The sequence below is a fragment of the Lethenteron reissneri genome, chromosome 11 (assembly GCF_015708825.2).
Source record: "Lethenteron reissneri isolate LAM-NWPU_2019-01 chromosome 11, ASM1570882v1, whole genome shotgun sequence".
Lineage (NCBI taxonomy): Eukaryota > Metazoa > Chordata > Hyperoartia > Petromyzontiformes > Petromyzontidae > Lethenteron > Lethenteron reissneri.
Window position 1 is genome coordinate 2,069,687 of NC_083789.1, and position 498,265 is coordinate 2,567,951.

The window sequence follows — 498,265 nt, forward strand, 5'->3', positions numbered from 1 at the left end:
CGGTCCCCCGTCCTCCTCGCGAAAAAATCCTCTTGCCTTTTGGAATTTTGCAATCCCTAAGTCTATTCCCAGAACTGCAGGCATTGCCTTGAAATATAGCTTGCATGTGTGCCCGGATGCCAGGAGGTTCATGGGATGGGCTGAATGAGGGTGGTGGGGTGGGGGGGGGAATTTGCATTCGGAAGAGGGAATGTGTGGCAGCTAGATTTCGAGAGGGGCGGCGGGTGGAGGCTCAAACTTGGTAGATATTTTTTTTAATGCAGAGGTGGGGTGGTGAGTTTGGACGCAAGTCTCCCATCTGACCTTCACTCTTTTTGGCACGGGTTTTGATGACTTGACTGTGTGCCAGCTGTTTTTCTGCGGCCCTTGCATTCTGGAATTCTCGGGGCCTCATCGTGGGGGGACGCACTTGTTGAGTTGAAGGGATTGGATTTCTCTCGGATCCAATGCATTGATTTCTTTGCGAACCCAGAGTGGATTTTGTACAATGGTGGTTTTTTGATGGGTGAATAGTTTTAACTGCTTTGGTACTCTAAAATGAGTATTTCGATAAGCTCACTCTGTTGGCTAACTTTGTTACCTTGTGTGTGTTTTTTTTTTACAATGGCATCACGATATTACCTTTTAAGATGTAGCAATTTTTCTGATTAAAAATGTCCAGAAAGTTTGTATTTGTTTTTGTAATGAAAAACACTAATGGCAAGGTATCGTATATCAGTGATGTATGCGGTTGTGCTATGTACGTCTGAACATTTTCTGAATTTTAGTCGATATAATTAAGACGAGCATACAAAACGGCCCACAGTTATTTTAGACATTTTAAAGGTAGTTAAGTCATAATAAATAGCTTTTGGTATATATCACACTTCTATTTGATTTAGCATGTTTATTGTAACGTTATATGTTTTTACTGTGACACTGCCATGGGCATGCTTTTTGACTCGTGTTTCATGTTGGGGGGGGAGGGGGAGAATGGGGAGTGGCATTCCGGCCAAAATATGGACAAGTGAGTGGAGAGGGCCCTGGACAATTCTCAACCCACTCTTGCCAAACTCGTGCAGTATTTTGCAAACAGCGATTGCTGCTATGAAAAACCACTAGGCAGGCGGCACCTTTTAGGAAAATAACATGACAGGTTTCGCTCACTGTTTTGTTTGTGCCCATTTCACATGTATGTGGCTAACCTTAACCTATTTCATTTACACAATTTGCTGTATGCGGTCAGACGTGTGGGACAACATTGTGTGTGCTGTACGCGCTGCTCGGTAGGCAGCCGTCTCCTTTGTTGAGCCCTCTTTTTATGGAACGCATCTTCTACTACTTCTACCGCATAGAGCGAGGGGAACTTGTACTATGAAAAATGTTGCGTACACTTAAAACTAAACCATCCACCTGTCTTACATTGACACATATGCCTTAATTATGAGGATATAATTAGAAACAAATCGACATGAGATGTTTATATTGGCTTGATTTTTTATTCAATATTTCGTGCAAAATAAAATTGTGCCACGTTAACAAAGTGAGAAAATCGAACGCTTGTGTCGTGTTAATACTTGCACGATCCGGGGGTAGAAATACCAAAGGGGGATCCCAGGTTACTGTTAGAGAAGTCCGGGTGAGAGAGGGGAATGCCCAGGATGGGGGGGGGGGTGACGTCACCATCACCTGCTTCCTGGTGGGATGTGGCGTGGTCACAAGCAGCGTGAACTCGTGTGGAGAATAAAGAAGTGTCATCTCAATCTTCGTCTGGTGAACTTGCATTGTTTACGATGCCCGGAACGTTAACGGAGGTATTTTGTACTTGTTGTATTGTGCGCATGCAGTACGTTTGTTTTGGACGAGTTCAAGCGGAAGTACTCTAACGAGGACACGCTTACGGTGGCAATCCCGCACTTCTGGCAACACTTCGATAAGGAGGGCTGGTCCATCTGGTACGGCGAGTACAAGTACCCGGACGAGCTCACTCAAATCTTCATGAGCTGCAATCTCATCACAGGTCAGTGTGCGGTCGGGGGGGGCCCTTGATGTGTTCCACAAAAATTAAAGCAATTGAGTCGACATCATAGAATTTCATTAAGGTGGTGCCATGTCGAATCTTTTATGAAGTTAGTAGATCTGATATTTTCCACTCCTGCCAGACTTGGCTGGTTTTAAAATCAATGAGTGGCATAATGTCACTTTGCAACAGAATGGCCAAATCAATGTGACATTTAAGGCATGCCTTTCCATGAGCCAGAATAAATTATGCATCTCAGCTTTCTACTGTGGAACGCACCTCGTGATGAGGGATGTGGGTGGGCATGGAGAGTTTCTCCTTCAAGGTATTGAAGTCTTGTGTTCTCTTTGCAAAGTAACAATTCATTTTTGTCGATCCTTTCTTTTTAAGATGTTATTTCATGTTTATGAATAAATCAAATCAAGATATACAGTCATTAAACGAGGTTTTTTAAGACTTTATTTCGTGCGGTTTATTAGCATATCAAAATGTAACAGTTTAAAAAGCAAATTGTACAATGTACAGCAAGGTTTGTGTGTGGCTCCAAGAATGACGATATTTAACACTTTTGTAAGTCCTTTGCTGTTAACTTTCTTAACACTTTTTCTCGGTTTGTAATGCCTTGATGGTTAAGAATCCTCGACACGGTGGTATTTATGTACTTGAAATATCACATCCTTGTTCAGCACACCTGGGTGAATCCCCTATATTTGCAACTGCCATATCTACTAAGTGTGTGTACGTTTTGCAAAGTGAGTGAATGATATTCATAAAAGTTGCTAAATGTTTTGGAAAAATCTTTGACAGGGCATCAGTGTTGTGTATGCAGCCATTACTTAATCGGGCTACTCTTATGCGTCATCTAGCATTTCCAATGAGAGTATTTGACATAAGTGAATGTCTGAAATGTCTATGCTGTAGCAGTGGCCTGTGAGTGCAGCTCCAATGTGAGATGAAGGTTTTATAGATGCCTGGCATTTGGCCATAATTTGAAGAGGTATTTTTCATTCAAGGATGGTCTCTTGTCTGTTGAAGGGCACAAAGTTTTAACGTTCAATTTCATTACCTTGAACGTGCGCTCGTATATACAAAGATAAATATGTAACCATCTACACCCTCTTCATAGCAAGAGAGATCTTTGGGAAAATTGAATGGCAACGGCAGAAAAAAAAGTCAATATTAAGTTCTGATAATCAAAAAACATGATAATTTACAACTCCAATTTAATATTCAAAGGTTGATATGTTTTTACATCGTAAGCCCATGAACGATCATGCTAATGAATCCATAATAGAGGTTTTGGGTTAGATCGCGTAAATATATAAATGTGTCGTTAAAACCCGACACAGCCAACTAGTAACGGTTGTCACGTTCACAGAACGTGCCAATTCGTCACTAGTACAGCACACTGGTGTGTTGGAGAGCCAAGCCACAACATTTACAATCTGATTACGACGTTTCGCCAGTAATTACAACTAGCTTCATCAGACGACAGCCAGATTTGTCCAATGCTAATGAATGATGTTAGAATTAGTTATTTCAAATGGAATGATTTTAAACGTTTGTGCAAAGGTGACTTATTTATTGTTTCATGTTACAATTTACTTCGAGGCTATGTTGCATGTATTTACTTTTGAGTTCCGTATGCATGTATATATTTTTTAAATGCATACAGTGTGCATGCGTGTGTATAGTATTGTCCTCATTCCCGATGTGTATCTAGATGTTCTCCTTTTAAGTAATGTGTGCATTTTGTGTGTGTGTATAATATTGTTAATTTGGTGGTGTACTTTATAGAAAAATCTCAAACTAAGTGCCCCACATTATCCATTCTATGCAACACTGCCTCGCCCTGGCTCGTTTCCACTAGTGGTGTCTGCCTTCCTGGTCCTGTTTCTCTCCATGTTCTTTGTTCTGGGCCATCTCTGCATATCTACTCGGCATCCTGCCTGTAGGTCTCGATCTGTGTTACAGCATGTGTTTGTGTGTGTGTAATTGTGTAACTGTTTTGTGTGTGTTGTGTTAATGTGCTATGTGTTTTACAAAGTGGGAGAAGCGGTGGTGTAGAGTTTAGCGCGCTACGAATCTGGCGACCCAGGTTCGATTATCTGAACCGGTCCTGGGCCTCCCCTAGGTCGACTCGGCCTCAAATGAGTACCTAGTGCAGTGTGTAAACATCTCCACTCGGGAGATGAAGACTGTCACCCTCCCACCCCCTTGCGTACCGTTCCCGCCTTCATAGGTGCTTGCTATAACCGCACTTGCCCCAACAGTCTGTTAAGACTATACAGGGGATCTTTGTTTTTTGTTTCACATTACATATTTGTAGATTGTTTCCAAGATAATCAAAAGTATAATGATCAGCAGTTATGATTAACATGCTTTGAACAGTTTACGACTTAATTTTCCAAGTCGTTTAGATTTGGGTTCTGATCCAGTGAACTAAGTAACCACCCATCCCCATCACTATTGCTTTCCATTTTTTTATAATTATCTGAAATTATATTTTCTTGTTTAATGTGGACTATAACACTATAATCACCCACTTTACATGTTAAACGACAATCGTTTTACTCTATATACTAAAAGGTACCGATAATCAATGTTCTGCAGTGATAACATTATTGAGTGTTTGTACATTCTGTGAGAAAATGTAAATGTCTCCTTGTTGAGTTTCACAGTTTTGACCAATTGCACCCAATCATGTTGGAGCCAACCATCACCAATTCGGAGCTTTTAATTCTATGTTGCTGTAGATTTGTATCCAATTAACTAGGAGCAGAAGCTAATCCTGATTGCATAATAACCTATTAATGAGACACAGCTAATTTGTTTGTTCATGCACTTCAGCAATATAGTGGAGCTTGGCCCAGTGTGTAATGAATTGAGACGTCTACAGCTATACATGCCGCAGGTTTGCATCGGATTGGGATTCATTTTGAAATCTATATTACATGAGTTTTGTTGTAAAAATATGACATTATTTAATATGAATGCAAAAATAATACCATTTTGAATGTATCTCCAGTGTAGTGAATTAAACCTGCGGTATTATAACTCAACTAGCTTTTTTCCCCGTCCAAGGACGGGTGTTTAATTGCAGTAAATCTGAAATATTCAATAGAAACATTGTTCAGCCCATGATTTTTAATTAAGGGGGTGGGGGGTTGCCCCATGTGGAGTGACGTCACCCGTTAATGGTTATTGGGGAGGGGTGCGGCATGTGGAGTGCACGTCCGTCTTGTTCCTTAGTATAAATTTCCACGCGGGCATGAATATTAATGAGGGGGGGGGCTCTTTTGCAGTGACGTCACGTACGGATGTAGCACTGTGCTGCGTATATTTTTCACCGTCACTTTCTGTAAAGAAACGTCATATTTAAAGCGACTTTGCGTAATAAATTATTTAATTCAGTTCGACCTGCGTTAGTGTAAAAATCCACCCACTCATGAATATTAATGAGGGGGGTGGGCCTCATGTGGAGTGACGTCACACGGGGGACACACACATTCTTGGCTCATATTAGTAAATAGGGTATGTAACTTATTACGCGATGGCGCCAACCATTGACTGCTGTGTTTTGATAGAGCATTTGGATCAACGGATGAAATGTGCCTTACTAATTTCAATTGATAATGTTTTAGGCATTTCTCTTTTGCAAACGTTTAATTTATTTACCGATTATAAATGATCACGGTGTTGTCTGATATTCCATTCCAACGTCTGAACAGGTTACATTCTGACCTTACCCCAGCCCCAGTAATTTAATCGTATTCAATTTGCCGATGGAAAAAATTACATCGGATCTGGTTATAAATCAAAGTGCATCTTTGGCAATAATGATTAACCATTGTGTTAAACCACACGTGTGTGAATGTAGGAATGTTCCAGCGCCTGGATAAGCTGCGTAAGAACGCCTTCGCCAGTGCGATTCTCTTTGGAGAGAACAACAAGAGCTCCATCTCCGGAATCTGGGTCTTCCGTGGCCAGGAACTTGCCTTCGAGGTACTACTGCCGACTGCCGTGTGACCTGGTGCAAAGCCGTGTGTGTGGTAGCCAAGGGACAAGAATCATTGACCTGCATGATTTTCTTAAGATATTGCATCTGAATGGGGTGCAGTCTGTATTGATAAGGTTATTATTCTAGAATTTTTATGCAATTTAAACATGTAATGGAAAACCATGGACATAATGTTCAAAGTGAAAACAATGTATAAAGAGCATGAATCCTCAAACTGTATGTTTTGTTCACTTAAGGTGAATATTTTGGTGTCTTTCGTAATTAAATACAAATGTTGCGTGAGTAGACATCTACAGATGCATAGTTTTTGGTAGTGGCTATTCAACATGTACAATGTTCAGGTAGTAGGGTTGGTAAATACCACTTAACATTTTGCGATTACCTTACGTTTACTGTGCTTAAATTATAGCATGATAGATTGTATGTCTGATCTGTAATATCAGATATGCCACAATATTTATAACTTAAATTGCTTTAGCAAAACATTAACTCATTATTCATTACTTTATTGGAAGCACTGGGCTCACTTTTGCAGTAGCTTGGCAATGTTCTACATTGTCCTCTAATTTAGTTAAATATCGCTTAGCTAAATGTGTTCAGTGTGTGTGTATATACTCGCACGACTGTGGCCATTTTTCAATTCTGTGGCAATGGCATTCCATGTCTCTGTCTGCCATATCTCATGCAGGCCCTCTGGCATTTATCATCCATATATTTTTTTTAATTCGGAGTATACTTGCTGCTTTGGAAGTTAGCTATTCTTTTAACTATCATTTCAGCCCCCTTCTAGGGTTACTTTCCTTATTCTAATTCTCCACCTCTTGAAAAGTACTTTTCCAGCACTGCCTGATTTTTCTGCAGAGTATTGTAATTTTTAAAAAGCACTAGAAAATAAGTGATTGGCCTTTCAGTATAGACGCTGACTTCTTATGGCGAAAGAGAGAGCATAATTGCCTGTTGGCGTTCGTAATAATAGAGCCGGGCAAAGAGTGAATGTAGATTTAATCAGGGGGGGGGGGGGGGGGAATTTGTGGGCACTACAGAGATTGGGGGTGGGCCCAAGGTAACACAAAGGTACAGGATCACGTTACAGTCGTATGGGAATGATGAGAACAGTAGTGCTGTGCATTTATTGATGTTGGTTCTTGAACAGACTAAAGTTACAATAGTATAGAGAAAAAAAAATGTTGGCCGTTCTTGTTTTATGAAACTATTTGTCTGTTTAAACTAATTTGTGATATAAATTAATTGGCTTGGTTATTGTTGATTCACAGCCACTCATTGCCTGTAAAATGAAGGCACCCTTAGATGTTTCTCAAAAATATTTATGCAATTGCATATAGCTGATGCAGGCAAATACCACTTTTGTCATCGTGTATGTACGTATGTTGAACTTATTTCGCACACCGTACGTAGCCAACCGCGCTAATGGTTCGAGTCTTGTTTGCATTGCAGCTGTCCAGCGACTGGAAGGTCGACTTTGAGTCGTATGCCTGGCGCAAGCTGGACCCCGACAGCGAGGAGTGCAAGACCATGGTGAAGGAGTACTTCTCTTGGGAGGGTGCATTCAGTCACGTGGGCAAAGCCTTCAACCAGGGAAAGATCTTCAAGTGAAAACCACAAACTTGTCCTCCGCATTGCACATCACCATCTCTTGTTCGCCATGATTACGTGTAATCTCAAGGTCCCTGTCGGCAAGAGATGGTCGTGAAGTTGCAAAAAATAATTTAGCAGCAGTTTCTCAAGCCCTTGACGTTTCTTTTGAGTGTCACATGAGGTGTTAAGTGAACTTGTTGTGCTGTCTTGCTTAAAAACAAGGTAGTTAATAGGGGCACTCGAGTGAGTATGTTCTCAGTGTATCTGCATACCATCCTGATCGCGTTTACAAAGCAGTATTGTGAGCTGTTTGACTGCTGTTAAAAAAATAAATGAACCTCGGCTGAAATGTCGTTTGTGTTGTGTTTTTTAAGTCTCGTTTCGAAATGTTGCGCGAATAGAGATGTGGCACGGTCGTTGGTGTAAAACTTGCCTGGAATACACATTTGCATGTTCGAGATTAGAAGTTTTCGTGGCTGCAAGGATCCATACTCTTTGGTTCTTTCTGTAAAGTCACGTAGATGAAAACAAAAATGAAATAACTAAATTAAATCACATTTAATTTAGGTTTTTCTTAATGAAAATAACTAAATTAAATCACATTTAATTTAGTTATTTTCATTTTTTTATTTACGTGACTTTACCGAAAGAACCTTTTCATGTCTTTGCCATTTTGTGACTTCTGCACAAATTGCACCAAGTTGCACAATAAACACTGCATTTAATGGCACGCATTGTCAAGTCAAATATCGGGGATGCCTGTATGCCGATTTAAATTGAGCTGACTAATGTTGGAGTGGGTAATGCATTCATGTGCGTATCTGGCACCCGTCGTAATTGAAAGCGAACCCAGAAATTGCTGCTTGTTCGCTGCATATTGCAAGGTCTTTTTTTTTACCCACGATCGGTGTTCGGCAGATTTAGCAGTGACCTCTCCTTTCCACATACCAGTTAGATGGGAGGCTTTTGTCACATGTTTATATCCCGTCACTTTCATTATTCACCGACCATATATTCTTAGTGGGATAGATCGCATATAGTTTATATAAATGGTTCCATTAAAACATTAAAGAGGCAAACGTTAAATAATTGGCCATGGAAGCTCATGTCTGTGTTTTATGTCGCTAGTCCTCTTGAACTGGTTGAGTCATCGGCGTTCCACCCTTCATATTGGTGAGTGTGCACTCATTGTCTTGCCATCTCATACAACTTGCAGCTCACTTTACAAGCGCCGAGCTCTTGTGTGAAATCATTACACGTAACATTCGTGTGGAAATGAACGTGCATCCTGATAATGGGAACAGACTTGCGTTGAATTTCGATTTAAAGCAGCCGTCCTCCGGTGAAGAATAGGGCTGTCAGAAAGACGTGTCCGAAACGTCGTGAGAATTGTATTTTATTATGTTTTAATTTTTATTATTGTATTATTTCCCTTCTACGTGGCTTTACCGAAAGAACCAAGAAGATGAAGACTTGCGTTGCATGCGGAAGTCTGGTTAATGTATTTAATGCGGTATTCGCGTCGCTCACATTAACATCGTTATTGAATTTGATTCTATTTTGGCCCGTAAGCGATTTCTATAACACGAGTACCTGACCGCACATTCGAGTGCTCTCCTAAAATATCGAGGTCATCTCAAGCAAATCAAAGTGAATGAGCTCACTCCACTCTGCACATTATTTTTCTCAGCTCGTGTTTCTAGCCACTCGTCACATCCGTGGGTCGTTGCTTTATTTTAGTATGCAAATTGTCACGTTGCTATATGTGGTAAGACCTCATTAGAAGGTTATTCCGCAAGTCCTGATTAGCACGTTTGGCTATATATGGTGCGAAAGAAGTTCAACATACGTACATTTCATGTATTATCAGTGACGATCAAATCCACGGCAGATTGAAGGCCTCAAGCTGTCTCAGTCCTGTGATTCAACTTCATCTAGCAACGGCACGAGCTGATTGTATCGCTCCATCGCAATGGGCATCTGCTCAGATACTCCACTGTTACATTGGGCACAGAAAGGATCTGGACAAGATGTTGAACGTTGTTTTGTTCAGAACAAGTGCTGAAGTGTTACGAGAGACGGTGATATTCAAGACACGTCCAGCGGAGTGAGGGTGACACGACGGCGATGACGATGATACTGGTAGGAACCCACTGGTTCCACCAGCCCACAGGGGATTATTGTGTACGTCCGTCGTACAGGGAGGGGCTGGGTGGGGAGGGAGGGGCTGGGTGGGGAGGGAGGGGAGGGTGGGGAGGGGCTGGGTGGGGAGGGTGGGGGGTGGGAGGGGTGGAGCTGGGTGGGGAGGGGCTGGTTACCCCGTGGTGCCCTTATAAAACTCAACGTTTAACCTACTCACGCCGGCTTGTGCCCACCCTCACAGTCGGGCATATTTGCGGAATACACCACGCCGCCGTTGACCGAGCAACCCAACGTTCCTACCAGCTCCCTCCGCAGGAATGTATCACTGATGTTTGCCTGGTTGGCGAGCACGTGCATGGTGACGTAATATAAAGAGGAGCGACGTCACCGCACCTGGACTTCGTTACACCTCGCGAGAGCAACGTGTTGGACAGTGTTGGCACCTGCTCGGGTGTCGATATTCCATTCAATGTTTGGCTGTTGGTGCTTGGATTTAGTCAACTAAAAACTGAAATGTTATTTGACCAGGTAAGGCTCACTGAGCTATAAAGCTCTCTTTTTCAGAAGCGACCTGGCCACAAATGGTTAGCTCAGCGAAGTGGCTTATCATGTGGAAATTTATAGCAGCCAAATACTCTAAACTCGTGTTTCTAAACTCTTGTTTCTAAACTCGTGTTTCTAAGCTCGTGTTTCTAAACTCGTGTTTCTAAGCTCTTGTTTCTAAACTCGTGTTTCTAAGCTCGTGTTTCTAAACTCGTGTTTCTAAACTCGTGTTTCTAAACTCATTTCTAAATTCATGTTTCTAAGCTCGTGTTTCTAAACTCAGGTTTCTAAACTCGTGTTTCTAAACTCATGTTTCTAAACTCGTGTTTTTAAACTCATGTTTCTAAACTTGGAGGAAATACCGGAAGACAGATTTTAAAAAATCCAGTGGTCACATCTCGGCACGGCGGCGAGTTCTTACCGCTGACGCCAAGAGTACTGCTTTGGCAATCAATAGTACAGTATGTCCCATTAATATACAATTGGGAAATTGTGCTCCGTACATATGTATCAGTGTCACGAGGAGACTTCGCAGTGTGCCAAGTACGCTATATACATTACCTGTCAATAAATGAGACGAGTGCATGCTTATACATTATTAAATCGTCTCATCCCGAGTGCAATGTTTTGCATGCAATGATTTACCCAACCGTCCACCACTGATCAATGAAGGCCTAATAACCAGTGACTATTTGCAAGGTCAGACCACATCATAGCTTTATTGTTAAGAGGTTCCCGTGTGGAATTCCAAGAGTTGGCGAGCATTCGGAAGATTGTGAGCTCGAATCCAGGTCGGGTGGGTCTATCGTCCTTAAGCAGTCGATTATGTAAGTATTGTGTGGGAGTATTAGATAGATCCACGTCCTCGCCATCGAAATGTGGAATTTCGACTCTTGGCAAAACCCCACTGCTCGATTGACTGGGCTCTAGCTGCGTACATGACTGGAATAGAGAGTGCAAGTGGCAGGCAAAACAAGGTTTGCTAACACAAGATGTTGCCTAAAACTGTGCAAGTCTTTGAAACGTGTTCAAATAATTACTGCACAAATTCCTTACATCACCCCGGAAACCCGAATGGTGACAATCGGGAGTATAATTGATGGCACCAATTATCTGAACACATTTCGATTTAAAGCTTTCGTGACTGCAGGGATTCATCTTCTTGTTTCTTTCGGTAAAGTCACGTAGAAGGGAAGTAATAAAATAATAAAATAATAAAAATAAAACACAATAAAACAATTCTCACGACGTTTCGGCTACAACGCAAGCAGCCGTCTTCAGACGGCTGCTTGCGTTGTAGCCGAAACGTCGTGAGAATTGTTTTATTGTGTTTTATTTTTATTATTTTATTACTTCCCTTCTACGTGACTTTACCGAAAGAAACAAGAAGATGTATCTGAACACAATTACTTTGCTCCAAATGCCATTTTTGGACAATGTGGCTTATAATGGCGCTTGAACGTACTTAATTATGTTTGTGTAGGAGAACACAAATCAGGTCATCGGCAATCATACTACTCTTGCGCTGTATGTTACGAGATAAACTTGACCGACAACGCAGCAACGGCGTCTCGCGTCAGCCAGCCCTGCCGGTCTGGATGCTGCTGTTCAATGCCATCAGGCTGATTGCGCGTCGTGTACACACGGCATGAGCAGCGTGCACGTGTGCTCGGGACGGGCAAGAGCGCCCAATAACAGATCAGGGGGGAGAGAGAGAGAGAGAGGGGAGGAGGAGGAATAGCGGAGAGGAGGGATGGTGGGCTTGATGGTGCAGGGTGAGAGAATTGATCTGAAGGGGTGTGGCACTCGATATAATCAAGGTGCCGTACCGCAGTGGCTGCTTCTGCGGCAACCGGTGGCACTCTCTGAGCCCGCTGGCCACCACGCACACGCTGCGTGTTCAGCACTCCGTAGACATCCACCATCCTTAGCACGAGAGAGAGAGAGAACCCACGGTGTGAACCCGTAGCGAATGGTTTAAAGAGTTGTTCACGGGGATAGGAGCAGGAGAGGAGACTGCCAGCATCCTTCACCATGTGCGACTGTTTTCACATGGTGATTCCGCCTTGGAAGGCTGCTCTGCCCGAAGGTGGGTTGCTTGGGTCGGGTGGGTCGGGTGGGTTGGCTCGAGGGACGGATGCTCGGTGGAGTTGTCGTGCTTTACAATGGAGAGCCACTGTGGGGAGAGCATCAGCTGATGCCTCTGCCGCAAAGGGTGTGGCCCCGGTGCGCCCGAGATCGCCTCGAACGCGTCTTTTTTTAAAAACGATGGTCACGTTATTTTGTTTTACGTTTTTTTCACGGCATGGAATCTTTTTGTGCATTTACACCACCCGCGCGCTGTGTTGACCCGTGCAAATATGTATCCCGCGGATATGCAAACACGCTAAGTGTGCTTGTGTGTGTGTGTGTTTGTTTACTTTAGCTACTAACTTTGCGATATCGTCTCTATTTTTCACATCTTATAATTCCATGCGTTTTGATAACAGCGGAATATTTTGGTTGTTGTGTGCACGCGTCTAAACTTATCAAGCTGTGTTTACTCATTAAATATACATGCTGGGGGTTGACACCGGCTAAGTGTGTTTATTTTTACCCGTGTAATTTTACAATGCTGGTTTTCCACATTACGGTTTCTGCTTGTACTTGCAGTTCTGATGTTAAATTTACGTGAAAGAGCTTTAACTCAATCTTGATTTGATTCATCCAGTATAGATGCATACTCTTATTCTGTTTTATTAATTTTGCAAAGGAAGTAATTGCAGGTATGTAAAAGTCGTGGTTTAAAATTGTAGTCGCCCCGATGACTTGTGCGTGGATAAAATGTATTAAATTAGTTCAGTCGTGTTTTCTGAGTAACTTGAGAGTTTTTAGTTGTATTGTTAATTTATAAATTTTAAATCGAAATGCAGCTGGGCTTAATTTATACATCAGTCGTTAAAAAATATAGAGAGGAAATTGAATGAATGTTGGTTCAAATACGGTGGTGTCGATGGATGCTTTCACACGCGTGTAAATTAGCCAAGGTATGAATAATGTAAGGTGATTATGAATTTTTTTCAGTATACACATACAATGATACATACAATAGCGTGTAACGTCGGTTAAATAGGTGTAGCGAATGTTAAGCCGCGCAATGCGTTTCACTTGAAACAAGAGAAGCGGGTTACGGAGTTCCTGGAATGTAAACACGACGAGCGTTTGGTTATTTGTGCCAAAAAGGAAACCATAATCACAACAGAGGACACGTCACAATCTCTGCACCAAGTGAGCTCACAACATGTGATTGTTGAAGAGCAGTAGGGTGCAGGAGAACGGGTTTTTTTGAGGATGCAAGCAATATTGGTTAAAATCGTCGTTTACGCGTTCCGAAAATTTTAAGAGCGAAAGCACGTGTCGGAGTGGGTAGAACAATCGTGGATAGGTACCGGGAGAGCTCGCGGCTCTTGTGAAAGAAACAGACACACGACTCTCCATATTGCACTTTGTATTTGGTCTGCAATCACTTCTACACCGAGCGAGTATTTTTTTATTGTCGTCGTTATCATCATCATCTCGAATACCACTCTGGTCTGGCGCCGTGAGATGTACTACATGGGAGGCGCGGTTGTAAATAATAAATGACGATGACGCTCTACATCAATATTAAAATGGTAAAAATGTGGCCGAGTGTCCAGATGGGGAGAAACTTCAACTTCGGAAGCGTGGACAAAAACACTGCGTGAGTAGACGATTTAAGGAGGAGCAGAAAGAGGATATCGACTCTGCTGCAAGAGCAGAGTCTGTATGATATGTTAGAGTGAAACACGTGGGATAGAAGGTATCATTGCCAGAAGCAACCAAAGGACATACAGTATTATGTTGGACTTCTTTTGCGCCGTACGTAGCCAACCGTGCTAAATGGAAGTGCGGGATCTCGAGGGCACTAACGGGATGAACAGTGAGACATTATTTACTACTGCTGAGCCAAGCATGTCTGTCCCGCGCGTGACGTCACTCCGTCGGCCAGTCCCCCTCGTTAATAATCATGAACAGGTGACGTCCTCCACATGGACCACCCTCCATTCATAATAATTAGCGGGTGACGTCACTCGTCATGGGGGGGGGGGCGAGGCGCCTCCTCCCCCCTCCCAGCGTTAACTTACAACTCTCACGACAAAGGCAGAAAACCCTCACGTCACGTGATCTCCGTAACGCTGTTGAGACATAGAAGTAAAAAGGACGAGGGATTATAACCTTAAAATGAAATAGGTCTGTGTCACCGCGACCTTACAAATTGCAAACGCATTAATGCAATGAATATATCACGTCGCGGTCTGCTTGTCGCTTGCAAGTTTAAGATGTACTGCAATGCACCCGTCCTTGGACGGGCAAAAGGCGAGTTCTCAATAGTCGCCAGAGGGCTGAAAGGAGTTCCGTTAATTTCGAGTTGGAATTAGTTACGGGCAGCAGCAACAACACCACAAAGTTCAGAATAAGAAAGCCCCGCAGACGTGCGAAATGGCAGAACTGGTTTGGCGAGTTTCACCGAGGAGCTGAAGGGTCGCACGCATCGTGCCCAACTGTTGAGAATCGTCAGGAAGCAGAGGGTAGAAACCATCGTGCAAAAAATTAACCCGTAAGACCAAAGTTTTTCACTCTAAATCATTTATATGCGTGGCGGCTAGAGTCCTCTCGTCCTCTGGCTTGAGATGGCTGCCACCTATGGGTCAGATGATTGTCTGCCAGCATTAAGCACTTGGTAATTAAATATAATTTATTTTTTCCTTAAAAGTGTAAAATTTTGGAAAAAAATTTTCACGAAAATAAATTGTCACGCACAACGAGTCTGTGTGCAAAATGCCAGCTCGATTGGATGACCGGAAGTGGGTTAAAAAACGACCGAAAGATTTGCACGGTCGTAAGCGCGCAAGCAAGCAAGTGAACTTAATATAAAGGATTTAAAAATACGAAAATTTGAGACGAGCTGGAGGAAGAGCCCTGCTAGAGGCCGATAACCAATTTGGAGGATGTTGACAAGGGCCGACTCTAATGTTACCACCCCAATGAGCACACTCAGTGTGGAGGGGGTGGAGCCCCTCGCAATTGGAGACGTACATCAAAGATTCCTCCTCTGTCGTGTTCCGATGGTAAATTTTCCAAATGTGGGCAGGGATATTTACAAAGAAATTCCTCGTGCGTACCGAATGTTATTGCGTCTGTGGTAGTCGCCGTCTCGAGCATCTTTGTCGAGTTTTTTTACACGCTTTTAATTAACTCACTCTGTTGTTGTATCCTCAAATCTTCCAACTAAATTTTTACCAACTTCCCAATGTGGTATCGACTGCAAACTTGGTATACTTATGTCATACTGATGACAATACTATATTCTATCATAAAAATTTAAAAACATATATTTTAAAACATTCTTTTTTAAATGTTATGTTTCGGCTTGCTTTAATTGGCCACGGACCTTTACGTTATGGCAAGCTTCGAGGCCACTTTCTGGAGTCGTGGAGTTCTTCCATTGCTAGTACGGTACATTTCATTCAAGCGTGTTTTTAAATCTTACTTTTTATTGCACGGGTTTAGTCGCTGATTACCAAAGGTAAACGCGGATATCGTGCATTCATAAAACATGGAAGCATCGCCACTTTAATTGTAATAATTCGGTGTGGCCTTCTGGATCGGTGTTCTGGTTTGTCTAAGCACTGGACCTTGGCCGTGTATTGGTGTGCAATGTATGACTTCCCATTTAAAAAATTATCGTAGTTACAGACATGTCTTATTGATCAACTTTATTTTTCAGTCACACCTTGATTTGTGTTATCCTGTCCTCCCCATGCTTCTTTAATTCCGCAATCGTCGCATTTCTCTCAGTCACCATTCGACTCTCTCGAATCCGATCTACGCCCCTCCTCTGTTCAGGAACTGCGTTTGCTCAACCTCCTCGCGAGCTCCACCTCGCCACAGCACGTGACACCTCGACTCTCTTCTCCTCCACCCGGTTCACTCGTGGCATCAAATCTCCTCCAACTTCACTCTCTCGGCTTCCCCAGCAGTCGATCGTTTTTCTCCCATCGCTCTGCTTTAGTGTGTTCCATCTCTCTCGATGTTGCTCTCCCCTCCCCCGTACCTCCATTTGTCTGTTGGCACCCCCATGGGCTCTGTCGTTTTTCACTTCCGTTCCTCCTCTCGGTGCCCTAATCTGGACTCGTGCGAGGCTTCGCCTGTCACCCGTACGATGATGACACTCACCTTTACTGCAGTGCCTCTGACAACGCCCAGGAGACTCGTGACAGCATCTCACCAACTTGCTGCCAGTGCCACATGGGTGACTGCCAACCAACTGCAACTCAACGACTATGAACCCGACGGGATCGTCTTTTCCTCCCTTGCCCTGCACACTCAACGCCTTTATTTTTCTCTTTCAATCTTCAACGGCAACATTTCCCACTCTCTCCCAGGCCTGTAATCCCAGCATAATCCTCGTGACTCCTTTGCTGCTCGCACTCCACCGCCAAAGCACGTGCGGCCTCTTATTGGTTCTTTCGGTAAAGTCGCGTAGAAGGGAAATAATAAAATGAATAAAGATAAAACATAATAAAATAATTCTCACAACGTTTCGGCCACAACGCAAGCAGCCGTCCTCAGGTGAAGACCAGGTCTGTCGGGGAGACAGCGTCTTCACATGAGGACGGCTGCTTGCGTTGTGGCCGAAACGTCGTGAGACTTATTTTATTATGTTTCATTTGTATTATTTTATTATTTCCCTTCTACGTGACTTTACCGAAAGAACCAAGAAGATGAATCCCTGCAGTCACGAAAGCTTTAAATCGAAATTTCACCTGTGCGTCTCTTCATCGGCAACATTGACGGAAATGTCACCCTTGCCTTACAACCTCCACTCGTGCCGCGATCATCGATGGCATTGTCGCCTCGTGCCTCCCAATGATTCCAACCCCCCTCTGTCTGGTCTCGCACCCTCCCCACCTCGTGCCACTTCAATCCACCAGCACTCGGCAGGCTAGGAGTCCTCCGCAGTGGAATCGCCTCTTGCGTTCTCCGTTTGTGTTTTATTATTTTTGACGGATTTTTGTTTGACTTGTGAAGGGCATTGCCTTAAATGTGCTGTATAAATAAATAAATAAAAGTGTGATACGTAAACTATTATGCTTTTCTCTTTTTTTTTACACGGATATTTTGTTTGGTAGTGAACTATGGAAGAAAAAAAAACAGGAATTGATTGAAGAACTTGACAAAGAAGGCTGTTGGATTAGATATACGCAAAGTAAAAGTTGTATTACAACAGGTTCTGGAGAGACACAACTGGAAAACACAGCAGAGTATATACATTCGTAAGGCAATTATTTAAGGTGGACTGGTATCCAAATGGTGAAACGGGTGAGAGAACAGCAAGATCGTGCTTTTCAAAAAAAATTTTTTTATTAAAATTCAAAGAAATGTTTTCGATCGGTGGATATTACCCGTTGATCATGTATGCGACGCTTGCAAGAGCGTGGGACAGTCGACCATGAACATTTTCCCTCTAATGGGGCCCTTCCACCAGCAGTAGAGCGAGCTAGCTATGGTTCAGAAGTTCCACTGCTGGATTATATCTTTTCCGCCTGAGGACGACCGCTGGTGTTGCGATCGAAACGTCGTGATTGATTAAATTTTATACCTACGTGACTTTACCGAAAGAACCAAAAAGTATGGATTCCTGCAGTCACGAAAGCTTCAAATCAAGATTTGACGGATAAGAACCCAAACAAAATTGTGATACAGCTGTCATGCCTAGCAAGCCAGATTAATTTTATTTACTCACTTTAGTTATTATCCAGGAAGCCACGTGGAGTCAAAGGGAGTCTTTTTTTTATTTCTCAGGAGGGTCCTGCCGCTACATTTTTTTCTTATCGTGAGATGTTTTCGGTAACTTAATGATGACTTGTTTTATTTTACACGTGGGGAGGGAACTGGAGCACCCGGAGAAACCCTCGCACGTGAGGGGGCAACGCTCTATCCCCCCTCACCCGTACAGATGGAAACGGATGGCGATGTGTCCACACTCCTGTGCCGCCTTGTCTTGGCGGTACAGCAAAGGTTTACACCATCTGTGCGGTGAATCACCAACCCTCGCAGCTGCATGCCACGGTGCTGGATTCCCGGCAGCCACGTGACTAGTCGCCACCGACCCACCCACAGAGGCCTGTCTGCGATGCTATCTCGTCTTCCCCCTCGTGTCTCAACGATAGGCAGGGGTAAGGGCCTCTCTGCCTAAGTGCACGTTAGCATGGGCCATAAATACGCAGTGATATCCACATAAAAAACATCCACATAGAAAATCGATTTAAAAAAATATACAGATCCATTAGCCTACTCCTATTATCACGCGCATTTACATTGTTAAGGGGCCGTCCATAAATGACGTCACGCACCTAGAGGGGGGGGGGGGGTCAGACATTTGTGACGATGTGTGACGAGGGGGAGGGTGTTTGAGAAATGTGACCACATCAAAATGCGCAACTTTAAATAAATATAAACAACACGTTCTACTTAATTAAATAGACGTTTTTTATATAAATGTTTTCTTCTACAACATCAGAATGCAGCGCCACATTAAATACGCACATAAATGACAATAGTTTGAAGTGATTTGCAACATGTTTTATTTGGGGGGGGGCAGATCTTTGTGACGTCATATTTGAGGGGGGGGGTCTGACTTTTTGTGACGCCGTGTGACGAAGGGGGGGGGTCAAAAATCGTCCAAAATCATGTGACGTCATTTATGGACGGCCCCTAACGAAACCAATCGAGACCCAAACGGAGGCCAATTTAGAAACCAAACCAAACATGAGTGACATGTTTTTTTGTGTTCTACATAACCTGTTACTTAATGTGAAAGTTGCCTGGAGCATCAGCGTGTTTATAAACACATTCCTGCGGAGGGAGCTGGTAGGAACGTTGGGTTGCTCGGTCAATGGCCAGGGTCAACGGCGGCGTGGTGTATTCCGCAAATATGCCCGACTGTGAGGGCGGGCACAAGCCGACGTAAGTAGGTTAAACGTTGAGTTTTATAAGGGCACCACGGGGTGACCAGCCCCTCCCCACCCTCCCCACCCAGCCCCTCCCTACCCAACCCCACCCAGCCACGCCCCTCCCCTCCCCACCCAGCCCATCCCTGCACGACGGACGGACACAATAATCCCCTGTGGGCTGGTGTAATCAGGAGGTTCCTTCCACTATAAGATGTGTACCGCAGTAAGATACCGGACAGCAGCTACATCCCAGTGCTGATTCAAATCTGGGCCTTGTGATCCAACAGGGGGCGTGGAACCCCCGATCGTGCGGTCATAGGACCGGTCGGAGAGCCGCGCGATCTGAACGCCGAGGAGTGCGCGCTGCCTTGGCAGCATCGGAGCGGAGGAAATCCGATTAGCTCTAAAGCTCTTTTCTTTGACAGGGTATGCCTTCGTGGTCGTATTGTACAGCTCCTCTCGCCGTGTGTTCGGATTGTACAGCCTTGTTGCTGCTGTGGTTGTCGTTCTTCTTGAACAATAATGAACATCGAAAGACTCGGACGTGGGAAAATCGTGGGTTGAATCCGATCGATTTGGATTCGTGATGAGGACCGCGACCCGACTTGACCTGTGCAGTGAGATACGGATCGTGCAACCCTCATCGTGAAAGCGACTTCGTGTGACGAGTTGCTCGCCTCAAGCACTTATCCCATCAGTCGGCTACACAGAGAGGGGGGGCTAGCTTTCGTGAGTGGGGGTCTTTCTTTTTTTTTAAAGGCAGCCAGTCTGTTAAATCTCTTTTTTTCGTGGACCACGTCAGTTAGAATTAGAACAGTGCCGTGCTAACCCGACTCCCTGCGTAATTGCGGATATAATGCGTAGTTTAGAATTTCTCCAAGGGAAACGTAAATGTGCTTCTTGTTAATGTGTGTGCAGTCGAAGCTTCAAATTACGTCAAGTGTAGCGATCATTATATACTTGTATCGGTCCGTGAAGGAGATTAGGGTGACTCTTGTCTAAAAACAGCCACGATGTCTCATCTGCATTCCGACTTCGTAGTCACGAGTTTGGGAGTGGACCACTGTTGTTGCCGAGTTTGTGTTCCTCGCCGGTCACTCTCTCTCTCTCATCCTTGCCACCATCACCAGCGTCCGGACAGCCGCAGCTCTCGTCTAGTTTGTATTGCTCGAGAGGGGGCGGGCAACAGCAGCAGCAGCAGCGACAACAACGACGACGACAACGTTCCGAGGCAGGGACAGCACATGACGTTACACGAGCTCGCAGCCACTCCCGATCACGCGTCTATTTGCAGCAGTTCTGGTGGTGCTTTTCCCCGCGTCCAAAGTTCTCGAACGACGCCGCTGCGGGGAAAACGGCGCAGATTGTGCGGCTGGAAACTGGAAACGGCTTTTCATTCGGTTATGGGAAATAATATCCTGCAATGATGTGCGGTCGTGTCGGTTCGATCCCTACCACCAGCCCTCCTCGCCTCTGTGTCCGCAGCAGTATAATTGGGTACACCATGGTCGTCGATCGCAGGTCGTATATGGTGGGGTAACGCGTGGCTCCGGCCATCTATTTTCAACACGTGAGCGAGTTGGGCCACATTTGCCGGAAGAGTTCGCGCTCAGTGAAAGCCCCTTCCGCGCGCGGTGGCTTTGGGCGAGGAATTTCAGCTTTCGCCTTTTTTTACTCTCATCATCATCATTAAAATAATAAACATTCAAAGGCCGCAGGCAAAATATATTTCATCGGTCCCCCCCCCCCCCCCCCCGACTAAATAAAAAAGTAACACAATCCAACGAGAGGTACGTTTGTGTTGCGGTGTGCGCGATGGCGATTCTAATCCATCTCCAGCTCCTCCCTCCCAGCACGTGGCGCACGCAGCACGGACACTCCACCCGCAGCACGAACACTCAACCCGCAGCACGAACACTCAACCCGCAGCACGGACACTCCACCCGCAGCACGAACACTCGACCCGCAGCACGGACACTCAGCACGAACACTCAACCCGCAGCACGGACACTCCACCCGCAGCACGAACACTCGACCCGCAGCACGAACACTCAACCCGCAGAGCTGCCACGGCCCAACCGCGAAAGCCCCACGCGGTCGTAGAACGGCTCCTGGCTTAGAAGCACACCGACTCTATACCCCCCGCCCCCCCACGCACATGCCGAACTCTTTAAAGGAAATGCTGTGGTGCAAAGCTCTGGGAGAGCCAACGCAATAATCATTTGTGTCGATCTCTCTTAGACGCACTTGGAACTGCTTTTCACGGTATATGTTCAACGTTGTGAGTACGAAGGGGGTGAGGGGGGGTGAGAGGGGGGGGTGAGTCGATTGGTTTCGGTTCAACGCAGTGCTGGGACCGGTGGGAAAATCTTTATTTTGGCACCGTGGCAATCCTGGGGGGAAAATCGGCACACACAGCGCAGTGGTCCTACAGCCGCGCGCGCCAGACTCTGGGAAAGGAATGCACTGAACGTGGGTAAACAGTACAGAGCGAGTAAATGCTCGTTCATTCTTAATTTACGTATGTGCAAAGGGTCATGCGTGGAAGAGAAGATGGCGATTCTGACCCTGAAGTGCAATTAAGTGAAGATCCGATACATAAGTGTTTGTTGTTGGGTTAGATCGCATAAATGTATAAATGTGTCGGTAAACCCGCCACCACCCGACACAGCCAACTAGTAAGGGTTGTCACGTAAACAGAATGTGGCCAATTCGTCACTAGTACACACAGCGGTGTGTTGGAGAGCCAAGCCACAACATTTTTTATTTTATTTATTATTTTATCTTTATACGTGACTTTACCGAAAGAACCAAAGAGTAATCCCTGCAGTCACGAAAGCTCCAAATTAACATTTACAATCTGAGTACGACGTCTCGCCAGTTATTACATCTAGCTTCATCAGGCGACAGCCAGATTTGCCTGCATGTCAGACTGAGATCCGATACGTTTCCAACAACAGGGACACGCGGACAAAAAGCGCCAGGCCTGATTCTGTTGACGCTGATGGCTTTGTGGCCTGCACCATGATTCCTGGTGTGATGGGGTTTTTTTCATAATTTATCAATGTGATTATTGTTGCATTAGCCGAGGTGAATGCGTACATGCTTCTGTGTGTTGTATACAAATTCTGCTTTTCAGGCCTGCACTGATATTGGTGACCTGACCAGTAATGCAGTCGTTTGTATTGCCTCTATTGTAGTCGCTGTAGCTATGTAACAAAATGAATATCCCTTTAAGTAATTGCAGTTTGGGACAAACCTGTATTAGCATCTGCCTTTAATAATGCAAACGCAGAGCCAAACATGCGAATCTGGTGTGCCATTGACCCCTGCCAGGATCCTTGGTTTTCAAGAGTTATAGAACACGTGGGGTACCACCATTGCATGTGTGTATGTTGAACTTCTTTCGCACCGTACGTAGCCAACCGTGCTAATCGGAGGTGTGGGGGAAGGACAACAAACTAAACACAAAAAAGCAGTTCTTAAGAAATGAGTTTAAATCTAGATTTTAAAAAAAATCAAGTTATAGAACACGTGGGGTACCACAGCCCTAAAGCAGTCTTTTTGTTTTGCTGCACCCAACTTCATAGGAATGATCTTCGTCTGTAGCCCACAATGTGGGCGGACGGGATGCGAGAAGCTGTTCAGCAAAAGGGAACTTCTAAATTTCAAACGAGTCGCAAACTTTTGCAGAAAGATATTGAACGCTTTAGAGAAGCCAATCACAGTTATCTAGAAACTGTTATTAAATTAATAGCATCGCGTTTATAAACGGTAAATAAAAAGGACCAATTGCTTGCTCACACCACGGGTCGTGGAAAGGCCTCCACCAGGGCTTCGGAGAGCCCCTCTGGACAGCTCTTCTCCGCTGGCCGGAGCTCTTGAGAGGGGCTGCGAATTCACACATTTGACCGCACCACACGCGACTCGCCGCTCGACTAACCGTGGTTGTACACAATGCATATTGCGTTCGTCGTATACCAGCCCTTGGAGCTACATCACGCAGGTGCCCATCGCAGGGAATTAAGAGTTTCAGTCGCTCTGGAAGCAAGAGCTGGCATCAGGCCCAGCAGCTGTCCCACAAATTCAGTTCGTAAAACACCACGCGTGGGTCACATTCCACGTGGGCTCGATTCGCGTCTCAAAGCGTCCCAACATTTTCACCGCCATCTGGAAATAACAGCCGCGCTGCGAATGCAATGCTATATCTTTACATTAATTGGCCCGAGGGAGCTATTGGGTTTCATGGAAAAAATGATGTCAGGGTTCACTGTGTACAATGCCTGTTTTAATTTAAGTTACTGTATATAACACGCCGAACGTGGCTGCATGGTTAGCGATCTTAGTGTGTTTTTTTTAGTGCAATTTGGCTGTTCAAGTGCGTCTCTCCGTGACTCTCATTGTCTTTGTCCGTGTGTCTGTGTCTTGCTGTTACCTGTGTGTCTCCATCTCGCTTACCCACGACTGTCTCTCCATATCTCGCTGTGTTCGTCTCCTTCCTTCTCTCCATGGCTCCGTCTTCGTCGCTCCACTTGTGGCTGTGTTTGTCTGAAAACAGTGGCCAGATGTTAACTACCTCGCCTGGTATACAGGAGGTAGTGGGTTCGATCCTCTGACGCCTGTTGTATATTTGGAGTTTGCGTGTCCATTCTCTTGCCCTGGTCGCGTGGATTTTTATCCGGGTCCTCCGGTTATCCACTCTACATTTAGAATCAACATCACGCTTTTAGAGAATTTGGCTGGAATACATTTCCCCATAAGCCACTATGTTGAGCTTTCATTTGTGTTTGCCAGGTCGCTTCTGAAAAAGATCTACATAGCTCAGTGGGCCTTACCTGGTAAAATAAAAAAAACTAGTTTAGTTGCGTCGTATCTCTGTCTGTCTTTTTGTGTGTGCATTCACGTTTTTCTCTGCGTGCCTGTGCCTCGTTCTTCCTCCACGTGTCTCTGTGTCCCTGCGTCTGTCAATATTGGTATGGCCCTCTGTGTCTGTGTCGTGTAACTGCTGTGCCAGTCACCCCATTTCATCCCCCGGCACTCCACCCCAAACTCCGCGCCTGGCTCCCTTAAAATGATGTCGTTCCGCTGCCAAAGTTGTGGAGGTTCGAATCTGTGATTTTGATTCGCACTCCACCTCGGATGCGAGTAAAGTCACTCGTGCCCTTACGACAATGCAAAATGAAAGTAGCCAATGTCACCCACTTTGACTTTAATAATTTGTGAGACGTGGGTTTTGCAGCACGCCCTCCCCATGCTTTACAAATGGACATCAGGATTTGTGCTGTTGCCGTTCGCTGCAGACCCGAAAACTCCTTGTCCCATAGGTCGCTGGACAAGAGTTAACAAAACTCACTCGTGGCCATGCTGTTGCAGCCACAAACAACTTCTTATCCATTTCACAGTTTCTCTAGCAAAACATATCACGAGATCCACCGATGGCGCAAAAGATGCACTTTTCCTTGTTGATCTCGTCAAAGAGCATCAACCATCACCACGCGAACTCTCCCGGTCATCATCCTCGCAGCAACGGCTTTGGGGAAACCGTGGCACAAAGGCGGTGCCCATATCGCGCAATTTCAGATGCCCTTCTGCGGCCGTCTGGAACGCTCTTCCTGTCGATATTAGGAAGCCACTGGAGCTATGCACTTTTAATTCATCTAAATTGAAAAATATTTTTAGAACTGCTTTCTGTGTTTAGTTTATTGTCCTTCCACCGCACCTCCGATCAGCACGGTTGGCTACGTACAGTGTGAAAGAAGTTCTACATACAGACAAAGATGTGTGGATCACTTGCGCCCACAAAGAATGGGAGTTGGAGTTAATTGAATAAGAGATTAAATGTTTTTCAAATTGCAAATTCAGTTGTAAGCCATTGCTGCAACAGATGTGGTGCTTTTTAGTTGCTTCAAGTGTGCGTATATCACGGAATACAATTTACTGGATTTATACATGGTAAACCCATTAGCTGTGAATCCCGCTTGGGATGTAATAAATAATCCTCCTCGTAATTCAATGAAATTGTCACAACAGGATACCGATTTTAATGACGAATAATTTACCATTTTTAAAGATAGATTTCGCAGCCTCGATTTACAGAAATCGATCCTATGGCACAGAATATGTACTGTATAGGGAAAACACCGATTCTAACGCATGCCATTCTGTGCATGCATTGTGAGCTCGGTAAGTTTCAAGCTTAAAATTATTTTTTATTTTTAGCCAGGTGAAAACTCAAGAGACAAGTCTCATTTGCAATCGTGACCTGGGGCATTAGTAATCCTACCAGGACTGACGACTCCTGATGGTGATTTGCCGCTGTGCGTGTGTATGTACGTATGGCGAACTTCCACTGGGCGTGCTGTTCACTTGACTATCTCCTGGTCAAGTGAACCCCACACCCCGTGGAACATCACGTGAATGGGATCGCGACTTGCGCGAGGTGTCTGCCGCAGGAGCATTGTAAAGGCACGGATCGTGAATTGCACCCACACGCGCAGCCACCTTCCCTGCGCTGGCCATCACACACCACGAAACTATTACAGACGCACAATACTGGGCAGAAGGATCGCACTTAAAAAAATAACCCGTAAAAACAAAGTTTTTCACTATAAATCCTTTATATGCGTGGCGGCTCGAGTCCTCTCGTCCTCTGGCTTGAGATGGCCGCCACCTATGGGTCAGATGATTCCATTGCACCATTAAGCAATTGGTAATTAAATATATTTTTGTCCTAAAAAGTGTAAAATTTTGGAAAAACAATTTCACGAACATTAATTGTCATGCACAACGAGTCTGTGTGGAAAATGTCAGCTCGATTGGATCACGGGAAGTGGGTTAAAAAACGACCGAAAGATTTGCACGGTCCTAAGCAAGCAAGTGAACTTAATATAAAGGATTTTAAAATGGGGAATGTTGTGTATATATGTACGTATGTTGACCTTCTTTCGCGCCATACGTAGCCAAAAATGTGCTAATCGGTCAATCGCAGTACAAATTTTTTTATGTGTAGAATGTGACCCTGACGCCAGCCGACACAATGGGCTGCTCCTTGCGGGATGACGTGGGGAGGGGGGGAGGGGTATTGAACGTGCTCCGTGGAGTCCACCTTGGTCGATCGCAAGCGGACGAATATCAGACACACATACACTGCTGCTGCTGTAGCGTCACCAGGATTCAGCTGCTGCTGTTGTAGCGTCACCAGGATTCAGCTGCTGCTGCTGCAGTGTTGTTTTCGTGTTACTGCCAAGACGTTGAGAGAAGGGGGCGAACAGATGTTGGTCGGAGGGGACTGCGTCGGGTAAATCTGCACGGAATGGGGAACCGTTGCCATGACACGGGGGGCGGGAGAGAGAAACTTCTCCCATACTTCATCAATTCGTGGCACGAGAAGGGGAATGGGCAACAGAGCGGTGGGACGGTGGCGGTGCCCGGTTCGGGTTGAGCCGCGCGTTGTTGTGTGCGCCGTGTCCGACGTTTCGCGCCGCATGACGGGGAGCTTCTTCGGCAGCGACAGCGTGCCGAGCGACGCGCAGGCACGGCCCGAAAGCAGAGTCGGGAGAATCGTTGTTATGCGGTGCACATCTAATACTGTGGCTGCAGCCTGGTTTAGCCGTAACTGTAAAATAATACTTTAGTTTGTTATTGCCGCATGAACAAACTCGTTAAACTGAGCGGGCCGTTTCACCCTAGGATCCCCGTTTATGCAATCTGGCGATCTGAGCAGCGGTGCAGGGTGGAGTCGTGTTTATTGCTGGAGACCGCAGGGTAGCTATGAGAAATACTGGACATTTGTGGGAGGGGGGGGGGGGGAAGAGCTTCATAGCTCATCGGATTTCTCCAGTGTAAAGACATTCTGATTCTGGTTGCCGCAATGCGACGGGGGAGGTCTGAGCATGCATGGATTGTGATGGAATTGTTTTTTAGAGACGTCCACAGGTTCATTCCTCCTTGGGAACTTCTGATTAGATTTCGGAACATCATCCCATCACCGCTGGGATTTTACCAGTATCCAACATCTTGAACCGACACACAATTACATCAAAGGTGAAACACAAATGGACAATCTCGCACGCGCACTTACAGGTGGAGCGATGAAATCAGCTCGTGTGCCGGTGCTCTGCGAGTCGTTCAATCACAGGATGAAGGCGATAGCTTGAGCGGAGGCCTTCATTCGGGCATGGATTTTATCACAACTGATGACACGTGAAACCTACGTATGCTGAACTTCTTTCGCACCGTACGTAGCCAACCGTGTTCATCGGAGGTGCGGGGGAAGGACAACAAACTAAACACAAAAGCAGTTATTACGAAATTAGTTTAAATCTATCCCCAACTCCTGCTCCTCCCGTACCCGCGAGGCTTCACGCGTCCCAGCCGTGCTGCTGCCCCTCTGCGCTGCTGCCCTTCCCTCTCTCGTTCCCTCTCTCTCTGCATTCGTATCCATCGCAAAGCGCCGGTGTGGGGGTCGGCCATCGTCTCCTCTTTATCCGACGGGTAAAGCAAGAATCCGATTTGCCCTAATTGGACACGAATCGACCGGTTGCGGCATTCTGCGCTCATCCCTATTCATGACTCGTAATTTTTGTTTACGATATAACACAACCACCTCCCCTTTCAATTTAGGCGGGTCTTGCAATAATAATCGTAATGCACGTGGAACGGCATCGCTTAGCTCTGCTTTCAATTTACCCGAGTGCCGTACGGGAGCGGTCGTCAATTATCCGTTATCAAGTAAATGTGCACTGTCCGGTGATATAACTTGGTAGCAGCCACTCTCTTTAATGCATCTATTAGTGAGCCCTCTGTTGGGAAATAACACAATAGAGTTACTGTCTTGTGTGCGATCGCAGAAAGCTTTTAAGTTGGACTTTCTACAAAGAAGGATGAGAGGAAGGCAAGTGAACCAACGTGGGGTGAATCTGAGAGTGGGGTGATGTGATCTCGTTTATGGGCGAAGGTAAGATGCGTCACGTGTCCTGCCACCAGTCATATATTTTGTTCAGTATGGGACACGTGATGATGATGACGATGTGGCCAGCAGTGGAAAGACCATGGCTTATGATAGTTGATGTGGCCCCTGCCTACAGCCCGGGCGAGTTCCTCCTCCACGACTCACGGCTGCTCCACGAGCCGACGGATCCAGCAGACGTCCCGTCGGCTCGTTTGTCTGCGTCGTGAAGAGGGAGCATCCACTCCCCCGTGTTGACCCTTGACCTGCCCCCCCCCCACCCCTGTCTGAAGGCGATGTAAACTCATCACCGATTGAAGCATTCGGCAACGTCGGCGTCTCGCAAGTCGAGCCGTGCGCCACGCTATTTCCTAGTCACGCAAACATCGATCGTTTTTGTTTTAAAGTGGTTGCGCTGCAGCTCGGAATTATGGGTGACGCTTGCATCTCCTTCTCGAGGAATTTCTTGTGCCGCTACAAATGTTATGGCGCACGATTTATAATAAGAGCTGGTTCCGTAACATGCCCTAAACGTACTACGTGGAAACGCAACGTTTTATTAACTCTGTTTTGCCGGCTCTGTCACCTGCCAAGGATGTGACTGCTGGCAATAGCGGCACGAGAAGCCGGTCGATAAAATCCCAGAGGGGCATCCAGGGTGGAGGCGGCGGCGGCGGCTGCAGTCGTGATGTGCGTGCTCAGCGGTGGGACTTGTTGTTTCGAGCCGTGGTGGGTGGCATGCAGCTGCCTGGGCAGCCGGGCCCAATGCACCAGACACAACTGCAGGGTCTGGACCCAACTCCCCCCCTCGATATAAATCTGCACACTGCGTGGTGTTTTTTTTGTGTCTAAATCACAAAAGGGGTTTTATTGCATTCTGCTGGAAAAACAATTCCACTTGTTTTTTTTGACCCTCTCAGTCCCCACGTGAACAATCTATCCCGAAATATTTCAACAACCAAAAATAAATGTGGTAAAAGTCGTAAGGTAAATGTATTGCACTACTTTCATTAAAACAACTTGATTTTTTACGTCAAGAAAATATACAGGAATTCCACAATTTAAACTCTTAAATTTTTTTTTAACATTTTGATGACTTTATAGGAATGTAAATGTCTCCCAACTTCATTTAGCAATAGCACCATACATCTCAAACGGTAAACATTAAGTGTTTTGGGATTGGCACAGTATATGGTGATTTACAAAGACGTAAATTATGCTTATCCTAATGACACTGAAGCAACAAAAGATGACCAATGTCACGTGGGCATTTTTCATCATTTTATTACTGGGACATTTTTTCAACTTGCGATTTACAGCTGAAACGAGTGGCACGTAACGTTGCATCTTTTGTACATTCGTAGAGATGTACTTGTTCTCGATAATTGTTCGACCTAATTGGGTAATGATGGGGCCAGGGGCAGCGTTGTTCATTGCAAGGCCCGCGAGCCACTGCGGCCCCTGGTGGCCTTTAGAGCGGCCCCTGACGTGCTGCTCCCGACAGTACGTGGAGTGAAAACACCAACACCCCATCGTCGTCGTCATCGTGCTGTCACAAACCCAACATTGGTTTCAAATGTCTGGCGACCCCTCACACTGATGGTATATTATCTTATTTATATAGCGCATTTATCCAAGGCGCTTTACAAGGGTTATGAGTGGTACAATCAGGGTAGATACACGTGATTTTGGTGGATGGGGTATGGGGAGGGAGGAAATTATGGGGGTACCTATGGATGGAGGGAAGGATGGATCGGGGAGAAGATGTGGGTCTTGATGGAGGAGCGGTAACTAGACGGGAACAATGCCGGATTTAGCTAAGGTGGGGCCTGTAGTATATGTTATAAAGGGGCCCTAAATATAAAAAAACTAATTATTTTTTTTTTACTTGCATAGTAAAGTAATTGTATTTTTTCATTTGCTACACAGCCAGATAATACGACAAATCTCTAACCTTAAAGACCCAGTAGTTTATGAAAGTTGAAGGCAGTATAGTACTATAGTAATAGAGCAAGTGCAGAATCACTGAACCGGAATTGTTATCTTGAAAGCATTTCGCGCGGGGCCCTTGAAAGTGCGGGGCCAGTAGCTACTACATATGTAGCTACTACTACTACATATGTAGCTACTTTTGCTCCTGAGATAATAAGGCACTGGACAAGGAGGGGGTTGCCTCTCTTGCTTCACGTGGAGGTGAAGTTTGTGCCGGTGTAAGGGGGCGAGTAGAGAATAGGAGCGAGAACGGATTTGTGCACAAGGAGGGGGACGGTGAGGAGGTGGGAGAGATTGAGAGTGGAGCGGGCGGGTGATGTCTTAGATTTGAAGTTTTCGTGACTGCAAAGATCCATGCTCTTTGTTTTTTTTTTCGGTAAAGTCACGTAGGTGAAAATAAAATAAAAATGAAAACAACTAAATTTAATCACGACGTTTCGGAGGCAACACAAGCTTCCGTCTTCAGGTGGAAACTGCTACAGCAAAATTACTGTAGTCAGTGAAGAGAGCTATTACCATTATATAATCGCGTGTCTCTAATAGCTCTCTTCACTTACTACAGTAATTTTGCTGCAGCAGTTCCACCTGAAGACGGAAGCTTGTGTTGCCTCCGAAACGTCATGATTAAATTTAGTTGTTTTCATTTATTTTATTTTCACCTACGTGACTTTACCGAAAAAACCAAAGAGTATGGGTGAAATCTTATCGGCAAAAGTCCCCACCCCCACCTCTCAAAGTTAGTGACGAGCACTGCGCTCGGGGGTTGTCTGCGCCCCGCACACGCAGTCGTGGTGATGATGATGCTGCTGCTGATTGTCGCACAGAGAGAGGGGGGGGGGGGGTAGTGCCTCGAGAGAATAACAGCTGATGGTGCACGGTTCGCCTCCCTGCGGAGTGAGGCGGTTTGTGAATGGGCAACAGGTGTGGGGGTGGGTGGTTTGTGGGTGATTGTGAGATTAACGGAGGGTGGCGGAACAGATTATGGACATGCAAGCGCGCGGGAAATTAGTTTTGTGTGTTGTGTTGTGGCAGGAGCTGCTGTGGTTGCTGTGGTTGATGTGTCTTCTTGGTTATTTCGGTAAAGTCACGTAAAAGGGAAGTAATAAAATAATAAAAAATAAAACATGATAAAATAATAGTGATAATTATTTTATTATGTTTTATTTTTATTATTTTATTACTTCCCTTCTACGTGACTTTACCGAAAGAACCAAGAACATGAATCCCTGCAGTCACGAAAGCTTTAAATCGAAATTTAGTGGTTGATGTGGCTGCGATCTTGCATTTGTTGATGTCTTATTACATTTGTAATTCATCTTACAGCACGCTTCATGCTTTCAGAATGTGTGCAACGCACGTACAATGTGTAAGTTGCTCGAGGCTGAAAACTCATCATCATCCTCATCTTTAATCATCGCGCCGTACATCAATTAACTATCATTTGATATCGCAACTCGCACACGTATACAATACGTATCGATGCGTTGCGGTGCTGTCTTTAATTACCACACACACACACGTGTCGTGAAATCAATCCTCTCTTTTCTATGAAACATCCATGGCACAAACCTTACTTCATTTGGCAACACTGTAGTGAATGAATGAATGCTGTACCAGGCACAGCTGCCTTCGAAGATTTAAGCAAAGACCATGAACCAAGTTTGAAATGGTCGTGAACGCAGCGCTCGTGCCAAGCCACGGGCGGGAGACTTAAGCAGAAAATATTTGTGGGTTGGTGGGGGGCTGGAGGAGGCTGCCCCTTGCAAGTTACGACATCGTATCCTGATCGGAGAGTACACGGATACAGACGTAGTGCGATAATAGACGCGTGGACATGGTTAATAGGCGTTAATTAGCTTGTTAATATTCATCAGGGGCCGTCCATAAATTACGTCACGCGATTTTGGACAATTTTGACCCCCCCCCCCCTCGTCACACGGCGTTACAACAAGTCAGACCCCCCCCCTCAAATATGACGTCACAAAGCTCTGCCCCCCCCCCTCCAAAAAACATGCTTCAAATCGCTTTAAACTATTGTCATTGTAGTGCGTATTTAATGTGGCGCTGCACTCTGATGTTGTAGGAGAAAACATTTATTAAAAAGTCTATTTAATTAAGTAGAACGTGTTGTCTATATTTTTTTAAGTTGCGCATTTTGATGTGACGTCACATTTCTCAAACCCACCCCCCCTCGTCATACAGTCACAATTGTCTGAGCCCCCCACTAGGTGCGTGACGTCATTTATGGACGGCCCCTTAGGATTTAATTTTGAGCTGATATTTGTAATGCACCCCCTTCCTTTTTCAGGACTCTGTAGCCCCCGCCGTTTTTTTGTTTTATTTCATTTGGCTTGTACCCCGAAGCGCCGCCTCTGCGTGAACAATGACGAGGACGCTGCGCGTGCTCGTGTGCGCGTGCCCCTGTGCGCGCGTGCTCGTGTGCGCGTGCTCGCGTGCTCGTGTGGACACGCGCGCGCGTCATGGCGTCAATCACAACGTGATCGCGCTATCGCTCCCGTATGGAAATTTCGCATTCCCGTTCATTGAATGTTGCACTCTCTCCAGACGGAGAAGTTTGGTATTTTAGTTGAAAAATAAAAACCAAATAACTGCCCCCCCCCCATTCTCCAAATATTAAGTGCTAGAAATGCGGGGACGTACCCTGCGGCCCAGCTTCGAGATATTACTGAGTGTAATGTTCTCTCCGACGACCTCGACATGCGCAATCTAGTTTGGCTCGGGTCTAATTTAGTATACAAACACCAATGGCCCAAATAACTCGATGTAACAATTCAACGCGGCTGCATAGCCGTGTGCCGTTGCGCTCTGTCGTGTGTGTTCAGATGGTACCGTGTGCTGTTCAGCACGACGTTTCGCTCCATGCACTGGCAGCTTCTCCCATCTGCTGTGAGCGAAACGTCGGACGTCATGTCGAACGACACGCGAAAAGAACACTGAAAAACACAGCAAACCTGGGCAGATGTTCTGGTTCGGTGCATTGCTTCGGTTTACTTGAAACTCCACCACTCTGGGTGCTAACAAGACTTTGCCGTGTCGTGGTTTCGGTCTACTGCTCGACGTCCCATTTTGCACAAACTCCGCATTGTTCAGTTCCGTGCCCCTCCGCGGGCAATGCACTGAGAGCTGAAGCCCGTCGCACTGACCGCTCTGCCAAGATCGAACATTCACATTGAGACCATTTGCCTAAAACCACCACCAGTACTCGGCGCAGGTTGAGAACCAGGGCTCTTGTCTCTATCAAAACAGATTTGTCGTGTTGGCGTCTGCGTGTATTTAGAAGTGATGTGCTGCATTAAGTGTCCGGGATTTGTCGACGGAGCTGGTGGTGGCTGTAGCTTTTAGGCTCCTTTACTGAACAAGCACTGGGCATGACTTGAAAACAGCAGCAGCATCATCACCGTTACATCCTGATGGGTAATGAGCCACAGCCTGCGTCTCACATTTTAGCCTTGGGGGCAGAGCGAACATAAAGCTGTATGTATGCTGCGTTAATGAACCGTAAAGTCATAAAAACCATTTTGCCTGTAAATTGTTTAATGTGCGGTCTTTTCTCTCTCGCTTGGTGCCAACTGGACAAACTTTTCTCGTTTTGAGTGCAAACACTTTACGGATAGTGTTTTTTTGTGGCGTTAAAAACATTTCGCCTAAATGTACACCCATATTGTCACGTGCACATTAATGAATCAGACTAAAACCTGCTATCGTAGTGTTTACTTTCATGCATTGCTTATATTGCTTATATTGCTGTGAAATAAGCCAAATATTGGCAGAGCATTTTTGAAATATTCTTGCCAATCAGATTACCAATCTACTGTGACCATCTCAACAAACAGACAAATGTCTCCATTGCTGAACCCACTTCGACAGCAGGGACCACGTGCCTTTATTTAAATTTTTAAAAAAGGCACATGCCTCTTCGTCCTAACAGGTTTAAAATACAGTCATCTATTCTCCATCCAAGAAATCGCATTTCTTAAAGATCGGCAGATTAAAATATCCATTTTGTATCAAAAAGCTGTCTCATCATATTCTGCTGTGGCACTTTGTGGGTAACAAAGCAGACAAACAACAGACGTCGAGATAAGATAAAAGCATTGAAGCCGTCACATGCCTGGGGGCGCCCTACGCATCGGTGTTCTTCAGCCGCTAACCAGGTCCCGCAAAATTTGTAGATGCGGATGACCTTGCCCTGGACAACGCAAGCAGCCACTTTCAACGACATCGAATCCACTCTGAACCGAAACCTAAACACCATGGGGGGTGGGGGGGGGGGATATTTCTGGAAATGGAGGCTCAAGTCAAATCCCCACAAAACAACGGTCACTGCGTTTCATCTCGATGATAGGAGCGCCCAGCACACTCTGAAAGTGACTTTCTGTGGCGACACTGTGTGTGACACGACCCCACTCCAACTTCTCTCGGAATGAAGCTGGACTGTACACTAACCAGAAACAAGGATCAACTTGGTCCAGAAACTGGCAAGCGCAAACTGGGGAGCATCTGCAGCAGTGCTCCGGACATCAACGAGATGGCCCTTCGTGTACTCTGTAGTCGAGAACCGTGCACCAGCATGGACCACACGTAGTCACCACTCGACTTGTTGATGCCCCACTGAACACCGCAGTGCGGTGGTATCACTGGCACCCTCAAGTCGACCCCAACACCCTGGCTGCCCGTGCTGTCACCGACGTCTCTCCTCGGCTGGAGTGGCGAACGCTCGACTTGAAGGTCTCCACGAGATTCCTCTCGCACGCCGAGGCACACGCGCCATGTCGCTGCCGTAGCTCCCCAGGACGAAGCGACGTTGCCTCGACACCAATTCGCCGCCAAGCCGCATGGTGAACGAGACGTTGGACAAAGTGTACCGCGGCACCAGACTTGGCCGATTCCCTTCTGACCGACATCTTCAAGCCACCTCGCCCAAATGCCCAACGTGGGTGCCACCATCGATGTCCGGTTGTCGGCAGCTATGTGGGGGACATCCACACCGGGGTGGAGGCACGTAGGGCGAGCCACCTTCTCGACATCTGGGGACAATCCTCGTCGCTTCGACCGGCTCTGCGGTGTCTCCTGTGGGCTCGAGCGAACCGCCGCTCGTGCCGTGGCTGTTGGCTTCTGCCGCAGGAGGTGGTGGGCACCGCTTGGGCCTGCGCAGAATTCTGTCGCGCAGCTGTTTGTGGAGGAATCGAGGCGAACGCAGCACGACTGGCACGTCACCCCCACCTTGACGATGACTAACGATGAATCGGGTTTATTGTAAACACGTGGTGGCGTCTCCATCTGCCGCTTCTGCGAACCGTGGAGATGCCAGAGATGCCCAGCTGCCGTGTTCTTTAATAATCTGGCGAGATGAGTGAGACCCACCCACTGGGTCTGGTTCCACAGTGGAACTGGGCATGCCGAGGGCACGTGAAGCACTGCATGTACTGGATACTGCTGCCACCATATGTATGAGCTAGTTTGATATCTCTGATTGACTTTTAAACCACCATTGGAACCTCATTTGCCAGTAAAAATATGATAATTGTTTTTTTACCCTTCTATCTGGCAACAAAACTGACACATTTTAAATCGTTCATCTTTACGTTATGTCTCAACAGTATTTTCAATTGGCGAAATAATTGACAACGAAAGTCATCCTTTCCACCACGTGTCGAATACATTTCCCCATGCGGGAAGGCTACGCAGGAGAACGATCAAACCCTAGTGGACGACAGCGCCCGGGTGGGACTGGGTTAGGGCCTCGCAGGCGAGGAGTTCCCCCCCCCCCCCCACATCCCACGGGCTTCTTGTATGCCCCTTTGGTGCAGGACATCCAGAGGTGAGTGGGTGGGTAGGGTGAGTGAGTGGCTATGTAGGACTCGTGGTGAGGATTCCGTGATATTCCTTGCGCGATGCAAGGACTTAAACTCCACTCCGGAGTGGCAGAATTCACGGAGAATATCCACCTGTCCACAGGCTTTCTTGAGTTATCGTCTTGTTGTGTCAGTGGCTCTAGAATTCACAGTGCCTTGTCGCCAGTGCTTAACCTCGGATGGAATAGTTCAGAACGCTTTTAGTTGCATTGTGTTGACACCCAGCCCTTATCCATCTATTTAAAAGGAAAAACTGTTGGTGGGGGTGGCTTCTAAATGAAAGTTGTGACCAGATTTGTAGATACTTTTTTTTGTTGACATTGGGCACAACTTTTGGATGCATCCCTTTCTGGAGTGTGTTTGTCCAGTGAAGCCATGTTGGAGTACTTTTTGTAAGATTACCGAGTATTGTGCAGCAAGTATTACTTGCGGACATTTGATTTGTAAGTCAAATTGAATAGCGAACTAAAGCAAGGTAATTCGTGTTCTCGTCATGGCAAAATAATTTCTTTTGAATGCTCTAATAGAGCATGTTTTGGTACAGAAATAAGTTGGGTCGACTTACTTTAATAAGAACATCATTTATTACACTATTCGATACGTTTATTGTGAGCCTGAGAATTTATATAAATAGATGAACCTTTTGCAATGTTTCGCGTCAAGTCCGTAATGTGTATACGCGCACATTAACACCGTACGTGAACGTGATATACACACATACATGTACAACGCAGCGTATACAGCGTGCCAAGTGAGCTTGGAGCGCTGTAATTTTTTCCACATGCCTTAGTCATTTCCTTTCCATCGCATTGGAGAGAGAAAAAAAAACATGGTCTCTTGAACATTAGGTAAGACTTGTACAGCTGGTTCCCATGGCTTCCAAAAGTCACGGGGAACACACGAGGGTGCTCCAGATACGCCGGGAATTTCCGTGTGTGAGAGAGAATGTTTATGTTTTGTGAAGCACATGTCAAGTAAGGCGCAATTGCCTTTCTATTCTCAACAATTTGAGGTTATCCAAAAATGAAGGACTTGTAACAACCATCGAGCTGTGCTTTTCTTTCATTGCTAAAGTGTTTTACTGCGAAAAAATATATAATCTCATTCAAAAATATTCTTGTACTCGAGTTAAAATGTTTGGTCTGTGGGCAATCCATAGTTTTCTGGCCTGGTCACATCATTGAATTCAATACTTAAGTTGAATACTCCCAGTGTAAATCCTGACAAACTCTGCATATAACATTAAATGATATGGATGTAACGATGCAACGATAACATACATTTCTCCATCCACAAGATATGTAATGAATACGTACATAAGAAACGATTTCTGCACTCCTAAGATTATATTAATACACTTTTGCACATGTTGCATTTTGTCAGATCTTGAAAGTAAAAAAAACATCGTCGAGATAAGAGTATTTGATTATAAATCACGGTACGCTTTCTAACTTTTGGACGAGTTTGCTATTCCCTACAGATTTTATCAGCTCCAGAGATAAACTACGCCACGAGTTCGTGGCTGTACATCGCAACCATTCGCGGTGTTGCTTCCATGCCTCGCCATCGCCTCCCTATGCCATAATTCAGCAGCTGTTGCACAGTTGAAGCTCAAATCTACAAAGTCTTCTCATCCGAAATCCTTTCTCCCCTCGGTTACTGACCTGTTTTTGTGGCTACTCCATTGTTGTTCTTGGTCACCAGTCCTCCTCCATCCTGCTGCACGCGTTGTGCCCCAACCATTGGAACCTCCTCCACGATTACATCTTCATTTGCTTTCTCGCCACGCTCTCTTCACGCTTCCGAGTTGACTTCCCTGCTCCGACGATGAGATTCGTAGCACCCTCTGCATTGTGGGCGTTTGTGTCGATGCACACTCACAGAGCAATTCCATCCGCGATTTGGAACCCGGGGACGCAATGCAATTTTATGGAGTCGGTTTGTCTCATGTTGAAGCCTCTTTTGCATTGTCAAATTTGTTCCTTATCACTTGTGGAGTTTTTATTTTAAGCCGTCGGCTTAAACAGGACATCATATTATTTGAGTATAATTTGGATACATTGTAAACAACCGAATCTCTCTCAAACGACTGAATGCGTGGTTCGTGATCGTGGGATGTATTTTAATCGATTGATCGTAACATCGTCACGTGCCTACTTCACAGACATGTTCAGAAGCCAGCCTCTTCGTGTCTGCTTGCTCCTATCAAAGTTAGCCTTGTGGAAGTGATGGCATTATTCATAATCCCATCATAAACTTGCCCTTTGTCAAATCGACGACCTCCTGGATTACAAATCCAGTGTGCTAACGCGTGTGCCGCACCACGGGCACGCCGCTCACATTCCGCATGGAATCTTCAGCAGAAAAGTGCGCCTGTGTGTGCCGCGTGTTCGTTCATATTGTGTAGCGGTTCGCGGTTCGCTGCGCTACGAACCCGGCGACCCGAGTTCGATTCCCGCTCACGGCCAACACCGGTGACGATTATCTGAACCGGTCCTTGGCCTCCCCGAGGTCGACTCGGCCTCAAATGAGTACCCGGTGCGATGTGTGAACATCGCCACTGGGGAGACAAAGGCGGCCGGACGTGGTGTTGGCCACCCACCCTCTCGTGTTGCGTTGCCGGCCTTCATAGGTGCTCGCTAACAGCACTTGCCCCAGCAGTCTGTTAAGGCTACACGGGGGATCTTTGTCTTTGTTGCAGAGCTCTATCCACCCACTCTCGCGGCGCAGGTCTATGCGTGACATCGGAACAACAATAACGAAAGCGAAGTCAAATAGAGCGGCTGCTTTCTACAAAGGCCGGATATATTTTGGTCGTTCGCTGGCTTTTCCTGACTGAGTACCGCGCCCCCTCAAACACAAACCCCATCCACTCGCTCGCTCGCTCTCGCCTCCGTCTCTCGCTCTCTCTCTCTCACTCGCCCGCGTTTGTTTGCATTTGTCCGTGCTCGCGAATGGATCGCGCTTTTCGTTGAGCAAGATGTTCTCAATGAAATAGACTGCACTTTGCCAGCCAAAGAAGCTTGACCTCGTTTGCAGTGAACAGGATGTAAAATGTAATAATTTAAACTAGAATTGGTTCGGCACTGGTGTTGGTTACTTAAAGCTGACATTCGACAACAATATTATCGCATTAAACTTCGCTCTGATGAACGTTAGTAAGAAGATAACACGAAGTATTCCGATTGATAATCTTACAGAATTACAATGTATTAGTTTTAACATTATCGTTGTTATAATAAAAGTTAACCTAGACATGTTTTTTTATTATTATTAAACTTTTACGGATGGATGCTATTAACTTTGGCCCATCTGGCATTAAGCAATATTCGTAAAATCATATCAGCAATGGAATCGACGCCACCTCCAGCGTGTGACTACACGTTGCACGTAGATTATTGTCAATCCTCGCGTGTGAAATGGCAAACTGTGGCTGGTTTTGGTGGAGAAATGTCGGCAAACGCTGGAACACGGCAGTGGAGAATGTCCCCGCGATGGGGCCAGAATGTACAAGGCAGAGAGTGAGTCCACTGCCCCCCCCCCTCGCTCGCTCTCTCTGCAGGGCAGAACAATCTCGAGTGGGCAGGGTCAGGGAGGCGAGCGAGCAGGGCTAAGATGGGGAACACGGCCTTGGAAATTGCAGCATTGCGGTTATTTGGGCGGCGATTCAACGCCATGGACTGACAGAAAGATCTGTAGGGTGTACACTTGATAAAGTAATGTTTTCAATGGCAAAAAAATAACAAATCGGCGCTTCTTTAAAAGAGAGAAGGCCTCCCTCTGTTTCCAGGAATTTTTTGGTGGCCTCTTTCGCCTTTTAGCAGCTGGTGCGGTCTTTTCTATCTTCATGCTGCACATTCCGACCGTCCCTCCGCGTTCTCCTCCACATGCCAAGGCTGCCCCGTGTCTGATGCGCCCCCCACTACACCTCCTCCCACTCCACCCCATGTGGCAGCTCCCTTGCGTCACTTTGAGCAGATGAAGGTTGTCCTTGAATAGGGCTCTTACACGGCACACGAGGATTCCGCGGAGGCTTCGGTTGGAGTGGGAGTCTCGGTGTCTCGAGTCAATATTGCCGTCTGTATTTTTAACGAGTGTGTTTTGTTGTGGCGGATGTTGAAAGATTTGGTAATGGGCCAAACGATCTTAAGTCTATGAATTACATTTTAGCCTGCAATACATGTATGTATAGAAACACGTTTGTTGAACACGTAAATAAAATAAATCGGCCTTGTGAGCATCGGAGGTATGCACATTATCTCCATTGTGAACGTTGAGGCTTATGGACAAAACATCACAGACAATACGAAAGTGATGGACTGTAGAACGAATGATGTTGTTGATGATGATGTTGCCGCTGATGCTCCTGCTGATGATGATATTGATACAGAAGGGGCAGCGTTACTGGGACAGCTTCGTGAGTCTTGAGACCCCCTCCTATAGGAGATTGTTACATGTGGACTACAATTGGATTACCTTTTTAGAAATGCGTGCTGGCAGAGCATTACACTCAAAACGCACGCAAATAGATTCAATAATTCTCTTCCCGTCTCTTCCTCTCCATCATTCAGCCCTCGGTTAGTTCCGGAGTTTCTGAAATATTTAGCCCATCCACCAGCCCTTGCCTACAAAATTGCAAGCATAATGCGCGCACCTCACCGGGCACCCGTGAAAAGTGTGAGTTTGCCTCGTAGAGAAAGACTCGGCAGGTGAAATGAACACTTGCCACGGATGGTAGCCCAGGCCAGGAATTAAACGCAAGGCGTCGGTTGCACAGCACGGCTTGCAAACCGCTGTGCACCCCCACAGTACACACTCGCACACCTACGCCAACACACACAACATACATCTATAAATACACGAAAACAAAGATCCCCCGTATAGCCTAAACGGACTGTTGCTGCAAGTGCAAGTTCCTAATGAGGGCCGGCACGACGCACGAGCCGTTGGGTGGCCAACACCACGGCCGGCCGCCTTTGTCTCCCTAGTCGCGATGTGTGTTTTACACACCGCACCAGGTACAATTTGAGTCCGAATCGACAAGAATACAGAGACGCGTGGCTCCCGGGTAGTCAAGCGCGTATTTGTAGCCTACCCTCTACGTTCGCATGCCCCATCGATTACAAATAAAAAAAACTCCTCTACCTCATTCTAACGTCATTATGCATTGGTGTGCATCATAATGAGTAACACAGTAAATACACAAGTGGGCCTCTGTTCATCTCAACATGAATATATACGTTTTAGTTATCAGCCCGTGGGCTCTCTACACTAATAGTAGCCCAGCAGAGTTTTGTTTTTAAACCAAGCAAAGCCGCGGCAGCGCCAGTCTTGTTAAACAACTGCTGTAGGGTGACCAGATGTGTTTGGCAAGAGCACTCAATCTTCTTTTCTGAATGTTTTTTTTTGTATAAAACACTGAATGTGATAGGAGACGAGAATGGTGAGTGAGGCCTCCGCCAAACGGATAGGGGAAAATGTCCTAGTTTGAGAGCTTTAAACGGCATCCTGAAATGTTTCCCAAAGGAGATTGTTTCCCCTGCTTGTATTCGTTTCCTCTGCTTGTATTCGTTTCCTGGAATTCATATACCTGAGGATGATTTGTAGAAATAGTGCGGCGCTGTCTTTATTTCCAATTCTCACTGGAAACACATTCCTGCGGAGGGAGCTGGTAGGAACGTTGGGTTGTTCGGTCAATGGCCAGGGTCAACGGCGGCGTGGTGTATTCCGCAAATATGCCCGACTGTGAGGGCGGGCACAAGCCGGCGTGAGTAGGTTAAACGTTGAGTTTTATAAGGGCACCACGGGGTGACCAGTCCCTCCCCACCCCACCCTCCCCACCCAGCCCCACCCTCCCCACCCAGCCCCACCCTCCCCACCCAGCCCCTCCCCATCCAGCCCCTCCCCACCCAACCCCTCCCTGCACGACGGACACAATAATCCCCTGTGGGCTGGTGTAACCAGGAGGTTCCTACCAGTAAAATGTTCCGCGTGGCAGAGCGATGTGCCGAGACTGTTTCGGCGCATACTGTGGATGCATTTGTTCATTCGGCAAGTCGCATGCGGCGAGGCGAAGTGTGGGTACTCTGACCACTTACCTGCGGTAGAAATCGGACAAAATAACTTCGAGTAACTGTGGAGCTAAATAAAATGTTCTTAGTCAGGTGCTGGTATGTGATATTGCATATAAAGTATTAAATCTACATGTCAAGAATTTAAAAAAAGGCACTCATTCACAAAGCATCCCATCTGTAGTTGTAAAATACTGGGGGAAGTGTGTCTTATAATCCAGAGAATACAATAGATGTGAGTCACTGTCCATTAGCATTGGTGAGAAAGATAAAAGCATTGGTTGCTGGAGGACGCAATTACAATCATCTGTTTATATTGTTGATTTAGTTTTTTACTCTCGTCACATAATCAATTAAAAAGAAAATTACAATAAATTAAGAACTGCTTATTTAAATATGTGTCTCCATTGGAGGTATGCCAGCATACATTCAGCTCTTTAATTACGTTTACAAGTTGATTAAATATTAAAAAATGTATACCAGACTTTTCTCTTTATCCTTTATTATTTGTGGCTGTGTGTTATTGTGTGTTTTGTAAATGGCTTGGCTATGGTCAGATGAACATACTCGTGATTGCCAGACTTTGAGGTGATGATACAATGTTACCTCATTTGTAACTAATCTAGGAGCGTGCGTGCTCACTCGCAGCACGTGTCCCTCCAGTGTGCGAGACTAACGGGATGATCCTTGTTGTCCGTCTGTGTGTGTGCAACTCAAGAAGAGAGAGATCATTATGGGCTGGATGGAGCAGGAAACAACGAAGGAAACTCGCCTTCTCCCATTAAAGATTCACGTAAGTAACATCCATCCCCTGTCTAAATTCACAAGAAGGTTGGTCAGGCTGCTTCTAAATCTTCCGTCTTTCTTGTTTTGCAAAATACAACCATTTGATTTCTACTATCACGTGGCAATTTCTGCACGAGGATACATATTCAAGACCGTATGATTTTATAAACTACTTTATGACGAATAGAGGTTGCCCTGAAACGAGTGTATAATGTGCCAAACATAAATACACAAAGGCAATTGGTTAAAATAATTGTATATATTCTCTTAATTCCATAAATGGCTATGTGGGGTTCCTTTTTAATATGATGCTGAAGCCCAGAAGCTGTATTTCATTGCAGCCAATCCACCGGCTGTGTAGGCTTGATATTGTTAATCCCACTGAAATATTTCAGAAACCGCGCGTAGGTCATTCTGCAAACGTCGCCAGACGTTCACGAGTGTTCGACGCAGCCCTGCAGCGTCTTGCTCGCCTCACTGATGGCAGGAAAGCCTCCACTCGACGGAGCTCCAGAGAGAGAGGGTATTTTGGCCTACTCTTCCACGCCGGCCAGACCTCGTGGTAGTTGTAAGAGAACCCACGCTTTACCCCACCACACACGTGACCAACCGTGACGCACAAATTTACCGTACGCTGCTGGGAAGACAGAGAGGTTAGGGGATTCAAGAAACCTGCGCCGTTGCCTCAACCGCCGCGCCGTTTGAACCGCGACCTCTGGATTGCAGATGAGCCGTGCGCTGCGCTGCGCATCATCGGCCGTTGCACCAAGGTGGCGTCCCTCGATGCTCGGGCACGAGATTAAAACGAGTCGATGTACCCAGGGCTCGGGTGACTGTTGTTGTGGCCACTCCGTCGCCCATGGCAGCTCGGATACAGAGCCGGCAAACATAACTTTGAGCGAAAGGCGAGAGGGGGGCCCGAAACCTGCCCGTGCCAACGCGCTCCTGGCGGCAGCTGGAGGGGGCGGGGGGGGACGACGCGCAAACAAAAGCGACCGCGGCGACGTTGGGCGGCGAGAAACGCAACACGGCGTCGAAGAGGTCACGCCGACGGATCGTTGTAACTCGACGCGGCCCCCCCGGCTTTGTGTGTGCCGCCTCTGTCCGGGGCGAGGGGGAGGACACGGTCGCAAACGATACGTGAAATGCTGCCAGGCTCGCAAACGATCGGGCGTGCGGTGTGCCAGGCTCGACTGAAAATTATAACGAATATCAATTATGCATGGCGAGGGTTGCGGTGTTGTAGAATTAAACCCAGAGTCGAGGGCGTAGAAATACAACGGTGAGTCTCGAAAGGTGAAGGTGCAGCGCTGCAACTGCTCGCTCGTGCCACTCATTGGGCATTGAGCGAGAGTCGAACTCGTGTGGCGCTGGCTTCGTAGTGCAGTGCGCTAACCACCACACTACCGCTCTCCACACACGCACGCACATCTGAAACGCAAGTTGCATGTAGCCAGATGTAGTGCGCAGTGGTTATGTTTTGTACAAACAAAACAATGCCAATTAATGTATACGAATACAACGCGTAAGATATTTTCACCGAGGCTTTTGACTTGACTGGCATTTTTGCTGGGGAATTAACACGTGTCTTTTTATATCATGGGAAAATTACACTGGTCTTGCCTTTTCACAGGAATTGTGAACATTTGCACGTGTTTAAATGACACTCAATGTCATCTTTCAAAATGGTACTTATATTTGCGTTGACTTTTCACATGTAAATACCTATTGCCAAATGCTGTATTAGTGGATATTGTAAAACAAGACAGAAATGCACGCGGGTGACATTAAACACATCCTCTGTTTACGCTACCGAGGCAGATGCCCCATGATTGAAGACTGACCACCGCTACTGCTCTTCAGAATAATGGTACACGTGACAAATGGCCTTGATAGGAATGTGACGGCCTGTTTCACAACACTAGAAACTTGTTGCTAACCGTTCTTGCAGTCGTGTAAACAAAGCCACCGTGCACGGCATAAAACCACATCGGCAGGATTACACATTTGCTGAAGCCCATGTATGATTGTGTTTATAGGCTTCAGTACTGCTTCAAAACGTGCACTCATGCTTCAATCTAAATTGCCTCGGACGGCTGAAATTCAACAGTTTTTAGGAGTTTCTTGGCCCAAGAAAAGCCGCCGTGAAATTTGACCCAGTTGAATTCATGTAATTGTTTTGGCGTTGGCATGGGTTTTTTTGTTCGCAGGTTTCCACGATCGTTAGAAACTGGTCTGGGCCGCGAAGGGTCCAATTCCCATCGCAGTTCTCCCGAGATGAAGCGAACCCATTTGGACTGACCCCCCCCCCCCCCCCGCGGGTTCGGTTGGCAAACTCTGCCACACGCCTCTACACCAGAATATGGGGGGGGCAATGCCGACCTTGGGCATCTATCATCTGACACAATCAACTTATTCTAAGATGAACGTGTTTTTATATATGATCGTTTCCTGGTCCACATGCCCTTTGTTCGGTTGAGTGAAGGGCCAGAGTTGATAGGAGGGGGGGGTGTTGGGAAATGGACCAAGGCCGCATTGTCTCGCGGCTAATGGATCATGGCCCATATGGACTTCACAGCCTAAACATCTACCGATACCATATGATGACAACACAACAAGTTAAGTTTGCCCAATGCCTGAAGCAATATCTATCCACACCATACCTACAAATTTAATGTTTTTAACTATTTTCCAGCCAGGAGTCCACGTGTCAGGCAAGCTGTAGACCTGGCTGAAGTAACCCTACTTTCACATCTGTGAAAAAGAGCTTAATAGCTCATCGGATTCCTCCAGTATAAATATTAATAATATATAAATATTCGGCATCGGCTGGATGAAGGCATCACAAGACGTTGCCTTTTTCACGGTCCCACGATTTGGCTCCCCCCAAAGGAGCGAGTCGTGGGGGCTTAGCTGAGCAAACTTCACCATGCTGGTCGATGCAAGGGCTGGTGAAGACCGCAACAATATGAAGTTGTTGTTTATTAAAATAGTATCCATCACGACGTTTTTTTTAACATGAAGCGTTCGCGACTTATTATTTTATTTCTATTATTACTTTTATTAATTTTTATTTTATTTTTGACCTACGTGACTTTACCTAAAAAACCTAAGAGTATGAAGCGTTTTCTGTAATATGATGTAAAATAAAAGCACGTTCACACAGATGTATCTTGTGTAGGTGTGTTGTGTTGATGTATCATTAACTGAATAAATGACCATTAAGATGCGAACCTCTTAGTCAAGGGATACTTGCGAATAATTAAGAACGCAAAGAGGATGGCAAAACGTAGACTTAAGCGTCGACACACGAATCGTGCATCATCAGTTTTAATTATAACACGTGATCTTCGGAATAAACTCGGCCGTAATTAAGCGGATTGTCGAGCACACGGCTGGTAAGTAACAAACAAAAAATTAACCCGTAAAAACAAAGTTTTTCACTATAAATCCTTTATATGCGTGGCATCGGTTTTATTTTATTATTCATTTCTGTTTTTCTTTAGTAAGAGTTTCATTTTTATCACATTGGTATTTTAAATTAAATATGAAAAAAAAAATCCTAAAAAGTGTAACATTTTGGCAAATTTTTTTTCACGAAAATAAATTGTCACGCACAACGAGTCTGTGTGCAAAATGTCAGCTCGATTGGATCACGGGAAGTGGGTTAAAAAACGGCCGAAAGATTTGCACGGTCGTAAGCGCGCAAGCATGCAAGTGAACTTAATATAAAGGATTTTAAAAAGTGCGCGTAGCTTTCGCCTACTCATCTCCCCCCCCCCTCCACTGTAGATACCTTGCGTGCTGTGCTGTGGTGCTGTGCACACTAAACGATGTTATTAATACGCAGAGGCACGTGGCTTGCTAAGAGGGGGGGGGGGGGTGTCTTCGCAACAGTGGGGGGCTCGGCTCGGGGAGCATCGTTCGGATTCCCGCGTGCGCCTGAGATGTGCGCCGCTCTCGAAATGCCTCGCGTTGCTAAAAGTTATCTCAACTCCCAAATCCGGCGGCCGTGAGTTTAAAATTAAACCATTTTTAAAACGCGGGTTTGCTCTTCTTACTCTCGATCTAAATCACGCAAGTGAATAGCGTAGGAATTCGTTTTCGCCTATTTTTTGTGCATATTTGCCTTAAGACACCTCTAACTGGCGTGTTTCTAATGATTCGTCAGTCGACGCGGCGTTGACTTGCAGGGGCGGAGTGCTTGGTTGGTGGACGCGAGTCGGGCTTGTGTGCTCTAAAGGCTTCGGGGTCTTGCGTCTATTGTAAGAAACGCTTTGGCTCGACAAATATGTGTGCGTCACCGATTTCGTCGTTAGCGAGATGGATAACACCGGGCAGGAGGAGGCCCCTCGGCTACGTGGAGGATTGAGTAGCAGTCTCTCTTGCAAATGTATGATTCACGATCGCTGTTGGAGGAATATCACGTCTTTACTCAGGATCTTAATATGTAATCGTTAATAGATCTTAATATACTTACACGCTCGTGGTACGTACATCGCATTGTGCATGTAAGAGTCAATCGTACCAAAATAAATCGTGGACAGTGTTTATATTTCCATACCGCAATGGTATGTTACTTTTCATTCACAACAACTTTGAAGCTTGCATTTGAAGCTAAACTTTAGCATTCAAATTATATATTTTTAGCTAGTGCTCCCAATTTAAATGGCATATCCACTAATATCTTAGGTTCTTGGATTATATCACATTGAGAAGAGGTTGTCCAGAAACCATGCATGGCACGTGCTTTGGAGCAATGCGTTTATAAAATGCTATTTCAATATGCCACCATTTCAGATTTCGCTTAATCTAAGTTTCAGTTTCAGTTTTCAGTTTCCATTTTCCTTTCAGGCTTTTTGATGCGTTGCAGACTCGGTTGAAGTTAATGTAACGCCGTGTCGTCGAGATCTTCAGTTGAGTTAAAATGCTTCTCTCTTTCGGGTTGTGGCCGCAGTGTCGCGGTTACCACGTGTCGCCAGTTCGATCGCCCAGGGGCGCAGTTGAATCAACGATGCAAGTTTCCCAAGTACACCTGCATCTCCGCAACGCAGTATATATATAAATGGTTACGCCACAGTTTAATCGATTGCCAGGTCATTTGTGGTGGGGAGAAGTTTCCAATACTTCTGGCTAGTGTGGAAGAGTAGGCCAAATACCCTACTGCAAGGTACACTGCACCTTTGCCTTTTCCTTCTTCCTCTAGTGGAGATTTAGGCACGAACTGTTGAGTTTGGATGAAATGTCTGATATTGCCATGGCAGTGCATAGTTCAGTGTGGTGGTAGTAAATTTGTAAGTGTAAAAAGGGCTTGAAAAATGTTGTATTAATGAAAAGTAACTTTGCAAATAACTGCTTGCAGGTGGTGGCAAACCATATATTAGAAAGGCTTTAAAGAGGTCTATGCAGCCAGAGTTCTGTGATTTTAACTTATTTAAAATTTGCGGAAAAATGTAAATGTAATGCTGATGAAAATTTTACAAACGACAAACCTGTCTTATTACCAAATGAGCAAAAGCAATGCTTTGAGAACCTTTATATAAATAGGGCCCTGTAACAACTGAACTTGGATTGCAGCTTTCCTCCTGCCAGATAAAATAATGCGCAATGTATTCATTACGTTTTATTTATATTTTACAGCCGTAGAATTCTGACAATCAGAAAACTATTATGTATGAGGGCACGTCAAAATATTTAGAGAACGAGACATTAATCCAAGGTTGGGTTTCATGGACCCGTCGTCTTTCTGTAATAAATATAGAATATACATTTTTTTTATGATGACTATATTTAAAATATATTTAAGTATGAGTGTTCATTTGTGTAAAAATCGCAAGCAAAACAACTTTCTGAATACACGCTCACATAATCGTACACACACAGCCGACGTGGAGCGGTTGGTTCGTGCGTTCTCTAAATCCCGGCGACCCAGGTTTAAGTTGCGTTGATTTTTGTTTAACCAGGTGTAAGAACTCAAGAAACCAGGTGTGAGAACTCAAGAGACCAGGATAGGTCTCATTTGCAAGAGTGACCTGTGGGATCAGTCTACCAGTAGTGGTTAATGATTGGTATGTATAATACCAATTGAGGAATTTTCTAATTCGTCAAATCCCACACACGACCGCCTACTCTTGCGAATGGCATCAGGGGGGATCTTTAACGTCCACTGTGAAGAAAAGGGCGCACGTGTTTAAGGTTGACACACCACCGCAGTATTGACCAGGGCGGCCACTGGATTCGAACCGTTAACTTCTGTAGCAAGCGGCGCGTGTGATAACGATTTGGATCACCACCAGGCAGTCGGAATCTGGTCTGGGTCTCTCTTCTCCACGGTTTGCTTGCATTGAACCAATGCTGCTGAAAGTGAGCACTCCCAGAAGGACTTCCAGTTGATATGAAGTGCGAAACTTTTATTTTGTGTGCGGAGTGACAGGCGTGTGAAGGAGATCGAGTGTCTACGTCGTCATTTTGGGTTTCCCTGAGGTCAACTCAGCCTAGTTTTGGTCTGTCAACATCCGCAATGAGGAGATGTAATTGCATTTACAAATTTGTGCCGGTCCTATTAGGTCATTCTTCAGCATTCCGGCCTTAATATGCGCTCATTAACATAATTTACTCCTATTCAGGCCACACGGGGGATCTGTATCTGTGTGTGTGTGTGAAGGATTGTATACTGACCAGAGAAACGAGATGCTTAAATTGGATTATACATTTCTCTTTCTCTCCGAGCTTTAGCTGATAGAAAATCCCACCCCTCCCCCATACACAAAAAAGCAACTCGAGAAGCTTCAAGTTACAACTCAATTGGCTTCTTTGTGCCTTCTGCATGTATTTGCAAAGAGCCGAAAATGGTTTGGGGCCCTCCAAAATATCCACCGACCCCTCTCCAGCGGCTCCCCCCCCCCCCCCCCCCCGTGCCGGGCCCGCTCTGTAATCTCACCCCACACAATGAACCTCATTGTTGCAGCCGGTAAAATTGTAGAAATGCCGATCGCAGGAAAACGTCGAAAAGACTGCGAATGAGAACCGACTGCTGGAGATGCGGAGCGGCACCCAGCGGTTTGTTGGCTGCGTTCGATGCCAAGAAGTCACCGAGCGCGCGGTGAATTTGATACGCAGAGTTTCTTCATCCTGCACTGTGTGTGTGTGTGTGTGTTTAAACGTGTGTCAAAATATTGGAAGCTTATGATCATAATACATATATCCATGCAAACACGCACGCTGTGAATGCTGTGATGATGCACATTCGGATGTGCGGTAGCATTTCATCGCGTTTCTTTTCATTACTCATCCTGATCATTGAGTGCGAGTTTTGTTTTAACCTGAACTCGTTTCTCTCTCCCCACATCAGTTGAACGCTTTTTTTATGAACGCTAAATGCCTATCTCGTACTATTTCACAGCCCTCGTGTAAATAGAACATCGTCACAAAAGTAAACCCAAACAAACAAACACAACAACAAATCCGTATTGCTTCCACAAACGTCCACGCAGGAACTTTTTCAAAACTCATCTCAAAGTTTCACGAACGAACTGGGGGGGGGGGGGGGGGGGGGAGGCGTTCCGCTTTCTCTCCGCAGCAGCCTCGGCCAAATGGCCGCTCGGCGAGCCGGACAGGCGCCGAGTTGGGTTCCATGGCGCTCTCCTACCCCCCCTCCCCATCTGCTATCCTCATGCACCCCCCCCCCACCACCCTCTCTTACCCAGCCACTCCATCTCCCTCCAACTCCCCAACACTGTGTAACCCCCCCCCTTTTTTTGACAGCAGTCCAAACGCGAGTCTCACTCTGCCATGCCCCCCCCCCTCTCCAACCCCCCCCCCTCTCCACCCCCCCTCTCCAACTGCCCCCCCTCTCCAAACCCCCCCCCTCTCCAACCCCCCCCCCTCTCCAACTGCCCCCCCTCTCCAAACCCCCCCTCTCCACCCCCCCTTCTCCAACTCCCCCCCCTCTCCAACTCCCCCCCCCCTCTCCAACCCCCCCCCCCTCTCCAAAACCTCCTCGTACTCCCCAACGAGCGGTCCCGACCCTTCCAATGTCCCCGACTCCCTCCCTGTCCCCCCCACCCCACCCACCCACCCACCCCCGCTCTGACTAACATCCTCTCCATGCACACATCCACACAAACACCCCCCACCCCCTCACCCACCCACCCTGCCCGTGCTGTTCCTGGGCGGGGTCGCTCCTTGTGCTGCTGCTGCTGCGCGTATCTCGGAGCGAGCTGGTAACGGGGGTTTAGTCGGCAGCCCCTCTCACTGCACGGGGCAGAGCGGGCGTGAGTTGAGCAAAGGAGGCGGCAGAGACACAGACGGAGGAGGAGGAGGTGGTGCGGAGAGTACAAGAGAGGTTATTGTTGTTGTTATTCTTTTTAATCCATCGCGCATACTCGTATCGCGTATTCCAGCTGAGAATTCTGGCGCATTTAACAGTTTAACACGTAAAAACAGTGAATACTACTAAACTCAAAAAAAATTCGTAAAGTATATAACAAACAAATAAAATCAAACGCTGAAACATTAAAAGTAAAAATAAATATCAAGAGAAGAAGACGCCGTGCCAAGTCCTGGGAAGGAACGAGAAGACGTGTGTTGCGTGGCTTGCGGTAAGTACAAAAAAAAGTTACACAAACATTGTAAAGTAGGTACAATAATAAGGGTTATCATCTGGTATACGTTTAAGAGAATCCAGATGCATTATAAACAAACGCGCTGGATTTCGCGAGCTTCGCGTCTGCGGTCGTAAAGGTTTTCGTTGTCTCTGAATTAGTGAAAATTGGCTTTATAGTAAGAAAGTTTCACGTTTGTGTGGTGGTGGTGGAGGTGGTGGTGTTGTTGCTTTGTGAACTTATGTCCGTGCTACTTTAAAGTTGTTTTAAGAACGGATGGCAGCGGACCGTTGCTGCCATCTCTGCGAGTTTGTGTTTGAAATGTTTACAGCCGCTCTTCATAACGTGACGATCGCTGCGTTTCTTTCACGTTTACGCGCGTTTTGAACTTAATTGCAGAATTTCAGCTGCGTGGAGCTATAAAATGTAACTTTTTTTCTGTTAAACTTACTTTTGTAACTGTTGTACATGTTCTGTTGTTGCTTATTTTCAGAGGGCGCAAATTGCCATTTACGATGCACTTTACATAAACATTTTATCGAAATATAGTTGTCAAAAAATGTTCGTCATTGATCATTCTCAACAATTGGGGCAAAACGATTTCGCCACGAGAAACGAATTATTCTCCACGCTTGCTCCACACGTTTTGTCGGAAAGGCATAAAAGTCCGTGGCTCTTATGACGATTTAATCTTCTGTAATTGTAACACGACAATCGCGGTGTTACCGTTGACCGAGTGAAAGCAATTCCTGGGAAATATATTGTAGATGCCTGCTTTTGTTTGTCCCTTGGTATACTTGGCAATTACAAGACTTATTTGTGCGTGGTCTCAACGAGGCTCTCTTCGACACACTGACACACGTGTATTCGCTGCAGCAGGAAAGTAGTGCCTTCATTGACAGTTTTTGGCGCCGTAATCATTGCTACGTGACCAGTCGGTGGGGTGACAACACCCTTGCTTATGCAATTCCCTTCTCCCCTCGCCTCGTGTCAATCGCCCCCTTGCTTTTCTTGCACCACAACTCGGCCGGACGCCCAAGGTCTGACCGTATCCGTGGAGTAGGACTTGGAACGGGTGGGCAACACGGCTGATGTTACGCTTGGGTAGAGCCCCTTTTTTAGTCAGTGCCTCTCTCTCTCTCTCCACAGCCACCACAGCCCCCCACGACCGCCAGTGCCCTTGCCTCCACGCTTGTGCCCCCCCACCCACACACGGCCACTCCCAAACGGAGCCCGAATAACTTGGTCCTGACAAACTCGGACAAGTTGCGAGAGACACGGATGCCATTTTCGGGATGAGCTTGTTGCCTGATGGGGCTCGCAGCTGCCGTGAATACTCCGCGGGGCTGTTGCATTTTCTCTCCGTGAGACCGTGGCCAGGGCGTGACGGGGTGTGTGGGTGGGTTGAGCAATGATGTCGTCTTATCACCAACTAACCAAAACTTGTATTTTATTCTGTTGTTCAACGCAGCAAGTTCGTAAAGTCACGAACACGAGGGATGCACAATGTCTGAAGGACCGCCATACACGTGTTTGTCATTAGGCGCCCCAAATCATGGTTTAGGAAACGGAAGAGGAAAGAACTTAGGAGACTTTTAGTGGAAAGTTTGTCAATGCATCTTTGACCCATTTTAATATAACGAAAATCATGATTTTTACATTCCGTGTACGGTTTTTGTTTATCATGCTGCTCTTGCTGTTGAAATTTGCTTTGGGAAAATGTATTCAGCCCAAAGCGGTGCTGGGGCTATGGTCTGCAACTCAAATCTGGACGCTTGTGAGTTTAAATTCTTGGTCGGGTGGGTGGGTGGGGGAGTTAGATTGAACCATCATCCCTCGAGTGGCCGTAAAATGAATACCGCTCGTTTCTAGATGGAAAACTCATTTCGATAGAACTGCTTTTTGTGTTGAGTTTGTCGTCCTTCACGCGCACCTCCGATTACCGCGGTCGGCTACGTACGGTGCGACAGAAGTTCAACGTACATACGTGCATCCTGTGGAGATACTGGCTCCTGCCATAGGAATGGGGAATTCTCACCGCTGGCTCGGGGTCGCCACGTGGTTGAGCAGAGAAGCCCTTTAGTTCATTGACGCGTGTTTATGTTGAGTTAAAAAGAACTCCCAAACAAACACCAACCTTGTTGTGAAAGACCCAACGCAAAAGATCCCTCGGTTTAATCTTCGGCGAAGCTCATGGTCCACCTTAAACCGCATCCACTGCACAAACTATGCCAGCAGATGCAGGATACCCTGATGATGCACAGATGGAAAATTAAAAACTCTCCAGTAGTCGTGTGCGACTGTGGTTATCCAGAACGGAGACCGTAACAACGTGTAACGACACAACGCCCCGATCCACAAATAGGCAGGAGAATATCACAGCGATGATACACTCCGCTGCTCCAGACGCAGTTATTTGGCTTGACCGCCTGAATGTGATATTGTAGTTGCTGCTTTGCATCCACATCAGCCGTATGGAAAAAGAAAAAGGAGGTTGTGCCGAGTGTTGATCAGCGCGAATCCCAGACGTTTCACTTAATTACTTTTCTTGAGAGTTAGAATTTCGTCTTGAACCAGCATATATTCTCTAATCCTCTGCGTGCTCCTAGTTATGTCTCTGCATCGATCACTCGACCAAAGGGCATATATTACAAACATCTAAACCACCACCAGAGAGCCCATTTTACTAAAACTTTGCCGACTTAAAAAGAGTGGGGCCCTCCAAAAGAGAGAGAGAGAGAGGGACGAGGCAGTCGTAACGGATAGCTTGCCGCTGACCGGCATGCGGACCCTGCTCATTTTAACTCGCACCAGGCTCGGGAGAAACACGTGCACGTTGCTGGCACGGTCTGGGCCACTCGCTCCATTTATCTGCCAGCTTCCTCCATACATCTGCATTCCTGCCATTCCTGATTCCTGTCCCTAATTAGCTACAGTCAGGCGAGAGCTTCATGCAAGCCAGATCGCATTGTTCGGTGCCTCTGTGGCATTGCAGTATTTATCCGAGGGCCTTAAGTAAATCTTTGTTTTCGTCTTTGGAAAACATGTAAAATGAAATAAAACACTTTGGGAATGGGATATTTGAGACTCACACTGACTCTATTTAAAAATGTTGTAAACTTTAAATAGGTGGAACTTTTGATTGGTTTTCTTGAATTACGGCTAAAGATTGTGGCTGGCCTTTGTAACACTTCCACAACCTTGAGATGCAATTTGTATTCTTAGTAAACTGTTTAATTTTGGTATCCTCATCAGTAAGGGCAATTTACTGCTATGTGGAGGGTTCCCCAAGGCCCCCACCATCAAAGTCCACGACTTAATTGCACTTACAAATATCTTCTTATTATCGAAATATTATTTAGTATTACAATACATTTAACACAAATGCTTAATGATAACCTCAAACATCATATTGATTGGCTTTGTAGGCAATAAAATAGTTTAACAATTTTTTGCAAGCATGTTGTTAAATTTCATAAACAACTTTGTCTGTGGCCTGTAAATGTTGTGGGTTTACTCTCCAACACACCGGTCTGCTGAAGTAGTAACGATTTGGCACGTTTAGTTTACGTGACAAGCATTACTAATTGGCTGTCGGGTGGCGGCGGGTGTAACGGCACATTTATATTCACGTGATCTCACCTAAAAAAAACTCTGGATTTAATAAATCTTTAGTTTTGAGTCTGAAACAATTCTGTCTAGTCACGAAAGTGTGGTGGTTTTTAGTATTATAATATCTTTCACTGAAATTGCCGATGCATCTTTTTACTTATTTTTACTCATTACAAAAAAGCTTCATAGTTTTTGGAAACAAATACATATGACACGTACACAAAATCATTAAACAAATAGGATGCTAGGAAATTGGACAAAAAAATAATTGGGATGTTGTGGCACCGTTATTTCCATGGTATCTTCACTTTGCCACTCCTGAGAACGACAAGGGATAGTTGCTCCGTGTAAAGAAACGAGTCGCAGGGTCGGACAGCTGGAAGGAGTGTGAGGGTGGCTCCTGAGAGAGAGTGGGAAGAAGATGCAGGATGAGTTGTAGTGATGGAGTTTTACCGTCGGGCAGTTTGTCGAGAAGAGCTGAGGTTATGGGAAGAAGGCACGTGGTATCAATGCTGAAGCCTTTAAACAAGTGTGTGATTCTGGTTGGGAAACTTACAGAAAGGATGTCGGCTATTGAACGATCTTGACGTAACTTATATTGGTGTTTGCTTTCCTAAACATTAAACGCTTAAGCAATCGCTCAGTATTCTTGGTTCTTTTTTTGTGGATTTCACACCTGGTGATGATTGCTTGTGTTGCAGTCGAAACGTCGTGAGAATCTTTATTGTTTTATATTAATAATATTTAATTATTTCCCTTCTACGTGACTTTACCGAAAATACCAAGAATATGAATCCCTGCAGTCACGAAAGCTTTAAATCAAAATTCAGTCGCTCAGTGTTTGTGATCGGGTGATTAGTTAAGATTTACACGTATGGTGATAGGTTGAATAAGCTAATTATTACAGCTTGATGAAAGTTGGGCTGAAAGTTTGGCCTCGAGAATTGTGGCCATGGGCAGTTGTAGCTCCTGAGGTTGGACACTTGTGCGCTGAAGGGGAACTTTGCCAGGCTGACTTGTGTAGCGAGCACGAGCCAGGATAGCGCTCGTGCATGCTTGGGTGTCAGCAGGAAGTGAGAATGTTGAGATAGGAAAGGACTTTGTGCACTTAGATAGGAATGTGCATAAAGCCATTGGCTTGCGTGCAGGAGTATTAAAGAGCTGTATTTCACGGCAGAGCATATTTTTTTTATGGCCCCTATAAACCACTTTGGAATTGTAGATAAGTCAACGCTATTGCCAAGACGGATAGATCTTTTCCGCTGGAATTGAACAAATCAACGAGAGGGTTGGAGCCTCAGGTATTTCATTGCAAAGCTTACAGAGCATGCAAGGAATGCTATGGCAGAAGAGGGTAAACCAACTTGGAAGTTCGGAGCAGAATACTACACACGGGCTTTTGTTATACGCTCATGCTCGGTAAGACGAGGCGGTGACGGGTGGGGCACGTGTGGCAGGATCGAGAAGGGGGCAGGCTCCTGTCACGGGCATTAGCGTGGCACCCAGTGGTCATCAGTGACCCGTGAGGGGAAGGCCTGAAGCCAGATGGCCGATTGCTGGAGGAACAGACATTGGCGGAGGGGTCTCTCCAGTGATCCAACGGAGTAGAGGAAGTGACCGCGAGGAACGGGGGCGCATCAACGGTACCGGTCGTGATGACCTCTTGAGCTCGCGTGAGCGTCGCACGAGGCTTGAGAACAATGGCTTGAGCTCCCTCGGTGGTGCGGCCGGAGGTGGCCTCGGCATCACTCGGGGAAAATCTGATGTCACTACATATGTACCAATTCTGCGGCGCAGCGGCTCTGTGATACCGTCGGCTTGTATGTGCGCGTGTGTGTGTGTGTTGAACTTCTTTCGCAGCGTACTTATCCAACCGTGCTCATCGGAGATGCGGGGCGAGGGGTGGGGAAGGACAACAAACTAACAAACTAAACACAGAAATTCTAGATTTGAAGCTTTCGTGACTGCAAGGATTCATATTCTTAGGTTTTTTTTCGGTAAAGTCACGTAGGTAAAAAAAATTAATTTCTAAAAGTAAAATAATAAAAATCACGACATTTCGGAGGCAACACAAGCTTCCGTCTTCAAGTTACTTGATACAGCAATCGTGCTGTGACGGTTCCACCTGAAGACGGAAGCTTGTGTTGCCTCCGAAACGTCGTGATTTTTATTTTACTTTATTAATTTTAATTTTTTACCTACGTGACTTTACCGAAAAAAACCTAATAATATAAACACACAAAAGCAGTTGTGAAGAAGGGGCCCACTTGCTGGGTCGTCCTCCTGCGGCGAAGCGCACAGCCATGCGGTTCGTGAGAGCCGCTTCCCGGCGTGTGCATGTGTGTGTGTCGGAGTCGGCAGGCACCCCATCGCCCTCTTATCTGTGAGCCAGAGATGAAAAATTGGAGCGTGGATTTTGTGATTCGATAGTGGTAAAACAATAATGTTGCTTAGCCCCCCACTCCCCCATCGAGTAGAGACACCACGTGGAGCATGAACTGAACCTTTTTTGTTAATTAAAACCACGGCTCGGTAAACGAACACTCTGCAGACATTGAAGGTGAATGTAGCTTTTGCTGCAATCATAATATTTGACTTGGAAGTATGGTTCTCTGTTGAGTGGTCTCTGGAGAGAACCTGCTTTGAATTGTACAAAAGTGAAAAATGTTCAGTCGCAATTTCTTTTACAATAATAATAATAAGTGAATAACGTAAATCCACTGCCAGATGAAGCCCCCTCCCCTCCCCCGCACCGTTATGATTGCAGAGGTTGCTTAACCATACTTCACCATTTCGATTTAAAGCTTTCGTGACTGCAGGGATTCATCTTCTTGGTTCTTTCGGTTCTTCACCTGAGGACGGCTGCTTGCGTTGTGGCCGAAACGTCGTGAGAATTATTTTATTGTTTTATTTTTATTATTTTATTATTTCCATTCTACGTGACTTTACCGAAAGAACCAAGAACATACTTCACCACGTTGGTCAGTGCGTGGCCGGCGACGTGAGTCGCTGTGTTCATGGCGCTCCGCGACAACCCACGCTCCTGGCAAAGTCTATCGCAACGTATAATAATCACATGTACATCTTACAATTTTATTATTTTAACAATTACTCCTGCAGTTTCATCCCTACTTTGGTCCTGTTTATCTCTGCTTATTATTCAATGAGATGTGTTAACCCGTTGCGTATCGGTACGAGCCAAGCGTATTTTCATCCAAGGCTCAAAGGGGTGGACAGGGGTGGTTGACTCTTACTGGGAAAAGGGGCATGTTTAATAACACTTACCCTTCTTATTTGTATTCTCCTCCCCATGTGTATCTTCCCATATTTTTCATAGCCATGGCAATACGCTGACATTTCCCAATGTTTTGCAGCAGTATACTGCCAGAAATACAACACTCCGAGTATCAAATATTTATAACCCTGAGGTCCGATGCTGGCAGAAGTCTACCCAAGGTCATGTGTTCGTACTGTACGCGCTGTGTGGGGCCATCACTGGATGTGACTTTCGAGGTCGCACCAAAAACCCGATGAAGAGTAACTCCGCCGCGTTTAGTTATGTCCACGCTGGGCATGTGCTCCCCGACTTCAGCACTCGACAGGGGCTAGCATGGCGACGTTTGGTCAAACAGCCACCACGACCCGCAGAGTGGGTGGGGGGGAGGCTGTCATCCAGCAGTAGAGATTGACGAATTAAAGGGCTGTTGCAGTGACACACACTCTGCTTGTGTGCGCCGTAGATGTGCTGGTAAAGTCTGCGTTTCGTGCTTGTTAGCGCGGCGTTGCATACGCATTGCTGTAATTAAATCTGTTTACGTTATGGGACTGCTAAAAAAAAATTGTGTCGACTTGTTTATGAACGAGTTATTTTCGGTGCAAAGCGGGATTTTTTTTGTGTGTGTAAATTGTGACAGGTTCATACTGTACACAGGAATCGGTCGGTGGCGCCTGGGTTTGAGTGCGTGACTCGCTCACTTTGACTCCTCATCCCTCCCTGGCCCCGTCAGAATCACGGATGCCCCTTTTGTGAGAGAAGCCGGCGGTCGTGTTTTTGTTGTTCGCATCCTCCCCGAACGGCGGGGGCCGTGGCCCCTTGCGGCCGAGATGGGAACCGCAGCTCGGCGCTGCCCCACAAACGAGAATATTCTCGAAAATCTCCCAAGCGGGAAAACAACTTGGCGCCCCCCCCCACTCTCCCCTTTGTTCTTGTTGTTGTTGCTGTTAACGGCGACCAAAGATGCAATGCAACGGCACGGAATCGGCGTTTGGATACTGATTTGATGGGGGTCTGTGTGGGTTGGTGAGGGTGGTTTGTGGGGGGTGGGGGCATCTCCCACATCGAGTGTCGGTGAAGGGGGTCTCCGCTTATGCCACGATTATCGCTCCTGAGATTTCCACGTTTATCGCTCCGCAGGCTGCCACGACGATTGTGGTTGTAGGCGGCCACGTGTTTGCTGGCTTTAGTAGGCTGAGGGTGTGCCCTTTGCCCTCGCTTGCACGCACACCGCAGTCCCAGCAGCAGCTGCAGGTGGAACCAATTGAGATCTTGTAAGAGGGCACTGCAGAGTAAATGGAGCAGTCCGCGCATTCGCATAACCTGAGAGCGACTGTTAACAGTTTCACAATAGGTTCTGTAAACGCCGGGGCCTGTTCAGGTTCAGGTGGCGTCTTGACATTCAAGCCGAGATGTCTATTGTGTCCACTGCATCACCATGATGAAGCAAACTTGAGCCTCGAGCCTTCAAGGCAGCCCTACGTTTGCATTACCACTGGCTAGTCTAAAACAGCAAAAGCTGTGCAACCTTAGGCTAGAAAGCAGGGCGTATTGTGCACTTTTCAATGTTTTTGGTTCTTTTACCGTTTGAAAAAAATATTCCTGAAATACAGGAATGGTAAATGTGGGTGGTCCTGTGATTCTAGGTTTTAATTCACAATTATTAAGTAAAACCAGACAGGTTTTTTTTTCCTTTTGAATTTCCCGTTCCACTTGTGTTTTTTTTTTAAATATCAAGCTTGTTCAGCCAAACATTTCAGTATCAACATTAAAAAAACACGGAGTGTGCCAAGACTGGCTTACACAGAGCGCACTCTACTCACAACCGAACATTTTTAGTCGAGATTGAAAGCTAATTTCTTTAGAACTGCTTTTTGTGTTTAGTTTGTCCTTCCCCTCTCTCCTGCACCTCCGATTTAGCGCGGTTTGGCTACGTACGGTGAGAAAACAATTCAACGTACTTGTATACACAGCATTTCCCATTTTGAAGTGGGATCCTTCTGCCCAGTATTGTGCGTCTGGAATAGTTTTGTGGTGTGTGATGGCCAGCGCAGGGAAGGTGGTTGCGCGCGTGGGTGCAATTCACGATCCGTGCCTTTACAACGCTCCTGCGGCAGACATCTCGCGCAAGTCGCGATCCCATTCACGCGCTGTTCCACGGGGTGTGGGGTTCACTTGACCAGGAGATGGTCACCAGGAACTAGTCAATTGAACACCACGCCCAGCAGTTCGACATAGAAGCATACACACGCACAGCGCCATCAGCTGACCTTAAGTCCTGGGAGACTAATGCTCCAGGTCACGATTGTTCACTTGACCAGGAGGTGGCTTCTGGGTCGCAACGCTCCCAACAGAAATCCCGGTGACTCACGGTGACTGAGATCTCATTGCTGCGGTTGAAACATCTCAACTAAACCTGGTGTCTTCCCACCTGATGATGATTGCTTGTGTTGCAATCAAAACGTCGTGATTTAATTGATTTTATTCTATACCCACGTGACTTTACCGAAAGAACCAAAGAATATGGAATCCTGGTGTCGTGCCATAACAAATGTATTATTGACGGGCCACTTGGCAATCACTTTGACTTGAGACTTTTCGTTGCAGATGCAGCGTTTACAGCCTCGGAAAGTATGCACGTTGAGTGACTAAAAATGTATTTCTGCCACCACCGAAGGGTATGCGAGCACTCGACATGTTCATCAAGGCGGCGCCACGCACACGTGGCATTTGCAGCAGGGGGCCGACCGTTCCGATCGCGACACGAAAATGAGAGGAGAAAATAAGGGGCGCCGCCATGTGACCCCCAGTCAAGTGGGATGGGGCATCGCGTTGGAGGCACAGCGCTAGGAGCATGCAGCGTTAATTTAGCAGCCGCTGTGGTATGGCTCGTGCGTAAAGCCGCTGTGTCCGTCTCCACACTCCAGAGATTCGTTTCTGGAATGCTCGGCATTTCGTGGTGCAATATAACCTCTGTGTGCCCAGCGCGAGACATTTGAGCCATTAGCCACCCTCGCTTTGCTCCGTGCTGCACACACAGTGTAGGCATTAATTGGCATATTTCAACATCGATTCTCAGGTTGTGGACTGTACTTAAAAAATAGTAACAACAAAAAATGGATGATCTTTCAATGGCGGTGAACAAAATAGCCATAACCAAGGATGATGAGTATCATTTTAAATGCTAAACCACTGCCATTTCCTGGCAATCTCGCAGTTCCACACCTGCAACACCGGACGATCCTCGTGGTCGCCCATTAAAGTTCTAACCAGGCTCATCCTTGATGACTTTGTGAGATCCGATTGAGATTGGGCACATTTAGTCCGGCGGGGCTGCAGGCAGGTGAGTGTTAGGTGCAATCTTAGGCGTGAATATTCCTGTTGCATGGATTCATGAATAGGCGATCGCTCTCTGGCTACGTCAAACGGTCATTTGCCAATGTGCATTGGTGCTGGTCGGTCCATGTTGGTGAAAGAGTACGGGAGTACACAACTGGAAGGTATGGAATGAATGGACAGGCCAGACAGAAGAAGTGTTTGAGTAGGTCAGACATTGGATCGGGTCAACAGGTTATCATGGACTAATGAGGTTGTAGATATCTTATATGGCCAAGTTGAGTGGAAGTGCAGTGGTTTTCGCATTGTGCTATGGACCTGATGACCTGAGTTTGGGTCCTGGCCACGGCTAACATCAGTGGTGAGCAGTGGGAAGGCAGTGCATTGAGAGAGCAGAATGCATATTCAGAATCAGACCAAAGATTTAGAAAAACTTCAGTGGAATAGATTTTATTATTTGGCCAAGAAAAGTAAAGTAGGTTGTAACTGACGCATGTCAAAAACTTTTTGCATCATTCACTTTTATTATGTATAATGAACTTATTTTACACCATACACAGCCAACCTTGCTAATAGGTGTGGGGGAAGGAAAAAAAATAAACACAAAGCAGTTCTATCGAAATGAGCATTTTATCTAGAAACGTATTAGGCGCCTTACCTGGTACTGACAAGTGAAATACTGTTGCTATTCTGGGTCTATTGCCTGTACAGTTTTAGTAAATAATGAAACTAAACAAATTATTTTTTATTTTACCAGGTGAGACCTAATGAACTATATCGCTCTTTTTCAGAAGCAACCTGGCCGTAAAATGCCAGCTCAACGATTTGGCTTATCGCGTGTACTTTAAAGCAGCCAAACACTCGAAATAATAGAAATGGAGGTGGCAACACGAGACAGTCGGGTAATGAAAGGTCTGTCATGTGTCGTGATGGATGTAATCCAACGTTGGGCCTAAGGGATCACGTTTGAGAAAAGCCAATTGCCCAAGTGGTATCAGAAAACCCCAGTGCAAATCTCAAATCGGCCGTAGTTTACATTTCTGACTTTTGGATACACTGTGGAGGGAGACGATCGTACTTGGGTCAAGATGAATTGACGCGGACTTGACTCAGATTTCTGGTGTCCGCATCCGGGAAGAGGAACACGTGACTTGATCTCAAATTTTGGTCCAGCGACTGACGAAAATGCCCGCATGGGCCGTGCTAACTCGCAGCAGCTCCGAAGCCGTGGCCTTGAAACGTTGCGCGGGGCACGTAAGTGATAGCGCGGCCGCAGACATTGGACTGCTGCTGCTGGCACGGAACGCGCGTGCGCCAAATTAGACCGCTGCTCGCTAACTGCCAGGGAATGAGACGTGCCCACATTCTGATATGGTCGACATAATCACGAACACCCACGCGCATAGACATCGACAAAGGGGCATTGTAATATGGTAGATGCGCATGGCTTCGTGGCATCCACGATGAGATGAGGTCGCATTCAATATTGTAAACAAAAAACAATGGAGCTCTGGATGTGCGTTCGTTGTTTGTGCAATTTGAAGAACAAATGAGCTAAAGTGATTAAGCACGCAGATATTAAGTGAGTTGTTTTTGATAGTTTGATAATATATTTAGAACTGGAGTATTTAGCAATACAGCTTTCTTTATCTTTACGAGAATTAGTGTGCCATTATTTTTGTACAAAATCGCATTATCCTGCATACTCCAATAATTAGGCCCACCGTTAACCATAAAAATTGTGGTATAGATTCCAAAGAACATATATACACAAATATATTGTGGATATTTTAAGGAAAATACTTTTAAAGACATTAATCGGTCATGAATATCACATTTCCTTACCATTTAATAAAGTTTCCGAACATAAATCTCGCACTCTTCATTGGACAATTTCTACACTTATTTATTCCATTGCTTGCAGAAGCATCTTGCAACTGCATACGTTGTGCTGGCACAAAAGTAAATGTTTTTAGCATACTGTTCTTGCGTACGGCAACAGGTTTATCAGCTAAGTGCCAATGTCGAGGTCTGCTAGCCACGACGAGAGAGCTTCAGGAGAGAGAGTTCGTGTCGTTTTGACATCCCATCGCAGATGACGGTGCTTTCCTGTGTGGCCCATTAGTCGTTGTGGCATTAAAATGTAGATTACAGGTCATGAATTGCCAATGGAAAGGTAAGTACCAAACTGATATCCCAGCGAGATGTTTTTTTATTTTTTGTACCAATGTTTCCTAAATTTTTTGTGAGTGTTGGAGTCCCGATTTAAAGCTTTCGTGACTGCAGGGATTCATCTTCTTGATTATTTTCTACGTGACTTTACCGAAAGAACCAAGAAGATGTTGGAGTCCCCTCTGACAAGCTTGGCTGTCCGGTGTTCCTCTTCGGGAAGGCGACGACAAACACAGGCACGGGCGCTGCACCGTCGATGTGTTTACACCGGTTGGAAAGGGGAATGAGCGCGTGTGGAATTATAAACAAATATTTGTGGCAGCTGTTACGCCGTTTTAGTTTGTTGTCCTTCCCCCCCCCCCGTACCTCCGATTTTTATAGCACGGTTGTCTACGTACGGTGCGAAAGGAGTTCTACGCACGTACACACGATGACGAGTGGCACGCTGCTGCCTCTGTAAGTTGTACTCGGTAGTCTAGTAACGACATCATCATTAGTGTAGTGACTACATCAGTGGCGCAGTGACTACTTTATCAGTGGTGCAGTGACTACATTATCAGTGGTGTAGTGACTACATTATCAGTGGCGTAGTGACTACATTATCAGTGGCGTAGTAACTACATTATCAGTGACGTAGTAACTACATTATCAGTGGCGTAGTGACTACATTATCATTGGCGTAGTAACTACATTATCAGTGGCGTAGTGACTACATTATCAGTGGCGTAGTGACTACATTATCAGTGGCGTCGTAACTACATTATCAGTGGCGTAGTGACTACATTATCAGTGGTGTAGTAACTACATTATCAGTGACGTAGTAACTACATTATCAGTGGTGTAGTAACTACATTATCAGTGGCGTAGTAACTACATTATCAGTGGTGTAGTGACTACATTATCAGTGGTGTAGTAACTACATTATCAGTGGCGTAGTAACTACATTATCAGTGTGTAGTGACTACATTATCAGTGGTGTAGTGACTATATTATCAGTGGTGTAGTGACTACATTATCAGTGGCGTAGTAACTACATTATCATAATAAAGAAGAAATATTGCACATTTGCATATAACACGTTTTAAGTAAATTTTTGTTATATTTTATGGAAGCTGGTTCGTAAGTACGGGGTGTTCGTAAGTACGGGGTGTTTGTAATCGAGGACTGGCTGTAATGGTAACCGCCTCCTCCTCCGTTGGGGCTCTAAGACGGCGGTTCACCACGAGCGTTCTTTAAACCGCAGCAGGGGGGAGCCTTCAAAGGGAGTTGTGGGTGACCGACATGCCAGCAGACGGTCCTGTTCTCTTCCTCGCAAGCACATTCACGAATGCAGTAAGAAAATAACGAGCGATAGGCTATCAGAATATTTGTGAACTCTAAATGATAATTACGACTCTGTGCATGTTTTTCCACGTTATTTCAGCATGCATTTGTGCATACGTAACGCATCCATGCCTGCTGGAGCATGTGCTGCAAAGACAAAGATCCCCCGTGTGTGTAGCCTTAACGGACTGTTGGGGCAAGTGCTGTTAGCGAGCACCTATTAAAGCCGGCACGGCATACGAGAGGGGGTGGGGTGGCCAGCCCCACGACCGGCCGCCTTTGTCTCATCAGTGCCGATGTTTTAACACACCATACCAGCTACTCATTTGAGGCTGAGTAGACTTAGGAGAGGCCACGCACACACACACACGTAAACACGCAGACGTACTTGCAGACAAACAAATGTGGGTATATGCTTGTACAGTTTTTTTGCAAGGATTCACCCTTCATCCACACGCATGCACACGTTACGTTCATGCACACACACACACGGAACATTTTCCACACACACGCCCATCTCCTTGGGAGTATAGGTTACTCCTCGTTTCTGACTTGGCCTTCTTCCTCTGCTCAACCACTTGAACCACTCCCCTTGGAACAAAGCTCCCAACCCCCCCCCCCCACCGGACCCCCTTCTATCCCCCCCCCCCTCTTCACTCCACTGCTTCCCTTTCAACCCACGGATACCCATCCCCCATCCACCACGTACACTTTTCCTGCGTTTCAATGGACGGCGTTTTAACTTTAGAGGGGGGTGCTTGGTGGCTGTGCCTTTAAACAACTGTTAGCCCCTTCTTCTAGCTAACAACGCCGTCGAAGGCGAAGGGGGGGGGGGGTACTCCCTCTCTGCTTGTAAACAAAGTTGGTCATTATGCTCGGCATGTTTTTATTTATTTAAAGAGTTCCGTGGTTACAAAGGATGCAACACTTAAAAATGCAATGGGGGTTGTTTTTTTGGTGCCTCTGTATTTTTTCTGGGAGTTATTCTGCTCTCTGTATCAACGTTTTGTTTTCAACTGTGAAGTTAGTCGGTAGGTCGGTGGGATGCGTGTGGTGGGGCAAAGTGTGGGTACTCTCACTTATTCGTGGAAGAGTAGGCCAAATAACCCTGCAGAGGGCCTCTCTAGAGCAGTGGCGTCACCAAACAATTGCGTGGATGCGTTGTCCTTTAGCCGTGTATTGAATGACTTCCCTTTTAAAAAACATAGTTACATCGGCCTAATAGGCTTACTGGTAAGCAAGGACTTAGGGGACGGTTTTATTATTTGATATTAAGTCCCTAGACAAATGTAATCCCTTTTATTTAAGAGCTGTAATTCTGTAAACACATTACTACCGTTGCTCCCGTAATTTTGCCGAAACACATCTGAAGCAAAATTGTTGGCTTACGTTACGTTCCAGCTGAATACAAAGCAGCCTGGAATCCCAATTAAGGGCGATGCAAAAAAATCATGCCCATTGACAACGTCCTCTGTGGCAACGCAACACGGAAAATATGAATTGTGAAGTGGCTGCATGAGATGCGCTCTCATGTGTGCGTGTGCGCGCACGCGTTTTGGCCACGACGCTGCATGTCGTAGGCGACTTGAGCTCGCGTACTGGTGTGGTTGGTTGTGCCGCGTCTTGCTGAGCAGTGGCAGCTTTCTTAGTTTACTCTGCGATCCGTCTCTTCTCGACTTATCCACGGCCCAAATGCGTTCGTTGGAGAACTCTGGGAGGTAAAAAAATGAACAAAAATCTGTTTTGTAGCTGCCCCATCCCTGCCCTGCAATTATGGCAGCGCCAGGCAATGAAGGTGATATTTGTTCGTGTATATGTATGCAGTGTGTTTGTGTGACTACGTGTGCCTGTTGACCATTGCAAAGTGTTGTAAATCTGTGAAAGCACCCCAGTTTAAAATAAAAAATACCACCGTGCCTTAATCGTTATGGGCCTTGAATTCCCTTCTAATTGATAGGGTTCACCGAGTGTTGAATGAGATCGTGATATGGGTCAATGCAGCACACACCAGCGTTACCGGTTGGGAATGTGACGTGGAGATTTGAGCATTGCTGCTGCATCGTGTCACTTCACGTAGCAGATGTCCACCGACATCTCAGAGACCATGAATTCAAACAAAACGTGTGAGATTGAACAAGGCAGAAATATTAGTTTTTGTTTAATTAAAGGTGTAATGGGAACGTGTCTAAGCTATACGTTAATTTTATCATTATAGAGAGTCGGTTGTCTAAAGTATGAACATTAAATTAGTTTTTTTTCAAATAAATGTTCATATCAATTTATATGTGGGGGTTTGACATTGTGTCCTTAATGAGCACTCAAATAAGCGCAGCCTTGGCAAAGTGTGGGTAACATCCACTTCATGAGTGGATTTGTTTAATCTGCTGAATCACGGAAAGTTTCATCCTTTGACCAATGATCATTCCAGATGAATGGATCATCCCAGATGCCTCTGTTTGGGCACGGCTAATACTCAACTGGTTTGGCCAGAATCTCACCATCAGGGTGTTAATGGCCCTAAAAGTTTACTAGTTTACTATGTTTGTGTTCTCATTCATTTGTACCTGATGATGGTTGCTTGTGTTGCAATCGAAACGTCGTATTCTATTATTATTTAATTTAATTTCTCTCTACTTGACTTTATCGAAAGAACCAAGACTGTAATGGCCCTGTTTAACAAACAAAACGACTCGATAATTACCTCTTGTGTCACTTTATTTAACCAGGTGCGAATTTCAAGAGATTAGGATGGTCTCATTTGCCAGTGAGTCGCGTCTTATGGTCAAGAGCAGTGAACCTTAATCCTTGGGGCTGCGAGATACCCTTTTTGGGGGTGCGAGACATGGGCAGTTTTTAAATCCTTTATATTAAGTTCACTTGCTTGCTTGCGCGCTTACGACCGTGCAAATCTTTCGGTCGTTTTTTTACCCACTTCAATCGAGCTGACATTTTGCACCAAGACTCGTTGTGCGTGACAATTAATTTTCGTGAAATTTTTTCCCCAAAATTTTACACTTTTTAGGGAATTTTTTTTATATGTAATTACCAATTGCTTAATGGTGGCAATCAATCATCTGACCCATAGGTGGCAGCCATCTCAAGCCAGAGGACGAGAGGACTCTAGCCGCCACGCATATAAAGGATTTATAGTGAAAAACTTTGTTTTTACGGGTTAATTTTTTTTAAGGTAAATAATCGAAAGCACAAATTGACCACGGGTCACGTCGTGAGAATTGTATTTTATTATGTTTATTTTTATTCTTTTATTATTTCCCTTCTACGTGACTTTACCGAAAAAAACAAGTAGATTACTTTTGTTTCACCAAACCGATGTATTTATCAACATTCTAAACACATTATACGATTGAGAACCAAAGGGGTGGTGGGGGGGGTTGCAAGGCTGCAGTAAAGGTTAAGCACCACTGGTCAAGAGGCATCCGCACAGGCCGACGGGGGTACAAATATTCAGTTGCAGAAGAGCGGAGTGAAACACTCCCGCGAGATGCACGGGCGAAGTGAAACACTCCCGCGAGATGCACGGGCGGAGTGAAACACTCCCGCGAGATGCACGGGCGGAGTGAAACACTCCAGCGAGATGCACGAGCGGAGTGAAACACTCCCGCGAGATGCACGGGCGAAGTGAAACACTCCCGCGAGACGCACGGGCGGAGTGAAACACTCCCGCGAGATGCACGAGCGGAGTGAAACACTCCCGCGAGATGCACGGGCGGAGTGAAACACTCCCGCGAGATGCACGGGCGGAGTGAAACACTCCCGCGAGATGCACGGGCGGAGTGAAACACTCCCGCGAGATGCACGGGCGGAGTGAAACACTCCCGCGAGATGCACGGGCGGAGTGAAACACTCCCGCGAGACGCACGGGCGGAGTGAAACACTCCCGCGAGATGCACGCGAGCTCGGAGACCCCTGCCACTACGCGAACGATACCGGGGGGGGAGGTGCTTTTGTGTACTCGTACTTGACGTGGCGTGCTTTTTTTTGTTTGCTCCAGTTGATTGTGTTTAGTTGGCCTCGGTTTGTGCCCTATTTACCAAATAGGAGCGTGTGCTACTTTAATGATAGTTTAACATTTTGGCATGCAAGGGTTATCCAAGCTGTGGTGTGTTTTTTTAAAATAAGTGAATGAGACACAACTGCCGAGATGAGCACGTGACTGCGTGCACACGTGCGTCACAGAGTACGTCACGGACTCGTTTGTCTTTTGCAACAGGACGCTCATGAAGGCACGCGGGCGGCTCTCTTACCATGGGCGATTAGCACGGCTGGCTATGTACGGTGCGAAAGAACCTCGCACTCCTATCGTGTCTTTGTAGCGTTCGGTGTTGTGACGTTCTGACCCGCCCCTGCTGGACATCTTGTCAAAAAAGAGCTTTATACCTCATCGGATTTCTCCAGTGTAAATACATATTCTGATTCCGAAGTGCAACATTGCATGCATACATAGCGGTGGCATCACCACGGCGCTGGTAAAGACGTGTTCCCCTCTCCGTCTTTGTTGTTGTCATGTGGAGATGAGTGACCGACCATGATGTAATGATGCAAAAGTACCCCCTGTGGAGCAGCATCGCAGCAAGTGCTTTTATACGCGCAGCAGAAGAGAAAAACAACACATCCATGGATTACGAACACAGTGCCCGATTATTTGTTCCGCCCTTTTGTGCCTCTTTAACAAATCCCCTACCACCACCACCAACCACTCTGTTTTGTTGGACATCAGCCAGAGCTGTAAATGTCTCCCCCCACCTCCTCCTCCCAACCCTGCGCCACCTCCCCTCCCATCACTCAGTAGTGGAGTCACCCATGGAATCATCTGCCTGATGTATTTATAGTGTCGGAATGCCAGGCAACCCAGTGGAATGCTCTGCCTGTGAACAGTGGCGCACTGAGGCCGGGGAAAACATTGGCCCTGCATCTCGAGGGGCTTTATGGTGGCGGCCGACGAATATAAATGCAAACGAGCTCTGAAAATAAAGAACTAAGCAAGACACCAAAATAAGGCTTTCAATTATTGCGTTTCATAGTAACTATAGTAAGCAGGTCTCATGACTTGTTTGTACCTTTCTACCAAGAGAATCGTTCTCCCTCTAGACGTAATGTCTGGGCAACGGTGCGTGGACAATGGAGATAGGAATGCGAGGTTTTATTTAGGTTTTCTTCATTAACTGCAATTTTCGTTTTTTTCCTCCCAAAAAAGACTTCGCCCGTAGTTGATTACGTGGCAACGGAATTTTCGCACAGGGCAGCAGAACCCAGCAATCGTGACCTTTCAATGTAAACTTAATTTAGCCATTTACAGCGTCTAAATGTTCTTACACAGCAGGTTTGGTGCGATGCTTAGTGAGCCCCCTTTGCACTGAAGCGTCCTAATATTCCTGCATTGTTCTTCTAAGTCGGTCACCATGGAATCTCCAAAGTGCTTCAAAACAAAACGGCGTGCTGGTTACAATGGGGAATAAAGTGTAGCAACAACATTTCTCGTATCCACAGCTCTCTCTCTCTCTCATTTGCAACTCCTCTCAATCTGCACTTTCCTCCACGCACCCGCTGGACGATGAGACTCGGGAGAGTTGAACCTGGTCCAGAGTTTGTCTCTTAAAACAAACGCTGATGGCGGTTTTAGTCCAGAAATCCCATAAGCTGATGAACCAAATTCACTTTCACCCTTACATAACGAGCAGGGAATTTAAATGTCTAACCCAGCTGCCATTTTTACTCTTGTTAAGAGTTTATGTAAAAAAAAAGTCACGCATTTCTCAATAAACATTACTTTCCTTTCCTTCAGCATCGACATAAAAGTAATACGATATACGTTTCTGATATTATTTCATAGGGATGGATTAATCGATTCACATTGATCATTACGCTCACGATGCGTGCAGAAAAGAGCGAGTGTAAGTATCGCGATGTTTGTCGATTTGTCTGTTGGCCCCCCCCCCCGCCCCCAGCAGTGTCAACAATGAAATCTTGAATCAAATTGCAGGCCGACTCATGACAATGCATCATCACATTGGGAGAGGTTTAAATCTTTCCGTCCATATTATTTAAGCAAATATATTACACTGCGTTGTGATACACGAGTGCATAATGGTTTGAAACTGTAAGAGGGGTTGGCAGTCGTTTGACGTCTTGTGTTTTGTGGATCCAATCGTGTGGTTGGCAGGCGGTAGGGAGGTGGCAGTGCTGCGTGGTGCAAGATGTTAACGACCTCGCCTGGTATACAGGTCGTGGGTTCAATCCCAACACTGACGCCTGCTGCTGTATATTTGGAGTTTGCGTGTGTCTCTTATCATCACGGTGGCTAGGAGATGTTAACTATCTCACCTGGTATACAGAAGGTCGTGAGTTGAATCCCAACTCTGACGCCCTGCTGTATATTTGGAGTTTGCATGTTTTTTCTCTCTCTCTCTCCCCCCATGGTAATGTGGATTTTCTCCGGGCCCTCTGGTTTTTCCTTCCACATTTAGAACCCAAATGCGTTTAGAGTATCTTGCTGATATAAATGTTCACATAAGCCACTTCATTGAGCTATCATTCGTGAAAGCCAGGTCGCTTCTGAGAAAGTTTCTCACACATGCTAAACTAAAACCTATTTTTATTTAACGAGGCAAGGCCCACTGAGCAATATGTGCACTGTATTTCAAAAGTTAGAAAAGGCCATAGCAGCTGTAACTTTATTCAATTTCAGGAACTGACTGTCATAAGTGATAAAGTGATACTGCGAAATTTTACAGGACTATATCAGGTTTCTTCTCTACTCATATTTAGCCCGGCCGCTCCTAGATTTATGGGCACGCTTCCTGCATGACCATGACGCTGATCAGCTTTTAGCTAACTTCGTGTTGCTTATCCAATGTTTATCACGTGATAAGCATCTTTTAAACCAATTATGTTGCAGTAGTTATTGTGGTTATTGTACAGTCATTCTAATCCAGTCGGCTGAGCTGGATTGCGTTCTAGCCACCGACTGATCTTTAAATAATGTGTATTGTATCAGCTGTGAATGGCAATCACGCATGGGATTGCATCTGAGAGGTGACCAGGGTCTGATCAGACCAGAACTGTTTTTTTAGACAGAACCTCCATCATGCTGTATTATTTCTATCTCAGGTTGCGTCCGTTGCTCAACGTCAATGCCTTGCCGTTGAAGATTGCTGCTGACAGTTACCCTCAAATTGCTCAAATATATCATGGCCTTTAATGGTCACTGACATGACTTATCGGCTATATTTCATATAATGCTCGTGCAGCGGCCTTGAATGTTTGGGCAGTTGAAACATTTGCCAAGATTTCATCATGCAGTCGCCCCTTTGGTCACCCTTTAAGTTCTAGATTTGAAGCTTTCGTGACTGCAAGGATTCATGTTCTTAGGTTTTTTCGGTAAAGTCACGTAGGTAAAACATTTAAATTAATAAAAGTAAAATAAAAATAAATAAAAATCACGACGTTTCGGAGGCAACACAAGCTTCCGTCTTCTTTAGTGAGTGCGATCGCGGTTGGGCTCCAGCCGCTGGTAGTCGAGGTCGATCCGTGTTGTGCTGCTCTTGTGCTGCGTGTATCGCTGCGATGCTCACCAAGTATCGTGGCCGCCACGGCCTCGCCACGCCGGGAGAGTTCCACAAGGAGATGAAGCACGGGGAGTCGACGGCCCGTGCTAAGACTTGTGACATCGTGACTCGCAGAGATTTCCCACTTTTATTTTGATGTCGATGTTTTCATTTAGGCTTTTTAGGAGTCGGAGGGGGGGGAGGTCCCAACTATTTAAAAATGTGTCAAAAGTGATTCGTTGATGTTTTGTGCTGTATTTGAAAAGGTCAATAAGGACATCGTTCCTGCAGCTATAAAAAAAAAAACATTTCAGAACTTGACTGCCACGAGTGATAAAGTGATCCTGTCACATTTTACAACGGTTACAGATGTGTACATGTTGCCTGCTGTAATCATATCTCGCGGAGCTGCTCCTTGATTTAGAGGCATGTTTACTGCGATACTCCGATGATCAGCTTTGGGAAATCTTTTAGCTCACATCTGATAAAGGCCTCTGAAGTTTAAATTACATTTGTTTTCTGGTGCAAATTTCACTATATCATCTTGCGCGTCTGTGTTTGCAGCGTGTGCATGTCCAGCCAAAGTAATTGTGTCCTTCCTGCTCGCCAAAACTTTTTGCATTGCTCATTCTTTGGTTCGCATGAGCCAGTGGAAAACATTCCACATTCGCATGATGGGGGCCAGTCCGTTAATCCATAGCACCACAACTATTGACTTCCCTCGAATGTGGTGGTGCTCATGGTATTGATTTAAAAGGGCTGAATGTGCACACCTGCAAATACATAGCATATAAGCATGGAAAGATACACATACATGCATATGTTCAACTTCTTTCGGCACCGTACGTAGCCAATGTGCCCTTTGATAAAATGTTTTGGCATAATTGCAAATCAACTGGCCTCAAATGCCATGAGAAGCAAACACGAGAGTAAGGTTTCTAAAAAAATAAAAAGCACATGGAGATATTATGAAAAAAAATAAGGATGAATTAATTGGACAACAAACAGGTTCCCAAGGGATCACAATCACCAATCAGAAGAGCAAGGGCATTCGGGGACGCGTAACCCGCAAAGCACAGCCGGCAAAAACCTTCATGTGCCGCCATGCAGCGTAGGAACATTCGGTTTTATTGGGGACATTGAAGAGATGTTGCCCTACCAGCCTTTAAGATCCGTACAAATCTATTTAAATCATCATCGTCTGCCATTGTCTATCCACTTCTGGATGAAGGCCTTCCCGGTGCCTGTCCACCGTTCATTCTGCGTTAGTGCTGCTGATGGTGGATGGTGGCAGCACCAGCAGCAGCAGCACCACTAGCACCTTGAATGTGTCGCAGGCCTCGTCCGTTTGCCGTCATCCCACAGTGCGAATTGCTCTCCCCAAGCCCCGTTCACTCATCGTCATTGTCCATACGCTGCTTGATCGGTGTTGGTTCGCTGATCTACGTGTTCTTTCTCAGTCTAATTCCAAGCACTCGCCTCTCCATGCTTACCTGCGCACTTTTCAGTTGTTACCGATTAGCACGGTTGGGTACGTACGGTGCGAGAGAAGTTCAACATAAGTACAAACATTGTCGGTGTGTTATTTGTCAGCGTCAAATATTAGCAGTTGAAAATGTGTAAATCTTGCTTTTCGCCTGACCAGCATTTGTTAGTGGTTGTTTGGGTTTGAGGGTGGGATGTGGGACGATTTAAAACTGCAGAACAGTTTTGTAAAATGTAAAACCTAAATCACTTCAGCACATGGCGAATCTACTCCTGAGGGAAGGGCCTGCCCATGGCCATGTCAGTCGGAGTTGTTTGATGGTACTTGGCCACCCTGGTCAGTGCAGGTGAGTTGAGAACCACTGATGTAGACTGAACATATTTAGGTAGAACAAGAATGTTATAAAGGGGTGGCATTTTCTGCTTGGGTCATGCACATCTGCAATAATTGTGCATCGTAGGCTGCAAATTCACTGTTAAGCGAATACGTATTTTCAAGTAAGTACTGAATATAATGCATGTGCATTGGTCAATGTGTCTTTCAATGATCCACTTGTGTGGTAAGTATAATTTGTTATTTTTGGTTAAAAGTTGAGGGTTAAACAAAAAACGCGGTCAAAGAGGGTGGACGTGGCCTGGCCGAGACCCAGGCTCTCTCAGGTTTAATGTGCTGAGAAATTTCCAGACTCCAAAGGACGCACAACAAATCAAACACTCTCCAAGGCAACTCTTGGCCAGCGGTGATGGTTCTTTTCCCAGGCTTCCCCTCAAAACTTTCACTCGAGCACAATGTGTCTCTTTCGTCTCAAGCCTTTGATTTAAGAGTCTAACGCACAATCAAACGATTTCATGTCCCGGGCACCGCTGTTTAATTGAGCAACGGTCAATTTGGTAGGGCTGTCATCATATGAAGCCATCAAAGGGAGTTCCTCAGTTCCCTGGGTGGTGCGCACACCCCTGCAATTTTTTACACGTAATAAGAGACTCTGTATTCGTCTACTTCAACAGTTCGCAATGTGTGGTGGCGGCAATTGCTTGCTCAACCCAGTGCTGGTGGAAAGGCATCCACGAGATGGGGGGAGACCCTTAACTTTATCCCACCACACGCAACCTGGAGATGAACTTTTTGCGGTGTACACCCCAATAATACTGGTTGGTGGAGAGGCGGTGGGGTATAATAAACCAGCCCCTTGGTTTTAATTGCCGTGCCGGGAGATAGCCTTGGCGATCTCGAGATTGTAGGTCCAGTGAGCTACCAATTACACCACGGCAGCCACACTGTCATGTGGACGAAGCTGACAATGCTGGAGCAATGCATGCCGTATTACACTGTGCCACAGAAAAATCATGACTGGGATGTGGCCTTGACTGACTTCCTGTTCTTCGAGTGTTTTTTTTTTTAATCTGAAATTTATGTCCATACTGTAGCACATTGACAATGTTCAGATCTATGTACTTACAGCAGGACTCCAATAATCCGCGGTGATGTGGGGATACCGTATCATAGATCCTGTAAAACGTCGCAGACTCGTATGTGTGTAAGTATGCCGAACTTCTTTCGCACCACACGTAGCCAAATGTGCGAATTGGAGGTGCGGGAGAAGGACAAGAGGAAAGAGCCGCACGATGCCATTAATCCGCAAAAATGGTGCGGATTACTTGGGAGAAGCGTGGCACTTGACCAGCCGCTAAATTGATCCATGATAAATTCACGGATTATTACATTGAGTTTTTCTAAGACCCACATGTTACCAATATGTCGATTGGCCTATGTAAATGTATTTTTGGCATTTTTGAGAGCTAATGACATTTGTAAATTACATTCTACCACTGTACACATTAACGTCAGCACAGCAAGTCTGTGCTGATGCAAAACAAATATCGGATAAACGGTCCACGGACAATGGGAGGAGTCACGAACAGCCAATACCCCTCGAATGGCAGGAATTTACGGATGATTGAAGCACGGATAATTATTTGAGTCATCTTGGTGTATATTTTTTCTATCATTACTCTTAAAATCATGCATTTGGGGCTTTTCCCTCGGTCACACACTAACACAGGCAACGTTTGTAAGTGACCAGGACAGGTACAGTTCTGTATAGGGCTCCCTCCAACGTAGGGAATGTTCCCACACTATTTCCGCTCCCTATGGTTGTGAAATGCCAACGTTCAGTTCATTTCAGTTCAGTTCATTTATTTGGTATAGCCCATCCCGGTGACGTTCAAGGCAGGCCACGTCTCCTTCCGCTCGCTGGCAAGGAGCCGATCGGATTCATGAGACCCCCAACAGCATCCCCTACCACTGCTGTCACCTACTGGCAGAGAATGACACTTACTGACATCATTTCAGTCGCCTCGTACAGAGATCAGTCATCCTCTTGAACTCTCACAACTGGTAATGTGTGAATGACCACCCTTTACTGCAGTATTGTTTTGAGTGGGCCATCAAGTGTTACTTATTTCAGCCAACCATATTGCATGGGTTTTAGATTGCAATGTCCCGGTATTGACGACGTTCTCCAGGGGTGCAAGGAAGCATTCATTTACCTCTATTATTAAGCTTGCAATCCGTGCATCGAATCGTGCGTGAGAATGAATGTGAGTTTTTGTAGATGTTGTACGTAATCGATTCTTATGACCCCCCAGTAGCGAGTGGCCGCATTCGCCCCAATGTTAAAAACAAGAATCAAACCTTGCATCTAACCAGGGGCGGTTTCTTCATTAGGACGATTGGGCGACGCACCACCAATGTCATTCAACCACAGAGTCACGCTAGCCGTCACTGTCAGCCTCTGGATATAGTCCAATCAGCGTCATGTCACGTTCTGTGGAGTAGCCGCCTCTTTTGGGGCGATTTCACTCCGGCTGAGAATCGCCCCGAGTGGTCCCATAGACTTACATTGAAAGATGTTTTTTTTCGAACGGGGGCGCTCCAATGCATTTTCTATGGCTTCCGGGAGGGCGAGCCCTAACGTGCTTACGTCATCATACGTGCTAACGTCATCATACGTAAGCACGTTTCATCCAACAATATAACTTATCGCCACCTAGTGGAATCTTCTTCTTGGTTCTTTCGGTAAAGTCACGTAGAAGGGAAGTAATAAAATAATACAAATAAAACAATAAAATTATTCTCACGACGTTTCGGCCACAACGCAAGCAGCCGTCCTCAGGTGAAAACCAGGTCCGTCGAGGCGACAGAGTCTGAATGAAACAGCACACGAGCTTGGAGCATATATATAAGCTGGGCGCCTTGACAAAGGAATTTGCATATCAAGAGGAATTTAGCATATTTATGGGAAATGCAGGAATGTGATTAGTACTGCATATGCATGTGAATTATGCAGGATTAACAGCATCAAAGGGAGCTACAGTTGCTGCTGCAGTTGCTGCTGCTGCTGCAGTTGCTGCTGCTGCTGCAGTTGCTGCCTTATCCATTTTAATATAACACTATGTATTATTTTACCCACCCTAATGTGTATCACACTGCTATCTATTTACTATACAATTACGACACCATACATTACTCTGCACACTGCACCATGCCAGTGAGTGGAACGTTGTGGCCGAAACGTCGTGAGAATAACTTGCGTTGTGGCCGAAACGTCGTGAGAATAATTTTATTATGTTTTATTTTTATTATTTTATTACTTCCCTTCTACGTGACTTTACCGAAAGAACCAAGAAGATGAATCCCTGCAGTCACGAAAGTTTTAAATCAAAATCTAGTGGAATCTTTAATAAAATAAACTTGAGTGGTTTGTTTTAATAGTGAGTATAGAAACAAACAAGATGTATTGTAAGAGTCACTTTATTTTTCATTAATATTAAAGAAGTGAAGTTGCCTTTACATTCTTAAGCTGTTAATTTATCCATTGCATGGGTGGACCTTATCCTTATCAATCATCCAGACATTTGCCCCCCCTGAGAGATTTTGCAGGAGCCGCCACTGCATCTAACCACAACCCATAATCGCGGTAATCCAATCGGCAGTGGGCCAATCAGAAAAAAACCCGATTGTTTACAATCATGCGGCAAGACCGTCACTGCGGCATAATAGTTGTACGCTGTGGACACGCGCAGGTCGTTAAAGTGGAACAGCACTGTCTTGGCGGAGGGAATGGAAACAGACGGAGAGCTTTGCCAGGCATCGACTGCCTTCCACCAACGTGAAATGAGCCCAAAAGAGTCGATCTCTTCCTGCTGTGACGCGCGAGGGGGGCGTTTTTGGGCGTGAGCCGCTCGTGGAAATTTCACATTGTTACGGCGGAAAACAAAGTTCACCCCAGAGGAGAGCCACCGCTGTTTGACTTTCCACAGATTGGTACTCGTCCATCCCTAGAGGGATGACGACGGTGGGGGTTGAGCGAACCCCTCGGCGGTGACTTGAACTCGCAACCTCCGTGATTGTGAGGCTGAGCGTTGTAACGCCGGAGAGAAGAGCGCTTTGACACGGCCCCGGTGGCGGCGGCTCCATCCTCTGCTCGTTGCAGGGCCTCGCGGTTCGAATTCCATCGGCCGCCCTGGTTATTACTGCACTGGGTTAAAAAAAAAGATGAGCCGTCTGATTGTCTGTGGACGATAGAGGTCCTGCAACATCACTTGCTCGAGTGGGACATTGTGTGCGAGACATTGTTGCAAATTGGGAAGACTCACGATGAGTGAGCTGTCCAGCTCTGCGTTATTTAAATGTGAAGCTGAAACTGTAATAATTGTTTTTATATATATACAAGATCAACTCAATTTCTTCTCGTAGATTAATGTGTGCATTAACAAGTTGTGGTTTTAATAATGTGGTTTCTTCTGGAGGCTTAGGGAAAGGAGGAAAGCCAAATAACTGTAGGGTGATCTCAATGCCAACACGTATCGTGTTACATACTGCAGAGAAAAGTAAAACTGCTGGGAGCTGCCGGAGCCCACTGGTTTAATAAACACCACCCTGAGACATTCACCAACGTGTCTCAAGACAAAAGTATGCGCCAAGGCGCATGAAGCCAATCGTAGACTATTACACAAATTAGTGTGTTCATGCAGGCGCACTCGCACACGCATGTGTACGCATCAGCTCACGCCCCATCGTCCTATGGATGTGTACAAAGACAAAGATCCCCCGTATAGGCTTAACAGACTGTTGGGGCAAGTGCGTTTAGCGAGCACCTATGAAGACTGGCAAGGCACACGAGGGGATGGGTGGCCAACACCACGCCCGGCCGCCTTTGTCTCCCTAGTGACGATGGTTACACACCGCACCAGGTACCAATTTGAGGCTGAGTCGACCGAGGGGAGGCCCAGAACCGGTTCAGATAATCGTCACCGGTGTTGGCCGTGAGCGGGAATAGAACCCGGGTCGCCAGGTTCGCAGCGCACTAACCGCTGCACTACCACTCCCCACATGACGCACACACACAGAAAAGCACACGACCGTACGACAACACGTGCAGGCACGCACACACGCGTGTGAATACTGGCACGCACGTTTCCAGGGACACACACAAACATGCACACACATTCCCGTTCAAGAATCCACCACACACACTTCAGTGCCATCTGGCTCCTGCCACTCAGCAATTCTTAACAAAACAACGTGCAGCGTGCCCACCCCATCTATCTATTTGGCCTCGCAGAATGTGAGCATCTACTGTCAGACATTCGAACCCCGTGACCTATTCGAGCATGGGGGTTGTTGTGCTCACTTTCATTATAGCGAGGGTGATGAAATGAAACAAACTCTATCCCAACCCAGTTGTGTTTCTGTAGGCGGTTAAATTACAGCCAGTCCAGCATAACTTACAAAGAACGCTTGATATTTTATTTTTAATCCTATTTTTATGCAGAGCAAGAATGATGTTTGTATGTTGAACTTCTTTCGCACCGTACGTAGCCAACCGTGCTAATCGTAAGGTAATAATACTATACATGTACAACGATGTAATTTTGTATCATGGGCAATCCAATACAATATTGCATTGTGCGTAATACAGTTGAATATGTCATTGTACGTAAAACAATGTGATACTGTGCATAATACAATGCTGTAATATTGCATGTGCAATTGTAGTTACTGCAATGTACATAATGCAATTTTACAGCATTAATTTACAAACCAAATATATTGTAAAACATGTTTTGTAATTTTGTAATTTTATTATTGTAACAAGCCTGAAATGTATCTCGAACTTATTTAGCCAAAAATGCTAATCGGAGGTGCAAATAACAAACAAAAGCCACGCGTTTTTGTAACGTCTTAAAAACACGCCAACGCGCGCTACTTTACATGATCGTCTCGATGCAATATTGCGGGAGATTTTCACTCTTTTTTTTTATATGACTGCCACACCTTTGCGGCAAGCTCAGATTTCATGTTGCGGAGGAACTGCGCCACCAACCAGCAGCAAGGGGTGGCGGGGGCTTGGGAACCGCAGGGACGGCCGCCACGGAAGCGCGTGGTGATGCACAGCCCTGTCGCGGGGATGGAGTTCACCTTGAATATGCGACCCGTGGTGATTTTAGACCCCGAGCAGCGAGCACGTGATCATGCTCCCAGGGCGAGCCGTGTCCGACCCAGGGATACACTCAGCCCCGAATCAATTCTATAACCTTGTCCGGCTTCGTCGTCGTCGTCTTTGGTGCGGCAGTTGTAGACGCAGGGCAACTACAATGTCACCATTCAGGTGGTCAGGCCGGATAACCGCGTCGTGAGCGGTAGCGGAGTGTATCGCCGTGATGTCTCCTTTGTATTTGTGGATCGGGCATTGCGTCGTTGTACGTTGTACGGTCTGTTCTGGATGACCACAGTCATGGCACACGACTGGAGACTTTTTAATTTTCCATCCGTGCATCAGGTATCCGCGTCCGCCCCGACCTTGTCCGTGTAACCAGACGAATGCCTTCCTAGAGAGCGGGCTTGCCAGAAGCTCATCAGGGCCGACCGTTAACCTTCATCAGTGCCTGTGATTTTTAACAAAGTTGTTAAACCTATCTCGGGTAACTTAAGCCTTGTTGAACTCTACAGTAACCTACATGCATGCAGCTAATAGCAAAATTATACACACAGTTCTTTTTAACAGTATTCAATACAGTATATATATATATAAACACAAAGTGTTGTCACGTGTGTAATTAGGAATGTGTGTAAAATTGGTGCAAAAAGTGGTCATATGGTGGTTAGTGTACCACGCGAACACTTCCAGCAACCCAAGATTTATTCCTAACGATGCACACATCATCGGTGGCAAGTGAACATGTTCTGGGCCTCCTTTAGGTCAACTCAGCCTTAAATGAACAATTGATGCAATGGGGGTAAACATCAGATTTAGATGGGCAATGGCCGCAATTTGTTTCTTAATGATCACATCAGGGTATCATAGAAATGTGCTAAGAATATGCAGGCAATGTGGCTTGTACCAGCATGCAACATTCAACATGCTTTATTTATGAAACGGAGTTAATTGCGCGATTGTTTATGGGATGCTGCCGTGGTGTAATGGTTAGCAGCACACTGGACTCTCACTCTGGAGTGTGCGGGTTCGACTCTATCTCCCAGCACCGCAGTTGACACAATGGAACCAGTTTCTGACATCCTCCTGCCTCCGTCCACCCAGCAGTCTGGAGGTGTTCACCACGGTCGATCGTCAGGTCAAGTGTGGTGGCGTAAAGTGTGGGCACTCCCACCTCTTGCAAGACGTCTGACCAGCGTGGAAGAGTAGGCCAAATACCATCTCTAGGAGTCATGTTGAGCTGTCTCATCAATAATGGTGTGAGCAAAGAATATCAGCGCTGCGCCTTCATCTTGTACATAGCTCTGCATTCTAGGTGTCCCAGTGCTGCTGAAGAAATGTTAAAAATCCAATAAATACTGCGGTGGAAAAATCCATATCTATGTTTTATATAGCACCTACTTGGTGTTTATAAGGACATATATAGTGCCTTTGCCTTGTCAGCATTTCCTCATCCCGTGCGTATTAGTTACGGGCGTGCGAAGCACCCAAAGTAGCATCGGCTGCCAAGGCTTTGGAAAGCGAGTACTGCGAAAATTTACAGAAATTCGATCATTGGAATCGTTCGATAATTGGAATCATTTGCACTGGCAGAGTCGTGCTTACGGACTGCCAAGCGCTTCGTCTTGCGTCTTCCCCTGCAGTCAGCAGTCTGCCACATGAACGCGCCCCACCCATTGGAGCCGCCTGCTCCGCCACCGATGCGGTTCTAAGCGTCTCGTTAATAATTCAACCGTAAAGCCCAGCGTCTTGATATTTGCGAATGCGCATTTTGTCCATTCGCATCTCATCGTAACGCTTCAACATCTACTTGTGTTACCGTTGTTTGCCATAGATGTACACGCTATGTGTTACAGAGTGTGTGTGTGTGTCACACAGTCTGTTTGCTCAGCAAATTCATGTTGTACTCTCATTGCCTCTGACGGTCCCTTGTCAGAATTTTAACCTTGATATTTTTAAAGAATCTGAGTGTTCGGTCTCACGGTCGCAACATTTCAAGTTTGACTGGAAGTGTTTTTTTGGTGATTACATTTTTATTGCAGAGTGAATTATTGCATCCAAATGTAACAGATTGATTTACTTTACATTATCATTTTCTATCCATGCTTTACGAAACATACAAAGTATTCGCTTGCTCTACAGTGGTCTTATATATAATGGAATATATTTAAGCTAAACAATTAAAAATCTGGGTGGGGCAGTGCCACAGAAGCTAGCAGCATTGTACAATCATCCCTGTGGACCGAGTTAAATTCCCAGCAATGACCAACATGAGTGGCCGAGTTTTATCTGAACCGGTTCTACCCCCTCCCACCATTCACAAGCTGTCCTGACCAGCGTTGATTCATTTTATGGTCAAAACAACCCCGATAATTGAATGGTGTAGGGGAAGGCCTTCAACCAGCAGTGGCTGGATGATGCAGCACAGTGTTCTTCACGAATTTGCAGAGGGGTGGGGAGCCACTTGAGCCAATAAGACATCATCAGTGTGTGAGTGCTGCCACACATTTGAAACCATTGATGAGGATTGGGGGGTGTTTTTACATGTTGTGTATTGTCAGGGGGGGGGGGGGTAGGGGGCACGTCAGGGGCCGCGCTGAAGGCCACCAGGGGCTGTTAGTGGCCCGCGAGCCTTGAAATTAAGAATGCTGCCGTAGAGTATCTGGCCACGTGGAGATGTATGCGGAGCTCTCGTGTCACGGTCGGGCGGTTGCAAGTTCACGTCAAAGTCAGCGGCTGACTCAGATCAGTCTCCCCTTTTGTCATAGACAAATCAACATTTTTAATTCAAGCATAGGATCAATGTATCTTGAGGCCCTATATCGGCACAGCTTCCCATTGTTAATGTTGATGATGACCCTCCGGTTTGACTGCCAGCAGCCGCAGCTAACCAATTTCTTATATGCCTACAATTGTGTAAAAAAAATGGACAGGTGACAAAAGGGAGACCACGTGTACGTGATCTTAAAGAGTGACCTTATTCCTTCACCCCCCCCCCCCCTTCTTCAATGGTTCCGTTGCGTTGATACATTTTTCGCGAACCGCATCGCCTGGTTGAGCGAGAGCTCTTGCGACGCGCTGTAACGAGCTCGCGTGTCGTTACAATAAAAGGAAAAGAGCGACCTCAGAAGTCGCCACTCCTGACAGGGTTCACTCAAGACTTGGAGTGCAGCTTGACAAAAATTAACTCATCTGTGTGTCATTGTTTGAGAGCGGAAGGGACTAACGATTTACGATTTTGCATTTGCAGGCTCGCTGAAGACCCACCCAAGCCATGACCTGCTTCTAGAAAATGATTTCTCGGTAAGCAGCTGAACAGTCCGGCGTTGTCGAGCGAAAACGGCAAGTGGCCAGAGCAGCCTCCAAAGAGTCACTAGATAGACCTTCTAAAGCCAGCAAAATGTCACGAGACAAATTAAGCAAACATTACACACAGGGCACTGATACAGGGTCCTTACAACAGACCTGGAATCGTTCCTCAATTTGCACAATGTCCTCGTCCCAGGGAGCCGCTAGATATGTCGCTCTTCCTTTTGACAAATGTAGTCACTGGGGAAACCCAAAAGGTCCACTACGTCTAGCGACAAAACTCGCTCGGCTGTCGACACTGGAGAGGAAGCGCTGGGCATGCACAGGCAGCACAGCAGCATAGCACGACCCCTAGCGATGACATCCTCCGTCTACTTTAGGGCACTGAAGTTTTACTGCTGCTGAGGGCGCTCTCGCACTACTTACTGCTGAACAGTTCTGTTCTCAAGCACTGCGGTGAAACGTGGAGGAATAGCGCGCTGTAGAGATATACGTTCCCATTAAAAAAAATACTCGAGTAGCTTCTTTGGGCCTAGATATTCTTTGGGTCTTTCGGTAAAGCCACGTAGATAAAAGAAAAATATCACGAAAAACATCGCGACGTTTCAATTGCAACACAAGCAATCGTCATCACGTGATATTATTATTATTATTTTTTATCTACGTGGCTTTACCGAAAGACCCAAATAATATGAATTCCTGCAGTCACGAAAGCTTTATGTCAAGGCCTAGATATTGTTTCACAGATGGGTGGTGGATCGTGCAGAAATGAACGTAGCTTTGTAATACAAATACTTTCGCTGTAGTTAAAAGGTGTTCTCAATGAATAAGGTCATCAGCAAAGGTAGCCCGGTGGCTTTATAGCTTGCACAGAATTAAAGAGTCTTGTGACGCGGGTGTAACCGATAGTTATTTTATAACCCAGTCAATGTCCATTACTTACCAAAGTGAATTCATATTGAAATGCAATTCCTCTATTGTACAGAAAGCCTGGGTACTATGCCATTGGGACAGAAAGAGAAGTAAATAACAGGTAGTCCTCTACTTACGATGGAGATGCGTTACGACGACCCCATCGTAAGATCGAAATATCGTAAGTCGAAGATGGCCTAGCCTACCCAGGAGTCTTAAAGAATGGTGATAATTTAGCAAAACAGAGCAATTTATAGTAGCGTATTGTCTAAACTCTGCAAAAAAGAGCTACATCGCTCAAGTGGGCCTTACCTGGGGTAAAATGACGGCAATAAAATAGATTCCCACTCGGAATCACGGCCACGCGCAGGGAGCGCGCGCGCGCGTTGTTAGCTTTCTGATGTTGATAATTGGTATTTTACCCTTCTATCTGGCAACAAAACTGCCACCTTTTTTACAAGGAGTCATGTTTGCATAGACCACAATACCTGCAGTCATAATGCAAACAAAAAACATAACTCTGATAATGTGCACAGGACAGTGCACATTATCAGAGTTATGTTCTTGTAAAAAAAGGTGTCCGTTTTGTTGCCAGATAGAAGGGTAAAATACCAATTATCATATTTTTTACTGGCAAATGAGGTTCCAACGGTGTATCTTGCTGATGTTGTCATCTCCGTCCTCTGTGCAGCTTCGCGAGGTTCCTGCGGACGTACCAGACAATTACCGACCGCCGCCTCAAGGCTCCTCCCCCGTGTACGACCCCCCGCTCGAGTATATAGACGCGGTACGTTCTTCCCCCCTCTGAAGCCGTTCTACTTTGGGGTTTTTTTTTGCTTTGTTTTGTGGTGCTTTTCAAAATAGTTTCCTGTTTATTTGTAAATCAACGTGGACAACCGGGGGCAGATCGTCGTTTGCCCCTGGAGGCAACCAAAAGCACTGCTGAAATAAATACATTCACATTGTGGTCATCGTTGAGCACGGTGATAGAGAAACTCATCGATATTAAATTGAATTTCATTTGGCTTTACCATTTCCGGTCAATAATAGATTAGGTGATAAGATGCTCAAACACCAAATCGACACACACCTATTGCAAGGCATCATCAAGTCTTCATTTACCACACACATGCTTGTGGTAAAACATGCAAACAAATGTGCGTTGATAATGTGTTTGTCTTCGAAAAACGGCTTATCCTCCACTAGAGACGCCTGCTCTGTGGCCTTGTCTGACCACCAGTGTTGGAGCAGAGAACGACAAAAGGCGAACAACACAGAAGCATTTATACCTCGGGGTTGAGCACTTATATCTTAACACCTCCTGTGTTATTGCGGGAAAGGATAAAGCCTATTTTTTGCTTGGCATATTGGCATAAAAGGTCCCGTAGATGTCAACGTTATTCATTCGTATTTTTTTTTGTCACGCAAAGATGCGAGCTGTAAGCGTGCATTCCATAAAATATTTTTTTGGGTTAAATCATGTAAATATCGTAAATATGGGTTCTCCAACACACCGGTTAGTGCTGTACTAGTGATGAACTGGCATGTTCTGTTTACGTGACAACCCTTACTAGTTGGCTGTGTCGGGTGGTGACAGGTTTTAACGACACATTCATATATTTACGCGATCTAACGCAAAAAAACCTCTGTGTATTTGCCGCGAAAGTCTACGTGTGAAGCGTGCATTCCGATCGCACGTAAAACGCTTTGCCATTCAAACACCTAATGTGCAATTGAAAACCCGCCGTAATCTATTCCCTTCTTTTTCGACTTCCCTGCAGTCAAGTAAGGAGCAGCTGTCAGAAGATTTTGTCAGGAGTTGGAGGTGCGCCTGCGCGGCCAAGGAGGCCATGGCTACCTCTGACGTTTCGGTGACTTCTGGCAGCGTTGAGGTGACGTTGGCGCGTGCCCTCACTTGCACCTCACTCTGCAGCCGGGGGGAGAAGAGCGTTTGTTGGATCGTAATGACACGATACCTTTTTAACGGCAGCAGGCACTTTGTCAGGGGTTTCGTTCGACTGATATTCACATCGATGCGAGGTGCCTTCATTGGCATGACAAGAGCAATCCAGTATTGCCAATACACCGAAGCAGAAACAGTCAAATATTGACGCATGGTATATTGATCAGTACGAAATTGATCACATTAACAGATAACTCCCCCTTCCCAATATTAACATCTGAAGCTCTTTCTAGAACTAATATAAGCAATATAACCCCGACCCCCACGCCTTCATCTCTACAAAGCAAAAGAGGGATTGCCACCGGTTCCTAGGTGTTTGCTCTCGTTCAATTTTTTAAGTGGCCGCTGTTCTGGGAGATCTGTAAGTGCTCCAATGATGTCCAAAAGTCCCAGTTTTTATCAGTTGCGAATTAATAATCATGACGATGATGATACACCACTCAAGATGATGCATTTACCTTTCGTTCTCCATAATCTGGTTACAGGGACGTTCATGTCAATATCGATTTGAAGCCCATGGTGACAGGTTTAACTTCTTTTGCACCGTAGGTAGCCAGCCGTGCTAATCGGAGGTGCATTTCATACCCGTGTTGCGTGTGTCTGTTCAGGAGTTTGATGCGGACGAAGTTGTGGAGGTCCTTCTAGATAAGGAATCCAGCAAGGCAGCTGCTGCTGGAGCGACTGGCCTAGAAATCAGTGGTGGAAAAGCTGATGGCATCTACATAAAAAAAATCAAGAAGAACACATCGGCCGCCAAGAGCCATAAGATTCACGAAGGTGAGAGCAAACTTCCATTTTGTGTCTGAACTCGTTCGAGGCCATAAGAGGCCCTCTTTAGAGGCCCTTTTTTTCAACTTCTATTGAGTCATGTACGGAGAAGGCGCGTGCATCTGCCGCGTGTTTTGCAGACGCGGGTTCAGTCGACCGTATTTTACGTTCGATTAAAAAGCCACGAGTATCTTAGGTGAGATCACCAATGAGGTCCTTGTTCATTATGTTGATGTTGTTACAACTCTTTCTGACGTTGGGTCACCGAGGGGGTGGGAAGAACCCTGAATCTTGGAGCTCTTGCACTGAAAGCCACAAGTGTTTCCTGAACGTGGGTCTCAGTAAGTTACTTCTATATTCGTGCATTGGAAGGTCCTTGTTTCCTCTGGCTAAATGGGTCTCCCCGAAGTTTTACCATGGTGCGATGAATTTGAGATGGGCAAACGGTCGCCACACTGGGAATCCCATGGATGTGTAGTTGATGTTACGATGGTTGTAATGATCTCCATGGCAGATAAGTGGACAGTCGATTAACGGTGTGTGGGAGCTATGTCTAAACGTATGAGAAATATTTTGCTGCAACATTTTTGACGTTGCCTGGACTTACTTTTATTCAGCTGAATGCCGTACAACTCGGCACCTCCGATTAGCACGGTTGGCTACATACAGTGCGAAAGAAGATCAACGTATGTATAAACGTACATACAACTCGGTTGTAAATCAAAGTATGTTTTCCTCCATAGTATGAGGATATTGGAGCGTAAATAAGAGCGTAATACTCGCAATATTATTTACTGAGCTGATTTACTTGCTTTGTTACTTGATTGTTCTGGCTGTACAAATATTGTTCTGGCTCTGGCAACCGAGGTAAAGACCTAGGACCAAGGTGGTGGGGTTTACTGTTAGGGCAGATCCAGGAAGTTGAGTGTTGACGATGCAGCAAAGTCTGGTGGCACCATGATGACATCATCTTATTTTGTGCACAACCGTAACCTCCGCTCCAAAAATGTAATGTGCACGTCTTTCTCTACAAATTAATGCACTTAAAACTCTTTTCATACTCTTTGGTTTTTTCGGTGAAGTCACGTAGGTGAAAGGTAAGATAGCCGCCCTCACCCTAGGTAAGAAGTATGGATCCTTGCAGTCACGAAAACTTCTAATCTAGAATTGAAACTCTTTTGTTGACAATGTGATGAAGTGGTGATTTTCTCACCTCTAGGTGACCAGATTCTAAGTGCCACTGTGTACTTCGATAATATGAAGTATGAAGATGCCCTCAAGATTCTACAATACTCGGAGCCTTACCAGGTTGGATTCCGTCTCAAGAGGAAACATGGAACCGCAGCCTCCGATTTGGAAGCTTCAAGCTCTTTTGGATCAGCTGATGTGGATGTAAAGGGCTTGAGAGGGGTAAGTGCCTTAATTGTTTGTGATGAAAACAACTTTGAAACAATATGCACAGTGTAATAAGTGATACCTATATTATTTTATTGAACAAGAGTCCATTACAAAGCACGAGCGATAGGGGAAAGGGGTACACAAATATGATGTAAATATGACACCTTGCACAATGAAATGTCGATGGGAAGGGATGATTTAGAAACAAAATTGGTAATATCTTTGTGCAAAGAAAAACCAAATGCACATCCGCAAATGGCATCGGTGGAATAATGCCTTCACTCGGTAGTAGATTGATGTTGAGGATTTTATTTTTTTACGAATGCATTTCACTGCAGTGAAATACCATATTGTTAAATATCTTTATTTAACATTTTAGTTGTGGCTGATGTGTTATTTTAGTAATTTTAATAACCTTAATGATCTACAGTCAGATTCCATACACTGTGACATTACCTTCATAACATAAAATGCAATTTTATCAAAAATAAAAAAAATAGTAGCGCTAAAATCTCATGTTTTTCAGTGAAAGTAGATTGCATCACCCATAAGAGGTCAACTAGTAAGGGTTGTCACAAACAGAACATGCCAATTCGCCACTAGTACAGCACACCGGTGTGTTGGAGAGCGACAGACAGATTTCAAATCTAGCTGTGGCCTGATGAAGCTAGTTGTAATTACTGGCGAAACATCATACTCAAGATTGTAAATGTTGTGGCTTGGCTCTCCAACACACTGATGTGCTGTACTAGTGACAAATTGGCATGTTCTGTTTACGTGACAACCCTTACTATTCTTGGGTCTTTCGGTAAAGTCACGTAGATAGGTTCAAAGAAAATAACAAAAAAAACTACGACGTCTCAATTGCAACACAAGCAATCGTCATCCAGAGAAAAAAGAGCAGGAAAGCTGCTGAGACAGGCTGTTTTAAAGGTTTGAAATGGGTGTAGCCCAAGGGTCATGTATATAAACACAGACACAATTTCAACCGAGAAAATGGGTACAAACTGAGCAATCATTGGAAGGACGTTATCAACCAGTTTAAGTCATAACTGGCTGTGATGTTTCCATCCTACCTTCCGATGTTAGTAGTTATTTTCGACTCTGGTTTTACATTAACAGGTTAAATGTCTCACTAACACAGCCACCGTTGCTCGTGTCCTCGATGTGGCAGTGGCTCTGCGATCTTACATTGACATGCTAATCTCTCACAGTACAATGGCCACCTCCGCGCCTTCATCATCGTGGAGGAAGCTCTCCGACCTTACATTCACATGCAAATTTCCCACTTAACATCACTACCCCCGCCCACTTCGTTTATGACCCTTGGGCTACACCAGGGGTCGGCAACCAAAATAACAAGAAGAGCCATTTCTTTCCAATTCGGTACAAAATTCAGTATTTCAAGAGCCGCAATGCATCTGAGTACATACTGTACATACGTACATATCGTCAAGAAGCAGCCCGTAAAGAGCCGCATGCGGCTCCGGAGCCGTAGGTTGCCGACCCCTGGGCTACACCCATTTCAAACCTTGAAAACAGCCTGCCTCAGCAGCTTTCACGCTCTTTTTTCTCCTGATGACGATTGCTTGTGTTGCAATCGAAACGTCGTAGTTTTTTTGTTATTTTCTTTGAACCTAACTATGTGACTTTACCGAAGACCCAAAAATATGAATTCCTGCAGTCACGAAAGCTTTAAGTCAAGATTTTGCCCTTACTAGTTGACTGTGTCGGGTGGTGGCGGGTTTTAACAAAACATTTATATATTTACGCGATCTAACCCAAAAAAAACCTTATGGATGATATTGGTCGCGAAAGCCTACATGTTAAACAGATTGCATCATAATTACATGTGTTAAGTGATTGAATGACATGACAGATGTGCAGTGGTTGTTTTTTTCCTTTAGGTACAACTGTACGCTGTTTTGTGTTTTTTTAACAGACTGGTCAAGGAGACATACATTCAAAGAAACACAAAAAGAGGGCGAAGGCAAACGAAAATGTGTCGGGAGAAGACTCCGAGATGAAGTCACCCGAAATTCCGGACGTGGAGCTGTCGATGCTGAAACTTCCGAAAATGAAAAAGCCACAAAAGTCGAGCAGCCTCAGATTCTCGAAGAGCAGCTCCGAATACGACGAGGAACTTCAACCCCAAAATGAGGCCGGAGGTGAGGCCCATTTTGTTGAAGGTGACTCTCCGAGGGGAAAAGGGAGAAAAATAAAGTTAAAAATGCCACGGATACATTTTGGGGCATCAAAAACTAAAACTCACAAAGCCAGTTACGACGTAACATCACCAAAGCATGCAGGAGCAGACCCCTCTAGGGGAGAATTGCAGGGAGAATTTAAACAAATTTCTGATGTCCCTGGTTTGATGATAAAGGGAGCAGATGCCAAAGTAGAAATGCCTTCTGTGCACGTACCTTACACTGAAATTGATCTTGATACTACTCTTCCAAAAAAGGACACTGGGATAGAATTCCCAGGTGGAAAAGCAAAAGGCTTTCAATTAAAAATGCCAAAATATCAAATCACTATGCCTAATGTTTCTGGGACAGATATTGGTGTGAAAGATATGAAAGATCCGACATTCCAAGGTGATGTAAATGTTGGTATTGCCACTGATAAATCTGATGTGGGATTTGAAGATCAAGGAGGCAAACCTGTAATGCCAGTCATAAAATTCCCAAAATTCAGCATCCAAACAACTGATCCAAATATTGATGACAGCACATCAAAAACTGAGATTTGTGCACCTAAACTAGACATTTCTCCAAATGTTGATGTTAATATTAAAGATGGATTTGGAACACATTTCAACATGCCAGAAGTTAGCACTTCCAAAGTAAATGTAGTTGGGCCTTCAATCACAACTATAGAAGGGGGTGTATCACTACCAAAACCAATTGAAGATTGGGAATATTCAATAACTTCAGGTGCTGCAATAAAAATGACAGATGTTGACACTTTAGGACCTGAGTTCAAAGACACAGGTATGGTTTCACCAACATACACTGTTGAAAAATCCACTTCTAAACTTAGAACAGAAACAAAGTATGTTGAAGAAGTAGACATCAAAGGATTTAAAATACATGGTAGAGAAACTAAACTAAAAATGCCACATTTCCATATATCTGGGCCTAAGATTGATGCACCAGATACCAATATTGATCTTAACGCACCAGAGTACAAAGCGGATGACATTTCTCTGCAGAGTGGCATAACGGGCCCAAGAGTTGAATTTGGTGCAGATACCTCGGGCATCGATATTAAAGGTCCAGATGGAAAGTTTAAAATACCTAAATTTGGAATTAGTGGTCCATGCCTAAAAGATTCTGAAATAAATGTAGACTCGAGTTTTCAAACTGCTAAAGTTAACATAAAAGAAAAATTCCCCCAAACAGATGTGGACATGACTGTACCAGAAGTACCAATAGAAATAGGGAGTGACATTAAAAGCCCAAAAGTTGGAATCGATGCTGCAGGTCCAGACGTAAATATAGAAGGTCCAGAAGGAAGGTTTAAAATGCCACAATTCAAAATGCCAAAGATCGGTATTTCAGGTCCTGGTATTAAAGGTTCTGACATTGATGTTGATGTTAACCTGCCAAACATTAATCTTCCCAAGGCAAATGTTAATATTTCCCCACCTGATGTTGAACTTGACATAAATGCACCGAAAGGGAACATTGATGTTCACAATCCATACATGAACTTAGAAGATTCAGAAACAGATGGGAGAGGAAGTAAATTTAAAATGCCCAAATTTAATGTTTCAGCTCCAAAGATGAATGCACCAGATGTCAGCTTTGATTTTAAAGCGCCACATTTTAAAGCTAAAACAGATGCCTCGACACCAAAACTTGAAGCCGATTATAAAAACCCGCATGTGGACTTCAGAACATCAAAAGGATCAGATGCAAATATTGAAGCTCCCGAAGGCAAGTTTCATATGCCAAATATAAAAATGCCCAAAATAGATATATCTGCACCTAAATTTAAAAGTACCGACCAAAATATTGATGTAAAAGTACCACTGACTGATGTTGACATTTCTCCAATTCCTCATCTTAAAGAAAAAGTGCCCAAAGCTGACATGAATGTGGAATCACCTCATGTTTCTCAAAAAGGGTCTGAAATTGATGGCAAAGGGTTCAAATTGAAAATGCCAGATGTTCACTTATCTGGGCCCAAGATACAAGCACCTTATGTTAGCCTTGACTTTAAAGAACCTGAAACTGATATTTCTGTTCCTACTCTGGAAGGGGACAAGAAAGGACCTTATGTGGAATTCGGTACTGACATACCCAATGTTGACATAGAAGGGCCTGAAGGGAAGTTCAAAATGCCGAAATTTAAAATGCCAAAATTTGGCATGTCTGGTCAGAAGTTCAAAGGTAGTGATATAGATGAAGATGCAATGTTATCAAAGCCTGAAATTGAAATAAATGAACCTGATCTTGAGATTTCTGCGAATCATCATGATGTGGATGTAGGTGGTTTGGATATTGAGCTTGATAGAGAACATAAGGGTTTAAAATTTAAAAAGCCCAAGTTTAATATTTCAGCACCAAAGATAAATACACCACATGTAGGAATAGATTTCAAGCCTCCACATTTTAAAACCAAAGATGATTTTTCACCTAATGTAGAGGGTAACATGAAAGACCCTAATGTAGAAATAAATGCTCAAACCCCAATTAGAGATATAGAAGGGGGAGACAAGAAATTTAAAATGCCAAATTTTAAAATGCCTAAAGTTGGTATATCGGGTCCAAATATAAAAGATTCTGAAATGGATTTGGACAGTATGCTTCCAAATGTTGATGCTGATAGGTCAGTACCTGAAATAGAATTGGATGAAAATGCGCAAAAAATTAAATTGATATTGCTGATCCAAACATAGAAAGAGAAGGAAAGAAATTCAAAATAGGTATGCCAGATTTGCACTTCTCTGGGCCTAAGTTACATAAACCAGACATAACACTCGACATAAAGGCTCCAAAACTTAAAACCAGAGATAGCTATCTAACTAAACCTGAGGGTGACATCAAAGGTCCAAATGCTGCTGTAGAGATTGGAGTACCCACTTCTGAATTTGATGCCAAGGTTAAGGTTCCAGAAGTAGATTTGAATCTGACAGGGACCGATGTAGATCTGGAAGGGCCTGATATCAAAGGCAAAAAGTTCAAATTCGGAATGCCAGATGTGCACTTCTCAGGACCCAAGATACACAAACCAGACATTAACTTTGACATAAAAGCTCCAAAACTGAAAGGAAAAGGTGACTCCCTACCTAAACTTGAAGGTGAATTTAAAGGGCCAGATGTGGATGTAAGTGTTGAAGGTCCAGATGTGGAAAGTCCCGATGGAAAGTTGAAAATGCCTAAATTCAAAATGCCCAAGTTTGGAATCTCCGGCCCAAAACTAACCGGTTCCGACATAGACTTGAATGCCACTGTGCCGAAGGCAGATATTGATGTTTCTCTACCTGATGCCCAGTTAGATGTCAGTGCTCCTGAAGTGAAAGTCGATCTTGATGCACCCGATCTTAATCTTTCTGGTCCTGATGCACATGGGAAAGGATTCAAACTAAAAATGCCAGATTTTCATATCTCTGGACCCAAAATGCATGCACCCGATGTCAGCCTTGACTTCAAAGCTCCCCACTTCAAAACTAAAGGAGGCATTTCAACGCCCAAACTAGAAGGTGACATTCAAGGTCCGGACCTTGATTTGGATGTTTCTTTGCCAAAAGGAGACATTGGAGTACCCACTTCTGAATTTGATGCCAAGGTTAAGGTTCCAGAAGTAGACTTGAATCTGACAGGGCCCGATGTAGATCTGGAAGGGCCTGATATCAAAGGCAAAAAGTTCAAATTCGGAATGCCAGATGTGCACTTCTCAGGACCCAAGATACACAAACCAGACATTAACTTTGACATAAAAGCTCCAAAACTGAAAGGAAAAGGTGACTCCCTACCTAAACTTGAAGGTGAATTTAAAGGGCCAGATGTGGATGTAAGTGTTGAAGGTCCAGATGTAGAAGGTCCCGATGGAAAGTTGAAAATGCCTAAATTCAAAATGCCCAAGTTTGGAATCTCCGGCCCAAAACTAACTGGTTCCGACATAGACTTGAATGCCACTGTGCCGAAGGCAGATATTGATGTTTCTCTACCTGATGCCCAGTTAGATGTCGGTGCTCCTGAAGTGAAAGTCGATCTTGATGCACCCGATCTTAATCTTTCTGGCCCTGATGCACATGGGAAAGGATTCAAACTAAAAATGCCAGATTTTCATATCTCTGGACCCAAAATGCATGCACCCGATGTCAGCCTTGACTTCAAAGCTCCCCACTTTAAAACTAAAGGAGGCATTTCAACGCCCAAACTAGAAGGTGACATTCAAGGTCCGGACCTTGATTTGGATGTTTCTTTGCCAAAAGGAGACATTGGAGTACCCACTTCTGAATTTGATGCCAAGGTTAAGGTTCCAGAAGTAGACTTGAATCTGACAGGGCCCGATGTAGATCTGGAAGGGCCTGATATCAAAGGCAAAAAGTTCAAATTCGGAATGCCAGATGTGCACTTCTCAGGACCCAAGATACACAAACCAGACATTAACTTTGACATAAAAGCTCCAAAACTGAAAGGAAAAGGTGACTCCCTACCTAAACTTGAAGGTGAATTTAAAGGGCCAGATGTGGATGTAAGTGTTGAAGGTCCAGATGTAGAAGGTCCCGATGGAAAGTTGAAAATGCCTAAATTCAAAATGCCCAAGTTTGGAATCTCCGGCCCAAAACTAACCGGTTCCGACATAGACTTGAATGCCACTGTGCCGAAGGCAGATATTGATGTTTCTCTACCTGATGCCCAGTTAGATGTCAGTGCTCCTGAAGTGAAAGTCGATCTTGATGCACCCGATCTTAATCTTTCTGGTCCTGATGCACATGGGAAAGGATTCAAACTAAAAATGCCAGATTTTCATATCTCTGGACCCAAAATGCATGCACCCGATGTCAGCCTTGACTTCAAAGCTCCCCACTTCAAAACTAAAGGAGGCATTTCAACGCCCAAACTAGAAGGTGACATTCAAGGTCCGGACCTTGATTTGGATGTTTCTTTGCCAAAAGGAGACATTGGAGTACCCACTTCTGAATTTGATGCCAAGGTTAAGGTTCCAGAAGTAGACTTGAATCTGACAGGGCCCGATGTAGATCTGGAAGGGCCTGATATCAAAGGCAAAAAGTTCAAATTCGGAATGCCAGATGTGCACTTCTCAGGACCCAAGATACACAAACCAGACATTAACTTTGACATAAAAGCTCCAAAACTGAAAGGAAAAGGTGACTCCCTACCTAAACTTGAAGGTGAATTTAAAGGGCCAGATGTGGATGTAAGTGTTGAAGGTCCAGATGTGGAAGGTCCCGATGGAAAGTTGAAAATGCCTAAATTCAAAATGCCCAAGTTTGGAATCTCCGGCCCAAAACTAACCGGTTCCGACATAGACTTGAATGCCACTGTGCCGAAGGCAGATATTGATGTTTCTCTACCTGATGCCCAGTTAGATGTCAGTGCTCCTGAAGTGAAAGTCGATCTTGATGCACCCGATCTTAATCTTTCTGGTCCTGATGCACATGGGAAAGGATTCAAACTAAAAATGCCAGATTTTCATATCTCTGGACCCAAAATGCATGCACCCGATGTCAGCCTTGACTTCAAAGCTCCCCACTTCAAAACTAAAGGAGGCATTTCAACGCCCAAACTAGAAGGTGACATTCAAGGTCCGGACCTTGATTTGGATGTTTCTTTGCCAAAAGGAGACATTGGAGTACCCACTTCTGAATTTGATGCCAAGGTTAAGGTTCCAGAAGTAGACTTGAATCTGACAGGGCCCGATGTAGATCTGGAAGGGCCTGATATCAAAGGCAAAAAGTTCAAATTCGGAATGCCAGATGTGCACTTCTCAGGACCCAAGATACACAAACCAGACATTAACTTTGACATAAAAGCTCCAAAACTGAAAGGAAAAGGTGACTCCCTACCTAAACTTGAAGGTGAATTTAAAGGGCCAGATGTGGATGTAAGTGTTGAAGGTCCAGATGTGGAAGGTCCCGATGGAAAGTTGAAAATGCCTAAATTCAAAATGCCCAAGTTTGGAATCTCCGGCCCAAAACTAACCGGTTCCGACATAGACTTGAATGCCACTGTGCCGAAGGCAGATATTGATGTTTCTCTACCTGATGCCCAGTTAGATGTCAGTGCTCCTGAAGTGAAAGTCGATCTTGATGCACCCGATCTTAATCTTTCTGGTCCTGATGCACATGGGAAAGGATTCAAACTAAAAATGCCAGATTTTCATATCTCTGGACCCAAAATGCATGCACCCGATGTCAGCCTTGACTTCAAAGCTCCCCACTTCAAAACTAAAGGAGGCATTTCAACGCCCAAACTAGAAGGTGACATTCAAGGTCCGGACCTTGATTTGGATGTTTCTTTGCCAAAAGGAGACATTGGAGTACCCACTTCTGAATTTGATGCCAAGGTTAAGGTTCCAGAAGTAGACTTGAATCTGACAGGGCCCGATGTAGATCTGGAAGGGCCTGATATCAAAGGCAAAAAGTTCAAATTCGGAATGCCAGATGTGCACTTCTCAGGACCCAAGATACACAAACCAGACATTAACTTTGACATAAAAGCTCCAAAACTGAAAGGAAAAGGTGACTCCCTACCTAAACTTGAAGGTGAATTTAAAGGGCCAGATGTGGATGTAAGTGTTGAAGGTCCAGATGTGGAAGGTCCCGATGGAAAGTTGAAAATGCCTAAATTCAAAATGCCCAAGTTTGGAATCTCCGGCCCAAAACTAACCGGTTCCGACATAGACTTGAATGCCACTGTGCCGAAGGCAGATATTGATGTTTCTCTACCTGATGCCCAGTTAGATGTCAGTGCTCCTGAAGTGAAAGTCGATCTTGATGCACCCGATCTTAATCTTTCTGGTCCTGATGCACATGGGAAAGGATTCAAACTAAAAATGCCAGATTTTCATATCTCTGGACCCAAAATGCATGCACCCGATGTCAGCCTTGACTTCAAAGCTCCCCACTTCAAAACTAAAGGAGGCATTTCAACGCCCAAACTAGAAGGTGACATTCAAGGTCCGGACCTTGATTTGGATGTTTCTTTGCCAAAAGGAGACATTGGAGTACCCACTTCTGAATTTGATGCCAAGGTTAAGGTTCCAGAAGTAGACTTGAATCTGACAGGGCCCGATGTAGATCTGGAAGGGCCTGATATCAAAGGCAAAAAGTTCAAATTCGGAATGCCAGATGTGCACTTCTCAGGACCCAAGATACACAAACCAGACATTAACTTTGACATAAAAGCTCCAAAACTGAAAGGAAAAGGTGACTCCCTACCTAAACTTGAAGGTGAATTTAAAGGGCCAGATGTGGATGTAAGTGTTGAAGGTCCAGATGTGGAAGGTCCCGATGGAAAGTTGAAAATGCCTAAATTCAAAATGCCCAAGTTTGGAATCTCCGGCCCAAAACTAACCGGTTCCGACATAGACTTGAATGCCACTGTGCCGAAGGCAGATATTGATGTTTCTCTACCTGATGCCCAGTTAGATGTCAGTGCTCCTGAAGTGAAAGTCGATCTTGATGCACCCGATCTTAATCTTTCTGGTCCTGATGCACATGGGAAAGGATTCAAACTAAAAATGCCAGATTTTCATATCTCTGGACCCAAAATGCATGCACCCGATGTCAGCCTTGACTTCAAAGCTCCCCACTTCAAAACTAAAGGAGGCATTTCAACGCCCAAACTAGAAGGTGACATTCAAGGTCCGGACCTTGATTTGGATGTTTCTTTGCCAAAAGGAGACATTGGAGTACCCACTTCTGAATTTGATGCCAAGGTTAAGGTTCCAGAAGTAGACTTGAATCTGACAGGGCCCGATGTAGATCTGGAAGGGCCTGATATCAAAGGCAAAAAGTTCAAATTCGGAATGCCAGATGTGCACTTCTCAGGACCCAAGATACACAAACCAGACATTAACTTTGACATAAAAGCTCCAAAACTGAAAGGAAAAGGTGACTCCCTACCTAAACTTGAAGGTGAATTTAAAGGGCCAGATGTGGATGTAAGTGTTGAAGGTCCAGATGTAGAAGGTCCCGATGGAAAGTTGAAAATGCCTAAATTCAAAATGCCCAAGTTTGGAATCTCCGGCCCAAAACTAACCGGTTCCGACATAGACTTGAATGCCACTGTGCCGAAGGCAGATATTGATGTTTCTCTACCTGATGCCCAGTTAGATGTCAGTGCTCCTGAAGTGAAAGTCGATCTTGATGCACCCGATCTTAATCTTTCTGGCCCTGATGCACATGGGAAAGGATTCAAACTAAAAATGCCAGATTTTCATATCTCTGGACCCAAAATGCATGCACCCGATGTCAGCCTTGACTTCAAAGCTCCCCACTTCAAAACTAAAGGAGGCATTTCAACGCCCAAACTAGAAGGTGACATTCAAGGTCCGGACCTTGATTTGGATGTTTCTTTGCCAAAAGGAGACATTGGAGTACCCACTTCTGAATTTGATGCCAAGGTTAAGGTTCCAGAAGTAGACTTGAATCTGACAGGGCCCGATGTAGATCTGGAAGGGCCTGATATCAAAGGCAAAAAGTTCAAATTCGGAATGCCAGATGTGCACTTCTCAGGACCCAAGATACACAAACCAGACATTAACTTTGACATAAAAGCTCCAAAACTGAAAGGAAAAGGTGACTCCCTACCTAAACTTGAAGGTGAATTTAAAGGGCCAGATGTGGATGTAAGTGTTGAAGGTCCAGATGTAGAAGGTCCCGATGGAAAGTTGAAAATGCCTAAATTCAAAATGCCCAAGTTTGGAATCTCCGGCCCAAAACTAACCGGTTCCGACATAGACTTGAATGCCACTGTGCCGAAGGCAGATATTGATGTTTCTCTACCTGATGCCCAGTTAGATGTCAGTGCTCCTGAAGTGAAAGTCGATCTTGATGCACCCGATCTTAATCTTTCTGGCCCTGATGCACATGGGAAAGGATTCAAACTAAAAATGCCAGATTTTCATATCTCTGGACCCAAAATGCATGCACCCGATGTCAGCCTTGACTTCAAAGCTCCCCACTTCAAAACTAAAGGAGGCATTTCAACGCCCAAACTAGAAGGTGACATTCAAGGTCCGGACCTTGATTTGGATGTTTCTTTGCCAAAAGGAGACATTGGAGTACCCACTTCTGAATTTGATGCCAAGGTTAAGGTTCCAGAAGTAGACTTGAATCTGACAGGGCCCGATGTAGATCTGGAAGGGCCTGATATCAAAGGCAAAAAGTTCAAATTCGGAATGCCAGATGTGCACTTCTCAGGACCCAAGATACACAAACCAGACATTAACTTTGACATAAAAGCTCCAAAACTGAAAGGAAAAGGTGACTCCCTACCTAAACTTGAAGGTGAATTTAAAGGGCCAGATGTGGATGTAAGTGTTGAAGGTCCAGATGTGGAAGGTCCCGATGGAAAGTTGAAAATGCCTAAATTCAAAATGCCCAAGTTTGGAATCTCCGGCCCAAAACTAACCGGTTCCGACATAGACTTGAATGCCACTGTGCCGAAGGCAGATATTGATGTTTCTCTACCTGATGCCCAGTTAGATGTCAGTGCTCCTGAAGTGAAAGTCGATCTTGATGCACCCGATCTTAATCTTTCTGGTCCTGATGCACATGGGAAAGGATTCAAACTAAAAATGCCAGATTTTCATATCTCTGGACCCAAAATGCATGCACCCGATGTCAGCCTTGACTTCAAAGCTCCCCACTTCAAAACTAAAGGAGGCATTTCAACGCCCAAACTAGAAGGTGACATTCAAGGTCCGGACCTTGATTTGGATGTTTCTTTGCCAAAAGGAGACATTGGAGTACCCACTTCTGAATTTGATGCCAAGGTTAAGGTTCCAGAAGTAGACTTGAATCTGACAGGGCCCGATGTAGATCTGGAAGGGCCTGATATCAAAGGCAAAAAGTTCAAATTCGGAATGCCAGATGTGCACTTCTCAGGACCCAAGATACACAAACCAGACATTAACTTTGACATAAAAGCTCCAAAACTGAAAGGAAAAGGTGACTCCCTACCTAAACTTGAAGGTGAATTTAAAGGGCCAGATGTGGATGTAAGTGTTGAAGGTCCAGATGTAGAAGGTCCCGATGGAAAGTTGAAAATGCCTAAATTCAAAATGCCCAAGTTTGGAATCTCCGGCCCAAAACTAACCGGTTCCGACATAGACTTGAATGCCACTGTGCCGAAGGCAGATATTGATGTTTCTCTACCTGATGCCCAGTTAGATGTCAGTGCTCCTGAAGTGAAAGTCGATCTTGATGCACCCGATCTTAATCTTTCTGGCCCTGATGCACATGGGAAAGGATTCAAACTAAAAATGCCAGATTTTCATATCTCTGGACCCAAAATGCATGCACCCGATGTCAGCCTTGACTTCAAAGCTCCCCACTTCAAAACTAAAGGAGGCATTTCAACGCCCAAACTAGAAGGTGACATTCAAGGTCCGGACCTTGATTTGGATGTTTCTTTGCCAAAAGGAGACATTGGAGTACCCACTTCTGAATTTGATGCCAAGGTTAAGGTTCCAGAAGTAGACTTGAATCTGACAGGGCCCGATGTAGATCTGGAAGGGCCTGATATCAAAGGCAAAAAGTTCAAATTCGGAATGCCAGATGTGCACTTCTCAGGACCCAAGATACACAAACCAGACATTAACTTTGACATAAAAGCTCCAAAACTGAAAGGAAAAGGTGACTCCCTACCTAAACTTGAAGGTGAATTTAAAGGGCCAGATGTGGATGTAAGTGTTGAAGGTCCAGATGTGGAAGGTCCCGATGGAAAGTTGAAAATGCCTAAATTCAAAATGCCCAAGTTTGGAATCTCCGGCCCAAAACTAACCGGTTCCGACATAGACTTGAATGCCACTGTGCCGAAGGCAGATATTGATGTTTCTCTACCTGATGCCCAGTTAGATGTCAGTGCTCCTGAAGTGAAAGTCGATCTTGATGCACCCGATCTTAATCTTTCTGGCCCTGATGCACATGGGAAAGGATTCAAACTAAAAATGCCAGATTTTCATATCTCTGGACCCAAAATGCATGCACCCGATGTCAGCCTTGACTTCAAAGCTCCCCACTTCAAAACTAAAGGAGGCATTTCAACGCCCAAACTAGAAGGTGACATTCAAGGTCCGGACCTTGATTTGGATGTTTCTTTGCCAAAAGGAGACATTGGAGTACCCTACTTCTGAATTTGATGCCAAGGTTAAGGTTCCAGAAGTAGACTTGAATCTGACAGGGCCCGATGTAGATCTGGAAGGGCCTGATATCAAAGGCAAAAAGTTCAAATTCGGAATGCCAGATGTGCACTTCTCAGGACCCAAGATACACAAACCAGACATTAACTTTGACATAAAAGCTCCAAAACTGAAAGGAAAAGGTGACTCCCTACCTAAACTTGAAGGTGAATTTAAAGGGCCAGATGTGGATGTAAGTGTTGAAGGTCCAGATGTGGAAGGTCCCGATGGAAAGTTGAAAATGCCTAAATTCAAAATGCCCAAGTTTGGAATCTCCGGCCCAAAACTAACCGGTTCCGACATAGACTTGAATGCCACTGTGCCGAAGGCAGATATTGATGTTTCTCTACCTGATGCCCAGTTAGATGTCAGTGCTCCTGAAGTGAAAGTCGATCTTGATGCACCCGATCTTAATCTTTCTGGTCCTGATGCACATGGGAAAGGATTCAAACTAAAAATGCCAGATTTTCATATCTCTGGACCCAAAATGCATGCACCCGATGTCAGCCTTGACTTCAAAGCTCCCCACTTCAAAACTAAAGGAGGCATTTCAACGCCCAAACTAGAAGGTGACATTCAAGGTCCGGACCTTGATTTGGATGTTTCTTTGCCAAAAGGAGACATTGGAGTACCCACTTCTGAATTTGATGCCAAGGTTAAGGTTCCAGAAGTAGATTTGAATCTGACAGGGCCCGATGTAGATCTGGAAGGGCCTGATATCAAAGGCAAAAAGTTCAAATTCGGAATGCCAGATGTGCACTTCTCAGGACCCAAGATACACAAACCAGACATTAACTTTGACATAAAAGCTCCAAAACTGAAAGGAAAAGGTGACTCCCTACCTAAGCTTGAAGGTGAATTTAAAGGGCCAGATGTGGATGTAAGTGTTGAAGGTCCAGATGTGGAAGGTCCCGATGGAAAGTTGAAAATGCCTAAATTCAAAATGCCCAAGTTTGGAATCTCCGGCCCAAAACTAACCGGTTCCGACATAGACTTGAATGCCACTGTGCCGAAGGCAGATATTGATGTTTCTCTACCTGATGCCCAGTTAGATGTCAGTGCTCCTGAAGTGAAAGTCGATCTTGATGCACCCGATCTTAATCTTTCTGGTCCTGATGCACATGGGAAAGGATTCAAACTAAAAATGCCAGATTTTCATATCTCTGGACCCAAAATGCATGCACCCGATGTCAGCCTTGACTTCAAAGCTCCCCACTTCAAAACTAAAGGAGGCATTTCAACGCCCAAACTAGAAGGTGACATTCAAGGTCCGGACCTTGATTTGGATGTTTCTTTGCCAAAAGGAGACATTGGAGTACCCACTTCTGAATTTGATGCCAAGGTTAAGGTTCCAGAAGTAGACTTGAATCTGACAGGGCCCGATGTAGATCTGGAAGGGCCTGATATCAAAGGCAAAAAGTTCAAATTCGGAATGCCAGATGTGCACTTCTCAGGACCCAAGATACACAAACCAGACATTAACTTTGACATAAAAGCTCCAAAACTGAAAGGAAAAGGTGACTCCCTACCTAAACTTGAAGGTGAATTTAAAGGGCCAGATGTGGATGTAAGTGTTGAAGGTCCAGATGTGGAAGGTCCCGATGGAAAGTTGAAAATGCCTAAATTCAAAATGCCCAAGTTTGGAATCTCCGGCCCAAAACTAACCGGTTCCGACATAGACTTGAATGCCACTGTGCCGAAGGCAGATATTGATGTTTCTCTACCTGATGCCCAGTTAGATGTCAGTGCTCCTGAAGTGAAAGTCGATCTTGATGCACCCGATCTTAATCTTTCTGGTCCTGATGCACATGGGAAAGGATTCAAACTAAAAATGCCAGATTTTCATATCTCTGGACCCAAAATGCATGCACCCGATGTCAGCCTTGACTTCAAAGCTCCCCACTTCAAAACTAAAGGAGGCATTTCAACGCCCAAACTAGAAGGTGACATTCAAGGTCCGGACCTTGATTTGGATGTTTCTTTGCCAAAAGGAGACATTGGAGTACCCACTTCTGAATTTGATGCCAAGGTTAAGGTTCCAGAAGTAGATTTGAATCTGACAGGGCCCGATGTAGATCTGGAAGGGCCTGATATCAAAGGCAAGAAGTTCAAATTCGGAATGCCAGATGTGCACTTCTCAGGACCCAAGATACACAAACCAGACATTAACTTTGACATAAAAGCTCCAAAACTGAAAGGAAAAGGTGACTCCCTACCTAAGCTTGAAGGTGAATTTAAAGGGCCAGATGTGGATGTAAGTGTTGAAGGTCCAGATGTGGAAGGTCCCGATGGAAAGTTGAAAATGCCTAAATTCAAAATGCCCAAGTTTGGAATCTCCGGCCCAAAACTAACCGGTTCCGACATAGACTTGAATGCCACTGTGCCGAAGGCAGATATTGATGTTTCTCTACCTGATGCCCAGTTAGATGTCAGTGCTCCTGAAGTGAAAGTCGATCTTGATGCACCCGATCTTAATCTTTCTGGTCCTGATGCACATGGGAAAGGATTCAAACTAAAATGCCAGATTTTCATATCTCTGGACCCAAAATGCATGCACCCGATGTCAGCCTTGACTTCAAAGCTCCCCACTTCAAAACTAAAGGAGGCATTTCAACGCCCAAACTAGAAGGTGACATTCAAGGTCCGGACCTTGATTTGGATGTTTCTTTGCCAAAAGGAGACATTGGAGTACCCACTTCTGAATTTGATGCCAAGGTTAAGGTTCCAGAAGTAGATTTGAATCTGACAGGGCCCGATGTAGATCTGGAAGGGCCTGATATCAAAGGCAAAAGTTCAAATTCGGAATGCCAGATGTGCACTTCTCAGGACCCAAGATACACAAACCAGACATTAACTTTGACATAAAAGCTCCAAAACTGAAAGGAAAAGGTGACTCCCTACCTAAACTTGAAGGTGAATTTAAAGGGCCAGATGTGGATGTAAGTGTTGAAGGTCCAGATGTGGAAGGTCCCGATGGAAAGTTGAAAATGCCTAAATTCAAAATGCCCAAGTTTGGAATCTCCGGCCCAAAACTAACCGGTTCCGACATAGACTTGAATGCCACTGTGCCGAAGGCAGATATTGATGTTTCTCTACCTGATGCCCAGTTAGATGTCAGTGCTCCTGAAGTGAAAGTCGATCTTGATGCACCCGATCTTAATCTTTCTGGCCCTGATGCACATGGGAAAGGATTCAAACTAAAAATGCCAGATTTTCATATCTCTGGACCCAAAATGCATGCACCCGATGTCAGCCTTGACTTCAAAGCTCCCCACTTCAAAACTAAAGGAGGCATTTCAACGCCCAAACTAGAAGGTGACATTCAAGGTCCGGACCTTGATTTGGATGTTTCTTTGCCAAAAGGAGACATTGGAGTACCCACTTCTGAATTTGATGCCAAGGTTAAGGTTCCAGAAGTAGACTTGAATCTGACAGGGCCCGATGTAGATCTGGAAGGGCCTGATATCAAAGGCAAAAAGTTCAAATTCGGAATGCCAGATGTGCACTTCTCAGGACCCAAGATACACAAACCAGACATTAACTTTGACATAAAAGCTCCAAAACTGAAAGGAAAAGGTGACTCCCTACCTAAGCTTGAAGGTGAATTTAAAGGGCCAGATGTGGATGTAAGTGTTGAAGGTCCAGATGTGGAAGGTCCCGATGGAAAGTTGAAAATGCCTAAATTCAAAATGCCCAAGTTTGGAATCTCCGGCCCAAAACTAACCGGTTCCGACATAGACTTGAATGCCACTGTGCCGAAGGCAGATATTGATGTTTCTCTACCTGATGCCCAGTTAGATGTCAGTGCTCCTGAAGTGAAAGTCGATCTTGATGCACCCGATCTTAATCTTTCTGGTCCTGATGCACATGGGAAAGGATTCAAACTAAAAATGCCAGATTTTCATATCTCTGGACCCAAAATGCATGCACCCGATGTCAGCCTTGACTTCAAAGCTCCCCACTTCAAAACTAAAGGAGGCATTTCAACGCCCAAACTAGAAGGTGACATTCAAGGTCCGGACCTTGATTTGGATGTTTCTTTGCCAAAAGGAGACATTGGAGTACCCACTACTGAATTTGATGCCAAGGTTAAGGTTCCCGAAGTAGATTTGAATCTGACAGGGCCCAATGTAGATCTGGAAGGGCCTGATATCAAAGGTAAGAAGTTCAAATTCGGAATGCCAGATGTGCACTTCTCAGGTCCCAAGATACACAAACCAGACATTAACTTCGACATAAAAGCTCCAAAACTGAAAGGAAAAGGTGACTCCCTACCTAAGCTTGAAGGTGAATTTAAAGGGCCAGATGTGGATGTAAGTGTTGAAGGTCCAGGTGTGGAAGGTCCTGATGGAAAGTTGAAAATGCCTAAATTCAAAATGCCCAAGTTTGGAATCTCCGGCCCAAAACTAACCGGTTCCGACATAGACTTGAATGCCACTGTGCCGAAGGCAGATATTGATGTTTCTCTACCTGATGCCCAGTTAGATGTCAGTGCTCCTGAAGTAAAAGTCGATCTTGATGCACCCGATCTAAATGTTTCTGGTTCTGATGCACATGGGAAAGGCTTCAAACTGAAAATGCCAGAATTCCATATCTCTGGACCCAAAATGCATGGACCCGATGTCAGCCTTGACTTCAAAGCTCCCCACTTCAAAACTAAAGGAGCCATTTCAACGCCCAAACTAGAAGGTGACATTCAAGGTCCGGACCTTGATTTGGATGTTTCTTTGCCAAAAGGAGACATTGGAGTACCCACTACTGAATTTGATGCCAAGGTTAAGGTTCCTGAAGTAGATTTGAATCTGACAGGGCCCAATGTAGATCTTGAAGGGCCTGATATCAAAGGTAAGAAGTTCAAATTCGGAATGCCAGATGTGCACTTCTCAGGTCCCAAGATACACAAACCAGACATTAACTTTGACATAAAAGGTCCAAAACTTAAAGGAAAAGGTGACTCCCTACCTAAACTTGAAGGTGAATTTAAAGGGCCAGATGTGGATGTAAGTGTTGAAGGTCCAGATGTGGAAGGTCCCGATGGAAAGTTGAAAATGCCTAAATTCAAAATGCCCAAGTTTGGAATCTCCGGCCCAAAACTAACCGGTTCCGACATAGACTTGAATGCCACTGTGCCGAAGGCAGATATTGATGTTTCTCTACCTGATGCCCAGTTAGATGTCAGTGCTCCTGAAGTAAAAGTTGATCTTGATGCACCCGATCTAAACGTTTCTGGTCCTGATGCACATGGGAAAGGATTCAAACTAAAAATGCCAGATTTTCATATCTCTGGACCCAAAATGCATGGACCCGATGTCAGCCTTGACTTCAAAGCTCCCCACTTCAAAACTAAAGGAGGCATTTCAACGCCCAAACTAGAAGGTGACATTCAAGGTCCGGACCTTGATTTGGATGTTTCTTTGCCAAAAGGAGACATTGGAGTACCCACTTCTGAATTTGATGCCAAGGTTAAGGTTCCAGAAGTAGACTTGAATCTGACAGGGCCCGATGTAGATCTGGAAGGGCCTTATATCAAAGGCAAAAAGTTCAAATTCGGAATGCCAGATGTGCACTTCTCAGGACCCAAGATACACAAACCAGACATTAACTTTGACATAAAAGCTCCAAAACTGAAAGGAAAAGGTGACTCCCTACCTAAACTTGAAGGTGAATTTAAAGGGCCAGATGTGGATGTAAGTGTTGAAGGTCCAGATGTAGAAGGTCCCGATGGAAAGTTGAAAATGCCTAAATTCAAAATGCCCAAGTTTGGAATCTCCGGCCCAAAACTAACCGGTTCTGACATAGACTTGAATGCCACTGTGCCAAAGGATGATATTGATGTTTCTCTACCTGATGCCCAGTTAGATGTCAGTGCTCCTGAAGTAAAAGTTGATCTTGATGCACCCGATCTAAACGTTTCTGGTCCTGATGCACATGGGAAAGGCTTCAAACTGAAAATGCCAGAATTCCATATCTCTGGACCCAAAATGCATGGACCCGATGTCAGCCTTGACTTCAAAGCTCCCCACTTCAAAACTAAAGGAGCCATTTCAACACCCAAACTAGAAGGTGACATTCAAGGTCCGGACCTTGATTTGGATGTTTCTTTGCCAAAAGGAGACATTGGAGTACCCACTACTGAATTTGATGCCAAGGTTAAGGTTCCTGAAGTAGATTTGAATCTGACAGGGCCCAATGTAGATCTTGAAGGGCCTGATATCAAAGGTAAGAAGTTCAAATTCGGAATGCCAGATGTGCACTTTTCAGGGCCGAAACTACATAAGTTCGATACCAAAGGACCAAAACTTAAATCTAAGGGAGGTTCTTTACCCACTTCCCAGGGAGATATGAAAGAGCTACACCTTGACTTTGGTGCTGAAGGGTCAGATATTCATACTGAAAGTCCAGATGGAAAGTTTAAAATGCACAAATTGAAAAAACCCCACTTCAGAATTACTGGCCCAAAACTAAAAGGTTCTAATGTAGATGTTACTTTACCCAGGACAGACCTTAGTGTGCTTACACATGACATCACACTTAATAGCGGTGCCACCGATGTTAATCTAACAGATACTAGCCCAGAAGGACCAGGCGTTAAAACTAAAGGATTAAACATTAAAATGCCAGACTTACACCTATCTGGACCAAAGATTCATGCCCCTGATATTAATTTTGATCTGAAAGATCCTCATTTTAACTCTAAAGGTAGTGTTTCAACACCAAATTTAGAAGGTAACATTCAAGCGCCTACCACTGAAATTCCTAAAATAGGTTCAGATGTGGAAGCGCAAGGAATCAAAGAGAAGCATAAAATGCCGAGAATAAAGCTTCCTAAATTTAGTATTTCATCTCCCACTGTGAAATCACCAGATGTGGAATTGCAAAAGGGTGATATTGACATACTTCCTGAACATGAAGCTCATTCAAATCTACCTGCTAGAGATGTGAATGTATCTGGTCCAGATGAAGAATTGCAACATTCTGCTATGAAAGGAAAGAAATTTAAACTAAGTATGCCAGATGTAAAATTTTCAGGGCCCAAAATACATAAACCAGACACTAAAGTAAAAAGCAGTTCCCTTCCTGCAAGAGAGAGTGACAGAGGTAAAAATCTAGATTTCAGTGCTGAAGAACCAGCTTTTGATATTGAAATCTCTGGAGAAAAAATTAAAATTCCAAAAGTAAACGTGCCATCGTTTGACATTTCTGGTCCAAAAATTCACGCCCCAGATGTAGATATTTCCCTACCAAAATCAAAAATTGACACAGCGCTTCCTAACTTGGATGTGAATCTTAAATCTTCTCAAGGAGATATTAAGGTAGCTGGCCCAGTTGTGGATTATGAAAGGCAGGATATTGAGGGAAAGGGACAGAAATTTAAATTGCCAACACTTAATATTTCAGGACCTAAAATCTATGCTCCAGATATAAGCATTGATCTTAAATCTCCAAAAGGAAAAGGTGAAGCAGATACTTACATGCGAAAACCAGAAGAAAATATAACACTCCCTCATTCTGAGTTAAGCTTTAAAGGCTTAGGTCTTGACACCATAATTACAGATGATACGTATAATATTCACAAAGTAACATCTAGATTTGGTGTCACAGGACCAAAAATACATGGACCTGATATAGATATTACATTGCCAAAATCTGACATTGACATTGCAGCACCTGATGGAGACATGAGCTTCAAGGCGTTTAAAGGGGGTAGCAAAATAACAGGGCCTTATGTAGAACACATTTCTGATGAAAAAGGCATAAACAAAATACAAGTTGGAAAACCAAAAAGTCATACACCAGATATTGACATTTCTCTGAAAGGTACAAAACTCACAGATGTCGGGAATATTTTAAAACCTATAATAGGTGATATTAAAGTTAAAGAGACACAATATACCATCGATGAACAATATATGAAAATTGGGAGTTCTGAAGAGATTAAAAAACCTAGAATTAAAATGCCTGCAATTGGAATTTCTGGCCAAAAAATGCACACCTCTGCCCTGAAAATGTCATCCCATGAATTCGAGCATGTGATAAAAGACCCAAATTTTAAAAGTGATGTGAATGTCCATGGACAAAAAGAATATATAACTGTTGAAGGACACAACGTTAAATTTGACTCTGCAGGTGTTGATGGTAAAGGTGATGAAAGCAAACCGAAGATGCCAAAAATTAAATTCCCAAAGACTGGTGGAAAAGCAGTCGAAATAGGAATGCCAGAAGTCAGTGATGCATCATTGGAGAATTTTTGTGTGGATAAAATTGTACTTGATTCACCATTGAGCTCTGCAGATTTATCTGACATTGGCTCAGAAGATGTGTCTGTAACTTTAGATGGTAGAAATGTGAAAGTGAAAGATGGAAAAATAAGTTTTCCAAAGTTGGGAAAGTTAAGTGGTAAGATACAAGATGATGATGAACCAACAATTAAAGATCAGTCGAAACAAGATATTGCAACTGATGAAGAAAGCGCCTCTGTACAATCTGTTGAAGATTGTAGGTCAAATGCAGACAGTAAGGGGAAGAAATCAAAATTTAAACTCCCAAAACTTGGCTTTACAACAAGTGCTCCTACTCCAAATGTCTTTCACAAAATATCTACAGGGGAAATATTCCAAGGTTCAATAGACATGAAATCAGATGACATGACCGTAGACCCATCAGCTGCTCATACAAAAATAGATATTCAAGAAAAAACTGTACACATTAAAGGTCCCGATGCTAATACATCCGACTGTGTTGTGATCTCCAAGGCGAGAACTGAATTAGTGTCAGATGTTGGTGAATTTGAATCCGTATTAGTCGAAAAAACAGAAACAGATGTATCTGTCCCAAGTGCTCTGGCTGTAAAAGAAAAAGTTTCCAGTACTGTGAGAGAATCATCAGCTTCATCTACAGAGCACTTTCAATTCTTAAGGCAGGCAGTATCTGTTACTGAGCAAACAAGCAAAGGCACCTTTAATGTTTCTGAAATGGGGGCTCCGTCAAGGCAATGGGACATAGATATACCTGCTGAGAGCAGGACACTCGTTGGTCACGATGAGGCGAGTATGAATCTTGAGTCGAGGCATTACACTATGCAAATGCCTGGCTCCATAGCATTTTCTACAATGAGATCAGAACAAACAAAGAAGGAGGCCCACACATTTTCACAAAGCAGTGGGTCCACGACAACGACTCACGGGGGTTCAAAGTTAACAACAGTCGAACAACGGACTCAGTATTCCTCCTCTGTCAAAACAGAAAGCAGGGTACAGAGAGTAACAGAAGCGGTCATCCGAGAGGGAATGGTCGAATTCTCATCTCCATCGGTACCGATCGAATTCTCATCTTCATCGGTACCAATCGAATTCATGATTAAAAGGGATGATACATCTTCAGAGTCCAGGGAAGAGAAATCATGAATTGTGATAAAAAAAAGAACACGTATGCTTTGAAATACTGTAAGATTAAAGCAATGCTGGAATTATTTTTAAGTAATCTGCTAGATAAAGAAATGCTATATGTACACTAAATAACTTTGCATTTAGGCACAATGTATGGAGAAAATCTGTTATTCACTGTAATAATTTCACTGTTAATGAATGTTAAATCAATTGTTTTTTTATGTTTTTCATAGTTTTAGCCTTTTACATTATCACTTTGCAGTCATGCAAGATTGTTGGTATGTTGTCATTTTATCTTTGGTATGTTATTGGTATTTTATTTTTGTATATTTTTTTTCTGTTTGTCATGTGTAAGAGATTTACAACTTTGTGTATTCAAATGGCAAAGAGCTTTTTGCACTGAATAAAATATCACACTTGCTTATGCAAATTGGCTCAAAAGCAGAACTAGCATGGAAATTGTATATAGGTCTCATTGGATCCTGAATTAAAGTATGTAACTGCAAAGAATATTAACAGTACACTGCCAATATCCATCCTATATATTGCTAATTACATATTAAACAATTTGCGCAAAACACGTTTAAATATTTGTATTTTTGTTGACTGGGATGTGTTCCCCATATCTTTGTTAGATTCCTTAAAACGTAGCATATCGGAGGAATAACAATTAAATGATGTCATTTGATGATGGCGGATAGGGAGACAAAGGCCACCTTTGATAGAAAGCTGTATCGCAAAAGTGGTTGCCTTTTTTGAAAGAAGAAATGCCAGGCTAGTTACTTAGCTGCAATAAGGAAGACAATCAGTGTATATATTTCTGTTTTAACTCATTTACATTTGAAGTATACAGTACGTTGACATGCTTTCATCTTTGTTTTACATGTTAAAGACACGTGTCATTGAAATGTTTTACTTCTGTTAAGGTACATAGATTGCTTCAGTTTTATTATGCCTAACAATAAAATGTTGCTTGTAACACAACATAATTTGTCAATATTTTTTTTTCCTATTGCACTCTGAAGCATATTAACATTTGTGCGGTTTTTTTTTATGTCTGCCATGTTGTAATAATGCAACGTCAAGCCTCCCATTGGAGCATAGGTAATAAGGAAGACAATAAAATGGTACGCGTAAAACAAAAGTGAGTGACCGATTTGGTTAACATTAATACAGGTTGTAACTGACAGGCATGCGTGTTATACGCGTTGCAGTGTATAGTAGAACCCCTCTTAACGACTACCCCTCTTAACGACTAATCGCTTAATGATGTGCCTCCGTAGAGCCCAATGTGTTCGCTTACCGACCATTCCCCTTTTAACGACGGGCTGTTATATGTACCGTAAATATTAATTAGTGCATTGATTAACCATGTTTATTTTCATATTGTGGTTATAAAGTTGTTAGTATCTGAATGTATTAATATCCATTGTTTAAATATTATAAGGTACTTTTTTGGGTGAAAAAGGGTAACTTTAGATGCTATTGGAACAAATTAAGCCTTTAAAGTGTATTTCCTATACTCAACGACCAAACCACTTAACGATCAATTTCATGGAACCAATTACCGTCGTTAAGAGGGGTTATACTATATATTGTAAAGTTGCAATGAGTAGAAGGCTCATGGCAGGACTGTGTTGAGTGACCCGCAGTTTAAGAATATCGTTATTCTTAATTGGAAATACAGCAAAACACAAAACCAATACAACAAACACATTAGCAAAGTTGAAGGAAAAACTGATATTGCGATAACATTGATATCTTGGGACCACTGTTTGAGTCCCAGCCTAGGATCTTGCGTCTATCACATCCCCTTTTCTGAACTGTGTGAGCTAAATGACAACAGTCCTCTGGTTTCTGAGTAATTACAAACTAATGTGAGCCTTGCTACTAATCTCAGTTCTCAATTTCATTTATTAGGTATAGCCCTGTGAGTCATGAGGCTCTTGACTCGGGATGCAACCGCAACAAACAAAAACATGAGATCTGATGCATAAGCCATCGATCATTAAGAGATGTTAAGTTTTACCCAATGTAGAGATCACAGTGGTGGGTCCTATATGGGCAGTTCAATTCAAATCTTAAGGCCGAGTGATAAATTGGGTCAAGTTTCTTCAGTACAGTACTGAGGACTGATTTATATACGATGTCACAGTAATCAAGTAGAGGCAGTATGGTAAATAAATATTTGTATATATATATCATTTTTATTATGTTTTATTTGTATTATTTCCCTTCTACGTGACTTTACCGAAAGAATCAAGAATATTCAGGATTAGTTTAAGAGCAACTAGCTGATGTTGTAGTTTGTTGAAATCACCCTGGAGCTTAGCAATCATGTCATCCGGAGAGCGGCCAGCAGTAATCAGTATAGTGTCATCTGCAAACAGATTTACCTTGGAATGATCCAGGTCAGTGCCCAAGTCATTGACATAAAGAGAGAACAAGAGGGGGCCGAGGATGGAACCCTGTGGAACCCCCTTTTGTTATCTTAACACTGTTTGACCTCCAACCATCTATGAATACAGTTTGGGTGCGAGAAAAGAAGTAATTTGTTAACCATTCCACTGCATGTTTGGATAAACGGAGGCAACTTAGTTTACCAAGCAGGGTGTTGTGGTCGACTATATCGAAGGCTTTGGCGCAGTACTGCTGATCATCAATGCTACTGTAAATGTGATAAAGAGAGTCTAATGCAGCAGATGTGGTGCTGTATTTTTTTCGTAACCCAGATTGGTTTCGATGTAAGAGATTGTTTTCGGATAGGAAACTGCTAATTTGGTAGTTCAGTTATTTTCCTAAAATATTCATCAACGGGGACAAAATTGAGAAAGGTCGGTAGTTATTTGGATCATCTTTAGGGCCCCCTTTTAATGGACTTAATCAGGCCCTGTATTATTCATCATCAGCAGCATATTCATTGTTTGTTGTTGTATGTAGTGTATAATGTACTGGATATAATATTTTATAACACTGGGAGCAAGCATAGCAACTTTTTTATCATACACGTGGTTGCAGCGTTTGCAGCGGGTTTTTGCCAGTTTCGCCGCATCAGCCCGGGACTGCCGGATAATGTTGGAAGCCGTCAAATAATCGATGATGATGATCTACTGTACATCCTCTCCGCTGTATAACCGAGGCATGGTAACACGTGCCTCCAAAGACTTTGGGGCGTGCAGTCCTCTCTACGGGACGTGATCGACTCGATGAGCCCAGGCAGTTGTTGGGACATCCGAGTCTAGCACAGCAGACACATGGAATCGAATTCTTAGGTGTTTTCGGTAAAGTCACGTAGGTAAAACATCAAAATTAATTAAAATAATAAAATAAAATAAAGATCACGACGTTTCGGAGGCAACACAAGTCTCCGTCATCCGGTGGGACAGTCACAGCCAGATCAGCTGCATCAAGTGAGGCAATGATTCAAGATGTAATCCCTTAAAAGCGAGTTGAGGGGGGAGGAGAGGGGGGGGGCTCATCAGAATGTGGTAGCCAATGAATGGAAAGTATCGGGAGAGAGGGGCCTTTTTTTATTAATTTTGATGTTTTACCTACGTGACTTTACCGAAAACACCTAAGAATATGATTCCTTGCAGTCACGAAAGCTTCAAGTCTAGAACATGGAATCGAGCACAGCTTGTCATCCCGCACAATGGTGGTGGTGGCGGCTGGTTGGTTGGTTGGAACCTCCCGTGCCCACAGGGGTTGTGATTATACTGCACATGATATATGAAGGTTTACAAGGGAAAACATGACCTGAGCGATTCAAGAGAAACGAAAGGGTGAAGTGTAAGTTTAAACAAACAAATTGGTAAAAAAACTAGTTTTTAATACACACACTTTCATTTGCACTCAAAAGTAGAAAATACATTATTTTGACGCCAGAAATAATCAAATTTGATATGCTGAATAAAAGTGGGTGGCTTACATTAAATGTTTTTAAATACATCGAAAGGAAGCCACCCACTTTTATTCAGCACATCAAATTTGATTAATTCTGAGGTCAAAAGAATTATTTTCTACTTTTAAGTGCAAATAAAAGTGTGTTCATTGAAAACATTTTTTTACCTAATTTTGTTTTACCATGAAAACTATTTTAACTATTTAACTGCTTATTGTAGTTGAGCAGGTAAGGCCCACTAGAGCTATATATCTCTTTTTCAGAAGTGACCTGGTCACAAATAATAGCCCAATGAAGTGGCTTATCACGTGGGAATTTATAGCAACGAAATACTCGAAGCACGTGTTTCTAAATGTGGAGGGGAAAACCGAAGGACACGGAGAAAAATCCACGCAACTACGGGGAGAACAGTGCAAACTCCAAATATACAGGCGTGAGGGTCAGCATCGATCCCACGACTTCCTGTATACCAGGTGAGGTAGTTGACATCTCGCCACTGCGAGATGTTAACTGCTAAGAACAACATCACTATGAACAAATCATCCGGACTTGGAATGCACTGGTCAGACCTCGAAAGCCAAGCAGCTCTGAGCCTGGACAGTGCCTGGATGGGTGCCCGCCATTGTCATAAGGCTGCGGGGCCACGTTTTGTTTATATCCAGTTGTACTGTACGTCTATGCTGCCCGCCTTTACCAATCCGCACTGACCAGCCGGGGTGAAGTATGGTCAAAGGCCTCCACAAACAGCACGGCGTGGGCAAGCCCTCATCCAGCAGTGGATTGACAAAAGATATCTATGCCTCCTATGAGCAGTGTACAGCACTAGTTTCCACCAGTGGAAATTCCACATTCACACGGCAGGGCCCATATTTAACCACCACTCACGACTTTGCACAAAGTGGTACCTATTTTAAGACCCTACGAGAGATGACAATGATGGCTTGCCTATGTCAACCCTTGACCCTACAATAAATGAAAGCATGCGCATTGCTATACAACGGTCTTAGCACGCGGCAAGTTCTAATACAATTAGAATAACGATCACCCCGATTACAAAGTAGTGAAATGACATTTAAAACAATCTTCGTATTTGCGATCATTAAGTACTCTACTGTATGAAAGTAGGTAAGACACATTGATTGCAATGCTATAACAATGCACGAATATGCACATATTTTGCCCTTTAACTTAAGGCATTTATATCAACAATCAACAATCATAATTAGAACATTTTGCCGATCAAAATAGGGATGGAATTCGCGCACTTAATTGTAAATCACGACCACGGTTCATCAACTGCTCGCTCACCTTCAGAATAACCACGTCGCCCTCAGCGCTTCGGATGTGGCGTGACAAAGCAAGTGATAATGCTATGTATTACGATTATAACTATGTCATTATTTTAACAATAGTCGTCGTTATAATTGTTATAATTGTCCTAATTGTTGGTCTCGCGCTAAGGCAGAACGAGGGCGCAGCGGCCGCTCCGGCGCCATGACGAGCGGCGTTGTAAGCGCGCCTCTGATTGGTCAGAGGGTCCACCAGCAACAGCAGCCGCTCTGATTGGACGAGACGTTTGCCCTCGAAGCTGGGCGTGACCATTCGAGATTCGAAATCGGAATGTGTGAGTATTCATTATTGAAATTAAGCTTTTACTGGTAGGAACCACCTGGTTCCACCAGCCCACAGGGGATTATTGTGTCCGTCCGTCCGTCGTGGAACCAAAAATGGGAGGGTGGGGAGGGGCTGGGTGGGGATGGTGGGGAGGACCTGGGTGGGGAGGGGAGGGTGGAGAGGGGCTGGGTGGGGAGGGTGGGGCTGGGTGGGGAGGGTGGGGAAGGGCTGGGTGGGGAGGGGAGGGTGGGGAGGGGCTGGGTGGGGAGGGTGGGGAAGGGGCTGGGTGGGAGGGTGGGGAGGGGCTGGGTGGGGAGGGTGGGGCTGGGTGGGGGGTGGCAGGGGTGGGGCTGGGTGGGGAGGGGCTGGTCACCCCGTGGTGCCCTTATAAAACTCAACGTTTAACCTACTCACGCCGGCTTGTGGCCACCCTCACAGTCGGCCATATTTGCGGAATACACCACGCCCCCGTTGACCCTGGCCATTGACCGAGCAACCCAATGTTCCTACCAGCTCCCTTCGCAGGAATGTGTTTAAAAAGCACACGAATAAATCCAGGATCGGCGGGACCTGGACCTGTTTTTTTTTACGAAATCTTGAATTGTCACGCGAGACGAGTCTGTGCAAAAATGTCAGCTCGTTAGGCTTCGTAGATCCGAAGATATTAAATTGTCAAAGATTTGAAAGAATATAAACAAACATGGCAATTTAAATAAAAGTGTGTAATAATAATTATAATTAAACCCTTGCACGAAATACCATCTGATAACTGATCGGTTATGCTTTCTCGATCTGAATGTCTATTTAAAAAGAAGACACACACAGCCAGGAGTAGTACCCATAACACAGTACAACACTATTTCGAGTCATGTCCAACATTTGCCACAGGAAATTTATTTATTTTAAATAGCAACCCGCACTGGCTTTCGGATGTGACCGTCCGTCTAACAGCCAGCCAGCCAGCAAAACGTTTAATCTTATATAGAGAAGCCTTGTCTCTCTCCATCTTCCTCTTGCATTCTCTGTACTGTGTACATCCCAGCTATCTCGACCTCTCTCTGTCTCTCTCATACCTGTCAACCCATCCGGATTACTCCGTAATCTTGAACAGGGAAATTGAGTTTTCAGCTCTATACGGCGTACAGCCGTTTCAATACGGGCAATATTTTTTGGTCGATTTTTTGTGTTTCTCCCTTGTGATGGGACTTTGTAGGATGAACGTTGAGATTTATACGGACACGGGGTAACCAATAAGGTTGGAATTGGTCTGTAATAAGGTAGGGCACTGGTCAGGGGTTGAGAGGTATGTGTACATCAGGGACGTGCGGTCAGGGGAGGCAGGGGAGGCAGAGCCTCACCTGTCAAACTCCAATGAAAATAGCTGTTACGAAAAGTAAAAAAAAAGAATAATCAAATCAAATAAATATTACGATGTTTCCACTGATCTGTGTTATAAATGTCATTTCTGTACGATTCCAATCATTTTTATAGTCAAAATCGCCAAATTTGCGGAGCTCCGCTGCAAATATATGAAGAGATGAGAGGTGAGGCAGCGACGAGCTCAGCCTCCCCTCTGATTGTGCAACCCCTCAGTAACTGGATGGAGCGCGGGCAATAAGCGCGTGCCTGTTACTATCTCAGTATGTCACCAATGTAATGTTTGTAGACCCCTTCATTTCATGTCCTCGCCTTCCATACTCCAGGTAACTTATTTCACGTATGTGTATAAATATATTTAGGCTCGCTGGTCTCGTCATGAAACTGCAATGAAAAAGCACCAGGGGAGGCAGCTATCACATCTGCCTCACTGAGGGGGACGTGTCTGACACGCCCCCCACAGTGAAGACACGCCCCCCTCCGTGAGGCCACGCCCCCCTTAGTGTGTGAATCTGGCTCTGATACTAGCCAGTGCCTCCCCAGCCATTGACCTCACCGCGCGTCACTGGTTTACATCCCAGTTATCTCGATGTCTGTCTCTATTCCTGTCCCTTCTCCTCCCTCGTGTGTCTCACCCACTCCCCTTATCTCTCTCCCTGGTTCGCCCACCCTCGCTCTCCTTACCCCCCCCCCTCCTCTCCCTTTCCATCTCTCTTGCCTCTCCCTCTGCACTGCTTGCCGCTATCACTCGCTCTCCTCTTTCCGTTTTGCTCTCTTCCCATTTGATGCCCCCTGGCGTTATCTCCCCACCCCTCTCTTCTCCATATTTTCTTCCTCTATCTCAGTGGTTCTTAACCGTTCACTGCAGCCTGCACTCCTTTGGGTTGCAATCGTTAAAAATGTAGAATGTTAATAAATACATAGGTTTAATGAAACAAAGTAGTTGTACCTATACTCTTAGGTTTTTTCGGTAAAGTCACGTAGGTAAAAATAAATAAGAAATAATAAACATAAATAATACAATAATAGAAATGATAATAGAATTTTTGATAAATAATTATTTTATTTCTATTATTTATATACTTATAATTAATTATTTTATTAATATGATTAATATTATTTAATTTATCTTTTTTTATTAATTCTTTTTACCAACGTGACTTTACCGAAAAAACATAAGAGTATGAATCCTTGCAGTCACGAAAGCTTCAAATCTAGAATTAGTTGTACCTACGTGTGTCTTCGATGCATTCCCTTCTAATCAAATCTGTCTCGCATCCCCAGGGGGTGCGTGCACACCACGTTAAGAACCACTGCTCTCATCATGGGACCACAAGCATTGTGGTTAATGCAGACATGATTCCTTGTAAAAAGTTTCAGTTTGCTGTTTTAACATCTTAACACCTGTTTTGTTGCCAGAAAAAAGTGGAAAACCTATTCTCACCACTGCTCTATCGACCTCATCTATCTCCCTGCCTCCTCTGTCTCCCTCCTCCACATCGCTCTCCTGCTGCATTTGCGCGGGGCACATGGCCGGGCGGAGTGTGGCGAGATGCGGGTGACGCCACCACCACCACGGCACTTGGCCGCGCGCCAACCAAGCCGACAGGAATCCAGGCAGGAAACGTTTTTCTCATACAGTAAAGTATAGCTTGACATTGATTTACAATTTGTCTCGCTCCCACCTCCCCCCCCCCCCCCCCCCCCCCCACATCTTTACGTTCTGTCCTGAGTTATATCATTCCTTAACCTAGCGTTTCCAATTGTCATCCTCTTCAATTGTGTATTCATGATTTAAGTTTATAAAACTAATACAAAGATTCCTACTCATCACCAATTATTATCTACGTGCTGACTATGCTGTAATAGTAAACCTCTGACCATAATAACCACCTTCCTCAACTCCACAGTGGGTTTCACACGCGTGCACTTCCACCAACGTATTTATTCCAAAGCGCAAAACTTGACCTGGAATGTGTGGAAACCCCTGGAATGTCTAACAAAACGTTGTTTTTTTGAGCTTCTGAATTTTCAATTACTTTCTCAGGCACTGCGATATATATATGCAATGGTCTGTTTCAGGCGCTGGAGCAAAAGTTCCGTGCTCAACGCAGCTCTGCTTCTCCTATCCGATCCTCCTGGCACCAGTCGGGGCCCCATTGCAACAAACGCGATCTCCTGTCGGGCCGTGACACGACTCCCAGGGGTCGGCAGACCGGGTGGGCAGACCGGCTGGGCAGACCGGGTGGGCAGACTTGGTGGGCAGACTGGGTGGGCAGACCGGGTGGGTTTCCGGAGCCACATGCGGTGGCTCGTTGGATTCCCCATTGCGGGCAGCCGTTTAAAAAAAAACGAAACCTTAAATCTTAATACGTAATTTAAGGTAAAGATAATTGATCAAATATGGCAGGGAATGTGCAGTGTCGGATTCTCCGAGTAGCAAAAGTAGCTGCATATGCTACGGGCCCCGCACTTTCAAGGGCCCCGCGCGAAACGCTTTCAAGCTATCAATTCCGGTTCAGTGATTCTGCACTTGCTCTATTACTATAGTACTATATTGCCTTCAACTTTTATGAATGACTGGGTGTTTAAGGTTAGCGATTTGTCGTATTTTCTGGCTGTATAGCAAGAAACAAATACAATTAATTTACTATATAATTAAAAAATGTGTGTTTTATATTTTTTTTTATTTAGGACCCCTTTATAACACATGCTACAGGCCTCGCACTAGCTTCATCTGGCACTGGGAATGGGTCACTGTTGAATGTCTCGGTGACAACATTTACAACAGTTTAAACTGCATTGTTAAAGAATAGCTAAAGGGAGGGGGAAAAACTGAGGAGACAAAGTTTATTCCGTCACTTACTTTGTTTATTTAAGTCAGAATGTGTTTGTCGTCTACTGTATACAGGAAGCTGTGCGTGTGATGCGGCTCTCGAACTATTTTGGTCAAAGACAAAAACAAAAACAAGTTTTCTTCTTCTCTGAAAGTTTGCCGAACCAGGACTAAGTGGAATACTCCAGAGAGGATCCTGTACACTCTCGTTCAAAGTACATTTGTGCATCTCAATTTCTGTCTCAGAAAAGTCCTCTCTCCTGAACCAGCAGAACGCCTACAAGGCAAACGCATACTGATGAACAAATACACTGTCCCCTCGTGGGGACTGTTACCCTGCATTAACCAAGATCATCTTTTGCATCGACATTTATATTTTATAATAGCAGGAAAAAAATGCAACCCCTCACATATGCAGCTCGCCGTGTTTAAATTGGCTCACCCAGTGAACTTGTGATGGTGTACTCATGGGATACGATTTTGTACCAAATTCAGCAGCTGATTAACCTTACAGCGGTCTAATGTGTTTTTTTTACAATTTTGCAGATAAGTATTTGGCCAGATTATAGTTGTGTCCCATGCAGCTGTACCATGTTATCATTTGAGGTTAAATCCACATGTCATATTGTGAGGCTCTTGAATGCAGAGAGATAATCGAACGATTTAGCAAATTGGTCTTTGTAATGAATGTTTTAAATGCGTCATTGCATTCGTAATTAACATAAAATATAGTGGACACGATAACAACCAGTCTGCTTCATTTACAGTGATTGCTTTTCCACATTCAGTGACAACAAAAAATATTTTTGAATTCAAGTTTAATTAGATCACCGCTTTAAGAATCAGCCCCTTTACCAGTGAGCTGTTTTGTCCATTCTTAAAGCATCACACGGTTGTCATTCTGAATATTTGTGCGCGATTTACAAAAAACACTGCAGAGTAGATACTCTTTCACCACATTTTACCAATGCGCGACGCTATGTACCATATGCAAGTAGCAGGCATGCTCTTAAGTCAAATTACTTACTCTTAGTTCTTTCGGTAAAGTCACGTAGGTGACTTTACCGAATCCTTGCAGTCACGAAAGCTTAAAATCTAGAGTCAAATTACTTGTTTAATTTTAAAGGTCTTGATAAAGAGAATTACGTGTTGTTCTTTCGATAGATTTTTTAAAAACAAAGAATTCTTCCAAATTGATTTCAATTCCACGCATTAAATCTTCATTGTCAAACACGGTGAGACTGCAGACAATGAGCGTGGCCAAACCAAATTTAAGTGGCAAAATGGAATCAAACGCAAGATATGCCATGAGTTAACAAAACAAAATTTCAACCACACATTCCATTGGTCCATTCACGTGTTGATTTTTCGGCAAGAAATCCCCTCGCCCTGGAGGGCCGGTTCCTCGCGTTCAACGCTCAGCGACATATGTTCTGCATGGCCCAGCGAGAGGTCAGTTTGTGGGCGTACTCAGAGTCCCAGTCCCGGGAGAACACAGCCTCCAGCTGGTCCCGAACTGTCCCCGAGGTACCCTGGTCGGGTCCCTGAGTTGCGCCGAGCTTGGCTTTGGTCTCGTTCATCACCAAACCGACCCCGGCCGTGTCAATGAAGTAGTCCTCCGCCCAGTTGGATGTTCCTAGGTGGGAATGTGAAAGAAGGCGATTGGAAGGTTGGCTGTTGACACTGGAGTAGACTACGAGGCTAGAGAATGCATGAATGTCAGCAGGTAGATGTTCGCCGCTGTGCTGTGTAGCTCGTGTTGCTTGACGTGATGTCCAACGTTTCGTTCCACGCGCTCGGAGAATTGTCAATATTTACACTGCAGTTTATTCGAGGTGATTAAGTTTAAGGTACACACTGTAGGTCTCATCATCTCACTTAGGCCAAACCTCAGCTGGATGACTGAACTCACAACTTTCCAATCAAACCATAGATTAAGGCTATTAGAAATGTAAAATGTGGCTTATGTGATGCTCATTGCCAGTGGTGAGTGTGTGGATTATATAAGAAGTTGAGACAGAACATTAACTCTCAACACCTGGGTGTGCACCGTCCCACCGACTTTAAGCCGAAACTATAACGTGGCACAGATATGCACGGTGCTGGGCGACACTGATATTTAACATTTCAAACTATTATAATTCGAAGTGGAAATCTGCGTATTGTGAATATCCATGCGTATTCAACGATTATAAAACATGAACTTTGTTTTTAGTTTATTCATCGTGTTGTGCTGTGTGAAAACCTTTAAGAAAAATCACGAACCAATGTGGTAGAATGATTGTAGCTGAGTCAAAAAATGTTTCGCTTAATGACCATCATGCTACTGCTTTTATTAGAGCTGGTGATTATGTATGTGTGTTGAACTTCGTTCGCACCGTACGTAGCCCATTATGCTAATCGGAGGTGCGGGGGTAAGGACAACAAAACTAAACACAAAAGGCGGTTCTCAAGAAATTAGTTTTCAATCTGAATTTAAAAGTGTATAGCTCCAGTGGCTTCCTAATATCGGAAGAAAGAGCTTTCCAGACGGCCGCAGAAGCGCATCTAAAAGCGCGCGATGTGGTAACCGTCTTTGTTCGATGGTTAGCCAAGTCACCTCTGCTGCGAGGATGACCGGAGTTTGCGTGGTGATGGTTTATGCTCCTTCATGGGAGTAATAGGTGTATGGTTGCAGTCGTGTTTGCCCGTAAAGGTGTCCTTTACCTATGTAAGCCGTGTTTTCAGTCACCATGAACTTGTGGTGGTAAATACGAGTGGCAGGAATCGACTTCTGGTGCTCGTCGACTGGGATCTTGAAGACTTTCTGTTGAGCGGCAAACAAGAGATGCGCTCGCGTCAGCCTCATCGTTAGATCACACGCACACGGGTCCTTGAGCTCTCTGCAAGCCACAGGAGACAGCCACTGTGTTGGTACACCCACGGTAACACTTTACACTGGAAGTGAAAGGCTGCGATGTGGTGGCAGAAGAAATGGTGGCGTTGAATTAACTCTCGTAAAAACGAAGGTTGAAGGTTTAAAAGCAAACGTGGTAGATTGCCTTAACAATAACATTGTCTGCAAATGTTCATCAATGCCCCATCACACGATTGCATTTATTATGGGAAATGAACCATCAACTCTGCATTCCCAGCAATAATGTTTACCCACTCGGATATCCACATGGCTGTCAAGGTCCCCGTGATGCAATGGTCAAGTCTCCTAAATCCCTCCCCAGCAGTATAAATGGGTGTACGACAGTAAGTCGACCGGCAGCTCATTCGTGGCGGAGTAAAGCGTGGGTACTCCCCACCATATCCAAGCTTTCTGATCAGCGTGAAAAAAGAATCCAAAGACCCTCGTCTCGAGGCACTATCTCGAGGCACTATCTCGAGGCACTATCTCGAGGCACTATCTCGAGGCACTATCTCGAGGCACTATCTCGAGGCACTATCTCGAGGCACTATCTCGAGGCACTATCTCGAGGCACTATCTCGAGGCACTATCTCGAGGCTCTCTCCACTGGGAGGCTCTTTGGCCAGCGGTGGCATGAGCAAGTGATTGCTGGCGGGCAGTGGGGGGGGGGGGGCACCCCTGGCTAACAAACTGCTGGACGATGGTCTAGGACAGGCATGTCCAAAGTCCGGCCCGTGGGCCAATCACGGCCCGCGGTCAGATTTAATACGGCCCACAGCTTCGGTCTTATAATGTGTTATTTATGGCTCGCCAGCTCTGTAAGAATAAATACATCATAAAACTCATGGAAATTTCTATACAATTTGTTCAATGTTATCTGACTGAATGAAAGGCAGAATAGCGTTTTTAGAGTTGTTCACGTCTGCCTGAGTGGCTTATATTTGGTTACATTGTCATTTGAAAAATAAAGGTAATTGTGACAATGATTTTTTTTTATAACAGTGTGTATTTTCATGTAACTTGTGTGGTTAAAAAAATGTCAGAAGGAACTATTGGCCCCCGGGCATCTTCACTTTATCAAATGTGGCCCTCTTTGCAAAAAGTTTGGACACCCCTGGTCTAGGACGTCGCCACCGTCGTCGTCGCCGCCACTACCCACCACTTCGACGTCGCAGCCCGTGGAATTGTCGGAGAGCGCCTGCAGCGAGCGCAGGAAGATGAACATGGAGGTGCGCGTGTAGTGCCAGCAGCCCACCAGCAGCTTCACGTGGACGCGCCGCTCGTAGGCCGCGCGGCGCAAGCTCTCGTCGATAGCCGGCCAGTACCTGGCGAGTGAGCGGCGTTGCCGGTTAGCGCCTCTGGGTTTTTTAAATCCTTTATATTAAGTTCACATGCTTGCTTGCTTGCTTGCGTGCTTGCTTACGACCGTGCAAATCTTTCGGTCGTTTTTTAACCCACTTCCCGTGATCCAATCGAGCTGACATTTTGCACACAGACTCGTTGTGCGAGACAATTAATGTTCGTGAAAAATTTTTTCCAAAATTTTACACTGTTTAGGGAAAACAAATTAAATATTTAATTACCAATTGCTTAATACTGGCAGACAATCATCTGACCCATAGGTGGCAGCCATCTCAAGCCAGAGGACGAGAAGACTCTAGACGCCACGCATATAAAGGATTTATAATGAAAAACTTTGTTTTTACGGGTTTACTTGTTTTTGTATCCCCCACCAATTTTATCCGGTGAAAAAAATAAGAACAGTGCTTTGGAGTGAATATATAATTGCGTAGCCGGGTTCGCGCGATCGGCGTCACGTCGCGTTACGGATCTCCCGCAGCGCAGCGCGACCCCTTCATGTTAGAAATTGTCCCAAGGAAGCGGATGCCGTAGAGCTGCCTCCGACAATCCTCAGGTGACCTCTGTTTCGCACAGTAGGGGGCAGCACCTGCCCACCCGCTCCGTCACTGAGAGTAGATTTTCTCACGTGACGGTGACGTTAGACTTTAGCTAAATTAAGTGCAGAACTAAATTGAATGTGATGGTGTTTTGTGCGGTCCACTTGTGACCAGGCTGAGACCATCAACTCACGACACTTGGGAACCAAATTTAACAGCAGGCAGCTGCGGTGATTCAAACCCAAGATCTCAGTGGTAGCAGCTCAAAGTTTCCCTACTGCAAGTGTAAGCAGTACAAGTCGATAACTTGTACTATATATCATTCTACACTGGGAAGACGGCAACCTGAGTTGGATTCCTGCCCAGGACTGCTTCAGTGATTTCTGAAGCAGTCCTGGGTCGCCTCTGCACCAACCCACACCGACCGGGGTGGTGAGCCCAAATAAAAGCATCCAATTCGCACTCCAGCCCACATCTTTCCATCAGCATAGTACAAACAACAACTGAATTGCTTGTTTAACACATCCCATCGGCCAAACAGATTGCTGGGAGTGAATTTTGCGTTGTGAAGCCCGGCACAGTTTGGGGAGGCCTACATCCGGCACCACATTGACAAATGGCTGTAATTTTTGTGTTACCACGAGAAACAGGATGTGTCATTCTCAAATGGGCTTCCTGGATTTAAATGCCTCGAACAAGTAAATGTTGTTCTTTTCCCACGGAGATAACGGTCTGCGCACGGACAGGATTTTGTTCAGATGTGTATTGTTTTCAATGAGGGGATGCTTTATTTCACACATTTGTAAACTGTGGTTATTTTAAGCTGAATCCGATTATTGAAAAGAATAGCTGTCTATTTAAAAATATCTTGTTTATATTAATGATGGCAACATATAGCTTTTTATACACACAGGTTGCATTTCATTGCAATTACTCAACGCTAGGATGGCTTCTACAGGTGTTCGTTTATATTCTTTAAAAAAATGCGATTGAAAAATAATTCTCTACCCAACCCTTGAGCTGGGCAGATGCAGATTCTGAAGAGACAACGCCCCCGATTCGGTTTGGCCACAAGGGTTATCCGGCAACAAGGCCGAGCGTGAGCGGATTTGGCGCTAAGCTTGTTTTTAAGAAGCACCTGGGAAGCGTGTGGAACTCCTTGATGGGGAAGTAGTTCATGATGGCGATGTGCACGAACGTCCGGGCCGAGTCGATGACGCTCAAGATGGCATCGAGGTCGGAGGTGCGGCCCGTGGCACACAGGCTCGGCGGAGAACTCTGGGGAAGAGGCGAAAGGGTAAGGGGTCATGTGGGCAAACATTTGTTGCGATGGGAACTCCGTAAATTGCCACCAATAGCAATACCACGCCATTCGCCACTAAGTGACGGCGACGTTATCACGGCGCCTGTGCCGTGGGTTCATGCGTGATCTTACATCATCAGTTTCGTCATTCATTGTCATCCTCTGGTGGATGGAGACCTACCCAAGCAGCCTTCATCGCTCGATTAATTCCATTCCTTGGCTGCCACCCCCATCATTGCTCTTGGTCATCGGCCATCATTTTTGTCATCATCAATCACAATTTATGTAATTTGTGACAAAGTAAATTGTAAATTTGTACGTAATTTTGTTTTATATTGACATACAACCTCATGGAATATTGAGGCTTAGTTTAGTGTTAATGTGGTTTATAAATTAACTCTCAGTACACTTGTTTTAGTTATGATGTTACCCAATCATGGGATGGAGTGATGGTGCAGTGGTTAGTGCACTGCTTCAGGAAGCCTGCTTTTGATTCCGGGCAATCACGAACGTCGGTTGTGAGTGAAATCTAAACAAGTCCTGGGCCTCCTCTCTTCACCAACCCACACTGACCAGCGTGGTGAAGTATGGCCAAACAACCCCCCCCCAACCGACACAACATGGTGAGGCCTTCATTCGACAGTGGTTTGACAAAGGGCTATAAATGACATTACATAATATGATACACGACGGTAATGTGCACTGTGTCATACGCTGGCTGGTAAGCGTGCTGAGACGCGTGCGCGTGACGACGATGACGACGACGATGTTCGCGGTGGTGGTGTTGCTGCACTTACAGAGATGTAGATCTCGGTGGGGGTGCCATTGAGGCGCACTTGCAGGGGCTTCTCCTTGTTGATGCTGGTGCTCAGGTTGGCGGGCCAGTGGGCTGGGATGGTGGCGTTGGGGCGGCCGAGCAACCAATACACCTCAAACACCTTGGCCAGGTCCTCTCCCAGGCAGCTGCAGTTGTAGATGGCAATTCCCAGCTCCTTTACCTAGGCGGGGGGCAGAGTGCCTCTGATTAATGAACAGGCTTCACAGTACTACACGAAATGTATGGCGGTAGTAGCCTGGAATTATGTTCCGTTCAGGAACTCCGGTGAATCCATTCGCTCCGCTGGGTGGACAGAAGCGATGGGCTGGAGGGGGGGGGGGGCTTTTAAGAAACGTGCCCCGTCGTTTGAGCTGCCGCATCGAGAGATTGAAGCGAACTGGCGACCTCTGCATTGCAAATCCAGTTGTGCATCGCTGTCATATCACACTTCTAAATGTAAGAGCCTCAACTCCTTATAACACATTCATACGCTGTATGTATATAAAGAAGAACAATAACTGTACTTGGACGTAACATTATGACTACATAATTAGACGAGGTCAAGAAAGACAACTTGTCTATCCTTTTTTTTCTTCACAATCGTATTTTTCTTTTAAAGTTAAACAGTTTTAGTTGTAAATTGGTGTCATTATCTAATGAACGGGGGGGGGGGGTTGCTTTGGAAAATCCGGCACCTGGGTGATGGCTCTCCAGTCCATGTTTGGGCTCCCAATAAAGATGTGCTTCCTGTCGACCACCCAGATCTTGCTGTGCATGACCCCTCCTGTCAGTCGGTACATGTCCACCACGCGGGTCTGCGCTCCTGCACCACAGACAAGACAAAGACAAAGATCCCCGTGTAGCCTTAACAGACTACTGGGATGAGTGCTGTTAGCCAGCCCCCTATGAAGGATGGTACGGCACACGAGGGGGTGGGTGGCCAACACCACGCCCGGCCGCCTTTGTCACCGCAGCGTTGATGTTGAGCATCTGTTTGCACCAGGTACTCATTTCACACTGAGTCGGCCTAGGGAAGGCCCAGGACCGGATTAGATTATCGTCACCCGTGTTGGTGACGCCAGGTTTGTAGCGCAACGTGCTAACCGCTGCGCCGCCGCTCCCCACAGCACGCGCATGTCGAGCAGCAGCTGTAGCTCGGTGTGTGAGCGCGTCTCTTCACATGTCCACACAGCGTGCTTGGTTTTGTCAACAATTTAAACCTAGAAACCATCCGCATTTGTAATAATATTAAGAAAATTTATATTATTAATTATCCAGAAATACGAGTCCATGACTCGTATTCAGGAGGATCCTGCAAATGCTTTTTTTATGTTTTATGAGTGTGGGAGGAAACCGGAGCACGCGCAGAAAATCCACGCGTGCGAGGGGGCAACGCTCTATCCCCGTACAGATGGAGAAAGTCAACTTGCTGTGCTGCCTAATCCTGGCAAGCCAGGCGATGGCACCTTAAATCACACAGGTAGAGTGTTGCCCAACCTTTGTGTATTCCAACAACCCTCGATGCCTCCACAGTGCTGCGTGTAATCACCAGAAAATAAATACCACGAAAGTATGAATGACCAAATTATAATTGTTCTAAGTTGTATTTTCCTAAGGTACTCTTCCTAAAGTATGCCTCATTTGTGCTCCTGTGATGACAAAAGATGGCAAGAGAGTTTATTTTTTATCATCATCATCATCATGTGAGATAACGAATTGAGAGTTGAGACCATGCGTCATAAAACACAGGGCCTTGCAACCGTCAATTTACAATGCATTTATACTCCGAGTAATTGCATTCGTGTCGTGCAGCCATACATTGCATGTAATCAGTCACGCAATTTTTTGCACGCTGGTAGTTTAATCGTCGAAATGTTTCATTCCAAAATTGGGCTTAGCTTCATTGTCTGCTGGGAGCAATCGTGTCAAAGGCATGTGTGCTCGTACTTGGCAGGAAGTAAGAAATACTGCACTAATTAAACTTTAGTGTTGACCAAATTCCAGCATCACCAACTTACTGAACAGCAATCAATTCAAGGCAGCGCCTTGAATACACATTAGAAATATACTTTATAAATGTAATGTATAATTATTATTATTAGAATCAATTCACCTTCCCCGAAGATGGAACGAATTGCCACGATTTGACGTCATGATTCTAATAAAGGATTCCATATTTTGGCGGATTTTTTGTTTTAACTACGTCTCATTTTGTATTGTCTGTCTCATACGTTCTGTCTCGGCTGGTCTACGCTTTTCATTCCATTAGCCTAAATGTATATTATTGTGTAATGTGCATATCATTTGCATACGCTATAAATACAGTAATACGTTACGTCACCGAATGCGTTCATGCAGGCGTTGTTAACAAAAGAATCAATCGTCGTTTCACGCGTAAAAATCGCTCCTGTTCCTCGGGGACAATATGGTCCGCGTCTTTCACTGGCAGTCAACATTCCGAACTTTGCCGAGCCCTTCTTAAAATGGTCAAATTATGCTTTGGGTCATGCCAGCTCTCCGGCGCGTGCCTGGGTAGTGCCGCGTGTCGTTCTGCACGATGTCCGACGTTTTGTTCCACGTGCCGTCGGCAGCTTGTTTTAGGAAACTGATTTGATTTAAATTCAGTTCTGCCAGCGCATGGAAACGTCGGACACTGTGCCGAACAACACGAAGGCACGTCGCAGAGCCGACAAACACAAAACCACAAATTCCTCTGCAGTGGATTTCGAGGCCACAAGATCTGCCACTGACTCGCATTTATCCACCACTGTGATATGCTACGAAACTAAACATAAAACACCAACAAGGTCGTTTCTTTTAGTGAAAAATGTTGGCCACCTCGAGAATGACTTTCTCTCTGATGGAGACATTTAACAGGTGGGTGTTCGTTAGGTTTTGTGTACCTGCGGCTGTGAGGTTAGCAAAGTCGGTGCTTTCGGACACGATGCTGTTGCTAGACACGGCTGAAACCGCTACACCCTTGGAAGGCAGCGATAGCAGCAGATCCAAGAGGTCTTTTCCCTGCAAGGAAGCAGTGACTTTAAAACAACATCATTGCACCGAGAGAAAGTGTGACTATTGTTGACATTGCGGACGGCGTAGAGGGCATACCACAATGACTTTACACATTGGAAATTCTCTAACTCGTTTGTCTCTCCGTGTAAATGAATAATTTAGAAAAACTGTAAAAAAAAAAGCACACACAGCACTTGTGTGTTTAATAAAGAATATTGTCGCAGACAAACTAAAATAACTACAAGTGTGTGTGTGTGTTTTTACGGTAGATGCTTTGAAAATACTGCACTGCAGAACACTATCAACATTTTTTAAAAGTAATATCATTCTATTTGGTGCACTGCACTTTGCACCTCCGATTAGAACGATTGGCTATGTGCGGTGCGACGGAGGTTCAACATTCAGACATACCGTGAAGCCGCCAATCGGAGTTATATTTCTGGTCATGGCGAATATTAGCGGCTCGTGATATTTGATCTGACCTGGAGCTCCCTTCCGCTGTCACCAACCATCACTGACCAGCGTGAAGAAGTACAGTCGGTCAGACAACCCCCATCCACACACAATCGCTGTCGCCATCGCAGGGTGACGATAGGTTGTGGCGGCTTAGGGGCATCTTCATCTAGCAGTGGATTGACCATGGTAAATGATGATGATGATACCCAACTTAAAGCAGTTTCTTTTGGGAACTGCTCAAAGCATTCATGAAGGAAAAAATTAATTTACTTAGTAGCTATAACTGATTAGCTTGTGAATGTGTACTTTAAATTGTAATGAGATTTCTGTCGACAAGACAAATATGTAAAATAAAAAATAACTGTATGTGCACAATTAACTAATTTTGGTCAGCAAAGAAGTGTGTGATTGTGACCTTGCCACTGAAACATATTAAGTCTGGAGAATATTAATGCTCTGGCGGCAATCGGAATACTGCATTCCCATATCTGCACGGTAATAAGCCACGGGACAGATACTGTGACATGATTTGATAGAGTGGCAAACTGTACTGGCGGTGGGTCACAGCCCCGAATTCTTGGCATTTGCAAAAACGCTTGCCCCTGGCTAAAATTGGACGTGAACCTTTCTCCTGCGAGGGCTGGGTCAACCCCGTAAATAAGGCGTGCGTATCTGAATACATCTCGCCGGTATGTGCGTTTGATATTTAACAAAAGAAAACGACCCCACGCATCAACTGTGAAGCGATTAAAAACAACAGCAGCCACCACATTTCACTCCATTGCAGTGCCTGCTGTGTCAGGGCTGGGTCAGAGGCGGCTCTTGGCTTCGGTTTGAGAAGGGGGCAAATTCCTCTTCGTGTTTTCTAGTTTTAGGTAAATGATCGTTGAATTGCTATGCATACGCATCAGGGTAATGATGCATCAGACCACCAGGGCCAGCCATCCTGGGAAGATGCAAGCCCACTGCTGTGCAAGCCACCTTACAGAGGTGTTCGTCTGGTCAGAGAACGTTTTGATCGCACCAGCCAATGACAAATGGAATTCGAATATAGCGAGCACGCGAGGGTGTGCGTGACTAGCACCACGCCCGGCCGCCTTTGTCTCCCTTGTTGCGATGTTTACACGTCACACCAAGTGCATACTAATTTGAAACTGAGTCGACCTAAGGGATAACCGTCACCGATGTTGGCCGTGAGAGAGAGACTCTAACTCGGGTGGCCGGGTTCGTAGTGCGCAGCGCGTGCCAAGCGCTGCCCCACCGCTCCCCCAATACCCCACACAGCCGCTATTCGCCAACGAGTGACGGCGACGCCACCACGGCGCCTGTGCCAGGCCAGGTGCACTTTGAGAACCACGTGACGGGAGGTCACGGGACAGACCCAGCAGGTGCCCTGGGCTGGCTGACTGAGATGACTGTCAGACGCACTAGCTGTGCTGCAAACGACTCACAAACACGCGCTGCGCCACCATAGGGGCTGCTAAGGTGGGGGGGGGGGGGGGCATGTGGCAGCGTGATGCGACGCACACGGACCTAGTCGGCTACAAGGGGGGCCCTGAATCAACAGATTAACGAGTGATAAAAGATAAGGGAAAAAATATTTTTACAATTAGAACAATAATATATATAAATTTTGATTTAAAGCTTTCGTGACTGCAGGGATTCATATTCTTGATTCTTTCGGTAAAGTCAAGAATAATATATAAAGTTGTAGTTGTAGCCGACATATAATTGTTATGTGGGGTTAAAAACCATCCGCAGCTATTTCAGTAAAAGCGAGTCGGGAGAAAGGAGGGGGGGCACAGTCGGATCTTGCATAGCCCCCCCCCCCACCAGCTGTTAGGTAGCTGCGCCCCTGGGAACCACCACTAATTCTAGATTTGAAGCTTTCGTGACTGCAAGGATTCATACTCTTAGGTTTTTTCGGTAAAGTCACGTAGGTAAAACATTTAATTAAAATTAATAAAATTCAGTGTTATCAATTTTAATTTTATTTTTTACCTACGTGACTTTACCGAAATTACCTAAGAGTATGAACCACCACTAAAGCAAGATTGTAAACGTTGTGGATTTGCTCTCCAACACACCGGTGTGCTGTACAAGTAAAGAATCGGCATGTTCTGTTAACATGACAAACCTTACTAATTGGCTGTGTCGGGTGGTGGAGGGTTTAACGACACATTTATATTTACGCGATCTAACCGCCAAAAAAACTTTATCATGGATGACATTGCTCGCGAAAGCCTCCTCCGTGTCAACCTGACAAAAAGCAAACCAAGAACCCCAGACGAGCGGGACACGAGTTGGCGTGGGGGGGTGGAGGAGGGGGGGGTCACCTCTTGGGCGCTGCTCTCGTTGAGGCCGAGGTCGCTGGCCGTCAGGGTCCAGAAGAAGGAGGCCACCTGCAGCGTGCGCTGGGCCGAGCGAGCGAGCCGCGTCCACCCCGGGTGCAGGGGCTGCAGCATGGACGCGTTGGGGCTGTACGCCATGCCGTCGGGAACGCTCTCCATCAGCGAGGCACTGCCACGCGACAAAGACAAAGATCCCCCCACCCCTGAACAGACCGTCGGGGCAAGTGCTGTTAGCGAGTAGCAGCGCCTATGAAGGCCGGCACGGCCACACCAGGGGGTGTAAGGTGGGCAGCAACCACGCCGGGGCCCGCCTTTGTCTCTTCCGAGTGGCGATGTTGACGCATTCCAAATGCTCACCTTGTTTGAGGCGCCCATCCTTCTCTGTCCCCCTCTCCACCCCTCTCTCCATCCCCCTCTCCACCCCTCCCCAACCCCCTGCCACACGGCAGCCGCTGGCCGTGTAAAAAGTTGGCTTTTTGGCACAGGGCACTAATGCCAATGCAATCTTTGTGCAGCATTAACCATTTCACATTCATGTTATATTAACCCTCATTATTATTATCGTCTGTACCTTGAATTTCACCACCGAGTAGTAATAATGTGTTAGATATGACACCAGCCTGTGCACTGAGAGCTGTGTTGTGAGTTGCGCTTAAATAAAAATCACATCTTCACCATCATCATCAAGTATGTTGAACTTCTTTCGCACCTGTACGTTGCTAACCGTGCTAATCGGTGGTGCGGAGGAAGGACAACGAGATGTAACACCTGGTAGCGCACCCCGCACTCGCGGACCACAAGCCCCGAAGCCGCAAGGGAATTCAGAGACTGGGAGTTGAACTCCAGATGGGAAGCCACCCACACGGACCCAGACAATGGTTGTCGATGATGGCCCCACTCATACTGACACGACGGGGCCCCTCTGCTCGTCTATTGCATTGACAATTAATCCGTGTGTGAGGTGGGAGGGAGAGGCGGCGAGGATTGCGTACAGCCCCGGGCATCGAGCCACCGTTTGGACCCCGACCTCCCCACCCGCGGCAACTCCCACAGTTCTCCTGCGCCAGCTTCCTCACCGCGCCCTGGCCAACTGCCCGCGGACATCCACGGGGGCTAATCAGGGAACAAGAGACCACCACGCGTGGCTGGGAATGGCGCGGTGCGGGTGAAACCCTCGGCGTGCGCCGAACACGATAACAGCGACGACGCCGCCGCTGCTGCTGCCGATGGTGGTGGTGCTGCTATTGCACGCCAAAAAAAGGCGATGTCAAATATATGAGCAAGAAGATATAGTCCCATTGCCACGAATAGATGACACCACCGGCAAGGCGAGATTCGGAACGCGTTTCCGGCACAGCCTCGCACACAGCCAGGCCACCAAAGTTCGCACCCCGTTAGCAGAAGCTGCGTTCGCCCAGAGCACGAACAGCACCTCGCTGACTGGGCAGATGCGAGGCTGCTCGCGATTCTGTTCTACTTGGGCACGATGGCAGAAATCTGCTCAGGAGCTCGATGCTAATGTCTGCTCGCCACGAGGAGAGCGAGACAGAGATGGAGCGGTGGATTTAGGAGAGAGTTCGTGTCGATTTTGCGATTCCTCCGTTGAATGAGCACGGGGGGGGGATTATTTTTGAGAGAAACTCTTGAGGATAGAGATTACACGCACGCGCGCACACATACACAAATGTTCTGCTGAACTCCCGTTTCCACAAACAGAGCCCCCACTAGCTCCGCCTAGTGGGGGCCTTTCCACCATCAGCGGAGTGAGCAGGACATTGCAGGGCTGCACCTTTACCTTGAACACGTGGAGGCTTTCTCGAGCGATATTATCCACGAGGTTTTTTGGGGGGCTTATATCGCATACATATTCATTGTAAATGTTGTGCGTTTACTTTTCAACACACAACCGATGTGCTGGTACTCGTGCAGTGTTGTAAAGGACGGACTTATAAACTTCTTATGGCACACACTGTTAGTTGTCTTATTACACAGTCCTTATCACACAAAGGGGTATATGGTCCCCTCACCCGTTACCCTGAGGAGATACAGCCTCCGGACCTTGTACAGCTCCACACTCACGCTTAGCTCCTATTCTAAGGAGGTACAGCCTCCGGACTTGCTGTCTATCTAATCTCCCCGCTAGCCTAGCGTCCCTCCGGCTGGGACCTAGGGGAGGCACACTGACCCGTCGCTGGCCCGGCGGGTCCCCGACCTCTGGTTGCTCAGGACCTTCGCCCTCACAAGGGCGGGAAGGCTGGGAGCCAGGGCCCTATCCAGGCCCTATCTCCCCTGACCACTGGTTACACTGAGCCTCAGCCCTGACAAGGGCTAGAAGGCTGGCAGGGTCCTCCCTATCCAGGACCTATCTCCCCTGACCACTGGTTACCCTGAGCCCCAACCCTGACAAGGGCTGGAAGGCTTGGTCCAGGGTCCTAGCTGTCTTCGGCCGACTTGGGTCTTCGTGTAGCAGAACTGGCCAAGAGCTCTCAGCGATCTGGCTTTTATACCTGTTCGTGGCCGGGTTGTCCAATCCCCGGCCACCTTGTGGAACCCTCCGATTGGTCCTTCCCAATCTAGCGTTTGGATCCTACCTCACCCCATTTGACCCTGACCGTTTCATTGAGCGGGAAAACCTTGTTTACGATCTGCTCTCTCACAGTTTGCGAACAGCGAGTAGTTCACACCACTACACTCGTAACGAACTGGAATGTGATGTTCGCGTGACAAACCTTGCTGATTGGCTGTGTCGGGTGGTGGCGGGTTTCACAACACGTTTATATTTGCGCGATCTAACCCAACAAAAATAGCTCTATTGTGGGCCTTTATCTTTATATAGTTGTCTGAGTAATGGGTTCATGTGATCACTGCAGCCCCCAAAGAGGCACGACATTCAACACCACAGTGTAAAATGTAATATAATAATCAATTATTGAGTCAAATTGTTGACCCGGCATCATTTATCGAATTATGAGGGTGGTTGGTGGGAGCGAATCGTTGGATACCGGATTGCCGGTGGACACTTGAGGATTAAACAAAAAAACTCAGTGCTTAATTTCATCCAGAACAGTCAGGGGACGCTGTTGCAGGAATGATGTTGCCACATCCATATCGTCTTACTTTGTCCTCACGGCACCGCATCTAACAGTTTAACGCGTAGGCTTCCACGAACAATATTATCCATAATAGAGGTTTTTTTTGGGTTAGATCGCGTAAATATATAAATGTGTCGTTAAACCCGCCACCACCCGACACAGTCAATTAGTAATGTGTGTCCCGTCAACAGAACGTGCCAATTCGTTACTAGTACAGCACGCCGTGTGTTGGACAGTAATTCCACAACATTTACAATTGGAGTACGACGTTTCGCCAGTAATTACAATCAGCATCATCAGGCGACAGCCAGATTAGCATCATCATGTTATCATCATCTGCCTGTCGCCAGATGATGCTCGTTGAAATTACTCACGAAACGTCGTACTCAGATTGTAAATGTTGTGGCTTTGCCCTCCAACACACCGCTGTGCTGTACTAGTAACGAATTGTTCTGTTGACGTGACAAACCTTACTAATTGGCTGTGTCGGGTGGTGGCGGGTTTAACGACACATATTTACGCGATCTAACCCAAACACCTATATTATCGATTTGACAAACCTGTTCATCGGATTATACTTGTGTGCCGTACTCTAAACTCCAGCAGGTAGTAGTTGCCTTACTCTCGATAATCCCTCTAACAAGACTGCAAGCGACGTTTTTTTGTCGTCGTCGTCGCAAAATATCGAATGAGAGGCCCTGACAACAACAACCACCACCAGAAATGACGCGTCACGCACGCCCAGTACCTGCACGAGTCCTCACACACTGCGATGACCTCTTCCGACTCAGACTGGCCCTGGCTTTCCGAATCCCAGAAGAGTGGCAGCAGCAGAAAGGCGCCCACCAGCAAGAGTCCCACCACCAGAAGGAAAGTCATCAGCCATCTCTTCTCTTTTTTCTTCCTCTGCACGATACGAATGGAGGCCGAGGTGGGGGTTAGAATTACACTCACCCAAGGCACCCCCCTCCCTCCCCCACATGTCGATGCATAAAATAAATAAGCAATGTCTCCCCTCCACATATTCGTCTCCCCACAGAGCAAAAATAATTTTTTCTTGCACAAGTCATCAGCCGCATAATCTCCTGGCGTAAGTGAATACGTTCAGCAGCGTGATTTGGTACAGTTTGACCCGGCTACGTGCAGTTTATAAAGAAGTGCAACGTTCATAGAGAAACTGTGAACGGATTTCGACACTCAGTTGCTCATCAGCAGTCACGCTTGCTCGAATCAACGCTGGTGAAACCACCGTATCTTAGCAGCAATGACTCTCTCTTTACGGCACAGGTTCTAGTTTGACACAAAATGACATGCAGTAATACCACACAATTATAATCAGCGTGGTTGACGTACATTTTTCGGACGAGCGCTGTGAGCAATCACCCAGACCGAACCACGAACACGGCACATCGCACTACATGATACATTAACGTCACGTTGTTATTATTAGCCGAACATTAAAAATCACGGAAAGATGTCAAATTTAGGAAGCAGTGTATGCCTGCTATGTTGTTCGAACTACGCAGTGCATTTACGGGGACATCTATAAATACAATTCAGTGTTGCGTGTGAAATTCCGCATTACAGATTAAATAAAACAAGGCATTTTGTATAAAGGGTATAATGCTCTGCAGTACATAAACACACAAACAAGTATTGTTTCAACACTTTGCCACATTTAACAGAGTTAACCCGATTTAGTTTGAGTGGGGGAGAGAGGAAACAGCGCATGGCAATTGTCACAGTAACCATTTACGAAAGATATCGAGTGGATAAAACGTGTAACTCGGAGCAGGTAACGTCAAAGTGACATGTTTGTGAGTAATCCGTTCACAACGAAGCAACGTGAAAGCGAAAAGTGACGTTTGAACGCAATCGACACGTTACCTGTCGTCTCGTGTTGCACGGCACATGCATGTACATCTTGTGGTCACATAGCTCATACATGATATCTTCCTTCATTGGAACTTGCCAAGATGAGTTGAACCAACCCCCGTTAAGAGAGACACTCACGCTCGGTCAACTTGGACATAACGCCTGACACACACACACTATATATGTGTGTGTGTCGGTATAATCACGTCCAACGTCAAAGGCAAATGAATCGTTGTGGCGGCTTGATTGCGAGCGTGCCTTTTTTAAAGGGCGGTGCGGTGGGTGGGGTGTATGGACGTATGCGTTGAAGAGTCTGCCGAAGAATGGTAGTGGTGGTGGGTGGTGGTGGGTGGTGGTGTAGCAAGCACGGGCTGCGTGGGTCAGGGGGAGTGTTGATAGGAGAGTGAAGGGGAGGAGAGGCGGTGGTGGTGGGGTTGGGTCGGGTGGGCCGGTGGGCTGGTGGTGGGTGGTGGTGGGGAGAGGGGGGAAAGCGGCCGGGTGTCGGGCACGGTGCCAGCGCGCTGTGCGCCGCACGCACGGCACCACCCAGCAGCGACTTGCAGAGTTACAACAGACATGGTGGGAGGAACGCAGAAGTATAATCTCGAAACGGCTGATGGTGATGATGATGGTGATGATGGTGTGATTGTTTATATGGGCCGGTCGCATGGCGAAGTAGAAGAAGAAGTAAGTGCTTGACTCGGACCCTCCGCATCCATCAATCGTTTCCTTTACAAGCGAACAAAAAAAAGCGCATGAATGTGTAAGCGTACACGCAAGTCTGCAGTGGAATCGGCACCAAGGCGGTGTGTAGTGAAGCTTGGAGTCACAGACGAGTTCTTCTTCTGTGTTTCACAGTCGGACTCCTGGCCCCAGCCCGCTCTGCCACTGCTCACAGAGCCCTCCCTGGGGTACACGGAGAATCGGCGTGACCGCCCCGGGCCCCGCACTTTGGGGGGGGGGGAGGGTCCAGCGCTTCGACGTCACGGTGTCAGATGTAATACTTCGGGTTTAGTTTGAAGGCGCGGCGGGAGGGGGGGGGGCACGGTGTGGGGTTTGCCCCGGCCCCCCCACCATAAACTTGCTGATGTGCCCATCAACAGCGTATCACGACTCGCAGCCAACAACTTTATTTCGGAGACAATCTGGGATTGTCGTGAACGAAAGTAGCTCGTCAATGATATATATTTTTCCGTGTTTGAGATTCAACCTTTGTTGTTGTTGCAAACTTGAGATTGCTGCTGCGACATGGGGATCCGTACGCACATTCATGGCTCTCCATGTCCACGTCCTCTGCGTCGATGCACACACACAAATAATAATCAGGCTGAACACGTTCGTCAATAACACAGTGGTGGCCTTCAAAGGAAAAGTATATCATCATGGGGGTGCGTTTCGGGCAATGGAGAAGGGCCATCGCCTGAAACGTCGCCCTTTATATACTTTTCCTCTGAAGGCCACAGTGTTATGGACGAATGTTTTGAGTTTGTTATCACGATGCAAATGTGGAATACAACTTATTTTTATCAATGTGTTTGCGTGTTTTCTACGAATGAAATGCAATAAAAAAACACCCAAGACTCGCACACGAGCCAAACCAGTTGTTCCAACATAGCGACAACATCCACTGCTCGATGATGCTTACCTGCGTAAGCAGCGCCTTGTCAGCGGTCCAAAGCACCTTGGCCTCCACAGCCCACACTGCCAAAGACAACGGTGCCTGGATACCTGGTCCAAGAATTTCCCCACCGCGCGCATGATTACGAGCCCATCGCTGTTTAAACTAGAAGAGACATTCTGGGAAACATCCTGAGCACAACATGTACTCACGCGTTCGCGTGATTTTCTCTGAATGTCCTCCCAAAAAATGACAGCCTTGCTACCTACGTGTGAAAATGACTCTGGGCTTTAATATTTAAGGGGCAAGATTGTTTTTTATATTGTTTGTTTCCGTCATGAATAATATGACATGACTGCAACAACAATCCTTAATGGTATACTCTTTTTTACTCGACCTTTTGAAATAGCGGGCCTTAATTAATTAGAGTCAAAACTTTCAACGAATTAAGCATGAACTACACGTAATTATATTCAAAAGTCAAGTGCCTTCCTCATCAAAGGAGTAACGGGGCTGTGTTCCGTAGCTCTGCGACGTGTGTACGTTGAACTTCTTTCGCACCGTACGTAGCCAGCTGTGCTAATCAGAGGTGCGGGGGAAGGAAGGACAAAAAAACTAAACACAAAAAACTGTTCCAAAGAAATTAGTTTTAAATCGAGATTCAAAAGTGCATCGCTCCAATGGCTTCCTAAAACTAGAAGAAAAAGCGTTCCAGACGGCCGCAGAAGCGCATCTGAAAGCGCGCGATGCGGTGACCGTCTTTGTTTGATGGTTATCCAAAAGCCGCCGCCGCTACTGCTGCTGCTGCAAGGATGACCGGAGTTTGCCTGATGATGGTTCACGCTCCTTGACGAGATCGGCGTGGTAGGGCCCGTTGTGTTCTCGGGCTGTTCCCGCGTGCTGGGTGCCACGCTGGCTAGGAGGTGTTAATTACCTCTCCTGGTATACAGGAGGTCGTGGGTTCAATCCCAACCCTGACACCTGCTGTATATTCGGAGTTTGCGTGTCTCTCTCTCTCTCCGTGGTCACGTGGATATTTCTCCGGGTCCTCCAGTTTTTCCCTCCACATTTACAATCAACATATCCACGCGTTTCGAGTATTTGGCTGCTACGAATTTTCCACGAGATAAGCAATCATTAGTGATAGCCAGGTCGCTTCTGTTCGGACACGACTCCCCACGCGCTGGGAAGCATCTGCCAGCCCGCGGTGCGAAACGGACATCCCGGTCGAGCAGAACCGCGTGAGTCCGTGCAGTCCCTGGGTGCTCGTCACCCTCGGCAGGGCCCTTGAGCTATTGGGAGAAATTCCACACGTCCAGTCGAGTGTGAGTGCCTCTGTAAACCTGCCCTCACCGCGCGCACGCCCCACAGACGTCCTAATTCCAATCTCGAGAGCTACCGAGCCTCAGTGTCATCAGCCATGATCTGTCCACTGCTGGCGGCAGGCCTCCCGAAGCTGTCAACATCTGGACTGCCTGTGAGAAACAGCTCTGGGGCTCATCGGATTCCTCCAGTCGAAATACAGATTCAGGTAAGAAATCTGATCTCTCACGCGTCATTTCGCTTAGCACCTGCGCCCCAGCTGATATAATCGCTCCATCTGCACGGTGAGGGAGCTGTCGGGCACCATCTCTTCTTCAGAGAAACTCATCCACTGTTGGCGCGTCCACGCCGCGAGATCTAACTGGTGACCTCTGGACAACGTAGAGAAGCCAGAGAGAGAGTGGATAACGCTTGGAGACTTTACACTTCTATATTTGCGTGCTACGAAGGAGAGCCATTGCCACAGTTATTGTTATTGATGAACGTGTTGAGGTGTTGTTTGTTCTAGATTTGAAGCTTTCGTGACTGCAAGTATTCATACTCTTAGGTTTTTTTGGTAAAGTCACGTAGGTAAAAATAAATAATATATTTTTTAGAAATAAAATAATAAATCACGACGTTTCGGAGGCAACACAAGTCTCCGTCATCAGGTGGGACCGTCACAGCTAGATTTACTGTATCAAGTGAGGCAAAATTACAAATTGTATTTAAGAGCTTGTATCTTGGAATTTGAGTTATTATTTAATTTATATTATTATTTCTATTACTATTATTATTTACTTTTACCTACGTGACTTTACCGAAACAACCTAAGAGTGTGTTGTTTGTTGTTGTTGTTGTTGCTTGTGAACCACTGCCAACGCAGCAGCATCACCAAATAATCTGCATGACAAGTCCAGTGTGATGACGACCCATCGCGTCATGGCAGCCTCCCAAAAGCTGCAAGTACACACACGTGACTCTGAACACTGCAATCCATGCAGAGTGCACTCGAGTCGCCGTTTTCTGCTCTTTGAAGTGTAAAGTCGATGGAATGCAGCAAATACAAATCGTTCTGCAAAGCATGCATCATTTAGTACAAATGTGTTTGTTGGTGAAGCTCCCACTCCAAATTCCGAGGTGCAATCTGAAGACAATCATAGCTGGGATCCTCCTTTGTAGTGCCAATCGTCATTTGAATGGCAATTATATTTTTTGAAAAATTCAGTTTAAATCTTTTCGAGCTAACTTTATTTTTTTATTTCTCAAACAAACTGCACCTCTGTCATCGTCGGTATCAGCCATCCTCGATCCACTGCTGGATGACGGCCTCCCCCAATCTGTCACCCATCTCTCACGATGCTCAGGTCACACAGCCTTATAACATAGCCTGCGAAATTGTTAAGTTTAAAAAGGTGGTTTCGTTTGCCGACTTGCCAAACAATAAGTTACATTTAATGGGACTATAGTACATGAAAGAGAACTGAAAGTTATCGAGGAAAACAAATATATATAAATACGTTATTTTCGGCCTTTCTAAGAATATATAGCACGGGATACTGTCAAGAATATTTTCATAGAGGGGCCCATTGTTTAGAGGAAGTGTCATCACCATTAACATCTGGTTTAACAAGCAGGATTCAGCCAGCCCTGATTCTGCTGATGAGACACAGAAGGGCGAAACTAATCCGGAGTTTATTTGCTTGAGCAAATGCTGCTGATGGGGTGACACAGTGCTCTTCCACGTACATCTGTGTCTGTGGCACGGGTGTTGTTATTTGTGGGGTCAACACAACTAAGCCATGGGGAAAGTGACCGTTTCAGCAGTAGCAGCAGCAGCAGCAGCAACAACAAAAAAAGCCTAATAAAATATGTTGATTCTTCTTCAGCTGGACCGATTAACAATTTATTTTCCACAAAATCGTAGATTTTACTTGTGTATATTAAATTGTGTATACGATTTCGGCCAAAAGCCTTCACGAAAGGCATAACGCAGTTTTCAGCAGGCGGTACCTAGATGCCGACTGCAAAAATGACCCCCTTTCGTGTGCCCAATCTCGTCAGATCTCCAGAAGCTCAGCAGCTTTGAACCTGGTAAGGCATTGGACGGGAAAGCACAGTGACCTCCCAGGAAAATTGGGCTTCGGTAACAGCAAGATGGGCAGGAGATGAAAGTGCTGCGTGTCACCCCTGATAAACGTGGGTTTCCTCCATGTGTTACAGTCTTCTCTCACATGAAGCTCAAATACACGTGAATTAGAATTTTGCCAAACATCCCAATTCAGGAATCCTCTTAACAAAATAGTCTTGAGACTCAACTAATTTTTCGTTATGACCGTTATTGTCACACATAACGGCTCTCCACGGTGATGTAGGGGACAGACATTGCGGATTCTATTATCCATGATGTTATCTGCAAATTTACCCAATCTATTACACTGTGCAACAAAAAAACATTTTTAGGTAGTAAGTGTTATTTCCTAATTGCGTATGCATCAAAAGTACAGAAAATTGCTATTATTCCCCACAAACTTTGCTGTGAATGTCACCGCATGGAGAGTGTTGATGAATATTTAACGCAAAAATAAGGGGAAGTAATTTTTTTGTTCAAGACATTTTTTTAGTAATAAGAAAATATCTTGATTTGAAGCTTTCGTGACTGCAGGAATCCATACTCTTAGGTTCTTTCGGTAAAGTCACGTGGGTAGAAAATAAATAAATAAATTTTACACCTAAGTGACTTTACCCAAAGAACAAAAGAGTATCAAAATAATAAAATAATAAATCATATTTTCTGTTTCAATGCCAATTCTGTATCATCAGGACTCATCGGACTAACACGGTCGGTTACGTTTTATTGTGATTGTCTCTAATGACTGTAATGTAGACAAAAAAAATCTATTTCCTGAGTTTGTGAGAGCCTAAAACGTAGAGATATTCCTTGTTCCGTTCCACTTCTGGGCACATCCCTTATTTTAGAGGCCATGAAATTAGTCTTTTTGGTAGAGCTTCCACATTCATGAGAAGCAGCATGTGATCCAGAAACTGGGCAGCTGAGCTTTTTACGATGTAACACAAAATATGAATGACGTATTCATTATGCATGATATGAATTACATATGACATAAACATTAAATGTGTAATGATACGCATATATGGTTGTTATTTTTTTCTGCACAGCTTGAGTTTGCATTACAGAGAAGAAAACTAAAGCGTCCGTGGCCACGACCCAATATCCTATCTGGAACGCTGCAAGTGGCAATTCTCCAACCAGTCAATCTCACTACAACTACCGCATTTCACAAGTTCAAAGCCAGCTTTCTTTGGACAGTGAATACCAGCCCTAAGTTATTTAATATTCAAGTCATTCGTATACAGTACAATATTCACCATCAGCAGTGTCTTCTCTGCCATCCATCGCCTTCCCAGAGGTTGCCACTGGATCCGTTGAATTTCTGCAGCAGCAGTAGCAGCAGCGTCCTCCACTGTTTGCGATCACCATCATCATCATCATCACAGACCATCTGTGGGCGATGTTTCCATGGCATTCCTCTCCATTCTCGTGCCAAGCATCAGCAGTACCACTGCACATTATACATTCCTGGAAAGCTTCAAATAGGTCAGGAGTCGCCGACAAAAATAAGAAGAAACATTATTTACGAATTCGGTAAAAAAAACGCAATATTTCAAGAGCCACAATGCACTGTGTGGTGAATACGAGACGGTGTGGTCCTTAATACATAACGCCACGAAGCCGCAGTCATTAAAGAGCCACCGCATGGCGCTTCGAAGCCGCAGGTTGCCGATCCCCTGGTATAGGTGAATCAACTGATTGATAAAAAAAGTACTTAGAATAATCATCACCGGATTTTGAATGGGACCTTGGTTTTCCTCCAATGGAAAATAATAAGTTACGACTTTGTCTGCTTACACGGGAAGGGACAGCACGCTTGTCTGACCTTAACGATCCATTGATTGTTGTTTATTTTTACGAGCACATTGCCAAAACGCGGAGGGGATGGAAATGAAGGTAGTTATTGTTGCAGCTGTGCATTCCGATCACTGTCACACTGGCGGCAGTGGCAGAGGAGAGCGGATCGGTGCCCGTGAGAAAAAAACATCAATAGCAGCGGTGTTATTGTTTTATTTGTCGATATTTTTTGTCATCAGCGGTATTACTCATAATAAAGGCTTTTGGGTTAGATCGCGTAAGTATAAATGTGTCGCAACCCTCCATTACCCGACACGGCAAATTAGTAAACAATGTGTCACGTTGACAAAAGGACTTCTTCAGCCCAACCGGCGTGTTTGAAGAGTGAACATTTAGAATTGTGGATTCACTCTTCAAACACACCGGGGGGCTGAAGAAGTTACTACTTGGCGTTTTGTTAACGTGACACATTTTTTTTCACTCATTGGCCGTGTCGGGTGGTGGAGGGTTACGACACATTTATACTTACGCGACCTAACCCGAAAGCCTTTATTATGAATACTACTGGTCGCGAAAGCATGCCACGTGTTAATTTGAGCGGTATTACTGTGAACACACCCGTCGCTACAGGCTTCAAGTACAACAGTGTACTTTGCATACTGCAGAAGGCGCATTCTCACAACAAAGTACATGATGGATGTAGCCACGCAATGATGCAGCCACTGTTTTTTTGCACTCACAACGCACGTGCAACTGGCGAGCGTGTATACAAATCGATTTAGTTGCGCGTCATAGCAATTATATTCTGATTGCTGGAAATGTCAATGGTCTAATCGTGCTGAGTGAACGTGACGGAACTAGCCAGAACGAAAACTAAGAAACGCTAATGAGACGCTAATGAATAATGTTGGCTGCTCGCTATCCTCACACTCAAAGCCTTCTGGCTGACGTGGTAAGTAAACGTCTCCTCCATCTCAACACACATGCATCCATTACACACGATCGTTCAAGAGAAAACGTCAATTTTAGTCATCGCACGTAAGCCTCAAACTTTAACAAATCTAATCAAGTACGTGCTAGGATTCATAATCAACGTTTTGGAGTTTAGATCGCGTTATTTATAAATGTGTCGTAACCCTCCACCACCCGACACGGTCAATCAGTAAAAAAGTGTCACGTTGACAAAAGACAAATAGTTCACTACTTTAGCCCACCGGTGTGTTGAAGCGTGAAACCACAACATTTACAAGTTTTGAGTAGTACGACGTTTCGCTGGTAATTGCATCCAGCATCATCGGGCAATTCGCCAGAATGGTGAGGCTCTGCTGTGTTATTTATCAACGTGACACTTTTTTACTGATTGGCCGTGTCGGGTGGTGGAGGGTTACGACACATTTATAAATAACGCGATCTAAACCCAAAAACGTTGATTATGAATATTGGTCGCGAAAGCCTACGTGTTAAACTGACGTGGTAGGATTCTTCTTTTTACTTTTAAATGAGCTTAGAGCAGGGGCTTGAGTAATGCCTTGTTTGGTTGGTTGGCAGATTCTGTAGATTTCCAAAAGGTGGATGGCCACACTGGGAGAAACAGAGCCGAATTGGCCCTTAAGTCCGTCCCCAAACACCAGCGGAAACTGCCGTACACACCAACCTGGCAATGACTCTAATTTACATCCAGTATTTTTCCCCATGCAAGGAGTATGTATATACGTACGTTGAACTTCTTTCGCACCGTACGTAGCCAATCGTGCTAATTGGAGGTGCGGGGGGAGGGGCAACAAACGAGGCACCAAAAGCAGTTGTAAAGAAATGGGTTTTCAATCTGGATTTAAAAGTGCATAAAACTAAAGCTAATCAATCAAAAGCTCTGGACGGACTGATGGAGGCAGAATGTATGTATGTTGATCGTATTTCCCACCTTACGTAGCCAACCGTGCACGCATCTGCCCACCACGATGACCATGATGGGCAGATGCGCGCCTCCAGACCTTCTAACCATCCACCCCCACACCTCAACCCAATTCTTACATTCCAATGCATTTCATTCCCAGCCACCAGCAAGAGAAACGCCTCAGCAGTCAAGATCTCCTCCACCACTGGTAAGCAAACCCCATTTTAAACATCTTCCTCACCAGCCCTTACTAGCAAGGTGAGGTATGGTCCAATAATTGGAAGACGACGATCTATCAAACACCGGTGCATCGCAGCAAGCACATTGCAATGTTGCGAATGGACTGGAAGACGCCAACAGAGCGCATCCCATGAAACGTTTCAAACATTTGAAGTATACCGCAGAAGATTTTGTTCAGCGTTCTAGAGTCGTGCATTCACGGTGCCGCTGACTGGTACCATGGTGGTTAAGAGAGGTGACTGATACCATGGTGGTTAAGAGAGGTGACTGGTACCATGGTGGTTAAGAGAGGTGACTGATACCATGGTGGTTGAGAGAGCTGACTGGCATCAGTCGTCACTCCGTTGGCACGTACCTCATTCTGGCACAGGGAATGGTACAGGCATAAATAGCAACGTTGACACCTACTGCAAAAACTCGGCAATACCCTCTTTAAAAAGAAGTGCGTGCGACTCAGTGAAGCTTCACTGGGTAAAACGAGTAGAATAAATACATTTCATTCGCCACAACACGCTTGATGAAAGGTAAAATGGACTTAAAATAAGGAACCTGAAATTTCAGTGATATTTCACAAATTGCACTACTTTAGTGAAATTTCAACTTAGAATGTTTGTCGCGTGTCAAAAAGCACCGAATGTTGTGAACGAAGGAGTGAGCTGGAGTGAAGAAGGGGCGAAGCCAAAGCACCGCCTGCGATGATGTACAAACCTCGTGGACCCCGATTACTTGGAGGGACACTATGCACTAGAGTCCTGATCTGGAAGGCGTTTACAGCAAGCTTCCACAATTTTTAAATAACCTTTTCACTCTACACCCAAGCTTCCGCATCGCCGACGAATACTTCCCAATTTTTATCACATTTTTAGAAGCCAGCAACCACGAGCCTGAAACTAACTAAAAACAAGAAGTACCCGACTTCATGAACACATTGAAAGCACAGTAGGGGAAGGATGCTTGTTTCAGAACAGATTGAAAATAAAACAATCTGCACGTAACACCGTCAAGTCAGAGATGCTTAATATTATCTTTTTTTTACATTTCTGCCTTGATTTCTCCAATCCGATTTTCATGAAACACGTTTCAGGCGTGTTTCGTTGCTTGACCGTCCTTCTAACATGCCTTGTGTTGTGGCAGTTGACAGATCGTGGATGATCAAGGGGAATTAAAATTATGAATACCATAAAGTGTCTTCTTCCGTTCCACAATGCAGAATTATAATGTAAAATCGTGTATTTCCAACTAACATATAAAAATCACAAAAAACACCAAGGTGGATCGCAGGTTGGACTAAAAACGTTATGTATCACAAGCACCGCACAGCAATTATTTGGTTGAAACATCTCATTCTAAAAAGAGTTAGTTGATTGCAATCGTAATAACGATAAAAAACACTATTTAACACGATTTTTGTTCCTGGGTAGTGTTATTTTATAATTGATTATGCCTCAAAAGTAGAGAAAATTTATATTAATCCTCACAAACTTTGCTTTTGTGACCAGAACTTTACGTGAAGGAAAGACACAAATGCACACGTTTTCTCATTGAAAATAGGTCAATTTCAAAATATCACTGTCCTGGTCAAAAAAGCAAAGTTTGTGGGGATTAATAGCAATTTTCCATACTTTTGAGACATAAGCAATTGGAAAATAACACTTACTAGCCAGGAACCAAAAAAACATGTTACTATGAAATTTATTCAGATGTGGAGGAGAGTACAGCTGCACAGTTGATAGCACACAGCGCTTTGAACCCCGTGACCTGGCAAAGTTAGTTCCCGATCCGAGAAGAGACATTTCACTTTTTCACTATCAACTCTGGTGGCACACAACTTGGTTAATATCTGTGTGGCCAAGAAAAAGTTAATTACATAACCATTTGAAATGAGTGGATTATCAAATAATTCACTCTTATTCACCATATAATTACGGAAATTGTGCTGCTTTAGATGATACCAATTGCTGCTCTGGCCCATGGACTGGATGGTTAACATCAGCGGCGCGTGATGTGAACCATTCCTAGTGCTGAACCCCACTTGATGCCGAATAAATCACCAGCCCATTGTGCAGTGTTCCAATCAAAACATCTTGCTACGTCTAACATTCATGGCAAATCTTAATTCCCCCATATGCGAAAGCACTATATTAATGTTGACCAGGTACATACTTGTGCCTGCACATATCCGTGTCAGTGTCATTGCGTGCGTTAACATCAGCGGGGTCGGCAATCTGCGGCTCAGCAGCTGCATGCGGCTTTTGGAGGAGCTGCGTCGTGACGTTACTCATTCAGGCTCACCACCGTCTCGTGCTTACGGGGCATTGCGGCTCTTGAAATATTAAAGTTTTTTTTACCAAATTCGAAAAAAAAAATCTTATTATTTTGGTTGCCGATCCTTGGTGTAACACGAAGCACTTTCTAGTACGACGAAGAATAATGAAATATTCAAGATACCAATTTGTTAGTAAACATTTTAACCTTGCCCTGTGTTTTGGCGAAGGTCTTTTACCCAAAACATTTGCTTCTTCGCATTTTTATTATTGCCAAGCTCCCTTTTATTTAGGCACAATACCAGAGGCACATGTTTCACGGGCAAGTTCTGAAGGTTACGCTTTATTAAGATCAGAAAGCACGACAGCACAAGACACAATGCCCTATGCTGTTCAGTACGCAAACGTGGCTCTAACGATTCAAGGACATAAAAATACGGTTATAATAAAATTACGGAAGAAGATCATATATAACTACATCGCAATATGGCATGTTTTCAAATAACTTGTAAAAAAAACGATCAAAAGCCACTGGGGACCTACCCCCGCAGGCGACTTAATAAATACTTGAAGCTTTGCTCTCTAATTACAAAGTATAAAAAAAATAAACAGCACAATCACACACAAACATTGCAAATGTAAAAAAAACCAGACGGTACACAGAATTTAGTAATCGCTTCTTGATAATTATCACGAGACACGGGATGCGTGGATGTCAAAGGGGACCAATCTTGCTGCAGGCCTCGGAAGCTGCAGACACGGAATCGCCGTCTTGTTTTCCTTCTGCGGAAAACGCTTTCCTCATCCTCCCTCTCTCCTCCTCCTCCTCATCTCCTACACAATTAATTTGGCAAACATCCTCAAAGGATCAGTACACATATTACCGACAGCAATGGGGCATTAACTACGCAGACAAGCACGTCACGAAAGGACCCAACGTAATAAACAACGCAAACGTCACTAAACCTCAACTTACTTAAGTACACGTTATTATATAGGAAATACAAGTTTGTTACGTTGTGAGAGTAAAAGGTACGAACTCTCAGAATTACGCCAGAGAATAAGCTGTTAATGGAACCCAGCGAGTTAAAACATGAACCAACTTCTGGCATCTCTCAAATTTAAATTATGAATTATTTCAAATCCCTTCTAGATATTGTTTGCTAAAGTCAGACATGGCATGTACCTATATGCAAAGCGTGGATTATTTGCAATAAGCAATACACACAACATGGAATCATAAGTACCCTGTTGCTTTGCAATATATATAAAAAGACACTGGAATAGGGAACTGATAGGAAGAAATTTGATACAAGTCATATTTAAGAGTACAAATGTCCTGGGGTTTGAGTTCCTGACAAGGAAAATAAATCTAGATATTTCCCACTACTGCTCATTGGTTTTTTTATTTGTCCAGAGGACCCATGTTAAAGAACTGGCCACACACTCAAGAGAGCAAAACGTGTTCTGGCAGAAGCCTCTCATTCTGCTACCTATTTGCAGAAAGAAAAGAAACCATTTACGCCACAAGTGAAACTCATTCTGGCGTAGCTGCATTCTACGCAGCAGAAAGCTCCACAACAGCATCTGCTGCAAGGGACAAAGTGGAGACCAGCAAAGTTCGGCACGAAGAGACAGCCCCCCCCCACCCCCTTCCAATTCAAGTTCCGCTTTTTCACAAAATGTTGTCGCTGCGGAGAGGGTTTTGGGGAATTGCTGAACTATACGCCGCTCTTATTATGGGTAAGCACATACATCCCGCCATTGGCAGAATGGATCTGCAAATGCGTGCACTTTTACACACACATATATATACACATCATATCAGTGTGCGCCTGTAGCCACGTTCCAAACTCTTCCCTATGAAAGTTAAACAGGGGTCCCCCCCCCCCAATTTGCGTAGATCCGTTCGGAACGTAGTGGAACTGTGGCGCTACTTCCAAAACGGCCGCACAAAATTGCGAACTTTTCCACATTATGTAAAAACAGCTTCGCCCGACACACATACGCGCAATAGACGCGTACGACGGATGGAGGTCAGATCGGTCGATGCTGTCTGGGCATGGGACTACAAGCTGGCATGGCGACGCTCCCGTAATTCCTGGCCCTGCCACGGAATTGATTACTGTCCGCGGAATAAATGAACGCGGTTTGTGCAAATTTTGTCCAGCAAAATAGAATAATGCAACAATACAAGTCGCTTCGTGGGAAGTTCGCACCGCAAGATGTTTCCACCGAGGACGACTTTATCATCGAACAAAGTTAATTGGGCCACCTGATGTGTTGTAACGCTGTGAAAAACTAGCGCTGAACACAACTCAGCAGCTTGGGCAGTGCACTTAAGCGTGTTCCTGAGAGACAAATGCAATATCAAGGATAACGGTGGCTTTTTTTGTGTGAATGCAAACATACAAAACGTTTTTAGTGAAAAGAAAAAAAGTAGCGTTTTTAAACTCAAAGCTTTGCACAGACTAAACAGTTTTTTTTTGTTTAAAATTTAATTAGTTTGTCTTCTTTGGGCCTGCTGTGTGTGGCACCATTTGAAGTGTCACGTGCAATGGAAATTCTTGGCAAAAAAGACATCAAGCGTAACCCCACACGCATGGGAGTAGAGGGCTAAAGATAACCTCAATACCTGGAATAGTGACAACTCTCCAAATTAACCGACCACAAGGTAAGATATAAATTAGAATTCGATCGAATACAAACATGTACCCGAGCAGTGAAATTTACAATAAAACATCCCGATACAATTTTTTTTATAGATATAAATGGAATTCACATGTGCAATGGGGCACTCTGTTGGCTGTGTTTTAAAATCATAAACGAGCCACGTTTTCAAACCCATCATCATCCCTTGTCACCATCACCAACGTATAACGGTGATGTATGTACGAGCACGTCTTAATTTATTGTCAGCCCCATAACCGAATGTTCAGAATCACCGTGGAATTCAGTTTTTCAGTGGTAAGCTAGCTTTCGTGCATTTCAATATACACCTTAACATTTTAACAATCGTATTGAATTAGCGTTGTGGGAATGCAGAGATGTCTTATAAAGCACTTATTTACAAAGCGTGGACATTATTTGACATTTCTGTTGCGATTGTCCACGACTCAGAGCCATAATGTAAGGCACCACCAGAGTGTAGTCTAAATCTGGTGGCTATCTGGACAGTCCTTGTCCTCCCCAATGACGCCAAGTTTGGATAGAGGAGTGATTCTTTCAGCTCTGATTTATACATAGTATTATCAGCTGTTTTTAGAATATTTTAAATTGGAGGAATCCGATGAGCTATGAAGCTCTTTTTCTCACATGTCCAGTAGGGGCGGGTCATCAAGTTACACCAACAAATACAAAAAAATGTGATATTCTTTAGCGTGGCAACTTCTCTAAGAGTTTGATGCCGGATCGTTATCTTACCGTTTACCACATTTTCCTCTTTAGGCCAAGCATTTATATTCCGACAACACGTGCTTTGAGGGGTCTCAGCTCTTCCTCTGTTGCACCTTGTCATGTTAGACATCCCCTGCAAGCTGGAGGTTTATTGGTCTGTATCCAATCATCATCGGACCCTAAAATCTGTCTAAAGATTCTGTCGATGTATTCCAAAACTATGGCGATAGAAACACAGTCAACCTCGTGTTCTTATGAACACGAACTGATTTACTCGTCTTTATTTCTTTCATATGGCGTGTGAAAAGCAACTGATAAAACGTAACTTTACGTTGAGTTTGTTCATCTATTCGATGGCATCGGTTCACCCGTGTTACATCAGTAAGCATCAACTAAAAACAACAAAGGGGGTAAAAGCAACATCTGATAAAAGCAGTTTATTATTGGTGACATTACATTAACATGCTGGCTACTTTTGCCTCTTACAATAATGATGTATCTCCTGCTGAAGTGGACATATCACCTGTAGCTTGTCTAACACATAACCGACAAAGATGAGAAGTGTATTTTATTTAGTTTTAAACCTTGGCTCATTAATGTCAAACTAATTTATACACATTAAGGTCTCAACTAACGGAACATTGCAAGTTAAAACGAAGGGATTGTATATGAACCTGGTGATCTAACGTAGATTCCTTCCCATGGTTAATGGACGTGGCAGGCGATATCCAAACCGATTCCTGAATCTCTCCCCCTTCACAAACCCACACTGAATAGCATGGTGACGTATGGTCAAGCAACCCCCCTCCCCCCCATAGTTAACATGGCACGGGAAGACTTTCAACCAGCATTCGATTGGCAAAGGGCTGTAAATAAGAATCGTTATATTACTTAAAAGTGCCAACTTAGTACTTACTTTTAGTCATTTATGGTCTTCACTAGGTCACACACAAACGGTTTTGTTAAAATACACATTCAAAATTGCAAATAAACAATAATCATCGACTTGTGTTGAGTCCTCGAACTAGACAGATTTAAACAAAAAAAACTGCGACATCGTAAATGTTCTCTGAAAGTTTTCCGCCGAGATGGAGAAAATTTATTTTCTAATCTAAATCAGACTTCCCTCTCCGCACCGTCATCTATTTCAAACACGAGACGTAGTCTATCTCCCTTAGCCACTGTGGATGAAATGTATTTTTGTATGTCACCCAGGAGTTCGAATATTACACGCAGGTCCAGCTGTACGCATTATAAAATATAATCCAGTACGTGCGTTACAGGGTATGGCACAAAAAAAAGAAACTAATTCTGCAATAAATCTTGTAACGAATACAGCTTTAAAATAAACACCGTCATTACTGTATTCCAATGTTTTCAATGGAGTAAACAAAAAACATTGCAAATGACACTTAGAGAGTTTGGTTGCAATAACGTAACAAGTTTACGGATAGTAAAAAAAAATATGGCTTACGTCACAACTTTCCAAAAATGTTCTTGTATCTCGTGAAAAAGATATCTTTTAATCTCTTTGAACTATATTGTACGGTATCGTTTTTTTAATTAGGTTACGCTTTTGAAAAAAGAAAAATCTTGAGTTACTAAATTCCATTTTCCCTTTGGAAAAAAAAAACCACATTGAAAATTCCTGGCCAATGTTAAACTCCCCAGATGCCTGTTACTACTCACAGAAGAGGCATTTCATAAACTATAGTTAAAATACTATGAAAGCAGTGCCATTGTCTTGAGTGCAGGCTATAGAATTGGCTCTAGTGTACACTACCAGACGATCGTTAATGACACGATGGATACTCTTGGGATTGGCTGGCAAAAGCAAAATAAAAGTCAGCGCCTCCTTGCTCAAAATGAGCGATGGAGTGGACGCTTATCTCCATCGCTGGTCCTGAGCCAGTGGTGGAAATGTTTACACTCCCATGGCAGACGCCAACAGAGTATCTACGTAGGACCACCACTGTTGATTTCCCACAAAGTGGTACTCATTCTACCGACCCCTGAGTGATCGTGGGTTGAGTTGACTAAAAGTTGAGATGCTAATCCTTCCAATCGTGTGTCAAGCACTATCCCTGCAGTGCCATCCCACCGGTGTGATAACACACGACCATATTCTCGAGATTACAGGGTGACCCAAAAAAAACGGGCCCCGTGCACACGGGGCCTATTAGAGTTGGGGCCCGTTTTTTTTGGGTCACCCTGTACGATGACCCCCCCGCCCACTCCTGCCCCCCGCCCCCCACCCCCCCAGAAATTAAGGCGAAAGATAGGGGTGCGTCTTACATTCCAATTGGTGTGCTTTATGTAGAACGTTATTGATATAGCGAGAACTAGTTTGGGCCACGGCTTACTTTCCCAAGCGGCGTCGCATAATCCAGACAATACGGTAAAGCACAAGCCGGTGTCTGGCGCTACTTGCCTACCATGGTGGCCGGCCCTGAGTCAGCGGTAAATATTCTGCATTCCTTACGAGCGGGCTGTTCTCTCTAAAGTTAAACGCGTGTTAAGTGCAAAAAGAAAACTCAACTTCACTATGGATATACATTGCAACTATTGCCGTGCTATTAATTGGCGAGCTACTTAATAAGATGACAACTCATGGACGAAGTAGGATTGACAGTACTTAGTACGGCTGAGTGCACGTTGTTGTAATTTAATATTTAAAAAATCTAGGAACCATGTAAAAGTAAAAAAAATATATAACACAGAAAATGTAACTTGACAAGACAATGAGGAAATGAAAAAGATACAATACTGAACTTTAAACTCATTAATTTGAATGTTGGTGCTCATAATTAACAAAGAAATATAAATAGGTGGTCATTATTACAGCATTGGAACAAAGATGCAATATATAACCTGAATTGGATGCATGTTTTGACAAATGTGTGGTGGCTAGTGGAAGATAATGCTGCCAGAAAGACGTTCCACTAAAAGTTGATGCACCTCGATGGGTTTTTGCACAAAACGCATGTTTCACCTGGCATCTAACGCAATCGCACAGTGATTACATAAGATATCCGTCCAAGCATGCTCTTAATAAGGCCTGAAAATGTTTCCTCTCTTCATCGGCTATCATTTTTCATTTTGCAACCGCTTAAGCCTGTACACAAGAAACACACACACAGGCCACGTAAACCGCGTCGATTTCCAAAACATTTCTTTCCTTTTAGACAACCTAACCCAGGTTACGAACAAAAAGAACAGAGCCAATTAGAATCCACTCCGTCCACACAGTCGGCTTGGCGAAGGAGAACCGCGAGCGAGCGCAAATTCAGCGGCGACGCACTTCACCCCTGCGAGCCTTGGCCATCTCCCCCCCCGCCGGCGCCGTTTGAGCGAGCGGAGCGCGAGCCGGCGTCCGTCCCCGAACCGTCGAGGCTCTCCGCGTCCACCGAGACGGCGAGCAGGGACAGCCGCGGCGGCGGGGGGGGGCCGCCGTTGTCCCGTCCGACGCCGCGGCCCTGCGACGAGCTCGTCTCCTGGCCGACGCTCGACGGCGGCGCGTACGCCGCGGCGAACGACGGGACGCCGTGGCCCGGGAACGGGGCGGGATGGCCGCTGGACGCCGGCATCGGGGTCAGGGAGCCGGCGGGGGTCGGCTGCCCGCCGGCCGACGTCGCGTGGACGAGCTGCGGGGCCGTCACGCCGGGGGACTGCGTCGTGTAGCCGCACGCGGCCCTGGCCGGGGTGGTGGCGGTCACTGGCGTGTTCAAGGTCCCCGCGGATTCCAACACGCGGTCGGGGTCAATGATGAAGTTGATCACTGCAAGACGGACGTAGCCAAACAAAAAACGACAAATCATGTTTAGGTCAGACTACACTGACCATCAATAAGCCCTCAAAGGGGAGTTTGCGACGTTACCGGCAACGATTGATAATTTTATCAAGAGTTTGTTTAGCAATACACAGTTGATTATTGAAAGGTGTGTCTGTTACTCAATAGCTACTAATAGGTAGCTTTTTATATGCCAATTAAAACACTGTTTCACGAGGATACAATTTTAAATGTAATTTTTATCAGGCCCCATGGTATAAAGTGCAGTCTCCAACTAAAATTTTCCACTCTATATCTCTATTCATGGACTATTAAGGACCATTGCCCGATACATCGACGATATTTTTTCATTCAACGCCTCGGTGTTATTGACCATGTTGATTTTTTTGTTGTTGCAACAATTGGTTTCAATAAATGTTTCACCAATTGGCTTTGCGTCACCGACAGAAATGAGGTCCTGCCTGTTAATCGTTTAAGGCAGTACTTAACCTTATAACCAATAATATTACATGTCTGTAAATCGGAACCACGTCACAATGCATGTCGGCCTTCCTGCACTCCTTCAGTCAGCAGAGCATGACATCACACGAGACAGTAGCAAAACAGAATAGCTTTGTAGTCAAATAAATTGGTCACTCTAATCCAACACTAATTGATGCTCAATTATGTTCTATCAAGAGTGATTTGCTGCATTTTCGTCATCCGATATCGCGTATTTAAACATCTTAAACCTCAAGAGCGGGGCTAGGACAATTGAAGTTACACAATTATAAATGAAGGATTTTTACTTAGTTACTGTTAAAGCTGCTGACATCAACGTTTCTCATTTGAGATGGCTTAAACGCAGATACTGTAGTTGCATATGCTTTCTTTCATTCGCACTGCCTTAAATGAAAGAGCACGTTCGACTCACTATTTTTTTTTTACATATTTGTGCCGAAAAATTGAGCCATGTACCAACTGACACTCAGCCTCCAAAAGTCGGGTGTATAAATAATAATGATGCATCAAAACATGGTGCGTTGAGACCGTTTCTGATTGCTGGGTTAGAACTGCCATCTCTAGAAAGGAGTCGAGCGATAGGGGAAGAGACAAGGAAAACAAGTTTCAATATTCTGCTTTTACCCCCAAACGTATAAACGGAATGTCTGGAAGGGAATCCGCTGGACATTATACAAGAGTAGCACTCCCTTTGGAGTGCACTCGGCTGTACTAAGTATTTGGAAAGAAACTCTTAATCTGGATATGAGCTGTATTAGTGTGTTCCAAATGCACTAACTCAACACTTTTCGACACAACTACATACTTTGTGTCAATGTGGTATAAAGCATTACCCAAAAGCAGCACAATTCACATTAAGTCTTCCAATGTATGCAAATGCATCGATCTTATTCACAGCAGGTCACTAATAAGAGTCGAGACCGAATTAATATATTGTTTTTTGTATCCAAGCTTTTGCCAAAAGCTACACAAAATTATCCCAGCCACTTCGCCAGAAATAATACGAAATATGTAATTCACTGCCGTCTGCGATAGACTGGAAACACTTTTTTGGCCTTGCTTTGACATGAAAGAATGCACGTACAAATGGGTGCATGACGCCAACTGGAACACGCCAATAGGGTCTCTTGCAATTACGCGTTATTCACTTAAGTTATAGAATGGCCTTAAACATGATTCACAGGATGTCCATTCCTCGTTAATTGGCATGTTGCAATAACCTGGGCAGAGACATTCGACCAAACTTCCAGACAGCGATCTCCACACGCACATCCACGCAAGCAGACGAAACTCACCACCCACGTCAGCATGCATGGCTAATTTGGGTGTCACGAGATCTTGAACTATTGCCGCAGCCTTAATTATTATTACTCTAAAGTTTTGAGGATACACAAAGGATGCTACGCTTAATGTTGAACTATTTAATCGCCCCATCCCACACACACACACACACCCTCCCCCTTTCAAACACAGGCACTGACCAGCGCGGTGAAGTATGGTCAAACAGCCCCCGTGACAAATGCAGGAGGAGGTCTTCATTGAGCAGTGGAATTACAAATAGACTGTTTTATTCAGTTACTTACATTAACATAAACCAAACATTCTTTTTTTACTAGGAACGCGTGGAATTAAATATATAATTAGTCTTGCCTTGACTTTGATTGCACAGAACCTTTAATAGTAGGTACCAACATTAAAAGTGTTTACAGAAATATTTTCCCCGACCTTTATTTACTGCAAAATAATGTTTTGGTGTAAATGACACGGATCACAAATATACCATACACACATTTACTATCAAAATGATCAAATCGAATTTTTATTTCAAATTGACGGCTAGAGGATATCCATTGCAATTTTCACTTTTTTTACATCTATAGTATAATGATGTTATTTAAGCCCTGGGCAAAGGAAATAATCATTCCTTAATTGCATCAGTTATGACATTTGATATGTTTTCTACATTTACAGGGAACAATTTACCAGGTAAAATACCCATTAATATATTTGCCTTCCAGCTATCATCAGATTCTAATCACACACTTGGTTCACACAAACTCCAGTGAGTAATCATATTAACCATGCAACTTGCACTCCCCCCCCCCCGAGGTGTATAGGTTTTTTTTCTAATATATTTCCTTACACAGCAGCAACATTTGGTGATACTGTTAATGGTGAAAAACCAATACAAGAGATTCCTTATGAACGAATTAGGATAATTACAATGTCAAATACTATTGTGCAGGAGTCCAGTCTTGGTTTAAACCTTTCATAATTCCAAATTTAAAATAGAACACGACAACTACGTATTTGCCCAGGGAAGCCACACCGAGTCCCAAGGGTTGTTTTCAGGAGGGCTCCGGGATTATTGAATGTGGAAAAGTTGTATGGACTTCTTAATAATTCTGTACTTGTGCGCATGTTGTCTAAGGCTGTTCAATAAGAGAGCATATTGCACCGTTGGACTGCCCGGTCAATTGATGTAATGCTGGTTGTTGCAAGCAAGGGTCGCCGAGCACGACACTGGTGTGCCGAGCGAAGAGCGGATAAGTAAACACCGATGCCGAATTCTGCGTGACGGCGGTGCGATGCCACTGACCCTACGCAAGGACTGACCAATGCTAAAACACGTGATTTAATTAACAATGTCAATGTCGCTTTTGGGTGTTTGCGATACGTTTCCAAACAACTTACCGATTTACGTCTGCCCCCCTTTAACGTTGTCTCGCAAAACAAGTCATCACTTTATTTATCTCGATGTAGCGGAGGGTTTTGCAAACAGCGTGCACGCACGTGTGAGCGGCGGTCAGTGAAGTCTCGTCAGGACAAACAGGCGCATAGAGAGCAATCAGAGGAAGGCGACCAATCAAGAGGCGATCAGGGGAAGCGGACACGTGCGCGAGACGTCGGGAAGACACCGGCTTGACGAGGGCCACCTGAGGGCACTTAATGAGGAGGAGGATAAAAGAGGAACGTGTGAGGCAGAGGTTGGTTGGAGTGAAGACAAGAGGGAATTCAAGAGAAGTCCGGGACCCCCTCTCCACACCTCGTTCTCTCCAGCGGTGATGGCTGATCCCTCGCTGGAGGCACGGGCGAGGATGGAAGAGGATAGGCAGGCTAGCAGTGGAGAAGCTGGCAGAGTGTATAGTGAGAGGCTAGCAGTAGAGAGGCTAGCAGAGTGTATAGTGAGAGGCTAGCAGTGGAGAAGCTGGCAGAGTGTATAGTGAGAGGCTAGCAGTAGAGAGGCTAGCAGAGTGTATAGTGAGAGGCTAGCAGTAGAGAAGCTAGCAGAGTGTATAGTGAGAGGCTAGCAGTGGAGAAGCTAGCAGAGTGTATAGCAGGAGGCTAGCAGTAGAGAAGCGAGCAGAGTGTATAGTAAGAGGCTATCAGTAGAGAAGCTAGCAGAGTGTATAGTGAGAGGCTAGCAGTAGAGAAGCTAGCAGAGTGTATAGTGAGAGGCTAGCAGTAGAGACGCTAGCGGAGAGTATAGTGAGAGGCTAGCAGTAGAGAAGCTAGCAGAGTGTATAGTGAGAGGCTAGCAGTAGAGAAGCTAGCGGAGAGTATAGCAGGAGGCTCGCAGTGGAGAAGCTAGCAGAGTGTATAGTGAGAGGCTAGCAGTAGAGAAGCTAGCAGAGTGTATAGTGAGAGGCTAGCAGTAGAGAAGCTAGCAGAGTGTATAGTGAGAGGCTAGCAGTAGAGAAGCTAGCGGAGAGTATAGCAGGAGGCTAGCAGTAGAGAAGCTAGCAGAGTGTATAGTGAGAGGCTAGCAGTAGAGACGCTAGCGGAGAGTATAGTGAGAGGCTAGCAGTGGAGAAGCTAGCGTAGAGTATAGTGAGAGGCTAGCAGTAGAGAAGCTAGCGGAGAGTATAGTGAGAGGCTAGCAGTAGAGAAGCGAGCAGAGTGTATAGCAGGAGGCTAGCAGTGGAGAAGCTAGCAGAGTGTACGGTGAGAGGCTAGCAGTGGAGAAGCTAGCAGAGTGTATAGCAGGAGGCTAGCAGTAGAGAAGCTAGCAGAGTGTATAGCAGGAGGCTAGCAGTAGAGAAGCTAGCAGAGTGTATAGCAGGAGGCTAGCAGTGGAGAAGCTAGCAGAGTGTACTGTGACAGGCTAGCGGAGCGAGCGAGAGAGCGCGAGCGAGCGGAGCAGACGAGCAGTACAAGCGGAAGGTTTGCACGTGAGATACGTGGCGTTGAAGGCGAGGAGTTCTGTACGAATAAAGTGACACGGGAGGAAAAAAAAGTTGTCCGCGTGAAATAACACCGCTACACCTATACCCGATTTGCGTCGCCTCAACCCCACACTTACTTCGCCGACGGCATCGTCCGTCTTTTCTCGTTACCCGTCGCTTCTCAGCCTTCGCCACCACCACCACCTACTACTACTAGCCTGTACACCGCTTCGATTGACGTCTTTTCGATATTCGTAATTGTCGCACCTTTCAGGAACGCGTCCCCGACGTAAACCGGGATATTGCCGTATATTGTTGTAGTTCTGAACTTTTAAGGATATTCTTAGTTTAACGGTGCTAGTCCAGCTTTCATGCTTCCTGATCAACACACATCTACTGCACATTGTGAATGACATGTAATTGAGGGGAAGAAAAGACTCCTCCATTGTAGTACAACGTCGTATATCTGACTCGCTGGTGTTTACGTGAAAATGCCAGATATGTCTGTATCTATAGAAAAAGGCAGCAACACCATGCAAGAAAAACACACAAACTGCTTTTATTGTCAGAGGCCAACGCGTTCCATAGCCTTGAAGCTGCACCGGCAAAAGCCCAATCACCCCAGAAACGGAGCCTTGACCTCGAAATACTAAAAAGGAGATATCAGAAGTTGTCAAGGACCTCATTGGTGGTGTAAAGAAGTGAATGAGTTCCTGTAAGCATTGTGCGACTAAACCCATTGACAGCCTTGTAGGTCAATAGCAGGGCCTTATAATCAATTCGATATTTGATAGATAGCCAGACGTCTGTCTAGTGGAGTCCCTTTCTGCCAGCAGTGGCGTGAGCGAGCAATTGCAGGACTGTACCTTTATCCTTACTACCCATTTATAATTGAATGAATAGCCACTGTCTGTGACCTTGTCTTGAACAGTAAAGGTGGACTTTCTCCCGATAAGGTAGTAGTAGTCCACAAGAAATACAAACTATCTGGACAGTGGGGGGGGGGGGTGAGGAAACATGGAAAGTTTAATCGGGCCACAATTTCCATCGACCGATGGGGGGCTCTGTGTTTGGTTGGTCCAAGTTGGGTCCAGAGCATGCGAGGTGCTGGCCCATCACCGGCGTTTATATTTCATTACGGAGTAGTATTAGCCCTCTCCAGACCCACACGCTGTATTGTGCCTCCGCATCCCCATGACAACATTTGAAAAATACAAGCAACACACCACGCGCTTGCTTATACGATCGAGAAATTCTATATTTATTAACAAGGTTTCCTATTCTTGGGTTTGGAAAATATGAGGTTACAATTAAATTCTCCAGTAATGCCTTTTTTTTACAAATTCATATTTATTGGGATACAACGGAAAGCCATACTTTAAATACCGCAGTTGGCTTCCCCGCAAGAGAGATATTGGCATTTGAAATGGACACGTTATATCAATATTCCTACGTTATTAAATGACAGTCCAGTTTTACATTCTTTACATTGTACATAATTTTTTACCAACCTTGTTCGGTCCTCTTGTTATGCTGTACTCGTTTATCGCGAACGCCACCATGGTGTAATGGTGAGCACACGTGGCCTGCAATCTCGACGCCGCACGTTTGCTGGCTAGAATTCTCAACGTGGCCGTGAAAACGCTGGTGAAAGTTTCTCAAATCCCCCCCGCCCCCCCACGGCCTCTGTTCGTGCGGCAATATTCATGGGTAGACCACGGTTAGTCTATCAGCAGGTTGCGTGTGGTGGGGCAAAGTGTGGGTACTCCACCTCTTCCAAGGCGTTTGGACAACATGGCACGTAGGCCAAACCACCTTCTAGAGGGGCTCTCTAGAGCTCCCCCCCTCGAGTGGAGGCCCTTCTGCTGATGTATTACAACTGCATCTGTTCACCTGCCTTTCTGTCTCCCTCTACTCTTATTTCATTCCAATATTGTCACATTGCCGACCATGGGATCCTGGTCAGCTTATTCCGTGTCCGAACTGCAGTATTTTCTTCTGTTTTATATCATTACAATTTAATAATATTTATTCAGAGAGACCATGAGATCGGGGCAGCTCTCTGCGCATGAAATACAAGGATGTAAACGTAAGCTCCATACACCTCCTTAACACGGCGTGCACTGCATGCACGCACGGGATGATCAAGATCATTGTGCGTGCACTGTGAAATAGGATTTTGAACTCCGTGTCTGGCTCAGGTTATAGTCATCCTCTGGATCCCTTACAGGAGTTTCGTGGCTCTCACAGTGGAGTCAGCGAGACCACCAGCCACAGTTGACGATGCCCCCCGACATGCCTTCCATGCAGTGTAAGTTACACATTGGCTGGTGAGTGTGCATAACTGTGCTATATAAAGATGCACCCTTCCACAATATCCCCTGGACACATGAGCGACCAAGTGTGAGTGCCTGATGACCCCTGACAAGATATAGTATTTTGTAAAATGGTATACAGGCGAACAATCTAAAGCTTGCTCATTCGTTGAATACTGCATTTGCTAAAAGGTATTTTGGTTCTGTTACACGACAATGGATCTGTCTTGGACCTCATATGATATATCTGTCCGTCATTAATCATGACATTTCAATTAACTCAACATTTTTTTTACTTTCAACGAGCTGAAATATACCATGTTAAAGAGTTACCTTGCGGCAATGTGCACGGTATATAGCGTTTACAGATGACCTACACTGGTCCATACCAACGGTATGTCAAGGCTTGTGCTGTACAGCTCTCTCCGTGTGTTTTCGCGTTGTACCACACGGTGTTTTGGCACGACGTTCGACGTTTCGCTCCATGTGCTGGAAGCCTTCTTCAGCACGTGAATTGGGCGGCTCGTGTTATCCATCGAGCTGCTCAATACTGCTCCTCGAGAGGCTTCCAAGCATGTGGAGTGAAAGGTCGGACATCATGCCGAGCAACGCGATGCGGCCCACAGCGCAGACCACAGACCCTACTTTTTTTTGTGTTTACAGAGACAAAGGTAAAAATCCCCCAATATAGCCTTCAGACTGTTGGGGCTAGTGCTGTTAGCGAACACTGATGAAGGCTACGAACGGCACACAAGGGGGTGGGTGGCCAGCACCGTGCCCAGCCGCCTTTGTCTCCCGACTGGCAATGTATATACACACCGCACCAGGTACTCAAATAAGGCCGAGTCGACCTAGGGAAGGGCCCAGGACCGGTTCAGATAATCGTCACTGGTGTTGGTCGTGAGCGGGAATCAACCACGGGTTGCCGGGTTTGTGGCGCAGCGCGCTAACCGCCACAACACTACCGCTCCCCACAATAAGCCTACAGTTAAGAAATGTAACGATACGCCTTTACTTGGACACGGTGGTTTAGAGCCCCATCACCGTTGGTCTCAAGCCAACATAGCCACTAGGCTTGCAAAAGATTCAAGTCCGTTCCTTCGAGATGCAAAAAAACGCTCATATCTGCAGTCACAATTTAGTTAAAATGCAGCGCGCGATTGTGCGTGTTTGATGCTTCATTGTGCGTGCACGTGGTTATAAATCACACAGGCCATTTTGGTGCTTTACCACGAAACTCAAACGTTACGAAAAAAGCATTGCAAATAAGCGGCCACGTTAACAACTTGCTCCTTCGTGGCGAACGGCGATTTGGTTTTGAACGCCACGTAAGCGCTCCTGCATGATGCAATGAAGTGCGTATAATCACTGCCTGGGCCAAGGGCTCCTCATGCTGGTCACTTGTGGCATTACCAAATATCATTTGAACAAAAATGCACACGCAGATAAGAAAACCCCCTCTAAAAACGTGTCCTCGGGTCATCATCCTCGGGCGTTTATCAATCCGCTGCTGGATAAAGGCCTTCCCATGCAGGCCCCATCCCTCACGGCCCAGTGCCGCTCGCATCCATCGCACTCTCCTGCACTTGAACCGATCTCATGGCTCCATCTTCAAGGCGATTGCCCTCTTGGACGAGTCCTCTCCTTTGGCTGACATTCTGTCACCAGTCTCGTCCATCGCCTGTCTACCGGTGGGTCCTGCCCAAGCCCATTTTCTTCTTAGTTATTAATTGTCAATATGTCGTCTCTGACATGCCGGATATCTCTCGTGTAGTTTCAGTCGCAAGCGTTCCCTTCTCAGTAACCTCTTGTGATGCCACCATGACGAGGCATCGGCTGAGCACAGAGTGGGCACCATTTTCTTACCTTGCAGCTGCTTCTCAACTTTTCTCAGGTCCTGTAGAATGGATGTCAGCTCCTGCAATGCAATCAGAAAGAGAAATGTATTCAAAACGAATGCATTACCATTTATAAGACGGGCATGCAGTATGACGTGCAATGATTAAATGTAGAAAGGCAAAATTATAACGGTATTAATATAGATTACAATAAAAAAAACACTGCTCGGCTTTCCAAAAGCACTCCAACCTACTCTTGGCCACGTCTAGCTCAACACTGACAGATGTTAACAAATATTAACTAAATAAACACGAGTTATGTATATGGTTAGTCGGGCGCGGTGGTGTATGTCTGTAAGTCAGCACTGGAGGCGAGTGTTGGTCAGAGGTCGCAACCGGGTACCCGATACCCGTACCCTACCCGATACCCGGCTACCCGTACCCGGCCGGGTACGGGTACGGGTACCCATTTGCGACCCTGGTGCGGCCGGGTACGGGTACGGGTAAGGAATCAAAACCCGTTTGCGACCTCTGGTGTTGGTGGATCACATAGACTTGAAACTCCCTCCCCGGGGTATCAATGTCGCCATCTCCGGGATTGCAAGGGTATGACATATGACGAAGTGGAATTAATTTCCATCAGGACAGAGATTGGTTGAGTGTTGCCCGACGCACACCAGGTACTCCGGTTTGCTTTAATCATTGTTATTTCATACATATTTTGGCAGGAAATTAAGTAGTTAAGAAAAAAAATCTGAGTAATGATAAATAAAAATTTATATTTTTAAATAGAACAATGCAATTGTCGTGGATCTTACACCCTACGATGTATCGTAGAGCACTGCCATCACGCAGCAACCCCAGTGGCAACCAGCCCCAGTGGGAACCAGCCCCAGTGGGAACCAGCCCCAGTGCTTACCCTGCTGGTGGTCCTTAGGAGGGGCACTTCGCCATCGAAGCTGAGCTTGGACTCGATCGCTTCCCAGGGAAGGTCCTGGTCTTTAAACAGGTAACTGAGAGAGAAACACGATCAACAATTAACAAAGCACGAGTAGGTTTTAGCTGCGACTACATGACCTTCCACCTCAGTATGACCTATGCGCTTCCTATATTACCCGTGTTTACTGATCTATGCGATATAGTTTGATGCATGAGCAGTGGAAAAAATTGAGATCGGAAAAGCCTTGCGGTCATTTTCACCCATTCTTGATTCCAAAAAACTAAACTGTGGCTTTTAAATCTCAAATTCACTCGAACACATCCCTTCATTAGTTTTTAGAAAACATATGAATCAAAAAGCAAAACACCTTCAGATGGTTCGTGTTTATACACATGGTATGCATACGATTTGGCTTGTACTCTCACACAAGTAATTCTACATAGGAGTTAACAATAAAAGTATGATTAAAACATAATCATTGGCTCCTATGCTGCTAAATCTCTGGCAATATAATAGCCCAACGTTGTAATTTCCCACCGGATCTTGGAGGTGGTTTTGTCGGTAGCGGAGCGTATACGCTGAGAGAGCTGGGCGATGGAGGTGAGCATCAGGGTATCAAGCACCACCTGCCATCCCAGACAGCGAGGCCCATCAACACATCGTCGCGTTACTCCATTATCACACGCGTCCGACGCAAATCATACAAGCCACATGCACCATCAGCCAATCGCACGCCACTCTCCAAATCCCACTTCAAATCCTAACCTTGCATTGCATCTTCGCATCGCACTATCGCACGTTCCAATCAACACGATCACTTCCTATCAACGCCGATTGCTCCCGCACACATCCGATTGTCACACTATCACGACTTCGTCCGGGCACTTCCCAATGCAACGATGAAAACATGACGATATATATGATATGATCGCTCCGTGATGAAAATTGTCAATACCAAGCTCTATCATTGACATGCCCTGCCACGAATGCGTCAACATGAATAGGCACATTTACTTCTTTATCCCTTTGCCTCCAGCGTGGATTAATATAAGAGCTGTATATATAAGATACACGACTGATCAAACACCACCACGAACATTGTAAAACAAAGTTCATGGTCTGGCAATTAATAATTAGTTTTACACGAAATTACTACTAATGGATGAAAAATCTTTGATTGAAAAGCAAAACCAATTTAATAAGCATAGTTTAAGCAATTATCTTTCAAAATCCTTGCAGTTCAGCTTTAATACCCATAATGAGCATCTCCATTCATTTATTGCTATTTATTTGTGCATTTTAATATTCCCAATTGTAAAGCACTTCCACGTTATTTTCCCAGGAATAAACAACCTTTACTGATTCACAGGCAGACTACGACAACAGCTGCGACGATGTTGATGGGTCATCTGATTTTGTATCCACACGCCGGTGAAAACGTGCAACGTGGGTAGAAAATTGCAAAATTTTTGCAAAAGCCTCGAGCATCAATGATTTTTTTTAGCAATCTCAATGCGCATTGTGACAAATGACAATTAATGTGCACATACATTACGAATGTTGGTGATACATACAAAGGTATATTCCAGAAGGGTAAAACATTTTGAGAAATGGATATTAAGAGGGCTTAATGACAAACACATCTTTTTAGAATTGTTACCCAAATGTGTTTATTCTATGACACCGAATATGACTGAAAAAATGTAACTTTATCAATTACCAAAGTAGGAATATAATTTAGTAAATAGAATTGCTGAAATACGATAATCACAACATTCTAGTAATTTCCATTCTCAAAATATTTAGACTCCTTTTCAAAAGACATCAGAGCCACAAACACAAAATGTAAACCACCGTGTGTTTGTTTAAATCCATGCCATGCATGCAGTAACATGTTCCATTTGGCTAAAAGCAGACAAGTTGTTACTTAAAACGTAGGAAATAGATTGAAAAAGCCTTAACCCTTTCACATATATCATATTTCACGTAAATTGTAGGAGTATAAGCTGAATTATTGTTTTTATGGAGGGGGGGGTGAACATCGCTGTGCTTGGGCTTGGTAGAGCCGTACTCACGACTGGGGACTCGAACCGCACATGGGTAGAATATTAAAAAGCCGATGCCTTCAAGAGGTAATTTTAAAAAATGCTTCACCTCACAGATATGAGTATCAGCAGACTGTACTCAACGTTATTTGGAAATTCCAAACAATTATCTTATACAATGTCTCACTGTCCATCACACCAAGGATTCCACTCATTAAAATCAAAAAGGAATTTTCCATAATCGAGGTCCATGTAAAATTGTGAGCGACCGGTAACTGAATTTTTTTTTGTAAATGAAAAGAAATTTGGGTTAATAGCGATTGCAAATTTTTGTCGTTCAGTAAAATACAGCTTCAATGCAGGTTCGCGTTTTTTGTCATCTTCATAAAAGTATTTAAAGATTGAAAGTTAAACAGCCAATTTATACAACAGTAGTAGCCGCCAAATGTATTGAATACAGTGCATGTCCTAATCCCTGCGATTGCTATTGCCAGTCATAGCCAGTGGAGCGATACAATGTGTAATGGTGCTGCTCTCAAGCAGTTCTCTTCAGCAGTAAACAATGCACATAAACTGTGACGGAGGATAAGCAGGAGGCCTGAACCTCGTCACCTCACTCTCACAGTCTCCTGTCCTTGGCTTCGAATTATAAAAACAGTTAAATACAATGTAATAAAATGTGTGAATGATGAGAAAACGCCACCATTACATAATTAACAGTGTAACCCGGAAAACCGTAGAATTTCAAGCAACACGAAATTGTGTGTCGAAGACGCAGCCTCTCTGCATATGCCGAAAGCTGTCAGTCGGTCACATTTGCTCATTTATTTTGATGGTGACGTAAGCAAAGAGGACCACAGTGCACTTCTTAAAGGAAACGCTGGATGTTTTTTCTTGTATACGCACAGACGCTGCGTGCTTACACATCTTTGTGCGTTTCGCTTGAAGCAAATACATTGTGTAAAGCCTCACGAGACATCGTCTGCAACGTTAGGTCAAGTCTTGCACTTGTTCAATATCGCACTTGCCAAGTGAAATATTTCACGTGGAAAACTGACGCAATAGGAGCGTAACTTACAGCCTCCCAAAAAACAAATTCTATTTAAGCTAAAATGTGTTTCCATTCGGCACACGTGGAAGCATGGCAATGTGAGCCAACGCAGCGGGGAATCTGGGCGAGCTGGGTTGAGTGCATTGTATTCGGGTTACAATAAAAACTGGATTACCATATTATCAGTCATGCTTGTGAAATAATGAGAAAAGGACATACCTTTAGTCACTTCCAACCCACAACCCCACACTGTATAAGAATATAACATTAGTGGGCACAGGTTCTTTGTGCTCTGCCCCTTTAAATGTGGGTTCCTGGCTTCTCAGCGTCTACCCTGCTTGATTAATGCTACAATAATGTGCTCATGCGATAACCAGGACCCGTCATTCACACGCTGAATAATGTGCCTGCTGCGATACCCATAATTGGAACCGTGCATATCACTTCAGTTGATTAAAGCCTGCAATTGATGAAGAGTATGTATGACGCATTTCAAAAGGATTACTTCTTCAGAGGCCTTTGTAGATGAATACCACTTCTCATCACACTTCCATACCAGTTCGTGTCTGCAGTGAATGCAATTAACAAACACCATTGTTAAATTGGAGAATTAACGGCTTTGAGAGTCAGTGTGGGGTTTCTCACCGTATACTGGTTACAAATTCTGTGTGGGAGATAAGCGTGAGCCGATTTTCCTGTAGCTGACATGAGTATTTAGAAAAAGTGTGCCAATCATATTTAACAATTAAACTTGCATCAATATGCCTAATGATATGTGAGATGTTGAAATGCTATTTCCTTGTATTGTCAGTTATTTTGGTGTCTTATTATCCCACTTTGCCCCTTTGAAGTTGTCGTGTTTTCAAATAATTACGGTGAAATGGCAAAAAGTGCGCTTTCCAAATGCGACCGAACTGCACCTTTACACATTAAATCCTGATACCTTGATTTGTTCTGTAAACAATTGTGGGATATGAATTTAATCGGCCAAACAAAGTACGATTTGCTCAAGCACAGTACTCTTAATGAACATAAATACAAACACCAGGGATTGATTCACTGAATCATTTAGCCACATGGGTTGGTTAAGTTATAGTTAAACATCAAGACACTTAATATTACACTCAAAATGCACGTGCCTCTTATTTTTTTACGGAAAGTAATTTGCTGCCAGCATTTGAATGCCACTCCCATTGACCACCACCAGACATTGAAACCCACATAATTCGGCATGAGCATGTACCCAACTAGGAAACACATCATTCCTAACGACCATCCCTTAATTTAACCACAAAGTGAAAGGGTTAAGACACTCTCAAAATAAAACAATTAAATAAATACACAAATAGATCGACACTCAAAGCTTCTTATCGACCTCATCTCTACTCCAGGTTCTCTTCCTCGTGATGGGAGTAAAGTGATCTTTGACCTCTGATAACTTTTGACCCCCGGTGGCATCATTGCTATCCCCGCAAGGCCTCTCCGGCAGCGGCACTTTCTTAAAGTTCAGGCTCTCATCAAAGATGCGAGGCACAAGCTAGCGGGGAAGAGTGTAGGAGAGGAGGGCACAAGGAGGGGGGAGGGACCGCAGAGAGGAGAGAAGCAGCAAAGGGGGAAAAGTTCAGGGGTGTGTTGTGCTCGACAAATAAAAACAGGCACAGACGGTAAGGAAAGACAGCCAGCAGCCAGTTCTTGCAACGTCAACGAATGAATTACCTTTACTCGGGCATTGTTATATTTTTAGATGTGACTAGTTAATGGCATTCGATGGATTGTTTTCTACATTTAAATGTTGTATATCAATAAGATAAAAAAAAGAGTATTCACGAATCGATCAGCAATGTAATATATACAATTTTGACACTGATTATCATCGTAAAATGTATGGATTTTTTTTGAAGAACTATATTCATACGAATACTCTAGAGATGAACAAGTTATTGACTTTATATTTTTCTACTTGATACTGAGACACGTGATAACGCCGCCACATTTCCCAAAATATGAAATACCACTGGTGCTTTAGGCACGTGCGTTTCTTTATAAATAAAAATAATAACCCGGGCGACTGCCGGGCATGAACAGCGAACTTCTGCAACAAGCGTCAAACGCGCTACTGCTGGGCCACGCCACCACCTGAGGCCCACCAAGAACGGATAAATGAAGGAGTCGGGATGCTTCGCGAGCTGAAGGCCACGTGGAACCGGAACGTAGGGCAAGATGAACATTTGTTTAAATAGCGGCGAAAAATATGGGTGGGGATGATGAGATGGAGGTGAGTGAGATAGACTTGGTGTTGGAGATGACAAGGGTGAGAGTTGTATCCACGGGAGCGTGCGAGGCGTAGGAGAGAATCGGAAGGACGTCAATACAGGTACCCCATTTGCTATCCCCACTAAATCTATCCCCAGCCACCTCCTTTGTACACTACATTGTGTTGTTATGCGTCGACCCCATAATCAGTCAACATTGTGGTTGATTACTGACAAAAACAATTGGTTTCCAATTTACTGGCATCAGAATAGAAACCGCCAAGTCTAACATTCCGTGTTCATCTCTAGTGCATTCGTACATCTAAGTATGTCGGGACACGCCTACAATGTGATGCTCATGCGATATCTTAATGACAGAAAATTTACTAACATGGCCTTCATGCAAATGTGATCTCTGGCAGAGAAGCACTCTGGCAGTCATCTGGCCAGTTAAGTTGCGGTGCATTTACATTTTCTCATAAATGTAACTGCATCATGTGAATATATACTATTTAATAAATACAGATTAGGCAATATTCACCAAGTTCAAATAACCACAACACCAAATGTCATCCTCTAGTAAATAAAAGTACCATGAGATTAACATACCATTGGATCAGTCTAGCTCTGTTCTCAATAATATTTCTGAGAAAACCCGCTATGTCTAAACAATAGCATGTTGCTGGCTTTAAATATGAAGAGATACTTCTGTAAACGAAAAAACCTTTTTTGACAAATGTGCCCTCTGGCACCGTACGACTGTCATTTGTGTACCTCCTCGCGCGCGTCGATCGAAGACCCGGGGGTGGGTGGTCCCGTGCTGCCCGTGGTGCTGGGTGCCGTGCCCGATGAGCTGACTCCGTCCGGGTCTCCCGTCACGCTGTGGATCTCGCGTGCCAGGATGGCCAGGTCTTTGGCGAGGTCTTTGCTGATCCTGCGGCATGCCAGGAGGTCGGCCCCGTCACCGTGTGGCCGTCACAAAACATGCGCGGACGTCGACGACGAGACCAAGGGGTGTCCGTCAAAGTCGATTTGTGGCACGTGCAACATTGGTTGAATGCATTGTTGAATTTCTTACGCGCCGTAACTTAACAACAGAGGATCTGACCAAACGGCCAGAACTGATTTTCCGGCCGGGAGGCAGGTGGCATGAAGAATGAGGAGCCGAGCAGGTAAAGAAAGGTGGTATGTATGCATGTTGAACTTCTTTCGCACCGTAGGTAGCCAACTGTGCTAATTGGAGGTGTTGGGGAAGGACAACAAACTAAACACAAAAGTAGCTAAAAAGAATGAGCTTTCAATTTAGATTAAAAAGAGCAAAGCTCCAGTGGCTTCTTAATATCGGAAGGAAGAGCATTCCAGACGGCCGCAAAAGCGGAGACCATCAACTCGTTACGCTTGAGAATGTGGTTCAATCCAAGATGGCTGCATGAAATCAAACCCAGCTTTTCAATGGCTCGGTGCTTTGACATGGTAATAACAGCCTCAATAATAAAACCTATGCAGCTGCATCATTCGCGGCCGCAGAGATGACACGAACCCATTGTATACAGCATATACAAATCAAAAGCATCGATGCTTGCGTGGATCGATGCATCTATGGTGACCTTCAAAATCTAAATTGGTGAATCGATGTGTCAATCCACCCCGATTGTTTAGTGCGTTTGTATCACGGTGAGAAGCAGAAGATGGCAGAAGACTTGGTGCAATGAAATCAAAGAATTGGGAAGCCACCACCGGGCAAGAACGGCAAATAAAACAAAAGATTGAAAGAAGATGGGGTCAGGTCTTTACCCAGCAGTATGGGACTCGCAGGCTGACAACAAAAACAACAACAACCACATCTTCACGGTGAGACGCAGCCACCGCACCCACCTTGCAATCTCCTCGCTGTGCACCGTCCAGTGCCTCAGGTAATCCTCATCTCCGCCCTTGGCCTGCGGCTTGCCGGCGCCCGTGTGAGCCGCCCCGCCGCCACTCGCGCCGCCGCCCCTCCTGCCGCCCGGCGCCACGGCACCGCCGCCTGTTGCCGCGGACCCCGCGCCGCGGGGCGGCAACGCCGCTCCCACGCCGCCAGAGTGGGGCCGGGAAGACGTCACCGTCGACGTGGAGGACGATGATCCGGACGGTGGCCGGTGATGGTGGTGGTGGTGAGGCGCCGCCAGCGTGGCCGTCGCGGGCCCACCCCGCGTCGCGCCCCCCCTGGTGTCCGCGGGAGCTCCCGGTGCACGCATCCGGATTGAGTAGCGGGGGGCGGCCCCTCCGCCACCACGGCTGGCGCCGAACTCGTCCTCCGAGGTGGAGGTGTAGTCGGTCAAGCGTTGGCGCCAGCGCGTGCCTTGTGTGTTGGGATGCGGCAAGAGCAAAAATCGAAAGCGTGCAACGTTGTTTCAAAACGTCTCGCGGGTCTGTGCGTTAGAGGAAAACGGGCGATAAAACGTTTGACGTGTCACCATCCAAAACGTATCCCTTGTAATACATAGAAATTGGGAAAGTCACAAACAACTTCAATAAAGGGTTGTTTTGGGTTAGATCACATAATATAAATGTGTCATTACACCCACCACCACCCGACACAGCTAATTAGCAAGGTTTGTCACGTAAACCAAACGTTTTAAATTATTTACTACTTCAGCACACCGGTGTGTTGGAGAAAACACCCACGACATTTACAATTAGAGTACAACGTTTCGCTGTTGATTACAACCAGCTTCATCAGGCGATTCGCGAAATTTGTAAGAATCAATCATTTCATCAAGTGATTCTTATGCTTACCATACGTGCAATTATCAAGCAAGATTTGAAAAGCGCACAACTGGACACAATGACAGACATTACTTCATTTCCCAGCACTGCAAACCAAGCAGCAGATATCAAGCTTTCTACCAAAGCAGAACACACTGCAGCCCTTACCACTAGCATTGCGTATGATGGGAGGAAAGCAGATCTCTGAAAAAATATAATTTGCATTACTTCAACAGTAAAAAGAAATCATCATTATCTACATACTCGTTTTTAAGTGTGTCATCATCATTACCACTGCCACCATCACTGCTGTCAACACTTGTCATCACCTTCAGCCTTGTCTACATCAATAATTACAATCGTTTCATCATCATGGTCCTACTATATTTTCATTAAATGATGTATGACAGCGAAGGCAATGTAATTAAATATTTACCGCAATCAAGCCTCATCATGATTGTAACCTTTACTGGCATTCTGCATTCATGATACTCAATTAGAATTCCACCATTCACTCATCCATCTTGTCCAACTCTTAACCGTGTAACTTTTTTGTTGGTCAAAACTTTAATGTCACTTTGCTGATGCCTTCACGTACATTGTCTCTGTCAGAACCATCGCTATCGTCCACCAACGATAAGTCACAGTCAAAGTCATGCCAAATGCATTTGCTTCTTCTAACAATTGTGATATTTTATAGGTTCATTTTAACCTCCTGGTGATTCAAGGATTGATAAGAGGTGGAGATTGCATCCTTGGATCTTGTGGGGTTTTTTCCCATTTGTTAATTATTAGACATTGGATTGTATGTCGTATATTATATCATTAATCATGGTAACAAATAATACAAAACTCAAATGTTAAGATGTATTACAATCACACGAGAGCGTAACATAAGTCATTATTTCAATTAAGGGGACATTTCACTCCCACAATCAATCTTAGACATTCTCTGCAATCAATCAAACAGAATTGTGGCTGAAAATAACCAAAGCAGCAAAGTGCAGGAATGATTAAGCAGCCAATTTGGAATGGGCAGTGCATGGGTGGGATGCCTTGTGAGAAAGCTGTAACATTTGGAGCCCAATTCATGTGGTTGGAAAATGTCAGTTTTAGTAGAAAATGACAAAAATGTGTCAATGGTTCCATTGCCAAACAATAAAGAAAATTTGTTATGTGAAAAATTTTGACCAACTTTTTGGAGAATCTGTTCCTTGATGTTATTTACAAGGTTGAAAATAGTTGTATATTCCAAAATTCATCCACCTAAGGGTCATAAATGTGTATTAGGTTGGTGTACACACTTTGTAAAGACAATAATGACGATGATAATGAAACAACACGGATAATTTATCGCAGGAGAGAGGGAAAAAAAAATCACAATTATTAAGGCAACAAAAACAACTTCAAATGGAGTGGAACTTGCTCGGACTGAAAACATTAATTTCCTTGAGTAAAAATCATCAAGAGCAGCGGGGCCTTCAGTAGAACAATGACACCCCAAACACATGTAGAGGAGGGCGCTGCTGCTTAGGGCTCTACAGAAGCTCGTAGAAGGAAGCAATGGCCATCTCTTAAATCTTGACATAGTAGTCGGAGTGTAAAAACTACACTTCGTCCAGTTTACCCGAGTATGCTCATCACACTCAACCATCATTGTCGCCTATTATTGCATCGTCGGACAGCACGAGGTCGTAGCGGCTTGAGGAGGACTTCATCCAGCAGTGGATTGATCATGGCTGACGATGACGAAACTAAACTATTTAAACCATTTTTTTATTTTAGCAGATAAGGCCCACTGAGCTATGTAGCTCTTTTTCAGAAGCGACCTGGCCACCAATGATAGCTCAACGAAGTGGCTTATCATTTGACTATTTATAGCAGTAAAATAATCCAAATAATCTGAACGCATATTTCTAAATTGTTTCTAAATACTGGAGGACCAGAGAAAAAAATCCACGCGACCACGAGGAGAGAGACACGCAAACTCCAAATATACAGCAGGCGTCAGGGCCGGGATCCACCCACGCCCTCCTGCATACCAGGCGAGGTAGTTAACATCTCCTAGCCACCGTGGCTCCGACGACGGCGACGACGACAAGGACGGTGGCCATACCGGACGGTGAGCTGTGCGTGGAGCTCGAGGAGCGGCTGCGGGGCTCGCGGTCGCGCGACTCGCTGCACGTGCGGCTCCTGGCCATGGAGCCGGGCGTCCCGTGGGCCGCTCCGGAGAGGCGTGCCGCGAGGTTGCCCCTGCCCGCCTCGGCTATGCGGCTTCCTAGGCTCGAGCGGCCCGAAGCCGGAGACATCTACGTGCACAGGCGAGAGAACGAGCAACGGTGAGATCGCGTAACGCATGTGACGCTCGCTTCCGAGAATGAGGAGCAGTCATCAAAAGGATTTAATGTGGAGCTCGCTGAGCAAGTGTGGGAGCTAATGTCTAATAATAATGAAGCCAAGAGATCTCCACACTCAAATAAGCTCAATGATTCCGAAACATGTTGAGCACTCTTGTCTCCCAGACTGTTTCAGTCTCATCTACTACAATGCACGTCAAAACTCTCTTTCCGCTTCTTTCCTAAAACTGTGAAACTTTAGAATTGCCTCCCATGGTCTCTTTTCCCAACTTCGTATTACCTTGCTCAATTAAAAAAAAACACATAATTAAACTCTTATCCATTACACCTTCAACAGTGCTGTTAGTTGTTGGATAACTGCATGGCATTGTTGTCCTTTGGGCCTGCACTCCGCAACCGTGATACAAAGAAAAGGAAGGAAAAGCAATGGGGTGGTGGTGGTGCCTCTCCACACCAGTGGTTCTGAAGCCACTTGCTAGATATCCAACAGGAAGCACGGATAATTGCCACGAGCTCACCACGGTGGCCTCCGTGTCGCTGCGCGAGGATGAGACGCGCGGCCGCCGGGGCTGGGCCAGGAGGTCGATGCGGGACAGGCTCCTGCGAGGCCCCGGCTGGGGCGACGGCCTCGCCCCCGTCGAGCTCGTGGTGGACACGTCCGAGATGACCGAGGCGCGGTCCACGTCGCCCGACTCGTTGTCCGACGCGTCGCCGAGACGGGCGCGCCGCATCAGGGACGTTCGCGTCGGCCTCGGTTTGGAGGATGGCGGCGTTGGCATGAAGCCGCCCCGGGGCGGCACCCCCACGGCGCCGCCGCCCCTGGACATCATCGCCGCCGCGGACGCGCTTCTGCCCTCCAGCTTCGTCCTCATGAGCTCGTCCGTGGAGGTGAGCCCCGGCGGAGGACGCGAGGCGGACGCGCGATCCGAGGACGCGGCGCGCGCCGTGGAGGAAGACGGCCGATCGTCGTCCGTCGTCCAGTCCGCCGAAGGCGGGCGGGCGACCGTTCCGACCCTGTCCACACCGGGCCTGGTGCGACGAGAGCCCAACGCGACGTCCGCCTTCGCTCCGGGATCCACGGAGCGCGCCTTGCGGAGCTCTGACAGTTTCTCGCGGGCGTTGGCAGGAGGCCTTGCGTTGCGTCACAGACTTCCGCTGGCCCTCCCCGTTCACCAGGCTCACGGTACTCGAGGTGTCCACATCGGACTCGGGAGATGGGGAACGGATTGGGCTCCGTAGGCCCTCCCAACCACCCGACACCGACAGCTTGGCCTCCAGCGCTGCCACGGCTGCTTCGGTTTCCTTCAGCAGCAGAGAAGTGTCCGTGCTGGACGCCGTGTTGCCGGAATCGTTTCTCTTCCGTGTCTCACCGCCGTTGCTCCGCTCCCTGTGCCCCGCGCTAAAATCTTTGCCGACAGCAGCACCTCCCTTTGCTTCAGACTCATCCCTCGAGCCGCTCCGTGCCTTTGGTGCCTCCGACGAAGGCGCAGATGACCGTGCCTCGGTACCTTTACACTGGCTCTCGGCAGGCGCGACGGTGCTGATGTGCGGCAGCATCTCGATTGGCACCAACGAGCTTGGCCGCTCCTTCGTGAAGCTGCCCTGGCGTACGAGCGCCTTGCCACCGCCCTTCTTCTGCACGTCGCTCGGCCGGGTGGGGCGGCTCTCCGAGGCACTGCGTGGTCGCCCAAGGACCTCGTCCTGCAAGGATGAATTGAGGAGCCCGATGGCTTTCAAGGGTTTGTCTCCAAAGGGCCTTGTCGACGGGCCGCCTTCGCTTTCTGGCCTCGTGTCCGATTTAGTTGACTGTTGCCTGCTACCCACGCTGTCCCTTTGCTCATCGCTAGCTTTGGCAGGACGACGTTTTTGGCGTACTGAAGCCAGAGTCCGATTGCGACGGCTGCCGAGGGCCTCCTTTAACATCGCCAGCATCGCTTCTTTCCGTCCCCGTTGTCTTCGTGGACAAGGTGCGCAAGGCCCAATGATGCAGGACTCCTTCACGCTCGTGCACGTGACATCAATCTCCCAGATGTTTCCACCACAAGCGGGTCGTTCGGCCACCGTTTGACCGTCCTGGCTCGCCAAACCGTCTGCAGCCACGACTCTGGCCCCGTCCTTTTCCTCGACTGCCCCCGTCCCCGAACTGGGTCTTGCCAGGAATGGCCCCACGGCAGTGGTGGGGATCCCGTCCGAGTGCGTTCTCTCGAGCGGGATTTGCGGCAACGCCCGTCGCCTCCTGTCCGACTGGCTGCTGGTGCCGTCTGAAGCGGAGCTGCGTACCGAGACGCACGATTCACCGCCGTCGGCATCTGCCAAGACAGAAACCCAGAATGGGAATCGATCACAGGCAGACGACACTGCCACCACACTGACCGGTCTCTCTCATGGTGACACACCATCAAACATGATAGCTATGTAGCCTATTCTATTTATAGCCTTCAAATAGACAAATTGAAAATGTGTCAGCAGGAGACCCAAAAACATGTTTTTATCTGTACCTCATCAGTATGGTGTTTTGAGTAGCTGACACGTCCAAATGGCCGTATGCTCCTGACACTCACAACAAGTCAGCTCACTGAGCATGAGGCTGTACTCTCTACTATTGCTGGCTCTGAGCCAATGATGGAAATTGTCATTTTCTATGGCAGTCTATTGATAGGACAACCACTCTTCATTTCCCACAAAGTATTATTAATTTTACGGTATAATGGGCTCAGATGACCCTCGAAATTGATTTGAACTCACAACCTTATGATAGTAGGCTCTCAAGAGCTGAATTTTAATTAGCGTTGCATCTTAATCGTGGTGCACAATATTTGTTAGTCAGCAGTCAGCATACACTCCTGTGAGGGGTTGGGGCACTGGTACAGTAGCAAGCAAATTGTGTTATGAACCCACAAACCCAAATTCGATTTCCGGCCATGGCTAATATCAGTGGCAAGTGATATCAGATTTGGACTTTCCCTCTCCTCACTTGACCAACCCACACTGACCAGGCAGCTAAAGTGTGGAAGAAATTTTTTTTCAAACAAATATGGGGAGAGGAGGCCATCATCCATTGGTAGATTGAGAATGGTTATATTAAATTATTTCATTGTAAACTCCCGCTAAATGATTTTCGTTTTCTTGTTCACAAATAACTTTCATAAGAATATTTTTTTAGCAATGTTAACCTTGATCAATAATGACTCACAATCTACAAATCTAGTAGAGATTACTCTTGGGAAGATCTACCAACTTCAGAACCACATGTTATATTTCGAATTTAAAGTCTATCTTACCACAGACTTTGAACGGTATTCTTAGCTATGCAGAAAAGTACTTGGTTTATACCGTTCCTTACTGGCATATGTTCAACTAAGCATCAAACCAATTTTTTTCCTTCTTTGAGTTATTGGTTTACAGTCTAAGAGAATCACCTTTTCTACATATGAGAGCCAAGCCTGGCTTAGTCATGTGTAGCTGCCCCTAAATTATAGCGAGGCTTTCAATGTTGCTGCTGGCTTACCGCTTGAATTAGGGCATACAATTTCAAAGCCAAAAAGCCACTTCTAGGAAACTGCTTTGTTGTTTGTAATAATTAAGGATGTCAGCAAAAATGTGGGGTGGGGGAAATGATCTTGAAGTTTGTGAGCATGATTTTTACCATGGGAAAACAATTACTATCTCTCTGCAGAGACAGTGATTAGTTCAATTTACATTATGAGGGTATTAAGGTTTTGCCGACCTGGACAGATCACAAAACTGCTCTTAGTTTGCTGCAGTTATAATCCTGGAATGTATTTATCCTCAAAAGCCTGACTGAGAATCAAGACTCGTATTCAAGAGAGTCCTACATGAGGACTTTTGGCAAATTCCACGAAGGATCGTAGTGTGTGGGAAGAAGAGGGTATTTAATCCTAAAGGTTCTGCAGAGATGGGTTAACAACCCATTGACTCCTGGCAAATTCACAGGCCAGAAAAGTTGGAAGTGTATCATCCACCAACCCTTGCCTCCCAAGTGTTGGATTAAGTCATGAGCTCAGATAAACAGACATCAATCTAAAACTCAGAAATGTAACACACAACCTATTGAGGAAGTATAAATTGCAATTGTCTGATGGGATCAGAAAAAATACGAGCTGAATTATACAGCCACCAGAGAGTGCTGCATTGCACATGACAACACCGATACACATATAGCGAGAAGGCAGATCCCAAGTGGCATAGTACAATGCAAAAAAAAAATCACCTGAAGGGATTGTGAAGCCTCACATGAATATAATGCTTCATCGGACTTCCGCCGGCTTCAAGCAGATGTTAACCCATTCCCATTCTGAGACAACTGCAAGTTTGCAGGATGGGTGTCCCGTTCACCGCCGAATCTCAGAACGCGCAAGCGGTTCAGCATTAGTTTTATTTAGGGAAGCGTAGCACCGTTGTTTTTAAAGACATTGTTCTCACCGCAGAGAACCGTAGTGACACGACCGTGCTCTACGATAGCTGGCACCAAACTGTGCCACACGCCCTCCCGCATGGCCTTATTGGGAGCCTCGGTACGATTCACATACGTCATCAGAACGGAATTGGAAGACCAAATGACGATGTACGTGTACGTAATTGGAACGGGAAAAGGTTAATATAATGAAGTCAAGAATGGCTTACCCTTGTCAGGGACTGTGGGCGTTGGCTCGGTAGGCCTGTTGTCCTGGCCTGGAGGGAAGCTGGGCCAGCTCCCATTGGGGGTTGTGGCCAAGCTGGCCCACTGCGAGCGGTACTGGGATGCGCTGGGGGCCACAGGACCGACGGGCCTTGCCTGCTGTGAGCAACGGAGAAGAGAACACACGCGTGAATTGGACAAGGCCGCACGCCGGAGGTTTATCCCACAGCAGACCTTTGAAGCAGACTGTAGGAGGAGATCTAATCTGCAAAAAGGCAATGTACTAATTGGTCATTAAGCAAGCATCTCATAATACACATTAGGCAAAGGTAAAGATATAATTCTGAAATTTGCTGCTCACACCATTGTCGGAGGAAGGGCCCCCATTAGAAAGGGGCTCGAGAAGACCCAGAAAAGAGGGTGTTTTTGCCTTTTCTTCCACACTGGCCAGCCTTCTTAGGAGAGCTGGGAGCAACCACACTCTACTATCCACCACACACACAACCACACTATACTACGCACCACACTATTCTACGCACCACACACACACAACCACACTATTCTACGCACCACACACACAACCACACTATACTACACACCACACACACAACCACACTATACTACCCACCACACACACACAACCACACTATTCTACCCACCACACACACACAACCACACTATTCTACCCACCACACACACACAACCACACTATTCTACGCACCACACTATTCTACGCACCACACACACAACCACGCTATTCTACACACCACACACACAACCACACTATTCTACCCACCACACACACACAACCACAGTATTCTACACACCACACACACACAACCACACTATTCTACGCACCACACTATTCTACGCACCACACACACAACCACGCTATTCTACACACCACACACACAACCACACTATTCTACCCACCACACACACACAACCACACTATTCTACGCACCACACACACAACCACACTATTCTACCCACCACACTACTCTACGCACCACACACACAACCACACTAGTCTACGCACCACACACAACCACACTAGTCTACGCACCACACACACAACCACACTATTCTACCCACCACACTAGTCTACGCACCACACACACAACCGGCTACTCCATTGTGGAGTAAACATTTATACTCCTATAAGTGGAGAGAGGCAGAGGTGGGGATTCTAAGAAACGTGTCCATTGTTTCAACAGCTGCGCCAGGAGATAAAATCATCAACCGCTGCATTGTACGCACATCCGAGACACAATAACGATGCGGGGTAATCACGAGTAGTATAAATGTGAAGTGGCTTTTATAACTCGGACAAAGTTTGTCGAGGACTCTAAATCAGATAGAAATAATGTGTCTCCCCTTTCTTGATTTGGGAGAAATGCTCGTAAGATACCAGTTTCTGGTGCGTGTCGAGCCATTTAATTACTCAATATATTAGCCATATTTGATAAAACTCTGGAAATTACCTTCAAGTTGACACCCCCTGTTACTTATGTTCATTATTTTTGTCACTTTGTTAAATGTTACACGGCACTGTTGAATACGAGAAGGTTCCGTCTCAAGGGATTTTCCAGGTTCAATATTTGAATGACTAAATAACACACGTGGAAGTGCACTTTTAGAAAGACCATAACCAATGTTTCCCCAATCAAGCTACAAGCATGAAAGCACAAAGAGACACTAAAACGTCTCCAGGAACCTGCCGTGTGGGCAATTTAGAAATGAATCAGAAAGGTTCACAGCCGTTTTTGAAATACGGGAAATAAAACGTTAATGGAATCAAGATCAAAGGGTCATCACCGCCAGCGATGTTGATGCCACCACACCTCACCATCAAATCCTTCTGCTGGACCCAGTAGCTGTTTTGCAGAGCCAACATTTGACTCAAAGATGTGCTTTTACAGTATTACTTCGTGTGGTTTTAAGTCTTCTATTTTGTTGCTGACCAACAGATGTCAATCTCGGTACCTGCTCTGGTAACAAGCAGCACGCCTTTGTCCGCCACATGCAAGCAACCCATCGTATTATCTTCTGCAGAAGTACATCTACAATTACATTCCATGTTCTCATGCAAATTTGCTGTGCGCTTAATTCTATTCTGCCAGAAGTTACGAGCTTCCTACAAACGCGTCTGTATCTAAAGGCAACAAAAGCATCGGGTTTTATTTGCTTTGACACATGCACCAAAACAGACAATACGCATGACATTACACGTACTACACTTGTTTTAACACTGAAGTTAACCTCCCTACTCTTCGGAACGAGTTTAACTCACCCATTAAAAACACGCCATACGCACACAACGCACAAGGTAAACGTGTACAAAAGATGTTCAAATAGGCGAGACAAATACCTGCGCTAAAGGATCTGCACCAGTTATTTGTGTTACTGGGTAGACCGCTATGGTTCCACCCAATCCACTCTGCCACTCCAGTTCAGGTTTTCCATCCTTCCATCCCAAAGCAGCCGACGCTGCTGTTACGCCATCTGCCTTTGTTTTCCCATCTTTGTCCGTGTGAGGAAGGGATGAGCTGACGTTGACTGACACTCCATATACCTGCGATATAAAGGTCAAGGTCAAGAGGTTATCAACGACAAAACCATTGAAGCCAAAGCCCCTTCAAATGCCTTTCTTCCTTCTGGTATAGCCTCCAGCCTTTGCACAGCCAACACCAGATTTGGAAGGCCTGGTTGAATTGAAGCCCACCATCTGGCTAAGTACCCACTTCAGTGATAGTTCCTTTGTATATTATTGTTAGTTACTTCAGCCATGATATAACTGAATTGCGCATTAACACAAAATATCGTCAAGCTGTAAGAAATGTACAAAAAAAATGTCCGTTGACCAATTCACTTAACAAAAAGAATATCACTACAGTATAACATAGAGAGTCAATGATCAAATCATGAACTCAAAATCTTCGTAGGCAATCCTGACAAATACAATACTCACTTGGAAGCAGTTAGTACCAAACAACCAGTAGGGAGTGTACATTTTGTTTAGGTATAGACATAACAAGGCAGCCACACAGGGCAGCTTCGGGTAGTTCTGACACTGCTCTCAAAAGTCTCTGTGGTTTCTTGCAACTAAATGTTCACAGAATTATGAATACATTTACCGGTAATTTGTCGTGGCCAACTCATGAGAGCCTTTGGCACAAACAGTCTGGTCAAGAAGGTATAATCTCATTCTTTGAATAAAAAATATGATAAATCCCTATGTATGCACATTGGAGAGTCTTGCTGCATCACTGCAGGGGCAGTGTGAGATCATGTTTACAATTGCTTGCTGGTTTCTCTAGTTGTTGAAAGTACTTGATCTGGAAAAATCTATACAGCTATTAGTTCTGACAAATGTATTTCTAAGCAAGATACAACTAAGCAGCATTAGCTGCCACTTGGCATTGCATTAATATTTAAACAGCTTGTCTATTTCAAGGCATTGGAAGTTAGTTAAGACAAAATGAAATGATGGTATTCAAAAAAATTAATCTAGCACAGCTATGAGGAGTACTGATTAATCAGTAAAAGTATGTGGATAACAAACAAATGTATTTTTTTTCGATTTAAAGCTTTCGTGACTGCAGGGATTCATCTTCTTGGTTCTTTCGGTAAAGTCATGTAGAATTCAGACTCTTTCTCCTCGACAGACCTGTTCTCCACCTGAGGACGGCTACTTGCGTTGTGGCCGAAACGTCGTGAGAATTATTTTATTGTGTTTTATTTTTATTATTTTATTATTTCAATTCTATGTGACTTTACTGAAAGAACCAAGAAAAAAAAAAATGTATTTCATTATCTGCAGCCGAATTAAATGACAAGGAGGCTTTGTGACATTGACTCGGCACGGTGTCCCAAGGTGCAGCTGACGGTGCCGGCCGGCTATCGCGTCCTCGCCGACCTTCGAGGTTTCTCCCATCTCCGCGAGCGAGCCGCGGTGGTCGTCGCCTCGGCTGCCCCCCCCCGAGCCGCTGTCGCCGTTCTTCTGCGCGTCCCCGTCCGGCGACGTGCGTGGCAGCTCGGGCCTGGGCCCCACGGAGACCGACACGAACGTCTTTTCCGAGAGGAGCCTCGTCTCCCCGGTGTGCGGCGAGCCCTCCCGAGAGCGCCTCTCCCCGTTGGACGTCGCCGGCGGCTTCCCGCGCGGCTCCGTCTCCCGCGAGGAGGCGGCGGACCGCTCGGCGCGCCCCACTTTGCCGCGCAGCGCCGTCAGCGGGCCGCCGTCGGCCGCCTCCGGGGCCGAGCCCGGCGAAAACGAGTTGGAGCGCCGCTTGCGCGGGTTCCCATCGTCCTCGTTGAAGAAGAACTCGATGGTGAAGGCGGCGCCATGGCCGGGCACGCCTTGGCGCTGTGCGGGCGGCGTCCCCTGCTGGGCCGGGCTGGGGGAGGAGGCGCCCTCCCCGCCGCCGCAATCGTCGTCGCGCGAGCGGAGACGCGCCTGCTGCTGTTCCAGACGGTGCTTGGCGAGGGCGTCGCGCAAAGAGCCGCCCTTCCCTCCTCCCGAGACGCGGACGCTCTCATCTTCGCGATCGCTCTGCGTGCCGTCCTCGTGTTTGCTCCCTGACGGTGGCACAGGGTTACAATTTGTAAGTTGAAATAATAAATAAAAGTAGATGCGACGTCGATGCAGGCTACCAAGTAAAAGAGATGCAGGTTGGTAAATCAGCTTGTGTGGTCGGCCAATATTCATGAACCAATGAAGTCCAAGCCAGTTGAAATTTTATAAATAAATTCCCAGTGAAACATTTTAATCAAACCTCATTACGTGTTTTTGTCCAGTCCCTAGCCACATTCTAACACTTAAATCTCAATGCTGCTGGCTCGGAGCACAATCCTCGACTCACCCCGTCATCCTCAACCCTTACATGAATCACTTCAAGGAAAAAAGGGGTCATGACCTGCCTTTGAAGGCCTTGCCGTTGGCAGTCGCCTCGCCCTTGGCACTGACGACAGGGTCCCCGGCCTTGCGAGCGGAGCGTCTGGCGCACGCCGCCGGCACGCCGCTCTGCGCCAACCAATCGGCCACCTTGCTGTCGGCGGCAGCGGCCGCCCCCACCACGCCGTCCGCCGCGATCCTCGGCGAGTCCCTGCCGGAGAGGCGCGGTCGACCCCCCGGCTGGCCGGGGCCGGGGCTGCCCGAGCACACGCTGCCCGCGGCGCCGCTGCCGCCACCTCCGCCGCTGCCGGCCGGCGCCACCGGGACGTGGTCTCGTATGGTCACCTTGCCCGGCGAGTTCTCGTCGAACTCGATGGTGAACGAGGCGTGGCCCGGCCCGCTCACGAAGGGGGAGACGTGGTCAGTCTGTGCGGACCGCAGAGACAAAGTCAGTGGGGTAAGCGAGAATTACACGGCGCAGCCGTATGCCAAATTGTATTATTACTACTGTAGAATGACTCCTCTCATCCACGGTGATGTGGACGATTTTTTGCAGATAAGTGGAGTACATTCGTGTTATCCACGAATTTACCACGAATTCACGCCACTTATCTGCAAAAAACGTCCGATAATTGCGGATAATAGAATTCATTTGCCGATTAACTCCCCTAACAGGAATTCTACAATTTAAATGTTTGATGACATCCACAAGTAATATTTCTGTTTATATTAACATGAACACATGCTAAACATTAATTAAGCAAGAAACCACAGGGTACTACTATGCAAGCAGCCTACACCCCTCTGTTTAACGCATTCGTGGTCACCAAATCACCCGGGTGCATGCCGGATGATTTGGCGACAGACGCCCTTGTGCCCGGCGCTCTCTCAACGGGGCCGTACCGCGTTGGCGGCGCAGTCGGTGTCCCTGGTGGGTGGCTCCGAGCCCTCTCTCTGCAGCTCCTTGGTGGGAATTTCAAAGTAGCTGGGCTCCCGGCGCAGCCCAGCAGTAGCCGTTGGCTCCCTCCATGTACAACGAGCCCACGCCGCTCTTCTGTGCCTCCTCTTCACTCGCTCCGTCTGCGACGTTAAATGTTTAATGCCAAATAAACAAGCGCACGGTCAAATCTGCGGCACGCGCATGTGCACGCACGTACCAGCGACATCCAGTGCACTGCGTGCGAGGCGTAACTGTAAATTTCTATCGATGTTGACAAAGTCTGGTATTTTCACACACAACAATGTCTTCTGTAGCTCAAATACCTACTTATGAAGTACATTAAAAGCATAACTGGTTTTTTTTTTGGTAAGGTTTATCACGTAAACAAAACATACCAATTACGCGACCTAACCCAAAAAAACTTCTATAATGGATAATATTGGTCGCGAAAGCCTACGTGTTAAAACGGACTACATTAGAACAGAGCGCGCTTCATTTTATTATTGTTCAATAACCTATTTTTGCACGGTGTAACTGTGCACAAACAGGTCCCCCTTGATGCATTTTAAAACTTTTAGATTGGTCTACTTTACTCAATCAAATAAGGAACATCAGACTATCAAGTGTGCGACTGCGGCTATGAATTCCAGACGATGATCCACGTATCTTTGCGCTGCCCCAGTTATATATTTGAAGGTATTGTACCTGCAATCAACCAATTCTTAAGGAAACTGATTAAATAAATGAAGGTTAAATCACTTACAACTGAATCTGGCTATATGAAGGAAGATGTGTAATTTCCACTCGTATGGGTTTGTTTGATACCCAACGTTGATGAAAGAAAATGGTCAATGTCAACCATTGCCAAATTCCAATTGATTTAAATCCATGTTCCAATTCCTGCACCACAATGTAAATACAATACCCAACTATAAACCAGTCAATATTTCCACGTGTTATTTATCTCTGCTTAGAATAAGGGCAACTGCCTGAGATAAAATATTTCCCGTCACATAGCAGTATTAATGGAAATAGTGGTAAGGTGTTTCCATCTGCACATAAATGCCAACTCAGTCCCCACAACCTTTGTTGTAACGTTGTTCTTTATTTAGTTTTGTCTGAACTAAAATACATTCCTGCAAAAAAACAAGATATTGCTTACGATGTCAAGGTCAGGGCAATCATGGCCAATGCCACTGATATCGCCACACACAGCCATCACTTCCTTCAGCCAGATGGTAGGAAGAGCACGGAATGTGCACATTGACGGATCACATGACTTAAGTGGCCTGTCACACAGGTGGCTATTGAATTTAACATGGAGTGTAAAGAACACTGAAACCTCTAGTTGAACATTAAAAAGAATGCGATTGCAAGGAAGTTGAGAAAAATAACACTGGCGATGTTGCTGTGTGTAATCCCATTTTTATAATTTGCAGGTAATTTGACAGCATTGGGATGTTTGGCATATACCAGTTGCAGTGTATGTTATTTAGTTACGAGAACAAACCGGATGCAACGAAGGAAACCCATGCATGACACAGGGGGAGAGAAAATACAAACTCCACGCAGAAAGGCACCTGAGAAAGTAATAAAACCCAAGACCCTCTCGCTTCGACACACGAGTGTTAACACTGTGCCACCTGCCTCCCGATAAAGAATTAACGCAAAAAAAGCATGACATGTTAACAATGTCAGATTAAAAAACAACGCCCGCCCAAACAAAACAGACAACACAGTGCCTCGATGAGCTTGCACATGCTTAAAACAGCATCAAATAAAACACAAATTATAATAATGATCCTAAAGCTAATCATTACAGTGCTGTTGATCACAGTAATGACGATTAATTAAATAGAGCTGCTATGACAGGTCACAGTGGGGTGGAAACACGAACCCGGAGGAGAGGGGTAGTGTTGCACTGCTGCACCATCGGTCCCGCTCAGCTTGTCTCGATGCAGGGAGGAGTCCGTGGCCCCGAGGCCCTTCCACTCCCCGTCGCTCTCACCCCACCACGACGGCCTCCCGTACAGAGGGGTCCCGCGGGACGCAGGAGCAGGGGCCTCTGGGTAAGTGTTAATTGACAGCGACAGTGCAAATGAGACGTGGGCGGTGGGAGGGGGAGAGGAACAAAGAAAAACACAGATGGGTGTGAAGAGATGGAACAAAATGAAAGGCAATGTCAAGGGACCACGTGGATAAATAGTAATTTAGAGGAAACACAATACAGATGACAGTCATGACAGCAAATACATGTGACAGGAATACAGTAAAAGTAAACAAGAGAATAGCGACAGTTACACAGAAAGGGGCAAAATACCAGAGTGAGGGCAACAAAACCCAGATATTATCAGGTCAATATTCAGCACTCAATGTGTTCAAAGATGTAGATAAGAAGATGTACTTCAAATGCATGCTTTCCGCATTAACTAAGAACTTACAAGATGTATGGCTGAATAAACCGTCATAAAATGGTACTCGTGTACAGCTGTTCATATGGAATTAATCTGAGCATTCCTATTTTAACAAAATGAACCACGTGACAAAGTGGCTGAGTATCTCCAGCAGCACCCTGCTGAGTCTAAAGATGCAGTGCGACCTTTGTGTTAGAAGGACATTACTACCGTGACACAGTAAGCCATTGGAAGTAGCGCATGCTCAAGCAAAACAATACAAAGAAGGGGCATATGCTGTATAATTAATGCGTATTGTCAGGGATACATTAACCATTAGGCAGTAATCATGGAAAATAATTATTTTTCAGAGTCATCATCATCAGCCCGGGTCAATACACTACTGGATGAAAACCTCCCCCAAGGCAATGCCATCTCTCCGGTTCCCGTGATGTAACAAAGGACAAAGATCCCCCATATAGCCTTAACAGACTGCTAGAGGCAAGTGATGTGGTAATAATCTACCCAACACTTGCACGTTCCTTGGCTGCCACTCGGTGATAACTTAAATATCGGCCATCGCACCTTCTAGCGTCGTGTCCTGCACACGCACACTAAGACATTTGAACAATTTGAATTATGTCACTAACCTGCACGTGCTCTATAACCCCCTGTGCTCCTCTGTCTCTCAGTAGAATTCCAAGCACGCATCTCTCCACGCTGCTTTGTGCAATTATACCGTGCAAAAATGTTTACAAATTCGATCACGTTAGTGCTTCTGGGAGACTACAAATCCTATTATCCGTGGATGGAAATAGTCCATGTACGGATCAACTAGCGGTGTGTGCATTAGAGAAGTAGCAGACAGGGATTCGATAAAGAGGAGTTTCACCATCATCCTTTTGTAGTAAAGCAGGGGGCTCATGGTTGAAAAGAGGGCCCGCTATTGGCCGGTCTGCGTAAATGCATGAGCAGACAATGCAGTCACAAAGGGCCCCCCACTCTATATGGTTGCAGTTAGGGAGCCGTGTATCTCCTAGGGCAGGGGTCGGCAACCAAAATAACAAGAAGAGCCATTTCTTTCCAATTCGGTACAAAATTCAGTATTTCAAGAGCCGCAATGCATCTGAGTACATACTGTACATACGTACATATCGTCAAGAAGCAGCCCGTAAAGAGCCGCATGCGGCTCCGGAGCCGTAGGTTGCCGACCCCTGTCCTAGGGTCTCAAAGACGACCAGCAGTAGCCCTCCCCCATACACTGCACAGTCCAAACAAAGATTCTGATCCTACTGCTGTTCAAGACATCTCACCAGGGCCCTAACAGCTTTAATGACACTGGGTAACAGCCTCTAGTGCAGTACAGCAAGTCGTGTAAATGTCAGTAACATATCCAAGTCTTTCATTTAGATTGTTTTATGCACGTATTGCTCCATGTCAAAATTAATAATTTTGTCTACATATAAATGCAATTAATAAATTACAAGTACTTTTTGACAAGTTTTATTCTGCATTCGTGAAGCTCAACCTTTGTTATTTTGAAGAAAAAAATATTATTTTACACTTTGCTTCACTTGAAAAAGTCCCAAAAGAAGATGTAATTGCGTATATTTTTATACACTGTACTCAGGACCCATGTACAATAGCAGATGTTTTTTCCATGTAATAATTATTTTATATAAAGCTTACAACATAACAAGAAACGCACTCGCTGGTAGACACATTTCTGCACAACCAGCCTGCTTTGCACAAGAGGCAGCAGGCGGACAGACGCGCACACACCCACACACAGACACAGAAGAAGTCCTATTAATTGTTCCCGCTCATCTCTGACTAACCATGGGGCAGTCCGTTATAGCTGCTCAGCCCCGTTTCCTGCCCTTCATCCTCCCTGAGGATGTCATTCCTGGCCTGCGGGAAGGCGGGGTGGTAGTGGTGGTGGTGTGTGCCACGTCACCACATTCTCCGTCACAAGCCATCCGTTTTACTCCCCCCCCAGTTTTCCTTCACTCCCTTTGAATCGTACACTGTACAAAGCAGCGTGCCTTCAAGCCAACAAAGCACTTTGTGATCGGTGCCTTCGCCGCTGTGAACCAACACGCACGCAAACACATTAGCGGAATTGGGTTTTTTTTCCTTTTGCCTTTGTTTCTTTTCAATAGCGTATCACCCGGAGAAAGCTATTGGATAGCGGAGCAGTATAATGCAGGTCTAGACCAGTTGGCTTGTTCGCTCATGTCACTGTGGCACCGGTGCGTTGTTTGCAGCCTCGGTCACATAATGGCATAATGGCCACAACATTAGACACACAATAGAGGCAAGGGAACCCCATTCTGGGTGACAATGATGACCTAGTGGATTCCACACCAGTCAACTCTCATCTGGTCACTGCAGTCCGTGCCACCACCTGCACAGGAGGTCCTTGGCCTCACACTCACACAATGGGGGGGCAGCTTTAGCGATGCATTATCAAAACGACGGCCTCAATTGTCAATGAAGCCGTGGCACGTGAGCGAGACTGCAACGGACAATGCAGTGCCCAGCGTTCGAATGTTGTTAAGCCTTGAAGATAACTCGAATCGCAATTGGGCTATGGTAGACACTACGAGAGCCGGGCTACAAGACATGTCACTGAAAGCAAGGGCAGCCGGCCATTCTGTGCAAAATGACAAATTAATATGTAAAAGCAGAGGTTATGGATGACGAAAATAGCGACTCGTATACATTCTGTAACAATGAGTCAAATAACAATGAGTCAAAGAGCACTGACTCAAACCGGTCAGCACAAGGATGCACGATAGATCCACATTCACAAGTCTGCTGCTATGCAGCTACCAGCTAATGCATTGCATCAAATCAAGGATTTTTTTTCTCAATCGCCTGACCAACCAATTTCTCCTTCTTACCGCATCCCCCACACCATCTGTTAACGCAACTTTTAATCGACGATTACAACGCGTGTGGACTTCTGTTTTCGTGACCTCTATTCTGTTATGCTAAAAGAGGCCATAATGCAACCTACGTCTGTTCAGAATCGAGCAGCACTAAAGCAAGCTAAGGATTTGTTAGACGTGACTGAATGACCGAATGAGAATGGTGGCTGTCAACAGAGTGCCACTCACATTTGCCAGATGGCCTCAGTTGAACCTCGTCCAGTTTTAACCCAATTAACGTTGTTAACACGTCTGCCTTAACGTCACGCAAATTGAATGGTTAATGTGATTTGTCATTGTTGTTGACCCCCATCCTGAGCATTAATACAAAAAATAATCCCAGCTTTAGCATCTCAATTGTATTATCTTTAATCCTAATTGATATATGCTCGGGGGTGATATGTGTAGTGCATGCACAAGTACACAAGTCATTATATTTAAAATATAATCAAATATACTGTCACCATTGGTCACTCCTACAAAGCCTGCAAATGGAAACCAGATGCGGAGGTACACTTTGCAGCAGCGACTATACCGAGCTGATGAGTCCTAATTTCACGTATTGTTTGAAACGGATGGCAAAGACTCTATCCTAGGCTACTGGGGTCATTAGCTCGGTGCAATTACAGCTACACCACCACTCCCTATATGCACGCCTACAGCCACGAGTAAAGACACCCCCATTTGCAGAAACATAAATGTACGCTTGCATATATGTGTCCACACTGACAAACACATTAAAGAGAGTGTCTAATTCATCAGTCTTGCTTTGTCCACTCACACCCCCAGCAGCAGATTGCACTGAAATTCAGCCTGCCAACACTAGCACGCACACACACATCACACACAAGCGGGCACGCACACATTTTTCAGGCGACCGTTAACATCTGTTTTGCATCATTCCATTGCGCCGGAATATGCGAGCACGTTAAAGAATGTAACTATTTTCAAATACCCACCACTGTTTCATAAACGAGCATTAGAGCAACGACCATCACCGTCACACCATAATGAACGGCACTGCTCCAACGCTCGATCAATCGCGCACATTTTCCACAATCAATGTAGTAATGTTGCATGATTTTTTTCTGGCACATTTCACCTCATACCTAGTCCTATTACAGCGGGCAGCCAGGTTTGTAACTGGAAAATTTAAGACGATACATTCTAAACACTTGCAAGCGTTTAGCTGAAGAATGTTACGCTTTAAGCAGTGTTGCCGCGCGTTACAGTTTACACAGCAGAACCTTTAAAGGTGAAGGATTAACAGCGAGTAGGTGCTGTGAGTAGGAATGCAACAAATCATGGACTCATCAATTTAACTAGATTCTTATGCTCACGATACGTGCAACAAATTGTGCCAGGGAGAACATATTCCGGTATTAACAATTCGTGCAATTTAGATGAGTGCCTAACATTTCAGACTCACAAAAACTAGAAACAACGCAATGGAGACCATTAAAAAGCTAAAGGTGCAGCCCTGCGTTGGCTGCTTGCATCACTGCTGGCAGAAGGGCCTACCTACTACTCTGGAGGGCCTCCTGTACTGAAGGGCCTACCTACTACTCTGGAGGGCCTCCTGTACTGAAGGGCCTACCTACTACCCTGGAGGGCCTCCTGTACTGAAGGGCCTACCTACTACTACTGGAGGGCCTCCTGTACTGAAGGGCCTACCTACTACTCTGGAGGGCCTCCTGTACTGAAGGGCCTACCTACTACCCTGGAGGGCCTCCTGTACTGAAGGGCCTACCTACTACTACTGGAGGGCCTCCTGTACTGAAGGGCCTACCTACTACCCTGGAGGGCCTCCTGTACTGAAGGGCCTACCTACTACTACTGGAGGGCCTCCTGTACTAAAGGGCCTACCTACTACTCTGGAGGGCCTCCTGTACTGAAGGGCCTACCTACTACCCTGGAGGGCCTCCTGTCCACGGAACACAAGAGCTCAAGAGAGGCCCTCTCGACGTCGTTTGGCCTTCCCTTCCACGTTAACAATGTTTTGCGGCAATTCTTTGTGAATTGTTGCAAGCCAAGCAGTGAGTGGGCATCAGGTGCAGTAGCTGACCTTAAGTCACCACCGGTGGCTTACAACAACGTATCATGCGAAAGAGATCAAACGGGAGGGCGGGGTCAATATAGTGGGGGGGGGGGGGGGAGCAATGCTTTCTCGTGGGGGAGCCGCAACCCCTCCAGCAACCCCCCTCCCTTCGTGACTGCACTCCACTCGCCCCAGCTGTCAGCTTAGTCACCAAGGCGAGCGAATGTCCCTTTAACCTGCAAAAGCCAGAAGCTCGTGTGCTAGGTAGGACATGCTACGTGGGTAGCGACTGCTTTGCTTTCTTTGCAGTATGCAATGCTCCTAAATTCTAGGCGCCTTTACCCTACATTTCGCATGTGCGGCTCGAAGCACATCCTGTATAGACGCACGAGAGTTACACATACCGTGTGTGTGTGTAGACTGCGCACAGACCTCCCCTGACCCACATACACAACCCCACATATTCCACGAGCATTCCGGTGCAGTATGTGCACCATGCATGCTGATACACGTGGGCTTGTACGTACCTTGGTAAATCCACTGCTGGATGAGGGCCCTACCCATGCCGTGCTGGAAACGAGGGTCACTGTATTTGACTCTGCTTCACTACCCAAGTCAGTGGGGGTTTGTGAATACAGGCAGCTAAGATGTGGGAGCATAGAAGTAGAGCAATGACAAGGATTTGTACTTCTACATGGCACACCTTTGCAGCCTGGTTATGCATCGTGTTCACCCAGCCTGCTTAGCTGCCGAGATCTGCAGAGATCGGCGCATTTTGGGTGGTCTGGTCATAGGCTGCTACGCAGATTACTGTGCAATATAAACTCCACAATGGACATTTGCAGTACCACTATCACAACCACAACCACCACGTACCACATTCATGGCACGGTGAACTCAACGATGGAGTAAAATATTGCACTGCACTATCAGTGCAGGAGTATATTCATCAACATGCGATGTGATTGCAAATGAGATGGTGTAAACAAAATGAATAGCAGGAAGCTCTCAGTTATTAGATTTTTTTTTAGCAAGCACTTCCCTAGAGTTTTCATGATACATTGCCCTGCTGTGACCCATTGCACATGACACACACACACGAAGATCATGACCATCCTCTTTAAAATAAATAATGAATAACAGGAGTTTGCAATACATTAATTCTGGTGTCTACAACATTGTGGATAAGATGTGTTTTAATGTGTTGTTTAATTACGCCTATAAGCATAACGTGTTAACTTAATTTGTTTTAAAATTACCCAATTATCTTATGTCAAGGTTTTATACAACTCTACACTGTTGTAAGACCGTATTGTGCTCACACTAAAGCAGACGAAACTTTTTTTTTCAGACAAGATGGATCCATGATTCCATTCTGCAGTGCCGTTGAAAAATGCCTCTTGGGTGGTACTGTATAAGTAAAAAAAATATAACTACAGTAGTCCAATAATAATAATATTCATATACAAATGTGATCTGCAGCCCAGTTTTCGCATCCTCCACAAAAAAAAGGCTTGGGTCACTCATCCTGAAAAACTGGCATCACGTTTTCATAACCAGACATCATCAATGTTATTTCATTCTAGATCTGCATGCACTGCTTGCATAAGCTTGTATTTTTTATTCAGTTTACAGGGGCAGTAAAAAAACTGAAAAAACCCCTATCCCTAGAAGTCTTGCATTCCAATAACGTCTGCTTTCTATACAGGTGTAGACGTAGGCTTTGCATTAATTCACTTTCAGTAAGGAATGTACAGCAACATGTAGAGTTTATATTTGTTTTAATGGTTAGCCCACTGGACTTCAGTTGAGAGGTTACCAGTTTTGTCTGTATGTGGAAGCCAACAACTGGAACCCGTCCAAGAGGACGTCCACTGAGATGTCGCAAGTATGAAGAACTTCTTTCGCACCGTACGTAGCCAGCCAGGCTACTCGGAAGTGCAAGGGAAGGACAAACTCAACATAAAAATCAGTTCCAAAGAAACAAGTTTTCAATCTAGCTGTAAAAGTGCATAGCTTCAGTGGCTTCCGAATATCGCAAGTCTCCTGGCTCAGTAGTTGAAACAACGGCAAAGTCTCAAACGGGTGCATCTCTGCCAGTCGATTGGCAAGTCGCGTGTAATGGGGTACAGTGGGGTTACTCCCACCCCATTCAAGACGTCTGACCAGCGTGGAAGAGTAGGCCAAGATTTACCCTCTAGAGGAGTTCTCTAGAGCTCCCTCTAGTGGAGGCCCTTTCAATAGCCGTGATGTGAGCAAGCAATTACAGGAGAACATCTTGACTTTGAATCTCACTCGATCTCCTGTTACTTATTCTCCTCTGAATGTTCCTCCTTTTCCTCTGTCACTCATTCTCCTCTGCTGCTCCGAAAGTCTGGAACGTACTCCCCCCTGCCATCTGTGCCGCTGACTTCCCTGCTGTTAAAACAAAACTTCCTTTTATATTTCTTCCTACGACTACCGACTGCCTTTTAATACAGTATATAGAAATTAAATATAAAACATCAATGGAATACACATCGCTGGAAGGGATGGTGACTGATGGATAAGAGAGCGTACAAACCACAGTGGAGAAGGAGTAATGAGATCAGCTCAGGTGCAGGAGCGGGCTTGTGATTGTGGCATCGCAGAACCATGAGGGATCGAATCGGCATGGAGAGGCACTCATCCAGCAGTGGATAGAACATGGATGTCCTTCACCCGCACCTCCTATTAGCACGGTGGGTTACGTACGATGCTAAAAAGTTCAACATAAATACGTGGATGGTGATGATGACGGTGATGGTGACTATAGGAAGCTTAGATTGAGGGAAGACTAATTCAAAATGATGTTTATTAATTAATGGGTCTCACTTGGGTCACTCGGGCTATGTTACATTGCCCCACGCATCACTGTAACCGTCACCACAATCACCCATACTGTACATGCACGCTGTACACACTGACCTTGATACACTGGCCTAATATTCACATTCACTCCCACGTACACAGCCGCATGATCAACACACACACATTTGCTCAAAATAAATCAAAATCAGCATAATCCTAATGCCTTTAAAAGTAGCTTAAGGGCTTTAATGTTCTCCATTTCCACTTCCACTTTGTTAGACAATGCCACTGCCATTTGAGAGGAAACTATGTGTCTGTAACGGTTTTGAGTCGGATATTTTTTCAGTACTGTAATACGGAGACATACAGTTGCTGAGTTCAGCCAAAGCTCATTAAGTATTGGTTATATTCATTATCATTAAATTTCTAATATTTTTTTACAAATACAATTTATATCTCATTTGTACCTTAAAAGCGTAAGACACAAAGTGAGGAATTGTCTGGTTTGAACATTCCCAGTGAACAGAGCATCACACCAATGCTGGTGAAATGGGTTCTTACCAGAGGGAGCTCCAGAAAATATATTTTGGCCTGCTCTTCCACACTGGCCACAGATTTTGGAAGATCTTAGAGTACCCAAACTTGACCCCACCACACCTCGCCTGCCGATCGACTAATCGTGGTGTAGCTATTTATGCTGCTGGGTGAACAGAGGCAGGGAGGTTACGAAACTTGCCACATTTGCTACAAATGCTGTGCCAGAGGATCAATTAAGCATCGACCAGATTTGCAAGCCCAATGCGCGCCTTTTTATCCTCGCAGCAGCAGCAGCAGCAAAGGCTTTTGTCTAACGATCGAACGAAGACGGTCACCGCATCGCGCGGCGCATTCAGATGCGCTTCTGCGGGCGTCTGGAACTCTCTTCCTTCCGATATTAGGAAGCGACTGGAGCTGTGCACTTTTGAATAAAAACGAATTTCTTTAGAACTGCTTTTTGTGTTGAGTTTGTTGTCCTTCCCCCGCACCTCCAATTAGCACGGTCGGCTACGTACGGTGCGAAAGAAGTTCAACTTACATACATACAGAGACCCACAGACACCCAGATCCAGAGACCCAAAGAGACCCAGAGATCCACAGACACGCAGAGACCTACAGAGACCCACAGATTAGCATGGTTGCCTATGTACGGTGCGAAAGTTCACCATATATATATACACATATGCCATCGCAGCAATCCCTTGCCAACTGGTGTGCAGTCCCAATGATGAAAAAAAAATATTTTAAACTGAATATAACTGTGGTGTGAAAAAAGGAAATAGGGAAACTGTGAATACATTTCCAAATAAGCATTCAGGCGTGCAGAAACGATTGTGGCATTTTTCCAGGATACCCGGGCTCATTATCACCTTGAAAACGGCCGTTCCCCTTGACCAAATGATTCAGCAGATTAGCATAATCTCCTCCTTTCGCGTGTGCTTAACGCAGGCACAGAGCCCTCGTCCTTCCCTCATTATTACATCCGTCCCAATGAATTGCATTTACAGTCATGTTCCTGGAGTTTATGATTCCCTTACCACTTCATGGGTTCACACGTTTTCACGAAAAGGCACTCTAGGCCAAAGTTTTTGTTGATTTTTTCTATTCCTCCTGGCTTGTAATTGCTCAACATCTTTAATCATTGCCCAGATATCTCAAGCAACACACGTTTGAAAAATGTTTGATAATATGAACATATATTTGTATTAAAAAGCATGTATTGTTATTTATATATTTAGGAGCAGTTAAGTTTGAAACATAATGCTACAGTGGCACCCTCCCTGTAAGAAATGTTTTGTCAATCTTAATGGATTGTGACCAGGCAAACTACAAGTGAGCTATAGTTGCCAGACAACAATTAAAATGGTCAAATTAGTTTAACACGCAGGCTTTCGCGACCAATATTATTCATAATGAACGTTTTTGGGTTAGATCGCGTTATTTATAAATGTGTCGTAACCCTCCACCACCCGACACGGCCAATCAGCAAAAAAGTGTCACGTTGACAAAAGAAAAATAGTTCACTGCTTTAGCCCACCGGTGTGTTGAAGAGTGAAACCACAACATTTACAATTTTTGAGTACGACGTTTCGCTGGTAATTGCATCCAGCACCATCTGGCAATTCGCCAGAATGGTTATTATGAAAATGGTCAAAGTCAGTGCACAGGTTTTGAGTTACAGCCTGGACAAGAGTCTCAAAAAAGGTTAATCTTTATAGTACTTCTGAGAATATACTGCATTCTGGGAATATAGTGCCTTCTGGGAATATAATGCATTCTGGGAATGTCTTTATTACGAGTGTATTGAACACACACACAAGCAGGGCAACAACATAGATGAGGACATCGCCATTACACATCTTAAAAGCCACTAGCACAATTCCAACTCCAGCCATGCTTTAACAAGCAATTACACTCGCTAATGAGCAACTCCTATTGCATCCGTTTTGCTGTGCTTATTTAAACTAAGACGTCCATTGAACAGGAGACGTGATCTCGGACGGCTCTTAGTTGGACATAAAGGTTATCTGTACACAGCATTTACTGTTTAGGAGCTTGAAGCAGAGTTTCAGCTGCACAATCTTAAAAGACACACACTCAATCAGTAGTATTTGTTACACGTACATATGGTAAGCTATGTGATCACATCGTAATTTAATAAAGATCATCTTTCTTGTTCGGCAGTTTATCCATTCGCAGTATAATGACATATGCTATAAAAGAGTTGGCCACCAACCACTGTTATTATCTTGCAATTGCTCTCTGAAACGAGAAATTGCAGCAGCTGTCCGCCATCTGCCCTATCCAGCGACAGTCAACTGCATCGCGCTCTCTCACATCCACTTCTGCGGCCGTCTACAACGCTCATCCTTCCGATATTAGGAAGCCACTGGAGCTATATGCACTTTTAAATCTAGACTTAGAACTGCCGTTTGTGTTTAGTTTATCCTTCCCCCGCACCTCCAATTACCACGGTTGGCAACGTACGGTGCGATAGAAGTTCAACATACATACAGATGAAGTCTCGAAAATACCTTCCACTTAGGTCTCATGGACTGCCTAGGTAAGTGGCGATAGCGGTCAACGCAAGGCAAAGTCCTTGCGCCCACGCGACGACGTCCTCCCACGTGGCTCACCGTGAGTGCCCTTGCTGCTGCTGCTGTCGTCGACAGCCGTCTCGTGATCGGGGGCCTGCGAGGAGCCCGCCGCCGCTTGCCCGTCATCCTGCGCGGCCTGATCCGAGGTGGCCGCTTCCAACGCGGTGGCCCCACGCTCCTCCTGCAGCCTCTGCATCGTGCTGCTGTACCCCTCGTGCTGGTGGTCACACATGCGCGCACACCTGCGTCAGCGACGGTGTTAAACGTATTCCACTTTGCGGTCCTGTGTGTGTGTGCGTGACTGGGTTTAAGTAACTTTATTCACACCGGGCACTTGTTTGGGATGGGTCTAGCTTTCCAAAGTGTGGTGTAATCTGGAGAATACGGTATAAATTATGCTTATGGAAAAGCAGTTAGAAACACAAACATTCCTAAACTTTCAAAACCATAACAACGGGTGGGTCCATGCACATTCCAAAGCCACAGTCTCAGCGAACCCACATATCCCTGCCAAAGGTAGCAAGAGACTCACACAGGTATAAATATCATCTTTACACAGGCCACAGTCAAACGTTACACACTTTTAGTGTTTGTTTAGGAGACCTCGTGAAAACATTTTAACAAATGATGGCGATTACAGTGTTTGTAAATATGCACACCAAATACATTATCCCACCACAGACGTTTTACCTGCGGCAATGATCCAGATATTACCTGAACATTCAGATTCCTTCACTGCCTCCCATTGCTGCCAATATAATTCTACTAAAAGATCAGTCTCACCGTCTTAAACATCGTCTACGGATTTGTCCCCCACCCCATCTTGAGCTCCTCCCCTCTACGTGTTCTCTGTTCGAACAACAAAGGCCTTCTGTCAAAGCCTCTAGTTAATGTCCCAGGTAAACAAGCAGAATAATAAATCCTTTTGCTATCCAATAATGGGAGGTCACTCCTTCTACACATCTTCCCTCATGGGAATGTCTTCCCACTGGCTATCGGCACTCACAACTCCCTCCAAGTCCAGGCTCAAGACCTTCTACCAACCCCTCCTGTCTGTGACTGTCTCCCTCTATGAAGAGTCCTCATTCGCACTTTTACCGCAATGTCATCTCATTCATCTCCTCCTCCCTGTAGTATTCCACCCCTCATGACTTTCTCTCCAAAATTTTTTTTTTCTCTCATTTTGCACACTCCTCCATTCCTACAGCATCTTGAACTGTGGATGCGTTTGGATACTTTATAAATCCAAATTTGTAACTGCACGCAAGTTTGTTATCGCAGCAGCAAAGAGTGTACATGCTACAGCAAATGTTCTCCAAAATGTATAAAACAATGTTACTTTGCACAACCCTTAAACTCAAGTATGTATGCACTGTGAACATTTTTAAAAGCTATCATCCAAAACGTTCTATATCTATGGGACCTTTTGGCCAGTATCGAAATGATGAAAAAAGATACCCTTTTCTGGCAATATAACATGATGCCTTGCAAAAGTTATCGACTTTGTGTTTGAAGATCTTAACACACCTGTTTAATTTCCAAAAAGGGTAAACCCTATTCTTAGATATATATTTTTTTCACCAAACCGTTCTGTTTGAGAAAATAGGACAGTTTTATAGATGACAATCATGGCTGTGTGATATCACTAAACACATCCGGTACTCGGAGAGACTGCCACAGGCCGGCTGGTGTGGCGGCCTTATATGCCTGTGCCCCCACATGTACTCTCGTTGCTTACACAGTGCTTCATTGCATGAACATTGTGAATTACTCACCCTCAAGGCTTCTTCGGGCACCTTGTGCTCCCCTTTCTCCACTGTGTACACATTGGGATGTAATCGACTGTTAAGGAATAAAAGTGAAGCTTCAGCCGATCTCTCTCGGCTGCTGAAACAGAACAGGCGGCACACATACGTCTTGATTGACGGCTTCATTTTATGTGCGTCTTATATTCTGCTTGACAGTATGAAACGTCGTAATATCCTGCTTAAAATTGAGTCGAATCATTACAGATAAGTGGATTCTCATATAAGATATAGACACTGCATGAAGACCTTGCGGTGTTTACAGGACACCGATATGGTTAAGCCAGTGCGAACCAGGTGTGCGTACGCGCGTAAACCACGTGCATTTCGTCACCGCATTAATTCAGCGATGTGAAAAGGCAATGATGCAACCTTGTTTCTAGATCTCAATCCGTAAGAGAGATTGCATTACCTCAATCTATGGGTCTTTCCACTGGCAACTTTGATCACGATTCATTTCAGGTTTCACCTCTGTACTCAGACAGCTACAATATCAACAATAATTATTATTATTTACCCAGGAAGCCATACCGAGTCGGGAGGACTCATTTCCAGCGAGGGCCCTGCATTGTTGTTTACATTTGAAGTTGTGTTCAGCCACTTAAGGACAGTTTATACATGGGAGGAAACCGGAGAACTCAAAGAAAATCTACTCGTGTAAAGGGAGCAGCACTCTCCCATCAAGATGGAACAGATGGAGATGAGTCCACGCTTGCTGTACCACCTCCTCTGGCGAGCCATGGTATGGCACCTCGACGGCAAACACACAGCGTTTCGCACCACGTGTGGTCTGCTAACCCTCTGTATTAGAAGTGCTGGATTACTCTGCAATGAGCCGCCAACATCCAATAAAGCAGCCAATGACAATGGAACAGCAGCACCATGTGCACTGGTTATCCATTAGGTGTTCATCGCAAATGCATGCACATCAGTCAGTGGGCTCTTCCCGATTTTATAAAATTTTCTGAGTTATCTTTTCAAAAAAATAAACAGTAATTAGCATTCAATTGTAATATAATTAACACAAGCTACTCGAAGTGCAAAAGGCATGGCAGGAAAAGCGCACGGCTGTGTGTATTTTATCGCACGTTTTAATGTGATTGCCATAAAAAAACTTAATGGGCTACTATAGCAGGGGCACTCAAGGACAAACACAAAACGCTCGTTCACAACGTTTGATAAAATAAGTAGTCGCCTAATATTTAAGGCAATGACTCTGCAGAAACTGTCATTGCCCGAAACATTAGCGCACCGCTATATACATTATTATTTGTCCGTTATAAAGCAGCGTTCATGGCAAAAAGGGTCGTGGTAAATTATGATTGAGAGCACTTCGAATGAAAATGTGGATGGGATTGGACGTTGTCTCAGTTGAAAGAGACTGCGACAGACAGGCAGATGTGTGAAGAGCACTGCAAGAAGACACCGGTGAAGGAAACGGTGAGGTATGAGCGTGAAGACCCCAGTGGACTTTGCCTGGCAGGATGGGAATGGTTTAGTTGTATCTATATGTTTTTGGGCGATTTCTTTACCATTCTTGTACTCTGCACTACCATCGTGTTAATGAATTGTTTGTTGTTGTAACATTCTTACCCATCCCGACTGGACATCTGTTAACAAAGAGCTCATCGGATTCCTCCAGTAGAACTAAATATTGAATACATATTCAAGGCCTCCAATGGCCCAAAAGACCGAGGTACAAGAATAAAATAAACAAGTGAACTGGAGTCATCTGCAGCTTGTATCTCTTCTTTAAAAAAGGTCCCTTTAAACATTTCCTTCACCGACGCATGCACGTTGAGAATTTCACGTAAACACACACATCCGTGGATTCGGCTGAACTAACGTTAGAATATCCATGGTTTATCCATTAATGCTGGTAACTTAGTGAGATTACTAGGATTATGCAGCAGAATAATGATTAGCTGTAGCAAGACCTTATGTAACAGAATATATTTGGATACAAAATTTTTATATAAACGTGACAATTGCAATCACTCAGACATGTATGCATTTACATCTGAGTACAGCAAGAGAATTAAGAGGCCACACGATAATATTGAGAACAGAATACTGCGTTACTACGGAGTAGGTTTTCACAACTGTGCTGTTTATCTAACCCAAAGTGTTTTTGAAATGTGCCGCGTGTATTGTTCGGCATGATGTTGTTTGCGATGAAATCGGACGTTTCGCTCCGCGTGGTGTCCGCTTCTTCAAGAAGGAAAACATCAGAAATAATAAATAACACGTGGTGCAACCCAAAAACAAGTCGGAGAGATATACAAGTTCAGTACACCATCAGCCCAGAAGGTTCAGTACCATCTTTATGGGACCTCCGGACTGGTTGTCTTATTTACAGACTGGCCCCCACAATAATGTCGATTATCCACAAACGGCTCGGGGCCACGAACAGAGATGAATGCACTGCAGTATTTGTTGAACATGTGGACGCATTGACTTTTGACCAAATTATAAGGCTCTTTAAGGGTCAAAGGCAACAAAAGCTTGTTTCACGACAGCCACCTGTCAACGTACGCTTGCTGTTGTCGACGTTTTAAATGCGCGAGCGTTAACCGACTATCATTTGCCTTAGGGACCCCATCTGCGGGGCATTAAAAAGCAGCGCGAGACGTTTCCTCACCTTGTGGACAACTTGCTGCGTTTTTGTTGTCGTTGTAAAATCAGGCATGTGGAAACAGCTTTGAAAAGAGAAGGGCAAGAAGCAAAGGGGGAAAGCATATGGCTTCCCCACTCTCCCCCCCCCCGCCCCCCATTTCCAAACACTCGGTGGGAATCTAGCCGATCTTTCCCTGGTGTTCCAATGCTCCAAAATCCACGGGTACATTTGTCCTGAGAGATGCCCTGGGAAGGTGGAATTTCCACTGATGAAGTTAGGACCATCAACGGAGATAAGCTCCATATCAATGCTTGTTTGCACTCAAGAGATATTTTGTTTTATCTTTTGTGGATTGGTAGATGTGCAATATGGACAAACTCCAGACGGACAGTAACTGCTATGGTCCAAAAATGACCAAACTTTACGCCTAGAAACGCAGTGTAGTGTTTTCCATTTTTAACAAACATTACTTACGAGGTGTTGATTATACAAACCACATTTTACACGTTGTCAACTGTCATACATATACAGACATGCCAGTGGAGATTGAATTTTGAGCACCACCGCTCCCAAACAACAGAAGCAATATCTCCGTTCATTATGCAAGCAAGCTTCGATAAATGAAAAATACAATGCTTAACAGTGTCTACAATTCACCAATTCAAACTAATCAGAAAACACTGCAAACGGTTGTGTTGTATCCAAGAAATTGAGAAATTTCACGGCAAAGTGGCTTCCAGAATAAATGTGGAGCAGCAGGGCATACGATGAATCAAGCCACTTGTATTTTGCCGACAGAATTGCTTAACCGTACAGCATGACCACATCTGTGGGTAACTCCTCGTAAAATGGGGATACTTTTTTAAATTTTCCTGGATGTACACCTGCAATATCACGTATACACATCTGAAAACTTTACCACTTCATTAATAAAACCAAAGGGTAAAGGTGCAGCCCGGCAATTTCTTACTCATGCAACTGCCGGTGGAAAGGCCTCAACTACAGGCAGCACAAGAGCCCCTCTAGAGGGCATGTTTGGCCTACACGTCCACGTTGGCCAGATGTCTTGGAAGAGGTGGCAGTACCCTACACTTCACCGCACGTGACCTACCGATCGACTGTGGTGAAACCATCTCTTCTGCTCGATGGACAGAGGCAAAGTGCCAGGATCTCGGAACAGTAACCTCTGGATTGCAACTGCAAAAAGCTCACGAGAAAAACAAGTGCAGTATTTTCTTTATATCTCTGGGCGGTGTAGCGTCTGAGTGCTAGCCGAAACTATTTTTTTAATAGCCACAGGAAGGCGGCATACGAGGAAAGGGATTGTTTTCTTTAAAACTGTTTGGTTCTTTATTGAAAAGCTCAAAGTTGAATACCTTTCTTCAAACCATTTTATATCACGCTTTGAAAATTCGATTTTTTTTTATCAAGTCTAAATTAATGTATTATAGTGGTGTGTGATGTGTATTATAACTTCTTTACATCCGACTTATTTTATATGCATCTTAAGTGGAACTGATATGCTGCTATCTTGCCAGTAGCCCCCTTGGAAATAGGATATGAATCTCAAGGGTTTATCCTGGTTAACTAGTGATAAGGTCATTAATAATGCAACCTAGAATCATGAAAAATGTATAGATAACTGCGATAAAATTTCAATAACACTCAATGATATGTTCACGAATATATGCGCCTATTATGTATAATTCTCTTGCAGATAAAGGACCTCTAATTCAAGCCACATAAGAAACAAAGGAAGGCCTAAAAGTGGGCCTCAAAATATCCGACCAAAACGAGTCGTGTAGAACAACCTCGCTAAACAAAATAAAATAATTCACTCGCTGAGCATGAAGCTTAACTAAAGGCTGAATTGGGGCGTGAATACTGAGACTAGTCCACCTCATCGCTCTTGCTTGTGACAGGGAGGCGAGGAGGGTGAGTCGTAAACTTAAATAGAAAAAAAATTTGTTTTTTGTTCTAATACAGAGATTATATACATTGGCTTCTACCGGACGTACACTTTGTCCCGAGTCCTTGCCACCCTCTTCGTAACGAACTTGGAGATGTCAGCAGTGACTGTTGAATCGTAGCCTTGGAAGCAGCTGTAATTTTATAATTACTAATTTATCTGAATATCCTTTGAGGCTTCATGAATAATGGGAAGCTATGTGGCATCATAACGCCACATGTGTGGTATATAGTAAATGACACACAGATGTTTACGCAATCATATTAGTATCCAAACTATCATCGCAATTTATTAAAATATGTGTAAATGTAATGACTTAATTAAATATACCCATGTCAGAATATTATTCTATTGTATTTGTGTTACAATTTTTTTCTAAACACATGGTAGTAAAATGTATGACGAGACTCCCGATTTCAGATGTATTTCATACACACGTATATATATATTTTTAGAAATGTTCAGCAAGTCTTAGAAACGTCACATTTTTGACTGGAATAAACGCCTTTTACCAACGTTGTCATTCCATTGCCACAGAAGCTGTAAAGGATATCATATCCGAAGCGGATAACGTCGCTTTGCTTGAGCGAGACGTACGTTTGATCGGGAACCAGAACTTCGTTAACAAACGTCTGAAAGAACAAACAAAAAAAACAAAGTACGTGAACAAGCGAACAGAAAGCCACCGCGAATTTCCATTGCATTACACTATTGATCAGAAAAGTCGTTTCATCTCTTCCCGTCATAGCAGCTGGAAACCAACGTGATCACCAGGACAACACTGGAAATGAAAAAATACCCCAAGCTGTGCATTTTTGTTAAATTAAATAAAACACATGGCTGTAAGAACATCCAAGGCCAAGTTCTATTATGTTTCAACTTACAGTCTGCTTTCAAATAGATACTTTTTTTCAGTTCAGCTTCTAGTTATTTTTCTTTTGCTTTTAATATATATCAGTTTCATTGAATAATAATAACAATAATAGCTCTTTTATTCAATCCAGAGGGAGATGAAGGCCTCTGCCCTGCCCCCACCACACCGTGTTGGTCACGTGGGGTTCTCGTCTGTGCCGTACATCAACACGAGGAACAGTGGGGGGTTCGTGAAGGGTAGCCCAGGACCGGTTTCGATATATCACTCGCCTACTGATGTCATCCTTGGTCGGGATTCGAACTCAGGTTCATATGAATGTAATGCATTATCCCATTTGTTGGATACACTTTGACTTACGCTGATTTACATAATAGGAGCACAATGGACGAAGATTTGTCTTTTATTCTGAAAACGTCGGCAGGTGCTGGTTTTATTGGTGAACCTGCTGTTACGTTTAGTTTTAGTCAGACAAACAATAAACCGGGTCATCCAAGACTTGATGTTGACCTATCAGACCAGGTGTTGCTTTTATTCAACATAGCTCATGGCTGGTGATGATTACGGAATCAGCTGACCTCATGGAGACCTTGGCCAAAAGTAGAACCCAAGTGGAATAGACCAAAGAAGAGTGCAGTAATCACTTCGCAACCATTTCCTACTTTATGCTGATAAGAAAGTGTGCACACAAGCGTTCGCACAAGCTGAAGACACTCACAAAAATAAAAAGATATCGACAAAAGACCTTGTTGTTCTCGTGGCCGCCGCCTCACGGAACCTATATGACCCGGTTAAAGGGCACCGAGGGATGTGAGGTTACAATGCATTCTCCTAAAACCCGGCGAAATGTATCGCTGTGCCCGCAGCACTCTCGTTTTGAACATCTTGCATTTTTAACACCCAGCTCACCCTTACAGTAGCCTCGCTCATCATGTTGTTTGAAAGGTGACGCAACAAAACAAACAGCTCTTGCCGATACATGCCAAGGCCGCGTATGCTAGATTGTCCAACGCAAGCAAGAAGCTTTATATCTCTCCCATGTGTTTTCGAGTTGTGCCACATTTCGTTCGGCATAATGTCCTACAACGTTTCGCTCCCGTGTTTTGAGAGCATCTTCTCACTCTCTCCCTCAATTATATATAGGGTTGCTTGCTGCTGTTGCGGCCTCTTTTGTGTCAAGAATGCGATATAAAAGATAACGAGCTGCTCAATTCAGTTACCGAAGAAGCTTCCAGCGGGTGGAAGCAAATGTTGAACAACACGTGGTGCGACCCGAAAACACGTGTCAGAAAGCTGTACAACAGCACAGCCGCGAAAACCTGGGCGGCAGCAGCAACGAAGCTTTGTTTTCTCGTGCTCAAGCTTTGGAAAAGCGTTGTAAAATTAATCACGGACAAGCCTAGCGGGGTCTTGCCCCAAGCTGTTCAACTATCCCAACGAACCCACGTGTTAGCTTTAACTATCCAGGTGAACCAACAACGAACTTGCACTTACGCCGTTGAGGCTTCCCAGGTCCTTGAGCACGTGCTGGTCGTGCACCAGATCGTAGTTGATGACAGCGTGCTGTTTGTCCACGCTGCGCGACTGTTCACACACACACACACAAGACGTGCAGAGAGCAACACACGTCAGTTTCCTTTGACGCAGCCTGCAGTGGAAAGTCGTCAAATGCAATTTAAAACGCATGGTTACTCCTGATATTTTAGTTTTTCCCCACTGAAATTGTTTTAACTTTCAAGTAGAGACGAAGAGTGCAATATGGAGCACGCACAGTGATGCTACATATTCCCAATTAGGTCAATGAGCTAACCATTCCAAAGTACAATTAGGCAATCAAAATAAATCAACAATACAATTCTGTAATACATATAGAATTTGCAAATACAATGTTTTCACTTGAAGGCTCCATTTTCTTCATATTGTATATTGTTTAATGTGATAGCACACACAATTACAAATGACTGTTATTACTGCTGGCAGGGGTGCGTCTATTCATATTTTAAAATGAACAGCGGAATTAGAAGGTGCAAGTGCAAGACGGAGAATAAAGTTCCCCATAATTATTGTCCTTGGCGCTGCCATGGACAAGTGGAATTTCCGCCACTGGTCCAGTGCCACCGAGACGAGCTCCTCACCGTTGCTCGCTTGAGCACGGAGACGCTGAGCTTCATGGGCATTCATTTCTGCTGTTAAAGTCTGGCTTTAATTGAAATTATTCGTTGGTTGAATGTGTAATGTAAGTCCCTATGAAATTTGCTGGAGTGTAGCGATCAGAGGCTAGTACCCTGACCGCCTACGTATATCAGGTTTGATTCCAAATTAGGATGGTTATTTTAACAACTCTATTAAAAACTTAAATGAGCTTCTTCATTCCACACAATTGACATGAAAAGTACAGTGTATGGTATATACTTCATGCCAGTCCCTATACATACGGGCATGAGCAATGTATAAATAAGCATTTTTTTCTGTTTACAAAAGCAACTGGTTACATCTATAGACCACGACCACATGGATACACGCGTCACCTGAAAGTCAAGAGATCAAGTTCATTTTCAACACGTGTAGGCATTACGATGGAGCAAACAGAAGGATTTTTTTAGCCACTTTTGTAAACAAAGCGAGCAACCGAGCAACGCAGCAGCTCCGCACAGCCGCAACACGGAAAGGGCGGGAGGCCCGTTCACGACTGGGGCACGGGCAGGTTACGGCATCACCAGAGGCCATTCCCTGGCAACAGCGTCCCTGGAACCCAAAGACTGACAAACACGGCCGCTAACGCAACGATGCTGGGTAACACAACACACCCGAGGAGGAAGCCCACAGAGACACCAGACTACAATATGGGACCTTTCTTGGCAGTACCAAAATATAGCAATAGGTTTTAACCTGTATGGCAATGAAACAGGTGTTAAGATGATAAAACACCAAACAGAATCCCTTTTCAAGGAATCCTGTCTGCATTAACCACACGTACTTGAGGTAAACACGCAAACAAAAAACATCCTATGATAACACCATTGGAACCTCATTTGCCAGTAGCAAAATATGATAATTGGTGTTTTACCATTTTATCTGGCAACAAAACTGACACCTTTTTTACAAGGAATAATGTTTGCTTTGACCACAATACCAGCAGTCGGAATGCAAACAAAAACATAACTCTGATAATGTCTGTACTGTCCTTGAAATTGAAATTTGTTTGCATTTAGACTGCTGGTATTGTGGTCAATGCAAACATGACTCCTTGTAAAAAAGTGTCAGTTTTGTTGCCAGATAAAAGGGTAAAAAACCAATTATCCTCTGATAATATATGCATTGTATTTGAAACTGATTGGTCCACAAAACTGATTGGTCCACAAAGTGTAGTTGGGGGAAAAAAAGAAAAAAATCAAGCGTTTACGATCTGCAGCGTTGGTGTCAATTGGCTATCAAATATCATCGTCAACACAAAACACAGTACTCTAGCACCAAAAGTAATTCAACGAATTCAATACCAGATATTTCCTGAGCGTAGTTTGGCCTATATAGCACTGCAACAGCACTGCAGCAGAGGCACATATTGAACATATGTATGGCAATCAGCCACTTCCTGCTTACATGGCAAATACTTATCCTACAACTGTAATCACTCTCACATTTAGTTTAAGATAGCTCAGACCGAACCAAAAATACCACATTTGAAAATAAACCGCAGGTAAAAAAAAAATAAAAAGGTAAAAAATACTACCAGAATTGTGTGGGCCATAAGGTTTCATAAGCAAATGCCATTACACTACAGAAAACTGGCAAACTACTTTGCAAATCAAAATCAATCCCGAGCTAGCTAGTTTGCAAATTAACAAGTGAAAAGTCTTCCATTAATTAAAATACATGGCCAAAGTTTTGGCTGATGCCGTCACAGCACGAACAGAAAATAACTCGTGGGCGTTACAGCACACTGGACTTGCAATTCGGAGGGCACCGACTTGGTTTGATCTCCTGGCGCAGGAGTTTAAACAAAGGTGCAAGTTTCTTAAATCCCCCAGCTTCTATCCGAGCAGCGATATAAATGAGTGCGCTACAGTTCGTCGACCAGCAGTTCACATGTGGTGGGTTAAAGTATGGATACTTCCACCGCTTCCGAGACATCTGGCCAATGTGTTAGTCGGCTAAAACACTCGCTAGAGAGGCTTTCTAGAGCTCCCTCCAGTGGAGGCCCGTCCACAACCAGTGGTGTGAGCGAATCATTGGAAAGGCTACACCGTAACACCCAATAAGAAGGCACACTCAACGCTTTCCCATTCTGATGACGTATGTGTGCGTGTACGTCATCAGTTTTTCTCCCAATTCGTTCCGACGATGTTTACATACGTAAAAGGCCATGTGGAAGGGTGTGTGGCACAGTTTGGCGCCAGCCATCACGGAGTGCAGTCATGTCACTATAGTTCTCTGCGGGGAGTACATCGTCTTTAAAAACAGCGGTGGTATGCCTCTCTAAATAAAAGTAACACTGAATGGCTTGCACGTTCCAAGATTGAGCGGTGAACGGGACCCCACCCAGCAACTTGTAGACGTCTCGGAATGGGAAAGGGTTAATACTCCTTCAAACGGAGAGCCTTGTGGCGGATCAGTCGACCTGGAGGGCGCTATACACCCCTGCGCTGGCCAAGCTTCTGGGTGAGTGACGGCGCGAAGCACTGCATCTCCATTACAAGACAACGTGCTTAGCTACAGCTGCCTGTAACAAAGCAACTGCCACAGGCAAGACACGTTTACAAATTAGGGCGGGGAAAAACGAAATTCTGATCTTCACGGTTGTTGAATATATGAAGCCTAAATTTATAAACCACACAATGCAAAAACAATGATACAAAAAGTGGCACACTTTGGAAATGAGAACAGTCGGTCACATAAAAACACTTGGGAAAAAAAACTGTGAGAACACCCAATGACTTACGAGGTCCTGCAAAAACTAATTAAATTTCTATGAAAGGTTAATATTCAAGTACACACACACACATCAATTTAACACGTAGGGTTTCGCGACCAATGTCTGACTGGCACATGACAGCACAACTTTAAAAATCCAACAGGGATTTTCGTGTGAAAGCGTTGGGTGTTCTTTTGTGGATTTATTATACCAGACTGGCCAAGAAGGAATGTCATGTCAGCTGACTTGCACAAGGCAGTTTGGGAGGTGACGAGAGAGGGCAGGGAGGAGGCAGTGATAAAGGAAAACGAAATGAAGCTGAGAAGGGTGTGGGGGCTGGGAGGCTTGGTAAGGGGTTCATATTCGAAAGGTCCCACAATAGCTTCTTTCACATTGCCCAGGGTAAAAAGAGAACAACACTAATAGTCACGCATCACCGCCACAGACCCGTCGAGGCGGCAGCTCCGAGTTTAACAACGCATAATCGTCTAAGCAGTCGCAACGAATGGCGAGATTCATGCGTGTAGGGCATACAGATTCGTGTGCGATGATAAAGGTACGTGCAGATAGAGCTGCAGGGTACAATTCCAGGCAATGGCCATGTTTTAAAAGCAGAGAAAAAGGAAGAAAACATTCATTATTTAGTTTTGAATTGTTTCCTCCCATCGTAGCGCAATACTCCCATGCATCTTAATGTATGAAGTTAAAACACCAAACTGAAACGTTTTACAAGGATTCATGTCTGCATTAACCACAATACTTGTGGTCAGAATGCAAACAAAAAACACTGATATGCATTGTTAAATATGAATCCCTGCAGTCACGAAAGCTTTAAATCAAAAATATGCATAGTCTTTGAAACTGATTGGTCCACACCAAAGAAAACTTTCTTTCGAGCCTAGTCTCAAACGGTGTTAGACCAGAGGACGCCAAAAGGCGTACAGCACAAAGACAATGCCACCATCAGAGTAATGAGGGCTCGGGGTGAGCAGCTACATCATGGGACCTCCTTTGCCAGTACCAAAATATGAAAATAGGTTTTCCCCTTTTTTGTTGACAGAAAAAATGGGAAAACCTATTCTCATATTTTGGTACTGGCAAAGAAGGTCCCATGATGTAACTGTACCTACAGTTGAAAATGCACAACTATAAAAATAAACAGACATACAGTACAATATAGTACCGTATGTGCAGAAGTGGTTTCGCGGTTAACACAATGACCTATGAATTCCCAGCCATGAATGAATGTATGTTGAACTCCAATTGCACCGTACGCAGCCAACGGCGCTAATCTAATATCACTGGTGAGCCACATCTTAACCGGTCGTGGCCTCCCCCTTCACCAAGCCACATACGGTGACATAAGGTCATATGAACCATCATGGGTGGCATGGCAATGGCAGCTTTTTATTCGGCTGTGAATTGACAATGGACTTTCAATTAATGTTACCATGCAGCACGTTACATTATTTTACATGGAGCGACTGCCTCGATGTGATGCAACCTAAATTCACAATGTTCCCATGTTCTTGGTTTCTGATCAAAACTGGAATGTCGTCAATAATGAAGCTTCTGTCCATCCAACATTATAATAGGTCATGTCCATATTTACGACCTGTAATAGTCATTTAATCATTCATTAGGGCATTTAGGCACCCCCACCCCTTCCCCCCCACCTCCCTTTTTTTTTCTTCTACGACAGGGTTGTAGAGTTTATTGAAACATACTCTTAGGTTGTTTCGGTAAAGTCACGTAGGTAAACAATAATAGAAGAATAGAAATAAAATCATAAATCACGACGTTTCGGAGGCAACACAAGCTTCCGTCTTCAGGTGAAACAGTCACAGCACGATTGCTGTATCAAGTAAAGAGAAATCCCAAGAGACCCGACCTTGTATATACACTGGTTGAGGGGGGAGGAGCCAGGGTAGGCCCCTGAAAAAACCTAAGAGTATGAATCCTTGCAGTCACGAAAGCTTAAAATCTAGAATTTACTGAAACAGTTTTGAAACACGCGGTTTAGAAATATTTCCATTGCACTGTAAGCCGTAATATGTTTGTACTGGTGCCAACCCCTTTTTCCATACCCTCTTTGTGTACTAGAATTGTTTAGTTCGTAAAATATTTTTGAGAAAAAAGATATATTACCATTCATAAAAATAAACATTAAATTAAGCGCGCAAAGAAGCATGGCGAGTTCCACGCTTAGAATTAAGTCGAAAGGCAGAATGAGGAATACAGGGGTTTGGAAAAGATGCACGCACAGGCTGTGACCATGGCATCGTTAAAAATGTTGCAAAAATAAGTGGGCTTGGGCTGCATTGTTCACTTTTCTGCTCTGAAATACATTTGTACAAGACGAGTTCATTCTTTGTCCTGCACACCGGCTCTCCATTGCAAAAGAGTCTCTCTCGTCTCAATTGGCTCTCACCTGGTGATAAACACGGTGCAAGTGTGCGGGATTAATAGCTCCTCTACCCACAGTGCCGTGGTGAGCCCTACGGCTGGCTTTCACCTTGCACAAGTGCGGCACTTTATATACACACACACACATACACCACGTTTGCGAACGTTTGCCGTCTTTGCTCAGCAAGAATATTTTGTGTAACTTAATAAGGGGCAATACATTCTCCAAATAGTGGCACACACTTTTTTTGCGGACAATGCCAAGGGGATTTATTTGACCTTCAATTAGAAGAGAAAACTGTGTATGTGGTTTCCATTGGAAATTGCCAAGTCAGATATTGGGCTAAGGTGGCTTCAAACTGATGACCACTGAACCCACAGCCAAGCGCATTAATAACTTGTAAATTGTGCCTCTCTGCAGTTTGTAGTCTAGGTTTTTTTTTCTGTATTTCGATGTGTTCAACTTTATCTGCCTCCATTTCTAAATGTTTATACATACCATTGTGTTTAAAATATATATACAGTAAAACCGTGGATTGCGAGCATAATTAGTTCCGGAAACGTGTTTGTAATCCAAAGCACTCGTATATCAGTTGTGATCACGTGACGCTCGGCAGACAAAGCGTATACACGTACTACTCGTATTGCAAGACCTCGCTCGTTTATCAAATTAATATTTAAAAAATTTGCTCGTCTTGCAAAACACTCGCAGACCAAGTTACTCGCAATCCAAGGTTTTACTGTACAGTATTTTAAAACTTTCTTCCTCGTGGTGGGTCTTTCTGTTTGACCCATCATCCTGTGTTCAACGACTACAATTCAGCTGCATGGGGTTTCGCGGTTGTTCTGCGATGTGTACGTGTATGAACTTCGTTCGCTTTGCAGCAGCGGTAACAACCCGAAAACACGTCAGATGTGAATCCAGCAAAGGGATTTGAGGATATGGACCGACTGATCGCACTCCGATTTAGCACGTTTGGCTACATACGGTGTGAAAGAAGTTCAACATATACATGACAACGTGGCAGGTGCTAATTATGTGGCGCGTGCGTGCTTACGTGCAGCACGAGCTCGCAGTCCTCCCGTCCAGCGAAGATGAGCTCACGTGGCAGCCGGTGCCTCGTGCCGCCTGCGCCAACCAGGAACCACCACGTCACGCTCATGGCTCCTCCCGAGTCTCCGTTCCGTCTACACCATCCCTACAGCAATAGCCAGACAACGCCAAGAGAGAAACGTCGGATGAAAATAAGGCGACATGGTTGGTTGTTAAAAGCCGCATAGCTCGGTGGTCTTCCCTGGTTGAATATTGTTGTAGAATTTGTTTTACCCGCTGCCTACGTGCCCGTAGAAAGCCGAAGCTAGTTATGGCAAAAATGTTTAGAAAATTGACGAGTTATGCTGTCACAAAGATAATGCACTGCCCTGAACGTGGGTGTCTCGTACGATTGATGGCCTCATAAACCTGACCTCCAAGTGGCTGAATGACAGCTGCTCACTCAACTGCAACCTACGTATCTCTCGATGTTAATGCATTCAAACATGCTCTTAAATGGTTTTTTTTTGTCATACTAATTGCAGTAAACTGGGTAAAAAAAAGATCTCGTCAGTTTGTATTTTGGCAACAAAAAAAGGATAATTCCCTCGGTTACATTTGGATTAACGGTAACCGCGGCCATCACGAGTGTGAAGGAAGCTTGCGCTGCAGCAGGGGGAGACGGTGATGTGCAAAGGCAATCCATGAAAATGGGATGTGACAAGAGGAGGAGACAAAGCAATTGAACAAAGTGAATGGTTAATTTTTATTATGTTTCTATCTACGTGACTTTACCGAAAAAACCAAAGAGCATGAACAGAGAGCCCTTTTAGAAGCACTGTATGCTGAATCAAGGAGAAACACCGTCTTAGAATATCATCACCGCAATTATTACCATTGTGTATTATTATTACCTTCGACCGTACACATATATATAGCTGCGGCAGATACTGCAGTTAGGCATGCCTGCAATTACAGCAACGATGCATCTAGATAATCTATTTTCAGAGGCCGGGTCCATCAAATCTCAATAACCCTCGACAGAGCAGGCTGCGAAGGACGAAGCAAGCATCTGCATGTGTCGCCCCGCGGGGGTCTGGACTGTGCAGCGTGCGTTTTGGGTGCACGGCGAATTTCTGTTCGTCACCGATCCTAAATGCAAAGCAAGACCCCGAATAATAAAATGGGGTGGGGGGGGGAAGGAATGCCGATACGGTTCCGTAGTTACTTTAACTAACATAAAAACATAAAAAGATTGTTTGGTGATGTTGCTGCGTGTGCGCAGTGGTGCACAAACACAATTGATACATTTAAAAAATCAACACAATTGTCATTAAAATAGAAAGCAATAAGGTGATGTTTTTGGACAATGGTCCTCGTTCATTACATTTGACAAAGGAAGGTTCCTCGACACGCGAGCGAGCGAGCGATCTATGGTGCTGGAAGGACAATGACCGGCAGTAGAGGGGGGGGGGTTAGAGACGTTTGTCCATTGTTACAATTGCCGCGCCAGGAGATCGAATTGAAATGGCGACCTCGGGATCACAAGTCCACTGCGCGAGCTAAACCATCACAACGAGTCCGTAGTTATTTTTGATATCACACTCGAGTGGCTGTGGTAATTTTCTCCATGGATCTCTCCACCTCTAAGGAGGAATAAGAGGGTGGGACATTTCCCCGAAACAATACAAATATAAATAGCGGGTGATGATGTCACCCATTTCAGATTTTTTTTTATGCGGTGTTTTGTCCCGTAGCCAAGTGCACACAGCTCAGGGCACTTGCCTCCGTCTCGCCAAGAATAACTACACGAGAGCTGTAGTGCAGAAGGTTCATCGGCTGCTTCTCACATGGCTGCAATTAAACATATTTCGTATCCTTAATAATCCGCATTACCAGTGAATGCATGGGACCACGCTAAGTAGCATCGGGGATCCCAGAGTTAACAACCTACACAAATGAGTGCGAGTTGGTGGTTATCCACTTGCACCATTGAGCCAGTGGTGAAAATTCGACATTCCTATTGCTGGGACCAGACCTGTCTCTCCATGTTGTCGCTCCCTGTTTTGTCGTCGCCTCTTGTTGCTTCTGTTATTTTTCTCAATGATTTTGGCCGTTTTCTCATCATCTTTCTTTCTCTCCGCTCCATCTGCTGTTGTTTTTCTGTTGTTTTTTTTTGCTCCTTGTTTTCATACTTTCCCTTCCCTTTGTGTGTTCCACTCCCCCACCTGTCCCTTTTCTTTCTCTCTCCATCTCTCATTACTCTCCATAATAGAGGTTTTTGAGTTAGATCGCAAAAGCCTACGTGTTAAACTCTCATTACTCTCTCGTTCTTTGTACCGTAATCCCCTCCATTCGTTTGTCTTGCTTCTCTCTTCTCACCGTGTCTCCGTTTTTAACTCTGGGCCTTTCTTAGTTTTTTTTATTAAAATACAGTTGGCTATGGTTCTGACTCAAGCCAGACACCCAATCAACAATTCAACCGGACAGCAATACGATTGTATTATATTCCACCGACATGCACATTGCACAGTAAGCAATCCCACAAAGCGATGCATCCCGCGACATTGGCGCAGTTCAAGTGCGAAAGTGCAAGAAGAGCTCCCGAGCCTGGCGTGTTTGTCGCAGGTGCGAGTCATTTTTGACGTCGCCTCGCCGCCTCATTACGTAGATGGACGGCGCGGTGCCAGCCAAGGCCGAGTTTGTAAACGTGTCAGAAAAACCACCGTACGATGATTCTCCCACGCACACTCTGTAATAATCGCCACTGACACCACATCAGGGTCAAAGTTGCCCTCCGTCCATCACGCATCGGATGTGAGGGGGCACAGTTCAATTTTCTCAGCAATAATGCCTCAAAAATCCACGTCAGTTGGCCCATTATTACATGACCAGAGTATTCATTTACAACATATCGTGTATTTCTTTTTTTCTTTAAGTTGTCTTTCCAAAAATATAAAAAAAATATCACTGAGGAAGGTAAAGTAGATGCAAAAAAAAGCATTGCACTATTTGAGTTCTCAACTATCTGCATAAGCACTATTCTGCAAAGTAAATGTTACGTACATTAGACAAATGTAAGTGAATGGCTCGACAGAGGGAAATAGAATTTCAGGGAGATGCTTGAGCATGTTTGAGAATGAACCTAATGCAGTAGTAACCATTAGGGATGTAATGATGCATTGATTTGACAATTAATATTGACTTCAAAGAGAAACGTACGTGCAGCAAATCACGTTCAAGAATTAACTTTTTTTATGCCTATACGTTGTGTGTAACAGGTCATGTGACAACTACATTCGCGGAGATGTTTAAAAAATTGTATTGCCAAGTCAAATTGTGACACCGAACCCCAAAAATGTGTCGAAAATCTTGAGAGGGGCTGGGGGAAGGTGGCGGGACTATATTTATTAAACCCCGAGAAGACATGACCTTTTTGAAAAGTTAAAACATTCACGCCACAAAAGTAAAAAAACGGAATTTCCCCAATCATTATGATCACAGATGTCGCTGCTTCTGCCAGAGTGGAAATGCCTTTAGGCTCATGAATCGTTCACGCACTGCCATGCACTTACAGACGTATAAAGGACTCCACTGCTACACAATAACTGCTGAACAAGGAATATTCTGAGCTGTGTATGTAGTTTGGAGTTTCCTCCAAATGCATTTTATGAACTGCACAATTAGGCCTTGCTCTTGACTTGAACCACAGACCCCGAGCTGATAAGCAATAAAACAAGGCGTGGAAGAGCACGCATTATCCGGATTATAAGACAGCTGGAGAGGTTAGACACACCCCAAACTTTTGGGGTCATTTTGAAAAATGAATTTTTTTCCTGAAAAATACGACATCCAAAAAAACTGGGCAACAAAGGTGTAAAATATTAAGTTATAAAATATAACAGTGACATGTCAGAGAAAAGTGTTTTAAAATTCAAAATATACGGTTATCTAGGGCACGATCTTCCAGAAGGTGGTTATGAACAACGATTTTAGAATAGTTTCCCATAAAATAATGTAGTCTTACCAGAATTAGAAATAGTTTTGTTGCAACCAGTTCAAAGTTTCAGCCCACGCATTAAATTATAAGATACACCCTACTTTACATGGCCCCTTAGATTTCAATAAAGTGTTATTTTAAAACAACAACGCACAAGAAGCACAAATATTCCATAGTGACAAACACAACCATATGCAAGTTGGTTCGGAATCAATAGAGATGAAATCCGGTTCAGAAATGCTTACAATTTACAGAGGTATGTGCCCTCGAATTCCCAATGCTGCAAAATAATTTCCTTCGGATTGTTCATTGTATAAACTGAACACACTGTATAATTATATATCTGGGTCAATTTATTCTAACCACATTCATTACCCTCCAACGTTCATGCAATGATCAGCCAACAATACCATCACACAAAGAGTTTAGTATGTGGCCATTTTATTGGTTCAATTTATTGTAGATTAAAAGTACTTCCTGTAGTTGAAATGAAAAGCAGAGACACGTGGGTGGCAGATCGGCTATGTGCAGTGTGCTATGGCTAGTTTTTTTTTATGACAGACTTCTCCATTATTGGTAAATGAAATAGTGTAGCTTGGGATGCTCTAGTCCAATCATGGTTAACACGCTGGGCGAAACCCAGAATAAATAAATCCGGACATTGCTGATTCAATCTCCCCACACAGCAGTTAGCAAAGCGGGCACATTTCTAAAATCCCCCACATCTGTCCACCCCGCAGACCAAGTATGGAGGGGTAAAGTGTGGGTACTCTGAACTCTTCCAAGACGTTTTGTCAGTGTGGAAGACTAGGCCAAAATACCCTCTCGACAGGGCCTTATGTGCTCCCCCAACAAATGTATTGTTTGACCAGGTGATAACTCAAGTGCTTAACCCGATTATATCAACACATCCCCATAATTATCACCATTAAATCTCCTTTAAATTTTCCCATTCGTATTTACGCAAAGTTCATGTTACACTGCACTACACTTTGCATTGATGTTTCCAAGGTGGAATCAGAGATGTTCTGGTTCGGCACTTCTTATGGCCAAAAGGGTCACTCCTTCTCAACCCAACGTTCCTACCAGCTCCCTCCGCAGGAATGTGTTATCTACTGTGCTCGTCTTAAAAAGAAACCACAAAAAACTCGTGGCTTTTCCTATGGACAAGTGGCACAGAATCACAAATGACCCCATGAATAATAGGATTCACATCACGATGGAGAATAGTTATCCTGCATGTAAGGTGGCTTGAGGTATACGAAACACAGAATAAGGAATTAGATGCTGCGCTCACGTATTACTGATGCATATGCCCATAAATTATGGATAAACCAATAACAATACATATGCATGCACACATACAGTAGTGCTGTATGTCGACTGTCAAGTGAACCATGTTCGACCCTAATGTGATCACCTTTATTATGGGAGAAACCTGAATACACCAATTGTGTTTTCACACTGGCAGTTCTTGTATTAATGTCTCAGCCAAAGCATTCGTGCAAATTTTTCAAATAAGGAATTTTGGCAAAGTCACAAACCCGCGATGGACCAGTGTACATCTAAACACAGCGCCGTACTGTATATAAATCCTGCTCGTGAGAAGCCAAATCGTTGCCATAAGTCTCTATTCTCATGCTTGTACAAACGTCTGAAACACAAATACTGTATAAGCTTTAATCTAAACATTTTTCCATATGCAAATTGGTTTAGATTTTCACAACCAGATGAAAAAAAATCCTCTAAGCCATCACGCCACAATAGCACTCTCATTAAACATCACTTCATTAGAAATGCTATGAATTCAGATAGATTCCAAGACTGGCATATGGGACCCCAGACAGAATTACAACATGTAATACCAGTTTCAGAGTGATATGCATGTGTTGATTGATGTTAATTATGCGAAGCACATTGGGCAGAGGGCCTGAGCGTATTAAAGCGGTATGAGAAGGCAATGAGATAAGATTGAAGCAAAATTTTACTGTGTCACTCCACCACTCGGATCCAAGCCAAAAAAATAATCGCATAATGAAACGCTAGTGACAATTTTTTATTTATACTGGTAGGAACCTCCTGGTTACACCAGCCCACAGGGGATTATTGTGGCCGTCCGTCCGTCGTGCATCCAAAAATGGGAGGGGTGGGGCTGGGTGGAGAGGGGAGGGTGGGGAGGGGCTGGGTGGGGAGGGGCTGGGTGGGGAGGGTGGGGCTGGGTGGGGGGTGGGAGGAATGGGGCTGGGTGCGGAAAGGCTGGTCACACCGTGGTGCCCTTATAAAACTCAACGTTTAACCTACTCACACCGGCTTGTGCCCGCCTTCACAGTCGGCCATATTTGCGGAATACACCACGCCGCCGTTGACCCTGGCCATTGACCGAGCAACCCAGCGTTTCTACCAGCTCCCTCCACAGGAATGTGTTTCTTCATATACATTTACCAGATACCACTCTTAGAATGAGGCGAATGCAAACCAAAGTGACTATCCTCTTCTCTGTCCTATTAACCAACACTGTCCAGTATTCATGTTTTCCCATCCATTCAAATTGATCTGCGGAAAAACATTTAATCTCATTATCAATTCTTACTGTTATTGAGAATTATCTGTGGATAAGGGCAGTCGCCAGGAAGTGGCATAACCAAAATTCAATTAATTGTCGCTATATTGGGTCACGATTCGATCCCGTTAATTTTTCAACGCTGCAGTTAACGAAACGGCCTCTTGTGACTGAAGGGGGTCACATTAAACCATTACATACTACATACACAAATTGAAGAACGTTGGTATTTGCACGTGCCATTCGATACATGTATCATGCACTTAAGAAATTATATTAATAGAAGAATCAACGCATCTTTACAACCCCGAGTATAGAGCACCGTGCTGGACTCAAGGGTAACATTTCACAATCGGGCTTCTCAACCCCTCCCAGACATCCCCTCTTTCAGTGAACAACAAGCCTGGGCTGTTTCATGTATGTACGCTGAACTTCTTTTGCACCGTACATATCAAACCGTGCTACAAGAAACTGAACACAAAAAGCAGTTCTAAAGATTTTAGTTTTCAATCTAGATTTCAAAGTGTATAAGCTCCAGTGGCTTCCTAATATCGGAAGGAAGAGCGTTCCAGACAGCCACAGAAGCGCATCTGAAAGTGCGTGACACAGACTGCCATATGTGCATCATCAAAGAACTGCTTATGTGATGTAAAAACACATTTTTCTCAACGGAAACACACATTGTTTCTATAATCTGTTGCATGAAGGCCAGTCACATAGCCATACGCGTGCAGCACCACTGCGCATTATAAATGTTTCTCACAGGCTTTGTGTTTAGTTTGTTGTCCTTCCCCTGCACCTCCGATTAGCACGGTTGGCTACGTATTGTGGAAAAGTTGAACATACATGCAAGTGCCCAGCAGCGCTGAAAGGATTAAAATTACAATTTAACATTGAAAGAAACTGCACCGCACCCAGATTGCATGAAATATCACCACGCAAGGTTCGTGTCACGTGAAGTAACGTGTCAAGGACGTTGTCGGAAAGTGTTCACGTAGTAAGATGACAACTCACATCTGCTCGTAAAAACACTCGTATCACCGGGGTTATCCTCTCGCACAACACATGTAAATGTAGGTACAATGCGCTGCATAGAGAATGGTAACTGGATAGCTTGGTTATTAACTTGCGAGACCCCTATTCAGCTTGTAACTGTGCTCAGAGCTTCATCCCACATCCTCCCAATAACTTTTGAAACTCACCAGTTTTGACCGAAAATGAAACTAGACTGATTAATTCCTTTCTTAGTTCATGGTAACAAACTGTACAGTGCATGTATTGTTATTCCCTGTATCACTGTAACATTACCTTTGTGTCTGTAATAAAGGGACGTGATTGAGGAGAGGAAATAAAAAACAGAACATTTTCGGTGCCATGGTAAAAGAACAGCCCTTGACTCAGAATGAAAATGTATGTATCTTGAACTTCTTTCACACTGTACGTAGCCAATTATGCTAATCGGAGGTGCGTGGTAAGGACAACAAACTAAGCACAAAAAAATTATGTATTAATCCTTGAGAAATCCGATGAGCTATGAAGCATTTTTTTCACAGATGTCCATAAAGACCACCAGAGCAGCACTTGAATAAATACTTCGAGAAACTGAGTGAATTAATGAAAGCATGTACAGTACTAACATCGTCCCCAATTCCATGAAGCGATTTGCAATCGTGATTACTTCAAAACTCCTCCTATATGACTTATCTTTGCCGCTCACCCTGTTGTTGCTTTACACCCAATCTAAATTGACCATAAGTATTCTCCCGGAAGTACAGTACATCATGAAGCCTGTTATCCATGCCGAGCACGGATAAGAGTAACCCGGACGTGACAGAAAATATATGCCATCATTAATCATGTTGTACATTTCTTTACGCAGATAAGAATAAAACGCGAGGACAAACGTAGTTAACGCAGATCTGCCCACAGTGGCCTCCCATACCAGCGTTGGATAAGAGGCGTTTCACTCGTACAGGAAGATGTGTAAATGCAAAGCCGGGAAAATTAAGTTGACATGTACTTCAGTAGGGTTGGGGAACCTACATTCTGTGGGCCGGGATACATCCTGCGACTTCGTCTCACGCGGCTCCACAGCCGTACGAGGGCTACCACTTCTCACCTTCTCACAACTTATTTATCCGTCATTGCAAGCACCCGAGCCGCACGTTTGCTTCCGACCTGCGACTCGGCATCAACGTGTTGGGGAGAGAAAAGCAGGCACAGGCGTCTCACTAGTACAATAAAGGTAGGCGCGTGTTACTTTTTGCGTGACAGCACTACTGGACAACGGTAAGGTGCGTATTATTGTGGCCCGCCAAAAACTATTTCAAAATCCTATTCCACCATCGGCACAAAAAAAGTTCCCCAACCCCGGAGTGACACCGTTCCAACTCGGCGCATCGCGAAATCCCACCGGCCAACCGAGAAGGTACATCAAGTTCAAGTTCATGTATTAGGTATAGCCCTGTGAGCCATTCGGCTCTTGAATCGGGTGCAACCGCAACAAACAAAAAAACAAAAACATGAACAAGAAAACATCTTAAAGTGAATATGTGACTAAGTGCAAACAGAAAATCCAAGAAAAGACAGCAAAATATTGCAGAAAAAACACCGTACACATACCGGGTAGAAGCAAGCCGTGCACCACCACAGGATTCAGCGCTCAAGTTTCCAGAGGAAGGGAGGAATGTGATGTAGTCTCCGAGTGAAGGGAACAACCCTGCACTGTCCAAGCTGCTGCTGCTGTAACGGCTGGGATCGCAGCCAAATCCTGAGTGAGAGGAAGCAGGGGCAGTAAATTGTACCCGACACCGCCTCATTAGGAACCTCCAGAGTAATACAGTGAAAAAAAGTACAGCTTGACATCAAAACAAAACGGTCACATTCACAGCAATGTAATGATCATACAACACCGTAGATACTGTATTGTATAAAAGTCGCTCAGAATTTAATCAAACGCACAAGCCTCATCTGGTAGAACTCCACTGCGACCCTATTACCCGTGACGCCCATCAGCGGGAGTTGTAGGGTCCGCGAAAATACCCAGGTTAACCTCACCCCAATTCTTAATTACGGTATATTGCCCATGACTATCCGTATTTTTTCGTGCGTAAGTGGAGTCAAAATCATGGACAACATCGTGGATAACAGGATCCACAATTTTTGTCACAGATAATTTCACATCGCTGTACCATTCACTGCCAAGCTCCCCGGTGACTGTCGCTCCACTGGAAGCTGCATGAGGCTCCCTGCACCATCCCCTCCTAAACGTCGCGAGCGAGGAGAGGTTAAAGGGCAAGGGGTGCGATGGATCGGTGAGACAATGAGGGTGATGGACAACAAGTATTCTCGCCTTGGACTGCATGAGGGATGCGTGCATGTGTTCATGTATCTGAGGAGCGGTGGTGTAGCGGTTAGCGCGCTACGAACCCGGCGACCCGAGTTCAATTCCCGCTCACGTCCAATCAACACTGGTGACGATTATCTGAACCGGTTTGGGCCCTCCCCTAGGTCGACTCAGCCTAAAATGAGTACCTGGTGCAATGTGTAAAAATATTGCCACTGGAGAAACAAAGGCGGGCGGGCGTGGTGTCGGCCACCACCCACCCCCTCGTGTGCCGTGTCAGCCTTCATAGGTGCTTGCTAACAGCACTTTCCCCAAAAGTCTGTTAAAGCTATACTGGGGTGTTTGTCTTTGTTCATGTATGTGAACAATGTTATCGTTGAAATAAAATACGAACAACCAAACATTTTGCAAAAGTGGTGTAAACGCAGCTCGTGTGAAGGTGCTAAGCGGATTGTTATACGTATTGCAGGACCGTGAGACCGGCGACAGTTTTGGGAAACATTCGCCCAGAAATTGATTACGGCTGATGATCATGATGATGATGATGCAGCATTCGCTTTAGCATATGTCTGCAACCTGACTCAAACATAATGGCCATGCATTGATTAATTCATTAAATATGTATACCCTATGTGTTCAAGTAGATCATCTACACCTTTCAAAGTGTTAGTGCATACATGTGCGTACAGAATTATGTACGACTCATGTATAGAGAAGGCTTTGTCTGCTATGGACATCATATATGACGTATAGTATTTCACACGACACTTTAAGAAACGTATAACTTTAGGCAGACTCTACCATACGAGTAAAAACAATCAACCTCCTGGCAATATATCGATAGGGGTGCACATTTGAAAAGTTTGATTTTCAAAACTAGTTTTCAGCTTAGACATTATTTGTATCGAATTTCAAACGTAAAGGCCTTCCCGAAACATGGTTAGAATTCAGATGTCAGTCAATCAAAATAGTTTTGAAGTGCATATCATCAACATTAGCCACGATGCACCCGCTGCCAGCTGACGGCTTCCCCGCGTCAACGCCATTCCTCGTGGTCCTGCGATGCCAAAATCCACCTCGTTCCTGTGCATGAGCTGATATCAATCGTGCCATCTTCACAGCGGGCATCCTCTTGGGAATCTTTCTCTATTTTGGCTGCCATTCCGTCACCATCAGCCACCACCCCTGCTGGTGATATTTCCTGTCTAAGCCCACTCACTAACTTTTAAGAGGAAGGGCTGTGGGACATACAAGGGAGCCAAGATGCACCAAACTTTAATTTCCCTTGCAGACATACTTGACCTATATTCTTGGTTCTTTCGGTAAAGTCACGTAGAAGAGAAATAATAAAAATAAAACATAATTAAATAAAATTTTCACGACGTTTCAGCCACAACACAAGCAAGGACGCTGTCTTTCTGACAGCTCTGTTCTTCACCTGAGGACGGCTGCATGCGTTGTGGCCGAAACGTCGTGAGAATTGTATTTTGTTTTATTTTTTTTATTTTATTATTTCCCTTCTACGTGACTTTACCGAAAGAACCAAGAATACGAATCCCTGCAGTCACGAAAGCTTTAAATCGAAAAATACTTGACCTACATATATCTCTTCTTGGTTCTTTCGGTAAAGTCACGTAGAAGGGAAGTAATAAAATACAAATAAAACATAATAAAATAATTCTCACGACGTTTCGGCCACAACGCAAGCAGCCGTCCTCAGGTGAAGAAACAGGTCTGTTGAGGACGGCTGCTTGCGTTGTGGCCGAAACGTCGTGAGAATTATTTTATTATGTTTTATTTGTATTATTTTATTACTTCCCTTCTACGTGACTTTACCGAAAGAACCAAGAAGATGAATCCCTGCAGTCACGAAAGCTTTAAATCTACATATATCTGTTAATCACTGGATTTAAATAGTTACCCAGGGCAGACTGTGTGCATACATTATCCCCACAATAGTATGGCTGATGCAACAACGGACCACAAGTGAAGTCTCTGTGGACACAAAACAGAGGATACATTCACACAGCCAATCTTTGCTGCAGATAGGAATTTGGTGAGCTTATCGTAGTGACGCCATGGCTCAAGGGCAGAATTTCACCAGACTTAACGGGTTCACCTTACTGGTGTGCTTGTTTCGGAGCTGAGTTGTCACGTAAAACTAATTGGTATCTCCTTTCCCAGTATGACACAAAAGGGCTGAGAAAATGTCTATGCAACACCATCTTGTCAGCCATGCTTTCAAAGAAATATTGTAGACTTGGAAATACACTATATTGTCTGCTTCAGAAACACCTCTATCACGAATTAATTGACCTGATCCAAGATTTATGACACCATCAAGATACCCTGGGCTTTTGAGTTGTTGATCCACTGTCTACCACCATTAAGGCCCTTCCTGATGGCAGGCCCAGACACAACTCTCTGGCTAGGTGTCACGGCATTCCCTGTGCACCTCGGGGTGTCTGGAATGTTCTCTGGCTCCTACAATATTGTTTTTACTGCACCGCATAATTCAAAATCCTTTTACAGCCACTTCGTACAGATACAATGGAAATGTGACATTTCCACCACCGGCTTTCGGTGGTGGTGCAAGTTTGTGACGTGAAAATATTCATCACCATTCACGTTTACAGCCGGGTAGTTCAACTCATTTAGTTTTTTTATTGTTTCCTCCCATCGTAGCGCAATATTCCCATGCATCTTATTGTATGACGTTAAAACACCAAAATGAAACGTTTTACAAGGAATCATGTCTGCATTAACCACAATACTTGTGGTCAGAATGCAAACAAAAATCATACTCTGATAATATATGCATTGTCAAGCACTATTAGAGTAAACCTATTCTCATATTTTGGTACTGGCAAAGGAGGTCCCATGATGTATCTGCTTAACCCGAGCTCTCATTACTCTGATAGTGACATTGTCTTTGTGCTGTACACCTTTTGGCGTCCTGTGGTCTAACACCGTTAGAGACGAGGCTCGAAAGAAATCTGTCTTTAGTGTGGACCAATTAAATAAAAATGCAGTTCCATTCTCTGCTTGTGTATGGCAGCAATGTATTCGGATGCTAAATGCATGTGACGCTGAGGCCTTGCTAGCCAGAAGAGGGCTTCAATAATACCGTAGGACTCTACCGTCAAAACACAGGTACAGCCTATCATATTATGTCGAAAGAAATAACTGATGGTTAAAATAAATTTATCACGCTAACAGAGAGCGCATTGACCGTGGTGTATATAAGACAACATTGCCACGTGCATTGCGTTACATTGAGCACCCACCCCACCACCACGTTGTGTCGTGGGTTGTGTCCACCGTGCAAGCCACACGGCACGTCTACAAGCACAGGCAGAGAAACAAACATGCACAGGGCAATGCCGGGCGGGGTGGACATGGCCACTCCGGTAAACGGATCTTATATTTAATTGGTGTCGTATTTCTTCACGAATAAATATTCATTTAAATAAATATGTAGACTGTATATATCCTGTCCCTTGCGTGCCGCAGCCATCCAGCCAACATTGTGCCCGTGAACACGACGTTCACAAAGCCTCTACAGCACCGCACTGTACGTAGACACCGGTCATCGGTAAAGAACAGTCTACGTGGTGCATTCATATTTGTGAAGATAAAATGTTCACCGTATTATCGGCGTATGATGATGATGATGATGCACACGAAGCACTGCGTTCTACACCGTGCCGGGCAAATATCACCGTAGCGTCGTGGGGTGTTTACTGTGTGCAGCAACATCCAAACAAGAGCACAGTGGTGGTGGTGGATAACAACAACAACCAGTGGTGGTGGAGGAGGATAACAACAACAACAAGCAGCAGCAGCAGCAAGCACGTAACCACATGGCCGTGCACGAGTGAATTCGCAGGGCGCGTGGCTTGATCAGAGTGAAGGGCTTCTCCCCGCACGGAGGCGTTATTTGGTCATACTTCACCACGCCGGTCAGGGGGGGGGGGTGCTGAATGGACTGGATGTTAAACAAGGTGATGGTGGTGATGGTGGTGGTGATGCATGGTGATGATGTTGATGCATGGTGGTGATGGTGGTGATGGTGGTGATGGTGATGTTGATGCACGGCGGTGATGGTGGTGGTGATGGTGATGATGGTGGTGATGGTGATGCGTGGTGGTGATGGTGATGATGGTGAAACATGGTTGGTAATGGTGAGACACGGTGGTGATGATGGTGGTGATGGTAATGCACGGTGGTGATGGTGGTGATGGTGATGCATGGTGGTGATGGTGAGACACGGTGGTGATGATGGTGGTGATGATGGTGGTGATGGTGAGACACGGTGGTGATGATGGTGGTGATGATGGTGGTGATGGTGAGACACGGTGGTGATGATGGTGGTGATGGTAATGCACGGTGGTGATGGTGGTGATGGTGAGACACGGTGGTGATGATGGTGGTGATGGTAATACACGGTGGTGATGGTGAGACATGGTGATGATGGTGATGTTGATGCATGGTGGTGATGGTGGTGATGGTGAGACACGGTGGTGATGGTGATGATGGTGGTGATGGTGATGCATGGTGGTGGTGATCACAATGCTGCTGCTGCTGCTCTCCAACACGACGTGTTTACTGACAACCTGACTCGGATAAGCGAACACGAGACAATAGAGGACGAACCACAGACCCCCCCACAACACACAGCAAGTGCCTGTGAGCGAGCCGCCTTTGTCTCCCCAGTGCGGATGGCTACACACCGCACAGGCGACTTACTTGCGGCTGAGCCGACCTAAAAGGAGGTTCAGGACCGGTTCGAATAATCGCGCGCGCCCAGTGATGTTGGACCGGGAATCCAACTCAGGTGGCCGCAGGGTATGTAACGTAAATGACGCTAACCACAGCGCCACCGCTCCACCATTAAAACAAAGATCCCCCGGGTAGCCTGCGACAGACTGTAGGGGCAAGTGCTGTGAAGGCCGGCGCTGTGGCACACGAGGGGTGGGTGGTCAGCACCACGCCCGGCCGCCTTTGTCTCCCCAGGGGCGGTGTTTTAACACACCGTACCAGGTAAACTCGTTTGAGGCTGAGTCGACCTAGGGGAGGCCCCGGACCGGTTCAGATAATAGTCACCCGGTGTTGAATGGACGTGAGCGGGAATCGAATTCGGGTCACCGGTACACTACCCTTAAACACACACACATAGACTACACACAACACACACTACACACACACAGACTACACACACTACACACACACAGACTACACACACTACACACAGACTACACACAACACACAGACTACACACACACACACAGACTACACACACACACAGACTACACACACAGAGAGACTACACACAACACACACACAGACTACACACACACACACAGACTACACACACACAGACTACACACACTACACACTACACTACACACAGACTACACACTACACACACACAGACTACACACTACACACATACTACACACTACACACACAGAGACTACACACACACAGAGACTACACACAACACACACACATACTACACACAACAAACACAGACTACACACACAGACTACACACTACACACACAAACTACACACACACAGACTACACACTACACACACTACACACACACTACACACACACAGACTACACACAACAAACACACACACTACACACATACTACACACACACAGACTACACACAACAAACACACACACTACACACATACTACACACACACAGACTACACACAACAAACACACACACTACACACATACTACACACACACAGACTACACACAACAAACACACACACTACACACATACTACACATAACACACACAAACTACACACAACACACACAATACACACACAGACTACACGCAACACACACAGACTACACACAACACACACACACAGACTACACACTACACACACACAGACTACACACACAGACTACACACAACACACACACAACACACACGGACTACACCATTCAAGCCTGGCAACAAAGGGGCAACTCACCTCAATGCCACGACCAGCGCGGGGCTCTCTGGTCGAAGCGCGCAGCAATGCGGGAGAGAGCCGCAACAATCGTCCCCGACCTTAGCGAGGGAGGGATGGAGCGTCTCTCTCTCCTCCTCCCTCTCTCTTGCACGAGGAGCAGCGGCCGCCTGTAGCACCACCACCAGCACCACCACCAGCACCACCACCACCAACACCACCACCACCAACACCACCACCACCAACACCAGCACCACCAACACCACCACCACCAACACCACCACCACCACCAACACCACCACCACCAACACCACCACCACCAACACCACCACCACCACCAACACCAGCACCACCACCAGCACCACCACCACTAGCACCACCACCACCAGCACCACCACCAGCACTCGCTCACTGACTCACTGACTCGCTCACTGGCCCGCCCTCTGTAGGCGCCACGCGGAGCGCCACCCCCGCCCAGCGCCGCTTCCACCAATGCGCGCCTCGTAACGGGACGCGCGCGGCCAATTGTGGAGCCGCGCGTTCACTCAGCCCCTGCTCCAGCCTGCTCCAGGATGCTCCAGCCCGCTCCACGCTGATCCAGCCCGCTCCAGGCTGCTCCAGCCTGCTCCAGGCTGGATCAGCCTGCTCCAGGCTGGAGCAGCCCGCTCCAGCCTGCCCCAGGCTGCTCCAGCCTGCTCCAGGCTGATCCAGCCTGCTCCAGGCTGGATCAGCCCGCTCCAGCCTGCTCCAGGATGCTCCAGCCTGCTGCAGGCTGCTCCAGGCTGATCCAGCCTGCCCCAGGCTGGATCAGCCTGCTCCAGCCTGTTCCAGGATGATCCAGCCCGCTCCAGGCTGCTCCAGGATGCTCCAACCTGCTCCAGGCTGCTCCAACCTGCTCCAGGATAGAGCAGCCTGCCAACACAGTGCCACCAAATAATGATTCAAATTTAGAAGTCTAAGCAATTGTGTTTGAAATGCTATAGCGTCTTACTGATTGTGGTATTAGTGGCATGTAAAGATATCTATCCCGGTCTCTAGCAGAGCAGTACGACCCACTGTTTGGTGTTCATTTGGTGGAGATTTTTAAATTCATCATTATGGTCGGTTTTCCACTGTTATGTGACATTAGGGGCCGTCCATAAATGACGTCATGCACCTAAGGGGGCAGACATTTGTGACGATGTGTGACGAGGGGGTGGGGGGGTGTTTGAGAAATGTGACGTCACATCAAAATGCGCAACTTTAAATAAATATAGACAACACGTTCTACCTAATTAAATAGACTTTTAAAATATGTTTTACTCCTACAACATCAGTGTGCAGCACCACATTAAATACGCACTACAATGACAATAGTTTAAAGCGATTTGAAGCATGTTTTATTTTGGGGGGGGCGGGCAGAGCATTGTGACGTCATATTTGAGGGGGGGTCTGACTTTTTGTGACGCCGTGTGACGAAGGGGGGGGGGGGGTAAAAAATCCTCCAAAATCGCGTGACGTCATTTATGGACGGCCCCTAAGACATCAGATCAGTGTGAGAGCCGCCACACATTTGAAACTGTTGGGGGGTTGACAGCAGCGGGCCTTGCAATGAAAAACAATGATCTAGATCCATCCAGATATCTCTATCAATAGCGCTTGTCGGCAACAGTAAACAGGGCAATGAAGGTGGCCACGACCTAATACGAGGGGGGGGGGGGGGGGCTTATCTATGGATAATATCAGCCGGGTCTGTCGTGTTTGGCGATCTGTAAAATATGTCCACGCCAAGGCACACCGCATCTTGTATCGCTCGCTGTGGCTACCATACATCCACCTCCCAGTCCACTCACAATTCGTAAATATTCAGTGAGAAGTGAAGCCCATGGCCACATCCACACTTTCAATGTGAAAGCAGCCCTTGGAGGTCAGGTGTAGACTGCAACTGCGGTGGGATCTGGCAGTAGGAAGGAAGGGATGACACGGTGTGGTGGTATAAGCGGCATTGGATGTGATGACCTCTTTATCTTCAACTTCAGTGGCTCCCAAAACACCCTCAAGCGCTGCCTATGTTTCTTTTTTTGCTCTCTTTTCTTGGATTTTCTGTTTGCACATAGTCACTTTAAGATGTTTTCTTGTTCATGTTTTTGTTTTTTGTTTGTTGCGGTTGCACCCGATTCAAGAGCCGAATGGCTCACAGGGCTATACCAAATAAATGAAACAGAAAAACAAAAAAACTGAATGAATGATCAACACAGAGGAGCTACTGACCGCTGTTTATTAGGAGGGTATCTGCCTCCCCAGGCACCCCCATAAAATCATCACTTGTCTACTCGAATCGTGTTAATCTATTTGTCACAAATACATTTTTCTTGCCAATCGCCATTTACATTTCTATCACTCTCCTGCGCCCCCTCCCGACAGCCACGACCACCATCTCTTCAACCGTTACCCTGAAGTATGAAATATGTACTGCTGTTCAAAAAACACAGCCAATCAATAGTCCCAATCCTATCCATAAATCACCCCAACACTATGCATCCCCCTATCACTTATTTAGTGATGGCAGACCTATTAATGCGCCAAATGTACCGTTTTCCTTGAGCCACAAAAGACTAATTTTGATTAATAATATGTCGCAAATCCGACCATCACATATCCGTCCTGACCAAATAACTGTCCATATCCAATGCAGTGTTTGTGTATGGTATAACTGTCAATATCTATGAATGGTCGTTAATCCAACCTATTTACATGTAGAAATGTATCCTTAATCTGAGATGAAGTTACTTCCAATGTACTGTATTGAAGACATTCCCGTATATAAATGGCATATTGTCCAGTAAATTATGTTTGCAAGGTAAATTATGTTTGCAAACTGTCATTTTCTATAGATATTTTCCAGAAGTTCTGACCTTATCTGACCTTTTCACCTATCTGCATACACCTCACTCCCCAGTGAGTCGGAAATGCAACATATTACTGAATCTGTATTTTTCAGAGCATAACTACGGCCACAACAACACTTACACCAATACAAATAACAAAGACAACCGCCACTCACCACGGTGGTGGTGGAATTACCACGACGCTTGTACCAGGCGAGGTGCACTTCGAAGCCAGATGATTTGTCTAAATTGTCCACTGTGCGAACCCGCTGTGTTGTGTCTGCCTAACACTCAGCTGGTTGTTCTAAGCATCTCTGGTCTTGTTCCCGTATTGGCTGCTAACAGTTGCTCATTCTAAAATCCCCTGTGCTATTTACTGCACAATGTATTGACACCAATCACCACGCATATATTTTCCATCCCATCTGTACTTACGTGAACCCTGGAATGTATTAGTGGCTATCAATCAGGGCTGGATAAAGTTTGTGGCATGAGCAGGATACATATTTATGAGATTGATTAATTTTTTAAAAGTGCAAAGTGTTAATTTTTAAGAACTCTAAGCAACAGCATAACCTTAGAGGTCATGAAACAGACAGCGTGTGTGTCTATAACAGATAAATTCCCACAGTTGCCTAATATTTCAGCACAAAATTACCAAAAGCCACTTTGTGATGTAAAAGCAATATTCTAGATCCGATGGCAGCATTTAGATCTTGAACAAATTGCTGTATGCAAGAATCAAAGAATAGAATCATACATTTTAATACAGTGTAGTTCAATATACTCCAAGTATATCATTAAAATTTGCTCAACTTGAATATCACCTAGAAATATGTGTATAGATATTACGAGGTCAGGCACAGTGTGGGTGTTTTGGTCAAAGGTGTTAAATGTAATTGTCTAAGATGGAAAAATACTACGCAGTATGTTTGCCTTAAATAAAATTACAAATATATATCTCAGGTTTTTATGAAACTTACCAATACATTACTATATAACCTACTGCTTTGTATTTTAATGTTTCTTCAAATTTCTTGCCACAGGCGCTGTTAAAAGCTCGTTTCACAAAATGAACGTTGGAATGTCGTTATTTTTTTAAAAGGTAGCCCTAAGTTGGTAGTGGAAATTCCACATTCTGATGCTATCCACCAGTCTCTGTAACTTCTTACAAAATGGTACGTATTGTATCAACCCTGGAAGGGATGACGGTAGATTAATGGTTTAATACATTGCATGGAAAAAGCAACACTTTAATATGGAACATCATATATTTGCAACATGTATTATTCAGTGACGATCTATATTCACTGTAGTCTGTTGAGCTGAGTTCAGCAGCTCAAAATGTTCCACATTACAGAGAGCCAAGGCAGCAAGGTTAAGAGCATTAACAGGGCTTTGAAGCTCCTAACCATACGTATTGAACACTTACGCTCAAACGCTGTACACAGGAAATCATAGTGTAGGTTTACACAGCTTCTATTTCACATGCACACATATACTACACCAGGGCCTAATTTTTTTATGGAATATTTTCTGTTGTTTGGGAGGTGGGGGGGGGGGGGGGGCTGGAGGGGAGGGGGGGGGGGGACAGGGGAATATTTTCTGGAACTCAGCCCCAGGTATCTCTGGCTGAAATAAACCCCTGCAATTAACAGTCGTAATCTTGTTGGTCATTCTCTATCCACTGGAAATTGTTGTGAGGATTACTTTTTAAAAGTGTAAGAGTCTAATCACTGATTCCTCAGTGTTTAAGTGGTGATGGAATGTAATACTGTACATGCATATTAAATGCAGCATAATCTGACGATTAATGTAATAATGTTCTTCAAATTAATGTAACGTAGAGTGTTGATTTTCGTTGGGGATACCTGCAGAAAACCCACACCTATGAGTGGATACCATTTGTGGATGCCAACAAGTAGATATTGTTGGCATCCTGCATTGGCGGTGGTGCACAAGCACAAATCACAAGTGTACTGTGCAGCAGAGATGAGGTGACGTTTCGGGCAATGCCCCTTCTTCATGATCTCTGCCATGAAGGATGGCTATTTGCCAAAACGTCTCCAGCTATATATATTTATTTTCATTCCAGGGCAGCGTTCTTGACGAATGCGTTGAGGTTTTGTGCTCCTATATTTCTTATTAAGGGGCCGTCCATAAATGACGTCACGCGATTTTGGACGATTTTTGACCCCCCCCCCCGCTCGTCACACGGCGTCACAAAAAGTCAGACCCCCACCCTCAAATATGACGTCACAAAGCTCTGCCCCCCCCCCCCAAAAAACCATATTTCCATTTTGAAAATAAAACATGCTTCAAATAGCTTTAAACTATTGTCATTGTAGTGCGTATTAAATGTGGCGCTGCACTCTGATGTTGTAGGAGTGTTGATAGAACAATTAGTGCTGTTATAACAATTAGTGTTGTTATAACAATTCTATATTATTTAAAGTTGCACATTTTGATGTGACGTCACATTTCTCACCACCCCCCCCCTCGTCACACATCGTCACAAATGTCTGACCCCCCCCCACCCCCTAGGTGCGTGACGTCATTTATGGACGCCCCTAAATCAGCTGTGCAGCGAACTCTGCTCTTTCCCGAACGAATTTGAATCCTGTTTAGATTCCATTCAGCGAATCGGGGAACTCGATTCCACACGGTAACGATTCTTCAAGGAATCGATTCACGAATTTTGGCGGGAAGCGGCAATGGCGGCCCCCATGGAGGAGGAGGGCAGCGAAGCGTGGGAGCCCAGTGATCTCCTCCCCGCGTCCTCCTCGCTCTCCCAGTCCCTGGAGAAGCTCACGGTCGTGACGAGAGCCATCACCAGGAACGTGTCCATCGTCAACGACGCCCTGGAGAAGTGAGGTTTGAACAGATGTCACCTCAAGAGATGTGTGTTTACATTTGTTACAGCACTGTCCCGTCAATCCACTGTTTGGATGAGGCTCTTCTCACACCAAGCTGGTGTCGAGGGGGTATATTTGACCTCACGCTGGCCAGTGAGGGTTGGTGGAGGCTATAGACGAGAGCGTACAGCTATGGAGTGTGCTGCACTGGCCTCTGCCAGTGAACCTCGCAGCCTATAACACCTGTTATGCATGCATGGTCGCCGATCCCAGGCATCGTCGAGGCCCTGCTTATCTGTCGAGGTCGGGACGAATTCCAAGTGATTTGTTTATACGGCCCATCGACCTTATTTGCAAGTGGATGGATAAGACATGCGATGGAAACAATGAAAACGGACCATGTTAAAGTAATCGATGTTAAGACGGAGTAAGGGGTCGTGCTAGAAGCTGATTGCCTCGGAGGGATTGTCATTAACCCAAAACACCTCTTATGGATTGTCATGTATGTTGCCACTTGCTGTTGTAAATTGCATGGCTGTTGTAACTTGTTTACCCTGCCCATACTGGACACTGAAAAAGAGCTTTATAGCTAATCGGATTCCTCCTGTAGTCTAAACACATTCTGGTTTTGAATGTAAACTTTCCACACTAGGATATTTTCATTACACAAGTAGGTCCATGTTTATCACGCTGACTTGACAAAGTATGCTGTATACCATGAGATATGGATACAGTACTGGATACGTATAAATGTACGGTACTATATTTTGGCATGACATAAGTTAGTACATCCGTCCGAGTCATTCTTACTTGCTTTCATGTTGGGAAGCTAATGTAGCAATAACACGATTGCCTTGTCGAATTTTTATTTTACAATCAGCAGATTTTGAGTACTGTATTGTTTGATCTTTTCGTTTTTTCTCGGCACTGCAGTTTCCACGAATTTTGTTAAATGTTCAAGAAACTCTCTTCAATGTAGTAAGACACATTTTAGGTTTTCTTGAATAAAGGATTATCCAAACATACCTTTACAAAATCACTGCCAACTTATATTTGGGGAACACAGAAAAGAGTTGAAGAAAATTTCATTGATTTTATTTGGATTCTATTTAATGTATTTCTTAAAAATGTTAATCTCGTGTATTCTTTCAGAATTCTGATGGACAAACCATTGGCTGACGAGCTAAAGAAGTACTTGGTGGGTTATTTAAATATACATTTTTAAACATGTACATATTTTGTGCTTTTGAAATCATATGCTGTATGTCTGCAACCATGCTTGTTTTGTTTGTGGAACAGACAGACTTTTCTGCTGAATAATTCTACATGGAGAAGACTCAACTCTCAATCGTTGCCAGTCTGCCAAATTACTGGTCATAATTACTTTACAGTTACGAGCCGCAAATAAAAATTGCATTTCGTGCCAACGTATACAGAAGATAGTAACTTTCATTTCTATTTATTTAGAGATGTATAAAAGGTTGCATACCATCCCCACCGAATTCCCAACCCACTCAAGATTGTCCCAGTGTTTTTTTTCCAGCAATCCGTCACCAGCACAACCATGTTAATTTGGTTTTTAGAACAGCCTTATTAGCCTTGTCATAGCTGTTATAACATTGTGTTTGACCGATATTTTACAATTAACTGTAGATTCTGAAAGTGTAATGCCTTCTATTAAGTACATGTTAAACATTGTAACAATTGTTCCTGCAAAAAAATAGAATGCATATTTCTAAGATGTTTAATAATGCAATTTATAACGTGCACAATATTTCATGTACATAAATCATATGGGCACTTTTTGATGAGTGTACTGCTTAGTCTATTGATGATTAATACGCTCATTGAATTGGACATTAGATTTTCTCAAGTGTGTGTGTATATATAGTTTCAATATTAATGACCGAATCTTATATCCTCCATATGTAATAAAACACGACAAAAGTGAAGACATTTATTTTTATTTACAACTGCAACACTTTCAACACTCATGTAAAGAAAACAAACCTGAGCACAGAAATATTTATAAGGTGCACTGTACAAATTATAAACTTCAGCCTGCATTATTTATCTAGCCTGAAGTAAAATGTTAGCCCTTAATTTGGCTCAAGCTCATTCATATGCCGACACTTTATGTAAATAAAGGCTTTGCATCAAATAATTTTAAGTGTTATTATGTTTTGACTTTCTTATATTTTTATAAAGCATCTGTAATAGCCAAATATAAGTTACAACATATTAGCAGCACAAAACATTGTGTTTTTGCCAATGCACAATGTGTCAATATTTATATAGGTGGTTAAACCAGTGGTGGAAAATCCACATTCCCATGATGGTCTATTCTCTTCATGGGGTAATCGCTTGCATTTCCACAACGGTGTTCATTGTATCAAACCTGGAAGGATAATGGGGTGAGAGAGTTAACCCCAAATTTGGATTTAAATTCCAAGCTTTCAACTTAAGGAATGAACACTTAACCACAGTGCCACTTGCTGTTTACATACATCAGAGGCAACACAACATGTAACATCGAGGTTGAAGGAAGATGCAGAAGGAGTTTTGATGTGACCAGTGCAATTTGTGGTCAACCTATATTTATGCAGAGATTCAATGCCATTTGTCCTCTGCCTTTCAATCATTTGCATTCTTGAACTGCTTGCACGATGGCTGGCAAAAGAGAATCCCTGTTCTCCTTCGTGACCTGGTCAAAATGAAATATGTACAAACAGACATGATTATGTAATGCTAACATCACACCACAACTCATACACCTGCAACGTACATGTCTAACCACAACACCGATATTTATATTTTAAAAATGCGGGATATTTCTTTGAATATAATGGTGTTCTCAACATACCATGAACAATTTGATGTCCCCACTGGCCTCTGACCTCCTCAACAAGCGCCAGAGGCTTGCCTTTTGGCACGGGTATTGTGCCCAGCACATTTGTGGTGGGAATCTCCAGAGCCCGTCGCACACACTGCACAAAGCTCTGGCTGAACAGCTCCATCTTTCCTATCTCATCCAGCACCAGCACTCGGGCACCACCAGCACTTGGGTCCGATGGCTGAGAGACAAAACATCACCAGTCAGTTGCAAATCACGATGTCAATTGTAAAATTTTCAATAATCGTTTACGGAATCGATTATCTAAAGCTTTGGCATCAATTATGAAATCCAGTTAGATTTCCGATTAAACCAATTATTTTATTATGTTTTATTTTTATTATTTTATTACTTCCCTTCTACATGACTTTACCGAAAGAACCAAGAAGATGAATCCCTGCAGTCACGAAAGCTTTAAATCGAAATCCAATACATGCTATATGAAATTCAGTTTTTAAATTGACGTGGCACAGTAGGTGTGTAAATTATGGTTCGAGGTCTCCCTGTCTCAACACACGTTTCTCAGCAGCGGGAGAGCAATCTGTTCAAACGAGGCCAGGTCCACAGCGTACTGTCCAACCCGATACTCCCGGTGCGCAGAGGGGACACCACCGCCATCACAGCTGCGTGAAAGAAAACACGCCAAATCTAAAACGACGAATATTCATCTCAAGCAAACATTCCACTTAATATCACAAAGATGACTGTTATTCAGTTTTTATGGAGATGAATGATGAAGCATTGAAACTGTCATTAAAATTTTAAACATTAAGGCGCCTATGCCCTGTGAGTAGCAAAGGGCTCGGTACAGGGACAGCTTACTTCAGTGGCATAGCTTGCATATGTGCAGGTGGTTTAATTACCACGAAGCGTGTAGGAATTATAGTGGCAATTTAATTCCTTGCACCAGGATCTATATCGGCCACACAACACTACTGACCTCAGGTGTGCTTTGCTCAAACACCCAGAATCGGAATATTTATCCTGGAGAAATCGTATGAGCTAAGAAGTTCTATTTCTCAGATGCCCACAGGGCGTAGCAAGGATTCCCCACACGTCGTGGACTCTGGTAGATGCCCTCCCCTCGCTCACCCGAGCCGAGCCAGGGTGCCGCGCTCTCCTGCCAGAGACACGATGTCGAAACCAATCCTCCGGCCGCCCTGCCGCACCTCCTCGGTGTAGAAGCCCCACACTCCCAGACCGGCCACACGCAGGGCCTCGCAGGCTTTCCGCACCAGGGTCGTCTTCCCCACGCCTGTCTCAGATAAACAACACAAGTACATTAAACAAGCTGATTATAGTTTATGTCTTCATGGTCTGGGGTGTCAAAGGCCTACGCTCCTTACTCCAACTACAGGGTGCTTCAAAAAAATTTTAACACTTACATGGCACTATCGTTTATAACGGAAAGAGAACAGATAATACACTGTAACATGATATAAAAAGTATGTTAATAGCTTCAAAGAGTCTTGTTCTCCATCATTGTGCACACATGCCTGGAATCTTCTCCAGGTGGTCTCCAGAGCCTAGAGGCACATTTGTTGTGATATTGTTGCAGATTCTCAGACGTGTTAACATATTTTTGAAGCACCCTGTACTGCCAAATTCCTGAGACAAAGCGAGGGTAATTCCACATTCAAACTAAAATATAAACTAAAATGTAATTTTACCAAGACCCACAGCTATATAACTATTTTATCAGAAGCGACCTGACCACAAATGCTAGCTCAACGAAGTGGTTTATGTAGAAATGTATACCAGTCAAATAGCCTCAACGCATGTTGATTCTAAATGTGGAAGGAAAAACCGGAGGTCCCGGATAAAAATCCACGCGACCAGGAGAAGAGACACGCAAACTCCAAATATACAGGTGTCGAGGTCGACACCTGTATATTTGACACCTGTAAATATAAAAATCCACCCGACCAGGGCAAGGCGTCGGGGTCGAAACGACGACCTCCTGTATGCCAGGCGAGGTAGTTAACATCTCGCCACCGTGGCACCCTTTCTTCTCTGGTGGCACGTATTTTATCCTTAATTAACAAACTCACCACCCTTGACGTTCCACCGAGTTGAGGAAGTTACGACAACAGAGAGGGAGGGAAGAGAGAGAGAGAAAGAGACGCGGGGGGGAAGAGTCAAATGCAGCGTGATGAGAGAGGAAACCTCAAGACACGGGAGGCAATGAAACCACGGATTTCAGTGCCCTGTGCAAGTGTACAATGTAGAACAGCGGTCGGGAACCTATGGCTCTTCCAGTGACGGCATATGGCTCCCAGACAATTTTGAGTTGAAAAAAATAATAATAAAAAATAAAAAAAATCTGTTTGGAAATGATTTTAAAATACTTGTGATATTGCTTAATAAGACCGTGTCATTTTAAAGCAAACAGAAATTAGTTTTGAAGATAAATTTCACGGGTCACGCCTGCACGCAGCTCAACCTCACCACGTATGAACCAGACTACAAGGCCATCAGCAAAACCACGCAGCACCAGACGTCGCATTAAAAGTAAGACATTTTATTTATTATACGTTAAAAATACTATATGGCTCTCAATGAAATATATTTAGAAATATTTGGCTTTTATGGCTCTCCCAGTCAAAAAGGTTTCCCGACCCCTGATGTAGAACATCAGCTGCGGTAATTAAATACCCGGCTTCCCGGACAGGAACACGTGTCTGTGTGGAGGCGCCGTCATGGCCCCCACATTCACCAACGTCTTCAGCGGACTTTTAATTTGCGGCGATATCGAAGCGTGCGACTTAATGTAGAAATATTAAAAACACACTCGAGCACGACGGACGTCGACAGCGAACCTAGAGCCGAGTTGGCGAATCTAATCTCTTGACGTTGAGATTCGCATGCGAATGGCTCACGTATAGCGAGCGGCCCCGCGGTGCCAGATGAGAGGTTTAGAACCTCCGCGTGGTTGACGGTGCCGATTTAGGGGCCGTCCATAAATGACGTCACGCATATAGGAGGGCGGGGGGGTCAGACATTTGTGACAGAGGGAGGGGGGGGTTGAGAAATGTGACGTCACATCAAAATGCTCAACGTGAAATAAATATAAACACTTTATACTTAATTAAATAGACTTTTTAATAAATGTTTTCTCCTACAACGTCCAGAGTGCAGCGGCACATTAAATACGCACTACAATGACAATAGTTTAAAGCGATTCGAAGCATGTTTTATTTGGGGGGGGCAGGGCTTTGTGACGTCATATTTGAGGGGGGGGGTCTGACTTTTTGTGACGCCGTGTGACGAGGGGGGGGGGTCAAAAATCGTCCAAAATCGCGTGACGTCATTTATGGACGGCCCCTTTAGTGATTTGCTTACGTTTCCTATACTTTGCACTCCTAGCGTGCTTTCCTATTGTTTGTTATGACCTTCTGACCCGCCCCTACTGGACTTTTGTAAAAAAAAAAAAGCTTCATAGCTCATCGGATTCCTCCAATATAAAGATTCTGATTGAAACCCAGGGCCTCACCCACACTCTTCCGTTTCTTTGCTTCTTAGTGCGAGTAGTCTTGCTATGTTCATTTCTGCCTGGCCCATTGCCTCTCTCTCCCCATGTTTAACGCTACAGGAACATGTTAATGTTGTAGGAAAATGAGGTATTTGGTTAGAAAATCCAAATATTATGCACGAAACATCATTTTGCATGGAACACTGTCCCAACACATTGGTGCTGTATCTTAAACGCAAATTGAAGTCCACACTTTCAAATAAAATCTCGAGTCAATGTCCTCCTGGGTAAAGGATCAATGGGATCGCAACACTCCTGAGTATTGAGAAACACTGCAGTTGCCTAAAACCTGGACACATCTGATCTCTGCTCCCTCTAGTGGGCAACTCGGATTAATACTTCTAATCACAATCACATAGAAACTCAACGGTCAAGTCTGTATCTTAACCATTGTTCATCAACAAAATGGTATCAAACTACACGATGCATTATTTGGCTAGACAAAACTACATGCCGATGTGTAATCAGGTTGCCCGAGTTGCTCATATCAAATGTAATGCTGGGGAAAATTGCGAGCAAAGATTGCCCTAATGTATTATGGCCTTAATCCTGCAAGGGAGAGTCCATGTTCCAGTCTATCAATGTGTCGATCACTGTTGACTTCCCCTCGAGCAGTACTTACTTGATCAACTCCAGAGTACGATTGGGCCAAGCCAACCCATGACCGGAATTTGAACGAGCAACCTTCCAAATTGAGTCAAGTTGCTGTAACCAGAGCCACTTCACACTACGGTGGCCACCCCATAGTTCAACTCAAAGTTGTGGCCCTGAGATCAAACTAGAGTCACCAGATTCAGTGCAGTGGGCTAACCACTGCACCACCACTGCACTTCGTATGTAGCTTAGTTTAGACAAAACTTCAAAACTGGAAGAAAAAAATCTAAAGGGTATTTCTTCCTATTAGAAAAGTGAAACATTAAAAAAGATGTAGATGTGAATAACTAATAGATTATAAGGTCTGACAAGCTGCCTTTTATTAACATATGAAAATACATTACATCTCACGCAAGGAATTGTTCTTAGAATACATTTTAATAAATTAGTGTTGATGGATGGTAAATATAAAAATCAACTAAGATGAATTAATACAAACACCACACGCACACAAACATCAATTATCTTGTTGCCATCATATAAAAGGCTATTTTTCTCAATCCAAAACTACAGTACATTTATCCGCATCACTTTTGTCTGCAACTCTGGTTGTACACTTGATCCAGCCGATCCACAGTTAATTCAAATCGCAGCAGATGAGCTGTCTAAATAAGTGGCACATTCACAGACAAAAATATGACCATATTTTAATGCTACGATAATTGAATCCTTTAATGGAATGTAGCGGATAATCAAAATCATATTTTAAATGTGTTGAAGACAATTTGACAAGACGCCCTCTTATCAACGCATTGTACTCATCTCTGGCACTATCCTCCCATACAAAGACAAATTAGTGTAGTGGTAGCATACACAGAGTCCACAGTTGACGTTCGATGGGACAATATAAACACCAAAATAGCAGCTTAGTCCTTACGGGGGTCGTGAGCCCCTCTGAATGAAATGCAGGCCCTTCTTTTCACATGGTGTACCCAGGAAGCTTGGCAGCCAACTTGAGCTCAGAGATTGCCTTCGGGAGGTTCTCATCCAGAGTGTCGAGGCTGCTCAATCGCCCTCCCTCTTGCAGGGCACTTGGGTTCGACATCTCCAGGTCCGACAGGTTGGAGGGAACGTACGAGCTCACCTGAACACAGACAGAAAGACATCAGCACTTTGAGGACATCTGTGCGAGTGACATTTTAAATGCAGCTCAGAAAGAAAAAGCTGCTCTGCGTGAACATGTACGCACGATATTGTTTTTTATCCCCATGTTGTGTGGCCAACATGTCAAGTTAGTGTGTACTATATGAAATGGTACTTTTTGCAAAACAGAAAAAATGTGCAATCAATACGCTATGCCATTATCTTGGTCTATTTGTAGACATTTGAGAATGTGTAGGCAAGTAGGCCTCTTTCAACAAGATACTCTCTCGTGACAGCTTATACACTAATGTAATTGGCATACATTGTCAATGACCAGTCACAATCGATGGGACCCTTTTTGCCAGTATCACAGCCCAGCGAGTTAAAAAAGGTCAACGTGATCCACCAACTCTAGTAACTACCTGAGAAGTGTGGAGTGATTGACTCCCTTCTAGAGAAGAGCTCTCCAGTGTCGATATCTTCCGAAGCAAGGCCACCCTGGGGCTGACAGCGGGTTTCACCGATGGCACTGTACCTACAAACTTGTGATTCATTTGGACTTCCTTTCCATCGATCAGTGGAGCGATCCGACAGGCCAGACCGATCCGAATCAGACGAATCCTCACGAAACTACTGATCTGCCTCTCCCCTTTTCCTCAACAGGTTGTTTGTCCTCTAAACTTTCCGAAAACTCTTGGAATTTCTTCACGACGAATGTCTCTCGCAATACATTTTTTGACTTCTTTGGAACAACATTGTGATCGGACTCTGTCGAAGTGGAGTCTGCGTCGGATTCTGGTGCGCGGGAAAGTGCACGTGGCTCTGGGCTGCTCTTAAATGCACTCGATTGTCGGCTGGTGGGTTCTGGACTTGAAGCAAAGTCTTCGGAGTAAGTGGGGGTCAGTGGCTGCTGGCGTAGTCGTCACTGTACTTTACGGGACTCTCTCTCTCCCGATCACCCCACTCTCGGTTAGAAGACTGCTCCTCTTGCGTCATCCTCCCTACAACTGCAGGGGGAATATCAACCTCAAACTCATAACCATGTTCAAATTCATCATCATCATCATCACTATTCCAACTGGGCTGCGAGTGATGTGATGGTGCCCTAGGTAGTCGCACGGATAATGCACCACCTGATGCCTTCACCTCAAGGTCTCTGATCGACAAAGGCATGGCATCAAAGACAGGCTCCTCCAAGTCCTTTAATGAAGAATCTAACGGCGGCGGTAGTTCATGGTGGCTCCATGTGTGGCCTGAACTGCTGTCCACTTCGGCTATCTTCTCCAGACGTGCTCGGGCGACGGGCATTGGCGTATAAAGTTTTTGAACTTCTTTTTCTGAACGAGGGGAATCCACATCCAGGCTGCTTTCTATTAATGTTTCTACGTACTCATCGATGGGTGTGTTTTGGCGATGGGGTTGCTTTGATTTCTTTCCACACCGTCCCTTTGGGGCAGATATTCCGAACTTCCCAGCTTTTGGCTTGAGGCGTTCCATCTCTCGCTTTCGTTGCGCCTCCATTCTCTCCTGCTTCAAAAGGAGGCCAGGGTTGGTTTTCTGCAAACGCAGTCGGAGGGTGTTCGTAATCCCGAACATGAGCTTCTTTTTCTTCACCTCAGGTGGCTGGTTGCACTTTTCCCGTTCCTTAACGCCACGTTGCGTTTTTACTTTGGCACTGGCTTTCGGCTTTGGAGAAACAGATTTCGGTCTCCTTTGCCGCGTGGGTGTAATGGACCGTCGACCCTCTGTCGACGCCGACAATTGCCTGTTGTTGGCCGCGACTGGGGAATGTTGGCGCGCTCTCTGGCGCTCTGTGTGCACGAGTCCAGTGTCCCTCTGCTGACCAAGCCTCTGAAATCCCTGCTGTACATTTGTAAGGTTGCCCAGCTGTGCACCTTGGCCGTTTAACAAGGCCAGTTCAGTCAGCAGAGCACTCAACAGAGGCAACTGACTTAGAGCACTGCCAACTGCACCGGTGCTTTCTCTCTGGGACACCTGAACTCTGGCCCTAGCGGAGGGGTTCGGTTTCTGGGGGACAGAGGCAGCATCATCAATCTGCTTCTCAACTGGTCCCGTTGGTGGCCCAACCTCCACAGAGACGTCTTCAACATCACCTTCATCAATCACAGCTGCCTGTGGCAGCTCTTCCAAATATGCTTGTTCCACATTAACGCCATCAATTTCTTGACAATCATCGGTCGAATGACTGTAGAAAAGGGGAGGAGGGCAAAACACATTATCCGCAAGGCCGCTCTCAGTCAACTGCTTCATCTTCTTCATCCGATGCCTTCGCTTTCTGCTGCTGGGTCAGTTTACGCCGGTCCTGCGACCCAGCACGCACTTTGAACTTGGCTGCGGGATCCACGGTGGAAACGGCCACCACGTCGCCCCTGTTGTGAACATCTCCATCTCCCTCGGCACCAGCAGATGCCCTCTTCATTATCACAGCCGCGTCGTTATCTTCTGCAGAGGTCACCTCCGCGTGTCCTCGTCCCCGAGGAATCGCCACCGACTTGCTGGCCACCCCTGCCCCGTCTTCGGTGGAGACCAGGCCAGTGGCGCTCCAACTCCCAGTGGCCGGACCCCTATTCACCACCCACGAGGTGGTCTCTGAGAGGGCCACGTGTGGTCCCAGGCGTGGCTCCAGGTGTTGTCCCAGGTGTGGCAGCAGACTCGATCGCCCCAGGTCCAGCAGCCTGAAAGCCAAATGCAGGCGGCCGACGTCACTGCCCATGAGGTCTCGGAGGTCGTACACTCCTCTCTTGCCACCGCCACCGTTTGCTTGGTCCACGACACCAGCCAGGGACACCGACGCGGTGGCTACCAGGCGGGGCAACGGGGCGAGCGGTCTCTCATCCGCAGCCTCGGCGCGTGCTCCTCCCGTCCCCAGGTCCGGCCGCCTCCCAGGTGCCCGCCCGGGTGGGGCCGGCGTGGCCGGACCATCACCACCGCCGCACACGTCAACCACCATGGCGTACAGGGGCGCTGTGGACAAGTGGGCACGCAGAGAGTGCGGGCACATCTTGAAGAGGCAGGACTTGCCCCTGGCAAAGTGGAACTCCTTCACGTTGCTGCCGCCGCCGCCTTTGCTGCCGCCGGTGATGGCGATGCTGTTGCTGTTCTCTTTGCCAGCCGCGTACACCATGAGCGTGGGGAAGTCGAGGAGTCGCAGCGCCACGCCGGGAGAGACGCATGGAGCCCGCGACGCGTCCAGCACCATGAGCTCCACCAGCAGCTCCAGCGAGAAGAGCGACTCCCGCCCGGGGGACATCGTCTGATGTTGGGGGTTAAAGAGCGACAAAGCTTTAGGAAAAGGTTGTACCCCATCTGGCAATAAAACAGGTGTTTAAGATAGTAATAGGTTTTTACCCTTTCATCTGGTACAAAAACTGATACCTTTATACAAGGGGTCATGTTTGCAATAAGCACAACACAATCTGTCAAAATGCAAACAAAAAGAAACAACTCTGATGATGATATGCACTGTCCTTGAAGTTGATTGGTCCACACCCGAGACAGCTTTTCTTAGAGCCTAGTCTCCATTGGTGTTACTAGACTAGGCTCTAAGGAAAACTGTCTCGGATGTAGACCAATCAACTTCAAGGATAGTGCATATTATTATCAGAGTTGTTTATTTTTGTTTGCATTTTGACTGCTTGTGTTGTGGTTATTGCAAACATGACCCCTTGTATAAATGTGTCAGTTTTTGTACCAGATAAAAGGATAAAAACCTATTACTATATTTTGCTACTGGTAAAGGAGGTCTCATAGGTGTTAAGATGTTAAAACACCAGACAGAATCATTTTGCAAGGAATTATGTCTGCATTAACCACAGTGGTGAACATGCAAACAAAAAATGTGCTCTGGTAATAAATGCATTGTCTTTGAAACTGATTGGTCTACGCCAGAGACAGCCCTTCTTTATTACCAGAGCATGTTTTTGTTTGCTAAAATCCACCGCTCGTCAATTAACGCTGCCAATTAATTCCCGCTGCTGTTATCGTCACCGTTATGCAAACCTGGCAAAGCATTATCAGTGCCCTGCCTTATTACAGACCAATTCAGACCTCATTGGTCATCAAATCTCAGCGATCATTCTACCAAGTCCCATCACTAGGGAGAAACACAAATAAACAACAAACATTTTTGTGTCTGTATCTACAAGATTACGGGGAAAACCGTACGGGGTTGACAGCTGTGGTTACGCATTACAGGCACTCCGCTCCACTGAGCCGATACAACGAATCAATAACATAAAATCCACGTTCTAAAAGTAGAACGTTCGTTGTGGCAGCAGTAGGCGACGTTTCGGGCGACGTTTCGGGCGACGAACCTCTCTCATTCAAGGTAGCTGCGGGGATTGTAAAGCTGTCGTCATTTACCGACTTGCAGTTTTACGAAGTTGCCCGAGAAGAAGTTGATCGACGTTCGAGGCGAGCGGCCAACGGACGAATGGGCTCACACACACGCACACACACGGCGCTCTCGATTCTATCGATTACGCACGTCGATTCTGGAGCAGCACAAATCGATTGTTTTCCCAATATCGCACCATTGCTTGGCGGAGTTTACACTGGGGGGGGGGTGATTGTTCTCAGCCTAGGCGACAGAGCACACGGGACGGACCGTACAGATATTGCAGGGATTAAACAGGATACCTTCAACAGAACCGATTTGTTATAATCGATTCGGGATGCAGCACCGTTCCAACAGATGGAATCGCAGGGGCTAATCCATTGCCTAGATCTCAAACAAAAGTATCTTGCGATATTTACCTCGATTCGTATTTATAATTATTGATATTGTATTTTAAAAAAACCTTGGTGTTATTTGAACACCTATTTTGACATCGTTCACGCGTGTTTCGATTCCTCTTTCACTGATTCGCTGGTGGGCTGAATCGATGCAGGCCCGGCGTCACCGACCGCGCATGACGTCACAAAGGTGTGGACGACGGCCGCCATCTTACTCAGGGGGACAGAGCCAATGCACTGAGACCCCCCCACCACCCCAGCACATAGCGAGAAGACGTTTCGGGCAATGACCCTACTTCATAGCACATCATTTTTGAAAGAAAAAAAACTTATACACATACTTTAACTAGTCGACGTTTCGTGCAAAGGTGCTTGATCATCGCATAGTGTTTTTTTTTGTAGTATAACGTTTCTTACAGTCCCGACAGGACATCTGTAAACAATTAACCCGTAAAAACAAAGTTTTTCACTATAAATCCTTTATATGCGTGGCATTGGTTTTATTTTATTATTCATTTCTGTTTTTCTTGAGTAAGAGTTTCATTTTTATCACATTGGTATTTTAAATTAAATATGAAAAAAAAAATGTCCTAAAAAGTGGAAAATTTTGGATTTTTTTTCACGAAAATCAATTGTCACGCACAACGAGTCTGTGTCCAAAATTTCAGCTCGATTGGATCACGGGAAGTGGGTTAAAAAACGACCGAAAGATTTGCACGGTCGTAAGCACGCAAGCAAGCAAGCAAGTGAACTTAATATAAAGGATTTTAAAAAAATTGCTTTATAGCGCATCGGATTTCTGCCACGTGTCCGCCGTTTGATGACGGCGTACACGTGGCACTGATTGATTGTCCAGTACTGTACTGTGTAAGAGCCAGTATGTATCCTGTATCGACGTCCGTGGGTATTTCCCCGAGTAAAATGGTTTAGACGGGGACTCACGTGTTCTCTGGGCAGGGCACGAGTGCAGCGTTTACCTGTCCACACAGGCAAATGTAAACAGACGCGCTCGATCCCTATGCAACATGACTCCTGCACAGAGTACTATGATCCTCAGAGTCACGTGTTAAATATCTTAGATCATTGCCGAATAAAACTTCAGACGCTGTCTTTCCGACAGACCTGTTCTTCACCTGAGGACGGCTGCTTGCGTTGTGGCCGAAACGTCGTGAGAATTGTATTTTATTATGTTTTATTTTTATTGTTTTATTATTTCCCTTCTACGTGACTTTACCGAAAGAACCAAGAAGATGAATCCCTGCAGTCACGAAAGCTTTCAATCTAAATTGTGTTACGTGCATAGTAAAGTAAGGGGCCGTCCATAAATGACGTCACGCGATTTTGGACGATTTTTGACCATCCCCCTCGTCACACGGCGTCACAAAAAGTCAGACCCCCCCCTCAAATATGACGTCACAAAGCTCTGCCCCCCCCCCCCCCCAAAAAAAATACATTCTTCAAACCGCTTTCAACTATTGTCATTGTAGTGCGTATTTAATGTGGCGCTGCACTCTGACGTTGTAGGAGAAAACATTCATTAAAAAGTGTATTTAATTAAGTAGAACGTGTTGTCTATATTTATTTAAAGTTGCGCATTTTGATGTGACGTCACATTTCTTACCCCCCCACCCTCGTCACACATGGTCACAAATGTCTGACCCCCCCCCCCCAGGTGCATGACGTCATTTATGGACGGCCCCTAATTGTATTTTTTCATTTATAATACAGTCAAATAATACGACAAATCGCTAACCTTAAACACCCAGTCGCTCGTAAAAGTTGAAGGCAGTATAGGACTATAGTAATAGAGCAAGTACAGAATCAATTTACCGGAATTGATAGCTTGAAAGCATTTAGCGTGGGGCCCTTGAAAGTGCGGGGCCCGTAGAATATGTAGCTACTTTTGCTACTAGGATAATCCGGCATTGTCGTAGATAAATTCCCTTTCCTAACAGCTATATTATGAGTACTAGATCAGCAAATGTGAATTGTGGTGGCTGTGGGTGTTACTTTGATGTTCATGATTTATTTCGTGAAAATGTTACCTGCACTTCAGTAAAAGAAATTAATTGAAAGAAATGTGGCTTCAAGTGGTCCGTGGAGATGGAGCGCAAGTTAGTGCGTGATAGAATCTAAAAACAAGATGTGCTCAACGCTTGGGACAAACCCAAAAGACCAAACACGGAAAAAACGATTTCACAAATAATGAAATAACCTTCAAAAATTTGAATACAATTACATGAAGAAATACTCTTTGGTTCTTTCGGTAAAGTCACGTAGGTAGGAAAATAAAATAAACCATATATCAAGACGTTTCGATTGCTTGTGTTTTAATAATTTTTCTAACTCCGTGACTTCACCGAAAGAACCAAAGAGTATGGATTCCTGCAGTCACGAAAGCTTCAAATCAAGATTTGAAGAAAATTCACAATACGTTACACAACTCAGGTTAATAATGATTAAATAATAGAACGTAGTAAGAATGGGTATTGGATGTTATCAGGAAGTGGGTTGTACATACCGTGACAACGTTTGTTTAAAGTTCTATTTTCAGTCATTCACAACCACGTCACCGACACTTAATATACCAGCTGTAATCTGCAGAAGACGAGTTGTGAATTAGTTGGAAAAGTTTACCTATGCTGTGAATCTGATAGAAGAAAATATCTGAAAATGTGAGAGGAAATCCTTCTACGTTGGCTTTAAAAGTCCAGGTGATGTGGTTGCGAAGACTAAACGTGTTAATTCGCATCGACACTTTGATAAACGCCTCTATATTATTTTCTATGGAGTTTCACTTTTTTTAAAGATGTTCCATTTTTCCATATGACGCAGAATTGTCATTCTACCGTGTCCTCTGTTGCATTTTGCCAATTATTTACCGACACAAACCCCACTGAGTCTCAAGACTTGCTTCTCGGTAGCCTTCAGGAATGAATGTTTGGTCAGCATCATGAACGAGTGGTTGGTTGGTTTCATGTGGCGAGGAAAATCGGAGACACCCAGAAATATCCCATGGGGATGCGTGTTCGAAACACTCGTGGGAGCGGTGGTGTAGCGGTTAGCGCTCTGTGCGACGAACCCGGCCACCCGAGTTCGCATCCCGCTCACGGCAAACACCGGTGACGATTATGTGAACCGCTCCTGGGCCTCCCCTAGGTCGACTCAGCCTCAATTGAGTGCCTAGTGTGGTGTGTAAACATCGCCACTCGGGAGACAAAGGCGGCCGGGCGTGGTCTGCCTGGCACCTTACCCCCCTCGTGTGCCGTGCCGGCCTTCGTAGTTGCTCGCTAACAGCACCGTGATGACGGTTACAAACTGAGTAATCATTGGAAAGATGTGATTAGCCATGCAAAAAAGATTTAACTACACTTATTTGCCAATCTTATTTGACAGAGAACCATTACAGTTTTACCATGTTTAATGGTGGTACCCCCTGTCACAGGTTGAGTCACAAACCGCACCTCTCCATAACAAAAGCTCAGCCTTTGTTATGCAGTCTATTCTTAGTCTTAAGCCTCACCTTACCATATTAATAAAAAGTATGCGGCCATTGCCCCACCATCTTCTCCAACCATTATATAAACGGAGTGGTAGCTCCTGCAATCTCTCATTTACTTGATACAGCTGTCGTGGCTGTGACGGTACCACCTGAAGACGGAAGCTTGCGTTGCCTCCGAAACGTCGTGATTTTTATTTTATTTTATTTTACTTTTTTATGTGTTTTTTACCCACGTGACTTTACCGAAAAAACCTAAGAATATGAATCATTGCAGTCACGAAAGCTTAAAATCTAGAATTAGTCTGTGAAGGCTACACGGGGGATCTTTGTCTTTGTGACATTCAGCACTGCCATCTCCTGGCCGCACCTTTCAGGCGCATGCCGAAACAACACCTGGGTAGCTCTGGTGGCCACACATCCAGGAATGTCCTAAACCGTGCTTTGCATACGAAGCGTAACTTGCCTTTGAGAAAGCCCCACATGGTGGAGATCGTGCACGTGTTGCCTCTTAAGAAGCAGCGCACGGGCGCAGACGCATGACAGCAGAACTCTGACCGGCAGCACGGGGCTTGCTTCCTTGAGTTCTCGCAAGAAGAAGAAGAAGAAAAAAAACCCAACTTCACATTGGATTTCTGTTTGTCTTCTTGCTGTTATTCGTCAGGGATCTGTAGGTGAGTAATAAAGGGCAGACAATAATTGTTGGGAAATAAGTAGAACACGTCGGCTTGTTTTGAGTCAGTTACATTTTTGCGTGAATAGCTTTTTGTGTCGTTTTAACATGTAGTTCCGTAATTTCAGGCACATTTCAACATTTATACAATTTCATAATCTCATTTAATTTAGTTGAATATGCGTGCCAAATTTTTAAATACTTTTTTAATTAATGTATGACTAGTTTTTTTATTAGCTAGTTCAGTATGTGTGTATATGTTGAGGCAATCGATTGTGATGTGTTGTCCTGGAAATAACTGTTGTGAAAAACGTGTTCACTGTGTAGTCGGTAAATATGCACTTAACAAAACACATTTCCCAAACTTGAAAAATTTCACATTAAACTTTTTTTTATAGTTAACAAAAAAATGTTCTTTATGTATCGACGAAAGCCTCCCTGACTTTCTCAAATCTCTTTTGATGATGGCCTTGCTAATCATTTGTCCGGGTGTTGGTGGTGCACGCCTCGAATCCAGCCGTGCGGAGGGCAGCGAGGGTTGGTGGTTCGCCACACAATTCTCGCGAAACTCCCTCCACGTGGACATCACCGTGCCGTGACACCCTGGCTCGCCAGAAGGCAGGACTATACTGCACACGGGAAATGTTTTTCCCTCACACGTGTAGGTTTTCGCTTGGTGCTCCGGTTTATTTCCATATGTAAGCATTCATTCATTTCGGTAAAGTCACGTAGGTATAAAAATAGTGATTTATTTTATTTTCTACCTGCGTGACTTTACCGAAAGAACCAAGCAGTATGGATTCCTGCGGTCACGAAAGCTTCAAATCAAGATTCATGCATTTGGCTGTAAACATTTTACTACAGAGGGGACCGAGAGATTGGGCAATTGTTGGTACCGGCTAACCGCCTAGCTGGTTTCCTGCGTGTCTGTGGTTCCTCAGCACACCTCCGAGTTGCTTTCTCTACGAAGTGAGCAAATGCTGTGCGTGTTACAAGTTGAAATAATAAAATGACTCTAATATTCGTCAGGGTATAGAATTTTTAACATTATGTTGTCTCGTAGGGCCATCACCTGGTTCGGGCATCTAAAACAATCTCCATGAGCCAAATGGCGTGTTGGGTTGTGAGTGCTATAAGCCTCACTCGGAGTTGTGTTTCGTAAAGCTGTTGAAAATTTTGTTTCTCAAAATGTATAATCGCAGATGAGTCACGGTCATAAATAAATAAAAATGATAATCAATTCCATATCTGAAGTGTGACATTTTGGAATTATTTACATTTTATTGCAAATTCCCATTGTGGAGATTTGATTATTTTTGTTTGCCATATTTAATGTAAATATTTTTTCGTAAGTCACATCAACACTACGGATTGATTATTCATGGCTACGTTTTGCATCCTTTATTTCTATTCAAAAAGTAATGTCGTACTCATGTTTGTTTTGCTTTTCGTACGGTTAGACAAGTTCGGCTCTTCCTCAACTAGTGCCAATACTCGTTGTTTGTATCGCGACCTCCGTAACAATGATCGTAAATATGATTTGTACTGTACAACATCTATACCGCCGCAGGATACCCATCAAATAGAGCAGAACAGCTCATCCGGATGAAATAACTAAAACCTAAAATCTAACAGACCTTTTAATTATTCCCTGCGTAGAGCCAGTCTCCAAAAATGTAATCGTGTCATCATTTGGCGATGTTACAAGTTGCGTTTACGTAAGATAATGCTTGAAGTGATATTGTGTGTGTGAGAGAGAGAGAGCGATGAACACGTGGATTAGTGAATAGACACCCATTAGTGCCATCATTCAAACTGTTAAGAATAGTATGGTAAGTGTTCCTGGGCAGGGCACGTTCCTATATTTGGTCCAATAATTCCCATAGCCAACAAGGCAGGCAATGCCACAGACCTCCACCCTGTCGTAAATTGACAAAGCAGTGTCAATTATTATAATGAGTATTATTATATCACATCAACTTCTGTAATGGATCATTATGGTAAATACATGAATCAATATCTTCGACTCTGTATCTCAAAATAAAGTATAATTAGTCAGCTACTGGGCTCACCCGCCAGACTTGTGTTAAACATCCACACTTGTTGAAAGCATGCAAATCGTGGGCTGCTTTAGCCTCATCAGCTGAATCCAGTGGGTCTACCAAATACTGCGCTGAACTGCTGGACTGTCAGGCACTCTGTTCATGTGTCTTCTATCCAACATAATGAATGATAGAGAGCAGTCTGAACTGTTTGATATAACTACAAACACACACACGAGGTATCGTGAGGAATTCTACTGGATGGAATGCATCGACGTGTATGTTGAACTTATTTCACACCGTACGTAGCCAACCATGCTAATCGAGGCTCGAGAGTGGCACGGCATGTACAATGGACTGTATTTATTCTATTTTATACACAACAAAAGGTCATGCATTTAAGTTACGCGGGCATCTTTACAGGAAACGTGCTTAGCACTTAGTCTGCCCCGCGTCACTGACGCATCAGGTAACCCAATGCCTCCACGTGTCACGGTCTTGTGCCATCGTTCTTCCCACACGCACACCTGTCGAGATAATATCCTTCTGCACTGCTGTATCCTTTAAAGTCAATTCAACACAACTGTACTCCAACAAAGACACGGAGGAATTTGTCGTGTAAGGGGCAACCCCGTTACGCAGGCGTTGCTTGCAGAGGGCCCGGTTCAGAGTTGTGTTGGCAATGTTTTCGTGGCGGAGAGTGCTGTGAATAACAATCTGTCATGCTGCTTCTGTTTCCTTGCTCGAGAGCAGATGCTTGGAGTGGGTCGAGAATGCATGCTGCTCTAACCAGACATGGATACACGCAGCATCACCTGTGCATCTTCCTTCTCACATTTTCCAGGTATAATACTCGGGTTGTATGTATTTACAAGTGCTCCAATAACTTGCTTTGCTTCAAATTGATTTTAAAAAAACACCCTCCGTCGTATGGCGCATGTGGATGTAGAGCAGGAGTCGGAACCTTTTTGACTGGGAGAGCCATAAAAGCCAAATATTTCTAAATATCTTTCATTGAGAGCCATATAGTATTTTTAACGTATAATAAAGTAAATATGTCTTACTTTTAATGCGACTTCTGGTCACGGGACCCGTGACCCGTGAAATTTATCTTCAAAACTAATTTCTGTTTACTTTAAAAAGACACAGTATTATTAAGCAATATCACAAGTATTTTAAAATCAGTTCCAAACTGATTTTATTTTTTTATTTTTTTCAACTCAAAATTGTCCGGGAGCCATATGCCGTCACCGGAAGAGCCATATATGGCTCGCGAGCCATAGGTTCCCGACCGCTGATGTAGAGCAACGACTCTGATTTTACATTGAGGTGATCGAGCCAGAGTATTGCGTCAGGAGTAGCGGTCCACAGGTCGCGTGATCCACTCGCCGACCTGTTTCACAGCTACGCTTTGTTCAACGCAACGCGGAAAACCTTGAGCTGCGTCAAGGTCAGCTTCCTCAGCGAGTGGACGCGAATGCCGATCAACGACTCGACGGAAACACTCAGTCCACCCGAGGTGAGAGAGGCACCAGGATCTCTCCTCCTGCACAAATGTTTTTACTCTCAGCGAGGTCCGTGTGTGACGAAGCTCAAGCCATAGTGGGGGGTTACGAGCGCAATCGAGAAGGTACGAGAAGCTGAACTTAGATCGGAATATGTATTTCTACTGGCATATGTATTTATACTTGAATATTTATGTATACTGGAGGATTCCAATGAGCCATCAAGCTGTTTTTCATCAATGTCCAGTGGACATCTGTGGAACATATGGTTTTGGACGTGTGTTGAGGAAGCACAAAGACGCAATGAGCAGGGCTATGCAGATGCCATCGGTTCTGGGCAGAAGGAGTAGAGGGAGACCGAGGGTGGGAGGGAAGGATGTTGTGGAACGGGATGCGAGGACAGTGGATGTGAAACGAGAAGAGGCACAATAGATATGTAATGACAGTACAGCCAACCTACTACGGTGTGAGTGGACTAGTGGCCACGGGAGGTAATGACAGGGGAGTCAGCCTGCAGTATGAATGAACTGGTGGCTACAGGAGGTAATGACAGGGGAGTCAGCCTGCAGTGTGAGTGGACTAGTGGCCACGGGAGGTAATGACAGGGGAGTCAGCCTGCAGTGTGAGTGGACTGTTGGCTACTGGAGGTAATGACGGGGGAGTCAGCCTGCAGTATGAATGGACTAGTGGCTACGGGAGGTAATGACAGGGGAGTCAGCCTGCAGTGCGAATGGACTAGTGGCTACGGGAGGTAATGACAGGGGAGTCAGCCTGCAGTACGAATGGACTAGTGGCTTCGGGAGGTAATGACAGGGATGTCAGCCTGCAGTATGAATGGACTAGTGGCCACGGGAGGTAATGACAGGGGAGTCAGCCTGCAGTATGAATGAACTGGTGGCTACGGGAGGTAATGACAGGGATGTCAGCCTGCAGTGTGAATGGACTAGTGGCCACGAGAGGTAATGACAGGGGAGTCAGCCTGCAGTACGAATGGACTAGTGGCCACGGGAGGTAATGACAGGGGAGTCATCCTGCAGTATGAATGGACTGGTGGTTACGGGAGGTAATGACAGGGGAGTCAGCCTGCAGTGTGAGTGGACTGGTGGCTACGGGAGGTAATGACAGGGGAGTCAGCCTGCAGTATGAATGGACTAGTGGCTACGGCAGGTAATGACAGGGGAGTCAGCCTGAAGTACGAATGGACTAGTGGCCACGGGAGGTAATGATAAGGGAGTCAGCCTGCAGTACGAGTGGACTGGTGGCTACGGGAGGTAATGACAGGGGAGTCAGCCTGCACTATGAATGGATTGGTGGTTACGGTAGGTAATGACAGGGGAGTCAGCCTGCAGTGTGAGTGGACTGGTGGCTATGGGAGGTAATGACAGGGGTGTCAACCTGCAGTACGAATGGACTAGTGGCCACGGGAGGTAATGACAAGGGAGTCAGTCTGCAGTACGAATGGACTAGTGGCCACGAGAGGTAATGACAGGGGAGTCAGCCTGCAGTATGAATGAACTGGTGGCTACGGGAATGATCGAAAATAGGAGCGTGGCCAGGTGACGGAAGAGGATGGTAGAGTCTGCCGGTAGAGCGAGCATCTAGAACCAGCGAGAAGGTTCGGGAATGGGGGCGTGGCCTCGGACCGTATATAAGGGGATATGCACGGGAGACTCGGAGCTGTTGCAGTGGGGGTCTCCGCCTGTTGGAGTGTGAGCACGTGTCTCCTTAATAAAATAAACCTTCTGAAGACAAGTGCGTCGAAGTCGTCTTTACATATATACCGGCAGTCCTCGACTTACGAATAATTATACTTTCGGCAGGTGTATGTTGAGTGAACTGCAGTTGAAGAACTTTTGGCCAATATTTACTTTGCGCTGCAAATACAAAAATATATTTGCTAAAAATATGAAACAGTTACAAAGTTATGGAACGTAGATGTTGCGTTAATCGCCATGCTGTGCAAAGTAATATCGTAAATATAACAATGATATTGCGTTAACCCTCCCAGTGTGTGAACATGGAAACAAAGTGGCATCGGTCTTTATCGGTCTCTGCAGATTTGGTCAGCACACTCGCTCTTCCCCGATGAAGAAAAGGCGTCACTGTTTCTCGGTGCCCTTGACACCATATTCCTCTTCACATATGCCCTGGTAGGTGACGCAGAGATATGCCCTGATTCACGACATTCAGTGCTCAGAGCCAGCATCACTTCATGGGTCCATTCCCGTGCATTTTGGTCTGCCATCACCTTCACCACGCCGAATTATACTGGCCATGAGTGGCCAAACTTGCTCAGAAACTTTTGTATATATTTTGTTGTCCTTATCCAGCACCTCTGACTACCACGGTTGGCTATGTACGATGCGAAATAAGTTAAACATGCATACATATGTACAAAGGCAAATATCCCCCTTATAGCATTGAACAAACTGTTGGGGCAAGTGTTGTTAGCGAGGCCAGGTTTTTTTTTTCTACCCCAGATGTGGCAACCTGATGCACTGCGGAAGTATGACTTTGCATTTGAATAGTGATCACTCTGAGCAGTGTTAACTCTTCTTACTGTGTGTGCGTGAATAATAACAATGGTGAGCAGAATTGTCGATGTATTGCATACGTATGTGTCGGTGTTTTTCACTCAGGGATCATACATCAGCGGATTTCTGAGCGATAGATTTAACCTGCGATTGGTGCTGTCCGTGGGCATGTGGTTATCCGCTTTGGTGGTAAGAAACCTCTGGCTCTACGTCTCTCACGATTACACTTCTCAACATCTGATTGAGCCGAAGCCAATCTGCAGCTGTGCGGTGACTGCACGTTCATACAAATGCACTACGATGTTGGAAGGACATACAACGAGGGACGTGTATTTGAATCTCTGTGCATAATTCCTGGCTGTTATCGCCTTTGCTACGGAGCTGACGGGTTGAGATTATGACTACTGTACTGCATCTTTACATGAGAAATGAATAATTATTGTTCAATGGAAAGACTCACAATCACCGTAAGAATGTTGGAATATTCCACCACTGACTCAGGGCTATAAACAGGGGATAAAGTCTACCGGATTCTCAATTAAGTAAGAAACGTTCGTTAACTTTTTCGAGTCTTCTACGTGTAAAGTGACCGGTATTCGTGTCCCACGCAGGCATTTGTGTTCGGGAGCGTCACGGAGTGGCTGGGATTCTACAACATGCCCTTCTACGCTTTCCTCTGGGCTCTCAACGGATTCGTTCAGTCCACTGGCTGGCCCTGCACTGTGGCTATCATGGGCAATTGGTTTGGCAACAAGAGGTAGAGACGTCTAGCGCAAGGTCATTGCTACGAAATCACTTAGACGAGGAGGTGCTGAGTGCAGTCTCGAACTCTTGATTCATTACCTCTGTGGCCTCTCTGTCCATGTGCTACGATGAACGGTCATTACCTAAAAACGTCGTCGATTATTTATATATTTTTCCACTTTTAACGCAGCGTTGTTGACAAATGTGTTGAGTTGTTTTAGTTTATCGTGCTTGTGCACCGCTGCCAATACAGCAGCAGCGTCACAAAATAATTTATTCCGCCTTCCGCTACATTTTTCTGACGTTATTGACATTTTATTTTGCCAGCCGTGGGTTCATATTTGGAGTGTGGAGCTCCTGCGGCTGCATTGGAAACATCCTGGGAGCTCTGCTCGTCTCCACGGTCATCGGCTACGGCTATGAGGTATGCGAGCCACGCTCGAGTCAGTGAACACACCTGCACGGTGAGGCTCGTGTGTCACTGTGTCTATCCTCCATTCAGAATCAGAATGTTAGTGGTAGGAACCACCTGGTTCCCACTCGCCCACAGGGGATTATTGTGTCCCTCCGTCCGTCCGTCGTGCATCCAAAAATGAAAATGGGAGGAGTGGGGCTGGGTGGAGAGGAGAGGGTGGGGAGGGGCTGGGTGGGGAGGGTGAGGAGGGGCTGGGTGAGGAGGGTGGGGCTGGGTGGGGAGGGTGGGAAGGGGCTGGGTGGGGAGGGGAGGGTGAGGAGGGGCTGGGTGGGGAGGGTGGGGCTGGGTGGGGCTCGGTGGGGAGGGGCTGGTCACCCCGTGGTGCCCTTATAAAACTCAACGTTTAACCTACTCACGCCGGCTTGTGCCAGCCCTCACAGTCGGCCATATTTGCGGAATACACCACGCCGCCGTTGACCCTGGCCATTGACCGAGCAACCCAACGTTCCTACCAGCTCCCTCCGCAGGAATGTGTTTATTTATACTGCAGGAGGAATCCGATGAGCTATAAAGCTCTTTTTCACAGATGTCCAGTAGGGGCAGGTCAGAACCTTACAACAACAAACAGTGCACAAACATGACAGGAGTGCAAAGTGCAAAAAAGTTAAACAAATCACCCACACACGTACAAATAAAACTAAACTATTCCCATCCTACTCGGCAAAGCCCACTCAGGTATTAACTTATTTTCAACGCATGTTTCTAAATGTCAGCCGGCACATTTATCCATGATTGCCTATGTCAGATGTCCGTATGTCAGTCAAAGTACACGTATCTGTAAATCTGTTCATCTGGCAGGCAGTCGGTAACACGAACTGTCACGAATCTGATCAGTTAAGCCCCTATATTGTAACAGCCTGACAGGCATAGTATTTGTATACGAACTCAGTATGCAATGCTGTGGAGTGTTATGGGTAGAACATATATGCAAACCTCCATTCAATGCACATGTAAATACAAATCAATTTTCGTAAGTCAGCCTATTGACTCTCCAGACCAATGTCATCCTGCGGTAAACAGACTGGACCGGTTTTGAACTTCTGGATCTCATCAGCAGAAGCAGGCTTGTTTAACAAATGCTGCATACCACTGATGCCATTCAAATGCTCTGGCAAACAGACGGAAATAGCTAGTCACTCCTCTGATCGTATTTAAACACATTTCTGCGGAGGGAGCTGGTAGGAACGTTGGGTTGCTCGGTCAATGGCAAGGTTCAACGGCGGCGTGGTGTATTCCGCAAATATGCCCGACTGTGAGGGCGGGCACAAGCCGGCGTGAGTAGGTTAAGCGTTGAGTTTTATAAGGGCACCACGGGGTGACCAGCCCCTCTCCACCCAGCCCCACCCTCCCCACCCAGCCCCTCCCCACCCTCCCCTCCCCTCTCCACCCAGCCCCTCCCCACCCTCCCCTCCCCACCCAGCCCCTCCCCACCCTCCCCTCTCCACCCAGCCCCACCCCTCCCATTTTTGGATGCACGACGATACGGACGGACACAATAATCCCCTGTGGGCTGGTGTAACAAGGAGGTTCCTACCAGTAAGAGTACAGCCTAGAGATTGTATTAGATATACAAGCCCTTGGAGGATGTTTCGCAAATTCCTGTGATAATAATCCTAGGCCATTTTACTTTCTGTGTAGATATTCAGTTACAAAGATCCGGAATGGAACTTTATTCTGATGTATGCCGCGAGGGTAAATGGGATAGTACGAAACTTTAATAAAAACAAGGAAGAAAAATGATGCATATGCATGGTTTCTGTAGTGCTTTCCAGCAAGTGTTTGTGCTCAAAAGTATTTTAAAAAATATAATGAATGCAGACGACCTCCAATAACATATGGATCAGACATGTGAACATTAACATAGCAAATGGAAAGTGTGCAAAGAAACACGGAGTCCTGCAGCCTGGGAATTATACGGAAAGAGAGAAAGAGACACACGGGGATTAGAGAACGCACGTAAGCTAGAGACATACATTTTAATCGAGGTTGTAAAGTGAACAGTTACGAGAGAGATTGCACGCAAAGTAAAAATGAGACCGTTAAAACTAACGAATGATGATACGCGTGTCTCTGATTGCGGAACAGTACACGTTCCTCGTGATGGCGTCCCTCCTGTTTTCTGGAGGAATCGTCGTCTTTTTCGGGATGGCCGTCTCCCCTGCTGAAGTTGGTGAGGGCACTCCCTGCCATCTTACACCGCAGATGACATTATGACATGTCGTTATTAGTATTGCCTAAGGCAGTGTTTTTCACTCATTTTCAGAGGTGGCCCACTTTCCACGATAAGACATCGTCAGTGTGAGGGCCACCACACCATTTGAAACCATCGGGTGGTTTGACAGCAGCACGATGATGATGATGACGGTGGGGGGTGTTTTCACATTTGTCTACTGTCGGGAGCAGCACGTCAAGGGCCGCACTAAAGGCCACCAGGAGCCGCTAGTGGCCTGCGGGCCTTGCAATGAAGAACGCTGCCCTATGGGTATCCCATTCCTGTTGATTGAGGACCTCTCCAACACCGCGTTAGCCATGTGGGTTTGTTGGGCTATAATGAACCCCGATATCACTCGCCACCGATGTTAGCCGTGGTCAGGAATGGAGCTCAAACCGCGGGGTTCATAGTGCAGGAAGCTCAACAGTGTACCACCGCTTCCCCCTTCTGTTTTAAACTAAAGGAAATAATTTGTTATTGACGATATGGTTGGGTGGACTGCTTAAGTCCACGAAAGTACTCAGTCACTGACAGCCAGTTGTGATCGATGTCAGTCGTCAGGCTTCACTAGACAACTGTCGTCTACCCAAGTGGCCATGCAATATTTCTATAAACTGTACAGTAACAACGCAATTCACGCCTCCCCATTTCACGTCGTTTCGCAAATGCGTCGTCACTTTATGAACGTCGCCTCAACCCCACACTCACGTCGCTGACAGCACCGTCGTCCGTCCTTTCTCGTTATCCGTCGTTTCTCAGCCTTCGCCTCCACCACCACCACTGACTACTAACCTGTAAACCGCTTCGGTTGATGTCGTTTAGATGATATTCGTCGTCGCACGTTTCGGGAACGCATCCACCTGACGTAAACCGGGGTATATCGCTGTGTCCATCTTTATCGAACCACGCACTATTTTACACCCGAGCGGACCACAACTCTAATGCCACTTTGCATTTGCAGGCCTGCCTTTGGCGAGCGTAGAAGAAGAGGAAACAAGTTGCAGGGAGGCGTCCGTGACGTGGAGCAAAGCTTCGGAAAGCCTGCCAGTGGTGGACATGGCGAACCAGCGCACGTACGGAACCCCTCCGGACGATGGGCCGAGGGAGGGTTCTTCCATACCCACGGAAAAACCTGCTTTGGGTTTCTTCAAGATCGTCTGCTTGCCTGGCGTGGCAGTGGTGAGGAGCGGTTGTCGGATATCTCGCCAAACCGAGATCGCTTGCCACCCTTGTACTTTTTTTCCACCGCGCAACCGAGCCGTGCCGGGACCGTGCCGGGACTGTGCCGAGCCACCAACTTCTCAATTGACACCAAAGTATTTGTTTTTTGTGTGCAGTACATTAGTGTACACATTTGTGTGTCAAGTTGCTCTGATTGCATTGCTTTAAGAGACGTTTTGATAAATACCTGTACAATGTATTCTCCTATAGCACGGTAATTGTGTTATATAACAAATAATATTTAATATGGGGGGGGGGGGGGGGTAAAGCACAGGCCACGATAACGCGTGAGATGCGTAATGCAGGCTGAACAAAGACTGAGGAGCGTGGGTAGCGTCTATAACACTGGTCAACACACTTTTTCTGGCATAAGGTATCCCAACGGTTTTAAGGTAATTTTGGGGTGCTGATTCCAAATCTGGCATCAGTTTGTGTCTATCACATCAGGTTTTTGAGATATCAAATATTGCATTTTCAATCAAAACAGAAGAAAAATATTAAATAAATGTGGATATCTACATACAATGATATTATAAACACACTATCCTAAAAATACAGCACCATATTTTAACACTAAAGCAGTCACTGACTCGCAACAACTTGCAATCGTAAGTGACAGAGTTTATTTCGGGTAAAATCAATGAAAATGGGGTATGCCGATAGCATAAAAATGAGATGTGATAAAGCAAATCTGAGATCAGATTTGGAATCAGCACCCTGAAATTAGTCTAAAACAGCTGCAAAAGTCCAGCCGTACGACCGCTTATTCCTACTCGCCCGACGTAGATCCGTTCACTCAATCGCGTTACATCCAATTGGCGTCCGCGTTATTAAAAACGTGTTCCGTAATACATTCACCGCGTTATATATCTAATTAGCGTACGTAAAAAACACGCGGCGCTATTGGGGAACATAGCCTGCATTGACTTTCCTTGCGTGGGCATCTCTGCGTAAATGATACCATCGCCGTCCCTGTCTCTGCCGGGGTGCAGTACGCCTTGGCGTACGCGTGCCTCAAGCTGGTGAACTACGCCTTCTTCTTCTGGCTGCCGTACTACCTGGCCTACGAGTTCAGCTGGACCCAGGTGGACGCAAGCCGCATGTCAATATGGTACGACTTTGGAGGCATCATTGGTGAGCACGTCCGGACTTGGTTTAGATCGTTGTGCGTGTTTTATGATGTCACAGCAACATTTTTGTCTTTTGTCAACCCGCACAAGTAGAAGTTCATCTGCACGATAGTACAAGAATAGCCGTACCACTGCTGGATGAAAGTTTTCCCACGTTCCACATGGGGGTTATTTGACCATACTTCAACACCACTTGCTCGGTGCAGGTTGAAGGCGAGCGGCATAAATGTTGGAGCATCGTGCAATGCAACGGTGATTTTTTTCCGCACTGCCCTCTGTCGGCAACGTAGCCCCGCGGCCGGCAGCCTATAGCATCTGTTTTACACACGGTGGTCGCCCATCCAAGCACTGACCAGCCTCAAGCCAGCTTAGCTTCCAAGATATAACAAGATCGGGTGGATTGCTGGTGATTTGGTCACAAGCTTAAAGCATTTCGCCGGCTAATTATCCTTGGGCTTAGTTTTACTGGGGGCAGACTGTAAACTCATGACCGTTCCACAACAGTTGGAGGGCGAATTCAGGGACTCCTTTCATGGCACCTCTCATCCTATCGGTTTATTTTCTTTTCACGCGTCCAAACCCCCCACCTCTGTACACCCAGCAATTTAAATGTGGTCACCATGGTTAGTCGATCAGCAGGTCGCGGTGTGGTGGGCTAAATTGTGGGCACTCCCACCCCTACCAAGATGTCAGGCCAACGTGGAAGAGTAGGCCAATATACCCCTAAGAGCCCCTTCTGCCATGTGGTGGAAGACCGCGAATTTTACAACCGTCAGGACCACTCTTCCTTCCGATATTAGGAAGCCACTTGAGCTATGCACTTTTGAATCTCAATTGTGAACAACTTTCTTTAGAACTGATTTTTGTATTTAGTTGGTTGCCTTCTCTCACACCTCCAATTATCACGGTTGGCTACGTATGGTGCGAAAGAAGTTCGACGTACATACATAAAGGTCATTTACAGGAAGATGCAATTTTGAATTTTAAAAAGCAGATGACCTGGGCTGTGTATTTTGGCCTGCACAACTTGAGTTTGAAGCCTTTTCAATGATAACAAAAGGGTCCGGTGTGAAGAATTTGGCACCGCTCGAAATTCAAGTTTGTTTCTCTCTGGACATCTGTGAAAAATAGCTTTGTAGCTCATCGGGTTCCTGCAGTATAAATGGTTCTGATTCTTATTCTCGAGGTCACGGCATCCTCCTGGCTTCAGTTGTTTACTGTTGAACTGCGCTTCCGACTCAGCTTTCCACTCTCATTGAAAATGTATATGTATCGAGCGCATTCACTCCTTCCCCCCGCACCTCCGATTAGCACGGTTGGCTACGTACGGTGCGAAAGAAGTTCAATGCACAGACATACATACATCTCTAACTAGCAGATTATTATGTTCCAGGTGGCGCCATGGCTGGGTTGATATCCGACCGCCTGGGAAAGCGGGCGCCCGTCATTGCCCTGATGCTGCTGCTGGCGGTTGCCACTCTGGCCTGCTACCTCAGTGAGTACGGTGGTAGAAATTTAAATTTAAAGCTTTCGTGACTGCAGGGATTCATCTTATTGGTTCTTTCGGTAAAGTCACGTAGAAGGGAAATAATAAAATAATAAAAATAAAAATTTATAAAATACAATTCTCACGACGTTTCGGCCACAACGCAAGCAGCCGTCCTCAGGTGAAGAACAGGTCTGTCGGAAAGACAGCGAGGACGGCTGCTTGCGTTGTGGCCGAAACGTCGTGAGAATTGTATATTATTATGTTTTATTTTTATTATTTTATTATTTCCCTTCTACGTGACTTTACGGTGGTAGAATTACGTTTGGCGAGCGAAACAAAGTCAAGATGCGAGTTGCTTTAGAAAAGCAGACGCTGTAGCAATGAGAATGCTGCTGGTGTGTTGTGAGTTTATTTTTTTTTTATCGCGAATTGCTTTCAGAAATAATTCATATTTTTTTTTCTCTTTCCAGATCCTTTCAGCAACAGAGTTTGGAATGGATTCTTATTGGTTGTTACAGGTCAGATATTTGCTCAGTCATTGATTTTTTTACTTCTGTTATGAAGCATATTCACCTTCAAGTGTACTGGGCAGAGTTGCTTTAGTTTTTTTTTTTGAAGTTAATGTATTTATAGGTAATATTTCCAGCTTACTTGAATGTCAAGATCTTCATGGAATTGCTTCTCTGGTTCAATGGTTATATCTCTATCATGCATTACGGTTCCGTTTAAGTTTCTATGTAACGACGATTACCATTCTTAAACTTTATCTATTTGCATTTCATTACATCTTCGTTTAACTTCGTGTTCTCTCATTTTGTTTTGGTGACCCTGGTGACCCAGGTCACTCTTGAAAATGAGACTCATCCTGCTATCTATAAAATCCCAATTGGTTAAACAAAATGAACGTGAAACTTCTTTCTTCATTCTTTTCCAAAACTTTGTTAGGCATATTCTTGGGTCTTTCGGTAAAATATGAATTCCTGCAGTCACGAAAACTTTAAGTCAAGATTTGTTAGGCATTGTCATCATTTTTCATAGCTTTAATTTCCATCGGAATTATTTCTGTGGTGTCACGTAAAGAAAAAAAAACAGACAACAGGTATAAAGATAAATTGCTGGATAAAGGCCTCCCCAGGCAGTATTAGTCACGGGGGTTGTTTTGAGGATACATCACGACTCTGGTCAGTGTGTGCTCGTGAAGAGTTGAGGAGGCAGTCACACGATCCGCCCGGACATCACTCGCCACTCATTTTAGCCATGGCCAGGAATCAAACTAAGGCGATCGGCTTCATTTCGCTATGCGCTTACCCACTTAATGCTTGCTTTCCGCCCAAAATATATCACAGTTTATTGATGTAATTATAAAGTGTGGACCAAGAGGTAATAAGTATAAGAACCACTGATATGCCCCCAATGAATAACGTGTGCTCGTGTCCACGGTGCCGTGTGTGGGCGCAGGGTTTTTCGTGAGTGGGACAGCTAACCTCATCAGCTCAGCTGTGCCGGCTGACCTGGGCCAACAGGGCACAATTCAGGGCAACCGGGAGGCGTTGGGCACCGTGACTGGCATCGTGGATGGAACGGGCAGCCTGGGGGCTTCCGTAGGACAGGTAACTCCAATACTCATCCCCCCCCCTACCTCCATCCTTCACCGTGCTTCACCACGCTGGTCAGTGCAGGTTGGTGAAAGGAACACATTTTGTCTGCTATAAATGTGCACACTTTGTTGAGCTATAATTATTTGTGGCCAGGTCGCTTCCGAAAAACAAGTTAATACATCAGTGGGTTTTGCCTGGTAGGATGGGGATGGTTTAGGTGTATTTGTACGTGTTTGGGTGATTTGTTTACCTGTCTTGTACTTTTCACTCCTATCGTTTTTTGTATTGTTTGTTGTAATAATGTTCTTACCTGCCCCCACTGGACATCTGTGAAGAAAGCTTTATAGCTCATCGGATTCCTCCAGTATATTGTGATTCTGGTATATGGGTGCCAGTATCCGGTATAGCTACAAAGCACCCACGCCTCTTCAACCTCAGCAAGGCAGGGCTACCTTTAATATCTTCTTTAGCTTTTCACGCCGAACATAATTACATTAAGCCTATGTAAGTAAGCATAGCCTGCGGTATGAGAGTATGGTGTCGGTACAATAATACATCTCTCTAATATAGTTTTTATAAAATGTGCGTAGCAGCACGAGCAGATGGTTAAACAAAATCTTGCAATCCCCTGTTATCCGTGCACCCTCCTTGCTGTGCGCATGCTCCTATTTACCACGTGCTACATTCATACTATTTTCCAGTCAATTGTGGGGATAACAGGAAATCACCCAGACAGTTTGACAAATTCCTAGGGAATCGCACACAACTATTAGGGTGTGAAATACATGATGAGTAATGCATTACACATTGCTGATTATGTTTCCCATATTCTGGTGTGGTGGTGGTGATATTTATCTAAAATCTGCGAAATATGTTATATAATTAACACCGCATGTAACTTTGAGCAGATGTCTAGTTTAGCTTCAGCATGGGGTAGCCAATGTGACTTTCACGATAGTTGAGAGACTGTCTGCTGACCCAATTTATGAATCATTATCTTGAGGGTATATGTATGCATCATGAAACGTAGTGTGCACTGTTTTTTTAACATAAGTATTTACAATAACCACATGCGTATGCGTTTCACAGGTACTGTTGTGTTTATTTTAACCAAGTTATTTTACTTCCCACACTGATTTTTCTCGCTGCAGTTTATCGTGGCAGTCATATACAGCCGTTTTGGCTGGGAATGGGTTTTCGTATTCTTCATTGTTATGGTAAGTAAAGTTACGAAGAGTTTATAACTGTGTGTGCTGAGTTTGGTAAGCCATTCAAATTACATCTGAGCTCACTAAAAGCTTGTATTGTGATCGGTGATATGAGTGATGGATTGCACTTTACCGCAGAAAATACTAAACTGCATAAATGTCTGTTGACACGATTAGATGTATGGTACCCAAGCCCTCTCATCAAAATACATCACGGATAAATAAGTATAATTAATGCTCACTGTGTGATTTATTGTGTACTATATGTTGCATTTGCAGATATTCCTCACCTTGATCATTCTGCTCCCTCTGGTCGTTCGAGAAATCAAAAATATATTTGTCAATCAACAAGTGGGGTGCCTGTCAACCACATGAATTGCAACATGAATTATGCCATATGGACAGACTTTCCTGGCGCGTAGTGAAGCTATTACATTACAGTTACAAGAAACTTGCCAATGCTTGGAATGAAGAGCCAGATGAGATAAGAATCATTTTAAATAATAGTGGCAAAATATAGAAGGCAACTGGCATTCAAGAGGATTGATGGCAGCCAGAAGTGGTATTTTTACTCAGTGATCTTGAGTACACATATATACGGAGGGTAAAAAATATACCGTAATTATTACATTTGGTATGTGCACCATTCCAATGGTGCAAGGCTATCACCGGGGCGCAATGTTTCACAGACACGATGTGCAGCGGTTTGACAGTATGCGGCGATGGTTGCAATGTGCAATCCCAATCGAGCTATCTGTCGTTGCTTTTCAAATCTGGGCGATTCCAGCGGCGCACGGTGAGCTTACTCTTCTCGACTGACGTCAGTGGGATTTGAAGCGTCCGCTTGTCGAAGCAGGCAGACGGCACACGCATTTCACGCTAAATACACACGTGCGCAGGGAGGCCGAGCAGAGCCGGATTAAGCTAGTGCGGGACATGTAGCATATGTTATAAAGGGGCCCTAAATGAATAAAAACGCACAAATATTAAAAGACAATTTTTTTTACTTGCCTAATAAAGTAATTGTATTTTTTCATTTGCTATACAGCCAGATAATATGATAAATCGCTAACCTTAAACACCCAGTCGTTCATAAAAGTCGAAGGCGGTATAGTACTATAGTAATAGAGCAAGTGCAAGAATTACTGAACCGGAATTGATAGTTTGAAAGCATTTAGAGCGGAGTCCTTGAAAGTGCGGGGCCAGTAGCATTTGTTACTTTTGCTACGAGGATCACCCGGCACTGAGGCCAAGCGGTGAACTTGCTACCACTGGGCCACGAGGAAGACAACGAGAGCATTGGCGCTTCTCACGTGACGTTAAGGACGAAGATGAAGATCGGACGGGATGGAGGGAATTTGGGGACGAATATCTGCCAGAGGACAAGAGAGAGAAGACATGTTAAAGATGTGTGTGTGTGTATGGTGGGTTTAAAATAGCGAAGTAATGTTGCTTGTGATAAAATGCTGGGTGCGTCGACACAGCAGTTGAGTAGTATTGAACATTGTTGATTAAAATGTTTCGGTGCAATAAAACAAACTCAGGAATTGTGTGTAAAAACAGTGTAACAGTATATAATGTGAACACGAGCAGGTACATAAACGTGAGTTTCAAGCTCGAACACTTAATTGCAAGCAGGTATGAAGGGAAGTGGCTAAGTGTGAATACGTATATTTCGTAAATGATATGCAAGTCCTTTGTACTAAAATGAGTGAATAGTTATTGCTTACGTCTCAAATCTTACGCGAATATGTTAAGATAACCGAATGTATATAAAATATGGTACTATGCATGAATGTCCTCAGGTTAATATTTATGTAAGCAAAGTCAAGGTGTGTGATGCTGTATTTTTAACTTGCACTGCCAAAGGTGGACAATTCTCGCTCTCTCTCTTTCCCGCTTCAGATCCCACGACGCATCATATATTCACCGTGACCAATTCCACCATGAAACGACTCTCTCCTTATACAAGGAGACAACAATCACCATCATAGCTCAACCTGGCCTATAAATAACATCCCCTGCAAAAATCATCACAGATACCAAGGGGCTGTCCATAAATGACGTCAGGCACCTGGGGTGTGGGGTGGGGTCAGACATTTGTGACGTTGTGTGACGAGGGGGGGGGGGGTCAAAAATTGTCCAAAATCGCGTGACGTCATTTATGGACGGCCCCAAGTGACGTGAACGCAATACCCACAGCTGTCAACCCATACGGTTTATACTCCATAATCTTGTACAGGGAAATTGAGTTTTCAGGCCCACGCGGCGTACAGCCGTTTCAATACGGGCAGAAATTTATTTTAAATGTCTATTTGTTTGTGTTTGTCCCGTGTGATGGGACTTTGATGGATGAACGTTGAGATGTATAAGTGGCACGAGGTGACCAATAAGGTCAGAATTGGTCTGTAATGAGGTAGGGCACAGATTAGGGATTGACAGCTATGAATGCCGTAGCGTCTCGGCGCGAATTTTGTCGGTGAAAACTTTCACAAAAATTGCATAAAAAGCACATGGCTATGTAGATATTAATGTATTGTTTCTTAAATATACAAAATCCGCATTTCACTTTAGCTAAATCATTTGTTCGTTGTTGAGATTTACGATTCGATTCCTTAAACTTTCACTTTAAATCGATTCCGGAATCGAAGGCGGTCACGTCTTGCGTCATCCCCAGTCGTTTAAAATGTTCGCGTAATGATGTGACGCAAATAAGCCCAAAACAACCTCTTAAGGATTTGTATTGTTGTTGAGGTTCATGTGTCGTGTTATTACTGTAACAAAAACAATAAACTTGGTTTCTGAGATAATGCGTCTGCGAATCCACTGCAGCTGTGAAGCTGACTCCGTGGGAGCAAGGGGCCTTTGTCTGGATTTCCCGCCAGGAGCCTAGGGTAGGCCTCAGGCGGGTGAACTCGGCAGGGAGCCTCGGAATCTGCGGGCGTTTCGGTGAATTAAAGTTTCACTCCTACTGCGTGGTGTTTGTCAAAGTACAAAGGCGTACGTCTCACTTTTACCTCGTCCATTAAGTGTCCACGTGGATCCAAGAGAATTTCCTCACGATTTTATAGCGGTGATTCACGGTCACGTTTTACTAGCTCGTCGAAATTCCATTGGAATTGCTGCTCATGATGGCATGTTTCTGAGATTAACTAAACTCAACTATATGTAATTTATTTCATCACGTAAAGCCCACTGAGCTACAGTATATGTATATAGCTCTTTTTTCAGAAGCGACTCGGCTATCACATTAATATATCCTGGCGAAGTAGCACATCGTAAAGTAGAAATGTTGCAGCAGCAGCAGCCACTTACACTGCAACAAATACTTTGCCGAGACAATTGAATAACGTTTAAAAGTTGTAGGCGTCATGTACCCGCGTGCCTTAGGAAATTAAGTTTCTACGGGCGCCCCGCAAACGTCTATTGTGCAAAGTTTACAGATCCGCAGTTGAGTCTTTGACGCGCAATCAATCGATCGATCGCGTTGTTTAAATGTGCGCTGTGCTTCCTCTCAGCTGGGGTCAAAGGCTTCGTGATCGATGGAGGAAGCGGGACGAGCCAAGGGCCGCGTGCCAGCGTCGGGGCCCAATGCCCTGTTCGTGAGGTGGCTCACCGAACTGCGCGACGAGGCCGCCTCCAAAGGCAAGAAGTCCCACTACGTCTACCAGAAGGTACGAGGAGGTACGAGTTTCGGGGCCCACCGCGGTGGCGAGGCTGTTGGGTGCATCTCGGCTGGTGTTGCAATGTTCGATCTCGACTTTTTGACGTCTGTTGGGGCTTGCGTGGTCTATCTCCTCGTGATAATTGTGTTTTTTTTACCCTGTTATCTGGAAACAAAACTGACACATTTTTTTATAAGGAGTCATGTTTGCATTGACCACAATACCTGCGGTTGGAATGCAAACATAAAACACAACTCTGATAATGTTATCACTGTCCTTGAAATTGATTGGTCCACACCCGAGACAGCTTTTTTTTAAATCCTTTATATTAAGTTCGCTTGCTTGCTTACGACCGTGCAAATCTTTCGGTCGTTTTTTAACCCACTTCCCGTGATCCAATCGAGCTGACATTTTGCACACAGACTCGTTGTGCGAGACAATTAATGTTCGTGAAAAAAAAATTTCCAAAATTTTACACTGTTTAGGGAAAACAAATTAAATATTTAATTACCAATTGCTTAATACTGGCAGACAATCATCTGACCCATAGGTGGCAGCCATCTCAAGCCAGAGGACGAGAGGACTCGAGCCGCCACGCATATAAAGGATTTAGAGTGAAAAACTTTGTTTTTACGGGTTATACTTATTTAGAGCCTAGTCTCACATGGTGTTGGACCAGATGACGCCTTTTGGCCACTAGGCTCTAAGAAAAGCTGTATCGGATATGGACCAATCAATTTCAAGGACAAGGCATACATTATCAGAGTTGTGTTTTTTGTTTGCATTCCGACCGCAGGTATTGTGGTCAATGAAAACATGACTCCTCGTAAAAAAGGTGTTAGTTTTGTTGCCAGATAAAAGGGTAAAAAAAACAATTATCATATTTTTCTACTGGCAAAGGAGGTTCCGACGGTGTATCTTCCCGTGGTCGCGTGGATTTTTGCTCCACGTTTAGAACGGACGCCACGCGTTTAGAGAGAGTATTTTGGCTGCTTGACATTTCCACGTGATGAGCTCCGCTTCGTTGAGCCATCATGTGTGGCCAGGTCGCTTCTGAAAAAGAGCTGTGTAGCTCAGTGGGTCTTACCTGGTAAAATAAAAATAGCTCAGTAATAGTCTTAGTTTAATGGTTTTAGTTGGTGGAAACTGGGACCGGATCAAATATCACTCTCCACTGCAGCTAAAATAAAACATTGTTTAGTTAGTGCATTGTGTGCACTGAACGATAGACGCTGCGTAAGTATGCATTCTATTCGTGAGGTACAATACATCACTCAACTTGTCACAATGTACATTGACGATCCGTCTAAAAGTCACAATAGACAATGAATGTCACGGTTATTTGAATTTAGGAAACACCTCAGAATCAAATACCTGTCAACCCCTTATCAGTGCCTACCTTACAGACCAATTCAGACCTTATTGGTCACCCCGTGCCATTAAACATCTCAACGTTCATCCTACAAAGTCCCATCGCAAGGGAGAAACACAAACAAATAGACAACAGAAATTGCCCCTATTGGAACGGCTGTACGCCGTATGGACCTGGAAACTCAATTTCCCTGTTCAAGAATACAGGTAAACCGTATTGGTTGACGGATATGCAAGGAGGGCATACCTGTCCGTTCACAAGTTCATACAGACCTGGTCACTGGAAAAATGCTATTGTGCTATACTTCCGCTTCCCAAAGCTATGTGTACTATTTGCATTGCAATGCTTCTCATTTACAGATTACAATAATACAAACCTCCGTGATGGAATGTTAAAATGTCTGATTTTACTAACAATGGGGGCTTTTTGCTAATATGCGGATGTGTTCACTTCACCAACCAAATGCTAGGTATTAGCTATTGGCTTCTTACAAATTGGTAATCGTTTTATTGACCGAGGATGGAAAATACACGCCTGTAGGTTTTTGTATTGTTTGTTATTGTAACTTTCTGACCCGCCCCTCCTAGACAAATGTGAAAAGAGCTTTATTGCTCATTCCTCCGGTCTAAATCAATATACTGATTCGGGGATGATTTATCCATAGAACAGCATTCGAACTCACAGCTTCCACTACGATTTGAGCATTCTAACGCAGTGCCGCAGAATACTTCAACTTTACAAGCAACCAATAGTGAATGGTGAGGCTGAATACCGCCAAAGGGATGTGTAATTATTAACAGTGGGTCTAAGACACCAATGGAGAATATCAAAAGTCACACTCCTTTTTCAGCAGGAAGATAGATAGATAAAATCTAGAATTTTCTTTAAACTCTTTTTCATTTTGTATGTGGTATTTACTTAATGTTTAACTTTTCTGCACAGGCGCTGAGCTCTTTGAAGAAATACCCACTACCCCTGCAGAATGGCAAGGAGGCAAAAATTCTACAGAACTTTGGAGATGGAATCTGCAAGATGCTGGATCAGAAGTTGGCCGAATACAACGCTGAGCATGGTCAGCTCCTGAGATGCACATAATTTACAGCAGCCATCTGGGCTGCTAGGGAATGTTGCTTCTGCCACTTTGGAAAGCCCCAAAACATCTAAATTCTATTGTTTTGATGTTTTAGGAATGTCCACTCAACCCGTAAAATGCGTAAAACTTTGAGGATTTCTGGATAATGGAGGATCACAGAATCTAAGCTCACAAGGATAATTAATACATTTTGCGAATTAGAAAATTATACTTTGCAGGAGTTTCACTGAGGTAGGATAATATTTCAGGAAATATTCGTTAAGAAAAGTAAAGATTATCAGCAATGTATATTTTATGTAATTCATACTGATATGAATTGTGTTTTTAAATTGTAGGATTAAAATGTTGGTGTGTTTTTTAATTAGCACTTGTGTTATTGTCCTGTCACCTATCAGGATCTGATGCTGCAATACACAACCTGAAGCGTATGGCAGATGTAGCAGGCCCTACAAAAGCCAAGTCACAAAAATCTGGATCGAATAGAGGTATGGTAAACAACATTTTACGTGTCTTTATTCCAAGGAGTGTATTCTATTTAAAGGTAAACATGTCTCAGTGTGCATTCATTAATTATGATTGTTATCCAAATTAAGACATCTATAGTATGTTAGATGGAAGAGGACATTACGGCCAATGCTATTGATTGCACGACACCTCACCATTACCTGCTGTTGCCTAGTCGACATCTGACCTTTTCATCAATTTTCTGTATGCCCCAATTTGACTTTTGCTTCAATGTCCTTCATCCATCCTGTACCTATCATTCTTTACAAGGTCTTCTTTCTGAATGCACCTAAACATCAATTGTCTTTATTCTGAAGTTTAAAGTTGCTTACCCAATCTTTCCATTAAATTCTTAGAATACCCCACATGCACATGCGTTTAAAATCCACGTGCTGCTTTTCCAGCATCTTTGTTAAATTCATTACTCCTACTTCAGACATCCATCTTGTCATACTACAATTGGCATCTTTATACATCTAGAGTGATTTATGCTGTCCCTCAAAATCCATCCATATAATTAAATATCTCTTGACTTTCTCAAAACCACCTATATTGTGCAACGTGCTACCTAAATGCACAGTCCTAAAGTGCCTCTAAATTATCACTTCCCACTGATGCCTGTGATAAGAAAATACACCCCTATCCATAACTACTGCAATCCACTTAGTTTTACAAAGCGCAAATCTAGACTCCAGTGTCCAGCCTCTGTACTGAAAACCACCAAGAACTCCAGCAATGCCCCAGCCAGAGTCCGAGCTGACAAACATTACTACATAATCTTCTTGGTTCTTTCGGTAAAGTCACGTAGAATGGAAATAATACAATAATAAAAATAAAACATAATAAAAGAAAATCTATTATTTTATTATATTTTATAATGTTTTCTTTTTATTATTTCCATTCTACGTGACTTTACCGAAAGAGCCAAGAAGATGAATCCCTGCAGTCACGAAAGCTTTAAATCGAAATTACTACGTAATTTGCATACTCCTGGTTTCTCATTTGCAAATTACCCATTTTCCTCATGGTATTTCAGTTAGTACATAGTCAAATATGACAACGAACTAAGTGGTGGCAAAACAAGTTTTATCTTTCCTGGAATGCCTTCACACTAAAGTTCCTGTAGCTCTGGTCCTTGCTTAAAGTCTACAAAACAATGACCCTCTGCTCTTATTTATTGCCAGCTTGACTTTAAACATTTGATCTCTACAACAAGACAAAACTAACACCCACATTGGCGATTATTACACTGTACAAGGACAACCAATAATTTATAATCTGCACAATCACACGATCTGCTTTTATTGCAGATATAATGAGCATTACTGGAGTGGAATGTATTGTTGAAGACAACGTGACTCTTTCATGAGAACAATGCCTTCATTGGGTTAATGTTCAGTTTAAAACTGTGAAAGTGCAGGCGAGCAAGCCATCCATTGCCCCGCTAATAAATGAATATCTGCCAACTGCTCATGCCAGATCCCAAGAACGTAATAGTGCCGAGTTCTCGCAGCATGAGCAGCAGCGATGACGCACCTTCCACCAGGGACGCACCCCCACTGGTAAGCACCCCACTCAGACCTCGCATCAAACAGGGCTGGAACAAAAACGTTGATTATGAAGCAAAGTTTTATTAGGGGAACATTTTAATAGATTTCAGGAGACACGGTCCACATATTTCAAATGCCACGCGTTTACATTGTATCTGTTATATAATACTTTCTGCTAAAATTAGTAGCCATTGGATCTTCACCATTACCATTGGGACTTTTTCTAAGTTAGGTTTAGTAAAGTAACTTGTAAACTGCATGGCTATTTTATGCTCATCAGATCATTGGTACAGTGTAGATTTCTACCCTAGATTACAGCTGTCTACCATTATCACCATGACAAGGAATCATCAGTATCATGTGCTACCCCTACATTTTACGTGTACTGTATACTGATTTGACTCAATAAACACTATAATGGAATGATATGGTAGTTTTATATTGGTACAAATTATCAAAGAAACACTTAAAGCACCAATAATATTCACTTTTAGCCATTTAATACATCTGTATATACCTACAGCATTGAATGGAGGTTGTAAGAGAAACAGGTGTTGGTATGGCACCTAGAATTGTGCTACCAGGCAGAATACCCCCAGCATAATTGTGATTGCATTGCACAATACCTAAGATGGGGTGACATGGTCAGACAAAGACTCTGGAAAGGAAATGTTGGCTGTGCAATTGTTTAGGGTTTTTTGCAGAAAGATAGTCAGAAATGCTTTAGAGTGTTGACCTTAAGATAGCCAACTTGTTGATGTTTGCATTGTACAGAAGCGGACCCGGGTGGAGGGGACAAACGAAAAAGGTTACACCCCTAAGAAGTCATCAGGTGGATATGCTTTGATCATGGCTCTTTACTGGGAGAAGCAGGTACGTAGTGTCGAGTTCACATTGTAGCAGATGGAATGAATGTCAGTGTAGCGAGGTTGTATACACATAGATTTTGAAACTCAACAAACCCACTGGGCCGTGATCACTAAGGCATTCGTGGATAAAATATAAAAAACAATATAAATATCCATTTAATGTTTTCTAAACCCTATTTAAAGAAATAACAATGTCTGATGTAAAGTGCGCACATAATTAATGGAGTCAGTTGCTAACACAACTCAGGGATGGTATATCATTGCCCTCGTGATAAATTATGTCAACATTTTTGTGGATGGCAGTACTGCTTTTAACACATTTTAAAACATAATTTAATTACGTTTATTATTCTGGTGATTAACTATAGCAGAGCTCCTGATCTGTGGCAGAGTTCCTTGTACAAGGTTTAGAGTTCAAACTCCAGTCAGTTGTTGACTCCTGGGTTGAAAGCATGAGTTAAGCGTTGTGGAACGTGAATCTTGGCCGTGCAATGGAGAAACTAGCTTCACATAGGAAAGTGGTTTTTTGATAATTTTCCGCAGATTACTTCATCATGAAGTCACTTATAAGATGCTTAAAAAGGGTTCACGTCAAAATAGTTTCCTTCTTAAATGAGCTCACCTCTAGGTCATAGCCTTGGAGCAGTAACCACAGGGAGGAGATTCCATTTTCTTATGACAGGGTGAGCAAATAAGACATCCTCTGTTGACATCCCACAATGTGGTACTTAGTGACCCCAGAGGGATGAAGGGCTGATTCTGACTCAACTTCTTATTGATAAGCTTAACCACTGTGTCACGTGGACATACTCCATATTGCATTGTAATTCCATTATTAATGCTTTGTGTGTGACTCGTGTCTCAATAGAAACCTGATGGAAAATACTTCATGACCAAACCTGAGCTTCAGCAGGAAGCCCAACCTCACTGTGAAACATCCTTCTTTGCTGTAAGAGGCCAGCATCACTTAACTTCATCGTGTGCACCACTGACTCTGCCCCTCATCAGGGCAACAGGAGAAAGAGAATTAGAGACCACAATGCTGTTCGTGGTTTTTTTTTCTATGTTTGGAGAAATAACACGCAAATTTTTTTCTGTATGACAATAGATAGGGTAGATAAGAAAGCTCGGTTGCTGCAATCCATTTGCAACAGGATTGTATTATATGGATGTTATAGCCCTAGTGTACATATTTGCTAGTTTCTGCTCACTGTAAATTCATAAAGTTTGTGCATGGGAACATCTTTTAAAAATAACTTTTTGCCGCCCTGTTTCTCCAAAACAGCCCGAAGCAGGAATGCGTTACTCTGCGTGGTCGTCCATGAAAACCCTCATCAGCAAAGGCCTCGTGGAGAAGTGTAGCAATCCCGCCAAGTGAGAACATTCACGCAGACACGTTTATAAAAGCATTCATTTTTGTTTGCCGTTAAACGATTTCAGCCATGTTTACAGGAACCTACAAAACAAATCATTTCCCCTTTTATTCTAATACCATATGTATGTATGTTGAACTTCTTTCGTGCCGTGCGTAGCCAACGGTGCTAATCGGAGGTGCGGGGGAAGGACAATAAACTAAACACAAAAAGCAGTTCTAACAAAAGGAGTTTTCAATCTAGATTTAACAAATAATATCCAATATGTGACAATTTCTGAGGCTAGGCCAAGGCTGAGCAAGGTCATTCGATTTATTTTTCAGCAAATAGCGCCTAAACTCCCGGCATAATTTTTCCAAAGAGGAGCCCAAAAAGGAATTATTTATTTATATCCGGTCGTTTTTCTGAATTACATTTCAAAGCAGCTTTAAAAAATGCCCAATTGTGCACAGAATTGGCCAAACTGCAGCTCTGATGCTGAGGCTCCTAGTCTTAACCTAGTCTCTGTGGTTTTCAGGTGAAGGCTGGGTGGGAGTTTTAAAGTGAAGGTCAGATCCACGGCCCTTTTTCGTCAAAAATAAACAAACCAAAAAGATGCTGATATATTTGAGAAAAGTTCATTTAAATAGGTAAAATTAGTTTCACACATCATTAGCAGTCCCATGCATATACAGAAATATTGTTGAATATGAATGGGCTCCTAACTCGTTCAATAAAATATATTGGTTGATTGAAGATTGAATTTAATTAATTTCACAAATACTTGAGATATTAATGAGCATGGTAAGTATGTGTATTCTTTAAAACAAAGGACTTTTATGACTTAATAAAATGAATTTATCTCCAATTATTGCCATCGATCTACTTGAGGCCTATATGCCATTGGCCGTTGTACAATGGCATGAGTAAGATGGCTCTTACTCATGATGTTGCCCATATTTAAGGGAAATATATATTTAGTTTTTATGTCTGTACAACATGCATAAGCATAGGCATGTACGTTTTGATATTGGCAAAAGTAGTGGGGGGGTATTTAATGATAAAATCAACGATTGCAAACCACTTTTTGTCACTTAATTAATGTCCCATTTGCAGGTATTTTATCACAGAAAATGGCATTGAGCTGGCACGGAGGATAGACTGTGCTGAGGCTCTGCAAGGTAAGCAGACAGGAATTGGAAGTGATAACGTGACAACCATTGTGGAAACCGTGGGACTGTACCCGGCCACGGATGGCGCCATTGACCTCACAGAATCGGACGAGGATTTGGGAGCAGAAGTGGGTACCACTGGTCCAAAGGTACGATCTTATGTGTGATTGCATTGATTAACTGCTCATTAACATATATTGACAAGGTATTTCTTTGTCTACTCCAAGTATGACATAGGACTGGGTGCATTCTGATGACAGGTGGGTATTTGGATGATGTATTAAGCACGTTAGAGTTGATTAAGATAATTAGGGTGTAATGATTCACTGTCCCCCAGTGATATGATTAAATGTTGTGAATGCAGTGATCTAAAGTATGAAATAAAAAACAGCTTAAAATATATAATGCTCGTTTGGTACCTATATAGAGGGAATGCATCCAAGAGGATGACCAGTTGATGTGCAGCAATGAGATGGATCGCGTTACTGTGTGGAGGCCTTTATCCAGCAGTGGAAAGACAAGAGCTGACAATGATGATCTTGCAAAATTAAGACTTATCTACAATCAAAATACTTTTGTATATGGTGTATGTGTTGTCTTGCGTTAATGCATCAAAAATATGCTATACGATTGTAATTGAAACGATCCCTTTTAAATCAACTCTAATCAATGATAATGTTGGATGATCATAGATGCAGGAAACGTGGACAGCAGTGATCGCGACGAAGGCACCGCTTTCCCTACCGGCCAGGCGCGTTACAGCGCAAGAGCAGACGGTGGCTGCATACCGTGACTTCCTTCCTCGTGATATGGAACCCCGAGATGATTTTCCACCATCTCAGCCTAAGACCGTCGTGCCTGACATCACTCTACGTCCGGGAGAATTCGACATTATCCTTTGTGTTGATGTCATCGAAACGACTGGGTGCGTGGACAGCTGATTAATTTTTGAAATACATTTTGCATGTATGTGTGTATGTTGAACTTCTTTCGCACCATACGTCGCCACGTGTGCTAATCGTAGGTGTGTTTTATTATTTTGCTGGATATATTGAAAGGCTGCTTTTTTAACAGTTCATGGATAATAGATAATGCCCTTGGTGATGTGATTCTTACTACCGATAAGGAATATTCCATTTGGAATTAACAAAGTGCAATGTAACGGTTGTTCCTGTTACGTCATTCACAAAGTATACATCATTCACAAAGTATGCATCATTGTGTTCCGGTGGTGTGACATATATCCGCACTTTGAATATAACTTGTGTTACTATTGTCTAAAAAGTACAAACATTCAACTTTCAAAGGAGTTTACCATAATTTCCTTGCGAATATAATTTGGATTCTTCAACTTGGATAAATAAAGTTTGATGATGGTTGTGAGTTCAAATCCTGGTCATGCTTCACCCCTTTTTGGGTCGATAATTAGAATACCTCTTGTTGGAAAGTTTTCAGTGCTTCTCGTAGGATTGACACCTCCATGGAATGTGTAACCGCTGGTTCAGGTCCACCAATTAGTGCACGGTTGGTTACGTACAGTGTAAAAGAAGTTCTACACTCCCAATGCTCATTTGAGCACATTTGAGCATTGGGAGGTGGTCTGACCGTAATTGGCATATTTCTGAAAATGTTGCCAACTTATGTTGCGCATTGGCTCCCCTCTGTTCTCAGGTCTGGATCAATGAAGCAGGAGCTGGTGAACGAGCTCAAAAAGAACGGAGTGCAGTTCGATGTGCGGAAGTTGAACGTGGGTGACTTCGTGTGGGCCGCTCAGGAGCGAGTGCAGCCTCTCCCTGGTTGGTTTGCGGGCCTTGCTTCTGGCCGCAGCTGTGTGTGCATGATAAATAAAACACGCTGTCCTTTTCAATGCATCGTCTTCAACAGCGGTCATCATTTATCTACTGATGGCTGAAGGCCTTCCCATATCTCTGCCATCTATTACAGTCTCGCAATACAACAACTCATCTAGCTCCTGCACACTAGCTGATTTCATCGCTTCATCTCCGGGATGGAAGTCCTCTCGGGCGAGTTCCCTCCCTACACACACCAAGCAAAAATAATTCGATGTCTCTCCATGCTGTTATGATCTTTGGATGGTTGCTGTCTTTTTGGTAGACATGGAGTGAACGATATTTAATTTAAATACCGCAGTAGAAATTATGCTTGCCTCAAATACTCGTCACTTGACACTAATGTTTTAGCTGCTCAAATGTCAGAAACAATTTATAATCAATGTTTTTTCGCGGTGCTGTAAATTATTGTTGGGACTGGGGATAACACTGGTCTTGGTGGTGTGGCATGAGTACAGCCTTACGATGACTGGTAAATGTTACTTGGATAATTCACCTGATTCTGAAATACAGAAAGTCTGGTTGGCTGTGGCTTGTGTTATCAGAGGTGTGGTCAGTTCTTTACTTGGTAGGATTATGATGAGACAATTAAGTGGCACATCTTCTGAACAAATAAACCAGTGAGGTCTGCTATGTTCTAAGCTGCCGTGGTCTCGCGTGCCTTGGAACAGTCGACTAGCAATTGGTGGTGGGTTTTCTGCCACCTTAGCATGAACATTCGTGCAGTGCAAGTCAATTGTGCTAACCATTGTACCATGGCTCAGAACATTACAAATTCCAATAATGACTGAATTCTTGCAGGCCAGTTGAAGGTACCGGCAGCAAGGGAGCTGGTGCTTGACTACATCGTGGAGCGGAAGCGGATGGATGACCTCTGTGGCAGCATCATCGATGGGCGATTTAAGGAGCAAAAGGTCAGATGGTAGTCACCTTTATACGTTGGTTTTCATAAACCATGACGCAAACTCCGATCATCCTTACAGCGGTGGCTTTTGGCTAACCAGTATGATCACATGTTGTTCATGAAGTTATGCTAAGATTTATAATTGTTAATGTTTCCATATGTCAATGCAGGATATTGGTTTGACATATTTCTCAAATTGAATATTGCAATTGACGAATACATCAATTACAATCTATTATTTTGGATTCATTTGTTTTCATTTGGGTTGCTGGATAGCTGAATGGCCATTGTATTTACCAAATTTCCAGTTGCACATACAGTAGTTAACTTACATAATATCTGTATGAAATTAGTTAACTGCACTCTCTTTTTAAAAGTGCTAATTTCCCACATCATTACCGGAATCCCAATTTGGAATTTACATAAATCATTATTATATTTTTCAGCTATATGTTGCCAATTAGATCATTTGTTTTAAAAGCTCCGATCTGAATAAAGGCATTGCTTCAAATTAAGATCTACAGCCTGGACGTAAAGTCACTCGGTATTAGAGTATATTGTTTATCCATTTACTTCTCGCCTGACAGTTCCGTCTGAAGAAGTGCGGGCTGAGGAACTGGATTTATTTGGTGGAGGATTTCAAGAAGGCTCAACACATGAGCCTCCCAGAGTCTACTCTTCAGCAAGCCGTGGTCAACACACAGGCAAGAGTCACCTCCTGTCCCATGTATGGGAAAAACAAGAATATAAACATTTTACTTTTTATAAAAATAAATATGATATTGTCTATGATTTATTGATTGAAAAGGTAAAGGTACAGCCATACTATGACTTGCTAACCTCTCCAGGTGGAAGAGGCCTCGACTAGAGGGAGTTCTAGAGAGCCCAACCAAAGCGTATGTTTTCATGCAGGTCCAGAAATCTTGGAAGTGGTTGGGGTTCCAACACCGCATGTGACCTTCAGATTGATTTTCTCTGTTGTACCCCTTTTTACGACTGGGTGGAAAGCCTTTGTTGATTGACTACTTTATTTAATAAGTTCTGAAAACTAGCGTTGGTGTGTCTTTCAGACATGTTCTTAAAAGACCTCCATCGGCTCTTAGTCCGTCCAATGTCGCTGACACTTCAGACAAGTTAATGACTCAATTCCTCATAGTCTTATGCCACACCAGGTAAAGATGCTGACTCAGGGTATTTCTCCAGTAGTCCATGGTGCTGAGCTGGGGATTGTATTGCACTGGTCGACACACTTTTTCTGGCATAAGGTATTCCAACGGTTTTAATGTAATTTTGGGGTGCTGATTCCAAATCTGGCATTAGTTTTTGTCTATCACATCAGGTTTTTGAGATATCAAATATTGCATTTTGAATAAAAACTGCAGAAGAAAAATATTAAATAAATTTGGATATCTATATAAAATAATATTATAAACACACTATCCTAAAAATACAGCACCATATTTTAACACTAACGCAGTCACTGACTCGCAACAACTTGCAATCATAAGTGAAAGAGTTAATTTCGGGTAAAATCAATGAAAATGGTTATGCCGATAGCATAAAATGAGATGTGATAGAGCAAATCTGAGATCAGATTTGTAATCAGCACCCTGAAATTAGTCTAAAACAGCTGCAAAAGTCCAGGCCAGAAAAAAATGTTTATTTTTTTTTTGACCAGTGTTATTTATTTCTGTTCAGGTGGTGGATAACTTCTTCATTAAACGCACCCGGGACATACGGGAGTCAGCAGCTTATCTCACCATCATGACTCGCTATCTGCACAACGCGTATGCGGTGAGGACCTCGCACCGTCCGTGGTTCCTGTACTCGGCGGACATTCCTGACAACCTCAGCGCATTCGACCACATTCTCACCTATTAGGCACATTCATGTGTGTAAAGTTACACATTATTAATGTGTATATGTTGAACTTCCTTCAAACCGTACGTAGCCAAGCGTGCTAATCAAAGGTGCGGGTAAAGTATTGCAAATCCTACATTGAGAAAAAAAGTGACATCTGACAAGAATGCCAGTGCACCCAACTGCAGTAATTTACAAAAACTACCAAAAGTGATCAAATACAGTGCAGCTATAACCCGATTTACGTCTCCCCCTTTTATGCTGTTTTGCAAATACATTGTCACTTTATAAATATCACGACCTGATTTCCATCACCTCAACCCACACTCACCTCGCTGACAGCATCATCCATCCTTTCTCGTTATCCGTCGCCTCTCAGCCTCCACCACCTACCCTGTAAACCACTTTGATTGTTTTGGTTCGTCGTCGTACCTTTCAGGAACACATCCCCGACGTAAACTGTGGAATTGTTTCGATTTAAAGCTTTCGTGACTGCAGGGATTCATCTTCTTGGTTCTTTCGGTAAAATCACGTAGAATGGAAATAATAAAATAATAAAAATAAAACATAATAAAATAATTCTCACGACGTTTCGGCCACAACGCAAGCAGCCGTCCTCAGGTGGAGAACAGGTCTGTCGAGAAGACAGAGTCTACGTGACTTTACCGAAAGAACCAAGAAGATGTGGAATTGTTGTACTTCAAAATCTAAGAGCAGTCTTTAACTGAGGATGTTTTGTATATATACAGTACAGCTTATGCACTCTCTTTGGCTTGCGATGTGTTATTGATTTGACCATGATACTGTGTGGTCTGTATGTCTAACTTGTCTAAATCTGTTTTTATATTAAATGTGAATGATAACGATGAAGTGATGTGGACCTGAGGTGAATTTGTTACACGTTTGCAGCACAACACGCTGATGAGCTGTACAAAGGAGGAGAGGACAGCTCTGCTACCAGCTGACCGCCCTTGTTCCGTGGACGATTCACTGCCACTCATCACCTTTTCCGAGTTCAACCAGGGAGCTGCCAAAAACAAGGTACGTACCACACCGTTGTTGGCCACATCAGCCTCACGAGATATTGGGCCAGAATCACGACTTGGCTAAGTGGCTTGAATTGAATTGTCGGTTTTGACTTGAGGTTAGTGAAGGAGACGGGAGGTTTTTTTCACCAGCAATAAGGTGAAAGGGAGCCATTGCGTCATAACTGCCCCTCTGCTAATGCCACACGTTCACGTGCTTGTGTGAAAGTGGTACATTAAATATAGCACTATATTAGCTAATTTAATAACTGTAGACATACAGCCTTTCATTTCCACATTCATCCAGTGTTTTCACAGCTATGTTTGTGCCATTTATCATGAACACTTGTTGTAAAATTAAGTTTTATGATTTTTACTGTTTAATCACTTGTGTAACAGTAACCTACTATCCAAAGTGGTGCAGCATCAGGCAATACACTCCCTTAGCAGTTTATTATATTTAGGTCACAGTACAGGCCACTGATCTGAGCAAGTATACGCCTTCCTCGTTTTGAATTAAATCAAGACAAAATTATTATTGATGCGGATTAACATAACACTTGTTATTTCACTGGTGTGCCTCATTTGGGTTTATATGCTTTAAAATTATTCATATCGGAGCATCCTAAAACCTAGGGTTAGCAGATTGCATTCTTTTTCCTGAGTTAATCAAACTCAAGCAAATGAATGGAAACTTACTCTGGTTCTTTCCGTAAAGTCACGTAGGTATAAAATAAAATAAATTAAATCACGACGTTTCGATTGCTTGTGTTGCAATCGAAACGTCGTGATTTATTTTATTTTCTACCTACGTGACTTTACCGAAAGAACCAAAGAGTATGGATCCCTGCAGTCACGAAAACTTCCAATCTAGATTGAATGGAAACTGTTTTGTGTTTGGTGGCCACTCTTGTTGGTGTAATGCTATGATGAGGACATTAGCCCTCTGAGCTACCCGTTCACCTCAATGCTTTAAGTCCACATTTCCTTGTTTTTTGTGGATTTTCAGGCTCAAACCGTTCAGGAGGTGTTTGCACGGCAGTTGCTGCAGTTCAGTGGCGTAAGCGGAGACAAAGTCATCGCTATCATGGATAAATACCCCACCCCACAAAGGTACTCACCAGCCCTTAATACACCTCAAATACAGCCTGTTCATTATTGCATTCACAAATGCAAACTGCATACCAATTTCCAAATGTATGGTCTTTAAAAAAATTCAAATTATTGTCCTCTTGCCCAAATGAGCAGTGGGATGGGGCACATTTATCTTGGCGAACTGACCCATTGTCCGAAGTGCCTTATTGGTATGGCAAGGGCCAGCCTCTACTTAATTGAGCAAAACATATATTTATATACGTACGTATATTCATCGTAAATACACATATACACGCCAATTGCTAGATTCGGGGGCATTTCGGCTATCCTGCCTATCCTCGCTATTCTGGGCACTTACGTTGTGAGTTTTTCATTGTTTCCCACTTGTCCTGGTGCCTTCCAGCCTGATGACGGCCTACTCAAAGTGCTCCTCAGACACCGAAAGGGAGAAGCTTCTGGCCAACTTCAAGTGCGGGAAGCTGCAACGGTGAGTTGGGAACGGGGCGCATGTTTTTGCCATGAACAGACATTGAACGAAATGAGAGGTGTAAAATTACTGGGAATCCTGTGTTGTGTCGTGATCAAGCATCAATGGTGATGTACAGATTCATGAACCGTTTACATGTAACGTGTTCAGCATTCAGTGCGTGATGGTCTTTACGGTTGAATTTTGGTGTCAACGTTGAAATCTGAGCGAGAGCTCTAAAGGAATTTCACAGATTAGAGTGGCTTGGAGTTTTTGCTGTAAACATCTACTCATTTAATGTCTTTGTTACTTGATCCACAGGAACCTGGGACCAGCCCTCAGCAAACTCATTGCTGGATTCTACTGCACAGCTGGGCCTTTGAGCTGACAGCAATATAATCACAACACAGTTCCTTCTTTATGTGAGGAAAAAAAAAAACCTTAAAACTCATCTTATTTTTCACAAAACTGTTGCTTATTCGTGGCAGTTCTGGATGGCTGTCTACAACATGCAGCTGTTTGGTTGCATCTCACGTGATGAAATACTTGTGACTGATGGAACGCGTGCATTGCTTTATTGCGGGAAGGTGCAGCTCTCTTGTGGGTCCGCAGTAAAATTTTGTGCATTCAAAAACCTCCCTCCATTTGTGAGCGAAACTACAACGGTTCTGGAGTGAGGGGTCGAGCCTTTTGTTTGTGAACGCCACTCTCAAGGTTGTGCTGTGCCGTGCATTGCACTGCTGCAACGGCTGCATGACACTCCGTGCTTGCGATGTTACTTCATGTGTTTGCAGGGAGGAATGATTCGCTCCTTGTGATGCAATGAATTGTTGCCATTTGACTGTTTGGATTTCATTAAGTTTGCTTAGACAAATTGCTGCAATCCATACATTTTCTTTACATCGCGGTGAATAATGTAGAGCCTCCAATGAACGTCTACCTGGATACTACTTAAAACACGTGATACATTGCATGATTGTGTGCTTGAGGATACTGATGGAATTGATGCATCATTCTAACCCGAGTGTGCATGGTGATGCGTGTTTGGAGAGGCCAGGGGAGATGATTGGATGATGCTGTGTGCATTGTGTCACATGCTGCATGCAGCTATATGAAACCGAAAGCACCATTGTGTTGCCTTTCATTGCTGCCATAATGTTGCATCGTGTAACAAATATATACTGTATTCATGAGAACCACGTTTGACACTTGAATGTGTGTGAAATATGCCTCTGGCTGTTTGTAGCCAATGGATTTGGTTTAATAGTATGTTTATATTAAACTAGGGACCATACTGCGCATTTAAATAATGAACCTTCATAATGCATTTTCAAGGTAAGAACTAAAGTTAAGAACTAAGTAAATACAATTGCTTAGTTGTGCTCGTGAGAAGCTATTTCAGTAATTAATGTCAATGACTTTGTGTATGTTGCCTCTATGAGTTATTCAGTCTTTAAAGAGTATTTCCCCACTCCACCAGATTCATATCTTATCACTTGCTGCTGCTGTACATTGTCAGCTAAATGTTGTATTATGTACTTTGCCATGTAAAGTATTCTGTATGCATAATGGAACCGTGCCAATAAATTTGAAATGTATTAATGGGACGATGGATTTTTTGTTGTAACAATGTTTTTTGTATGCAATGAAAGTATGTAAAATCTGGCATATTTGTAGTTATGAAGTATTTGGTAACTCTTGTCTTTTCTGCATTTTTCTTCACCAATCAGTGGAATTACATATGGGCATAAATATAGGCTACATGGTGATACTGCTATATATTTTACGATATAAGACCAACGATAATTGTATTTGCCATTTTGCTCATATCGTCATACCGTGATTATCGATGCTCATTTTTTCATCTTAATGTTAAAGACCATTTAACATTTATAAATAAGGCAAATAGTGTGCCACTTAATTCAGCACATTCCAACTTTGAGAATGTAATAATTTTGGTTGGATAGCCATGCTACGAACACGATGCGCAAGGCATATAAACGGTGTCTGCCGAGAATCTTCGTGTAATGGCCTTCAAGAAACCAGTCGCTTTGGTTTCCTAAGTTGACGGATCCTGACTTATGTGCTGTTTGATATTGAAATGCTTTATTTATTGAAATTCACAACACAAGCTTCCATTATGTAACAGTAGATTTTTTTTGTTTTCTATCGCACGTAAACTTGCAGCAAAGTATTTTGTAGCACATGCAAGCGTACATTAAATTTCGTACAAAAGAAATCCTCTACATTCAATTGCATAGCAAATGAGCAATGCAAGGCAGCTAACTTATTGTAAAACACAATTTTTTCAACGTTGCACTTTGTACCGCGCATGAATTATAGCATTACAATACATTTTAAAAGTACACGTGAAGCATGCAAAATTATATTAACTGATTACCGATATTGAATAGCCCTCCCTGATTATACACCACTCATGCCAACCATTTTGCTGAACCAGTTATTTGGTATGATAATAGGTTTTTCCCCTTTTTTCTGGCAACAAAACAGGTGTTAAGATGTTAAAACACCAAACTGAAACCTTTTTTTACAAGGAATCATGTCTGTATTAACCACAATGCTTGTGGTCAGAATGCAAACAAAAAACATACTCTGATAATATATGCATTGTCTTTGAAACTGATTGGTCCACACCAGAGACAGCATTCTTTTGAGCCTCGTCTCAAACGGTGTCAGACCAGAGGACGCCAAAAGGCGTGGTTATTTGGTAATGAGAATATTTATTTGCTATTGAGAAGATCACTTGGTAGAGTATCTTGCTGGATACAATACCGAGTACATGACAAGAATAATTGGCACCTAATATGGAAATAATGTCAACTCTAAGGATCATTCATTATTGTTTTTACGTCAGTTTCAGCTCACGTGCAATGAGGTGGATTGTGGACTAACAAGATCGTGAGGGATGGCGATGGTGTCGGGAGTCATCAATCCACCAGTGGATAGACAAGGGCTAATTATAACGATGAGAATTGATGATGATGCTTCGTATCAGATATATTTATTCAAATCATTTAAATATAAATGTGTCGTTAAACCCGCCACCAACCGACACAGCCAATAAGTAAGGTTTGTCACTTAAACAAAACGTGCCAATTCGTTACTAATAGAGCACACCGGTGTGTTGGAGAGTAAATCGACAATATTTACAATTGTGGATTTACTCTCCAACACACCGATGTGCGTGACAAACCTTACGAATTGTCTGTGTCGGTTGGTGGCGGGTTTAACGACACATTTATGTCTACGCGATCTCACCCCCCAAAAAAACTATTATGGATAATAATATTGGTCGCGAAAGCCTACGTGGTAAACCGATTTAAAAACCTGTTTATTGTTGGTGAACATAAAACTCATTGACAGGGCTGTGAAGCGGCAACTTGCAATCCCCATTGTCCTTGGTCAACGACAGTCTCTGGATGGAGGCTGCTGCCAGATCTGCTGAACTTATTATCTATGCGTGGTCGTGTCACGTCAACCCTAGAATGAGTACCTGGCACCGTGTATAGACATCTGCTCTGGTGCTGGCCGCGTGCTCGCTCACTCGCACCGCCCTCTCGTGTGCGTGTGTTGTGCCAGATGTAATGCCTAACAGATAATAGCTTCATGACATTCAGAGCATATTGGCACAAGACAGGAAAGTGGAAACAAATGTGGACAACCACTACCGGCTACCTGCCTATGGATCGTGATGATGATCAAAAAATCGAAAGGCTAAACGGGGGGTTACCTCTATATACAGTATCATCCAGAGTACATTGTTGCATTTCTCCTCTGTTCTATATGTGTCGTTGAGAAATATTTGATCTCGAAGGCCTATCAACCAATGCATTTTATACCAAATAAATCGTGTATGTATAATACGCATGCAGTTTAAAATCGTGCAGTCGTCAATTGTGATAGCTTCGACTGCAATGCGCTAGTTTTCTTTTAATTTCTCCCTGGCGGCAAAAATAAAGAGCCTTTGAACCCCTGTACATCCATCCTGCCTGTTCTGCAGGTGAAATGCTCAACACTGATAGAAGATGGACATAAGAATGATCGGGGCATCTGATGAGAATGCAAGTTTTTGCATCTGTTAAGCTACATTGTATTGTACTGCGGTAGACGACAGTAAAAGCGCAGCGCGGTAATTTATCGCTCGCACCACTGCTGTGAAGATGGGGCCTCCAATAAAGGGAGCATCCATCGAGGGTATTTGGCCTACTCTTCCGCACTGGCCAGAAGTCTCGGAAGAGGTGGGAGTAGCCGCGCTTCGACCCTACCGCACGCGGCCTGCCGATCGACTGACAGCGGCGTGCACGTGGCTGGGTGGACGGAGGTGGAGATTTAGACGCGGTCCCATTGTCTTAACTGCTGCACCGGGAAATTAAGTGGAACTGGAAAAGTCTGGATTGTGAGTTCAGTGTGCTGCCCCTTGAACCGTTAGCAGCGACGCGCTCTGTAAACCCTTGATAATTCAGTGAACCGATGTCCTGCGTCAGTTGTTGCGCACACATTAACACGTTCCATATTCTATAAGCTTCGAAATTATATTTAATAACTCTGGACACAAGCGAGTCTCTACAGCATGCATTTGAGAAGGAGGCGCATGAGAAACTAAACATTTTAAAAAAGCAACAATGGATTTGTTGGTGAAAAAATAATAAACCCCAAAAACTACATGAATTGTCGGTGTATTCCCCAGAACCAAAATAACTAATCGTTTTATGCGAATCTTGCTGATTGTTAAATCCGCGGAGGAACAATATAAATCTTTTTTTTACGCGCTCGCCGGCGCGAAACGCGGCGTTCAGAAGTTGTGTTCCGACACGAATATCTTGAGCTGGATGACGGAGGTGCCGTGGTAGTTGAGCGCCGGGTTGACGGTGATCATCTCCAGGTCCAGCACGACCTCCCGTGGGCCCTGCAGCTGCTTGACCAGCACCAGCATGGCGCTCGCTGGGCCCAGGGGCTGCTCACACGACAAGCACGCACACGCGGCGTGGGCCCAGGGAAGCAATGAGGACAAGCGATTATTTAGGTTTAAGGAAGGTATAACCTGCGCAATAAGAATAGCGCAATTGGTATGCATGTTTCTCGGCTCTGCGTCCAAGGCTGTCTGACCCAAATTCGAAGCTTGGTTTAGGAAAAGTCTTAACATTTATTGTCAATAACTTATTCACGATATTCCGCGCCTCCGATTATCACAGTGGCTACTTGCGGTGCGAAATGAGTTCAACATACATTCTAAGGATATCACATTTTATGTTTTCAAGCAACATAGATGCAGTGATTTGACCAGTGTGCTATGACGGTGTGCCTCGCTATGATTTTAAAGTCTAAGGACATGCAGTCTCGGTATATATGTGCAAGAGCTTTGGTTGAATTCTTCCTTGAAGATGTTCCCGCCGAAAAAAACTGGTCTATCAGTCCATCGGACTCGGAAGTTGGGAACAGCATATTGCGACGGTTAGATATACTATATTGTGCTCACCTACAGGCCGTGGGCGAGGTGTTAACTACCTTGCCTGGTATGCAGGAGGTCGTGGGTTCGATCCCGACCCTGACGCCTGCTGCTGTATTTGGAGTTTGTATGTTTCTCCAGGTCCTCCGGTTTTTCAATCCACATTTGGAATCAACATCACGCGTTTAGAATATTTGGCGACTATTATACATTTCCACGTGATGATGAGCCACTTCGTTGAGCTATCATTTGTGATAGCCAGGTCGCTTCTGAAATAGAGCTATATAGCTCAGTGGGCCTTATCTAGTAAAATAAAAAAAATAGTTGATAAAATGCGTTATTTAAATATGTATGCTTATGAACCACTGCTAACACATTCCCTTCATTTCCTTGTATGCCCAGAAATGTAAGTAGGGGTCTCTGGGCTCGTCACGCTATCTATCATCATTTGGTGTCCTTCCCCCGCACCTCCGATTAGCTACGTACGGTGAGAACGAAGTTCAACATACACACACACACTTGGGTATTTGGCCACGCACACGGCAATGCTGATCTATCGGTCAATTCGACTTGAAAGTTGGGTAACGGCATATTGCGCCGGTCATATCTGCTCCACAGTACTTGTGCTCGTCTACGAGACGGTCCGTATGATGTACCCTCATGAAGAACTCCCTCTGGTCGTTGCCGGCGCGAATGAAGAAGGTGTAGTAGGCGCCGGGGTAGCGCGTCGTGGCCTGCATCTGGAAGATGTCGGTGGGCACAGAGCGCTCCGACCGCAGGTGCATGTGCTTGTAGAGGACGGTGTACGGCTTGTTGATGCACGTGTTCTTCTCGCTGGGGCACACGCAACGGCTGGCGAGGGGCGGAGGTGGCCACGTCGTCGTCGTCGTCGCGAAGAGCGGGGAGACGCAGGCAAGGCAGGAAGACGGCGATTCGTTAGGGAACGTGCCTCGGCCACGATTGCTCTCGGGATGAGACGTTTTAGCGACGCGCACAAAATATCGCGTTGTACGATGTGGCGATCGTGGCAAATTCGTGACCAGCGTTTTGCAGCTTCATCGTATTCGTTGCGGTTTGCAGTGCTTCTAGTATAAATTAAGGTTACTGGAACGTTATTTAACCGCAGGTTATTCAACATATGCCTGTCATTTATCCTCCTATCGTTGGGACTTTACGATCTATAATGCTTAGAATGCACATGCTGCCAATTACACTGGAAATAATGAAGTAATTCGATTAACTATAAAAATGCCGTAATCACAATTCCGTCAAGTACTCTGAAAAAGACTGGTTGAGATATCAATCTAACACTGCCTTGTGAATGTTTTTTTTCACGTAATTGATTAATAATTTAGGTAATGGGTCTCTTGGCGTTGTGTAAACATGACCAGAGAGCCATTGCCTTAAATGTTAGCCCAGCGTCCGTGGCAAATCAACAACGTCACGCGTTTAGAGTGTTTGGGCTGCTACAGGGACTCCTCCTCCTCTACTTACGAACATTCTACTCACGAACTTTCAGAGGTACGAACAAACCTGTCCGTACGTCCAGTTGCCCGTTCGGACCGAAAGTCGTAAAGTTCAACCGCAGCACACAATGGATGGCGGTGGTGGCATCTACATCTGCAGAACGCGAAGAGCCGGTGGCATCTACATCTACAGGATATTGTACAACTTTTAAAGCCATTCCCCCGTGTTTAGTGTACACGTCGTAGTTTGGAATCGACAGGAGTAAAGTTGGACTTACGAACAAATCGACTGACGAACAGAACCTCTGGATCCTTCCTCGTTCGTAAGTAGAGGAGTCCCTGTTTACAATGTCCACGTGATAAGCCACTTCATTGAGCTATCTTTTGTGGCCAGGTCGTTTCTGAAAAAGAGCTGTATCGCTCACTGGGCCTTATCTGGTAATATAAAAGTACTGAATAAAATGCCTTTTTTAAAGATGTATGCTTATGAACCACTGCCAACACATTCCCTTCGTTCCCTTGTATGCCCAGAAATATAAGTAGGGGTCTCTGGTATCGTCACGCTATCATTACTTCATGTCCTTGCCCCGCACCTCCGATTATCTGCGTACGGTGCGAAAGAAGTTCTACACACACACACACACTTGGGTATGTGACCACGCACACGGCAGTCCGGTGTTGTGTACTCCGGTGCGAGGCAGACTCACTCCTCGCCAGCCTGCGTGTACGGCTCCTCGCACTGCACCTTCTCCAGGCACTTGTAGCCACCGAAGACGTTGTAGCAGTTCTCACGCTCCGTGCAGTTGTGCGAGTTCGTCGCGCACTCATCGACATCTGCGGTCGAGACGGCGGCGTTTCAGAGAGAGCATCCGACAGGGTGGTCGTCAAGTCTTCACGGAGGTGTCTCCCGAGAATCGGCAGTGCCCAAAATAGACGGGTAGAGTGAGGCGACTGTAGCTCTCACGGTGGCTAGGAGATGTTAACTACCTCGCCTGGTGTACAGGAGGTCGTGGGTTCGATCCCGACCCTGAACACCTGCTGTGTATTTGGAGTTTGCGTGTCTCTCTCATCATCACGGTGGCTAGGAGATGTTAACTACCTCGCCTGGTGTACAAGAGGTCGTGGGTTCGATCGCGACCCTGACGCCTACTCTATATTTGGAGTTTGCAGTGTCTCTCTTATCATCATCACGGTGGCTAAGCGATGTTAATGACCTCGCCTGGTATACAGGAGGTCGTGGGTTCGATCGCGACCCTGACGCCTACTCTATATTTGGAGTTTGCAGTGTCTCCCTCATCATCATCACGGTGGCTAGGCGATGTTAACTACCTTACCTGGTATGCAGGAGGCCGTGGGTTTGATCCCGACCCTTGACACCTGCTGTATGTTTCGAGATTGCATGTCTCTCTCTCATCATCATCACGGTGGCTAAACGATGTTAACTACCTCGCCTGGTATACAGGAGGCCGTGGGTTTGATCGCGACCCTGACGCCTGCTGCTCTATATTCGGAGTCTGCATGTTCTCCCGTGGATATTTCCTCCGGTTCCTCCGGTTTTGCCCTCCACATTTAGAATCAACATCACGCATTTAGAGTATTTGGGTTGCTATAAATGTCCACGTGATGATAAGCCACTTCGTTCAGCTCTCATTTGTGGCCAGGTCGTTTCTAAAAAAAATAATAACCGCAAAGCTCAGTGGGCCTTTCCTGGTAAAATAAAATAAAAAGTTTAGTTCAATGAGTTTGTCCCGTGCCGTGTCACCCGCCCATACCGCGGCAACTCCCGTTGTCCGTCTGAAGCTGGTACCCGCCGGGGCAGCTGCAGGAGTAGGAGCCCGCGTCGTTGTTGCAGCGGTACTGGCACAGGTAGTCGGAGTAGCTGCATTCGTCCACATCTGGTAGGGTGCGAAGTTCCGGCGCAGGTCAAACAAGCCGGCGCTGGGGCGGTGCCGAGCGAGTGCCGAGCGAGTGCTCGGCCTCTCGGGCGAGCTCAAGCCAGAGGCCGCTTGGGTTAACAAGAGCTCCGTGGCTCATCGGGTTCCTCCGGTCTAAATAAAGATTCTGATTGGGAAGTTTCCCGTAGTTACGTGCTCAAGCTTATCTGTTCAACCAGGTGCAAACTCGAGAGTTGACCTGCGGTCACGCACGGTTCATGCGCTGCTCGGGACAATCACCGACAACGACATTGCCCTTAAATTGCCCGAGTGGACCGTGGCCTTCATGGTTATGCCCCGAGCGTGTGCGGCGCGGCGCTTGCACTGCGCGTGGCCGCGTTTTGTAAGCGTCTAGGTCAGGGGTCGGCAACCTACGGCTCCGGAGCCACATGCGGCTCTTTACGGGCTGCTTCTTGACGATATGTACGTATGTACATAGATGCATTGCGGCTCTTGAAATACTGAATTTTGTACCGAATTGGAAAGAAATGGCTCTTCTTGTTATTTTGGTTGCCGACCCCTGGTGTAGGTGATGAGCGGAAGCACAAAGCGGCGGTTACCTTTGCAGGTTAATCCGTCGCCGTTTAACACAAAGCCAGGGGAGCAGCGACAAAGGAAAGAGCCGTAGGTGTTGAAGCAGAGCTGGCTGCACGGGCTGCCCTCCACACACTCATCCACATCTGGCAGGGGTGGAGCAGGGGGGTGGGTGGGGGGGGGTTGGAAGGAAAGCGTTGAGCCCATTCGTTAATTGTTTCATCTCAGGTATGGAGAAAAGCTCGATGATGTTATCAGGTGAAGCATTCACATCATGGGACCTCCTTTGCCAGTACCAAAATATACTGATAGGGGTTTTCCCCGTTTTTCTGGCAACAAAACTGACACCTCATTACACTGGTAGTGTGTTGTCTTTGAACTGTGCGCCTTTGGGCGTCATCTGGTCGAACACCATATGAGACTAGGCTCTAAAGAAAGCTGTCTCTGGTGTGGACCAATCAGTTTCAAAGACAATGCATAAATTATCAGAGTATTGTTTTTTGTTTGCATTTGACTGCAAGTATTGTGGTTAATGTAAGCATGATTCCTTGCAAAAGGTGTCAGTTTTGTTGCCAAAAAAAGGGGAAAACCCCAATCAGTACAGGTGAAGCATTGTTCGTGACAACTCAGAGGGAGGAATAACCACACTCGGGCGGTGGGTAGCGGCCCTCGGAATCAACGTCAAGAGGCGACTCCCAATGTCTATCCCCTGCAGGGCTGTTTACTCGCGTAAATGTTTTAACGCCGAAGCACAATGACGTGACTAAACACATTGTGTGTGTCTTGAACTTCTTTCGCACCGTACGTAGCCGACCGTGCCGATCGGAGGTGCAGGGGATAGGACAACAAGCTAAACACAAAAAGGCACGTTGTTGGGTTAAAAAAAACGCGTTGAGTTACAGCACATTTAAAAGAACCACGAGATATCTTTAGCTCAGCTCAGACTATTATCGATTGGCCATATCTGCGGACACACGTCCAGTGCGCTGAACCATCGCACCACGGCAGCTTCCCCGCTGCCTATATCGGACGACTCGCGTCCAACTTGCCGAACCCAGCTCGGCCGTAGCGTGGGGGTGGGGACCCAACAGGGGCGTCCCCACCCCCTCTGTCTGCCAACCACTGACCCTCGCAGGAGCGGTTGTTGGAGGAGAGCACGTAGCCCGGGCTGCACTGGCACGTGTAGGAGCCCTGCGTGTTCACACAGGCCTGGGCGCACATCCCGTAGCGGCACTCGTCAATATCTGCACCAGCACAGAAGGCGGCCCGCACACGCGCGCCATCTCAACAGCCGCGACGAAACTCCGTGTCCGCGACGCTTCGTTATCGCGGCGATTTTTAGTTTGACTTTGGTGAAGAAGAAATTCTCCTCCTTCTTCTACGAGGTCACGCGGCGCGTCGTCGTCGTTGTTCGCGCCGCGCGACGTCCGACGTTTCGCGTCCGCGGTGGGGGCTTCTGCGCGGAGCTGGATTGGAGAAGCTCCTCGTTTCGTGTTGTTGGGGAACAGTGGCGGAACAAAGGGGGAGGGAAGGAGAGAGGGTGGCAGAGAGAGTGATAGCTCCCGTCCCCTCCCCCGATAATGGAAGTTCCATTAGCATACCACTAACCCCTTATCAGTGCCCTACCTTATTATAGACCAATTCAGACCTTATTGGTCACCCCGTGCCCCTTATACATCTCAATGCTCATTCTACAAAGTCCCATCACAAGGGAGACACACAAACAAGTCGACTTTTTGTGTTGTTGCCCGCATTGAAACGGCTGTCAACTGAGGTATGCAATCGACTTGCGTGTGTGTCGTGAATAAAATGGAAAGTGGTACATAATTATTAAAAAAGGGACAATCACTGTACAATAAGTTACGCATGACAATTAATTTACAGCTCCGTTTCAATCCGCTGCTGGATAAAGATCTCCTCAAGACCGTGCCAGTCATGGAGTTTGTTTGACCATACTTCACCACGCTGGTCAGTGCGGGTTGGTAAAGGGGCGTTTCGGATATCACCTCGCCGCTGATGTGAGCCACGTTTGGGAGTTGAACCCAGGTCAGTAGGGTGGACAAACCACTGCGTAGTGTACACATTTAGATCATGTGTATATTTTCTCAGACTAATGTTTGCAATTTCCATGGATCTTAATTTCTCAGGGAGTGATGGAAAATACACATTTGTAGCACTTGTCACCCACAGACAAAGTCACAGACACAGAGACGGTCACGATCATACAATGACTTCTGCTGTAGTCCCCAGCGGAGGAATTGACAGCTCCGTTTTAACATCTTGTGGTATTTCCGTGTTTTCCAAGAGCAGGGAGAAATACAGGACTTGGCTTTGTTGAAAGCCATCACTGTTTCCTATGTTTATCCTGATTCAAATGCCTAACAAAATACACACCTGGCGTGGAGGTAGTTCATATGCACAGAGGGAACATGTGCAAATAATTTGTAAAAGTTAATTTATATCGTTTTTTATGCAGTATACATTTCCTAGTGGAGTGATTTATCGATTTCGCCGTTGCGTTATTTCAAAAAATTCCAGCGGGCTGTGTACGGCCCTCAATCATTCGCGTCACTGTGCATCGGCACAAACATTACTCAGCTTAGGGCCATGAAACTTCATCGTTGCTTCTTTGTGCGAGGCGAATTTTTAGTTTACGCGCATTTGACGATGTTACTAAAAATCAATGACATTGTAATCAGTGCCGAATTAAGCTAGTGCGGGGCCTGTAGCATATGTTATAAAGGGGCCATAAATAAAAAAAAAACATGAATATTAAAATATATATTTTTTACTTGCGTAATAAAGTAATTCTATTTTTTCATTTGTTATACAGCCAGATAATGCGACAAAACGCTAACCTTAAACACCCAGCCGTTCATAAAAGTTGAAGGCAGTATAGTATAGTACTATAGTAATAGAGCAAGTGCAAAATCACTGAACAGGAATTGATAGCTTTTTATTTAAAGCTTTCGTGACTGCAGGGATTCATATTCTTGGTTCTTTCGGTAAAGTCACGTAGAAGGGAAATAATAAAATAATAGAAATATTAAACAATAACAATTCTCACGACTTTTCGTCGACGGCAACACAAGCAATCATCATCAGGTGTGAAATCCACAGCAATAATGTTTTTATTGGTTTATATTATTTTATTATTTCCTTTCTACGTGACTTTACCAAGAATAGGAATTGATAGCTTGAAAGCATTTATCACGTGGCCATTGAAAGTGCGGGGCCCGTAGCATATGTAGCTACTTTTGCTACGAGGAGAATCCGTCACTGATTGTAATCCTCCAAAGGTACGGACGGCGAGTTCAATCTTCGCCCGCGTCACTGCCGTTGAAGAGGGCCCGGCCACTAGAGGGCGTCCTACAAAACTCCTCCACAGGATTTTTGGGCGAAATCAGAATATTTTATTTAAGACTGATGTCCAGTCGGGACGGGTCTGAAAGTGACAACAATAAATAATACAAAAACCCAATGTGATTGAAGAAGAGATGGGAACAGCCACACATTTTTTTCCAGACGTAAAGATCGTACTTCAAGGTGTCTTCGTGCTAGCAAAAGTGGCGTGATGCCACGTGACGTCGCGTGTAAGACTCGATCAGATTTAGTTTCGTTTTTGGGCTTAAATCTCAAAATCGGGAACAAATATTTCTCTTTTTCGAGCGGTGCCCTCCTCCTTCCGTCGTGACAATAAACTTTGCGTGCACGTGGCGCTTGCATGCCTCAGCAACTCAAAGCGGCAGTGCATCCCATCCCACCTCGAACTATTCAAACGTAACCCCCCTCCCCCCCCCATTTGGACCGTAACACCAGCACACTTTTAGAGTATTTGGCTGCTTAGTTTATTTTAGTCACCGAGTACTCTGCTCCGGCTGGGTGCCTTCGCATGGGCGCGGCTCATGGTCTTACACAGACTTAACTATGTCCTACTGGCTTTTTATATTTTACCAGCTAAGGCCCACTGAGCTGTCGAGCTGTTTTCAGAAGCGACCTGGTTATCTCAAATGATAGCGCAACGAAGCGGCTTATCATCGTGTGGGAATTTATAGCAGCCAAAATACTCTGAATGCTTGATTCTAAATATAGAGGGAAAAACCAGAGAAACTGCAGAAAATACAACGCGACCACGGGGAGAGAGAGAGAGAGAGATAACATGCAAACTCCAAATACACAGCAGCAGGCGTCAGGGTCGGGATCGGGATCTAACCCACGACCTCCTGTATACCAGGCGAGGTAGTTAACATCTCGCCACCGTGACCCCCCAGACTTACCCACGCACTGGCCCGCCACCATCTGGTATCCCTCCGGGCAGCGGCACGTGTAGCTGCCGGGCGCGTTGGTGCAAACCTGGTTGGGCCGACAGCGGTGTGTGCTGGTCGCGCACTCATCCACGTCTGTCTCACGCACACGCACGCGGCAAAAGGTCACGGCTCGCTCAGACTCACCGCACGATACCAACGCGTGGACGCACGGGACTGCGGTGCCGAACTTAGGCACGAGCGAAGTGAGCTACTGCAGAGCTCACTTGTCCTCACGTTATGAGGGGGCCTCTAAATACGTTGTGGCCGAAACGTCGTGAGAATTATTTTATTATGTTTTATTTATTATTATTTTATTATTTACATTCTACGTGACTTTACCGAAAGAACCAAGAAGATGAATCCCTGCAGTCACGAAAGCTATAAATCGAAGTATATAATTAATACAACGTTTCAAGTGTTACGTGTGTATGTTGAACTTCTGTCGCACCGTACGTAGCCGTGCTAATTGGAGGTGCGGGGAAGGACAACAAACTCACATTCTGTTGCACATTCGCCGATATATATACAAATATTAAGCTGATATTTTCTGTTAGAGCAACACTTTTCATGGTAATGCAATGGGGGCCTCCGAAACTTCACATAGCTGAGGACCCCAGCATGTCGTAATACGGCGCCTGGCATGAAGAGAAAGATATAGTGAACTTCTGTAACTACAGCAGCAACAACAACAACGGTAAACAATAATAACAATAGTCGTGGGCTTTCGCGACCAATATCATCATGATTGTGTTGGGTGGTGGCGGGTTTAACGACACATTTACGCGATCTAACCCAAAAGAAAACCTGTATTATGAACAATGGTGCAGCAATACACTGAACCGACAACGACCCAAAGGTCGCCGGTTAGATTCCAAATCCCGGAGCAGCAGTCGAAATAATGGGGAGTCGTTTTCCTAAATCAACCAGACCGACACGTGCTGAATGTTTCCAAATTCAACTCGCAAATCTTCCGTGCAAAACGATCTCCTCCTTGAGCTGGAATAAGAAGCTGACATATACTCGTGTGCTTATAACCAACATAGTGCTTGTATCAGAATTAACCTTTTGCCTCCCCCATCCCCACCACCTGCGCAAAGTAAGCGCGTGTTGCTTATATCAGAACTGTGCTTGTATACGGCGCGCTCATTTCTCAGCTCCCCGCTGCTGCACGTGGGTCAGGCGGGGGGGTGGTGGCAGCCGCCACGGTGACTCCGCGTTACACAACGACGGCTGGCGCGCCGTGGCAGCGGCTCACACGTAGGCCAGGGTCCCCGCCCAGCTGCTAACGCAAGACCAACAACAACAACCACCACCACCACCAACCAACCACCACTACTAACCACCAACCGCGCGGGCGCCACGCGCGGACCCGCACGTACGGGAGGGGTGCGCTGCCCGCAGCGTGCGCGCTGGCCGCTCGCCACGCGCGGGGCTCCATCTGGGGCACGCAACCCTCGGTCGGTGACCGCTGCTGCGCTAAATGCCCCGCATTGTCTGGGGCGGGGGGAGGCGGCGCTGGGGGCCGTGGAGGGGCTGGACGGCCACCAAACGCGCCTCGTGCGCCTCGACGCAAACCCCGGCCGAGGGCTGCCCGCAAGCGTACCCAGCAGAGTGACCCCCAACCACACACACACGCACACACACGCACGTGCGTGCGCGCGCACACACAAGAAGCACGCGCGGGCGATACGTGCACGCGCGCGCGTGTGTGTGTGTGTCTGTGTGTGTGTGTGTCTGTGTGCGTGTGTGTGTGTGTGCCATACGTCCACAAAGATCCTCCTTTCACACGCGCAAATTATTTCCCCGAACGCCGTCGGTGGGCGCACTGTGAATGCTGGCGAGGCAACAGGCAGGGAAGTGGTGGTGCGGCAAGCATAAAGCTCACCCAGTTGCGGATGGGGGTGACTTGGGGAGCATTCACGCGGGCGGCAGCGAGGAACCCAGAGCGTGGGGGGGGGGGGTTAGAAATCCAAACGGGGCGCGCATTCACGGCCAAGAATCAAACCTACTTGGGGGGGTGGTGGAGCAATGAGATGAGCTCGCGTGGGAGTGACAGGACGATTATTGCGCGGTGGTGGCTGAGAGAGGCGTTCATCCAGCAGCATGTCTGCACGTGCGTTGAACTTCTTTCGCACCGTACGTAGCGTAACGTGCCAATCGGAGGTGCGTGGACTTGATCACGGCTCTGACGATAGATCGTGGCTGATGATGGGAATCACGGGGTCGTTCATGCGGCCGCAGTGCCACTGTTCCGTACGAAAGACTACACACTGGAGATTTCGCGGTAGACAGAGCGCGCACTATGGCGGGGGGGGGGGGGGCGGGGGGGGGGTTCGGGATTTTATGTCGCGGGTCGCAGGGGGGGGGGGGCGTTGTGACGAGCACCGACAACTCGACACGCGGTCCACGCCATCTCATCCACGGCAGTTCGCGCGAAGTGTGACTACAAATAAAAGATCCCCCGTATAGCCTTAACAAACTGTAGGGGCAAGTGCTGTTAGCGAGCACCTATAAAGGCCATAACGGTACACGAGGGGGTGGGTGGCCAGTACCACGCCCGACCGCCTTTGTCTCCCCAGTGTCGATGTTTACCCACCGCACCAGGTACTCATTTGAGGCTGAGTCGATCTAGGAGAGGCCCAGGACCGGTTCAGATAATCGTCACTGGTGTTGGCCGTGAGTGGGAGTCGAACTCGGGTCGCCGGGTTCATAGCGCAGCGTAGCGCTAACCGCTACACTACCGCTCACCACAACACCCACGCCCACACACACAGAGTGGACTCGAGGGATGACGCGAACCGAGCTCTCGCTTAAATCTGCAGAGGAAAAGGGAGAAGAACGGTCTCAGCAAGGGGCAATGCAGGAACGACACCACGGACAGGGCCCGACTTTGAACTTTTTGGTTTTACCAGGTAAGGCCCACTTGAGCTATATTGATCTTTTTTAGAAGCGACCTGACTATCACACATGATAGCCCAACAAAGTGGCTTATCATGTGGAAATGTACAGCAGCCGAACACTCAGCCAAATGGACGCATTTTGATCCTCAATGTGAAGGGGGAAACCGGAGGACCCGGAGAAAAACCCACGTGTCCACGGGGAGAATAAATTCCCAAATAAACAGCAGCAGGCGTCAGGACCGGGATCGAACCCCACCACCTCCTGCACACCTGGCGAGGTAGTTACCGTCTCCCCGCCACCGCAGCGCCAACACTCGGGGCACTCACCCACGCACTGGCTCCTGGTGTCCCGCGTGTAGCCCAGCGGGCAGGAGGGTAGCCCCACGCCGCCCGCGCTGCCCGCGCCCGGGTTGGACGCCGCTACGCGGTGGCCGGGCACGGGCGGCTGGGGGCCGCGATTCGGCGGCGACGCTCCGAGACGAACGGCCGCTCCCCCTCCTCCTCCCCCTCCTCCTCCTCCGGGCTGACGGACGCCCGGCAACGGCGGCGCCACCTGGGACGAGGTCTCACGGGCGGCAGGCTGGCTGCTGCTACCGGCGCTGCTGCCACCGGCGCTGCTGCCACCGGAGCCGCCGAAGCTGTTGGTGACCACGAAGGTGGCGGAGCGCGGCAGGCAGAGGTAGCCCCCGTAGTGGTTCACGCACTTCATGTCGCCCTTGCACGCGTCCGGGATGGTGTCGCACTCGTTAATGTCTGAGCGCGAGGGTGCCGCGGGGGGGGGGGGGGGTTTGAGAGAGGGGGGTTGGGAGAGGGGGGTGGGAGAGGTGGGTGGGGGGGGAGAGAGGGGGGGGGTGGGAGGGAGTGTGGAAGAGGGGGGGGTGGGAGAGGGGGTGGGAGTGGGGGAGGGGATGGGAGAGGGGGGAGAGGAGGGTTGGGAGAGGGGGGGTGGGAGAGGTTGGGAGAGGGGGTGGGCGGGGGTGAGAGAGGGGGGAGCAGAGGGGGGTTGGGAGAGGTGGGGTGGGAGAGGGGGGTGGGAGAGGGGGGTGGGAGAGGGGGGTTGGGAGAGGGGGGGGGTGGGAGAGGGGGGTGGGAGAGGGGGGTTGGGAGAGGGGGGGTGGGAGAGGGGGGGTGGGAGAGGGGGGGTGGGAGAGGGGGGGGTGGGAGAGTGGGGTGGGAGAGGGGGGTTGGGAGAGGGGGGGTGGGAGAGGGGGGGGGGTGGGAGAGGGGGGTTGGGAGAGGGGGGGGGTGGGAGAGGGGGGGGTGGGAGAGGGGGGTTGGGAGAGGGGGGGGTGGGAGAGGGGGGTGGGAGAGGGGGGGTGGGAGAGGGGGGTTGGGAGAGGAGGGGTGGGAGAGGGGGGGGTGGGAGAGGGGGGGGGTGGGAGAGGGGGGTTGGGAGAGGGGGGGTGGGAGAGGGGGGGTGGGAGAGGGGGGGTGGGAGAGGGGGGTTGGGAGAGGGGTGTGGGAGAGGGGGGTGGGAGAGGGGGGGTGGGAGAGGGGGGGGTGGGAGAGGGGGGGGTGGGAGAGGGGGGTTGGGAGAGGGGGGTGGGAGAGGGGGGGGGTGGGAGAGGGGGGTTGGGAGAGGGGGGGTGGGAGAGGGGGGTGGGAGAGGGGGGGGGGTGGGAGAGGGGGGTTGGGAGAGGGGGGTGGGAGAGGGGGGTTGGGAGAGGGGGGGTGGGAGAGGGGGGGTGGGAGAGGGGGGTGGGAGAGGGGGGTTGGGAGAGGGGGGTGGGAGAGGGGGGGTGGGAGAGGGGGGGGGTGGGAGAGGGGGGGTGGGAGGGGGTGGAGAGGGGGGGTGGGAGAGGGGGGGGGTGGGAGAGGGGGGGTGGGAGAGGGGGGGTGGGAGAGGGGGGTTGGGAGAGGGGGGGTGGGAGAGAGGGGGGGTGGGAGAGGGGGGGGTGGGAGAGGGGGTTGGGAGAGGGGGGTGGGAGAGGGGGGGGGGGAGAGGGGGGTTGGGAGAGGGGGGTTGGGAGAGGGGGGGTTGGGAGAGGGGGGGTGGGAGAGGGGGGGTTGGGAGAGGGGGGGTGGGAGGAGGGGGGGTGGGAGAGGGGGGGGTGGGAAGAGGGGGGGGTGGAGAGGGGGGTGGGAGAGGGGGGGTGGGAGAGGGGGGTTGGGAGAGGGGGGGTGGGGAGAGGGGGGTGGGTGAGGGGGGTGGGATGGGAGAGGGGGTTGGGAGAGGGGGGGTGGGAGATGGGGGTGGGAGAGGGGGTGGGAGAGGGGGGTTGGGAGAGGGGGGGTGGGAGAGGGGGTTGGGAGAGGGGGGTGGGAGAGGGGGTTGGGAGAGGGGGGGTTGGGAGAGGGGGGGTGGGAGAGGGGGGTTGGGAGAGGGGGGGTGGGAGAGGGGGGGTTGGGAGAGGGGGGTGGGAGGGTTGGGAGAGGGGGGGTGGGAGAGGGGGGGTGGGAGAGGGGGGTGGGAGAGGGGGGGTGGGAGAGGGGGGGTGGGAGAGGGGGGGTGGGAGAGGGGGGGTGGGAGAGGGGGGTTGGGAGAGGGGGGTGGGAGAGGGGGGTTGGGAGAGGGGGGGGGGGTGGGAGAGGGGGGTTGGGAGAGGGGGGGGTGGGAGAGGGGGGTTGGGAGAGGGGGGGTGGGAGAGGGGGGTTGGGAGAGGGGGGGGTGGGAGAGGAGGGTTGGGAGAGGGGGGTTGGGAGAGGGGGGGTGGGAGAGGGGGGTTGGGAGAGGGGGGGTGGGAGAGGGGGGTTGGGAGAGGGGGGGGTGGGAGAGGGGGGTTGGGAGAGGGGGGGGTGGGAGAGGGGGGTTGGGAGAGGGGGGGGTGGGAGAGGGGGGTGAGGGAGGGGGGAGAGGGGGTGGGAGGGGGGGGAGTTCGCGGCTCGTCGAGTGGCCGAGTGGCCGAGTAGCCGAGTGGCGGAGTGGGCAGTGTGTGTGCGCGGGTGCCAGGTGGATCGCTGTGCTCGGGGAACTGCGAGAGGTAGCGGCGTGTTGGGTGAGGCCTTCATCCAGCAGTGGATTGATCATGGACGATGATGATTTGATCTGATTTTATCCGAAATTTTAAAAAAGATTTAGCTGGCAATGTGCATGTATTTATTGCCCCATCGTTGGGTTCTATTGAATTGCTCCCTTTGACAACTGAGAAGAAAATCGACGAACTCTCGTAAATAAATAAGTAAAAATGTTGACCTCCTCGATGCTTTCCATGATAAATAAGATAATGTATTCCACTGCTCAGTGTTTGTTTACGAGGCTTGGACCCAACAAGGTGACCGTGCGACAACGAGGCCGCTTGCCATTTGAAACACGCCTCGAAATCTCCGCAAAGGCGCAGAGAGAAATACATCCGTGAGACACAAACTGCTTCATTCTGCGGGCGATTATCGCGTTTGGGCTTGCAATCCGCAGGTGCGACAGCTGATCCACCAGCAGTAACAACGTGGTACAACGCAGGTTTGTGTGGAGAGTGGTGAAATGTGGGTACTCTTATAACCTTCTTCCAAGACGTGTGGCCAGCCTGGAAGAGTAGGCCAATACCCCTATAGAGGGGCTCTGTAGAGATCCCTATGGCGGAGAAACCCTTCTGCCAGCAATGACATTGCAGGGCTGCACCTCTGCAGTTAATTTCATGTGCGCTCGATCAGTGACGTGAGATGATGTGGTGCCTGCGCTGCGTTCATTCTCCCTCCCAGCTCCACCGTAGCCCCACCATCATCATGCTAATGATGATGATGGTGGTGGTAGTGGCTTCCATACCAGAATGCCGAATGTCAGTGGTTGAAAAAAACCGCACAGCGAGAGTCACGATACCTTTGCAAGTGGTCATGTCGGAGTCGAGTTCATACCCTTCAGAGCAAGGCTAGACAATGACAAAGCACACATACAGACAATGCAATCATTGACATATTCCATCAAGGTCCTTAAGATCTTCTCATCTCCCACTGCTCAGCACTCCCAGGTCTCTAGGTTCCGCTCTTTTAGCGACCGGTGCTTCTGTTAACGTGGCACCCAAGCTACGGGACGCCTCGCCACTTGGCATCAGGCAATCGGAGTCGGTAGATAATTTGAAGTCTGTTTTGAAAACCCATCTCTTTAAAGTGGCCTTCCCTCTTGAGTTTGCTCGGTTGCCCCAGGTTCTGTTTTTGTTTCCTGATTTTCATGCATTTCGCATTGGGATCCTAGGATGGAGTGCGCATTATACATTTGAATCATTATTATAATTTAAACATACTCGTGTAACTTTAGAAGAACTTAAACGAAGTTCATCTTACCGAAGAGCAATGAACAACTGAGCACAGAACTTTTATCACACCGTACACCAGACTGCAACGTGTCAATGAACAGAGAGGGGTTGCCCAGTTCAAAGGACACGTACGTAGTCACGACTGGACGCGTACAATGCGTGCGAGTTTAATCCATTGCTGGATGATGGCCTCCCCACGCCCTGCTGCTGGTCACGGGGGTTACTTGACCATACTGACGGCTCGTGCGAGTTGGTGTAGACAGGGAGCATAGACGGTTGGATCGTAGTAAAGTACAACACGGCATTGTGCCGCACCGCTGTCTGCTGGCAACGTGAGCCCACAGCAGCCTATAGCACCTGTTTCATGAACGATGGTCACCCACGTGAGAACGATCCGGGCTCAAGGCCTGATTATTATCTGGAATGGACCCGGATCTATTCCGATTGTACACCGGCTTTGCGTTCAAAAGAGATTTCACTGCCGCATTAAACTTCGTCAGCTGCTCCACGATTTTAAAAAATAATAATAGAGGCATGCAAAGTATGTGGCCGGTTTCAATTAATGTGAGATATCTACTGAGTCGTTGCTCTGTGAGCGGCCCCGTGGGCCACACGTCGTGGCAAAATTTAGAATGACTCGAAATGTAGCAGCCGCTTGCCATGTGACACGGCCGAGATGAGTTTTGTGTTCATTGATTATTTTACTCGACGGCACGTGACTGAATAATGAAAAGTAGCATCACCAATGCGCCCGGAGAGGATCGTGATTTTTCCGGCGTGGTTAGCACCTGGTGTGCCAGCGAACGGTAGAACAAAAATAACCCCACGATCGTTTGATAGAATTGTAACAAAACTACGAAAGGATGCAGCAACAATTAAACACGGAGAGAGATGCCTTCATCCCGCAGTGGATTGATCATGGCTGCTGCTGCTGATGATGATGATGATGATCGAATACATTATCGTGATGACAGCCGAAATGTGTGTGGGGGGGGGGATTTTTTCAGTAGCAGCAGGAGATCGTTCACTCTACCGGCTATAAATAACGTTGTGTCGAACGCCGTGACAATTTCGTCGTGCGCGTGCGCATCCAACGCGATGGCCGTAATAACGAGGTGAGAATTGTGTCACGTGGCATCGCCGCAGCAACACAAGTATGTGCGCGCGTGCAGTCAGTCAGAAGCCCCAGTGTGGATACATCGACGACTCACTAAAACTACATCCCAAATCTGAGTAACTTCACGCCAACAAGACGTGAGCTTTTTGTTCTTCCTTCCAGTATCTTCCGGCAAGCAGATGCAACGTGCATTCGAGAATTCGTGTACAAATACGTGTAAAGCCCTTCGTCAATCCACTGCTGGATGAGAGCCTCTCTTTACACTTCAGGGCCGTCCGTAAGGGGTGGGGTGGGCGGTGTGCGGGGCCCGGGGCAAACTCCACCGCGTGGAAGCCCCCAACGCCTTCAAACTAAAGCGGAAGTGTTACATCATCTGACGCCCCCCCTCTCAAGCGCGGGGCCCGGGGCGGTCGGACCTATTCACCGTGTACCCTCGGGACGGCTCTGCGGGTTTCGGGAGGTTTTCCGACCCTACTTGACCTGCTCTGGTTCAGCGCGGGTTGGTGAAGGTGTGGCCGCCGAGATGTGGACACACAGAGAAGTGCAATTGCAGCAGCAATACGGTGTTGCTCCACTGCCAATCGCCTAGCTCTGTATCCTATAGCAACCTGTTATACATGGGGGTCGTCCATCCAAGTACCCTTCAGGCCGATAACTGCTCAGTTTATTAGACCGCATTCTGCGAGATTTGACCATAAGTATAAAGTTCATAAAGGGGGGGGGGGGCATATTTCTGAATGTGTACAAGCTAGCCTGTGGGTTGAACTATTTTGGTATTATCCTTATAAGTGGACTTATGCCTTTCACATAAATGTCACGGGGTACGTTTTAAAACGAACAATTGTAGCTCATACAGTCCTCTCAGTTATCTGGATTTTCAAACCCAGGTCTCAGCAGTGTCCGCTCGACACCCTGTGTGTATGTTGAACTTATTGTGTGCAGTGCGTAGCCAACCCTGACCTCTGAACCACCTCAGCGGTTTTCTAAAAAAGAAGTTCACTTTCTAACTGGAACTGGTGGCACATCTGCAAATAATCGTAAACAGAAGAAAAAAAATACACTGCTGCACTACTTTGGCAAAAACAGATTTTTCAACTCCTGACAGTGCCGATTTGGCAATGTACTCCCTCTGTACCAGCCAACTTTCACAATCAGATATTTTAAATTACATGAACAAAAACCATTTTGGGCCAAGTTCGTATGTTAAGTGCAAGCCAGTGCAAGCTAGTCCTATGCTCATGGTGATTTGTTTTCTGGACTGCGTGAATAAAATGGCATTACCCGAGCGAGCTCGGCCATCATTCCTCCCTCCAACAACCCCCTCTCTCGGGACATGAGCTGCGGTACTGCACTCCGTCCACCAGGGCAGGCTGTACATCTCAAATTAAGATGTGCACAGTGACACGCGTAGGTCGTGACTTTGTTTAAACCGAGGTCAAAGGTCGTATTTTTGTGCATTGTTCAGGATGAATACCGTTCTTCCCTGGTCCCTTCATTTACTAAGCTCTCCACGGTGAACATTGCTCAAGTTAAGAGCGGTGGCTGACACATTGAGGTTTCTCACATTTCAGGATAGAATAGGCCAAACGTATACTGTTCGAAGAAAATGATACGTGATAGCATTGGTGCGATTGCTTAGGCTTTGAAAACAATGATGGCACGTTGCATTGCAGTCGTATAAACATATATACATACATGCACTCTATTGTACAATCACAGATCGTTTCGTTTTTGCAGGTGACTCTCTCATCCATCAGTGGATTGACAATGGCTGATGATGGTTGATGATGATGATGATGGTTGATGGTGATGATGGTGATGATGACTAAAACCCGCCTGGTTCCTCACCATGTATGTGAGCGGAGGATCTGGCTGCTGAGCGAGAGCTGTCGCTGCGAATGAGGCCACCAGCAGCAGCAGCAGCAGCAGCGAGCACGGGCACAGCGTTCCCATCTCGAGAGAGGCTTTGAGTCACTGTGAATGGGGAGAACACGGGGACGTTATACATCCTACGCAAGTGCTTTCTGGGCATGGCTTCCAGATGGTGTTCAAAACACATTGCCCAAGCTGCCTCACGAAGCATTTGAAGTGTCTAAGGGAGATTTTTTTTCCAGTATCAAAAATGATAGGAGAGGGAAGATATAAGTAGAGGTTTTACCCCTTTCTGGCAATAAAACATGAGTTGTGTTAAGATTTCGATTTAAAGCTTTCGTGACTGCAGGGATTCATCTTCTTGGTTCTTTCGGTAAAGTCACGTAGAATGGAAATAATAAAATAAAATAAATAAAACATAATAAAACAATATAATAATATGTTTTATTTTTATTATTTTATTTTATTATTTCCATTCTACGTGACTTTAGCGAAATAACCAAGAAGTTGTGTTAAGATGTTCAAACACCAAATGGATAACTTTTATAAGGCATCAAGTCTCCGATAACAACACGTGCTTGTGGCAAAACATGCAAGCAATCATCGTCTGATAATGTATGCATCGTATTTGAAATTCATTGGCCTACAGCTCTATTTAGCATTTTTGTTGTTACCATTTGAAGCCGCTACAGCTTCATGGCTGCTCACCACAAGCCCCTTTGTGTTGACACAGCTGCGTGGCGATTTCCTGCAGGCTGCGTTGTAAAATTGGACTCTCGTCTTCCCGTGACATTGCTTACCAATAGAGGCCACTTTTTTTCTTTGTTATTAGGCAACATACACAGGACCGATGGGCGATGGAAGAGAGATTGGTAGCGAAAGGAGGGCGCGTGGCCGAGAGGATGACCACCACCACGGGGGGATGATGGGGTGAGTCCAGGCGTGAGATGGACCTGTGGCATCGCAGCGCCACGAGGGATGGAGACGATGCAGCCTGTCACGTTTATAGTACGTTACCCACTTGCGCGGCCAAACTGTTATTCTTGTTAATGAACAACATACGGTACGTTTCATCAATGTCATTAAGTGCACACAATTCGCGCTGTTATGTGCAATGTTGTGATGAGAGGTGGTTTAGAACTTGTCTCCGCGTATTTGTTGTGCTGTAGCTTGGTGCCACCGAATCCTCAAGAGAGGATAAGGCGAGAAGAGGAAGTCCATCCATCGTAGAGGTGGCGTTTCAGCGGCTGTTGACTAATGTGTCGAGTTTTGTTGTTGTTGTTGTTTGTGCACCACTGCCAACGCAGCAGCAGCAGCTTCGCCAGATAAATTTACCACGGAGAGGATTCGTGCTGTAAGTATTCACGATGTGCGTGGTGGTTTTCCAGTGTGAGTGGTAGCTTTAGAATGTCAGAGCATGGATCCAAATCAGTCAGAGTGAACTCTGGTTCAAGGGAATTTGACAAACATCCTAATTAGGACACTGATTCAATTGCCTCGAAAATACGAGGCTTTCACGGTTAAACGAATGTTCATTATTATTAAACGAGGTACAGTCGTTACTATGAACATGCAGATACATATATCCGATGCACATCTGGGGTGTACATTTGGCAGGAAGGTGGATTCTGCAAACACGATAATTAGATTATGCGGAGTGAAATGTGGTCAACATTCAATAGCGGTTACTTCAAGGTCATATGTTAACTCTGTTATATTGGGTAGTAATGTTGATGTGTGTGCACTGAAATGTGATGATAATCGTGTAATTGCTACCACATAGCGCGTGATAATATCGACTCGAATATACTCAAACGCGTTTACGACTCATCATCGCCGCTGCCAATGAAGATCGCTGCTGATATTATTCCCATGCAGATCTCAGGTCTTTTCACAGACAAGGAAAAGCTGTAGTACACACTCACATTTTGCATTCCAACTTAAGTTTATTAACGGTACTTTAATTTTATCAATCGAGTCGCGAGATCGTATATTTATTTTTTGACGATTTAATGCAAACTACAAAAAACACATGTAAAGCAAGGGGCATTGAAAAACTCAATATGTCTAACATTATGCACACTATATATATCTTGCGGAGAAGTAGCAATGTCGTGCTTGGTTGTAAACTATAGCGGCTCCCAGAGAGTGAAGTGTGAATATGGATGGCAGGGATGAAAGCAGCATCCATTGCATAAGCAGCACCACCACATTTGAAATTCACACTTTTCACAAGAATAATAATATTGAGCCCTTTTGGATGGTCTGCCAACAGGCCCAGCCGGTAGCGCGCTCGTCGCTTGTTGCAGAAGTCCGCGGTTCGATTGCAGCATCCACCCTGATTAATACTGCGGTCTGCCTAATTGCCATTACGATACTACACGCCCTCAGCTTCGCGGTGGACGTTACAGATCCCGTGACGCCATTCACAAGAGTAGGCCCTTGCGTGCCGGTCCAACCTTGCCATGTTCGAAATGACACAACCGATTACTCAATCGGGATTATACAAAGCCATTGGTGCCCACTGTTGGCAGACCAATGTCCCAGGTCGCTCTTGCACATTAGACTATTCTCGTGAATTGTGTTGTTACCTGGTTAAACCACATTTACTTGAAACTTGGTCATTGTATTTGCTTTTACCATACTTCACCACGCCGCTCAATGAGGTTTGGTGTGTGGGGGTCCAGGGCTGGTTTTGATACAACTCGATACTTATGTCAGATAAAGCCGGGAATCAAACTCAGGTAGCAGGGCTCACAGCGCAGTGCGCTAACCCGTTTGCCATTACTCCTCAACGTATTTTTTATAGCCACTAAAAATTGTATATAACAAAGACAAAGCTCTCCCGTAGAGCCTTAACAGACTATCGGGGGCAAGTGCTGTTAGCGAGCAGCACAAATGAAGGCCGGCACGGTACACGAGGAGGTGGGCGGCCAGCACCACGCCCGACCGCCTTTGTCTCCCCAGTGGCGATGTTTGCGCACCGCACCAGGTACGCATTTGAGGCTCAGTCGACCTAGGGAGAGGCCTAGGACCGCTTCAGATATTCGCCACAGATGTTGGCCGTGAGCGGGAATCGAACTCGGTTCTCCAGGGTTCGTATCGCAGCGCGCTAGCAGCTACACTACCGTTAGTGTCTATAAACTATTACACACACATACGCACGATAGGGCATGTCCCAGAGCATTCCACAACATATTCGCGGGTAAGGCATTACTTTCCAAATCGACCCTGGCTCAAAGGATCTCGGTGGCACGTGTTCTGCGTTAGCTCCTTTATTGTAAATAAAACATCGCCAGATGACAGGCGGCAATGGGGGGCACGGTTTGTTGGCTGTCGTGCGCTGGTTGGACCATTGCCACACCACCGAGCTGACGCCACGCGATCGAATCCCCAGGCACACAATGCACATCACCCAATACATCAGAGCAATTGACCCGTCAGTTTTCAAACGAGCAAGGTGCCACCAAATACAATGCGATAGCTGGGTGCATTGAGTCTCATGATTCATATTAATTTGGTATCACTCTCTGGGTATAGAGGCGCAGCCCTGAAATGTCCTGTTCACGCCACTGCTGGCGGCAAGGGCCTCCGCTAGAGAGTCCATCCACAAAGAGGATATTTTGGCCTACTCTTCCACGCTGCTCAGGCATCTTGGAGGAGGTGGGAGTCGCCCCACTTTACTCCGCCAATCGACGTATAACTGTGACGAACCCATCTAAACCGCTGGTGCAGACAGAGGCCGCGGGATTTAAGAAATGCGCACCTCTGCCTCAACTGCCGCGCCGGGACATCGAACCGATTGCAAGTCCCGCATGTCACTCATTACACCAGGGCTGCATCCCCACCGTAAGTGTAGCGTGATTTGAAAAGAATTCCTCCGCAAACACAACGGCCAATAACACCGAACACGCCACAGCCTACGCATTCTGCAGTGAAGCCACGTGCTTACCAGATGTTGATAGTTCACAGCAGAGCTCCTTCTGAAGCGAGGTGCTGGGGCGCAGAACGAGGTCGTCAAACAAAAAAAGAAACAGATTCAAGGAGCCGCGGCTTGAACGAGAGACGTGAAGTCGTTCCTTTGCTTCGTTCCCTTCGCGATTCCGAGAGAGTCCACCGAGCAGAGGCGTCAAAATGATCGGCTTTAGTCACTACAATTGTAATAATACTAATTTATAAAAAAAAACTAGGCTTCTCGAAGCACGTGGGTTGTACTAATTTGAACGCAGACCTTCTATTTGCAGCGTTGCATTTAAAGTTTCGCGGTGGTACAGTATTTAGTTGTTGCAAAAACAGTCCAAAGTTTGTGATATTTACTATTAATCGTATCTACAGGACCTATTTATTTGTTCTGCGTTCCTTTGTAAAAAAAATAACAACAACTTTACAGCTTACTTAGTTCAATCAAATTATCTAGATGCAGCTCGCTGTCGTTCGTGTATTGCTTGTCAGGGTTTTTGTGTTGTGTTGAGGGAGGCAATGGTGTACGGGTGTTGCGATGGTTGTCTCTGTTCCTGACCCTCTTGCCTGCTCCTCGCTGTGCGCCGAGACTGGGAGAGTGGGCGGTCGTGGCACCTTTATACCACCGCGCTCCCCTCTCGCCGACTGACAGAGCCCTCCCCCATCTGGTTTCACTCAATCTCGCTCCCTCTCTCGCTCCCTCTCTCTCTCTCGCCTCTCCCCCTCGCTTCGCTGGAATGCCAAAAAACGGTCTGGGCCACCCTCCTAAGCCCTCCTCCTCATCACGGACAGCGTGCGTTCTATCGGATGTGTCGCAAGTCTTTCGAAAAGGCCGCCCATATGCGCGCGCGCGCGTGTGGGTATGTGTGTGTGTGTGCTGGCGTCTGCAGCGGGTATTGCAATTTGTGGTGGGAATGAATGTAGTGATAATAATAATATCTTCGCGAGTGAATACCAATAATAATTACTCTGGGATAAAACCAGTCCAACTAGCTAACACCCGTCGGCTCGCAGATTGTACGGGTGCCGGTTTTTTTTTTTGTTGGGTTATAGAAAGTGTGAGACCGCCCTTTGAATTAACGGCCCAAGCCGATGTGTAAATGTTTTCGTTGGAGACCCCTCGACGCGCTGTGATGTATGAACGCTCTGTGGCCAGGGTTACGTGCGCCTGGCCAAGAAAACTCGCGGGCTGGAGCGTTACATACTGACCCACAGTATGTGGCTGATTACTTTTCGCTGCGTGTTAGTGGCAGGTAGTGTATGTAATGTGTACGTTACGTCACGCGGCTTGCGCAAGTGCGCCGTCACTCGACACGTTGAAAAACATTTTGCGTCCAAACTCCTGGGACCTCTGGAAGGAAACGAACGCAGCTCATAAAATTACTGTACTCCTGACTTGGGCATTGCATGGGGCCACAGTGGGTCTGATTTGTCTAACCATGCATCGTCTATGTGAGCGTTCAACGATGCACGACTCTCGGTTTATATCCACAACCATATAGACCTCTACAAAATAGAGTATAGTTAATTATGCCATTGATTATTATTAATTATTACGTAATTAAGTATAACTGAATAATAATTATCATTACTATTATTATATACAGCCTTTTGTCGATCCACTGCTGAATGAAGGCTTCGACACACTGTTGCAATATCGGGGGTTCTTTGACCATACTTCACCAGGCTGGCCCCGTGAGGGTTGGCGAGAGGGATGGCCAGAACCGGTGCAGATATCAATTACCACTGATATTAGCCACGGCGGGGAATTGACCTCATGTAATGCTGTCTGGTTCATGGCAGAGTGCAATGACCACTGCACCACTTCTCCACACCGTGCACGCAATCCATGTGTAGTACGACTGTCTAAGCAGCGTCAGCCAGTCGCTCATTTTCTCCGTTAGCAACCCTGAACCACTGGTGGGACATTCCACAGCTCAGTAACCTGCGCGGCAAATTGAAGCAAATGGTGCAAGTTTGTTTTAACTCATCTGCCTTTGTCCGCCGAGCAGTGTAAGTGGATACACTTCAGTTGATCGGCTGCTCGCGTGTGGTTGGGTAAAGTGTGAGTGCTTCCACCCCTTTGAGCCGGCAGTTGCAGGGATGCGCCTTTACCTTTACCAGGAGGTCGCGCTCACCACTGAACCGATTTACACGAAGCTCATGGCTCGATTACTCTAGAACTCCCGCAGGTCTTTGACATCACACACACGCTGTCCGCTGTAGCGATCGACTGTGACATTACTACTATACAACTGAGTGCCTAAATTATTTGTGATCGTACATAACTGGGTATCCCAGGTCTGTCTTGTATGCATCTTGAACTCATTTCTCACCGTACGTAGCCAACCGTGCTAGTGTGTGCCTGCGGTCTATCATATGATACGACTCTTGAGTATTCTTCGAGGTCTCAAGTTTTCCACGACATACCAAAACAGTCATTAATGAACTTTGACAAACATCTAAATAGAGACATTTAATAAAACACATTGCGACTCAGTGAAGCTTTCATGTATAAACAAATAATAGAATAAATGTATCATAACATTGCGTGTCGACTGCGTGCATCATAATTTAGCACACAAATTGACATGCGCATACTCACACACATAGCATGCACGGTGGGGCTTTAGCACTGCATTCAAACTTCTTGGTTCTTTCGGTAAAGTCACGTAGAAGGGAAATAAAAAAAAACATAATAAAATAATTACTTTAATACGGCTTAATCAAAAAATAAAACATTATAAATAATTATTTTATTATGTTTTATTATTTTATTATGCTTTATTTTTAATATTTTATTATTTTCCTTTGACGTGACTTTACCGAAAGAAGCAAGAAGATGAATCCCTGCAGTCACGAAAGCTTTAAATCGAAATTTAACTGCATTCAAAGTTACGTTGGTGCTCCACAGTATATCGTCCTGCAAACAAGAGTGGACTCACCTCTCACATAAATACTATGTAGATGTCAACGGCGGACTAGTGTGTGTGTTGCAATATAAGTTTTAGGTGCAGCGACGAATATCGAAGTCATGTTTTACTTGGATGCGTGTAGAATTGTACCGGTTGTGTTTGAATAACGCCACGAAAACTGATGCACGGCTTTCTTCATCAGAGAGACTAAATAAACACGAGACAACTTTAGAGAAGAGAAAACAAATCTGTGAATGCCATAAAAACTAAAGTTCCTTGGCAGCTGTTCATCCCCGAGCGCAAACTGTGGAATGTGACAGTCGGACCCGCGGTCGTCCCTTGAGACTGAGCGGGGTTGAGAGTTCTTGGCAGCTTCAATTACCTCCAACAACCGTTTAATTACCACTATCTGAATAGCCAACGCTATCAGCGAAAGTATACATTTTGATTTAAAGCTTTCGTGACTGCAGGGATTCATATTCTTGGTTCTTTCAGTGAATCATCTTCTTGGTTCTTTCGGTAAAGTCACGTAGAAGTGAAGTAATAAAATAATGAAAATAAAACATAATAAAACAATTCTCACGACGTTTCGGCCACAACGCAAGCAGCCGTCCTCAGGTGAAAACCAGGTCCGTCGAGGCGACAGAGTCTGAATGAAACAGCACACGAGCTTGGAGCATATATATAAGCTGGGCGCATTGACAAAGGAATTTGCATATCAAAAGGAATTTAGCATATTTATGGGAAATGCAGGAATGTGATTAGTACTGCATATGCATGTGCATTATGCAGGATTAACAGCATCAAAGGGAGCTGCAGTTACTGCTGCTGCAGCAGTTGCTGCTGCTGCTGCAGTTTCTGCTGCTGCTGCAGTTGCTGCTGCTGCTGCAGTTGCTGCTGCTGCACTTGCTGCTGCTGCTGCACTTGCTGCTGCTGCTGCAGTTGCTGCCTTATCCATTTTAATATAACACTATGTATTATTCTACCCACCCTAATGTGTATCATACTGCTATATGTTTACTGTACAATTACGACACCATACATTGCTCTGCACACTGCACCATGCCAGTGAGTGGAACGCGGTCTGAAAGTCACCGTAAACGTGAACACAATCAGTTAAGATCCGAAATGGTTTATTACGTCCTTCCAATGATTGCTAAGCCAGAATCCATCTTCTCGGTTGAAATTGTCTCTGTGTTTGTATATGTGGATCGCCTCATGAACGAATCTCTCATGATAGCCAGATGGCTTGCAGAGAACCTCTGTCTTGGAGAAGTCAATGTCATGTGAGCCCACTGAATTGTAACAGTGATCTGCCACGGCTGAGGTGTTTGTCCTACCGTGTTTCAGGTCTGCCTTGTGTTCACGGATGCGGTCCGAGACATGTCGTTTGGTTTCTCCAATGTAACTGCTACCACAGAGGCAACTTAGTTTGTAGACGCCAGGGTACTGTATGTCTGGAACCACATCTTTTACAGACGGGACCAGATCACGGATTTTATGTACTGTGTTGAATCGGACCTGGATCTTGTGTTTAATCAGGATTTTGGAGATCTTTTTTGTGACCCCAGCAATGTAGGGTAAGGTGATGGTCTTGAAAGGCTCCTCAACAGGATCCTTCTTGATGGTTGGAGTGATGGCTTTGCGGATTGTGTAGTCGGAGTAACCATTAGCCTTAAGAGCTTGGCGTACGTGTTTGAGTTCACTGGAAATGTGTTCATGGTCGGAGATGCATTGGGCTCTATGATATAGAGTCTTGATGAGGGAATTCTTCTGGGATGGATGGTGGTGGGAATCCGGTTTTAGATAAGCATCCGTGTGGGTGGCTTTCCTGTAGACAGAGTGGCTCATTGAACCATCAGGTCTCCTTTTGATTAGGACATCCAAAAAGGGTAGCTTGCCATCATTTTCGACTTCCATGGTGAATCTGATGGCTGGGTGTATGGAATTGATGTGGTCGAGAAATTGGTCTAGAGCATGCCGGCCATGTGGCCAGATGACAAAAGTGTCGTCTACGTACCTCTTCCATAAGGTCGGGCGTAGAGTGGCAGTCTGGATGGCGTCCGTCTCAAATTTCTCCATGAAGATGTTGGCTACAACCGGAGATAGGGGGGAGCCCATCTTCATGGAGAAATTTGAGACGGACGCCATCCAGACTGCCACTCTACGCCCGACCTTATGGAAGAGGTACGTAGACGACACTTTTGTCATCTGGCCACATGGCCGGCATGCTCTAGACCAATTTCTCGACCACATCAATTCCATACACCCAGCCATCAGATTCACCATGGAAGTCGAAAATGATGGCAAGCTACCCTTTTTGGATGTCCTAATCAAAAGGAGACCTGATGGTTCAATGAGCCACTCTGTCTACAGGAAAGCCACCCACACGGATGCTTATCTAAAACCGGATTCCCACCACCATCCATCCCAGAAGAATTCCCTCATCAAGACTCTATATCATAGAGCCCAATGCATCTCCGACCATGAACACATTTCCAGTGAACTCAAACACGTACGCCAAGCTCTTAAGGCTAATGGTTACTCCGACTACACAATCCGCAAAGCCATCACTCCAACCATCAAGAAGGATCCTGTTGAGGAGCCTTTCAAGACCATCACCTTACCCTACATTGCTGGGGTCACAAAAAAGATCTCCAAAATCCTGATTAAACACAAGATCCAGGTCCGATTCAACACAGTACATAAAATCCGTGATCTGGTCCCGTCTGTAAAAGATGTGGTTCCAGACATACAGTACCCTGGCGTCTACAAACTAAGTTTCCTCTGTGGTAGCAGTTACAATGGAGAAACCAAACGACATGTCTCGGACCGCATCCGTGAACACAAGGCAGACCTGAAACACGGTAGGACAAACACCTCAGCCGTGGCAGATCACTGTTACAATTCAGTGGGCTCACATGACATTGACTTCTCCAAGACAGAGGTTCTCTGCAAGCCATCTGGCTATCATGAGAGATTCGTTCATGAGGCGATCCACATATACAAACACAGAGACAATTTCAACCGAGAAGATGGATTCTGGCTTAGCAATCATTGGAAGGACGTAATAAACCATTTCGGATCTTAACTGATTGTGTTCACGTTTACGGTGACTTTCAGACCGCGTTCCACTCACTGGCATGGTGCAGTGTGCAGAGCAATGTATGGTGTCGTAATTGTACAGTAAACATATAGCAGTATGATACACATTAGGGTGGGTAGAATAATACATAGTGTTATATTAAAATGGATAAGGCAGCAACTGCAGCAGCAGCAGCAAGTGCAGCAGCAGCAGCAAGTGCAGCAGCAGCAACTGCAGCAACAGCAGCAACTGCAGCAGCAGCAGAAACTGCAGCAGCAGCAGCAACTGCTGCAGCAGCAGTAACTGCAGCTCCCTTTGATGCTGTTAATCCTGCATAAGGCACATGCATATGCAGTACTAATCACATTCCTGCATTTCCCATAAATATGCTAAATTCCTTTTGATATGCAAATTCCTTTGTCAATGCGCCCAGCTTATATATATGCTCCAAGCTCGTGTGCTGTTTCATTCAGACTCTGTCGCCTCGACGGACCTGGTTTTCACCTGAGGACGGCTGCTTGCGTTGTGGCCGAAACGTCGTGAGAATTGTTTTATTATGTTTTATTTTCATTATTTTATTACTTCCCTTCTACGTGACTTTACCGAAAGAACCAAGAAGATGAATCCCTGCAGTCACGAAAGCTTTAAATCGAAAAATCTTTCAGTGAAGTCACGTAGAAGGGAAATAATAAAATAATGCAAATATATAACAATAAGGGAAATAATTAAATAATACAAATATTAAACTAAATGAAAGTATAATTTCATACTCGCTGGTTCTTTCGGTAAAGCCACGAATATAGAAAAAATGATAAAAGAAAACACGACGTTTCGGGCGCAACACAAGCGTCCGTCTTCAGGTGAGAAAATGATCTGCTGTTGTGGCTTTATATAGGCACGTATGGTTGGACGTTCGGTAAATCCTGTAGGTCTTCGGGAATAAAAAGAACTTTGTAAAAAAATTAATTCACAGAGTTAAAGCTCGCTGAGATATTTTCAGGTTGTGCGGAGTGTGTTCTTCGGCACGAAGTTGGACGTTTTGCTTCTCGCTCTGAGAGCTTCTTCTGCAACTCTAATAACACTGGTCAACACACTTTTTCTGGAATAAGGTATTCCAACGGTTTTAAGGCAATTCCAAATCTGGCATCAGTTTTTGTCTATCACATCAGGTTTTTGAGATATCAAATATTGCATTTTCAATAAAAACTGCAGAATAAAAATATTAAATAAATGTGGATATCTACATAAAATGATATTATAAACACACTATCCGAAAAATACAGCACCATATTTTAACACTAAAGCAGTCACTGACTCGCAACAACTTGCAATCATAAGTGACAGAGTTAATTTCGGGTAAAATCAATGAAAATGGGGTATGCCGATAGCATAAAAATGAGATGTGATAGAGCAAATTTGAGATCAGATTTGGAATCAGCACCCTGAAATTAGTCTAAAACAGCTGCAAAAGTCCAGGCCAGAATTTTTTTTTTTGACCAGTGTAATCTCTCAGCGTGTAGGAGCAGATCGTTCACAGGGCCTTGGTGCAGTGTAAACATCAGCACTGGTGAGACAAAGGTGGCTGGGCGTGGTGCTGACCACCCACCCCCTCGTGTGCTGGTCCGGCCTTCATAGGTGCTCGCTAATAATACCTACCCCAGCAGTCGGAGAGCCACAGAATAGAACCGCGATAACCTACATACAGTAGTTGTTTGGAGTCCAGTTAGTTGATGTGAAGTCTGTGAAAAGAATAACAAGATTAAAGAAGTGTTGGAATATTGAACGATTGTAATTTATACTATTTTTCTAAACATTGCACCACAAAACAAACCTACAGCAAAAACCGACCTTGCCTTACCTAGTGAGATGAACAACGGTTTAATTTTATTCGTGTATGTATTTTTAAAGTGATTTGTTTACTTTTTCCTATAATTTTCACTCTACACCGTGCTTTGTGTATTGTTTGTTGTTGTAACGTTCTGATCTGCCCCCACTGGACATCTGTGAAAAAGAGCTTTATAGCTCATCGGATTCCTCCTGCAGTATAAATAAATATTCTGAGCCTGAAACGTGGTACCCAAGAGGACTGCGGAGACCCTGCTGCCAATCTGGGTGACGACTGCGCTGGCTTGGGACACTTGATCGGGGCTGATTTTATAATAATTAGTTTTTTGACGCCGGCAGACACAATATCCCATCTCTCAGTACAGATTCTAGTTAGCTGCAAAAAATTCGGGGGGTGCATCTTACATTGTGGTAGGTGTCTGCGTGTGTGCGTGAGCAGATTTGTATAACTTCATTGACGCAGTGCATGCGTTTTGGGTGCGTATTATTTCCCGGAGCATCTTATAATGCGGAGAATACTGCATTACTACCCTTCGCGGCCAGCCGCTCCTGTTGCAAAGTGTCTTAAGATATTATCTTTAACACGAGTTGTATAATTCCAATTGGTTTGTGTGAGATCAGTTTGACTTATCTTGCTTCGATATTTAAACAAAACACCTTTTTGGCCATTTAGCAATCTGTCTGCGCTGTGCATTGCTATTGAAGCTTGGACCGAAGGAACGTGCATGGAATGCCCTGCAATAAAACGCTCACCCTGCGTGAATTCTCTGCAGAACGCTGGAGCCGATCTAATCCATCCAGTCGTCTAAGCATCTGCACTACATATATGCGAGGCATTTAAAAAAAGGCACCACTCAACCGCTAAAAAACATACTCTTGGTTCTTTCGGTAAAGTCACGTAGGTAAAGAAAATAATAAAAATAAAATAAAACATAAAATATCCTTATATTTTTTATTTTAATAAATAAAAATAAAATAAAATAAATGAATTTTTATTTATTATTTTATTTATTATTTTGTTTACCTACGTGACTTGACCGAAAGAACCAAGAGTATGGATCCTTGCAGTCACGAAAACTTCAACCGCTAAAAAACACACAACTGACAGCTGTTGCCACAAGCCCAAGCATTTACGTCGTATACACAAGTCTCTACTGACCGTGGTATATAGAGGCATGCGTTTGAAACGCTATATGTTCCGCCCAGATTTATATTAACGAGTTATTTTATTTTCATATGACAGAGGAAGCAGCCCCAGCCAAAGCGAGGGTGCACACAGGCTCTTGCATTTACTTCGGGACGGGACCGGGGGGGGGGGGGGGTTCGTTCCCACTACGACGAGATCCCCTCCTGCTAAATGCGCCCGTTGTGTTGGGCAAATCCGCGTTGCACTTTTGTCCACGCCCGACGCGGCGAGACGGCCAAAGTGCGTCTAGCGTTGCGTCAATGCGGCTCCTCTCGCGCGCCTCGGTGTACGTGTGCGTACGTGTGCACGTGTGCGTGTGTACGTGTGCGTGCGTACGTGTGCGTGCGTACGTGTGCGTGCGTACGTGTGCGTGCGTACGTGTGCGTGTGTACGTGTGCGTACGTGTGTACGTGCTGTACCGTTGCCGATGTGACAGGAGTTCGTCGTTCGCCTTTCCAAAGCACTCGCTTTTTATGCGTCCCCATTGCGTTTTGGTAACAAACAAGAAAAAGGTTCATATTCTTGGTTTTTTCGAAAACCACAGCAAAAAAAAAATTTGCTGTGGTTTTCACACCTGATGATGAGAAAATAATAAAAATAAAACAATTAAATTCTCACGACGTTTCGTTTGCAACACAAGCAATCATCATCAGGTGTGAAAACCACAGCAAAAAAAAATGTGCTGTGGTGTTCACACCTGATGATGAGAAAATAACAAAAATAAAACAATTAAATTCTCACGACGTTTCGATTGCAACACAAGCAATCATCATCAGGTGTGAAAACCACAGCAAAAAAAATTTGCTGTAGTTTTTTCACACCTGATGATGATTGCTTGTGTTGCAATCGAAACGTCGTGAGAATTTTATTGTTTGATATATTTTATTATTTTATTATTTTATTATTTCCTTTCTATGTGACTTTACCGAAAGAACCAATAATATTAATATCTGCAGTCACGAAAGCTTTAAATCGAAAAAAAGGTTCACAGGTTCGTGGACAAAGATATCATCACCGCCAAATGCTTGCCGATTGCCACCGATCCTTGAGAGTGGTTCTCGGCAAGATGCAACTTTCTCAAGAAATCATGGGGGCTTCTGCACAACCGAACAAATGCGTGCTTGTCAGGAGAAGCAACCCGCGTGGAGCATCTCCCGAGATGTCCCGCAGCACCCACGATATTGCTCCTCGAGATTTGGCAATGCCAACGCCAGAAGCGGTGGCCTGTGCAGAATGTTGGGAAGAGACAACGCGCAGCGGGTTGGACAGGAGACGCGACTGGGAAGAAGCCACCAGTCCTCACCTCTTTGACCTTAAATGTCCTAAAGTTCGATTTAAAGCTTCTTTCGTGACTGCAGGGATTCATCTTCTTGGTTCTTTCGGTAAAGTCACGTAGAAGGGAAAGAATAAAATAATAAAAATAAAACATAATAAAATAATTCTCACGACGTTTCGGCCACAACGCAAGCAGCCGTCCTCAGGTGAAGACCAGGTCTGTCGGGGAGACAGCGTCTGAATGAAACACCACCACGCTTGGAGCGTATATTTAAATGTCCTCTCTCACAATAGCCTCGCATCTAACAGCAACTCGCACATCGATGTCGTTAGGCGTTTCACTGTCGTCACCACCACCACCAACCATGATCTATCCACTACTGATTGCGAAATGCAACGCAGATTTTGTTGTTATTTTTTTTGCACGACACAATGAATGCATTTAGAATGAGAATTTCACGGGTGGAATGATCCCCGTCCGGTATGAAACACAAGGCCTGCGTTCAGCCTTGCTTTGGCTGGTGCCACTTCCTCCGTCATATGTAAACAACATATGGATACCTGTTAATATGAATTCCAGGCAGACATAGCGTGCACATGTTACACTTATATATATACGGTAAGTCGAGCCTTGTGTAAACTACACACACAACTGCCTGAGCTTGTGGATTCAGCTGCAAGTTGAGGTTCGTTGTGCCTTTTAAAGGGTCACAATAAATCAATCAACCCGTTGATCTGGCTGCATGAGATAAACAACATCATGAGTGGAATCCATCTGGACGACGTGGCTAGAGGGGCATTGGCCTATGGTTGTGAGACTCGCAGCAGTGAGAGGTGAGCCTCGGATGACCATTGCCGTCCACAGCACGGCTGTGGGACCCAGCACATCATGACCAAAGGCAAGTGAGCCCTCGATAACCTGATTAGCACCGTTGGCTACGTACGGTGCGAAAGAAGTTCAACATGCATGCATACCCATCAGCTGCTGTTCAGCGTCCTAGAAGCGACTAACCACCCACCGCACAGTGAGGCTTTTTCATCAGTCGTAACGGTTATGAGCGGGGAATGCTGAGTCGCGTTTAAAATGTTGTTGGGTTGGCTGCTTGTGGAACGAGTTTAATGCTCTTATGGTGCAGGATGTCTTTAATGGTCGCGATTTAAGGACAAAGCGGCAGCCAATCGAGCAGTTAGGGTGGGGTATTTTACGTAAAAAATCATCATGGCTTGGCTTCACGAACGAAGATCTAGGAAGGACATCCACGTCTTCTGCAGGCACGCTGGTGGCTGAAGAGGCCTATGCGGGACAAGCAGGTCCTGCCACAACAGCTGCAAGTATAGGTCTCATCTGGGATGGGTGCTGAGGGATCATGGTTCTTCCTCCTTCTCCTTTTGTCCTCCATACGGGCCCTGCGGGTATCTTCGAAGAAGGAGGTGGCCTGGTGGACTGTGTGCCGCCAGGAGTTGCGATCAGCTGCTTGTGTTGCCCACTGACGGTGATCGATGCAGCAAGCAGTGAGGGACTTCTTCAGGGAGTCTTTGTATCGCTTTCGTGGTGCCCCTATGTCGCGATGGCCAGAGGACAGTTCCCCATACAGCACAATCTTAGGCAAGCGGTGGTTCTCCATCCTGGCGATGTGCCCTGCCCAACGAAGCTGTGTCTTGAGGACCATGGCCTCGATGCTGATGAAAAATACGGTTTTGCAAACATTCATAAAAATGGAATTTGCCAAACATCAGTGAGGCTCCTCTTGATAAATACTGCACACGTCAACTCGTATATATATACCCGCAATTATATTCGTTACATTTTGAAAATGCTGCGGATGTACTGATTTGGGGAAGTGAAATTATAAGCACGCGGTAAAGGGCACCCAGGCTGCATCGTGACGTGTCAAACGACAGAGGGAGCTATGGTTCTTCTTTATCTGTCGTACGGCTTGCCGACTCCAGTGGCACATTCAGGTGGCCGAGCCCGGAGATAACTGCGTCAGGAGCCGCGGAGTGAATCATCGCCGTGATGTCTCCTTTGTGTTTGTGGATGGGGCATTATTGCGTCGTCGTTATACGTTGTACGGTCTGTTTTGGATGACCACAGCCGCACACTATATTTGAGAGTTTTTTTTTTCTATTTGTGCATCTGCCACGGTTTGTGCAGTGGATGCGGTTTAGGGTGGACCATGAGCTTTGTGGAAGATCAAACCCAGGGATAAAGTCACGTAGGTAACGCAAATGAAAAATAAAATAAAAAATAAACCCAATTTATTTATTATTTTCTTTACCTACATTACTTTACCGAAAGAACCAAGAGTACGGATCCTTGCAGTCACGAAAAACTTCAAATCTAGAATGAAACCCAGGGATCTTCTGCGTTGGGTCTTTCACAAGATGTTTGTTTCGTGAATTATTTTGAACTCCGGTCAGCTCTCCAAGCTTCATTCGGGGTTGAATTCGGAGCTATGGTGTCGGAACACGACACAGTAGGTGACCACAGTTGTGTACACCACACACTGTGTACCCCATCGTGGAGTCGTGGCACAGCGGTTAGCGCACTACGCGATAAACCCGGCGAGGTGAGTTTAACACGTAGGCTTTCGCGACCAATGTTATTCATAATCAACGATTTTTGGGTTTAGATCGCGTTTATTTATAAATGTGTCGTGACCCTCCACCACCCGACACGGCCAATCAGTAAAAATGTGTCACGTTGACAAAGACAAATAGTTCACTGCTTTAGCCCACCGGTGTGTTGAAGCAACAACATTTACAATTTGAGTACGACGTTTCGCTGGTAATTGCAACCAGCATCATCGGGCAATTCGCCAGAATGGTGAGGCTCTCCTGTGTCTCCCGTTCTTATATAGAGCAGCAGCAGGGTGACGTCATCATTAACTCGTTAACTCATCAGGTGCAAAGATTCAAGGGGGGAGTGATTGTAATTATATACTAGATTAGTAATCAGGCTATTGTTACGATGCGAGTTGTAGATTAGTAATCATTTGGAATGTGTTTTATTGTGATTATGCTACATTAGTAATCAGTTAGTGGTTGTTTCCCTTATAAGTAATTGTAATGTATCTTATTTAATAATACGCTTCCAGGCCGCACTAAGCCTGTAGCTGTCTGAGCGATTAAAGTTATTTCTGTTTCTCTCAATTTCAATCGATTCTCTAATTAGTCTTTGCCAGTAGTAACTAGTTTTACACAACACTTCCACGTTGTCAAAATCAATTGAGTGTCCCTGTTGGCATGCATGTTCTGCTACTGCCGACAGTTGTCACTCCCCCCTTGAATCTTTGCACCTGATGAGTTAACGAGTTAATGATGACGTCACCCTGCTGCTGCTCTATATAAGAACGGGAGACACAGGAGAGCCTCACCATTCTGGCGAATTGCCCGATGATGCTGGTTGCAATTACCAGCGAAACGTCGTACTCAAATTGTAAATGTTGTTGCTTCAACACACCGGTGGGCTAAAGCAGTGAACTATTTGTCTTTGTCAACGTGACACATTTTTACTGATTGGCCGTGTCGGGTGGTGGAGGGTCACGACACATTTATAAATAAACGCGATCTAAACCCAAAAATCGTTGATTATGAGGTGAGTTTAATTCCGGGCCACGGCTAACATCAATGGTGAGTGACGTACGTATGTACAGTTTGTCGAACTTCTTTCGCATCGTGTGTACCCAACCGTGCTAATGGGAGGGGAATTGGTCCTCCTCCCACTGCCCACTTCACCCAGCGTTGGACTAAAAACAACACCGTGGGAGCTGATTGACACGGGGGCTGTAAAACAAAAACAAACGAACAATTCCCCGATTTCAATCCCCAAATTTAAGCAGGAACCCGTCGTCTCATACCTTTATTCCCTTAATTTGTTTTAAATCAGCTTGTCTTCAAACCTCTATATATCATGCTTGATGCCTTATACCAGAAGTAAACATCATTGACACGTGTCTGCTAGACGACACGTAACATCACCGTCTAATTTTTATCCTCCCAAAACAGATGGGTCAATCTTCTTAAAGCCACTCCGCCCACCCCCAACACACAATGTTTAATTCATCAAGTGACCGCTATTGTATTTCCACCGGAGCATGATAAGCAATTCCACTCAAATTAAGTTGCAACCAAAGAAAATCCCACTATTCGTCCCACACGTGGCTTAGCCGAGCGCGGAACAAAACAGAAAGGGCCGTCACTCAATTCGGTCTTTGGAGGAGTTAAGTCCACGCCCGATTATATTTTTAGTGGCCGCAATTAAAATGATTACACTCGACAGTTGGAGGCAATGTTTGACCATATCCACTAATTAATTTGCGGATATTCTGTCAGAGAGCAATTTACGTTGATTGGGCTTGCGTTGATGCAATGCGATATATCTGGTCTTCGTGTAGGTAAGCGTCATACCTTAATAGCAATGACAATTAAACTGACTAGCACTACAGTACATCATTTGGTTTAATTGTATTACATTTTACTTTGTAAATGTATAATTGAGACAGCCTGTTGAGATAGACAGCTATATTATACATTACAAGAAGTCAAAACATTCCACAATAACACTGATCTGAAGAGGAGGGAATCTATAAGAGGTGCCATTGTAAGGTTTATTGATATTCTCTCCATATCGATCTCTCTCCTATAACAAGGGGACAACTGCCTGAAACACCCCCCCCCCTCCCATTGTTTTAGTTTTCCTCTTGAGCGCAGTAGTATTGACAAATGCGTTGAGTTTTTGTTATTTAGTTTAACACATATAGGCTTTCGCGACCAATATTACTCATAATAAAGGTTTTTTGGGTTAGATCGCGTTATTTATAAATGTGTCGTAACCCTTATTTGTTTCCATATCGCTGCCAAATAAGTATACAATTTTTGGGATTATTATTAATTTAACGCAAGAATATCTCCCAATAACGGAAAACATGGAAATGCATTGTCTTCAGTGGTGTTTTATTGAAATTATTACAGAACTGATAAAACATTTGATCCGACTATACATTGGGATCAAATCGTGCGTCTAAGAATTGACCATTTTTGTACTCGTGTATGTAGTTTGTAATAGGGTGTAGGAAGCCCACCATACACACACAGTTGTTGTGACTCACCCCAACATAAAAAAAAATACTCTTGAATAATAATCGTGAGCTCCAATTACAACAACTGAATAGAGAAAGGGGACCAATTGTTACACTCCCACATTGTTCAATGTTGTGCGTGGGTTTTTTTTTCTTCTGCGTGTGACTCTTGCCCTGAATTCGTGAGTCATTGCAGAGGCTGCATTTGAGGGATGAGGTGACGCAGCACGGATGACAGCACGCGTCTCGGCCGTGAGCAGAGTGGGCGAGATTAGTTGGGGTCATCGTGCCCCTACAATCGCAGTTATGGGGTGTGGGGTGTGAGTTCCAGGGCATGTGGAGAGAAATCAGAGGCACTGGACTGTTACTATTTGACCAGGTAAGGCCCACTTCAGCTGTGTAGCTCTTTTTAGAAGCGACCTGGCCACAAATGATTGTTCAACGAAGTGGCTTATCGTGTCGAAATGTACAGCAGCCAAATACTCCAAACGCACGTTGATTCTAAGTGTGGAGGGGAAAACCAGGAGGACCCGGAGAAAAATCCACGCGACTACAGGGAGAGAGACACGCAAACTCCAAATACACAGCAGGCGTCAGGGTGAGGATCGAACCCACAGCCTCCCGCATCCCAGGCGAGGGAGTTACCACGTGGAACGCCGGTGCAGTGGTCCGTCCACTGCACGGTGGTCCCAATGACATGAGTTCAATTCCGAGCCACGGCTCACATCCGTTTCAGTTTCAGTTTTCAGTTTCATTTAGTTGGTATAGCCCTGTGAGCCATTCGGCTCTTGACTCGGGTGCAACCGCAACAAACAAAAAACTAAAAATGAACAAGAAAACATCTTAAAGTGAATATGCGCAAACAGAAAAAACCAGGAAAAACAGCAAAATCTTCCAGAAAAATCACCGTAACCAGAAAAAGCACCGTAAGTGATATCTGAACAAGTCTGGGGACCCCTGCCCTCCTGGTGATTGCTTGTATGGGTGACTACCGGTGCATATACCAGGTGTTGTAGGTGTGCAACTGCAAGGTGGGTAATAGATGGCGGTACAAAGTAAAGGGTTCACTTCGTAGATTCGTTTTTTTTTTAACCAGCGTCACCTATCGGAGGCGTTCCTGCTCCATCTTCTTCCTCGGGGTGCGAACGGAGAACAGAGTTCCAGAAAACTGTGACCGTGCGTTCAGAGTTTTATTCCTGGAAATTCCCGAATAACCTCCGAGTACGAAGCCACAGCTGTCAACCCCTTATCAGTGCCCTACATTCTTACAGCCCAATTCAGACCTCATTGGTAAACCCCGTGCCCTTATACATCTCAACGTTCATCCTACAAAATCCCATCACAAGAGAGAAACGCAAATAGACCAAATTTTTTTTTGCCCGTATTGAAACGGCTGTACGCCGTATGGACCTGAAAACTGAATTTCCCTGTTCAACAATACGGGGTAATCCGTACGGGTTGGCAGCTATGCGAAGTCTTTGTTCAAATCGGTGCCACCATCACGGCAGGAGGCCCCATCACGGCAGTTGCTCTCCGTGTCATCAAATTGCAACCTTCACGTTGTGCGCCCTCTAGCGAATAGACTGAGCAGTATGAGATCCCCCACGGCCAGCGTTCTCTCGGCGTGGTTTGTCAACATCGCCACTAGGGAGACAAAGGCGGCCGGGCGTGACCTCGCCACTCCTTCGTCTGCTGTTTAAGGCTACACGGGGGATCATTGTCTTTGGCAGCTAACAGCAACCACCCACGCCACCCATAAGGCAGGCAGCCCCGGCTTTAGAATTCTTTTTTACAAATAAAAAAAACCTTCATTGTACCCTGTCACCTGCTTGGAAGGCGTTCCTTGTCTACTCCCCCCCCCAACCCTAAACCTCTCTCACTCACTCACCCTCCCATTCCCCTCCCCTTGTACACACAGCCACGACCCCAAACCTCTCTCCCTCCCTCTCGCATCGTAACCTCCTCCTCCCCCCCTCGCTCTCCACTGCCGTGGTCGGACACGGCGGTGGTGGTAGTGGGGTGGTTTGCTGCTGGCGATGTTGTTGTGGTTGTTGACTAATGGTGACTGGCTCGCGTAAAGTGTCAACAACCATCCTCTCGGTTTGCAGTCGCGCTTCGTCAGCCCGCGTCATTCGTGTGTCCGGGCTGGAGGAGAAGGAGGAGGAAGGTGGTAGCCCGATGGTTTTAAGACGCCGATCTCTTCGATGAACGAGCGTGGTGAGGACCTCATCTCTCTCTCTCGACTCCAGGGCGTGAGAAGAAGAGTTTCAGGGGGCCGCTGTCAGTCCACGAGTGTTGGGTGCTGAACGCGCGGATCCTCCGGGAGATGTAAGAGCGGAGCTGCCAAGCCGTGCGGGTTACTGCGCCTTGTTCTTGCACGGGGGAAAGTGAGTGGCAACACTTCATAGGATGAACGTTGAGATTTATAAGGGACACGGGGTGAGCAATGTCTGAATTGATAAGGGGTTGACAGGTATGTGCTGTACACTCTACACACTACACTCACATACACTACTATACACTATACACTACTATACTACACTACTATACACTCCTATACACTACTATACACTATTATACACTACACTATATCCTACACTACTATATACTATTATACACTACACTATACACTACACTATACACTACACTACTATACACTATTATACACTACACTACTATACACTATTATACACTACTATACACTACACTATACACTACACTATACACTACTAAACCCTACTATACACTACACTATACACTACTATACACTATTATACACTACACTATACACTACACTATACACTACACTATACACTACGCTACTATACACTACACTACTATACACTACACTATACACTACACTATCATACCTGTCAACCCCTACGGTTCACCCCTTATTCGTGTACAGGGAAAATGAGTAGAAACACATTTTTTTGTGTCTGTGTTTCTCCCTTGTGATTTGACTTTTTAGGATGAACGTTGAGATGTATAAAAGGACACGGGTTTTACCAATGAAGTCTGAATTGGTCTGTAATAAGCTATGGCACTGATAAGGGGTTGACAGGGCTGTTTATAGGCTTCTCGTATTCGGGAAATTATGGCGAATGTCGCTTTCGGCTCGGTTGATCTCGTCCGATTTGGTTAATTGATTGCCAATCGGCGATGAATGGGTGGAGTTGAGTGTGGAGGCGGGGAGGGCGACTTGGCTTAGTTGACACAAGTTAATTTATATTTACCCTCAAGAGATGTACTTTGTTATTCTCATCTTATGCGGATGTCAGTGCTGTAGTTGCGACCGTCCTATGTTGCATAAACGTTTACCAGCCCGAACAGATTAAAGTCCAGCAGGCGACTAGTATAAAGCATTATTTATTAACTACACTTTATGTACACTGTGCTGAGGACTGCGTATGAGACTAATGTCTGCGCGAACTCGAGGCGAAAATTAACAAGCGCGTGTGTGTGTGTGTTTTTGTTTTAAAGAGTGGAAGAGTAGGCCAAGTACACCGTAGCGAGGGTGCTGTCTGGATCTCTGTCGAGTGGAGGCACCATCCCATCCATCCCGTTCGCGGCGTGAGCGAGCCACGCGTTGTTCGTCTTGCACACCACCACCACCACACGCACCACCACCACACGCACCACCACCACACGCACCACCACCACACGCACCACCACCACACGCACCACCACCACACGCACCACCACCACCACACGCACCACCACCACACGCACCACCACCACACGCACCACCACCACACGCACCACCACCACACGCACCACCACCACACGCACCACCACCACACCACACGCACCACCACCACCACCACACGCACCACCACCACCACCACACGCACCACCACCACCACCACACGCACCACCACCACCACCACACGCACCACCACCACCACCACACGCACCACCACCACCACCACACGCACCACCACCACCACACGCACCACCACCACCTCACGTGTTGTCGAGACAATCTCGTGAAGATGACGACCAACTTTCACGCCAACCCGGGCAAGTCCCCGAGACCGCAGCTGTCCATGGTGAACGACGGCTTGATGAGGCTCAGCAAGGAAGAGCTCGTTCGCATCGTGCGAAGCCGACAGCTCCCGCAAGGACCTGCCGGGACCTCCGCCACCACCGCCGGAGCAGGAGGAGTAGACCAAGAGCAGCAGCAGCAGCAGCTGTCGGCGCTGCGTAGCGAGAACGCGCGCTTTCGGAAGGAGAACGAAGATCTGAAAGAGGTGTGCTGCTTTCTGGACGAGGAGAGGCAGAGATTCCGCAAGGCTGCCCGCGAGTGGCACCGCTTCGGCCGGGGCTGGGCGGGCACCTTGCAGGTGCAGCTGCAGGAGACGCAGCACAAGCTGCGCCAGCTGGATCTGCGGCAGGAGGCGCTGCTCAAGGTGAGAGAGAGAGAGAGACGTGGAGCAGAATCCTAGACGGGGGAGATGTCTTGAAGTGCTGAGCCTCGCTTCTTATGAGTTCTTACTCGGGGAACGGTTCAAATGGTTGTTCGACATTGTACTCGGTCCATCGGACCGGATAAAATAGGGCACCACTTTGTGATTAAGTCAACAAGTGGTTGTCCTATGGATAGACTCGCCCCTGCCAAAAGGAATGTGGAATTTCCGCCACTGGTGCCAGGCTCTGTATACAAGAGATGAGTACTGTTACTGTATCTGAGCAGGAAATCACTGACTCGTGCTGGGAGTATTATCGGCGTAAGGCACTACTACTAGAATACAAGCTATGCCTCCCCATAATAATCCTTTATTACAGTATTATCCTCTATATTCTGGGAGTCCTTTGAACGGGTTTATAGGAATGCAGGGCAAAATGAGGATGGAACGAGGCGAGATGGATGTGTGACTGGCTGCAAAAATGAAATATAATTCCTCGGAGGAACGTGCGGTCTTCTTCGGCTGAAGTACCGAGGCATCGTCCGGACGGTCAGAGCCGTTGTTTGGTACAGCCTGTGTCTCCTCGCATACATCGGGGCGACAGCTAGAGTCGAACACTGTACACTTGTTCAGAGGTTTAACATGTTAGTCTCTGGTGCCGTGAGTTTTTTTGTGCGCCCCCTTAATTCCCTTTCAAGCAAATCGTGGTAAGCCACAGACTACACACTGCCCAGATGGCAAGGCCTGCTTGAGAAGAGCAGTGGGTTGTGCGTGAAGGGGGAGTAGTGGATGAGTAGTCGTATCCGTGGAGGAGATGCAATGTCCACTTGTTGACGTTTTCAACCGAGTGTTTTCATCGAAGCCGGAATCACTGGAAGAGTGGAAGATGTGGACCCTCTCAAGTGCATTCCAGGGCACTTCTCTGGTGTCTGCGTTGTCATCCCGACAGCCACACTTCATCTCAACATTATAGCGCTTAAGACAAAAAATTTGTGCCACTGATGAACGTGGTAAACTAACGCCTATTTTTTTTTTATAAACCGTGCATTTTAAAATGACACTCGGTTGGTCTCCCTGAATTGAGTAAGATTCTTCATCGCACTGGGCCCTCGCTGGGATTTAAATAAAGGTAAATGTGTCCACTGTACTATACGACATCAGCCGCCACACTTGTAGGCGAAATGACGTAGAAGTGCGAGCCATGAGACCTGATTTATACATTTTAATATCTTACTCTTCTGTCCGTGGTCATTTACGACAGGCAGTGTGGCTCTTCGTCACCGTTGTTGCTTACCGACGCACTTTAAACACAGCGCCGCACGTGGTTACTTAATTATGTTTACATCACTCGCGGGCAGATATTGTCGCCACGAGATATTTAAGGAAATACAAGTTCACGGATTTACCACGGTGTCGTACGTCGCATTGTATTTGCATGGGGTATCAGTTCTCTAAAACTTTGTGAGTACGTGATGAAGGGTGGAGCGGTGGGACGGTGGATTAGTGAACCGCACCATCAATCGGTCGCGAGCAATGCCTGAACCCACGTGGAGCAGTTGTGGTGAGCTGTGGTCCAATCTGTCGGCGCAGCGTGGATTGACAAATGGCTGTAAATTATTGTATGATGAAAATAAGTCGTATACGGACTCCTCTTGTCTGCGATGATATGGTCGTCCCCCGATACATCGGTAAGCGAATGCTTGAAAAAGTTATAATTTCACTATTCATGGAAAATAATATAATCCTTGAATAGGTTTTCCCCCTTTTATCTGGCAACAAAACAGGTGTTACATTGTTAAAACACCAAACTGAAACCTTTTACAAGGAATCATGTCTGCATTAACCACAATACTTGTGGTCAAAATGCAAACAAAAAACACTGATAATATATGCATTGTCTTTGAAACTGATTGGTCCACACCAGAGACAGCTTTCTTTTGAGCCTCGTCTCAAACGGTGTTAGACCAGAGGACGCTAAAAGGCGTACAGCACAAAGACAATGCATTATCAGAGTAATGAGGGCTCGGGGTGAGCATCTACAGCATGGGACCTCCTTTGCCAGTACCAAAATATTAGAATAGGTTTTTCCCCTTTTATCTGGCACTTTGGAATGTGGGCTTTGCCGGTAATCCAGGATTTGTTGCAGTACTGTGGATAATATGATTCATCACTCAACTATAATCCCTCCAGAGGAAGATTTCCCTACCCTACTTTGTGTTGACATGAATTACCATCATATAACTGATCTTAAAACTCCTTTATTCCTATTTATATTCACCCTTGTATTCCTGTCTGTTACGCTCCTGGTCCAAGATAACCTCTCTAATGTTCCTGCTGTCGCTCCACATAAGTAAATGAAACGTGAAAAGAGTAAGAGACAAACGCAGGTTATTATCCCATCAACCACCGTTTGGAATTCTGAAGAATCTACCTGCAACGGTATCCTCCGATCCGCGCGGTTGGCGAAAGAATCAGACGTTCGTTCGGAAGTTTATCATCCGAGTGAATAACCCGTTGAGCCTAAGCAGCTCTTTTCCAAGGGTGAAAGAAGTCAAACGTGCATACAAGAAGACGGTGTACACAACAGTGGGACGCGCATTGTGTATTGAGCGCAGTCACTGAAGACGATGGTGTGTAGTTAAAAAAAAACAGAGCTGCAGTTCAAAGGCCACTTCAGAGCGCGCGCGTGTGGGGCCTTTGCTGTGGAGGCATTTGGGTTTAAGTTGGTGGGCTCGTCTCGGCCAAGAGTGCCAGTCCATGCCACGGCACATCGGGCTTCCCTCTGACACATTCCACAGCTGTTGTACAGTTCGACATGTGACACGTGTGGACTGGTGCTGTCCGTTGCCCCACTTGCTTCCACCCCCACCGTACGTAGCCAGGCTCCCATGGATGTAGAAACTGCTCATCCCGAGCTACTGAACGCTTCAATACTTGCACTGCATTCGCAACTCTGTTCGCCCTTGGGCGTTGTTCTCTGGCCGAACACTGGTTAGACGAGACCAGACAGAAGGCTGTCTGGTGTAGGCCAATCAGTTTCAACGACAATGCAATCTCATAATTATCAGAGCATGTCTGTTTGCACGTCTTGGCACACTCACGTGTGGTTAATGCAGAATTGATGCCTTGCAAAAGCTATCCAATTGGCGTGTGAACATCTTAACACAACTCCTGTTTTATTGCCGAAAAGGATAAAGCCTCTTCTTACACCCCCCCCCCCATCGTCTTTATACTGGCAACAAAAAAATGCCCCATTAAACTAAAACACAGCGTTCCGCAACACTCTAACCTCGCTTAGCAACCCTCTTGATGCTTCACTGTCACCGATGTCTCGGGGGTCCGGTGCTCCTCCTGTTTCTCTCTCGCCAAGTGGCTTCCCGCGCGTCGCGACAAATCGTCGCTCCCGGCTCCGTTTTACGATTTTGGTCTCTTTCTCCCACCGCTCTCCGTCCCGAGGTGAGAGAGAGAGAGAGAGAAAGTTTGCGGCCCAAAGACCCAGCGGAATCGTTTCAATAAATATTCGGGCAGCGGTGAAAAATATTTGGCCAGAGGATGAGAATACTGAAGGGGGGTTCTGTTACTGACGAGGATTTTCTTATTATCGTGCTGCTTGCGTTGTGGCCGAAACGTCGTGAGAGTTGTATTTTATAATGTTTTATTTTATTATTTTATTATTTCCCTTCTACGTGACTTTACCGAAAGAACCAAGAAGATGAATCCCTGCAGTCACGAAAGCTTCAAATCGAAAAGATGTAAATCATTGTGGGATTAGAGTCGGTATGGTTGGAAGTGATACGATTTTTTAAAAGTCAGGCAACGAATAGAGAAGAGCTCAGTATTGGCGGAAGACTCTTTGAACCTGTTATGCGGACTTCAAGCAAGCACTCGATTTTTGTTTGGAGAGAGGGGCTGCGTCAAATTGTCTTGGTTGTTCGGGCAATCCGCGTGGAATAAGTCGACTGCTTAGACGCGTGTGCGCACGTGGTGGAGAGCGAGACCTCACAGTGGTCTGAGATGCTGATAGGTGTTTTGTTAAATGTCACACTCGACTGTGTTCTCTGAAAGCAGTGATTGGGAAGAGACGTTGGCAAAGCCCAGCAATCGCAATATGATTCATTTGCACCCGAGGCATAAAAATATACGCACGCACCTCCCGCACCCTCCCGACGTTGCGCAACTTAAAATGTCAAGGCAATGGAGGGATGACGATGGGCCAGAGGTCGCAAACGGGTTTTGATTCCTTACCCGTACCCGGCCGCACCAGGGTCGCAAACGGCTACCCGTACCCGGGTATCGGGTAGGGTACGGGTATCGGGTACCCGGTTGCGACCTCTGCGATGGGCGTTTGACACCAAGGGGGGTAATGCCCCAGAGGATGTCCAACGTGGACGCAGACTGCAGGAATGGGCTCGTGTGCACAGGGCGACCGAGAGAGAGAGAGACCGTTTGGCATCCCAGGGCCGTGAGAGAGATGGCGACCGCGCGGTAAAGGTGCAGCCCTGCAATTGCTCGCTCATGCCTCTGCTGACGCTAGGGATATTTTTTTAAATCAAACCAAATTTCCGTAAATTATCGCTATTATTTTAATGGGCGGGGGTTGGGGGTATCGATAAATAGATCGCCTCGTATGTTTAAAATACAGTGAGCTTTAGTAGGTTCTTAAACGATGTCCGTCGCTCATAAAGACGGGAACGTTTCAGAAAGACAGGAGCCTTTTTAAATGGTCATATGTGAACATACAATACGGGTGCATTAAACTGAATAGGCTTCACAAATGATCAATGATCCCCTGCCCCCGAAGGCAGAAGAGCATTTGAAGACCTCGTTATATTGGATGATGTCAGTAACACGTTTTCACATTCGCTCGTGACAACTGGCACACAGGGCCCTTTTAATTGGCAGGGGCAACAAGAGATGACCGATGGCGTTAGCGCATCTTATGACAGCTCCGTAAACTTGGCCCCAAAGCAAATGTGACAACATTCGCCTCTGGTACCCAATTACCTTCTGTCCACCCAGCAGTAGAAATGGGTCACGTGCGGTCGGGTAAAGTGTGGATACTCGCGAGACATATGGCCAGTGTGGAAGAGCAGGCCAAAACATGCTCCAGAGGGCCTGTCTCTGGTGCTTGCCTGAGTGGAGGCCCTCTGCCAGTAGTGCCACGGCGGCGAGATGTTCACTCCCTTTTTTGGTTTTCAAGAGGTCATGGGTTCGATCCCGGCATTGACGACGCCTGTATATTTGGAGTTTTCTTGTTCTCCCCGTGGGGGCTCCTACGGGTTTTCCCCCTCCACATTTAGAATCAACATCACGCGTTTAGAGTATTTGCCTGGTATAAAATGTCCACGTTGAGCTATCATTTGTGGCCAGGTCGCTTCTGACAAAGAGTGAATTAGCTGGTAAAATTAAAATGGTAAAGTAGTTTTCAGTTTCATTTATTTGGTATAGCCCTGTGTGCCATTCGGCTTTTGAATCGGGTGCAACCGCAACAAACAAACACAAGTTAAAAGTGTTGTGAGCAAGAATTTTCAGCCCTGCACTTTTACCATTATCCTCATGGCTGCTGTGCAAATGAGACCACTAGATCCGTGGGCCAGATCAAATCCTGTAACAAAGTGCTACTGTGCCTTTTGCTGAGTCACGGAGTGGGGTTCGCTGTAGGAAAAAGTAAGTTAATTGATTTGAGTATAAGCAGTGCATTGTTCGGATGACAAAGTCAGTACTTTAACTTTGACATTCAAATCAAGTGTGCCAGCATATTTTCTTTAAGGCTTAGATTCTAAACCATCCCACCAGAGAAGGTTAAATCGCGCCGAATATAATTAATATAATTACAAGTCATATAATTATATTTATTACTATAATTATATTTAGTCATGTAATTAAAGCCAAAAATCGTGCAACGGCACTAGCAGCTCTCCATTAGATGACATCCACGCATTCATGCAACCGGCCTTCTTCATTAGTGGAGAGGTTTAACACGTCGGCTTTCGCAACCAATATCATCCATAATAGAGGTTTTTTTGTGGTTAGATCGCGTAAATATATAAATGTGTCGTTAAAACCCACCACCAACCGACACAGCCAACTAGTAAGGGTTGACACGTAAACAGAACGTGGCCAAATCGTCACTAGTACAGCACACCGGTGTGTTGGAGAGCCAAGCCACAACATTTACAATCTGAGTACGACGTTTCGCAAGTAATTACAACTAGCTTCATCAGGCGACAGCCAGATTTGTGGAGAAGTCCACCTGTTTCGTTCCTTATGTAGAGGCGTAGATGTGGTGACCACGCTTCTGCGCTCTTGCGCAAAGTGGGGGGGCAAAACGTTGTACTCAGTGAGTGGACTCATCCCTGTTGTATTCAATTCTAAATATTGTTTTTTTTTATCGGCGAGAAGTTGCATTTACCGTCCTCCCCCCACGGGGATGATAACTGAGAGTGTAGTCCCAGGCATAAAAACTAATAAAATATATCAAGCCAGGGAAATTCCTCCACCTCTGCAACACCGTGTTGCCACCATGCATGATTTGTGAAAATAAAAGTTTTTTCTTTTTTGTCTTTGACTCGAGTTTGTAGCCCACAGCAAACTGGCAGTTGACCAACGTCACAGACCAAAGGCACCACCGCAGAAAATTGTATTTTGCCCTTGGCAATGTTAAATAAGTAATGCGAAACTAATTAGTTAATGTATTCTCTGCTATACTGAGACTGGATTAAACGAGACATTTGTAACAATAATTGTGGAATTTTCTGTTGCATTATCGGGATACATATTGGAGGTTTTCTTTTTTTTTAGTTCAACCGATTCTCAATCCACCAATGGATGAAGACCTCTCCACACTATGTTGGTCTTCGTTTTTCTTTAACCATACTTCACCAGGCTGGCCAGTGTAGGTCGGTGAATGTGGGGTCGTGGCAAGACCGGATTCTGATATTGCTTGCTACTGATGTTCACCGTGCCAGGGGAGTTGATTTCCAGTCATTGGGTTCATAGCGCGGCATGCTAACCTCTGTCCCACCACTCTGTACGTATGTATGTAAGTTGAACTTATTTTGCACCGTACGCGGCCAACTGTGCCAATCGGAGGTGCGGGGGAAGGACAACAAACTAAACACAAAATGCGGTTTTTAAGAAAATGCGTTTTCAATCTTAATTTCAAAGGGCATATCTCCAGTCGCTTCCTTAATATCGGAAGGAAGAGCGTTCCAGACGGCCGCAGAAGCGCACCTGAAAGCGCGCGATGCGGTGACCACCGTCTTTGTTCGATGGTAGGCCAAAAAGCCGCTGCTGCGAGGATGAGCGGAGTTCGCGTGATGATGGTTGATGCTCCTGGATGAGCTCAGCGAGGTATTTTGGTTAATCTGTGGCAAGCTCTGCCATCAGGATACATCGTTTAAGGCTGTAATTGTCGGTGTTATTCAGTTCCTTAATTACGTTGGAACTGGATATTGCCAATGTCTAGCCATTTGCCACGGCACAGATCAAGTGGCCTAGCTGCATTGCGTTTCCTCACGGTGAGGTGCACCCACTGAGACAGTGTAAAGTAAAACCTAAGAGCAGATTTATGATGCACTGCAAAAGTGTGCTCGAGACACGTTAGAGCATTGGAATGTAGTGTCACCTGAACCTGAAAACCGGGTTCATGAAGATAACTACAGTGTACTGTAAATACGAGCATTCACCCGGCACATGAGAAACTGTTTAAAAGATTAGGGTACTTTAAAATAGAATGGAAATCAATGAGGAGGAATGGAACTCGAGCAGACAACATTCACGAGCCCTTTCAAGCTGTCAACAAGTTCCCCCCCTTACTTAATTCTTGCATTTTCAGGTGGAATTTGCTTGTTTTTTTTCGTAGCCATAAACCATAGTTCGGTTTCTTTTCATGATCTCTTAGTAACCAAAGAGAAAGGGTAATCTTGCAGCCCTGAAACTGCTCGCTCACACCACTGCTGATGGAAGGAATCCACGAGAGAGAGAGAGAGAGCAGTGTCCGACGTGAATATTGGACGTGGCCCTTTCGTGCAATGAAGTGAAACTAATCCGTACTGATGCGTACAGTATGTGTGTATGTTGAACATCTTCTTGGTTCTTTCGGTAAAGTCACGTAGAAGGAAAATAATAAAATAATAAAAATAAAACATAATAAAATCATTCTCACGATGTTTCGGCCACAACGCAAGCAGCCGTCTTCAGGTGGAGAACAGGTCTTTCGAGAAGGCAGACTCTGACTCGTGACTTTACCGAAAGAACCAAGAAGATGAATCCCTGCAGTCACGAAAGCTTTAAATCGAAATTTATGTTGAACATCTTTTGCACCTTTCGTAACCAACCGTCCTCATCGTGCGGATCCTAATATCCGCAATTTCTCCGTGCGTTTTACGCGTCTTGTTTTTTGCGCTTCTGGGCCAGTTTTGGGTCAAATCCTGTGGATAAATGTGGATAATAAGACTTCACACGGCGATGTAAATTGGGTGCAGGAGCTGGTGTGAAATCTCCATCTCTTCTTATCCACTCTGTCCACTGTATTGTTTGTGCTATGAAGAGGTGCCATTGTCTGAACCGTTGCCTATTATATATTTTTGCATGAACGCCCCGCGGGTATTGATGAATATGATGTTGTTGTAGTTTGTCACTTCATCTAATAGCTGTGATTTTGCGCGAGTTGGATGGATCATTGCTTCATCGCAGGGCCATGAGGATATGCGGATGGTATATAGAGGCCATCATCCAGTAGTAGATAGTTTGTGAGTGACGATGATTATTACAACAGCTGTGCATATATAATAAATGTGCAAAATGCTTATTGATAATGCAGTAAAATTGCACTCGGTTATTTTTTTGGTTGTATTCTAATTGAAAATGTTATATTTCTCAGAAGCCAGACGTTTTCTGCAGTTCACTGTTGCTTTTCACGTGAACGCTTTCACCGATTTCGCTGAAGTTACTGCAGACGCTAACAATTCGCTTACAATTTGCTTATATCCAGATTGGCGCGCACGGCGCTCCGCTAATGGAATCTTTCCAAGCAAAACAATAAACCGGAGTTCACTTGTAGCCTGATGAATACATCTGACAAATGGTCACGAGGAACGGCGTGTTCCCATCGCTTTGTTTTCGCCCCGTGTACCAAATTGTTGGGGTGATGGCATGGTTTAATGGTTGGCGCATCGGACTTTTAAATTACGAGGTTGTCATTTTGGTCTCGGGGCGGCGGTTGAATCAACGGATGATTGAAGATTGAGAAGAAAAATAATTAATCACAATCGTAATAAATCCCCTCCCCAGAGTAAGCACGGATTTAATTAGCTCGGGGATAGGCGGCGTAAACAGGTTGGGGTCTCCCATCCTGGGTGTAAGCGGAGAAGAGGGGGCTGAGCGTTCGGTCAGAAAGAAGTCGGGCCGTCTCAAGCAATAGCCCCGGCATGGGAGAACGCTGTCTTGTTTGTTTCCATGGCCACTTGGAACCGGACTCTCCCTGCCCAGGAATGTTCCCAGGTTTGGCCCGGATGCCAAACCGTCCCAGGCCATTGTTCCCATACTACAAAAAGACGTTTTATTTTACCAGGTGAGGCCCACTGAGCTATACAGCTCTTTCTCAGAAGCGGCCTGGCCAAAAATGATAGTCACGTAAATACAAAATTAAAATTAATAAAAGTAAAAATAAAATAAAAATCACGACGTTTCGGAGGCAACACAAGCTTCCGTCTTCCAAAACGTCGTGATTTTTATTTTATTTTTTATTTAACTTTTATTAATTTAAATTTTTTATCTACGTGACTTTACCGAAAAAACTAAGAATATGAATATAGACACGAATGATAGCTCAGCGAAGTGGCTTATCATGTGGAAATTTAAAGCAGCCAAATAATCTGAACGCGTGATGTCGATTCTAAATGTGGAAGGAAAAACCGGAGGACCCAGAGAAACAATCCATGCAACCACGGGGAGAGAGACATGCAAACTTAGGCGTCAGGGTTGGGATGGCACCCACAACCTTTACCATACCAGGCGAGGTAGTTAACATCTGACCATTGTGTCATGCATCCCGGCCCTGTTACCTTGGTCACGTGCCCGGTCGACGTCTGGTCGTGGACCTGCCTGCCGCTTGAGGCCATCCGTCCCGCTCGATGAACAGCTCTCACATGGGGCCAGGCGGTGGCCCCTCTCCTTGGGAGAGCGCCATACCCTGACCCTAAGACCACCCTCGTGCCCCCCCCCACACCCCCCATCGCACGCAGGAGAACACAGACCTCAAGGAGCTGTGCCTGCACCTGGACGCGGAGAGGGGGCGCGGCGGTGGCGGGGGCGGCGCTCCGGGCAGCCGCAACTCGCTGGACAGCCAGGGCAGCGTGGGCAGCGCTAGCGCAGCGCCGGGCACACGTGACACGGGCGACGGCAGCAGCAGCCCGCCGTTCCCGCAGGCCGCATACGGCGGCGGCGGCGTTGGGATTGGCGGCGGTGGCGGAGGAGTCGGTGGAGGTGGCGGGATGCTGGGGCCGCAGAGCGAGACGGATCGGGGCACCTCGGCACCCAGCCACCACCGCAGCATGCCCATGCTTCTGGGTAAGGCAGAGTGGGGGGGCAGTGATGTGTAAGGGCAATAGGAATAGGAACGGAAAGGTCACTTTACATCGGTCTGGCGGCTCGCGACTCTGCTGCTGCTGCGGTACGCTTAACGAATGCTCGACACGTTCGTCCTTGGCAGTGTTCTAGAGAGGAAGGGTTATTTAAGAGGTGACGTTTCAGGCAATGGCCCTCCTTCATGGCAGAGAGATGAGAGAGACGAGAGAGGTTGACTGCACGGTACACCATGGGGCCTGATAGAATTTTATTTTTCATGTTCCGAAGATGAACGGTCTTAAAATTATGAATGTTATTTTGGCATATCTTCTGAGTGCATACTGACGGACACAGATTTGGGCCTCTGTTGTGGATTGAAATGAGATCTGCAATGTTCAATTCATGATGTTGGTGCATTTAGCCGTATGGTCGGTTGGTTGAAGAGAGCGACGTGGTCATTGCTGCCATTCACAGATTTTTTTAAAATGAGATTTTAGTTTTGTACTGGAGGTGACGTTGTTGGTGAAGTGAGATTTATTTTGTTACGGAACCAACATTAATACAGACAACATATTCTGGACACAATTTATATCTTCAATCTTGATTCAGAAGCAGTTAAGCTGCTTCCGTTCCTTCCCTTAAAACCAATCTCTTCTCCTGAGCCCATCCTGCTACTGCTACTCCCTGACCCCCAGCTTTGACCAGACCTACCTCAACCCCTACCCCAACCCCTATCACTACCCCTATCACTACCCCAACCACTACCCTAACCCCTACCTCAACCCCTATCACTACCCCAACCCCTCCTTAACCACTCCCACCTGTTCTCCTATCACCATAACTACACCACCACCACTTTTAATAACAAGCCCACGCTTTATTTCAAACACTATCGTCTTATCTATCACCTTATGTACAATTTTACGACGTTTTTGTGAAGCGCCTTGGTGCGAGGCTCTACATAAATCTATTATAAGATATAAGACATGCGAGACATTGACGAACTTGATACGTCGTTCCATTCCCGCAAGCGTTGCCTAGACACAGAGTTGGTTTTGCCGAAACTAAATTGGAATCACCAAGCGATTTGGTTGTTCCTGTTGAATAAGAAGGGCCTCATTACGACTGACAAAAATGGCCCATGGCAAATGAATCCACTCAGGGGAAAGTCTTTGGGTGTTCCATTCATGTGAAACGGGTGGGTTTAATATCCCAGAATTAATTTAAATTGAACGGCGAGTGCTGTCAGATATTTGTCTCATTTTTCAGCTTCTGCAAGAATGAAAAGCCCGCATTGTGGGTTAGGCCGCAAGAACAATTGACAAAAATGCCTCTTTTTCCCAAACTCTGCAGGCTTTGTGTGTTTTCATTGCTAATTTTAAACTCACGGATATTCAGCTCTTCATCGGGTGTTCCGATATGTTCAAGTGGGCGGTACTGTTTACCGGTATCAGCTGTCTTTCATTATCTCTGGCTACATCTGGCAAATTTAATCAAGGTTGGGGACATGTTGGCGGGCTTTTCCTTATGGTATCAGCGGCTTCTTTTCGTTTTTTTGGCAACGAACTTCGAGCGTGCGAGGCGTGTCTCCTAACAGACAAAGCAATGGGTGCAGCTTTCCTCTTCGTAATGTAAACAGGCTCCAGTTCAGACCAGGCCAGGAAAGACTGGAACAATCCTGGCCCTCGCTATCGCCCCGGTGTTAATGCATCTCTTGAAGGGAGGGGGGGGGCCTTTTTGTGGTCTCCCCCCCCCGATGAGTCTACGTTAGCACGCCACCTCGCGCTCATGAGATTGGTCGGGCTATGTTCTTGGGTGGCGTGAAGTATTTGGTGGGATGCTGATTATTACATTCGTGCAGACGCTGACAGGCGGATAATTGTGATAAACTAATATTGAGGCTACGCTGCACGTGTGTGTGTGTGCGCGCAAACAGCACTTGTGCCAACAGCCTGTTAAGGCTATACGGGAGGGTCTTTGTATTTTGTGCTTGTGTGGTGTTTTTTTAGTTTACAGAAAATACACTTGTTTTTGCTGCCTTAGGGTCATTCAAATGAGGCTACCGTGTAAATGCAATGCGTCGCTTAACGTTCAAATACATTTTTCAGTATAATTGTTTAAGAAGAACAATTTTGATCAATTTTAGCCACGTAGTACAAAACTGCTCTGCAAAGCTGGTGGATTGAATTCCATTCCCGACGACGGCTAACAGCGTGCTGAGTGATCTCAGAACCGGTCCTGGGTCTCCCCTGCACTGAAATATAGCCACCCCCATGACTTAACGCAGCTTGGAGAGGCCATCCAGCAGTGGATTGACAAATAACTCCACGATCGTTTTTTATTGGGACAGAAACACAGGAACGACTATTTATTGAGTGCTTGCATAATCAACGCCTGTACTGCTGGATCTTCCTGACTTACGTTTTGAGCAACATTTATTCTGAATGATCGAGACATTTCACTGCTAACCAGATACGATCCGTGTCGTCAGTTTCTCTGACATGCATTTTTTTTTTCGAAGCAACAATCTGAATGCCAGATATATACACGCGCGCGCGTGCGTGTGTGTGGACTGTGTGTTGTATACACGAGGCATGCAAGGATTGATCCATTTTGAACGATTCAATTAAAATCATGTTCATTCCTGGTTGCTATTTGATTCAAGATAATATATTTACTCTTTCATTTTTACCCTCTTTTTTTATTGTTTATGATATTTTACGTAACTAATTTGAGGGGGCTTTTTTTTCGACTCCTTTATGCCAAAATATAAAGTTAGTAAATAATTTCCATTTAATAGTAAATAATCAGTTTTCACGTGGATAATTGTATTTGTGCTTCGTGAGGCCACGATAAAAATCTAATCGGCGACAATGACACATCTTCTGTATCTGCTAGGCCTCCAACGATTCGCCTCCCACGCAAATTATTGCACGTTTTTAAATCGTTTAATTTTCATTATTTTAGGTTCCGGTTAGATGGGGTTTTTAAAAATCATTGTACGGCACTATAGCACCTCAATGGTTGTAGGGGCCGCACGAACGAATTGCAACCAACGAAGCCGATTCACCACACATGCACCGTCTTACGCTGGTGTCGTGAGTCTAACGTTACATTTTAATCGATGGTGCACTGTTACATGCCGTGTGGATACACTTTAAGTGTGTCGACTAATGATGTAGCTGTACAAGCAAACTGCAGCACAGGACCTGGAGACCTGGGTTCAACCCCTGGTCACTGCACAATACCAGTGACCTAGTCTCTGATTGTGGCCCAACTCTCTTAGCATCACTCGCCAGCCATCTTGGGAAGTCTCTTGGAATTCTCCCATTTACCATCCCATGATGGTAATTACATCCCACGATGGTAAAGTAAATGTGACACATACGTTGACGGATGAGGTCAGAAGTCCTCGACCTTGGGTCCACCTACTTGGTGTGATGGCCACGTCATTGTCCATCACGGCCTTGGATCCACCGGTCAATGTTGACTCAGTACAAAAAAACGTGAAATTCCTATCAGTTTGAGGTGGATTATAATTCGGAACCCTTGGAGAAATCTTCATCAACCGCTTTACATGACAAGTGTAGTCAAATTGGAAATGTCAGATGATCTTTGGCGGCCAGTTACATTCTTACCACTGTTCGCTGCTACCATGATCACTCGCAGGGCAATCCATGGGGGGGGGGGTGCGGGGGGCTTGGGGCAAACCCCACTGTGTGTGCCCCCCCCGCCCCCAACGCCTTCAAACTAAAGCGGACGTATTTCCATCTGACTCCGTGACGTCGAAACCGCGAGCGAGCCCCTCAAAGCGCAGGGCCCGGGGCGGTGGCCCGGATTCGCCGTGTACCCTAGCAGGGGGTGCGGCTCTGCCTCCCGTGAACTTCAGTTGATTCCTCCAACCGCGCCGAGCACTTCTATCAACCGGACCCGTCGCTTGTTAGCCGCGCTGAGAGAGAGGTCCAGAGGCACAGGTTCGGCTCCCCCTTGTCCTCCCTGATCGGCTTCACCAGGCAGGTCACGACACGCGCGCCCCCCGGCTGCTCGTGCGTCTGCTGTGTTAATTCGGGCCCCAATTAAAGCTTTCGCATCGTTCTCCGAATAATTACGTGGCAGCCTCGCAACCCCCTTTCGTGTTTGTTTACTGTGCACGATAGAATTGCAACGACGAGTGCAGGGTAGCGTAGGCTCGCTCCCGTCATGCCGCCTTCACTGGCGGCCGGAGTCTGCGGTTTTGCCGCTGGCGTGGCACGAGCAGGTTGATGCACGGCTCCCCGGAGGGAACAAAAAGCAATGCACACGCTGAAATATTTGACGAGGGTCGCTCTGTGATGAGGCTGCGGTGAAACTACGTGCAACCCAGTTTGTCAGTGGGTTACATCGGTGGTTCTCAACCTTATTTTGTCACAACCTCACATGATGAATAGGATACCGTTGATCCCAAAGAGATGCTATGATGGTTTGATCAGTATAATTGGATACACCACAGTTAACCAATCAGGAGATTGTGCATGCGGTGAGGTAAAGTGTGGGTACACCCACCTCTGCCAAGATGTCCGGCCGGCATGGACGAGTAGGTAAAGTGGATTACATATTTCACGGAGCCTTCCAACTACTTCTCCACCTCTGTGACAACCTGGTTTGTCCGACTCCTGCAGGTTCACAGCAGAAAATGTATTTTGTCGGGTTGCAAATATTCACATCTACACTACGGCCCCATCAAGCTCTTATTTATTGCCTTAATTGGAGTCGGGACCGCTAGTTTTGAGAACTGTTGCTCTTGGCTAAAGCTCGATGGCTGTGTTTCTGCAGTGCAATATTTTTCACACACCTTGCGTGGAATTCATTGGTTTATTTTTTGCCGAAGGTTTCACAACTGCTCGCAATCCAACCAAGTGTGTGGTGTTTTTCCCAGGTTGAGTGTGCATGTTGAACATCGTTTGTTTCTCTCGGAGCTTTAACCTCGCGCACACAAAATTTCCAGAGGGGACAGCGCTCAACATGCCGCCCAAGACGGAAAACCCAACATTATCGGTCCGTGCAAAATGTTTGCATGATTCCATAATCGCATGAGGGGTCAATGAAATACAGCGCCGTATTCATCTTGCACGTACCTTGTTGAACACGATGGAAGTTTAGATTCAACAAATTATTTGGCGATGCCACTGCTGCGTGGCCAGTGGTGGCACAACCACAATTTACAAAACAACCCGACACAGTTGTCAATACCACTGTGGCCTTAAAAAACAAAATGTATTACAAAAAATATATTTTCGAGCCCATAGTGTTATGGACGAACGTGTGTCTGAAATTGGCAACAATTTTAATCCCCAAAAATGTATCAAGTGAGCTATCATTCCTGATTGCAAAAGAGCCGATTTGTGAGTCCTCATGTCTGATCTGAAGCAAACTAACTCGTGAGCCAGCGTGTATCAAGTCTATTCTTGGTTCTTTCGCTAAAGTCACGTAGAAGGGAAATAATACAATAATAAAATAAAACAATAAAATTCTCACGACGTTTCGATTGCAACACAAGTAATCATCATCATGATGATAGCTTTAAATCGAAATTAAAAGTGTATCAAGTCTCGTCTGCCAGCACTGGACCTTTAATGCCCGCACTGATTTTGCCAAGATGCAAACACGTCGCGCAACATTTTCTTTCTTCGTGGTTTTGGAAATCGGCGAAGCTTTCGCAACACGAAGCAGCGATTCAACCCAGTTTGAAGATTTGTCGAAATGCTGTATGTAACCCAGCGTTGTCTTGATATCAGAAAATGTACCAGATATGAGAGCGATTTGTTTACCATGAAAAAAACACATGATGGTGATGTCATATGGAGGAATGGCAGCATTTTACAGTACGCGGTTAGGTTTTCATATCAAGCCAACGTAACCATACTAGCCATTCACTTATGATGAGGGGGGGGGGGGTCCCATCATAATCGATCGGCAAGTTAAACAATCAACAATCGCTACGCTCTGGAGAGATGGCTCCAATTACTACGGAGACCAGGGATTCATTTCACAATTGCAGCTGGTTAAACGACAGAAAATATTTCCGCGCCCGGCACACCACATCCAGTATATATCTCGCTGCGGCTGTGGCGACTACCGGTACCCGGCGTCACCTACCAGCGTCCCGGGGAAATATTTGGCGAGAAATTAAGCCAACGATGAGCGCTACGGAATTCTCAGCATCGGGTTGGAAGACAGTCAGTGAAGATGAGCGGCCCGCCCAGGTTTTGCTATTTCGGTGGGGACACGGTCAATAATGCACGTGGTTTACTAATGAATTCATAGAAGCCCATAGAGTAACGCAAGACATTTGCTTAATTGTTTACGGAGCCCGGTGCGATTTCGCGCGTGATTAACAAGCTCGGCGCGTTTGTGTTTTGTACTCGTAACTTAGACGTACGGTCCTGATGATGATATTCATGGAGTAATAGTTTTAAGGCAATGATAAAATGCACTAATATAACGTAGCTATAACTGTAACACATGATCGTGGTTTGCCAGTTTATTACGTAGGCTTTCGCGACCAATATTCATAACAAAGGTTTTGTTTTATGCAACCTAACCCAAAAAACCCTTATTATGAGCGGTTTGCCAGTTTGTGTTATAGTGTTTTTGTAGTTTATTATTATTAATACTACTACAGTCTTGCATTGTTAGTGGCGCTGATTGTTACATTGTTACAATCTTGAATTGTTAGCGGCATTGGTTGTTAGATTATTGCAACGTTATATATTGTGAGTGGCGCTTGTAATATTGCATTGTGGGTGGCAAAATGCCACATTCAAATGTGGGCCCTGCAGAAAGCAAACTCGCCTTTTGTATACACCACCAAACGATTGGCTCCTCGCAAGTTAAGCAGCGTCAGCGGCGAGCGGACAGCTGGAGCTTTGATACACAATAAGCGTGAACGACGAGCGATAAAATAGCCGCTGTGGTTTAACTTTGAACTTGTAATGTGTAATTGGGTTACTCTTTGCATGCTCAGAAAAGCAAACCCTATGCCCTCGCCATAAACACACATCTCGAGGCAGTATTAGTATTTGTTTTCTCCTCCACTAAACACATTTTACCTGTTTTGGGTCCATTAGGCTGCATCGTTGGGTGACCAAGCGTGTATTTGCATGTACGTGATTTTTGTTGTTGTTAAATATATATAGTATATATAAATCATTGCAAATGTTTTGTCTACATTTTTGACGGCAGGGTAAGGCTTGGGTGGGCGGTGGAGTTGGGGCTTCCTGTAACGACACAGACATTGGATAACGCTTTTCAGGACAAGTTGACGAGTTGTAACGCGCTTTTTAAAAATAAACTGTCATCATTCCAATCACGTGTGTGTGTGTGTGACGTCTTATATGTGACCCGGCCCCAGTAGCAGGATAGGCAGGGGGCTCGCTCCGGATTGCTGAGCACCATTTTCTCAACACTGATATTGGGTCCCGAACATCCTGGCGACCTACGACACCGACACGCTTTACCCCTTCCTTTCGTGTTTGAGAAGCACTCCAACACTGGCCAAGCTCAGGTGTTGTTACCCAAAATGTTATTTTATTATCACTTACAATGGAAATTTCACACGGATTGGATTTTTTCTCAAGGTTAACGCATTTCTCTAATTTCTATTTGTGATTTATCTTGTTTTGTGGGGGGGGGGGGCAGGGAGGAGTCATGTGATTCAACTGAGGGGTTGGAGTGGTAGCACAGTGGTTAGCACAATATGCTATGAACCCAGACACTTGAGTTAAATTCACAGCCAAGGCCAACGTCAATGGTGGCTGACGTGTGAACCGGTGCCAGCCCCCCTCCAGCACAAGCAAAGGAGCGAGTGAGCGGAGTTGTAACGTAGAACAATCACAAACACAACGCAAGGGTAGTTATTGTCAGTCTTGGTCCTAATTGAAATTAATAACAATGGCACTATGACAAACATGGAGTTTCTAAACGGCCCGCATGACAATCGCACGTCATTTGTATTGCACAGCGCATCTGATTTGCTACGAGGACACCATGTGATAATTTTGGTTTGTCACTTGCACAGGGCATCTGATTTGGTAAGAGGACACCATGTGATAAGTTGGTTGTCACTTGTCATTGGCTTTTTAGGAAGTTCTTGTCACACACTGTGTCGTCATATTTAGTTAAAGCCCTGCCGATTGGTTTAGAACCCAATTTTTGTGATCGGTGGTTCCCCCCTCCATTGGTCGAATGCACGATGAGTAGAGTAGTCTGTGAGTGTGTTTCCGCAATGGATTGTACTTGCAGTAGGTGGGTCCACGAATCAAATGCCAATGCACCAGCGGCGACAGCAGCAGCAGCAGCCCACCTCTGCAAGGTGTCTAGAAATGTTTTAAAGCAGCCTTTTCCAAAAAGTCTCTCAACCCAATGGATTTGTTGTAGCGCGTATGTTTTGGTGCCTCTGGGTTGTATGTAAGATAAATCACGCCTACTTTACCTCCAAAGAGAAATGAAACGCCATCATATTTTTCTGCAAACCCATTCACCGTACGCCGACGTTATAATATATCCCTTGCATTTTTGAGTTTGGCCGCAAAAATGAATAGATCTCGGAAAGCAGTGCACGTTTGAACGCTTGGGCTTGTTTGTGTCGGTCGCGAACTTGAATCTCTCGTAGGATTTTTTCTTGTCGGACCGACCTGTGTGCGGTAACAATTGTTGTGTCCGCCAAAGTCCTGTGCGCCAGCCTTAGGGCGTCCCCCCCCCCCTTTCCTCCTGACAGCCAGACGCTGAGACATCACGCAGACTTCACGCTGAGACATTGCGCAGACTTTGTCGAAACGCCCTGGGCGAAAAGGGAGCCCACGAAGTGTTTGATATCTTGATGCACTCCACTCGCCGCAATATGCGCTGTCATTGACGTCACAGTGTCTGCAGAGCCATTGGTGTTCATCAGCGTGTTGCTGGAGTGGTTTTTTTTCCACGACCTTTCTGATGCACTTCCAGGTCGTACCTTCCCCGGCACCTCGTTGTCCTTCCCTGCACCTCCGATTAGTGCGGTTGGCCGCAATGTGTGCCTTACGTCGCAGAACACCTGACTGTCGGAAGCGAGTTAGACACTTTGTTAGCGGGATCAGTGAATACTTAGCCGTGCCACCACACCAGCGTCATGCCTGGTTTCACCAAGGCTCGACTCACAGTAGCCAACCGTACTAAGCGAAGATGCTTGGGTAGCTGGTGCCCACCTGAGGTGGCCGCTGCCCTGTAAAATCTGCGAGTCTTCTCGGGACATTAAAAAGTCCCAGGAGTTTTTTTCATCAAAACGTAACACGTTCGTCCATAAATCACCTGTCGAGTTTGTTGTCCATCACGCAGCAAGACACCACTCAAGGCGATGCACTCGCATGCAGTTGCCCCCCTCTTCCAGCCCCCCGAGATATATACTTACGCCGACAAGCACCCTGTTATTACCGCACCTTCGCAGCTGTGCCAGCAGCGCGTCGCGTGCGTTGCGCGCACACCCACGCCAAACGCGCCCCGAGCCTCGTCGCTCTCCGTGTGCATCGGCACCCCGCGGAGTCTTGGCATCGCGGCGCCACTGCCATCGTGCGGCAGCGTCAAGTTTTCATAACCTCTTCTTTCTTTCGTACGGCTGATGATGTCGACTTCGATTTCACGTTCAGGTGGTCAAGCCCAGACAACCGCGTCGGGAGCAGCGGAGTGTTTCGTGGCTGTGATGATGTCTCCTTTGTATTTGTGGATTGGGGCATTGCGTCGTTATACGTTGTATGGTCTCTGTTCTGGATGACCACAGTCGCACACTACTACTGTGGAGTTTTTAAGTTTTCCATTTGTGCATCATCAGGGTATCCTCATCTGCCATGGTTTGTGCAGTGGATGCGGTTTAGGGTGGACCATGAGCTTGATAACGGAAATTAGTGACTGGAAATATTCGTCAAAGGAAGTGGCTGAGGGATATATATTTATTTATTTTACGAGTGGACCAAAATAATAATAATGCGTGATGATGACTATGATGGCCCACCCCGCAATTATCTTTGTAAAGTCTTGGCTGTAATTAGCTGCGTCTTCTGCTGATGAAGGGCACTTTGCATCACACCAGCCCGCGATCGCTTTCCGTGTGGAAATTAGCGAGGGCGGAGATGCCTCTGCAAGTCTGGAATTTGTCTGTGAGAGACAACTACATTACGTTCCAAATGCAACCATTCAAGTTCCTGGGTCCAATTTCTTGACTCCTTTTTGATGCTTAAAAAAAAAGGTGTACATTATTCTCACGCCCCAACTGGCCGCAAACCTCACAACTCTGTAAAACCACGAGAAAAAGAATGAGAAAATAAATCGAAGATCACACGTCACAAAAATCACTAAACGTGTGTGACAGCAAAAGCAATGGCAGCGTGAATACTGTCGAGCGAAAAGGAACTTGATGATTGGTATTTCACAAAAGGTCGCTCTTAGGGAGAAAGTTGGCAAGCATCAATGACGAGGTGTCTGAATTGGTCCTGAGATCACCCCCATCAACAACCCGCACTGACCAGCATGGTGAAGTATGGTCAAACAACTCCCGTGACTGCCATGGGGCGGGGAGCCCGTCATCTAGGAACAGATTGGCTAAGCGCTGTAAATCATAATTATTATTGCGCTGTTTTTCGCAAGTTCCAGCTGTGTACACAGTGACTCCTCTACTTACGAACGAGTTAGGTTCCAAAGGTCTGTTCGTAAGTCGATTTGTACATTAAACAAGGGGAATGGCTTTAAAAGTTGTATAATCTTCTGTAGACGTAGATGCCACTGGTTCTTCACGTTCTGCAGATGTAGATGCCACCACCGCCATCCATTGTGTGGTGCGGTTGAACTTACGATTCTCGGTCCGAACTTACGGGACAGGTTTGTTCGTATCTCTGGAAGTTTATAAGTCGACTGTTCGCAAGCACAGGAGTCCCTGTACTTGGCGTGTTTGTTCCACGACTCTACTTATTATCAAGAGCGATGTCGTTGTTTTTTCATGTTCACAGAAACGTCCGACGGTTACAGCCATCTCACCCAGAACCGGAGGATTCTGTCAGAAATGGACACAAGACCTCGGACCCAGGTAGCTATTATCATTGTCTGCCATGAAGCATCCACTGCTGGGATGTACTGTAGTTAAAAACAAAAAATATATTTTACCAGGTAAGGCCCACTGAGCTATATTGTTTTTTTAGAAGCGACCTGGCCACAAATGATAACTCAACGATGTGGCTTAGCATGTGGACGTTCATAGCACCCAAATACTCTGAACACGTGATGCTGATTAAAATTGTGGAGGGAAAAACCGGAGGACCCCGAGAAAAATCCACGCGACCACGGGGAGAGACATGCAACTCCAAATATACAGCAGGCGTCAGGGTTGGGATCAAACCTTTGACCTCCTGTATACGAGGCGAGGTAGTTAACATCTCACCACAATGGCGTCCATGTAGTAGTGTATTTAAACACACTAACACGCAAAGAAAAATCCCAGCTTTAAAAACACAACTTTATATATCAACTTATCCCTATAGTTATTAATACAAAGGCAACTCTGTATGTGCTGTTGTGGATGATTGACTAGCAAAGATATGAAGAGGCAAAGGTCCATCTCTCCACATAATAACAATACAACGTCTTGTCAGCTTGTGAGAGGCAACATAATACACACTGCTGGCTGCCTTTGAACTTTCCCAGAGTTAATAACGGGAGATAATAACAGCAGAAACCATGCTTCTCCCCTGCAGCCATAGTTTTACACCCTTTGCTCCCTCGATTCCCAGCCACGGAAAACTCCCAGTGGTGAGCGGTAGGTCTTTGGGCCCTGACTTTACCAATCTGCACTGACCAGCGTGGCGAGGTATGGTCAACAAACGTTCATGACCGGCACGGTGCAGTGTAAGATGTGAGGCTGATGTGCGAATAGTTTGCATTGTAACCGTTGAAGAGCACGGGATATTTCTTTTGTGTTGGTAGATTGATCATGTCAATTATTTTATTTGTATTTCTAACTACGTGACTTTACCGAAAGAACCAAAGAGTATGGATTCCTGCAGTCACGAAAGCCTCAAATCAAGATTGATCATGTATCGTAGGAATACGGTTCCTGCCGCGGTGTAATGTGTGATAGATCATCATGGCTGCTATGCATTTCCACGTGTTAAGCCACTTCGCTGAGCTATAATCTGTGGCCAGGTTGCTTCTGAAAAAGAAGCTAATAGCTGAGTGGGCTTCAGCTGGTAACATAAACATACTTTAGCTTTATTTGTATTTTTTGTGATTTGTTTACCTTTCCCATACTTTGCTCTCCTATCGTCTTTTTTGTATCGTTTGTTGTTGTAACGTTCTGACCCCATGCCCCAACTGGACATCTGTGAAAAAAAGAGCTTCATAGCTCATCGGAATCCTCCAGTATAAATACACATTCTGATTCTATCAAAGGTCAGCACACTGGACTCGCAATCCAGAGGTCACCAGTTCCGTCTCCCGGTGAGGCATCTGAAGCAAATGGAAGAGTGTGGCCCAATAGCCTCTTGGAAGGGCTTTCTGGAGGTGTCCCGCTTTGCGAAGGCTGTTCTGCCACCTTTCAAACTCGTGCATGGCACTGCGTGTAGTGTATAATGATGATAATAACAATACTTGAGAACGTCACCGACTTTGACAAAGGTGCACCCAAGTTCGCTGTGTCTAGAATGTGTTTAACGTGGCAGGGTCATTTTTGGCCGAACCCCGTGTCTCTGACGTGGCTGCTTTTTTGCACCTTTGAATGTATTATTCGGATACGGAATCGGAATTTTTTTTTATTAGGATCAGAATCTTGATTCACGCTGGAGGAATCCGATGAGCTATGAAGCTCTTTTTCACAGCACATCGTGCACATCTACCCTGATGATTGAATAGCAGGGCGATCCATTTATAGCAGGGCAATACATCTGGAGCAGGGCGGTCCACTGTGTGTGGGAAGGTGTTAATGTAGCAGTAGATTTATGAAGTCCTGTACATTCAATTATTATGATTAAATGCGTATCCATGCTGCAAGTAAGCTAAAGGTACAGCTCTGCAATCACTTGCTAGCACCACTGCTGACAGAATAGCCTCCATCAGAGGGAGCCTTAGTGAACCCCTCTCGAGAGTGTTTGGCCTACTCTTCCACCCTGACCTGACGTCTTGGAAGATTTGGGAGTAACCACACTTTATCCCACCGCGCACAATCTGCCGATCATCCTGCGGTGGCCCCGTTTACACCGCTAGGATGACGGAGGCGGTGGGGAGGGATTTAAGAAACTTTAGCCCATCGCTTCAACTGCCGCGCCAGGAAATCGAACTTAACCGGCCACCTCAGGATTGTATGTGCCATTTAAAAGGGCCGTTTTGCCCGAAACGTCACCTATTTATATATCTTTCCTGTTAGGCAACAGCGTTATTGACGAACGTGTGGAGTTTTTTTCATGATTTATTTTTTGTGCTTGAGCGCCACTGCCAAGGCAGCAGCAGCAGCAGCATCACCAAATAATCCCGGTTGCAATATTCCATTACGCCCGCGGCAACATCCCTACACATCCATCCACGCGGAGTGGAGTAAGAGTTGTTTCTATATTTTATTGCTTCTGTTTCCCATGGAGAACGGGGCGATGACACTGACGCATTACCCCCCCCCCCGCCCTGCCTGCCGTCGTTCCCACCAGCTCCCCACTTTGACTGGAGGCGGCGGTGGTCTGGTGGGGGGGCGGCGAGTGGGATCTGCTTCTCACATACCGGGCCTGGGTCGGCCCACAGCCTCCTCCTTCGCTCCTCAGTACGGCGGCACCGTGAGTCAGTCCCCCGCGTTCCAGCCGGGGCCCCTCCGCCAGCTTTGAAAAATGGAGGGGTGTTTTTTAGGTTTTTTTTGGTGTTTTAGGATTTGTCTTGGCGCAGGCGAAGAGCCATTGGGCAATAAGTGCTCGTTTTCGATGGGGTACACCTGGTTACGCCGCCGCCGTGGGAGCCTGCTTACAGCAACAATAAAATCGTGAACATAACACTGACTAACAACCATGCAGGTCAAGTTTTGAACGGAAAGACTGTGCGTCAACATCACGGTACAACGAGCACAAAACATACAAGGCTAATAGAGCTAATTTCTTCTGAACTGCTTTTTGCCTTTAATTTGTGGTCCTTCCCCACACCTCCAAAAGGCATGGTTGGCTACGTACGGCACGAAAGAAGTTCAACATACATACACTACATGAAGTACACAGAGCAGAGCAATCAATAGGCTGCATTCTCTCGTTTCTCCCCCACCCACCTTTTGTTAAGAGTTCCACTTTTCCCTGCTGGTGTCTTGTTGCTTCTGCCAATGTCTTTGTGTTATGTTACGTGCAGTGGTCTAAATGTGAAAGTAGAATTCATGGGAGGAAACCTGTTCGTCTGACAGCAGCTCAGGTTCACCGCCGTTCCGTCATCTGCAGAACCGTCATCGTATAGGAAGTGTTTAGTAGGAACAACACGTGTGTTGGGTGGCATACCAGCTCCCATTTACATAACTGGTAATACAGTGTTAACCTTATTTAGTAATATATATTAAGACTCGATTTGTGTTGTGTTGTTGTGCAGTCAGGCTTGCTAGAACAATAATATTGATCTGGAAAGCGAGTAGGTTGATGGAGTAGATTGATGGAATAACATATATGTATTTTGATATGTGGAGACGTAGTTTTAATGGAGTGAGTAATTCTAAAATAATTTCCTGAATTTTGTTCATCCACTGCTGTATATCCATGCTTTATTGTGTGTATGAATGCCACCCATATCGTAAGCCAATCAACACACAACTGAACACTGCCAAGTTGTTTGCAGAGACCAAAAATATCGCTCTTGATGCTGCTGATATCGCTTGGCCTTCACAAACAACTCCACAACGTTTATAAGTTCGCTGCGAGAGAAGCTTGGCTCGCGAGGGTGAAATATTTGCTCGCAGACAACACGTCTCTGACTTTTTTTTGTCTCTGGCGCAGAAGAGGCTTAAAACCAAGACACTTGCAGCCAGGAATGTGCACGGTGCAGGGAGGAGAGGGCCTTACTCGGGGTGACCTTTGAGCCTTGCCAAATCTCCGCTCCCTTGTTCTATCATTTAACCCCCGCTCATCCGCTCTTCTGCGCCCTCCCAGCACAGCCGTGGAATGCCATGTTTTTTTTATTATAAATCTCTTAAGTTTAAAACAAGACACACGAGAACCCGTAAAAAGCACTCGGCCTTTGTGCATTGGTTCAAATGACCGTCGGCGGTGGTTATTCATCGAACAAAGACGGTCACTGAAACGCGCGCTTTCAGATGCGCTTCTGCGGCCGTCTGGAACGCTCTTCCTTCCGATATTAGTAAGCCACTTTTAAATCATCTCGATTGAAAACTCTGCTTTTTGTGTTCAGTTTGTTATCCAATTAACGAATCACGGGCACCTGTCCCCATCAGTGACCGTTCCAGAAAAACGATTCAGTTTTACAAAACGTTACATTATTAAAATCTCACGCGAACAACAACGTGGCGATTTTTTAAATTTCAGTAGTTGCCGTTATTTCTCAATTCTGAATGGAATCCCAAGTGACTGCCGTTGGTGGAATCTTTTTTTCTAACGTTCATTTTAAGTGTAAAGAAATCTCCAGTAACCTTTTATCAGGGAGATGTCGTGCGGAGGCAGGGCGTGCCCCAGGGCTGCTCTGCGTCACTCCAGCAAGAGATGACACCGACAGTCACTGCTGCCCCACCCCCCCACACACCAAAGACAAAGATCCCCGCTATAGCCTGAACAGCTATTTGGGGCAAGTTCTCTTAGCGAGCACCGATGAAAGGCTGGCACAGCACACGGGGGGATGGGTTGCGAACACCTCGCCCGGCCGCCTTTCCCCCCCGAGTGGCAATGTTTTACACACGTGCTCATTTGAGGCTGAGTCGACCTAGGAGAGCCCCAGAACCAGTTTAGATAATCGTTAACTGACGTTGGCCGGGAGCGGGAATCGAACTCGGGTCGCCTGGTTTGTACCCCAGTGCGCTAACCGCTACACCACTATTCACCACACACCACACACGCCTCACACACCACGCGCATTCCAAACTGCCCCCGCTTGCTCACCGCTAATCGGTTGGGTGGAGTGGTTCGCGCATGGCACCGCACAACCATTTCGAGAGCTACAGGTGCAGCCCTGCAATCGATTGCTTTGCCAGTACCACTGCTGGCAGAAGGGCCTCCAACAATAGAGGGGGTCCTAGAGAGCCCCTCTGGAAGGTATTTGGTCTTCTCTTCCATGCTGGCCACATATCTTTGGAGAGGTGAGAGTATCCACAATAAACAGTAATAATAATACTGGTAGGAACCTCCTGGTTACACCAGCCCACGGGATTATTGTGTCCGTCCGTCGTGCATCAAAAAATGGGAGGGGTGGGGCTGGGTGGAGAGGGGAGGGTGGGGAGGAGCTGGATGGGGAGGGTGGGCTGGGTGGGAGGGAGGGTGGGGAGGGGCTGGGTGGGAGGGGGGAAGGGCTGGGTGGGGAGGGTGGGGCTGGGTGGGGGTGGGAGGGGTGGGGCTGGGTGGGGAGGGGCTCGGTCACTCCAGTGGTGCCCTTATAAAACTCAACGCTTAACCTACTCACGCCGGCTTGTGCCCGCCCTCACAGTCGGGCATATTTGCGGAATACACCACGCCGCCGTTGACCCTGGCCATTGACTGAGCAACCCGACGTTCCTACCAGCTCCCTCCGCAGGAGAATGTGTTTTACATTTATTTGTAAGGCGCCTTCCACTAATGTCTCAAGGTGCCTGAAGCCAGCCCCAACACCGCACGTGACCTGCACTACGTGTATTACTCCCCTGAGTTGCACCGTTGTGCACTGTTGGGTGGACACAGCCAAGGGAGGATGGGGAGAGATTTGCTGACCCCCCGTGCCCATAGGGGACATCTGTGAACCAGAGCTTCATAGCCCATCGGATTGCTCCTGCAGTTTAAATAAAGAATCTGACTCAAAAAACTTTTGCCCCATTGTTTCAACTGGCACACTACGCAAGCTTGAGCCGGCAACCTCTGGATTGTAAGTCCAGTATGCTAAGCGAGCCAGCTAACAAATAATTTAACTGAAATAAATGACTATCCACACATTCCAGTGTTATCTGAAATGAGCTTAAGCCCTCCTTTTGACTTCCAATGAGTACCCAATACAGTGTTGAACATACCGGTGGACAAAAGCGGCCGTAAGTTTCTGGTTTCATTACCGACTCCCTTGTAAGGTGAAAGTTGACAAGCTGATTGGAAATGATTGCGGTGAAATGAAGTTGGTTGATATCGGTGTGTGTGTGTGTTGAATCTCTTGCAGAGTCGAGAAGAAATGCGGGGAGGAATTGATGAAGGCTCTTCCCCCGAGATCAGTGAGCAGGAGAAGGCCAAAGTGAGAGAGATGTGTAACGTAAGCCTGGGACTTTATACACTTTCGCATATAGGCGGTGTGAATGAGCACTCAGTTCTTACCTCGCATTGCTTGACTGTGCAATAATTACGTTGTGATAATTACGTTATGAAAATTGCGTTGTGATAACCGCAGCGGACAATGCGGTGTGCCACAGAGTACGAAAGGGACCCAGAAAATCGTGGTTAAAATTTTCATGGATTTCACGATGAATGGTCCAACGGATTTCAGGAGCAATTGCGAACTACGAACAATCCATGTTCTTGGTTCTTTTCGGTAAAGTCACGTAGATAGAAAATAAAATGATAATGAAATAAAATTACAAAATAATAAATATAAAATAATAAAAGCAGCCTAATGAAAACCGCTTGTGTTGCGATCGAAACGTCGTGGGTCTTTTGCTTTTATTTTCAATTTATTATTCCGCGGATTCGAGAAATTTGCGAATGATCAGATAATTGTGGTTCTGCTGGAGCATCATGCTTATCTAATTAGATGAGTGATTGAACTGATAATTCGTAGGTTAACTCGATAACGCAGCTCTATCGAATGAGAATCTCAGCTGACCTGTCAAAATTCTGAGAGTAGTGGGAGAAATAACCCCACATGAACCGTGCAGCTCCCTTGTCTTGAACAGAGTTGACTGGTCACTGCGTACCAGCACCAGTGAGAGAGAGAGGCTCTATTGTTTCTGTAGCGTTTGTGTCCAGTGGCATCATTAAGCTAAATGCATTGCGCTAATGTGGATGGCCTGCTAGTTTGTCTTTTTTTTGTCTGCAGAAAGTTTTTAATTGGGGCGTTGTTGCAGTCTGGCCAAGCCACGAGTACAAAGTGGTTCATTCATGCGCAGAATGTCGAGGGATATGGAAAAAACCCGTCAGCGAGTTGACGGTTTTTTTCTTCCTTCCAGTGCGTTTAAAAAATATTTTTTTCTTTCTCAGTGCCGCCTTTCATGCTTTTTGGTCATAAAATATGTATAACAAGTTGGTGCGGCTCACAGGATTGTGAGATTATTGCTGTGCCCTCGCTGGCAGTCGCTATCGCGCAGTTGGGTCCAACACTCGGGAAACGCCGATGGGCAGAATTGACCAACGACATGAAATTCGAAGTCTTAGATGTGCAGTACAACAACGGATTTAGCTGCACTGCCCTCTATTGCGCACAACGTATTGGTCCGATACTGTTACGAAAGTCAGGGCGTTTGCTATTAGAAGGTGTGTGGGCAATTGCATGAAGGGGGGTGGTGGTGTAGTGGTTCGCACGCTGTCCTACGAACCCAATGACCTGAGTTCGATTCCCGCTCACGGCCAACAGCTGTGACGATTATCTGAACTGGTCATGAGCCTCTCCTAGGTCGACTCAGCCTCAAATGAGTACCTGGTGCGATGTGTGAACATCGTTACTCGGGAACAAAGGCGAACTGGCTGTGGTGCTGGCCACCCACTCCCTTGTGTGCCACAGTGCCGGCCTTCATAAGTACTCGCGAATAGCACTTGCCCCAACAATCTGTTAAAGGCTACATGGGGGATCTTTATCTTTGTAAGGGACATGCCGAGAGCATGTATGACGTGTTGTCTGTCCATCTTACATACACACACACACCACTTATCTATTTCTCCCCATTGGCCAGATGGTCCTGCGAAAGCTGGGGACTGGAGGCCCAGCCCCTAAGTCGAGCATTTTCCAGAATCTGGACAGCGGACATCACAGCACCAGCTCTTACTGACGGCTGCAAACCTGTGGCCTACTCTGCCAGCTGCCTTTTCACTTTACCGGGACTCTGTCCAGTCGCGTGAAACACACCGAGTACTGTCTTGCCTGCATTTGTCATTTGAAGCACTGCAATTTAAGATTCGCTTTCACTGAAGGTGTTTTATGAAACCGGTCGCTGGTGGCGGACGTATTGAATTCAGAATCAGAAACTTGATTTACACCGGAGGAGGGATCCGATGAGTTATGAAGCTTCTTTTTAAACAGATGTCCCAGTAGGGGCGGGTCAGCGAGTTCCAACAACAAACAAAACAACAAACCGACCGCAGTTATTGAGCTCCGTTTTCTACGTGAAGCTTTCCAGGCGAAGCCAGTGGCACTCGCGCGCTGACCAAACGTTATCTGAGAAGCACAAAAGCCGCCAAGTGGATCTGTGGTTGGACGAAAAACGCCGCCATGCATCGCTTTGTGCCATCATTCGGATGTCCCGGTGACCGGTGCTCGCTGCTGAATGTTGCTCGGACGCCAAGGGATTTAATCGTTGATTCAGGTAGTTTATCCCTTTGTCGAGTTACTACTGTATAAATATATAATCCTATCATTATTATTTTGGGTTTCGTTAGGTCCTCGGGTTGAATTTATTTTTCTACGATAAAATATAAACAAAAAAATAATCACAGTGCAATATTACAACGTTGCAATAACAAGTGAGAGCGTGGCCAATATCCAACTCGCACACACATCCTGCTCTCTCGCTGTCCAACGGTTCGGGCTTATGCCTTCGAGTGCATCCCTGCTGAGTGGATCGGGTTGTGGTGCGTCCCGTGTTCATTGTAGTAACTATTATTTACGAGAGGAAAGTTCCCTTCGCTGAGCGACGCCCCCCCCCCCCCATAGCCCCCCACCCCTGGGTGCCCCCCCCCCCACTTCCAGAGGCCCCCCACCTCATGCGCCAGGCATGAAGCAACGGGGAGGGAGCCAATGAGAAGGAGGCACGATGGGCGAACGCATGGCCTCCGACCGATCAGAATTCCTGTGGTGAACGACGACACAACCACGGCAATCGATAACGCCTGGTAAAGAGACAGCTTTAAATACAGCTCTGTTTAATGATGAGAAGCCTCAACCACCACCACCACAACGGGACAATGCATGCGGGCTGGAAGAAAGCAGGCAAGGTCCCAGAGCATTGCAAAGGGTGGCCCAGATGTCTTGTGACGCCCCCAATTAATTTACCCCTAATTATTTTCTTCCCTTTGCATATTCATTTTTGTTTTGAATGAACTTTAAAAAAAAAAAAATTTAGATTATTGAGGGGGCAGGGGGGGTGTTCACAAGACATCTGGACCACCCTGTACTATACACGTAATCACAACTCAACCCATACAGTTGACCCCATATTTTTGTACAGGGAAATAAGAGTTTGCAGATCCATACAGCGTACAGCCGTTTCAATACGGGCAAACATTTGTGTGTGCCTATGTTTCCCGCTTGCAATGGGGACTTTGTCGGATGAGCGTTGAGATGTTTCAGGGGTGACCAATGAGGTCGGAATTGGTCTGTAATAAAGTAGGCACTGGTCAGGAGTTGACAGGGTATGCGTAATGTGGCGGACACATGACACGCATGCCAGGCATTGTGGGAGTCGTGCCTTCCTGCTGTTTGTGAGCAGTACACATTTTTCTTGCTAATCCACAAACGGGAGTGTTCGGACACCAGAGACGTCTCGGGTTGCCACCAGTCCCGGTTTTCACAGGATCATCACCAGAGGTCGCAAACGGGTTTTGATTCCTTACCCATACCCGGCCGCACCAGGGTCGCAAACGGGTACCCGTACCCTACCCGAAATGATTGACAAACAGTTACTCACCGGTGACTCACAGCCTTCCCGTACCCGTACCCAGCCGCATCAGGGTCACAAACGGGTATCGGGTAGGGTACGGGTACCCGGTTGCGACCTCTGATCATCACTGATGGAGCTATCCCGGAAAAAGTCCTCCCGGGACATGAAATTCCCCGATGTGTATCAGCTGTGTATTCACACACATGTCCTTTGAGTTTCTCATCAATTATTGTCGAAGAAACCAGGAAAAGGACCTCATTAAATATCTTATAACCCCGCGCAAACAATACCGGTGTAAAACGTGTAAATATAGCATCACTTGTAAAGCGTGTGACGATATTCTGGGGTAAATAGAAGTGCTTGGATTATCCTAACGCTCCGTGATGCGACTGCCAAACAGAGCCTGACGTTCAGGACGATCTCGCGCGCTCCTGATGAACACGTGACGCACCACGTGCTTACCTGCCTGTGTATGTGTGTGTGTCACCGCTCAGAAATTGTCGCGTGATATTTTATTCTCCGTGTTTTATCAAAATAAATTTCACAAAATGCTGAAAGGGGCTCTGAAATATTCAAAGGTTTCTGACAAAAGGACATGACTGTTTACGTGAGATATTGCCTGTACCTTGTGATTCGAGTTGCTAATGTCCAGCAACAAGATTGTGTTGTTCCACATTTACCGATGTACTCCCCCCCTCCCCCCCATTCAAATCAACTCGTTCCTTGCTGCTGCACGCGCCCGACTATTGTTCAACGTGTCCCCACGTGACGTGCTTAGCGATGAGCGCTATCTGCGTTAATAGAACCGATTGAGATCTCCGTGTGTGACAGCTGTACACGTGTTCCGTGTGACGTCGACGGCGTTAATTGTTTGGCGTGTCACGTGGGGACATGTTGAACAATCGTCGGGCGCGTGCGGCGCGGAACGAGTTAATTCGTATCTTGAATGGGGGATGGGGGGGGTAAAATTGTGGGGTGGGAGGTAAAATTGGGGGGGGGGGGTAAAATTGGGGGGGGGGGGTAAATTGGGGGGTGGGGGTAAATTGGTAAACGCGGAAAGACGAAGCATGGCCTGGAGTTTTGGACACCCTGCACAAATGTGATTGATTGAAAACTAATTTCTTTAGAACTTCCTTTTGTGTTTAGTTTGTTGCCCCCCCCCCTCGCCCCCGCATCTCTGATTAGCACGGTTGGTTACGTAGGGTGCGAAAGAAGTTCAACATAGAACATACATTGGCCAAACACCCAAATGCACTGAACAGGCGTAATGAGACTAACTGCGACTTGTCATTAGTAAATATCACTTTTATTGCATTTGCAATGGCGTACACACAGACACACACCGTATTCTCCACCCGACAGCCAATCGATTCAGATGTCACGTGATCAAACGGCGTCACAGGAGCGTGACGAGCCCGGGGGCCAGGGGGTGCCTTGACCCCCCCCCCTCCCCCCGGTGGCCAAAACTTCGAGTTGGGCCCCTCTCGACAACCACCAGGAGATTTTTGTTGTCAACAATATTGGGCCCCCCACCTAACCGATTCCCGCACACCCCCAGAGCTTGATGATGTCGATTTAAAGCTTTCGTGACTGCAGGGATTCATCTTCTTGGTTCTTTCGGTAGTCACGTAGAAGGGAAGTAATAAAATAATAAAATAATACAACATAATAAAATAATTCTCACGACGTTTCGGCCACAACGCAAGCAGCCGTCCTCACCTCACCTGAGGACTTCCCTTCAACGTGACTTTACCGAAAGAACCAAGAAGAAAAAAAAAACTTGATGTTGACTGATGATGTCGTTGACTACGCGCACCCGTGGGTGTTGCTGGAGAGAAATCCACAGCGCTCAACGATTGGATTACGGACGTTTTTGTCTGCGACACTTCTTACCACCAGCATCATCGGGCAGTTGCTAGAACTGAAGATAAAAAAAATCTCCTCCAGTCTTGGGAACTTAAATAGTCTCCGTGGTGTCATCAACGCACGCCCATCGATGACGTCTGTTTAAATAGGCGCTCTCATCGGACACAGCTGGACCGCAGAACACTGGGCCACTGATTTAACCAGGTAAGCCGAATGAAATATTGTCGTGGAAGGCCTGAGAAACCATGGGATTCATCTTCTTGGTTCTTTCGGTAAAGTCACTGAGGACGGCTGCTTGCGTTGTGGCCGACACGTCGTGAGAATTATTTTATTATGTTTTATTTTTATTATTTTATTATTTCCCTTCTACGTGACTATACCGAAAGAACCAAGAAGATGAATCCCTGCAGTCACGAAAGCTTTAAATCGAAAAATAAAAACCATGGTATGTATATTTTTACAAGCGAGTGGTCGGTAATGGGGAATATATATATATATATATACATATAATCTATGACACTGGAACACAGCCACTGTGCGGTTCTAAAATTTTGACCAGGTAAGCTGAGTGAAATGTTGGCCAAGAAGGCCTGAGCAATCATGGGATGTATATTTTTACAATTGAGTTGGCGGTAATCGGAAGAAAGAATATATATGGCACTGGGAACAGCCGCCTACCCTGTTCTATAAGCCATATGGACGAGGCTTTAACGTCCCCTTTCCAGCAGCCACACTGCACGACGAGACACGCACAAGTACAGCCGTCTTGTCGATCTGCAGCAGTTCACTGCTGGATGAGGGCCTCTCCTCACTCCTGGCTGTGGTTGTTTGATGATCTGACGAGATCGGGTGCAATGCGGGTGATTTAGGTCTTTATAAGTCGATCGCTGTGGAATTTACTAAAAAAACAAGCATTGATTGCAGGGCGGGCAAGCAGGCAAGCTGGCTTGGGCCACGTGTCCTGCCCACGTGCTGTGCCATCGTCCCAGGTGTGTGGCAGCGGTAGATTGGAAATAATCGCAGACACGCGCAGACAATGCCATCGAATACTTAACCACAGAGACACAGCGGCCAGTAACGTAACTCGCGATGACATGGGCAGACGCAGAGATCCAATTAACGCCGTGAAATAGACGAATAGACGAACAGACAGACATGCCAACAATTACTAATTAGAGACACGCAGAGCACGCAGCTCCACCCTCTTAGTGAATTGGCTCAATCGGGTGCCCCCCCCCCCGTCACTCCCCCACCGTGGTTCGTCATTGAACCTGAACTTCACGCGTCTGCGGCTCCCAGTGAGTCGAGGCCTGCGTGGGGGTGGCGGGGCGACAAGACACCACGACGCCATTGTGGACATTCCACATTTCCATGGCGGCACCAAGTACATCCGGAGTGGCGTATCACTGTGAGATAGCACACACAAACACATAACGCTGGTCAACAAAAACAAATTCTGGCCTGGACTTTTGCAGCTGTTTTTAGACTAATTTCAGGGTGCTGATTCCAAATCTGATCTCAGATTTGCTCTATCACATCTCATTTTTATGCTATCGGCATACCCCATTTTCATTGATTTTACCCGAAATTAACTGTCACTTATGATTGCAAGTTGTTGCGAGTCAGTGACTGCTTTAGTGTTAAAATATGGTGCTATATTTTTAGGATAATGTGTTCATAATATAATTTTATGTAGATATCCACATTTATTTAATATTTTTCTTCTGCAGTTTTTATTGAAAATGCAATATTTGACATCTCAAAAACCTGATGTGATAGACAAAAACTGATGCCAGATTTGGAATCAGCACCCCAAAGTTACATTAGAACCGTTGGAATACCTTATGCCAGAAAAAATGTGTTGACCAGTGTATAATCAACCATGTTCAATCCACTGCTGGATGAACGGCCCGCGGATTTGTTGGTTCGGTGTGCGGCGAAGAGCGAGCAATTTCGAACGCGTGCCGTGGCAAATCAAAATGGGTTTTAGATGCACAACAAGAGGCTGTCCTGCCACTCAACCAGCCGAGTTAATTATTGGTAGCGGTTAGATAAGATTATTGTACTAGACTGGACCATCACACCTTTGCCCTGCCCTTTGGTCATCACCAGTGAGTGAAAACACTCATCGCACAGACATGAGTTGAAATTGAATTGTCAGTGTCGGTTGTATTCGTTGAATGGGGCCTCAAAAGCCCCAGCTGTGGACACCTGAAGACAGCCGCGCTTCATTGCAAGGCCACTTGGCGGCCCCTGGTGGCCCCTGGTCGCCTTTAGTGTGGCCCCCAATACACAGAGTGAAACCACCCCCCATCATCATCATCAGCTGCTGTCAAACCACAAGATGGTTTCAAACGCTTTCGCTGATGTTTATCAGCGAAAGTTCCCCCACCCCCCCCCCCCCCTCTGAAAATGAGTGAAGAACACTGCCTTGGGACTGGTTGATGAAGAGGTCCAGGGCCTCCGAGGATGTCCTGGGAATGGCTGGTGCTTGCCCTGGCCGTACCCGAAGCTCATTGTTGTTGGTGCCAGGCCAGAGCTGCGTTATCCTGGGGCTGTGTTGCTCCCTCTTCTTTCCCATATTTCCTGGTTCTGACAGCCCCCCCCCCCCCAACTCCACCTCACACCTATGTAGCACTTCTTTCCCACCGTACGTAGCCAACCGTTCTAATCGGAGGTGCGGGGGAAGAACGGACATTAATGCAGCGCGACACTTGATATCATTTCAGATTAAAAGCATCAAAATAATACACTTTAGAAGCTTACTTTATTTTTCATTGTCGTACTCCGTAACAAGTTTTTTCTCCATTATTACGAAAGAGGTGGGCTTCAAAATAAGCCATTTCATTTAACATTCAGCTCCCGAGTACAGCCAAGCCCTCGTTTTCATTCACGATACATGAAAACAAAACAGCATTTTATGCATCCACAGTTTAGAATCGTCTTGGAATGTAAATTAAAATAAAGACTACCAAACATGCCTTTGGAGATACTGCCACCCACACAACCCCAGCTCAACAAAACAACATTCTACAAAATCAAACTCTCTATCAATGCCAACAACCGCAAAGCGACATGTAAAACATGTTTACATTTAAATGGCCCACAAACCTGTCCCTTCGCTTCAATAAGAAATGGACGTGATGGAGGAAAGTAAAACAATCCCACACCTTAAGAGTTAAAACATCGATTTTCAAATGAAACACGTGCATTTTCATCAGTCACCTAAGTTGGTCTCCACGAGTCTGGCAACCAAGTGGAAGACCCAAGACCCCCAAATAGTGGGATACTGTTCGGGCAAACCTTGGAGGTCTGTGTTTTGTTTGTCCTTCCACGGCACCTCCGATTACGGCGCGAAAGAAGTTCAACATACACGTCACGTGTCTGCTGGTGCAGCAGCTACGGGGTCTGGTTGAGGGTAGAAGGCACTGGCGCGGTGCTGTGAACGTTGAACTCCTTTCGCACCGTACGTAGCCAACCGGGCTAATCGGAGGTGCAGTGGTGGCATCATTAACGGCTTTGTGGCCATGATGCTGATTTTTGACCTAGTATAGAGGAATGTATTTTCAACATGAACTCTTAATGGAAAGCAGCAACATGGGTAGCTAGTGGATTATGCCATTGATTATAATGTGGTGCTCGTGAAATCCTAGCTTATTATGTGGACTAAGGCCAACTCCTGTAAAAACTAAGAGGTATAAAGTTTCAGCATGAACTAATTTTAAAGCCATCACATTCAGCGCATTGCAAACCCCGGCAACCTTAAGAGTTAGTTCGATTACTCGGTAAACATCTGTCTGATAATATCACCATTCTCAAACTCATGAATGCCTCCTATAATGCTTCTTACTCTGAGTACTGGACATTTGTGAAAAATAGCTTCATAGCTCATCGGATTCCTCCAGTATATTTCAATATTCAGTGGGACCGAGATCAATGCCACCAAATCTGGACAATGCCCACCTGCCATCTCCTAAGAACTGGCACTGCACGATCAGCATCGAACCAACCCCAATCGATATTTTTCACTCGATTTGTGGCTCTATCGCTCGTGACAGGGGAGGGGGGGCTCTCAAGCCATGTCTCGAGAGCTTCCCCTCTGGTCGAAGTCCTTTCCACCAGCAGTGTCGAAAAGCAAGAGATCGCAGGACTGCGCCTTCACCGCTGGTGTATAAATAGTTAATGAAAATGCAGCCAAATAAAGTATTTAATCCCCTTTATGTTTAAATAAAACAACTGTTCTTTGAACTCTTTCCACTGGCAACAGTTACAGTATAAGTATACATCTACGAGCTGATTAATGAACCAATTTCAAACTCGGCATTGTACTTCACATTAATTGCAATTTTTTTTTTGCATACATCTATGCATACAAAGTTGTGCACACAATATAAACTCAACTCGTGTAATATTTTGTTTCAAACTTGTTGCTGGACATTAGCAACTACATTCGCAAAGTACAGGAAAAATATCTCGTGTCAACAGCAGTGGAGCAATATCTTGAAAACAATGCACTTTGATGGTACCGGTTATTCAGGATGCATTCAGTCAATGGATTATAATTATTATAGGACAACTTAAAACTAGTGTACAGTAATTCATATTCTGGCAGATACATCAATATCTGTAAGAAGATAATTAAAGTTGTAATTCTTATTTGTAGTTGCCAAATTGCATGCAATAATCTCTTGTGACGTTCTAATGCTATTAATGTTCCATTGCATCAACGGTAAAGGTGCAGCCCTGCAATTGCTTCCTCATGCCACTGCTGGCAGAAGGGCCCTCCAATGGAAGGAGCTCTGGAGGGCCTCTCTAGAGGATATTCTGCCAACATCCCCTATTGAAATATCACAGAATGCATGACGCTTGAACTGCGTTGTCAGCAAATGTGCTCAGGCTTTCAGCTGGACAATCTACAGAAATACAGCAAGCCTCGCCAATTCTTGTCCAGGTAGTTTGAGGTTTTAGGAATCCGTTATTGTAACCACAGACAGCCTTTAGGTCAAATACATAAATATAGGGGTTGCAGCGATATCATGTTTCATGATTTGACAATTACCGCGATATCAGCTTTCAGCAATTTGTATTTCACGTAAAAATTTTGCCTTTTCAAATAAAGATTACTTACAAGTGTTTTAAACTGCAGTTCACTTAACAGTTTTCTAATCATTGAAACTTTACAATCTGTGTTCAATACACGCATACCATCAGTTACACGAACAATAATATAATAAAAATTAACTGGGCAAATGCTGATGGCATACAATTAGCACGCCATTTATCACTCCGGGGAAAAAATGGTAAAGCGCCAATTAAATGGTCAGTAGTGTCGCCACATCGCAGCAACCCAAATGAATGCTTTGGGTAACGCACCATTGTTCTATGAATCATTCACATGAGTAGTGATGTCAATGATTCGTATAAGATGGCACATGCTTCCTGACAAAGTGCACTTTTTTCAGTAACATCGCCCTGAATTTACATCAGGTAGATCAAGATATGGAACCAAGGTGAGCATTTTGCAAAGCAACGTAAACTCATTTAAGGGTTTGTCTATTTTAGGCTATCTTCTTATTTTGCACAGTGGTGGCATGCAGAAGGCTTGGAAGCCCGCTAGTGATCGAGAACGCTCAGATTTCCAGAGATAATTTTGTTTTCGAGTATGGAACCAGACGGGATGGCGATCTTGTCTCCGTGGTTTGCGATGATGATCACCGTACCCTGCAGAAGCAGTCAGAATTCACATAAATACACACACACACGTTTAAAAGTTGGTTGTTTCAGCACTAATATTAAATCGTTTGTACATTTGGTATCCGCATCATTCTCACAGCGATAGGCTACCACGAAGTCACTCTGTTTCACGGAAGAATAAAGCGTGCAGTAGTTTCACAGAGGGTGGCGATGTTGCCGTGTAGTTTTAACCAATTAGATACGCTACCAGAACTGTTTACATTTATACGTATGTACGTTGTATGTGCGTTAAGCTTCTTTCGCGCCGCGCGTAACCAACCGTGCCAAATTGGAGGTACGCTTGTTAAATTTGGACAAAAAAGCGGGCACACATGGGCAACTTTTTTCAAAAAATGTCACGGCCCCTTCAACGTTGTTGGCTAATGCACCCACGGTGTTCACCAAGGCTAAACGCTAGTCTCTCCTACGTTTGCAAACACCTACATGCAACAACACAAGCACGGGTAACTTTTATTTTTTACACATGACCTACGCATCTTTCACATGAATAGAAGCCGTTAATAGCCTTCAAGGTATTTTAGAATTTCTCTGCGGACAGCCATTAAAACCATGACACATGAAGATAATAAAAAAAAACTGTCACTGGTTAAAGTGTTGTAATCGTATGGAAAAATACGATCATCGCTCCCCCTAGCGGGCAATTGAAAGAGCAACTCCATCATCCGTCAAGACGTCTCATGACTACCCGAGGCTGTGTAACCTGTAGACCAAGCGCTGTTCCTCAAATACAGTTTTTAACAAACTGCGTTTTCTTTGGTTAGACAAAACCCCATCACCCTACGCCACTGCCGTCACAGTTGCTCACGGTTAAATGCGTTGCCGATGACGACTGTCATGGCCTTCAGGCTAAAAAAACTCAACTAAAAACGATTTATATTTTACCAAGAAAAGCCCACTGAGCTATGTAGCTTTTTTTTCAGAAGCGACCTGGCCACAAATGATAGCTCAACGAAGTGGCTTATCACGTGGAAATTTATAGCGGCCAAATACTCTAAGCGCATGTTCATTCTAAACGTGGAGGTAAAAACTGGAGGACCCGGATAAAAATCCACGCAAGCAACGGGAGAGAGATACGCAAACTCCAAATACACAGGTGTCAGGGAGGGGATCAAGCCCATGCTTCCTGCACACCAGGCGAGGTAGTTAACATCTTGCGACCGTAGCACCCAGAACAAACACCGCCAGGTAACTACCGACGGTTACCAGGAAGAATGAAGTCGCCGAGAAAAAGAGGGGGGTTACCTTGAGCACAACGTTCTTGCCGAAGGTCACGTTCCCAGATACGGTGAGGTGGTCGAGCTCCAGGATGTCGGGGATGCTGGCGAACCTCTTGAGGAAGTCCTGCACCTGATGAGCGAATCCCAGAGACACGCAGTGACACCCCCCTCCAACGTTCCCCCTCCCTCCCTCGACGTAAAATATACGACCACGTAACGCCTTCCTCTCAAATGCTTCAAGAGTCCACACCAGTTTTCCCTGACCACACATCATTAAACTTCACATCAGTTACTCATAGGGGATATTCTATTTATATACGTCTGCACAATGCACAATATATCCACGTGTACGATTTTTTTCCCCGAATGGCATCGAAATCACCCCCCCCCACCCGCCCCGCCACCCCCCCCCGCTGCCGACCTTTGTGAACTCGTCCCCGAGCTTGACGAGCGGCACGGTGGGGAACTCGCGGCGCTCGCTGAGCCGCACGGCGCCCCCGCGCAGCGTGTACAGGTTGGACTGCACGAGCAGCAGGTCGGCGGTCTTCTTGACGGGCAGGAAGCGCGAGCGAGGCACGCTGATGCCCAGCGCGTTGTCGAAGCACTTCATCGCCGCGCCCACGGCGCGCTCCAGCTGGATGACGCTCAGCCCGTTGCTCAGCATCTGCAGGGGCCGGCACCGTTTCCCGTGGGCAGGGAGGAAAGGAGGTGCCGCTGAGTGCCGATGAATGTGCCAGTGCAGGGATTTATCCCTCCCTACGGTGGATTCCGCCCTTGCTGTGCTTATTTTTAGTTTGCACGCAATGGAGACCCTTTCTGTAAGCATGTACGTTTGTTGAACTACTTTCGCCACCGTACGTAGCAAACCGTGCTAATCCGAGGTGCCCCACCTCCCTACTGGTAGATGACTAGACCCACCAGTTGTGAATCATAGCTCCGTCCGAATAGCCGAGTGATATAAGAATGGTGCCCGGTTGTAATTGTCTCACGAGCTGCCAGATGACCCACGAGGTGACTGTACAGCATCGGTTTTAATCTATTTCTGTGGAGCGTTGAGCGTTAAACATTTCTCGTAAGTGCACACTCCTCTGTTTTTTCCAGTTTTCTCCCCGACATGCTAAACATACACGAATTTAATTAACCAAACGTTCCAAAGGAGGACTGTACCCGAAAAAAAAAAGTCTGTGCATGGCCAGGAATTAAAGTTAAGGATCCGTAGCACTGCGAGTATTCAGCTGCACCGCTGCACAGGACTAGGCGACAGCACATTTGCCCCCCTTGTTGCACAGATTCACAGTTAGAGCCCCGCGGCCAGCCTGGATAATACTGCGGATGCATTAAGCATAGATCTGCACACCGTGCACTTCACAGCGGATGTTACAGATTCCGTGATATAATGATAATAATTAAAAAAAGAGTTGGCCACCTGTACTGGCATCATGGTCCAAATTCGCCGAATTTGAAAAAAGACCTGCAACACCTATCTCTCGTTGCCCCTTGCTGCAAAACTACTGCAGCACTTTCACAGATGTCGAGTAGGGGGGCAGGGGGGGGGGGCGGATCTGTGAAACACAGCGCCTTCGTGCTAGCCTTGCCGCTATTAGAATTGCACGGATACCAAGTACACGTCAGTCGAGGCATTCCGCTGTTATCCGTTGGGATGCGCCGCGTTACCCTCTGGTTGGCGATGACCTCCATATCGATGCGGCCGCTCTCCTGCAGGCGCTTGCACGCCTCCAGCGAGATCCACAAGTTGTTGGTGTTGAAGATCTTAAACTTGGAGACCGATCGGAATTCGTCGATGTTGGCCGAGGGCACCTGAGCGATCTCCAGCAGCCGGAGTTTGTCCTCGTAGTGAATGAGCGTCCCACCCTGAGCAAAACGCACGCGTGCAAGGAAAAAAGGAGTTGAAGTTTTAGCCTGGAAGGAATCCTCAGGGTCAAACTAGCGTACGTACTTTAATGACAAAGCATTTGCCCCCGAGTCTCCTTTCGTACGGTTGGCATTGATGACGATCGCCCGTGTTGTGATCGAAACGTCGTAGTTTTATTTTATTTTAATTAATTTGAACCTATCTACGGGGCTTTACCGAAAGACCCAAAGAATATTGATCAGCAACGTTTATCCGTCGAGGTCGAGGTGAGCGAGCCAGTGGACGGCTTGAAGCTGCAGAGACATGCTGCCAGACAACGAGCGGTTGTTACTACGTGTTTCCGCGGTTTGAGAATCGTTACCGCGGTCGCACTCCAGGCTATTCTTAATTGTCAAGAGGTGGAGGCAAAGTCGTTCTCAAGCCTGTTTGTTACAGCGGCCCCCCAGTCAAAACGACTGTTTGAACTATTTTTTTTTTTAAACCAAAATATTTTTTCACTATTTACCATTTTTTATTTTGCCAGGTAAGGCCTACTGTGCTGCTATGTAAACTCCAAATATTCTTCACCGCACATTCACCGATCCCTGGTGTAAGTGCGGCTAAGGCAGGTGATGCCGCCCCCCACCCCCCGCCCCACCAGCATCTCACGCTCCGCCAGAGGTCGCAATCGAGTACCCGATACCCGTACCCTACCCGATACCCGGCTACCCGTACCCGGCCGGGTAAGGGTAGCCGGGTACCCGTTTGCGACCCTGGTGCGGCCGGGTACGGGTAAAGAATCAAAACCCGTTTGCGACCTCTGCCCTCCGCCCCGTCCCCCGCCACCCCGTCTCGCTTCTCACCTCCATGTCGGCCCGCGTCTTGTCCGTCACCTCCATGACGAACTCGCAGCGTGGGCGGCCGGCCAGCGGCTCGAGCAGATGGTGCAGGATGTGCAGGTCCACGCTGGCGCCCAGGTTGTCCATGTTGGAGATGAACATGACCTCCTTGCCCTGCTGCAGGAAGTCGTCCAGCAGGCCCGAGCGGTGGAAGCTCTCGTAGAAGTCGCCGTGACCCGGCAGGTACCAGCCGTCGTGGTGTGCCTGCAGCTGCTCTTCGTCGCCGTCGGCCGACGCGGCCGGGAGCAGCGTCTCCTTGTGGACGCGCGGGTAGCTGAGTGTGGCACGCGGGTAGCGCGCGGTGGCGGCAGAAGAAGAAACGGTCTTATTGACTAAAACAGAATTTACTAATAGGGTTTTCCCCCTTTTTTCTGGCAACAAAACTGACACCTTGGTTGCCAGAAAAAAAAAGGGGAAAAACCCTATTAGTATATTTTGGTACTGGCAAAGGAGGTCCCATGATGATAAAACAGAATTGTATGTTAACTCTGAATAACCCAAGCAATAGTAGGTACTGCATATTATCAGATCAATATGATCCACTGTAAGTTTATTAACTGTGAATAATCTAGATTTGAAGTTTTGAACTGTGAATAACCCAACCAATAATAGCTCCTACTGCATATTCTTAGATTAACATGATGCATTGTAGTCTATATGACCATAGTAACTGTCTCTCTGATCTTGGCACCTGATAGGCTGACAGTGATGACATCACCTTTACTCTCCTCTATTTCAGACAGAAACACGAATAATTCTTCACAATTCTGGCTAATCGCCCGATTAAGCTGGTTTTAATCGCCAGAGAAACGTCGTACTCGAATTGTGAATGTTGTGGGTTTCCTCTCCAACACACCGGTGTGCTCAAGTAGTAACTAATTGTCACCTTTTGTTTACGTGACAAACCTTACTAATTGGCTGTGTCGGGTGGTGGCGCGTTGAACGACATATTTACACGATCTAACACAAAAACCTCTAGACACCTATTGCAAAGCGTCAAGTCTGCATTAATCACATTCTGTTAAGTTTAATATAATACCAATAACAGCCTTTTGCTATTCCAGAGGTGGATGAAGGCCTCCCCAAACCAATTTTCTGGCCAGACCCCGCAGGTCAGTGCCGGTTGGTGAAGGCAAGGAGCATAGATGTCGATGCGAGTACAGTACAACAATTGATTTTTCCACACTGTCCTCTGCTGACCACAATCATCCAAACCTCATCCAGGCTCAATCTTGCAAAATCCGGCAAGACCGGGCACATTCCATGCAATTTGGAAAATGGGCGTTGGGTGAGGTGGGGTTCCTTAATTGCAGACACGAGTGGCACGTACGCCTGGCGCCGTGCGCGTTTCCTGAACGGCGTAAAGTGTTCCTCGCGCGGCAAATCGTGTGAAAGTGGGGGTGCTTTCAGTGCGAGCCAAATGTGGTCGCACTCGCAGCTGATGGTGCTGCGGTTCTCGAATGAGGCATTTACAGATGTCTCCCTTCAATTGGAAAGTGATGGTCATGGTCACGATACATTCTCTATCCTATACGCTGTATGAAACTTAGTCCACGTGACCCCTGAAGCTTACTAGGGATGCTACATTCACCACAATGTAAAAACAAAATTGATTCTTGGATAGAATTACCACCACCCCCAAGTTGTGAAATATCTTTGAAACGCAATGGAGCCGACTCATTACATACCGTCACAATTCAAATATTGCTCAAAATAATTTAAAACCGCTTGTCAATCCACTGCTGGATGAAGGCCTCTCCAACCCACGTTGGTTATGGGGGTCGTTCAACAACTATTGCTGGTCATTGCGAGTTGGCGAGAGAGGTGGGGGGGGGCTCCGGACCAGTTGAGGTAGAACTCGCCATCGGTTGCTAGCCGTGGACGAGAGTCAAACTCAGGTCGCCGAATTCGGAGCAAGGCGCGCCAGCCACTTGTGCCACCACGCCACCCCTTACTCCCAATTACTCAAGTGTAATTCCATAATCGGTTGACATTTTCAATAATTTCCACTGACAATGGCTCTGGTGTGCGACCACGCTGTTGGTGGTATTGCCCTCCCGCACACAATCTTGTCCATACATCAATAGCAAAATGTGGTCCCTTACAAAGCCAGTATAGCTTTGCATAGAGGCATAATGCCACTTAATGTCCAGCAGTGGACTGACCATGGCTGATGATACCGATGCTTGGAAGTCATGAGTAAATATGACAATTCTAAATGATGACGTCACCCTGCTGCTGCTCTACTTAAGACCGGGAGCAAGAGCAGAGCCTCACCATTCTGGCAAATTCCCCGTTGATGCTGGATGCAATTACCAGCGAAACGTCGTACTCAAAAATTGTAAATGTTGTGGTTTCACGCTTCAACACACCGGTGGGCTAAAGTAGTGAACTATTTGTCTTTTGTCAACGTGACACTTTTTTGCCGATTGGCCGTGTCGGGTGGTGGAGGGTTATGACACATTTATAAATAACGCGATCTAACCCAAAAACGTTGATTATGAATAATATTGGTTGCGAAAGCCTACGTGTTAAAAATGACAATTCTAGTTTACAATATGTGGTATAGAGGCAAGTTCCTTTCTATACCATTCTAAAGTATGTAATCAGCACTGGCCTTGTGAAAACCTCACCGGCTCTGCATGAAAGTCTTTATCTTGACCCTCCGGTGGCTGTACTTCTGCAGAATTTTCAATATCTCTTCATTGGTCAGGAAGGAGTTCATGAGCACGAGCGGAATATCGCAGTCGTAGGCCTCGTTCAAATGCTGCTCAGGAGAAGAGAAGTTAGCGATTACGCAGGGCATATCCATTGTACTGCAAACTGCTCAATCGCAGGTTAAAGTATCCTTATTCTTAGGTTTTTCGGTAAAGTCACGTAGGTAAAAAATGTAAATTAATAAAAGTAAAATAAAACAAAATAAAAAATCACGACGTTTCGGAAGCAACACAAGCCTCCGTCTTCAGGTGGAACCGTCACAGCCACCTGAAGACGGAGGCTTGTGTTGCTTTCGAAACGTCGTGATTTTTTATTTTGTTTTATTTTACTTTTATTAATTTAAATTTTTTTACCTACGTGACTTTACCGAAAAAACCTAAGAATATGAATCCTTGCAGTCACGAAAGCTTCAAATCTAGAATTAAAGTATCCAACTTCCATACACTCAAGTTTAACTCTAACACTTGTTAAGAGCCCATATCTAAAGGCTCCGCGTGAAGCTCCGTATTCTCTAGTGACCAATTCAATCTATTCCACATCGATCTCAATATCCATTTCCATCTGCTGCATGTTAATATTGCATTGCGCGCTTTCAGATGCGCTTCTGCAGCCATCTGGTATGCAATTCCTTATGATATTAGGAAGCCACTGGAGCTATGCACTTTGAAATCTAAATTGAAAACTAATTTCTTTAGAGCTGCTTTTAGTGTTTGGTTTCTTGTCCTTCCCCCGCACCTCCGATTAGCGCGGTTGGCTACATACGGAGCGAAAGAAGTTCAACATACATAATATCAACATCCAAGTGACTCTACCCAACATTAACCTACTCCATCTACTCCGCATCAATAGCAAGTCTTTGTTGATCTCAGCTTCTTGGTTCTTTTGGTAAAGTCACGTAGAAGGGAAGTAATAAAATAATAAAATAATATCATATAATTATTTTATTATGTTTTATTTTTATTATTTTATTACTTCCCTTCTACGTGACTTTACCGAAAGAACCAAGAAGATGAATCCCTGCAGTCACGAAAGCTTTAAATCGAAAAATAATAATTCAGGTAAGGTATCTAGCAAAGCCACACTTAAGCCTCCTTTTCAGTAGTGTCTTACATTGGCATGGCAACCGTGGTTTCAAACAACAACAACAATAATCACTGCTCCGGCATTCACCTCTATCTGCTCGATGGCCAGGTCGAGGAATGTGCTCTCGTCGCGGACACCCAGGAGGCTGTGTGGGCCCTGGAAGCCCATGTGCGAGCCCGAAGCTCCGTTGAGCTTCACGACCACCAGCCGGTTGAGCAGCGCTGCGACGTCGGAGGGCAGCGCTCGGGCGCGCAGATCCTCGTACGGCTCCACCTGCCGGCAGCGTTTCGTTACGATGGATTTTGGACGGGAACGTGGAGAAGTTGCGCGATGCAAAAGATCCCCGTGGCACTTTTTTCGCGAGCTGTTCCATGAAAGCTGTGGTGGAGCGATTAGCCCCCTACACACTCGTGACCCGAGTGTGATATCTGGCCACAGCTCATGTCGAGTGATGCGAACTGGTCTTGGGCGCCCACTCCATCGCCAACCCTATTGACCGGCACGGTGAGGTATGGTCAAACAATTCCCGACTGACCGATAAAGCTGCTCCCCACTGGGGATGTAATTATTTTCGTGGCCGAATTCGACATCAACGCAGGACAACGTTTCGCTCAAGCCGCCGTTGAGCTTCATCGTGGAGTGAACTTTTGTGGCCTCGCCAAAAAACTAATTTGGATGCTATGTATGCATGCATGTTGAACTTCTTTCGCACCATACATAGCCAACCGCGCTAATCGGAGGTGTGGGAGAAGGACTTGTGTTTTGATAATACTCATCTCGAATCCAACTCTGAAGACTTTCACATAAGGAACTTCAGGATTTTGTTTTAATCATGTATTGCTATTGGTAGTTATAATTCATGTGCCATCTGCAAATCTGAGGTGGCGAATACTTTCATGGAGCGTCCTACAAACAGACACGAGAACAGACTAATGCCGAGCAATTATCAACTTGGCTTTAATCACGCTCAGAACCTCAAGATAGCCTAATCGGATACGAGAGCTTAACCCCCTTAATAAGATTACTGCCAAGATGACAAGACGTTTTCTAACTAATCCAATGGACTACGCGATCTTCCCAGCCTGAGCAAGCTGTCTGTACTCGGGAGAACACCGCACAGCTGAGCACACATTTCTAACATTTACAGCAGAGCCATGATGTAATTACAGGCAAAACATGAAAACAAGATAAGGTCCAAAATACTAAAGTACAGTCAAATTGTGTTGCGCCATTCAGAGGTCTCTGAGTCAGCAAAGCAATGACATTATTTTACCGCTGATATGACGCAAACGTGCACATTCTGGGAGTGCATCCCACACCCACCTTGAACGTATCCAGAATGGTTCAACGCTTCACCCAGCGAGAATGTCTTCATTTACGTGACGTGTCCATCACACTTCCTTAGCTACAGCAGATTCCCTTTTGTGAGCAATTCTGTTTTCGAGTCTTACTATTAAACACTCACTATTACATTAAATATGTTAAAGAATTATATATATGTGGGTTGAGCAGTGACACCATGGTCACCACAATGCACTGTGACCCTGCTGACATGAGTTTGATTCCGGGCCAATGCTACCATCAGGGCTGAGTGATGTCTGCACAGGTCCTGGGCCCCCTCTTCACCAACCTACACTGACCAGTTTGTTGAAATATGGTTAAAGAAACACCATAACTGAAAGGCATGGGGAGGTCTGGGCTGAAAGTTTAATGACAAATTAATTCAATAGATTTGTGAACAGAATAAGTTATGGCTTAAATGTTACACAATATTTTTATTTATTGCCCGTATTCATTCAATTGCACCCTAACCCCATCCATAAACCTCATCGTGGCCAACAGCATTTGATGAGAGGCGAAAATCTATGTTTAAGCCTCTACGTCTGTTAGAGGAAGGGGGGACCTTCCCTATCCTCTCACCGTCACTGTTTATTCAACTGCAGTGTCCTCAAAATACCGGGTTCATTCAGGGGTGCCCCATAGAGCGATATATTCTTAACAAAACCTAACTCTTTCAATGTAGCCTATTTACAGATATTAATATTCGTTTTTATATGACTGTACATATAAAAAAGTTATATAAAAGGTAAAACAAACACCACTGAAAACATTGTATATCACAGGCCAATTCTGGAATATACAGTCTGTATGGATCTTCTTGGTTCTTTCGGTAAAGTCACGTAGAAGGGAAGTAATAAAATATTAAAAATAAAACATAATAAAATAAATTATTTTAATTATATTATTTTATTATGTTTTATTTTTATTATTGTATTACTTCCCTTCTACGTGACTTTACCGAAAGAACCAAGAAGATGAATCCCTGCAGTCACGAAAGCTTTAAATCGAAAGTCTGTATGGATGTTGAACTTATTTCGCAACGTACGTAGCCAACCATGTGAATCGGAGGTGCGGGGGAAGGAAAACAAACTAAACACAATAGGTAGCGTGCAGTACTACAATAGGCCTGCCCGCTGCATGAAAAGCCTGCCCAGCACGGAGACACCGCTAACAAGTCAGCATTTCTTTGTACGCTGTTCAATTTTGAAGCCTTGTAAGTTGAACTTTCTTTCGCACTGTATGTAGCCAACTGTGCTACATCAGACGTGGAAGTGTGATTTTCCATTTCAACTGCTTACATTGTTTTAGGGCTGCGAAAAGCCCCTATTACTTGCGGACACAAAATAACCGCACGCCTTCACATTGTCCACATTTGGCGATCGCACAAAAATCGACAAGTCCGGGCTGCGTCTGCTTGAGAAGCGATCAAATTTGGACACTCCGTATGTATACATCCGAATTATATTATATTGTGCTGGCTTCTGCTGAACATCGAATTTGACAGAAACAGAGCAGCCACAAGTGATTATCACATTTCCCAAACATTACTCATTCAGTAACGGACCCTTACTCGGCGTAGGAACCAGCCTATCCTGTTGCGTGTTCATACATGTAGATATCCTTGTTAAAACTCGATTAACAGCTTTAGTGATTACTTCTGCCCTTTAAGAGCCACGGCAATTGTTACGAGAGTATATTTAGCAGCTGTGTACACGAGAGAAGCAGGATTTGTTCTCTCTTGATAAATACACCATGACATTCGCAACATTTAACATGCAGTAGGCTTTCACGACCAATATTATCCATAAGAGGTTTTAGAGTTAATAAATACGATTTTTCACGTAAGCAAAACATGCCAACACACCAGTGTTCCATACTTGCAATGAATTGGCGTGTTCTGCAGACGTGACAAAGCTTACTAATTGGCTGTGTCGGGTGGTGGCGGGTTTAACGGCACATTTATATTCAATCAAACCCGAAAAACACCTATTATGGACTGGATAATATAAATTTACTATGTTAAAAGATTAGTGGCGGGGGGGGGGGGGGGGGGTACGGTCTGCTTTAAACAACGAGACCGAGGGCTTCGGTTTAAATCCTGCACCCCAATTGCAAGCAGCGGGTTGACGGTCACAGATCCTGTCACAAATGGCTGGATATAAAAAAAAAAGCCCTAGAAAACTTTACGTTGCATTCTGGTTTTGTCTTCCAAATGCTCGTTCGGCAGTTGGGCACGGTCCACAGCATCCACCGCTCTACTATGGCAGTCACAAGAGTGAAAGGCAAAGGTGCAGCCCTGCAATTGCTTGCTCATGCCCATGACTGGGCTTGGAAGGACCTCCAATAGAGGGAGGTCTAGAGAGGCCCTCTCGAGGGAATTTTACCTCTTCCATGCTGGCCAGTCGTCTCTTTTTAAATCCTTTATATTAAGTTCGCTTGCTTGCTTGCTTGCGTGCTTGCGTGCTTGCGTGCTTGCTTGCTTGCTTACGACCGTGCAAATCTTTCGGTCGTTTTTTAACCCACTTCCCGTGATCCAATCGAACTGACATTTTGCACACAGACTTGTTGTGCGAGACAATTAATGTTCGTGAAAATTTTTTTCCAAAATGTTACACTGTTTAGGGAAAACAAATTAGATATTTAATTACCAATTGCTTAATACTGGCACACAATCATCTGACCCATAGGTGGCAGCCATCTCAAGCCAGAGGACGAGAGGACTCTAGCCGCCACGCATATAAAGGATTTATAGTGAAAAACTTTGTTTTTACGGGTTATACTTATTCACAGGTGTCCAGTAGTAAACGAGACACATCACATCATATGACCGTGGCTTACCGCTCCTTCTGGAAGCTTCTGAATCTTCTCCCAGTCGAGGGAGGGGCGGTTCTCCAGGAACTTCTGAAAGACCATCTTAAAGTCCTCCATGTCACGCTGCATGGCCTAAAGATGCACAAATTAATTTTTATCAAGTCCATTGTTTAAATATGAAGACACAAACATGTGACATTGCTTGTTAAAAACTGGATGAGATCATTTAATCTCTTAGGACAGTGCTTGCTGCAGAGAGCAGAGTAATATTATTTAAGCATTGCAGACAGTGAGCGAGTTCGGGCATGGCGAATTATGGAAAGAGACAAGGGTAGACATTGTATAAGCTGGTAACTTTAATTCAGCCATTGAGTTTACCTGGGCATTCTCTCCCCCCGACCCTCTCTCTATTTAAGGCCTCGACACAGAGGCGTTGTTTCTCTGTGTGCCTATCTCTGTGTGTCTGTGTTATCTCTCTCTGCTTATGTGTCTGTCTATGTGTGTCTGTGCTTTGTCTCTCTCGCAAATTTAGCAATCTTTGGAAGAACGTAATCAACCAGGTAGGGTTTGACTGTTATGTTAGCCGACTCACTGTGTTGTATTGCATTATATTTCTAAGTTTACTAGGTTTTTTTCTCTTTCATTTGTACTTGATGATGTTTGCTTGTGTATGCTAATAATAAAAAAAAATCTTTCTACGTGACTTTACCGAAAGAACCAAAGAGTAATCTGAACATGTACTGATGTTGTAGCTTGTGATATTAGTTATAAACAATATCTGAAAAGGACATGTGCTGCCTGTCAAAAAATGGAAGAGCAGTGGGTGTCGCGACTGAAGCTTTGTGGTACAATTATTATTTGAAAATGTTTAAACAATTAATCTTTTCACGAGCAAATAAACGATAGTGACAATCTGAGAATATTAAGCATTGCTTAGTACTTTCGTATTTGGAATGCAATGAGGTATAAATGTATTTACTGTACTTACATCAATACAACAACACATACAATTTTGAACGATATAGCATCTAAATGCGAGCACATCCCAAGACGTCATCTATAATAAGTCGGCGTGTGCTTTATTGGCATTTCTGAAAAGGAGGTATACATATACATACAGTATATGTTTATGGTAAGGTGCAGTTGAAAATTAAGCATCAAAAAAAAGATGGCAGCAGAAAGAGAATAGGAAGCTCGTAGCCAAGGAGCCAGAGGGGGGGAATTCCATTTGATGGATTGGGGGCAACACATGACACACATCGCTCGCTCGAGAGCACAAGTGGGCAAGTGCTGCTCCCTCTACTGTGTGGGCCATAGGTAACTTGGAAGGGACCTCAGAGGTAGCTCTTTGACATCTGCTTTCGTGGACCAATCTCAAGCACGGAAATTCTGATCAGATCCCTCGTCTCAGGACGTGATGCCGAGAGCACAATTGTGAATAGACTTTGGGGAAGGTGGGGGGGGGGAATAAAAAAGTATACACATGGCTGAAGACAGCAGATGTTGTCTATAGATGCAGACGGCATGTGCGAGCTTTGGGGAGTAGGTCCCGAGCTGGCCGGCACCGTCCCTCACCTCTCTCTCCTGCGGCGGAGACACCTGCACGAGTGCACGCAGTTCGGTGTCCATGGCAGCCTCCAGGTCGCGCTGGCGCTCAACCCCCATCTCGTCTCCCATGGTGTCGAGCACGGATCGGTGCGGAAACGGCAAACGCCGGGCAGCAGCTTTGAGACCTGGCAATGAACGGGAGGGGGGTTACCGCGAGATAAAATGTTTTTTGTGCGTACCTTTATTGATTTTCTGTAGGACAATAGGGAGAAAGCTATTCCTGTGTTACTGTTCACACCAGGCTGTTTGTTATTACGGGCAGCCCCTGACTGAAACCCATTCGGAAGTCGAATGGTTCCATGAGTCGGTAAACAATAATGTACTGTATTTAAATGCACATGCGGTCAGCATTACAAAAATGTCTTAAGGTTAAACAAAAAGGAAGCAATTTTTTACTCATAAATAAGAAGACACTATACATTTGTACGTTTACCGAACCAAATAGTTCCGTGGTTCGGTTCGCAAGTTGGAGGTCACGTTTGCAAGCCGGATGATTAAACATAAATATATTATGGAAGCTCGTTCTTAAGTGCGGATGTCCATAAGTCGGGCATTCGTAAGTCAGGGACTGCCATGGTGGCCAGAGTGCAGTGATAATTTTCTGGCCCTATACTTTAAAGTCACCCACGGCGATGGTGACCACTTTCGCCAACCTGTGTCGGCATGGTGAAGTATGCTTGAATAACCGTATGGCGTAGGGAGATCCTCATCCAGCAATGGGTTGACTACAGTGCAGGTGTAGGACAAGTTCACTATTTGCTAACAGTTTAACATTTCTCAAATAAAAGTACTTTTTACGCAACAATGTATTCGTGCGATAATAAATTCAATCTCTTTTGTCAATCCACTGATGGATGAAGACCTTCCTACACCGTGTCGGTCAAGGAGGTTGTTTGATCATACTTTACCATGCCAATCGGTGGCAGTTGGCGAAGGATTAGGGCCCAGAACTGGTTCAGATTCCACTCGCCACTATTATTTAGCCACGGTTGGGAACTGAACTCATGGAGCTGCGTTTGAGCGCAGTGCGCCAACCACTCGCTTACGCTCTACTCAAACATAACAATGGACTCAACTTAAATTCACCCAACACTCTTTTTAGCAAAATGTATTTAATGGACTTCAGTAATCGAGTGTCAACAGAAATATAAATAACGGTCCATAATACAGGTTTTTTTAGGTTAACGCTATTATATGTTCTAGATTTGAAGCTTTCGTGACTGCAAGGATTCATACTCTTAGTTTTTTCGGTAAAGTCACGTAGGTAAAAAAATGTAATTAAAAATAATAAAATTATTATTTTTTTTTATAAATTTTAATTTAATTTTTTTACCTACGTGGACTTTACCGAAAAAACTAAGAGTATCTATTATATGTTCACAGTGAGCTTGTATGCATAGTAGTGACAGACGAGAGAGAAGAGAAATTTCACGTTAAAAAGTCACCCAACATGCGCAGTACGTACACACATCACAGTACGAAGTACACACAAACCTCACACACTCACAGTACCGTTGGTAAGTGGCTCCATCATCATTCCGACACGACAAATGCTCGGCGCGATGACGATGACCGATGCCTCCCAATTATTTCACACCAGCGTACGAGCACACACGCTGCTCGATGTCCGGAAACGCGAATGCAGCACCTCGCTACATTCGCTCTGCTGCGTTGCGCAAGCTATTGCCACGTATTGCACATACCTTTTGAGGTGCATACCATTTCCCTGTGTGAGTGAGGAAATGACCCAAAGCCAGTTTTCCCAGTCTACCCACTTCAAAACTGGGTAAATGCCTGCATACGTGCATGCAAATGTGCATCAAGAAAGCAAAGGCACCTTTAGGATAAAACTGTAGTGGCCAAACTGTTAGATGGGCGACAAGTTAATGTGAAAAAACGTTAAATACTTTATAGTCTTGGTTCTTTCGGTAAAGTCACGTAGAAGGGAATAATAAAATAATACAAATTCAACAAATAAAATTCTCACTACGTTTCGATTGCAACACAAGCAATCATCAGGTGTGAAGACCACAGCAGCGTTAAGATAAAACCGCCACTTTTTAAGATAAAACCGCAACTTTTTCAAATTTTCTTGCCATGGTTTTCACACCTGATGATGATTGCTTGTGTTGCAATCGAAACGTCTTGAGAATTTAAATCGAAAGTTAAATACGTTGTCCACCACGCAAGTGTCCCAAGATTCACACCGAGTAAAATCTTTCTCTGGAATTTTGGACATCGCCTTTTTCATAATTACAGCCATATGGGTATAAGAATGTAGCCCTTTTGTCAATCCACTGCTGAATAAATGCCTCTCTCCAAGCTGTGTACATCGCGAGGGTTTTCAGTTTAACACGTAGGCATTCGCGACCAAATATTATCCACAATAGAGGTTTATTATCGTGAGGTTTTTTTGTTTAACCATACTTCACCACGCTGGGTCAAGTGTGTGATGCTGGACCAGTTTACATATCAATCGCAACTGATGGCAGCCACGGCCCGAGGAATCGAACTCGGTGAGGTCGGACTGATAGCGCAGTGCGCTAACCAATGCGCCACCACTCTTCACAAGTACAGTATTTACGATGCTGTAGTGTGATTTTGCTGCAGGAATGAAGGCAGACTGCCAGCGTGCTTGGAAGTAATGCATGCATCCCATGAGCTAACACTCAATCCCTGCACAGATTTAGCATGACACAAACTCGCCATCACCTCCTAGCGGCACCACATTGCCCTACAGAGATAGGCGTCTTGTGCTGATTCTGCTCAGAATCTGAATCTTTGTTTATCCTGAAGAAATCCGATGAGCAATGAAGCTCATTTTTTCCACCGGTGCCCAGTAATCCACAAAAAAAAGTCGTGATCATATTTTTTTTGGAAGATTTTTGTTTTTATCAAATGATATCCAAATGGTCCTATAGGCGTAAATGTCACCCGACGAAGAATTCATTCGGATGTCTCGCAGAGCAGCCCAGCACTTCGTGTGAGAGGAGCAGTCCGTGAAATCGGCTACCATAGAGCTACCTCTGAGATCCACAGTCGTGAGCAGCGCTTTCCCTCCCGCTGTGCACGGCAGTAATAATGCTCGTTGGATGACTGTCAAACCCGATATGAATTCTGAACATGGGAATTCGTCAAGGTGCAGATGTGGTGGAGTATTATTTGTGTCTGCGTGTACTTTTTAGTGACTGGAGCTGAGACCCATCAGGCTCACTCAGTCGTACTTGAGAACCCAGATTTAATCACACGTGGGCACCCCAGCCCAAACCAGAATTCAAACCTCGGGAAAAGGCGTCTTGAATTTCGATTTAAAGCTTTCGTGACTGCAGGGATTCATCTTCTTGGTTCTTTCGGTAAAGTCACGTAGAATGGAAATAATAAAATCGACAGACCTATTCTTCACCTGAGGACGGCTGCTTGCGTTGTGGCCGAAACGTCGTGAGAATTGTTGTATTATGTTTTATTTTTATTATTTTATTATTTCCATTCTACGTGACTTTACCGAAAGAACCAAGAAGGCGTCTTGAGAACATTTTCTGCTACAGAAGGGAAGTGAAGTGGCCTGTGGCGAATGACGGTGGGATGGGGGAAAATGAGAAAGACGGGTCAAAATTTCGGAAAATAAAAGCACGACAGAGTCATGGCCTACATCATGGGTGGGGAAGGTCTGGGGCCCACGGGCCGTATGGGGCCCGTGAAATCATTTGGTCTCTGGCCCTGCAAAGATAACCGCAGGCGGGACTCGAAATTCAATACATCTGGGAGCAAACCTGGAAAAGCAGTTGCGAGTAGCAACATCATCATCAATACCAGCTAACATCACACACGCCTCACCAAAGAGAGAAGCAGTTCCAGCCATCACATTAGGGATGAGTTCATTAAATGTTTGACCAAATATAACAGGCTAATTTTTAAGTTGATAATTGTGTATGGCCCGCGAATGATGTTTTATAAATATCCAAATGGCCCTTGACAGAAAAAATGTTTCCCACCCCTGCAGTCTTACAGCGTGGGCTGGCCAGCAGAGGGCAATGTTGGTGTTGGACTACAACTGTACTCCAATGTTCTTCGGTTTTTTCGGTAAAGTCACGTAGGTAAAACATTAAAATTAATAAAAGTAAAATAAAATAAAAATCACGACGTTTCGGAGGCAACACAAGCCTCACCGTCTTCAGGTGGAACCGTCACAGCCACGACAGCTGTATCAAGTGACAGCTGTATCAAGTAAATGAGAAATTACAAGAGCTACCACTCCGTTTATATAATGGTTGGAGAGGGGGGGGGGCAAATACAGCACACTTTTTTATTAATATGGTAAGGTGAGGCTTAAGAGGGTGTACTCCAATGCTCCGACCCCACGTCTACGCTCCCCCACGTTCACGCAAACCCCCCATTGACCGGCGTGGTGAAGTATGGTCACGCAACGACGTGTCTGGCACGATGGTGCACTGCCCACATCGTATACTGTTCTCACAAAGACAAAGACCCCCCGTACAGCCTGTGACAGGCTGTTGTGGACAAGTGCTGTTAGCGAGTGGACACCTACGACACACGAGGTTCTGGGGAGCTCAGCTACCACGCCCGGCCGCCTTTGTCTCCCCCCGACCTACACAGGCGTGGCGATGAGAGTTCAGATCCACGACTCGCCGCCGATGTTCGCAGTGGAACTCCGCTCAGTGGCGCAGTGCGCTAACCACTGCGCCACCGCTCCCCACCACCCCTTTAATTAACACGTGGTGCGGTTTCGTTGAAGCCACAAAGAAGGGAAATAAACGTGTCTACAACGTGGTGGTTGTGAAAAACAACCGCGGCTTCGCTGCTCGAGTTGGCGTACACACAAGGACGACGATAGGGCGGCGTTATTAGCCACAACAACAATAACAACAACAAAAACAACAACTATAACTTCACTAACAACGCGGTAAAGGCAAACTCAGCGCCGAAGCCAATGTTCACAGAGAGAATGACACCGGTCCAGTTTACCCGTGTGGCTGCTTCATCACTATAATTATCACTACAATTATCACGACAATGACACGGCCACACGGCTGTGTCGGCGTGATGGCGAAATAACCTTACCCTGAAGCAGACGAGGTGACAATCCACACGATGGTTAATCTCCTGCCCCCCACCACCCCGCTGCGTCTTCCTCTCCCTTCTCTCCCGCTTCAGTCCGATCCACTTTCTGCTGCGAGGTTGTTCTTCTTCTTCCTATTTCCGCTGTCGACATGAAATAAACATCCCCCTGGTGGGCAAGGGCGGGACGCGCTAAGTGGCCCCGTGGGTTAATTTTTTTTTATTCTCCACCACCAACCACCAACACCACCAACCACCACAACCACCACTAACACCACCAACCACCAACAACACCACCAACCACCAACACCACCAACAACACCACCGACACCACCAACCACCAACACCACCAACCACCAACACCACCACCAACCACCAACACCACCACCAACTACCACCAACCACCACCAACACCACCAACCACCACCAACACCACCAACCACCACCAACACCACCAACCACCACAACCACCACCAACACCACCAACCACCACCAACACCACCAACCACCAACACCACCAACAATACCACCGACACCACCAACCACCAACACCACCACCAACCACCACCCACACCACCACCAACACTACCAACCATCACCAACCACCAACACCACCAACACCACCAACCACCAACACCACCAACCACCACCAATTATCAACACCACCACCAACCACCAACACCACCAACCACCAACACCACCAACCACCACCAACCACCAACACCACCAACCACCAACAACACCACCAACCACCAACACCACCAACACCACCAACCACCAACACCACCAACCACCACCAACCACCAACACCACCAACCACCAACACCACCAACCACCACCAACACAACCACCAACACCACCACCAACACCACCAACCACCAAAACCACCAACCACCAACCACCACCAACACAACCACCAACCACCAACACCACCAACCACCAACACCACCAACCATCAGCACCACCAACACAACCACCAACACCACCACCACCCCTTTGCTGATTTGGGGTTCTTGAGCCGCTCGCAAGCGGTGAAGTTTGTGCGCTGCAAGGCGAATGTTGCATATCGCACTGCCTAAGCCCAGTGCCGGATTGTCCTAGTAGCAAAAGTAGCTACACATGTAGTAGCAAAAGTAGCTACACATGTAGCAGCTATACATGTGTAGTAGCTACTACACATGTGTAGTAGATACGGGTCCCGCATTTTCAAGGGCCCCGCTCTAAATGCTTTCAAGCTAACAATTCCGGTTCGGTGATTCTGCACTAGCTCTATTACTATAGTACTATACCGCCTTCAATTTTTTTTATGAACGACTGGGTGTTTAAGGTTAGCGATTTGTCGTATTATCTGGACTGTATAGGAAATAGAAAAATACAATTACTTTACTACGCAAGTAAAAAATGTGTGTTTTAATATTTGTGTTTTTTTAATAATTTAGGGCCCCTTTAGAACATTTGCTACAGGCCCCGCATCAACTTAATCCGGCACTGGCTAATTCACATGCCGCCACCACCACCACCACCATCGTTACATAAATCACCAGACGTGGCATTTTTTTGTATTGATGACTCAGCACGGTTGGCTCCGTACGGTGCTCAAACAAGTTCCACATACACACGTTCACGAGTGTGATCATCCCATCGCAAATGCCCAGAAGCGTCAACGCTGAACAGGCCCAATGTTTATTGATGAAGCTTCGATTCGTGAATATTCTGCACAGGAGACTCGTACCTGTAATGCGGTTTCTTTTTCATTGTTGTTGGTGATGTTTAAATCCTGGTTTCACATCCGGCTGGATTTCAGCCACAACAAAAACATTTATGCACATAAAAATGCACTAATATGCTTTTTTTTCACTTAATAAAAAAAAAATCCATCTGATCATTTATAACGACGTTCAATACATTTTAAGTGACATTTACCCAGGAAAGCCACACTAAGTCCTAAGAATAATTGTTTATTCCCAGATGGGTCCTGCATTGGGATGTTCAGTGGATGAAGTGGTCTGTTGAAGTAAACTGGAATACCTCGAAACAAGTCACACAATATGTGTGTGAAGGGTAACACAGCACTACACATATCAATTAATTAATCCATTACTTCACTGCCATCTCCTGGTCATCTCTCAGCCCAACGCCTCAAATATATTAAACACTTTTTCAAAATAGCCCTGAATCTGAATGATCAATTTCAGTTTAAGGAATATTTTGTACATGACATTAAACTCGGAGTAACCCCGAGCATATGAAAGTACTGTACATTGTGGCCCAAATGTCTTGTGACCCCCATTTAATTCTCTAAAACTCAATGTCTGAAACCAATGGGTGTCTTGTGCAATGTAAGCAATAAAAAAAAATAACGTCATAACTTTATTTAATCTCATCATGATTGTAAATATTTATAGTATACTTGTTATGGGGCCAGTCAGTCTGCATGAGAACCAGCATTTTCTTTGCACATGTCCACTTGAACAAATATTTTATTCACGAGCCCTTCGCTCACTAAAAGCCGTTCTTCAAAAGTATGTGAAGCCGTATCAGCCATCTGAAAACAGGTCCCTGCGGGGTGGGCTGGTAGGAACGAATAACCAAAGAATATAAACATAATGTATTATTACACTTGTTTAGCCAGGAAAGCCCCACTGAGTCTAAGGTTTTTGTAGGGTCCTGCCAAGTGTTTGCAGTAGGGGGCGATGTTGCTACACCTAATCGGACGATACGAAGGGAGAGTTTGAGGCCTAGTTCTCGGCTTTAGGCCTAGCTGTAGGCTTTAGGCCGCTGTGAGTTAATTTTTTATTTAAATGTTTTAATTAAAAACTATCTCAGTGAATTATAAGGGAATGTTACACTTGTTTAGCCAGGAAAGCCTCACTGAGTCTAAAGGTTTTTGTAGGGTCCTGCCAAGTGTTTGCAGTAGGGGGCGATGTTGCTACACGGACGGACGGACGATATAATCTATTGTAGGCTGGTTCACTTCGTTCCTATCAGTATAAGTAAATAAATAGTGTTCAATTAATTGGTGGGGGGGGGGGGGGGTCACAAGACATCTGGACCATACTTTACTGTACAAAACGCACAGACAGGTTCACGATTTCGCAGTCCAGCAGATTCACTCTCGCGTGTTGCCATAGAAGCTGCACCACCTGGCGGTCGACGAGAGGGAATTGAAGGACTAGCGACAACTTCACCAACTTGACAACACTGTGACATCACCTTCCAGAGGCCATTCTCTCACAATATACTGATAGCAAGGAGTGTTCCAACGATAAATAGTTTTGTCCAAGGCCGTAATTATAATAAATATTGGGGGGGACACAATATTCAAATATGCTCAAAATGTCCCCCCAAAAATATTTCTATAAAACATTTTTGCTATGCTAAGTAAATAAAAACAACAATTTGCTAAACCTTGGCCACAATATCTGGACTTGTCTTCATATAAATCAATGCATAGATTTCTGTTTATATGATTGTGGTTATGGTTGTACTTTATTAATTCCTAATCTCTGCCATTACATACAATGAAACAAGAAATGGTAAAAAAGTTAAAACAGAGCAATGTAATACTATTAGACATTATTGTAAAAAATAAATAGTGATTTTTTATATATTTCAGGCAGGAAATTCGTTTTAAAATTTAGATATTTTTCTGGGTTGGGACCCCCAGAAACTCTGGAAGATTTGGTCCCCCCCCCATGTTGACTCCATGGCTACAGTCTTGTTTTTGTCCCAATGTAAATGGCACAGTTGGAATATAATTGGGAGAAAAACACTTTCTGTGACAATGCCCTAAACCAGTGATGTATTTTGAAACTTGGTGTGATCTTTGATGTTGGTGTTTTGTCTCAGTTGACTCATAATACCCTACACGTCAGGGCACTGAGCCATCTCTGTTGCAATCCACCATTTGAAGACTAGGCTTCTCGTTTCTGCGAGTCAGGAATCAGATAATGCCTCTGTCAGAGCACTGTGTTCAGCACTTTAAGGATAATGGAATTGAGCGCTGATCTGCAAAAGGGCAAATGACTAAAACATCAGCCTACAGCAGAAATCTGTGTTGATATCGGAGGACCATTTGACGTATCCTATAATCCGCGACGCACCGTGGAGGTTACATATAAGATCCTTAAAAAATGTTTTACGCCGATGCAGCATGCCGCGGATTATGGGGGAATTAGCTGCGAGATTCCATTAATCCAGAAAAAATGTGTGGATTACAGACGAAGCACGTGATGCGTGACTAAATTAATCTACGATAAATGTGGATTACAAGATTACGATTTTTTCTAAGACGCAAATGACGCAAATCTGCCATATGTTTATATTTTTATGGATTTTTTGTTGACATTTTTAAAATCGATATCGAAGTTTTAAAAAATGGAAAGAAAAAATATTTCATTAAGCAAATCACCGAAAAAAATTGCAAGGAAATCTTTACCTCCCCATTTCCCTGCAGTTTTGTCCCTGCAGCTCCGTGTTTGCCTCGCTCAGGTCTACGGACGGCGGTTTGAGGTGCACGAAGCGGTTTCACTCCACCGCGCTGTGCGCGGATTACGGGAGCAGTCGCGAACTGCCAATAATTTGCGAATTAGAGGGGTCCACTGATTATTGGATCACAAATGTTTTGTATTTCTATTGCATTAAAGTAGGCTGTTTCTAAAATATGTATAAAGCGGTGTCAATAATAGATTTTTGTGAATGAGCATCGTTGCTATTGAAGTCCTGCAACTTTTTTTTATGTGATCAAATAATGTACAACTTGTATTGCAAGATTATAATAACTTATGCAAATGAGCATTAACTCTCTGCTTATCTCCTGTTTACAACCTTGAGCCAGTCATGGAAATCCTGAATTATTATGGCGAGGGCGACCCTATGCACAGGACATCCACTGTTGACTTTCACTTAAATTGTTAGTCATTTTAACCCACAACCAATATTTGAATTCAAAGCCTTCTTATTGTCACCCACTCATTCAACTGCTGAGTCGCCTGGCTGGTTAGTAAGACGAGCTATGCAACCACTGTCAGTGGGGTGTTGATATACTGATCCTACCTCCTGCCTGTATCGTACTTGCACTCATCAACTTATGTAGCTGCTGGCAATATGGACAATGTAACCATTTTACCACATGGGCAATCAGCTGCACTGAATACAAAATATTGCACTGCTTACCCTAACCCAGTGAGTTATGACCTTCCAAACAGGATACGGCTCAAATATTTGCCCAAATATGTTCCCGCACAGCTACGTGAAATGAAAAAATTCCACTTGGCTAAGTTCACCAAGAATGAGTCAAGCCAAAAGCATGCTTCACATATTGAACAAACATGTCGGTTTAAAATGGATCGGCTGCTTCAGAAAAAATGCCATCATATTTTTACAGCATGTTTGCTTCAATCTCAGCAGCAAAAGCCCTTTTCCCACGTGTTCAATCTAGGTTTATACAGTACGTATCCTTTAGAACTTGATTATATAGTTTTAGTGATATGGCTGTGTCCATTTGCTACCTTCAATTTGTTTTGAAATATTCCCTGGCCTTCAGGAGAACACAGATGTTTTCATTACTCACCATGATTAGTTAATTCCTGCAGCTGAGATTCCCCGAATTGTTAATCCACCATAGGGTTGCCACCTGTTCTAGTTTGACCCAAATTGGCAACTGTGTTCGGGTGGTAGGAATAGATTTTCTCTGAGATCTGGTGGTATTGTGTTGAACTTTATTGCAATACAGTACTGCAAAAAATCGATTGACCTAGGCTGACCACGAAAATATTTTCTAATTTGGTCAGTGGAAAAGGTGGCAACCCTAACCCCATAGGTGCCGTGGTGGCGAGATGTTAACTACCTCGCCTGGTATATTGGAGGGCATGGGTGGTGGCGTGGAATTTTTTTCCGGGTCCTCCAATTTTTCCTTCCACATTTAGAATCAACATGCGTTTAGGGTATTTAGGTGCTAATACATTTCCACGTGATAAGCCACTTCGTTGGGCTATCATTTGTGACCAGGTCGCATCTAGAACAATAAATACACGGAGCTCCAGATCTATAGCATCAAAGATCCAGCAGGGCCAGTTTCTCCCGCTGCTTCAGGCTTGGGAACCTCTACCAAAAGTTAATCAAACTACAAATGTGTCCACGAGGTCTGCTTTCGACTCCTTCTTCTCTACTCCCTTTATTCTCTTCCATTATTTCTCATGACTCCTCGATTTCACCTCATCGTTCTCTCTCCTCAATCCCAGTTGAACCACGGGTAGCTGGCCAGATTTTAACTCACCTGTGGTCCGCTCAGCACTCTGACATCTGAGTCACGTGAACCACCTCGCAGTCTTCTTGGTTCTTTCGGTAAAGTCACGAAGAAGGGAAATAAAAGCCGTCCTCAGGTGAAGAACAGGTCTGTCGGAAAGACAGACCTGTTCTTCACCTGAGGACGGCTGCTTGCGTTGTGGCCGAAACGTCATGAGAATCATTTTATAATGTTTTATTTTTATTATTTCATTATTTCCCTTCTACGTGACTTTACCGAAAGAACCAAGAAGATGAATCCCTGCAGTCACGAAAGCTTTAAATCGAAATTTAACCACCTCGCAGTACAATTATTGCTTTTTTTAAATCGAATATGTATTTTTATTGCATTTACGTATTCGTTTTATTTCAAATCTTGTTTTAAATATGTGACTAAATCCCAATTAAACGGATTAACAATCAATTACTTGATAAAATGTACATATAAGAAAAACGGAGCACGGTGGATGAGGCAGGCGTGTTGCATCTGTCAAACACTGCCCCCAGGTGGCCAGTGCAGGAAGACGCACACGAGGTGGCATGCGGTTGAAATCTCAGCAGCTTTTTATAATCCATGGATCACAGCAACATTTCCTATCACTAGAGGCGACAAAAACAACTTAGCGGTAACAGTTTCTGTAAATAGCTTATAACAGTGGATTATCTGATAACTTATATATGAACTAAGGTTATTGTATCATTTACTTTTATCGACGATTTAAAGATGTTGGTCGAACGCCAGTTCACCATCTTAGGCGATGCTAACAAACAAAGGATATAGTCTGGGCCCATGGACTATTCAAGCCACAGTTATTCGTTCATTATGAATCTGTCCAGTTCCATTAGACACCGATGCGCTTTGGTCATTTGTAATGTAAATCTATCCTAACAATAGGGCTTTTCCCCTTTTATCTGGCAACAAAACTGAAACCTTTTTACAAGGAATCATGTCTGCATTAACCACAATACCAAACAAAAAACACACTGATAATATATGCATTGTCCTTGAAACTGATTGGTCCACACCAGAAAGAAAACCGTCTCTGGTGTGCACCAATCAGTTTCAAGGACAATGCATATATTATCAGTGTGTTTTCTGTTTGCATTTTGACGACAAGAATTGTGGTTAATGCAGACATGATTCCTTGTAAAAAGGTTTCAGTTTTGTTGCCAGAAAAAGGGGAAAACCCTATTATTATTTTTTGGTACTGGCAAAGGAGGTCTGATGATGTAAATGTGCGAAGGAGCTAAATGCAAATGTCCGAGGTATTTCTCGCCATGGAGTCGGTGACCGTCCGCGGTGCACGTGGTGAGAGCACGTGGAGAGTGCTGAGAGTTGCGGTTCTATTCTCTTCTCGCCAGTGCCGGATTAAGCTAGTACGTATGTTGTGAAAACAAAATGTTTTTAAACTTGCATAGTAAAGTAATTGCATTTTTTCATTTGCTATACAGCCAGATAATACGACAAATCGCTAACCATAAACACCCAGTCGTTCATAAAAGTTGAAGGCGGTATAGTACTATAGTAATAGAGCTAGTGATAGCTTGAAAGCATTTAGCGCGGGGCCCTTGAAAGTGCGGGGCCCGTAGCTACTACATGCGTGGTCAATGGCATCGCTGTGCAACTGCACCTTCGTCTCACAGTCTTAGGTTTTTTCGGTAAAGTCACTAGTCTATTTTACCGAGTTGTTGACATCCACCGCGTTTAACAGTGCTGCTATTGTTTGGTTTTGGAAGCCAACATCGGCCGTAACCCATCTGGAGGTTATACTCTTAGGTTTTTTCGGATTTTTGTTATTATTATTTTATTTCTATTATTTTTTATTCTTCTTTTTTTCCTACATGACTTTACCGAAAAAAACCTAAGAGTATGAATCCTTGCAGTCACGAAAGCTTCAAACCTGTGGAGGTTCTTCACTTGGACCTTCCCCTTCTAGCCCCGCCCACCGCCCCCATCTAGCCCCTCCCACCTTCCCTTCTAGCCCCGTCCACATTTCCATCTAGCCCCGCCCACCTTCCCAGTCTCTGACTGCCACATTTAGATAAGCCCCTCCTCCCCCTCCCCTTCACCAGTATTTAAGATCTTGTCTCTTGGATTTCTCTTCACTTGATACAGTAAATTTAGCTGTGACGGTCCCACCTGAAGACGGAGACTTGTGATGCCTCCGAAACGTCGTGATTTAATTAAGTTTTTTTTCATTTATTATTATATATATTTATTTTTACCTACGTGACTTTACCGAAAAAACCGAAGAGTATGAATCCTTGCAGTCACGAAAGCTTCAAATCTAGAATTCGTCTCACAGGCCGGAGGGGCCCAGGTATGAGGCTATGAAGCAGAGGTCGCAACCGGGTACCCGATACCCGTACCCTACCCGATACCCGTACCCGGCCGGGTACGGGTACCCATTTGCGACCCTGGTGCGGCCGGGTACGGGTAAGGAATCAAAACCCGTTTGCGACCTCTGCTATGAAGAGGGATCGGCGGGGTGGGGGGGGGGGTATTCTATAGGGGGCCCTATTTAATTATCTGCACGAGATGGCCCATTGGCAAGCACGCCAACGGCATCGACGACGCCCAATCATCTTGAAGTGGCACCTTCATGAAAGCTCGACTTGTATGATTGTATGTCGAACTTATTTCTTACCGTACGTAGCCAACCCTGTTGATCATTGCGATTTTCCAGGGTAAAAAAGAGTGTAGAAATGCCGGCCACGAACCCTGGACGATGATTCTCATGATGATGATGAGAAGAGGTCAGGGTAGGCGCCTCTTGACATCCCACCGGAGCAGTGATTGACAGCTATGGACTCATCTTCTTGGTTCTTTCGGTAAAGTCACGTAGAATGGAAATAATGAAATAATAAAAATAAAACATAATTATTTTATTATGTTTTATTTTAATAATTATTTTATTATGTAAAATTTTTATTATTTTATTATTTCCATTCTACGTGACTTTACCGAAAGAACCAAGAAGATGAATCCCTGCAGTCACGAAAGCTTTAAATCGAAAGCTATGGACTCTTTGCTTGTTAATCCACGTCAGTCCACATTGTTTAAACCAAGGGGTTTGATTCATTCGCCTTTTCGGCCAACGTCAGCCCAGCGTTGTGCGCGGTGTGCTGGGAATGCACCCACAGACAAAACTTTTAAATTAAATGCGTACAAAATAAATTACGAGTGTGGTCAGCGTGATTTCAACGTTGTAGAAATGGCACGGGAGAGGTCTGTCAAGTTGCTGGGCTGCGCGTTCATTCCGGTGACATGGGGTTCTTTGGGGCAATCCAAACGCCGCTGCGATGTTCCCCCTGGAGGGTCCGTGGGTTGAATAAAATCTCCACTCGCATATATCATACGCGACATTGGTACGTGCGTTCACAATAATTGCCGTTCTCATATCATACGCCAACATAAACAGGAGCTAATAAAGGCGGTGTGGCCACGCCTGCCGTGTCGCTGTATACCCACCTGGGCTGACACACGATGCTCCCGAAGGCTTTGTCTGCGTAATAGCTTTAATTGTGTGTAACCTGAGCCGTGCAGTCATGTATATGCCGTTAAACAAAGTGGATATCGTGGTGGGTCAATAAAGTGGATAGAGTGGTGGCTCTTATAACAGTTACACGAAAAATACCATTCCGCTTTTGCTTTCACCTGTGCACTGTATGCATGTGAATGTTGCGAGTTGTCTAAAGTGGTGGCGTCGCGATTGGCACGCTGCAGGTCACCACAAACCACCACCACCACGACTACGACACGTCCTGTGCCAGCCTTGGTGGACTCGTCTCGACGAGCCCAGTCTCGTACTTGTGTGCATGCTATGTTGAACTTTCGTTCGCACCGTACGTAGCCAACCGTGGTATTCAGAGGGTATGTAATCGAGTTTTCCAAAGTCTACTCCTCTTGAACCCCCCACCGCGGCTGTCTTTCTAGAGCGTGGTGGTGGGGGGGGGGTTCACGCTGCACACGCCCGATGATTGTTAAACACGCCCCACGTGACGTGCTAAAGGATTAACGCTGCCTACGTTAATATAGTCGATTCAAATCAAGATGTTGTGTGTTTGTGTGCGCACGTGTTCTGCTGAAATTAAGCCCCGTGTAATTGTTAAATTGTAATTAAAGCAGAGCATGTGCCAAATAGTTAACACGCATATACATTTTTTTATTTAAAGCTTTCGTGACTGCAGGGATTCATATTATGGGTTCTTTCGGTAAAGTTACGTAGAAGGGAGATAATAAAATAATATAAATATGAAACAATAAAAAATTCTCACGACGTTTCGACTGCAACACAAGCAATCATCATCAGGTGTGAAATCCACAGCAATACAATTTCACACCTGATGATGATTGCTTGTGTTGCAGTCGAAACGTCGTGAGAATTTTTATGTTTTATATTTATATTATTTTATAATCTCCCTTCTACGTGACTTTACCGAAAGAACCAAGAATACGCACTTACATAAACGAATCTTTCCAACTTTAGATACTGCAGTACACTTGTGGATTCCTGCCAATGGGTAACCTTTATTTAGTACAGGGAAAACTCTTTGAAGTTACAATTTGTATTGACGAAGAAGACTTGTGTAACCGTAATTACATGAGTCACTGTTCTTCCCGTGCAATGCTCGGTTGTGGTTCATTTTCAAATTTGAGGTTTGGACAATGACAACCAACAAACAAGAGCCAGCTCTTTGTTGTTACACGATGTGCACCATGACGTGCTTTTTTGATGCCCTGCCAACTACAAATACAGAATCCAGTGATCGATCAGACTACCCAGCCCATGGTTATTATATTTAGCCGAGTGCGAGTGGTGCATGGCTGGTTTACGGATTTAAAATTCGGGCCCCCTTTTCAATTTCACCACCTCCCCCTCCCTCCTCCTCATGGCCCATCGGCTGGGCCTCTCCGGCCCTATAGAGTCCGGTGCAGTTGCACCGTCCTGCACACCCGACAGCCACGACACTGCTGGCCACACCGCAGAGGTCGCAACCGGGTACCCGATACCGGTACCCTACCCGATACTCGGCTACCCATACCCAGCCGGGTACGGTTAGCCGTTTGCGACCCTGGTGCGGCCGGGTACGGGCTAAGGAATCAAAACCCGTTTGCGACCTCTGCCACACCGTACGAGGCTGCTGCCGTACAGATGGCTCAACAAAGCGTGCGGTTTAACGCAATGTGAATGGGACACTTTGCAGAATTGCACACAAGTGCAGTGTGAAGTGGGTCTGTTATCAGGCAGAAAATGCCACTGCGTAGCAGAAGTCGCAAACGGGTTTTGATTCCTTACCCAGGGTCGCAAACGGGTACCCGTACCCGGCCGTACCCGTACCCTACCCGTACCCGGCCGGGTACGGGTAGGGTACGGGTATCGGGTACCTGATTGCGACCTCTGGGATGAAGCCATGTTGCAGGCGCGGGTGGGTTGATTCTAGGAACTTGAATTGTGAGAAGAGACCAGTGACTCACGGTCTACCCGTACCCGTACCCGGCCGCACCAGGGTCGCAAACGGGTACCCGTACCCGGCCGGGTACGGGTAGCCGGGTATCGGGTAGGGTACGGGTATCGGGTACCCGGTTGCGACCTCTGCTGCGTAGGTGTTTGCGGTTGCGCTGTGCAGCCTTTACCAGCACTTGCTCCAAACAATCTGTGAAGGCTATGAGGGGGATCTTTGTCTTTGCTGTACAGCTCTCCCATGTGTTTAACGGTTGTTCTTCTCGTCTTTGATGTCCGATGTTTTACTCCAGGAGCTTCTTCGGGAACTGAAGCAGATTGATTTATTTTGTTCATTCCGTGACCAGTGATGCCAAACAAAACACGTGTGTAACTACCCTAAGTAACGTACAGCGTGTGTGCTGAATTTTTACATTGAACATTTGCCATCTCAGTATGGATAATTTCTTTTTAATTGTACGACGCAGCTTATGTATAATTCTATATATACACACAGAGACATCTCACAGTAGTCTATATGACACAGGGCCAGTGTTTTGCATATTCTGCACGTGTTAGTGGTTCTGCTTTAGCAAGATAGCCGGGGAACTGGGAAAAATCTAAGTTAAAAACACTGCAATATCACTGCTTAATGTCCAATACACACCGATTTATAAATACTCGTACGAACAAAGTCTATGTTTACAACATCTATGGCTTTCGAGGGTACTTAAATGACATGTTTACGGCATAAATAACGAACAGTACACAATAATATACAAAGATACAATAAACTTAAGATCAACGGACGTGAATTCTATCGAGACATATATACAATTTAGTGTATATACGCCCGAATATTTCGACTTATTTTAACCGTCTATAAACGTATGCATAAAATACAGAAATTCAACTTTTTCTTAACAGCGACATGTTGCAAGCTTTTGTCGATATTTGTTTTTGTTTGCTTATTACAATACTACCACTTGGTTAAAAACTTGTTGCAAGTCCCATGCTATGTCCTCTTTATTAGCCGTCGTCCAAGCTCATCCCACTCCGTAAATGTGGATCTGTTGACATTTATTGCACGTTCGGTGCGATTCATGCAGGTCACCAGAGCAATGCTTCGTACACACCCCCCCACCCAGCTGCGAGTGTTTGCTCATTCTCCGTCACGTTATAACTCTTGTTCGGCCACGCCGCTGGATAACAGTGGCGAAAATGTCATCGATTTGGAATATATATATAAATATTAGCTCCACCATCCCGCACTTCACGATGAACCAAACACCGTAATTAAATTATAACATGAATTCACGGACATTTTTACACTAATTCGTTTCATTTTTAAAACATCATTTGTTTGTAATATACATGTCCCCACATGTCCCATGTGTGTTGGAGATTCAAAACGTGCTGAGACTGGTTAAAATAACCACATAGACTACCGTTTTTCTCCACCAGTCTACCGTTAAAGTTATGCCGCACGCTTAGATCTTGTAACGTTTAAAAAGTGAAGTCAATTATACTGGCACTCTTCTTTTAGGAATCTGTATCCCTTGATACATATTTGCAATTGTCTTATCGGCGTCAAAATGACATGCCAGAACCATGGCCTTCCGTAATACAGGTGTCACCACCATTTCACGACGCTTGCTTTCCATCGCCCCTTGTGCCCACCAATATCGGTTTTTACACCCTATGCATCACTCACGCACACAGCTACACACGAGAATCACGTCTTGCAGTACGCCGCCACAGCCTACCGTCGCGTAAAGTTCAGCCGCTTTGACAATTTAGTCTCGACGGAAATTCCCATCGCACAATGCTGGCGTCCCACGAGGGCGTGCCACACCACGCGTGGCCATCTTGGAAATGCCCAGAATGCTTAGCACAGCTGTGACGTCGCTTCACACAGGAGTTTCCAGCGGACGCCACTACACGCCTTCATCGGTGATCGGTCATTCTCTTACGACTGTGTGACAAAAAGTGCAGCCTATGCTCGCGTGATCCTGGCAGTATCGTCACGGTGGTCCTGAAAACCCAATGGCTGCGATGTTATGATTGGCGCACAATAATAACAGGATGTATGTTAAACTGTTTGGGGCAATTTATAATTGTTTCAACTTTATCACCAATTACATGACGTTGAAAATGGGCCACCGCCAGTTTTATTCCAAATGTCTCGAGGCAGTAAAAAAAAAAGTCCTGTCAGCTGACAAAGATGCATCAGTCACTTTCAATGAGCATCTCACTTCAATAGCCCAACACTCAACAGCATGCCTTGAACACCCACTTCTGTCTTCATGCTCTCTAGAAAAGTGGTCTCCCACATAAGTATTATATTACAAATGTTCGCCCTCAGGGCAGGGTGATGCGGAAGTGATTGAAAGCCATGTGCATGCATGGTGGCACCTTTAAACCATTTCCAACGAAGGTTGAAGGTGACAGAGGGTCATGCGAACTTCAATAACGATCAAACTTGTGGGGTAAAGTGGTGTTGCTGCTGGGGACTTATCGAAAAACTGGCGAAATACATCACAGCGTTTCCCAAAAAACACGAAGATACAAGTCAGACCAAAACTAACTAATAGGCAATATGTAAACCAATTTTGCACTGAGATACCCGTTAGCACAATCGCAAGTTGTAAAGTGTGACCGTAATCCATGCGTGTGCGCGACTTCTTTTCTAACCTGTTTTTAAATCTCCCAGGTGTCACTGCAGCCAGGTACTTTACTCAAACCATCATCCCTCTGGGATGGGAGGGGGTCGATAAAATACGTACCACTTTGTGGGACATGAACGGATGAGTGCCACTGCACGTGCACGTTGGAGCACGTGATAGACACCATTTAATTTGTAGTCATCAAGACAAAGAAGGGAAATGATGGCGGATTTGGATGGCCTTCATCCAGCAGTGGATTTATCTTGGCCGATAATTGTGACTATGATGACCGGAGGTGTAACTTATTTGCCTCCTTGGCGATTCCACGAAATGTCAACATTTTAGGATTGCAATTCGATTCAAGAATAAATTGTCATTTTAAATATTGCCAGAAGTGGTAGCCTCTAGTGGCTGAAAGGGTGAATATATTACATGCATGCATGAATGTGTATTCTTACACACGCAATTCAGTACATGTATCAGTCCGCCTGCACAGGATACAGGGTCTCTTTCTCAAGACGTCCTACCCACCATCTGTACATAAGCGTAAAATATCACCTGACAACGGCATTTGCTGTTGCAGATATAGCGCCTCCAAACTTCGACAAACATTATCCCGTTCTTCCACACTTGTTAGATGGATTGTATGGTGTTAGTTGTCACCCAAACTCGACAGTACTCCACAACAGTTGACGATCGACGTCCTATGCACCACAGTATATAAACGTAACGGTCTTTTCTCCGATGTTGTCACAGTTTGCGTTTTGTCGAGTACACAGCTTGTACATGACGAGCGGCGCTGATTGGCTACGATAGTGTTTTTGAATGTTCAGAGAGACTCGTTTGTCTGCACTCGCACCAAGAGGGCGATATCCAGTCCTGGCGCGAGGTTTTGAGAGACCGCAGGGCACAGTGTCGCCTCCTCCTCGTATACGTGGTGGTGGGCTTTCTTCGGGTGCTCTGCTTTCCTCCCCGCATGAACCCAGACGCTCGCTGTACTATATTAGCAAAACATCCCATTGCACGACCACCTTCTGGTCTTGAGACCCTCCTTAGTAAATTATTAGAATGGATTTGTTAATTGTTACGTCGCTTATGGTGGTCTGGATAGCTCACGTGGTACAGCTACGGACTCAGATCTTTTAATTCATTAACAAATTAGCAACATACAAGTGGAACTTAAAAAAAGGTCATTCAGAGGTGCGGGAGGCGAATTCGGGAAAGGGGAACGAGTCTTCAGACTCTGACAAAGGTCGTTAGCGAAGCCAAAGAGTGGCACGGTGAGAGGGGAGAGTGGGAATACCAGGTGACCGGAGCTTGCCACAGAGAAGCGACGATCTCCTCGCCTGGTTCAAGTGTCAGGGTTGACGAGGAGGAGGAGGAGGCCGCTTGGAGAGATGAAGGTGGAGAGGAAAGGGTCTGGGAACAACAGAACCCGGTGAGGAGGACTCCTGGATTTGAAACTAAACTATAAACTCTTTAAAAACCAAACAGTTTTTATTTTCCAGGTAAGGCCCACTGAGCTATGTAGCTCTTTTTCAGAAGTGACCTGGCCACAAATGATAGCTCAACGAAGTGGCTTATCATCACGTGGAAATTTTATAGAAGTGAAATATTTTGAACACATGTTGATTCCAAATGTGGAGGGAAAAACCGGAGGACCCGGAGAAAAAATTCGACGCGACCACAGGGAGAGAGACACGCACACCCCAAATATACAACAGGTGTCAGGGTCGGGATCGAACCCATGGCCTTCTGTATACAAGGCGAGGCAGTTAACATTTTAACACGTAGGCTTTCGCGACCAATATTATTCATAATCAACGTTTTTGGGTTTAGATCGCGTTATTTATAAATGTGTCGTAACCCTCCACCACCCGACACGGCCAATCAGTAAAAAAGTGTCACGTTGACAAAAGACAATTAGTTCACTGCTTTAGCCCACCGGTGTGTTGAAGCGTGAAACCACAACAATTTACAATTTGAGTAGTACGACGTTTCGCTGGTAATTGCATCCAGCATCATCGGGCAATTCGCCAGAATGATGAGGCTCTGCTCTGTCTCCCGTTCTTATATAGAGCAGCAGCAGGGTGACGTCATCATTAACTCATTAACTCATCAGGTGCAAATATTTGAGGGGGGGGGTTATTGTAATTATATACTAGATTAGTAATCAGGCTATTGGAAAAAAAAATACAATCGGTTATGAAGGGCCAGTCCAGAAACACCAAAGTCATGGCAAAGGCGTTCATGCAAAACACCGCGCCTTGTGGTGTCAAAGGCTGCCAAAACGCCGGGCGAATGGGACAGCAAAGCCGCGGTGATGGGCATGTTACCGTTGTTAATCACCGTGGCTTCTGTCGAGTGAGCAGGCCGACACGCCGATTGCAGAAAACACAAGATGGGAGACTAGGGCGTAATTAGTTATGAGCCCAGGCAAAGAGAGGCTTTCAAGGATCTTAGATATGGAGGGGAGGTTTGTAATAAGTCAGTCGTTATTGAAATCCAGGGCAGGCGGGGGGGGGGGCAGAGTTATTTGTCCGCTCTGCACGATACTCGGGATTTGGCCCCGAATTCAAAAGATGATGAGTTGGCGAAATCACAAGTTAACGTATGATAATAAAGCATGTTTATATCTAGGTTCACGCCATCAATCATCACACGGAGGTCAGTAAAGTGAATTCCACCTTGTGGGGCCGCACCACTTAACACTGGAAAATCAACACTGTCTGTTCCTGATAGAGACAATATTCCCTGCTGCAAGAACACGGAATCTCCACCACTCTCTTTGGACGGTCAACAGGCCGGCAACTCGCAATACCACGGGACGACATTAACCAACTTCACATGAACGACACGCATCGGTCACTCCTCGCGCCACGTGCGTGCGCGGGTCGCGTGTCTAGGCTGCCGCACGTACGCACAAACACACCACGCGCGGGCATAACGCAGCACGAAGCTCTACCTCCTAGGACACGCGCGTCACTACGATCCCCCCGTGCCCGTCTTAGAGCGCCTGGAACTTCCACGCGTTTTGATCCTTGTAGTCCAGGCAGTCGGCGTGCGTGAAGTTGAGCTTCCACGCCGAGCTCTGGTCCTTGTAGTCCTGCAGGTAGTCGGCCGACGTGCCGAAGCCCAGCCCGGCCGCGCCGTACGCCTGCGCCGACAGCGCCGTGTGCGGGGACACGGGCCCCATCCCGGCCGACACGGCGCTCGCCATGGGGCTCAGTCCGCCGGCGCCCGGGGACAGGTACGCGCTGCAATCCATTGCCGAGTAGTAAGCGCTGGAGCCCGGGTAGCTCTGCGTGTACACGGACTGCTGGGGCGCATACGTGATCTGGTAGGGAGAGCGCTGCTGCTGCTGCTGTTGCTGCTGCTGCTGGTGGTGAACCTGCTGCTGCTGTTGCTGCTGTAGCACGGCCGCAGAGGTTAGCGGGTCGGCCAAGCTGTCCGGAGACACGGCCGCCGGGCTCCAGAGAGACACCGCTGCGGCCGCTGCGGCCGCGGCGGCCGCGCTGTTGCCCGACGAACCGGAAGCAGCAGCTCCGGCCGCGTTGCCGCCCACTGGCGGCGTGAACTGGCCCCCGCTGCCGGCGCTGCTGTCGCCCGCGTTGCTGTCTCGCGGGGAGATCTTCTTCTTGGCCGGGCGGGCCTTGTTCTGAGCCGCGTTGTGCTGCTGCCGGCACTTGGCGCGCCGATTCTTGAACCACACCTGTGTGGGGACACCGCGTGCATGGGCGCGCGCGCCGGGACGCGTGGTTAAGATTCGGTGCGGAAAGTTGCAGTAGTTAAACATAAACAAAAAAGATCTCGGTTCCCTCGCTCTCTAAATCCGGCCCAAGTTGCTCAGTGACAGAATGAGTCCCGCAGTGTATTTAACTTGAACCCACCATCGTGGTGACGTACGGTCAAACATCCCCCATGACCGACTAGGCTAAATCCAGGTGACCGGTGATCAATTCATGACCACGGCCAACATCAGTGGCGGGTGATAACTGAATCGGTCCTGGGCACGCTGCCCAACCTGCACTGACCAGCGTGGTGAAGAATGGTCAAACAACCTCCATGGCTGCCAGGGCGTGGGCAGGCCTTCATCCAGCAGTAGATTGCCAAAGGGCTGTAAATGACGACTGCTAATTACGCCATCGCATGGCTCACAGATTTAAACTTGGACACGTGATTTGCACGTACATTCCATACGCGAAAAGAAGAAGTAGACGTTAATTATTCAGAGCAAATCACCCAGAATGTGATCATCACATCTCAGAGGCTAATAATAAACTATTAGTTTTACATATCGCGTCGTCGGTCGCAAATTTTGCGTCTCACAGTCGGCGAGCAGGAACCACAGACGAGGCGATGAGCTGAGACCAACCATCGCTCTGCAGTTCTCTACATCTTCTTGTTTCTTTCGGTAAAGTCACGTAGAAGGGAAGTAATAAAATAATAAAAATAAAACATAATAAAACAATTCTCACGACGTTTCGGCTACAACGCAAGCAGCCGTCTTCAGGTGAAGAATGAGACACTACCAAACTAGGAGCTTATATATAAGCTGCATTGGGGGTTGAAGAGCGCCTTAACAAAAAGAATGTGCATGTGAAGAGGAATTTAGCATATTCATGGAAAATGCGTAGGCGTTGGGCGGGGGGGTGTCAAAGTCATATTATGCCCATGCATTATGCAGGATCAGCAGCAACCAAGGGGGGTGCAGGGATTAGCAGTAACAAAGGAAAGGAATGTTAATGATATGTAGCTGCAGTTACTCAACAACCACGTAGAAAAACTAAAGTATAAACTACATAAAAAACTAAAGTATAAACTGCATCGCACCATCAGTATACTTACTATACTCTATAATAAGCTGAGTTACTAACAGCAAGTAATACATTACAATTCTACCTCGTAAAAATTCTATAATATGCTTCCATCTAAACCTTATTCTCTTATATCACACGAGCATATACCGTACTATATACTGCCATAGATAAACCCAACATTAAATTATATACTGTATTGCTGTAAACCAACCTATATCTTATACATTTAATATAACACTATGTATTATTCTACACACCCTAATGTGTATCGAAATGGTTTATTACGTCCTTCCAATGATTGCTGAGCCAGAATCCATCTTCTCGGTTAAAATTGTCTCTGTGTTTGTATATGTGGATCGCCTCATGAACGAATCTCTCATGATAGCCAGATGGCTTGCAGAGAACCTCTGTCTTGGAGAAGTCGATATCATGTGAGCCCACTGAGTTGTAACAGTGATCTGCCACGGCTGAGGTGTTTGTCCTACCGTGTTTCAGGTCAGCTTTATGTTCACGGATGCGGTCCGAGACATGTCGTTTGGTTTCCCCAATGTAACTGCTACCACAGAGGCAACTTAGTTTGTAGACGCCAGGGTACTGTATGTCTGGAACCACATCTTTTACAGACGGTACCAGATCACGGATTTTATGTACTGTGTTGAATCGGACCTGGATCTTGTGTTTAATCAGGATTTTGGAGATCTTTTTTGTGACCCCAGCAATGTAGGGTAAGGTGATGGTCTTGAAAGGCTCCTCAACAGGATCCTTCTTGATGGTTGGAGTGATGGCTTTGCGGATTGTATAGTCGGAGTAACCATTTGCCTTAAGAGCTTGGCGTACGTGTTTGAGTTCACTGGAAATGTGTTCATGGTCGGAGATGCATTGGGCTCTATGATATAGAGTCTTGATGAGGGAATTCTTCTGGGATGGATGGTGGTGGGAATCCGGTTTTAGATAAGCATCCGTGTGGGTGGCTTTCCTGTAGACAGAGTGGCTCATTGAACCATCAGGTCTCCTTTTGATTAGGACATCCAAAAAGGGTAGCTTGCCATCATTTTCGACTTCCATGGTGAATCTGATCAGATTCACCATGGAAGTCGAAAATGATGGCAAGCTACCCTTTTTGGATGTCCTAATCAAAAGGAGACCTGATGGTTCAATGAGCCACTCTGTCTACAGGAAAGCCACCCACACGGATGCTTATCTAAAACCGGATTCCCACCACCATCCATCCCAGAAGAATTCCCTCATCAAGACTCTATATCATAGAGCCCAATGCATCTCCGACCATGAACACATTTCCAGTGAACTCAAACACGTACGCCAAGCTCTTAAGGCAAATGGTTACTCCGACTATACAATCCGCAAAGCCATCACTCCAACCATCAAGAAGGATCCTGTTGAGGAGCCTTTCAAGACCATCACCTTACCCTACATTGCTGGGGTCACAAAAAAGATCTCCAAAATCCTGATTAAACACAAGATCCAGGTCCGATTCAACACAGTACATAAAATCCGTGATCTGGTACCGTCTGTAAAAGATGTGGTTCCAGACATACAGTACCCTGGCGTCTACAAACTAAGTTGCCTCTGTGGTAGCAGTTACATTGGGGAAACCAAACGACATGTCTCGGACCGCATCCGTGAACATAAAGCTGACCTGAAACACGGTAGGACAAACACCTCAGCCGTGGCAGATCACTGTTACAACTCAGTGGGCTCACATGATATCGACTTCTCCAAGACAGAGGTTCTCTGCAAGCCATCTGGCTATCATGAGAGATTCGTTCATGAGGCGATCCACATATACAAACACAGAGACAATTTTAACCGAGAAGATGGATTCTGGCTCAGCAATCATTGGAAGGACGTAATAAACCATTTCGATACACATTAGGGTGTGTAGAATAATACATAGTGTTATATTAAATGTATAAGATATAGGTTGGTTTACAGCAATACAGTATATAATTTAATGTTGGGTTTATCTATGGCAGTATATAGTACGGTATATGCTCGTGTGATATAAGAGAATAAGGTTTAGATGGAAGCATATTATAGAATTTTTACGAGGTAGAATTGTAATGTATTACTTGCTGTTAGTAACTCAGCTTATTATAGAGTATAGTAAGTATACTGATGGTGCGATGCAGTTTATACTTTAGTTTTTTATGTAGTTTATACTTTAGTTTTTCTACGTGGTTGTTGAGTAACTGCAGCTACATATCATTAACATTCCTTTCCTTTGTTACTGCTAATCCCTGCACCCCCCTTGGTTGCTGCTGATCCTGCATAATGCATGGGCATAATATGACTTTGACACCCCCCCGCCCAACGCCTACGCATTTTCCATGAATATGCTAAATTCCTCTTCACATGCACATTCTTTTTGTTAAGGCGCTCTTCAACCCCCAATGCAGCTTATATATAAGCTCCTAGTTTGGTAGTGTCTCATTCTTCACCTGAAGACGGCTGCTTGCGTTGTAGCCGAAACGTCGTGAGAATTGTTTTATTATGTTTTATTTTTATTATTTTATTACTTCCCTTCTACGTGACTTTACCGAAAGAAACAAGAAGATGAATCCCTGCAGTCACGAAAGCTTTAAATCGAAGTTCTCTACATATTAAGATGTTTTCAACCAATTAGTGAGCGTTTAATACACGTGGGGACAAGGGGGACGACAACACTCTAGCCCAGGGGTCGGCAACCTCCGGAGCTGCATGCGGTGGTTCTTTAAGGAGTGCTGCTTCGCGACACATTATTTATTAAGGACCACACCGTCTCGTATTCACCACCACCACAGTGCGTTAAGGCTCTTGAAATATTGAGGGGGTTTTTTTGTTTACCGAATTCGAAAAGACCGTTTCTTCTTGTTGTTATTTTAATTGATGAACCCAGCTCTGCCCCATCCAGAAGGGACAGATGATATCAGTCCACGCTTTTGCTGCACTGCATTCTGGTAGCAAGCCAGGGTTATCGCACCTCCTCGATGCCCACGGGAAGGGAGTTTTGCGCAAACTTTTCATCATTTCTCCCATCCACCAACAACTCGCCGCTGCCCCCACGGCGCCGGAATGGAGGCGGTCGCGTGCGGCATTGCCGCCGCGTCCCGGGGCTACCCCGCGGGGTTAGAACCTGGAGAGCGCTTGGAGGGGTGACTACCACCATGCACCAGCAGGGTTGGCACGCGTGCCGGGCAGAAGCAGAGGGCAGTGCAGCAGAATACCTCTGCCAATCCGCACAGCGTGGCCAGCGTGAAGCACGGTGAACTATCACCCCCCCTTCTCCTCTCCTCCACCCGTCAAGAGCCGTGCAGGCGTGGGGAGGACCTCATCCATTGGCTGCGCAGTACTGTACATCTATTTAGAATCCACTGAGACCCAGAGGGCTCACAGTTGTGTGTTCTTAGCTCGTGTGTTTTATTTGACCGTCTGTTATGCTCGTGGTTGCTAGTTCACTCGTTTTTTTTTTAAGAATCCACTGAGACCGGAAGCTTCTTTGTGGAGGTGGTGGGAGGGGACCCCGGTAGGGGGGGATCCCGGTGGGAGGGGAGGGGGACTCCAGTGTGGGTGGGGGGGGTAACCCCAGTGGGGGGGGGACCCGCTGGATGTGAGTGGTTGGCACCGTGAGGGCCCCATCTTCACGCGTGCCTCAGGGAGCTTGATCTTGATGATGGTGATGTAGGAGAATGAGTAATGATTATTCTGATGCTGAGGAGGACGAAGTGACGCCACGGTGGCTAGGAGATGTTGACTACCTCGCCTCGTATACACGAGGTCGTGGGTTCGATCCCAACCCTGATGCCTGTATATTTGGAGTTTGCGTGTCTCTCTCCCTGTGGTCGCGTGGATTTTTCTCCGGGTCCTCTGGTTTTTTCCTCCACATTTAAGACACTTCGTTGAACTATCATTTGTGGCCAGGTCGCTTCTGAAAAAGAGCTATACAGCTTAGTGGGCCTTACCTGGTAAAATAAAAAATAGTTTCAAATAGATGGAGAAGTGATGATGATGATTGATGATGAATGAGAATGGCCCCCACCTGCACGCGCGACTCGGGCAGGTTGATCTTGAGCGCCACCTCCTCGCGCATGAAGATGTCAGGGTAGCGCGTCTTGGAGAAGAGCGACTCCAGGATGTCGAGCTGCGCGCGCGTGAACGTCGTGCGCTCGCGACGCTGCTTGCGCGGGGCTGCTGCGGGGGGTGGGGAGCAAGTTACTCGTCAACAACAACAACAACACACAGGAATAGCAGCAGGATTGATGGGAGCAGCACTAGCAGCGTCACCACCACCATCAACAAGAACAGAAGCAGCAGCAGCAGCAGCAGCCGCCTAATCGTGACTGTGGCCGAGTGCGATCCACCACTCACATTACCGACCATCGCCCAGTGCACTGCTCCTGCACGAGGCGCAGATGGAATCCACCCGGCTACCCCAGCCATTAACAAATGGCTTTACAAACTCGACACACAGTTAATAAACAAACAAAAAAGTATATTCCAGGTTCAAATGTCATTTAAAATAATCCACTTTTTTTTATTGCATCTCTGCACACTTGGCATGACGATGAACTTAATAATTTTATTTTTTCATTCCACGTAATCCGCCTCCTCTCAGCAAAAGCCTCCACGATTAGGGCAATGAGATTTCGTGGGATATCAAATGAATGTGATTTCGTTTAGTGGGAGAAACAATTTGACTAATTTGAATGAAGGTTGCCTAGTTTTATTTGAATATGTCGAGGAATCCACTGCGTTCAGAAATAGCATTCTGTTCATCAGTGAATGCTCCTGGGGGTGTTTGTAGCTCATAGAGACATTTCCCTACAAGTTACTCACAATTATCATTGTATAGCATTGGGTTTATTTTTTTATCCTTGTTGCTAGATGCATTTTAAAGCTTAATTTTGTGTTGTATCATTATTATTATCTTAACAATGAAAAAAGCATGCGTATGCATTCATTTTGGATTTGGTTCCCACTAATAACCTCAATGTTATGATTCATGATAACTGCTTTTTGGTTTCAGCCACATAATAATCTTAATATTTAATTACTGCATTTGTTGGGGAAATTATTCTTCAACTTTACTGGTGATTGCACTAAAATAATAATAAGAACTGGTCCAGTTAAACCCTTTTTACACCACGTGACGAGTTTGGCCAGCATGGTCCCTTTGTACACCACTTGGTGAAATCGTTTACGTGGCCTCACCCAATAATCGACGATGATTCAGTTGAAAACAGTGCTCATTTTGTAATTAACTTACACTACCTTGATGTGGGGATATTTTTAATACATTTATTAAATAACAAATGGTAAGTTATTGTTTAAATTTAACAATTTACAATTCACAGTGTGTACGAACACGAATACAATAACGAATGCTTTACACTCTTAATATACGTTTAGAAAAATTGCCTCCTACCAATCAACTAATTCGTGGTTAAATAGCTTTCCAATGATTGCACTTGGCACTGAATAAGATTGCACGGTTTTTTGACCATTGCATTATCCCTTGTGGTCTTATTATAGAGCAGAACATTACACAAATCAATTTATGAAAGTGGCACAGCCAAAGAAAAAAAATCCCTGAGCTCTGTGTGGGTCCTGGGTGTAGCCCATTGGCTACGTTGCTGGCCAATGGGATGGTCTAGACCAGCGGTCAAGAACCTATGGCTCGCGAGCCATATATGGCTCTTCTGGTGACGGCATATGGCTCCCAGACAATTTTGAGTTGAAAAAAAAATACAAAAATCAGTTTGGAACTGATTTTAAAATACTTGTGATATTGCTTAATAATACTGTGTCATTTTAAAGTTAACAGAAATTAGTTTTGAAGATAAATGTCACGGGTCACGGAGCCTCAACGCCTGCATGAAGCTCAACCTCACCACGTACGAACCAGACTACAAGGCCATTAGCAAAACCATGCAGCACCAGAAGTCGCATTAAAAGTAATACATATTTAATTTATTATACGTTAAAAATACTATATGGCTCTCAATGCAACATATTTAGAAATATTTGGCTTTTATGGCTCTCCCAGTCAAAAAGGTTCCCGACCCCTGGTCTAGACTCTAGAGTATTGCAAACGTACTGCCCCTAAAGCGTGCCACCTGATGGAAATGGGACGTTTATGAGTGACCCCAGGGGTATCGGGAAATATGTCCTGGTGTCATCCAAATTTGCGAGAGATATGAATTAGATTGCAATGTATGTGTGTTTGAACTACTTTCGCGCCGTATGTAGCCAACCGTCTAAATTGGAGGTGCGGGGGAAGGACAACAAACGAAACACAAAAAAGATCTAAAGAAATTAGTTTTCAGTCTAGATTATTTAAAAGTGCATAGCTCCAGTGGCTTCCTAATATCGGAAGGAAGAGCGTTCCAGATGGACGCAGAGGCGCGTCTGAAAGCGCCGCGCGATGCAGTGGACTGTCTTTGTTCGACGGTTAGCCAAAAGTTCGATGGTTAGCCAAAAACAGCTTGTGAGGGTGGGTCAGGTGAGCTGCTCATATCCCCAGACAAATGTGTATAATAAGAAAACTATCCATTCGTTCACGAAGACCAAAAACGATGCTGTCCATACTTGTGGTTTACCCTCCGCAAACAACTCCAGAAGTGCTCAGTCACTGGGGGGAAATTGGTTTGAGACCAAAGGAAGCTCGGAACTTTGACTCGCAAACACTTTGCGAGTCAAACGTGGCCAAAACCAAAACGGCGCTCTGCAGGGGACTGTTTGTACGTTCAAGAGGGCCGCACTTGAAGGTGCTCAATTGCGTCAGTTCCAGATCACCGGCAGATGAGTCAGACGAGCGTCAGCGGACGAGGCAAAACTAAATAAAAAAAAATATAATAAGTGGCATAGAGATGGATAAAATGAGCTTGGTAGAAATTACAGGGGTAGGTACGAATCATTACACGTAGAGAGAGAGAGAGAGCTGCCGTGAGGACTTAGAGGCCGGCTGAACAATGCACGGAACGTAACTTTAAAAAAAGTTAGTGCAGGCACTGCCGACCTGTTCACTGGCCACAGTGTGAATGTGAAGCTTTGTGCGTGAATCCGTTCCTACGCGGCACCAGGCTCTGCATTGCACACTGTGATTACGAGACACGTGTCCGCAGGATACATCTGTGGAAAAAAGAGCTGCATAGCTCATCGGATGTTTCAAAGATAAGTAAAGATTCTGGTTCTGATTCTGACATGTTCAGCCCTGTTGTGTTAAGTGACTTGCTGGATCAGGGCATACTCTATGCCTTGCGGACCATACTTCACCACCTCGCTTGTGAAGATGGGAGGAGGGGAGGGCGGGACAGAAATGCGTGGCGGTAATGAGATGTTAACTACCTCGCCTAGTATACAGGAGGTCGTGGGTTCGATCCCCCCCCTGACGCCTGCTGTGTATTGGAAGTTTGCGTGGTCTATCTCCCCGTGGTCGCGTGGATTTTTCTCCGGGTCCTCCGGTTTTCTCCCCTCCACATTTAAAATCAGCATCACGCGTTTTTGGCCGCTATACATTTCCACGTGACGGTAAAGCCACTTCGTTTCAGCTTTCATTTATGTGATAGCCAGGTCGCTTCTGAACAAAAGAGCTATATAGCTCAGTGGGCCTTACCTGGTAAAAGAAAAAAAAATAGTTTAATATTGCTGATATGAACTCTTCCACGGCCTACGACGCCTCTTACAGCTCCCCCTATTTTCCCACACGGTCCTCCACCCAGTCTAGCTCAGTTGCAGACCCAACCCCGGGGGGGGGGGGGGGGGGGAGCTTTACTTCGGAAATCCGACGAGACCTGGGGCGTGTTCCGGGCGAGTTGATCGCGGGCGTTCACACGGTAATGGAGCTATGAATATGCCCGTGATTATTTGCAAGTCTGAGCAGGGCTCTTCAAAGTGGATAGGATGTGTCGCTATAGCAATGGATCTTCAACTCTTCTGGCACACGACGGAACGGCGTGGTCTCTGTGTCGTTGTACCGCCGTCGAAGTTATTACTCCACACCGAGGTCTATTTGTATCGATGTATCTGTGTGCACGTAGCCAGCCGTGCTAATAGGAGGTGCGGGGGGCATGACAAACTATGGATGTGTTTGCACAACATTCCAATACGAATGCGGTGGAGAGACGCCCTCACAGTGGCGTGTACTCGGATGGCCCGACCGACGTGCTGGTGGGTGATGGTGTTTCTCTTAATCCTCTTTTGGGCGAACGTGTGCTGACGTGTCCATTACACACGGCCCGAGACTCATCGGCAAGGTGACGCGGTCGAAAGTCTAAACAGATTCCTCAAGAGAAACGTACGCGACTATGAAGCTGGGCAGACACGAGCCTCTGTATTGCGCGTTGTAGGTAAGAGACACGTGTCCGCAGGATACATCTGTGGGAAAAGAGCTTCATAGCTCATCGGATTTTTCAAAGATAATTAAAGATTCGGGCGCAGGTACAAAGCAGAGTCCAGCGATGTTCATCTCCGTCAAGCAAACTAAAGTCGGTGATGGTGATGTTGCTGCTGCTGCTGTTGCGTTGGCAGTTGTGCATATGCACAAACAACAACAAAACCCCTCACATTTGTCAATAACAACACCGTGTGTATGGCCTGAAAAAATAAATCAAAGACGACATGTCGTGGCAATGGTTCTTCTCCTTCAACGGCATCGTCTCACCAGTGCTAGCCCAAAAGGCGAGCCGAGAGGCGGAGCAGTACAAGGACAATGCAAACACCGGAGCGCCGATGGCTCGGGTAACTGCCGCACACCCGCAAGCGCAAAGCCAAACTCTTTCACCATTCACTAGCACCTGGGCGCTGGCGGCAGGGTCCCCACCGTGGCGTACGCATCTCGCGAGCGGTGACCACCCTCAACGGCTGGGATCTCACCTGGGTATCCGAGCGCGGGATGGAACAGGTCCATGCCATTGGTGGCGAGGCTGAGGCCCGGGTAGGCGGTCTGCTTGAGGTCCAGGTACGCCATGGTGCCCCACACTGCTTCTCCGAGCGCCTTGTGGTGTGGGGGGGGGGGGGGGGAGTCGGTGGTGCAGGGGGGGTTCTCTGTGGTCGCGCGACGCGGCTCCCTCACTCCGACCCGCTTTCGTCAGCCTGCAGCGTCACCCTGGGAGGCAGGCACCACGGCAGAGAGAGAGAGATGACGTATGGATGAATATATATAGAGACGGCGAGTCCTCGCTTTCACTTTCCGCACAACGCGAAATGCGCGCCGTTATAACGCGAAACGCACCCCATTATAACACGCCCGTTATAACACACTCGCTATAACGCGGAACGCGCCCATTATAACACGCCCGTTATAACACGCCCGTTATAACACACTCGCTATAACGCGGAACGCGCCCATTATAACACACCCGTTATAACACGCCCGTTATAACGCGAAACACACCCCTTTATAACACACCCGTTATAACACGCCCGTCATAACGCGGTTTCTGAGCGGTCGACGACGAACTACTTTCTTGAACTGCGTTGCTGAGCGGTACAGTGATACGGTACGTGGAATGATGCAGTAACGCGGCGGCGTGCCCTCAGTGTGCGTAGTCGTAGTAGTTGTAGAACGTCGTATCTCGCCAAACTTTATCGTGACATTATCTATGGGGTAATTGTTTTCGCTTAAGGCGTTTTTCGCTTAACGCAGCACTTTTCAGGAACGCATCTACGACGTTAAACGAGGACTTGCTGTCCATGTTATACAATATATTTATACAACCCTTTGTTAATCCACTGCTGGATGAAGGCCTCTACACGCTCTGTCGGGCGTGGGTTTGTTTTACCGCAGTAAACACGCCACTGCAGCTCCACACAGCGCATCACAGCCGCGAACACTTCGGCATTAGTGTCAGGGAGATGTTTCGTGCCATACATCCCCAAGACTGGCCAGTGCATGTCAAGCATTTGGTCATGGAGCAGCTGTAGCTGCTGAGTTGGCAGTGGTCTGAACACAATTCACGGTGTAAAAAAAATAGTTCCTGGATAGTAAGTGTTATTTTCCAATTACTTGTGCCTAAAAAAATGACCATTATTACCCACAAACTTTGCTTTTGTGACCAGGACGGTGATATTTAGAATGTACCTATTTTCAATAAGAAAACGTGGTGTGCATTTGCGTCATTCCTTCACGTAAAGTCCTGCTCAGCGGCTGCCAGCGGATTCGCTTGCGAGAAAGTAGCTGCCGGCACACCGAGTTGCGAAACGTCGGAACATCGCGCCGGGCAACACGCGGCACACGTCCACGTGGTATGCAGCGCTCGACACAAACTACGCGCAAGAAGGATTGATGGGGCCGTGAGTTCGAACCCTTCGGCCGGGATCGAACTCATCGACCCTTCGAGGTTGTGGGCCGAGCGCTACGCCACAGTAGCGTCAGCAGATGCAGTACAGTATATATATATACTGCACAGTATATATATACTGTGCAGTATATATATACTGCGCAGTATATATATACTGCAAGAATTATCTCTAGAACTTTGCCAATCCACTGCTGGATGAAGCCCACCCCCCACCCCTCCCCCCCACGGCGTGTTGTCTAACGTGGGGGGTTTGTTTGACCATACTTCACCCCGCTGGTCGCTGCGGGTTGCAATTCAAACACTCGTAACGAATCACATCGCCAGTGCAGTACGATTATTGCTTTAAACAAACCAACACGCGTGTTATATACATGCGTTATTTATTTATATATTTTACACACACACACACACAAAAAAAACCCATTCAGGTTCGGTTAAAAGGTTAAATACGCCCGGTCACACGCACACAGCAAGTGGGATTGGTTATCAGAGGTCCAACGCCGTAACGGGTTTCGATATCACTCGCCACTGATGAACGCCGCACCAGTGGAATTAAGCTACCGGGCATCTGTGAGAAAGAGCTTTGTTGCTCATCGGATTAACCCGGTAAAAAAATAAATAAATATATAATATCTGATTCCGAAGCTCGCTAACCGGTGCGCTCACAGGTCGAGTTTGACGCGAGCGCAACGCGCGATGCAATAACTCCACCAAGGATCGGTGAACAGCCGGACATCGTGAAAGGAGGAACCCCCCCCCCCCCCAAGCATGATGGTGGCGCAGAGCAAGGTGACATCGAGAAGTCGTGGCATTATCTGCGCGCAGCCCATGATGAAGAACCCCACAAACATCGGTAGGCAGCAAACGCGTCCGACTACTCGTGAGTGACTACGTGCGACTACTTGTCCCGAAGCTCAAAAGTATAGAGGTGTAAAGCGCACAGATCAACAAGAGCTAGAGACGGGGTGGAGAGCGAATGGTGAGCGCGCCGCGCAGCGCACGGATTACGGAGGAGTGATGTGTAAACCCGTCCTCGGCCTAAACCATCACCAACCCGCACACTGACCAGCGAGGTGAAGTATGGTCAAAGAATCCCCAACGCAGCGTGGGGGGGGGGGGGAGAGGCGTTTATCCAGCAGTAGATTGTCGGAGGGGATATGCCTTCTTATGCTGTGCAACAAATACGTGGAAGACTTCAACGGGCATTGACAACTTACGTTGAAACAAGGAAATAACAATAAGAATTTAAAATATAAATTGTAGTCTGTTTTGTTGTTTGGTGTTAGCTCTACCGATGTGTTTTCTGGTGTTGCTGCTGCTGCTGTAAATAAGCTCCAGGCACGTGGAGCGGAACGTCGGACAACGCGGGGAGCAGCACCGCGCGCGCTGCGCGACCCGGACCCACAGCACAGCCGCGAATTTCGCGAAGCGGCAAAAAAAAAACCCCTACGCGCCGTGGTGGTCGTCTCAAACTGCGTTTACAAAGACGAAGAAGACCAACAACAACGTTTACGTTTCATAGTATCGCGATTACATTCGTGCGTAATGCAATGTACTTACAGCAGCAGCAGCAATGTGTCCTGTTGACATGGATAGAGTCGGACGGGGGTTGTCGGATGTACACACACCCGACACGCACCTCCAAGGCAGGCCCCCCCCCCTCTCTCTATCGTTTTTGCGGTCCGAGGCAGATGGAACAGAGAGGTCAGAACCAGCCGCGCCGCGTTTTGCTCCGTGGACTCCACGGCAGCCGCGCTTGTTTATAACCAGCACGACCCCGACGCGCTCAGGACGTGACTAACGAAACACAAAACACCTCCTCCTCCTCCTCTTCACCAACTCCCCCCCAACGCCCTCCGTGGCACCACTTGTCCATGCACCACGACACCGTTTAAAAAGAATAACCACTCCCCACCACCACCACCACCAACCACGACCACCCGTCGTTACCTGCTACCACGGCATCCTGCCGTTGAAGTTGCCCAGCCTCCTAACAAGGTGCCAGCCGCTTTTAATGCCTTTAAATCAAGACTCCCCGATGCGCCAATTAGCACCCTTTGTATCCAAAGTCGGAGGCCAATGCTCGGTGCTTTATTTGCCGATAGGTCTGGGAGGATGCAAATTATATTTGCCAGACTAACGACGGTGTCGCCCGAGTGCCGACAGCACTCCGGCTACACAACCGTCCCCCTTGCGGCGTCGTTTTGTTGTTACTCATCATCATCATCCTCCTTGTCGTCGTTGTCGGACAACAGCGGCCAGGCTCTGTCCACTGCTTGACGAAATCCAAAAACAAGCCACGTTCATCCCTCTCGCGTGAGCATCGACCGGAATCGCACAGAGTGGATTCTCGATTTGCGATCGCTCCGTCTCCGCGGACTGACTGCCTTCGGCTGGCATTCCCTTCTTCGCCTCGACCCCCGTAATGGCGCCTTTCACCTGCGTTTGTTTTTCACTTAACGTCCCGTGGACGTCTTTCTGTCCCTATCTCTCAATGGCATTCCGAGCGCTCGTATTTATATCAACGCTTCTTTGCGTGCGAAACTTTCCAACTTGTTATTCGATAGTTGTCCACCTTGCTGATCCATATGTCACAGCAGGTTATATGAACTCGCTACAGTGGAATATGTTGCAAAATATACGCGCGAATACATTCATAATTCGAGAATATGTGGCCAAGTCAGATTCGCTGATGACAGTCGTTTGTTGCAACGAATCTACGGGAACTGCAAGACATTTTGGAATAACTTAAAAACAAGACCATAAAGATGAGCTGAAGGTAAATTAGATTGCTAAACAACTGAAGATACAATACAGTATACGCATATGCCGTACACATTTAATACATATCGTGCGTTCATTTTTAGGGGCAATGGAATGAAAACATCGACGCGATGTTAATCACGAGCTAATAGGGAGGTCTTTACTCGTGTGTATCGGTAGGATGAAAGTTGAGATAAGGGCAAGGGGTGATCAATAAGGTCTGTAACAAGTCGGGCACTGATAGGGGTTGACATGTATGGTTATTGTACAGGTATGTGTATTCATACTTCAGTCACCACAACATTTTATTATGGGTCTTACCTGATAAAATGACAAAATATTTGATCGATCAACTGCTGGATGAATGACTATGTAAGTGTACGGGATGTACATAGTAGGAAGCATTGTTCGTACTCTACACAGGTATTTATTATGTTTAATAAAACAATACATTCCAGCCCTTCTCCATCCACCAATGGACGAAGGGCTATCCCGAAAAGTGTATTATGTTAAAGGGGGGGGGGTGTTTGACCATACTTCACCACGCTGGTCAGCGCGGGTTGATGAAGTAGATGGGGGAAGTGACGAGGACGTGTTCATGCTACCATTCGCCAATCAATGGCATCTGTTGGACGTGACCGGGCAATCGACCTGGGGTCGCCGGGGGTTTCTAGCGCATGGCGGTGCTAACCACCGTGCCACCGCTCGCGCCCGCTCGACGCATCCAAGGTGCTTGCTGTTGTTGTTGTTGTTGCTGTTGTTGCTGCTGTTGTTGTTGTTGCTGTTGTTGTTGTTGTTGCTGCTGTTGTTGTTGTTGTTGTTGCTGTTGTTGTTGTTGTTGCTGCTGTTGTTGTTGTTGTTGCTGTTGTTGTCCGCGTGGAACATCCAAACGGGGCGACAAAGCGCGCGGCGAATATACACGACACGCACGGACAACGCGCGCGGGCTCTTGTTCACTAGTGCGCATGAAACAATAGCCAATCGATACCTTTCATCCGGAGCCAAAGTCGGCGTACACATCCAGCTATAGGCCACTGCAGCAGCAGCGGCGGCGGCGGAGGCCATCAAAAGGCCATTCACCATCGACGAGCCGAATGGAATATTCAAAAACGCGTCGTGAATGTGCGCACGACACAAACGAATGTCAGCACCCAAATAGGTACGCGAACAATGCCTCTTTCGTCAACAAACACGACTCCCCAGAGGCCTCGTGCATGGCCTTCTGCGAGTGCGTAATTCCAGCAAGCAATCGACTCGGTGCAGGCAAGCCCTGCACCGCGAGTTTTGGCACAGAGTGTCTCATCAGCGGCCAGGCTTTGCTTAAATGAACGCTGATGGAGGTGCCACATGTTAAAGGCAAGCACACAAATGTAATAAAATGCTCGAACGTGACGCACAAATAATGACGAGAGTCGTCGTCGTGGAGCAAATACGTTCTGAAACGTCATTACATTTATTTGATTTCACGTAGAAATACAGCTGCATATAATTGTAGAGTTCATATATTAGGTTTGATACAAGGCGATCCATGTATAGATACCCCTCCAAAATCAGGAGAAATTATATAGAAAAAAAAACATTCACTGCAGAGCTTCGACAACGCCCTCCCCCCCAATCGCAATTCGATTATTAAAATAATCCAACTCTCTCCTCTGCAAGATACGGAGCCATCGCTGTCACAATCTTCAATCATCTACTTGAGACGAAAGAGGGACATTCGAAGTCAATGGGATATCTATAAATGGATCATCCCACATGTGTAAGCAAGACTCGGCTGTAAGAGCGAACCACCTTAAAGGCCCGGGCTGCCGACAACAACAACCACGGAATTTGGGCAGAAGGAAGGAAGCGATGGCGAGGTGTTGGTGGCATCATCTGCAAACATTGGTGCTGACCCAGACGATACTTTGAGTTGCATCTGAAATCAAAGGGCGCCGCGCATTGCTTGGATCACCATTTAATTAAGCATATATATGAATACATGTATATATGTTTCAGTCCATCAGTCCAGACCAATATTATCCTTCAGCAGTATTTATTTAAGCGAGCAAGCTTTGGCCTTGGTTTCAACATTCTGGGTGTCATCAGCAGAGTCGACGCCTGTTGAAACGATTGTTGCCAGATAAGCAATTACTGGATTGTCATACAGTCTACAACAAATATGTCGAAACGCATCAGCCGTGTGCGTGTGTATCTCTTTTCAAACGCGGATAAGACGAAACATACGTCACCTGATTTGTAAAAATACTCAACGCCAAAAATATATTAGATTTGTTCGCGTAAGTGATTTGTTTCGAAACCACAAGCAAACGTAGGTATATATGCAGTCGAGAGCTGAAGTATACACTGGCACGTGCACTGACAAGGGTTTGAATTTTTATTTGGAAATATTACTCGATTCGTAAAACTGTTACCTTCAAGGTTTTGACAAAACCCGAGGCTGTGTTGTTTGACGGCGCGTGTGTGTTATACTGGGGAGCGGTGGTGCAGCGGTTAGTGCGCTGCACTAATACACCGGCGACTCCAGTTCGATCCCCCGTTCAAGGGCACCAACAGCGGTGACGATTAACTGAACCAATCCTTGACCTCCTGTGGGTCGATTCAGCCTCAAATCTGGTGCGTTCTGTAAACATCGCCACGAGAGAGACAAAGGCGGCCGGGCGTGGTGCTGGCCACCCACCCCCCACATGTGCCGTGCCGGCCTTCATAGGTGCTCGCTAACATCACTTGCCCGAACATTTTGTTAAGCCTATACGGGGGATCTTTGTTTTTATATTCCGATTATAGGCCTACGCAATACAGTACATATCAAACATTTACAATTTGTGTACAGTATATACATTTTTTACTTTATAGAAGTATTGCCATTAAAGCGCTCTATTTAAAGTAATGTAATTATAGGGTTATATGACAATGTTACATACACACCTATTAGTCCTATATATATAGTTGCATGTACTGAACTCAAAAAGAAAGGGCAACTATTCTCCAAAGCTAAATAAACCTCTGTGGGGAAGACCTAATAATCATATTCAACTCAAGCCCGTCCTATTGTGTTGTATAGTACTATATATATATCGTCAATACACGGCAACCCCCGGATTGTACGATTATTACATAATCAAGGTAAGACCTTAACATTTAATACACCGACTCAAATGAGAAAAAAAATGCTAAACTAAAATTCAGAGTCAAAGTAACATTCGTGGGCATATTTCGAAAGAGTCATCTCCGATGCGCGTTTGTGTGCTACGTACAGGTACACTCACTGTGTGTGTGTGTAATTCACACGTGGGGGAGCGGTGGCGCGGTGGTTAGCGCACTGGGCTATCGACGCCCGCACGGCCAAGGGAGGGTTCGATTAATTGTTGCTCGCGGTCAACATCTGTGACCAATATCGGAACCGTTCCTGGGCTGTTATCGTGGGTCGACTCAGCCGAAATTAGTAGCCGGTGCGGTGTGCAAACATCAGCACTGGATGGGGAGATAAAGTGAGGCTCACTTTAAACTGGTGCCTGGTTTCAAGTTTACACAGCTCTGGCCACTCACGTCCACACAGCTACCGGATTATAAGACGCACCGCCCCCTCCCCCGACCAAACTTTTCTGTAAGATACAGGGGGTGGGGAAGAGGGGGGGAGGGTGTGCGCCTTATAATCCGAACAATCCGGTGTGTGTGTGTAAACATCGCCACAAGGGAGACAAAGGCGGCCGGGCGTGGTGCTGGCCACCCACCCACCCCCTCGTGTACCGTTTCGGCCTTCACAGGTGCTCGCTGACAGCACTTGCTCCAGGGCTATACGGACGAATCTTCTTTGTATATATATTGAAAACGTATTGTATATATGTGTATTGCACTGTACAGACCACAGTGACGGCCGACGCCGCACGTGCGTGTGTGTGTGCGCGCGTGTGTGTGTGTGGATTCGCCCGAGACAGCCAGGATAATAATCCCTTTGTGTGTCGGGCCGATGACGAGGAGACGAGTCCGCACACGTTCGTGACGATGTCTACCTGCCGATGTCGCGCACTGCAGGTGGAAGTTGGGCAGCCCTTAAATGCCTTGCCCACGCGACGTCTGACTGAAGGGTCCTCTATGAACGAGAGCTCTGGACGCGACTTTCTCCCTACAAAAGCAGGGAGTCGGTAACATGGCTCTTTATGGAGCTGCTTCGTGAGAAGTGTTTTTTTTAACTATGGACCACACACCGTCTCGTATTCACGTTGCATTGTGAGCTCTTGAAATATTGAGGTTTTTATTTTATTTTTACCGAACGGGGAAGAAAAAAGTCTCTTCTTCTTGTTATTCTGGTTGACCGACCGCTGCTATAATAAGAGGGCATTTTGGACTTCCCTCTCATGCTGGCCAGACGCTTCAGACGAGATGGGAGTACCCACACTTTACCCCACTGCACTGCACGCGCGAGCTCACTGACTATCTGTGATGGTTCTAGATTTGAAGCTTTCGTGACTGCAAGTATTCATATTCTTAGGTTTTTTTCGGTAAAGTCACGTAGGTAAAAAATTAAAATTAATAAAAGTAAAATAAAAATAAAATAAAAATCACGACGTTTCGGAGGCAACACAAGCTTCCGTCTTCAGGTATCTCGCGCACTGCACGCTTGCTGTAAGCAGGTAGACATTGCCTCCGAAACGTCGTGATTTTTATTTTATTTTTATTTTACTTTTATTAATTTTAATTTTTTACCTACGTGACTTTACCGAAAAAAACCTAAGAATATCTGTGATGGGGTGGATTTACAACAACAAAAAAACACACAAATCAAACCTGCACCATTGTTTCAATTAACCCCGCGCCAGGAGATGGGAGTCGAGCCGGTGTCACGCGAATTGCGAGTTGAGCGGCGCGAGACCCGTGACGGCGTGACACCACGACAGCTCTCGCGGTCACCGCGGGACTCGAGGGGAACGTGTTGGGTTGTGGTCTTGTGGTGCCGCATTGGCAGTGGCGAACAAACACGATGACCGCTGCTTGCCCGGATAGCACAGCTGTCAACCCGTACGGTTTACCCCGCATTCTTGTGCAGGGAAATTGCGTGTTCAGGTCCACACGGCGTACGGGCAAAACATTGTTTTGACTTTGTGTTTCTTCTCCCTTGTGATGCGATTTTGTCGGCTGAACTTTGAGATTTAAAAGGGCACGGGGTGACCAATATGGTCTGAATTGGTCTGTAATAAGGCAGGGCACTGATAAGGGGTTGACAGGTATGGAATGGGGAAGAGAAGAAAAAAACAACCACATGGATAAGGCGACGTTTCGGGCAATGACCCTTCAGAGCACAGACACGAAGGCTATGGAGAGGTGAACGACTGAAGCCTTTTTTCAATTGGGTTTGTCGCGATATTATGTTGAAGATACGATGTCAAGATATGACGATTATCGCGATATCAATTTCGCATATCTTTGTAATTGTATCTTACAATGTTGTTATTTGATCGTTTGTGTTTTGCTGTTCCAGTACACATTAAAAAGTAAAAGTTAATTCAACTGCAGTTGACTCAACGTAAGCCTTGCCATGTACGTCGTCTAATCATTGTACATTTACAATCCACAACGCTAATAACGCACTTGCTGTCAATGTCAAAACTTCACTAAACATTCAAAGTTAGAATCCGAAATTTCCACGTCACATAATCGTCAAGCTGTGACTTACACCGGGAATCGATACTTAATTCCAACGTAAAACGGTGAGTTTGTTATGTCGTGCATGTTTCTGTATATGCATGGTGTCCGTAAATAAAGAATTAAGCAAAAAGTGTGCACCAACGATAATAACGACATCAAGATTTGGCAACAACAACAAAAAAACATACGATAGATTATCGTGGACCATACGATATAAAGATATCGTAGCATTACCATATCGTGGCTAGCCCAGTCTCAATACACGGACACGAACCCATGTGCAGGTGTGACAGTCGCCAGACATTACTTCCCTTCGCGTACACAGCGTGTGCGCTGCATCTGTGTGTATGCCAGTGTGTGTGTACGTCTGTGTGTGTGTGAGTCTGTGTGTGAGTGCTACGTCTGTGTGTATGCCCGTGTGTGTACGTCTGTTTGTGTACATCTGTGTGTGTGTGCTGCGTCTGTGTGTGTGCTGCGTCTGTGTGTATGCCAGTGTGTGTATACGTCCGTGTGTGAGTCTGTGTGTGAGTCTGTGTGTGTGTGTATGCCCGTGTGTGTGTACGTCTGTGTGTACGTCTGTGTGTGCTGCGTCTGTGTGTGCTGATGCGTCTGTGTGTATGCCCGTGTGTGTGTACGTCTGTGTGTACGTCTGTGTGTGTGAGTCTGTGTCTGCTGCTGCGTCTGTGTGCATGCCCATGTGTGTGCGTTGGTGCGTGTGAGTCCGTGTGTGTGTGCGGTGTGTAAAAGCATCGCCACTAGGGAGGCAAATGTGGCCGGGCGTGGTGTTGGCCACCAACTTCCTTGTGTGCCGTTTTGGCCTTCATAGGTGCTCGCAAACAGCACTTGCCCCAACAGTCTGTTAAGGCTATACGGGGGATCTTTGTGTGTCCAGTGACGATTATCTGAATCGGTGCTGGGCCTCCCCTAGGTCGACTCAGCATCAAATGAGTCCCTGGTGCGCTGTGTAAAATCATCGTCACTCGGGAAACAAGAGCGGCCGAGCGTGGTGCTGGCCACCCACCCCCTCGTGTGCCGTGCTGTATAACAGCACTTGCCCCAACAGTCTGTTAAGCCTGTAGGGGGGATCTTTGTCTTTGTACGTCTTTGTCTTTGTTTGTATGTCTGTGTGTGTGCACGTCTGTGTGTGTGAGTCTGTGTGTGTGTGAGTCTGTGTATGTGTGTGAGTCTGTGTATGTGTGTGTGTGAGTCTGTGTATGTGTGTGAGTCTGTGTATGTGTGTGTGTGAGTCTGTATATGTGTGAGTCTGTATGTGTGTGAGTTTGTATGTGTATGCGTGAATGATCAACGACATTGGCGAATATTTTAACCGGTTCCGAGCCTTCCCCCGATCGATTCAGTCTTCAATGTGTACCCGCTGCGGTGTGTAAACATCAGCACTGGGGAGACAAAGGCGGTCGGGCGTGGTGTTGGCAACCCGCCTTGCCGGCCTTACTATGTGCTCGTGAACACGACATACCACAACAGTCTGTTAGGGATGTACTGGGCATCTTTGTCTTGTATGTAAGTGTGGGGAGCGGTGGTGTAGTTGTTGACGCACTGCACTACGAGCCCCGGCTGCCCCGCTGCGTAGATTCCCGGTCACGGATAACCATCATCAGTGGGCACGTGGTGTTTAACTGAACATACCCTGTCCCTCGCCTAGATAGACTCGACCTTAAATGAGGACCTGGAGCACTGGATAGACAAAGCTGGCATGGTTTAGACCACGTTCGCTTAAGTTATCCTGGCCCTTACCCCACGTCGACTGGCCTTGCTCAATAGGGGCTCGCTAACACCGCTTGGGATGTTGCTCTGAGTATTCGCTATGCGTGAGGACGCACGTGCCGCTGTATAAATATACACACACACACGTGGGGAGTGGTGGCGCAGTGGTTAGCGCACATCGCTTTGATCCTGGCCAAGAGAGTTAGATTCACGGCTGCAGATAACATCAGTGACAGGTGGTTATCTGAGCCTGTCCTGGGCTTCCCCTGTAGGTCTACTCGGCCTTAAATCAGTCCGTAATGCAGCGACGGGGAGACAAAGGTGACCGAGCGTTGTACTTAAGCTCACAATACGCGGTGGTTCGTGCATTCCACTACGAAGCAGCCTCACTTGAGTTCAATTCCCTGTCACGGGTAATATCAGCAGCGAGTGATAACTGAACCGGTCTCGAGTAACCCTTCACCCACTATCAATGACCAGGGTGGTGAAGTATGATCACCCCCCCCCCTCCCCAATCGCACATGACAGACACGACGTGATGGGAAACAAGGGATGTGAATAATTGATAATCACTCACGCATTCACAACAAACTATGCTCACCTGCCAAGCCTATTCTGGACTCTCTAACGTAAGGGCTGTGTGGTACAAACAGCATAAGCCACGCGTGCAAGCCGAACATTGTTCGTCTTCATGTACGGTCTGGATACAAATCTCGATAATAGTGCGACTTTTTGCACATCATCTATAAAGCTCAACTGAGATTTGTTTCAATGATCCGCCTATTTGTTTTCATCATCATCACCACCATCATCTTAACGAGCAGCCGTGATCGATCCACTGCTGGACGAAGGCCTGCCCAAGTCGCGGTCGTCTCTCTAAGCGATCCGGCGATTAATTAAATCCACCTTGCACCCGGACACCAGCTGATTGCATCGCCACAATCTCTACCCGGTGTACGCACCACTCTCACCCGCCTTCGTCACTTTACACATTTATAATTGCAGCGATGTATGTGCCTCTCAGACGCATACGGGATCATGCATCTCTCAGGGCTTTAGTCTAAGACGAGCGGTGAACGTGGCATGTGTTGTATATCTGCACATTGCTTCACCGTGTGTGGTATGGATGGTATAGGTGATGTGTGGTATAGGTGATGTGTGGTGTAGATGCAGGTGCTGCTGTGTGGATTATTACATCCGTTGCAGCAACGCGAGGGGAGACAAAGGCGGTCGGGCGTGTCGGTGACCAATCGTCCCCCTCGTGTGCCGTGCCGGCCTTCATAGGTGCTGCTGCTGCTGCTACTCGCTAACAGCACTTGCCCCAACAGTCAGTTAAGGCTACACGGGGGATATTTCTCTCTATATATAAATACTGCAGACATATGTTCATGATCGCTTTTAGTCGCTATACAAATACAAACACCGTTGTTTATTACACTGGGCTCTATTCAGTAGTATATCTTAAGTAATAGTTATAGAAACAATGGCGCATTTGGTAATTCACGAGTATCATTAGAACAGCGAATATAATGCATTACCTGTATTATGTATTGTACATAATGTGTATCGGTCGACTACGCACGCGCCTGCTCATACATGCAGTACACGAACGTGGAACAAGTCCCCGTTAAACGCTTAGAACAAAGGACCTTAGTCAATATGTGTGTAAGTATGTACCTATGTGTTGAACTTCTTTCGCGCCGTACGTAGCCAACCGTGCTCATCGTAGGTGGGATGGAGGCGGCCTGGGATCGCCTTCATCCAGCAGTGGATGATAATTGTTATAAATAAAATAAAAGCTCAACACACTTGTCAACAATCCTGCGACCTTAAGTTAATAAAATAGTAATCATAAACGTTTCAGGGCAATTGACCTTCTTCAGTAGCACATACCCACTTGCGCGAAAAGCCTTTCGGTTACCATATTTTTAAGAAGTATCGACCGGCGTGTGAAGTATTTCCTTTCTCATGGGGCTACTACTTTACGGATCAAAATCATGATTTCGCGGTTGAGATTCAAATGTAACGCGTCTCCTCTACGAACGCACCATCGCGTTTGCGATATCGCCGTTGTGTGTTTCGTATTCCGTCCGTGTCGACTGCAATGCGAGCGTCAAGCTGCACTCCGTGCAGGAGACGCGTAGTGTGGGGCCTGCTCCTCGCGGGGGTTTCCAGCCTTCACCGTCGCCGCGCATTCAACGGGAGGCAAGTTACTTGGTCCACTAAGTGTCGGCGATCGTCAGCGCAGTCTCGGTAAAACAAAGAAGCGTTCAACGCGACGCTTAAAAGCTTCGGCAGCAGAACCCCCCCCCCCCCCCCCCCACATTGTTGTCCTGTACGCCAACACGCACTGACCAGCGCGGGGAGGTATGGTCAAATAACAACAGAGGTGGCCAGCACCACGCCCGGACGCCTTTGTCTCCCCAGTGGCGATGTTTACACATCGTACCAGGTGCTCATTTGAGGCCGAGTCGACCTAGAGGGAGGCCCATGACCGGTTCAGATAATCGTCGCTGGTGTTGGTGGCCGTGAGCGGGAATCGAACTCGGGTGGCCGGGTTCGTGGCGTGTCGCGCCAACAACAGCGCCACCGCTCTCTCACGTTTCATCACAAAGACAAAGATCTCCCGTGATCGCCTATGACACACGCGTTTGGGGCGGGTGCTGTTCGCAAGCGCACACGTGTACACACAACGTCTACAGAGCTCCGTTGATGTGCCTATGACGCTAAGAACCGGCGGTCAGGAAGAGTAATCAGCTCATGAATGCAACGCATCCGATGACGAATCGTCGTACACCGAGGGAGATGGAGCGATGAAAGGACATCCTCCAGCGGTGGACTGACCATGGCTGCTGCTGCTGATGATGACGATGACCGCTTATATAAGAGGGACGCTCAGTCCGTCTTGAGTACGGACGAAAGCAATTTACTTTAACTGTAATAGGATTTGGGCTAGATCCAAAAAAGCAGCTTCAGTCGAATTTACTTCGGTCGCTCGACCTCACCGCCGCTTGCTATTTAACACCACCATCACCACCACCACCAACACCAGCAGCAGCAGCAGCAGCGATGATGGGTGAAGGTCTCGTCAAAGCCGTCGCCTCGTCTCGCACTCGAGAAGTTCGGCACGGCGACTCCGCACGAGCTGACCCCCCCATCTTCTCTGTCTTTTTGGCTGCCGTCATTTTTTTCTTAATGTTAAAACCAGCATGTATATGTATATGTACTTGCATTATATTAATAGGCATACACTCACACACATACACTACACAAAGACAAATATCCCCCGTATAACCTCAACAGACTTTTGGGGCAAGTGTTGTTAGTGAGCCACCTTTAAAGGTGGTCGGTGGCCACCACCACACCAGCGGCGATATTTGCACACCGTGCCAGGTACTCATTGAAGGCTGAGTCTACCTAGGGGAGGCCCAGCATCGGTTCAGATAATCGTCACGGTGGTGGCCGTGAGCGAGAATCGAACTTGGGCCGCCGGGTTAGTAACACCAGTGCGCTAACCACTGCGCCACCGCTCCCCACACTACAAACAAACAAACCACACACACGCAGTAACATACAGATACATAAAACACAAAGACAACGATCCCCCGTGTATCCTACATAGACTGTTGGGGCAAGTGCTGTAAGCGAATAATTATGCGTAGGTTCGTGAGCTCCATGCCCGCACGTGGATCGATTCAGTTATCAGAATCTGTATTGATACAGGAGGAATCCGATGATCTAAAAAGCTCTTTTTCACAGATGCCCAGTAGGGGCGGGTCAGAATCGTTACAACAACAAACAATACAAAAACCGATAGGAGTGTAAAGTATAAGAAAGGTAAACAAATCACTGAAACAAATACGTACACAACAAAAAAATAAACTATTTTTATTTTACCAAGTAAATGTATTCCTCACTAGGAGTGATGCCAATTGTAATGGTGTTGTATAAAAGGAGCAAGGGAGATGAATCAAGCACACACATGCACAGTAGTTGAATCCATGCTTTCATATTACGTAGAAAAATACGAACACAATAAGAAAATATATCATTTAGGTTCCTCCAAAAATAACGACCATGAGGCTAATTCGTTTCTTCGGACCCGGGGGTTTAGCCTAAACGTTCTTGCCGCGTTGCTTTAAAGTATCTCACAGAAGTCGTGAACACACACACACACAAATACAATCTTCAAATACAAATACAACAACGTCAGCGAGCCAAGTCGAGTCTTCGCCTCCCGTGGAGTCTGACGCTAAAGCCGTGAGAGAGATAAACGCGTGTGGCCAGGCGAAGTGCACATTCCTTTGCGCCTCTGAAACGGCGATTCTTCATCGGCAAACGTCAAAAGCGCTCGCCATGAAACGAACGCGTGAAGGCGAAGAGCAATCACCAAGCCCAGCAATCGTGGGGTACATTTGTTGGACGGAAAGTGCCGCGTAGCCAGTTACCCGGCTAGGATTTACGAGGGAGATTGCGTGGGGCATCAGCGCAGAACAACAACATCAAGGAACATCGATTATAATTATTGGTGTTGGCATGGACGTTCTTGCACTGAGTGACATGACGAGCCTCTGTTTAGTACCGATAGCCAACGACACTGAACTCGAGGTGGAAATTCCACATTCCTATGGCGGGGTCCATTATAGTTGTATTCATATACGGTCTACAACCGCAGTATGTACTGTACTACGGTACATTACATCTGTGTTACATGATATAACTTGACATTATATATAAATGTAACATATATGGTATATATATTGTCATGTTTGTCCCCAAGGATACACAGGCGCAATGAATTAATGGTCGTGTATTATCAAATATGTCAATTAATAATAGGTTGAATTCAATAGCTGAAGTTAGGTTCTGATAGAGAATACACTTTTAATATATATTTAGTCTGCGTTTTGGGATAGCTCATAAATAAATGTAGTGTTGGATACACGATAACGATGTACGTCTAACAATCGAGGCCTACATTTTAAAATGGTTTATTTCGCCGAGATAAATAAACGATTATGAGTATTAATTTAAACCGAGTGAATTTCGGCTGCTTGGAATGTCTTTGTCACTCGTATCGTCTCTGTGTGTGTGTGTGCCCCGGCAGGCACTCGCAGCGTGGTTCTGTGCCACAATCCAAGTCGATGACCTCCCGAGAACAGCGCGTTTTCAAACGCACGCAAACAAGACAAAGATCTTTCGATTTAAAGCTTTCGTGACTGCAGGGATTCATCTTCTTGGTTTTTTCGATAAAGTCACGTAGAAGGGAAGTAATAAAATAATAAAAATAAAAACATAATACAATAATACAAATAAAACATAATAAAATGTTTAATTTTTATTATTTTATCATTTCCCTTCTACGTGACTTTACCAAAAGAACCAAGAAGAAGACAAAGATCCATAATGGAGAGGTTTTTTTGGGGGGGGTTAGATCGCGTAAATATATAAATATGTCGTTAAACCCGCCACCACCCGACACAGCCAATTAGTAAGATTCGTCACGTAAACAAAACGTGAAAATTCGTTACTAGTTCATCACGCCGGTGTGTTGGGGAGTAAAACCCACAACATTTACAAGACAAAGATCCCCTCTGTGTCCTTAACAGATTTTCGGAGCACCTATGAAGGCCGGCACAGCACACGAGGGAGTGGGTGGCCAGCACCACGCCCGGCCGCCTTTGTCTCCCCAGTGGCGATGTTTACTACACACCGCACCAGGTACTCGTCGTTGGTGTTGACCGTGCATACGAACTCCGATACACGTGTATGTACACACACACACAAAGGTGATTCAATTGTACATACCCCATTGAAATAATCATGGCCCTGTTACTTTCTGAACCTCTAACGAAGTATAGTGAGTGTTGTAAGCGAACCACACCGGCTATGTTGAAACAAAGTGCATCAGAGGAGTATTAAAATCACAATGGACATATTAGGTATTGAGATCGGTGGGATACGCGCAGAGAGGCCTTGAACAATCGTTTCCCTCCCGATTGCTATAGTGGGGTATCTATAAACGGGTCACGCTGTTCGTAAACTCGCCCCGAATTTGCGTGAACAATGAAATGTTGAAGTTTCACTGCAGCACGCAAACGGACGGAGACATTCTGCCGCGTTAGATACAACAAGAACAAAAGTCGATGTATTAAGTCAATCGGCAGTTCAACGAGACCACGTTAGCACTGACAGATGCCACGCGGTTGCTTTGAGCCGCTTCTGCAGTACGCAAATAATGAAATATATATTTCGACAAACTTTCATTCCATAAAGTAACAAACAGACGCACGCGCCCGCGTAACGAGAAGACGTTAACCATCTTCACATAATCATCGATCATCGCTTCTATCGTGAAACGAACAGTGGCTACTTTGTCCCCAAAGTTACTCGACTGCTACACAGTGGCAGCTGCAATCGGCGGACAAGCAGCACCACAACAAACGCAACGCGTTCTTTCGTCAACCAACACTGGCTACGAAACGTAAAATACGTGTATACGGTGACGTTTCGGGCAATGACCCTTAGTCGTAGCAGATATGTCGACGTACGAAGAGCGCCTCCGATGAGCAGGGCTGTGGCTACGTACGGTGCGAAAGAAGTTCGACATTAGCGTACATTCTCAGCGCGTAGAAAACCTCCGATTAGCAGGGCTGTGGCTACGTACGGCGCGAAAGAAATTCAACGTATACACACACATACACACCAAGAGTAAAATCCGGAGAGAAAGAGAGATCTTACGTCACAGGGGTGTGCAGAGGATAAATCTTCCTCCCGCCATGCAGTCCGCTTGGCTCATCCCGACACCGCACGCAGCGGCAAGCGGCCACTCGCCTCCGGACCCTTCGTATCCTGTAACCTGCCCATTGTGCGAATGACTGCAGCTCAATCCCCCCCCCTATTCACGCATGAGCCGAATAGTCTCCTAACGTAGAGTGACGAATACAAATCAATCTGTTGTTGTTGTTATGAGCGTCGTACCCAAAGCGGCTGCGTACGTAGGCTGCGTTCGCACTCGTGCCGAGGGTTCACTCAATGTTTCCGCATCAATGAACACAGCACCCTGGCTGTGTAGACCCCCCCCCCACTACCCTGACTCTCTAATACAATAACAAGCCTACGATTCTCGTATATAGTGTGACAACATTGTGTGCGTGTCGCCTCTGGATAGACTTCGACTGAACAGGTTGCGCCGCTCTTTAGTAGTAGCAGTCGTAGTATTAATGATACTCGCCTGCAAAAACAGTGCTTCTGCGCACTACAGAACTACCACCGAGAGCCAGCCCCCCCCCCCCCCCGCCGTGACGCAGCCGTGCGCTTTAGCAAACCCGCGCGGCACACACGCGTGGCATGCTCACGGTGACAGGAGAACTCCCACTGAGCGGTCTTGCCGTGCTCACGGTGTGATAAGAGGGCTCTGGGCTCACTCACCTCGCCCGCACGGCTCTCTCGCTCTCTCTCTATATATAATTATATATAATTACACGGAGCCCCGAGGGGCTGTACCTCCGCCTAATCCTAACGCCTCTTGTGCTTGAGCTGCAATCAATGCAAACGCGACGCATATGTAGAAAGGTCGTTTTACGCACGTGTGTGTGTATATTATTTTACGTGTATATGCGTGTGTGTGTTTCAACATCGCCACTAGAGAGACAAAGGCGGCCCGGCGTGGTGCTGGCCAACGACCACCTCGTGTGACGTGCCAACTTTCATAGGTGCTCGCTCACAGCACCTGCCCCAATAGTCTGTAATGTTATGTGTGTGTGTGTGACAGACGAGAACGATAGATTATTATTTTGATAAGTGAAACAGTGACCTTGGGCATTAGTCTGCCAGTAGGGGGCGATGATTGTTTCGTACAATCCCAATTGAGTAAATGTGGAAGATTTTGAATCCTGGCCTAAGCTTGCAGAAATACATTTTGACTTGAAGCTTTCGTGACTGCAGGAATTAATATGCTTTGGGTCTTTCGGTAAAGTCACGTAGATAGGTTAAAAGAGAATAACAAAAAACGACGACGTTTCGATCGCAACACAAGTGGTCGAAACGTCGTAGTATATACTTGCGGAAATAATCAGGGCGGCCGCTGGATTCGAACCGGGAACATCGTCAACAGGTGGCGACCGCGCCACCGCTGGTCCCGTGTCACCATGCCGGGAAGAGCTGTTCGAGGCTTCGAAGTAAAAGCTTGTTGTTGTTTTTTAAAATCAAGAACAGGGTGTGGAGTTGGGGGTAGGGGGGCAGGACGCGCCGCTGAAATGAACGACAGAGCCCTTGGTCAAGAATGGCAACGGAGTGGCAGCCAAGGAGTGGAACGGAACGGGGAGGGTTACGTCCTCCCAGGAGGTGGAGCGATTACATCTGTTCACGAGCGTTCGTGCACCGCTGGATCGCACGAGATGGCGACGACTTGGGGAGGCATTCATCCAGCAGTGGATTGACCGTGGCTGATGATGATGATGATAGTAAGTGTGTATGTACTGCGTAATGTTGAACAATGTTGATCTACAGCGGGTTCTATCTGCGCAAAGCTGTCAAACGTCTTGGGATGCGTTCGCTTTGTACACCCACCCCCGATTACCACGGTTGGCTACGTACGGTGCGAAAGAAGTTCAGCATACATACATCCACATTGTCGTGCATTCGATTGACGGACATCTAGAGATGTTATACACAAACCTGTCAACCCATTGTCAGTGCCCTACCTTATCACAGACCAATTCAGACCTTATTGGTCACCCCGTGCCCCTTATGAATCTCAACGTTCATCCTACAAAGTCCCATCACAAGGGAGAAACACAAACAGACAGACCATTAGTTTTTGCCCGTATTGAAACGGCTGTACGCCGTATGGACATAGACATTCAACTTCCCTGTACAAGAATACGGGGTCAACCCGCGTGGGTTGACAGCTGCGTGTACAGGGACGAGGACCCGTCAGGTACGCCACGGTGCATAACGAGATCAGCTCTGGCGCGCGTGACACGTGGCGGTTTGAGCTTCGGGGAGGTCTTCAACCAGCGGTGGATTGAGCATGGCCGCTGGTGATGATGACGATGTTAACGAATTTCTCCCTTTAAAGCTTTCGTGACTGCAGGGATTCATCTTCTTGGTTCTTTCGGTAAAGTCACGTAAAAGGGAAATAATAAAACAATAAAAATAAAACATAATAAAATACAATTCTCACGACGTTTCGGCCACAACGCAAGCAGCCGTCCTCAGGTTCTTCACCAGGTTCTTCACCTGAGTACGGCTGCTTGCGTTGTGGCCGAAACGTCGTGAGAATTGTATTTTATTATGTTTTATTTTTATTATTTTATTATTTCCCTTCTACGTGACTTTACCGAAAGAACCAAGAAGATGAATTTCTCCCTGTTATATCTGTTGAGAGGTACTGGTGTATGTGTGTGTATCCCCTCCTTCCCACCCACCCCCGATCCTCTACTCATGATAAACTTACTCTTTGGTTCTTTCGGTAAAGTAACGTAGAACATTTTTTTTAATGTAATAATAGCACACGACGTTTCGATTGCAACACAGGCAATCATCATCAGGTACAAATGAAAGAGAAAACAGACCTAGTAAACTTAGAAATATAATGCAATACGACACAGAGAGTCGGCTAACATAACAGTCAACACCCTGACTGGTTGATGACGTTCTTCCAAAGATTGCTAAATCTGAGAGGCTGTGTCACCGGGGCTGCTTTACTGCAACTCTGTGGAGGCCCGGTGACACGCGCGCGTGTACGCACACGCACGGTGGAAGCCGCTGCGCAGGCCAGGCCAAGCAGTCGCGGCGGGTGTGTCTACCGTGCGGCAATTATCCGGGATGTGACGAACACCCCGCTGCTCTGCATCTCGAGCGCGCGCCACCTTTTCACGTCGGCAAGCGAAAGTTGCGATGACGCGTCGAGAACTCGTCGACAATTTGTGTGGTTTTTTTTTACGAGCACGTTGATACTCCCAATCGGAGCACCGCCTACATAGGTGAAGGCCGACACCGGCACACGAAAGGGTGGCTGGCCAGACCCACGCCCGGCCGCCTTTGTCTCTCCATTGCCTCCATCGATGCAGCCGAGGAGCGATTCAGGTGTTCGTCACGGATGTTGGCCGCGAGCAGGAATCGAACCTCGGGTGACCTGGTTTGTGGCGCAGTGCGATAACTACTGCACTACCGCTCTCCACACAGTATATACATACAGTATACATGAGCAGTATACACACGTACACACAACGGGTGGCTCAGCACAATCGGAAGATTGCGAATTCATATCTTGTATCGGAGACCATCATCCCTCCGATGTTGGGAATACCATTGTTGTGGGGCAGTCAACGGCGGTTGCCCTGCGGATAGACTCACCCCCGCCGCAGTAATGTGGAATGTCCATCACTGCCCGAATGGCCATTCCGAGCATCAAATCACGCGCGTCACCCGCACGCAGTCCTGCTACGAGTGTGGCGGTGCATTACACCATGGGGCTGGATATGTCCGTGAAGGAGGTGAGGCGCGGAAAGATTTGACGAGTGAATATGAAACATAACCCGAAATGTCGCGTTCATTTTTGCAACGCGATTTGTCCCTGGGACGAATGTGAAGGAGGAAACTCGACCCATCTCTTCTGTGTACCCCCCCCACCCCGTCCGCCTTCTCTCTGTCTGCATTCCCAACCTCGCCCCCCCCCCCTCCGCTCCTCGTATAGCGAGGCAATCGCAGAGCGCGCGAGGAGAAGTCACTAAGAGAGCGCAGCTCTTGGAAGAGGATTTGACGCGAGTGTGGGTCGCGCGCACTCAGGAGGGCCCACTCATCACACAGGAACAACAGAGACAACAATCCCCCGTGTAGACTTTCACCGACTGTTGGGGCAAGGGCTGTTCGCGAGCGCCTATGAAGGCCGGGACGGTGCACGAGGGGGTAGGTGGCCAGCACCACGTCCGACCGCTTTTGCCTCCCGAGTAGCAATTGTCTCCCGAGTAGCAATTCTTACACACTGAGGCTGAGTCGATCTAGGGGAGGCCCAGGACCGGTTCAGATAATCGTCACCGGTATTGGCCGTGAGCGGGAATCGAACTCGGGTCGCCGGGTTCAAGAACAACACGCACATACGCAGCCTCACCACGTGCTTGAGCTCATGAAGCCAAAGGGGTGGAAATTTCTACCGGTGTCTCACCGCGGGCAGTATCCGCCGTAAGTAGAAAGCGTAGAGTATATTTCTCTTTGTTCTAGATGCACACACTTACGAATTCATGGCATATGTCTTTTGGCGATCGGGCTTTTGTTAGCGTGGCACCCAAGCCATGGGACGCCTTGCCACTTGAAATCAGGCAATCGGAGTCGGTAGATTCAAGTCTGCTGTGACACCACATCTCTTTAAAGTGGCCTTCCCTCTTTAGTTTGCTCGGTTGACCCCGGTTATGTTTTTGTTTCCTGCTTTTCATGCATTGCGATCCCGGGATGGAACGCGCATTATTCATCTGAATGATTATATTCAAACGCTGTTTAATTTCACACCAAGTGTATTCATTTAAAAAAAATATCTCCATCAGACATACTAGGGTGTAATTTTTGTTAAATAAAAAAATAATGATTTAAGGATTCCACCAGCACCTTGCTATCATACAGATTTGTGATAGAGATGAAATGGTTCCAATAAGATCATTGATAACATTTTGACCCTGGGTGCTACCAATAAGCCAGTTTTGGGACAATGGCTTCATGACCAATGTAGTCTTACAGCCGTGCAAGGGTAAGTGCTGCTCGCCAGCACATACTCAGGCTGATACGGCACATACCCGGTCGCCGTTATCTTGCCAGTAGCTGTACGCATGGTCAACATTAATTGCAACAGCAAATATAACTAGAACTACGATATTTGTATCGCCACATCATAGGACTGTACTCTGTATATACAAAACTAAAAGTTTTGCTGGCTGGAGGGACGGACGGACGGTCGGTCGGTCGGACGGACACGTCCAAAGACAGTGCGGGCTGCTGGTATATCTACAAATATGTTTAGCTGATTGGTCTTATGACTTGTTTCACAATGACAACAACAGTGAAAATTGTTGAATCGCCCAAATGAGTACATTGGGCCAATAACATCTGGCAATCCAGCTGCATGTATTTGACATGCGTGACTGCTGAAGCGACCCAGAAGGTCGAAACCGGTCCATAGTTTTGCTTTCTTAAACACCGATGAACTGCAAAAAAAGTCTTGATATGCATAATTAATATAACGATTTAAAACTCTGATTTTTTTTATTTGACCAGGTAAGGCCCACTGAGCTATATAGCTCTTTTTAAGAGGCGACCTGACCACAAACGATAGCCCAACGAAGTGGCTCAACACGTGGACATTTATAGCAGCCAAATACTCTCTAAACGCTTCATGTTGATTCTAAATATGGATGGAACAACGCGACCACGGGGGAGAGAGACCCTGAAAACTCCAAATATACAGCAGGCGTCAGGGTCGGGAATCGAACCCACGGCCCCTTGTATAGCAGGCGAGGTAGTTGACATCTCATAGCCACCGTGGCTCCGTTGAATTTAGTCCATTTGGCATCCGTGCCATTCTATGAGCGCAGGGCTGTCGCGAAGGCGCGAGGTTTCACAGACACAGTCTGCAGTGGTTTCACAACAGGCTCGATGTTGCTCTGCGTAATCGCAAGGGAGTCATTTGTGGTGTGATTTTTTTTTTTTTGCCAAATTTGGACAGTGACGCCAGCACACAGCGGCCTGTTCATTTCGATTGGCGTCATCGGAATCTGTAACGTCCACTGTGAAGCACGTGGCCCGTATTTGCACGGGTGAAACACCCGCAGTGATACTCAGGGCGGCCCGCTGATTCGAACCGCCAACCTCTGCAGTGAACGGCAAACGCGCTAGCGCGGGGCCGCGTCACTGTCTCACGAGGTATTTTTGGCCAAAATTTAAATGTGAGACACGGAACGGAGTTCCGATTATATATTCATCTACCCATGACTCTCTTTAACAGCACATGCTCAGTGGCGATGGGCTACTTGACCGCAACAGTTTGATTTCATGCTGGGCCGACCTAGGAGATGCCCAGACTATCCCAGCCACGAAATGAAAAGCAATGAAACTACAGAGTGGGAAATGAAGCCCTGTGGCTGCGAAGTTGACTGTATATGTTCCCGCCGCTAATTGAGAATAATTACGTCAACATTGAAATGAATCTTGTTAAGGTGGAGTGAGACTGACTGCAAAGGGTCTGGACGGACATTGTAATCGCTAACAACAAGGGGGGCGTGGAGTTATGAAAGCTGTGACTGATGGAGACATCCGCATCATAGCAAGCGGTGCACTGTGCCCTTCGTCACCGCTGACCTTCCCCCGCACCTCCGATGAGAACGGTTTCCGACGTACGGTGCGAAAGAAGTTCAACATACGTACCTAGAACATGCGTACATGCGTAACGACAACTCGACACATCTGCGAAGAATACTGCCCTGGAAGGAATTATTATTATTATACCCAGCGTGGAGATGGAGCGATGAATTAAGTTCGTGTGGCGGGACTATAACTCAGTTGAATTGTTACACCGCAGGATCGCTGTAACATGGTTCGGGGAGACCTTCATCCAGCAGTAGATTTATGATGGCTGATGATTATGATGATGAGCTTTCATGAAGCGAGGCTGTCTGTTTATCATCCCCAAAAATGAACTTTTTTGTTCGGTACAAACGTACATTGTATAACAAAAATAACCCAGCGTTTTAAAAAAACACGACCTTGCTCAAATATTGAGTCACGAATCTGATGCTAATTTTCCTAAACGCCAAATTGTTCTGCAATATAAAGTGCCGTGGGGGGAAGGGGGCATGGAGGGGGGGGGGGGAGAGTGGTGGCACAGTGGTTACCGCACTCCGCTATAAGCGCGACTACTCGAGTTCGATCCTCGGTTACGTCAGTGGCGAGTGACATCCTGAGTCGATTCTGGAACTAGCGTTCACCAACCTGCACTGACCAGCGTGGTGAAGTATGGTCAGCGACCCTACGAACGATACGTCCGTGGAGGGAGTCTCATCCAATAGTGAACTGACGACGAAAGGTCTGTGCATCGTTTTATATTGAAATTGTCAGTGTTTATTATAAGCCAATGAGCAATCCTTACGATTGTAATGCTTTAATAAAATGAATGTTGAACTTCTTTGAACATGCATTCTATATATATAAAAAACAACAATATAAGCGTTGCGGTTTAGATATTAATATTTATTTCACCGTAGACGGACACCGATATGTCTCCTAAAATCTCAAGCCACCAATCATCCCCAACAGCCATGATCAATCCACTGCTGGATCAAGATCTCCCAAAGCCGTCGCCATTTCTCGCGGCCCTGCGATGGGATGTACCAAGCCGCCTTCGCATCTGCACGCCAGCTATATTTGCATCGTTCCATCTCCACTTTGGGAGGGGTCAAGATTTTTTAAAGAGTCTCACGTCAACACTGGCACACACGCACACACGACGTTATCTGCCGAGGCTCGCCATCAAACAAAGACGGTCACCGCATCGCGCTGCGCTTTCACACACAGATGCGCTTCTGTGGCCGTCTGGAACGCTCTCTTCCTTCCGATATGCACTTTTAAACCAGAGTTTGAAAACGAATTTAATTAGAACTGCTTTTCTGCGTTTAGTTAATTGTCCTTCCCCCGCACCTCTCATTAGCACGGTTGACTACGTACGGTCCCAACGAAGTTCAACAGACATACACACACAAGGTTAGACAAACCCATGCAACCATTCTCAATTCTCCAGTGAACTAAGGCTTTCCTCCGCACGACACGTCGATCGAGATTTTTTTTGGTCGATACGACCATACTTCACCACGCTGGTCACACATAGGGTGAAGATGAACGCGGACAGGGCTCAATGGGAGGGGGGGGGAGTTTGTTTATACAGCGAATAGTGAAGGGGGTGGGGGCTTTTTTTTTAGACCGACGGTCGCTGCAGGTAGTGAGCTGCACGGAACGTCTGTGAAATGCGACACTCTAATCCCAGCGGTATTTGCCTAAGTATTTATTTACATTTGCATGCTTTTTTTTGGTCGTTGTTGTTGTTTTGTGTGTGTCGGTCGCGAAGAAGGGGTGTGAGTCTGTTTAATGGCCATAGAACGAGGCCCCGCAGATTTAGAAGCTATACTCTGAGCGGTGTTAACAGCGAACGTGTTTGTAAAATTGCAAGTGTCTCTCTCTCTCTCCCTCCCTCCGTACCTTGGACATTCATCGTGTGCGAGCGTTCAAATATCTCACGTAGGTGTGTGCCCTCTCACGTGGTGTGGGCGATCTCACCTGGCGCCTAGGCCTCGGCAAGGTAAGGTAAAAGGTAAAAACACCGAGCCTTACTTTACCCTACCTCTTACCCTTACCCCATACACATTACCCGATTACAGGGTAATTACTGGGGTACTACACATGAAAAAGGTTTATAACGGTAAATGCTATAGGTAGAGCGCTTTATTCATATAGAATACTCTCGATGATTTCGATTTTACACGCTTTTTGTTATCGTTGATGTCGTTGTTGTTGTCGTTGTCGTATCCTCAAATCTTGTAACTCAATTTTAACCCACATCCCAATGTGGTATCGACTACAAACTCGTTATACTTATGTCATACTGATGACAATACTATATTATATCATAAAATATATATTTTTGTAAACATTATTTTGTATTTGTTATGTTTCGGCTTGGGTCTAATTGTCCACGGTCAACTGACGTTGGCTGTAATTGGCCACGGTCCCTGACGTTGTGGCAAGCTTCGGGGCCACTTCCTGGAGTCGTGGAGTTCTGCCATTACGAGTACATTTAATAAAAGCGTGTTTTAAAAAAAACGTTTTTTTTTATATTACTTATTAAATGTAGGCCACGGACGGCGCCACGGAGCTTTTAGCGGTAACAAGGCACCGTATTTACCGGGTAATACTTCGCGCTACCTTTACCCTACCGGGTAATTCTTCCGAGCTACCTTTATTTACCCTACCCTTTACCTTACCCCTTGGCATGTTGACACCTTTACTTTTACCCTTTTACCCGGTAAAAGGGTAAATGACCTTACCTTGCCGAGGCCTACTGGTGCCCCGTGTGGCCCCCCAGGTACCAATCCCACCTCGTGTCGACGATGGGACAGAGTGCGTGGCTGTCTGCGTGTCGCGTACAAGTCGTGTGCGTTGTAGCGTGCGGGTTTGCACTGCAATGTGCTTTTACGAGTTCTCGCAAAATACTCTGAACATTTTTTATAGTATTATTATACAGCATACTGTGACTACTTTGAATATAACAAAATATGACTTTTGTATGTGTCTTAGAGTACAATTTAAGTAAAAAAATAACATTTAAACATTTTTTTTGTTTACAAAAATAAATTTGCTATCTCTCAGTGAACGTGATATTTTATTGTACTGTTTCTGGTGTCAAATATCCAGATATAAAGAACAATATTAGAACAAAATATTCGTAAAAATATTCTTTCAGGTACGTGGGTAATTGTTGAAGCAGCGGTAATTGAATTGCATTTCGGGTGCATGCATGATTCGTGCGTTGTGTGTGGGTACACGCAGCATTGTGCTGCACGCGAACACTGCTGTGTACGTGTGTGGTAGTGTAGCAGTGGTGAGCGCACTGCGCTACGAACCCGGCGACGCGAGTTCGATTCCCGCTCACGACCAATAACAGTGGCGAAATATTCGTACCGGTCTTGGGCCATCCCGTAGGTCGACTCAGCCATACATTAGTCCCGTGTGCTGAGTGTAAACATCAGCACAGGGGAGACAAAGGCGGCCGGGTGTGGTGTTGGCCACCCATCGCCTCGTTTGCCGTGTCCGCTCGATAACAGCACTTGTCCCGATAATCTGTTTATCCTTTACGGGGTACCTTTGTCTTTGTGTGAAGTGTTCACAAATGTACGGCTTCGTGGTTGCATACGCGAGTAAACGAACACAATCGGTGTACAAAGTGCATGTATTTGCTGCAACTTCGATGCAATCGTTGCGACTCACGAGTCACAGAAATAATCGCAATAAATAATAATCCCCCTAATAGATGGATATGCATGTTGAACTTCTTTCGCACCGTACGTAGCCAAACGTGCTAATAGATGTCGTGGACGCATTCCAATCATTTAAAAGTAATAATGTACATATTTAATTCAGTAAATACGTATCAATGTTTTCAATATATGTAGATAATTTGATTGTGAAATACATACTACGCTGTATGTGTGCAATGAACCAATTCGGCGCACGAAAATCTGACCTGTCATGAGACTTACACACATGTTTGCTCTCTCACATTGCAGTATTAATTATACCACCCGTTATATTAATATGTTAATAATATAACACTCATAACTTCCATAACCAAATGACATCACTCGTATCGCTAACCTGCCTTCTGTTAATTCGTATTTGACTCGCACACTCTTTGCGTATATATTCTCTGTGAGAAAAAAAAATTACACACAGCTATGCATGAACGCAACTCACGCACGCACGCAAAGAGTGAGTGAATTCGGCAGAAACTGTTTGCCGTGGCCGCATGTTGAGCTCATACCCATGTGCGTATTGTAAACTTATATATGCCGCGCGTGCTCAACTCTGATCGGGCTGGCTGCAACTGAAATTCCCTAAACCTACAGATTTGGATCACGTCTGAAAAGAAGAGGCGCTTAAGCAAAAAAAATCTCCCATAAGTTGATTATACCACGAGCAATGTAGATTTAGCGAAAAGCACAACGCCAATTGACCGGCGAGGTATAATAAGAGCGGAATAAAACAGCTCGCTCGGGAGCAAAGAGGAGGGCACAAGCAACTCACCTGTTCGGACACAGAGAGCGAGAGAGAGCGAGAGAGTCGCCTTGGGGAGGACGCAGGCAACCTGTGTGTTTGCCCGTCAGTCTCGCGGCGAGGTCTGTCTGCTTGCAAACTCAAAGCGCCGCTGTAGCCAAAGAAGTGGGGGGGCTAAACGCTTGCGCGCACGCACGGACACGCGCACGGACACACGCGCACGGACACACGCGCACACACACACGCACACACACACGGCAGGGCGCAGAGAGAGGGGGAGAGAAAGAGACAGAGAAGGGGAGGAGGTCTGTACCACGTTGTAGATTGCCGCGCACACTCGCGACAGGCTTTACCACACCGCGCCTCCGATACACTTCAATCAACAGACACACACACACGCACACAGCAACAAGTTCACAGACCCCCCCCCCACCACCACCCACCCGCCTAGTGCGGACATCGGGCAGCTAATTTGAAAGCATCTCGTCCTTCGCCTCCGCAAAGACGTCACCTGTCAACTCGCATTTGGCTTCATTACTGTGTATCTCGCTAATCGGGATTACACTCGGCTTGATTATGATGCGTGTGTCCGCTGACATTAAGGCGATTTTAAAAAGGGGGGAACCGGTGGGTGGGGGGTGGGGTTGGGGGAATGGGGGGCGGAGGCGCGGTTGGCTGGGGGGGGGGTGATGGAGTTGTGTGTGGGGGGGGGGTCACGTTGGTGCACGAGGTTGTAGCGAAGGGGGCCAGATGTCTCGTGGACGGTGCCCCCCCCCCTCACCACCACCCCCACCACCACCCTCACCACCACCCCACCACCACCCCACCACCACCCCACCACCACCCCACCACCACCACCCCCCAAATGCCGCTCTCAAATTAATCACTTGCACTTTAGCAACTCGTGCGTGGTCAGCACGTTCTGTCTGCAGCGCCACACGTGCTATGTAGACCATAGACACTGATTGTGGGGGCCCTTGTATGATGATGATGATAATAATCATCATTATTATTATGGTGTATGTACAGGGATTCTTGTCAACCTACTTTCTGGACGATACACCTACCCACGATCGTATCACTCGTGGGGATTGTTCGACCATACTTCACCTCGCTAGTCGGTGCGGTTTGGTGAAGAAGAAAAGTGGCAGGGATGTGGTGGTGATGGGGGGGGGGTCGAGGGGGCAGCGTCGTTTTTCGGATATCACTCGCCGCGATCGGGAACCGAACTCTGATGGGCGAGGTCATCGCGTGGTGTGCCAACCGCTGCGCCACCGCTCCGCCACATCGGTTTTGCCTGCCACCCTTCCAAAAGCCGACGTGGTCAACGTGGTCGGCGTGGTCATCGTGGTCAGTGCGGCCACCTCCTGTGTACACAGCCACAGCCCGACAACTTCAGCAGTGGCGACGGCCACGGCGGTGGACAAATTATTCCGCGTGCGGTTTTAGATTTTAGATGTTTTTATTTAACTCCGCCCCCCCCCCCCCCCCCACATGCCTACCCTTATAAAACCAACACGGGTTTTCGGAAGCCTCTGTTCAAAATTGAAAACGTTCACTAACGTTTCCCACCCCCCCCCCAAAAAAAGAAATATATATTTGTGGTCGATTGGCCCAATATCAATGCTCTTTTTGGCTTTTGAGTTGTTTTGTACAAGACTTGACTTTACTAATCGCGTGAGACGGCAGCTGTCCAGCCCGTCTAGAACACCGGCCCGACCAGTACAAGTACACCATGAACTCGCGCACACCTGCCTATTATTCAGTATATGTGACAAATACGCGCGCACGTGTGTGTGTGTGTACCTACATGAGGGAGCTGTGGTGCAGCGGTTAGCGCGCTGCGCTACGGCGACGAGAATTCGATTCCCGCTCACGGACATCAACACAAGTGACGATTATTATCTGAACGGGTCCTGGGCATCCCTTGTGTTAACTGAGCCTTAGGTGAGAGCCTGGTCTCCCCATCGCCACTGGGGAGACAAAGGCGGTCGAGCGTTGTTTTGGCCAACCATCCCCTCGTGTACCGCGCCGGCCTTCATAGGTGCTCGCTAACAGCACTTGCCCCAAAAGTATGTTCAGGCTGTACGGGGGATCTTTGTCTTTTTGTATACCTACACACCGTTATTGCTGCAGTATACATATACTGTATTGTTCATATTGGATTTAATTGTCTACAATTGTCAATAATTGTCTATTGTTTTATTTTTAATAATTTCATTTTTTACCTACGTGACTTTACCGAAAGAACTAAGAGTATGAATATTTGCAGTCACCAATGCTTCAAATCTAGAATTAATTGTCTACCACACGGAAACACGACGCGGTAACGTTCACGTGTGTCTGTGTGTGTATATATATTTGTGTGTGTATATATTTATGTGTGTATATATTTACGTGTGTATGAAAACAAATAGTGGCGCATCGGTGCTGCAGCAGTTAGCGCACTGCGCTACAAACCCAGCGACCAGAGTTCCATTCCCACTTACGAGCAACAACAGTGGAGAATATTTGAACCGGTCCGAGGGGCCTGCGTCTCCCCTAGGTTGACTCAACCTCAAATTAGTACCTGGTGCGATGAGTAAACATCGCGACTCGGGAGACAAAGGCGGCCGGGTGTTGCAATGGCCGTGTGCCGTGCTGGCCTTCATAAGTGCTCGCTAGCAGCACTTGCCCCAACAGTCTGTTAAAGGTTATACGGAGAATCTTTGTCTTTATATATATTTTTAAAACGACGTAACCATAGAAACACCTCGAAGTGACGATTTATTTCCTCATTGTTGGTGCTGGGGAAACTTTTCGCCAGAAAATCAGACGAAAAAAATATACATATGTGCCCTGAGCCTCTATTTCCGTATCTGGACATGAAGAAAAGCCACGAGAGAACATCTGGCTATTAAAAAATGATCCTAAATTATATATTCTGTAAATAGCTTTAAGATTGTATCTCCCTCGCCTGCTACTCAGGAGGTCGCGGGTTCGATCCCGGACCCTGACGATGCCTGTTGTTGTATATTTGGAGTTCGCGTGATCTCTCTCTCTCCACGTGGTGATCGTAGCGTGAATCGTTCTCCGGGTTCCTCCAATTTTGCCCTCTTCATCCACGTTGAGAATCGACTCGCGTTTAGGATGATTTGGCTGCGGCTATAAATGATGATTAAGCCACTTGGATGATAAACTATCATCACGTGTGGCCATGCAGGTCGCCTCTGAAAAATAGTTTGAATAAACAGTCAGTATAATAAACGTGACGCCAAATTAATTGTTTTACAACAAAATAAGGATGCTGCCGTAGACGTGGGAACGTAGTACATGTAGGATGAAGAAGGGTAATCATTGCCCGATACGTCGCCGATGACATATATTATTCATTTTCAGGCAGTTGTTGGCGAATGTGTTGAGTTTTTGATTTGTCCATTGTGCGTGTACACCACTGCCAACGCAGCAGCTTCACTAAATGACTACTGGGCATCTGTGAAAAAGAGCTTCATATCTCATCGAATTTATCCAAGATGAATGAAGATTCTAATTCTGACCGGTAAACATGGAACGTTTGGCAAAAAGTTAATCCAACGGGTTCCAGCCACATGTCAAAGTTGCGCCCAAGCTTGGCATGTTCACCGGGGTTGCCACGTGTAGCTCATTGCGATTTAAAACTCGTTCATCTCAATGCATATACAGTATTCAATCATGCAATGCAAGTTAATTTGTTACACGAGAAATCCAGTTTAGCCAGTTACCCGGCTAGTTTTGCAACGTAGATCCATGGCGCATGAGCAGCGCAGACAGACAGAACAAGATCATCATCAAAGCGATACGTGCGTAGGAAGAAGCAACGTCGGAACAGCACGCGTTGGAGGTACACGTCAAAAGATAGTGCTTAAATTACATAAAATATAACAATATTAACAATGTGAACTGGCATATTGCACCAATATATAGGACGTATTAACCGCCCACATCGATTTTCCGTGTTCTTCTTTGTTCGAATACAAAGGCCACTTGGTCTGATAAAGCCGTGACTTAACAGAGCACGCGGCATTGCTACGATTACCAACTTAACAACTGCACGTGATTAATTGAAATTAATCTTTATGTCATACCGTATTCTAATAGCGCTTCTGCAGACTTGCAGTTGCTACAATTTAAATTTGCGACGTCATGTGATTTTTTTAATCCACTGCCGGCAAGCGTAATTAATAATAATAAAAAAGTGACCATACTTCATCACGGTGGTCAATGTGGGTTAGGGGGGGTGGGATTGGGCAGATACCACTCGTGTTCCGGGATAACAACTCAGGTGGGCGAATTCATTGGGCAGTGGGCCAGTCACTTTGCCACCGGTCCAAGTGTTTTTTTTTAACGACTGCAAATTATAGCTCGATCACTTAAAACAAAAAAAACATCCCTCCGTGTGCACCTGGCAAGCTGGGCGAGCTATGTAGGTCAAGCCAAAAACGCGTGGCAGCGTTCACAAATGGTGCTCAAAATGCCCTCGAACTCTGCCACGCTGTTGCTGGGCTGATGGAACGCACGCGTGGTGAGGCACGGCCCTGTGTCAATACCCTGCTGGATGATGCCCTCCTCATCTGTGGGCTGGTATTTGACCATACTTCACCACGCGTAAACAAATGAATTGGTGATTTTGCGTTTGGCAGTGGTGAACTAGCACACAACACATGCAATACGTTCGTCAACAACGTTGCTCAAAGGATATACAATGTGTGTATGTGTATATATATGTGCGATTTGTAAACATCGTCACTAGGGAGACAAAGGCGGCCGGGCGTGGTGTTGGCCACCCTTCCCCTCGTGTGCTGTGCCGGCCTTCATAGGTGCTCGCTAACAGCACTTGCCCCTACAGTCTGTTAAGGCTACACGGGGGATCTTTGTCTTTGTGTATATATTAAATAATCAACGTTTCGGGGACCCCTCTTTCTCTTCCTAGCACGAGGCTGGTGAAGGTGGGGGAGCATAGATGTTGGAACATAGTATAGTACAACCATTAACTGCTGTCTGCTGATAACATAGCCACCAGAAGCCGACTTCAGCTGCTTTCTACAAGCAAGGCGATTGTCCATCAAGCACCAGCCAGGCCCAGAATCGCAACAAGATCGGAGCCATTCCATGTGTTTGAGTCCGAGGACGCGCCCTTAGAATGTGGCATATACAATGTCCGTACGCAATAATGAATGCATTGCTTCAAATCAATAGTTACGCTCACGGTAAATGCGTCTGAATGTGCTTTTTGTGTGTGTGTGCAAGGAATGATGAATGTGCAACGTTCATAATTGTTTGGTCGCCATTTAAATTCGTATTCTCAAACTGGCTGCAATGTTGCTGCGCATAGAAATTGGCCGCCATTGCAAATCGGTTTCCATGACGACGCGGCCAGCCCAACGCGGCCTCGTTCACAGCGATCCCAGGCGACGTCGAGAACAATTGATCCTCATGGCGGTACCCGGGGCACCAAATAATACAAACTGGCCGAGGCAATGAAATATTTTATTTCTGGGACACTATTTTTCCCAGGGGTGTAACTTCACTCCACGATTGGGGTACCAATTAATCCGAAATCGGTGGTGCTACTCCGTGACGTCGAAACGCAGTGAAGACGATTGCGCTGAAACCCTGAACGCTCCGTAGCGGTGCATCGTGTACAGCTCGTCGAGATGAGTCGATTGCCGCATCGCCGACCATCAACAGACTAAAAATGACTGCATCACGGACATTATGCGAGAGCCGGGGTACTCGGGGACCCCGGGGTACCGCCATAAGTTTCAATTATCAGCCGGTTCGATACCCGAACACTGTTCTTCAGTTTAACACGTAGACTTTCGCGACCAGTATTATTCATAATAAAGGTTTCTGGGTTAGATCGCGTTATTTATAAATGTGTCGCAACCCTCCACCACCCGACACTGCCAATCAGTAAAACATGTGTCACATTGACAAAAGACAAATAATACTATGAGACCTCCTTTACCAGTAGCAAAATCTAGTAATAGGTTTTTACCCTTTTATCTGATACAAAAACTGATATCTTTATCCAAGGGATCATGTTTGCAATAATCACAACACAAGCAGTCAAAATGCAAACAAAAAGAAACAACTCTGTTTATCAGAGTTGTTTATCAGAGTTGTTTATTTTTGTTTGCATTTTGACTGCTTGTGTTGTGGTTATTGCAAACATGATCCCTTGGATAAAGGTGTCAGTTTTTGTACCAGATAAAATGGTAAAAACCTATTACCAAAAGACAAATAGTTCACTACTTTAGCCCACCGGTGTGTTGAAGAGTGGATCCACAACATTTACAATTTGAGTCGTCCGACGTTTCGCTGGAAATTACATCCAGCATCTTCGGGCGATTTGCCAGACGAGTGAAGCCATCCACGTGCTTCCGGTCTTAGTGCAGGATGACGTCATAATTGTTGAACCCTGTCAGGATTCGAGATCAGAGGCGGGGGATTGGGTTCGGGGTGTATACAATTATGTAATAGATCAATAATCAGCCACTTAGCATGTGACTCACCTGTAAGGAATTGCAATATGTGTTGTGTAGACCTACGAGACTCACCCAGGAATGTCATTACCGCTCGTGACGTCACTCCACGTTGACCAGCCCCCCTTATTAATATTCATTAGCAGGTGCCGTCCTGAAAATGGACCCCCCCCCCACTCCTCCTCATTAATAATCATGAACGGCTGACTCGCATCAGAACGACATCAACAACAGGCCGATGCAGAACATCTCCTTCATAAATGGGAAACGAAAGACGCAGGCCACAATAGTGTGATTGTGGTCTAACAACCCACACACACCATGGACCGTATAGCGCAGTGGTTCGCAATCGTAAAAGATGTACAACGTTAGTACATACACAGGTTTTCTGAAACAAGTAAGTTGTACTTACGTGCTCGCGCTTAATTTGTGTTTCGATGATTTACCTTCCAAAAAACATCTGCCCATGCCTCGCACCCCCAGCAATGGAATATCGCACCCCAGGTGAAAAAAAACCACCGCTATAGTGAAATTAATGTAGTCTGCGCTCATTCAATGGAGGAACAGTAAAACGACGCGAACTCCATCCCAGAAACCCTCTGGTTGTGGCCAGCAGACCTCGACATTGGCATCTAGCTCCTAAACATTTATATATGTGTGTGTTGAACTTCTTTGGCACCGTACCTAGCCAACCGTGCTAATTTGAGGTGAATATTGCAACATGCGAAAAGAATAGGGCCAAGTTATGTGGATATGCCAACAATGCCACACATGTAATTATGTATCCTCTTGTAGAACTCCAAATAAGCTGTGTTTCCGCATTGTAGCCCTTTCTAACATTAGTGTAACAAGTTGCACGAATTAACTTATCGGATTAACGATTCAGCAGACACGCCCAAGGCTCAGAGAGGCCTAAGACTACCAAGCATAATGGAGGATATAATAGTTACATTAAATACACGTTTGCACGTGTTAAGCATATGCATTTTTGATTGTAAATGATTAAATATGTTAAGTTAATTACTAAATGCGGATGTTTAATCTTTCTCACTTTTTAAACATTGCACACTCTTTTCCATGGACCTAGGGCCTGCACGGACATGCAGCATATGAGTGGATGTTTCACATGACCAGGCAAATTCCATCTGACAATACACACGAACGACTCAGACTGTGAAATAGTAAAAACGGAAGGCCTAAATTGAAAACAAAACAATCACCATGGAGAGAGAAAAACAATCTTTATCCGATCTAGATTTGAAGTTTTCGTGACTGCAGGGATCCATACTCTTTGGTTCTTTCGGTAAAGTCACGTAGGTATAAAATAACGTTTCGGGCGCAACACAAGCGTCTGTCATCAGGTGGGACAACCACAGCAAGAAACAATTGCTGAAGTGGCTTGTATCAAGAGGCTATATATTTTATACCTCCGTGACTTTACCGAAAGAACCAAAGAACATGAATCTTTATCCGTCAAGGAAATAGAGCCTCAAGTGTGTTATGGCTACTTTCAGATAACCGTATTTAAATAAGTAAAATGCATTACCGGGCTGTATTTGAATTCCTCATATCACATTCAGAGCAGGGTGCAACAACACGACATTATAAAAAGCATACGGAAATTAACTACTACACACAATAAGTGAGTGATCTTCTTTGTTCTTTCGGTAAAGTCACGTAGAATGGAAACAATAAAAATAATAAAATAGTGTTTTATTGTTTCCATTCTACGTGACTTTACCGTAGAATGGAAACAATAAAAATAATAAAATATTGTTTTATTGTTTCCATTCTACGTGACTTTACCGAAAGAACCAAGAGGATGAATCCCTGCAGTCACGAAAGCTTTAAATCGAAATAAGTGAGTGGTAGCGAAGTGTGCTGTGTGTGTGCGCATGGCCCCCTGCGTGTGGTTTCTCAACCAATCCTGGTAACCACTTTCACAAATACGCACTGACCAGCTTGGTGAAGTATGGTCAAACAACCTCCACGACCAACAGGGTGCAGGGAGGCATTAATCCACCAGTGGATTGACAAAGGGCTGTGAGTTGTTATTAATTTATTATTGCTACAATGAGTTTATGCAATTGTGAATGACTATCGAAAATCCATTTCCATTCATTACTACATTTAATAATCCTCATCATCCATCTGTCATCATCATCATCATCCACCATCATAATCACTATAATCTACTCCTATGTGTCGAAGGCCTCCCTTAGTTTACTTTGTTGTTGTTCTGATTGCGTAATATAAAGATTATTCATTTACCGAAATGGTTCATTCGAGATACGTACAATAATGGAGGAGATGGAGCGACGCAAGCTGCCCGTGTGCAATGTACCGTGTGGGTCGTGAAATCGTCGGATCGCAAGAGATGACGGCGCCTTCGGGTAGCCTTCATCCAGCAGTGGATGGACTATGGATGATTACGACTAATCAATATACTGAGAGGTCCGTGTAAAAAACAGTATTTGCGGTTAGAGTTCCTGATTAATCGAACTCAATTTCACCACTGATAATTGAGATGGAATCTATTCAATGCTTTCGATTACAACTTCGAATTTACGAAATTTAAAAAAGCATACAGTACGCATTGGCCATACGTTTCAAAGAAAAACGAAAATAAAAACCTCACAAGCGTGCAAAGAATTGTGGACTAAAAAAATGTGCTCTGAGACAGCAAAGATGAACATATGATGGTGACAATTTAAGGACGAGGGGTCTATACCCACACAGCAGTAGATTGGCCATGGCTGCTGCTGCTGCTACTGCTGCTGCTGTTGGTGATGATGTTTTTGATGATGATGGTGCTGAATGCAATATTATCGAGTAGAAGCTCACGCAGCTTCTGCGCACGTCTGTCTCTGTAGGGCTAAGCGCTTTGCGCCAGGTGGCTCATTCCCCTTAATCCGAGGCACGCGCTGCTGCTGCTGCCTGCCTTGGGCTTCTAACCGGGACCCCACATTCAGAGCCAGCCGCATGCCAGGCGCAATGATTTTAATGTACTGCAAAAAAATCGTAGTTGTAATAATAGTATTTATACTGGAGGAGGAATCCGATGAGCTATAAAGCTCTTTTTCACAGATGTCCAGTAGGGGCAGGTCAGAACGTCACAACAAAAAACAATACAAAAACGCGATGGGAGTGCAAAGTATATTAAAGGTAAAAATATCGCTTAAAACAATATACAAATAAAACTAAACTTGTATTTTATCTTACCAGGCAAAGCCCACTGAGAGATTACCTTATTATTTTTAAGAAGCGATCTGACCACAAACGAAAGTGGCTTATCGCGTGGAAATTTATAGCAGTCAAATAATTGAGGCGGCCACTCTATGCAATGTTTGGGTGTCTCTCTCTCTCTTTGTCTCTCTCTCTTTGTCTCTCTCTCTTTGTCTCTCGTACGCTGCGACGACTACTGCCACGTGAAGTGGTCGTGCCACCGTCTCGCGTCGGCCCGCGTTCCTCCTCGTTTATCAGTTTGTGCAGCGAATATCAACGGAAGTAACAACAGAAAGCCCACTGGGTTCGATTCCCGAGTCAGGCCTTTCTTTTGTTGAGTTAAATTTCGATTTAAAGCTTTCGTGACTGCAGGGATTCATCTTCTTGGTTTTTTCGGTAAAGTCACGTAGAATGTAAACAATAAAATAATAAAAATACAATTATTATATTACTTTATTATGTTGTATTTTTATTATTTTATTATTTCCATTCTACGTGACTTTACCGAAAGAACCAAGAAGATTTTGTTGAGTTGTTTGTATGTTCTCTCCACCGTTTCTGTACGGATCTCCTCCGAAAATGTCCTGTTCCCTCCCATGGCTATAGAGAAACAAACGAGGCGATGACCAAGCATCCCCCAATGCGGCTTTCTTGGGTAAATACGTGATGTATATATTTCGTTTTTACACAGATGAGTCCTTCAAAATAGGATGGTGATGCTAAACACTGTATTGCAGACATCTTTTATGAAGTACATTGCTTTATTTACTCATGGACTGACTATGTTTATGGCTATAAAGGCCTTTCATTGTTTATGTGAATATATATTGTGTTTTCAATATACATGTTGACCAATTTACTATTGGTCTATTTTAGTTTCATGTTTGTGTAAAAAAATATCAAAGAGAAAACATATAAAAAAATACATTTATACATACATATACAGACTCGGATCCCCCATTATTTTCAGTTTTGTCCATGTTGACAAAGAAAAGAGTGTTCCAACATTCCAACGAAAACGAACACTTGTCAAGAGAATAAAATATCATTATCTTCTCAATGAGAAATGCACCATCAATCATCGAGCAGCACCACCAATCCACTGCTAGGATGACGGCTTCCTCACGGTCTCGCAGTGTTAACAACTCGCCAATGCGGCTGCGTGCAAGCTGATCCTGGTCGCTCCGTTTTCACGGCGAACATAGCCCCGTGCGACTGCCTCCTCTTCGGTCGCCACTCTGTCGTCAGTCTCGTCCACCCACCCCACTCTTACGTGGTCGTGAAATGTTATCTAAAAAAAATTAACCCGTAAAAACAAAGTTTTTCACTATAAATCCTTTATATGCGTGGCATCGGTTTTATTTTATTATTCATTTCTGTTTTTCTTGAGTAAGAGTTTAATTTTGATCACATTGGTATTTTAAATTAAATATGAAAAATATTTTTTTCTTAAAAAGTGTAAAGTTATGGAAATTTTTTTCACGAAAATAAATTGTCACGCACAACGAGTCTGTGTGCAAAATGTCAGCTCGATTGGATCACGGGAAGTGGGTTCAAAAACGACCGAAAGATTTGCACGGTCGTAAGCGTGCAAGAAAGCAAGTGAACTTAATATAAAGGATTTTAAAACCCCGCACAGATGGGTAGCGGATACCAGCTTGCTCGACTGCCTCCGACCGGTAACTCGGTGGCTCTGCCAATGGGTGCCTCGCGTCACGGCTCCGTCGATTTGTGATCCATCGACTCTACGATTATATTATTGGTTCTTTCGGGTAAAGTCACGTAGAAGGGAAATAAATGTTTTATTTTATTTTATTATTTCCCTTCTACGTGACTTTACCGAAAGAACCAATAATATGAATCCCTGCAGTCACGAAAGCTTTAACTCGAGACTCTACGATTCTTTAGTCCTGTCTTTTATCATAAGGTCTAAGTTTACAGTCTTTAACAACCACCTCGCCGCAGGCTGATGCTCCAGCACTCGCTGATTCACTCGTCTGAATCTCCATTGAATCTTCGATAGCTGCATGGCCACTGCGTCAGCATATCTCCTGCTGTGTTTGTCTCACCTGATGATGGTTGCTTGTGTTGCGATCGAAACGTCGTGATCTATACATTTTCTATCTACGTGACTTTACCGAAAGAACCAAAGAGTATACGTGACCACTGTTTCCCATGAACGTCACTCATGGATGCCCCCAGCCATGTTGACAACTCGGTCGACCAGAGTTACTGTTTCGTCTCAACCACACAGATGGCGCGCCACGGTGGCTAGGAGATGTTAACTACCTCGCCCGGTATGCAGGAGGTCGTGGGTTCAATCCCGACCCTGACGCCTGCTGTATATTTTGAGTTTTAGTATCTATCTCTCTCCGTGGTCGCGTGGATTTTCCTCCGGGCCCTCCGTTATTACCCTCGAAGTGGCATATCCACGTGATATCCACGTGATTAGCCACTTGGTTGAGCTATCATCTAATGATGGTCAGATCGCTTCTGAAAAAGAGTTATAAAGAGCTCAGTGGGCCTTACCTGCTACAATTAAAACAGTAAATATTCAAAACGCAGTATTTAACCAGCGCGCAGCAGGTGACGACGCTTATCTCTCTCTGCCTATTCCCCTCGCTCAGCTCCACTTTGGAATTCCCTTCCGTCCGATCTTTGCCCAAGTTCTTATAGCTTTGCTCAACCTCAGGTAACCTATTGACTCCTCGTATCTGTTACACCTCCAACAATAGTGCTGTTCGCTGCTTGGTCGCTTGGTGTTGTTTTGTTTTGGGGGGGGGGGGGGTGGGGGGCGAGGACCCTTGGGGCCGTGTTCAGCAATCGTCGATTGTGTTCGAGAGGACCACGTGCTCTGGCAATCGCCCCGCAGAGAATCAATAATCGGGTTAGAGGTATCGAACCGCTCTAACCTCTCGTTCCGTGGCATCGTGGCGAGCGTGCCGACCCCAATTAATTACAGCTTATTGTCTAATTGCTTTTTAAACAACTGCACATCCCGCGAGCCCTCCCATCCACTCCGACCAACCTCGCTCTTGATCGCCAGCTGTCGGTAGCGAGACACAACATATGTAGGTACGCGTGTGTGTGTCTGTGTGTGTGTATGTGCACGTTGGAATTCTTTCGCACCGTACGTAGCCAACGGCACTCATCGGAGGTGCGGGCAGCTTCGAGACTGTCACAGAGCGTGTCACGTGTTTACATTGTATCCCGTGCTCCCACTCGGCTCGATTTGTGTGGTCGCTGCGAACGACAGAGGATTACGGACGATCCTGCCGTCGTTATTACTTTGTTCAACTCGCCCCGTCTGTTTATCGACCGGGGAGGCAAACTGCCCCTCCGAGGCGGCAGATTAAAACCGTCCGATACAGAAGCAGCAGCAGCAGCCGCAGTGGTGGTGGTCTCAACCAGACACCCACCTTCAATCGCCACTGCCCTCCCGCGCCTGCAACGCAGAGTGGTGCCGATAAGCACCGGGGATTTGGCACTTAAATGCTTGTTTGCCATTTGTCGCGTGTGCGCTGGGTGTAAGGGGCTTAGCCGTACTTTGTACTCTCGTGGTAGTGCCTTATGCCGATGGTCCCCGCTTCCAAAGCCAGCCCTAGCGGCGTTCCGGACAAACTCGAGTGAGTTCCATCAGAATGTCGTGTGTGGTGGGGTAAAGTGTGGGTACTTTCACCTCCTTACAAATCTTCTGGCTGTGTGGAAGAGTAGGCCAAATAGCCTGTAGGAGAGGGGACGGGGTTCTCTTGAGCTTCCTCGAGTGGAGGAGGCCCAGCAGTGGATATGGAAGTCATCGCTGGCTGTACCTTCACCTTGTACACCTTTTAGGAATAATTAGTTATAATTAAAGGGTGCGACAGGTCACTGTCTTCCCAAACCTGGGCTTGTTTTCCCACCACCTAGGCTGTCGTCACAGGCATGGCCACGTGTTCACGGGCATGGCCACGTGGTCTCTTCGGGCAGGGCCGTTTACTTGACCGCACGTCTCGTTAAGTAGGACATTTCGTGGGGGCTGTGGGTGCTGGAGGTGGAAGTAGGGGTGATATAGGGGTGCTAAAACGACGCTTCAATTCTTAACTCGTCTTCCCTGTACCCAGAGCCGTCCCTAGGGTACGGTGAATCGTGTCGATCGCCCCAGGCCCCGCACTTGGGGGGGGGGAGCGCACTTCGACGTCACGGTGCTAGATGTAATACTGCCGCTTTAGTTTCAAGGCGTCGGTGGGGTTTGGCCCGGGGGGGCCCGCACCCCCCCCTCCCCCCGTGGAAGGCCCTGCCTAGAGGAAACAGCATTCCTAGGCGCTTATGTCAGAATTTAGGCTGCAGGCGAAATATACAGAAGTGATACAACAACAAGAAAACCTCTAAATATGTATTTGCACATTTGTCAGCTATCCCCCCCCCCTTGCCCCGCCCGCAATTTGGAACATATGCAAAGTGCGCTATGATCTTCATTATATTAATGCTCATTAATTGCAAATTTTAATAAAATGCATTTCATCAATTATATCCCATTGATCAATTGCCACGCGCAATTAAAGTATCCTAGAAACGGTTTGTAATCGCTGTACATTTTTCCAAGGGAGACGATCGCTGAGCAGCTTTATTTAAAAGAAAACATCCAACCGTTAAAAAATAAACGAGCTATGCTTTTGAAGACATTTCACCCACCCCTCCCACCGCAGAGTAATTAGCTGAGAGTAATTTTCAAATTTGGAATTTGTGCTTTTGACGCCCATTCATAAAAAATACTTTGCAGTGTATTTAAAATCCACTTTGCAGCAGATGCATTGCTTTGGTGATACCGCACAGCCGTGGAACGGGGGAATCTCTCGCTGGAGACAAACCAAACACGTTACACGACGTGGCCCAATAAGTGTTCTCACCGCTGAATGACCCAAATACATGCGCACTGTGCGGTATAACCTGCGGTGCACGGTGCACTAGTTTGCATCTGTGGCAACGGTTCGTCTAATGGGATTGAAGTTGGGTAGGCAAAGTGGAGCTTAGCAGGCAAGTTGCATGACAAGAGTAGAGCCCGTTTGACAACCTCCTCCACTGCTGGATGAGGGCCTGCCCACACCGTGTCCGTCATCGCGGGTTTATTTGACCATACTTCACTCTTGTAATCTCTCATTTACTTGATACAGCTATCGTGCTGTGGCGGTTCCACCTGAAGACGGAAGCTTGTGTTGCCTCCGAAACGTCGTGATTTTTATTTTTTTTATTTTTATTTTATTTTTAGTTTACTTTTATTAATTTTAATTTTATTTTTTTACCTACGTGACTTTACCGAAAAAAACCTAAGAATACATACTTCACTCGGTTGGTCGCTGTGTTTGGTGACGAATGTGGGGGAGAGAACAGAAGTACACCACAACGAGAGATGTTTGCTGCACCGGCCTCGCTGCCTTCATCACCTGCACGTCCATTCTATGCACCAGCCTGGGTTTGATCTGCCACGAAGCTCATGGTCCACCCTAAACCGCATCCACTGCACAAACCATGCCAGCAGATGCGGATATCCCGACGATGCACAAATGGAAAATTACAAACTCTCCAGTAGTTGTGTGCGACTGTGGTCATCCAGAACAGAGACCGTAACAACAACGTATAACGATAACGCCCCGATCCACAAATACGAGACACCACGGCGGCGATACACTTCACTACTCCTGACGCAGTTGTCTGGGCTTAACCACCTGCATGGGAAATTGTAGTGATTGCCCTGCATCTACAGCAGCCGTACGGAAGAAGAAGACGAAGACGACGACGATACCCCAGCCAGGATCCAGCCAGGATCCAGCTCAGATTCTGAAAGTTCTAACGAGTTCGGGACGCATGCCGGTCCGATTTGGTCTGAAGCACATTGGCAGTAAGGCAACTCCACGCACACGGTCCATCGTCTGCTTGCTGGCTGGCAGCAGCAAGAGGATAGTTTACCTTGTCAAAGGATGGATGGCATTCATGGCCACTGTAACTATACCCACACGGCGGTCCTTTTGGGCGTCGTATGAAGATGATCTCGCCCTTGATTGTTTTCTCGAAGTGATGTAACACGTTCGCGGAATTTCCCAGGAGTGGAAGACCTCCACGGCCAGATAATAGCTCAACAATTATAGTAGTCGCCTTTCAATGAATACCCCGTGTTAGTTTACGTACACCGTGAAGAATGATTACCATCTAACGCGGCGTGTGTGTGTTTTAAGAGACGGTCAGACCGGCCCTCGGATTACCTGATTTAGTTATCTTCTGAGATAAAGGCGCGGCCCTGCAAAGTCTCGCTCACGCCACTGCTGCCGGAAGAACCATCGACTAGAAGAAGCTCTAGAGAGCTGCCCCTCTAGAGGTTATGTTTGGCCTACTCTTCCACAATGGCCAGACTTCTTGGAAGAGATGGGGAGTGCCCACACTTGACTCCACCAGACGTGACTAACTGTGGGAGAGAACCCTCGTGAAGATGAAATGTAAGAAGATGATTCTAGGATCACTTTATGGGATTGTTAAGATGACATCAAGTTAAACTTATGCCTCGGTGTTATCACAATAACCACCAATAAACACAAGCTTGGTGCTCAAACGTAGACATTTAAACACGGTAATATCTGGACAATTTGCAACTCCCATACCCCATCGTTTTAAAGTGCAAAGTAACCGAGGGACTGTGTTGTCTTGGTGTGGTCTTGCGTTGTTGTTGTTTTGCTGCCTTGCCAAAAACTTGCATTTAGTGTTGACAAATCTGCAGGAATTTCCAAGTTGCACTTCCATACTTTATTGATATATATTTACTGATGAGTGACGTGCTCAACTTTTGTCTATCTTGCTCTTGTATCCTTTATTTATTGTTTGTCGTGATTGTGATTTGCTGACCCTGCTCCCCTGCTGCACATCTGTGGAAAAGATCTTCATAACTCCATCAGATATTCATCCTCCTGAAGGATAAACAACTTTTCTGATTTTGCTTGGCCGTAGCATAACAGAGACACGGGTTGGCATCATCCTGACTCACTCACTCAGAGACACGGATAAGCATCATCCTGACTCACTCACTCAGAGACACGGGTTATCATCATCCTGACTCACTCACTCAGAGACACGGGTTAGCATCACCGTGACTCACTCGCTCACTCGGTCCCAATCCCATCCAGTGCACGCTGCGTGACTACGTGCCCAGCACTGTAATCGCGTCGCGGTTCGCAACAATCGCATCGCCCTCTCCCCTACACGACGATTGCCGAATGCACACCGACGATCCAGCACACACACAGACACACCTATCACGGTGACTCCCGTGGTAGGTGTGATGTTGCTCCATTGTGGAGGGTCTCGGCACCAGCTGTGTGTGAGGAACCTCGCAGCCTGGGAAGCTCTAAGTGCAGTCACGGATTGCAGATTAGACATTCCTTTTGTGGGAGAAAACAACAAACTTAGTGGCTTTCCCCGAACTGGGTTGAAACAAATAAATTAAAGGTGTGTGGGGGGGGGGGGTGGAGGGAGTGTGTGTGGGGGGTGGTGAAGGTGCAGCCCCTGCAATTTCTCGCTCGTGACACTGCTGGAGAAAGAGCCTCCACGAGCGGAATTTCTCGAGGGAGCCCCTCTAGAGGATATCCTGGCCTACTCTTCCATGGTGGGCAGATGTCTCGTAAGGGATGGAAGTACCCACACTTTACCCCACCACACGACTTGCCAGTCGACCGCGATGTATTGTTTTCCGATAATGATGGGATGAAGAGCTGATTGATTCTATCTCCCCGAGCCGGGATTTGAACTTTTATAATTCCAACTGTGAGAGACGGACGCGCAAACCCCACTGCACAAACTCCCCCACCGGACATTAGCGGAACTCGGCGGAGACAATGAGTGAGAGTGATACTAACAGAGTAATGATGATGGATTGGACAATGACTCATTGTCCCTTTGCACAGCAGTGACGAATTCACTCTACAAAGTATACAAACAGAACTGCAGCGTGTTTAAGCAATCGAATTCTTAACTTCTTGCTATCTTCTGGGCGTCATCAGTAGAGTCAAGCTTGTTCAACAAATGTTGCTGGGCTACCAGATGTCATTGGCAAGATCACTCCATCCAAACTATACTGGGCCCTGTTCGACGGAAAACGCAATATCGAATACAGACTAAATATGCGTTCACAATACAGGTTTTTGGGGGGTTAGATTGCGTAAATATAAATGTGCCGTTAAACCCGACACAAACCAATTTTGTAAGGTTTTCACGTTACTAATACAGCATACCAGTGAGATGGAGGGCAAATCCACAACATTTACAATGGATTTGCTCTCCAACACACCGGTTAGTGCTGTACTAGTAACGAACTGGCATGTTCAGTTTACGCGATAAACCTTACTAAGTGGCTGTGTCGGGTGGTGGCGGGTTTAACGACACGTTTAAATTTACGCGATCTAACCCAAAAAAACAACTGTATTATGGATAATAATGCTCGCGAAAGCCGCCTATTACGATTACCACCACGTGATAAACTCTATGCGTTCTTGTGGAGCATTCTCGGTAAAATCCAGTGGTAGAAACGTGACGGTGCACCCATTCGGAACAGTTCCTACGGCTCGTCTACGATGTTTAAACGGCAGTTCGCCCTGGGGCTGCAGGGCGAAGACGATTTGCACACACCGTTGTAATGCGGTGGGTTTTTCTGGAAGATTTGCTGGTTTATCCAGGATGTTTCTGTTGCGCGTCGTCGCTTTAAGATGTTCTCTGTTCAAATTGTGTTTGTTGCGGTTGCACCCGACTCAAGATCCGCATGGCTTACAGGGCTATACCTAATAAATGAAACTTGATTCATATCGGGAATGCCGTATTTCCATTTGGACCACTGGTAAAAAGAATATAATCTCTTTATGAGCAGAACTCTGCTTTTGTTTTTCTGCGTAAGTAAAACATTTATTTGTGGAGGCATAATGCTCCACAGCAATGCGTATAAGTTTGAAGTCAGTGCACAGTAATGATCAACATAATAGCTTGTTTTAGCTCTCTTTATTTTCAGCGTGTCCATTGAATCTCAAACATGCTAAATATTGATCAGTTTAAAGAGTAGGCCAAATACCCTCCCAGAGTCCGGACTCTACTGGAGTCCCTTCTGTTAGCCGTGGCGTGTGAGCAAGCAATTGCAAGGCTGCGCCTTTACCTTTACCTTTAGGTGGTTTATTTTGTTTTTTTTGCGGGTCACATCGCGATTTATGAGCTGTTATTTTTGTGTCGTTGTCAATTGTTCAACTGTCGTTATTATGGGAGGCATTACAGACACACGCTGGTCATGGCGTACAAATACTGCCCAATCTTTTGGTGAAATGGCTTCCCATAAAATCTTCACGGAGTGTGTGTTATTGGGAACACGTGGTGTGTTGTACGGAGTGTGTGTTATTGGGAACACGTGGGTGTGTTGTACGGAGTGTGCGTTATTGGGAATACGTGGTGTGTTGTACGGAGTGTGTGTTATTGGGAACACGTGGGTGTGTTGTACGGAGTGTGTGTTATTGGGAACACGTAAGTGTGTTGCCCCTTTAATGCCGCCAGCATGGCAAGATACAAACTCCTCCGACTGGCCCGGGGCTAAATACAATGTCGCCTCGAAAGTTACAGCAACACAATTACAGCATGTTTAATCCTCATCCTCCTCTGAGAATAATGTCATCAATAATGTGAACGTAAAATCGGAGCACTTGCTGGCTTTACGAGTATGGCTCAGTGGTTTGGGCCTATGCATGGCATGTAAATATTACAATGTAAATGACTTACAGCCCCCCCTTTCAATCTGCTGCTGGAACAAATAAATCCTCTCCAGCCCGTGTCGGTAGTGGGGGTTGTTTGACCATACTTCATTACGCTGGTCAGTGTAGGTTGGCGAATGGGGGAGGCCCGGACCCTTTCTGATGCCGCTAGCCGATGATATTTTGCTTTTAGTGTTTAGTTTGTTCTTCCCCCCGCACCTCCGATTATCGCGGCTGGCTACGTACGTTGCGAAAGAAGTCCTACATACATGTTAGCCGTGATCTGGAATCGAACTCAGGTGGATGGCGTCATTGTGCTGCAACACGTTAACCACTGTGCCACCGCTCCACCGCTGTGACGCATGCTTGGCGTGGCAGAATATCGCTGCCGCTACCAAAACCCTCGTCGGCGTGGTGTCGAGACGTCACCTCTGTGTCTCTGAGACACAGGGGAGAAATCTCCTGAGACACCGATACAGAGGAGACGTCTCCTCTGTATCTGTCTGTGTGTGTCTCGCATCACCGGCGTGGTGTCGAGACGTCACCTCTGTATCTGTGAGATACAGAGACACACACACAGAACATTGCTTCAGCTGGAGTAGAGGATGGAGGAGGTTGGGGTGAGGCAGGCGTCAGTGGTCGGCGCACTGCTCCACGAGCCCGGTGACTCGAGTTCGATTCATGCACCAGGTACTCAAATGAGTACCTGGTGCGGTGTGTAAACATCGCCACTGGGGAGACAAAGGCGGCCGGGCGTGGTGCTGGCCACCCACCCCTTCGTGTGCCGTTCCGGCCTTCATAGCTGCTTGCTAACAACACTTGCCCCGACAGTCTGTCACAGGCTATACGGGGGATCTTTGTCTTTGTGTGGGGTGTGTGTGTGGGTGGTGTGTGTACACGTGTGTGTACGTGTCTCCGTGTGTGTGTGTGGTGTGGGGGGTGGCTGCCCAGACAGACGCGCCAGAGAGGACAAGGACAGTGCGGATCGAGCAAAGCCGATTAGAGAGCCAGAACCACGCAAAGCCCTCCCGCCTGAACCCCCCTCCTGCCCCCCCTCCTGCCCCCCTCCCCTCCTGCCCCCTCCCCTCCTGCCCCCCCTGCCCCCCCCTCCCCTCCTGTTGCCCCCCCTCCTCCTGCCCCCCTCCCCTCCTGCCCCTCCTGCCCCCCCTCCTCCCCTCCTGCTCCCTCCTGTTGCCCCCCCTCCTCCTGCCCCCCTCCCCTCCTGCCCCTCCTGCCCCCCCTCCTCCCCTCCTGCTCCCTCCTGTTGCCCCCCCCCTCCTCCTGCTCCCAGCGCACAGCTTGGCCTCCACTCCCACAAAAACCCACCACCACCATCACTACCCATCTACCTGCTCCTCCCCCATCTCCTGGACGTCTCGGCTAATCCTCCCTCGCAGTTAGGGAAAGAAAAAAAACACGGAGTGGGGAGAGAGACCGGGGAGGTGGGCACACCGGTTCGCTTTGAAGATTTCCCATCAATTTTGTTTCCTTTACCCCCCCCCGCCAACCTCCCCCGTAAAGGCAAAATATGAAGGGGGCCCTCAAACCCCCCCCCTAAAAACACTGGGAGGAAGCCCACTTCGAGTGACGTGGCAGAATGAAGTGAAGGTGATCACTTGACTCAACGTTCGGACAGCGTTGACAATGCAACGGTAGCATTCGATTCGCCTTTGAATCGATTGTTGTTGTGGGCGGGTTGATCGTTGCTGCGTCTCGAGCCTGCGAATGAATGCCCTCTCAGTATTGAGGTGAAGGTACCACGTTGATTGAGGTTACCTCCTTGACGAGGGGTGGTGGGGGGGGGGAGACACGAGGTGACGCTTACGGTTACATCATATCACGGTACAGATCTCTAGTTGGCATCGCTATTTAATTGTGGACAACTCTAACGTTGTCAGATCCGTGAGCACAAATACGTTCACCACTTTGACAGCAGATTGATATACCAGTCCTAAACAATGTTATTGTTTATACCACTCTGTTCTTGCTGGATTTTGTGGTTCTTCAACCCGTGATTGGCCTCCATCAGAGGCAGCCTCCTTAATGGCATTGACTCACCAGAATGGGTTAAGACTATTCTTGTTTTTTCCATCATTTTTTATACTGCTAAAAAAGGTCCCATAGATGTAGAACTGCTCAACCCGAGCAATTCATACTCTGGTACTTGCATTGCCATTGTACTGGTCGCCTTTTGCCGTTCTCTGGTGTAACGCTGGTGAGAGAAGACCATAAAGAAGGCTGTCACTGGTGTAGGCCAATCGGTTTCGAATAAAATGCATACATTAACATCAGAACGTGTGTGTTTGCACGTTTTGCCATAAGTACGTGTGGTCAATGCAGACTTGAAGCCTTGCAATGGGTATCTAATTTTTGTGTTTGAACATCTTAACACCTCCTGTTTTATTTGCCAGAACGGGTGAAGCCTATTCTTTCATCACTTTGATACTGGCAAAAATATCCTATAGATATTCTCTCCCTCCCCAACCCCCCTTCTTGCTGTGTCCACCCAGCAGCCGTATTCACGGCGTAGACGCCGTACCGCAGTCAGTCGATCTGCAGGTCGCGTTCGGTGGGGTTGAACCGTGGATGCTCCCAGCCCTTCCAAGACGTTTGCCCAGCGCCCCCCCCCCCCCCAGAAGGGCGGGCTGCCTTTCTCCAGAGCTCCCTCGAACGGGGACGGCCCATCCGTCAGTGGCGAGCGTGAGCGAGCAGAGAAATTGCAGGGCTGCGCTTATAGCCCGCGGGTTCTCAACGGTGCACGGCGAACGCGATCCCCTGGGGGTGTTTGCTGAGCCTCTGCGGAGGTGCGCGGTTGCCGTAGCCTGGGCGTAAGGGGGGGGGCATTGCAACACCTCGTGGCAGGAGGCTTCGCGACCAATAGTGTATCCATAACAGAGGAGGGGTGTTTTTTTTTGGGAGTGAGTGGGGGGGGAGTTAGAGTGCGTAAATGTAAATGTGTCGTTGTTCTGTCTGATCGCCTGGCGATGCTGGTTGTTGTAAAATCCCGGCGAAACGGCACGGTAGTCGAATTGTAAATGTCGTGGGTTTTTTTTACTCTCCGACACACAACCCGGTGTGCTGAAGCAGTAACTAATTGGCACGTTTTGGTTTACGCGACAAACCTTACTTAATCGGCTGTGTCGGGTGGTGGGCGGGTTTAACGACACATTTATATTTTCGCGATCTAACTGCGAAAAAAAAAACCTCTATTAGGGTGCAGTGCACCTTGTGTTATACAGGGTGTTTTAAAAAGATGGACCCGATTTGAAATCGCTATATCTCTGCAACCACGAACCACCCATGAACGAAGCTCTTACCACTTGAAAGGGCCGGGCATAGAGTTTGAAATGATTACCGCAATATGTCTCTCCCAGCGCACAAACAGCCCCTAGCCTCAGTCATTCGCAAGACGCACTGCCTCAACGTTGCATGGGTCGCACGGGACCCCAAGACTTGGCGCTACACTCTTGGCCCCCAAGATCACCCCAGACATCATCACACCCTGCGACTTTTTCTTGTGGGGATACGTCAAAGACCGTGTTTTTGTGCCACCATTAGCGACTAATCTGAATGACCTCAAAAACAGAATCATGGCAGCGGTGATTTCAGTGGAAGAAGACACTTTGAGAGGCGCTTGGGACGAATTCAACTATCGTCTCGATGTTGTCCGTGGAGCAGGCGGAGGGCACATAGAGCATTTATAAAATGGTTAGTAAAACTTGATAACTCATTAAACCGTTTGTAACTTTTTGTATAATTGTAACATATTGCCATCATGAAATATACTGCTTTGAAATTGGGCCCATCTCTTTGAAAGACCCTGTATAAGCGTTCTTAATAAAGAAAGGGTCAGGGTTTCTCAAACGGCCTCACCACATGAGGTGAAGCCTCGGGAGAAGCCGGTTATTGATGCATCAGAACGGATGACAACCACGCGCTGGTCAACCAACAAGCGGTTACCCCTTGTGGAGTTGGGTACACGCATGGCCCAGGCAATGCGTCGGGAGATAAAGGCGCAGCCCTGCAACTGCATCCCCACGTCACTGTTGGGGTGAAGGGTCACCACTAAGAGGGAGCTACAGTGGAGGGTTGCCTAGTCTTCTTCCACACTCACCGGCCATAACATTTTTGACAAAGGTGGAAGTGCCCACGTTTTACCCCACCGCACGCGACCTGCCGTTCGACGTACTGTGGGTGACACCCGTTCACACAATCACGCGGTGGAGAGAGGCGGGATTGTGGTGCGCGCACTGTGGGTTACAGAAATAAAAATCAATCTACACATTTATCATGGCACTTATAAACTCAAGGCGCCTTCCATCACATCTCAGCTAAGTGTTCGATGGGCACCCCCAGTCGCAGCTGACCACGATGCAGCACACGGGTGGCTCAGCACCGGCCTTGGGAGCCGTCCATAAATGACGTCAGGCACCTGGGGGGGGGGGGGGGGGTCAGACATTTGTGACTGTGTGACGAGGGGGGGGGGGGTTGAGAAATGTGACGTCACATCAAAATGCGCAACTTTAAATAAATATAGACAACACGTTCTACTTAATTAAATAGACTTTTTGATAAATGTTTTTTCCTACAACATCAGAGTGCAGCGCTACATTAAATACGCACTACAATGACAATAGTTTAAAGCGATTTGAAGCATGTTTTTTTATTTGGGGGAGGGGGGGGCAGAGCTTTGTGACGTCATATTTGAGGGGGGGGTCTAACTTTTTGTGACGCCGTGTGACGAGGGGGGGGGGGGGCAAAAACCGTCCAAAATCGCGTGACGTCATTTATGGACGGCCCCTTGCAAGCGGCCATCATTTTGCAAGTAGGGGGCCGAGAGTGGCACGTGTCCTCCTAACGTTGTCATTTGCGGGGGGGGGGGGGGTTGTTTTTAGTTTGGTCCCTGACGCTGGCACGCCGATGGCCTTACCCCGGTGGCTCTCAAACCTTTACTGCAGCCTTTGGTGCTCAATCGGTGAAAAAAAGTTGAATGATAATAAACGCGTATAGGGGTTTGATGAAACAAAGTAGGTTGTTACTTACATGCCCGTTCTTAATTTGTGTTTCTATGATTTACCTTCTCAAACAAATCTGTCCGTGTCTCGCACCCCCAGAAAGGGCATTTCGCACCCCTAGGGGGGGTGCAGCGTGCATCCAGGTGAAAAAGAACCACACGGGGCCCTATCCGATTCGGGTGACGTCGGGGGGGGGGCATCTTTATCTTCGACAGTAAAGCAGACGGTACGTATTCACGGTTAATACACCCAGAGTAATAACCAGGGCAGCCCGCACGATTCGAATCGCAACCGCTCGATGCCGAGGCATGTCACCGAGCCAGTAAATGACGAATCGATGCGCATCCATTACCCAACTCTTATTGATTGCACCGGTAATCCTTCAAATTGGACGGGCTACGGTGAAGGGGATTCGACGATGCGATGGACAACTTTCTCGTTAGCATACGCATCGCGTGAACGGCTCGGAATTGGTGGGGCTGAATTTAAATTAAAAGTGCGGCCCTTGAAGTCTTCGCTCACGACACTTGAGGGAGCTCGAGAAAGCCCCCTTCTAGAAGATATGAATGTAACATGTTGAACTTCTTTCGCACCGTACGTAATCAACCGTGCTACTCTCCCACGCTGACCTGAAGTCTGTGAATATGGGAGTACCCACACTTTAGCTCACCACAGGCGGCCTGCCTGCCCATCGACTGCGGGGAACCGCATTTATACCACTGGGTGGACAAAATCGGTGGCATTTTAAGATCGCTGGCCCTCATTGCTTCGACTGCCGCGCCAGGAGATCGACCCGGCGACCTCTGGATTGCAAGTCCGGGATGCTGACCATCACACACCACGACAGCCACCACCCTGGCGGCTCTCATCCCGTAGGTCGCACTCCCCTAAGGCGGATGGGAGGTGCAGGCTACGGCGTTGGACACCGTGCAGGTGAGAAGTGTCGAACGGGGGTGGGGGCTGTCTGGGTTAAACTCCAGCCCACGTACAGCCTCGAGTAGTCGCTGCCCTGGGCTCCGGCACGGCCCCCCGGATTCCTCACCCGGCGCGGTTAACTGCACAAACAGCCTCAATTTTCAGCCTATGACTAAGCCTTGGGCCTCCCTGTTAATGGCTTTAATCGCCAGGTCCCAAGGGTTTGACGCAGACGAGGGCAGCAGGCACGCGGGGTCACCCAGGTATGTCCAGGCGTCGGGTTTCGCGCGGGACTCGTGGCTCGAAAGGTCGGCAAAAAGAGAGAAACCCAGAGTTTATAGAGATAATCACGTTTTTAATTATTTCACCCGGTGAGTCTGTTGAGATTCATTATTGGGGGTGGCTGTCTTTTTCACCGGAGCCCGAATTAACCACGTCTGTGTAGGAACGTGGTTACTATTATTGTCATTTAGTTGTTCATTTCGCAATTTTGTTCCGGCCTGTGACATCGGCACGCGATGACACACGCTTGTGAATGAAGTCACGTGTTCTACAGTAAGGCTCACTTAACACCACAGAGCGCTTTGATCATTTCGCCAAACTAATTGCCGGGTGATTGTTGAAATCAAAACACTGACTCCATGGAAACTGGCTCAGTGGAAAGCCAAATTAGCCAGCAAACTGAATATGCACGCTCATTTTTACAATCTAAACAGGATATCTAAGTCTTTGAATATATTACTGAAACAATTGTATCGTCTTTTCCTTCTCTAAAAGGAACAAATGAACTTATTATTTTTTTCCTAACGTGTATCGGAACACTGCTGCCTGCATCAACAGTGAGCTAACACGTGACCTTCTCGTCGCAAGGACAATACAAAATTATCTGATAAGTTACAAAAGACGATTTTTTAAAATTCAAAGTAATCCCAACTAGGGAAGTCGAGTGGGAAGTAAAGTATCGTTCCATATGCCTAAACAATAGAGGTAGAGAAACAATAGAGGAACAATAGAGACAGAGGAACAATAGAGACAGAGAAACAATAGAGATGATCACTGCGGTAGTTCTCAACCTGTCGGGGTCCGAACGGCCATGGGCAGTGGTCTGTGCAACTGTTGCAGATGCCAGATTCACAAATGCCCCTTGAGAATCAGAAAACACTTTTAAAATGGAACCCTATGTACGCGTGTTGAACTTCTTTCGCACCGTACATAGCCGACCGTGCGAATCGGAGGTACTGCTGAAGGAAAAACTAAACGCAACAAGCAGCTCTAAAGAAATGAGTTTGATTCGCGAGTGTGAGTTGTTGATATTGTTGTTAACTCTGCTTGTGCACCACTGCCAACACAGCAGCTACAGCATCACAAAACATTAGCAAATACTACGATTTATTTTTCTTTCCACGAAACACCGGATTTATTTTCCTGACCATTGCAACAACTATTAAGATTCGTGAATTTCAAAAAAATCAAGTTAATAACATCGAGGGCTTTAAAAGTTTTTACAGCGCTTGTAGTGGTAGTTTCAATTTAGAAAACTATGTTATTGGAGCATGGTGGCTCACGGGAATTGGGCCCAACATCTGGGGGAAGAACCTCTCTGGAAGAGGGGTTCGTTATTAACGCCGATGATTTTTGTACCATGTTTGTCTACAAAACGCAGCGGAGTTGTTTCCACAAACCCCATGCCTCGATTTCCACCTTGTTACATCTTTCCGAGTTTACCAATTTGAATAGATCGCCGAGTTCATAGCGGATGCGCTAACCAGCAACGCTGCTGCGCCACTGCTGAAAAATGTAAAAATATATTCCGGACCCGAGGATGAAAAATGTGGTTTATAAAATTACTGCGAGAGCTTTCTTGTCCATTGTCACGACTTGACCTTCTGTTCTCTGTGCTAATCATAGCCGTTAATGCGCAGAGGATTAACCCAGCTACTGAGATAGGCAGATGGGGTCCTGAAACATCCACATCATTGAAGAGACATATGCCTTGACATTTTACTAGATTGGTTTATAAATGCATTTGTTTATTACTGAAATTGTTGCCATATTATTTGGGTCTATCGGTAAAGTCACGTAGATAGGTTATTTTCTTTGAACTTATCTACGTGACTTTACCGAAAGACCCAAGGAATATGAATTCCTGCAGTCACGAAAGATTTGAAATTGTTACCATTTACATTTCATATCTTAATAAAAATAACAATAATGTACGGCCATTTGTACATTCACTCGCTGATTTAATGCCTCCCTCTCAACCATGTGGAGGTTGTTTGGACATACCAAATGTGTTATTGCGGGTTGGTGAGGTGGTAGTGGTGGAGGGTCAAGGAGGGCAAAACCAATTCAGATATCACTCACCGCCACTGATCTTAGCCCTGGCTAACAATTCAATTTTGGTTGCTGGATTCAGAGCGCGTGGTGAAAAGTGTTAACCACTGCGCCACCACTCTCCTCTTCGTCTTCCCATTTGTGTCCGAGGAGCCACACCGTGGCCTGGCAGAAGGTGGCACAGCAAAAAAACTTAAAACTCTACCTGTTCCATCTGAGTGGGATAGAGTGTTTCCCCCTCGCATGCGTGGGTTCTTTTTTTTCCAGGTTGCTCCGGTTTTCTCCAACATGTAAACACTCGTTAACTGGCTGATGACAACTTAACATCTGGAAGAGAGGATCGCAGATCTTGGAGAGGTGGGGTGGTGGTGGAAATTGTACATCTGCTCACTGCCTGGCTGTCTCTCTACAAGTTGAAATCATGATTAAGACAAGACTGGGGGTGTGGGCGGGGTGGGACCTTGCAACACAACGTCGCGTAACCACGCGGACACCCAGTGCAGTGATTATTGTGCCCGGTGTGATCGTCATCTGCTAGAGATGTTTACGTGCTCGACTTTTCCACAAATCCCCTTACGCCTTAGTGCCCCCAGTGCTTGGGATATGCGACGTTGGTTCTGTAAAATCCCCAAACTCGTGTGGTTTGTGTTGTTGTTGATCCTCCTCAGCCGCGGAATATTGCGTGTCCACGTGGGCTGATAGCAAACAAAGACAAAGATCCCCCGTATAGCCTTGATAGACTGTTGGGGCAATTGCTGTTGGCAAACACCTATAGGAGATGTTAACTACCTCGTCTGGTACGCAGGAGGTCGCGGGTTCGATCCCGACCCTGACGACTGCTGTATATTTGGAGGTTGCATGTCTTTCTCTCATCATCATCACGGTGGCAAGGAGATGTTAACTACCTCGCCTGGTATACAGAAGGTCGTGGGCTCGATCCCGACCCTGACGCCTGCTGCTGTATATTTGGAGTTTGTGTGTCTCTCTCTCATCATCATCACAGTGGCTAGATGTTAACTACCTCGCCTGTCGTACAGGAGGTCGTGGGTTCGTTACCGACCCGGACGCCTGCTGTATATTTGGAGTTTGCATGTCTCTCTCATTTTCCTGCGGGTGGGTCCTCCGCTCTTTCCCTCCACGTGATAAGCCCCGCTTCCTCGAGCTATCATTTGTGGACAGGTCGCATCTGAAAAGAGCTGTATAGCTCAGTGGGGCTTGCGTGCTAAAATAAGAAAATAGTTTCTAGTTTAAATGTTTTTTTTTTTACTGAAAGAAAGCCCCGATAAGCCACTGTGGGGGAACACATCCAACGCATGGAAGGAAGGGGGAGTAAGATTATGCGACTGTGCGGAACACTCCGTGAACTGCTTGCTGCCCTCTCGAGATTCTTCTCTGGGCAAAGAAGCGCACGGAGACCGCCGAGTGGGATGATGTACTTGGACCGTACGCTCGCGAAAGTGTTGATGTTCTCGTCGCCAATGTGGCAACACAATATTAAAAAAGACCTGCTTTCTGTGGGAACATGTTCACAATACGCACACAACCACACACACAACCCACAGGCTCAGCAGCTCGATTGGGCGGTCAACTCACGAGGCAGGCGCCGTGAGCGCAGCGGCTGATTATATCACCTATGTAACACAAATTTTTTTCCATTGGAACCTCATTTGCCAGTAAAAAATATGATAATTGTTTTTTTACCCTTCTATCTGGCAACAAAACTGACACCTTTTTTACAAGGAGTCATGTTTGCATAGACCACAATACCTGCAGCCATAATGCAAACAAAAAACATAACTCTGATAATATATGCACTGCCCTTGAAGTTGATTGGTCCACACCTGAGACAGCTTTCCTTAGAGCCTAGTCTTCACATGGTTTTGGCGTCATCTGGTCCAACCCATGTGAGACTATGCTCTAAGGAAAGCTGTCTCGGGTGTGGACCAATCAACTTCAAGGACAGTGCATACATTATCAGAGTTATGTTTTTGTTTGCATTATGGCTGCAGGTATTGTGGTCTATGCAAACATGACTCCTTGTAAAAAAGGTGTCAGTTTTGTTGCCAGATAGAAGGGTAAAAAAACAATGATCACAATTTTTGTTACACGGAGAATTATAATCGCCGCTGTACACCGACCACACTGCCACACCGCGCGTGGCGGAGTGCTGCTCGCGTGCAGAGGTTTGATCAATGACGCCCCCTGGCGTGAACGCAGCCGGCTCATATTCCAGCGCACGTTGATAGCGATGCTAAATGCCAACCAATGTCGAAGTCTGTCTGAGCTGTCACCCCGCATTCTTGTGCAGGGAAATTGAGTTTTCAGGTCCATACGGCGTGCAGCCGTTTGCAAGACGGGAACAACAACAACAACACATCTATTTGTTTGTGTTTCTCCCTTGTGATGGGACTTTGTAGGATGAACGCAGAGATTGATAACGGGCACGGGGTGACCAATAATGTCTGGATTGGTCTGTAATAAGGTAGGGCACTGACAAGGGGTTGACAGGTTTGTTATTGCCACGAAAGGAGGGCTTCGTGTAGTTTTGCTCTTCCCCCAGAGGTTGGTTGCGTTGCATGGCCAACAATCACACAACCGTGGCTTGTCTGTAATGTATCTACGCATCTCTATGTATCTGTCTCTCTACGGACCTCTACGTTTATCTTTGTGTCTCGATGTATAAACCATGAGTGTGTCGCTGTGCGTTTACACGATGGTCCATAGTTTGTATCGCACCATACCGTGTCTTGTCTTTAATTTTGAATTTTGAAGATGTGCGCATTGGCCCGTTGATGTTCTGATGCGGATGATTGCTCCAGCAGTGTCTGCGAGGAGGAGGAATCAAACGCAAGAGGCGAGCGAGTGTGTTTGGCTTTAATGCCGGACGCACAACCGATGGGGCGAGTCCTTGCCACCGTGTCGAGTTGCAATTCACACAATTGGGATTAATTGGTTAAAGTTCACGATCGTGATACTGATCCCAAGTGTTTACTCTAAGCAACTTGCTTCAAGTGCAAACGCTTAAGCTTAAATTAACCCATTTAACACACGTGTGTGTGCGTGCAGTACACGGGTTCTCGATTGCAGCCCCAAGCAAATTCTCAGTTGGGCGCCTTTGTTCAGATGCTATGCATGCACTGCATGTAACACAGACCACGATTCTTGCACGTGGAAATGTTCAAATATATATTGTCTCACAACCCGGCCGAGAGGGAATCATTTCAGCAGCATTCATTCAGTACAAGCTTTCAGCGTCCGGTGTCTCATCAGCAGTCAGGCCTGCTTTAAACGTAACAAGTCCAGTTTTCTTGGACTGCATCAATGCTGCGGAGACTATTCCCTCCCACAAGGCCATGAGGCCGATGGGCTGTGTAACACGGGACTTTTATCCTTTGTGGAAAGACAACATATTCGGAGGCATTAATCGTCTATTTTAATTTATATTCTCCACAATGCTACCGATTTACTTTGACCACCCTGGGGAATATTGTTGCCACGATATTGGTGACGCTACAATAATACATCTTATATAAGCTCAAAATAAATCATACTCATTTAGCAAAATATCGTTATAAAATCTCCCTGCACGCCAAGATAAAATGGTCCAAGTTTCTTGAGTACTCCCTGTCTGTCCACCCAGCGGCATGAGTACACCACAGCCAGCAATCGTGTGGTGTGGTAAAGTGTGGGTACTCACACCTCTCCAAAGACGTCTTGGCCAGCGTGGCAGAGCTGCAGCGGCCAAATACCGGATAGAGGGAGCGGCTCTACGTGGAATCCCTGCCACCAGCTGTGGCAGAGGCGAGATGTTAATGCCCTCACCTCGTATACAGGTTGTGGGTTCAATCCCAACCCTGACACATGGTGTATATTTGGAGTTTGCATGTCTCTCTCCGTGGTCACGTGGATTTTTCTTCAGATCCTCCGGTTTTTTTCCTCCACATTTAGAATCAACATCAAGTGTTTTAGAGTATTTGGCTGTTATAAATGACCACGTGATAAGCCACTTCGTTTAGCCATCATGTGATGGCCAGGCCGTTTCTGAAAAAGAGCCACGTAGCTCGGTGGGCCTCACCTGGTAAAACAAAATAGTTTATAAAGTTAGTTTATAGTATATAGGCAAGCAATTGCAGGGCTGCATCTTTACTTTTAAATAACCACAGAGGTGGCGGTGGGGGGGTGGAGGTTGCAGCCAGTCGTGAAATGGAAGGAGACCCCCGGGTTCACTGCGTTGTGACACGGAACACTCCAGGCCGACCGTTGCTGCAACGCCGCCTTAACGGAGCCGCCTGCCGATGGAATATTCATCTCCGTGTGGTCCTGGTGGGGTGGGGGGCTCTCGAGGACACGCCAGGGGGGGTGGGGAGGGTTGTCAGCGCCCCGGCCCAGGTGCCCGGCTAAAGCCCGGATTGACTGATATCTCGTTCAAAGTCCGTTTAGCCAATCTGCCGTCATAAGTGTTCACCGTATCGCGACAGACGAATGGTGTGGTTTTTTTCTTTCTGTTTTTAATAGGATGATCATACTCTGGGCGACAGTAATCCACAACAATAATGTGAGAATAATGTAATATATATTTACAACAAATGATGTTTGATAAGACTGCATGAGTTAAAAAGTTGTTTTAACAATATTGATATAAGCAGCATGGGTGTTCTTGCATGTGTCGATGGTCACAAAGCTAATTGAACAATTTGCTCAATCGTCCTCATCTCAAACTAAACTTTATGGACAACGGAGTCTTGTGGGATATCAAGTGGTTGTTATATTTTTTTATTTGACACCCTCCCTGCCCACCTAATTTTAACTATTTGGAGAAGTAAACATTTCCACACAATATGGGCATTGTGCACCGAGCATTGGCAACGCAGCTCGCTTTGACCAACGCGTCACCAACCAACGAGGCCATGCCGTTACAAACTAATCCCTCTCGGGCGGGGGGGGGGCTCTAAACAGAATCCCTGCTCGCTTGGAGCGCGACGCTTTAGACGAGGCAACGGAGAGGGGTGGTGGGTGAAGCGGACACGGGAAACGCCGTGGAGAAGCCTCCACACTCCCAGACTTGTAGGGCCACCGACGAGCTGATGGCGGTCAGGTCCTTGTCAGGATTTGCCGCCTTGATTCTCTTGGTATGGCTGAAAGCCCTCCGTCTCCAGCTTCTCCTTGAATTTCAGGTAATCCCTCCTGCGGTCAAAATACTTGGTCTGTGACAGAAGGGAATCGGCGGGGGGGGCGAGGGAGCGGGGAGCAGATGCGTTATTACACAGGTGCACTTTGCCAGGGTTTAATTCTTAGGGGTATTTTTTTCTCTCTCTCTCTCTCGTGTTTTTTGTTTTTGGGCCCCGCAGCGAGTTCCCTCGCAGAAATTGTTTTGCCGAGGTTTTTGAAAAGCTCAACAAAGGATGAACTCGGCATGACTCTGTGACGGGGGGGCAGGGGGGGGCGAGATGTCCGGGTGGCACACGGCTTCACGTCGACAAGGACGAGGCCGCAACATCACCAGGGCGCCTTTGCTTTTGTATCGCCGCAATCCGCAGCGAAGCATCGGAGAAAACCATCACCGTAAATAAACACCATCGACACAAATTACGTATGGACTGTGTCGGTAGTTGTCGGGGGCACTGCCGGGTGTTGGTCGAGTGGTGGTGGGTACCGCCACGGCAAACGAGTTTTGTAGTGCGGGTGAGCGTTGGTGAGTGTCAATTTGAGTCCTGGATGTTGAGTGTCGCTGAGTGTGCTCCCACACTCAGTGACACTCAACAGCGATTGGTTGAAATACTGCACCCAAGTGAACAGCTACTTCGTGATTCTACTAACGAATACCCACAGCTGTAGATATCTGCAGTGTACGTCCGACATCACGGAACTCCCTTAATGCAATGCACGTTCGCCTCTGCCATGTGAAAGATCGCAGTGGGCTCTCGGCTGGATCTGAACAAAGAATTCACTCGTTTGTTTTCCCCACTCAAAACAACACTCCGCACGGGGTGCGCACGTGCGGTTTGAGCGCCCGCCGCTCACTCCGTGCCTCCTCTTGCGTGCCGTCACAATATTGCCTTTGTTAACTTGCTATATAGGGACAATGAAACTTTGCCTCAAACAAAAAAAATATCCTGTGCTTGGTCTTGCACAAGGCCTCCGTATGAACTCGGGGGAGTAAACAGGTATAGCTTTACCGGCGGAGGTGAGACACTGAACCAGCTGGAATGCCAGCGGGCCGAGTTCAAAAGACGTCCGCTAAGACGGCTGTTGTTGAGTATGGCCTGGGTTAATCCTGGCCCTCAGGCAAACTGCACAGCGCTACAATTAGTTCACGATAAGAACCCCAAAAAATCATTAGTAACACTACTATAAAGATAAAGGGACATCCCCTGCTATTGCTTGCTTACTACAACACTGCTGGCGGAAGGGCCGCCACTAGAGGGAGCTCTAAAGCCCCTCTAGTGGGTATTTTGGCAAGTAATGCTTCCATAACTACTCAATAACGACACCGTAATCGTGAAATTACAAAACATCCCAATGTGGGACACTCCTGTAGGGTGGAAATGCTTTCCCGGGCAAGTAACTTACACGCTCATTATTTTACGTTTATTGACAAGCTGTGTTTACAATCAACATCAGTTCACATCAGATGTGAAGTGAATTGACCTGATCTGAACTGGATCTATGTCAAGCAGAGTCATGCTCATTGACATATTTCAAAAATAAACACGGATTCCTCATTTCGAAAATCCCCATTTAGCCTCCCATAGGTCGACCCAGCCTGAACTGATTTACCAAGTAAAGGTGCGATGCGTAAACATCGCCACTCGGGAGACAAAGGTGGCCGGGCGCGGCGCTGGCCACCCACGCACTTCCTGTGCCGTGCCGGCCTTCACAGGTGCTACTCCTCGCTAACAGCACTTGCCCCAACAGTCTGTTAAGGCTCCACGGGGGATGTTTGTCTTTGTGTGTGTGCGCGCGAAGGCAGAGAGCAGCACACACCCACTGCCGAGGGCAGGCCTCCACGAACTCCTTGCGCAGGGCGGCGCATTCCGACTCGGGGTTGCGCCCAGCCGCTTCGCTCGCGTCCGCGCACTTCCAGAAGGCGTCGCGGCCCGACCAGCAGCGGCGCCGTTCCTCGCCCGACGGGGCCGCCATCCCCGGCTCCCTGCAACCTGTCCCACGGCTGCAGCACGCAGCGCAGAGGCAGGGGGCATTGCTCGCAAGGAAACGGCACACTGACCCAGCACCTCTGATTAGCAAGTTTGGCTACGGACGGTGCGAAAGAGGTTCAACATGCATAAAACACGAGACGCTGACCAATGGAGATTATAAGCAGAGCAATGACCACAAGAGAACACCACCAGCCAATACAAGACACTGACCACAAGGGAACAGCACACTGACCAACACAGGAGAGAGCATTTTTTTCCCCTCCTGATGACGACTGCTTGCGTTGCGATCGAAAGTCTTTTTTTTTCTTACTTTTTTTTTACCTATCTACATGACTTTACCGAAAGACCCAAAGAATATAACAGTGGAGAGCATATGTGCACTGCATCAACTATAACATCACAGCCATTGGATCACTGACCATCAAATGAGCACTGAAATCCAGAGCAAATGCACGAGCATGAGAGTGACCAACATCCACAGCACTGAGCGCATCTAAGCGTCGCGCTGACCACGAGAGAATGGTGTTGACCAACGCAGCACGGACTATGTGAGTACGGCACCAGCCCAAACCTCACAGCATTGGCCAACAAAATGAGCACTTGCAAACATACTGAGAGCAGTGACCAGTGGCAAGTAACCACAGCATTGGCCATACAAGCAAGTCACTGTCCACAAGTGAATGGGATTGGCCAACACAGGACAGACTGGACATATGTGAAAAAGAGCTTTATAGCTCACTGGATTCCTCCAGTATAAATAAAAATTCTGATTCTGACAGACAATATCAGCACGGCCTTGCAAAATAGCGTGGTTGGCACGGGCCCTGGTGCAAGCGAGCTTGATCAGAAACAGAATGAACGCCGCTCCATTCAGTTCCTGAGGAAGCACCCCAGAAAGTGGAGCGAAACGTCGGACATTGCGCGGAACAACACCGCGGGCACGGACCTGCAACCACATCGGCGAGCTCCACATCTCCACCGTCGTGACCTCTGGTAAGCATACCGCGAATTAGCGTCAGGACTTTATGTGAGGATGTACTTAACAGGTTTGATGAGAAGACCGTGTACATATACGCGATACGTTTTGCACATACGGCAATTTCATGCAGATTAGCGCCCACTCTCGAGGGGATGTCAACTGCTTCCTGATTATAATTCACCCTGACCTGTCTCTCGCCGACCTGTGTTCACATTGCGCATGCGCGGACGTGACGATTAGCTGTGCCCGTATTCTAGCAGTCTGCACAGGTGGGTAACACGCATGTCACCCCCCACCCCCTCCTTCACCTACTGTGCAAGTGTATTGTTGACTTTAACAGCCCTGATTAAACTGCCACGACCTGCTGAAAACATGAAAATGTTAACATCCCCAATACACAACGGATCACACTCCCCCTCTCACTGAGAGCCTCCACGACTAACATTACCCCTCATTAGCATCGTGTTTCAACAGAATAAGATATAAGCAAACGCATGGATTGTTACACTTTCCAGCATGTGCTTGTCTTTCCAAGTATTTACTGATGACTATGGAAGCAATACGCACTTGCTTGTCTGTTTTCAAATAGTCCTTTTTTGGCTCTGGTTTGTTCCATATCTGGCCAGGTCACCGAGTGATAAGCCCATCATCCCACCAGGGTCGATAAATCAGGCACCAATTTGTGGTTGTGGAATGGAAAAAGACCCACCCCCACCATAGGAAAATTTGGAATGGCCACCAATGGCTCTGCAGGACAGCAAACAGGAGATTAACACCACCACAGTGCCAATTCGAGCAGGATATCACTCAATATCCTTACGTTTTTTTGGCGGACATTTCAATGACACAATATTAAAATGCTGCACCATAATTGGCCATTATCAATCCACCGCTGAATGAATGTCTCTCCAAGTAGTCAATCCTGAGATCTAGCTAAATTGCAGCAATCCTCTGGGAGAGTGATATGGGAGTGTAACCTCACCATGCCCGCTCAATGTGTGTTGAAGATCCAGTACTCGTCGGACATGGGGAACACGCAAAACGCACAATTACACAAAATGATGGTTCATATTCTTAGGTTTTTTCGGTAAAGTCACGTAGGTAAAAACATTAAAAAGTAAAATAAAATAAAAAATCACGACGTTTCGGAGGCAACACAAGCTTCCGTCTTCAGGTGGTACCGTCACAGCCACGACAGCTGTATCAAGTAAATGAGAGATTGCAGGAGTTACCACTCCGTTTATATAATGGTTGGAGAATACATAAAGCAACAAGATATTTAAACGGACAATGTCCCCTTCATGTACGTCTTTCGACGTACAAAATAAAATTCGAAGATTTGTTTTGTTGCAGAACCACAGCCTTCTGGGGGGTGTATTATTTCAGCTGAATTGATTCAATACGAGCAAACTCACATTCAGGTCACCACAGCCACCTCCGAGTTTGCAAGACAAAATACTGTATTCCATGTCAAAGTTAAAAATAGTGTTTAGCTTTGGTATGAAAACCCCGAGTATGACTCTACATCTCCTCTACTTCCAATTCCTCTCTCTGTGCCGTCTCCTTTGTCAACATCCGTCGGCGATCATGACCATGACGTTGCATGTATACTTGTTGTTAATCAAGTCATCTGCCATCGTGGGATGACAACAGAATATACTGGACTACCTATGTCATAAACACAATGCCTTGAAATCATTAAATAAAAAACATACATTTAAGAGAAATAACCCCCTTTTCCGAGCCTGTGAAGGGAAGATGGATGATTGTGAAAATAGAATAAGTATTTTAGAATATTACGTTTTGAAGGGGTCTAAACAATGGTTACACTGTGACCACATTTTCATAAAATAGTCGACCAAATGTTCGTCAAATCACGCGGCTGCCTTGGGCTCCGCTTACCTGTTAGATGTCCTATTCACTTTCCGCGCTTTTAGATTTTGAAATATAAAGGGCCACTCTTTGTTTAGCTTTGGTATAGGTTTAGGGTTTGGGCTTAAGATTTAGGGCTTCATAGTTACGGGACAGTTGTACCAAATATTACTACTTCACCTACCACGCATGTGCAGGGCCATTAGTTTAACATGTAGGCTTTCGCGACCAATATAATCCACAATACAGGTTTTTTTGGGGGGTAGATCGCGTAAATATGAATGGAAAAAAAAAACAGGAGTATTTCTCCACATATCTGGTTGTCCGCTTGATGATGTTGGTTGTAATTACTGTCGAAATGTCATACTCAGATTGTGTATGTTGTGGATTTGCTCTCCAACACGCAGATGTGCTGTACTCGTAACGAATTGGTATGTTCTGTTACGTGAGCAAACCTTACTAATTGGCTATGTCAGGTGGTGGTGGGTTTAAAGACACATTCATATTTACACGATCTAACCCAAAAAAAACCTTTATAAGGGGCCATTAGTCTCGGCGTATTGTAAAAGTTTCATGGAATACAACATTTGGGGTAAAACTCTTAATATAACCGTCGCATCCTATAATCCGCGCAAGTGTGGGAAAATCTCGTTTGTTTAAATTACGTCTGCCGGCTTTATTCATTAAAATCAGCAAATTCTAAAATAGGCAAAGCTGATCCACGGATAATTGGATTAATCACGGAATCGGCTCGATCCTGCTGCGGATAAAAGGGATAAGATAAGGGTGGATAAGAGGAAGTTTTTTACTTCACACGGGTCTTATGGGCACCACCGTTTAACGCGTTTGTCACGGGAGGGTTTTTTTTCCTTTACAAATTCTGCTCTGCAAAAGAACCACTTGTAGAAAAAGTTAGAACTTTATAACGATTTCGTGTGGTGCACTGCCTCCCCTTTGTCAATCCACCACCCACTGCTGGATGAAGTCCTCCCCACTCCTTTCGGTCATGGGGGTTGTGTGACCATATTTCACCCACACTGCTCAATACGGATTGGTGAAGAGGGGGGGGGTGCCCAGGACTACTTGAGATATCTTTCACGTCGGTGAAATAGATTTCGACGACCGCTTACATATCCCCTGTCCACCCACGGCATAGCCACTGGCATAACCTCTGGAGTAACCACCAAACGAGCATCTCCTAACATGGATGGACAATTAAAGACAATCCACAGTGGTGAGATTGTGGTCATGCCACCCAAACTATGGGACATATCGTAAACCCGCAGAGACGCATACAGATACACAGACTTGCATATTAAAGACAAGCCACGATAGTACGATTGCGGTCACGATATGCAAACTACGGACACACAAAGTAAACCCCTGTATAAACACGCAGGCTTTCGCGACCGATATTACCCTTAAGGTGTTTTGGGTTAGATCGTGTAAATATAAATGTGTCGTTAAACCCGCCACCACCCGACACCCCGGTGTGCTAAACTAATAACCAATTGGCATGTTCTGTTCACGTGACAACCCTTACTAAATTGGCTGTTGGGTGGTGGAGGGTTTAACGACACATTTATATTTACGCGATCTAACCCAAAAAACTTCGATTATGGATAAATCTCACTGCAAGTCTGCACTCGTTCAACGGAGGAACAGCGGAACGACGCAAATGTGTCTCTCTGCTGAAGCACTCTCGTGTCGGCCAGCGTCAGACCTCGACATGATTGCCATCTGGCTCCTGAACACCTGAAGACGGAAGCTTGTGTTGCCTCCGAAACGTCGTGATTTTTATTTTTTATTAATTTTAATGTTTTACCTACGTGACTTTACCGAAAAAAAACCTAACACTATCAATCCTGAACATTTGTTTCGCTGCCATCCCAAACAAGCAGAGAAGTTGTGTCTGGTGACATGGACGTTCGTGATTTGGTAGCTGGAGGTTTACCCATTTAGCCACAAGTCGCCGGCCTATCGCGGGTTCATCCGATAAATGTGCGGTGTGTGGTGAAGGTGGAGCGGTGGCGCAATGGTTAACGCACTTACGTGCCGGCCCCGGCAAACCCGGCTTGGAATCTCGGCTCTACTGATACAATACAGTACCACCATTGGCGAGGGACATCTAAACTGCTCCTGTGCGCATCCCTTAAATCTGTGAAAATTAGCGCTGTAGCTCATAGACTCTCTCCAGTATAAATATTCATATTAATCGCCTATGTACCAGCGTGGCGAAGTATGGTCACTCCCCCGCCCGCCGCCGCCTTCCCCAAAATGACCAACAACGCCGGGTGGCCTTCATCCAGCAGTGGATTTACAACGAGGCTGTTGTCACCGTTCAAAGCTCTTCTTGCCGATGATGGCAGCAGCAGAGGCAGCGGTAATTACGTTCCAGAAGGCAGATACCGATGATGTCTCTCGCTGCTGGCCGCCACGGACGAGGCGGGCTTTACGAGATAGAGAGAGACAGAGTTCGCGATCGTGAGTTCGGTGTCGTTTCGCTGTCCCTTCGAAGGCTCCCTCGGGCCGAAGGAACGCGGACGGAAAGTGTCTCGAACGTGACGACGACGACGCAGATCGCCAGGAGCCCGAAATCGACAGGAGAGAGACGCCTTACCAACACAAACCCTTCCCGGCAGCTCGCAGCGTCGCGCCTCAGAAATCCGTCAGGTATCGGGGTTGTTGTTGTTGTTTTTAAAAACGTAGTGAAGTTGAAACTTTTTTAAACCGGCGATAATTAAACTGTACAGTGCGTTAGCGTACAGTGCGTTAGGCTACGCACGTGCCGTTGTTGTGACCTTGCCGATCGCGCCGACGGCGGCCGTAAAGCCGGTCCACCACCACGACCGGCGTCCGGAGTCGTAAAGTGTCGCGAAACGCCGCGTGCGGTGGCAGGCCGATCACGTGGCTTGTGCGCCCTCTGCCGGGCAGAGTTGGATCATCATCAACCACCACCACCACCACCAACCACCACCAGCACCACCACCAGCACCACCAGCACCACCAGCACCACCACCAACCACCACCAACCACCACCACCAACCACCACAACCACCACCAACCACCACCAGCACCACCCACCACCACCAACCACCAACCACCACCCACCAACCACCACAACCACCACCACAACCACCACCAACCACCAACCATCACCACCAACCACCACCACCACCACCAACCACCACCAACCACCACCAGCACCACCACCACCACCAACCACCACCACCAACCACCACGCTAATTCAATTTATTTCGCAGGGGGCTGGTGTTTGATGCCAGAGCGACGGCTACAATTCCACATTCAGGTTGTCAAGCCCAGACAACCGCGTCCAGGAGCAGCGGAGTGTTTGATCATCGCTGCGATGTCTCATTGGTGTCTGTGGATCGGGGCATTGCGTTGCGTCGTTATGCGATGTTGCGGTCCGGTTTTTCATTTTCCGTTTGTGCGTCAGGGTATTCGCATCTGCCATGGTTTGTGCAGTGGATGCGGTTTAGGGTGGACCATGAGCTTCGTGGAAGAACAAACGCAGGGATGTTAAGCTACGAAACTACTTTTACTTTTAAACTACTTTTATTTTACCAGGTAAGGGCCACTGAGCTGCGTATAAAAATTCATCGAGGGTGGCAGTGCCCATGAGTTACATCAGAAGATGATTCCAGGATAAAGCCCCATTATCTAAGAATCGTGTTTAACAAGTAGGCTTTCACGACCAATAGTATCCGTAATAAAGGTGTGTTTTTTGGGGTTAGGTCGCGTATATATATGTGTCGTTAAACCCGCCACCACCAGATACAGCCAAATTAATAAGGTTCGTCACGTATATATAGACGTGTCAATTAGTTACTAGTTCAGCAGAGCAGCATTAGTGTCAGAATCAGAATCAGAAACGGTTTTAATCGCCATGTAAGTTTGCACAAACAAGGAATTCACTATGGCGGGACGGTGCATACATTGAACAAGTAGGAATCTTAACTTATATAAAAGGTATACACTCTAACTATACTAACGTTAAAAAGTATAAGTAATACCAAAGGGCTAAAATCTTTAAAATTATGAATAAGTAGACCTTATAAAATGCGAATGTAAAATGTTAATTAGCCGTATTAAGCAATCTTAAAATACAAAAATACAAATAAGATTACACGTTGTAAGTATGGAACACGTGTATGTATGTTGAACTCCACTACTTCAGTGCAGAATTAAGTACAGTACACGTCTTAAAATACCCGGTATACCAAACTGATCTAAAAAAAATAACTACAGCATTTCCACACTGATCGCTCCAGGGCTTCACAGCCTTGAATGTTCTAAAAAGTTAATGACTTGGGAAAAATGTTGGACCGAAAAAATAAACTGCCTGCAGTCATTAATGAATACAATCAAAACATCTCCTGTCTGGATTTCCAAGAGAGGAAAAAATATCAGTCCAATTTCACGTTCAGCTGTCAGAGAAACTTGTGTTTGCACTGAGATATCACAGCTCTCCCTCGGATTTCCAATGAAATCAACTGCGTATCGTTGCTTAAAATGATTTCCATGCCCTCTGCGTGCGATGTCGGTTACAGAACTCAAGCTGTGTGCGCTCATAGTCTAGACTTTTATAAACGTTACCCACTGTGACGCGTTTATGTTCATGCTTGCTGTGACAACGAAACACACCACAAGGTTATTGTTACTGGTGTCACGGTGCATCAATTGTCTTTCCGACAGACCAGTTCTTCACCTGAGGACGGCTGCTTGCGTTGTGGCCGAAACGTCGTGAGAATTATTTTATTATGTTTTATTTTTATTATTTTATTACTTCCCTTCTACGGGACTTTACCGAAAGAACCAAGAAGATGAATCCCTGCAGTCACGAAATTGAGTCTTATGTTCACGATACACGCACCTAATCGCGTGTGGAAGAAGCTTGTTTCAATTCGTGCGATGAATGAATTCGAGTCATTCCTGCAGCCACTAGTCGCCGCTCCTTCACAATGTAACGAATAATAATCGATTCTTGTGTCGAATTGCGACGATTATTTTGGGGGTGGGGAGGGGGAGAAGAACGGTGAATCTCAGAGGTGACTCTGTGATATCTGCTTCCGCGAAGCAATCTCTAACACACAGGGACTCATGATGCACGCGGTGAAAGATGGAGAAAAATATAAAAACAACCGCCCTCCAGTAATTATATTCCTGCGACAATACTTAGCCTATTCGCCACTACCTAATACAAGTGCGAGTTGGAGTTTGACTCGGTTAAACACCTTCCTTGCCTTCGTGTCTTACTCACCACAGGAGCCAGTTAGGGGGGGGGGGGCACATACAGCAGCAGCAGGCGAAGAAGCGCAGTGAATTGTTAATCGTCAAGTTGGGTTGTTACGCTGGCACACATCGGCGGCGGCATATACAGACGCAGAGCTGCGAAGCCTCTGCGTTGTTATTCCACACGCGCACAAATTAACGAGCAATGACACTGAGCTCAGGTGTGGATTTGACCCCTGGCTGGGGTCTCCATTAGCAGTGTGCAGGTGTGGTGGTGGTAATGAATTCCGTAAAATTATCCTGCCATTATGACAATGTACGGTGTGTCAATATATATTTTTATGACCTGCAAAACTGTATAAGTTGAAAGACGCAGCAGCACTTTAATTCGAGGCCGCAGCCATGGAGTCAACATTGGGGGGGACCAAATCTTCCAGGGATTCTGGGGGTCTTCCCCCAGGAAAAAAGAAATCTAAATTTGAAATCTCATTTCCTGCCTAAAATATTACAAAATTCACTAACACATAGGATGGACTTTTTTTTTTACAATAATGTCAAATAGTGTATTGTATTTATTACATTGCTCTGTTTTTTTACCTTTTCTTGTTTCATTGTATGTAATGGCAGAGATTATGAATTCATAAAGTACAACCATAACCACAATCATATAAACAGAAATCTATTTTCTAGCAATATATTGGGGGGGACATTTTGAGCATATTTGAATATTGGGGGGGGGGTGTGCACCCCCCTCCAATGTTATAATTACGGCCTTGCTTTAATTACGCGCATGTATAAAAACAAAGTCTGTATGTTAAAATGTCAAATACACTGCAGTGTGTACAGGAGAACTTTTCGGTGAGAGTGGGGACGAACATGATTTGCGTGAATTTCTGCCACTCATTTGCAGAAAAAGAATTATGGATTAGTGCAGATAATGCGATAAATTTGCCACGTGACTCGACTTGTCTGCAAAAAAAAACAGACAATAGAAAGCTGGCCTGCAATGTGTGATGAGAAAATAACACCGATAATAACAGTAAGACGAGGGTTGCAGGAAGAAAAGAGTTAACCTGTAATACTGCAATGTTAGCAATACATTTGAGTTTACCATGCAAAACCTTACCCGCATTCAGGTTGATTTTCATTGCATAATTTGCCTCGTCCATATTTTTGTGAGTGTGTGGGATATTGCCTCCTCTACACACCACCTCCATTTCTATGTGATCCATCAACCACTGCCGTCCAATTCGTGATGACATATCAACATTCGAGACAGCCAAAGGCATCGTCGCCGGTAAGAAACAAAAAGCCAGAGGCCACGATGTCCAATTAACACAGGTCCGTCCGTACGTTTAAACATTCATAAATTTATTTAAATATATTT

At 45.8% G+C, this 498,265-nt stretch overlaps 13 protein-coding genes across 23 annotated transcripts in view; 5 read left to right on the plus strand and 8 right to left on the minus strand.

Moving 5' to 3' along the window:
- EEF1G (eukaryotic translation elongation factor 1 gamma) overlaps positions 1-7,965 on the plus strand; it is a 19,326-nt gene extending 11,361 nt beyond the window's left edge. The window contains exons 8-10 of the mRNA XM_061549760.1: positions 1,827-1,999; positions 5,880-6,004; positions 7,476-7,965. Of these exons, the coding sequence (XP_061405744.1) occupies positions 1,827-1,999; positions 5,880-6,004; positions 7,476-7,634 (457 nt within the window). The 3' untranslated portion in view covers positions 7,635-7,965. The remainder of the gene's footprint in view (positions 1-1,826; positions 2,000-5,879; positions 6,005-7,475) is intronic.
- Positions 7,966-51,165: 43,200 nt separating this feature from the next.
- Positions 51,166-120,450, plus strand: LOC133341265 (neuroblast differentiation-associated protein AHNAK-like). Of its 2 annotated transcripts, XM_061549762.1 has the most exons (10): positions 51,166-51,590; positions 84,111-84,163; positions 85,773-85,868; positions 86,863-86,973; positions 87,653-87,821; positions 89,032-89,222; positions 91,153-91,378; positions 116,147-116,356; positions 117,345-117,507; positions 120,294-120,450. In XM_061549762.1, exons 4-8 carry the CDS (start codon positions 86,932-86,934, stop codon positions 116,176-116,178), a joined length of 660 nt encoding a protein of 219 aa, XP_061405746.1. In that variant the 5' UTR covers positions 51,166-51,590; positions 84,111-84,163; positions 85,773-85,868; positions 86,863-86,931; the 3' UTR covers positions 116,179-116,356; positions 117,345-117,507; positions 120,294-120,450. The 2 variants fall into 2 exon arrangements, with proteins under 2 accessions (XP_061405746.1, XP_061405745.1); XM_061549761.1 differs by lacking the exons at positions 116,147-116,356; positions 117,345-117,507; positions 120,294-120,450 and having other exon boundaries at positions 91,153-94,260.
- A 1,279-nt stretch (positions 120,451-121,729) lies between these two features.
- Positions 121,730-139,724, minus strand: LOC133341266 (5'-3' exonuclease PLD3-like). Its single transcript, XM_061549763.1, has 10 exons — positions 139,426-139,724; positions 138,287-138,444; positions 134,432-134,615; positions 131,528-131,645; positions 129,320-129,447; positions 128,605-128,805; positions 127,643-127,782; positions 125,766-125,931; positions 124,417-124,516; positions 121,730-123,346 (listed from the first exon to the last, which is right to left on the minus strand). The coding sequence occupies exons 1-10, from the start codon at positions 139,498-139,500 to the stop codon at positions 123,129-123,131; spliced, it is 1,488 nt and encodes a 495-aa protein (XP_061405747.1). The 5' UTR covers positions 139,501-139,724; the 3' UTR covers positions 121,730-123,128.
- A 16,590-nt stretch (positions 139,725-156,314) lies between these two features.
- Positions 156,315-233,597, minus strand: LOC133341267 (centrosomal protein of 170 kDa-like). The gene is given in 26 exon segments (XM_061549764.1): positions 156,315-157,836; positions 166,697-166,748; positions 167,588-167,681; positions 168,146-168,234; positions 172,080-172,241; positions 173,731-173,890; positions 174,832-175,294; positions 177,818-178,010; positions 178,577-179,182; positions 179,184-179,912; positions 179,914-180,033; positions 180,036-180,367; positions 182,703-182,856; positions 185,069-185,272; positions 186,617-187,271; positions 187,614-188,017; positions 188,495-188,599; positions 188,601-188,671; positions 190,429-190,596; positions 201,898-202,075; positions 203,634-203,690; positions 208,801-208,881; positions 210,615-210,704; positions 217,497-217,637; positions 226,654-226,801; positions 233,379-233,597. Coding segments are annotated over 24 exon segments (5,748 nt in total). The 5' UTR covers positions 217,602-217,637; positions 226,654-226,801; positions 233,379-233,597; the 3' UTR covers positions 156,315-157,360.
- A 7,956-nt stretch (positions 233,598-241,553) lies between these two features.
- NTPCR (nucleoside-triphosphatase, cancer-related) lies at positions 241,554-244,845 on the minus strand. The gene is given in 6 exon segments (XM_061549765.1): positions 241,554-241,783; positions 241,943-241,963; positions 241,965-242,153; positions 242,490-242,595; positions 243,065-243,227; positions 244,628-244,845. Coding segments are annotated over 6 exon segments (591 nt in total). The 5' UTR covers positions 244,674-244,845; the 3' UTR covers positions 241,554-241,717.
- A 1,606-nt stretch (positions 244,846-246,451) lies between these two features.
- MAP10 (microtubule associated protein 10) lies at positions 246,452-251,712 on the minus strand. Its single transcript, XM_061549766.1, is given in 7 exon segments — positions 246,452-247,242; positions 247,664-247,798; positions 247,800-247,868; positions 247,870-248,142; positions 248,145-249,503; positions 249,505-250,515; positions 251,576-251,712. Coding segments are annotated over 7 exon segments (3,021 nt in total). The 5' UTR covers positions 251,585-251,712; the 3' UTR covers positions 246,452-247,077.
- Positions 251,713-256,044: 4,332 nt separating this feature from the next.
- LOC133341271 (sugar phosphate exchanger 3-like) lies at positions 256,045-274,392 on the plus strand. The gene is made up of 15 exons (XM_061549768.1): positions 256,045-256,169; positions 258,964-259,054; positions 259,615-259,729; positions 261,773-261,865; positions 262,355-262,438; positions 262,861-263,006; positions 263,321-263,417; positions 265,554-265,638; positions 266,642-266,859; positions 267,894-268,035; positions 269,425-269,526; positions 269,991-270,038; positions 270,979-271,130; positions 272,270-272,335; positions 272,606-274,392. The coding sequence occupies exons 2-15, from the start codon at positions 258,984-258,986 to the stop codon at positions 272,699-272,701; spliced, it is 1,515 nt and encodes a 504-aa protein (XP_061405752.1). The 5' UTR covers positions 256,045-256,169; positions 258,964-258,983; the 3' UTR covers positions 272,702-274,392.
- Positions 274,393-274,472: 80 nt separating this feature from the next.
- On the plus strand, positions 274,473-292,705 carry MUS81 (MUS81 structure-specific endonuclease subunit). 4 transcript variants are annotated; one of them, XM_061549771.1, is made up of 18 exons: positions 274,473-275,326; positions 275,845-276,000; positions 278,306-278,435; positions 278,852-278,941; positions 280,440-280,522; positions 281,285-281,383; positions 282,248-282,328; positions 282,665-282,753; positions 283,848-284,052; positions 284,596-284,828; positions 285,575-285,699; positions 286,555-286,667; positions 287,245-287,361; positions 288,356-288,451; positions 289,427-289,558; positions 290,552-290,655; positions 291,041-291,124; positions 291,425-292,705. In XM_061549771.1, the coding sequence occupies exons 2-18, from the start codon at positions 275,869-275,871 to the stop codon at positions 291,489-291,491; spliced, it is 1,980 nt and encodes a 659-aa protein (XP_061405755.1). In that variant the 5' UTR covers positions 274,473-275,326; positions 275,845-275,868; the 3' UTR covers positions 291,492-292,705. The 4 variants fall into 4 exon arrangements, with proteins under 4 accessions (XP_061405755.1, XP_061405754.1, XP_061405753.1 ...); XM_061549770.1 differs by having other exon boundaries at positions 274,473-275,275; XM_061549769.1 differs by having other exon boundaries at positions 274,473-275,220.
- A 485-nt stretch (positions 292,706-293,190) lies between these two features.
- On the minus strand, positions 293,191-319,450 carry EFEMP2 (EGF containing fibulin extracellular matrix protein 2). Its single transcript, XM_061549773.1, has 11 exons — positions 318,840-319,450; positions 314,864-314,989; positions 311,466-311,514; positions 308,039-308,464; positions 304,782-304,904; positions 301,632-301,748; positions 300,531-300,650; positions 299,809-299,931; positions 298,744-298,870; positions 297,227-297,422; positions 293,191-296,078 (listed from the first exon to the last, which is right to left on the minus strand). Exons 2-11 carry the CDS (start codon positions 314,966-314,968, stop codon positions 295,917-295,919), a joined length of 1,548 nt encoding a protein of 515 aa, XP_061405757.1. The 5' UTR covers positions 314,969-314,989; positions 318,840-319,450; the 3' UTR covers positions 293,191-295,916.
- Positions 319,451-338,118: 18,668 nt separating this feature from the next.
- On the plus strand, positions 338,119-370,879 carry LOC133341282 (coiled-coil domain-containing protein 85B-like). Of its 2 annotated transcripts, XM_061549791.1 has the most exons (6): positions 338,120-338,646; positions 348,891-349,215; positions 360,222-360,298; positions 362,901-363,023; positions 366,556-366,645; positions 368,276-370,879. In XM_061549791.1, exons 1-6 carry the CDS (start codon positions 338,230-338,232, stop codon positions 368,369-368,371), a joined length of 1,128 nt encoding a protein of 375 aa, XP_061405775.1. In that variant the 5' UTR covers positions 338,120-338,229; the 3' UTR covers positions 368,372-370,879. The 2 variants fall into 2 exon arrangements, with proteins under 2 accessions (XP_061405776.1, XP_061405775.1); XM_061549792.1 differs by lacking the exon at positions 362,901-363,023 and having other exon boundaries at positions 338,119-338,646.
- A 3,933-nt stretch (positions 370,880-374,812) lies between these two features.
- On the minus strand, positions 374,813-396,775 carry LOC133341274 (UTP--glucose-1-phosphate uridylyltransferase-like). Of its 2 annotated transcripts, none has more exons than XM_061549775.1 (10): positions 396,427-396,775; positions 391,315-391,472; positions 389,767-389,871; positions 385,675-385,860; positions 384,420-384,553; positions 381,751-382,060; positions 380,710-380,907; positions 379,457-379,699; positions 379,061-379,165; positions 374,813-377,785 (listed from the first exon to the last, which is right to left on the minus strand). In XM_061549775.1, exons 2-10 carry the CDS (start codon positions 391,414-391,416, stop codon positions 377,678-377,680), a joined length of 1,491 nt encoding a protein of 496 aa, XP_061405759.1. In that variant the 5' UTR covers positions 391,417-391,472; positions 396,427-396,775; the 3' UTR covers positions 374,813-377,677. The 2 variants fall into 2 exon arrangements, with proteins under 2 accessions (XP_061405759.1, XP_061405758.1); XM_061549774.1 differs by lacking the exon at positions 396,427-396,775 and adding an exon at positions 392,860-393,005.
- Positions 396,776-408,807: 12,032 nt separating this feature from the next.
- Positions 408,808-443,332, minus strand: LOC133341283 (homeobox protein OTX2-like). Of its 2 annotated transcripts, none has more exons than XM_061549794.1 (4): positions 442,812-443,332; positions 424,510-424,741; positions 419,675-419,823; positions 408,808-414,530 (listed from the first exon to the last, which is right to left on the minus strand). In XM_061549794.1, the coding sequence occupies exons 2-4, from the start codon at positions 424,601-424,603 to the stop codon at positions 413,826-413,828; spliced, it is 948 nt and encodes a 315-aa protein (XP_061405778.1). In that variant the 5' UTR covers positions 424,604-424,741; positions 442,812-443,332; the 3' UTR covers positions 408,808-413,825. The 2 variants fall into 2 exon arrangements, with proteins under 2 accessions (XP_061405778.1, XP_061405777.1); XM_061549793.1 differs by having other exon boundaries at positions 419,675-419,826.
- Positions 443,333-486,102: 42,770 nt separating this feature from the next.
- LOC133341275 (cytochrome c oxidase assembly factor 6 homolog) lies at positions 486,103-494,616 on the minus strand. 4 transcript variants are annotated; one of them, XM_061549779.1, is made up of 3 exons: positions 494,245-494,616; positions 488,601-488,836; positions 486,103-486,820 (listed from the first exon to the last, which is right to left on the minus strand). In XM_061549779.1, exons 2-3 carry the CDS (start codon positions 488,754-488,756, stop codon positions 486,719-486,721), a joined length of 258 nt encoding a protein of 85 aa, XP_061405763.1. In that variant the 5' UTR covers positions 488,757-488,836; positions 494,245-494,616; the 3' UTR covers positions 486,103-486,718. The 4 variants fall into 4 exon arrangements, with proteins under 4 accessions (XP_061405763.1, XP_061405761.1, XP_061405762.1 ...); XM_061549777.1 differs by having other exon boundaries at positions 488,601-488,784; positions 494,410-494,615; XM_061549778.1 differs by having other exon boundaries at positions 488,601-488,784; positions 494,245-494,609.
- Between the last annotated feature and the right edge of the window lie 3,649 nt (positions 494,617-498,265).

Bases quoted from the DNA above. Each gene is read 5' to 3' on its own strand.
- LOC133341266 (XM_061549763.1), bottom strand. From the start codon at position 139,500: ATGAAGGAAGATATCATGTATGAGCTATGTGACCACAAGATGTACATG. The intron at 128,806-129,319 runs GTGCCGGATTTT...CCCCCCGCCTAG, and splicing joins ACTGGAGAGCCATCACCCAG to GTAAAGGAGCTGGGAATTGC. The intron at 125,932-127,642 runs GTGCTTCTTAAA...CTCACTCGCCAG, and splicing joins GAGTTCCACACGCTTCCCAG to GTACTGGCCGGCTATCGACG.
- LOC133341275 (XM_061549779.1), bottom strand. From the start codon at position 488,756: ATGGCGGCCCCGTCGGGCGAGGAACGGCGCCGCTGCTGGTCGGGCCGC. The intron at 486,821-488,600 runs GTGTGTGCTGCT...CTTCTGTCACAG, and splicing joins AGGCCTGCCCTCGGCAGTGG to ACCAAGTATTTTGACCGCAG.
- LOC133341274 (XM_061549774.1), bottom strand. From the start codon at position 392,884: ATGATGATGGAGCCACTTACCAACG. The intron at 379,700-380,709 runs GTAACGCGGCGC...CGGCCCCTGCAG, and splicing joins AGGTCATCGCCAACCAGAGG to ATGCTGAGCAACGGGCTGAG. The intron at 379,166-379,456 runs GTCGGCAGCGGG...TTCGCTCATCAG, and splicing joins TCGGGGACGAGTTCACAAAG to GTGCAGGACTTCCTCAAGAG.
- LOC133341265 (XM_061549761.1), top strand. From the start codon at position 86,932: ATGGCTACCTCTGACGTTTCGGTGACTTCTGGCAGCGTTGAG. The intron at 87,822-89,031 runs GTGAGAGCAAAC...TCTCACCTCTAG, and splicing joins GAGCCATAAGATTCACGAAG to GTGACCAGATTCTAAGTGCC. The intron at 89,223-91,152 runs GTAAGTGCCTTA...TTTTTTTAACAG, and splicing joins ATGTAAAGGGCTTGAGAGGG to ACTGGTCAAGGAGACATACA.
- MUS81 (XM_061549771.1), top strand. From the start codon at position 275,869: ATGGAGGAAGCGGGACGAGCCAAGGGCCGCGTGCCAGCGTCGGGGCCC. The intron at 285,700-286,554 runs GTTGGTTTGCGG...GAATTCTTGCAG, and splicing joins GCGAGTGCAGCCTCTCCCTG to GCCAGTTGAAGGTACCGGCA. The intron at 286,668-287,244 runs GTCAGATGGTAG...CTCGCCTGACAG, and splicing joins GGCGATTTAAGGAGCAAAAG to TTCCGTCTGAAGAAGTGCGG.
- EFEMP2 (XM_061549773.1), bottom strand. From the start codon at position 314,968: ATGGGAACGCTGTGCCCGTGCTCGCTGCTGCTGCTGCTGCTGCTGGTG. The intron at 311,515-314,863 runs GTGAGGAACCAG...GTCATTGTCTAG, and splicing joins ATCCTCCGCTCACATACATG to CCTTGCTCTGAAGGGTATGA. The intron at 301,749-304,781 runs GTAAGTCTGGGG...GTGCTGGTGCAG, and splicing joins GGTGGCGGGCCAGTGCGTGG to ATATTGACGAGTGCCGCTAC.
- LOC133341271 (XM_061549768.1), top strand. From the start codon at position 258,984: ATGCATGCTGCTCTAACCAGACATGGATACACGCAGCATCACCTGTGC. The intron at 259,730-261,772 runs GTGAGAGAGGCA...CGGTCTCTGCAG, and splicing joins AAACACTCAGTCCACCCGAG to ATTTGGTCAGCACACTCGCT. The intron at 263,418-265,553 runs GTATGCGAGCCA...ATTGCGGAACAG, and splicing joins TCATCGGCTACGGCTATGAG to TACACGTTCCTCGTGATGGC.
- LOC133341282 (XM_061549791.1), top strand. From the start codon at position 338,230: ATGACGACCAACTTTCACGCCAACCCGGGCAAGTCCCCGAGACCGCAG. The intron at 338,647-348,890 runs GTGAGAGAGAGA...CATCGCACGCAG, and splicing joins GGCAGGAGGCGCTGCTCAAG to GAGAACACAGACCTCAAGGA. The intron at 349,216-360,221 runs GTAAGGCAGAGT...TCATGTTCACAG, and splicing joins CAGCATGCCCATGCTTCTGG to AAACGTCCGACGGTTACAGC.
- LOC133341283 (XM_061549793.1), bottom strand. From the start codon at position 424,603: ATGGCGTACCTGGACCTCAAGCAGACCGCCTACCCGGGCCTCAGCCTC. The intron at 419,827-424,509 runs GTGAGATCCCAG...CACCCCCCGCAG, and splicing joins TCCCGCGCTCGGATACCCAG to CAGCCCCGCGCAAGCAGCGT. The intron at 414,531-419,674 runs GTGGGGGCCATT...GTCCCCACACAG, and splicing joins TGCCCGAGTCGCGCGTGCAG to GTGTGGTTCAAGAATCGGCG.